General features: G+C 50.0%; 33 protein-coding genes, 1 long non-coding RNA gene, 10 other non-coding genes and 1 pseudogene across 72 annotated transcripts; 33 read left to right on the top strand and 12 right to left on the bottom strand.

Annotated features, from left to right (window-relative positions):
- The first annotated feature begins 74,774 nt into the window (after positions 1–74,774).
- SLC22A8 (solute carrier family 22 member 8) lies at positions 74,775–92,995 on the top strand. The gene is given in 15 exon segments (XM_047072093.1): positions 74,775–74,784; positions 74,973–75,077; positions 75,080–75,106; positions 75,109–75,272; positions 75,274–75,345; positions 85,552–85,655; positions 86,195–86,337; positions 87,487–87,655; positions 90,333–90,456; positions 90,648–90,763; positions 91,703–91,917; positions 92,371–92,411; positions 92,413–92,480; positions 92,607–92,810; positions 92,896–92,995. Coding segments are annotated over 15 exon segments (1,662 nt in total).
- An 8,307-nt stretch (positions 92,996–101,302) lies between these two features.
- SLC22A6 (solute carrier family 22 member 6) lies at positions 101,303–108,488 on the top strand. 2 transcript variants are annotated; one of them, XM_047072385.1, is made up of 10 exons: positions 101,303–101,671; positions 102,038–102,141; positions 102,379–102,533; positions 103,777–103,945; positions 104,376–104,499; positions 104,656–104,771; positions 105,847–106,061; positions 106,162–106,270; positions 108,132–108,203; positions 108,404–108,488. In XM_047072385.1, exons 1-10 carry the CDS (start codon positions 101,303–101,305, stop codon positions 108,486–108,488), a joined length of 1,518 nt encoding a protein of 505 aa, XP_046928341.1. The 2 variants fall into 2 exon arrangements, with proteins under 2 accessions (XP_046928341.1, XP_046928340.1); XM_047072384.1 differs by having other exon boundaries at positions 108,000–108,203.
- Positions 108,489–162,792: 54,304 nt separating this feature from the next.
- CHRM1 (cholinergic receptor muscarinic 1) lies at positions 162,793–164,175 on the top strand. Its single transcript, XM_047072491.1, has one exon. It carries the CDS (start codon positions 162,793–162,795, stop codon positions 164,173–164,175), a length of 1,383 nt encoding a protein of 460 aa, XP_046928447.1.
- Positions 164,176–180,580: 16,405 nt separating this feature from the next.
- Positions 180,581–187,637, bottom strand: SLC3A2 (solute carrier family 3 member 2). Its single transcript, XM_047071299.1, has 9 exons — positions 186,882–187,637; positions 186,022–186,195; positions 185,325–185,419; positions 183,452–183,520; positions 183,289–183,347; positions 182,946–183,126; positions 182,688–182,831; positions 181,178–181,261; positions 180,581–181,065 (listed from the first exon to the last, which is right to left on the bottom strand). The coding sequence occupies exons 1-9, from the start codon at positions 187,312–187,314 to the stop codon at positions 180,718–180,720; spliced, it is 1,587 nt and encodes a 528-aa protein (XP_046927255.1). The 5' UTR covers positions 187,315–187,637; the 3' UTR covers positions 180,581–180,717.
- A 15,008-nt stretch (positions 187,638–202,645) lies between these two features.
- LOC124506606 (uncharacterized) lies at positions 202,646–202,823 on the bottom strand (annotated as a pseudogene).
- Positions 202,824–205,448: 2,625 nt separating this feature from the next.
- LOC124505576 (uncharacterized) lies at positions 205,449–212,389 on the top strand. 3 transcript variants are annotated; one of them, XR_006960686.1, is made up of 11 exons: positions 205,449–205,865; positions 206,117–206,201; positions 206,430–206,480; positions 206,823–206,857; positions 207,046–207,094; positions 207,388–207,433; positions 207,615–207,649; positions 207,864–207,900; positions 208,297–208,339; positions 208,582–208,612; positions 212,224–212,389. It is a non-coding gene; the product is annotated as an uncharacterized LOC124505576 (long non-coding RNA). The 3 variants fall into 3 exon arrangements; XR_006960685.1 differs by lacking the exon at positions 212,224–212,389 and adding an exon at positions 209,749–209,973; XR_006960684.1 differs by lacking the exon at positions 212,224–212,389 and having other exon boundaries at positions 205,450–205,869; positions 208,582–208,710.
- Positions 205,935–206,010, top strand: LOC124506564 (small nucleolar RNA SNORD26). Its single transcript, XR_006960814.1, has one exon. It is a non-coding gene; the product is annotated as a small nucleolar RNA SNORD26 (small nucleolar RNA).
- On the top strand, positions 206,283–206,356 carry LOC124506563 (small nucleolar RNA SNORD27). Its single transcript, XR_006960813.1, has one exon. It is a non-coding gene; the product is annotated as a small nucleolar RNA SNORD27 (small nucleolar RNA).
- Positions 206,679–206,753, top strand: LOC124506562 (small nucleolar RNA SNORD28). The gene has a single exon (XR_006960812.1). It is a non-coding gene; the product is annotated as a small nucleolar RNA SNORD28 (small nucleolar RNA).
- On the top strand, positions 207,141–207,267 carry LOC124506569 (small nucleolar RNA SNORD22). The gene has a single exon (XR_006960818.1). It is a non-coding gene; the product is annotated as a small nucleolar RNA SNORD22 (small nucleolar RNA).
- Positions 207,478–207,543, top strand: LOC124506561 (small nucleolar RNA SNORD29). Its single transcript, XR_006960811.1, has one exon. It is a non-coding gene; the product is annotated as a small nucleolar RNA SNORD29 (small nucleolar RNA).
- On the top strand, positions 207,718–207,786 carry LOC124506565 (small nucleolar RNA SNORD30). The gene has a single exon (XR_006960815.1). It is a non-coding gene; the product is annotated as a small nucleolar RNA SNORD30 (small nucleolar RNA).
- Positions 208,068–208,136, top strand: LOC124506567 (small nucleolar RNA SNORD31). Its single transcript, XR_006960816.1, has one exon. It is a non-coding gene; the product is annotated as a small nucleolar RNA SNORD31 (small nucleolar RNA).
- Positions 208,379–208,503, top strand: LOC124506568 (small nucleolar RNA SNORD22). Its single transcript, XR_006960817.1, has one exon. It is a non-coding gene; the product is annotated as a small nucleolar RNA SNORD22 (small nucleolar RNA).
- Positions 212,390–215,785: 3,396 nt separating the features above from the next.
- On the top strand, positions 215,786–215,976 carry LOC124506603 (U2 spliceosomal RNA). Its single transcript, XR_006960850.1, has one exon. It is a non-coding gene; the product is annotated as a U2 spliceosomal RNA (small nuclear RNA).
- Positions 215,977–216,075: 99 nt separating this feature from the next.
- On the top strand, positions 216,076–223,407 carry WDR74 (WD repeat domain 74). The gene is made up of 12 exons (XM_047071734.1): positions 216,076–216,912; positions 217,306–217,756; positions 217,842–217,948; positions 218,039–218,160; positions 219,555–219,630; positions 220,445–220,591; positions 220,732–220,833; positions 222,025–222,125; positions 222,213–222,268; positions 222,599–222,744; positions 222,829–222,885; positions 223,187–223,407. The coding sequence occupies exons 2-12, from the start codon at positions 217,693–217,695 to the stop codon at positions 223,364–223,366; spliced, it is 1,158 nt and encodes a 385-aa protein (XP_046927690.1). The 5' UTR covers positions 216,076–216,912; positions 217,306–217,692; the 3' UTR covers positions 223,367–223,407.
- A 78-nt stretch (positions 223,408–223,485) lies between these two features.
- Positions 223,486–224,024, top strand: TEX54 (testis expressed 54). Its single transcript, XM_047071735.1, has 2 exons — positions 223,486–223,633; positions 223,758–224,024. The coding sequence occupies exons 1-2, from the start codon at positions 223,486–223,488 to the stop codon at positions 223,961–223,963; spliced, it is 354 nt and encodes a 117-aa protein (XP_046927691.1). The 3' UTR covers positions 223,964–224,024.
- A 260-nt stretch (positions 224,025–224,284) lies between these two features.
- STX5 (syntaxin 5) lies at positions 224,285–245,259 on the top strand. 2 transcript variants are annotated; one of them, XM_047071403.1, is made up of 11 exons: positions 224,285–224,395; positions 225,098–225,341; positions 226,334–226,404; positions 226,560–226,615; positions 226,730–226,800; positions 231,537–231,653; positions 231,740–231,796; positions 231,971–232,052; positions 232,732–232,838; positions 233,009–233,130; positions 244,507–245,259. In XM_047071403.1, exons 2-11 carry the CDS (start codon positions 225,117–225,119, stop codon positions 244,664–244,666), a joined length of 1,068 nt encoding a protein of 355 aa, XP_046927359.1. In that variant the 5' UTR covers positions 224,285–224,395; positions 225,098–225,116; the 3' UTR covers positions 244,667–245,259. The 2 variants fall into 2 exon arrangements, with proteins under 2 accessions (XP_046927359.1, XP_046927360.1); XM_047071404.1 differs by lacking the exon at positions 224,285–224,395 and adding an exon at positions 224,554–224,990.
- Positions 245,260–246,701: 1,442 nt separating this feature from the next.
- On the top strand, positions 246,702–257,136 carry NXF1 (nuclear RNA export factor 1). The gene is made up of 21 exons (XM_047070284.1): positions 246,702–246,861; positions 248,686–248,869; positions 249,090–249,243; positions 249,827–249,910; positions 250,019–250,123; positions 250,220–250,300; positions 250,420–250,489; positions 250,637–250,725; positions 250,853–250,960; positions 251,092–251,201; positions 253,145–253,181; positions 253,491–253,559; positions 253,639–253,694; positions 253,830–253,937; positions 254,044–254,102; positions 254,207–254,322; positions 254,447–254,489; positions 255,077–255,149; positions 255,675–255,857; positions 256,585–256,645; positions 256,765–257,136. The coding sequence occupies exons 1-21, from the start codon at positions 246,834–246,836 to the stop codon at positions 256,801–256,803; spliced, it is 1,857 nt and encodes a 618-aa protein (XP_046926240.1). The 5' UTR covers positions 246,702–246,833; the 3' UTR covers positions 256,804–257,136.
- Positions 257,137–257,237: 101 nt separating this feature from the next.
- Positions 257,238–258,501, top strand: TMEM223 (transmembrane protein 223). The gene is made up of 2 exons (XM_047070286.1): positions 257,238–257,664; positions 258,066–258,501. Exons 1-2 carry the CDS (start codon positions 257,349–257,351, stop codon positions 258,356–258,358), a joined length of 609 nt encoding a protein of 202 aa, XP_046926242.1. The 5' UTR covers positions 257,238–257,348; the 3' UTR covers positions 258,359–258,501.
- An 88-nt stretch (positions 258,502–258,589) lies between these two features.
- Positions 258,590–260,794, bottom strand: TMEM179B (transmembrane protein 179B). Its single transcript, XM_047070285.1, has 5 exons — positions 260,669–260,794; positions 259,592–259,779; positions 259,375–259,509; positions 259,153–259,231; positions 258,590–258,945 (listed from the first exon to the last, which is right to left on the bottom strand). Exons 1-5 carry the CDS (start codon positions 260,762–260,764, stop codon positions 258,784–258,786), a joined length of 660 nt encoding a protein of 219 aa, XP_046926241.1. The 5' UTR covers positions 260,765–260,794; the 3' UTR covers positions 258,590–258,783.
- Positions 260,795–260,850: 56 nt separating this feature from the next.
- On the bottom strand, positions 260,851–272,626 carry TAF6L (TATA-box binding protein associated factor 6 like). 4 transcript variants are annotated; one of them, XM_047070279.1, is made up of 12 exons: positions 272,546–272,626; positions 271,736–271,795; positions 269,617–269,776; positions 269,083–269,169; positions 267,575–267,725; positions 267,386–267,436; positions 266,538–266,632; positions 264,360–264,434; positions 263,995–264,215; positions 263,518–263,650; positions 261,816–261,944; positions 260,851–261,684 (listed from the first exon to the last, which is right to left on the bottom strand). In XM_047070279.1, exons 2-12 carry the CDS (start codon positions 271,741–271,743, stop codon positions 260,914–260,916), a joined length of 1,881 nt encoding a protein of 626 aa, XP_046926235.1. In that variant the 5' UTR covers positions 271,744–271,795; positions 272,546–272,626; the 3' UTR covers positions 260,851–260,913. The 4 variants fall into 4 exon arrangements, with proteins under 4 accessions (XP_046926235.1, XP_046926238.1, XP_046926239.1 ...); XM_047070282.1 differs by having other exon boundaries at positions 269,617–269,934; positions 272,546–272,568; XM_047070283.1 differs by lacking the exons at positions 271,736–271,795; positions 272,546–272,626 and adding an exon at positions 270,707–270,739 and having other exon boundaries at positions 269,617–269,934.
- A 4,208-nt stretch (positions 272,627–276,834) lies between these two features.
- On the bottom strand, positions 276,835–280,415 carry POLR2G (RNA polymerase II subunit G). The gene is made up of 8 exons (XM_047071928.1): positions 280,316–280,415; positions 280,073–280,182; positions 279,030–279,189; positions 277,809–277,859; positions 277,638–277,703; positions 277,470–277,541; positions 277,244–277,277; positions 276,835–277,012 (listed from the first exon to the last, which is right to left on the bottom strand). The coding sequence occupies exons 1-8, from the start codon at positions 280,325–280,327 to the stop codon at positions 276,999–277,001; spliced, it is 519 nt and encodes a 172-aa protein (XP_046927884.1). The 5' UTR covers positions 280,328–280,415; the 3' UTR covers positions 276,835–276,998.
- Positions 280,416–289,331: 8,916 nt separating this feature from the next.
- ZBTB3 (zinc finger and BTB domain containing 3) lies at positions 289,332–292,050 on the top strand. Its single transcript, XM_047071300.1, has 2 exons — positions 289,332–289,480; positions 289,769–292,050. Exon 2 carries the CDS (start codon positions 289,820–289,822, stop codon positions 291,377–291,379), a length of 1,560 nt encoding a protein of 519 aa, XP_046927256.1. The 5' UTR covers positions 289,332–289,480; positions 289,769–289,819; the 3' UTR covers positions 291,380–292,050.
- A 5,022-nt stretch (positions 292,051–297,072) lies between these two features.
- Positions 297,073–304,328, bottom strand: TTC9C (tetratricopeptide repeat domain 9C). 4 transcript variants are annotated; one of them, XM_047071533.1, is made up of 4 exons: positions 304,167–304,325; positions 303,738–304,032; positions 300,626–300,808; positions 297,073–298,485 (listed from the first exon to the last, which is right to left on the bottom strand). In XM_047071533.1, exons 1-4 carry the CDS (start codon positions 304,221–304,223, stop codon positions 298,391–298,393), a joined length of 630 nt encoding a protein of 209 aa, XP_046927489.1. In that variant the 5' UTR covers positions 304,224–304,325; the 3' UTR covers positions 297,073–298,390. The 4 variants fall into 4 exon arrangements, with proteins under 4 accessions (XP_046927489.1, XP_046927491.1, XP_046927490.1 ...); XM_047071535.1 differs by lacking the exon at positions 300,626–300,808 and having other exon boundaries at positions 304,167–304,328; XM_047071534.1 differs by having other exon boundaries at positions 303,738–304,265.
- Positions 304,329–305,697: 1,369 nt separating this feature from the next.
- Positions 305,698–315,608, top strand: HNRNPUL2 (heterogeneous nuclear ribonucleoprotein U like 2). 3 transcript variants are annotated; one of them, XM_047070920.1, is made up of 14 exons: positions 305,700–306,266; positions 308,271–308,406; positions 308,698–308,774; positions 308,974–309,113; positions 309,418–309,508; positions 309,606–309,718; positions 310,178–310,441; positions 310,604–310,726; positions 311,100–311,228; positions 311,769–311,937; positions 313,623–313,823; positions 314,891–314,964; positions 315,220–315,327; positions 315,443–315,608. In XM_047070920.1, exons 1-14 carry the CDS (start codon positions 305,726–305,728, stop codon positions 315,518–315,520), a joined length of 2,244 nt encoding a protein of 747 aa, XP_046926876.1. In that variant the 5' UTR covers positions 305,700–305,725; the 3' UTR covers positions 315,521–315,608. The 3 variants fall into 3 exon arrangements, with proteins under 3 accessions (XP_046926878.1, XP_046926877.1, XP_046926876.1); XM_047070922.1 differs by lacking the exons at positions 314,891–314,964; positions 315,443–315,608 and having other exon boundaries at positions 305,698–306,266; positions 315,220–315,313; XM_047070921.1 differs by lacking the exons at positions 308,271–308,406; positions 308,698–308,774 and having other exon boundaries at positions 305,699–306,266.
- Positions 315,609–320,089: 4,481 nt separating this feature from the next.
- Positions 320,090–332,676, top strand: BSCL2 (BSCL2 lipid droplet biogenesis associated, seipin). 6 transcript variants are annotated; one of them, XM_047070646.1, is made up of 12 exons: positions 320,090–320,373; positions 322,923–323,128; positions 324,548–324,864; positions 326,324–326,405; positions 329,742–329,885; positions 330,927–331,061; positions 331,243–331,340; positions 331,484–331,625; positions 331,786–331,852; positions 332,014–332,106; positions 332,206–332,286; positions 332,424–332,676. In XM_047070646.1, the coding sequence occupies exons 2-12, from the start codon at positions 323,021–323,023 to the stop codon at positions 332,576–332,578; spliced, it is 1,422 nt and encodes a 473-aa protein (XP_046926602.1). In that variant the 5' UTR covers positions 320,090–320,373; positions 322,923–323,020; the 3' UTR covers positions 332,579–332,676. The 6 variants fall into 6 exon arrangements, with proteins under 6 accessions (XP_046926602.1, XP_046926603.1, XP_046926601.1 ...); XM_047070647.1 differs by lacking the exon at positions 320,090–320,373 and adding an exon at positions 320,386–321,062 and having other exon boundaries at positions 332,017–332,106; XM_047070645.1 differs by lacking the exon at positions 320,090–320,373 and adding an exon at positions 320,386–321,062.
- On the bottom strand, positions 321,388–321,890 carry GNG3 (G protein subunit gamma 3). Its single transcript, XM_047070652.1, has 2 exons — positions 321,792–321,890; positions 321,388–321,516 (listed from the first exon to the last, which is right to left on the bottom strand). Exons 1-2 carry the CDS (start codon positions 321,888–321,890, stop codon positions 321,388–321,390), a joined length of 228 nt encoding a protein of 75 aa, XP_046926608.1.
- Positions 332,677–332,766: 90 nt separating the features above from the next.
- Positions 332,767–335,574, top strand: LRRN4CL (LRRN4 C-terminal like). Its single transcript, XM_047070651.1, has 2 exons — positions 332,767–333,527; positions 334,115–335,574. The coding sequence occupies exon 2, from the start codon at positions 334,120–334,122 to the stop codon at positions 334,840–334,842; it is 723 nt and encodes a 240-aa protein (XP_046926607.1). The 5' UTR covers positions 332,767–333,527; positions 334,115–334,119; the 3' UTR covers positions 334,843–335,574.
- A 2,037-nt stretch (positions 335,575–337,611) lies between these two features.
- Positions 337,612–340,246, top strand: UBXN1 (UBX domain protein 1). Its single transcript, XM_047070653.1, has 10 exons — positions 337,612–337,676; positions 337,784–337,871; positions 338,011–338,064; positions 338,153–338,259; positions 338,343–338,412; positions 338,652–338,843; positions 338,938–338,989; positions 339,131–339,244; positions 339,745–339,937; positions 340,104–340,246. The coding sequence occupies exons 2-10, from the start codon at positions 337,813–337,815 to the stop codon at positions 340,151–340,153; spliced, it is 891 nt and encodes a 296-aa protein (XP_046926609.1). The 5' UTR covers positions 337,612–337,676; positions 337,784–337,812; the 3' UTR covers positions 340,154–340,246.
- A 2,160-nt stretch (positions 340,247–342,406) lies between these two features.
- Positions 342,407–343,090, bottom strand: LOC124505575 (ubiquinol-cytochrome-c reductase complex assembly factor 3). Its single transcript, XM_047071559.1, has 2 exons — positions 342,914–343,090; positions 342,407–342,822 (listed from the first exon to the last, which is right to left on the bottom strand). The coding sequence occupies exons 1-2, from the start codon at positions 343,031–343,033 to the stop codon at positions 342,673–342,675; spliced, it is 270 nt and encodes an 89-aa protein (XP_046927515.1). The 5' UTR covers positions 343,034–343,090; the 3' UTR covers positions 342,407–342,672.
- Positions 343,091–343,620: 530 nt separating this feature from the next.
- Positions 343,621–346,106, top strand: LBHD1 (LBH domain containing 1). Its single transcript, XM_047072092.1, is given in 4 exon segments — positions 343,621–344,466; positions 344,468–344,633; positions 345,784–346,011; positions 346,102–346,106. Coding segments are annotated over 4 exon segments (621 nt in total). The 5' UTR covers positions 343,621–344,244.
- Positions 345,579–348,341, bottom strand: CSKMT (citrate synthase lysine methyltransferase). 5 transcript variants are annotated; one of them, XM_047071554.1, is made up of 4 exons: positions 347,966–348,341; positions 347,599–347,688; positions 347,364–347,505; positions 345,579–347,181 (listed from the first exon to the last, which is right to left on the bottom strand). In XM_047071554.1, exons 3-4 carry the CDS (start codon positions 347,437–347,439, stop codon positions 346,526–346,528), a joined length of 732 nt encoding a protein of 243 aa, XP_046927510.1. In that variant the 5' UTR covers positions 347,440–347,505; positions 347,599–347,688; positions 347,966–348,341; the 3' UTR covers positions 345,579–346,525. The 5 variants fall into 5 exon arrangements, with proteins under 5 accessions (XP_046927510.1, XP_046927509.1, XP_046927513.1 ...); XM_047071553.1 differs by having other exon boundaries at positions 347,974–348,341; XM_047071557.1 differs by having other exon boundaries at positions 347,373–347,505; positions 347,974–348,341.
- LOC124506572 (small nucleolar RNA SNORA57) lies at positions 347,765–347,912 on the bottom strand. The gene has a single exon (XR_006960820.1). It is a non-coding gene; the product is annotated as a small nucleolar RNA SNORA57 (small nucleolar RNA).
- CUNH11orf98 (chromosome unknown C11orf98 homolog) lies at positions 348,072–350,292 on the top strand. The gene is made up of 4 exons (XM_047071558.1): positions 348,072–348,181; positions 348,335–348,459; positions 349,764–349,861; positions 349,946–350,292. Exons 1-4 carry the CDS (start codon positions 348,143–348,145, stop codon positions 350,053–350,055), a joined length of 372 nt encoding a protein of 123 aa, XP_046927514.1. The 5' UTR covers positions 348,072–348,142; the 3' UTR covers positions 350,056–350,292.
- Positions 350,293–356,019: 5,727 nt separating this feature from the next.
- Positions 356,020–360,579, top strand: INTS5 (integrator complex subunit 5). Its single transcript, XM_047070639.1, has 2 exons — positions 356,020–356,138; positions 357,429–360,579. Exons 1-2 carry the CDS (start codon positions 356,059–356,061, stop codon positions 360,406–360,408), a joined length of 3,060 nt encoding a protein of 1,019 aa, XP_046926595.1. The 5' UTR covers positions 356,020–356,058; the 3' UTR covers positions 360,409–360,579.
- A 225-nt stretch (positions 360,580–360,804) lies between these two features.
- GANAB (glucosidase II alpha subunit) lies at positions 360,805–376,591 on the top strand. Of its 3 annotated transcripts, XM_047070640.1 has the most exons (25): positions 360,806–360,882; positions 363,543–363,647; positions 363,792–363,900; positions 364,114–364,241; positions 367,691–367,870; positions 368,362–368,427; positions 369,232–369,301; positions 369,470–369,557; positions 369,645–369,741; positions 369,994–370,174; positions 370,772–370,925; positions 371,141–371,376; positions 371,459–371,585; positions 371,691–371,770; positions 372,001–372,144; positions 372,246–372,342; positions 372,671–372,772; positions 372,950–373,193; positions 374,030–374,094; positions 374,283–374,359; positions 374,472–374,546; positions 374,739–374,852; positions 374,974–375,086; positions 375,250–375,350; positions 375,489–376,591. In XM_047070640.1, exons 1-25 carry the CDS (start codon positions 360,845–360,847, stop codon positions 375,596–375,598), a joined length of 2,901 nt encoding a protein of 966 aa, XP_046926596.1. In that variant the 5' UTR covers positions 360,806–360,844; the 3' UTR covers positions 375,599–376,591. The 3 variants fall into 3 exon arrangements, 2 of the variants coding, with proteins under 2 accessions (XP_046926596.1, XP_046926597.1); XM_047070641.1 differs by lacking the exon at positions 368,362–368,427; XR_006960549.1 differs by lacking the exons at positions 374,283–374,359; positions 374,974–375,086; positions 375,250–375,350; positions 375,489–376,591 and having other exon boundaries at positions 360,805–360,882; positions 374,739–374,763.
- Positions 376,592–378,513: 1,922 nt separating this feature from the next.
- On the top strand, positions 378,514–383,134 carry B3GAT3 (beta-1,3-glucuronyltransferase 3). The gene is made up of 5 exons (XM_047071832.1): positions 378,514–378,674; positions 379,797–379,971; positions 381,415–381,775; positions 381,984–382,274; positions 382,631–383,134. Exons 1-5 carry the CDS (start codon positions 378,593–378,595, stop codon positions 382,727–382,729), a joined length of 1,008 nt encoding a protein of 335 aa, XP_046927788.1. The 5' UTR covers positions 378,514–378,592; the 3' UTR covers positions 382,730–383,134.
- A 149-nt stretch (positions 383,135–383,283) lies between these two features.
- ROM1 (retinal outer segment membrane protein 1) lies at positions 383,284–385,417 on the bottom strand. Its single transcript, XM_047070276.1, has 3 exons — positions 384,525–385,417; positions 383,886–384,132; positions 383,284–383,793 (listed from the first exon to the last, which is right to left on the bottom strand). The coding sequence occupies exons 1-3, from the start codon at positions 385,112–385,114 to the stop codon at positions 383,575–383,577; spliced, it is 1,056 nt and encodes a 351-aa protein (XP_046926232.1). The 5' UTR covers positions 385,115–385,417; the 3' UTR covers positions 383,284–383,574.
- A 460-nt stretch (positions 385,418–385,877) lies between these two features.
- On the top strand, positions 385,878–395,018 carry EML3 (EMAP like 3). Of its 6 annotated transcripts, none has more exons than XM_047070274.1 (22): positions 385,878–385,955; positions 386,780–386,951; positions 387,026–387,277; positions 387,375–387,488; positions 388,537–388,604; positions 388,770–388,893; positions 389,114–389,284; positions 389,482–389,551; positions 389,638–389,748; positions 389,994–390,089; positions 390,475–390,630; positions 390,784–390,925; positions 391,351–391,502; positions 391,585–391,710; positions 391,794–391,925; positions 392,393–392,460; positions 392,965–393,053; positions 393,125–393,222; positions 393,352–393,439; positions 393,966–394,064; positions 394,468–394,488; positions 394,580–395,018. In XM_047070274.1, the coding sequence occupies exons 1-22, from the start codon at positions 385,934–385,936 to the stop codon at positions 394,930–394,932; spliced, it is 2,724 nt and encodes a 907-aa protein (XP_046926230.1). In that variant the 5' UTR covers positions 385,878–385,933; the 3' UTR covers positions 394,933–395,018. The 6 variants fall into 6 exon arrangements, 5 of the variants coding, with proteins under 5 accessions (XP_046926230.1, XP_046926229.1, XP_046926226.1 ...); XM_047070273.1 differs by having other exon boundaries at positions 387,023–387,277; XM_047070270.1 differs by having other exon boundaries at positions 394,358–394,488; positions 394,580–394,870.
- Positions 395,019–395,317: 299 nt separating this feature from the next.
- MTA2 (metastasis associated 1 family member 2) lies at positions 395,318–404,046 on the top strand. The gene is made up of 18 exons (XM_047070275.1): positions 395,318–395,820; positions 396,563–396,630; positions 397,306–397,399; positions 399,004–399,121; positions 399,259–399,322; positions 399,486–399,603; positions 399,902–400,004; positions 400,182–400,281; positions 400,420–400,608; positions 400,712–400,786; positions 400,912–400,970; positions 401,181–401,278; positions 401,398–401,537; positions 401,797–402,025; positions 402,229–402,318; positions 402,613–402,731; positions 402,841–402,989; positions 403,209–404,046. The coding sequence occupies exons 1-18, from the start codon at positions 395,793–395,795 to the stop codon at positions 403,372–403,374; spliced, it is 2,007 nt and encodes a 668-aa protein (XP_046926231.1). The 5' UTR covers positions 395,318–395,792; the 3' UTR covers positions 403,375–404,046.
- Positions 404,047–405,708: 1,662 nt separating this feature from the next.
- On the top strand, positions 405,709–416,399 carry TUT1 (terminal uridylyl transferase 1, U6 snRNA-specific). The gene is made up of 9 exons (XM_047070931.1): positions 405,709–405,814; positions 407,109–407,299; positions 411,123–411,438; positions 411,615–411,715; positions 413,103–413,572; positions 414,170–414,279; positions 414,427–414,537; positions 414,700–414,792; positions 415,208–416,399. The coding sequence occupies exons 1-9, from the start codon at positions 405,733–405,735 to the stop codon at positions 416,353–416,355; spliced, it is 2,622 nt and encodes an 873-aa protein (XP_046926887.1). The 5' UTR covers positions 405,709–405,732; the 3' UTR covers positions 416,356–416,399.
- A 1,098-nt stretch (positions 416,400–417,497) lies between these two features.
- EEF1G (eukaryotic translation elongation factor 1 gamma) lies at positions 417,498–428,464 on the top strand. Its single transcript, XM_047070932.1, has 10 exons — positions 417,498–417,524; positions 418,605–418,763; positions 419,716–419,779; positions 419,934–420,076; positions 420,633–420,776; positions 423,097–423,226; positions 423,617–423,821; positions 427,588–427,760; positions 427,850–427,974; positions 428,228–428,464. Exons 1-10 carry the CDS (start codon positions 417,513–417,515, stop codon positions 428,384–428,386), a joined length of 1,314 nt encoding a protein of 437 aa, XP_046926888.1. The 5' UTR covers positions 417,498–417,512; the 3' UTR covers positions 428,387–428,464.
- An 11,740-nt stretch (positions 428,465–440,204) lies between these two features.
- AHNAK (AHNAK nucleoprotein) lies at positions 440,205–471,077 on the top strand. Its single transcript, XM_047070835.1, has 5 exons — positions 440,205–440,310; positions 450,845–450,947; positions 451,255–451,411; positions 451,784–451,971; positions 452,921–471,077. Exons 3-5 carry the CDS (start codon positions 451,255–451,257, stop codon positions 470,207–470,209), a joined length of 17,634 nt encoding a protein of 5,877 aa, XP_046926791.1. The 5' UTR covers positions 440,205–440,310; positions 450,845–450,947; the 3' UTR covers positions 470,210–471,077.
- Positions 471,078–547,408: 76,331 nt separating this feature from the next.
- On the bottom strand, positions 547,409–550,106 carry SCGB1A1 (secretoglobin family 1A member 1). Its single transcript, XM_047070188.1, has 3 exons — positions 550,052–550,106; positions 547,923–548,110; positions 547,409–547,441 (listed from the first exon to the last, which is right to left on the bottom strand). The coding sequence occupies exons 1-3, from the start codon at positions 550,104–550,106 to the stop codon at positions 547,409–547,411; spliced, it is 276 nt and encodes a 91-aa protein (XP_046926144.1).
- Between the last annotated feature and the right edge of the window lie 2,934 nt (positions 550,107–553,040).

Raw genomic sequence — 553,040 nt, 5'->3', positions numbered from 1 at the left:
TGATCTCTGTAGCAATAGATTCTCTGCTGTCCTCTATACTGTTTTCAACCCAACGATTAATTTTATGACTATTATTCTAAATTCACTTTCTGTTATATTGTTTAAATCGGTTTTGATCAGTTCGTTAGCTGTCGCTATTTCCTGGAGATTCTTTTGAGGGGAATTCTTCCGTTTCATCATTTTGGATAGTCCCTGGAGTGGTGCGGAACTGCAGGGCACTTTCCCTGTGCTGTCTTGAATAACTTGCGTTGGTGGGCGGGGCCGCAGTCAGACCCGTGGTCTGCCCCCAGCCCACTGCTGGGGCCACAGTCAGACTGGTGTGCACCTTCTCTTCCCCTCTCCTAGGGGCGGGATTCACTGTAGGGTGGCGTGGCCTGTCTGGGCTACTTGCACACTGCCAGGCTTGTGGTGCTGGGGATCTGGCGTATTAGCTGGGGTGGATCGGCAAGGTGCACAGGGGAGGGAGGGGCAGGCTCAGCTCGCTTTTCCTTCAGAGATCCGCTTTGGGAGGGCCCTGCAGCACCGGGAGGGAGTCAGACCTGCCGCTGGAGGGATGGATCCTCAGAAGCACAGAGTTGGGCGTTTGCGCGGTGCAAGCAAGTTCCCTGATAGGAACTGGCTCCTTTTGGGATTTTGTCTGGGGGATGGGCAAGGGAGATGGCACTTCCCAGCACCTTTGTTCCCCACCAAGCTGAGCTCTGTCGTCCGGGGCTCAACAACTCTCCCTCCCGTTGTCCTCCAGCCCTCCCGCTCTCCGAGCAGAGCTGTTAACTTATAACATTCCAGATGTTAAGTCCCGCTTGCTGTCCGAACACACTCCATCTGGCCCCTCTGCTTTTGCCAGCCAGACTCGGGGGCTCTGCTCGGCTGGCAGGCTGCCCCTCTGCCCCGGCTCCCTCCCGCCAGTCCGTGTAGCGTGCACCGCCTCTCCACCCTTCCGACCCTCTTCCGTGGGCCTCTTGTCTATGCTTGGCTCCAGAAAATCCGTTCTGCTAGTCTTCTGGCGGTTTTCTGGGTTATTTAGGCAGGTGTGGGTGGAATCTAAGTGACCAACAGGACGCGGTGAGCCCAGCGTCCTCCTATGCCACCATCTTCCTCAACACCCTTTTAGTTAGACTGATAGAGAACATGCAAATGCAGTGGTCATACCGATAGTCTGTGCCATTGCTAAGATGTAATGAAAGTGGTACTTAAAAAAATTTTTTTAAGTTTATTTATTTTGAGAAAGAGAGAGCATGAGTGGGGGAGAGGGAGAGAGAATTCCAAGCAGGCTCTGCACTGTCAGTGCAAAGCCCAACTCAGGGCTGGAACTCACAAACCATGAGATCATGACGTCAGCCGAGATCAAGAGTCTGACGCTCAACCAACTGAGCCACCCAGGTGCCCCAAAATGATGCTTTATCTGTTTTCTTACTCTTTAAAAAAAAACATATCTCCAGTACTCTCATGAGAAGAATTCCAGATGAATTCCACTATTCTACAAAATTCTCCATCAGAGATGGTAAATAAATAAATAAATAAATAAAAGTGGGGACATCACTACCAATATTAAATAATAAAGAAGGATTATAATAGGACCACTATGACAAATGTATGCCAACAAATTGGTCATCTAGATGACATGGAAAAATTATTTTTCTGATATATATTTATATGTATACACATATACACACACACACACATATATATATATGGCATATATATTTATTTTCTATGCCATATGGTATGTGTATACTCACCTTTAGTAAATCTAAGTAAGTGCAGGTGTGCTCAGCTTCAGTAGCTCCTATCCCAACAGTAGACTGAAGTGGATTACACCAGTTTAGACTTTCAACTCTTATCTATGAGAGTTACCCATATCATCACTACTCTCTGAGATTGTCAAACTATCTAATTTCAGCCATTACCAAATGAGGGTTCTAGTAATGCACTTTATTTTTTTTATTTTTAATATATGAAATTTATTGTCAAATTGGTTTCCATACAACACCCAGTGCTCATCCCAAAAGGTGCCCTCCTCAATACCCATCACCCATCCTCCCCTCCCTCCCACCCCCCATCAACCCTCAGCTTGTTCTCAGTTTTTAACAGTCTCTTATGCTTTGGCTCTCTCCCACTCTAACCTCTTTTTTTTTTCCTTCCCCTCCCCCATGGGTTTCTGTTAAGTTTCTCAGGATCCACCTAAGAGTGAAACCATATAGTATCTGTCTTTCTCTGTGTGGCTTATTTCACTTAGCATCACACTCTCCAGTTCCATCCACGTTGCTACAAAGGGCCATATTTCATTCTCTCTCACTGCCACGTAGTACTTCATTGTGTATATAAACCACAATTTCTTTATCCATTCATCAGTTGATGGACATTTAGGCTCTTTCCATAATTTGGCTATTGTTGAGAGTGCTGCTATAAACATTGGGGTACAAGTGCCCCTATGCATCAGTACTCCTGTATCCCTCGAGTAAATTCCTAGCAGTGCTATTGCTGATCATAGGGTAGTTCTATTTTTAATTTTTTGAGGAACCTCCACACTGTTTTCTAGAGTGGCTGCACCAATTTGCATTCCCACCAACAGGGCAAGAGGGTTCCTGTTTCTCCACATCCTCTCCAGCATCTATAGTCTCCTGATTTGTTCATTGTGGCCACTCTGGCATGAGGTGATATCTGAGTGTGGTTTTGATTTGTATTTCCCTGATGAGGAGCGACGTTGAGCATCTTTTCATGTGTCTGTTGGAAGACCTAACAATTGTAAACATTCATGCTCCAAATGTGAGAGCACCCAAATATATAAATTGATTAATCATAAACATAAGCAAACTCATTGATAATAATACCATAATAGTAGGGGACTTCAACACTCCACTTACAGCAATGGGCAGATAATCTAAACAGAAAATCAACAAGGAAACAGTGACTTTGAATGACACACTGGATCAGATGGACTTAACAGATATATTCAGAACATTTCATCCTAAAGCAGTAGAATACACATTGCTTTCCAGTGGGCATAGAACATTCTCCAGAATATTTCACATACTGGGACACAAATCAACCCTCACCGAGTACAAAAAGATCGAGATCATACCATGCATATTTTCAGACCACAATGCTATGCAACTCAAAATCAACCACAAGAAAAATTGTGGAAACATAACAAATACTTGGAAACTAAAGACCATCCTACTAAAGAATGAATGGGCTAACCAAGAAGTTAAAGAGTAAATTAAAAAGTACATGGGGGTGCCTGGGCGGTTCAGTCAGTTAAGCATGTAACTTTGGCTCAGGTCATGATCTCACGGTTTGTGAGCTTGAGCCCCGCATTGGACTCTGTGCTGACAGCTCAGAGCCTGGAGCCTGCTTCAGATTCTGTGTCTCCCTCTCTCTCTCTGCCCTTTCCCCACTCACACTCTGTCTCTCTCTCCTTCAAAAATAAATAAACATTAAAAAAAAAATTTTTAAGTACATGGAAGCCAATGAAAATGATAACATCACAGCCCAAATGCTCTGGGATGCAGCAAAGGCAGTCATAGGAGGGAAGTATACAGCAATCCAGGCCTTTCTAAAGAAGGAAGAAAGTTCTCAGATACACAACCTAACCTTACACCTTAAAGAACTGGAAAAAGAACAGCAAATAAAACCCCAAAACAGCAGAAGACAGGAAATAATAAAGATTAAAGCAGAAATCAATGCTATTGAAACAAAACAAAGTAAAACAAACAAACAAACAACAACAACAATACAGTAGAACAGATCAATGAAACCAGAAGCTGATTCTTTGAAAGAATTAACAAAATTGATAAACCCCTAGCCAGTTTGATCAAAAAGAAAAAGGATGGGGCGCCTAGGTGGCGCAGCCGGTTAAGCGTCCGACTTCAGCCAGGTCACGATCTCGCGGTCCGTGAGTTTGAGCCCCGCGTCAGGCTCTGGGCTGATGGCTCGGAGCCTGGAGCCTGTTTCCGATTCTGTGTCTCCCTCTCTCTCTGCCCCTCCCCCGTTCATGCTCTGTCTCTCTCTGTCCCAAAAATAAATAAACGTTGAAAAAAAAAGAAAAAGGAAAGGACCCAAATAAACAAAATCAAGAATGAAAGAGGAGCTATTGCAACCAACACAGCAGAAATGCAAACAATAATAAGAGAATATTACAAGCAATTATATGCCAATAAAATGGGCAATCTGGAAGAAATGGACAAATTCCTAGAAACATATAAACTACCAAAACTGAAACAGGAAGAAATAGAAAATTTGAACAGACCCATAACCAGTAAAGAAATCAAATTAGTAATCAAAAGTCTCCCAAAAAACAGTCCAGGGCCAGATGGCTTTCCAGAGGAATTCTATGAAACATTTAAAGACGAGTGAACACCTATTCTCTTGAAGCTGTTCTAAAAAATGGAAATGGAAGAAAACTTCCAAACTCTTCCTATGAAGCCAGCATTACCTTGATTCCAAAACCAGAAAAAGACCCCAGTAAAAAAAAGTGGAACTATAGACCAATTTCCCTGATGAACATGGATGCAAAATTCCACAAGATATTAGCCAAGCGGATCCAACAATACAATAAAAAAATTATTCACCATGACCAAGTGGGACTTATACCTGGGATGCAGGGCTGGATCAATATCCACAAAACAATCAATGTGATTCATCACATCATTAAAGGAAAGGACAAGAACCACATGATCTTCTCAATAGATGCAGAGAAAGCTTTTGACAAAATACAGCATCCTTTCTTGATAAAAACCCTCAAGAAAGTAGGGATAGAAGGAGCATACCTCGAGATCATAAAAGCCATATATGAACGACCCAATGCTAATATCATCCTTAATGGGGAAAACTGAGAGCTTTCCCCCTAAGGTCAGGAACAAGACAGGGATGTCCACTCTCGCCACTGTTGTTCCACATAGTATTGGAAGTCTTAGCCTCTGCAATCAGACAACACAAAGAAATGAAAGGCATCCAAACTGGCCAGGAGGAGGTCAAACTTTCACTCTTTGCAGATGACATGATACTCTATATGGAAAACCCAAAAGATTCCACCAAAAAACTGCTAGAACTGACCCATGAATTCGGCAAAATCGCAAGCTATAAAATCAATGCACAGAAGTCGGTTGCATTCCTAGACACCAATAATGAGGCAACAGAAAGAGAAATCAAGGAATCGATCCCATTTACAATTGGATCAAAAACCATAAAATACCTAGGAATAAATCTAACCAAAGAGGTGAAAAACCTATACACTGAAAACCATAGAAAGCTTATGAAAGAAATTGAAGAAGACACAAAGAAGTGGAAAAAGATTCCATGCTCCTGGATATGAAGAACAAATGTTGTTAAAATGTCAAAACTACCCAAAGCAATCTATATATTCAATGCAATCCCTATCAAAATAACACCAGCATTCTTCACAGAGCTAGAACAATCCTAAAATTTGTATGGAACCAGGAAAGACCCCGAATTGCCAAAGCAATCTTGAAAAAGAAAACCAAAGCTGGAGGCATCACAATACCAGACTTCAAGCTGTATTACAAAGCTGTAATCATCAAGACAGTATGGTACCGGCACAAAAACAGACACTTAGAGCCATGGAACAGAATAGAGAACCCAGGAATGGACCCACAAACATACGGCCAACTAATCTTTGACAGAGCAGGAAAGAACATCCAATGGAATACAGTCTCTTCAGCAAGTGGTGCTGGGAAAACTGGACAGCAACATGCAGAAAAATGAACCTGGACCACTTTCTTACACCATACACAAAAATAAACTCAAAATGGGTGAAAGATTTAAACATAAGACAGGAAGCCATCAAAATCCTCAAGGAGAAAGCTGGCAAAAACCTCTTTGATCTTGGCCGCAGCAACTTCTTACTCAACACGTCTCCAGAGGCAAGGGAAACAAAAGCAAAAATGAACTATTGGGACCTCATCAAAATAAAAAGCTTCTGCACAGCAAAGGAAACAACCAGCAAAACTAAAAGGCAGCCAATGGAATGGGAGAAGATATTTGCAAACGACATATCAGATAAAGGGTTCGTATACAAAATCTATAAAGAACTTATCAAACTCAACACCCAAAAAAACAAATAATCCAGTGAAGAAATGGGCAAAAGACATGAATAGACACTTCTCCAAAGAAGACATCCAGATGGCCAATGGACACGTGAAAAAATGCTCCACATCACTCATCATCAGGGAAATACAAATCAAAACCACAATGAGATACCACCTCACACCTGTCAGAGTGGCTAACATTAACTCTGACAACAACAGATGTTGGCGAGGATGTGGAGAAGGAGGATCTCTTTTGCTCTGCTGGTGGAAATGCAAATTGGTGCAGCCACTCTGGAACACAGTATGGAGCTTCCTCAAAAAATTAAAAATAGAACTACCCTATGACCCAGCAATTGCACTACTAGGTATTTATCCAAGGGATCCAGGTATGCTGTTTCAAAGGGGCACATGCACCCCAATGTTTATAGCAACACTATCGACAACAGCCAAAGTATGGAAAGAGGCGAAATGTCCATCGACAGATGAATGGATAAAGAAGATGTGGGAGGGGCGCCTGGGTGGCTCAGTCGGTTAAGCATCCGACTTCGGCTCAGGTCATGATCTCGCGGTTCGTGAGTTCAAGCCCCGCGTCAGGCTCTGTGCTGACAGCTCAGAGCCTGGAGCCTGTTTCAGATTCTGTGTCTCCCTCTCTCTGACCCTCCCCCGTTCATGCTCTGTCTCTCTCTGTCTCAAAAATAAATAAACGTTAAAAAAAATTAAAAAAAAGATGTGTGATATACACACGCACACACACACACACACACACACACACACACACACACACAAAATGGAGTATTACTCAGCAAGCAAAAAGAATAGAGTCTTGTCATTTGCTACTACATGGATGGAACTGGAGGGTATTATGCTAAGCGAAATTAGTCAGTCAGAGAAAGACAAATATCATATGACTTCACTCATATGAGGATTTTAAGATACAAAACAGAGAAACATAAGGGAAGGAAAACAGAAAGAATATAAAAACAGGGAGGGAGACAAAACGGAAGAGACTCTTAAATATGGAGAACAAACATAGGGCTACTGGAGGGGTTGTGAGAGGCAGAATGGGCCTAATGGGTAAGGGCATTAAGGAATCTACTCCTGAAATCATTGTTGCACTATATGCTAACTTGGATATAAATTTAAAAAATAAATTAATTTAAAAAAGAATGCTTGCAATAATAGAGAAAGAAAATAAAGAAAATAAAAGAATAGCCTCTGGCCCCCACATAACCAGGGGCCCTGAACAATGACCCTACTCAGCCTCAGAACCCAGACCATGACACCTCACAGCCACAGAGCTCAGACAACCACTCCACCCCACAGCAGAATCCAGTCTATGGCCTTGCCTCAGGTAAGCCTTATCTAGTGACACCACCCTATTATGGAGCATTGCCTGTAGCCCCACACAACAAGGAAGCCCAGACAGCAAACCTGCTGAACCACGTGCATAGCCTCTAATCCTATCCAACTGTGCAACACACCTGGTAGCCCCTCCCCAACCAGAGACCCAGCCAGCAAACTTGCTCAACAGTAGACCAAAGTCAGTGGCCTACTTGATCATGAAGTCCAGCCTGCATACTCACTCAAATTTGGGCATAACCTACAGCTCTGCTTAATCACAGAGTACAGCCTAAGGCCTCATCCAACTGTGAAGCTCTGCCTATGGCCCACTTGAACACAGGGTCCACCAAAAAACTCCATCCAGTTGGGGAGCACAGCCTAAGATCCCAACAACCAAGAGCAATTGCATAACTTAGTTTGAAGCCCTGTCCAACCACAAAGTCCAATTAGTGGCACCACCTTACCAAAGAATGGTCTGCGACTTCACCCAACCAGCGGTAATTGCAGAGCCCAGCTAGTGGCCTCACCTGATCACAGAGTAAATCCAGCTACTTCGCCCAATAGGGAGCCACCATCCCCACTTATAGGTGGAGCCCAGCCAGAAGAAGCCCTGCCCCAACCTCAGAGAATAGTCAGTGGTCTTGTCAACTAGACATGCCAATAAAAGACCCCACCTGCCCATGTGTGCTATCAACTGACCCATCCAGTACTCCAAGCTGAGCTGATTAGTGAAAATCTTTTCTTGCCAAAGTAAACCTATAAATCTGGAAGAGAAGAAATTCAACAAAGGAATAGAAACTGTCCAAAGAAACCAAATAGAAATCCTAGAGCTAAAGAATATAATGAGTTAAATAAAGAATTAAATAGAAAATTTCAACAGAAGACTCAACCATGCAGAAGAAAGAATCAAAGAACTAGAAAATAAGCCCAGTTATATAAGAAAAAAAGAATGAAAAAGAATAAAGAAAGCCTATGGGCTCTATGATACAACCAAGGAAATAATATATGTGTTATGGGAATCCAAGAAGAAGAGAAAAGGACAAAAGTTAATTTGAAGAAATAATGGTTGAAAACTTCCCAAACTTGAGGAGAGAAATGGACATCAGATTCATGAGACCCAGAAGACCCCAAATAGGTTAAACCTGAAACGAGCTTCACTGAAACACATTATAATGAAATTGTTGAGGGTCAAACACAAAGAGAATTTTGAAAGCAGCAGGAGAAAAGTGATTCATCACATTCAAGGGAGCTGCCATAACACTATGACCAGAAACCTGAACTGAAACCTTGCAGGCGAAAGTGAGATGATATACTCAAAATAATAAAAGAAAAATATTAATCAAGAACACTATACCCAGCAAAACTGTCTTTCAGAAATGAAGGAGATAAGGACTTTCCAAAACCAACAAAAGCTAAGGGATTTCAACATCACTAAACCTATCTTACAGGAAATGCTACGTATATCAATACTTGTTTTGGTTTTTTTTTTATTGCTAAATACATGGCATGTGTATACAAAAGCTGGTTCAACCATTCACCTGGTGAAGGCCATATGGATTGTTTCTAGTTTTTGTTTGTTTGTCTTTTAGTGACATTTAATGACATATAATAATGTATAAGTTTAAGATGTAGGTCATGTTGATTTGATACATTTGTATGTTGCAAAATGATTACCATCATAACCTTAGCGAACACCTCATTTGTGTCACAAAATTATAATTACTTTTTTGTGTTGAGGACATTTAAAATCCAGTCCTTTACCCAGGTTAAAATCTATAATACAATATTTGCTATAATCACTTGGATATGCATTAGAACTCCAGAACTTATTTATCTACTACTTGCAAGTTTGTATCCTTAAACAGCTCACCAATTCCCCCACTGCCCAGATCCCGATAACCACCATTCTACTCTCAGTTTCTAAAAGTTTGGCTTTTTTAGATTTGACATACAAGTTATATACAATATCTATCATCCTCTCTCTGACATATCACATAATATAGTGCCCTCAAAGTTCAACATGTTGTCTCAGTTGGCATAATTTTCTTCTTTCTCATGGCTGAATAATATCCCATTGATATAGATACCAAATCTTCTTTATCCATTCATCCATCAACGAACACTTAGGTTTTTCCACATCTTGGCTATTTTGAAGCATGCTGCAATAAACATGAGAGTGCAAACATCTTTTCAATATCTTGATTTCTTTTGGATATATACCCACAAGTGGGATTGCTGGATCATATGGTAGTTCTATGTTTAACTTTTTGAGAAACGTCCATATTGTTTTCCATGGTGGCTGCACTAATTTACATTGCCGCCAACAGTGTACAAGGGTTCCCTTTTCTCCCCCACCTCGCCAGCACTTACAGCTTGCCTTCTTGATCTTAGCTATTCTAACAAGTGTGAGGTGATATCCCACAGTGGCTTTGATTTGCATTTCCGTGGTAATTAGTGACGTTGAGCATCTTTTCAGTATTTGTTGGTTATGTGGGGTATCTTCTTTAAAAAAAAAAATCTCTGTTTAGTTCATCTGCCCGTTTTTAAATCTGTTTTTGTTTGTTACTGAGTTATATGAGTTCTCTACATATTTTGGATATTAATGTCTTATCCAATATATCGTTTGCAAATATTTTCTCCTATTCCGTAGGTTGTTGCTTTTTCATTTTGTTTATTGTTTCTTTTGTTATGAGGAAGATTGTTAGTTTGAGTACTCTTACTTGTTTATATTTGCTTATGTGTTTGTGCTTTTGTTGTCATATCCAAATAATCATTGCCAAGACCTATGTCAAGGAGCTTCTTCTCTATGATTTCTTCTAAGAGTTTTCATTTATTGGGCCTCATATTTAAGTCTTTCCTCCATTTTGGGTTAATTTTTGTGAGTGGTATATGGGCCCATTCGTTTTTCTGCATTTGGTTATTTACCACCATTTGTTGAAGAGACTTCCTTCCACCATTGAGTATTCTTGGTTTTCTTGTCAAATATTAGTTGACCATATATGTGGACACTTATGTCTGGAGACTCTATTCTATTCCACTTTACTGTGTGTCTACTTTTATGCCAGTACCATGATATTTTAATTACTCTTTGTAATATAGCTTGATATCAGGAAGTGTGATGCCTCACAGAATTTCTTTGGCTATTTAGGGTCCTTTGTGGTTCCATATGAATTATAAGATTGTATTTTCTATTTCTGTGAAAAATGCCATTGGAATTTAGTAAGGATTGCATTAAATCTATAGATGGCTTTAGATAGTATGGACATTTAAAAATGTTAATTTTTCCCATTCGTGAACAAGTAGTATCATTCTATTTATTTGTGTCTTCTTGAATTTCTTTCATCAGTGTCTTATATTTTTCATTGTACAGATCTTTCTCTTCCTTGGTTAAACTAATTCCTAAATATTTATTGTTTTTTATTTTAATATGAATGGGATTTTTTTTTCTTCATATAATTCATTGTTAGTGTATGGAAATGCCACTAATACCTGTGGGTGGACTATTGAATTCCTTGATTAGTTCCAAAATTCTTTGGTTGAGTTTTAGGATCTCCTATATATAAGATTATATCATTTGCAGATAACAACTTTACTTCTTCCTTTCCCATTTGAATTCCTTTTATTTCTTTATCTTGCCTGAATGCTTTATCTAGGATTTCCTGTATTATGTTGAATAAGAGTGTTGAGAGTAGGCAACTTTGCCTTGTTCCTGACATTACAAGAAGAGTTTGTTTTTAGCCTTTTACTGTTGACTATGATGTTAGCTGTGGGTGTTTCACATATGACCTTTATTATGTGGAGGTATGTTCCTTCTATACTCAATTTGTTGGGGTTTTTTACCATGAAACCGTGTTGAATTTTGCCAAATATTTTGTCTACATCTATTGAGGGTGTCCTATAATTTTTATCATTTATTTTATTAATGTGGTATATCATATTTAATGTTTTGTTTATGTTGAACCATCCTAGCATCCCACTTGGTCATGGAATATAATCCTTTGATGTGTTGTTGAATTTTGTTTACTACTATTTTGCTAGGAATTTTTACATCTATATTCATCAAGGGTATTGGTCTATTGTTTTTTTGCAGTGTCCTTATTTGGCTTTAGTATCAGGGTACTGCTGGTCTCATAAAATGAGTTTGGGAGCGTTCCCTTGTCTTCAATGTTTTGAAGAGTTTGAGAAGGATTGGCATTAATTCTTCTTCAAGTTTTTGGTAGAATTCACCAGTAAAGCCATCTGGTCCTGGCCTTTTCTGTATTGGGAAATTTTTGATTACTGATTCAATCCCTCTATTCATTATTGGTCTGTTCAAGTTTTCTATTTCTTTCATTCAGTCTTAGTAGACTGTATGCTTCTTAGAATCTATCCACTCTTCTAGGTTATCTAATTTATTGGCATATAAGTGTTCACAGCAGTCTCATGATCCTATGTTTTCATGTAGTATCCGTTGAAATGCCTCCTCTTTCATTTCTGTTTTAGTCTTCTTTTTTTTCTGAGTAGTCTAGCAAAAGGTTTGTCAGTTTGTTCACATTTTCAAAAAAAAAAAAACAGCTCTTAGTCATTGATCTTGATCTTTTCTATTGTTTTTCTTTTTTCTTTTTTTTTTAATATAATTTATTGTCAAGTTAGCTAACATACAGTGTATACAGTGTGCTCTTGATATCGAGGGTAGATTCCTGTGATTCATCACTTACATACAACACCCAGTGCTCATCCCTTTTCTATTGTTTTTCTAGTCTCTATTTCATTTATTTCCATTCTGCTCTATTATATCCTTCCTTCTATAACAAACTGTGGCTTAATTTGTTCTTCTTTTTCTAGTTCTTTGTGATGTAAAATTAGGTTGCTCGAGACTTTTCTGTTTTTTAATAGATGCTTGCATTTCTTTAAACTTCTCTAAGAACTGATTTGCAGCATCCATAGGTTTTGGTGTGTTGTGTTTTCATTTCTGTTTGTTTCAAGATTGTTTTTACTTTCCTTTTGATTTCTTCTTTGGCCCGTTGGTTGTTCGGGAGTATGTTGTTTAGTTTCCACGTGCTTTTAAACTTTCCAGCTTTCTTTTTTCTTTAATATTTGTATAACGTATTTTTATTGTAGAATTTCTAAGATAGAAATATAATTCATGTGCTATAAACTGATCCTTTTAAAGTGTACAGTTCGGTGGCTTCTAGTATATTCACAGAGTCATGCAGCCATCTCCATGACCTTAATTTCAAAACATTTTCATCAGCCTTGTCCCCATTAGCAGTGACTCCCTAATCCTCCCTATCCCCTTCACCCCCTTCCCTGAAACCACTAATATGATTTCCTGGTGGATTCCTCTGCTCTGGACATTTCATATAAGTGGAATCATATAAGGTGGCTTTTTGTTTCTGGCTTCTATCACTTAGCATAAAGTTTTGAAGGTTCGTCCACATTGTAACATGCATCAGCATTTCATTCCTTTTTATGGCTAAATATAGCTATGTTATTTTTGTTTATCCATTCACTGATTGATGGATCTTTGAGTTAGTTATTTTCACTTTTTGGCTATTATGAATAATGCTGCTATGAACATTCCTATACAAGTTTGTTTTGTCTGTGATATTTTAATATTTATGCTGTGCTTTCAGATCTGATTTGGTCCTCATAAACACTTTGAGAGATAAGGCAAGCCATACTATTTCCATTTTACAGGTAGAGAAACAGAGGATCTCAGATATAATAGCTTCATACATGCTAGAGTCGGGGGGGGGATGGGTGAAATAGGTGATGGGAATTAAGGAGTGCACTAGTCATGATGAGCACTGGGTATTGTATGGAAGTGTTGAATCACTAAATTGTACACCTGAAACTAATATTATACTGTATGTTAGTTAACTGGAATTTAAATTAAAAACTTAAAAAAGAACAAAAGAAAAGCAAATAGAACCAGCTTTATCTTTCTTGTTGATTTCTAGTTTCTAACTTTCTGTTGTTTCTAACAACAGAACTGAAACAAAATACTTTCTGTTGTTTAAGCCACCCAGTCTGTGTAATTTTGTTATGGTAGCCCTAGAAGACTAAGATATCCCTCTTTCAAAAGCTTTACAATAGCACCCAATGATTCAAGAAATTTCATCTTTGTAATTGTTCCATTTAAGTCATTTCCTGAAAAGGAATCTCTGTAGGCTGGACATAGATCTACTTTCTAAGGTGTCCCACAAGTGATGAATTTGAATTCAAGAATAAGACTCTGAATAGCCAAAACCACCTTGAAAAAGAAAAGCAAAGGTGGAGACATCACGTTCTGGACTTCAGGTTATATTACAAAGCTGTGGTGATCAAAACAGTATGATACTGGCACAAAAATAGACACACAGGTCAATGGAACAGAATAGAAAACCTAGAAATGAACCCACAACTATATGGTCAATTAATCTTCAACAAAGCAGGAAAGAATAGCCAAAGGGAAGAAGACAAATCCCTTCAACAAATAGTATTGGGAATACTGGACAGCAATATCCAGAAGAATGGAACTGGACCACTTTCTTTCACCATACACAAAAATAGACTCAAAATGGATGTAAGACCTAAATGAGAGACAGGAAACCATTGAAATCTTAGAGAACACAGGCAGTGACCTCTTTGACATCAGCTGTAGCAACTTCTCTCTAGATATGTCTCCTGAGGCAATGGAAACAAAATAAATTAAATAAACAAATAAACTATTGGGACTTCATCAAAATAAAAAGGTTCTGCACATCAAAGGAAACAATCAACAGAAGTAAAAGGCAACTGATGGAATGGGAGAAGATGTTTGCAAATGACATGTCTGATAAAGGGTTAGTATCTAAAGCCTATAAAGAACTTATCAAGCTCAACACCTAAAAAACAAATAAGCAATTAAAAATAGGCAGAAGAGATGAATAAACATTTCTCCAAAGAAGACATCCAGATGGGCAACAGACATATGAGAAGGTGTTCAACATCACTGATCATCAGGGAAATATAATTCAAAACTTCAATGAGCTATCACCTCACACCTGTCAGAATGGCTAAAATCAACAACACAAGAAACAACAGGTGTTGGCAAGGATGTGGAGAAAGGGGAGCCCTCTTTCCCAGTGGGAAAGGGGATTCCCACTGTTGGTGAGAAGGCAAACTGGTGCAGCCACTCTGGAAAACAGTATGGAAGTTCCTCAAGAAACTAAAAATAAAACTACCCTACAATCCAGCAATTGCACTACTGACTATTTACCCAAAGAATACAAAAATACTAACTTAAAGGGATACATGCACCTCGATGTTTATAGCAGCATTATCTACAACAGCCAAATCATGGAAACAGCTCAAGTGTCCATTGACTGATGAATGGATAAATATGTGGCATATATATATGTGGCATGATATAGATATAGATAGATATAGATATAAATAATGGAATATTACATATTATACATATAATGAAATATTACTCAGCCACAAAAAAGCATGAAATCTTGCCATTTGCAATGACATGGGTAGAGCTAGAGAGTATTGTGTTAGGCAAAATAAGTCAGTCAGAGAAAGACAAATACCATATTATCTCACTCATCTGTGGAATTTAAGAAACAAAACAAATGAACAAAGGGAAAAAAGAGAGAGACAGGCAAACCAAGAAATAGACTCTTAACTATAGAGAACAAACGGACGGTTACCAGAGGGGAGGTGGGCAGGGGGATGGGCAAATAGGTGATGGAGATTAAGGAGGGCACTTGTCATGGTAAGCACCAGGTGATGCATGGAACTGTTGAATCACTACTATATCGTGCACCTGCCACTAATATTACACTGTATGTTAACTAACTGGATTTTAAATAAAAACTTTACTTTTTTTTTTTTTTAAATGTTAGCAGAGTGTGATGTATGGTTAGTGGCTATGTGCATGTGTGCGTTGGTTTTCAACGTTTATTTATTTTTGGGACAGAGAGAGACAGAGCATGAACGGGGTTGGGGGGGGGGGCAGAGAGAGAGGGAGACACAGAATCGGAAACAGGCTCCAGGCTCTGAGCCATCAGCCCAGAGCCTGACGCGGGGCTCGAACTCCCGGACCGCGAGATCGTGACCTGGCTGAAGTCGGACGCTTAACCGACTGCGCCACCCAGGCGCCCCAATAAAAACTTTAAAAAATTTTTAAAAAGAATAAGAAACTCTAGTCTGCAGAATAAATTCTAAAGATTTTTAAAAATCAACCTACCTTCTCCCATTATTGCCCTGTATATTCTGTAGATTCCATCTTTTGAATATCTTATAAATGCACAAATATTATTTACCTTTTCCTATGATTGTATGCTTATTATTCTCTTGGTTATAAACTGTTTTTTTTTCAATTGTTCACCCACTGCTTTGTTGTCTCAAGAATCTTCCTTCAAGAGTAGTTAAAAGTTCACTTCTATAAAGACCATTTCCTTGGCCCATGGCGTCTCCCCAGGAATCATGAAACATTGTCTTTTTCATTTTTCCACAGCACATTGTGTACTTCTCTTATAATTATCTTACGACATTGCAGTGTAATTATTTATGTATCTATCTCTTATTAACTGGATTATAAGACCTTGAAACACTGACCTCATGTTTCACTTAGAAACTTATAAATAAAAATATAATATACAAATACATATAAACACATGACATTGGTTTATTTACAGCAATAGCAAAGAAAGTTAGTCCAAAATGCTATTCAGATGACTCAGTAACTCTGGGAAAACAAACCATTACAGAAAAAAATACAATTTCCTTCCCCCATTTTGAAATGTCCTCATTTCAAAAATCTTAAAACCGCTGTTACGGTGTGATTTAAACTGTAGCAGGACTTCAGTTACCAAAAGTTAGCATTCGTTCACAACATTCCACTTTGATTTAACTGAGGATGGTTTTCTTTAATCTTTAATAAAAATGCAGTTCTAATCAAGACAAATCCCTGCTCTCTGCTCTTTACACAGGAATATCACAAAGAAGTTCACCCTTGGGCCTCCATACATCCCTTTTCTGAAAATAATAGATGATTGAACAGTTGTGTTTTAGGTTATATGCCAAACAGGGATATTTCCGTCTAAACTCTACTGACTTCCCAGGAGCCTGTAAGGTCAGGATCATTCACTGAGTAGTCTTTTAAGCAAGTTTAGTTGTCAACAGCTAAGTCTCTTTGCCAGATACATGTATCTGTGACCACTCTTCTGTGTCGGTCAGGCAGGCCCCACTAAGGAGAAAGTGGGGTCAGGATCCATATGCACTGAGTGTGGGGGCACCTGGGTGGCTCAGTCGGTTGAGCTTCCGACTCTTTGATTTCAACTCAGGTCATGATCTCCTGGTTCCTGGGTTCAAGGCCCATGTCCAGCTCTGTGCTAACAGCAGGGAGCCTACTTGGAATTCTCTCTCCCTCTCTCTCTGCCCCTCCTTCATTCATGTGTGTGCACACACACACTCTCTCTCTCTCTTCCAAAATAAATAATCATTAAAAAAAATATATGCACTTAGTGTGACATAGCGAAAGGAAATATTTTCTCCCTTTGAACTTATTTCAGTAAAGTCATTGTGCCTTCTCTTACAGATCGACTCTTCAGCCTCCACGGCCCTTCAGTGCCTCCTGGATCAAGATGGAGGCCTGGGGAGATTCCAGATCCTTCAGATAATTTTCCTTTGTATCTCCAGCCTCGTAGTGAAAACTCATATTTTATTGGAGAACTTCACTGCAGCCATCCCTGGTCACTGCTGCTGGGTCCACATCCTTCACAATGACACGGTCTCTGCTAACAGCACTGGGATCTTCAGCCAAGAGGTACTCCTGAGAATCTCCATCCCACTGGACTCAAACACGAAGCCAGAGAAATGCCATCGCTTCATCCATCCCCAGGGGCAGTTCCTTCACCTGAATGGTACCTTCTGCAACACGAGTGGGCCAGACATAGAGCCCTGTGTGGAAGGCTGGGTGGATGACCAAAGCTTATTCCCTGTCACCATTGTGATTGAGGTAAGAAGTCCCATTTAAATCTTCCACTTATATGATCAAAGTGTTTAGAAATACACAAAAAATTGGGGCGCCTGGGTGGCTCCGTCGGTTGAGCGTCTGACTTCGGCTCAGGTCATGATCTCACGGTTGATGAGTTCGAGCCCCGCGTTGGGCTCTATGCGGGCAGCTCAGGTCCTGGAGCCTGCTTTGGATTCTGTGTGTGTCTCTCTCTCCGCTCCTCCCCTGCTCACTCTCTGTCTCTCTCTCAAAAATAGATAAAGATTAAAAATAATTAAAAATAAATTTAAAAAAGAACTACACAAAAAATAGACTTGCTTTATACATTTAGTCCCAACGTGGACACTGCAGCCAGATTTTCTTCATTCGTTCAGCAGATAGTAATTGCTTATCTATACTATGACAGTCAAGAGTATTGGTATTGAGGTTAGTGAACAATCTAAACACATGCCTGCTATCACACCATTCAATCTACTGAGAGAGGCCTATAATTTAAAAAGTAATGTTATGCTAGAGGAGCCTGGGTGACTCAGCCAGATAAGCACCGGACTTCAGCCCAGGTCATGATCTCACGGTCCATGGGCTCCAGCCCCACGTTGGGCTCTGGGCTGACAGCTCGGAGCCTGGAGCCTGCTTCAGATTCCGTGTCTCCCTCTCTCTCTATCTCTCCCTCTCTCCCTCTCTTTCAAAAATAAATAAACATTAAAAAGAAATGTAAGTAATGTTACGCTACATCAGTGGTTCTCAATACTCATTGAAAACTGATTTCCAGAGGAGAGTAAATCAGAACTTCTGGGCAAAGGATCCGGGCATCAGCACTTTTTAAGCTTTCTCAAGTGATTTGATGTGTGGCCAAAGATAAGAGTTACCATAAAGGTGAATGTAGATTGCTAAGTGAAGTCCAAGGCAGGGCTTCTGTATTACCTATAGGATGAGAGCAGGTTTCTTGAAAAGATTGTGTTGGAGACAATACCTGAAAAATGTGTATAAGTTAATGCAACAAAGGGAATTTGGTGGTCTAAGAGGAAATGAATAGAGATATACAGGCACATGGATGCAAATGATTCAGAGGATATGAGGCACAAGAGAGTGAACCAGCCTCATTTCAAGTGTTGAAGCAAGCTCAGTATTATAGCTGTGAGACACCAGGGGAGAGTGGTTGGAAACAAAGGCAGGACCACAAGGGAGAGGATCCCATCCATCACATGTAAGAGTTTGGAGTCAATGTCTACTAAAGGGTTTAAACTCTTCTAAAACTTCTGTGCTGCTTTCCTCCTCTTCCAGTGGGAACTGATATGTGAATCTCAGTCATGAAAATCAGTGGCCCAATTCCTATTTATAGCTGGGGCACTGAGTTAGGTTTATTCTAGGGAAGGAGCAGGGAGATAAAGAGAAGGGAGGGAAACAAACCACAAGAGTCTCTTTATGATAGAGAACAAACTGAGGGTCGATGGAGGGAGGTGGGTGGAAGATGGACCAGATAGGTGATGGGTAATAAGGAGGGATGAGCATTCGTTGGGATGAGCATGGGTGTTGTATGTAAATGATGAATCTCTGAATTCTACTCCTGAAACCAATATGGCGCTGTATGTTAACTAACATTGAAATTTAAAAAAGAGGGGCGCCTGGGTGGCGCAGTCGGTTAAGCGTCCGACTTCAGCCAGGTCACGATCTCGTGGTCTGTGAGTTCGAGCCCCGCGTCAGGCTCTGGGCTGATGGCTCAGAGCCTGGAGCCTGTTTCCAATTCTGTGTCTCCCTCTCTCTCTGCCCCTCCCCCGTTCATGCTCTGTCTCTCTGTCCCAAAAATAAATAAACGTTGAAAAAAAATTAAAAAAAAAAAAAAAGAAACCTTTACTGAGATCTCACTGTAGGTTCTGCATCGTGCTATGTGCTGACCTCTATCTCTGACTCCAGGGAGCCACAACCTAATAAGAGTACTTAATAAATTATAGTGTGGTGTGATAAATGTGTTCTTTGTCTTGCCTGAAGCAGGTCAGAGGAAGGCATCTAACTCAGATTCAAAGAAGTTTCAGGGAAGGATTTTCAAAGCTGATGCCAGGACACAAGGTTTATGTCTAGGAGTTATTTGAATGCAGGGAGAGGACGAGGTTTTGAGGCAGAAAGTACCAACATGTTTGAAAGCGCAAATTTGTGAATTATTATTATTATTATTAATTGGCCTTGAAAATGTTCTCAACTACCTAGACCAGTAAGATAAATGGTTTTGAATGCTGCCAGACTGGTCATCACTGCATACCTACAATGCAGGTATTCATGTGCAACGAGTAATAATCTTTACACAATCTGTGCGTTGTGTAGCAATGTGGCACCGATGGGATGGTAAGATATTGCACCTGTCACCTGGGTGCGGATCTCCGTGAAATAGCTTTAATACATAATATTTGTAACCATGTAAGGTAAATAATATTAGGAACCCAGGAGGACATGGCTTGGGGAAATGAGAAGTTTGGGACCTCCTGCATCTTGGCAGAGCTCCTTCTGAAGGAGGCAGTCAACCATTGCTGTCACCCATGAGAGCACTAAGGGAACTTTATATGCTCCTGAACATCCGTCCATCAGTGTGATGCCACTTGGTAGTGTTAACTAAAAATTGTGACCGTTGAGTTGATCACCATTAAACATTACCTATGTAGATCTTCGGGTCAGAGTCCAGCCTCTGAGCCAGTATGTACCACTTTCCCCAGTGTTCAGACTCCAGCTAACCCCCACGAAATGTTTAATAAGAGATATAATAATAACGGGGATGCGACAGCTGGGTTGGAAGGATAATTGAGTAAGAGATAACAGTGGCAGCCAGAAGACCAGTTGTAAGAGGGTTGATTTCAATACCTATGGCTCAGATCATCTTACCAGATGTTAAATTGGAAAGGATATTTTAGAAGATATTCAAAGGAACTTTGAAGTTACTGAGTTCTGCTCCCTGTCAGATGAAAAGCAGCCCAGCACTTCTGATTAATAACCACCCGGTTTCTGTTAGAAAACTTCTGAGAATGTGTAGCTCCTGCCTTTAAAAGGCACCACCCGCAAGTATTTGACTATTGTTAATGTTACACAGTTCATCCATTTACCGGGCTTTTCAAGCTTGAACTTCTTTCTGTCTCTCTTACCCCAGGACCCCCGTGACGCTCCAGTGATATTCCAGTGTACTTAAAATAAAATCCAAGTTTCTTTTTTTTTTTTAATGGTTATTTATTTATTTTGAGAGAAAGACAGAGAGAGCAGGGGAGGGGCAGATGAGGGGGAGAGAGAATTGCAAGCAGGCTCCGCACTGCCTGTGATCCCACAAACCATGAGATCATGACCTGAGCCGAAATCAAGAGTCGGATGCTTAACTGAGCCACCCATGTGCCCCTAAAATCCAAGTTTCTGAGCAAGCCCTGCCAGGCATGAGATCTGGCCCCTGCATCCCTTTCCCACCTCATCTCCTACCACCTTCTCCCGTTCCCTGCTCATCTTCAGAACATCAAGCTGGTTACCTCCTCATAGTTTTTACACTTGCCATTTCTTCTGCCCCAAATACTCTCTTCCCTCTACATTGCTCATCCTATACCTTCTAATTTCTCAAATTCAGATATTACCCCCTCAAAGATCTCTTCCCTGACTCCTTGTTTACTCCTGTTGTATATCCCAGCCTTTATTTTTTCAAGGGAAATTTGATAACATGGCCTTTTAAAAGTCACACTTCTCCACTGAGGGGTAGCAGGAACCATTCGGGAGACTATTGAAATCGTCCAGAAAAGAAATGGCAGGGGAGTAAATTTAAGAGGTGTCCATGAAGATGATAAGATGTAGCTGGACTGGGGAAATGTTTTAGAGGTAGAGGCAATAAAACTTGGTAGTGGTTTCGATTATTATTGGTTTTGGGAGGGGGGGCGGGGTTGTTTTTTTGTTTTTGGTTTTTTTGTTTTTTTTACTATTGGAGAGCTTCTAGTGAGAGAAATAGATGTATCCAAGGGAATATAGGCTCTGGCCTGAACAAATGAGTAAATTCTGATGCCAGTATACAAGGTGGGAGAACACTAGGATAGAAGCAAATTTGGGAAGATAATCAAGATGTGCGTTTTGACTTCCTGAGTTGGAGTTCCCGAACAGACATGCATACGGAGGTTCAGGCAGATAAGTGCTTTTATGGATATTAAGGTCACAGAAGAGGTCAAGGCTGGGTATTCACTTGGATGTTATTAGCATATAAATATTTTTATAATTATGAGAGTGGAAGAGGTAACTCAGGAAAGAAATGCAGCTAGATATCAAGTGGATTCAACCCCGCCTAAAGCAATAACTCACCATGTGATCACCATTTTTTTATTTTTAATTTTTTTAAATTTTTTTTTAACATTTATTCATTTTTGAGAGACAGACAGAGCATGAGCGGGGAAGGGGCAGAGGGAGGGAGACACAGAATCCGAAACAGGCTCCAGGCTCCGAGCTGTCAGCTCAGAGCCCAACACAGGGCTTGAACTCACGAACTGCAAGATCGGACGCCCAACCAACTGAGCCACCCAGGCACCCCAAGACTTCTTTCTTATATGCATATCTGAATATATGTATTCGTGCTCACTTAGGTAGCACATATACTAAAATTGAATATATGTATTCACATTTGTCTTCATTCCCATCCTTCACCATAGAGACCATTCTCATGTGCTTCCTGATTAGTTATCTCTTTATTTGTATATGTTATCATAAATGTGTACTATCATGGGGTATGCAGGTATCTTAATGTACATCAAAGGCATCATGTTATTTATCCAATCTCTTTCTTGCTTTTTACTATTCACCAATAGGTTTTTGAGATCTGCGTGCATTCCTGTGTGTATACCCGGTCTGTTGCTTCTCACTACTCCATAGCTTTCTGTGGTGAGCTCCACCTTTTACCCTATTCTCTTTCCCTGATTCCCACAACACTCCTAACACCACGCCTATCTCTAACCTTGATATATGCCCCTTTACCATGAGAACTTTTCTTCACAACCAGGCTTTAATTTTTAGAGCAAGTTTAGTTTCACAGAAATACAGAGTAGAAAGTAGAGGAGTCTAATTTCCCCCTCTCTCACACTTGCCCGTATTGTTAATGTCTTGTATAAATGTGGCAGGTGTGTTGCAATTTTTGTATTTCAAGTTTTTACTTAAATTCCAGTTAGTTCACATGTAGTGTAATATTAGTTTCAGGAGAATTTAGGGGTTCATCACTTCCATACAATACCCGGTGCTCATCCCAACATGTGCCCATTTGTTACAATGGATTGGCCAATATTGATACATTATTAAGTTCATAGTTTAATGGGCACAGTCTTTGTGTTGTACAGTCTTGGGGGCAAATGTAGAATGTTATGCATCCACCATTGAGCATCTCTCTAAAAATGACCTGTGCTCTATCTAGTCATTCCTCCCTCTTATCCTCTGGCAACCAGAACCATGAGAATCTATTTAGGATATTTAGAGTCTTGTTATATATAGTTACCGTATTTTTATTTCTCAGTTTTCCAATGATTGCCTTTCCATCATGTCCTCAATCATAGCTCTTTTTACTTTTTTTTAAATTTTTTATTTATTTTTATTCTCGAGTTAGTTAACATACAGTGTAGTCTTGGCTTCAGGAGGAGAACCCAGTGATTCATCACTTACATATAACACCCAGTGCTCATCCCAACAAGTACCCTCCTTAATGCCCATCACCCATTCTCCCCACCTCCGTCAACCCTCAGTTTGTTCTCTGTATTTAAGAGTCTCTTATGGTTTACCTCCCTCAATCATAGCTCTTTTTTAAAAAACAATTCTATTACAAGTTCTCTGATACAGACACAATAGTAAAATACATATTGTAAAAAACAGTCAAATATATACAAACATTTCAAGCATTTTACAAGGCTTATAATGACTGAAATATACTAAAGTATCAACTGTTTCAGAGAAGATATCCAAAACTAATGCTTGTCCATATGTTAATACTACCAGGATTTTGTATCAGCTCATGTAATTTTGTCCACATCGACTCCAGAACGAACCCTTTTCCTGCCACTCCCTGACATACAGAATTCCCTTCTTTTTGTTTATCCTTTTTTTTTAATTCCATATTCTCTCTCTCTCCACTCGGAACTTTCTATCAGTCCCTGCACTGAAATAAATGGTTTCTGTGCTGTCTTCTGCTTGAGCTAAAACATATTCCTCAAGGCCTTTAAACCCAGACAAAGCTGAACGGCTCTTGTGCAGTCTATCTGCAACCTTGATGTATTGGAATCCCATATTCCTTTCAAATAAGTTTGGTCTTTACCTTGATAATTCAGACTCAAGTACAAATCTCTTTTTCTTAGGTCTTTTTTTTTTAAGTATAGTTGACATACAATATAATGTTAGTTTCAGCTGTACAATAGGGTGATTTGACAATTGTATACAATATGAAATGCTCACCACAATAAATGTAGTTACCATCAGTCACCTTACAAAATTATTGCAGTATTATAGAGTATATTCCCCCATGCTGTATTTTTCATCCTCTTGGCTTATTTTAACCTGGAAGTTTGTACCTCTTAATCTCTTCACCATCCCTCACCGAACTCCCCTCTGGCAACCCCAGTTTAGTCTCCAGTTTTCTGATTTATATTTGTTTTTTATTTATTCGTTCATTTGTTTTGTTTCTAAGATTCCACATATAAGCGAAATCTTATGGCATTTGTCTTTTTCTTTTTGACTTATTTAACTTAACATTATACCATGTAGGTCCATCCATGTTGTCACAAACAGCAAGGTCTCCTTCTTTTTTATGGCTAATATTCCAGTGTGTGTGTGTGTGTGTGTGTGTGTGTGTGTGTGTGTAATCCTCTTTATCCATTCGATCAATCAACGAACATGGGCTGCTTCCATATCTTGGCTATTGTAAATAATGTTACTATAAACATAGGGGTGTCTATACCTTTTCAAATTAGTGTTTTCGTTTACTTTGGGTAAATACCCAGAAGCAGAATTACTGGATCATATGGTATTTCTATTTTTAATTTTTTGTGATTTTTTTAAGTTTTATTTTAATTCCAGTTAGATAACATAAAGTGTTTTATTAGTTTCAGGTGTGCAATATAGTTTCATTTTTCTGAGTGAAAAATAACTCAGTAGGGTTTTCCATGGCGGCAGCACCAATTTATATTCCCACCAACAGTCCACAAGAGTTCCCTTTTCTCCACATCCTCACCACTACTTATTTCTCGTCTTTTTGACGCTGGCCATTCTGACTAGTGTGAGGTGATATCTCATTGTGGTTTTGATTTCCACCTCCCTGATAATTACTGACGTTGAGCATCTTTTCGTGTGTCTCTTGGCCATCTCTATGTCTTCTCTGGGAAAATGCTTTTATGGGCCTATGCTCTTTTATTTATTTATTTATTTATTTTTTTGAGGGGGGAAGGGGCAGAGGGAGAAGGATAGAGAGAGTCTTAAGCAAGATTGGAGCTCAACACGGGGCTCGATCTCATGACGTGAGCGGAAGTCAGATGCTTAACTGACTGAGCCACCCAGGCGCCCCTTTTTTGTTCTTTTTAGTTCACTTAGGTGGAAGGTTACTTTGTTTATTTGAGATTTTTGTTTCTTGAGGTACACCTGTATTGATATAAACACCGCTCTTAGAACTGCTTTTGCTGCATCCCAAAGATTTTGAAATGTTGTGTTTCCATTTTCCCATTTGTTTCCAGGTTGTTGTTTTTTTTTAAATTTTTTTTTCAACGTTTATTTATTTTTGGGACAGAGAGAGACAGAGCATGAACGGGGGAGGGGCAGAGAGAGAGGGAGACACAGAATCGGAAACAGGCTCCAGGCTCCGAGCCATCAGCCCAGAGCCTGACGCGGGGCTCGAACTCACGGACCGCGAGATCGTGACCTGGCCGAAGTCGGACGCTTAACCGACTGCGCCACCCAGGCGCCCCTAGGTTGTTTTTTTATTTGTTTTTTGATTTCCTCATTGACCTATTGGCTGCATAGTAGCATGTTGTTTAACCTCTAGGTGTTTGCGTTTTTCCCAGGTTTTTTTTTTCTTATAATTGATTTTTAGTTTCATACCATTGTGATTGGAAAAATTGCTTGATTTGATTTCAATCTTCTTACATTTTTTGAGATTTGTTTCATAGCCTAACTTGTGATCTATCTTGGAGAATGTTTCATGTGTGCTTGAAAAGAATGTGTATTACGTTGTTTGGGGATGGAATGTTCTGTATGTCTGTTACATCTCTCTGGCCCAATGTGTTGTTCAAAAGCACCCTTTCCTTGTTGATTTTTGCCTGGATGATCTATCCATTGATGTAAGTGGGATATTAAAATCCCCTGCCACGATCATATTATTTTTAATTTTTCCCTTTATATTTGTTAATATTTGCTTTATATATTTAGGCACTCCTATGTTGGATGCATAGATATTTACAATGTTATATCCTATTATTGGATTGATCCCTTTATCGTCATGTAATGCCTTTTTTGTCTCTTGTTGCAGCCTTTGTTTTAAAGTCTATTTTGCCTAAGTATTGCTGCTCCAGCTTTTTTTTTTTCTGCTTCCATTTGCATGGAATATCTTTTTCCATCCCTTCACTTTTAATCTGTATGTGTCTTTAAGTCTGAAGTGAGTCTCTTGTAGGCAGAAATGGATGAGTCTATTATTGTTGTTTTCTATTCTTCCACCCTACGCGTTTGATTGGAGCAGTTAGACCATTTACATTTAAAATTTTTTTTCAACGTTTTTTTAATTTATTTTTGGGACAGAGAGAGACAGAGCATGAACAGGGGAGGGGCAGAGAGAGAGGGAAACACAGAATCGGAAACAGGCTCCAGGCTCCGAGCCATCAGCCCAGAGCCTGACGCGGGGCTCGAACTCACGGACCGCGAGATCGTGACCTGGCTGAAGTCGGACGCTTAACCGACTGCGCCACCCAGGCGCCCCTAGACCATTTACATTTAAAGTAATTGTTGATAGGTATGTACAAGTTGCCACTTTGTTAATTGTTTTCTGGATGTTTTTGCAGTTCTCTGTTCTTCTCTTGCTCTCTTCCCTTGTGATTCATGTTATGTTATTCCTTTTATGTTATGCTTGGATTCCTTTCTCCCTTTTTTGTGTGTCTCTATTTCTTGATTACTATGAAATTCGTATATAAGATCCTAAGTATAGCAGTCTATATTAAATAGATGATCACTTAAGTTCAAACCCATTCTTTGTTTTTTATTTTTTTTCAATATATGAAATTTATTGTCAAATTGGTTTCCATACAACACCCAGTGCTCATCCCAAAAGGTGCCCTCCTCAATACCCATCACCCACCGTCCCCTCCCTCCCACCCCCCATCAACCCTCAGTTTGTTCTCAGTTTTTAACAGTCTCTTATGCTTTGGCTCTCTCCCACTCTAACCTCTTTTTTTTTTTTCCTTCCCCTCCCTGATGGGTTTCTGTCAAACCCATTCTTAAAGTGTTACATTTTTACTCTCCCTCTCCATGCTTTATGTATATAATGTAATATTCTACATCTTTTTAGTTTATGAATCCCTTAACCAATTTCTTAGATATAATTGATTTTGCTACTTTTATGGTTTAACCTGCATACTAGCTATATAAGTAATTAACCTACTACTTTACTATGTTTGCCTTTACCCATGGAATTTTTTCTTTTATAATTTTCTCACTTCTAGTTATGGTTTTTTCTTTTCTACCTTAAGAAGTCCATTTAACATTTCTTATAAGGCCAGTGTAATGGTGATGAACCCCTTTAACTGTTATTTGTTTGGGAAACACTTTATCTCTCCTTCAATTATGAATAATTCTGCCAGGCAGAGTATTCTTTGTTGTAGGTTGTTTTCTTTCAGCACTTTGAATATATCATACCACTCCCCTCTGGCCTGCAAAATTTCTGCTGAAAAATCAGTTGATAGCCTTATGGGCTTCTTCTTGTGCATAACAAGTTGCTTTTCTCTTGCCTCTTAAGGTTCTTTGTTTATGTTTCAATTTTGACATTTCCATTATTATGTGTCTTGGTGTGGACCTCCTTGAGGTCATCTCGTTTGGGCCATCTCTGTGCCTCCTGCACCTGGATATCCGTTTCCTTCCCCAGATTAGGAGAATTTTCGGCTATTATTTCTTCAAATAAGTTTTCTCACCCTTTCTTTCTCTTTTCTCCTTCTGAGATCCCTAATATCCTGCAAATGTTAGTACACTTGATGTTGTCCCAGAGGTTCCTTAACTTATCACCACTTTTTAAAATTCATTTTTATTGGGGCGCCTGGGTGGCTCAGTCGGTTAAGCGTCCGACTTCAGCCCGGGTCACAATCTCGCGGTCCGTGAGTTCGAGCCCCACGTCGGGCTCTGGGCTGATGGCTCAGAGCCTGAAGCCTGCTTCCGATTCTGTCTCCCTCTCTCTCTTCCCCTCCCCCGTTCATGCTCTGTCTCTCTCTGTCTCAAAAATAAATAAACGTTAAAAAAAATTAAAAAATAAAATTCATTTTTATTGTCACTCTTCAGCTTGAACACTTTCCATTACCCTGTCTTCCATTTCGCTGACCCATTCTTCTGCATCCTCTAATCTGCTGTTGATTCTCTCTAGTGTACTTTTCACTTCAGTTATTGTATTCTTCAACTATCCTCACTTCTTTTTTATATTTTCTATCTCTTTACTGAAGCTCTCACTAAGTTTATCCACTCTTCTCTGAAGTCTGGTGAGCATCTTTATGACCACTGCCATGAATTTTTTATGAAGCAGATTGCTTATTTCCATTTCATTTAGTTATTTTTCTAAAGTTTTGTCTTATTCGTTCATTGCAGCGTATTCCTCTGTCTCCTCATTTTGGTTGACTTCCTGTATTTGTTTCTATGAATTAGACAAAACAGCTACATTTCCCAGGTTTGAAAGAGTGTCCCTGTGTGGGAAAATCCCCTGTGTAGACTATGTGAGACTGGTGGTTTGGGGTGACTAACTAGAGCTGGAGAGGTGTAAGCCAGTTTGACTCAGGACAACTCAGCACTGGGGCTACCTGGAAAAATGGCTGGAGCTGAATCAAATGTGGGTCATGGTGCTCTACACAGGGGACCAAGTACTGATCTCTTGATTTCACTTATCAACTCTCTAAACACAACACACAAATCCACTATCCTAAATGCATGTATTTTATAATAAACATTTGTGACAACGTCCCATATTTCATCTTCTTTTATATGGTTTCACATGGCATTAAGAGGTCTTCTGGTAATAGATTGATGAGAGAGCTTTGACAACAGTCTCATATCAACAAATAGGGAGAGTTACATCTGTGATTTCTGCTCTTGATAAATATAATTATTCCCCCAGGGCTCTAGTGCAATGTTTCACTTATTAAACGTTTACTCTAAACTTCAAAATGTGTCCACTTTTGTAATATTCCACATATTATTTTTCTTCCTAAATAATCTTACCTGTTCGCAATCCCTATGAAAATAACACCGGCGTTCTTCACAGAGCTAGAACAAACAATCCTAAAATTTGTATGAACCAGGAAAGACCCTGAATTGCCAAAGCTATCTTGAAAAAGAAAACCAAAGCAAGAGACGTCACAACCCCAGACTCCAAGCGGTGTTACAAAGCTGTAATCTTCAAGATAATATGGTAGTGGCACAAAAACAGACACTTAGATCCATGGAACAGAATAGAGAACCCAGAAATGGACTCACAAACATATGGCCAACTAATCTTTGACAAGGCAGGAAAGAATATCCAATGGAATAAAGACAGTCTCTTCAGCAAGTGGTGCTGGGAAAACTGGACAACAACATGGAAAAAAATGAATCTGGACCACTTCCTTACACCATACACAAAAATAAACTCAAAATAGATGAAAGACCTAAACATAAGACAGGAAGCCATCAAAATCCTCAAGGAGAAAGCAGGCAAAAACCTTTTGACCTTGGCCGTAGCAACTTCTTATTCAACACATCACCAGAGGTAAGGGAAACATGCAAAAATGAACTATTAGGGCCTCATCAAAATAAAAACTTCTGCACAGTGAAGGAAACAATCGGCAAACTAAAAGGCAACCGATGGAATGGGAGAAGATATTTGCAAATGACATATCATTTAAAGGGTTAGTATCCAAAATCTATAAAGAACTTATCAAACTCAACACCCAAAAAACAAATAATCCAGTGAGGAAATGGGCCAAAGACATGAATAGACACTTCTCCAAAGAAGACATCCAGATGGCCAACCAACACATGAAAAAATGCTCAACATCACCCATCATCAGGGAAATACAAACCAAAACCACAATGAGATACCACCTCACACATGTCACAATGGCTAACATTAACAACTCAGGCAACAACAGATGTTGGCAAGGATGAGGAGAAGGAGGATATCTTTTACAATGCTGGTGGGAATGCAAACTGGTGCAGCCACTCTGGAACACAGTATGGAGCTTCCTCAAAAAATTAAAAATAGAACTACCCTATGACCCAACAATATCACTACTAGGTATTTATCCAAGGGATACAGGTATGCTGTTTCGAAGGGGCACATGCACCCCCATGTTTACAGCAGCACTATCGACAATAGCCAAAGTATGGAATGAGCCCAAATGTCCATCAACAGATGAATGGATAAAGAAGATGTGGTATATATATATATATATATATATATATATATATATACACACACACACACAGTAGAGTATTACTCGGCAATCAAAAAGAATGAAATCTTGCCATTTGCAACTACATGGATGGAACTGGAGGGTATTATGCTAAGTGAAATTAGTCAGTTAGAGAAAGACAAATATCATATCACTTCACTCATATGAGGACTTTAAGAGACAAAACAGATGAACATAAAGGAAGGGAAGCAAAAAGAACATAAAAACAGGGAGGGGGACAAAATGTAAGAGACTCTTAAATATGGAGAACAGAGGGTTGCTGGAGGGGTTGTGGGAGGGGGGATGGGCCAAATGGGTCAGAGGCATTAAGGAATCTACTCCTGAAATCATTGTTGCACTATATCCTAATATGGATGTAAATTTTAAAAAAATAAAAAATAAAACAAGTTAAAATTAAATAAATAAATAAATAAATAAATAAACAAATAAATAAAATTTTCTTAAAAATTTGTGGTGCTTATTTATTTTTGAGAGAGAGACAGAGTGTGAGTAGGGGAGGGGCAAAGAGAGAGGGAGACACAGAGTCTGAAGCAGGCTCCGAGCTGTCAGCACAGAGTCCAACGCGGGGCTTGAGCCCATGAACCACAAGATCATGACCTGAGCCCAAGTCAGATGTTTAACCAACTGAGCCACCCAGACACCCCAGTAAATAAACTTTTAAAAGGGCTCTGCAATGACAGTGCAGAGCCTGCTTAGGATTCTCTCTCTCTCTCCCTCTCTCTCTCTGCCCCTCCCCGGCTCACACACACACACACTCTCTCTCTCTCTCTCTCAAAATAAATAACTAAACTTTTTTCAAAAATTTTAAAGTGGAATCACTCTAACAACAACTAACGTTGGTTGAATCACATGTCAGTCTGTTTTATACACTTCTTGTGTTGCCAAACATTAAAGCAAGAAGCGAGAACCATATTTCCACACAAATTTGCAGCAAATGTATTTTCCGAGTTCAAATTACAGCTTAACTGCATTCTTCACACCTCGTTGCAAATGCTGAGGCAATTTCTATGTTTAAATATCCATTTCGCTGAGCAGCTGAGGAGTTTCCACCTAACCTAATATCAAGAGAATGCTTGGATAGGGGCGCCTGGGTGGCGCAGTCGGTTAAGCGTCCGACTTCAGCCAGGTCACGATCTCGCGGTCCGCGAGTTCGAGCCCCGCATCGGGCTCTGGGCTGATGGCTCGGAGCCTGGAGCCTGTTTCCGATTCTGTGTCTCCCTCTCTCTCTGCCCCTCCCCCGTTCATGCTCTGTCTCTCTCTGTCCCAAAAATAAATAAACGTTGAAAAAAAAAAAATTAAAAAAAAAAAAAAAAGAGAATGCTTGGATAGAATTCTGTAAACGCCTTTCAAGTAATACACGTTCAACTATCATATGCCCACGGATTAATAACAGTATTTAGCAGTGTATTTCAAGATGAAATATACAAAATCTCGTTACAAATCATCATTAATAAATAACATTTGCAATTGATTTTGATGATAGGTAAAAGTCACTTTGAACCCTAATTAAATGAAATGTTATCTCAAAAAAAGAGAGAATCCCATTCTTCTCATTGACAGACTTGCTTTGCAAACACTTGTACTCAATTACTATTATTATATTTTGAACTTTGTCAATCAAAACATTTGGGGGGGGCACCTGGGTGGCTCAGTCAGTTAAGCGTCTGACTCTTGATTTCGGTTCAGGTCGTGATCTCACGGTTCATGAGTTCAAGCCCCACATCAAGCTCGGTGCTGACAGCACAGAGCCTGCTTAGGATTCTCTCTTCTCTCTCTCTCTCTCTCTCTCTCCCTGTCCCTCTCTGGCTCGTGCGCTCTCTCTCTCAAAATAAATAAATAAACATTTTTTCAAAACACACACAAAAAATTGGGAATTTCTCTTTTGTTATATAATTTCTATATAATATAATACCTATATAATATTTTCAATTTTGCCTGTTGGCCTATAAACCCTAAACTGCTTACTATGTAAAAGCGCATTTGCTACACCTTACAGGAAACATTTGCCAATCCACCGCCTAAAGAGCAAGTGACACTTCAAGTTTAAGCTTTGAACCTCCCACCTCAGAATAATTTACTGAACAGAATCTTCATTACACAACTTGTCCCAGAAGTGACTATTATGAAACTAAGGAATGAGAGCCTCTGATGTGCAGGATAAAGCTCAATTCTTTTATTTATTTATTTATTTATTTTGATGTTTATTTATATTTGAGAGAGACAGAGTGCAAGCAGGGGCGGGGCAGAGATAGAGGGAGACACAGAATCCCAGGCAGGCTCCAGGCTCTGAGCTGTCAGCACAGACAACCCACAAACCATGAGATCATGACCTGAGCCAAAGTCAGACGCTTAACCGACCGAGCCACTCCGATGCCCCTCAACTTCAATGTCCTTTGAAGAGCGCCTGAATCAAGGGAATTCCCCAGTCCTTCGGATGGCTTCCTTATTACTTCAAACACGATATATTCTCATTCCACTGGAGAACTTCACTAAAGACATTCCTGGTTACTGCTGCCAGATCCACACCCTAAACCATGACACCCTTTGCTAATGACGCTGGGACCTGGATCCCAAAGGCCTTCATGTGAATCTTGATCACAGAACACAAAGCTAAAGCTAGAGAAGTGTCACCATTTCTTCACCTCCAGTGACACCTCCTTCGTCTGAATGGGATCTTCACCAACATCAACAAGTGAGGTCAGTTAAATAAGAAACTAGGCATGGGCTCGAGGATTTGGATTTTTGAAATTTACCGAGGAAATTGAAACATGCCAACGCTGAGAATCACTGTGCTACGTGACAAACAGAATGTAAAATGATAACGTAGCAGGGTTCCTAATATAATCTCCCGAGATCGGGATGGCTTCCTGGAAAAATGTGTGTTTAAACTGACACTTGAAAGATATTTATCAGTTCTTGAAGTATTGAGAGTTGGTGGAGTAATCATTGATGGAAACGTTACTCAGCTAAGATGAAGCAGGTTGTTTGAGGGTTCGTAGATGGGAGAGAGCCTGGGCATTTGAAGAGCTGGCACAGGTCAGTATGTTTAGTGGGAAGGCCGAGGTCCCACAGGTCAGTGGAAGGCCGAGAAAGAGTGACCTGAACGGGAGCTAGGGAAAGAGAAAAGGTTGTGCTAGTTTCCTACAACTACCATAATAAAGTACTACAAACTTGGTGGCTTAAAACCACAGAAGTTTATCCCGTCACAATTTCAGAGACTGGAAGTCCAAGTTCAAGGTGTCAGCAGGGCCGTACCCCATCTGAAGTGTCTAAGGGAGAATCATTCATTGCCTCTGGCTGTTTCTGAAAATTCTTGGGTTTCTTTAGCTTGTAGAAAATACCATCATCACATGGTATTTTCCCTATGTGCTTCTGTGTCCCAAATTTCTCTCTTCTCAGAAGGACACCAGTCATTGGATTAGGGTCTACCCTATCTCTATTTGACCTATCTCTATTTGGTTATATTAGCTCAAAGAAAACAGGGGGAAGGAAAGCTCCTTGACAATGGTCTTTGGATATGATACTGAAAGCACAAACAGTAAAAGAAAAAATCAACAAGTGGGATTCTATCAAACTATTAAGCTTCTAAACAGCAGAAGAAACTACCGATAAAATGAAAAGGCAACCTACAGACTGGAAGAAGCTATTTGGAGTTTTTGTTTGTTTGTTTTATATTTTCTTTTCAAATTTTTATTTAAATTCTAGTTAATTAACATATGGTGTAATATTGGTTTCAGGAGTAGGATTCAGTGGTTCATCACTTACATATGACACCCAGTGCTCATAAAAAATGCCTTCCTAGGGGCTCCTGGGTGGCTCAGTCGGTTAAGCGTCCGACTTTGGCTCAGGTCACGATCTCACTGTCCGTGGGTTCGAGCCCGGCATCGGGCTCTGTGCTGACTGCTCAGAGCCTGGAGCCTGTTTCGGATTCTGTGTCTCATTCTCTCTCTGACCCTCCCCCATTCATGCTCTGTCTCTCTCTGTCTCAAAAATTAATAAATGTCCCCCATTCATGCTCTATCTCTCTCTGTCTCAAAAATAAATAAATGTTAAAAAAAAATTTTTTTTAAATGCCTTCCTAATACCCACCACCCATCCAGCCCATCCCCCACCCACCTTCCTCCATCAACCCTCAGTTCATTCTCTGTTGTTAAGAGTCTCTTATGGGGGGCGCCTGGGTGGCTCAGTCGGTTAAGCGTCCGACTTCGGTTCAGGTCGTGATCTCGTGGTCCGTGAGTTCGAGCCCCGCATCGGGCTCTGTGCTGACAGCTCAGAACCTGGAGCCTGCTTCTGATTCTGTGTCTCCCTCTCTCTCTGACCCTCTCCCCATTCATGCTCTGTCTCTCTCTGTCTCAAAAATAAAAATAAAAAGTCTTTTATGGTTTGTTTCCTTCTCTTTTTCCCCCTCCCCTATGTTCATCTGTTTTGCTTCTTAAATTCCACATATGAGTGAAATCATAAGGTATTTGACTTTCTCTGACTGGCTTATTTCACTTAGCATAACACACTCTAGCTCCATCCACATCATTGCAAATGGCAAGACTTCATTCTTTTTAATGGCTAAATAATATTCCATTATAGATATATAGATATATATGTATCTATATATACACATATATGATCACAGATGATATAGATATAGACATATATAGATATAGATAGATATATCACATCTTTAACCATTCATCAGTCAATGGACATTTGGGCTCTTTGCATAGTTTGACTATTATTGATACTTGTGCTATAAACATCAGAGTGCATGTACCCCTTTGAATCTGTATTTTTGTATCCTTTTCATAAATAGTACAATTGCTGGATCATATGGTAGTTCTATTTTTAACTTTTTGAGGAACCTCCATACTGTTTTCCACAGTGGCTGCACCAGTTTGCATTCCCACCAACAGCAGAAGAGAGTTCCTTTTTCTCCACACCCTCACCAACACCCGCTATTTCTTGTGTTGTTAATTTTAGTCATTCTGACAGGTGTGAGGTGGTATCTCATTGTGGTTTTGATTTGTATTTCCCTGATGATGAGTGATGTTGAGCATCTCCTCATGTGTCTGTTAGCCATCTGGATGTTTTCTCGGGAAAATGTCTACTCAGGGGCTCCTGGGTGGCTCCGTTGGTTGCAGTCGGTTGAGCATCTGGCTCTTGACTTCGGCACAGGTTCATGAGTTCGAGCCCAGCACCAGCCTCTACACTGACAGTGTGGAGCCTGCTTGAGATTCTCCCTCTTTCTCTGCGCCTCCCTCCACACACAGCTCCTGTGTCTCTCAAAATAAATAAACTTTTAAAACTGTGTGTTCATGTTGGAAGAAGATATTTGAAAACCATACATCTAATAAGGGTTTAGTATCCAAAATATACAAGGAACTCACACAACTCAATAGCAAACAACAACAATCCAATTACAAACTGAGCAGAGGATCCAAATAGACATTTTTCCAAAGAAAACACACATGTGGCCAACAAGTATATGAAAAAATGTTCAATATCACTAGTCATCAGGGAAACTCGAATCAAAGCCACAATGAGATATCACTCATACCTGCTGGAATGGCTATTTTCTTTTTTTTTTTTTTATTTTTTTTTTCAACGTTTTTATTTATTTTTGGGACAGACAGAGACAGAGCATGAACGGGGGAGGGGCAGAGAGAGAGGGAGACACAGAATCGGAAACAGGCTCCAGGCTCTGAGCCATCAGCCCAGAGCCCGACGCGGGGCTCGAACTCGCAGACCGCGAGATCGTGACCTGGCTGAAGTCGGACGCCCAACCGACTGCGCCACCCAGGCGCGCCTGGAATGGCTATTTTCAAAAAGATGAAAGATAAGTGCTGGCAAGGGGGCATCTGGGTGGCTCAATCAGTTAAGCTCCAACTTCAGCTCAGGTCATGACCTCACAGTTCGTGAGTTTGAGCCCCACATCAGGCTCTCTGCTGTCCGCAGAGCAGGCTCTCTGCTCTCCTCTGCCCCCCTCTCTCTTTGCCCTTCCCACACTCATGCTCTCTTTCCCACTCTCTCAAAAATAAATAAACATTTAAAAAATTTTTTTGATAAATAAAATAAATGCTGGCAAGGTTGTGGAGAAAAGGGAACACTTATGCACTATTTGTGGTCATGTAAATTGGTACAGCCACTTATAGAAAATAGTATGAAAGCTCCTCAAAAAATGTAAAATAGAACTACTATATGATCCAGCAATCCCACTTCCAGGTATAGAACCAAAGAAGATCAAATCACTATCTTCAAGAGATATCTGTATTCTCATGTTACTGCAGCATTACTCACAATAGCCAACAAATGGAAACAACCTAAGCGTCCACTGATGGGTGAATGGATAAAGAAAATATAGTGTGTGTGTGTGTGTGTGTGTGTGTGTGTGTGTGTGATGGAATATTATTTAGCTATAAAAAATGAAGAAATCCTGCCATTTGTGACAATAGAATGGACCTTGAGAGCATTATGCCAACTGAAGTAAGTCACAGAGAAATATAAATACTATATAATATCACTTATACTTGGAATCTAAGTGCCTGGGTGCCTGGGTGGCTCAGTCAGTTAAGCATCCCATTTGTGATTTTAGCTCAAGTCATGATCCCAGGGTCATGGGCTCGAACTCCATGCAGGGTGTGGAGCCTGCTTAAGATTCTTTCTCTCCCACTGGGGCACCTGGGTGGCTCAGTTGGGCTGAGCGTCCAACTTCGGCTCAGGTTATGATCTCACAGTTCGTGAGTTCAAGCCCTGCATCGGGCTCTGTGCGGACAGCTCGGAGCCTGGAGCCTGCTTCGGATTCTGTGTCTCCCTCTCTCTCTGCCCCTCCCCTGCTCACGCTCTATCTCTCCCTCTCTCTCAAAAATAAATAAACATAAAAAAATTTTTTTTGTAAAGATTCTTTCTCTTCCTCTCCTTCTGCCTCTCTCCCCCACTTGGGTGTGCACACTCTTTCTCTCTCTGCTCATAAATAAATAAATAAACAAAACAAAAAAAAAAACCCACGAAACTCATAGAAACAGAGAGCAGAAGGTGGTTGCCGGTAGCGGGGAAGGATTGGATGAAATGGGGAGATGTTGGTCAAAGGGTACCAGCTTCTAGTTATACAATAAATTCCAGGATCTAAGGTGCATCATGGTGACTACAGTTAACAATACCGTATTGTACACTTGAAAATCACCATGAGGGTATAGTTGTAATGTTCTCATTGGAACAACAATAATTACACCACAGTAATTATGTGACGTGAAGAATATGTTAATTAACCTTATTGTGGTAAACAATTTAACGACATTTACGTATATCAAATCATCACATTGTACACCTTAAACTTACACAATGTTTTATGTCAATGACATCTCGATCAAGAGGTGGGAAGTAGGGATAAGATAGTAGGAGAGAGGGAAATGATCCACCTTGAGTAATATGAGGATGGGGAATAATATATCTGAGGTGTCTCCTTCTCGGGGAGAATCTGCTCATGCACCCGCCCGCCGGTTTACACACCCGCACTCTGTGATCCAACCATCTAGCCTCCTCCAGGGTTTCTCTCGGGTTTTATTGGAGTCTACCCATGAATCTCTCTCTCTTACTCCTCTGGCCCCTTTAGGGTTGGGCTTGAGGAATGATCCCAATAGGACATGCTAGTTTCAGATCCTATCTAAATCTGGAAAAATAAATAAATAAACGAACAAACAAACAAACAAATAAATAAAAACAAATCTGGAAAACAGGGGGAGGGGGGCGGGGGCGGGAAATGGGTGATGGGCACTGAGGAGGGCACTTGTTGGGACGGGCACTGGGTGTTGTATGTTAACGATGAATCATGGGAATCTACTCCCAAAGCCAAGAGCACACTGCATACACTGTATGTTAGCTAAGTCGACAATAAATTATATTAAAATAAATAAACTAATAATATAAAACTGGAAATCTGTTTTAATTTTCCACCGCCTTGATTAACAAAATAGTTTTAAAGTATTTGTCTTTTCTATTTTTTTAAGGTTTATTTATTTTTGAGAGAGAGAGAGATAGAGACAGAGAGACAGAGAGAGACAGAGTGCAAGCAGGGGAAGGGCAGAGAGAGAGGAAGACACAGAATCTGAAGCAGGCTCCAGGCTCTGAGCTGTCAGCACAGACCTGACATGGGGCACAAACTCACGAACTGTGAAATCGTGACCTGAGCTGAAGTCAGACGCCCAAGCGACTGAGCCACCCAGGCGCCCCAGTATTTGTCTTTTTTAAATGGGACAAAGAGAATTCTGCATGATAAAGTACAGCAATTGGTCAAGATCTAGTAAGTGTGTTCACAACTTAGTGGATTCTCACTCAGCGGAATTTGCCAGCGACGGTGATGTTTTGGACTGTTTGGAATTTTAATTTGTTTATCCTTAATCACATATTGTTTAATTTATATACATAATTGACTGATGGTCAAGTAGAGAAAGCAGTGGAGAAGCTGATGTTGAAACACAAGTTAACAAGGAGCATGATAATGATAGTAATTTCGCAAATTCATTTCAGGATTATTTTAACTGGATCTTCATTGAAATTAAACAAAATTCTTACATAGCACATAGCCAGATGTCCCAAGTATTTTGAAAACCAGTGCTAAGAAAGAAAAATCTAAAATGATTACATCCAATTTGTCTTTTCATTGGTTGAGAATTAATTCTATCCACACCTGCAATGAATGGAGAGAAAACAGCATCTCGAAACTTTGTTTATTTTCATCATTTAGAGACAATTTTTTTACTATTAATATCAGCCAAGTGATTTCTCTAGTGTTATAAAGCAAAAATTCCAGACATCATTTTTGAAATCTTTACGTCTAGTTCGGATGTCCTAAAACCTATTTAAATAAATGTAGAAGATAAAATTAATTCTAAATTATATTAATAGTATCTATTATAACCCCAGACTATTTTTCAGTTTACTTATTGAAAAAGCGCATTTGCTTGCATGTGCATGCGTGTGTGCACGCGCACACACACACACACACACACACACACACACCTGTCTGGAAGAAAGAAAAGGACTCTTAAGATGTCAAAGTCATTCATAGAAAGAAGGCCAAATCTTTACCCGAGGAGAGCTACCAAGGAAAGCTGTCTAACTTACTCCAACTTTTTGAGTGAATAAGAAAAATTATAATTATAATTATAATTATAATTATAATATTAAATCTCTTGAACTTGAAAGTTTTTTTTTGTTAGAATTGCTGGAGTCAAGGGCACCTGGGTGGCTCAGTTGGTTAAGTGTCTGACTTTGGCTCAAGTCATGAGCTTGTGAGTACAAGCCCCGCGTGGGGCTCTGTGCTGATGGCTCAGAGCCTGGAGCCTGCTTCAGATTCTGTGTCTCCCTCTCTCTCTGGCCCTCCCCTGCTTGTGCTCTGTCTCTTTCTCTCTCTCTCTCCCTCTCTCTCTCTCTCTCTCTCAAACAGAAAATAAAAACATTTAAAAAGTTTTTTTAAAGAATTGCTGGAGTCAGCTGCCAAAGACGTCATTTGTAGTTTTCATTTTGGAAAGCCCTACTTTTTTCACAGCTATGCTGTCTTATAGTTTTCTTATCCCTGCAAATATTTTTAATCTTGTTTTTACTTCGTTAGGTATAGATAAATATATATTTACTCTTCTCATGCGTCTGACAAATTCCAACATCTGAATATTTTTGCAGATCTCATTTTGTTGGGACAGGATAAACATCTTAAGCCAAGCTCATTGTTACTAGGCCCCTATAATGTGATTTATTAATGTATGTTTGTGTAGTAATTTTTTTAATTGTGAAGTAGGTATAGCCACTTTAGTCATTTAAAAGTGCACAATAAGTGGCATGAAGTGCATTCACAATGTTGTGTCACTGTCATCACTATGTGGTGAGACTATGTCAACCTAAAAAGCTTCTGTGCAGCAAAAGAAGAGTCGACAAATGAAAAGACAGCCTACAGACTGGGAAACAATATTTTTAAATCATGTATCAGATAAGGGGTTACTATCTAAAATACATAGCAAAGAGAAAGAATCCAATTAAAAAATAGGCAGAGGAGGGGTGCCTGGGTGGCTCAGTCAGTTAAGCGTCTGACTTCAGCTCGGGTCGTGATCTCACTGTTCGTGGGTTTGAGCCCCATGCTGGGCTCTGTGCTGCCGGCTTGGAGCCTGGAGCCTGCTTTGGATTCTGTGTCTCCCTCTCTCTCTGCCCCTCCTCCCCCCCCCCCATCTGTCTCTCTCTCAAAAATAAATAAACATTAAAATTTTTTTTTTAATTTTTTTTTCAACGTTTATTTATTTTTGGGACAGAGAGAGACAGGGCATGAACGGGGGAGGGGCAGAGAGAGAGGGAGACACAGAATCGGAAACAGGCTCCAGGCTCTGAGCCATCAGCCCAGAGCCCGACGCGGGGCTCGAACTCACGGACCGCGAGATCGTGACCTGGCTGAAGTCGGACGCTTAACCGACTGCGCCACCCAGGTGCCCCTAAAATTTTTTTTAAAAAGGCAGAGCAATGGGGCACCTGGGTGGCTCAGTCAGCTAAGCGTCCAACTCTCCATTTCAGCTCAGGTCTTGATCTCAGGGTTGTGAACTCAAGCCCCACAGAAACAAATAGACATTTTCCCAAAGAAGATATCCAGATGGCCAACAGACACATGAGGAGATACTCAACATCACTCATCCTTATGGAAATACAATTCAAAACCACAATGAGATATCGCCTCACCCCTGTTAGAAAGACTTTTATCAAAAGTCAAGAAGTAATTGTTGGCAAGGATATGGAGAAAAGGTGACCCTTGTGCACTCTTGGTAGGACTGTAACTTGGAGCAGCCACTATAGAAAATGGAATAAAGGTTTTCCAAAAATTAAAAATGAAACTGCCATATAATCCAGCAATCCTACCTCTGGGTATATATCCAAAGGAAATGAAGTTACTATCAGTTACTATCAGTTACTAGTCATGCTCTGTCTCTCTCTGTCTCTCAAAGATAAATGAACGTTAAAAAAAAATAATAGAGAAAACAAAGATAAACAAAGAAAAAAAAAAAGATTGGGGTTCAACAGTGTGTTCCAAAGTGATTAATCAGCCAAATGTAAAAAAAGAGAGCTGACCACTCAGACTTCATCACTCATGTCCTGGGAGATGAAACTCCCATATGATTCTACTAAATACAATAAGATGCTAAGAAGGCAAACAAAAAATTTAAATAATGCTAAAGGACCAGTACAGCATAATCATAATGACAGGACACCAGGCAAAAAGGATTCGGAAAAAACATATATATCACCAGGGGAGGATCCAGGTTGTAAAATCCAAAAACCTACCTGACGTAACAAATTAAGCTAAACTACAAACAAAGAAGAAAGCTAAGCCTAACGACCAGTGGCTTGGATCTGAATCACCTTGGAAGTCCCCTGCTCTAACTCAGTCCATTTATAACCCAGGTTGCTCCTTTAACCTCAGCTGGTTTGAGAATTTGTGGTCAAAACTGCCAGGTAACCTCTGATATTCATTTTTCCCCTTCTTCCATAATCCAGAATTGTGGCCACTCAGAAAAAAAAAAAAAAAAAGCTACATTTCACAGCCTGTCTTGCAGAAAAGTGTGGCCATAAAAAGCCATAGCAGCAGTGTTTTCTGGACAATGGGATGTGAGCAGAAATGAGGTACATAACCTCTAGGTGGTCTTTCAAGAGAAGAGATACGCCGTCTCCTCTCCTTCCACTTTTGAACCCAGGCCGCTCACCTCCAAAACAAAAAAAAAATAAAACAAAACAGAAAAACCTCTAATTCTGAACTATCATGTTATACGTGCTATAGTGTTAAACTGCCCTGGGTTCCATCTTGCTCTTCCACCATCGCCAGGCTGATGATCCAAAATGATTCATTCCCCAGCATTCTAGAACCCCACCTGGAAGGGAAGAGATGCAAACAAGAGCTGCCTCCAGATCACAAACTTTTTTTTTCTAAGTTTATTTATTTATTTTGAGAGAGAGAGAGAGAGAGAGACACAATGAGTGGGGTAGGGGCAGAAAGAGGGAGCTAGAATTCCAAGCAGGCTCTGCGCGGACGGTCTGACGCCCAATCGACTGACCCACCCGGGCACCCCCAGTTGCAAACTCTTAACATTGTGCTCTACTGCCCTCTCGTGGAACGATCTGGTACTTGACGTAATTGTTCAGTAGCTGCTGAGGCAAAGCAGAGGGCGGTGTATGAAAAGGCACCGTGGGTCAGTGTGGAACAGGAACCTTGTCGGGATACCTAGAAGGGTATGGGCAGAACCTAGAAGAAATCCTGATCATGCCCTCTACCACCTGGCTCGGGAGTCCCACCCGCTCTTCAGTAAAAAGCACCGGAAGTCGATGTCAGAACTGAGTACAGAATTTCCATGGTTCCTCACCTAAATTCCTTTATGTCGTGTGCGTTGTAAACATGTTGGCTGAGCACCTACAAGGCACCAGCACAGTTCTGTGTCTCAGGATCAACACACAGATAAGATGCTTGCTCTCAGATTCACGTTCTGACGGGAGGAGGGGGGACAGGGACAGGGACAGGGGAAGGAACAGATTGTAACGAGTGACAAAGGAAATTTTCAGCTTTTGATGTTTGTGTGCCCTGCTCCTGGGCTCCCAAGGAAGTTACGCTTTCACCAAGGTCACAGGGACTTCACCAACGTTGTACGTCTGCTTCATTAGCAAATAACCTAAAAGAAACATTTCAAATTAAAGAGTAAATGTTTCCCTAACCTCTATTCCCATGCCTCCGAAGCCTGCAACCCCGCACATACTAAAAACATAAGATAAAGTTTGCAATTTTCTGAAATATCCTGCCTCATGACGATTTGGAACTCCCGAGGTAACAACAACAAAATCCGTAACCGTGTGTCACACGTTCCTTCTCCAGAGATTTCTCTGCTTTGCCAAGATTATCCCAGGGAGCTGTCCTCACGTGGGCTTGAACAAATCTCTTCCTTTTTTTTTTTTTTTTTTTTTTTTAGAAATTCTAAACGTTTTGGTGGGGGCCGCCTGGGTGGCTCATTTGGTTAAGCGTCCGACTCTTAATTTCAGCTCAGGTCATGATCTCACGGTTCATGAGTTCGAGGCCCACGTCATGCTCCGTGCACGGACCTCAAAGAGCCTGCTTGGGATTTTCTCTCTCTGCCCCTCCCGCGCTGGCATTCTCTCTGTCGCTCTCAAAATAAATAAATAAACTAAAAAAAAAAGAAGAAGAAGAAGAAGAAACTCTAAACATTTTTTTTCATTTTCCATAGACACAAGTAAGAAAGAAAAGAATACAAACGGTGTCAGGTGAAGGTAAACAGGGGCCAGATTGTGTAGGAGTTGAAACATCAAGGGAATCGAGTGGAGGTTATAACGTAGGAGCCACAGGCTTGGACTGAGGTTCCTAAAACACCGCTCTGGCTTCTAGGTGGAAAATGGACTGTGGGGGAACAAATGGAAAATGGACCGTGGGGGAGACAGAAAGACCGTCGGAAGATTAATGCAGAGGTCTAGGGGAGGAAGAAGGTGACTTGAATTAAGAAGGACAGGAGACACAGGACTGGGCTTCACTTTGGAGTTGAAGCCAACAAGATTGCTGGTGGATTCCATGAAGAGAAAGAGTTGAGGTAAAGGAGGAGAAATCCAGGGTTTATATATAGTTCTCATTTCAGACCAGGGCCCCCATCACTCTCAATGTATCTTCTTGTTTTCCAAACAGAACCCCAACTTAAAAAACTGTCCAGGTGACTAGACCAAATGGGCCACCCAAACCCAACATCATTCTTAATCCAAGAGTGGGCAAAGCCAAGTAAGAAGCTTTCTTCTGGGACTGGCTTATATTTTTTTTTGATGTTTATTTATTTTGAGAGAGAGCGAGAGAGAGTGAGTGGTGGGGGGAGAGGGGGAGAGAATCCCAAGCAGGCTCCGGGCTGTCAGTGCAGACCCCGACGTGGGGCTAGACTCCATGAACCTTGAGATCATGACCTGAGCTAAAATCAAGAGTCAGATGCTTAACCGGCTGAGCCATCCAGGCACTCCTGGGACTGTCTTATTTGTTTTATGTTTGTTTGTTTGTTTGTTTGTTTGTTTGTTTGTTTTGACAGACAGAGAAAGCACACAAGTAGGGGAGGGGCAGAGGGAGAGAGAGAGAGAATCTTACGCAGTCTCCCCGTTCAGCACAGAGCCTGACGCAGGGCTCAAACTCATGACCCTGGAATTATGACCTGAGCCAAAATCAAGGGTTGGGTGCTCAACTGACTGAGCCACTCAGGCCCCCCTGGCTTGTTTTTTGGTACACATGTCTATATGGTCTATGGTCCCTGGCCTGGAGCAGAATAAGATGAGCCAGCTTCCACAATGTTCCAGCATACTCCACTCACATAAGGGGTGTCTGTCCCTCAACCAAAAAGGCTACTGCCCAAGAGGCTTTAAAGATGCCTTGGAATAAGCTCTCTCCAGGTGTTCTCCGGGCACCCTCTCCTCCCAACCCCAGTCAACAGCTAGGTATTCCGTGACAGGAACATTTGCTGAAGGAAATGCCCCTCCAGCCTCTTGACCCTTGTCCCATACCTGAGGGCAAAGAAGAGTCCCTGTGGAGTGATTGCCGTGAGCAGTGGCCCAATTAAAGGCCACCTATGGCTAAAACTGGAGCCACTTTCAACCTGTCAGGCAAGCCCCAGAGTCAAGGTTTTAAAACCATCAAGCTGAATGAGCAATTTCAGATACCTGCTTTAATTAGGTACAATGAAGGTCATTTTTCTAACTAGTCTAAATGTCCTAAATTCTACCCTTTTCAGTTCATTGGGAGTCTGTTACGGGTTGAATTGTGTCTCCCTATAAAAAAGATATGTTGAAGTCCTATCCCCCGTTACCCCAGAATGTGACTTTGTTTGGGGAGAGGGTCATCGCAGATGAGGTCAGACTGGAATAGGATGGGGCCTAACCCAGTCCAAGCGGGGTCCCCACAAGAAGACACAGACACACGGGGAGAATATGGTGTGAGGGTGGAAGATTGGAATGACGCATCTAGAAGCCAAGGAATGCCTGGGGCCACTGCAGGCATAGAGAGAGGCATAGAACAGACTCTCCCTAAGAACCTTCAGAAGAAACCAATCCTGCTGGCACCTCCTCCATTTTGGATTTCGAGCCTCCGGAAGTGTGAGACAATTGCTGATGTTCCGAGCCACACAGCTTGTGGTACTTTGTTGCAACAGCCCCGGGAAACGGATACAGAGTCAACTGAGTGACAAAGAAGCCGCCGACCAATAGGCAGCTGAGTGTTCCTCATAAAATCCACTTTGACCTCAAGGAGCATCTTGACCTGATAGAAAGGGCACCTCTAGAGTGTGGGACTGAGCAGATCTGGGTTTGAACGCAGGCTTACCGGCTGCTGTTCGCTTCAGAAACACTTTTAACTTCTCTAAGCCCTTCCTCATCTAGAAAAACTGAAGGGAGGGGAAGATAATTCAGCCTCACTCAAAATCCTGCTGAAGCATTTGACGTCCGTCTAACTGGTGATTCGGGGACACAAACATTAGTGCTTAAGTGTTTGGGTTTTTTATCATAAATTAGGAAACAATCCCCTATTAACAGTAAAGGTATAATGAGATTCATTCCATGCCCCATGTCTCCTAAATTTTGGAGACTGTAGAAAGCATCTTCTAAGATGCCTCCAATGATTCCCGCCTCCCAGTATTCAAACTCTTGTGTAGTCTGTCCTTAAGTGTGGGTCGCACTCATTGAGTGGCTTCTAACACACGGAAAGCAATAAAAGTGATAAGCTGTCATTTCTGAGATTAGATTAGAAAAAGGCTATGGCTTCCATCTTGAGTCAGTCTCTCTCTCTTGCTCTCTCCCTCCCTCATCACTCACTCTGGAGGAAGCCAGCTGCCATATTGTAAGGCAGCTCTGAGGAGAGTTCCACATGGTGAGGGACTGAGGCCTGACAACAACCACATGGAATCAGATCCCCTGCCCCCAACACAGCCTTCAGATAAGACCCTAGCCCTAGCCCCAGCTTGGCTGAATTTGCCTAACAGACCTTGAGCCCAAGACACCCAGGGGAGCCAGGTCCAGAATCCTGACCCAAAGAAACTGTGAGCTAATAAATATGGGTTGGTTAAACCACTAAGCTTGGGGGCAATTTGTTACACAGCAGTACATAACCAATAGAGTATGTTCCACAGAAATCTGAGTTTGTGGAAGGATCTGGAATGGGCATGTTGGAGATTGAAGTGTGGACTTTTTTCCTCATGATATAAGATGTACTGAACAACAAGGCCAATTTCAGTAAAACGAGGATGCACTTGGAGTCTGTGTGCTTTCTCCATTAGAGAAAGTTCCCGAATCACGTTCATAATAGCCTTCCAGTGGCTTCATGACAAACCTCCCCCCTGAAATCTAGCACCTACTCACTCACCCACCCATACCCTCTCTTTCCACCTTCACAAAATTGAGTGTCAGGCGCCTGTGTGGCTCAGTCGGTTAAGCGTCTGACTTCAATCATGGGAGGTCATGATCTCACGTTTGTGGGTTCGAGCCTCACGTCAGGCTCTGTGTTGACAGCTCAGAGCCTAGAGCCTGCTTTGGATTCTGTGTCTCCCTCTCTCTCTACCCTTCCCCCACTTGCGCTCTCTCTCTCTCTCTCTCTCTCAAAAATAAATAAACATTAAAATAATAATAATAATAATGCAACCAGTCTTTCATGTCAAAAAAAAAAAAAACTGACCGAGATAAATCTAGTTTTCCAAAACCTACTTGTAGTGAACTAAATGGCCCCTAAAAAGACATGTCTCCATTCTAACCCTTAAAACCTGTGAATATTACCTTATATGGTAAGAGTGACTATTCCCTCATAGGAAAAAGATGTGATTAAGTTAAGGGTTTTGAGAGGAAGGACTTGTCTTGCAAGCGGGCCCTAAATTCAATAACAAGTGTCCTTACAAGAGCCAGACAGGGGAATTTCACTACAGCAGAGGAGGGGACAATAAGACCATGGAGAACAAGATGGGAGTGATGTGGCCACAAGTTGGCAAATGCCAGGAGCCACCAGGAAGGAGAAGCAGAGAACTCATTCTGCCCTGGTGCTCGAGAGGCAGCTTGGCCCTGCCGAGACCTCGCTTTCAGACCTCTGGACTTCAAAACTGTCAGAGCATAAATTTCTATTGGTGTAAGCCATGCGGTTTGCGGTAATTTGCAACAGCAGCCTCAGGAAAGTAATCCACCACTCTATGCCCACGGACAGATGTTCTCTTTGGTATCTGTATGTTACGAGCTACTGTTTGAATTCTCCCAAACTCCTATGTTTGAAGCCCTCCCACTGTGATGGTATTTGAAAGCGGGTTCTTCGGGAGAGAATTCAGTTTAGATTCAGTCATGAGAGGGGGATCCTCCTGATGAGATTAATGCCCTTATATGAAGAGGAAAATAGGAAGATCTGGCCTCTCTCCATGCACACACTGAAGAAAGTCCACGTAAGGCCAAAGTGAGAAGGCAGCTGTCTACACGCCAGGAAGTGGGTCCTCACCAGACACTGAATCTGCCAGCACCTTGATATTGGACTTCCCAGCCTCCAAAACTGTGAGAAATAAATTTCTCTTGCTTAAATCAGTCCGCCTATGGTATTTTGTTACAGCAGTCCCAGCAGTCTAAGACACTGTGAATATCCTTATGCCGCAAATCCTTACCCCTGCCCCCCTCACAACTATGGCCTTGTAATGACACATGATCTCCCTGATGAGAAGTGGAGTCTGACCTCCAGACTGGGGAACAGAATGTTTCTACAGGCCACCATAGTAAAACCCAAACTCCATGAGGACAGAAGCTCCCTCACTGTGTACCTTGTCCTATGTATCTCTTCATCTGTTAATTTGTATCCTTTAATATCCCTTGAAATAAACTGGTAATTGAAGAAGAAGAAGAAGAAGAAGAAGAAGAAGAAGAAGAGGAGGAGGAAGGGGGAGGAGGAGGAAGGAGGAGGAGGAGGGGGAGGGGGAAGGGGAGGAGGAAGAGGAGAAAGAAAAGAAGAAGGAGGAGGAGGAGAAAAAGAAGAAGAAGAGGAAGAGGAAGAAGAGGGGGAGGAGAAGGATGAGGAGGTGGAGGAGGAGAAAAAGAAGAAGAAGAGGAGGAGGGAGAAGAGGAGGAAGGAGGAGGAGGGAGAGGGAGAGGGGGAGGAAGGGGAGGAGGAAGAGAAGAAGGAGAAGGAGGAGGAGGAGGAGGGGGAGGGGAGAAGGAGAAGAAGAATCTGCACAACCTGAACCACAGAATTCAGGAGGTTCATGGCATGGAGAGCCAAACTTGGGGAGCGAGAAGCCGCAAAAGGTAGGGAACCCCTTTTGCAGGTGGAGAGAGGATGGAGACTGGGGAGGCAGGGGAGCATATGGGAAAAGCACCCCTCCCCAAAAGCAGCTGGAGAGAAAGTGGAAAATTGGAAACAGCCGCAGGGACTAAACTAAAAAGGGAGAAAGGAGAAAGGAGAGGTTTTAACTTCCATTAAGACTGTAAACAAGGGGAGCGCAAAGGCTGCAACTCCGCAGCTCTATACCTGGCGGTGCTCTGGTGGGAAGGGCAAATCCCCAGGAGCAGAGTGGGGTCCGGGAGGTTCTCGGGCCACACGGGGAGAAGCGGTTCCACTGCTGGAAGGACATTTGTTAGAGACTGTTGAAGCCACCTGGTCCCAGCAGACCCCAGAAGGTGGCCACATTTGCTGGTGCTGGAACAAGGTCGTTGAGGGTGAAGCCTGGTGCCAGTAATTTTCCATAATCCCTGAAACGCTGCTGCTATACTGTCTTGCATCTTTTTTGGGGGCGGGCTGGCACCTGGACGCAGTCTCAGGGCACCGGCAACAGCAAGGTCCAGCGGGCATTTCTGGGTGCAGCCGACATTCAGCCATTGCTCATTCAGCCATTGCTCGGTGAGACCCTCCGGCAGAGGGGCGGAACGGGTCAAAGCCACAGTCCTTCGGAAGTAAGGGGCCGGGGAAAACAGCCGCATCTGAGACAAAACTCAGGAGAGAGGTCTGCCTGGGGCCCGGTCACGGAGAGGGAAAAAGCGGGGAGTGGAGGAGAGCTGAAGACAGAGGACGGGTGCGCCATTGCTGATCCGGGAGAACAGACTCGGTAGATGGGTGGCGCCATTTTCACCGCTCCCACGCATGCGCATACGCACCAAGAGCACTGCAGCAATCCACCCCAGTATTCTAGCAGCGCCATCTAGTGGAGAGCAGAGCTATTACACCGAGCCCTGCCCAACTGGGCCACCTTCGCTCTTCAAGAACACAAACCTCACCGCCGGCTTAATTTATGGACTATAAAGACCTATCTAGACTGACCTCTAGGGGAAAACAAAGCAATTTCAGTCCTACTTCAATCTGATAGCAGATTCATCTATTCAGTTTTTTTCTTTCTTTTTTTTTTCTTTTTCCCTTTTCTCTTTTATAATTCTTTTCTTTTTCTTGAATAAAGAAAGAGAAAAAATTCATTTTTATTTTCAATTTTTATTAAAAATATCTGTCTTTGGGGCGCCTGGGTGGCGCAGTCGGTTAAGCGTCCGACTTCAGCCAGGTCACGATCTCGCGGTCGGGAGTTCGAGCCCCGCGTCAGGCTCTGGGCTGATGGCTCAGAGCCTGGAGCCTGTTTCCGATTCTGTGTCTCCCTCTCTCTCTGCCCATCCCCCGTTCATGCTCTCTCTCTCCCAAAAATAAATAAACGTTGAAAAAAAAATTTTTTTTAAATAAAAATAAATAAATAAATAAATAAAAATATCTGTCTTTAATTTTTATTACTATATTTTTACTTCTGTGTAAATTTTTCAAATTCTATTTTACTTCCATCATTTTATTTTATTCTACTTCAGTGTACTCACCTTTTCAAATTTTCAATTTCCTTTTTTCGTTCTTTTTCTTTTTTCTCTTTTTCATTTCTTTTCTTTTTCTTGAACGCAGAAAGAGAAAATCTTCATTTTTACTTTCAATTTCTTTTTTTTTTTTTAATTTTTTTTTTCAACGTTTATTTATTTTTGGGACAGAGAGAGACAGAGCATGAACGGGGGAGGGGCAGAGAGAGAGGCAGACACAGAATCGGAAACAGGCTCCAGGCTCCGAGCCATCAGCCCAGAGCCTGACGCGGGGCTCGAACTCACGGACCGCGAGATCGTGACCTGGCTGAAGTCGGACGCTTAACCGACTGCGCCACCCAGGCGCCCCTCAATTTCTTTTTAAAATATTTTTATTTAATTTTTATTACTATATTTTTTGCTTTTATGTAATTTTTTTCAAATTCTATCTTACTCCCATCAGTTTATTTTAGTCTACTACAGTGTATTCACTTTTTCAAATTTTCAAACGATTTCTTTCTTTTTTCTTTTTTCTTTCTTCTCTTTTTCGTTTCTTTTCTTTTTCTTAAATACAGAAAATGAAAAAATCATATTTATTCTTAATTTTTATGAAAAAATGTTTTTCTTTAATTTTTTTCAACTATATTCTTTACTTTTGTGTATATTTTTTCAAATTCTATTTTACCCCCATCATCTCATCTTAGTCTACTCCAGTGTATTCATTTTTCAAATTCTCAAACGATTTTCTTTTTTTTTCTTCCCTCCCCCCTTTTTTTCTCTAATCTGTCAAACCACTTTCAACCCCCAGACCAAAACACACGTAGCATCTAGCATCATCTATTTGATTTCTGTGTGTGTGTGTGTTTTTAACTTTTAATTTTAATATTTTTTCAATTTTAATTTTTTTAATTTAAATTTGTCTACCTCAGGGGCGCCTGGGTGGCGCAGTCGGTTAAGCGTCCGACTTCAGCCAGGTCACGATCTCGCGGTCCGTGAGTTCGAGCCCCGCGTCAGGCTCTGGGCTGATGGCTCGGAGCCTGGAGCCTGTTTCCGATTCTGTGTCTCCCTCTCTCTCTGCCCCTCCCCCGTTCATGCTCTGTCTCTCTCTGTCCCAAAAATAAATAAAAATGTTGAAAAAAAAATTTTTTTAAATAAATAAATAAATAAATTTGTCTACCTCATTAATTCCTTTTCTCCCTTCAAAATGACAAAACGGGGGCGCCTGGGTGGCGCAGTCGGTTAAGCGTCCGACTTCAGCCAGGTCACGATCTCGTGGTCCGTGAGTTCGAGCCCTGCGTCAGGCTCTGGGCTGATGGCTCGAAGCCTGGAGCCTGTTTCCGATTCTGTGTCTCCCTCTCTCTCTGCCCCTCCCCCGTTCATGCTCTGTCTCGCTCTGTCCCAAAAATAAAAATAATAAAAAAAAAAAACGTTGAAAAAAAAAAATGACAAAACGAAGGAATTCACCCCAAAAGAGCGAGCATGAAGAAATGACAGCCAGGGATTTAACCAACACAGATACAAGCAAGATGACTGAACCAGAATTTAGAATCACAATAATAAGAATACTAGCTGGAGTCAAAAATAGATTAGAACCCCTTTCTGCAGAGATAAAAGAAGTAAAAAACAGCCAGAATGAAATTTAAAAATGCTATAACTGATCTGCAATCACCATGGGTGCAGCGGCAGCAAGGATGGATGAGACAGAACAGAGAATCAGTGATATAGAAGACAAAATTATAGAGAATAACGAAGCAGATAAAAAGAGGGAGATTAAGGTAAAAGAGCACGATTTAAGAATTAGAGAAATCAGTGACTCATTAAAAAGGAACAACATCAGAATCACAGGGTTCCCAGAGAGGAAGAGAGAGAAATAGGGGTAGAAGGGTTATGTGAGCAAATCATAGCAGAAAACTTACCTAACCTGGGGAAAGACACAGACATCAAAATCCAGGAAGCACAGAGGACCCCCATTAGACTCGACAAAAACCAACCATCAACAACGCATGTCATAGTCAAATTCACAAAATACTCAGGCAAGGAGAGAATCATGAAAGCAGCAAGGGCAAAAAAGTCCCTAACCTACAAGGGAAGACAGATCAGGTTTGCAGCAGACCTATCCACAGAAACTTGGCAGGCCAGAAAGGAGTGGTGGGATATATTCAATGCGCTGAATTGGAAAACTATGCAGCCAAGAATTCTTTATCCAGCAAGGCTGTCATTCAAAATAGAAGGAGAGATAAAAAGTTTCCCAAACAAAATTAAAGGAGTTTGTGGCCACTAAACCAGCCCTGCAAGAAATGTTAAGGGGGACTTTCTGAGGGGAGAAAAGATGTATGTATGTGTATATATATATATATATATATATATATATATATATCCAAAGCAACAAAAGATTAGAAAGGACCAGAGAACATGACCAGAAACTCCAACTCTACAAGCGTCATAATGGCAATAAATTCCTATCTTTCAGTACTCACTCTAAATGTCAATGGACTAAATACTCCAATCAAAAGACATAGGGTAACAGAATGGATAAGAAAACAAGATCCATCTATATGCTGTTGACAAGAGACCCACTTTAGACCTAAAGACACCTTCAGATTGAAAATAAGGGGATGGAGAACCATCTATCACGCTAATGGTCAACAAAAGAAAGCTGGGGTAGCCATACTTATATCAGACAATTTAGACTTTAAAATAAAGACTGTATCAAGAGATGCAGAAGGGCATTATATCATACTCAAGGGGTCTATCCACCAAGAAGACCTAACAATTGTAGACATTTATGCACCAAATGTGAGAGAACCCAAATATATAAATCAATTAATCACAAACATAAAGAAACTCATCGATAATAATATTATAATAGTAGGAGACTTCAACACCCCACTCACAGCAATGGACAGATCATCTAATCAAAAAAGCAACAAGGGGGGCGCCTGGGTGGCGCAGTCGGTTAAGCGTCCGACTTCAGCCAGGTCACGATCTCACGGTCCGTGAGTTCGAGCCCCGCATCGGGCTCTGGGCTGATGGCTCAGAGCCTGGAGCCTGCTTCCGATTCTGTGTCTCCCTCTCTCTCTGCCCCTCCCCCGTTCATGCTCTGTCTCTCTCTGTCCCAAAAATAAATAAACGTTGAAAAAAAAAAATTTAAAAAAAAGCAACAAGGAAACAATGGCTTTGAATGACACACTGGACCAGATGGACTTAACAGATATATTCAGAACATTTCATCCTAAAGCAGCAGAATATACATTCTTCTCCAGTGCACATGGCACGTTCTCCAGAATAGACCATATACTGGGACACAAATCAGCCCTAAGTAAGTACAAAAAATCGAGATCACACCGTGCATCTTTTCAGACCACAACACTACGAAACTCAAAACCAACCACAAGAAAAAATTTGGAAAGGTAACGAATACTTGGAGACTGAAGAACATCCTACTAAAGGATGAATGGGCTAACCAAGAAATTAAAGAGGAAATTAAAAAGTGTATGGAAGGGGCGCCTGGGTGGCTCAGTCGGTTAAGCGGCCGACTTCGGCTCAGGTCGTGATCTCACAGTCCGTGAGTTCGAGCCCCGCATCGGGCTCTGTGCTGACAGCTCAGAGCCTGGAGCCTGCTTCAGATTCTGTGTGTGTGTGTCTCTCTCTCTCTCACCCTCCCCTGTTCATGCTCTGTCTCTCTCTGTCTCAAAAATAAATAAAACAAACAAACAAACAAACAAAAAAGTATATGGAAGTCAACGAAAGTGATAACACCACAACCCAAAACCTCTGGGATGCAGCAAAGGCAGTCATAAGAGGGAAGTATATAGCAATCCAGGCCTTCCTAAAGAAGGAAGAAAGATCTCAAATACACACCCTAACCTTACACCTTAAGGAGCTGAAAAAAGAACAGCAAATAAAACCCCAAACCAGCAGAAGACAGGAAATAATAAAGATTACAGCATAAATTAATGCTATCAAAACCAAAAAAACAGCAGAACAGATCAATGAAACCAGAAGCTGATTCTTTGAAAGAATTAACAAAATTGATAAACCTCTAGCCAGTTTGATCAAGAAGAAAAAGGAAAGGACCAAATATATAAAATCAAGAATGAAAGAGGAGAGATCACAACCAACACAACAGAAATAAAAACAATAATAAGAGACTATTATGAGCAATTATATGCCAATAAAATGTGTAATCTGGAAGAAAGGGACAAATTCCTAGAAACATATAAACTACCAAAACTGAAACAGGAAGAAATAGAAAATTTGAACAGACCCATAACCAATAAGGAAATCGAATTAGTAATAAAAAATATGCCAAAAAACAAGAGTCCAGGGCCAGACGGCTTTCCAGGGGAATTCTACCAAACATTTAAGGAAGAGTTAACACCCATTCTCTTGAAGGTGTTCCAAAAAATAGAAATGGAAGGAAAACTTCCAAACCCTTTCTATGAAGCCACCATTACCTTGATTCCAAAACCAGACAGAGACCCCACTAAAAAGGAGAACTATAGACCAATTTCCCTGATGAACATGGATGCAAAAATCCTCAAAAGATATTAGCCAACCGGATCCAACAATACATTAAAAAAATTACTCACCACAACCAAGTGGGATTTATACCTGGGACGCAGGGCTGGTTCAATATCCGCAAAACAATTAACATGATTCATCATATCAATAAAAGAAAGGACAAGAACCATACGATCCTCTCAATAGATGCAAAGAAGGCATTTGACAAAATGCAGCATCCTTTCTTGATAAGAACCCTCAAGAAAGTAGGGATAGAAGGAGCATACCTCGAGATCATAAAAGCCATATATGAACAACCCAACACTAATATCAACCTCAATGGGGAAAAACTGAGAGCGTTCCCCCTAAGGTCAGGAACAAGACAGGGATGTCCACTCTTGCCACTGTAACATAGTATTGGAAGTCTTAGCCTCTGTAATCAGACAACACAAAGAAATAAAAGCATCCAAATTTTCCAGGAGGAAGTCAAACTTTCACTCTTCTCAGATGACATGATACTCTATATGGAAAACCCAAAAGATTCCACCAAAAAATTGCTAGAACTGATTCATGAATTCAGCAAAGTTGCAGGATATAAAATCAATGCACAGAAATAAGTTGCATTCTTATAAACCAACAATAAAGTGACAGAAGGAGAAATCAAGGAATCGATCCCATTTACAGTTGTACAAAAAACCATGAAATACCTAGGAATAAATCTAACCAAAGAGGTGAAAAATCTATACACTGAAAACTATAGAAAGCTTATGAAAGAAATTGAAGAAGACACAAAGAAATGGCAAAAGATTCCATGCTCCTGGATAGGAAGAACAAATATTGTTAAAATGTCGATACTACCGAAAGCAATCTACATATTCAATGCAATCCCTATCAAAGTAACACTGGCATTCTTCACAGAGCTAGAACAAATAATCCTCAAATTTTTATGGAACCAGGAAAGACCCCAAATAGACAAAGCAATCTTGAAAAATGAAACCAGGGGCGCCTGGGTGGCGCAGTCGTTTGAGCGTCCGACTTCAGCCAGGTCATGATCTCGCGGTCCGTGAGTTCGAGCCCCGCGTCGGGCTCTGGGCTGATGGCTCAGAGCCTGGAGCCTGTTTCCGATTCTGTGTCTCCCTCTCTCTCTGCCCCTCCCCCGTTCATGCTCTGTCTCTCTCTGTCCCAAAAATAAATAAACGTTGAAAAAAAAAATTAAAAAAAAAAAAAGAAAAATGAAACCAAAGCAGGAGGCATCACAATCCCAGACTTCAAGCTATACTACAAAGCTGTAATCATCAAGACAGTATGGTACTGGCACAAGAACGGACACTCAGATCAATGGAACAGAATAGAGAACCCAGAAATGGACCCACAAATGTATGGCCAACTGATCTTCGGCAAAGCAGGAAAGCATATCCAATGGAATGAAGACAGTCTCTCCAGCAAGTGGTGCTGGGAAAACTGGACAGCAACATGCAGAACAATGAACCTGGACCACTTTCTTACACCAGACACAAAAATAAACTCAAAATGGATGAAAGACCTCAATGTAAGACAGGAAGCCACCCAAATCCTCGAGGAGAAAGCAGGCAAAAACCTCTTCGATCTTGGCCGCAGCAACTTCTTACTCAACACGTCTCCGGAGGCAAGGGAAACAAAAGCAAAAATGAACTACTGGGACCTCATCCAAATAAAAATCTTCTGCACAGCAAAGGAAACAATCAGCAAAACTAAAAGGCAAGCGACAGAATAGGAGAAAATATTTGCAAATGACATATCATTTAAAGGCTTAGTATCCAAAATCTGTAAAGAACTTCTCAAACTCAACAGCCAAAAAACAAATAATCCAGTGAAGAAATGGGCCAAAGACATGAACAGACGCTTCTCCAAAAAAGACATCAGATGGCTAACAGACACATGAAAAGATGCTCCACATCACTCATCATCAGGGGAATACAAATCAAAACCACCATGAGATACCACCTCACACCTGTCAGAATGGCTAACATCAACAACTCAGGCAACAACAGATGTTGGCGAGGATGCGGTGAAGGAGGATCTCTTTTGCATTGTTGGTGGCAATGCAGGCTGGTGCAGCCACTCTGGAAAACAGTATGGAGGTGCCTCAAAAAACTAAAAATAGAACTACCCTACAACCCAGCAATGGAACTACTAGGCATTTATCCAAGGGATACACGTATGCTGTTTCGAAGGGACACATGCACCCCCATGTTTATAGCAGCACTATCGACAACAGCCAAATTATGGAAAGAGCCCAAATGTCCATCGATGGATGAGTGGATAAAGAAGATGTGGGGTATATATATACAATGGAGTATTACTCAGCAATAAAAAAGAATGAAATCTTGCCATTTGCAACTATGTGGATGGAACTGGAGGGTATTATGCTAAGTGCAATTAGTCATTCGGAGAAAGACAAAAATCATATGACTTCATTCATATGAGGACTTTAGGAGACAAAACAGATGAACATAAGGGAAGGGAAACAAAGTAACATAAGAACAGGGAGGGGGACAAAACAGAAGAGACTCATAAATATGGAGAATAAACAGAGGGTTGCTGGAGGGGTTGTGGGAGGGGGGATGGGCTAAATGGGTAAGGGGCATTAAGGAATCTACTCCTGAAATCATTGTTGCACTATATGCTAACTAATTTGGATGTAAATTTTAAAAAATAAAAAATAAAATTTAAAAAAAAGAAGGAGAAGAAGAAGAGGAGGAGGAAGGAGGAGGAGGGAGAGCAGGAGGGGGAGGAAGGGGAGGAGGAAGAGAAGAAGAAGAAGAAGAGGAAGAGGAGGAGGTGGAGGAGGAAGAGGGAGAGGAAGGAGAAGAAGAAGGAGAAAAGAAAAGAAGGAGGAGGAGGAGAAGGAGGAGAGGGAGGAGGGAAAGAAGGAGAAGAAGAAGTAGGAGGAGGGGAAGGAGGAGGGGAGGAGGAAGAGGAAGGAGAAGAAGAAGAAGAAGAAGAAGAAGAAGAAGAAGAAGGAGAGGGAGGAGGAGGAGAAGAGGAAGGAGGAGGAGGAGAAGAAGAAGAGGAAGAAGAAGAAGGAGGAGGAGGAGGAGGAGAGGGAGGAGAGGGAGGAGGAGAGGAAGGAGGAGGAGAAAAAGAAGAGGGAGGAGGAGGAGAAGAAGAAGAAGAAGAAGAAGAAGAAGAAGGAGGAGGAGATGGAGGAGGAGGAGAGGAAGGAGGAGGAGAGGAAGGAGGAGGAGAAAGAGAAGAGGGAGGAGGAGGAGGAGAGGAAGGAGGAGGAGAAGGAGAAGAGGGAGGAGGAGGAGGAGGAGAAGGAGAAGAAGAAGAAGAAGAAGAAGAAGAAGAAGAAGAAGAAGAAGAAGAGGGAGGAGGAAGAGGAGGAGAGGAAGGAGGAGGAGAGGAAGGAGGAGGAGAGGGAGGAGGAAGAGGAGGAGAGGAAGGAGGAGGAGAGGAAGGAGGAGGAGAGGGAGGAGGAAGAGGAGGAGAGGAAGGAGGAGGAGAAGAAGGAGGAGGAGAGGGAGGAGGAAGGAGGAGGAGAAGGAGAAGAGGGAGGAGGAGGAGAAGGAGAAGGAGGAGGAGGAGGAAGAGAGGGAGGAGGAGGAGAAGGAGAAAGAGAAGAAGAAGAAGGAGGAGGAGGGGAGAAGAGGAAGAGGGAGAGGGGATTGGGGATGAGGGGGGAAGAGGAGGAGAAGGGGGAGGGGGAAGAGGAGGAGAAGAGGAAAGAGGAGGAGGAGGAGAAGAGGAAGAAAAAGGAGAAGGAGGGGAAGGGGAAGGAGAAGGAGAAGGAGGAGGAGGAGGAGGAGAAAGAGAAGGAGAAGGGAGGGGGGAGAAGGAAGAAAGGGGAGTCTGTGGCTCCACCCCCTTGTCTGTATGACTTGCTTTGGTCAAAGAGATATTGCCAATCATGATGCAAGTAGAAGTTGGAAAGTACTTGCTCATAGGGCTTTCCTCTTTTGCTGCTCTTTGGCAGCCCAGGCCGGCTTGCTTCCTGTGAGATGGAGAGGCTCCTGGAGGTGAAATGAGACAGACCAGCGGAGGGGCCTCCCACCAGAGCACAGGCCAGAGCCTATGCTCCGAGAGGACTCCCTCTGTCCTGCCCTTCCTCTCTGGCCAAGTCCCTCCGTCTCTGGGTCTTGGTCCCCTCATCCATGCACTTAGGACAATGGGTTGGAGAAGTGGTTCTCAAACACTGATTTATGACAAAGTTTGCATCTGAGAGCAAAGGAGAAAAAAATAAGACAGTAAATATTCCCACTTCATCTAAAAGTCTTTCATTTAAAGGATTCTTCTATAATTTCAGACCATATCCTCCCTATGCTGGTACTGTGAAATTGTCGTTTTAAATAATGCGAAGAAATGAGAGTGGGAGGAGAGGATATAGGTGAGACAAAATTTGCCAAATGTTGATAAATGTTGAAGCTGCGTCATCTTAGTATACGTTTGAATAATTCCGCAAGAAAAGGTTTTCCTAGGGGCGCCTGGGTGGTGCGGTCGGTTAAGCGTCCGACTTCAGCCAGGTCACGATCTCGCGGTCCGTGAGTTCGAGCCCCGCGTCAGGCTCTGGGCTGATGGCTCGGAGCCTGGAGCCTGTTTCCGATTCTGTGTCTCCCTCTCTCTCTGCCCCTCCCCCGTTCATGCTCTGTCTCTCTCTGTCCCAAAAATAAATAAACGTTGAAAAAAAAAATTAAAAAAAAAAAAAAAAGGTTTTCCTAAATGATGATAGAAGTCAGAGCTGGTGTTTGGAGTGCAGAGGGCTTGGATGGAGTAGCGGGGGCTCAGTGAGTGCCCACTGACTCCCCCACCCCCGCTTCACCCTTCTCCCGCAATGCTCACGGCCACTCCTGCCGTCTCCACTGGGCGCCAGAAGGGAAACTTTGCACCCTGACTTCCAAGTGAGTCAAGGTCACATCAGGAATCTCTGTTTCACAGGAGGTCAGATGAGATGGTGACTGTGAATAGGTGGTGGGAGGGGAGAGTGGTCTACACCCACCCACCTTCCCACCTGTTGAGCAAAGCAGGCGGATTGACTAACTCTTGGCCCTGGTCACATGTCCCTCCAGGAGTCCTATGAATACAGAGATAGCCCCTTGCTCTGCTGCTACCACACCCTCCTCCCATACCCATGGCTGACTGGCAGAAACTGTCAATGCCCTGACCACATCCCATTGGCCTTTGCCATTTTAGTAATTGATGGCCTGACTTCCTCTTGCCTGTATCTCCTTATCAACCGGTTTTCTCTGGCCACCGGAGCCCGCTGTCCCCAAGCATGGCAGGCTACGAGTGCAAGGGAATTAACTCGTTGCACAACATCCCTTGACCCATGGCCGATAGCATTCGGGTAAAAACACCCCAGCTCCCTCAGCCTGGGTGCAGGGATAACTCAGAGACCCGTGCTCCATGCTGCCCCCTGCAGTTCCTCAGTGGGATTCAGCTCTAGCTGCCCACAGGGGCGGCCCCCTCCCTTCCCTGTCGCACACGCCCACTGCCCTACTGTGTGTCCTGGGACCGCGTCCTAAATAAACCACTTGCTGAAAGCTTTGTCTCGGGATCCATATGTTTATGAGAGAACCCAAACTAAGAAGCAGACATTGGAAACTGTGGTGGACAGAATAGTGTTCCTCCTCCCCACCCCCCCACCCCCAGTAGTATCTACACCCTAATCCCGGAAACCTGTGAATATGTTACCTTACAGGGCAAAAGGGATTTGGCCAGTCTTGAGATTGCAAGATAATTGCAAGATTGAAATAGTCCTGGATTATCTGGGTGGGCCCAATGTAATCACAAGGGTCCTTTCAAGAGGGAGGTGGGGGAGTCAGAAAAGATAATACGATGGGAGAGGTCAGAGCAATGTGATTGCTGGAAGGGACCACAAGCCAAGGAATGTGGGCGGCCTCTAGAAGCTGGAAAACGCAAGGGAACACATTCTCCTCCAGAGCTTCTAGAAGGAATGCAGCCCTGCCAATACCTTGATTTAAGCCCAGTGAGACCCTTTTGGACTTCTAACCTCCAGAACTATAACAGACTAAATTTGCGTGGCTTTAAGTCACTAAGTTTGTGGAAATTCATTAAACAGTGAAAGCAAACTCATTCAGTAATCAATCAACCACTCTTTCCCACTGGACCCGAGCAGTCGCAGCAAGCTTCCCAACATATGCTCATCAGCAGGAATTAGTACGCAAGGAATTACCCGTGAACCACCCATGTGCCAGGAACACCTGCCCTCCAGATCCAGACCCCGAGGACACATCAGAACCACCCTCTCCCCATGGGTGGGTCCAGCCCTCGCTCGCCTGTGTTCTCAGCAACCTTGACAATCAGGGACACCCCTTCACTAACTCTCTGTGTGAAAGATGCTTCCTGGAACACAAGCCCCACGAATGATGCCCGGTGGCACCTCTCAAGTGCCTGACCCTGTGACACAGCCGTTTGGGTGTGAGAAGCTTTGCTGCGGCTGCTTTGAGGCCGCCATTTCGTTTCAGGGACATTCTGACAAAGCCTAAGAGACACAGCACTGAACAGTCCATGCTTTATTATCAAGTAATGTGGGCAAAAGGCACCTTGATGCTAAACCCAAGACCCTCCCTACCCCATCCCTCCACCCAAGTGGGGACCAGGGATGCCTGCCGCATCATAACTCGTTGGTGTGTTCAGGAGGTGTTAGATGGTAGCTACTATTTTTCCCAATCGGTCGATCAAGCCCCCATCTGCCTCCTTTCCCCTCAGAGGCTGAAGCTGTCTGCAGGGCGGGGGTCAGTCTGGCCTCCCCGAGAGGACAGGTAGAGAAGCAGCAGTCCCGCCGCTGGAGCCTCTCGCGGCCACACGGCGTCGCTGTCGAGCCATCCTGGGCCCATAGGGAGGCGCGCAGGGCTGCGGGGCGGCGAGGCTCCTCGCGGAGGCGTGGGCGCCCTCCCCACCCCCCAGCAGCAGCGATCCCCCCCCCCCCCCGGGGCTGTGTCCTGGGCCCCAACCCGGCGGGAGTCAGCCGCCTGGCGGGCCCCGAACCACGCCGAGGTCCGCAGCCGCCGCTGTGATCCTTCAGAAGGCGCCCCCCTTCCCCGGGCGAGGAGCCCCTCGCCGCCTTCTGCGAGAGGCTGCCTCCAGAAAGGCTGGCCGAAGAGGTGGCCCCGGTGGCCTCTCGCTCTGGAAAAGATGCACGTTCGCTCACACACACACACACACACACACACACAATCGCTGGAGGGCGCCCAGACACTGGCTGGGAAAATACAAATTGAAGACCAAATCTGCCGACCCAGAAAACCTCTGAGCGAAAAGTAAAAGGGAAAACACACCGTTTCATTATTAAATAAGCGTTCAACTAGAATGTGCTGCACATCACAGGCAGCCCGCAAAGGGACGGCAAAGGAAGACTTCTCTCCTTTAAATGGCCAGGCAGACAGCCCATTAGGTACACGGTCTCAAGATAAGCCACGACCGGTCCTCCAGCAAGAGGACTCGACAGCGCTGTGTGTCACCACAGTTCATGCTAAATTTGCCTAGCAATTATGGTGGCCACCTGTGTTTGCTAATTGCCTTTCTGCAAAAGAAAAATACTTTCCTCTTATCTTTATGACAGGAAGCAGGTTTGCAACTTGGAACCAAGCACCAGCTGGTCAGGCGGCTCGTCTCCCACAGAAAGGGGAAGACGGGGCGCTGCTTCCTCCAGGATTCCATTTCAAAGAGATGGCTTCCAGGTCCCTAGGGAAACATTCCTGGGAGGTAAAGCCGACAAGAGGCTTATTTAGCTTTTGAAAAGATTTAGGTACATTTCAAAGAGGCAGAACTTACCAGGTTTCTCAACCGAATGCTCTAAGAACAGGGAGGGAGACAGTCTCTTCCCTTTGTTTCAATAGGGAGAATTGAACTTCTTTTGTTTTGGGGGGGCGCCTGGTTGATTTCAGCCCAGGTCATGACCTCAGGGTTCCGGTGAGTTCCAGCCCTGCATATGGCTCTGCGGTGACATCAGGGAGCCTGCTTGGGATTCTCTCTCTCTTTCTCTCGCTCAAAATAAATAAACTTAAAAACTCTTCTTAAATTTGTATTTGCCCTTACACACCCATGGTAAACACTCATTACCCCCTGAAAACCACCACCTCTGCCTGCCCCACCACAGGAGCAGATACCACAGGCACAGACACCCACACATGTGCAAGCACACACACATGCACACATGGGCACGTGCATACACCAAGGCCGTGCACACGCATGCTCACACACACACATGCACAAATATGCGTACACGCCTACTCTCACTCACTCTTTGCTTATCCTTTGTTTTCTGGACCCTTTTCTTTTCCAAGTGGAGCCAACAAAACCCAGCAAAAGTGAAGCCGGGGTCTAGGTGACCCCCAGGCAAACTGCAGGAGCGGAAGCAAAACTAAATCATGGCGACTGTAAGCCACTGAGTTTTAGGAGACAACTGACCAATACAATAAACCTTAATTTCTTTTTTAGCGCCTGATTTGTAGTTCAGGATCCAGCAGCATGGAAAGCTACCCCCCCCCACTGCGCATGCGCACGCGCGCGCACCCAGCTTAGTGCACCTACATGTGTCCGCGCACATACATGCAGAGCACAGCCGGGAGAAATTGCTTGACCTTGCAGTCCCTACTCTGTCTAGAGCCGATGCAGCTAATGACATGCCAGACATCACCCCACGGTTGGCTTCGCAGCCCCGCCTTCTGCCCTCACCCCACCTAAACCCTATCTCGTGCTCACGGGGTTGACCACGGACCCAGGGGCCGCAAGCCCTCAGCCAGGAGAAGAAAGTGAGGGGTAGGAGAGGTGTCCAGAACCATAATGTGACCAAGGGCCTCCTGTCCTCTATAAGTCCAATGCCAAACATTTGGGCGCTGGGCCCGGGGTGGGCGCTAGTAAAGGCCAGACGCAACCTAAAAAAAAAAAAAAAAAAAAAAAGACTGGGCCTGGCTGGTTTTGCAGGGGTGCAAATGAGGCTGAGCCTGGGGCAAGGCCAGGGATCTGAGCCCGCCTGGCTTCTTTGCTGCGAACCCGCAATCTGTGTGTCCTGCCTGCCTCCTGACATACCACAGTCCAGACTCTGTCCGGCTCCACCTTCAACCAATAATAATTATTATTATTGCAAATCGTAGTAATAAAGTTCCCTGGTGTGTGTGCCAGTCTTCTGCAGAAACTTCAAGAACTAGAGGGGACAGCACCTCTAATCAGGACTTTCCTGCCCTCGGGGCTCTCTGCCGAGGCCCCAGGGCCACTGAGAGATAACAAAAGCAAGCCCTCACCCCACCCCAGTTCAAGAGAGACTGTTCCGAGTTAGAATTTCTTTCCAGGGAGGTGTCAGCCCCGGAGGAGGAAGGAGGTGGTGTTGACACAAACACACCCTCAAAACCACCACCCCTCCAGCCATGCAAGGGGGACTCGGGAGCACCACCGTGGAGGACGTGGAGGACGTGGGGTGCCGGAGAGGACCCTGGCACATCATCCCCACACCCTCGCCCTAGGCGCGGACTGAGCCACAGACCCTCAGGGCCAGGAGGCTGTGTCCAGAGCGCTGCGGAGGGTTTGAGTGTCCCCCTGGATCAGACATTCCCCACGTCAGGAACATTGCAGGCTGAGCCCTGAGGGGCATGCCTACCAGTCTCCTTCGTGTGACAACAGCATCATCAAGGAGCGCTACCCTTTTGCTGTCACCCTTACTCCCCTCTGGACCCTGACAGAGCCTGAAAATAACTGCCCACCCAGGCGGGGGGGGGGGGGGGTGGAATCAGAGAGACTTCCGTGACCACACACCCTTCTTCTCCCTTCCCTACTGCTGCGAACCCCGCCAGCTTGCATTGGAGAAGCTGATATTGGATGGAGGAGAAATATTTTTATTGAGATACGACTAGGCTTATTTTTTAACTTGCCAAAAATAGTTTCTTTTTTGCCCAACTTTTTTTATAAGAATTTTCAAATACACAGAAAAGTTGAAAGAATAGTGCAATAAACACCCATATGCTCACCCAAAAATTATTGATGGGGTGTGTGTGTGTGTGTGTGTGTGTGTGCGTGTGTGTGCATGGTTTGGCTGAACCGTTCGAAAGCAAGCTTCAGACATCACAGCATTTCACTCCTAAATCCTTCAATGTACATCTCCTAAAAGAATCTGATTTTTGATGCCAGAATTTGAAAATGGTCTAATACCTGAAGGAAATGGATAAAGCTACACTTAGCTGAAACATTTTCTTTTTTTTTTTTAAGATTTTATTTTTAATAAATGTAATCTCTACACCCAGTATGGGGCTCGAACTCACAACCCTGAGATCAAGAGTCACATGCTCTACTGAGCCAGCCAGGTGCCCCTGAAATATTTCCAAGGAGCAGGGGAAGAGAGAAGCAACAGAGAAAGTGCTAGAGCAGTGGGGTGAAAAAAACCGAATGATTTCCTGCACCCTACAAAGTCCAGCCAGTTGAACAGTTCTGTAAAGAAGATAAGACAGTTTCAGGTAATGACTGGTGCTATGAAGAAAGAAAACAAAGCAGGATACAGGTGATAAGAGTAGGAGACGAGGCAGCCTTGGAGTGGGTGGGTGGTTCAGAGTGATGTCACATATGAGCTGAGACCCCAAGGACAAGAAGTCAACAAAACAAGACAATCGGGGGATCTATCTGTGTTCAAGACAGAGTAATCAGCAAGGGCCAGAGGCCTGGAGGCAGAAAGGAGCCTGGAGTGACAGCTCGGAGAGAAGGGGTGGACAGGAAGTAGTGAGAGAAGAGCAGTGGTCGGGATCCAAGTCTCATCGGCCAAGGGGAGGAGTTTCGGGAGAATTTTAAGCAGGCAGTCGACTTGATCTGGCTTGTAGTTTTGGATACTCTCCAGGTTAATTGAAAAAGCCTTGGGTGGGAGGGCCAAGAGGGAAACCCGGAAACCATCAAGGAGGCTGTTTCCAATTCTACAGGCAAGGGAGGATCGTGGCTTGGATAAGGTGGTGGCAGGGAGGTAGGCCATAAGCCCCCCCCCCGCCATTTTAAAGGTGAGGAAACCGAGGCTCAGAGAAGTGAAGTGATTTAACCAAGGTCATGCAGCATCTAAGGGCAGGTCCAGGATTTTTTCTGGGATTTTTTTTTAATTGTGGTAAAAATATATATAACATAAATTTACCATTGCAGCCACTTTTAAGTGTACAATCCAATGGCATTAAGTACATTCACCATGTTGTGTGACCATCACCACCCGTCCATTCCCAGAACTTTCTCATCATCTCACACAGAAGCTCCGTGCCATTAACTCCCCGTGATGAAACACTGGGTTCTATTCCTGAAACCAGTTCTACACTGTATGTTAACTAACTTGAATTTATTTTTTTTTAAATTTTTTTTTCAACGTTTATTTATTTTTGGGACAGAGAGAGACAGAGCATGAACGGGGGAGGGGCAGAGAGAGAGGGAGACACAGAATTGGAAACAGGCTCCAGGCTCTGAGCCATCAGCCCAGAGCCTGACACGGGCTCGAACTCACGGACCGCGAGATCGTGACCTGGCTGAAGTCGGACGCTTAACCGACTGCGCCACCCAGGCGCCCCAACTAACTTGAATTTAAATAAATAAATAAAACAGTAGCTCCCTCCCTCCCCCCTGCCCCCAGTCCCTGGTTACCTCTACTCTGCTCTTTATATGTCTGAATTTGCCGATTACCACCTGTAAGTGGAATCCTACAGAATTTGTTGTTTTGTGTCTGGCTGATTTCACTAAGCCTGTTTTCAAGGCTCACTCGTGTTGCAGCATGTATGGGAATTTCATTCCTTTTTAAGGCTGAATTGTATTCCATCGTGTGTGTGTACCGCGTTGTATTTACCCAGCCACGTGTCGATAGGGGTCCAGGATTTTTACCGGGATGTCTGAGTTGCCACGTTACTCTGGTCGGCTCTGCTCCGAGACCTTCCACAGAGCCCAGCGCCGTGCCCCCTGCGGCCACCGGAGGGCGCACAGGGAACCCCAGGCAGGCGGTTTGCAGGCAGAGGAGTGTGGAGCCCCGGGCTTTTGCACACACAATCGTACACCCAGAACGTGCAGATGAGAGGGAAGCTGGCTGCGGGTAAAGTGGCTGGACTACAGGATCAGCCTCAAATGGAGGAAAGTGGGGAGGTCAGGGTGGGAGGGGCTGCCCCTGTAATCTTCTCCAACAGCACAAAGGAGACAGGTGCTGGCCACCCAGAGCTTCCCAGGCAGCTGTCCTCCAGTGTGAACAACCCCGGTGCTGAGGAGCTCAGTGGGTCATGGGGGGGAGTGACGGGAGGGGGGAGAGGATGAGTCCAGCGAGGCTCGGATTCCCGTTCCCGCTCTTCTCCAGCAGCAGCCAAGTGAGCTCCGGCCTGCGCAGTGGGCACATTTTACAGATGAGGAAACCGAGGCTTGGAGCCATGCACCGATTGTCCAAGCAAGTGGAAGGGGCCAGCTCTGAGCGCCGCCACGTGGGCCTGTGCACTTCTCGTCTCCAGGCCCAGTGCCCTGATTTCTTCAACCACACCTCCTGACGGGCGGTCTCTAGGCCTCTCCACAGCGGGAGTGTCGAAGGGTACGTGGCTCTGGAGGCTGACCGCCACGGCCTCCCTCCTTCTGAGCGCTGGACCTCTAATAATGCCACCTGAGCTTGCCCTGCCTGGTTTTGGCAGCCACCTCACGGTGACCAAAATTTCTGTCTGCCTAAATCCTTCGACTTTTCCCTCCTGTACCGTTTGTTGCTAAGCCATTCCTCCCCCCACCACATCCATGTGTAGCTGGGTCTTTGGATCTGAGTCCGGGAACTGACATTTATCCCCGTGAAATTTCATCTCGTTCACTCATCTGACAAACATTTGTTCAGTGCCCACGCCGTACCAGGCACTGAAAGACAAGTCCCCTGCCCCGAAGGAGCTCTCACGGCCATTAATCACAGCCGCAGCCATCAGCGAGGGCCTGCTATGTGCCCAGCACTGAACTGGGTGCTGCCTGCAGGTTGTCTCGCTGATGCTCATGGCACTAGGGTATAGGGGACATTGCCCCCGTGTTGCAGATGGGGAAACCAAGGTTCAGAAAGTTTATGTCACTTGTCTGAAGTGGCATAGCTAGAAAGTGACAGGCTCAGCATCCAACCCTCCAATCCCTTTGGATTCTGAGCCTGTCCTCCTACTTAGACACCCTCTATCTCAGCTTTGAGTTCTCTGCAGAGCTGGTAAACTTTACTGTCTGGATTTCATCAACCGCACTGATGAAACTAAGATGAAATCGGGAGCCCCGGGGTAGGCCACCCAAGCCCCCGTCCCCCAGACAGGCAGCCACCTGTGATTCCACACCCTGTGGGTTCGGCAGATACAACGCACCTGAACGTGAACCACCTGACCGTTCCCCCACCTTCACCCCCAGCCCCAGGCTCCATCCCCTGTCCAAGTAGCTATATATCTGCTTGTTAGCATCTGTGGCCATCAAACCCATCCCCACTGCCAAGTCCTCTACATGCAGAAGCCCTTTGCCTGCACCACAGTGAAGATTCATCTGCCATTGTCCCTCCCCTGGGGCTAGGGGTGCGGGGGGGAGACTTGGAGCCCAAGGACCCAGAGAGGGCAGTTGCTTTGGGATTTCTCAGGATCCAAACATCCCCCCCCACCCCCCCCACCCCCCCCCCCGGCATCTGTGGCTTCTTGTCTCCCGCACCGTCTGCTCCCGCACCGTCTGCTCCCGGAGTCTCAGCCCATCTTTTTCACTCAGTGTTTCTGCCCAGCTCAGGAAAACCAACTGCAGAGCAGGCCTGTGGGCAGGAAACAAGGCGAGTGGAATGAATAAATGCGCTGCTGGCGTGGGAGCTGAGGTGGGTGGGGGGGAGGGTTGTGACATGAGCTCCGAGCTCCCAGCCAGGACCCAGGGACACCACACCCCAGGACAGGGCTCAGACTTACCACCTCACAGAACCACATGCACCCGCCCTCCTGACAGCCCTGTAAGGTTAGAACTATTATCGTTGGGCCCATTTTGCAGGTGGGAAAACTAGGGCCCGGCCAGTGGGCTCCAGGGCTGAGTGCTCCCCCCGCTGAGACTGCTTCCTAGAAAGAGATCAGCGGCTTGTGGACAGAGCCCACCTGCCGACCGTGAACTTGGCCAGCTCCTACCATAAGCCCGGTCAGCGCTGCAAATAGGTCAGAGCCAGGCCCTGCCCTCGTGGCCTCAGGGTTGGGGGCAGAAGAGGTGGAGGACAAGAAAGGACGCAATTCCAGGCAGTGACAAATGCTATAAAGAGCACGGAGCCTGGTAGAGAAGGTGTTCCTAGAGTTGGGGGCCCTACTCAAGCTAGCATGTCCCGGAAGGCCTCTCTGAGGAGGTGACATCGGAGGAGCTGAGAGGGGCTGGCCTTGGGAAGAACAAGGGTAAAGATGATAAAAGGGCGTGAGAGCCAAACCCACCCTTCCACCCCCCAATCAGGGTTGATTTCAGAGAGGGAAACCTCCGCTCTGAGATGAAGCCCAGGCGGGCAAGCACATGGGACCGTGCCCTCAGGGTGACTGACACCTGGCTCCATGGAGGCCTGCCTCCTCCACGCTCCCTCCAGGGGGCTCTGTGGGCCCCCAAAGCCTCGCTCTGTGTCTTCCTCACTTCCCCCATCCCCGACTCCTTTCTGCACAAGGCCCAGCCCAAAGCAGGTGCTGCGTAACGTTTGCCGAATGAACAAACACGCAAAGGCCCTGCTCACCAAATCCCGAGCACCAGCAAGGAGGAAGTGTGAGGACAAAGCCGAGGAAATCCTACCTTGTTCTACAGGGAGCCACTTGATGGAGTTTGTGGCTCCTCTAGGTGGGGGAAGCAGAAAAGACAAAGGGATTCCAGAAGGTGGGAGGAGGGGTCGCCTACACAATTGGAAAATTTCACAAAGTCCAGATTTCAAGCTATTTTTAAAATATCTGAAGCTCTGGCAACCCCAAGCCTGTATATTCCCATGGCAACACCAGCGGGTGCTGAGCACCGCTGCCCCCTTCAGACTGGACATGCGCCCTGCACTTCCCCTCGCACCCGGCCACTCACTGTGGCCAGCACCTAAGCCACCCACCCCCCCTCATTCACATCACCTGGCCCCGTGGGCATCTGAGTCGGCCCACCCTGGTTGAAAACATGGAACGAGCAGAAAGCAGTGCCGGGGACATGGGGACTGAGACATCTGTCGCATCAGCCTGTAGCTAGGAGGTCCCCTCCCTCAAGTTCTTAGAGCAGTTCTCTAGCGTGGGCGTTTCCAGATCCACATAAAGCCATTCTCTGTGCTGCGTTCAGGTGGCAGATGGGCTCTGAAACTCAGGCACGCCCTGGAGGTGTGACTTACAATTCCTGATGGGCCACTCTCCCGGCCATTCCCTCAGAACTACTGGAGAGCGCCATTCCTGGCCTTCCCTGGGCTGGGGGCTCCAGCTGCTAGAGTACCGGCCCTCAGCCACCCTGGGACCTGTGTCCTTGAGCTTTCCTACACGGGGTGACAGCTGAGGCCCAGCCTGCCTGGCAACCTGATGGGCTCGGCAGTGATTGGCTGGACCAGGACCTACTCTGGGTGCCTAAGGACAGCCTTGGTTAGTCATAGTCGATCTAAGGTTAGTCATTAAGTTTGCCCAAGTGCAGTCCTGAGCAAGCTGCATTTTTTTCTCTTGTCATATCTCACAATGTTAGGAGCCTGGGCATTTGTTTATTCCTCTGCCCTCCCGGATCCCTCCCGGGAAAGGGGCGGGGGGGCGGTGGGCAGCCTGGTCTGGCTCCAGGAGGAATGTTCGGTCCATAAGTTCCTCTTGGCCAATTCTGATCCCAAGGCCAGATATGGAGCACGAGCCAACTTAGCCCCCCATGATTGCGTATGTGCGGCTCTGGGCAGAAATGTATGACAAGTCACACAAACAAGTTTCAAACAGAACTGGGAGTGCTCAAGCGAGCCTCAGCAGGGGAGGGGCAGAGAGAATGCCAAGCAGGCTCCGCGCTGCCAGCGCAGAGCCCGACATGGGTTTCGAACTCGCAAGCCGTGAGATCATGACCTGAGCCGAAATCAAGAGTCAGACGCTTAACCGACTGGGCCCACCCAGGAGTCCCAGGGCTGACCCTCAAATTAAGTGCTGTGTGCTAGGCACTGTGCTCGGGGGGGGGGGGGGGGGGGTATATGCTTTATTTAAAATCCCAACAACCCTCTAAGGTAGGTATTAATCCCCATTTTACAAGTGGGGGAAACTAAGGCTTAACCAGGTGATGTCACCTGCCCAAGGCCAAACAGCTAGCAAGTGGTGGAGTCAAGATTCAAATTCAGGCATGTAGGACCCCCCTTTTCCTGGACTCCCCTGTTCCTGGGAAGGAAATTTGAGAATAAATGGAGGGGAAGAAGGGGTCGGTTAGAGTCTGAGGGCAGAGGACAATCCCTTGTGCAGGTCTACTGCTATTCTGTTAGAACCACGCAATGACGGGGACTGAATCTGGAGCCCCTAAACCAGTGGGGAAGACTTAGGAATAGCTCTTGGCCCTCGGGAATCGACTAAACATCTCACCGTCCCCACCCAGGGCCATAGTCTGAGCACCCGACAGGCCCCACATACGCCGCAGCTTCTGACTTGAACCTGTGAGCAGGTGGCGAGCAGGCAGACAGGCAGCGACACCAAGAGGGGCTCGAATGGCCACTCAACTGGGAGGAACCTTTGCAAGAGGCAAGAGACCCAGACCGCACAAAGTGAATTTTGGCACGACTTGAGCATGACTCCACTGGGGAGCCACGGCCTCAGGGGAATCATCAGCCCCTCTGAGACTATCACAGCCACGTCCCAGCCCCTGAGGCCAAGGCCACCACGGGGGTTGGGAAGAAAGGGTCCCTCCACGCTGTTTATCCAACTTCCCTCCCATTTCCCCGAACATGCCTGCACTCGCGCCCCTGGGTCTGCAGGTCCCTCCCGATTCTGCCTCCTGATGGTCCAAATCCAGTGTTAACACCACCTTCTCTGGGCAACCCACCAGAGTCTGATCTATCAAACCTCGTCATTCTTTCCCTCTCTGGAAACCGCAAGAACCGCGTGAACCTCTCCTGTGGCACTGAGGCCAATCTCCTTTGTGCTGTAATTGTTTCTGGGCTGCTGTTTTCTCTGACAGGCAGACTGGAGGGTCAGGCAGGCATCATAGCTCCTAGCATGGGGCCTCATGCATACAAAGCATGAAGCACATTGGACGGATGGAAGGGTGGATGGACGGACAGATGGACGGACGGATGGATGGATGGATGGATGGATGGATGGATGGAGAGATGAACAAACAAATGAGTAGGTAGGAGAGTGGATGGCCCACAGAAAGTTCAGTGTGACCCCTGTAATTGGCCAGGACACCCAGTCCCTCCACTGCTCCTGCAGAATAAGACCTGCCCTGTTTCACCTGTCATGGCGTGTCCTCTGCTTCAGCGAATCACAGATTTAGAAAAACTGTGCAGTGCAGAGCCTCCAGGGACGCTGAGGACAGGTGTGTGTTCCTTCCTTGGCCGAACCTCTGGCTCCCTGCGGGTAAGGTGAGGATGTTGGACTCGAGGATTCCCTGGGCCCTTCCAGCTGAAGACACATGTCTGTGCTGGGACTCAGCAAGAACAGGGAACACTGGCTGAGCCCAGCGTCCCTGAAAGGACACTCTGGAAAGGTTCCAACAAAAGATGAAAGCATGAAAGAGAAAAGGGAAAGAAGGAGAGGGAAGCGGGGGGAGGAGGAAGAAGGAAGAAACTGCATTTCTGTAACCCAAGCTAAAAATGCATTTAGCATGTAAGATTTCCCAATGTCACATCTCTTTAAAACAAGTTAATTTCAATACGTTCAATGTAGTGTCACTTCAAGGAAGAAGTGATGGGTCTCGTAAGATAATGGAGATAGATGCCTCAGAAAGAGACAACCTGGGGCGCCTGGGTGGCTCAGTCAGTTAAGCGTCCGACTTCAGCTCAGGTCATGATCTCATGGTTCGTGAGTTCGAGCCCTGTGTCGGGCTCTGTGCTGACAGCTCAAAGCCTGGAGCCTGCTTCGGATTCTGTGTCTCCCTCTGCCCCTCCTCCTCTTGCTCTCAAAAATAAATAAACATTTTTTTTTTAAATTTTTTAAAGGAAGAAAGAGACAGCCTGGGGCAGAAAGTGCCAAAAGGAAGGATGAGCTGGGGCTGGAGGGGGTTATGAAGGGGCTGCTCTCTCCACCTTTGCCACTCTAGCCAGACCACCTCCTCTAGTATCTGCTTTATGTATTGATCTTACAACCCCAATATATTGTTTGAATAAAAGCTTTCTGGGGTGTGTGTGTGTGTGTGTGTGTGTGTGTGTGTGTGTGTGTGTGTTTAAGCCACCTAACTAATGAAGAGTGACAAGAGGCCCAGAGGGAGGCGATTTGCCCAAGGTCATTCAGCAAGTGCAGGACACAACCCCTGGGGGGGCCCTGGCTAAGAGAATGCCACGGTTCAGATATCATGAATCCAAGCACATCCACTGGGGGCTGGGGCCGCCCCTGGCTGGGCTTGCACATCTATACTCTGGCTCACCTCCAGCGGCCTCCGTGGGAAGTCACCAGGCTCCTTTAACAACATTGCACTAGGACAGAAACAGACGGATAACCCAGGCCCAATTAGGAACCGGAAAATCTCTCGGAGGGCGAAAGCCCAGAGCAGGGGTGCTCGGAGAGGCGGCTCAGCTCTCTGCAAGCCTCACAGTCGAAAACCTTCCTAAAACAACCCCTTGGCTGCTTCGGAGCATAATTTAATCTTCCTTTGATGACTCCGGATCTCGCCCTGCCTCGGGCCACTCTGAGAATGTCAATTACTGCTGGGCCCAGGTGGGAGCAGAGCTGCGGGCCTGACCCTGCCCTGGAGGGGGTGGTGGTGAGGCTGGCAGAGACTTCAGGGGGTGGGGGCCAGCCTGAGCAGCCTGAGCCGGGGAGCTAGATGCCTACCTTGGTGGAGAGAATAGGAAGCCCCCGCCCCAGCCAAGAAGGGGAGCCTGACGTGGGCCCCTCACTAGCCCCCAGAGCAGACAGGGTGGGGCAGCTGCCCAGAGCCCTTGGAGGTAGAACCAGAGAGCTAAAGGCAGGCAGGAGTGATGTGGACAGCCAGCCAAGGTGACCTTGCTAAGGGAGGGACGGTGCAGGACAGTGTCCCAACAGACTTTGCAGAAAATGTTGGTTCCACTGCCCCGACCTGCCACTTCCTGGCTGGGAGACCATAAGCAAGTTGTTTAACCTCTCTGTTCCTTAGTCTCCTAATGTGCAATACTTAGAATAGTAACAGGGCTGCTGTATGGTTAAATGAGCCTCGTGTTGGCTGCTAAAAAAAAAAAAAAAATGGGGGTGAGACCACAGTGACTGATGAGGAAAGATCTGGAAGAACATACGTCAGAACACACACAGGGTTGGCTCTCAGGTGAAGCCTGGATATTTTGTTTTGTCTTTGGCCTCTTTGTATTCCCTGTGTTGTATGCAAGAAAAACATCATTATATAATTAAAATAATTCGGAGAAAAGAACAAAACGCTAGGGACAGTAATTTGTCCCCAAAAGGAAGGTAGAGAGCAGAGATGAAAGGGGGCTGTTCCCCTGAGCTTGAGACTCAGACAGGGGAGTCCCTGCCACCCGGGGGAGCTCAGCGGATGAGAGCCCTGAGCCTTCGGGGGGAAAGCTGGGCTTGGTGGGTCCACAGCATTCTTCCTGCCACTACCACTAATTCTCAAAAGAAAGTGAAACATTCGCCTAGGAAACAACTTTCGCCTTATATAAGTCTCCCTGGGGAAGGCTCAAATACAGCTCCTGGGGCTGAGCTGCCCGGCCACAGCAGCTGCCAGACCCTGGGCCAGACAAAGGGCTTCAGCCACATTCAACCACCAGCCCCACGGGAGGGAGCCAGGCCCAGCTACCAAGCGAGGAAGAATGGAGACACCCCCCACCCCCCGCCCCAAGCTCTGGCCACCATAGACCCCTGAGAAGCCTCCAAAGTCAGGTCTTGTTTCCTTACTATGATTGGCCAAGTCCCTTTTCCCTTTGGGACCTGCCTGGGCCCTTTCCGTTGCCCCACTATGGTGGACCCAGCCCCAGGAGGACAGCCAAAAGCCAAGAGGCTCTGGGCTTGGGGAGACCTTCCCAGGAAGCAACCTGGGCTCTGCTGACCCTGTGTGTCTGCTCAGGGCGACCAGGGACTTCCCCACCTAACCTCGCTGCCCCCCACCACCCCCTGCCACCATCAGGCCCGTGTTGCCAATGTCCACGACCAGGCCCCTTGGCCCCAGCTGTGTGGCCGGCACTGCCCTGTGCATGCAGCATGTGTGACCACGTGGCTGAGCACAGGGATACTCACAGCCACAAACACACACACACACACACACACACACACACACACAAACAGACGCACCCAAGCTCACACAGCTGCTCCTTACACTCCAACCTCGAGACACCCATCCCTACAGACACCCCTATGCCCACACCTCTGGACACACGCCACACATGTGGCCCCAGGCCTCTACATGCCCCTGGGTATGTCCTCCTGTAGCCACGCGTAAATCTGTGGACACACCCCCCCGAACCCCACATCCTTACGCATTTATACACACACATGGTTCCACACACTTGTGCTCGCACCTGGCACGCCCTCTCCCTGTGCTTCCACACCTACCCACACACCCACACAGAGCCCATACGCACACTTCCCTCTCCCTGGCCAGGCGCCTCGCCGCAGCTCTGGTTCGTGCTGCCCAGCGCCGTGGCCTTCCCCAAGCTCATGGACCACATGGGCAGCAAGGGCCCCTTCCGGTTCCTGAACCTAGTCTTGTTGGCCTCCCCATCCTGGGCCTGGCCAACCAAACCCGCTGCAGACCTTCACAGCGACCACACCCGCCCACCACTGTCGCCCACCCCCCAACACCTCCACGGGGCCCTTGGTGTTCCCTAAGGGCCCGGATGGGAAGCCCGAGACCTGCCTCCGTTTCACATATCCGCCCAACGCCAGCCTGCCCAACGACACCCAAGGGGGGCACCGAGCCATGCCTGGACGACTGGGCCTATGACCCCAGCACCACGGACTCCATTGTCACTGAGGCATGTCCACGGGCGACCCTCCTTCCGCCACCCACAGCGCGCAACCCACACCTGCCATGCTCAGGGACGGGAGAACAGGCGAGGCTCTAGTCAGGGCACTGGGAGGACAGGGCGCTGGGCAGGCAGAGAGGAAGGACCTGGGTGCCGAAGCACGCGAACCAAAAAGTGTCGTTTCTTCACATTCAGAGCGCAAGCATCTCTCCAACAGGCAGCCCCTTCTGTGGCAGGGACAGCACTAAGGTCTGAGGATACAAAACTGCCCTGTGCCTGCTACCAAAGGGTCCGCAGCCCTGTGGGGTAACATCAGTTAATCAAAGTAGCACCGAAAGAAATTACGACTTCAAAGGACTTAGGGCTGTGACCTCAGACTATGGTCCGGTCCCTTAGGGCTGGGTGTGGGGACCGGGGGACAGGCCCTGGAGAAAGCTTCCCTGAGGAAGTGACTTTGAAGCTAAGAATGTCCAGCAAGAGTTAGCCAGGCAGCGAGGGACGGGAGGAAAATCGCATCTTGTGCAAAGGTCCCAAGATGGGAGGGAGTGTGGGGGAGGGAGCGGACCGTGCGGAAGGTTGAAAATGCCTGAGCAGACCCCCAAATCATCTCATCTGCTCCCAGTTACTGCCATTCATCCAGCCCTTTACTTATTCCCTGAGTCTTCCCCCTGCCACCTGCTGGAATCACAGAGGAAAATCAGGCTCTCGAATGAACTGCCGGGCCAGCCGGGAGACCATGGAAGGAAGAAAGGAGGAGGGAGAAACGGGAAACGAGATCCTTTATTGAGGATCTACAAACAGGCAGGCTTTGCAGGCATTGTGATTTTCACCATGTTCTGTTGAAGGTGATTTTTTTTAATGTTTATTTCTTTTTCGGGGGGCGGGGAGAGGGGCAGAGAGAGAGGGGGACAGAGGAGAGAGCCCCATGCGGGGCTCAAACTCCCAATAGGTGAGATCAGGACCTGAGCCCAAGTCCGCTTTACCGACTGAGCCACCCAGGTGCCCCTTGTTGAAGGTGATTTTTACCTCCTTTTACAGATCAAAACAATGAAAACTCAGAGAAGGGGAGTGAAGGTCCAGTATCACACAACTGGTCAGTTTTAGAACCGGAATTTAAAGCTAACACCCATAAGAGGCACAGGGGGATACATGTTTATGGCAGTTCAAAAGAGGGAGGAACCACAGGATTCTAGGGAGCCTTCCTGGAGGGCATAGCATCTGAACAATGAACAGAGACCAGTGTTTTCATTCTCCCCTCAGGGACCAGGAGCCCCTCAAGGGCAGGATGTTGCTTTTGCCTCATTAGGAGAGGTGCATTTCAAAGTCTTTACTTTGAGCCAGTCCTGCTGGAGGCGTGCTGGGGGGGGGGGGCGGGGATGAGAGAGTCTTGGAATCCCAGGAGACAGCGTTCTAGAGCGGGAAGTATTATAGTGTCTCCAGTTCACGTACAAGGAAACTCAAGCGCAGCCTGGTTCCACAACTTTCCCAGGATTGCATATGCTTAGGACCAGGCAGAGGTAGGATTTGAAGCCAAGACTATCTACGTTCATAGTCTGCATAACCGCTTTTCATGTGTTTAATAAATATTTATTTATCTATAAAGCACTTAACTATGTGCCAGGCACTGTTCTAAGTGCTTTATAAATATTAACACCTTTCACCTTGCTGACAACCCTATAAGGTAGTTAGTATTAGAACGGGAGAACTGACGCGTGGGGGTTGCGGAGCTTGTTCAAGTTCGCACCACTGGGACTCGGAAAATTCAGGAATCTAAACACCGGCACCTGGCTCCAGAGCTGTGCGCCTACCTGTTACACTTGCCAACTCTCCTATCCCCTGGATTGTATTTCCTCCCTGTCGCCCTTGCTCTTTCTCCCCAGTGCCAAGCTCACGAAACGCATCCAACATTTACTCACAACCACATGCGTGATGTTGAGGACACAGAGTCAAAGTGCACCTGCTCCCTGCTTGCCCTCCAGGAGCCCATCTGTAGTGAGGAGACAGACCCACCCCTCAAGGACCACTGACCGTGACACGCAAGCTCCCTGACGCTGGGATTTCCAGCTGCTTTGCTGGATCCCCGGCAGCTAGAACAGTGACCGGCACAGAGGAGGCATTCTGAAGTATTTGTGGAGTGAGTATTTGTGTGCATGAGCTCTATGCACTCTGAGTGCTCTGGGAGCCCAGCATAGGGACATCTAATCAGCCCGGAGGGGGGCCCAACTGGAGTTAGCAGGTGTGCCCCAGGCCAAAGCACCAGTGGAATCAAATGCACAGTCACAAGAGCAGGATGAGAACAAAACATCCCTCGGCGAGAGACAGAGGAAGGCTGGAGGGGCGAGCAATGGGGAATGGAGGTCACCAGATATGGGGCTGGAGAAGAGGAGGGCCTGGCTTGGATGCTAGACGAAAGTGTAGCGTCTGTCCCCAGACACTAGGGAGCCATCGAGTGGTGTTGAGCACAAGAGTGGTACGCTCAGATCACCCTGTAAGAATGGTCACTCTGACGGCAGGGCAGGGAGTGGCTCGTGGAGAGTTTTAGTCCAGGGGCAGACAGACCCGTTAGCAGGTTGACACAGGGATCCAGGGAAAAGATGATAAACAGAAGGGACCGTTGGAATAGACACCAGAGAGTTTGGGGAGTCAGAATCTGGAGAACTTGGAGACCGAATGGACGTGACGGTGAGAGATGGGGAGGAAGTCAAAGGTACCTCGATACCTGTAAAGAAGTTTCCAGATGTCCGGATGACTTGCTGTACACCGGGTCCCTGGGAAGTCAGAGAGGAGTGAGAGTCACCATCCACATCCTCCAGGGACACAGAACCTAGCTGGAGAGGTGACAGTCCTTCAGGGAGCCATAGACAACAATCATCAATTACTGTGTGCTCACCCCATGCCAGCAGCTTCTAAGAACTTTGCTCACATGCACTCATTTAATCCTTATAACGACGCTGAGGTTCGCATCTTTATTGTCCCGTTTTTACAGATGGGGAAACCAAGGGACAGGTCCCACATTTCATAATGGTGGAGCTGGGAGTCGAACCCGGGCAGGCAGGCTCCTTAGGACTGCATGAGCCCACCCACAATCTCTGTGTCCGTTGTGGCCCCAGGAGGCTGTTGTTCACAGATCCAACTTTCCCCCAGGATGGGGAAGGTGTTTTTCTAACCCATCTTTACCGGCACCAGGCTAGGCGCATAGTAAGTGCTCAGATAACGCTGAATGAAAGCCATGCCCCGTCAGAGCCTGGCAGGAGTGACTCAGACATTGCTTCCTCCCCAGGGTGCACCTCAGACTCCAGGGAGCCTGGCCAGGAGCAAAGGTTGCAGGTCTTGTACCGGTCAAGCATCACTTCACCAGTGTGGGCTGGCCAAGTTCCCAGACTCCATTCCAGCACCTGGGGGCATGGGAACCTGCGTCCCAGCAAACACGGGGTTCACCAGCCCTCAAGGTACCGTACCCTTTTCCGGGTCAGGTGTGGCTCATGCCTGGCTCCCTGAATTCTCAGCTGTGAGACCCCAGAGAAGGGGTCCCCGCCCAGCCAGGCAAGTGTCAGTGGCCAGACCCAGCCAGACAGTAACACGAACACAGCAATTTTTCCGATTGTGGCAAATTCACGCTCCGCCTGCTTGGGGTGGGGTGGAGCGGGATTCAGGTCCCCATGCGGCAGAGGTAAAGCGACGGCTGGGCCTCACCTTACAGGTGGGTCTCCAGAGGGGAGGCAGCGTCTGCAGGTGCCGCCCCGCCCCCACCCCAGCAGCCGGTGGTCAGAAAGGCGGAGCATCTGGCAACCGCCTCAGTCCACGTGACCCTAGTTAGCTTCTGCAAGGGGCCCTTCCCGCAGATGGACAGCATGTGATCGTGAGCCAGGATCCAGCAACAGAGTTCACATCCTCACTCTGCCCTTCACTAGGAATGTCATGAGGCCAGAAGTCTTGGTTTCCTCATCCGTAAAAGGGAGGAAAAGAGCCAAGTGTGACCATTCAAGGAAAGCATTAGCACAGGGCACAGCCCCTGGGGAGCCTTCAGCTAATGTCAGTGGCTGCTGTTGTCACAGTTATGGTGAATAGACATGCCCTGAGGGACGTCTGGGCGGCTCAGTGGGTTAAGCGTCTGACTCTTGATTTTGGCTCAGGTCATGATTTCAGTTTCGTGAGTTTGAGCCCCGCGTCGGGCTCTGTGCTGACAGTGCCTGTTTGGGATTCTCTCTCTCCTCTCTCTCTCTCTCTCTCTCTCTCTCTCTCCCTCCCCCACTCATATGCTCTGTCTCTTTCAAAATAAATAAACAAACTTAAAAAAAATAGACATGTCCTGAGAACTGAGAGGGTTGTCCCCACCAGAAGAATAGGGGGACCCCCAGTAACAGGGGAGTCAGCTGTCACAGCTCTTCCCAGCTCACCTGGGCCCTATGGCTTTGCCACACTCCCCAGCTCCCACCTCATGGGAGGTGTTCTCTCATGGGAACAGCAAGCCTGAATGCAGGTCCCACCTCCACCCCCCCAGAGCCAGTGACCTGGGGAGTCAGCTCCCCTCTCCACCTCAGCTGTAGAACAGGATAATAAGGAGCTTCCCCCCTTCCCCACCCCCAGAGAAGGCACAGATGGCGGGTGACAGTGACGTGAGAGAGCACAGCACAGGGTCCAGGGTCCAGGGAAGTTCCCCTCCCCCTCTGATCCCCTAAGCTTTCCTGGCAGGGGTGACCACACATTCCTTTCTCTGAGTTCAGCAGAGACAAGGCTGGAATTTTTCAGAAAGAGCTTTACTAGGACATTAAGAGGAAACAATGGCCTTTCTTTCAAGTCTGGAGAGTGTGGGGAGCATGGATTGAGGGCTCCAAGATGGCCCCCAGCCGTAGCCCACAGCTCCCACATCACTGAATCTCAGCCCTGTGGGTGCCCAGCTCACCCGTCTGAGGGTCCTAAAACCCACCCTGCAGCCCTTAGAGGCCCGAGTTGGCTTGGACGGACAGGCCCTTCCCCCCCCCCCCCCACCCCTGTGATTCCCCTCTGGGCCTTGAACTTTCCTGTTCTGTGCCTAGGGCCTGAACAACTGACAACATTTCTAGAATAAGGAGATGATGGCAAATACAAAAGCAGAGAGGAACACACAACACGGAGCTGTTACAGAATCCGGCAATAGCGTAACCCGACTAAAGCTGCAGACCCCACGTGGCCCAGCCTATGTCTGGAGTCAAAGTCGAAGGAGCAATAAATCACGCTCTCTCAACACCTTGAAGTACAATCGAATCTTCAGCTATAGGTTTTCTTAACAAGGCCTCCTCAAGGGTTTTGCACAGCTCACCACACAGAAGCATGCCAAAAATGTCTCTAAGTATCTTTCCCTTCCCCCCCCACCCCCAAATTCCAGGATGCCTTTATTTATTTTTTTTTCTTTTCAGATTTTTATTTAAATTCTAGTTAGTTAACATACAGTGCAGTGTTGGTTTCAGGAGTAGAATTCAACGATTCGTCAGTTACATACACCACCCGGTGCTCATCATTACAAATGCCCTCCTTAATGCCCATCCAGGATGCCTTTAAAAATCGCTCCAGGGGCGCCTGGTGGCGCAGTCGGTTAAGCGTCCGACTTCAGCTGGGGTGATGATCTTGCAGTTCATGAGTTCAAGCCCCGCGTCAGGTTCTGTGCTGACAGAGCCTGGAGCCTGCTTCAGATTCTGTGTCTCCCTCTCTCTCTGCCCCTCTCCCATTCGTGCTGTCTCTCTCAAAAACAAACATCAGAAAACTTTGTGTTTTAATCTCTCCAATTCTCTCTGTTCCTGGTTCTCTCACTGCCATGCTCTTCCACTCCCAATCTCCCTCCTATCACCACCCACCAAGCCCACAGGTCTTTCAAACATACAAGAAGAATCACACAGCATATCCGTTTCCTAGAATTTCTATAATGGAGACTAGAAGTCCAAAATCAAGGTGCAGGGATGCCCTCTCCCAAGGCTCTAGGAAGGAATACTTTCTTGCCTCTTCCAGTTTCTGGTGGCTGACCGTGATCCTTGGCTTACACATGCGTCACTCCAGTCTCTGCCACCATGGTCACATGATGTTCTCCCTACGTGTCTGTATCTTCTCTTTTTACAAGAACGCCAGTCCTGTTGGGTTAAGGGCCCATACCTACCCCAGTATGACCTCATCTTAACTAATTTTATCTGCCACAATGCTATTTGTCAAATAAGGTCACATGCTGAGGTACTGGGGTTAGTATTCAACCTATCTTTTTTTTTGGGGGGGGGGACACAATTCAAACCATTGTGATCACATATCTCAGGTCTGAGCCCCGTGGATTTGCACTGACCTGCAGGGCCACATTTTTATCATCCGTTCTGATGAGCTTTATTAGCCATGAAGTCTCTGGGGGCAACTTAGAGTCATTTGAAGTCCAAGATGTTTTTCATAGCTCACCACAAAGCACCTTCTTCTGAGCTTTAAACCTTCATGTTACCATTCCCTAGTTAGTAGACACTTTGCCATAGAGGTTTCTCCAGTCCGATTGTGAAGTTTTTCCAGTTCCTCGTGCTCACACGCGGTTATAGATCCTACATACACAGCCTAGGCCCCCTCCATCCTGACATACGCCCATTGTGGTAAAGTGGACAGCTTCCCACATAGTATCTGGAGTGCGAACCCCATGACCTCTCATTAGGCATCAGTATGTCTTAACCACTAAGGTTCTCCATTTCTCTGTTCTTTCTGTGGAAGGCTCACTCCTTCAATCCCACGAGCATTTACTGAATGCCAGGCACGGTGCTAGGCAATGGGAGTACTGTCATGAGCAAAACAGACTAGACGTTCTACCCTCATCAAGATGCTAATCTTGGGGCGCCTGGGTGGCTCAGTCGGTTAAGTGGCCAACTTCAGCTCAGGGCGTGATCTCGAGGTCCGTGAGTTCGAGCCCCACGTCGGGCTCTGTGCTGACTGCGCAGAGCCTGCTTTGGATTCTGTGTCTCCCTCTCTCTCTGCTCCTCCCCTGCCCATGCTCTGTCTCTCCCTGTCTCTCAAAAATAAATAAACACTAAAAAGGTAAAAAAAAAAAAAAGAAGAAGAAGAAGAAGACCAAGTACAGTGGAGTATATGGGGAGATAGCAGAAAATGAGAGCAGAGAGATAACAGGGATAAATCTGGGAGCAGATTCTGCAGGGACTTGTGGGCCATTTGGAAGGATTTGGACATGTTTCAATCATTTTTTTTAAGTAGGCTCCACACCAAGCACGGAGCCCAGTATGGGGCTTGAACTCATGACCCGGAGATCAAGACCTGAGCTGAGATCAAGAGTAGGATGCTTAACCAACTGAGCCAGGCAGGCGCCCCAGGGCATGTTTTAAACATGACTCAAAGTCCATTTTAGGAATGGTATTTCCTGTAAATTACTTCAATTTTCATGTAGAAACTAGCTTGTGACAGTTATGCTGATGCCTACAGTGACCACAAGTACCATGGTAGAAACCAAGACTCAGCAGATCTGGTCTCAGTGGAGAAGGGCAGACAGCCTTAAGCTAATCCAAATGGGTCTGACATTGACCCTCTCGTGGTCTAAACAGAATGCTTTCTTTTTTTTTTTTTTTTAATGTTTATGTATTTATTTATTTTGAGAGAGAGAGAGAGAGAGAGAACACAAGCAGGGGAGGTGCAGAGAGGGAGGGAAAGAGAACCCCAAGCAGGCTCTACACTGTCAGTGCAGAGTCTGACGTGGGGCTCAAACTCAGGCACCGCAAGATCACGACCTGAGCCGAAATCAAGAGTCCGACACTTAACTGACTGAGCCACCCGGGTGCCCCAAGACAGAATGGTTTCTTAAGGCACTAAATAACCTGGAGGTTGGGGGGAGGGGAAATCGAATTTCCATTTTCCACTTCTTGTGGGATGTATTAGGATGGGCTACGTCGCCATAATTCAATGGCTTATACCATATAGAAGTGGCTCTTCTTCTCATGCAATAGCTCTGAGGTGGGAATTACAGGTTGGGGGGGGGTGGCTCTGCTCCATAGGGTCGTTCAGGAACCCAGAGGGATAGCGGCTTTTGCCATCTTCGACACGCGGCTCCCAGAGTTGCTCTCATTGCCAGGAGACAGGAAGGGAGAAAACACGCAAGTCCAGGCCAAAGATTCTCTCTTAATCAAATGAGATGGAAGTAACAAGCATGTCTTCCACTCACCTTCCATTGTCAAGAACTGCATGGCCCCACTCAACTACTGGGTCACCTGGGAAATGTACTCTTTACTATGGAAGGGGGGTGGGGCAGTGCATGGATTTAGGGGGACAGTAGGTCTTTCCTTTAGATTTTCCTAAAGGAGCTTTCCATAGCATGCCACGAAGTACCAAAAGTCTCTCTAGACACCCACTGGCCCCTCCTCACACCCCCTCACTTCCTCCTTTACCCTTTACCCTCCTACGTTACCACACAAGTACTGTACAGGCTCCCTTCTCGGCCAGAAGAACCCGCTGGGTTTGCTGGCCATGCTGGGCCACGTGGAGACATCCTGCGGACCTGGGGTCTTCGTCCAGCCCCATCCCCCTCACTTCCAGCAGAGGAAAATGGAAAGGGCTCCCTGGGATGTGTGGTTCTTCCCCCACACTATTTCACGTCCAAAACATTCCTGTGAGGCATTTTTGGCCAATGACATTCTCCACTTCATTACACAAGTAATTCAGGATAGCTGGACAAAGGGTGCGTGTTGGGGATTAGCAGGAGATTAGCCCAGACAGGTAGGCAGGGGCCAGAGCATGAGGGCTTTATAAATCTGTGTTAATAGAGCTTTCTCTTTATCCACAGGGCAGGAGGGAGCCAGTGCGTGCCTTAGGCAAGACAGGAACCTCATTGAGTGGTTTCAGAAAGTCATTCTGGTTAGCAGGGGAAGAATGGTGAGGAGGAACGGAAATCGAAGGCTGCAAGGCCTGTCTGAAGATCAATGCAGTAATCACTTCTGGGCCTCAGTTTCCTCATCTGTAGAACAGGGATGATAATGGCAGTAACGCCCCACCATAAGGTTGTTGTGAGGACTGAAGATGTTAAAACATGGAAAGTGCGTACTTAGGGACGGTGCCTGGTGCATTTTAAGCCCGCCATAAACACTGGCTGCTATCATTACTCTTGCACTAAGACAGTAGTGGTGGAAATAGAAGATTCCAGGATGGAATGATGGTATAGCGGAGAGGGATGAGGCAAAGGAGGGTTCCCAGCCACTGAGATTGTGACCCGGAATGGAGTGGGTGACAAGTCTCATTGAGGTCACTGTGAGACACCACCTAGGTAGAATTTCCAAGAAGGCAACTGAATCTACTGTCTCGAGGCCAGAAGAGAGGTTGGGCTGAAGATATGGATTGGAGTCTTCCTCATAAAACAGAAATGGAAGCCATAGGAGCAGGTGACATTTCCTGGGGAGAGCGGATAAAAAGAGGAAAATCCAGGAAGAGCCCTGGAGAATCTGGAAGGGGTAGAGAGAAAGGAGCCCATGAGGAGAAGGAGGAGGGGTGAATAGGGTGAGGAAACCAGGTGGAGGGAGAGGTCAGCGTTAGCAACATCAAGGGCTTCCAAAGGTCAGGGCACGTCAGGCTACAGAAGGTTCCATTGGACTTGGTGAAAAATACATCGCGGGTGGCTCTGGCGAGCACAGTTCCAGCGGAGTGGTGGGGGTGGAACTGAGATATGGGGACGGGGTGATAGCAAGTAGAGCTTCTCATTCAAGAGATTGGGCTTTGAAGGGAAGGTCGAAATGAAGTGAATATGGAGGAGATAGAGTTTCTAAGAAGGAGAGAACTTGAGAGACAGAGACAGAGGATGCGGGACGGAGCACAATGGCAACAATAGAGCAATGTCCCCATGGAGGAGAGGGAGAGATCTAGGGTGCGGATGAGCACTGACCTTGGATGTGTAAGGTGAAGCAGAGACAGGCAGGGAGCCACGGGGTGAGGGCAAGCTTGGAGGGGATGAAGGAAGATGTTGAGAACAGACCCGGGTGCGACTGCGACAGCCAAGTAGACTCTAGAAGCTTCCGACAGGCCACACATGCTGGGAGAGAAATTATCATCACACATCATGGGTTAGGGACCCCAAAGCCTAGGCCAGGCTGAAAGCAGAAATAACTCTTGGGATGAGGGGGCCAGGCTCAGGGAAGTCAGGTGTGGGCGGGCGCCGTGGGGCACAGGCTGAGGGGGGCTGGGACGGCTGGTCTGGCCCGAGCCAGGCTGGACCACCTTTCTCTTGTGAAGTGGGACTTCGCGGGCGTCTCCAGCAAACTCAAGGAGGTGGCCCAGTCTCTCTTCGTGGCAGGCACAGTTATTGGGGGGACCGTGCCGGGAAATCTATCTGACAGGTGAGACACTGCCTATGGGGACATCCCACCTCAGTCTGACCACCCACGCACCCCCAAAGAGCCAAAGAAAGCTGGGGGAGACAGGAATCATGGTCCCTCCCGGGTGACCTCGGGCACGTCCCAAGCCCTTCCAGGCCACAGCCTTCTCTCTGCCCCAAAGATCCTTGCAGCTTGCGTCTCCCCACCTCTTCAGGCCCTGGGGGAAACCCTCAAGGTCCTCAGACACCATGTAATGGCTGTGTGGCAGTGCAGAGGGGGCACGTGGACTGTTTGGAGACAAGAAGTCCTTTGACCTCTGTTCAGGCCACCAAGCGGGGGGTAGAGGCGATCACTCATTAACTCAAACGTGGAATTGCGAACCTGTCCCCCCAAAATAGCAGTTACCAGTAAGGTTCTGTCTGAAGAGGGAGTTCCGTGCCCTGCCTGGCCCTTTGGGAGGGGAGGGGGGAGGGGAGGCATCCAACCCTTTGCCCTGAGACCTGCAGAGTCACTGTCTCAGCTAGCGCGCCTCGGCTAACTCAGCCCTTGCTCTCCTTGAGCTACCGGTTTGGCCGCAAGCTGACCCTGACCGGCAGCTACCTGCTGCTGGCGGCCAGTGGTTCCTGTGCAGCCTTCAGACATGATCTTCGGCTTCCTGAGTGGCTGCAGCACACAGGCATGGCCCTGAGCCCCGTTATCTTGAGTGAGCCACATGGGAAGGGGGAACAGGTGTTGGCGGGGGAGGTGGGCCCAGCCCGAAGCCAAGAGAGTGGAGTCTGGGCCAGGCTCAACACAGGCTCCCTCTGACCTTGGTCAAGTAAGGTGCTGCTCCTCCCAGGATCTCAGAGCCCCCCACCCCCACCCCACCCCCAGCATAACAACAACAGCCACTATCAATACGGAGGACTCCCCCTGGGCCTGACACACTGGCAGTCACCTGACCCATTCAGTCCACGCCCACAAGTAGGGGACACTGTTGTCCTAATTTTATAGATAAGGACATTGAGGCAAAACAGGGGAAGTCATTTGCCTCTGGAGAGGCAGTCGAGGGTGTGGGCTCGGGGGAGCGCCTGGCTGGCTCAGTCAGGACATCCTGCAACTCTTGATCTCAAAGTTGTAAGTTCGAGCCTCACGTTGGGTGTAGAGATTACTTAAAAAAAAAAAAAAATTTTTTAAAGGCGGGGGGGCACCTGGGTGGCTCAGTCGGTTAAGCGTCCGACTTTAGCTCAGGTCATCATCTCATGGTTTGTGGGTTTGAGCCCTATGCTGGGCTCTGTGCTGACAGCTCAGAGCCTGGAGTCTGCTTCCGATTCTGTGTCTCCCTCTCTCTCTGCCCCTCCCTGGCTCGTTCGTTCTCTCTCTCTTTCTCTCTCTCAAAAATGAATAAACATTTAAAAAATTAAAGAAAAAAAAAAGAGGAGTGTGATCTTAGAAGTCAGACAGACCTAAGTTTGAGTCCTGCCTTCTTTTTTTTTTTTTTAATGTTTATTTCTGAGAGAGAGAGGCAGCGTATGAGCGGAGGAGGGGCAGAGAGAGAGAGGGAGACACAGAATCCGAAGCAGGCTCCAGGCTCTGAGCTGTCAGCACAGAGCCTGGCACGGGGCTCGAACCCACGAACCTCGAGATATGACCTGAGCTGAAGTCGGACGCTTAACTGACTGGGCCACTCAGTGCCCCGAGTCCTGCCTTCTTGAGCCTCAGTCACAGCATCTGTAAAATCGGAGGGATGAACCCTTAGGATCAGAGTCAGATCAAGCAGCTGATAGGGGGTGGGCAGGAGCTGGTGCCCCTTCACAGGGAGGTGCCCAAGGCCCAGCAGGATTCTAATCTGGTCCTTGGGATCCTCCTGCAGGTGTCGAGCGTGTGTCCATCCAGACGTGGGCCATCCTATCAACTTTACTTGGTTACGTCTATACCGGCGGCCCGTTCTTTCTGACGGGTCTTGCCTATCCCATCCGCCAGTGGCTCTGGCTACAGTTAACCGTGTCCATTCCCTTCTTCGCCTTCTTCCTGTCATCATGGTATGTGGCCCCCACCCCTTCATCTCCTTCTTTATGCCTGCCAGGGCCAAACAGAGGGAGAATGCCTCTAGACATGTTTGTGGTGCAGAAAGTCCTGACCAAGCTCCTGTGTGTGACACAACAGCACACAAGGACCAACCCAAGTGGGAGGGGATGAGAGACCGAGGGGACACGACCGTGTGGGCGAGAGGAGCCTCACGGACGAGTCTGAGAGGCATTTTGAAGGAAAAAATCCACAGAGTTGGGGACCGTCTTGGACTTGGGGTTTTACGGATTCTTTTATGGAAAGGAAAGCTTAAACCTGGGACCCGGGAGAATTGGGGTGTCTGGGTCAGAGACGCCAAAGAGGTCAAGAGCTCACTATCAGTACGTCAAACCTAAGAACATGTTGAAGACAGGAACTGAGTCTCCAAAATGTAGCTGGGGCCAAAGAACAGGAAATGATGAATGAGTTCAGGAAAAGAAATGACATCTTGGAGCGACCCTTTATTGAGCACTTACTGCGTGCAAGGCCCTGTTCTAGGCATCACCCTATGTCATCCCGATCCTCATGGCATCTCTGTGTGAAGGAGACGTGACTGTCCTGTTTTACAGATGAGGAAACTGAGGCTCAGAGAAGTGAAGCAATCCCCTAGGGTTACACAAAAAGACACAGAACTGATATGGGTTTCCATTTGAAAATGAGAATAGAATCTCCTGGAGGGGGCGGGACAATCTTGCGGAAAGAGAGGGGTGGGCAGAGGGTCCAGGGCGGAGCCAGGGCATGTCCACAGGCTGGCATGGGAGCAGAGAAGGAGCAGAGAGTAGGGGAGGCAAAATAAGGGCGGATGGTCAGCAGGATACAGTCGAGAGTTCAGGCCTCCTCGCTCTGTGACTTGGGGCAAGCCTCACCCACTCTGAGCCTCAAGATTTTCCTAGGCAAACTGGAGATAATAATGCCTGTCACCCAGGGTTACGTGGGCCTGGTTCACAGGAAGGCTCACTGCCTGGAGGCCACGGTTACTATTCTCGGGGCGAGGAGAATGGAGTCTAGATCCTGGCTGTGGTGTTTGGGAGCAGGACTTTGCTCAGAGGCCTTTGCTCATGGAGGCCACCGGGGCAGAAACAAGACAGGGTAGTACTGAGCCCGGGAGGCCACCGCTGTCAGCTGGGCCGATGGTCTGAGGCAGGTTGATCAGTATCTGCTCCCCCAGGACCTTGCTGGAGCCGGATCTTAGGTGCCTGTGGAGGCCACAACCACAGCTGATCCCACCTCAGACCAGACTTTTTTTTTTTTGCGGGGGGAGCCAGGGGGCAGGTGGTAGCAGAAGGAGGAGAGAGAGAATCTTAAGCAGGCTCCACGCCGGGCGCCACGATCGTGAGATCATGGCCGGAGTCGAAATCAAGTGTCGGACGCTTGACCGACTGAGCCACCCAGGCGTCCCCAGGCCAGACTTTTTAAAAAAAAAAATTTTTTTTATGTTTTTATTTTATTTTGAGAGAGAGAGTGTGAGTCGGGGAGGGGCAGAGAGAGAGGGAGACACAGAATCCGAAGCAAGATTCAGGCTTCAAGCTGTCGGCACAGAGCCCGATGTGGGGCTTGAACTGATGGCCTGTGAGATCGTGACCTGAGCCAAAGCCGGAGGCCCAACCGACTGAGCCACCCAGGTGCCTCCCCCTGAGACCAGATGTTTTTAAAACATCATTCCTCACATCTCCCCACACCTCTGCCTCCGCTCGTCTTCTCTTACTGACACTCAGGGTCTGCTCGGTGCAAACCAACCCCCAAAAGTACAGCCCGGAGGTGGGGACAGTGAGGCTGTCTGCCCACCTGCCAATCTCAAGACCCCATGCGGTGCTCATGCTACAGCAGAATCCCTCCTTTGCAGGCAGAATCCAAGGGTCCTCAATTCCATTTCCTAGGCTCCAACCCTACCCTGAGCCACCTTCCCAAGCTGCCCCAGGACTGTCTCCCTGCCCCCTTCTTCACCCTGGAAGGCGGCCCAGAGAAGAACAGGGAGGTGCGGGGCGCCTGGGTGGCGCAGTCGGTTAAGCGTCCGACTTCAGCCAGGTCACGATCTCGCGGTCCGTGAGTTCGAGCCCCGCGTCAGGCTCTGGGCAGATGGCTCGGAGCCTGGAGCCTGTTTCCGATTCTGTGTCTCCCTCTCTCTCTGCCCCTCCCCCATTCATGCTCTGTCTCTCTCTGTCCCAAAAATAAAAAAAAAAAAAAAAAAAAAAAAGAGCTGGCCTCTTGATTAAAGAACAGGGAGGTGGATGTCCAGGACCCTCCAGCTATCTAGCCTTGAACATGCTGTCCCTTCCCCGGGACCCACCTGCCTTGGCCTAGGCCCAAGGATCCTGGCTAAGGAAAACACCCAGCAATAACAAGTGGCCCAGGTAGGGGGCAGAGGAAAGGCTCTTCTGGAAGGGGGAAAAGAGAATCCCAGAATTTGTGCTGGCTGCAGGCAGTCCAGGTGCAAAGCCTGGCCAAGTTTAAATTCCATGAAATCTGCAGCGAAACAGCTTGGGTTTCTGGACCTCCTACCCCTTGGCCCTGGCTGTTGATGTTTTTCCAGTGCCTAAAAAAAAAAAAAAGGAAAGGAAAAGGAAAAGGAAAGGAAAAGAAAAAGAAAGAAAAAGAAAAAGAAAAAGCTTCTGGCATCGGGGGGAGCCACTGTGAGTTGATTCTGGAACCCAGGTGGATACCAGAGTCTGTACGTTGGATGGTCCCGTCTGGAAAGTTCTCAAAGGCTCTGAAAATACTCTGGCAGGTTACTGCCCTCAATGGCAAGAAGGAAGAGGAAGAAAAACTCACCGTGGAGGTGAGAACCGAGAGGGATTATGGCATGGAGCAGGAACCCTCCTTTGCCTCTGTTTCCCTGCTCACGAGCTAACATCACATTGAATGTCCCAAGCAAACTTCTCTAGAGGCACCAGGCCTGCACCTCCCTCTCTCCTTCTTCCTGCCCACCAGCTGGTCACTAATGGCACCCTTCCCTTACTCTTCCCCAAGGAGCTCAAACGCAGCCTGCAGAAGGAGATCTCCTTGGCCAAGGCCAAGTACAGCGTAGCTGACCTCTTCCGGACACCCGACCTGTGCCGTGTGACCTTCTGTCTTTCCCTGGCTTGGTAACCCACCACCCGTCCCTACCCACACCCTAGCACCTCTGCCAAACAAGGGTAATGAACAAGGCCTGTGGTGGCTTCACCTAAGGGGAAGGCCCAGGAGTCCAGAGACCCCCTTCCCTGGCTGCCCCAGCCCAGCCCCAACCCTGGAGATCTGCTCATGTCCCTGTCACACACCCAGGTCCAGCCATCAGGGTCTGCCTCCCTGTTGGGTCACGCCCACCCCGTCCACACGGCAAATGCTCCAAACCCCTTCACAGCTCACAGCTCACAGCTCACATCGTGCCATGGCAATTTCCCCATTCTATGCCTCTCTGTCACTGCCTTCACTGGTCCAGCTCTGCCCTCTGGGACCCCACAGAGCAAGACTGGCCACCAGAGCTTGAAGACAGAAATCATATTTCTCCTTAGTCTTCTCTTTCTGTCTGACGATCTACGGCTCCTTCAAAGCCCTTTCTGTGACCTGGCTCTGAGGCCCTTCTCCATCCCTGCATGAATAGGGTCCAATTTGTCCAGGAACTTCAAAGGGGATGCCATGAGCCCCAGAGGGAAGGCGGAGGCATCGGACCCATGTGCACAGCTTGACTCTCACCTCTCCCATTCTAGATGTTAAACTCTTACCCGACGAAGGGAAGATCATTTACCTACCTCCTTTGGTCTCCCAGAGTCCTGCCAGTCCTGATATTCTCTGGAGGCAATTATGGGACATCTTTGCCACCACACCCTAGATCATGCCCACGTCAGGCATAACCAATCAGTCCCGGCGCTGAGCCCAGGCACAATCCCAGAGAGCTCAAAACAGCACTCAATCAGCCCTTACCAATCAGCTGCAGTTGGGATAAGAAACGAAACCATTGGTCCTCCTGGTGACCCAATGACCAGTGGGGGGAGAGAGACCCCTGTCTGGCTGCTGGTGCCAATCCATCCCTCTCTGCCCCTCAGGTTTTCTACTGGTTTTGCCTACTACAGTTTGGCTATGAGTGTGGCAGAATTTGGAGTCAACCTCTGCTTCCTCCAGCTCATCTTTGGTGGGGTTGACTTCCCGGCCAAGTTCATCCACTTCCTCTCCATAAACCATCTGGGCCAACACAGCACCCTGGCCAGTGGTCTACTCCTGGCAGGAGGGTGCATCCTGGCTCTCATCTTTGTGCCTTCGGGTGAGAAGCTGGAGCTACATCGGAACCCTCTGAAAGAGGGCCAGCATCTCAGTGGACGTCACGGGCTGCCACGGGCTGGGAAGTGGGCTGCCAGGGACTCCAAATCTGCAGACTCTACCTCTAAATCTCTGTGTTACCTTAACCAGGTCCCTGCACTCTCTGGGGCCCAGGTCTCCCATCTAGAAAATAACTCAGTTGGGCTAGATGATATCGAAGCTCCTTTCTAGATCTGACTCAAACTGGGTAAAGTGTGGCTGTGTCTGGACAGTACGAGGAATTGCTCAGGGATCTGGCAAGCCCTCATCGCTACAGAGGACAAGCTGGCATGGGAAAACAACAGGGTTCAGTGCTCAGGGAAGCGACCTTGGAAAAGCCACTTCTATATAGATGTTTGTGTGTTGATACGCCCATGCTCCTGAGCCCGAGGCCCATTACATTTTCTTCCGTCTGCAGACTCGCAGACCCTGAGGACAGCCCTGGCTGTGTTTGCAAAGGGGATGCTTGTCCAGCTCCTTCAGCTGCCTCTTCCTCTGTTCGAGCGAGCTGTACCCCACGGTCATTCGGTAGGTGCAGGGCGTGGGGCTGGCCGAGCCAAAAGATACAGGGTCAGGTGGGATCGCAGCAGCCTCCAGCCCCCTGCCCAGGGGCCCCACACATAGGCTGCCAATCCCTGCTCTGAACTCTCCCAGGCAAACAGGCATGAGCATTGGCAACTTGGGGACCCACATGGGAAGCATGATGGCCCCGCTGGTGAAGATCACAGGGGAGTGGCAGCCCTTCATCCCCAAAGTCATATTTGGGACCATCACCTTCCTGGGAGGCAGGGCTGCCCTCTTCCTGCCTGAGACCCTCAATCAGCCCTTGCCAGAGACTATCGAAGACGTGGAAACCTGGTCAGTCCCTTGCTTCTGGTCCTCCTGGAACTCCTAGCTGGGGAAGGTCCAGATCAGGGGCTTTTCCTGAGATCTCTTTCGCTAGGTCCTGGTGGGCAAAGGAACCAAAGCGGGAACCAGAAATGGAAAAAACATCCCAGAGGATCCCTCTGGACCAGGCCTGGACCCCAGCTGAGGGCAACTGAGCCCCCCTTTCCCTGCCCTCCAGAAACTAATCCTTGCCAGGTCCTTGCCTGCCTCTGGGCTCTGAGGACACCTTTGGGGGGCGGCCGTTGGGGGGGGGGGGGCGGTGCTGAGCACATCCATGCTCCTGAACACAGTCTTCTGAAAGCTTGGTTGAGGGCATCTCCACCACACCGGAGCTCCCAGCCCTGGCCAGTTCAAAGATTCGGCCACAGGCCTTCCCACGCCCCACCCTTGCCCTCACCCTCCCTCAGCCCAGCCCTTCCCCACTGGCCACCTTCCCCCATTGTTCCAGTCCCCTTCCTCTGAGGTCCCCTGGGCTCCCTGGTTCAGTCCTAACAAAGACAGCTTCCTCTTCTTGCTCCCCACCCCTTTCTTCCATGGGAGGGTCCAATAAATGGCAATGAAGAACTCAAGCCATGCTTGAGGCTCAGGAATGGGCGTGGAAGGGAGAAGGGGGCAGGCCACCACGTGGACATGCGCACTGCTCTCCCCTGCATCCGTACTTGTGTGTAACACGTGGGTGTGGACACACAGGTACAGGCAAGCTGGGCTGATGTGAACCTGTGTTTGCACGTGGGGGACTGAGGCATGTATAGGCCAAGCCTACTCGAGTCGCTGCAACGACACGCCGCAGGTGCATCGCTTAAACCACAAACGTGTCTTCCTCCCACTTCCGGAAGCTGGGAGGTCCACGACGATGGAGGTGCTGGCAGCCTCAGTTCTTGATGGGAGCCCGCTTCCGGGCTTGTAGGCGGCCGCCTTCTCATTATGTCCTCACTTGGCCTGGGGAGAGAGTGAGAGGAAGCAAGGTCTCTGTTGTCCCTTCTTAGGAGGATGCGAATCCCAACGTGATGCCCCACCCTCGTGACCTCATCTATCCCTAATCACCTTCCAAAGGCCCCCACCTGCAACTACCAGCACACCGGAAGTTAGAGCACCAACATTAAAGGTGGGTGAGGACGCAATACAGTCCGCTGCAAGTCTTGGGCTTAGAAATGAGTGTGTGCGTGTACGTGTCCCAGCGTGAGTGTGGGCAGAGGACCGGAGCAGCCCAGAGCAGCTGCGGGCGGAAGCCCGCGCTCCTCCAGTCCCCATCCACCAGCCCTGCTCGCCGCAGGTCTCTGATCGGTGTCGCAGGCCCATGCCACGGGACAGTTCTGTCTCCTATTTAAGTGGGAAAACCGCAGACACAGCTGAAGGCTGTTGATGTCACCCCATGCTCCCCGAGTTCCCGCCAAGCACAGCAGAAGGTCATTCCTCCCAACTGGGGCTCCACATCCAGCCCATCCAGCAGGCAGCCTTCCCCCCCTGGGATCTCCACCCATCCGCTCTCTTCCGGCTGTTTCTCATCACCGGTTAAATAAGCCCCAGCCTCTCCTATCTTACCAAAAACCAACCAAACCAACCAGCCCTCCTTGGAGCCATATCTCTCTCCAGGGCCCACACTGTCTCTCTCTCCCCTTCCGCAGCTAAACTTTGGAAAGGAGCTGGGTGCCGCCCTGGCTTGCACCTTCGAACCCTGTACATCTTCAGACTGCACTCTGACCCAGATGCAAGTAGATGAGAGGAAGCCAGTTGCAGAGAAAGAACAAAGCAAGTGCACGGAGAAAAGGAGAAGAGATACAGGGGCCCAGATAAAAAGACTTGGTGAGACTATTTGCATTGATTCTTTTTTTTTCTTTAATGTTTATTTATTTTTGACAGAGAGGAGGGAGCAGAGAGAGAATTTCAAGCAGGCTCCACACCGACAGTGCAGAGCCCGATGTGGGACTCGAACTCACAAACCGTGAGATCATGACCTGTGCTGAAATCAAGCTGGATGTTCAACCAACTGAGCCACCCAGGCGCCCCTATTTGAGTCTATCCTTAGTGGATTCCAAGTCCCAGGTCTTCCTCAGTCCTGGATGTGCTTTCTGACCCTGAGTTCTATAAAATATCCTGAATTTTCTGAATAGCTTTTGTTTTGTTTAAGCTAAACTCAAGGGTTTCCAAACCAAACAATTCCAAAAGCAGCTTCTCTCCCTCTGTCATCTTTTAAACACTGACGTTCCCCAGAATTCTTTCCTAGAACCCCTTCCTCAAATATTCTTTACCAGCATTCTCCGGTGGAAACGTAATGCAAGCCACTGACGCAATTCAAAAATTCCTAGTCGTTGGAGCACCTGGGTGGCTCAGTTGGTTGAGCATCTGACTCGTGATTTCAGCTCAGGTCATGATCCCAGGGTCGTGGGATTGAGCCCTTCCTCAGGCTCTGCACTGAGCATGGAACCTGCTTAAGATTCTCTCTCTCTCTCTCTCTCTCTCTCTCTCTCTCTCTCTCTCCTCTCTCTCTCTTTTTCTCTGCCCCTCTCCCCCACTCGCACTCTCTCTAAAAAAAAATTAAAAATAAAAAATTCCTGGTTATTTTAATTCCTAGCTATTTTTTAGTTTAAAAAGGTAAAAATATGGGGCGCCTGGGTGGCGCAGTCGGTTAAGCGTCCGACTTCAGCCAGGTCACGATCTCGCGGTCCGCGAGTTCGAGCCCCGCGTCGGGCTCTGGGCTGATGGCTCAGAGCCTGGAGCCTGTTTCCGATTCTGTGTCTCCCTCTCTCTCTGCCCCTCCCCTGTTCATGCTCTGTCTCTCTCTGTCCCGAAAATAAATAAACGTTGAAAAAAAAATTTTTTTAAAAGGTAAAAATAATTTTAATTATATATATATATAATGTATATATAATGTATTTAATTATATATATAATGTCTTTTATTTAACCAAAAATATCCTATATTACCATTTCAACATGAAATCAATGTAAAAGCTATCGATAAGATATCTTATAGCCTGTAATTCGTATTAAGTTTTCAAAATCTGGTGTATATTTTACCCTAATAGCATTTGTCAGTTTGGACGGGCTCAGTTCAAGTGCTCAGCAGTGGCTAGAGGCTACCGTGTTAGACAACCCAGAACACTCCAGGGCTTCGACTGTCAGGCACAGAGTTAATTATTCTCAAATCCGTACTTAGATATTTGAAAGAGAGCTTAATAAACACGAAAGAGATCATATTATACCGCTGCTTCAACTTTTCAGTGACTTCCCATTGGGATGAAGTCTAAACTCTGCTACAAGGCCCGTCATGCTCAGCTCCCACCCTGCCTCAATGGCTTCAGTTTAAGCACCCTCCACCGTGCACCCTGAAAAGTAGCCTCTTTCAGTTGTCCAGAATTCAGGATGGTACCCAGGATGCCCTGGCCATAACCCCTCCCGTGCTGTTTCAGGGACACACAAGAAGGGGAGCCAAGATGCCAAGGAAGACATTTCCTAGTCATGTGGTCAGGACTCCTGGTGAACTGGGATACTGGTCAGGATGTACACGGCCCATTCCTCTTGCCGTTCCCCAATCCCCCCATCTGGACTGCACCCTTTCTCCATCTCTGTTTCTTCCTCTACAACGCCAGCTCCTCCTGCTTTCCCTCCTCCCTGCTCTCAGTCCCTGAGCTCAGCCTTCAGCTGGCTCAGTGAATGGTCGTCCAATATGGGGCACCTCTCTCGGGCAGAGTTCTCATGCCGAGCCACCTCATTGGTTGCTCGCCTCCTGTCCAGCCTTTATTTTTTATTTTTTATTTTTTTAAATTTTTTTTCAACGTTTATTTATTTTTGGGACAGAGAGAGACAGAGCATGAACGGGAGAGGGGCAGAGAGAGAGGGAGACACAGAATCGGAAACAGGCTCCAGGCTCTGAGCCATCAGCCCAGAGCCCGACGCGGGGCTCGAACTCCCGGACCGCGAGATCGTGACCTGGCCGAAGTCGGACGCTTAACCGACTGCGCCACCCAGGCGCCCCTCCTGTCCAGCCTTTAGATGGCAGTTTCGGATGAATTTCTAATTTCTGCACCGTTCGTTGGCCCGGGTAGCCAGGCCATGAGACATAAAACTCACAATTTGGCTCCTTGCTCAGAACGTTGCTATGTGCCCAGCAGGCACTCAGAATTTGCCAGACTTCTGTGCAGGCCACTCATTTCAAACTCACATTTAGAACATGTGATCTGAGCAAGAATATTTTCTCTGACCTGTAAATCATTTATTGGAAAAGTCTCACAAAACGATAAAAATCAAGGTCACAGGTAGCCACGCACCTTAAATCCCATTTATTTAAAATTTAACAGGATAAAATTATATAAAATCCAGATGTGGCAGAAAATCTGAGATATGTGATGGCGGCTAGCATGGTCACAAGAACAATGGAAGTGAGTTCTAGATTTCCTTGCTGGGTGATCAAGGACAAATCCCTTGCTTACTCTGGGCCTTGGTGTCCCTACCTATGCATCGAGAAGTTTTCACCTGAGTGACAGCAGTCATCTCTGATGGCATGTGGCTCTCGGCCAATCAGAAGTCTCGGATTTGACCCCTTCTCAGTGAGCATGGCCAGAACTTAAGTCCACATTCCACTCAATCCAGCGAATGCAACTGTGAGTGCTTAATGACATAGAGTGTCCCTAAAGGATAGTTCTCAGTTCTGCAAATCATCTGCCAGGGGAGCATTTCCAACCGGAAACTCTCCATGGTCTGGGAGGCTGGTAGGAAATCCCTGTGCTAGCCAGATGATCCCAGGAGCCAACCACAATATCCAGGAGTCCCTGGAGTCTCCAATTGAGGCTTTTCCAGGCTCAGCCTCGCTGGAGCTGGTCAGGCACGAGGGAGGGAGCTCTTCTCAAAGGCAGGGTTGGGCACACACTCAGAAAAGGAGGTTGCTTGGAGGGGCCCCACCATCTCCCCTGCTGCCCTCAACTCTCTCCCTACTCCCCCATGAGGGCACCAGGTCCTGACACGAGATTGGCCCCAGAGCTCCCAAGCTGTTTGTCCAGCTGTCCTCACATCCCCAGGCCACAAGGCTCTTATATACCTTGGCCTGGAGAATGTTGTCAGGCATCTGGACACCCACCGGGTCCCAGCCCAGAACCAACACTGGGTGGGAGGAGGGAGGCTGGGCTGAGTTACATCCCTCTCTGGGACTCCCCTATTCTCTTTTGTACATAATGAAACTACGTGATCCCTAAGACCCCTTTAATTGGGCACACCTCTAAAACAGCAGGAAACAACCTGGCTCTGAAGTTAGGTAGAGTAGGTTTGAAGCAGTCTAAGACTTCATGGAGCCAGTGCCTCAACAGACAATAACAGCCCCCCGACTTAATACAGTTTACAGTTTGCGTAAACCGCACAACGATAGCCGGGCATCTTGAGTCCTTACAAGAGAAGTCGGAAATAAAACTGCTTCCCCTCAATACCAAGACTTGGAGGTTTATGCCTGTGAGAACTGAGAAACGCCCCTTCCCTTCCCGGCCCTTTGCATCAACTAATTCGGACAGGGCCTGGCTACCTCCCATAAAACCCTGGAACCCTAGGCATCCATGGTGTTCAGACATATGCCAAATGATGAAGTGCGGTGGATGGATGGTCAGTAGGAGGCAGGTAACAGGGAGGGACAGCCAGAAACCCCAAATGGAAACACACCGCAAAGGCAAGGGTCCGGCACGGGAGCTCAAACCAACAATCGGGTTAGAACATGGCGGAGAAGAGTGTTGTTGGCCTGGACACAGGAAGACTGGGGTCCTGACGTGGCTACTCCAGTGGTCAAATTGGCTACGTATGCCTGGGAAGGGAAAGGGCTGCAGCGCTTTGGAGCCCAGGCTACTCTGCTGTACTCAAGCAGAGGGTGGGGGAGCAGTTTTCCTCCTCACCTCGCAAAGATTTTCCCTACTCAAATAAGAGCATGGGCATTCTTAGAAATATTTTGGTAGGAGTCTTCAGTATGACTGGAATATCCTCGGCCAAGCGGGTATGGGATTGGTCACTCCTCAAAATAAGTCTGAGGCATCTTTTAAGGTAGGGTTTCCCAAACTTAGCACTAGTGACATTTGTGGTCCAGAAAATTCTTGATGGGGGGGGCGGGGTGCTGTCTTATGCATTGTAGGATGTTCAGCTGCATCCCTGGCGCTATGACAACCAAAAACATCTCCTGACATTGCCAAATGTCTCCTGGAGGCGGGGGGTGGGGGGCAAAATCACGCCCAGTGGGGGATCACTGTTCTTAGGGTAAGATGTGCTTAGGCCTATTTTCTCTCTAAAATCAATATAATAGTCTCACCTTTTTTTTTAAACTTTTTTAATAAAGCTTATTTATTTTGAGAGAGAGAGAGAGAGAGAGAGAGAGAGAGAACAAGCAGGGGAGGGATAAAGAGAGAGAATCCCAAGCAGATTCTGTGCTGCCAGCTCAGAGCCCAACATAGGGCTTGAACTCATGAACCTAAGCTGAGATCAAGTCCTGCACTTAACTGACTGAGCCACCCAGGCATCCCAAGTGTCTCACCTTTTTACCAGAAACATAATAAGAACAGCTCATTCTCACTGAGCTGCAGGGCAGTGGCTACTTTAAGATCTTTAGCTGTATTGGGGCGCGTGGGTGGCTCAGTTGGTTGAGCGTCCGGCTTCGGCTCAGGTCATGATCTCACCGTTCATGAGTTCGAGCCCCACGTCGGGCTCTGTGCTGACAGCTTGGAGCCTGGAGCCTGCTTCAGATTCTGTGTGCCCCTCTCTCTCCGCCCCACCCCTGCTTGTGCTCTGTCTCTCTCTTTCAAAAATGAACAAACATAAAAAAAATTTTTTTTAAAAAGATCTTTAGCTGTATTCACACGTTTAACCCTCCAGTAGCCCAATGAGGCAAACATGACTATTATACCCATCTTGCAAACAAGAATACTGAGATAATACAGGATTTTAGCAACCTGCCCTGTCTATACAACCAGTAAATGTGAAATAAGGATTTAGATCCAAGTAAACTGACTCCAGAGTCCATGTTGTATATACTCTGTACTATGCAAATTAAAAGCAAGAAGTTGCAACCTGCTTTATTGACATTTCCAACCCATGATCCAACCAATCAGATCTTGTAGAAGCCCATCCAATCAGAACTCAGCACCGCCCTGATCCTGAATGACTCGGAAGGCAAACTGTTGGAGGAAATTGAGTGATCATCTTAGAGTTGTGGCCACGAATAAAATAAGTTCATGTTCACTGAAAAAATAAAAATAAAAACTATGGACAGAGAGAACAAGACAAAGGGAAAATTTTGAATTGGGATAAGCCAGAAGGTAAAAGCTGAGACACTAGAAGAATCGATCTACATCATGCATGATGTTGGTCTTTGGTCCCCCTTCTTCAAAAATAGCCTCTGACCTCTATAGTCTCTTCCAGCTGAACAAAGCCGTGGTCCCATAAGATATGAGCTGTCCCCAGGAGACCAAAGACTGGAGTTGCCAGTTTTAGCATATAAGAAACAGGACGCCCAGGGGCACCCAGGTGGCTCAGTCGGTTAAGCATCTGACTCTTGATTTCGGCTCGGGTCATGATCTCATATGGCTCGTGAGTTCACGCCTGGTGTAGGGCTCCGAGCTGATAATGCGGGACTTGCTTGGGATTCTCCCTCTCCTTGTTTCTCTGCCCCTCCCCTGCTCGCTCTCTCTTTCTCTCTCACACACAAAATAAATAAATAAACTTTTAAAAAATTAACAAATACAGGATGCCCAGTTAAATCTGAATTTCAGATCAATGAATGATTTTTATAAGTATGTCCCATGTAATACTAGGGATATACTTACACTAAAATAAGACGCATGTGTTGATCTGAAACTGGGAGTCCTGTATTTTCTCTGGCAACTCTTCCCCAAGACAGACTGCTTGGATCGTGTCCACTAAAAAGGAAAAAAGTCCCCTCAAGAGGCCACCACACTTCCCAGAGCCCAGTCTTCTCCCTAAAAGGAAGACAGTAAGGTCCCACCTGGCCCCTGCCACCCCCCAGGTGCCTAGACAGGCCCTCCCAGTCCATCCCCTCTCACCACTCCTGCCCCGGTCCACTCTCCTGCCCTTTATACCCACTTGGAGAATTTCCACTGACATAAGGATACTCAGGGGGTTAATCCTTCTGATACCAAGTCACACGTTAACTCATTCCCTCCAGGCCAAGGATTAAATCCTGTCCATGTAGGGGTCAGGGCTTCTGCAGACCCTGAGAGCAAAGCACCCCACCCCCAAGTGAGGGGAGGCTCGAGGGAAAGGGAGGGACAGAACACAGGGAGAGAGAGAAGGAAGGAGGGGCCGCCAGCCGGGTTCCTGTCCCCCCACAGAGCCAGCTCAGATTCGGCTCTAGGAACAAGTCAGCCACAGAAGCGGCGGCAGCTTCTCTCCTCCAGCTAAGGACAGCAGGCACACAGACGCACGGACAGAGGTGCTAGGCGGAAGTCCTCAGCCCCCAGCCGTTCTGCTGGGCCTGGCCCCATGGCCTTCAACGACCTCCTGCAGCAGGTGGGGGGTGTCGGCCGCTTCCAGCAGATCCAGGTCACTCTGGTGGTCCTCCCCCTGCTCCTGATGGCCTCCCACAACACGCTGCAGAACTTCACCGCGGCCATCCCCACCCACCACTGCCGCCCGCCCGCCGAGGCCAACTTCAGCCAGGACGGGGGGCTGGAGGCCTGGCTGCCCCGGGACAGACAGGGGCAGCCCGAGTCCTGCCTCCGCTTCACCGTCCCCCGGCGGGGACCACCCTTTCCCAACAGCACAGACGCCAACAGCACGGGGGCCACAGAGCCCTGCACCAACGGCTGGATCTATGACAACAGCACCTTCCCCTCCACCATCGTGACTGAGGTGAGGAAACCCGGGACCCCCCTGCTCTGTGTGACAACCAGACTTGCCTTCCCCACTGAGACAGACAGACAGATGCTTCCGCGCACACGCACACACACGCACACACACGCACACACCTGTCTCAGATTTTCCAGAGACCAAGATGGGAAGATAAAGAAAGAGGTTCAAGATGGGGGCCTTTGTAGAAAAGGGGGATATCAGAGTCCAGGGAAGTCTCTCAGCTACCGGGACTGGGGAAACAAACGGGGACGGGGAGTGTCAGGGAAGGGGCTGACGCAGGTCTCAGAGGGCCAGCCCAAGGGACGGGAAGGGGAGCCTTGCAGCCCAGGCTCGTCTCTGCCTGACCCTTGCCCCCTCTCCCCACAGTGGGACCTCGTGTGCTCTAACAGGGCCTTACGCCAGCTGGCCCAGTCCTTGTACATGGTAGGGGTGCTTCTTGGAGCCATGGTGTTTGGGTACCTGGCAGACAGGTCAGTCCTGGGTAGAGCCAAGGGGCCGGGCTGGGCCCCGGGCCTCGGCTGGGTTCACGGGAACCAAGTGGGAAGTCGGCCTTACCACCCAGGGGCTGGTTTGAGGACCTTCGGGGCCAGCCTCGTGATACCGCACAGGTCCTCAAAAGACCAAGGCAAACGCTCCTCTCCCTACCCAGCCTGGAACCATCAATCCTCAGGACCCCTACTGCTGTTCTCCCCTCCTTCCCCCCACAGGCTGGGCCGCCGGAAGGTGCTGATCTTGAACTACCTGCAGACAGCCGTGTCAGGCACCTGTGCAGCCTTCGCTCCCAACTTCTCTGTCTACTGTGCCTTCCGGCTCCTCTCGGGCATGTCGCTGGCTAGCATCGCCCTCAACTGCATGACACTGAGTGAGGGATGCTGGGAGGGCAGGGCGGGTCCCCACTCACTCACCTCTGACCACCCAACCCAGCAGCCACTTTCCAGCTTCCTCTCCCGGCTCCCCCCACCCCGGTCCTGCCGTTCCCACTCCTGAATCCTCCCTGCCCTCTTTTGGGTGGCCAACATAAGAGCCTTCTTCTCGAACTCCTGACCTCTCATTCAGACACAATCGCAAACTCCATTTTTTTAGGGCCAGGAGGTTCCCATGAATGACTGAAGCAGACTGGGTACAAGAGGGATTAGGGAACGGTGAGGACTGTACCCAAAGGAGAGTCGCATCCCCATCTGGAGGGGCCAGGGCCACTCAGCTGCTCTAGCCAGAAGGTTCAGGGCTGTCAGATCTCACTCCCTCCTCTTTATTAACGCAAAAATAGCCCCATTTTTTAATGTTGGAAATTAATTCCAATATTTTTAACACAGGTCAAGCCAGTATCGTGTAGACCAAACCCATTTAATGGACTGAGCGTGGTCTGTCCATGAACCATCAATGTGCTCCCTCCGTTAGGTCACTCCCTTTCCCCTGGTTCTCAGATAAAGAACCTGAGACTGGAGAGAAGGGAAAGGATTTGCCCAAGGGCATCCCTCGAGCCCAGAAGGGAATCTATGGATTGGAGGTCCTCTGGACTACAGGAATTAACCCGGGTGGGGCCAGGGCAGGACACCTAGAAAATTCAGCCCCCAAATCCAGTCTGTTTCCAAGTCATTGGCCCAGCAGCCGAATCAGGAGCCCACAAGGAACAAGGCTGGGCCTCATCAGACCCCAGCAGAGAGGTGGTCCGACTCCCCCCTTGACCCTCCCAGATGGAGAAAAGCCGCTGTCTCCTCCGAGCTGCTCTGGCCGCTGAATCGGCCCAGGCTGGGGAAAGCCAGAGGAGAGGCTGCTGTTGAGAGAGCACTGAATGGTCAGAGACGCTCTGAAGGGAAAAGGGGCCCTCGCCAGGACAGTAGGTCGGGGGGCAGCAAACCCCAGCAGCGGGGTGGAGGGAACAATTCCTAGGGATTCTAAACCCATCTCCCCATTCCTACGTCCGCCGAAAGTCCCCCACGCCCCCCATCAAGGAGCCCACCCTCATTAAATGTGTCTTCCACTGAGCCTTGGGACAGATGAAAGTTTGGGTGGAGAGAGGGGTCTCTGCCTGTCCCGCCCCCGGGGGGTCTCCATCCACCCGCAGCCCAGCCAGATGCACCACTCTGTTCTAACCCTCTTTCCAGGTTTGGAGTGGTTGCCCATCCACACGCGGGCTTGTGGGGGCACCCTGATAGGCTACGTCTACAGCCTGGGCCAGTTCCTCCTGGCCGGTGTGGCTTATGCTGTGCCCCACTGGCGCCACCTGCAGCTGCTGGTCTCCGTGCCTTTCTTCGCCTTCTTCATCTACTCCTGGTGTGTGGGGCCCAGGGTGGGCAGGGCTGCAAAGGAGCCCAGAGGGCTGCAAGGGACAAGACATCCCCCAGATCTCACACGCGCTACCCCACAGAATCAGAGAAGGTCACACCTAGACCAGTGCCTCTGAGGCTGTGCAAGGAAGGACCTGCCCTGGGTATCTGGTTCTTCGGCTTCCCCCGGCTCTCCAGCCTGCCTGCACTGCTCTCTTTACTCGGCGCCCAAAAGCTGAGCTCCTGAGTCGGGGAATGAGTCATCACCGAGCTGGACACTGCTTTGTGGTCTTAGCGGAAGGGATCTGGCCAAACCTCTGGGTTCCCAGCCTTAAAAGAAATCCCACTGCAGGCCCCTGGGAAGCCCACCCCCTGCCCCCAGCCCAGCAGACTAGAACTGAAGCCACCTTGACCCCTAGCCTCACCCCGGCTCCCAGGTTCTTCATCGAGTCTGCCCGCTGGCACTCCTCCTCTGGGAGGCTAGACCTCACCTTGAAGACCCTGCAGAGAGTGGCCTGGATCAATGGGAAGCGGGAAGAGGGGACCAAGCTAAGTATGGAGGTAAGACCCCCCCCCCACAAGACCTCCTGTGACACCCTACCAGGATTCCACCCTCAAACCCTGAACTCAGGTCCCAGAGGGCTTTCCTGAGTAAGGGGTTAGGCTGGGAGGAGCTTCTGGAGGAGTCCAGGCCCTGAGCCCTGCCCATCCTGGCAGGTGCTCCGGGCCAGTCTGCAGAAGGAGCTGACCATGGGCAAAGGCCAGGCATCCGCCCTGGAGTTGCTGCGCTGCCCCACCCTTCGCCACCTCTTCCTCTGCCTCTCCATGCTGTGGTAGGCCCAGACAGACCTAGTGGCAAAGAGATAGAGAGACAGCCTGAGAGACGAAAGGCTGGCTGGGGAGAGAGAGTGGATGTAATGAGTGGAAGAAGCCAGGCAAAAGGGAGGAAAAGTCAGCACACCTGCCGTGAGGGGCGGCAAGCCTCCACCAGGGACAGTCTTAAAGAACGAGATGACCTCCAGCCTCAGTTCAACCCTGGTCCCCACACTGGCCATCCATCTCTCCGTCTTCCCCTTTTACCAACTCTGTTCCAGTATGGAAACACCTCATCAGGAGTGGTCACCCCCAGAGTCCATAGAATTATACCACAAAGGCAAAGACCCGTCTGGCTTACAAAACATTTGGAGACTTTCCTGGCCCAGCAGCGCCTGCCAGAGACACAAACGTGGGCAATAAGATGCCCAAAACTCGTCTCCAAAAGTAACACTCTGGCCAAGGCCGATCCCAGCCAAAAATGTTCCTTTCCCGTTGCAACGTTCCCCATTATTCCTCTGATGTGCTACCTTCCTGATGCCGCCAACAGCAATCCCATGATAGTTAGAAGCACGCTCCACATTTCCACCGACGAATTCTCTGGGTTCCAATTTGGGATTTACTCCCGGTTGCAGGTCCTATCCAATCACCCAAGCTTCATTTCGTGGGCTCTTGACTTCTTAAGAAGCACCCATCCCAGAACCATCCCAGAACCATGCACAGGTCTGCAAAGCTCTGACCTCCCCCCCGACACCTTGACCCTGAAAGATACGGCTTGAAAGTCCACCTGCCCTTGGGCCAGTAGCAACAGATAAGATAAAGACTAAAACTAAGTAAATCTTAACATGACGACTAAGCCAAAACCCCCTAATACACCGGGGACTCTAGTTAGCAGAAGATGGAGAAAGCTGGGGTATTGGAGAACTACCCCCCACTTCCACGAAATACATACTAAATGTCTGACGAAATATTAGCCAAGGCAGATTCCAGCTTCTTAAGCAGGGCACCCAGTGTGGCTCGCCCCCATTTTGAATGAGCACCCCCTCTTTTATGCCTTCCTGACAAACTCCACACCCCTCCCCCCCTCCCCACTAGGTTTGCAACTAGTTTTGCCTACTATGGGCTGGTTATGGACCTGCAGGGCTTTGGGGTCAGCATCTACCTAATCCAGGTGATTTTTGGTGCTGTGGACCTGCCTGCCAAGCTCGTGGGCTTCCTTGTCATCAACTCTCTGGGCCGCCGGCCTGCCCAGATGGCCTCCCTGCTGCTGGCAGGCATCTGCATCCTGGTCAATGGGGTGATACCCCAGGGTGAGCACCCAAGAGTACCTTGGCCCTTCATCTTTAGCCCTATCCCCAGATTCTCAGCCCCTACTCCCGAGCTCCCACTGACTCCCTCCTTTCTCGCCAGATCAGTCCATGGTCCGAACCTCCCTTGCCGTTCTGGGGAAAGGCTGCCTGGCTACCGCCTTCAACTGCATCTTCCTATACACTGGGGAGCTGTACCCCACGGTGATCCGGTGAGTGGGAGGGGGCTTGGGACAAGACTTTCCCTCGCGCATAGGTCAGACCCCAGAGCACCATCCGGAATGCCATGGCCCAAGGCCCGTCACAGCACTCATCCAGGCAGGGCATGTATCAGCCACTCGGTACACGCTCCATGGCTAACGCAGGTGTCCCTGCCCACTAAGCCCTTACCCGATCCAAGGAAAAGCTCTCCAAAGGAGCAGGGCAGAACAGACAGCCAAGAAGTCACATGTCACGGGGCAATCGAGTGAAGCTCCACCTTGATCTCCAAGGCACAAGTTAGAAGCTGCCACCAATTCTTAATCTCATCTATAAACCAAGTGGTCCATCTGAAACCAAAGACCAAACAGGAGAGTTCTTTCTTATCACAAGGGCCACATTTTTTTGTTTAATTTTTTTTTTCAACGTTTATTTATTTTTGGGACAGAGAGAGAGACAGAGCATGAACGGGGGAGGGGCAGAGAGAGAGGGAGACACAGAGGGAAACAGGCTCCAGGCTCCGAGCCATCAGCCCAGAGCCCGACGCGGGGCTCGAACTCCCGGACCGCGAGATCGTGACCCGGCTGAAGTCGGACGCCCAACCGACTGCGCCACCCAGGCGCCCCACAAGGGCCACATTTAATAAGGGTGGCGCTTGGTAGCCGTACGGATACACGGAGCACTGCTTTCGGAGTGCCACAATTGGGGAGCGGGGCCGGGCATTTTTGCATTAAGAAACAAGAAACACGTGTCTGTTTTAAGAACGGGATGCAAAATTCGCAAGAGGTCAAAGAAAGGCCAGGCTGCCCTAGGCTACTCGGAACCAGCAGGGTCATGGTCACCGTCCTGTGCCTGCATGGGACTTCAGGGGAACAAGCAACAGTAGAAAGCACTCACTATGTGCCAGGCACCGTCTTAACCTTTTTGACAAATATCAACTCATTTCGTCCTCAGAGCAAGCCTATAAGGTAGGTGCTATGGCTATTCCCATTTGATGAGTGAGAAAAGTGAGCCACAGAAAGGTTAGGTGATTTGCCCAAGGTCACACGGCTTGTAAGTGTGGAAGCTTGGATTTGAACTCAAGCACTTTGTCTCCTGAGTCAATGTTTTTAACCTCTGCTTTCATAGAGAAGGTTCTGAACATAGTCTCAGCGTGCAGTCTCCAGGTCCTCTCCCCTGGGGATTCTAATCCAACAGGACTGTTTGCTCCAGAGCAACTATAACTCAAAATCCACCCCCCCCACCCTGCCCCAGTGATCTGAGCACCACCGGCCTAACTGAACTGTCTGATTTGACAGCTCAGGAAACTGAGGCCCAGAGATGAAAAGGGACTCTTCCTAAGGTCACACAGCAGGTTAAGGGCCGAGGGGAAATTCAGTCTCCTGATTCTTTGGCCAGAGCCTTTCCCCACGTGTTTTTGGTTTTTATGGTTGTCTGTTGTTTTTTTTTTAATGTCCAAAACAGGGATGCCTGGCTGGCTCAGTCAGTAGGACATGCGACTCTTGATCTCGGGGTTGTGAGTTCAGGCCCCATGTGGGGTCCAATAAAGAAATAAATAAAATTATTAATAAAGAAATAATTATTTTTTAAAAAGATCTCCAAGACAAACGGCAAATTGGTTTGTCAGTCAAATGGGGGAAGAGACGAGGGACCAGGAGGCCTCAGCCTGAGCTGCCCTGACCCCCGCACCTCAGCATTCGTGCCAGAACAATGACTGACACCACCCCACCTTGGGCCCCACAGGCAGACAGGCTTGGGAATGGGCAGCACTATGGCCCGAGTGGGCAGCATCGTGAGCCCACTGGTGGGCATGACTGCTGAAATCTACCCCTCCGTGCCTCTCTTCATCTACGGTGCGGTCCCTGTGGCTGCCAGTGCTGTCACTGCCCTCCTGCCAGAGACCCTGGGCCAGCCACTGCCAGACACGGTGCAGGACGTGGAAAGCAGGTGGGAGCAGGGACTTACCCCAGGTCACGCACCCTAGACTCCTGGGGCTTCCGGCTCCTGGAAGCAGTAGATGTTTGGGGCAGAGAGATGGTAGCCGGGCACAGCTGAGTAGAGAACTCCCCGGAAGCCCCCGGCTCCTGGCCCTGGCCTGGAGGCTGCATACCCAGGACACCACTCTCCTGCCCCCCCCCCCCCAGGAGGAGAGGAAAGCCAAGACGGCAGCAGCAAGATCAGCAGAAGCAAATGGTCCCGCTCCAGGCTTCCGCACGAGAGAATGGACTCTGAGCACTGAGAAGGGACCTCACAGAGCCTAAAAGGAAGTGAGGGCCCCACGGGTCCTGAGCCACCCACTGGAGGAGGGGAAATGGCAGCCCAAGTGTCCAGGCTGTGGTTCAGGAAAGCACCTCCCAGGGGTCTCCCTCCGTGAATAGACTCCACCAAGACCACGTCATTAAAAGGTCCGTGTGCATCTCCTTTGGTCTCTGTCGTCTCAAATGTCATAGTCACTCCACATCAGCCAGTGGCCCAAAAGTTTATACCGTCCAATCCCTGCCCTCAACCTCCAGTATTTCATAAACCCTCCCCTGCCCCTACTTTCCACCCTCTTCCCTCCCTCCTTCTCTACCCTATTCAAATACTCCTATGAGTTTTTAATATCTTATGCTCCTCCCCTTCCCCCCTCCCAGTTTGGAAATTGACAAGGGACCGAATGGAAGCAGCCAATCAGAGGCTTTGTTTCAGGCTCCTCCCCCTCTGTGAGAGCAAATGGGAATCTCCTGCGGCAAAGAGGGAGAAAAAGGACCACAGACGCTGGCCCTTGATCCTCCAGATCCCAGCAGGGTCCAAACTCAAAACCAGCTTGTCACTTCCTGCCTTGCAGCTGGAGGTTCCGTCCACTAGCCACCCTAAGCCTTCCCACCACCCTTTGCGGATTTTCTTCGCTGGTCTGCCTCCGGCAGGCAGGAAGGGGAGACAAGGGAGGAGGGAAGGAGGAGGGTAGAACCGAGCCAGAGAGAGCCAGCACCAACTGCCACTTTGACGCCAGGCACTGCCCTAAGCACTTTGCATATACTGACTCGTTTAATCTTCCCAGTAACTTTCTAGAGATAAGTACTGTTTTTATCCCCCATTTGAGAAATGGGCACAGAGTGGTTAAGTCACTTGCCCAAATTCACACAGCTAGTAAATTGTGGAGTCAGGATTAGAACACAGACAATCCACCTCTGGAACGCATGCGCCTGACCCCCTCCACTGCCCAGGGCTATGAGGCACTGAGACTTTGGCCTCTTGCACCCCCAGGACTTGGCTTCTTCCCCTCCCTCCTGGACTGAAAGGAGAGAGAAGGATAAGGGGGAGTGGAAAAAGAATCCTGGTCAGAACCATGCAAAAGGAGGGATGGAAGGCAGTTTAGGGGTCACAGTCAGGAAAAGAGGAGGCTATCCGATCCCCTGTGTCGGCAAGGGAGCTCATTTCAAGGAAGTCCCGGGCGGTGGGAAAGACAGCCCTATTAGCGCCCCAGGTGGCAAGGGTCAGGGCACCAGCCATCCCCTCTTGCAAATGTGCCTTCTCAGTCATGTTTGTCCCCCTGGTTCATTGCCCATCACTCATTCCCCTGCAGCTGACTCAGCCCCTCCCCATCCCTCGGGGAAAGTCCACACCTCTGGAGTTGTACACATTGTCTTCCAGGTAAGACACAGGGCTCTAGCTGAGTCAGGGCAACCTGGAGAGGGGAGGTAACCCAGAGCTGCCCTGAAGAAGCCACAAAGCCCTGGGACGGCACACACCAGCTGCACGGAATCCATTTCCCCAGCTGCTGGCCAGGAACTTCCTGCGCTCACCCCATACCTTTGGCCAGACGGAACCTTACCTTCCTTCCATTTTTAAGTCACCAGCAGGTGACTTCTGGCCTGTCTCCTCAAGGAGTCATCTGTAGAACACTGGCTCACATCCCATCCTCTCACAGTGGCCCTGAGCCTGAGTTTTTATACTGTCACGCCTCCCTTCAGTGGTCTCAGATGTTGTCCCCAGTTTTGACCATAAGGTCCTATCATCGGCCAGCATTTGTAGGACCTTTGTGGCCACCCTCAGTTTCTCTATCTGCAGCTCTGAGCACTCCCTGGCCGGGAGGGTACACTCAGGAGGTTTCTCAACTGCATGGCCCTGGTAGACGGCTCACCAGAAGCCACCTTCCTTGGGCTCCACGCTTGTACCCCAGGACCCACCTCTACAACCCAGGCGTCGGCCCACACCAAGCCCCTTCACTTCTTTCCTTTCCCAAGAGTTTTCATGACCCCTCAGAGAATAGAGGCCCAATCAGTTCAGCTTTCATATCATGTGGAAAGCTGAATAATGGACCTCCAAAGGTGTCCACATTCTAATACCTGAAACCCGCGAATATGTTACCTTACATGGTAAAAGGGACTTTGCAAGTGCCATGAAGCTGAGGATCTTGACAGGGAAATACAAAGCAAAACCACAATGAGATACCACCTCACGCCTGTGAGAATGGCTAACATTAACAACAGATGTTGGTGAGGACGTGGAGAAAGAGGAACGCTTTTGCACTGCTGGTGGGAATGCAAACTGGGGCACCCACTCTGGAACACGGTATGGAGGTTCCTCCAAAAATTAAGAATAGAACTACCCTATGACCCAGGATTGCACTACTAGGTATTTATCCAAAGGATACAAAAATACTGATTCAAAGGGGCACATGTGCTCCAATGTTTATAGCAACACTATCAACAATAGCCAAAGTACGGGAAGAGCCCAAAGGCCCATCGACTGATGAATGGATAAAGAAGATGTGGTGTATAGATACAATGGAATATTACTCAGCCATGACAAAGAATGAAATCTTGCCCTTTGCAACTACATGGACGGAACTGGAGGGTATTATGCTAAGCGAAATAAGTCAGTCAGAGAAAGACAAATATACGATTTTACCCATATGTGGAATTTAAGAAACAAAACGGATGGACAGAGGGGAAGGGAAGCAAAAAGAAGATAAAAACCGAGAAGGGGACAAACCATAAGAGACTCTTAAATACAGAGAACAAACTGAGGTTGCTGGCGGGGTGTTGTGTGGGGGGATGGGCTAAATGGGTGATGGGCATTAAAGAGGGCACTTGTTGGGATGAGCACTGTAAGCGATGAATCACTACATTCTATTCCTGAAATCATTAGTACCCTATATGTTAACCAATTTGGGCTTAAACTTTTTTAAAAAGCTAAGGATTTTGAGATGGGGAGATTATCCTGGATTATCTGGGTTGGCCTAATGTGATCATAGGAGAGGGAGGCAGGAGACCAGAGTAGGTAATAGGAGATCTGACAACAGAAACCAAAGTTTGGAGTGGTACAAGAAGGAACAACAAGCCAAGAAAGACAAGCTGATAAAGACAAGGACATGGCTTCTCCTCTGAAGCTTCCAGAAGAAACAAAGCCTTGCCAATACATTGATTTTAGATTTATGATTTCTAGAACTATAAGAAAATTGATTTGTGCTGCTCTAATCCACCAAGTCTGTGACTTGTTGCAAGAGCAGTTGGAAACTAATGCACATCCCTTATTCTCAGACGCCTCCAGGGTGTCAAACTGGCCCATAGAGGTTTTGTTTTCTCATGAGTGACTTTTTTGGTGGAGATAGGGTTTTACTGTCTAGATCACCATAGGCCTCACCACTCCCTATTGTCCTATACCTGGTCAGAATCACACATTTATAATACCATACGGTCCTTGTAGCTACTAAGTTTGGAACTCCTAGACTGCTCTCTGTTAAACTCCCAACTCACTTTTATATGAATTTAAAATTATGGGAAAGATTTTTGTCCCAGGGATAGGAAGCAAAAGAAAAGCACTGGATGGACCCCATTGCCCCATTGTTCCTCCTCTTTCAAGAAAACCATCTAATGATGTTCTCTGAGATGTAGTCATAGCTCACGTTGTAGTCATAGAACTGTAGCTGACTCTATTGCAAAAAGCTGGAGTCATAAGCTAGACGAAATTGAGGCTCAGTTTCCCTGACCAGCTCTAGTGAGCTCTCTTCCTGCTTCTTCTAAACTCTTTCCCCAAGAGAAGCCTATACCCAGGAGCCAAGTTCCATCTGAGCCACACACATAGAAGAAACCAAACAGTCTGTTAGTGCCTCAATTGGTCAGGGTTTAGATTTAGATGGTAGACAATGTTGGGTCTGGATGGGATGTTCGGAACTGTGGCAGCCATCTTGTGACCCAGCAGGGAAACCAGAGCAAGGATTAAGGCAACAATTGAGAGTGACGTTGTGGAAAGATGAAACTAACCTGAGGTTTGATGATGTCACTGAGCCACTGACTTAACCAATCTTGAAGTCACCTACCTCTACTCTAATTGTTAAGTGTAGGAATTTAAATGTAAATCCTCCTTCCTCTTTAAGCCATTGTGAATTGATTTTTCTGTGATCTACAGTTAAAGATAGCAACTGGAAAAAAAAATTTTTAATAAAATAAAAAAAGATATCAACTGGCCCCTGGGTGGTTCAGTCAGTTAAGTGTTTAACTCTTGATTTCAGCTCAGATATTAAAATTTTTTTAATGTTTTTATTTATTTTTGAGAGAGAATGAGCAGGGGAGGGGCAGAGAGAGAGGCAGACACAGAATCTGAAGCAGGCTTCAGGTTCTGAGCTGTCAGCACAGAGCTGGACACAGGGCTCAAGCTCACCAGCTGTGAGATCATGACCCGAGCCGAAGTCGACGCTCAACCAACTGAGCCACCCAGGTGCCCCTCAGCTCAGATCTTGATCTCAGGGTGGTTAGTTCAAGTCCCAGGTTGGGCTCCATGCTGGGTGTGGAGGCTACTTTAAAAAAAAAAAAGACATCTTAATTAATATATTTTTTACAACTTTATTGAAATATAATAGACAATTAGTTGCTCATATTTATGGTGTACATTTTGATGAGTTTTAACAGAGGCATACACCCATGAAACTATCAACACAATCAAGATAATAAACATATCCATCACTACCAAAAGTGTACTCGTGGGGCACCTGGGTGGCTCAGTCTGTTACGTGTCTGACTCTTGATTTCAGCTCAGGTCATGATCTCACTATTCGTGAGTTGAACTCCTGCATTTGGGGTCTGAGCTGACAGCGTGGAGCTAATCTGCTTGGGATCCTCTCTCTCTCTCTCTCTCTCTCTCTCTCTGCCCTTCGCCTGCTTATGCTCTCTCTCTCCCAAAATAAATAAACTTTTTTTAGAAAGTTTCCTCATGCCCTTTCTTTGTGTGGACATAGGCTTCCATTTCTCTTGAACAAATATCAAAGAACAGAATGGTAGGTAGTATATAAGGCAGTTGTTTAACTTTTTTTTTTAATTTTAGAGAGAGAGAGCACGCAAGCAGTGGAGAGGGGTAGAGGAAGAGAGAAGGAGAATCTTTTTTTTAATGTTTATTTATTTTTGAGAGAGGGGGCGGGGAGAGAATGAGCGGGGGAGGGGCAGAGAGAAAGGGAGACACAGAATCCAAAGCAGTCTCCAGACTCTGAGCTGTCAGCACACAGTCCGACACAGGGCTCGAGCCCACAAACCATGAGCTCATGACCTGGGCTGAAGTCGGACGTTTAACCAACTGAGCCATCCACACTCAGCATGGAGCCCAATGCAGGATTTGATCCCACATCCCTGGAATCATGACCCAGGCAGTCCTAAGAATAACCAATTTTCCGAAGTGGTTGTAACATTTCACATTCCTACCAGCAGTATATAAGAGTTGCAGTGGCTCCACATCTTGCCAAAACTTGGTATGATCTATACTTTAAATTTTAGCCACAGTAGTGAATGTGTGGTAGTACATTATTATACTTTTAATTTGCACTTCCCTAATGACTAATGGTGTTAAACAACTTTTCAGGTACTTATTTCCATTTAGATCTCTTCTTTGGTAAAGTATCTTCAAAAACGTTGCATGTTTTTAATTTAATTGTTTGATTTCTTATGATGGAGTTGAAAGATTTTTTTAATATATTCTAGAAACAAATCCTTTGCCAGTTACGTGTTTTGCAAACATTTTCTCCAAGTTTATAGCTTGCTTTTTCATTTTTATAACAGTGACTTTTGAATGGCAAAAATTTTAAATTTTTGATGAAGGCCAATTTACTGGTTTTTTTCTTTTATAGTTTATGCTTTTTTGTGCCTTATTTTTAAAATATTTGCCAAACTGAAGGACACTAAAATTTCCTCTTAAGTTTTCTTATATAAATGTTATAGTTTTTACTCTTACATTTATGCCTATGTTCCATTTTGAGGCATCTTTGTAAATAATGTGAGGAAAGAGGGCTGTGATGCATTGCCTTTTGCATATGGATATCCAACTGTTCCAGCAGCATTTGTTCAAAGATTTTTTTTCATCAATTAATTGTCTAGACATCTTGGTCAGAGATCAAATGGCCCTGTGTGTGGCTCTATTTCTGGACTTTCTATTCCATACCACTGATCTATTTATTTGTCTTTACATGAGTACCACACTGTCTTGATTATTGTGACTTTATAATTAGTCTTGAACACAGATAGTGTAGATCCTTTAACTCTGTTTCGCTCTTTCAAAGTTGCCTTGGCTAGTCTAGAGCCTTTGCATTTCCATATAAATTTTAAAATCAACTTGTAAATTTCTGCCCCAAAAAGCTGCTGCAATTTTGGTTTGTATTACATAAAATCCAGAGATCATATTGGAAATAATTGACATCTTTTTTCATGTTTATTTATTTATTTTGAGAGAGAGGGAGAGAGAGATCACAAAAGCGAGGAAGGAGCAGAGAGAGAGGGAGAGAGAGGATCCCAAGCAGGCTCCACGCTGTCAGCACAGAGCCCAATGCAAGGCTTGATCTCACAAACAGTGAGATCATGACCTGAGCCAAAATCAAGAGTCGGACTCTCAACTGATTGAGCTACCCAGGCACCCCGGAAATAATTGCTATCTTAACAATATATTTTTTTTAATATTTATTTTTTACAGAGAGAGAGAGAGAGACAGAGCATGAGCGGGGGAGGGGCAGTGAGAGAGGGAGACACAGAATCCGAAACAGGCTCCAGGCTCTGAGCCGTCAGCACAGAGCCCGACGCGGGGCTCAAACTCACAGACCACGAGATCATGACCTGAGCCGAAGTCAGACGCTCAACCAACTGAGCCACCCAGGCATCCCGCTATCTTAACGATATTAAATGTTCCAATCCATGATATAGTTCTCCATTTATTTAGATCTTTAACTTCTTTCAGCAATGTTTTGTAATTTTCAATGTCTAGGCCTTGCACATATTTTATCAAATTTATCCCTAAGCATTTTATGCAATTATTAATACTTTTATTTCAATTGTCCATTGCTACCATATGGATATACACTTGATTTTTGTATACTGACTTTGCATCCTGAAAATTTGCTAAGAGCACATTAGTCCCAGTAGCTCCTTTCGTAAATTCCTTAGGATTTTCGGTAAAAACAATCATATTGTCTGCAAATAAAGGCAGATTTCCATCTTCTTTCCTTTCTGGAAATCTTTCATTTATCTTACTTACATTATTACATTCCAATACAATGTTGAACAAAAGTGGTGGGAGTGAATATTCTTGTTTTTTTCCTGAACTTAGAAGGAAAACATTTAGTCTTTCACAATTAAGTATGATGTTAGCTATAGTTTTCCCACAAGTGTCGCTTATCATTTTGAAGAAGTTCTCTTTTATTCCTAGTTTGCTGAGATGTTGTGGATGTTGAATTTTGTCAAATGCTCTTTCTGCATCTATCGAAATGATCATACAGGTTTTTTTAGTCTATTTACATGATGAATTACATTAATTGATTATTTACAGTTAGATCCTACTATCCAGCAATCACACTACTACATATTTACCCAAAGGGTACAAAAAAACTGATTCAAAGTGTGTGTGTGTGTGTGTGTGTGTGATATTATTCAGCCATAAAAAAGAATGAAATCTTCCCATTTGCAACAATGTGGATGAAGCTAAAGTGTATTATGCTAAGCAAAATAAGTCAGTCAGAGAAAGACAAATACGATATGATTTCACTCATATATGGAATTTAAGACACAAAGCATCAAACTCTTGATTTCAGTTCAGGTCATGATCTCACAGTTGTAAGGTTGAGCCCTGCATCAAGGAGCCTGCTTGAGATTCTTTTTTTCTCCCTCTACCCCTCCCTCTGCCCCTTCCCCACTCACTCACACATGCTTGTGCTCTCTCTCTCGCTCTCTCTCTGAAAGAAAGAAAGAAAGAAAGAAAGAGAAGGAAAGAAAGAGAAAGAAAACAGATGAACATAGGGGGAGAAAAAGAGAGAGGGAAACTATAAAACAGACTCTTAACTCTAAAGAACAAACTGAGGGTTGCTGGAGGGGAGGGGGTGGGGGGATGGGTTAAATAGGTGATAGGGATTAAGGAGGACACTTGTGATGAGCTCTGGGTGTTATATGAGCCACTAAATTCTACTTCTGAAACTAACATTACACTATATGTTAACTAACCGGAATTTAAATTAAAGCTTCAAACAAAAAAAATAAATTAAATAAATAAAGTTAAATCAATTTTGCATTCCTGGGATAAACCTCACTTTGTCAAGATGTGTTATCCTTTTTATATATTTTTGGATTAAATTTAATAAAATTATAAAGAATTTTGCATTTATGTTCATGAGGGATACTGGTCTCTAGTTTTGTTTTACTGTAATGTTTTTGCCTATTTTTTTAAACAATTTTTTTAACGTTTGTTTATTTTTGAGAGAGTGAGAGTGGGGAAGGGACAGAGAGAGACAGACAGAGACAGAGAATCCCAAGCAGGCTCAACGCTAAGCTCAGAGCTCGACTCAGGGCTCAAACTCAGGAACTGAACCATGAGATCATGATCTGAGCCGAAATCAAGAGTCAGACACCTAACCAACTGAGCCATCCAGGCATCCCTGTTTTTGCCTAATTTTTAAAAAAATTTTTAACATTCATTTATTATTGAAATACAGAGAGAGACAGAGCATGAGCATGGGAGGGGCAGAGAGAGGAGGAGACACAGAATCTAAAGCAGGCTTCTGAGCTGTTAGCACAGAGCCCCACACAGGGCTCAAACTCACAAACTGCGATATCATGACCTGAGCTGAAGTTGGACACTTAACCAACTGAGCCACCCAGGCACCCCTGTTTTTGCCTAGTTTTAAGATCAAAGTGTTATGACTGAATATTTGTATCCCTCCAAAACTCATTCGTTGAAATCTGATCCCCAATATGATAGTATTTAGAGGTGGGCCTTTGAAAGATAATTAGTTCACGAGAGTGGCACCCTCATGAATGTGATTAGTGCCCTTATAAAAAGAGGCCAGAGAGCTAGCTCTCTCTTTCTGCCATGTGAGGACACAATGAGAAGTTAGCTATCTACAACCTGGGAAAGATTCTCACCAGAGCCGAACCATGCTGGCACCATGATCTCAGACTTCTAGCCTATAGAACCATGAGAAATAGATTTCTGCTGTTAATAAGCCACACAAAAATAAATACCATAAATAAGTTTATGGTATTTTGTTATAGCAGCCTGAGCAAAGACACAAGGTAATACTGCCTCATAGAATGAGTTATGGAGTACTTTCTACTCTTCAACTTTGTATAAGTGTAGAACTTGGTATTACTTCCTCCCTTAAAATGTTTCGCAAAATTAGTCCATGAAGTCACATGTGCCTGGAATTTTCCTTTCAGGGTGGTTTTTAATTACTATTTAATTTCGTTTAACATTTCTTAGAGTGGAGGTCTGCCACTGCTAAATTCCTTCAACTTTTGTATGCCTGAAAAAGCCATGATTCTGCCTTTGGACGTGAAGGATATTTTTCCTAGGTATTGAATTTTAGGTTGACAAGTTTTTTTCTTTCAGTTCTTTAAAAATATTTCTCCATGGGGCGCCTGGGTGGCGCAGTCGGTTAAGCGTCCGACTTCAGCCAGGTCACGATCTCGCGGTCCGTGAGTTCGAGCCCCGCGTCGGGCTCTGGGCTGATGGCTCAGAGCCTGGAGCCTGTTTCCGATTCTGTGTCTCCCTCTCTCTCTGCCCCTCCCCTGTTCATGCTTTGTCTCTCTCTGTCCCCCCAAAAAATAAATAAACGTTGAAAAAAAAATTTTTTTTTAATATTTCTCCATTATCTTCTGGCTTGCATGGTTTCCTACAAGCTATCCAAACTCCTAAATCTATTTCTTCAACTCTGAGAGAACACCTACTTTCGTCCCTATCCCCACTGTTCTATAGCCTTGAAATGTTCACCACTGAACAAAGTCATAAGGTTCATTTTGTTTGTTTCCCTCCTCTCAAGGGATAACTGTCCTGTGCTTCCTGTTGTCTTATGTCTAAAACAGTTGTTGTAAATAACTTTACAGGCTTTTTATTAGTTTAAGGCAGGAGAGTAAATCCAGGCTCTGTTACTTTTTGGCTGAAAGCAGAAGTCCCAACAACTGATATTATAGTCTTCATGGCTTCTTGCCAATACGTTTCTATAAATAGAAACAACTGAAAAAATAAAAAACAGTATCTTCTGATTTCTATACATCCATGAAGATAGGATGACAACAGAATTAAAGAAGACATTACTCAGGGTGGTGCCTGTGTACCTCAGTGGGTTAAATATCTCCCTTCGGCTCAGGTCATGATCTCATAGTTGGTGAGTTTGAGCCCCACGTCGGGCTCTGTGCTGACAGCTCAGAGCCTGGAGTCTGCTTCAGACTCTGTGTTTCCCTCACTCTCTGCCCCTTCCCCACTACTTCTCTCTCTCTCTCTCTCTCTCTTTCTCAAAAATGAATAAACATTTAAAAAATAAAAATAAAATAAGAAGATATTACTCAGAAATCCTGAACTTGGGGTTGAACGAAATAAACTATCAAAACACCTGTCTTGGGGTGCCTGAGTGGCTCAGTCGGCTGGGTGTCCTACTCTTGATTTTGGCTCAGGTCATGATCTTATGGTTTGTGAATTTGATCCCCATGTGGGGCTCCATGCTGACAGTGCAGAGCCTGCTTGGGATTCTCTCTCTGCTCCTCCCCTGCTCTCTGGCTCGCTCTCTCTCTCTCAAAATAAATAAATACTTTAAAATTTAAAAAAAAAACTATCTTTTCTGCTCCAAAGTATGAAGCCTATTGAGAGAGAGACAGCAGTCAAATACCTCACTATGGAGTCAAAAGCAATCAAAACGCATGCTCTCTGAAGGCAGGGAGACCTCAGAAGAGAGGAAGAAGAAAAATACCCAGAAATGCCCTGTTCCTTCTCTCAGACTTGCCAGTCGGATAACTCACTTCTTATTCCACAAGGAAACAAAAAGTCAGGAGAATGGAAGTTTCTGCCATATCTCCCACCTAGCATCTTCCTTTCGGGAGGGATAAAGTCCACTTCCAATTACACTAAGAACATTGTTGTCTTACAAGCATTAAGGATGGAAAAGAAAATATTCCAGGCATGAGGAAATAGCAAGGTCCAAATTAAGTCTCCCACCATAAACAACCAAAAAACTAAAGAAAATGAGGGAAATCATTTTCAGACATTGGACAACAGGTGGCTCAGGACTGTAATTTCTTGAAAAGGGAAACAAATAATGTGAGACCTATTTATCATTACTCAGGCTTTCTTCCCCTGGGGCAATGTCTGGACTGCTATGTAGAGAAATGGAATCCAAAGAAAGTCTGCTGATATCATGGAGCTGAGGGGGACAAAACAGAAGTACAGAGTGACCAAGGCAGCTAGAATTTGCAGCATAAACTTTTGGAGAGGAAAGAGTATGCAAATATAGAGTTCCACAAATCTACAGTGTATATAGAGAACTCTGCAACTCAATATAAAGAAGTCAAACACTCGAATTCAAAATGGGCAAAAAGAAGATGGCCAATGGAATGGCCAATAAGCAAATGAAAAGATGCTTATCATCATTTGTAATCTAGAAAATGTAAACCATGAGATAGCATTACACATCCACCCAAATGGCTAAAATTCCAAAGGTGGGCCATACCAAGCACTGGAAAGAATGTGAAGTAACTGGAACTCTCATTCATTGCTGGTGGAAACAGAAAACTTGAAAACACTTTGGGAACCAACTTGCAGCTTCCGATAAAGTTAATCACACACTTACTGAATAACCCAGCAATCCCACCTCTAGGCATTTACCCAAGAGAAATTAAAACATATGTCCACATATTGGACACAGGTGTTCACAGACACTTTATTTGGAACAGTCAAAAACCGGAAACAGCCCAAATGTTCATTAACAGGTAAATGAATAAACAAATTGTGGTATACCCACATAATGGCAATAAGAAAGAATGAACTATTGGTATATTACAAAGTGGATAAATCTCAGAAACATTTGGCTGACCGAAAGAAGCCAGACACAAAAGAATATGCACTGTATGGTATTCATCTGAAATTCTAGAAAAAACAAATCTGTTGTCCAAGGCTAAGTAAAGATTGACTGGGATATGTCACCAGGACATGGGGGAGGGGGACATGATGGAAACGTTCTATATAGTGGTTATATGAGTGTATAAGTTTGCAGAACTTGTGAAAATGTGCCCTCAAACATGATGGATTTTATTGCATATGCTAAGCCTCAATAGACTTTATTAAAAAAAAAAAAAAGGATTTTAGTAGGGGGCCTGGCTGGCTCAGTCAGTGGAATGTACAACTCTTGATCTCGGGGTTGTGAGTTCAAGCCCCACCTTGGGTGTAGAGATTACGTTTTAAAAAAATAAAATCTGACACATGAAAAGATGCTCAACGTCACTCCTCATCAGGGAAATACAAATCAAAACCACACTGAGATACCACCTCACACCGGTCACAGTGGCTAAAATGAACAACTCAGGAGACAATAGATGCTGGCAAAGATGTGGAGAAGCGGGAACTCTCTTGCATTGTTGGTGGAAATGCAAACTGGTGCAGCCGCTCTTGAAAATAGTGTGGAGGTTCCTTAAAAAATTAAAAATAGATCTACCCTATGACCCAGCAATAGCACTGCTAGGAATTTACCCAAGAGATACAGGAGTGCTAATGCCTAGGGGCACATGTACCCCAATGTTTATAGCAGCACTTTCAATAATAGCCAAATTATGGAAAGAGGCTAAATGTCCCTCAACTAACGAATGGATAAAGAAATTGTGGTTTATATATACAGTGGAATACTACTTGGCAATGAGAAAGAATCAAATCTGGCTATTTGCAGCAACATGGATGGAACTGGAAAGTATTATGCTCAGTGAAATAAGTCAGGCAGAGAAAGACAGATACCATATGTTTTCACTCATATGTGGATCCTGAGAAACTTAACAGAAGACCATGGGGGAGGGGAAGGGGAAAAAAGTTACAGAGAGGGAGGGAGGCAAACCATGAGAGACTCGTAAATACTGAGAACAAACTGAGGGTTGATGGGGGGTGGGGGAGAGGGGAAAGTGGGTGATGGGCATTGAGGAGGGCACCTGTTGGGATGAGCACTGGGTGTTGTACGGAAACCAATTTGACAATAAATTATATTTAATATATTAAAAAAGATATATTGTTGTGCTCGCTTCGGCAGCACATATACTAAAAAAGATATATTGAAATCAAATAAATAAATAAATAAATAAATAAAACCTTCTTTAAAAAAGGATTTGAGGATGTTTAATCAGCTAATGGGATAGACTATGGTAGACATTTCCTTGATTTTATCTGTTATAATTCTGGGAAGGAGAAAATTTGGGGGTGGCTTGAAGAAAATATTATAATGAGAAAAGAGACCCTGCTGATATATACCTCTGAAAAGGGTTTACTTTTTGAGGGAAGGTTAAGCTGTGGCCCTGGCTTGGAGCTGGGGAGACTCAAAAAGCCAAATGATGGGGCACTGCACATATCGCTCCTCACAAGGAAGGCAGTTTCTGCCACCTGATCCAACTTTACCTACCCTTTAGAAGGCTTTGAACAACAATTAACCTGTCGAATATTTTAAGTAAGCCCCATGCCCAGTATTGGGCTTGAACTCAAGACCCTAAGATCAAGAGTTAGATGCTCTACCAACAGTGCCAGCCAGGTGCCCCAACCTGTTGAGTCTTCATAATTGAATGTCCTACTGTGAAGTCACAGTTTAACTTGATGCCTTAGAAAAAAGTTATAAAAACTATAGCTGGCCATCAGGAGGCCTAGGGCTACAGGAGACAGAAGAATTGGTGAGCTGAAGAGACAAAGGGCACTCCCTCTCCTCCCTCTGAATGGAAAGACAGAAAACAGTTTGAGGGAGCAGGAGGCCTCAGCCCAGCTGCTCTTGCTAGGTCCTGCCCATGGTCTTCAACAACCTCCTGCAGCAGGTGGAGGGTGTCGGGTGCTTCCAGCATATCCAGGTCACTCTAGTGGTCCTCTCCATGCTCCTGATGGCCTCCCACAACACCCTGCCTCCCCTTCATTGTCCCCCACTGGGGACTACCCTTTCCCAATGGCACAGAAGCCAATAGCAAGCAAAAGGGCCACAGAGCCTTGCATCGGTGGCTGGATCTATGACAATAGCACCTCCCCTCCCACCATCATGACTGAGATGAGGAAACCTGGGTCCCCTACCTCCCTTCCAACCCCTATGTTTCCATTTTAGCAACCCCACACACAGATACAGACTTTTTGACCCTAACCCAAGTTTGTCTAAATGTGGGAAAACACTGGAGCTATGAAGACCTTTGCCCAAAATATGGGTAAGACAACAGTGGTTGGATTTGCAGACTTCCTGGTAGAGGAAATTATGGAAGCTTTCACAGGAAGCTGCTCTTTACCCCCTCTGCCCCCACCAGAGAGAGACACTGCTCTGCAAGTTTGATATTCTGTTTTGGTTTCCCTGGGGGATTGGAAAATTCTACAGGGTAGGGAGGCAGGGAGGTGATACAGAGGAAGAGAGAAAGGAGGTGTGTGAGTGGTAGAAGGAAAAGGGAGTATACCTGAGCAGGGAATTTGGGGGTCAGAGTCCTAGAGACAAAAACAGTTTACTGACTTCATCTAGAAATAGCTCTCAGCAGCTGAGGCCAGGAGATGGAGAGCAGCCAAGAAACTAAGTTGGGAAAGAGAACAGAGTTATGAGGGGTCATTTCATCTCTACTGACTTAATGCCCCTCAAACACACACACACACACACACACACACACACACACACACAATTGTAGTGTTACCCTGGCCTGCTAAGTGGTTCATCCAGCTGAATTCTGTACTTTGTAGCTATCACGTTGATTATGCCCTTAACATCTGTTCTAGTCAATGGTCTTTTGGTTGCAAGGAAGAGAAGATCTCTCAAATCAGCTCATGGGAAAAAGGAGCGTTACTGTAACAATACAGAGATTTTAGGGAATCCAGGGACAAGAAACAAAATGTGTCTGGGCCTCAGGGAAACTGGAGCCAGGAATTAGAGTACCAGAGGCATCTCTATACACTTACTCCATTACTCTTTCCTTCTCACCACATTTCGTCTGCATATTCATCTTGCAAGATGACCACCAGCCCTATATCTACTCCATTATCTCTCAGATTTAGGACCCACCACCAACCAGAATGCTTGTGTGCATCTTAACTCAAATTCTTAGCAAAGGCTCTGATTGGCTCAGTGCAACACGCTGGTGAACCTCCTCTTACCCCACAACTGGCTCAGGTGTCCACACTTCATCTAATCATCATGCCAAGGGGCAATATAGTGGAATTACACAGCCCACTGCTTATTAGTCAGGGCCGTGCAGAGAAGATGCGCTAAGAAGGGGCCCTGGTAGGGCACAGTCCCCAAATTTACCTAATGCAGCATCTGCCTGAATTGATCCAAGTTAAGCCATGCTCCCATTAGGCAGACCCAAGACACAGAAGCAGAAGGTGACCAAGCATGGCTAGTCCTCCTCCCTCTGATGTATGCAGAGATCATATGCCACCCACCCCCATGCAGAGTGGGGGGGTCTTTTCTTCATTATTTGCCAGCCTCAACCCAAGTTCTAAGACATTCATGTCCACCCCCTCTTAATTTATATGTTATCAATCTTTCCGATTCTGCTTCCCCATTTCCCTTCTTAAAACTCCACATTCCTCTTCCCAAAGTTGACAGTACTCTAGGATCTATCAACCTACCTCTTGCTCTTCTGTTCAAAAGAGGAGGCAGTTTGATCCAAAGCTCGTATTTCTTGCCATGTAGGACAAAGAATCTGAGTAAGTGAGCACCTTGCATTTCCTTCAAAATGGAGACTTGGTGGTAATCTCTTTATCATTTTTTGGTTTCATTGGCTGACAAAGTCAGACTCATATAGTTCTTCATTCCCAGAGATGTACGCAGATGCCAAGGCTAATACAATCCTCTTCCAATAGATGCTAAGGATGGGACCATCATCCACCACCACACAACAACATGGGGCACTAAAAGTCTTATTTCAAAAGTACAACCAGCATACCTCTTATTTGAGCCAGTAATGTCAAAGCTTGTGCCTGTACAAGAGAACGTTTCATTAGGATAATCGGCAGTTTACAGTGTGAAGCCGGACCTTCTGAGTTGTAAAGCAAATGAAATGGCTCACACGTTAACAGGAATTGCTTAAGCAAGCAGCCTGATTGCGGTGAAAACACTCCACCCAGGCCACATAGCTGTATCTGTAAAGCACAATAGCATAGGTCACCTGAAAGAAACAAGTCCCAGCTTGTCCCCTGGAATGACCCGATAACCCAAGGGGATGCTTCAGCACTCTGAAAGCAAAGCAAAAGATAAATAAATATAACAAAAAAAGATGCTGGGTATAGGTTATAATAAAATCCTGCCTGAGCTCTTCTCCTTATTTTCTTCTGAATTAAATGTCCTGAGCAATAACTAGCAGATTCCATCTGAGCTATGGTAGTCAGAATCCTTGTTTGCAAGTCGCTATAGTTTAACTCAAGCTCATTTGAGCATTAAAAGAGTATACAAAGTCTCCCATAACCACAGATAGGCAAGGGTGGAGCTGGTGCTAGGGATAATGAGAACTGAGGACATGGAAGTCATCAGGACCTTTGCTGGCTCTAGCCTATGCTTCTCTTTGCATTCTGGGTATGTCCACAATGCACAAGACCCTTCACAAGGTGGCCACTGACCATTTTGGGCTCACTCCTAAGTCAGCTTCCTCAAGAGCTGACTTCCTCCACTCCAACTTTTTTTTAAGTTTATTTATTTATCTTGAGAGAGACAGAAACAGCATGAGTGGGAGAGGGGCAGAGAGAAAGGGAAAGAGAGAATCCGAAAAAGTCTCCACGCTGCCAGCGCAGAACCCAACATGGGGCTCAAACTCACAAGACCGTGAGACCATGTCCTGAGCCAAAACCAAGAGTGGGACTCTTAATTGACTGAGCCACCCAGACGCCTCCTCTCAGTTCCAACCTTAAAAAATTTCTAGAAAAGACTTATTGGCTGGCTTGAGCCATGTGCCTCCCCTTTGATCCAATGACTGTACGACAGGGAGGGCATGACTTATTATGAATGACCCAGCTTGACTCTCCTTGTTCATTCCTGTTCTGCAGATGTGAACAGCCACCGTTTTACCTTTCTGCTTCCTGGTCCCCCACAGCCATTTGTTTTCTCTTTTTCTCCTTTTCTCTCCCCTGAGGCCAGTATCATAGCATCTGTCATTTATCAGAGTCTTTATCAAGTTAGCAGTGCAGAGCCATCCTCGGCATCAATTCTCTTAGTCTCCCTCAAATCCAAAATGTTTTTTCCAAGACATTGTTTCCTGTTAGTGATAAAGTACACATGAAGCCTGGGAGAACACAGCAACATTTGATATCTGGGTTTTCCGGTGCACAGGAAGAGAACACAGATGGTAAAAGCCAATACTAACCCTCAGGTGGTATAACCATCATGCAACTGGTGCTTTTGCAGATGACAAGGACCTTAGAGCAGGACCAGAGGCAAAGAGATAGTTTCTGAGTATCCCGTATTCATGGATCAATTTCTAAGCTGGACTACATATAGATTTCATCACTAAACTGCATACAGATCTTGTTCTCATCGCACTTCTCTGACTTCTGACCTCTTTCCTGCACCCTCTTGCTTCTTATCCTTCCATTCCTTGGCTCCTGTCTATAATATCCTTAACCCACACACCAGAGTATGTCCCACATGCATCTCCACAGTATGTTCCACATGCATTTCCACAGTCATATGCCGTTCAGGTCTTTCCATTAAAGTATTGGGGTTTTGGAGGGGTTTTTTAATTTTACTTTAGGGGGAGGAGGGACAGAAAGACAGAGGAAGAGAGAGGAAGAGAGACAGAGAATCCCAAGCAGGCTCTGCACTCTCAGCACAGAGCCTAATGTGGAGCTCGATCCCACAACCCCAGGATCACGACCTGAGCTGAAGTCAAGAGTCAGACACCCAACTAACTGAGCCACCTAGGTGCCCCAAAGTATTGTTAAAAATTAATTCCCAGCCTGACGCAGCCCCATAATCTTTTTCAAATAAAACTATATCAGAAAACACCTGGAATTATAGAATAGCAGTTATATGAATAAAACAGCAATAAACTCCATTGCTGTGGGGAAAGAGTATTCAAATGCTGACATCCCAAATTTTACAACATATGAGTGTGTGTATCTATGGTAAAAGTAATAATTATATTCACAAATAGGGATTTGTCTCCAACCAAATCAAAATTATCAAGTAACTACACTTGAAAGATGAATTCATTTGTGTGTATATTAACACATCTTAGGGGGCATTCCCTAATTTTCCTGATCATGCCAGCCCCTTTTCCTTTTTTCTGTTAACAAAAGAAATGACAGTTTTAAATCCAGTCAAAAGTGTATAAAAATTAGCTCCTAACTGTAAAGGAAATGCCACATATATTTATTATTTTTACTTAATTGTAATGGCACACCTGTCAGCCGTATGATTTTTTTGCAGGCTATTTTACTCCCCCTAGAACACAAGTACTTTCAAAATGACAACTTTTTCTTATATTCATTAAAAAGAGCAATAAAATTTAAACTATCAGTTACAGTATTCGATTGCTGTTTATTTCAGGGTTGCAAATAACCACAGCTCTCTCAAATTTGTTTATGGAAAGTTAATGGAAGGATGCAAAAGTATTTCACAGAACCCAAGGCCAAGAACTCGAGCCCAACATTTTGAGTGACTGGGATGAGGTAGCTGAAGGGAAGTCTTCATCTCTACTTCTCTGGCACTGACTAAGCTCTCTCCCTGACTTCTCTCTGACTAGAATTTCCCCCTCTCCCCTCTTCCCTCTCCCCTCTTCCCCTCTTCCCAGCTCAGCCCAGCTCCTGGGTCAGGTTTCTTCAGCTGTGCCCAGAGAGTGACAGGAGCTCATGAGGGTGAAGGGTTAGTGCTCAAGGAAAGGGGAGTAGTCTAAGCTGCCACCCCAAAAGGCATCTTTCACATGTTTTGAAATAACTCGAATCAATCTCCCCAGGAGACGGTGGTGAGAAACATTGTGTGTCAGGAGGATGGAAGTGTCCCTTATGGGTTAGTCCCAATTCAAGATCCTCAGCCCCACAGGAGAAGGGTAGCAAGGATTCCCTGTGGCCAGTCCAGCTTTCCTTGACCCAGCTCTTCCTTCCTCACAGTGGGACCTCATGTGCACACACAAGACCTTGCACCACCTGAGCCAATCCATTTTCATGGCAGGAATGCTGGTCGCAAGTTTGATGTTTGGGACATTGCCAGGCAGGTCAGTGGTGGATAACGCTGGATCAGGAGCAAAGAGCTCTCTGGGCTGGACATGGAGGCATCGCTGACAATCCAGGGAAGGACACACGACTGATCCACCCAAGCCTGACCATGTCTGGAAAGTCCATAGGAATCACCCAACAGTCCATCAACACTTTCCATGCCTCGCTTCATTTCAATTACCGCCCCCCCCCAAATATGCTTGTAAAGCCAACACAAGTAGTACCATTATCTGAATTTTACCAATGAGAAAACTCAGGTTTGAGGATGGTAAATAACATGTTCAAACTGTTTGGAAGGAACCCAAGAAAGCTGTCGGTTATTAATTCTGAAGAGTGGAGTTGGAAAGAAGAGAAGTTTTCACTTTTCATTACCACACTTTTGAACTTTTGTGATAATTTGTTATTTTTATAATTGTAACAAGGAAATAATGTTTACTTTTTTTAAAGAAAAAAGTACAATCATATAACTAGTAAGTAGCCAAAGAAGGACAAGGATCTAGGTTTCCTGACACCCTGAAGAAGGCACTTCTCACTATTTCTGCCTTGTATGTGAGTGTCACAGAATAAAAACAGACCTAAGAATCAGTAAGAGCTAGGAACAAGTGTCAGATATACAACTTATTGTGAGTCCATGGGAAAGTTACACAACCTCTCTAAGACTTGGTTTTTCCATATATAAAATGGAGGTATTGGTCTAAAGAATAATATTCTTTATTAGTAGAAATGTTGTATCAGATCAAAGGTACTCAAAATCAGCTTTATCCTTCATAAAAGATAAGCCACATTCATATCTATTTTGCAAAAGCATAAATTTGCAAAGATTTTTCAAAATAATTTAAAGATCACTATCTCTTGGGAGAGGTCTGACAGGAGTCACCATAGGCCGACAGCCAAAGTACCAGCCACACCTCATAGCATCAGTTTCCAAGCCTTGGGAGTTTGTTAAAAATTAAGTTTCTAGGGGTGCCTGGGTGGCTCGGTTGGTCGAGCGTCCAACTCTGGATTTCAGCTCAGGTCATGATCTCACAGTCATGGGATTGAGCCCTGTGTTGGGTTCTGCGCAGGGTGTGAAGCCTACTTAAGATTCTCTCTCTCTCTCTCTCTCTCTCTCTCTCTCTCTCTCTCTCTCTCTCTCTCCCTCTTTTCTGCTCTCTTGCTCTCTCACTCTCTCTAAAAAAAATAATAATAATAAGTTTCGGGGCGCCTGGGTGGCTCAGTCGGTTGAGCGTCCAACTTCAGCTCTGGTCATGATCTCATGGCTCCTGAGTTCAAGCCCCGCGTCGGGCTCTTTGCTGACAGCTCAGAGCCTGGAGACTGCTTCAGATTCTGTGTCTCCCTCTCTCTCTCTCTGCCCCTCTCCCATTCGCTCTCTCTCTTTAAAAAAAATAAATTCGGGGCGCCTGGGTGGCGCAGTCGGTTAAGCATCCGACTTCAGCCAGGTCACGATCTCGCGGTCCGTGAGTTCGAGCCCCGCGTCAGGCTCTGGGCTGATGGCTCAGAGCCTGGAGCCTGTTTCTGATTCTGTGTCTCCCTCTCTCTCTCTGCCCCTCCCCCGTTCATGCTCTGTCTCTCTCTGTCCCAAAAATAAACGTTGAAAAAAAAAATTTTTTAATAGATTAATAAGTTTCTAGCTTACCTTACAATCAACAGGACTTGCCTGAGACTCAGTCACCTGAGTTGTTTTATACACACTGCAGTGATTGTGATGAGGGGTTGTGGGCCCCTCCACCAAGGTGCGCTGGGATGTGTCAGGACCCTGGACAGCAGCAACCAGACTCCCAATACTCAGGTGTGATTGTGATGAGAGGGTGTGTGCCCCTCCACGGAGATGCTCTGGGATGTGTCAGGACCCTGGACAGCGGCAACGAGCCTCCCTAAGACGCCAGCTCTCACCTTATTATTCCCCAATTTCCATGTCAGCAGCCACCTCATGGTCATATCTGGGCAGCCTCACAAGCATCTGTTAGATTGTCCAGGGCACCATGGGCAAGACAACCAAGAACACTGGCCAGAGGAGAAAGCAATATGTTCTCCACACATTTCCTCTCCCCACCACATGCTGGGCTGCCAAAAGGTGCTGATCTGGACCCGTCTGCAGTTAGCGGAATCAGGCACCTGAGCTGCCTTTACACCCAACTTCCCAGCCTATTGTGTTTGCCGCTTCCTCTCAGGTATGGCTATGCCTGACAACAGCAGCAACTCTTGACGTTGACTGAGAAGGGCCCTGGGAGGGCCAGGCTCATGGGGACTCCTGAATCACAGGGATTCAGTGGACCAGGAGACCTGACAAATTCAGACCTCTGCTCCTTCCTCAAGTTAAAACAGTTTATCTCTCCCAGCACCCCTGCCTCTCAGGGCCTCTCCTGGAGTAAGCAGTGCCCAGGGCAGAAAGAAAGTCAAACTATGGCCTCTTTGGTGGCTCTGATCACTTGGGGTTAGCATCCATCTAATATATTTAGGGCTCCCTGAAAGGATAAGCTGGGTAAAGACTTGATAGGAATTGGGTGGGGATCCTTAAAGAGGCCAAACTATGTTAGTTTAATTCAGCATTCATTTATTGAACACAGTCTTTCAAAAGGCACTTAGTTTGTGTCAGACTCTGCACTGGGGATACAAAGTGAATAAGAGAACACTATCCATGACCTCAACAAGTTAACAGTCTACTGACAGAGACTGCCAAGCAGTTACAAATTGGTGTGAGTGGGCTGTAGGATGTAGGGTAAGAATCCTGGGATGGGACAATCAGGCCCTAAAGCCAGAGGCTTCCAGTCAGAAAGGGCACAAAGGTCAATCAATTATTTTTTTTAAGATAAGAAAGGAGGAAAAACACACACAAAAATTAAGACAAATTAAACATTAAAAGTAAGATGGCATCAATAATTCCAACTCTATCAGTCACCAAAATAAATGTAAATAGGTTAAACCTACCAGTTAAGAGGCAGACGTATTCCAAGTTGATTTTATTTACTACTTCATGCAGTTTACAAAGGACCTATCTAAAATGTTAGCACATGAAAATCTTAAATATAAGAGAAATGGAAAATATACACCAAGCACATATTAATCAGAAGGAAATTAGGTAGCTATGCTGGTAGGAGTCAAATTACACTTTAAGACCAAAGAAAGTACAATAGTTAAGAATACGGCTCTGGTTTACAAGGTAGTTGGTCCAAATGCTCAGTTATCTTACCTGCAAAAACACACATAGTAGTAATAGTACCAGAAATAAATTAAATAGAAAACAAAGATATAAAAGAGACGTTAAAAAAAAAACAAAAAAAAAAGATCTTTGAAAATATCAATGAAGTGGACAAATCCCTGGTAACCATAATCAAAAAAGTAAAATGAAATAAAAGACTGAAGACATAAACAAATATTAAGAATAAAAAAGAGGGGCGCCTGGGTGGCACAGTCGGTTAAGCGTCCGACTTCAGCCAGGTCACGATCTCGCGGTCTGTGAGTTCGAGCCCCGCGTCGGGCTCTGGGCTGATGGCTCAGAGCCTGGAGCCTGTTTCCGATTCTGTGTCTCCCTCTCTCTCTGCCCCTCCCCCGTTCATGCTCTGTCTCTCTCTGTCCCAAAAATAAATAAACATTGAAAAAAAAATTTTTTTAATAAAAAAAAGAATAAAAAAGAAACTGAACTACAGATGTAATTACAAAGACACAAAATATTTATGAACAAGTCTATGTCGATAAATTTAAAGTGTACATGAAATTGGGGCTTCTGTGTGGTTCAGTCAGTTAAGCATCCGACTTTGGTTCAGGTCATGATCTCACGGTGCGTGAGTTTGAGCCCCCCATCAGGCTCTCTGCTGTCAGCACAGAGCCCACTTTGGATCCTCTGTCTCCCTCTCTTTCTTCCCCTTCTCCCCTCTCAAATATAAATAAGCATTTTTTAAACTTGCATATATTAAAGTCTATGTGAAATTCACAAATTCCTTTTTTTTATTTTTTCTCAATTTTTTAATGTTTATTTATTTTTGAGAAAGAGACAGAGCTTGATAGGGTGAGGGGTGGAAAGAGAGGGAGACACAGAATCTGAAGCAGGCTCCAGGCTCTGAGCTGTCAGCACAGAGTCTGACGTGGGGCTCAAACTCAGGAACATTGAGATCATGACCTGAGCCAAAGTCAGACACTTAACCACCTGAGCCACACAGGCACCCCACAAATTCCTTTTTTTTAAAAGATAACATAGGAAAACTAATTCTAGAATAAATTAAAAGTCTGAATAGAAAACATTAAAATCTTGCCTCAAAAGAAGGCCCAGATAATAACACAAGTGAGTTTCACCACACTTTTATTTACAAATCTCTCAATGTTATATCAATGCTTCCCCCAAAAAGAAGAAAAGATGAAATTATCTCAAATTTATTCTCTGAAGGCGGTTGATACTGAACCTGAAGGAGTATTGTTGTGAAATAAAGATTACAGGCTAATATCATTCAGAAATAAAAATCTTAGGGGGCACCTGGGTGGCTTAGTCGGTTAAGCGTCTGACTTCGGCTCAGGTCATGATCTCACATTTCATGAGTTCGAGCCCTGCATCGGGCCCTGTGCTGACAGCTCAGGGCCTGGAACCTGCTTCAGATTCTATGTCTCCCTCTCTCTCTGCCCCTCCCCTGCTCACACTCCATCTCTCTCTCTCTCTCAAAAATAAATGAACATTTTAAAAAAAGAAGAAGAAGAAAAGAAATAAAAATCTTAGGGGCACCTGGGTGGCTCAGTTGGTTGAGCGTCCGACTTCAGTTCAGGTCAAGATCTCACAGTTCATGGATTCAAGCCCCGTGTTGGGCTCTATGCTGACAACTCAGAGTCTGGAGCCTGCTCCGGATTCTCGATCTCCTCTCTCTGCCCCTCCCCTGCTCACACTCTGTCTCTCAAAAATAAATAAACATTTTTAAAAATTTTAAAGAAATAAAAATCCTAAATAAAATGTTAGAAAAATGAACCCAGTGGTGTATTAAAAAAAATACATTATGACCATGGACAGTTAATCTCAGGAAATCAAAGGTAGTTTAACCTTAGAAATTATATTAATATCACCATATTAATAGATTATAGTCCCAATAAAGGTAGAAACTTTAATGAAAATTAACATGCATTTAAAAGTCCTAGTAAAACAAGTAATAGAAATTTAACTTGATATGGAACATCCACCAGAAGTCCACAGCAAAGGTCATTCTTAACGGTGAAACATTAGAAGCATCTCCTTTAAACTTGGGAACAAGACCAATGCACCTGCTTTCTCTTCCTCTAATTAATATTATCCTGGAGAGTGTGGTCAGTGTCAGAATAACAACAGAACTAAGACTGGAAAGGAAAAATCAATACTGTTACTATTTACAGAGGATATAGTTGCCTTTATATAAATCTGAAATTATTAGAGATAGTAAAGTTTGGCAAGGTGGCTGGATACAAGGTCAATAAATAAAAATCAATTGCATTCTCCACTCTAGTAAAACTTAGTTAGAAAGTTTATTTTTTTAATGTTTATTTATTTATTTTTGAGAGAGTGAAAGAGAGAGAGAGCATGCATGTGATCAGGGGAGGGGCAGAGAGAGAGGAAGAGAGAGAATCCCAAGCAGGCTCTGCACCATCATCACAGAGCCCAATGCAGGCTCCCAGGAGAAGATCGTGATCTGAGCCAAAATCAAGAGTCCAATGCTTAACCAACGGAACCACCCAGGCGTCCCCAAAATTTATTCTTTTTAACTCCTATACAGAGAAAAATTTTTAATTATACTTAAAGGTATTTTAAAAAATTTAAATAAATATACTATGTACATGGATAGGAAATCTCATAATATATCAACTCATAATTGATATAAGATGATGTAAAAATGTCAGTCATGCCAATATTGATTTATAAATTCAATGGAATTCTGATCAAAATTCCAAAGGAGGGGCACCTGGCTGGCATAGTCCTAGAATATGCAATTCTTGATCTCTGGCTTGTGAGTTCAAGTCCCACACTGGGTATAGATATTATTTTTTAAAAATAAAATCTTTTAAAAAATTCCTACGGATATTTTCCAAAAACTGGCAAGCAAACTCTAAAATATATATAGAAGTGCAATTGGCCACAAATAACTAAGGTAGTTTTTAGCAAAGAGTGAAGTAGAAGGATTTGCCCTGCCAGAAATCAAGACATATTATCAACTCTCATTATAAAACTGTAATGGATTATGTAAATGATGATGGAGCAGGAAAAAACAAATTGTCCAGCGGAAAAGAATAGCAGGGTTCAGAAACGGACCCACATACAGGAGAAACCTGCAGAGGAAGCATTGCAGATGATTGGCTAAAACATGGACCATTCAGTAAGTGGTCTCAGGACATCTACTCATCCATACAGGAAATAAATAAAATGCAGCTGATATTTCAATCTGAAACAAAAATTAATTCCTGCCGAAGAGGAAAGGATTTCTCAAGACATAAAAAGGGCTAACCAACACAGGAACATTAATAAATTTTTCTGCTTTGAATTTGTTTTCGATTCTGGCCATCTGTTTCACTATAAATAATGCAAAAAGAGTAAAAGAAGGTATTTGCGAGGATTTGTATCCAGCATTTATAACGAACTTCTGGAAATCAATTAGAAAAAAAGGACTTCTATTTCCATTAAAATAACGAAGTAACACTGAAAATAAGCCCAAAAAGTATAAAGTATTTTAAAATATCCTTAAAAATACCAAAGAGCTGGAATAAGAGCAAGGGGAAACGAGGCCAACCATCTAAGTAAGGGAAATCAGGAACCCAGAGAGGTAAACATTGAGACAAGCACTATACAGAATGGGAAAAGTTGTGTGCCTTCTCTTTGACCTCAGAATCAACTGTTTAACATAGTCCTGGGGGTCCTGGCCAACACTGGTGTACTAGGAAAAAAAGAGAAGAAATTTAAAAGAAAACTGTTTATTTATTTTTTTTTTAATTTTTTTTTTCAACGTTTATTTATTTTTGGGACAGAGAGAGACAGAGCATGAATGGGGGAGGGGCAGAGAGAGAGGGAGACACAGAATCGGAAACCAGGCTCCAGGCTCTGAGCCATCAGCCCAGAGCCCGACGCGGGGCTCGAACTCACGGACCGCGAGATCGTGACCTGGCTGAAGTCGGACGCTTAACCGACTGCGCCACCCAGGCGCCCCGAAAACTGTTTATTTAGAAAGAACATGATCATCTACCTAAATAAACCAATAAAATCAACAAATAATTAAAACTGATAAAACAGGGGCACCTGGGTGGCTCAGTCGGTTGAGCGCCTGACTTCGGCTCAGGTCATGATCTCGCAGTTCATGAGTTCAAGCCCCGCGTTGGGCTCTGTGCTGAGAGCTCAGAGCCTGGAGCCTGCTTCCGATTCTGTGTCTCCCTCTCTCTGCCCCTTCCCCACTCGTGCTCTGTCTCTCTCTGTCTCTCAAAAATGAATAAACATTAAAAAAAATTTTTATACTGATAAAACAGTTCAACAAAGATGCTGGATGCAAAATCAAATTACCAAAATATCAACAGCAATAACCTAGAATAATCCAGAAAATCTTTGAAAATTAAGAAACCATTCGGAATAATGCCAAAAGCTAGATATCATTAGGGAATTGGCATAGGACACCCAAGACTTCCATGGAGAAAATTTTTGAAACTCTTTTAAGATCATGAAGATTAGGGGAGCCTGGGTGGCTCAGTCAGTCGAGCATCCAACTCTCGATTTCAGCTTAGGTCATGATCCCAGGGTCGTGGAGTCAAACCCCAAGTCGGGCTCCAAGATGAGCAAGGAGCCTGCTTGAGACTCTCTCTCTCTCTCTCTCTCTCTCTCTCTCTCTCTCTCTGTCTCTCTCTCTTTCTCTCTGCCCCTCTCCCCTACTCACACTCTCTCACTCTCTAAATATATATATATATATATATATATATATATATATATATATATATATATATATATATTAAGATTATCTTAGTAAATGGAGACTCTACGCTCTTGTTTAAATATTATTTTATAAAGATGCTCATCATCCCCAAATTAATTAATTTATAGAAATTCAATGAAATCTAATCAGAATTTCAGTTCAATTATTTTTTTTAGGAACTCTAAAAACGTACTCTAAATGTATGTGGAAGAAAAGAGACTATAATTGCTAAGTGAATTTTGAAACACAAAAGCAAAGAGGAGAGATTGACTATACCATCTACTAAGACATATCACAAAGCCATAGTATGTGTATGAACTTCTTGGTTCGAGAAGAGATAAACAGAATAGAAGAGAGGGTTTAGAGACAGAGACAGAAGGAGAAAGACAGAGACAGAAATATATGCAACAATATCAATCTGATTATATTGAAAAGGACTTCTGCTTGTTGAAGGACACAATGGACAAATTTAAAAAGCAAATGACAGACTGAGAGAAGACACTTGCAACATTTAACACTGACAAAATTCTAATATTAAGGATATTAGGGGGCGCCTGGGTGGCTCAGTTGATTGTCCAACTTCGGCTCAGGTCATGCTCTCGAGTTCGAGGGTTCAAGCCCCATAACAGGCTCTGTGCTGACAGCTCAGAGCCTGGAGCCTGCTTCAGATTCTGTATCTCCCTCTCTCTCTCTGCCCCTTCCCTGCTTGCGCTCTGTCTCTCTCTGTCTCTCAAAAAATAAAATGTTTAAAAAAATTTAAAGAAAGAATATTAATAATATACATGAAATTCTTACAAGTCAACAAGAAAAAGAAGGAACCTTAGTAGAAACATGAGCAAAAAAATATTAATCAGGTATTTTAAAGACAACGAAGTCCAAGGCACCTGGATGACTCAGTAGGTTTAGCCCCCAGCTCTTGATTTCCGCTCAAGACATGATCTCATGGTTCAAGAGATCAAGCCCCGAGTAGGGCTCCATGCCAACAGCCCAGAGCCTGCTTGGGATTCTCTCTCTCCCACTCTCTCTCTGCCCCTCCCCTGCTCGCTCTCTTTCTCTCTCAAACTAAATAAATAAACATTTAAAAAATAATTTCTAAAAATAAATAAACATTTAAAAAAATACTTCCTAAAAATAAAGACAATGAAATCCAAAAGGTTAACCACATGAAGCATGAGATCATCACTTGGCACACATTAAAACTGGCAACATTAAAAAGCTGGATAGCGCCAAGTGCTGGTGGCCTTGAAGGAATACAGGACCCCTATATCCCCACATGGCCCACGTGCACCACTGGGGGGAGTGAAAGCTGTGCCACCATTCTCCAGGGCAAGTGACAACACACACGTGCGTGTGCGCACATGTACACACACACACACACACACACACACACACACACACACACGATGACCCAGCAATTCCCTTCCTGGGCCTGTATCTCTGAAAACTTCTCACAAAGGCCCCTAAGGGTTCAGGTACAAGGACCTTCATTGCAGTGTCGCTTGAGGTCATGGGTGTTAGCAGCAATCTAGATGTTTAGGTAAACCATGCAGCAATACAGACTATGGAGTACTACACAGCAGGCAAACACATGTCAGCATGGAAGTATCTTCAAAACAGATGCTGAATGAAATGAGAAATTGAAGGAGATCTGCTACCTATACCAATGAGGTCAATTAAAATATTTGCACACAAAACAATACGTGTTTTACAAGAACATATACAAATAAAAGAGTACACATCAAACACAATAGAATAGGTGACTGGCAGGGAGGGGTAGGACTGGGTCATGGAGATAAAGAGGAATAAACATGTAAGGGTGGAACATAAGGGGGTTTTGCCAGGATAGATGAAAATAGAGGGTCGTGAACTGAAGTCTCTTTGTACCTGAGGTCAAAGAAAAGCGTAGGAAAAAGAGAGTGACTAGGTAGCTGCTTTAGGTAGGAAGATCAGGGCGATCAGGTAGGTCTCCCCAGTAAAAATTAAAGGAAAACAGTAAGTCCGAAGGCCTTAATGAGAAAGCAAAGGGACAAGGTACAAGATAAGAACCAAAGAAGCCAGGGACCCATCATGTAGGGATTTGTAAGGAGGTCAGATTTTATTCTAGCACAATGAGAAATCACTGGATGGTTTTAAGCAGAATGTGAAATGATCTGAGCTATGACTTTCAAAGATCACTTTGGGGTGGGGGGATGGGTGAAATAGGTGATGGGGATTAAGGAGCGCACCTGTCATGATGAGCACCAGTTGATGTATGGAAGTGTGGAATCACTACATTGCATGCCCAAAAGTAATAGAACATTGTATGTTAACTAACTGGAATTAAAAACTTAAAAAGAAAACAAAATAATTAAAGATCACTTTGGCTTCCTGTGGACAATAGGCTGGGAATAGAGGGCCAGGGCCAACAGCAGAAATGGAAGCTAGTGCAATAGTCCCAGCAAAAATGAAAGTGTCTTGGAGTGGACTGGCAGGTAATGTTTATGGAGATGGAGAGAGAAAGAGAGTGTGACTCCGAATGTGTTTCAAAGGAAGAACGTCCAAATGCATATTTTGGATGTAGGGAAATAAGGGAACAGGAGACATCAAGATACTTGAACTTGAGCAGTGGTGTGGTTAGACATGCCACGTGCCAGGATGGGGAAATCTGGGACAGGAGCAGACTTGAAGACAGAAAAGAAGCGTTCCTTGACCATGTAAAATTTGAAGGGACTTTCAGACATCCAAATGAAGATTTCAAGTAGGAAGTTGGACATATAGTCTGGAGCACAGGGCAAAGGTTGGCTGGGAACTTGTTCACAGTTACAAAGCAGGTTTCAATTGGGACCAGAACTCAGGCTTCCTGGTTCTGAAACCATCTGCTTCCCACTTCCCTTTCAGCCAAGGTAAATGCAAGCATTTAACAGTAGGGAATGCGAAAAGAGGAAGCACTGGTAACTGGCAGAGTTAGGGCTCCCAGAAGCCCAGTGGCCTCCCAAGGTGTTCATCCTACCAACAGGCAGAGGGGTCTGAGCATGACAATGACCTTGGCCAACATAGGCAGCATCCTGAGCCCGCCAGTGGACATGAGTGCTGAGTTCTACCCTCCCTGCCTCCCTCCCAGACACTCTGGGCCAGCCTCTGCCCAACACAGTACAGGACCTGGGGAGAAGGTAGCTGCACCCTCCCCTAGCCTTCCCACCCTCAGAGCCACAAGGAGCTCAGAGCTCCTTGATCCAGCCTTGTCTGACAAAGGATCAGACACCTTGGGGCACCTGGTGGGTTAGTCGTTTAAGCATCCAACTCTTGATCCTGGCTCGAGTCATGATCTCCAAGTTCCTGAGTTCAAGCCCTACAACAGGCTCTGCACTGTCAGTGCAGAGCCTGCTTGGGATTCTCTCTCTCCCTCTCTCTCTTCCCTTCCCCCACTTATTCTGTCTCTCTCTCTCTCTCTTTCTCAAAATAAATAAACTTAAAACAAACAAACAAAAAAAAGGCCAGACTTGGGGAAGAGGTCACCTGGAGCCATTCAACTGGACTCTGGTGGCACTAAGGCCAGAATCCAGGTCTCTTCCCTCCTGGGCTGCCTGGGTCCTGTTCTCACAGACTGAGTCCCCTGGAATCCTTTCTGGGACTCTCAGCTCTTGGAAACAGTGGGTGGTTTGGACATAAAGTGGGACAGCTGAGCACAGACACCTAAAAAGAATCCCCTAATGGCTCTCCCAAACCCTGCTTCTCCTTCCCCCATAGGTGGAAAGGGAAATTGGGGCAGAAGGAGCAGCTGGTCTCACTCCAGACCTCCTAAGGACAGAGAAGGGGCAGAAAGTAAAGTTAGGAACCCCTGCATCTCATGGATAGTGACACCAAGACGAGGGATGGAGAAATGACAGCTGTGGGGGAGGGGCAGGAGGGACCTTTCCTGGACTTGTGGTTCCAAAGACACTTCCCGTGGGCCCCCTGCTCCTACCCAGACCCACCTAAGCCCATTTCATTAAAAGCAACTATGCCCAACTTTCCCCACTGTTGCCCTCTGGCACACCCACAGTGGCCACTCCACATTGGCCAGCCGTTGGTTCCAAAAAACCTGATCATCTATGCAGGAAATCCACTGGAATATATACAAATGCCACCACAACAAAAACATGAGCTTAACAAAGTCCTAAGTTATAGACAATATTTTCAAAGAATTGCATTTCTGTACGCTAGCAATAAACAAATGGAAATTGAAATTTAAAAGACAATACTATTGGGGTGCCCGGGTGGCTCAGTCGGTTAAGTGTCCAGCTCTTGGTCTTTGCTCAGGTCACGATCTCACGGTTTGTGGGTTCGTGCCCTGTGTCATCAGGCTCTGTGCTGACAGCTCAGAGCCTGGAGCCTGCTTTGGATTCAGTGTCTCCCTCTCTCTCTGCCCCTCTCTTGTTCGCACTCTCTCTCTCTCATTCAGAAATAAACATTAAAAAAAATTTTAATACTATTTACAGTAGCATCAAAAATTATGAAATACATGGGGTACCTGGGTGGCTCGGTCGGTTGAGCAACTGACTCTTGGTTTGGGCTCAGGTCATGCTCTCACGGTTTGTGGGTTCAAGCCCCACATCAGGCTCTGCACTGATGGCATAGAGCCTGCTTGGGATTCTCTCTCCCTCTCTCTCTGCCCTTCCCCTGCTCTCAAAATAAATAAATAAACTTAAAAAAAAAAAAAAGCAATGGAGCCTATACTTGAACCCAGACAGTTGACTTCGCAGTGGACTGCACCGTGCACACACACACACACACACACACACACACACCATACCCTCACCTTCCTCTCCATTTTTCTCTGCTCCCCTGAAGACTTTTCTTATAGTTACAGTGAAAAACCACATGAATCTTGCCCACCCGCTCCCAACTTACACCTGGCCATTCAGTCCTTCCTGGAAGTGGAGAAGGGGTGGCAATGAAGGGAGTCACTCAGAAGGCTGTGAAACTCTTTCCTTTCCTGAGACAGGTGCAAGCATTTGGAAACAAAGAAGAAAAGACAAAGGGTGAGATCAGTGCTGATGCAGCAAGTCTGCTCCCCCGGCCAGGCCCTGGCTGCAGTAGCTTGTGCTCCCTCATATTGGGATCTTGTTCAGAAAGTTTGACTAACCTAAACTTCCCTGCTGGACTCCTGAGCTCTTCTGTGATCTGCGTCCAGCGAGCCCTGAGCTGGCAGTGACGAGTTCCGGGAAGGCAAAACACAGCCAGGGGAGTCACTGAGATCTGGTGACTCTCTCCCCCTCGGCCCCCGCCTGCCTCTCCTGGGCTGGCCAGGGCTAGCACTGGTGGCACGGGGAGACCACGTGAGAGAGGGATGGGGGTGGCATGATCTGCAGTCCAGATCAACACGGAGACTTCCTGGTCCTGGTACCAGTTCCGAGCCTGGGCAGGTGGAGGCCATGAGGAGCTCTGACAATGGCTGCAGAGAGGTGGGAGCAGGGGGGATGCAGGCTGTTGGCAGCCCAACGAGGAAACCAAAGCGCATCTGCGCATCTGCCCACCTAAGGCCTACTCTGGCCCCTTCCTGGGCTCATAGGACGCTACCCCGGCCCAAGAAGCCCAGCTCCAGAAGTATTCAAAGACAAGCACACATAGTCCCAGCTCCGAAAAAGGGAGGAGGAAGGAGGGCATGACGTGCACCTGGCTCTGCTGGGGCGGAACAAACGTGCCCCCGCAGGGCCAGTGCGCAGGCCCCTCCCCCAATCCCATTGGTCCAAGTGTCTGTTTTAGACCCGCCCTATTCCCTGCCGGGATTGCCCCTTAGCCTTGGCCCCGCCTCCCAACTTCTGACTCCGCCCCCTGATTCTGTCTGCCTCGCTTTCAGAGCCCAGCGTCTCTCCGACTCTGGCTCCGCCTCTCGCCCTTGGCGCTGCCCTGAGACCTGTGCCCAGGGTGGACCTCAAGGCCCCATCACCTGGTCCCACCTCAGCTGGGCGCACGGGTACCTACCTACCTACCTACCCGGCCTTCTCCCTGAGATTCTCCACTTCCTCCCCTGCTGGTCGGATGACTCCTGGGGCACCATCCTCACCTGAGGGAGCCACGTGAGTGACCCCTGCCCCAAACTGTTCCTGCCCCCATGCTCCGCCCCTCTCCGGACTGCGCGTGCCTCGTGCCTCCAGGCCCAGCGGGCACCACCACCAAGCGCAGTGGTGTGCCCACGCGTCTTTACTTAAAACTCGACTTTACTTAAATACTTACTTGGTATTCTGTTCATTGCGGAGTTTGTTTTTGATTATTTTTTTAATGTTGCATTAAAATATTACATATCCCGGGGCGCCTGGGTGGCTCAGCCGGTTAAACTCTTGATTTGGGCTCAGGTCCTGATCTCACGGTCAAGAGATTGAGTCCTGAGTCGATCTCGGGATTCTCTCTCTCTCTCTATCTCTCTCTCTCTCTCTGTTTCTCAAAATAAAATTAAAAAAAAAAATATTATGGGGCGCCCGGGTGGCTCAATCAGTTAAGTGTCCGACTTCAGCCCAGGTCATGATCTTGCAGTTGGTGGGTTTGAGCCCCGCGTCAGGCTCCCTGCTGTCAGCTCCAATCCCACTTGGGATCCTTATCCCCCTCTCTCTCTGCCCCTCCCCTGTTTGTGCGCGTTCTCTCTCTCTCTATCTCTCTCTTTCTCAAAAATAAATAAACGTTAACAGATAAAAGAGTACGTGTCCTGATTACTAACTTTTTTGGCATCCCCTTAAATTTCACACCTGAGGCAAACACTTCACTGCTTCACCCTAGTTCCAGCCCCGCCCTGCACACACTCCTTTCTTGTCTGCTCACTGCTCAAGGAACATTCAGGGGCTTTCATCTGGCCCTGCCATGGTCTCTGGGCCTGGAGCTTTACTCTGAGAAAGAGTTGTCTGAGCATTTTGAACAGAGAAGGAACATGGTTTGACTTCCCTGTCAAAAGGAACTTTCTGAATGCTGTGCTGAGAACAGATTGTAGAGGAAAGTGGTGAAAGTGAAAGTGGGGAGAAAGTGGGGAAAGTGGGGAGACCAGCGTGGAGGCAGTAATCCAGGTCTGAGATGACACTGGCCAAGACCGCAGTGGCTGCGCCCTGGATATATTTAAGGAAGAGACAACAGGAGTTTCTGATCAATGTGATTTGGGATGTGAGAGAGAGAATAGAATCAAGGATGACTACAAGATTTGGGGCCCAGGCCACCAGCCGGACACAGTTGCCATCAGCTGAGACGGGCAAGGTCTGCACAGAGATCGGGTTTGGGTTTGAGATGAATCGTGTCTGAGATGATTCTAGATTTCCCAAGTGGAGCTGGCAGGCAGCAATGGTGACAGTGACAACAATAATCACAGCCCCAGGCATCATGTTCAAACTGAGCCAGGCACCATCGCGACACGTCACATGCCTTAACTTATTTAATCTGCCTGACAGCCCAACGAAGTAGAGCTATTATCATGCCCATTTTAAAGATGAAAAAATATTGGATATACAAGTTCAGAAGAGAGGCTGGGCTGGAGACGTAAATTTGGGAATCATCAGTGTGGTGAGTGGCACACATTCACCTGGGAGTGGGTGTGAAGGTCCAAGGACTGAGCCCAGACACTCCAAAGTTTAGAGGGTGAGAAGATGCAGATCAGCAAAGGAAACTGAGCAGGGAGGGAGGAGGAGAACCAAGAGAGGGAGTGGCCCCCCTCTCGGGGGCATCTCTAGATGCTCTAGAGGGGCATCTAGAAAGTATTTCTAGGAGGAAGTATGGAGAGAAAGCACCTTGAGAACTGGTTGGTTTTTTTTTTTTTTAACCTTTGTTTGTTTGTTTATGAAAGAGAGGGAGAGGGAGTGCAAACAGGGGAGGGGCAGAGAGAGAGGGAGAGAATCTGAACCAGGCTCCATGTTGTCAGCACAGAGCCGAACAGAGTTTGGGGCTCGAACTCACAAACTGTGAGATCTTGACCTGAGCCAAAGTCGGAAGCTTATCCGACAGAGCTACCCCGATGCCCCGCACTTTGAAAACTGTTAACCGAGATCATAATACAAGGAGACAATGTGGGTGTGGGCACTAGCCATCGGATGGCTGGCTAGCCCTCGGGAAGTCACAGGGCCTCTGCTTCTACATCTGCAAAATGGCTCCTTTCACCCTGGGACTGGCCCTTGTCCCCAGCCTCATCCTAGGATCACCCGCTGAGTAAGGCTTATCACTCCATACACACACACACCACCCCCCCCAGTCTCCTCCTGACCTCTGCCCTTATCTCTACTTCCCACCTCCCACCCATTTACCTGACTAGAATGTTCTAGTTCATAATCTATACTTTTGCCTCCAAGGGGTTCCCTCTCCTTGGACCAGGCTTGTGCAGGGGGAGGGGGATTTTAATGCAAACACTGTGGAGTGCAACCCCTCAACCTACCAATATGTGATATGTGTAATCACTCCCCTGGGGCCCTGGCTCTCCTTTGACTGTGGCTCTGGCCCAAAGACCAAATGGGTTGCAGATGCAGCTGGGGATAGGGGACAGCTGGGGACAGGGAAGGTGTTACCCGTTAACCCTGTAGAACCCAAAGTCTCCAAAACAGCTTTGGAGAGGAAGGCTGGGAGCCATGGGTGGGAAATGGGACTATGACTTAAAGATGAGGTTCCAGGTAGAGGGTCTGGAGCTGGGAGCCAGGAGACTTGGGGCCAGAGGGTGCATAGTAAGCTAGGGAATGAGGTCTGTTGACTGAGGACTGGAGGCCAGAGGCTGGGCTGGGGAAACTTGGGGCTGGGGCCCAGGATGGGGAACCAGGTAACCACATCCAGGGCTATGGGTGGCCATCACATTGACCCCTGCCAGGAGAGTCCAGATGGTTCCTTTGGGAACCAGAAAAGATCTGGGAAGGGGCAGGCAACTGGACTGAGTTTGAGCCTTCCAGGGCAGAGTCAGGGAAAGTCACAGGAAGCCAGGCACAAAGGACATGCTAAGGAAAGTAGAACAAGGGGCCCAGAGGTGGAGAGTGGCCAGGAAAGGTTGGACCCAGGGAAAGGAGCCCTTGATGGGGACAGGAGTCCAGGTCTAAAGGGTGGAGGAAATGCCTAGAATTTTCACATGCTGGAGCTGGAGGGTTTCTATGGAAGCTAGTGCACGGTGACTCAAGTATGTTCCTCAGGGGGCACCTGGGTGGCTCAGTCGGTTGAGCGTCCAACTCTTGATTTTGGCTCAGGTCATGATCCCAGGATCATGAGATCGAGCCCTGAGTCAGGCTCCGTGCTGAGCGTTGAGTCTGTTTAAGATTCTCTCTCTCTCTCTCTCTCTCTCTCTCTCTCTCTCTCTCCTTCTCCTTCTCCCTCTCCCCCGTTCACTGTCTCCAAAAAAAAAAAAAAAAAGTATGTTCCTCAGATGCCAGTCCTGAGAAAGGCTCATGTAAAAAAACTTCCGTGGTGAAATAAGTTGGAGAAACCTGCATGTTTTCTCTGCCTCTCAGAGATTGTCAGTGTATATTTGCCATTTAAAGGTTCTGATAGGTTTCTGCAATAAAGAAAACCGAATTAATTTCCCATTTTATCACGGAGGCCTTTTTTCTTATAACTTACACCTACTAATGTCTTGCAAGATAGACTTTGAGGAATACTAGGCTAACCTAATCGCCTGATTTACTTCTGGGAAACCAAAGCTCGGTGATCTGCCCAAGGTCTCAGGGCCAGGAAAGGCAGAAGTGAGTTGAACCCCAGGTGTCCCACCTGCAAAGAACATCAGAGCTGGGAGAGTCTTTGGGGACCACCTAGTCCATCTACACCTCTGTCCCCATCATATTTATAGATGGGTAAACTGAGGCTGGGAGGAAGGCCGTGACATCTTCCCTCACACAAGATTCTAGACTGGGCCTCCAACTTGACTCAAACAGTCTGGTGTCTTGACATACTACATAAACCCCAGATCCAGATTATCCTCCCCAGCCTGGCCTATACCCCCCCCCCCAATGGAGCCAGCTCCCACTGACCATCCCTGTACTTTTCTTCACCTTTTTCCCCATTCCCAGGAAGTTCATGGGCTCTGGTCTGCCCTGGTAGCTTTCCCAAGATCATCTTATCTCAACTAGTTCATCAACCCCCTGTCTTCTGGACTCTGGTTTCTCCTGTTCCCTTCCTGTCTTTAACACAGTGCTGGGCATAGACTCCACACTATTCCCTTAGGATGGGGCTGCCTTATCAATCTGGAGGAAGTAGGACATACTACAGGCTGCACTGTGTGGTTTTTAAATAGCAACTACTGGTTTAAAACCCTGGAAGCCTCTCCCTGGAATGTAGGGCAAGGGAGCAAAGGCTCCCCATGAGAAGGGCTGAGCTGGGTCTGGGCTTTTACCCCTGTCTTCCCTCACCCCAGGTGGTGTGCAGACCCACTTCCATGGTGGAAGCATGTCTAGCCTGCTCTGAAAGCTGGAGCAGGCTAGATGTGTGCTCAAGGGAGAGAGCAACAGGCCTAAGAGAAAAACATACCCACCCCAGAAGTAAGCAACTTGAGGCCCAAGCAGGGCTGCTTCCCACCTTCCAAATCCCAGATCCGGCCTGGCTTCCTCCCTCCCTCCCTCCCAGTAATGCAGCCATTTTCTGTTAGGGCTTCCTTCTAATATGCACCCAGCCCCTCCCGTTCTGAGCCTCCAGTCCTCAGTGAAAAGGGCTAGAAGGGCTAGAAGGGCAGCGAAGGTTTGTCCGCAGCTCCAGAGGGCCACATGCTTCCTAGCCCCACTGGCAGGGCACAGCACCCTCTGGACCTCCCCGGGGGCTCCAACTTCAGGCCAACCCCTGATGGCCCCAGGGAGAGGGGGCTCTAGCCCGGAGGCCCCTCCCCCTCCCCAAGCCTCAGCCTCGGAGCTCTGGCGCTAACTCGATTGTGCACTGTTAATCACAGCGTGTGCCGACAGGCGGAGTAAACAGGCGGCCTCCGAGGTCGCCCAAAGTCATCAATCCCTGCCCTGGTTAGGCCTTCAGTGGCTGGGGCTGACAGGAGGCGCCAAGGGGGCGAGGCAGGGGGGGCCCTAGATCCTGGCAGAAAGATTGATTGCCCCACAGTCCGGGATGCGGGGGGTGGGGCGGAGGAGAACGGGAAGGCTGCGTGGATTCATTGATATGGACATTTGGGGGGCCTTTATAGGATAGAGACAAAGCACTGATTGAAATCAACAGGCCCAGCTCTGTCACCTACTGGCCATGCGACCTCAGACTACGGAACCTCTCAATACCTCAGTCTCCTTATCCATGAAATGGGGATAATAATTCTATCTACTTCGTTGGGTTATTACAAAAATTAAATTAGTTAAAACATGTAAAACTTTGAGAACAGAGCTACGTGTTTGTTAAATACGTGGGACAGCGGAATGAAGAGCTGGCTTAGCAAATTCCTGGGATGCCCCTCCTTCTTTATAAATGGACCACAGGGTTCTCAACTAAGGCTCCAAACTGGGGCCAAAATCTGCAAACTGTGAAGGAGTCCAGAGGGCAGACTGAGTTAACCTAACTTCTCTGGGCCTCAGTTTTCTATCTGTAAAATGGAAATCATCACAGCGCCTGCACCTTGGGGTTGTTGAGGCTTAAATGAGAAAAGCGCGCGTAAAGCGCTCCTGACTGCGACAGCCAGTGCCAAGGGCGGCAGTCCAGCCTAGCCAACTCCGGCTTCCTTCTGAGATCTGGATCTGTGCCGTCCCTCACCCACCCCTGCCAACGAAGGGCCTGCACTGTAGGGCATGAAAGAGGTCTATGTACTATTATTCCTCTCCCTGCGCAGGAAAACGGACTCCCGGCGCCGGGCACACCGCCGCCCCGCCCTGCCCTGTCCGACCTCTCGCCCTGCACCCCCCACCCCCGGGCCAGAGCCCGGCCACCAGAGGGCGCGGGGAAGTACGGAGGGCGATGGGTACCACCGGAACGTCCTGATTAGTTGGTGCCCAGACAGAGGACGGCGGGGAACCACCGTGCCCGCTGACGTACTTGCTGAGCCCACGGGGCGGGGGGACGAGGGTCTCGAGGAGAGGTGAATGGGAGAGCCAGCGGGCTTAGGCTCCACTCCACCTGCTCCCTCCCACACCACGCCACCTTGGGCTTCGAGCTTCAGTCTCCAACTGGGTGGGGACAAGGTACACGGTCTCGGAAGTCGGGGGGAGAGGTGCTACGAGGCAAGGCAGCAAACTTAGCCCGGCCAGGGGCAGGGGACCCTGAAATCGGTCCTGCCTCACCCGGGTCACTCACAGGGGCACGTAGACTCAGCTTTGGAGGTCTGGAGAGAAGCCTTGGAGATCTAGCTCGGGGTGCCCGCCCAAAGCTCCGCACCACTTCTCTCCAGCAGTTTCACATCTGGTCAAGTCCAGGGCCAGGGTGCATATGTCAAGTGGCAGAAAACTTGGGGACCCGGTGTCCACTGGCCAAACAAAGCAAAGTCGACGCCGTTAATCAGATTTTCCCAGCCATTTTTTGGCCATAGAGATTTGAGTGGGAAGCAAGGACCCCCATAACGCTGGGGAGAGTGCCCCTTCCCTCCGTCCGGGCCGCAACTCCACGATGCGTCCAAATCCTAGACGGCAGCAAGTGGCCTGGACTCTGAGGTCCTGTCCTTATAGGCGGGAATAGAGAACGCTTAGGGACGCCCAACGGGAACGCTGCTCCTCGCTGCGCCTCCCGTGCAACCGAGATTCACAGACTCGTCCTGGATGGGTGGCCTCGGTCCCCAGCATCCAACAACCTTGCCCGACCCCTGTCACCTCACGTGCTAGAAGGACCAGGGGACGCTCTGCTCAGGTCCAGGCCGCGCGAGGAACCGTGGTCTGGGCCACCCTGAACCCATCCATTCTTCAGAAGCCGACCTCAAGGCCTCCGGGCAGGTAGAGCAGGGCTGCCCAGGGGCCCTCCGCCCTTACCCCCGAGGGTCCCTGAACAGAGCCCGGCCTCGGAGGTGAGGCGCCACATAAATGGAGAGAGATTGTTTCTAGGAGGCCTGAACTGCGGAACCGGATGGGAAAACCTCGATTTCCTGTCCCATGATGATGTCTTTTGTTGTGGCTACATTCTGCCGAGCCCTCCGGTGTCAGGGACTCTGGGGCCCCTTACTAGGCCTGATTTATCTGCAGCCCTGCCCTGGATTTTAGTTTCTTCTTTGATCTGAGAATTAGTCTCTCCCAGAGCTCCTCCCCCGCCCCCACCCGTTGGGGAGGCGAGGAAAGGGGCATAAGGAAGTTGAAGTCCTAAAGCACCGGTGGGGGTGGGCAAGGAGGGGTGCCCTCAGGACCACCAGCTGCCTCCCCCTCCACCCCGTTCTGAATAGAGGCCACCTCCACAGCGGGCGAGACCACCAACCCACGCCCATTCCCAAGGGCACTGAGGACCAACCAGCTTGGCTTCACAGGTTTGGTGGGAAGGATCGCTCACTCCCGCCTCCTCCCAGGACAGAGGAAGCAACACTGAAAAGTGGCAAGTTTATCCGGGTTTGAGCTTCTGACTTGGGTTCAAAGCCCAGGGTGAGAGTCTGACCTGAGGGGTTGCCAGCGCACTTCACCAGCACACACTCCCAGGGCGGGCTCACTTCCTCTCCCCACCCCCTGGCAGCCCTCAGCCAGGATGCCCTGCCTTAAAAAAATTCTGTCCCACAACAGGTCTGCTGGAATTGGAGCCCGCATATTGCCACCAGGACCCCAGCCAGCCCCAGGATGGCCCCAGACGCACTGACCGCACCCTTGCACAGAGCCCTGGGATTGCACGCTCCTTGTAAATCTACTCATCTGTAAAATGGGAATAATAATACACACTCCCTCTGGGAGCTGTTGTGAGGAGAAAAAAAAAAAAAACAGTTAATGAATGTGGAGCGTTTAATAGCGCCAGGCACGTAGTAAGTGCTCAATACGAGTTATAAATAACGACGAGAATGGCTTTCACGTGAAGCAATCCACAGTGCCACGTTTAACCTGGTCAAACAGCCCCCGTCGGGGAGGTGTCTCTAACCCCCACGACAGGGACCTCAAGAAGGACGCCAACTTGCTCAGAGCGGTTCAGCTGGGAAGAGGCAGGGCTGGATTCGCACCCAGGACAGCTTCTCTCCTCCTCCACGCGAGGGGGCTGACCGAGGGGCCCAGCCCCGCGCGGACAACCCCGCGTTCCCTCGGTGGCCGGGAGGAGTGAATCCTCAGCCAAAGGGACCAAAAATAGCCACCGGCGGGGAGCCGAGACCCAGGTGTCCTAAGCCAGCCGGAGTCCCAACCCGCCAGAGAGAAGGCAGAACCGGCTGAGGTCAGGCCGGGCCGCTCCCGGGGCCGCTGGGGGGTCGAGCGGGGGTGGGGCTGGACCCCCACGTGCGCCGCCTGCCGCTGCTTAGCCAAGCCCTTTGTCGCGAGCAGCCGCGTTCGTGCCTCACTCGGCGGCTTAAAATAAAGACAATGTTCCCAGCCTCCCTGCGGCTAAATCCGGCGCGGGTGCGGGGGCGGTGAGAGAGCCGGGTGGGAGAGCTTCTCCTGGCCCTACCTCCCTTCCTGCCTCAGTTTCCCCATCTGGTAAGGGGACCCAGCCAAGTCTGGACGGAAAAGAGTCATACAGTCGGGGGGGGGGGGGAGGGGGGCATCAACCCCCTGGCTTCGCGGACTTGAGGAGGAAACCGCCTGGGACCGAGAGGGGCATTCGCGAAGAGGCAGGGGAGCGCTGGACACCCTCCTCTCCCGCCTACAAAATAAGTGTTTTTATTTCTAAAGGGACGTGTGCAGAGGCGGTGGGAGAAGAGAAAAGGGAGACCAAGGAGATTGGGGGGAGGGGGCAAGGAGAGAGCCTGATTCAGACTCGGAAATGGATGTGGAGCGTGGAGGCCTAACACCCCCACAGTCAGCCACGTGTACGCGCACAAGTACCCGCCGCCCCACCGCGCGCACCGGCCGCAGCCGCAAACCGAGGACAGCCCAGCAGGGGGCAGCCGGAGTCCGCGCCCACGGACAGGGACCGGTGAAGTTCTGACCCCACTGCTGACCCCCTGGCCGACCCCGAGGTGGGAGGGGGTGGGGGGCGCAGATTCCTTCCTCTCTAAGCTGCAGTGCCTCCTCGACTTCAGAAGGGAGGTGGGCTGGATGCTTGCTCTAGCGGGCTTGGAGAAGCAGAGACCCCCACACACACACACACATGTACCTGCCACGTGTGCCCACCACTGGCGTCCCGTGGCTGCTGGCCAAGCCCCAGGGACTCCGGATTTGTTCCATCTGGCTCCATTGGCAACTGGGCTCCAGCCGGAGGAGGAAGCCCCAAGTTAACCTTCGGGCGTCAGGATTGAGAGGGGGTGCTCGGTGGGGAAATGTGTGGGGCGAGTAAGCAGTGGGGCAGGTCCCAAGCCCCTGGCTTAGAGCCAAGGGACCTGAGTCCAAACACTTGCCCACCATGTGTTAAGCACGCCTCTGCTCTTCAGTTTTCTCATCTGCATAATGGGAACAGTAGATGATCCCTATCCTTCCTACCTTCTGCCCCAGGGCTTCAGCATGGCCCCGTGGGACAAGGGACACAGCAGCCCCACAGAAGTCTCCCCGGCTCTCCTCTGCGGTCAGCTCCCCAGGAGGTCTCTAGGGCCAGGTGAGGCCCGTGCAGAACCCAGGTCTCTATGGCAAAGGGCCCCCAGGGCTTCTATCTCTGAGGCAACTCGACACAGAAATCTCAAAAGGGGGGAGGGTACTGACCAAGCAGGGGGTTTAAGGGAGGCGGGGTGGGGGGAGGGCAAGTTTGTCACTTTGGGTACGCACCTGTGAGCCCTGAGTGGGAGTCAGGGGAGACAGAGTTTGACAAGCTGGGAGGAGAGCTGTCTGTCTGCCTGTCTGTCTGTCTGTCTTCCAAGTGGAAGCTGGGGGTGGAGCAGGCAGGGAGGTAGAGGCTGCCTCACTTGTCAGAATTAGCAAGTTCCACAGTTGGGCAACACTCAGACACACACCGAATACAGACACACGTGTACACACGCGTCCGGGTTCCAGACCAACAGGGCGACACCTGCATTTACACAGGTTGCGTGGTATTCGGGGACACTCACGTGGGGGGCACTCAGCAGCACGTGCAGTGGGCACACGGCCCCCCCCCATCCCTGCCATCCAGACCCCCATATACCCTCACACCCGGGCCGTGCAGCGTGGACAGACGCAGAAGCACGCAGCCCAGCACGCGGCCACGTCTGCCCAGCCCCTGGGGCGGTGCGCCAGCCCTCTGGGTCTGTTCCAAGTTGGAGCCTCTCACGTGAGGCCCAATGTGTCATTTCCAAACAGAAGGAATCTAGCTCCTTCACAGCAGGGAGGAAGAGCAGGGTGTGGGGCTGGGTGGGTGGGTGGGTGGGCGCGTGGGCATGTGCAGGGGGCAGGGCGAGTGTGTGAGGGAAGCAGGCATGTGAATGCCGGGGAGTGTGTGTCGGGGCAGGGTGCGCACAGGTTGGGGGCTCGAGTGATGGGTGGGGGAAGGAGCCCCGGGAAACAGTGTGCCTTTGTGAGGGTGTGTGTGTGTGTGTGTGTGTGCCGCTGAGTCTGTGTGCAGTGGGTGTGGGTGTTTGTCTCCCTGTATCCGCCTTCTCTCCCGTTCTGGACTTTTAGCCTTCCTGGGCTCCTTTTTCCCGTGTCCTACGCCCTCCCTCTCGGGGCTCGAATGAGGTGCCCTAGTGGAGGAGGGGGGCACCCTCCAGGAGCCTAGTCCAACCCCAGACGCTGCCTGAGGCTTCCCTCCAGCTCCCCCTCCCTTCCTTTTCTCCCTTTCCTCCCTCCCTCTCTTTCCTCTCCTCCCTCCCCCCCCCCAGGCTGGCGTGCCAGGGGGTGGGACATGCCAATCACTGGCTGTGCCTCTCCGGCTGCCAGCACAGGGCGCAGCTCCCCCCGGGAGCCAGGTGTTTGGGTCCCTGGAGACGCCGCCGGCCCCCGGGGAGGCAGTGGGGCTGAGGACCCTACAGACCCCTCGCCAGTCCCATGGTGAGTACATTTGGGAGGGTTTGGGAGGGGCTCCACTGAGGTGGGGGCGGGAAAAGCAGGGTCCTAGGAGCAAAGCCGGGGCTAGGGGGAAATGGGGATGAACCCCAGAGAGCGGAGGGGGCCAAGGAGGGGTCTAGAGGCCACGGGGGCCGTGTAGCATTGGACATTGGCGACTCCAAACACCCCGTCTCCTGGCTTTGAGCAGATACACCTGATGTTTTTCTGGGGTTCAGCTGGCAGAGGAGATGGAGACCCCCCCCCTTAGGAAACTGGACCCGGAGCCCAGAGGGATTAGGCTACCATGTAGCGGGCAGAGGCCCCAGAATCCCAGGGACAGAGTGGAAAGGTCAGGGGACCAGAGGGCCGTCCTTGCCACCAGCATCCCGCGGGAGGTTGACCCCCACCCCCGACATTGGGGTGCCAAGTCCCAGAACCTCCTCCTCTTCTCCCTCAGGGAACCCTGAATCCCACCACCCCCATCCACCTTCAGCCCCCCCAAGATGGACTGAACCAGGTTGCTGGCCACACGGACAAGCTGGATGCCAAGGTGGGTGTTAGGCCAGAAGCTAGCAGGAGACCAGACCAAGAGCCCCAGGGCTCTCGGGGAACAGATGGGCACATGGAAGGCCATTCCAGCCAGGGAACGTGGCCCTGACATGTGCAAGGGCCCAGAGGGCCCTCTCTGTGTCCACGGTATCTTGGGCTCCCGTAGGAGCAGGTCTCAGTCCCGTGTCCTGGTAATGCATGAATACTAATGGGCACCCATGCAGGCACCCATCCCAGGACCCCCAGACTCCACAATGTAGTGATGGGCTGGAGGCCACGAGCTCTGATTCTTGCAGACTCACCCCTGCGGAGGGGGTGGTCAGCTCTCCCTGGGCCATTCAGACAAGTGCTGCTTAGGGGTTATCGGTGCTACTGAGAAGGGTTCACCTCCTGCCACAAAACATACCCACAGCTCCACCCAGGCTGACCCAACACCACCCTCCCCCTCCACCCAACTGGCCGGAAGGAGTCTGATTGTCTCCTAGAGCCGGACAGTCTCCTGTCCTTGAGTAATCAGCTGCTCACTGAGCTGTCAGATAAGAGTTAGCTCTCTGCCCCCTGACCTCAGCCACTAGGCACACCGTGATCGCCGCTGCGATACAGCAGGCAGGGGAGGGGCTGGCGAGATGGGGCTGCAGAAGATGTGACTCTGGGGCCTGGAGATCTGAGAACCAGATCCCAAAGTGCAGAGAGGAGTCCAGAGTGTCAAGAAGGGTTTAGGCAGAGGTCACGTCAGCCCTAAAAAGGAGCCTCCCCATTGGAACAGACAGAGAGACTGAGGCTGAGAAAGGAGAAGGGACATGCTTATGGTCACAGAGAGGATATGTAGGGGTCCTCTTGGGCCGGGACCCCTTTTCCTTGCCCTCAGCGCAGCACTGCACTCCCACTCCCTGAGCAAGACAACGGGGTGGGGAAGCAGCAAGCTCTATGAGGCAGGAGCTTGGGCTCTGGAGGGGAGGGCGGGCGGGGAGAGGTGGGTGAATATCTCGCTGGGTTTCTGCTCTGCTGTGATGCCATGGTGATGCTTAGAAGGATGGGGGAGGGAGGGAGAGAGAAGAAAGGAAATGGGGAGGAGAACGCAAGGATTGAAGAGCAGGGGGCAAGTGATGAGGGGTGGAGCACTTCTGATGCTACCTTGGCAAAGTGACGTCGAGGGCCCAGCCTGCTGACTGTCTGGCTCTGGCCATGGTTTGGCTAAAGTCGGGCAACTGGTTAAAGTCCATCAGCAGTGAGTGTATTTGGCAGTGGTTCCAGGGCTGACGCTCCTCTTCCGGCTCAGCAGCGCATTTATGAGCATTTAACTGATGGCTGCTGCCCTCCCCAGGACCATTTGGCACTCCAGTGACTGTTGAGCCTGAAAATGTGGTAAATTGTATTTGTTTGCCCCTGATTCCCGAGGCCAGGCATCAGAAGTAGGAATCTGTGCACCTGTAACGGGTCGAGAGCTACCTTCAGAGAAAAGTTAACCCAGGGGGAGGGAGAGAGCCACCTCGGACAGGCTGGCTTCTCCAGCAGAAGGGACCGGTCAGGAGATCTAGCCAGAAGGAACCCTCTTCACAGCACATGTGAAATCCCAGAAGCCTAGCCCCACAGGCCCCACCTCGTGTCTCCTTCTCCCCAGTATTACCCGTTCTCTCCAGTCAGGGCTCTGCCAGCTTCCCGGCCCAGAATCACAAGATGGCTTCATGCCTCCCTCCTGAATCTCTTCCCTAGCACCCTCTCATTCTCTGTCTCCCCTTCTCTACAACTTGGCCAGTGGTAAGAGTCGGGAAGCCCAAGTGTTCAGGAATCCCTCTCCCCATCAATCGCTCCTGACCTCCCCTTTCCTCTCGCCAGCCAGATCCCCAGCCCCTGGGGATTGGTCCAAGGCTCTGGCGGTCAACAGTCTGGGCAGCTGTTCTAGAGGCTCTGACCTCATCCCTTAACTCTTTGAGCCCAGGCTGACTTTTTCCTCTCCCAACATTAACAGGCCCCAACCCACAGCCGTGCCTGTCCTGTCACCTCATGCTGCTTCCCCACAGCAGGTGCATCAGGGATCCCTTCGTCCATTTTACAGATGAGGGGCCCGTGCTCTGGAGCCTGACCGCTGTGGATTCATCCTCATGCCCCTGAGCCTGAAGTCAAACAGGAGGACCTTATATACATATTCATGTATTTATTCCACAAATATTTGTTGAGCAACTCCATGTGCCAAACACTGGGATAAAGCAGCGAATGAGGCAGACACACCCGCTACCCTGCCTCTCTGAGAGCGATGGCTAGACCTCCCCCTTCCCACAGCGCTGTCATCATACATCACACAGATGGACAACAGACACTGTCACACACACACACACACACACACACACACACACACACACACAGGCTAGATTCTAAAGGAAGGACTGATTCCCTCACTGACTCAGACTGTGGCCAAGCCAGTCAAGGTGGGCGAGGAGGCTGTTGAGTTCACGATTCCCACAAGGGCAGTGTAGAGTAGGCAGGGGTCCAAGAGGTTAGTCTTGGAAGCAAACTGCCTGGGTCTAAATCCTGGTTGCATCGTTGATGAGCTGTAAGGTCCTTACAGTCTCAGAGCCTTGGTTGCCCCTTCTGCAAATTGAGGATAATAAAACCTGCTTCACAAGGAGTAGTAACAGGTCAATTAAATCCTGAATATAATCTTTAGAGCCATGTCTGGTATATGGTAAGCAGTCAGCAAATATCAGTTGCTATGATAATATTAATAATATTATTAAAAGCTCCCAACAACCTTTATCAGGAGGCCACGGTCCTGAGAAAAAAGCACCTCCCTGCTTCCTTGCCCCCTTCCGGTGCCCCAGACATGACACCCTCAGAGGATGAGTCCCAACCCATCTCCACAAAGCTACAGACTCACCCCCACCATTTCCTATTCTCACTCAGCAATGCACACACCCTCGCACACAAACAGTCATCCTACAGATGACCAGGGTGGGAAGTGACTTCCCCAAGATCACACAGCAGGGATTGGAGGAGGCCTCCAGGAATGTTCTCTTGAGCAAATCACTGTCCAAGAGAGGTTTGGGGGCAGACCCTTGCTTCTGATTGTGGAGGAAAGGCGGAGTTATTGACGGCTCTGCTCTTGGGCTCAGGGGCTCAGAAGATCCAGGGAGTGGCAAGAATCGGGGTCTAGTTCCGCAGAACTGCTACCCTTCTCCTTCCCCCAGTTGTCCCTGATGGGAGGCCTTAGGCCCTTCAGTTGGTAAGTGGGGCGTAGAGGAGTCCACTAAGTGGAAAGAATTCAGGCCCTGGAGCCCACAGGTCAAGGGGCAGAATCCCAGCTCCACTGCTTCCTGTGAGACCATCAGCAAGTCACTTAGTCCCCTGAACCTCAGTGTCTTCATCTGTGAAATAGGGATAAGAACCCTCGTCGGGGTGCCCTATGGATTAAAGGAAATGATATCATACATCAAGGGCCTGGCATGCAAGAGGTGATTAATTATGGTGGTCTATCAGTGTGGCTATTTTTTCTCAAGTTGTTTTAATTTATTTAAGCGCTCTCTACACCCAATATGGGGCCTGAACTCATGACCCAAAGATCAGGAGTCACAGGCTTCTGCAGCTGAGCCAGCCAGGTGCCCCATCAATGTGGCTATTAAAATGAGCAGGTGGGAGGGACTTCCAGCCATTAAGGAGCGGGACTGCCAGCCAGCCTCCTCACTTCTAAGGATCATTTCTCATAGTTCCCCCATCGTGAAAGCGTTTTTAAAACTCATCAAAGCTATAGCTAGCTTTAACAAGAGCTTGTGAGGGTCAGAGGTTGCCATGTTTCAGCCACAAGTAAATGTGATTCCAGCCCCAACTGGGAGAACCTAAGTGAGCCTTCAGCCTCTACAGCCTCCACTCAAGGACGTGGGTCCTTTCTGATCAGAGTCTTGAGATGTCGATTTCAGGACCCTGTAAAATCTCCCCACACGCCAGGCGGGGTCAGCTCCTCTACTGTGCAAATGAGCACTGTGAGGGACACCTGGCTGGTGGAGCATGTGATTCTTGATTTCAGGCTTGTGAATTCGAGCCCTACGTTGGGCGTAGAGCTTACTTTAAACAATAAAAACTAGGGGCGCCTGGGTAACTCAGTCGGTTAAGCGCCCAACTCTTGATCTCGGCTCGGGTCATGATCTTGCACTCCGTGAGTTCCAGCCCCGCACTGGGCTAAGCGCTGACGGTGCCCCTGCTGCTTGTGTCTCCCTCTTTCTCTGCCCCTCCTCTGCTTGTGCTCTCTCTCTCTCAAAAGAAGTAAGTAAACATAAATTTTGTAAATAAATAATAAATTTAAAAAGAAAGAAAGAGAACAAACAAATGAGTAATCTGGGGCTGAGAGAGGGGCTATGCCTGGATCTGGAAGGCCAAAGGGCACAGCAAGAGGTGGCTGGGCTGTGGCTCAGAATAAGGAGTCAGGAGTAATAACAGAGAGGCACTTGGGATGCTGTCAGCCCCATCAGCTGGCAAATGCAGGGTGGCCGGGGAAAGAAAGGTTAAATGATTGCTAGTGATCAGATGGCTAGAGAGAGACAGTTTTGAGGGAGGACACACAAAATAACTCACTAATCAAGGTAAATAATATTGTAACATTTTAAAAATTCAAGTGGCAAAAAAAAAAAAAAAAAAAGCAACAAACTACAGCCCAGAGGCTGGCCGTCTGTTTTTGTAAATAAAGTTTCATTGGAACCAAGGCCAGGATTAGGGTGAGTCATGGGTGATAGGATTGTTTTGTGTTAAGTGCAGGGTTAGATCCTGCCTTTGTTTAAAATTTGGCTCAGGGGCACCTAGGTGGGTCAGGTGGTTAAGGATATGATCTCCCCACATTGGGCTCTGTGCACACAGCTCAGAGCCTGCTTGAGATCCTCTGTCTCTCTCTCTTTCTCTCTCTCTCTCTGTCTCTCTCTGCCCCTCCCCAGCTCACTCTCTCTCTCTCTCAAATATAAATAAACAGTGGGGTGCCTGGGTGGCTCAGCTGGTTAAGCATCTGACTTCAGTTCAGGTCATGATCTCGCAGTTCATGAGTTCGAGCCCCGCGTTGGGCTCTGTGCTGACAGCTCCGGGCCTGGAGCCTGCTTTGGATTCTGTGTCTCCCTCTCTCTCTGCCCCTCCCCCACTCGCACTCTGTCTGTGTGTCTCTCTCCCTCTCTCAAAAATAAACTTTAAGGGGCGCCTGGGTGGCGCAGTCGGTTAAGCGTCCGACTTCAGCCAGGTCACGATCTTGCGGTCCGTGAGTTCGAGCCCCGCGTCGGGCTCTGTGCTGACGGCTCAGAGCCTGGAGCCTGTTTCCGATTCTGTGTCTCCCTCTCTCTCTGCCCCTCCCCCGTTCATGCTCTGTCTCTCTCTGTCCCAAAAATAAATAAACGTTGAAAAAAAAAATTTAAAAAAAAATAAATAAACTTTAAAAAAATTTTTAAATAAACATTAAAAAATAATAAAAAATAAAAATAAAATTTAAACAAAATAAAAATAAAATCGAATTTTGTTCATGATGGGTTTTTCCACCAATTTCCTTTTCTTTTTGTTTAATTTTCTGTTTACATTTATTTATTTTTGAGAGACAGAGCATAAGTGGGGGAGGGGCAGAGAAAGAAGAAGACACAGAATCTGAAACAGGCTCCAGGCTCTGAGCTGTCAGCACAGAGCCCAACGCGGGGCTAGCACGCACAAACTGTGAGATCATGACCTGAACCAAAGTCAGATGCGTAACCGACTGAGCCATCCAGGCGCCCCAGGCCTTTAAATGTTGTGTTAAAATATTGTTTTCTTGATCAATGAGTCTGGGGGCACCTCAAATTTTGCAACCAAGGCAAAATTGTCTCAGCTCCCCCCAGGGCTAGACCTGCTGTGGTGTAGGACCAAATCCAACACAGTGGAGGGCTTGTCACAGTGTTGAAGGCTGCGCCGTGCCCAGGCAGACGGGAGGCCCCTGCAGCTCTGAGGTACAGCCTCTGAGGCCAGCAAGCTCCTCTTGTCTGACTCAGCCTTTTCAGGTAGTGGCCCAGGGCACCAGTGGGGGCTACATAGCTGCCCCAAAGCACCGGAGTTTGAGGGGTCGGGGAAGGGAGGCAGCGCTCAGGCTAGGAGCCAGGAGACTTTGGGCTACACAATGCCGCCTTTCCCCTTTTCTCTGGGCCTCAGTTGCTCCATTTGTGCAATGGGAACTAAATAGCACTGAGTTCAGATCAGAGGGACAGGAGTTGCACAGGACAACCTGCCCGGTGACATTCACCAGCGCCTTACCAGGGAAAGCCCCTGCGTGCACAGTCCTATCCCGGCGTCCAGCCCAGCACCTGACTTTGGGTGCAGGAAAAAGGTGCAGCAGGACTCAGTAAGCAAGACAAATAATATTTTAGCATAGTACTTTTAAAATTCAGGAGCACCTGGGGGGCTCAGTCGTCTAAGCGTCCAACTTCCACTCAGGTCACGATCTCACAGTTCGTTGGTTCAAGCCCTACCTGGGGCTCTGTGCTGACAGCTCAGAGCCTGAAGCCTGCTTCAGATTCTGTGTCTGCCTTTTTTCTCTGCCCCTCCTCACTCGTGCTCTGTCTCTCTCTCTCCCTTTCTCAAAAATAAACATTAAAAAAAAATTTTTTTTAATTCAAGGGACGCTTGGCTGTCTCAGTCGGTACAGTGTCCAACTCTTGATCCCAGGGTCATGAGTTCAAGCTTCACCTTGGGCGTAAAGCTTTCTTTAAAAAATAAAATAAAATAAAGTAAAATAAAATAAAATAAAATTCAAATTGGCAGGGCTCCTTGCCACCTCAGTCAGTAGAGCATACGACTCTTGATCTCAGGATTGTGAGTTTGAGCCCCATGTTGGATGTAGAGATAAATAGATAAATAAATACATACATACATAAAATTAAAAGAATAAAATTTTAATTAGCGGGGCACCTGGGTGGCTCAGTCGGTTGAGCGTCCGACTTCAGCTCAGGTCATGATCTCACAGCTCGTGAGTTCGAGCCCCACGTCGGCCTCTGTGCTGACAGCTCGGAGCCTGGAGCCTGATTCGAATTCTGTGTCTCCCTCTCTCTGCCCCTAACCCACTCGCATTCTCTGTCTCTCTCAAAAATAAACATTAAAAAAAAAATTTTTTAATTGGCAAACTGTGACCTCCAGGCCAGCCATCAGTTTTTATTTTTTTAATGTTTTCTTTATTTTTGAGAGAAAGAGAGACAGAATACAAGTGGGGTTGGGACCGAGACAGAAGGAGACACAGAATCCGAAGCAGGCTCCAGGCTCTGAGCTGTCAGCGGAGATCCCGACACAGGGCTTGAACTCACGAACCACGAGATCGTGGCCTGAGCTGAAGTCAGACACTCAACTGACACACCACCCAGGTGCCCCCAGTCATCAGTTTTTATAAATAATGTTTCATTGGAACAAGCTGCTTAGGCTCAAATCTTGGTTCCTGCCTGTGTGACCTTGTACCAGTTCTCTTGCTTTTCTCAGCCTCAATTTCTTCATCTGTGAAATGGAGAGAAGAGCAAACCCCAGGCCATAGGTTCCCTGTTAAGATTAAATGCAATAATGCACAGGAGCACTTTGAGCGGGGACTGCCCCTCAGGGAGCACTAAACAGCAGTGGTCACTATCATTATCAGTTGCTGTTGTCATAGTATTAGAATTTTTTTTAATTTTTTTCAGTTTACTTATTTATTTTGAGAGAGACGGAAAGGCGGGGAGGGGCAGCCAGAGAGAGAGAGAGAGAGAGAGAGAGAGAGAGAATCTTAGCAGGCTCTGTGCTGTCAGCACATAACCTAACTCAGGGCTCGATCCCACGAACAGTGAGATCATGACTTGAGCCAAAACCAAGAGTTGGATGCTGACTGATGGAGCCGTTAAGGCGCCCCTAGAATTTGTTTATTTGTTTAAGTAATCTCTATGCCCAACGTGGGGCTCAAACTCATGACCCCGAGATCAAGAGCCACATGTTCTACTGACTGAGCCAGCCAGGCGCCCCAACCTCCTCACAGGCACAGCACACTAGTCTCTCTGTCACAGACCAGGTCCTGAGGAGCACCAGGGCTTGGTGGGCCCTTGCCCAACATCTCTCCCTTGGAATTTTTCTTTTCTTTGTTTTTTTTTTAATGTTTGTTTATTTTTGAGAGAGGGATGGAGCGCATGCGCAGGGGAGGGGTGGAGAAAGTGAGGGAGATGGGATCCGAAGCAGGCTCCGCGCTGACAGCAGAGAGGCCGATGCAGGGCGCGAACCCACAAACCAAGAGATGGTGACCTGAGCCGAAGTCAGACGCTTAACCAACTGACCCACCCAGGTACCCTGGAGTTTTTCCAATGATACGGTCCCTGAGGCCACAGCTGCAGGTGGGAGGAGACCCCAGCTCTTCGATGGTCAGATGGACACCTGAGCCCCAGAACAGGAAGGAACCAGCCAAAACATACAGCAGCAAGGCCACGGCTGAGCTGCGGGGGCCTCCTTCCCAGCCAGTAGGTTGCTGAGAAAGGGTTTTCCCTTTACCCACCTTTGGTGCCTGGGCTGGACTCCAGGCTCAAGAAAAATGTGGGGGATCTTCCCTTTGCCCTCGCCGTTCCCCACTCAGTTTGGACTCAGGAACAGAGCAGGGAAATAGAAGGGGCCTCCCACACCTCAGCTGGGGCCAGAGCCCTGCCTACCTGGGAGCTGCGGCCCTCGTCCCCGCTGTCTGCTTTCACTCCAGGCTTTTTACCACCAGGCGAGCAGTCGGGCCCCGCGCAACTTACCCGGCTGCCCTCATGGAGGATCTGATCCAGCCTCAAACGCTGCCTTCCTTCTCTCTCTCTCTCTCTCTCTATCTCTGTCACACGCACACACACAGACACACACGCACGCACAGGGAAACCTGCAGACACGCTAACATACACCTCTTTCCCCTTATCTTCCTCCCTCGCCTTCCCATCTTATTCGACGGAAGAATCCCACTGACGCTCCACATGCTCAGAGTAAGAAAGAGAAGCAGGTCCCAATCAGACTCACCTCCTCTGTCACTGGGGGCCAGGTTTCGTAGCTGCTCAGAGCCACGGTTGCCTCAGTGAAATGGGGATCGTAAGAGACCTGCGTCCCAGAGATGTACGACAGTTAAATTAGGTAATTCAATGAAGCACTTAGTGCTGTGTCTGGCTGGTAGTAACTCCCTGGTAAATGAGAGCTTTAATAAAATTGAGTGAAGTGCTTTGAAAATTTGGCAGTAGTGCACACAAAGCGAGTCTCCCAACTCCTGCCACATGAGTTAAGCAAGGCAAGAATTAGTAGCAATTTCCTGATGAGAAAATTGAGGCTCGGAGTCTGAAGGGGGACTCTGATCTCTGGATCCCAAGCCCCCTCCCCCCAGTGCCGCTGGCACATCCAGTCGTGGCTGGGAAGGTGCGTTATAAATGACTGTGTGGGGCCACTGGTGGGCAAAGGGGAGGCTGTCTCGCCTAAAGATCTGAGGAGGCAGAGGCTGGGTTCCCGGCGCCTTGCACCCCGAGCTGTCAGAGACGACCGGCAGCCCAACCGAAGGCCATGTCCTCTCTTTTCAGGTGATGACCTCCCCCTGAGGAAGCCCTGTAGTGTGACTAGAGAAAGGGGCTGCCCGCCCAGCCCCACCCGGCCACCATGAATACCTCGGCCCCACCCGCCGTCAGCCCCAACATCACGGTTCTGGCACCGGGAAAGGGTCCCTGGCAAGTGGCCTTCATTGGGATCACCACAGGCCTCCTGTCACTGGCCACAGTGACGGGCAACCTGCTGGTCCTCATCTCCTTCAAGGTCAACACTGAGCTCAAGACAGTCAACAACTACTTCCTGCTCAGCCTGGCCTGTGCCGACCTCATCATCGGTACCTTCTCCATGAACCTCTATACCACGTACCTGCTCATGGGCCACTGGGCTCTGGGCACACTGGCCTGCGACCTCTGGCTGGCCCTGGACTACGTGGCTAGCAATGCCTCCGTCATGAACCTGCTGCTCATCAGTTTCGACCGCTACTTCTCCGTGACCCGGCCCCTGAGCTATCGAGCCAAGCGCACGCCCCGCCGGGCGGCCCTGATGATCGGCCTGGCCTGGCTGGTTTCCTTCATCCTCTGGGCCCCAGCCATCCTCTTCTGGCAGTACCTGGTAGGGGAGCGGACGGTGCTGGCCGGGCAGTGCTACATCCAGTTCCTCTCCCAGCCCATCATCACCTTTGGCACAGCCATGGCCGCCTTCTACCTCCCCGTCACGGTCATGTGCACGCTCTACTGGCGCATCTACCGGGAGACGGAGAACCGGGCCCGGGAGCTGGCGGCCCTGCAGGGCTCTGAGACGCCCGGTAAGGGGGGCGGCAGCAGCAGCAGCTCAGAGCGGTCCCAGCGGGGGACTGAGGGCTCGCCAGAGACCCCTCCGGGGCGCTGCTGTCGCTGTTGCCGGGCCCCCAGGCTGCTGCAGGCCTACAGCTGGAAGGAAGAAGAGGAAGAGGACGAAGGCTCCATGGAGTCCCTCACGTCCTCGGAGGGTGAGGAGCCTGGCTCCGAGGTGGTGATCAAGATGCCCATGGTGGACCCCGAGGCGCAGGCCCCCGCCAAGCAGCCCCCCCGGAGCTCCCCCAATACGGTCAAGAGGCCCACCCGGAAGGGGCGTGAGCGAGCAGGCAAGGGCCAGAAGCCCCGCGGGAAGGAGCAGCTGGCCAAGAGGAAGACCTTCTCGTTGGTCAAGGAGAAGAAGGCGGCTCGGACCCTGAGTGCCATTCTGCTGGCCTTCATCCTCACCTGGACACCATACAACATCATGGTGCTGGTATCCACCTTCTGCAAGAACTGCGTTCCCGAGACGCTGTGGGAGCTGGGCTACTGGCTGTGCTATGTCAACAGCACCATCAACCCCATGTGCTACGCACTCTGCAACAAAGCCTTCCGGGACACCTTCCGCCTGCTGCTGCTCTGCCGCTGGGACAAGCGTCGCTGGCGCAAGATCCCCAAGCGCCCCGGTTCCGTGCACCGCACCCCCTCCCGCCAGTGCTGATGGCCCCTCACCTGCACCCCGCCACCCCAGTCCCCGGGAGAGCCGGGTGGAAAGCGGGCAGGGGCTGCGACCTCAGACCCAGGGCCCTGCTCAGCCCTCGCCGGGCTTCGCAGGCCCCTAGGTCACCTTCCTGAACAGCCCAGAGAGACCCTGCCAACTTTCCAAACTTAGCTCTTTCCAGCCAGGGAATGAACCCGGGGAACTGGTTTCTCTGTTCCCTGCTGGGTGGGAATAGGCTCTTCACCAGGAAGAAGGCTGGGGGAGGAGGCTCCAGGCTTTGGATCCCTTGTTTGCCTTCAGGCAGGAAGTCTGTTAGGGAGCCAGTGGGGCGGGTCAGGAGAAAGAAGGTTTACATTTCAGTCATCTCTGGCCCCGGGGGGGCTGGCCCAGATTGTGGGAGACGGCACCCCCTGGGGCGATGGCAAGCTTGCCTCTCTCTCGGGGAGCAGGGATTCCCCCTCCCCTCCCCAGGCACAGCCCACTCTGCCGGGGCCCTAGGCACACTCTCCGGGATTGTCCAGCCTCCCTGAAAATGTCCCCAGAGTGTCCCTATGTGGGTCACCCCAAGGCAAATGTCTAAGCATCAGCAGGACAATGACACCAGAAGAGACCAGATGGGCTAGTCACACACCAAGTCCCAAGGCAGCCGCAGGACCAGGCATCGGGAGTCCTGATCGTCCCACTATGTAGTTTCCCTGGGAGTGAGGGGCAGGGGTCCCTGCTGTCCAGCCCCACACCTATGCCCTCAGTCCCTCCCTCCCTGCCTCACAGCCACCACCTGGATGGATCTGCTCCGTGCAGCTCTAGCCAGGCCTCCCGCATGCTGCCTGCCTCCGGCCTGCCCCGCACAGGCCTGGCCCGGCCCACGGGTCCTCTCCTGTGAGCTCCCAGTCCAACCATGCATGGCCTCCCAGCCGCCCTTATCTCCAGGCCCAGCCTGACCCCAAATGTTCTTTCCTTCCATCCTCAGCAAGTGCTGAGTCTGTGAATAAAGCCACGTGACTAGTGGGCGCAATGGGGCCTACTTCCCTGTGTGGATCCAGGGCCTGGTCTTAGACCAGGGCAGAATGGGACAGGGAGGGCCCAAGGATCATGGAGTGTGGGCCACTGTCCTGAGGGTGGTCCCAGGAGGGGGCAGCACTGAGTGGCTGGATCTACTGAAACCTGTGGGCCCCAGCACCCCGGGGTCCCCGGCTCAGGTGAGTAGGGCTGTAATGGGCAGGCCTGGATACCGGAAGTAGGGAGGCCAGGTGAAATAAACTGCCCTTGCCCATAGCCCAGCATATTTTTTATCAGCTTTGCCATATGTGGCTGCTCCGGGGGCCCTGTTACACCCAGGGAGAGCGGAACTGCTCCAAAGCCCCATTTATAGATGGGGAGACCAAGGCCCAGTGACCCAGGAGGACTATTCAGGGTTACCCTACCAAGCAACACTCAGGCTTCCAGGCAATTCACAGCCTCCTGACCCCTGGACTATGGAGATGGGGTGCCAGGCCAAAGCACTCCATAAAGGTGACCCTCAGGCCAGGTTCTAAGGCATTTCATTGATTAGGGGAGCCCTCAAGCCTAAAACAAAGGAAGCGCAGAGAGGTTAGTCCCACAGCATAGAGTAGTGGTTCTCAAAGTCTGGTTACCACTGGGGGTCCTCAAGACCACCCTTAGGTTCAAGGATTCACTAGAAAGATACCCAGAACTCAGCAAAGCTGTTACACTCGTGGTTATAATTTATTATAGTAAAAAGGATATAAATTAGGGGCGCCTCGCTGACTCAGTTGGAGAAGCATTTGGTTCTTGATCTTGGGGTTGGGAGTTCGAGCCCCACAATGGCTATAGAGATTACTTAAAATCTTTTTTTTTTTAAATGATATAAATTAAAATCAGCAAAAGCTAATCGTACATAGGGCTGAATCCAAAAGAGACAAGCTTCCAGTTGTCCTCTCCCAGTGGAGTCATGGGGACAGCACTTAATTCGCCCACATGTGACAACATGAATGAAGTTTTGCTTGCCAGAAAGCCTACCTGAGCCTCGGTGTCCAATATTTCTACTGGAAACTGCTCGTGTAAGCATGGCTGACTCCAGTTACTTAGTCCCCAGCCCCTCCAGAGGTTAATCTGATACCACAAGGCCCAAAGCCCATAGGTATGCAAAGACACATTTATCAGGCAGAATATTCCAAGGGCTTAGGGGTGATCTCCCAGGAGCCAGCTAAGGGCCAAACCTTCCTTTGGAATGGCCAGGGTTTAGACAACCCAGACCCCCTGAGTTAATCCTTGAAGGCACAGTAGTCCTGACCAGTAACATCAGTATCACCCAGGACCTTGTTAGAACTAGAGGTTCTCAGGGTCACCCCAGATTTACTGAATCAGAAACTCTAGCCATGTGCTTCATTGAGCCCTCCGGGTGTTCTGATGCAGGCTGAAGTTGGAGGAATGCTAGCCAGAGGAATGAGGTCCTGGGTGGGGGCTAAACGCTTGCAGAGAGGGAATGAAAGTTCACCCCACACACAGCTGTCGGGACTTCCCGAAGCCCTTTTTTTTTTTTTTTAAATTATTTTTAATGTTTATCTATTTTTGAGAGAGAGAGAGAAAGAAAGAGAAAGAAAGAATGCGAGTGGGGGAGGGGCAGAGAGAGAGGGAGACACAGAATCCGAGGCAGGCTCCAGGCTCTGAGCTGTCAGCACAGAGTCCGAAGCAGAGTTCGAACTCATGAGTCACAAGATCATGACCCGAGCCGAAGTCGGATGTTTAACCCACTGAGCCACCCAGGTGCCCCCCGAAGAATTTGGAAAAGAAGCTGCCAACACTATGGGCAGGGGCAATGCACAGAAGAGGTGGACGGGACAGGCTGGCCAGGAGCTGACAGGAGCACAGCACCGTGGAGAGTGGCCCCAGGACACTGACCCTAGACCCCTCTCCCTCCAGCATAGGTTTCTGGGCGTCAGCTCTAGACTCTGGGAGCACCCCTCCCTCGCCACTGCTCCCTAATGGCCCTGAACCCCCTTTAGGGTTAAATGCCCTGCCCTGTGCTGAAGGCACTGGAATGAAAGTCCTGGTGGTGGAGAGACCCAAGAAGCCTGAGTGGTGTTGGGAAAATCCTGGAATCCGATTGGCCTGAGCTCCTACTGGGAGCCAAGAGTGGGAGGACAGAGCTGGTATTCGCATTAGGAATGGGGTTAGCAGTTCATACTCCATCCTTTATCCCAGGCACAGGTCCTACCTGCCCATGCCCCCCCTCGCCACACAACCCCAGGCAACCCTCTTATTTTCAGTGTCCTCATCTCTGAAAGGGGAATGAGTTCCTCGCTGAAGAGTGAAGAGGCCGAGACAGACTAAAAAGAAAGCATCTCCACGGCTCTGTGAGCAGTGTTACCCCAGGATGAGGCTGTTCTCAGGTAAAGGCCGGAAACCAAGTGCTTCCAGACCCCACACCTTTCCCTCCACCTGCAGCAGGGGTTTCACAGAGTCCGGAGTCCCTTCCCCCACCCCACCCCCCAGCCAGGGGGAAGAAACCGGGCTTGAAGAAAGGAGTATCACGGGGCAAGCCTGGGTCGGAGGTGGAGGAAGGTGGTGGAGGAAATGACTTGAGCCTGACGGGAGGCTCAGTGGCTGGACATGGCATCAGTCCACCCCAAACATTGCACGCGCGCGCGCGCGCGCACACACACACACACACACACACACGCCGCGGAGGGAGTCCTTCTTGGCCCCAGAAACAAGGCTGTCATACGTGAACGGGAAGTAGAGAAAGAATGAGGTGGCTCTGTGAATGTCACCTCCTCCCCTACCAGGTTGGAGCAGGCCCCGGGGAATGGGCAGGACTCTCCCCCGCCTCCCCGCCCCTCCCGCCACTGCCCCCTCCCGGCCACCCCGCCTTCCCATCGTGTTACTTTAGCGCCATCTGCGGGCAACCGAGGGAATAGCCCTGCCGAGAATCACGGCGCTTAGAACCTGCCTGGCTGCTTCCCAGAGAACAGGACCACGGGGGGCCAATGATGGTCTTGGCCACCTCGGTAACTGCCCCCACACCTCGGCAGGAACCCAGGGCCCCGGAAGGATCAGTTCGCTTGGAGACCACGTTAAACCTGTGGAGGCAGGCCCGACCTCTCTCCTCTACACCAGCTTCACCAGGCAAGCAGGAGACTCTGCGACCAGAGCAGCCCCACGTTCTCGCAGTGCCTTTAGGAAGCCTCAGTTTCCTTTCTTGGAGGCTGGCTCTGATTTTACAGAACAGATGCTGACCCAACCGGACATTCAGACAGCTATGCCTGCACACCTTTACAGCACAAAACTCTTTTGAATGCCAAGTGCCCCACACCAGCCTCAAATGCTAAAAACTTGGAGATGATGACCTTGTTCTTAGCACCCTGTAACACACAAACTGCCCAACTCCGGGAATCAGACTATCACACAAAAGAGGCCTGAAAATTACTGTCACTCTCCCTTCTGGCCCCTCTACTTCCTCCATTCCCCCCTCTCCTACAGTTCCTGGCCATCACCACCCATGCAGCGCTCAATCCAGAAATCTGGGAGTCATCTTGGACTCCTCCTTTTCATTCCTTGTACCCAGTTGGTCAGTCCAGCTCTCAAACAGTACCCAAATTCAGCCAGTGCTCTCCATCCCCACTGTCAGCATCCTCGTGCAAGAGTCCTTTAATTCAGGGGTTAACAAACTTTCTCTATAAAGCGCCAGATAGTAAATGTTTTAGGTTCTGTGGACCAAGAGGCAAAATTAAGGATATTATGTAGATACTTATGTATTATAGTCTCTGTCCCAACTATTCAATTCTTCTGTTGTTAGGCAAAAGCAGCCATAAACAATACATAAGCAAATGAGCATGGCTGTGTTCCAATAAAACTTTATTTAAATTCCACTGAGATTTGAATTGCACATAATGTTCATGTGTCACAAAATATTATTCCTCTTTTGATTTTTGTATCTTTTTTTTTTTACCATTTAAAAATGCAAAACCCATTCTTAACTTACAATGGGTACAAAAACAGGCCAACCAGCTGTAGTTTGCCAACCCCTGACTTAATCGATCCCATTCCCATTCATTCTCCATGTTGCAGCCAAAGTGATTTTGCCAAAACATAGAACTGATGCTGGGCCAATCCCTTGCTAACAGCTAGCCAATAGCGTGAGATAAAAATGCAAGCTCCTCAGCCTCCAATAGCCTTCCATTCAGCCCTACTTCCTTCTTAAGCCTCTTTTGTGACCCCTCACCCCCTAGACCCTAGACAGCCCCTGAAATTCTCCTGGTCCTCACACAGACCCCAAGCCCACTCATTCCTGCTTTTCACTCCCTCCAAGTTTCTCTGCTTGGAATTTTCTTGCCCCACCAAAAGGGAAAAGTTCTGTTTCCTTTACACTCTACTCACAAAATTTCTGACATCAAATGGGTGGGGGTTTTCCTTCCTACACCAGCCAATTCTCCAACATTAGCCAGGTGTCCGACCATCTATTCTTTTTTTTTTTTTTTAAGTTTATTTATTTATTTTGAGAGAAAGAGAGCACGTGCAGAGAAGGGAGAGAGAGGAAGAGAGAACCTCAATCAGGCTCCACGCTCTCAGGCACGGAGCCTAGCACGGAGCTCAATCTCATGAACTGTGAGATCATGACCTGAGCCGAAACCAAGTGTCAGACGTTCAACCGACTGAGCCACCCAGGCACCCCCCAACAATTGATTCTGACACTACCTATAGTTAACATCAGATCCCACTGGTTAAGGGCTCAGTGCCACGAGATCCCCCCCCCGCCCCCGGCAGGAGCCAATCTCAAGTAGTGGGTCCTGAGGTTACCCATACTTATGTCCGATGTGGCTACAAATTGGAAATTCCCACGATCCCCTCCTCAGGTTCAATATTCTTGGGTTTTTTTGTTCAATAATTTGTTCACACACACACACAAAAATTGTTCACAGAAGTCAGACAAATACACATACTGGTTATATAATAGAGGATATAATAAAGGAGAATGAACAGATGAGCCACAAGGTCCTGAAGGGGCTCGAGCACAGAAGCTTCTGTTCCCGTGGAGTTGGGATGTACCACCCAGCCAGCACATGAATGTGTTTACCAACTGGGAAGCCCTCTCAGACCCCATACTGTAGGGACTTTCATGGAGGCTTCACCATGTAATTGCGACCGATTATTAACTCAATCTCTAGCTCCTCTCTCCTCCCCGGAGGATGAGACAGGCACGGAAAGTTCTGAGCTTCTAAGCCCCCACCCTGAAGCTATCTGGCAGTCTATCAAGAGTCATCGCATTAGAAATCGCCCAGGAAATGCTGAAGGATTTAGGAGTTCTGTGTCAGGAACTGGGATCAAAGACCAAATGCTAAGAATAAAGATGCTCTTAACATCCCTATCACTTGGGAAACCACAAGAGAAGTTTGGGAGTAAGGCCAAGACTTTAGGAGCCAGAGTTTGTGACTTGGAACAAATCATTTCATTATTCCAAGGTCAGTTTCCTCACCGATAAAAAGGAGATGATCGTGCTGGGCCTGTCATATATGAAGCACTCAGCAAACATTGCTTTCCTTCTCCACCCTCCCTCCCCCACTCCCCCCCCTCCCCCCACACCATGGTCTTCACTGTCCCTTTCCCATGCTCCTCTGCCTCTGCCCAGTCAAATCCAGGGACTTAGAACATAAGACCATGGCCCCTTAGGATCAGTAAAGTCCTGGGCACATTGCGATACAGTGGACAATAAGCGATCATTATTACATTATATTTTTGCTGCCTCAGACAACTGGGAACTAGACAGGAAGCCCATCAGTTTCACGGACTCCTTTCAGATTCCTATCAGTATTCTCCCTGCTCTGACAGGCAGACAACACTCTCTTTGGATCTTGAAAATCCCTCAAGATGGATGTCCTTGTCTCTATCTGTGATTTTTTTAAATGTTTATTTATTTTTGAGAGAGACAGAGACAGAATGTGAGTGGGGGAGGGGTGGAGAGAGAGAGGGAGACACAGAAGCCAAAGCAGGCTCCAGGCTCCGAGCTGGCAGCACAGAGCCCGACACAGGGCTCAAACTCACCAGCTGTGAGATCATGACCTTGATCAGTCATGCCTGCATAATGGCACCTTCATAAAATCCCTTAAATGACAGAGAACAGAGAGCTTCCAGGTCATGAGCACATCAAGGTGCCGGGAGGCCATTGCACCTGGAGAGGGCATGGGAGGTCCATGTATACCTTCCCTCCCCCAAATCTTGCTCCATTCATCTCTTCTAGTTAGTTGTCCCTGAGTTGTATCCTTTATAATAGTAAACTGTTAATAGTAAAAAAAAAAAAGCACTGTCCTGAGTTCTGTGAGTCGTCCTAGAGAATTATAGAACCGGAGGAGGATGTTAGAGGGACTCTTTGAATTGATAATCCCTTGGTCAGAAGTGCCAGTGACAACCCGAGCCTTGCAACTGGCATCTCAAATGAGGGCAGTCTTGTGGGAATGAGCCCTTAACCTGTGGGATCTGATGCGGGCTCCAGTAGACAGGTGCCAGCATTGAATTGAATGAATTGAATTGAATTGAATTGAATTGAATTGAATTGTAGGAGAATTGGTTGGCATGAGAAAAAAATAAATAAACACATTTGGTGTCATAGTGTTGTGAGGAAACTGAGTCTAAACTGAGGTTTAGACGGGGGTAGAGCAAAGAGTCCATCCCCAAATGATCTCTGTGCCCATGCCCTCCTCTTCACCCTGGCTGCTACCCTGGCTGAGCAACTCATTCAACTTAGCAGTGCCAGCATCATGATCTCCTCGGCCCCAGGGACCTCGCTTCTATCCCAGAGTCCTCAACTGCTGTTTATACTCCCTTGTCCTTACTCCCCCACTGAGAACCTTCCCCCCACCATCAACCTTCCTCCCCTGAGAAGCCTGAACCATGCTGGCTTTCATCCACACCACAAGTATCCGCAGACCCCTGGCCCCTGGCTTCCACCGCAAATGCACCACTCAGATCAACCCCACCATCCAGCTTCCCCGATCCCACACATGGGGACATTCGAGCACAGCTGGGGGGGAAATCCTGCTACCTCACAGACTGGCACCAGAAAAAACGCAGGACTCCTGACCTCAGCTAATGGGCATCATTATGCCATCCACGTATCCTTCTGCTTGTCCTCAGTCAACTGCCTGGCCTTGTTCCCAAAGGTGCCCTCAGCTCTCACCTCTCCTCATGCCCCCTCCCCTCCACACTCACAACAGGTGTCCTTCCCTCCCGCGTGTTCATTTGAATAAGACAAGACTCTCCAACTCTTTGTTTAAGAAAACCTTGCAGTCTCAGTCGCAGGGGGGATTATTTCACCCCCTGCACGTGGGAGGAGAGGGATGTGCGGCTGCTCCCCCTCTGGCTTAACAAAAAAACTCACAGGTATTTATACCTTCTAGAAAACAGAGATGTGAATTTAAATATTGCCAGGGCAACACATTCTTAAGGAAGACAAGCGATCAGAATCGCAAGATTTTAAAAGTTAAAGGTTGCTGTCACAGGACAAAGCAACCGCCTCTTAAATTTGATTGTCTGACAAGATTCCCTTGTTAGAAATAACATTTACAAGGATGGTTTCATGATTCGGGGGAAGAATCTGCTTTCGTTTCTGTGGCTTCAGAAAAAAAAGGGAACGTGTTCTCCTTATATGGAAGTGGGGGGCGTATTGTTTTTTTGGAGGGGTTTTTGGTGGTTTGGGGAGGACTTTTTTATTTGTTTTGTTTTTGGCACCACCAGTTAGGGGGGATCTGGCATTTTTAAGGCCAAGTGCTGAAATTCCATTAGTTGGCACCAAAAGAAACAAAGCCAGGTCTGAAGCCGGTTGTTCACACGGCCTGGCCGTCCATCTACGTTTCCTTCAAGCAGTGACTTTACCATTCGCCTACAGCCGGCCTTGTCCAACTTGAGTGTGCATGAGTCACCTGGAATCTAAAATGCAAATTCAGGGGCACCTGGGTGGCTGTCAGTTAAGCATGGGACTCTTGATTTCAGCTCAGGTCACGATCTCACAGGTTTGTGAGTTCGAGTCCTGCGTCGGGCTCTCCACTGAGAGCATGGAGCCTGCTTGGGATTCTCTCACTCTCTCTCTCTCTCTCTCTCAAAAATAAATAAATATTAAAAAATAAAAATTTATTTATTTATTTATTTGGAGAGGGAGGGAGGAAGAGAGAGAATCCCAAGCAGGTCCCACCCTGTCAGCGCAGAGCCCAGCATGGGGCTCGAGCTCACCAACCGGGAGGTCATGACCTGAGCCGAAATCAAGAGTCAGATGCTTAACTGAGCCATGCAGGTGCACTATCAAAATAAATTTTTAAAAAAATTTTTTTTAATTTTTTTTAACGTTTATTTATTTTTGAGACAGAGACAGAGCATGAACGGGGGAGGGGCAGAGAGAGGGAGACACAGAATCGGAAGCAGGCTCCAGGCTCCGAGCCATCAGCCCAGAGCCGGACGCGGGGCTCGAACTCACGGACCGCGAGATGGTGACCTGAGCTGAAGTCGGATGCTTAACCGACTGAGCCAACCAGGCGCCCCAATAAAAAAATTTTTAAACGCAGCTTCAGGGGCATCTGGGTGGCTCAGTCGGTTAAGTGTCCGACTTCGGTTCAGGTCATGATCTCATGGTTCACGGGTTCGAGCCCCACCTTGGGCTCTCTGCTGTCAGCTCAGAACCTGGAGCCTGCTTCAGGTTCCCCTCATTCTGTGTCCCTCCCCTGCTGGTGCTCTCTCTCTCTCTCTCACTCTCTCAAAAATAAATAAGCGTAAGTAAGTAAGTAAGTAAGTAGATAAATGAATGAATAAATGCAGATTCAGATTCTGATTCCAAAGGTCCGGGGTAGGGCCTGAGACCCTGCATGTCTAACATGTAGGTGCTGTGGTTGCCATTGGGCCCCACACACTGAATGGGAGGAGCCTGGGTGTTTATTCATATTTTCTCCCCTCTTCTCAAACCTCCACCCCCACCCCCAGGCCCCGCGGTTCTCACTCTCAGCCGATGACCTCATTTCCTGTTTTACTGAGAAAATAAAAAGCCATCTGTGGGCAGAATTCCACAAGCTCCCACCACATCTACCCAGCAATTCTGTCCTCGTCTGTGCGTCGCCGGCATGATGCTGCTGCAGTCCAGCCCATTTCCCCCCCCCCGTCCTTACCCTAGACCCCGTCCCCTCTCCCTCCGGCAGAGGCACCCACCCAGCGTGCGTCCTCTCTCCCCTCTCGACTTAAGCAAATGTGCTGTCACTGTTCCCATCTTAGACACCAAAGATTTCAGGCCCCTTCTTCCTCCAGCTACTGCCTCGGTTCTCCCTTCCTGAGCTGCTCTGCTCTCTCTGGGCACTGACTCCAACCTGTCTCTTCTGACCCTCCTAAGCCCCTTCCGGTTGGCCCTTGCCCCAGCCTTGCCAAGGTCACCAAAGACCTCCATGCTGATAAACCGGGCAGCCAAGCCTCCATCCCCTCCCCCCATGCCCCCGCCCCCCAAGTACTACCACTTGCAGCCCTGGATCCAGCATTTGCCCGTCACCTTGGTCTCCATGGCGCACCCTCCCACCTACCTCACTGCCCCTCGCTCTCAGTCTCTGCTGCCCGCCCCTCTGACCGGGGAAGGGCTGGCATCCTCTTCTCTTCCCTCTCTACACTTACCCCGCGGGCCCCCTCCTGTCATTCTGTGGCTCTGCAAGCCAGCCGTACACACGACTCCCAGGTTCGAGCCCCCAGCCCACGTCGTGGCACCAATGCCGGAGCAGGGTGTCCTGCTAACGTGCCCACAGCCCACAGCTCTGTGTCCGACCACACGCACATTGGCAGTGTGTCCCCTTGGTGGCGGCCTCCCAGGCTGTTCCAGTTAAAAGACAATTGTACTTCCTGCTGCTTGGCACTTGGGCTTCCTGCCCATTTTCCAAGTCTGGTCCTGCCCCCTCCTGGTAGTTCTTGACAGCCTTTCAATAAATTCTTTTCGCTGCTTAAGAAAACCAAGAACTCTGACTGATACCATCTACAAACCTGTAGAAATCCCTCCCACCCTTAGAAGTAACAAATTTCATTCCTCCATCGTCCCCTGGAAGTGCTCCGGAGAAGACCGCCAGAGATGCCACCAAACTCGAGGCCAGCTGGGACAGCCCTGCTCTAAGGGACACAAACCAGGTCTCTTCTTGCCTCCCTGTCCCCACCCCGAGGGATCTGCTCCCTTCTGCGGGTCCCTCCTCCATGTCTGTCCCGTAAATGGTGCCAGTCCTTGGGTATCCAAGCTCTTCCTTCTGCCCTTCTCACCCCACAAGCTCATCGGGGCGTCATTCACACTCACAAGATGCAGCCCTACCTCCATTCCTCTGCTAGGCTGCAGACCGTCCCCTGCTGGAAACCTCCACCTGCCCTTGGTGCAGTCCAAGGGCACCTACACCCAGCACATCTACATGGAACTGACCCCCTTCCAGCTTCCCCGTCCACAGCTGCCTCTCTCCCTGCCTCCCCCATCCAGCTTGAGGGCCCCAGCCTGCTCCCCAGCCACCTAGGCTAGAAACTCAGGAGTCATCACACAGCTTCCTTCTCCCTCCGAGTCCCTCCCAGGCGTTTGTGAAATCCTGGAACTTCTTCTCTTGAAACATCTCTCCAAGCCATCCCCTCCTCTCCAACCACACAGCCTCTGCCTCATTAATTTCCACATCTTCCTGGGCTGTTCCGACAGCCTCCTAGAGGGGTCCTGGCCACCCTCAACTCCTTCTACAACAGCAGAGCCAGAGGGAGCTTTCTGGAACTCAGACCTGACCATATCGCTCCCTACCGAGCACTTCTCTATCCAGTGAGAGCAGTGTTCTTTTCTCATTCTTCTCTGAGCTTCTTACAAAGATCTGGTGTCCTCTCCCAGACCTGCTGAAACAGGACACCCAGGAAAAAACCCGGGACATTCCTCCCCCACCAATCTTTGTCCTCAGGCATAACTCAGCACGTTTGGAAAACATTGATCTGGTGATTCCCAAACTGCTGTGGGAATCATTTCAGAAAGCTGGTTAAAAACCAACTCCCAGGGGCGCCTGGGTGGCTCAGTCGGTTAAGCAGCCGACTTCGGCTCAGGTCACGATCTCACGGTCCGTGAGTTCGAGCCCCGCGTCGGGCTCTGTGCTGACAGCTCAGAGCCTGGAGCCTGCTTCTGATTCTGTGTCTCCCTCTCTCTCTGACCCTCCCCCATTCATGCTCTGTCTCTCTGTCTCAAAAATAAATAAACGTTAAAAAAAAAAAAAAAAACCAACTCCCAGGGATGCCTGGGTGGCTCAGTCGGTTGAGCGTCCGACCTCGGCTCGTGTCATGATCTCGTGGTCTGTGGGTTCAAGCCCCATGTCAGGCCCTGTGCTGACAGCTCAGAGCCTGGAGCCTGCTTCGGATTCTGTGTCTCCCTCTCTCTCTGCCCGTCCCCCGCTCATACTCCCTCTCTCTCCCTCTCTGTCCCTCTCTCTCTCTCCGTCAAAAATAAATAAACTTTAAAAAAAAAAAAAAACAACAACCTCCCAGGCTCACCCCCTTGGAGATGCCAATTCAGTGGAATGTGAGAGATTTTCCCAGAGGATGAGTGGGACCAATCTTCTTCCTACAGAGTATAGACAACTTGAAAACGGCTGTTAAAGCCCTTCAAGCCTCAGCCTCTGATTGGCTCTCACCATTTCCAAATGTACAACACCATGCTGTCTCGTCCTCACGCTCACCGTGCTGTCTCAACTGAGTGGCTATACATAATGTCCCCTCTGCCCGGGTGGCCCTGTCCCTCAAGTGCGTCACACGAATGCCTCTGTCTCAGTTCAAATGAAGACCTGAAGAAGCTTTTCCTGACCTCCCCTGGGTTAAACTCTTCCTCTGTCCTCCACGGAGCCTAGTTCACTTCGGCCCTAGAGGGGCCCTTTACTTCAGAGCCCTTGGCCTCCTCTGTAAACCAGATCCACAACGTCCTCACGTGTACATCACAGTGACTTCAAAGAAAACAAAAAGGGAAATCTTGTTAAACCGATGATCTGGTTTATTTTTATTTTTTTTTTAATGTTTATTTATTATTGAGAGACAGAGAGACAGAGCATGAGCATGGGAAAGGCAGAGACAGGAGAAGACACAGAATCCGAAGCAGGCTCCAGGCTCCAAGTTGTCAGCACAGAGCCTGAGGCGGGGCTCGAACTCACGAACTGTGAGATCATGACCTGATCTGAAGTCGGACACGGAACTGACTGAGCCACCCAGAAGCCCCCTGATGATCTCATTTAAATTTTTTTTTTTTTGAACGTTTATTTATTTTTGGGACAGAGAGAGACAGAGCATGAATGGGGGAGGGGCAGAGAGAGAGGGAGACACAGAATCGGAAGCAGGCTCCAGGCTCTGAGCCATCAGCCCATAGCCTGACGCGGGGCTCGAACTCACGGACCGCGAGATCGTGACCTGAGCCAAAGTCGGACGCTTAACCGACTGAGCCACCCAGGCGCCCCTCATTTGCTATTTTAAAAACAAATATGGAGAAGGGTGCCTGGGTGGCTCAGTCGGTTGAGCGTCCAACTTTGGCTCAGGTCATATCTCACAGTTAGTGAGTTCGAGCCCCGTATCAGACTCTCTGCTGTCAGCACGGAGCCTGCTTCAGATTCTGTCTCCCCTCTCTCTGCCCCTCCCCTGCTTGCATTCTCTCATAAATAAATAAAAAATATGGAGGGAGGGAGCTAGTATTTGATGGGTACAGTCTCAGTAGTTTGGGAAGACAAAAAAGTTCTGAGGGTAGATGGTGGGGATGGTCAGACAACAATGTGAATATAGATTTTTTTTGTTTCTTTTTTTTCTTTTTGAGAGAAAGAGAGAGAGAGAGAGAGAGAGAGAGATCACGAGGGGGAGAGGGGCAGAGAGAGAGAGAGAATCCCAAGCAGGTTCTGTGCTATCAGCACAGAGCCCAATGCGGGGCTCAAACTTTCGAACTGTGAAATCATGACCTGAGCCAAAATCAAGAGTTGGACGCTGAACTGATTGAGCCACCCAAGCGCCCCACAATGTAAATATACTTAATGCCACTGAACTGCACCTAAAAACAGGTCCATGTTCATTTAACATGGTAAATTTTATGATATCTATAAAATTAAACTTGCAGCCTTGCCCACCTCAGTAAAGGCAAATCCAGTCTCCCAGCTGCTCCAGACGAAAACCTTATAATCATCCTGACTCCTCTATCGAGTGCCACCCTAGGCTTATGAGTACCCCTGTATGAATGGGGAAAGGGTTTTTTATTTTTATTTTTTTAATTTTATTTTTTAAATTTACATTCAAATTAGTTAGCATATAGCGCAACAATGATTTCAGTAGATTCCTTAATGCCCCTTACCCATTTAGCCCATCCCCCCTCCCACAACCCCTCCAGTAACCCTCTGTTTGTTCTCCCTATTTAAGAGTCTCTTATGTTTGGTCCCCCTCCCTGTTTTTATATTATTTTTGTTTCCCTTCCCTTATGTTCATCTGTTCTGTGTCTTAAAGCCCTCATATGAGTGAAGTCATAGGATATTTGTCTTTCTCTGACTAATTCCACTTGGCATAATACCCTCCAGTTCCATCCACATCGTTGTAAATGGCAAGATTTCATTCTTTTTGATTGCCAAGTAATACTCCATTGTAGGGAAAGGGCTTTTTAAAAAGGGAAAATCGGGGCACCTGGGTGGCTTAGGTGGTGAAATGTCTGACATTGGCTCAGGTCATGACCTCACGGTTCATGGGTTTGAGTCCCGCATAGGAAAAATTTGAAAAATGTGAAAGTCTACAGGAAATCACAAAGCACAAAATGAGGTTGAGGTTCCATCTGTAGTGACACCATGATACCCACTGGGTCAGAGGGGAGGCGGGAGGCAGAGCAAGAGGGAAACGGGGAGGGCTGGAGCTGGCCCCCTGGGAAAGGGCCGAGGGTGGGAGCCTCAGGAAGAGGAGAGCCCGGATCAGACAAGGGTCGGAACCTGCCGGGTGTGTCTTCTCAGGAACTGTGCCCTACTAGCACCTGAGCACATGCCCGCACAGCCCTTGGCACAGGTGCAGGGCAAGAGAAATCAAATGAACCAACAAGGACTGGGCCTTAACTGGGCCATCTAGTCTCTTGACCTGTCCCCTCCACCAAGACCCCCTTAGAGGCTCAGGCCCGACCCAAGCCCCATCCTGCAGGAACCAGTGTTCTTTCCAGGACCCAAACACCTCCACTGCTGTTATCCTGCGAAGTCTGTTAAGCTACAGCCATTAACAGCCACCCTAACTAGCCTCCCTGCTAGGGGGACAGCGAGTCAGCGAAAACACATCAGCCCACCCATGCTGCTCACAGCCTTCCAGCTCCCTCCCATCACTCAGAGTTAGTCTTACCTTCCAAGTCTGGCCTTTGCCCTCAGCTCCTGGGTGGTGATCTCCAGGCCTCTGGAATGTCCTGTCTGAAGACTTCAGACATCTGTCAAACAATGTGATTTGCAAGGAGTGCTTTGGGACACATGCCCTCTGGGGGAACTTGGAGAGTAAAGGTCGGGCACATGGGCACCCGGTTATGGGCACACCCAGGAACTCTGGACACCAAGCCTAGGACGAGCTTCCCTGCTTGGCCACACCGTGTGTTACAAACCAGGGGGTCTCAGGTCCAGGACCCCACTGCGAGAGAACAATCCATTGGAAGCTTCACACTTGGAGCCTCCCCTTCCCCCCTGCCAGTCCCCCGCCTGCACAGGATTCCACCCTGTGCAACCTGCCCTTTAGTTGAACGTGTATCCTTCTGCTGTTAAAACACTGTGATCTTGGGGCATCTGGGTGGCTCAGCTGGGTGGCTCCAGTTCCCTTCCACCCCAAACCCCTGCCTCTCTTCCTGCCTCACTTTGTCCTCTTGGAACACCATCACTATATCCACGGCACTTGAAATTGTATTCACCTTATTTCTTCTCCATTCCCTCACTAGACTAGAAGCCCTAGAAGACTAGAAGAGAGGGATCTTGTACTTCGTCCTCTCCTGTGACCCCGGGACCTAAAACGATTCCTGTCACATGCTGAGTGCACAACAGATTCTTGTTGAACGAATGCCCTCTAGTACCCTTTAGAAGCATCTCTTAGGAAACAGGCCACCCGGCTCCCACTCCTTCTCCCTGAGAGGCCAAGTCTGCAAAAAACAGGAAACCTGACCACACTTGGCTGGAGACCACTGCTGAGGGGGATAAGGAAAGAGTCAGTAAGACCGAAGACCTCCAGGAGAGGACCCTGACCCAGACGCTAGCCCTGGCCCTCATACCTCCTTGTTGTTATGAGCCTGGAAGGCCCCTCCCTCTCTGGGCTGGAGCAGGTGCATGGAACTCTCTAGCCCTGATCACTGTCTTTGTGTGTGTGCACGCATGCGTGCACGGAGGAGGGGGTAGATTCCTGCTGTGACCGAGTAAGGGAAGACAAGACCTCACCAGGCAGGAGTGACTTTTATTTGAAGCCAGAAAACACCTCTCAACTGTAATCTGTGACCGTAAAAAAAAAAAAAAGAAAAGAAAAGAAGCCAGGACCCAAAGGGCCTGGGGAGGGGAGGGGTAATGGGTCCTGTTAGGCCACATAGGGGAAACGAAGCAACAGCCCCTCATGGGGCTCCACGTTTAGGTGCCCCAGCTCAAGAGAGGCCCCCTCCTCGCGGCCCAGGTGGGTGCTGAGCAGCAGATTGACCTTGGTTGGCAGGCTGGCAGTGGCCGGCAACCTGGCTGGTTGGCCGACATCCCCGAAGTTGAGCACTACCAAGAAGCGCTCGTTCTGGTCCCACTGGCGGACGTAGGCGAAGAGGTCAGGCCCGGAGGAGAGTACATGGAAATCCCCGTGCAGCAGGGAGCGCTCCTTGCCTCGCTGATCACTCAGTCGCCGGAAGAGAGAGAGGAGGGAGCCAGGGTCTTCATTCTGGCCCTGCAAGTGGTGGTCACAGCAAGAAAGGATAAAGGACACCCCTGGGTGCAACCTCCTACACGCCACCTGCCCACCCTCGGCCAAGCAGGTCTGGCCCACCCCAAACCCTTACCTTTACAGTCATGTTGTTACTTCCAGGTTCTGAGGTGTCGGGGAAGCTGGATTCATCCCAGGGCATGATTGGAGCCTTCACAGGCTGAAAAGCCAGGAAAACAGGATTTGGGAAAGGCCTGGGCCTGCTCTCCCTTCGCCTTCTGTTCCCAGCCCCATCCGTGTAGAGCCTCCCCCCGACGCTGGGCTAACCTCTACTGGATAAGCAAGGCCGGCCCCCGAGTCAGGTCCCTGCCCGCACTATCGCGTCAGCGTGGAGGGCTTTTCTCCCAGACACAGGGTTAGCTCCCTCACTGCCCTCCACTCCCCGCTCAGGTGTCTCACTAGATCTTCTGTGGCCACACGATGGCAAACATCCCCCATCCCATTCTCTAGGCCCCTGACCCTGCTCTCTTTTGCACACAGCACTTAGCAGCACTGAGCACCTTTAGTTTTTTTTTTTTTTTTTAACATTTACTTATTTTTTCAACGTTTATTTATTTTTGGGACAGAGAGAGACAGAGCATGAACGGGGGAGGGGCAGAGAGAGAGGGAGACACAGAATCGGAAACAGGCTCCAGGCTCTGAGCCATCAGCCCAGAGCCCGACGCGGGGCTCGAACTCACGGACCGTGAGATCGTGACCTGGCTGAAGTCGGACGCTTAACCGACTGCGCCACCCAGGCGCCCCACATTTACTTATTTTTGAGAGAGAGAGAGAGGCACAGCGCAAGTGAGGGAGGTGCAGAGAGACAGGGAGCCACAGAATCCAAAGCAGGCTGCAGGCTCTAAGCTGTCAGCCCAGGGCCGGACGTGGGGCTCCAACTCACAATCCGTGAGATCATGACCTGAGCCGAAGTCGGGTGCTTAACCTAGACTAAGCCATCCAGGCGCCCCAGCATTGGGCATCTTTATTCTCTTTGCTTATTATCTAACTTCCCCACCTCCAGCTCTTCTGTGCATTGCTGTGTCCTCTGTGCATGGCATGTAGGAATTACTCCAGAAAACCGTGGAATAACTGCACGACCAGTTCTGTAAATATCAGCTTGGGTGTCAACCTCTAACCCTGCGGCTAGAGCTAAGTGAACACCATGCTCTTACCCCATCTCAGCACTGGCTACCATGCATTTCTCTTACTCCTCTGGGTCCCCCACTAAACTAGGAGTTGCTGGAGGGCACAAGCCCAGCTGAATACCTACCTGCTGCCCACCGAACACATGAATGAGAATGAACGAACGAACCAACCAACCAACGGATGGCTCCCATATGGAACACCTACCAGGTACCAGGCATCGCATCTTCAAATATGCTCTCATTGAATCCCAACTTCCTTCCAAGAAATGCAAGGCCCCAGAAGACATGATCAAGACTAGGGCCGTGAAGTAAGTTGCCGAGGCCACGCGGCTACCGTGGCTGACCAGGAGTCAAACGCAGTTCCCCCCAAGGCTCACGTCTACCGGCTGCCATCCACAGAAGCATCGTGATGCGGGAACACAACCTCCCCCACTGCGCCAGGGAGGCAGCAAGCCATACCTGGCCAGGCAGGGCAGCGGCCTCCAAGCCGATCTCATCTCCGTAGCTGAAAACCGGGGTCCCTGGCAGGGTGAAGAGCAGCAGGTGGTAGAGGCGGAGAAGATGAGCCGGCACGAAGGAAGTCAGGAGCCCCGCCTGAGACAACTGCAGGGATGGATGCACTGGTGAGCCCGAAAGCCCGTCTCTGCCTCCGTCTGCCCACACCTTTCGTCAAAAAGGCCTCCTCCCCCCGCCTCGTCCCCCGACTGTGGTACTCACGCTCCAGCTGCACCAGCGACTGTCAGTGGCATTCAGATACTGGGTGACCAAGAATTCTATATGCTTCCCGGTGGAAATGGAGTCTGACAGGTATGAGCTAGTCAACAACAGGTCCTTAGCGGATCCAAGGAGGCTCAGAATCTGCTGAAGGTCAGAGGACTCAGTCCCTGCGATCAAGAGCCTGCAGAGGGCAAGGCAGGGGACAAGGTTGGTAAAGAACAAGCAAAGAATGAGAGTGAAGAAAGTTCTTTGGGCTAGGAAATCGCCCATTCCTTGGGTCTGGCACTCTACTGGGGGGTTCCCACCATGAAGCTGAGTTGGCGGGGGGAGGTCTGGCACCTACCTGTCTTCGCTGAAGCTCTTGGTGATGTTCTGCCACTCAGCCAACAACAAAGACGCATCCTAGAAGAAAAGAAACAAAGTCAAGGAACAGAGAACGCCAACAAGCCCTGACGAGTCCCTCTGCTCTCACCCAGGCTCTGCCTCTCACATGGAAAGAAACTCACCGTCAGATTCTCCACGTCCCGAACCTGGAACCCATCCACACCAGCCTGCAGCCAAAAACTCAGCGCATCCTATAGGGAGGGGGCAAAACAACAGAGGAAGGGCTTCAACACTCTGATGCAAAGGCTTAGAAAATCCAGCCCACGCTAAACCTCACCTACCACGCACTTCCCTATGACCTTGGAAGAGTCACCTGCCTTGACTGGCCTCACTTAACCATCAGCCTTCAGCTCCCTCCCATTCTACACCATCACGGATTCTTTTTTTTTTTTTTTTTAAGTTTATTTATTTATTTTGAGAGAGAGAGAGAGAGAGAGAGAGAGAACACACATGAGCAGGGAAGGGGCAGAGAGAGGGAGAGAATCCCAAGCAGGCTTCACACTGTCAGTGCGGAGCCTGATGTGGGGCTCGAACTCACAAGAACTCACAAACGGTGAGGTCGTGACCAGAGTCCAAACCAAGAGTCAGATGCTTAACTGAGCCAGCCAGGCGCCTCTCACCATCACTGATTCTTAAAGTTATAGCATTTCACTTCTGTATTCCTCCCCATTACAAATCACACAGCTTCTCCTTTGATATAGAAAAGGCCTAAGAGAAAAAGTATGTTGATAAACATAACTTCACTTAGGAGTGCCTGGGTGGCTCAGTCCGTTGAGCATCGGACTTTGGCTCAGGTCATGATCTCACAGTGCGAGGGTTCAAGCCCCACATCAGACTCGCTGCTGTCAGCACAGAACCTCACTTCTGGTCCTCTGTCTCCCTCTCTCTCTCTGCCCCTTCCCCTGCTCACGTGCTCGCTTGCGGGCTCGGCGCTCTCTCTCCCTCTCTCTCTCTCTCTCTAGCCAAGATCAGAAGACAAGTATACTTACTCCTCTCCCGGTGTCCTGAGGCCAGGGGAGGGTGTGTGTAAGAGAGCAGGTCAGAGCAAGGCCAAAGATGAAAGAGTGAAGTTCAAAGCACAGCCCCAGGGCAGTTCAGATGAAGATTTGAGAAGAGAAGCCAGTTCTGCAAAACAGGCCCAGGCCTGAAGTCCTGGCATTGGTGGGCACAAGACATGGAACCCCACCCCCAAGACCCCTTTTCCCCTTTCTGTCTCACCTCTTATCTCCATTTTCACCCGAGGCTACCAGTCCTCAAGCCATACCATCTGAAAACATCCCCTCATCAATAACTTTTAAGAGATTATATTTTGTTCTATACCCCTGCTGAACTGGCCAGTGTCCTAGAACCCAGGCATTAGGAGCTTGGATAACAAAATCCCACTTGCAGCCTGCTGGGTATAGTCTTTGAGCCTATACCTGTATTCAGGGAAAGCAGGTTACAGAAATGAGACTACTTGAGACTTCAAATCCTAAGCACCTCAAGCCCCTCTGAACCCTAGCTTCTTCACTGACAGATTAGAGATGAAAGAGACCTTGTGTGGTTACAGAGAAACTTAGAACACATATCCAAAATACTTGGCATGGTCCCAGACGCATAAGACCACAATGCTTACAACTTCAGACTGGGCTCCCCTCCAAAATACATCAAACAAGAACTGGGAAACCAGACACGGCAGGATTCCCACAGAGAAACAGCTTCCTCTCCCCCAAAGGAAGAAAAGTCAAACCCAGATCGCCATCTGAGAAATTCCTTTCCTGGCACTGTTACCATCAGAGTCGAGGAAACAAGGAAAATGAGTGACCAGAAAAGGAACAAGCAAAACCAGGGAGCATTGTTGGCCTACCCTCTGCCTGTGGGAGGGGTGTGCCAGCTCGGCTCCAAGGAGCAAGGGGCCCCTCAGCTGGAGCCAGGCTAGTTTACAAGGGCTTGCTAGAAGGATCAACACAGCCCCAGCAGCCAACTCCCACCTGCCATCGGCGCCAACACACTTACCTTCATCTTGGCGGCCACAGTGTCAATCTGAGTGGGGAGGAACCATGAGTTCTGGCCCTCATAGTTGGGAGTGAGGTCCAGAATGACCCGGATGCCTGGAACGATGGAGGAAAAAAGGGAGTCAGAAGAAAGACGTTGGGGTGTCAGGAAAGGAAGAAATCAACAAATACAAGTTGGTGGACTACTCCCTATGTATCATTTGGCACAAAAAGCTTAGATTTGAACCCCGGCAAAACCTATTCCATTGAAACAAAGATGTGAGTGGAGGGGTTGAAAATATCATCGGGCAGAAGGCATGTAGTGTAGTCCAGAAGGCTAAACTAGGGGGCCCTGGGCTCCCCAACCCCAAAGTGAATCCTCTTAAAATAAGACAAGATTCTATTTGGATATTGTTCTCAAAAGGATCCATTCCTTTACAAGTTTAAAGACCACTGAATCAGCAAAAGCCTACATTTTGCAAATAAGGACACTGAAGCCCAGAAGGTAAGTGAATGCGCACACATCCAAGTAGAAAGTCTCTGCACCACTTGGCAAATTAATTTTAGGCTGAAGCCTAACAAACTGCAGGGAGCTTGTACCTGCCTTAGAAAACTCAGCCAGACAGGAGTAAACCAAACAAAAACCCTGTCCTGTCTTTTCTGTGGCCAGAAGGCCAAGCCCTTCCCAGCTGCTTCCTTGGCAACTCCGGGACACCCACTCTTTTTCTTGGCCGACTGCAAGAGATTGTCAAAATCTTCCTTGGAGCCGAGAACAGGGTTGATCTGTTCCAAGTTGGTCCCAGCGAGGTCATCTTTCTGGTTCTTGTGAATTGGGCCCAGCACAAAGCCTTTCACCTTCAGGGTGCTCAGGTAATCCAGGTGCCTCTTCAGGCCTGAAATGGGGAAGCAGATTTAAAGTGAAGGCCCTCTGAGGGGCACCTGGGTGGCTCAGTCGGTTGAGCGTCAGACTTCGGCTCAGGTCATGATCTCAGAGTCTGTGAGTTCGAGCCCCATGTGGGGCTCTGTGCTAACAGCTCAGAGCCTGGAGCCTGCTTCAGGTTGTGTCTCCCTCTCTCTCTGCCCCTCCCCCGCTCATGCTTTGTCGGTCTCTCTCTCTGTCAAAAATAAATAAACATTAAAAAAAAAATTTAAAGTGAAGGTCCTCTGAGAGGTCCTTGATCGCCCCTCTTCTCTTCTCCCCTCCCGCAGGAACTAAGTGTTGGGGAAATAAGTGTTGGGCCTTGGTGGCCCCTCTTCTCCCCTCCGGCAGGAACTAAGTGTTGGGGAGAAGTGAGCCTGAATCACGAGACTCAGAGGAGCTGACGCAAGGTGCCCGGTGCATTACTTCAGAAACCGTCAGCTACAGGCTTCGCAGGGTAAGTGAGGACGCTGAGTCAGCCATCCTCGTGGAAGAGGGCGTAGGGGCAGTTTTCTTCAAAGAAGGAATGGAGAAGCTACATCTCCGGCTTGAGGGTGCGGGACCGAGTACAGAATGGGGGGGTGGACAACCGTCGGCGTCAATCTGGGGACAGGATCGGAGCCGGTGGCCCGATAACCCAGGGTCGCGCCCACAGCTCACCCGCTAGGTCGCCCTCCTCGTGGCCCTGGAAGGCCAGCAGGTCGCCGATGCGGTAGAGGGCGCCTTTGTGCCACCAGCTCTGCGCGGGCAGCTCGCGGCAGCGCGGCGCCCGCACAATGATGACCACCGCACCCGCCAGCATGCCGAGCCAGCCGAGCCAGAAGAGCACCAGCAGCGCCCAGCGGGTGCGCACCCAGCCGGGGCTGCCCGCCACCTTCAGCAGCTCCTCCTTAGACAGGCCAGTGAACTTGGCCGCGGCCGCTGCCTCTGCCTCGTCGTCGGCCACCTTGATCTTAACCAGGCCGTTCTTTTCCGCGCCGCTCGCCACGACTACGGCCATGGCTGCCCCGGACGCCGCATTCATCGGCTGCTTCTCGGGCTCCATTTCGTTCAGCTCCACCTCCTTCATGTCCACCTCAGTGTCCTGGCTCATGATGCCTGCGGAACCGGCGATACGATGCAGTCTGCGATCAAGCGGTGGCTGGACTCCGGCCGCGACCTCCCCGCCCCAACTCGGCCTCCGAAGAATTCGCGATCACGCGCAGCTCACGCTACAGTGTTCGCGTCTGCGGTGGGAAGGGCGCAGCCTACCGGAAAGAGACGGGGAGCCCCGCCCCTGCCCGCCCCTTAAAGAGGAACGGCCCCGATTGCTCTTTCTGAGACAACACGGGTGGGCGGCGGTGGGGGGACTAGGCTCCGTAGCACGCTTCCCACCGCTGCGCGCCTCAATTCCCCCTTCTCGAACCTGTTTACCCCTAAAGTTCCTCCTAGTCGAACGCTAAGAAGGTTGAGCGCAGAGCCACCTCCCGGTGGGCGGAGTCTGATTTGTCTCCGCCCCGAGGAGTGGACAGGGAGGGGACTTCCAGCACCGCGGGTGTCCCTAGGGCCCCTCTTCGCCGCCGTCGAAGGCTGGGCCCCAACGCCGTGCTCCGTTCGCCCCTGGCCCTGGGCTCCAACCACCGCGTGGTGGGCCCAACTTCGCACGGCCGCTGGCGCTCTCAGAGCCAGCCAAACTCAGCTTCTCCCCTTTCCCCCACCTAGCCTTGTCTCCTCAAGCCTTTGGAACTTGGCGCCGGATCTCTGCTTCCCCGCAGGGCTTACTCCCACTCGTCCTTCAAGACTCATCTTGAGTTCATTTCAAATAATTCATCATGCAGCAACTATTAAGTGCCCACTACAATACTTTGCTGTGTTAATTTTATTGGGTTAACTGTAATGCAGTCTTCTCCCTGATGTTTTAAGATGAATCTGTTCGGACAGGAGAGTTGAAGCTGACCCCACCCCCCACCGCCCGTCTTCCCCTACCCCACCCACCCCCCAACCCCCCACCGCCAGTTTCTGGCGCCAGGATGTCGGGCAGCTAGGAATCCGACAGCAGAGCCAAAAGCCTGATGGGCTGTAGGAAACATTCCAAGGTTGGGCCTCAATTGGAGGCACCCACCATTTTCCTACAACAGACCAGACTCTTCCCCACTGTTGCAGGGCCTCCGACAGATTAGCCCAATCTCCCCAGGGTGCCAGGATTCCCTTACCTCCTTATCACTTCACTATGCTAAGCCTTGGAGGCAGCCGCAGATGATGAGACAAGTTGAGGGCAAAGCATAAACTAGCACCCCGCACCCCCCCCCCCCCGCCTTCAGGTGGGATACATGTGATATTCCTCGGACACTCCTGGCTACCAGAGAACAAAGGAAAGGGGTTTCAGTGCTTGCCATGGTAATGAGGGAAACTAAAAGAAATGAAAAATTTAATTCCCTTACTGCCTATAGCCCATGACAAGTCCTCGAGACCCGAGACCGACAGAGTGATCTCCCTCTAGGAGCTCAACTGCCTCAAGGATGACGCTTTGCTGGGGCCAAAGAGAACCTTGGTTTAACATTATCCCAACCACGAGGAGCCTGTAAGTCTACTTCCTTTATCTCAACTGCCCCAGGATATATGCTGGCAATCATGCTCCAAGCTTATACCCCCCCCCTTATACATTTGAAGGATCTCATGACTGAGATTTTATTTAACGGTAATAAGTGAAACAGTAATTTCCCTGGCAATAACTAGCCCCTCAAGGTCGTGGAAACCTTGCTTCCAAAATTCCTTAGAGACGTACTCTATCCCTGACCACCTCCCAAGCTGAGGGTATATAATGAGTTACCCATCATGACCCCAGTGCAGCTCTTCCTGCCCACGGGTCCTGTTCCCATGCTGTAGTAAAATTATTGCACCAAAGACGTCTTCAAGAATTCTTTCTTGGTCGTCGGCTCCAGACCACCCCACCGTCACCCCAAAATTTCATCACAGAGGCCTTGAAGACCACCCAGCTTCCCTCCACAGAGATTCTGGGATGGAGACTAAGTGGGGCAGAGACAAGATTCATAGCAGGGACTGCTGGACATCAACACCATGGGGTGCAGACGTTCAGGAACTACTTGTTCCTGACCAGTGCCAGCTGGATTATTTTCAGAGAGGAGCTGAAGGAAACAAGTTCTTTCTCCCTCTCCCACCTGGGCTGGAAGCCAAGGTAGCTGTGTGTTTGGAAGAAAGCAGAAGCCAAATCTAAAGAAACAGCAGACAGGAAGGGGGGCCCAAGGAGAGTCAAGGGTGTGAAAAGGCTCATCTTCTGCCATTCCCTTTCTGCATGCCAAAGCCCATACCCTACCCCCACCCTAAGAGAGCCAGAACCAATTCCTAGAGGGAGGCAGGCGAGTGGATAGAGGGTGGAGTTCAGACTACTGCGCAAAGATGATAAGTCCAAGGTACCCTGGGCATGGCAGATAAGTGCCAACCAAAGGCTCTGAACAGACTTTAACAGGGTTGAAGTTCAAGGTTGAGAACTGGGTTCAGAAGCTCTCCTTGAGATTGTCCAACATTACACCCCTAGAAACCTAATATCTCACTCACAGCCCTGTGGTTCCGGACAGATGAAGTTCCAATTCCTTCTGCGTGCAGTAAAGAAGCTAACAACTTACCCCCCAAAATTTATGATCCCCACGCCTTCCACAGGGATTGCCCCTCCCCCTCCTCCCCCCCCCCCCCCAGTGACATCAGCCTTCAAACACCTGCCAGTCTTACAGTACAGCCAGCTTTGTCAGGCCTCTGCATCTCTGGACATGCCATTCCGTGTTTTTCCCGTCCTGTTCTGCCACTCGGCCTCATTAGTTCCCGTTCATTCAAGACCTAGCTCAGATGACAGTTTTTCTCAACGTCTCCCAAAGAACTATTTTCCATCTACCTCTGCCACAACACATATCCTGTTTGTTTATTGCATTTCCTTTTCTGAGCATCTGTTTGCACTTCAAGACGCGTGGCAGAGACCTTGTGCAATTTGCTGACGGACCTGCCTGTTCAGAGATAACATATAGTAGGCACTTCATGAGTGTTTGGAAAATGAGTGGATGAACTATACCAGTCGAACCCAAATACTTCCCTTCTTAGAAACAACAAAAGTAGCGTATGAAGATAAAGGGATAAAAGTGAAAAGAAATGTAAACAACACCACATTATATCATAAATAAGGAAAACAAGGGCACCTGGCTGGGTCGGTCGGTGGAGCATACCACTCTTGATTTCGGGGTTGTGAGTTCAAGCCCCAGGTTGGGTGTAGTGATTACTTAAAAACAAAAGTCTTTATTTTTTTTTTAATGTTTATTTATTTGGTGGGGGGGGGGCAGAGAGAGAGGAGGAGAATGAGAATTCTAAGCAGGTTCCATGCTGTGAGCACAGAACCTGACATGGGGCTCAAACTCATGAACCATGAGATCATGACCTGAAGTGAAATCAGGCGTTGGTTGCTTAACCGACTGAGCCACCTAGGTGCCCCAAATACCAAATTCTTTAAAAAAAGGAAACCAAGACTTGTTACTGTTCAACCAAAAGAAAGTAATAAATCTGGGGGAAGGAGACGACCTGAAAACATGGAAAGACTGTACAGAAAGAGGCAGAACGTGGCTAGAGATCCTCAGATCCTTCAATGCCTTTTGATATAAAAACATATAAGACTTAATATTTACTGTAGGAACGCAAAGTAGATCATTAACAAATATTTTTTTTTAAGTTTTATTTAAGTAATGTCTATACCCAACGTGGGGTTCAAACTCATGCCCCTGAGATCAAAAGTCACATGCTCTTCTGACCGAGCCAGCCAGGTGTCTGGAAAAGTATATGATTTGTCACGAAGAATTAAGCTTTCAAAACAAGGCTGGGACAGGATGGCTCAGTCGGTTGAGCGTCCACCACTCGATTTCAGCTCAGGTGATGATCTCACGGTTCGGGCGTTCAAGCCCCACATTGGGCTCCATGCTGACAGTGTGGAGCCTGCTTGGGATTCTGCCTCTCTCTCCCTGTCTCTCCTCCCCTCCCCACTCGTACTCGCTTTCTCTCTCAAAATAAATAAACTTAAAAAAACTAAAAAAAAAAAAAAAAAAAAAAGACTGAGACAACGCAGAGAGAAAAGGCAGCTCAACAATCCAGAGACCACGTGAGGCTACACATCTTTAATACTTTACGCTCAGGCAGACAGATGAGGGTTGGGCCCTGAAACGCAGAGCGCTAAGTGTACAGAGAAAATTCCTTTCTAAACCCCTGTTGCAAAAGTCCATGTCACATGTTTCCCAACAAATAAGGATTACAGTTGAGCCTTCAACAGCACAGGGATTTGTGGCACGGTCAAAACTCTGCGTGTAACTTCTGACTCCCCAAGTACTTAACTACTAATGGCCTACTGTTGACCGAAAGCCTTACCGATAACATAAGCAGCTGATTAACACATATTTTGCTTCTGACATGTCCATCGACCTTGGGGAGTTCAGACATTTGAAAAATGGATGATGGCTGAAAGTTAAAGAACTGAGCATTTGGAGGTCAAAGCGCTATGGAGATGAAAGCCGAGAAGGAGGCCGACCCTCAGCGAAAGGGGCTCACTTGGCAACTGTCATTTGAAGAAGTGACGTTGGAATAATATTGTTATTACGAATCCTGCAGGAGGGACGCTGGCTTCTAAAGAAGAGAACCGTCAGGGTTGTCTCAGTGGAGGATGGGGAATGTGAGGGGGGATAAAAGCCAGAAAGAGGAGAGGAAACACAGCCAAAGCCATCGCTTAGAAGAGAAATAAATGTGCCATCTCAAAAGTACCTGATTCTAAGTAAATCAGACAATGAACAATAATGCAGCAGCAAGCCTTTCTCTCTCATTGCAACCAGATAGTAAAAGAGAGAAACACGGGGCGCCTGGGTGGCTCAGTTGGTTGAGCATCTGACTCTTGATTTTGGCTCAGGTCATGATCTCATGGTTCCTGGGATGACGGGATGAGCCCCCCATCGAACTCTGTGCTGGCAGAGAAGAGCCTGCTTGAGATTCTCTCTCTCTCTCTACCCCTCCCCCTCTCGTGCTCTCTCTCTTCCTCTCTAAATAAATAAATAAACTTTTAAAAAGTAGAAAAAAAGAGAGTAACATCAGAGATATAGCAGATCAACCTATGGAAGAAACAGAGAAGCATTTGTAACATAGTATCCTTGGATAGATGACATCAGATATTTAGCTGATCAGAGACAGAATACTGATCTCATCCAAGAGGCTACATAGTAATAAGGGATTAAATTATCCTTAAAATGGTGACTGAAGTCCCTCAACATCAGCTCTTTCTACCATTGTGGTCACACGATACTGGTGGGTATTGCTATTTTTCCAGCCCCTGTGACCTTCAAAACTTTCTATCATCACATCCTTTGGAAGAAAATCTCTAAGTGCAGCCACACTCACGAGGTCTGGCATTAAGCTCTGCCTCCTGGATGGGAGGGAGTATTGACATGAATTACTGGAGATTTTCTGTACAGGAGACTTATCTCTTCTCCTTCATTTATCTGGTTATTTGTTTTTTGTCAGTATGGACTTGTGCATATGTATTTTATCCTTTGGGTTAGAATTCAATACTATATTACTGGGGGGGGTTCTCAAATTGTTACAGCTTTGGCCGCTGTGAGCTCTTTTAGGTTGGCTCTTTTAATACATTTCTCTTTCTGCTGTCCCCCTGCCTCCCCCCACATACAGTTTTTTTGAGCATGTTCTTTACTTCCTGGCACTACAAAATGGTCCAGGCTCATCTTGTATTGTATGTTAGGGCCCCAGCCCTAGAATCAGCCATATCTCCAAAGAACCCTGGTTCCTTTTATTGGGAGGATGGTATTAGAAACCAAGATCTGGGCACTCAGATGTCGTCGTCTTCTTCTTCTTCTTCTTCTTCTTCTTCTTCTTCTTCTTCTTCTTCTTCTTCTTCGTTTATTTATTATTTATTTTGAGGGGGAAGGGCAGGGGAGGGGCAGAGAGAGGGAGAAAGAATCCCAAGCAGGCTCTGTGCTGACAGCACAGAGCCCAATACAGGGCTCAATCTCACCAATGGTGAGATCATGACCTGAGCCCAAATCAAGGGATGCTTAACTGACTGAGCTACCCAGGCACCCTTCAGGTGTCCTTTGACGAACAAAAGTTATCCATCAAAAATGTTATCAGTCTTGGGGCACCTTAGTGGCTCAGTCAGTTGGGTGTCTGAGTCTTGATTGCGGCTCAGGTCATGATCACAGAGTCGTGGGATCGAGCTCCACTTTGGATTCTGATCTGAGTGTGGAGCCTACTTAAGATTCTCTCTCCCTGCCTCTCTGCCCTTCTTCCCCCACACCTCATGTGCTCTCTCTCTCTCTCTCTCTCTAAAATTAAAAAAAATAATAAAATGTTATCAGTTTTGGTGGGATGGCTGGGATTGAAAAAATAGGGGTGCCTGGCTGGCTCAGTTGGTGGAGCATCCGACCCTTGATCCCAGGGCCGTGAGTTCAAGCCCCACATTGGGCATGGAGCCTACTTAAATAAATAAATAAATAAATAAATAAATAAATAAATAAATAAATAAATAAGTGTTTTCTCTTATGGCCCACATTTTTACTTTTGACGTCTTATTTTAAAATGTATTATTGGGGCACCTGAGTGGCTCAGTCGGTCGGGCATCCAACTCTTGATTTCAGCTCGGGCCACGATCTCACAGTTTCACGAGTTCGAGCCCTGCGTGGGGTCTGTGCTGACAGTGTGGAGCCTGCTTGGGATTCTCCCTCTTTCTCTGCCCCTCCCCCACCCACACTCTCTCTGTCTCTCTCAAAATAAATAAACTTTATAAAAAATTTTAATGTATTATTTGTTTTGGAAAATATTATTTGGTGTGTTATTTTGAGAATCTTTCTTTTTGTTTATTTGTGAGAGAGAGAGAGAGAGAGAGAGAGAGAGACACAAGTGGGGCAAGGGCAGAGAGAGAGGAAGACAGAGTCTGAGGCAGGCTCCAGGCTCTGAGCTATCAGTGCAGAGTGCAAGGTGGGGCTCAAACTCACAAACCCTAAGATCATAACCTGAGCTGAAGTCCGCGTTTATCTGACTGAATCACCCAGGCACCCCTAAAAATTCTTTCTTTACTTCAAGGCCTGAAAGACATTCATCGACATTTTCTATGCAAGAAGGTATTGACATTTAAGTCTTTAATCCACCTTTAATTGATTTTTTATTTATGGTAAAAGCCAACCTCGCCTTTTTTATAAATGGGTAACTGTGATATGATAAAAGCAGAGAGAGAGAGAGAGAGAACACGAGGGCACAAGAAAGGGCATGAACCTTTGTCCCTAGCTCCTGACGCCGAGGTCCTAAATCTCTTGGAATTCCTGGGTGATAAGAAAGCCTCTTCCAAAGAGACCACTCCTGGTGGTATCTTTGGGGTAGAGACTGGCCACCAGAAAAATCAAGGCATGACTAGAGGGTTGTAACTTCCAGTCCTATCCCCCAACTTCCAAGCAGAGGGGAGGGGCTGGAGACTGAGTTAATCACCAAGGGCCAATGATCATGCCTGCGTAATGGAACCTCTGTAGAAACCAATCAATGGGGTTTGGAGAACTTCCAGGTTGATGAACATGTACCAGGAAGGTAACCCACCCCAAGTCCACAGGGTCTGAAGATCCTATGCTTGGAACCTTCCAGACATCACCCCATGTACCTCTTCATCTGGCTATTCATTTGTATCCTTTATAACGTCCTTTTTAATAAACTGGGAATAGTAAGTAAAGTGTTTCCCTGAGTTCTATGAGCTGTACAACAAATTGTGTCCACACAAAAACCTGAACACGGATGTTTATAGCAGCTTTATTCATCATTGCTAAAACTCAGAAGCGACCAAGATGTCCTTCACTAGGTGAATGAAGAAGCTGGTACATCCAGATAATGGAACATTATTGAGCTATCAAGCCACAAAAATACAGGGAGGAATCTTAGATGCATATTGCTAATCTTAAATGCATAAGAAGCAAATATGAAAAATCTACATACTGTATGATTCCAACTATATGACATTCTGGAAAAGGCAACACTATGGAGACAGTAGAAAGATCAGAGGTTGCGAGGAGTTCTGGGAGTGGGGGGGAGAGCAGGCTAAATAAAGTGGAGGACAGGGGATTTTTAGGACCACAAGACTATTCTGTACAATACTGTAATGGTGGATACATGTCATTAGACATGTGTCAAACCCCACAGAATGTACAACACAAAGAATGAACCTTAATGTAAACCATGGTCTTTAGTTAATAATGTATCAGTATGGGCTCATCAACTATAACAGGTGTACCTCACTAGAGCAAGATTTTTATAGGGGAAAGGATGGGAGGTGGAGAGAGGGTAATGGAAGATATGGGAACTCCATTCTTCCTGTCCACTATTCTGTAAACTTAAAATTGCTTTCAAAAAATAAATTATATTAAATAAATAAATTAAATAAGGTGTTTACTACAGAGAAAACTAAAACTCAAAAGTTTAAAGAAATGGATCCTCTAGCAAGTTTAGAACAGATTCCCTTTCATCCTCAAATTAGACAGCAGCATTAGAACTGATTACCCAGTTTCTTTAAAATAGTACTATCAAGGGGCGCCTGGGTAGCTCAGTCAGTTGAGCGTCTGACTTCGGCTCAGGTCATGATCTCACAGCTCGTGAGTTCAAGCCCCGCGTCAGGCTCCGTGCTGACTGCTCAGAGCCTGGATCCTCCTTCAGATTCTGTGTCTCCCTCTCTCTCTGCCCCATCCCACTTGCATTCTGTCTCTGTCTCTCTCAAAAATAAATAAACATTAAAAAAAATTTTTTTTAAATAGTACTATCAATAATTTAATTCCAGCATAGTCACCACATGGTGTTATATTAGTCTCGGGTGTCCAACATAGTGATTAAACAATTCCATATGTCACCAGGTGCTTACTGTTATGCCCAGAATTCGTGATCCCCAAAGACCATCCGGGAGCCGAGTCTGATGCAAAAGCAAAGAGCCTTTATTCAAGCTAGCTCGAGCTCAATCCCCTACCTGCACCAAGGCAGCAGTGAGATACCGGAGAGAGAGAACGAGTTTCAAAAGCACAAAGGTTTTATAGGGATCATGGCCTTAGCCGATTGGCTGGGGAAGGATAGACCAATGGCTGCCAAGGTGTGGTTCCAGATCAGCAATTATCAGCGTCACCTGGAACTTGTTACAAATGCAAATGTTGGGCCTGGTGGTCACAGACCTAATAAATCAGAAACTCTAGGGGTGGGGCTCAGCGATCTGTGTTTGAACAAGTCTTCCAGGAGATTCTGATGCACCTGAAGTTTAAGAACCACTGTGTCTGAGGATCTCTAACATGTTTGGCCTCAGTGTATACAGAACATTTTTCACTGGTCACCTATTAACCATTGGCTGTCAGCCTCGCTGTGCTATATAAATACCTAGCACCAAACACCATCCCCAGAGACTCTGATTAATTGGTTTGGGGAGGGGTAAAATGCTCCCAGGTCATTCTAAGCCTGGACAGGGTTCAGGGCTCCTGCCTCTGGCCCCTACCTGAGAGAAGCCCTCCCTCTTCTACTCACGCTTTCCACGCCTCTCATACTCCCCTTCCTCCCACCTTAGACTTCGGAAGAATGCATCAATCGGTAGCCTGCTTTCTTAGAAAACATAAGTTACTCAAGGGGAGGAGGCGTGGTCTGAGGTTTGAGCGGGAACCTCTTCCTGCGGCCATGTCAGGGACATAGTCACTAGTTGTCCTGCTTAGTCTGCTCTTTCATTTATCACAAGCGCCCTTGTTAATCCCCATCACCTATTTCACCCATCCCCCCACCCACCTCCCCTCTGATAACCATCAGTTTCTTCTCTATAGTTAAGAGTCTGTTTCTTGGTCTGTCTGTCTCTCTTTTTTCCCCTTTGCTTATTTGTTTTGTTTCTTAAATTCCACATATGAGTGAAATGATATCATATGTCTTTCTTTGACTTATTTTGCTTAGCATAATACGCTCTAGTTCCATCCACGTTGTTGCAAATGGCAAGATTTCATTCTCTTTTATGGCTGAATAATATCCTATTGTGTGTATATACTACATCTTCTTTCAACGTTTATTTATTTTTGGGACAGAGAGAGACAGAGCATGAACGGGGGAGGGGCAGAGAGAGAGGGAGACACAGAATCGGAAACAGGCTCCAGGCTCTGAGCCATCAGCCCAGAGCCCGACGCGGGGCTCGAACTCACGGACCGCGAGATCGTGACCTGGCTGAAGTCGGACGCTTAACCGACTGCGCCACCCAGGCGCCCCAACATCTTCTTAATCCTTTCATCTATCAATGGATACTTGAGCTGCTTCCATAACTTGGCTATTATAAATGATGCTGCTATAAACATACGGGTGCATGTATCCCTTTAAATTAGTGTTTTTGTATTCTGGGGGATAAATACCCAGTAGTGCTATTCATGGATCATAGGGTAGTTCTATTTTTAATTTTTTGAGGAAACTCTTTACTGTTTTCCTTAGTGGCTATACCAGTTTGCATTCCCACCAACACTTTTTTTCCAAGTTCTTGCCAACACTTGTTGTTTTCTGTGTCATTAATTTTAGCCATTCTGATGAGTATGAGGTGATATCTCACTGTAGTTTTGACTTTCATTTCCCTGATGATGAGATGTTAAGCATCTTTTCATGTGTCTTTTGGCCATCTGGATGTCTTCTTCGGAGAAATGTCTTTTCATTTCTTCTGCCCATTTTTTAACTGCTTTATTTGGTTTTGGGGGTGTTGATTTGTATAAGTTCTCTTTAAGTTTTATTTATTTAAGCAATCTCTATACCCAACGTGAGGCTCAAACTCACGACCCCAAGATCAAGAGTCGCATGCCCTTCCAACTGAGCCAGCCTTGTGCCCCTGTATAAGTTCTTTATATATTTTGGATACTAACCCTTTTTGGATATGTCATTTGCAAAGATCTTCTCCCATTTAGTTGGTTGCCTTTTAGTTTTGTTGACTGTTTCCTTTGCTGTGCAGAATCTTTTTATTTTGATGAAGTCCCAAATAGGTTATTTTTGCTTTTATTCCCCCGTCTCAGGAGACGTATCCAGAAAAATGTTGCTATGGCTGATGTCAGAGACCTTTCTGGCTGTGTTATTTTCTAGGGATTTTTATGGTTTCAGGTCTCAAATTTAAATTACTATCAGTAATTTACAAAATACTTTTATAGGTAACTAACATTCAATTGGGGGGGTAGGGAATGAAACCTAAATGTTTTGCTCTACTTATAGAAAATTCTGTACAAAAAAGTCCAAATTGAGGGGCGGTTGGTGGCTCAGTTGGAAGAGTGTGTGACTCTTGATCTTGAGGTGGTAAGTTTGAGCCCCATTTTGGGTGTAGGGATTAGTTTAAAAATAAAAAAATCTTTTTTTGGTAATTTTTAAATTATTTATTTATTTATTTATTTATTTATTTATTTATTTATTTATTTTTGAGAGAGAGAGAGAGAACGAGCTGGGGAGTGACAGAAAGAGAGGGAGACGCAGAATCTGAAGCAGGCCCCAGGCTCTGAGCTGTCAGCACAGAGCCCGATGTGGGGCTTGAACCCACAAACTGTTGAGATCATGACCTGAGCTGAAGTTGGATGCTCAACCCACTGAGCCACCCAGGTGCCCCCAAAATAAATTCTTGAAAAAAGTCCAGTTGAATCTAAAAATTATTAGATTAAGAGTTCAATTAAAAAAACTAGATGCAGAACAATTCTGTTCTGTATACCAGTAGCAAACAATGAGAAAAAAAATTTTTTTAAGTTGCCATTTATACTAGCAACTGTTAACCTTAAAAATAAAACTGTCAGTTATCTTACCAGAAAAAAAAAAAAAGAGTTTATTCAGGAATACCAGAGAATTGCAATTCAGGACATGTGGGAAATTTGCAACAGTCTATAAAACTGAAAATACTCTTGCTGTTATCTGGAAATGTCACTCCTAGATGCATACCCCGGAGAAACTCTCATACATGTGCACAAAGCAACATATGAAAGATTTTACTGCCACGTCGGTTACACCAATATATATTTGGTAACCTGAAACATGTTCTATCACTAAGGGACAAGATCATCTGTAGAAAATCTCTAAATAGAGCACTATAAATAAATATTAAAGAACCAGGACATAAAAGACAAGTAAAATATGTGTCAAACATATAGCATTAAAGAAAGAGGGGAAAGAGCAGATTTATCTTAAAATTTTTTCCCAAAAACCAAAAGACATAGTGGAATGCAACAGTCTGCATTTTAACTGACATTGAGTCCAAAAGGGAGAACCATACCATTCATGGGGGTACTGCAATATCGGGTTGGTTTGTAGAATAGATGGAGAGAGCCCCTATTCAATCTCTCTGTTTCCAAAACCCACATAATAATAATAATAATAATAATAATAATAATAATAAACTTGATAAAGTATCCTCAGGTACAGGTTTACAAGATACTAAATGATAAGAACACATACTATTCATGGGGCGCCTGGGTGGCTCAGTCGGTTGAGCATCCAACTTCAGCTCAGGTCATGATCTTGAAGTTGACAAGTTTGAGCCCCACATTGGGCTCTGTGCTGACAGCTCAGAGCCTGGAGCCTGCTTCGGATTCTGTCTCCCTCTCTCTCTGTCCCTCCCCCGCTCAAGCTCTGTTTCTCTCTGTCTCAAAAATAAAGATAAACATTTAAAAAAAAAACATTTTTTTAAAGAACACATACTGTTCTTGATCTTGGGCCAAGAAACAAAGAAACAACCTACAATTAAGATTCCCAGCAGAACTCGCTTCCCAGCTGTCCCTTATAAAATTCCACATGCTCAACTCTTCCAAAAACCAGTCTCACCCCTCTATGAGAGAGCTTCTCCTGGCATACTTCTCCACAGTTCAGGAAATAAGGAAATTCTGTCCTCAAACTGAATTTTTCCCAGAGGTGAATGCCCTACTCCCAGATCCCAGGAGAGCCCTGTTCATTTGCGGATCCCTTTTCCTCCACGAATGGAGGCAGTGCCTCTTGCTGCCAGGAGGGGGCAGACGCAGCCTCCATCCTCTGAGAGAGCTTCCTGTTGCCAGGAACTGCATTTTTCCTAACAGCCTCTTCAGGAGCTTCCTTCATAGCACAGGGCAGGCAATCGATGCATTACAGTGTCATGCCTTGTTCTACACGATACGGATAAAATAAGTTATACAGACACGATTTCTGACCTCAGGGAGTTTATATAGGGAAGGGGTCAAGTAGAGCAAGGGAGGGAATGAGTAGTGATATTAAAACTGAAAAAGGAAAACGGGCCTTGTTGGCTCTGTCAGTGGGTACAGATTTTAACCTAAGAGCAAAGGCGAAGCACTGAGGATTTTGAGCTGAGATCAGACTCTCCGTTTAGAAAGATCGCTCTGGTGGCGCCTGGGTGGCTCAGCCAGTTAAGCATCCAGCTCCATTCAGCTCATGATCTCACACAGTTCGTAAGTTTTAGCCCCTGCATTGGGATCTGTGCTGACAGCTCAGAGCGTGGAGCCTGCTTCGGATTCTGTGTCTACCTGTCTCTTTGCCCCTCCCCCCCCTCTCTCTCTCTCAAAAAAAAAAACATTTTTTAAAAATTAGAGGGGCGCCTGGGTGGCGCAGTCGGTTAAGCGTCCGACTTCAGCCAGGTCGCGATCTCGCGGTCCGTGAGTTCGAGCCCCGCGTCGGGCTCTGGGCTGATGGCTCAGAGCCTGGAGCCTGTTTCCAGTTCTGTGTCTCCCTCTCTCTCTGCCCCTCCCCCATTCATGCTCTGTCTCTCTCTGTCCCAAAAATAAATAAACGTTGAAAAAAAAAATTTTTTTTTTTTTAAATTAGAAAGATCACTCTGGCTATAATGTGGAGAATGGGTTATAAGGGGTTGAAGTCATGAGATGCCTGGGTGGCTCAGTCAGTTAGGCAACCAACTATTGATTTCTGCTCTGGTCATGATGTCGTGGTTCGTGGGTTTGAGCCCCACATCGGGCTCTGCACTGGCAGTGCAGATCCTGTTTGGGATTCTCTCTCTCTCTCTGCCCCTCCCACACACACTCTCTCTCAGAATGAATAAATAAACTTAAAAAAAAAAAACAAAAAAAGAGAGTTAAGTCAAAGCCAGGGAACCAGTTTGGGAATCTGTAGCAGAAATCCAGGGGTGAATGGCTTACACTAGGGTACTGAGAAGGAGAAAAGCATCTACTGACATCCAGAAGCTGGCCTGGGATTCACACCTAGACCTTGGTGGTCTCCTGTTGAACATAATTTCAGAATATCAACATAAGTCAAGGCCACTCTGTGATCATGGTGGGTCAAGGCAAAACAAGCCCATCCCATACGTCTGAGCACAGAAAAAAAGCATGAACATCGTCCAGATAGCAAAAGTCCAAACTGCTCCCTGTCCTCGCTAATATGAGTGATGGTTTATTTACCAATCATAAGTCAGTCTCATTCTATCCTTCCGTCCTTCTAGGTAAGACTTATTAAGATACCCAATAATAAATGATGTCACTTCCTGAAAACATCAAATCCAGAGTAAAGCCTCACTTGCTTAAAATCTCCCACAAATCACTTAGCACAAGCCCAAATCCTGCAGTAAATTATTTCTAACACCCTCTTACTGAGACACCCCGTGATTCCCCACGGGGTGTGTTCTTCCTCACTGCAACAAATAACCAACTTGCTCCAATACAAATACGTTCCCGGAAGTGTTTGGCTGGAGAGGATTTACAGCATATCAGCAGCAGGGATAAGGACCACGTTCTGGCTTAGACAATCGAGTCAAAGAGGGCACGTCGGGGAAGGAACAGATTTGTAGGAAAAGATGATAAATTCCATTGCGGACAAGTTGAGCTGAGCTGTTTATGGGTCATCCCAGTGAAGATGTCTGATAGACAGTTAGATACCAGCGTGTGCAGTCCAGGAGATCTTGTGTTGGGATGAAGTGGGGGAGATGGCAGCATATATATATGGTAAATGAGGCCCAAGGTGATGGGTAAGCTGGTTTATCTAGGCAGAGTCTAGCGAGTGAGAAAACAAGTGGACCCGGAACAGAACCCTGAGGAACGGGTAGGAATAGATAGTGAAAAAGGTCAAGAAGGAAGAGGAAACCCAGGAGGGTGCAGGGTCCCAGAAAGCAAAGGTAGGGAGCACTTCAGGAAGAGGGGGAGGTCACCAGTGTCAAATGCCACAGAGAGGTCAAGAAAGATGGAAGTATCTTCTGGGATTAAGTGAATGAGGTCAGTAGTGGCCTCCGTGGAGGGGCGGGTACAGGAGCTGGAGTGCAATGGGTTAAGGACAGAATGGGAGAAAAGGTCATCGCTGGAATGGGGACGGTGCAGTTTCAGAGATTCCTACTTTGTCTTTCCCACTGTGATAGCTTTTTTCCCCCAGCCCAAAGACCTGATGTGGTGGTAATGCGCTCCAACCTCAAGTATATCAACCCCGTTAAACACCCGGGGACCAGGGAAATGATGAATGGAGTACCCAAAGCAAGCTCTTATTCTAGCCCCCGCTCCCCAAATCAATGGAATACACTGTCCTCAGATACAGGAGGTATCAGATGTTAAACTGATAAGAACAGATACCACACTTGAGCTTAGCCAAAAGATCAATTCCTACCCGTATCGGCTCCCTATTATCCCAAACCTTCCTCCCTCAGGTCCACAAATACAGCATATGAGCCTGTCCTTATAACCTTCAACATTCTCGTCTCCCCTGAGACCAGGCTAATCCTCCCCAGTGTCACGCTTCTCCACAATCCAGTAATTCTGTCATCAAATTGGGACTGTTTCTCCATGGAAGTGAGTAATTCCTGGCAAAGCGGTAGTTATTTGTATATCCACTTCCGTTAAGCGAGGCAGTGCCTCTTGTAGCCAGGTGAGGGCAGAGTTGCTCCCTGAGCAAACCCTCCCGGACCTCTGTAAGCAAGGAGCACCTGTGATATGTAGGGCAATGAATTGGGGCTGGAAAAAGGTCATTCGAAATGTATGGAGATAAACTGATATATACTGAGTCCTACTTAGTGTCTTGCATTCTGCCAGGCAACAGGGATACAATGATGATTTACACAGGCATGATCTTGAATTAAAGAGAGTTATAGTGGGAGGCAAGGTGAATCAGGCTTGGGGAGGGAGTGGTGGTAAAAAAAAAAGCTGGCAAGGAAAGCAGGGGTCTTAACGGCTATACTGGTGGGTCCTAAAGACGATGGAAAGGAACTGAAGTTTTATGAGCTGAGAAGTGAGACTTGATCATAATTTTTTATTTGGAAAAATCACTCTGGCTGCAAGGGGGAGAATGGATTGATTGGAAGGGAGGAAACCAGGCCCAGGGAGCAGGTTAAATTTTTTGTAAAAACCTCAGGGTGAATGGCTTGAATTAGGGTAGCAGAAGTGGGGGGCATGGACAATTGGGTGGAATGAATAGTGAGGTGAAGTCCATTTTGGAAAAGTTGAGGAGTCTGGGGACCAACCAAGTGATAACGTTCATCCAGAAGGCAACTGGACTTACAGCTGTGAAGCTCAGGAGAAAGAGCCTGGGCTGGAGTCATAGGCATAATGCTGGTCATTAAAATCATGGGAGTGAATAAGGTGGCCCAGGCAGAGTGAGAAAAATAGCTGGGTGCGGCACCCAACTGGGGGTACATTACTGTTTAAGGAATGGCTACACTATCTACTTCAAGAGATCACTAAGACTGTTGCATCCACACGACTCCTGAAACAGAATGCTACGGGCACCAGTGACAGTCACAACAAACTTTATTACAATGAGAGGCAAGGCTGACCGATCGGGTCCAACACTCTTGATAAGAGTGCGCCCCGAACAGCCGGGGTACAGAGTTTTTATAACCGATCACATCGTTTTATCATCACCTGGGAACAGAACAAAGAAAGTTTCCAGATGAGTCAGAAACAGTTGCCAGATGAGTTAGAAACAGTTGCCTAACGAGGTGTTTACTTTAGACTTTCTGCCTCTAAGTTGCAACCAGTGGATCCCCTTGACCCTGCCTCTGATGCTCTTTTCTTTGGACTTTTGTTTCCTTAATTGGTGAAGCCTAATTTACAAGAGTATGAGGGGTAGTTTACAAGAGTGAAGCAAGGCTGTTATCTCTTAACCTTCAGTATCAACACAAAGCTGTTATTTTTCAAGCTAAACGTTAGCCCTACACTACAATTTAACCCTTACAAGACATTATGAGAAATGTCAACAGTGGGAGAGGACAGGGTCTCAAGAACTGTGGGAACACAGTGTTTCAGGAAATAGGGAATGGATCAACTGGGTACAGTGTTGCCGAGAGGTCAAGAAAGTGACTGAAAATCGTCTTGAGAAAGCACAGTGGACATGGCATATACAAATCAGCCAGGTAGTTTGTCAACATGAAAATTCTGATTCATTTGGTCTGTGGAAAGACCTGGGATTCAGGGGCACCTGGGTGGCTCAGCAGGTAGAGCACGCAGCTCTTGATCCCAGGGTCCGTGACTTTGAACCCCACGCTGGACAGTGGAGCCTACTTTATATATAACCTGTATATGTATACGCCCTGCTACAAGCCAAGCTCCTAGCGACATCGGACGGTAAAAACCGTCGCTCGGGAAAAATCAGACCCTGTCAGAAGATCCAAGCGGAGCAGGAGCACTGAGGGTCTGATTCACATTCCCAAAATGGCTCCGTACAAAGAGCCTTCCGCTCCCGGTACCCCACAGCCGCCCTCTACGCAGGGACCCTGCGCACCAGGCCTGCAGAGGCGCGCCGGGAGGCAGGCGTGTAACCGGGATGACGCCGGTCGAGACTTCAAAATGAGGTTCAGGGGGAACCTCACGGGGAGGCGGAGCCTGCACACCAGTTTAGGGTGTGTGTGGGTAAGTGGGGGGCTCAGGGAATGGAGTGGAAGCAGGCGGTCGTGACCGGGACGGAGCGTCTCCCAAGATCGTTGCAAAGCCGGGACCTCTGCGTTCTCGTCCCACAGAGAGCCGGCGGTACGGACCCCGCTACAATGAGCGCCAGCGCGACTCCCTGAGACGCATGCGCGTCTTTTTTCGCGCCCCCAGATGCTGAGTGTGCGCGCTGCACTCCCGCCTTCCCTGGAATTCCCTACCCACAATTCCCCAGGCTCGCGCGCTGTCTCCATATGCGCGTGCGCCCGCCGTAGTCCCGCCCATAAATCCCGTGGGCCTCTGCGAGGTGGTATTTAAGTATCTCGCTGCCGCCCGTCTGCCTCTTTTTTTTTTCACGGTGTCAGGTGAGTATGTGGGTTGTTTATCTTTTTTTAAAAGGTGAAGCGAGGGAAAAATAAAAAGTGAGCGTGGCTTGCCTGAGCACTAATACATTGCATTTATTGGCTGGTGGGGGAGGGGTAAGAGCTCGGCCACGGCCTTGAGTCCACGAAGCAGCCGCGGAGCTTTGTGAAGGACAAGATGGCGATGGCGGGCCGTGCCGGCGGCCCTCTCTGTGATGAGAACCTTTTCACAGACCTGTACTGAGCTCCGTGAGGATAAGAAACTCTGAAGAGACGGGCCTTGCACAGCCGAAATGCGACACAGTCGTAGCTCCGGCGGACAAAACGATTGTGAAAAAGCCGGTGTTGATTTAATGTCCTCTTGTCTGCAGGGTTCAGGCGCACGTCTGAAGGCCAGAATGGAAAAGAGCCGACCTGTTAGGGTAGGTGGGTGGTCCTCTTTTACCCCCTCTTCCTCGGTTGTCGAGTGTACGGGGGCCCTGTGGGAAGTGCTACGGGGATGATACTAAGGATTGAACTCTCTCTTTCTGATGGAGTAGTGGAGAAAGCCTAAGAGTTCTGAGTAGCACCAGCCCGCAGCGAATGTTCGGGTGTTTCGCGCGGAGGTAAGAAGACCGACTGCAAAGTATGAAACTAAGTGAGAGGTGCTCCCCCTTTTTTTTTTTCCTTCCAGATGTGGTTCAGCTCAAAAGACCTTACGGGTTGAAGGATGGGACAAGACCCATCCCTGCAAAGTAAGCATTCCAGTGATGCTCCAGGTGGGTATGCAGTGATTTACCGCAGTTAAGGGTGGGCACTGTGTCTAGATGGGGTTTGTTCTCGTTCAGATTATGCTGACCACTCTGTGATGAACATAAAGAAAGACAAGCATATGGCTGATCTTAAAAGTGATGTCATCTTCCTGCTGAGAAGTGGACCAAGAGTATTCAAGGACCTATGAATGGCTATTTTTAGGTACATATAATGCCTTCCTTTTCTGTTTCCAGCATCTCCTCCCCAAGCCTGAGGAATCCAGCTGCCTCCAAGGGTGAAGACAGGTAATTTTTTGACCAAATGAGGGGATTGGAGTGTCCTCTCCTGTTTGGCCTACAACCAGGAGAGCAAAATGAGCAGTTTTGCCTTTTTGCTTCTTGCAGCTTATTCCTCTTAGAATGACTTTCCTGTGGAGGGAAAGAGCAACCCAACAGTACAGTTAATTCTTGAGATGGTGTGCTCTCCCTCACCCATATGTCACTGTCAGATGATTTGAATAGATATGCTGATCCTCTGTGAGGTACAACAATTAATAGCATGTTAGAGTTCTGATGGCAGTTTCTATTAATGAAGAAACTTTGTTCTAGCCTAGTATTTTTTGATAACCATCTGGTCTCCTTTTGCAGGTCGTCCTGATGGTAATATGTTGATTTACATTATGGTGAGTAGCTTCTCCTAATACTGTTGTTTTGTTAGCGTATGTGTGAACCCATCAAAGGGTGATTTTTTTTTTTTTTTTTCATCGTGTGGTTTTTATTTGTCTTGTCGTTGTGACCAAAGACTTGATCAGCCCGTATAACTTTCTGGTTCTTTTTCCTTGTAGTGATATTTCTTGATCTATTTCTCTAGATGCCCACTGATGTGCTCAGGGTCGAACTCATGGAAAGAGTTAAGGATGGTGAGTACTTGTAACCTTGCTGATTACAGCTTGCCCCAGAGTATAATGCCAATGAAGAGAGCAAGCATCCTGTCTTACCCCTGTTCTAGCCCCAGAGCCAGTAATGGTGAACCCACTGGGGCTAACTGGGTGAGAGGATGAGAATTTGTTCCATAAGGAACTGTCTGAGGTACAGCGTATCCCTGTCAATAGTATTTGCTTGGGTTTTCTTCACTTAAACCCATTAATTATATAGCTAGAATAGCTTTGGCTGTTTTAGATACTTGCTTGGCTAATTACATGATCTTCTTCAGGAGCAGCTTGTTCGTGTATACTAGCAAAAGGCCTCCAAGTTAACAGGTTAGTTGGTTAATGTCTGTGGTTCATGCCACCAAATAGGCAAGTTTCCATGATGAATAAAACTAGCTCACTATGACTCCACAATGAAAACATGTGAACACCTGAGAAACTGGAAAAAGTAGGAATGGGGGGATGCCACGTGGAAGGACTTTTCATTACCCACAGCTTTGTCTTTCTCTAGGTATGGTTACCCATAACCTGCTCATTTGCTCAGAGGTGAGTAGTTTCCATACGTGATACCTGAAGCATATTGGGTACAAAAAAAAACACCCTTTGGGGCCTAAACACGTGATGACTTACATGGAATCTCGTTCGGCTGATAACTTGCTGTTGAGATTGGAAATCTGATTTTCCTAGAAATGATGGTTTTAAAGGGGAACGATTTATTGCTGAAGGTAAGCATTACTGACTCCAGTCTGGTTTGTTTCAGGTTCAGCACCTTCTCTGGAGCCCAAGAATGATTTGAGGTGAATGCCTTTGTAATGTTGTCATTTATAGCCATTATGTAAAATTTACTAGGTGTTTTTAATGGGGAGGGGGCAACACTTTGGTCTGGGAGCTATTCGAAGAAGACATTACTGACTTAATTCGGTCTTGTCTGTGGACACCCTGAACCATCTGTGACAAGCTCCCACTCACCAGTGATGAATTCAATACCGCCCCAGTCTGAACACTGTGACTGAAAGGTATTCTCTGAGCTGTGAGCTTATCTTAGAGTAAGAAGTGGTAAGTTGGCTGGTGGTTTCTATGTAAAATGTGCATGCAGAATACTACATAACCTTTACAACTGTGCCTACCCTCTAAGCAATAGGGACCCAGGGGGATAACTGAGAGGCCTATAATTCCCAATCATTCTTTTACAGGTACCCTCAGCCATTTCTCTGCTCAGCTCCAGTCTGAAGTCAGGTGGGTAAACCTAGATACTAGATGGTCCAAATTAAAACTTCCCAGTGAAGAAACAGTCACATGTCTTACTTCCTGTTCTAGTCCCAGAGCCTGTAAAGGTGAACCCACTGGGACTGGCTGGGGGAAAAGAGGAAGCTTGTTCCAGAAGGAACAGTCTGAGGGATTACAAGAGATTTCTAAAGATGGGAAAGGGAAGGACAAGTCACTTTGACGTAGAGTGTTTTTTTTTTTTTTTCCCCCAGGTCTGAAGAAGGAACAAGGCATAGGTAATGGGTAGGTATTTGTCCAAATATTGGTGTTTATTTAATGTTTATTTTTGAGAGACCACATGTGAGTGGGGGAGGGGCAGAGAAAGATGGAGACACAGAATCTGAAGCAGGCTAACAAAAACAAAAGTATACCTGAAAGTAGGTATGCTAGGGTTTTTTTTTTTGTTTGTTTTTTTTTAGAAAGCAAGTGGGGGAAGTGGGGCAGAGGGAAAGAAAATCTTAAGCAGGCTCCATACTGAGTGTGGAGCCCCCTTGGGGCTTACCCACATGACCAGAGCCTAAATCAAGAATCATGTTCAACCAACTGAGCTATTGATGCTCTCCAGTGTGAACTAGTTTAAAGGGTAGTCCCTTGTAAACTCAATGTAGTACATACATTCTTCTTGTCTACCAAGAAAATGCACTTTATTCTGTACAGGAATTCAGTTCTTTATCAAAAGGGAATTTTCAAGTCCTGTTTTTGTACAACCTAGTTATTGCAATTAACATAATTGTTTAATCCTTTCTAAATACAGGTTTAACCTTCATTGTGACTTGTGCATGTAGCTGGATAGAAAGAAATAATCCTGGGGAAGTTGTCAGTATCCAGTTTAATGTGGCACTTTGCCTGATGCTATCTAGCTCAGGGAAGCATTGTTCAAGGAGCCTTCTAAGATCTTCTTGCCCCAATACATGCCTCGCTGCATGAAAAGTTTCCTGGCTTTGGGTGATCCTTAGCTCTGCCTTAACTTTGGCAGGCTTGGTTCATAAGGCACAAAGAGCCATAAGGCATAATCACCATTAAGGACCACCCAGACTCAAAATATTCGCTGTCAGATTTTGGTATTTCATTGCCCTTTTTCTGCATATAAAATTCCCAACATTTCAGTGGAGTCTGCTTTCTGTAGGATCAGGCCAGTAGCCCCTGGATTTCTGTTCCTCTAATGAGTTTCTGGGTCTCTACATTCTTCCCTTTATCTGGAATTGTCCTGGTTCTTGTAGGTAACTCGGGGTCCCACTCAAAAGTCCCTGCTAGGGGGTACCTGGCTGGCTCAGAGCATGCAACTCGTGATCTCAGGATCCTGAGTTTCAACTCCATGTTTGGGCAGAGCCTACTTCTAAAGTTTTTTTTTTTTTTAATTGTGAATGTTCATTTTTCAGACAGGGAGACAGAATCCCAAGTAGACCTCATGCTGTCCAGTGCAGAGCCCAATGCAGGACTTGAACTCTGAAACTGAGATAACCTGAGCTGGAATCAATGGTTCGACATATAACAGACTGAGCCAATGAGGTGCCCCTAAAAAAAATTTTCTTAAGTCAATGCTAAAAGGCCTACTTTGGCCAATTGTGTTTATCCTGTTGGTGTAAATATAACGATGAGAATAATCCTGCTTGTGTCTGTCTTCTATTTGTTCTTTCCATGGGAAACCAGAACTTCTGTTCACTTAGGACATCTGGTAGGAATGCTCAGTGAACACCTGAATTGACATCAAACATCCATCTTTCCATCTACATGTGCCATTGTTTCTGAGCATAAATTTAGCAAGTGGCGTTAAGGTACATGAATGAGTACTTGAAAATTTACAATCTCATTCAGATGGATTGTCGCCTCACACATACCAGTGTTTTCAAGTCTTTGCTTTTTAATTGGCCCTGGGCAAGCCAGCTTTAGGGGTGGGCAATAAAGCCCACAAACCTATGGCACTGTTGGGGAGCGGATAGTTATACTTATGTATACGTGGGATGCAAATAGGTTGCATAAGAAAAGATACAAGGACCAGCTTTTAAAGTTGGTGGGGGGAAAAAAAAGCCTGGGAGGAACACAGGAGAAACTCACAGTGAGCTATCACAAGCAGTGAGAATCTGCAGTGCTGACCAGGAAACATCAGGTCACTTGTGTCAAAGCCACTAAGGTCAGGTGGACTTGAAACAAAACAGCAAGCATTTAGCTTTTACTACAGACCAGCCACTATGCACACGACCTCTCACCCCAGTACTTCCTGTGGGAGGTCTTTGCCAGAAGTACCCTTGGATAAAGGGGAACCAGCAAAGAAGCGACTTGTCCCTGTCACAGAATACCAGGGGAGGAGAGGGTTACTATTCAAGGTCCTAGGTACTTAAACATCAGGCCGGGTGCTATCTCTAGGAGTCTGGAGGCTGCTTCTACTCTAACCCAGTTGAGGGATTCAGCAAGCAGACGATGGAACCAAAGTTGGATCTAGGCTGGTACAGGGGCCAGAAGGTATTCACTGGAAGAGTCTGGTTGACAATGAAGCCTTCCAGGAATACTATTCTCACCATTTGGCAAATGAATTCAAATTAAGATCCAAGTCAATGGCTACTCTGGCTAAAAGATGAGATCACAGACAATATGGAGGAACGGGGGAGAGGGCTGGAATGATTGAGGCCTGGCTCCTCGAGTTCCTGATGCCTCAGACCACCTTTACCCTGAGCTTCAGGTACATCCACTTGCCCCTTGACCTCCTTCCCTGATATATCTAACTGGACACAGTCCCTGGAGTCCCTGTCCTGCCCAGGTCTGCTCCCCCCTGACACAACACCCTGTCTCCCCACCTCCATGAATGGTCACAGCACTGAGCAGCTGCTGTGTCCCAAACCTAGCAGTGTACTGATCACAAGAGCCATGGCCTTGCTTTTGCCGTTGTTGATTGCTGTTTAGTTACATTCTTACAAGAGGGAGGGAAAGGGAAAATAGGACAGTGAGTGCACAAGATAGTTTGAAATAACAGTGGTTTTCAAGCAGCAGTGACTTCATCCCCCAGAAAAAAGTTAATCCCTGGAAACGCTTTTGGTTGTTAAAACTTTGGGGGTGGTATACTGGCATCCAGTGGGGAGACCCTACGATGCACAGGCCAGCTCCCTCTACCACTCCAATGAGTCATACAGCCCAAAATGTCAATAGTGCTAAGTTGAAGACACCCTGAGATCTGTGACAAATGCCAGCAGGGAACAAGAATCCGTGATTTGGTAAGAAGGTGGTCAGGGCAAGCGTCTCTGAGGAGGTGACATTTGAGCTAAGATGGGGAGTTCTGGAGGCTAAGGAAGGAACAGCTGATGGGATGAACCGGAGTCAGGATGTATTCTGGAGTAGACGCAACAGGACTAGCGGACGGAGTGGATGTGGGGGTGAGTGAAGGGAGCATAAAGGCCATTCCAGTGGGGACAGTAGGGAATGATTTTGGATAGCGTGAGTCTCAGATGCCTCCCTGACACCCAAGGAGTCAAGCAGACGTGGTATGGTATAGGAGTTGCCTGAGGTTGGAGTCTCCACCACTTACTAGCTGTGTGACCTGAAGTGGTTCAGTTTCTCCATCTGTAAAAGACGGAACATGACAGTCACCACTTCTCTCTCAAGGCTGTTACTACATACAAAGCACTTGGAATGGTGCCTGGCACCACTGACCAGTCAGGCTGGAGACAGGGAATCCGTTGTCACCATAGCACCGAAAGCCCAGGCACCAGATGAGAGGCTTTCAGTAGAAAGTGTGAATTCGAATTTCTAGAGAGCTGGGGGACGGGGGCGGGGGGTGGGGGGGGGTGGGGGCGGTTCACACAAATTAGCAAAGGGGGTGGTGGAATTGGTGGCCAAGAGGAGAACTGGTGCTTCTTTTCCAGGAGCTGCAGGAGCTGTCCAAATCCACCCCCGAGTCACCACGGGAAAGTGGGCCCAGTGGAGCCAGCCTTGAGTCCAGGAGACCGTGCTCTCAGACAGCCCTGCCACAAGCTGAAGCAGGGCTTCCGGGACCATCCCCATCTATGCCCCCATTTTTTTTTTTAAATGCTTATTTCTTTATTTGGGGAGAGGGGCAGAGAGAGAGAGACAATCCCAAGCAGGCTCTGCACTGTCGGCATAGAGCCTGACGCGCAGCTGGAACTCAGGAACCTGTGAGATCAGGACCTCAGCTGAAATCCAGAGTCGACCCTCAACCCACTGAGCTACCCAGGTGCCCCTGTACCTCCAACTTGATATGACCTCATTAGGTGTTTGGACGCCGTCAGGTTCTCCTGTCTCTTTAGGACTGTGGTTGTTAATGAATGGGCTTAGGGGGCCCTAAAGAATCCCCCCAGGAAATGGTATGCAAGACGTGTGTAAGGCAACTCATTTGAGGAAAGCTTCAACAGATTCTCAGAAGGGTTGGGAGATGCAGTTACATTAAAATCAAAATCTTCAAACTGACTAGGCTGTTCTTTGACATGCTCTATATTGTGCTGATTTTTAAGTTTATACCATTTCTTTTTTTTAATATTTTTTTTAACATTTATTTATTTTTGAGACAGAGAGAGACAGAGTATGAACGGGGGAGGGGCAGAGAGAGAGGGAGACACAGAATCAGAAGCAGGCTCCAGGCTCTGAGCCATCAGCCCAGAGCCCGACGCGGGGCTCGAACTCACGGACCGCGAGATCGTGACCTGAGCTGAAGTCAGATGCTCAACCGACTGAGCCACCCAGGCGCCCCAAGTTTATACCATTTCTTAAGAACACACACACACACACACAAATAGAAAGTCTAAAATTGTTTAATCAATTTATAAACAACAAGAAAAGTACCATTAAAACATTTTATGGGGGGGATGTTATAAGCCTTTGAACATGTGACAATATATAGTGTGTCACTTTTGTGAAAACAAAACATCAAATTTATTTTATTATTATTTCAATGTTTATTTTTGAGAGACAGAACGCAAGCAAGGGAGGGGCAGAGAGAAAGGGAGACGCAGAATCCGAAACAGGCTCAGGCTCTGAGCTGTCAGCACAGAGCCCAATGCGGGGCTCGAACCCACAAACAGCAAGATCATGACCTGAGCAGAAGTCAGAAGCTTAACCAACAGCCACACAGGTGCCCCCAAGACATCAAAGTTAAAATGTATGCACACGGAAAGAATACCCTTCCCTTGGCCTCACTTTGCCTGTCATCAAAGCCAGTGATTCTCTGTGATCCCTTCCACTTCCCTCCACCTCTGCCCTCACAGCCACCCTGCCCAGATCCCCTCCAGCTCTTGCCTGGAGAATCACAGGAGCCTTCTCCCAGTTTTCCCCAGTAGACCACGAACTCACGAAGCCAAAGGTCCTGTCTGATTTTATCATTGTAGAGTACGTGCTCCATAAGCATAAACAAATGGACACATGGCCTCCCAGGAGCAAAGGTTAATTTCCAAGTTCTTATGGTGCCTGCACTGTCAGTCTCCCATACCTGTATAGAAAGGGGCAGGGTAACAGCGGACTGAGGGTGAAGGAGCCACTCCCCACTTGCCTTGGCTTCAGAGGAGGAACAGGGCTGCTGCTGACTGCAGACCGACCTGAGGAAGCACGGGCCACCAGATCTGTGTTCTGGGATGCTTGGCTGTACATAGCCTGGGGCAGAAGGTGAAGCCCGCTCAGCTAGGGGGCTGTGGCCTTGCCTGAGGTTGGGTCCAGTAGAATTTGGAGAAGGTTCAGATGGAAAGAAACTGAATGTTGCTTTTGCCCCTGTATTGGTTTTTATTGCTGTTGAAACCAATTACCACAAACTCAGTGGCTTAAAACATAACAACTTATTATCTTACAGTCCTGGAGGTCAGATATCCAAAACAGGTCTCAGTGGGCTAAAATCAAGCTGGGTCCGCAGGACTGCATCCCGTTCTGGAGGCTCTAAGACAGAGAATCCGTTTCCTTGCCTTTTCCAGCTCCTAGAGGCTTGCCCACATCCATCTGATGACCTCCTTCCATCTTCAAAGCTAGCAATGGCTCATCCACCTTATACGTGCTCCATCACTCTGACGCTGGCTCCTGCCCCCCTCTGACCCTGATGAGGACCTTTGTGATTACAGGCACCCACTAGATAATCCCAGATAAACTCTCCTTCCCCCAACTCTTAATTTAACCACATCTGCAAAGTACCTTTTGCCATGTAAGGTAACACATTGAGAGGTTCTGAGAATTAGCACGGGAGTATCTTTATTGGAGGCAGTATTCTACCGGCCACACCTCCTTAATTCAGCCCTCCCTGGAGGCTCTGGATTTACATATGGGAACCTTTACAAACTGCCTGTTTATTAGCATCAGGGACACAATGCTGAGAGCCTTGCTCTCTAAAATCATAGATTATAGAAATTTTGCTAGTTGAAAGCCTGTCAGTGAGAACAGAAGGTCCCACCTAGTCACCTTGACACAGAGACAACGGCCTCTATTTCCAGCCCGGGCGTAGAGCTTCAGTGAAGATTTCCAGCAGAACGTTCCACATTAAAAAAAAAAAAAAGAACGCTCCAGATTTATATTAATATACTTTCCAAGGAAACGGGACCTCAAGTCCTTTCTCAGCTCCGGCCTGATCATCAATCCTTTTCATACAGCCGGACTTCGCCTTGAGCCTACAAAAGAACTGCTTCGTTTACATTTTATCTACACTGGCCTCAGCCTGTCTCTCCCACCTGGGTTTAGGAATCGGGACCCTCCAAAACGCCTTTCTCCGGGCATCTCTTCCCTTGTGTGAAGGGCGCACGGTGGACGATGCGTCGTAAACGGCAAGATGTAAGTGGTTTGGGGGTGGATGGTACAGTCAAGGAGGAGGCGCGGAAGGGAGGGGAGCCCTAGAATGAGAGGGGAATGCAGCCCTAAAGCCCAACCTCAACTGGGTTCTCACTACCACCGTATAAGCGCGTTATTAGTCCCCAGTTAACAGAAAAAGATTCCAAGCAACCGGCCTTATGTCATCAAGCCAGGAACTGGCGAGCAGGGATCCCAATCCAGTTCTTCGGACTCCGAAGCCTGTACTTGGGATGGATAAACAAACGTCCCGGGGAAGGGCGCCACCACCTACCGAAACGCCTTCCACCCACTCACCGAGAGCGCCGCGCGGCCTGCAGGCGGGGAGACAGGCCCGAGTCTGGGAGGCAAAGAGACCACGCCCATATTGAAATCCAGACTTGTATGTGGACCAATCCCAAGAAAGAAAATCATTGGTAGGGCGGGGTTATGTAAAACACGCGGAGCGAGTACAGGCAGGCAATGCAGCAAAGACCACTATTTAAGATCTTTTTTTTAAAAAATCTAGCTATTATTATAAAGGAAGGATAATGAGACGTTGAATTTAAGAAGTATTACATATTTCAAGGTAATCTAATCATTATGTCATAGAAATCGCCACAATCGAAAAAGCTATAGTAAGGGTAAGGGTTGCCAGGAGCCGGCTGCAACAGTATCGCTTCTCGGCCTTTTGGCTAAGATCAAGTGTAGTATCTGTTCTTATCAGTTTAATATCTGATACGTCCTCTATCCGAGGACAATATATTAAATGGATTTTTGGAATTAGGAGATGGAATAGGAGCTTGCTCCGTCCACTCCACGCATCGACCTGGTATTGCAGTACTTCCAGGAACGGTGCACCCCCTTTTGGGGGAACAATAATGGTTCCAAAAAAAGAACATTGTTCTCAGAACAGCTTTGGCTCTAGTATTAAAGAATGGTGGTTTTTCTTGAACACACTAAACCGACGGGGCTGCTGAATAGTTTCATTAGTGTCTGGCTTTAATAACCAAGTTATGACTTATCTGACTTGTGAACTCGCGCGCGCCCCCCCTCCCCCCGTGGGCTCCGCGCTGGTAACTCAGAAATTGGAGTCTCTTTCGGGTTCTGTGTCTTTTCCGCGGGCCGTGCTCTTTGTCAGATAGAAGTTGTACTAACGTTAATAAGAATAATATATTGCTTACCGGGGAGCGTTCTGATACAAGCAAGTAAAGTAATTTGAGAATGATCCCCGTTGTTTCTTACTCTGCGTGCAGAAATTGTTTTCCTGGTATGTTTATCGATGTGCTTCTCCCCCAGGCAGTTTCAATTTGGTAAAATAACTTTCTCGGTCTGGGAGCTGGAGTAGCAACTTTTTTTCTCTTGCACTTTTAGAAAATGCTTTCTTTAAAGGGTTCAAAAACGATTTGCAGGTTTGTTTTATCCTGGATTATAAAGGGGAACTCCCGGGGGATCGGCCCAGCCTAGCCTAAACCCCAGGTGTACCCCCGAGTTTACAACGAGAGGAAACCGCCCACCAACAAAGAGGACGTCTCGCAAAGTAAAGGAGTAATTTAAAGAAAGACTTTTAAGGTTAAGGTGGAGTTTAGATTTGATTTAACGTTATAGGCTCAATACAAACTAGGACTGTGGAGGGGAGACAAAGGGGTCAATGTCCAGTGTACCCTGTGAAGAAGACATCGTGCTTGTTACCTTGGTAACAACGTTTGCATAAGTGTGGAATGTTGTGCTCAGAACCCTCATTCACAGCTCTGCAGCTGAACTGGAAATCGTGGCTGCTTCTCTGTGGAGGCCTTGTGCAGGTAAGAGTGCGATGCTTTATTTCTTACTGATAAAATTTTAAACGGGCAAATTTCTGGTACTCTAATCTCAGAGAACAAAATCTCTGTAATAAAAGTGTAGTCATTCACAGGAAGGGTGGTTACATTTATGCAGCAGCTTGTACCTGGGAGAAATACTGTTAATTTTGCAGTTTTATTCTCAGTTGGAGCTGATAAAACCATCACCAAACCTCAATGCGAGGAAATAAAAACGACGCAGCTACCTCCACTTTCCAGGTTTCTATTTTAAGATCATCGGTTTCATTTTCCCCATCCTTCGTCGGTTTGTGGCTTTTATGCTCGAGGTTGAAGCCATGCGCCTCAGTGATTTTTTTTTTTTTTCTCAAGTGTGCTCGTCTTTCTTGTCTTGTACAGAAAACATATTACACGATGCTTTGGAGCAGGGAGGCGCCTTCCACTCCAAGTACACAACTGTCAAGTTACTCTCCAGATCTCCACCAGCACCCCCAGAGTTCGTAAAGCAAAACCAGCTGCAGAAGGCAGGGGACCAGGGGATCTTTACTCTTCTCTTTTTTATTATTTTAAGTTTGTATTTATTTAAGTGATCGCTACACCCATCGTGGGGCTTTAGAACTTACGATACGGAGATCAAAAGTCACGAACTCCTTCCACCCAGCCAGCCAAGCGCCCTTCTTCCGGCTTTTTAAACTGCAAGAGACGGCGTTCATCCGGATCAAACGCGGCGCGCTGGTGACGCAACGCTGCGCCGGAAGTGCGAGCCGTGGGCTGTTGGGTTCCGTTATGGCGGCTGCTGGGGCACGCTGGAACCATGTGTGGGTGGGCACCGAGACCGGGATCCTGAAAGGTGGGTGGCCGGGCCCAGCATCGGGAAGTGGGGGGGGGTGTCCCTCGCTCGCGACCCCGGCGCGACTGACGCCCGCCTCCCGCAGGGGTGAACCTTCAGCGCAAACAGGCGGCGAACTTCACGGCGGCAGGACAGCAGCGGCGCGAGGAGGCGGTGAGCGCCCTGTGCTGGGGCGCGGGCGGCGAGACTCAGGTGAGCGGCCGCTGGTCGGTCCCGAGCTGGGGGGACTCTACGGTGCGGCAGCCTCGCTCTGGTCGCCATCCTGCCCTCCTCTGCCCGCAGATCCTAATGGGTTGCGCCGACAAAACAGTGAGGTACTTCAGCACCGAGGAGGGCAGATTCCAGGGCCACAAGCACTGCCCCGGCGGGGAGGGCACGTTCCGAGGCCTCGCCCAGGTCGACGGGTAAGACCGAGCCCCTCGCTGAACGCTCAGGTCGTAGGGACAGCGTGGAGGCTCTCGCGGGACTGCCGAATAATGGGCAATCAACCCTTAGGGACCCCAGCCTGGGCTGAGTGACAGGCCAGGTGCTATTGAACACCTGCTTATTAATAGGCATTGGACGAAATGCAAAGGCTGCAGGCAAACCAGACACGTGCAGTACCTGCCTTCATGAGTTTGCATCAAGGGTATTTTTCCTGGCTCCATAGCTTTTTGGATGACCCTGAGCAGGTCACTGAATAGTTTAGAGTATGTTTGAAAATGGAGACTAACAACCACCAACGATACGGTGAAGTTCCCAAAGGAAAGGATAGGAAAGTGTTAGTGGTTAAGTAACTGGGGGTAGCTTTCTTCCAAAGAGGGAGGAGGCTGTGAACAGGCTGTGTGGGTTTGGTGGTGTTCTGAAAACTGACTAGTCGAAGTGCCTGTGTAGGTGAGTCACTTGAACTGGGCCATGAAGGATGGGTAGAATTTTGACAGGAGGAGAAAGGAGTAAGCGCGCTTCAGAAAGAGACTGCTGCCTGGGCTGAGGCCAAGGATTGGTGTCAGGCTACATGGTAATTTCAGGCAAGGTAAACAGCATTTGGGGGTGGAAACCGAGGGCGCGTTTTAGTACAAGATGGGCAAGGTAGGTAGTGATTAAATGTGAAGGCCTTTCAGCGTCAGACTGAGAGATTTGCACTTATGATTTTGCAGGTGGTTTTGAGCGAGGAGGGGTGTGGAGAATGGGTTGGAAAAAGTGGTTGAGAACCTCTTGCCAAAGCCCAGGCAAGCACCGCCACAGCCAGAACCGAGGCGGGGAGGGTGGGCAGATGTGAAAAAGAACATAGGCTCGGGCTTTACACAGATCCTGGGGGAGGCTTGCTTGGGGAGGGGGTGTGTGTTTTAGGGAGAGATTGACATTTAGTGTCTGGAATGCCAAACAGGGAACTTGAGAGAAGAAGCTAGTGTTTGACTTTGGCCAGACCCGAACGTGAGACCAGTCCCACTTCAGCTCTTTCAGAGCTACTGATCCTGACCCCTGGTGACCCACCCAAGGTTCAGAAAAACCGGCAGGGCCGGCTGCCCCCAGATAATAGCAAAGGCACTCTGCTTTGGAGTATCACACGCTTGACTTTCCAGCTCTGGTTCTGACATTTAGAGCTGTGTGGGCAAATCTTTTTACACTTCTCAGAGCTTGAGTTTCCTCACTTACAAAACTGAGAAACCATCCCCCGTTGAGGATATTAAATAACAAACATGGGAGGAGGGAGTCTAGTTAATGTGAATCTGGGGATGGGTTGACTAGGGCCCAGAGAACACTTGAAATTCATACTTACTTTTTGTTGTTGTTTACTCTAACCTCCCTCTGCCCACAGCACCCTCATCACATGTGTGGATTCTGGGATTGTCCGGGTCTGGCGTAACAATGACAAGGAAGCATCCTCTGACCCAGTAAGGCTCCCCTGCCCTGCCAGTGATGGGGAAGATGAGGGCCCGGGTAGGAACCGAGGGAGGGCTTTGGGGGAAGAGGGTTTTTTTGTTTGTTTGTTTCTTTGTTTTGTTTTGTTGTTGTTGTTGTTTTTTAATTTACATCCAAATTAGTTAGCATATAGTGCAACAATGATTTCAGGAGTAGATTCCTTAGTGCCCCTTCCCCATTTAGCCCATTCCCTCTCCCACAACCCCTCCAGTAACCCTCAGTTTGTTCTCCATATTTATGAGTCTCTTCTCTTTTGTCCCCCTCCCTGCTTTTATATTATTTTTGTTTCCCTTCCCTGACGTTCATCTGTTTTGTCTCTTAAAGTCCTTCTATGAGTGAAGTCATATGATATTTCTCTTTGACTGACTAATTTCGCTTAGCATAATACCCTCCAGTTCCATCCATGTCGTTGCCAACGGCAAGATTTCATTCTTTTTGATTGCCGAGTAATACTCCATTGTATCTATCTATCTATCTATCTATCTATACCACATCTTCTTTACCCGTTCATCCATCGATGGACATTTGGGCTCTTTCCATACCTTGGCTATTGTTGATAGTGCTGCTATAAACGTGGGGGTGCATGTGCCCCTTCAAAACAGCCCACCTGTATCCCTTGGATAAATACCTAGTCGTGCAATTGCTGGGTCGTAGGGTAGTTCTATTTTTAGTTTTTTGAGGAACCTTCGTACTGTTTTCCAGAGTGGCTGCTGCACCAGCTTGCATTCCCATGGGGGAATAGGATTAAGGACTCCGGAACTGACTCTCATCTCCTGTCTCTTTCAGCTCCTGGAGCTGAGTGTGGGTCCTGGGGTGTGCAGGATGCGCCAAGACCCAGCACGCCCGCACGTGGTTGCCACGGGTGGGAAAGAGAATGCTTTGAAGGTGTGGGACCTACAGGGGTCGGAGGAGCCTGTGTTCAGGGCCAAGAATGTGAGTGACAGTGGTGGGAGGGGCTGGGGCTGAGGTTCAAGGAGGCTGAGGCCACTGAGTTGGGGGGTGATGATGAAGAGCTGAAGGACAGGGCCTATGAGCCCTCCTGCAACCTGTCCCCCCTCTATCCACCCCACCAGGTACGGAACGACTGGCTCGACCTGCGGGTTCCCATCTGGGATCAAGATATACAGTTCCTTCCTGAATCTCAGAAGCTTGTCACCTGCACAGGGTACCATCAGGTGAGGTACTGCCCCACCTCTACCTCCTCCGGGGCTTAAGCAGCCTCCTAGAGAAACAACGAAACAACCTGCCTGGTGGCACAGGCCGACCTTCATCCTCTGTCTCTGAGCTCCCAGAGGGAGCATTCCCCCCGCCCCCCGCTCCCCGACCATCCCAGCCCCATGGCTGAGCCAGAGACCTTCTGGTACATTGTAGGATGAGTTTTCTGAACTGTGACCCTTCCTTCGCTTCCAATGTGGAAAGGAGGAGAGAAGAAGGGAGAATTCTGCTTCTTCACAGTAGAATCCCACGGTCCAGGTGTCACGAGAGGACACTGGGTTGGGTGTCAGGGGAACTGGGTTCTGGTCTTGATGCAGCCTCTCATTTGCTTTGGGACCCAGGCCTGACCCACTCCTCTGCATCCTCGGCTCCTTGGCTTTTTTTTTTTTTTTTTTTTTTTTTTAATGTTTTCATTTATTTTTGAGACAGAGACAGAGCATGAGCAGGGGAGGGGCAGAGAGAGAGAGGGAGACACAGAATCTGAAGCAGGCTCCAGGCTCTGAGCTGTCAGCACAGAGCCCGATGCAGGGCTCGAACTCAAGGACCGCGAGATCATGACCTGAGCCAAAGTCTGATGCTCAACCGACTGAGCCTTCCAGGCGCCCCCTCAGCTCAGCTTTATAGGAGGGAGGGCGGGCGGGCCCGACTGGAGATCTTTACAGCTGGCCTCATTTGAAGTCCTAAGATCCCGGCAGGACTGGGTCCCTGTGTTTGTCCCATTTCCTTTGCTCCTGCATACTGAAATCTGATCTTGGGGATATGTCGCTGTTCAAAACACACTGTGAGGGCTTACTCTCCCCTCTGTTGCTCAGGCTAAATTTCTCTGCCTGAAATTCAGTAGTCTCTGAAAATTGGACTGGCTTGCCTTTTCATGCCAAGATGGGAGTATGGAGGGGTGGAATGCCCACACATGTGGACCCTGGAAATGCTGTCACCCCCCCTAACCTGGGGGACCTCTCTCCCTAAGCAGATCTCCTCTGCCCACTCTTCCCTGACACTCAGAGCAAGAGGGGGGTACGTTTCAGATGAGAAAGTTTCTCTAAGAGTGGGTCATAAGAAAGCAGTGTATGAAGGAGGGAGTGAAGATACAGACAATCCAGGGACGGGTATGTGGCGTGAGGGTGCTCTCGTGATGCTTCGGTATTCTCCAGGTCCGTGTCTACGATCCAGCCTCTCCCCAGCGTCGGCCAGTCCTAGAGGCCACCTATGGAGAGTATCCACTTACGGCCATGACCCTCACTCCCGGGGGCAAGTAAGTGTTGAGAGGACACAGAGTGGGGCTCAGAGAGGACTCTAGGAGGCTCCTGCTGACCCCACCCACCTCTGGTCTCCTCCTTAGTTCAGTGATCGTGGGCAACACTCATGGGCAGCTGGCAGAAATTGACCTTCGGCAAGGTGAGTGGACTAGGGAGCCTTGCAGGAGGGGAAGAGGTGGGAGGAAGGGCAAGATTCCCTCTGAGGGGGTACAGTGGCATGGTGGAGCCCTCATTCAGGTGCCGATTGCCTGGGTTCAAATCCTGGTTCACCAGAAGCTGTAGGGTCTTGGACAAATTACTTCAGTTCTCTGTGACATTAGCTCCTCCACCTGTAAAATGGAGATATTAATGACAACTCCTGTCCCCACCTTATGTTGAGGTATAAATATTGAAACATAAAGCGACTTGAAACGGTAAACAATGGTTGTTGGCTGGCCGGCTAGTGCTGATGCCTCCCCCTCTCCTCCAGGACGCCTACTGGGCTGTCTGAAGGGGCTGGCAGGCAGTGTCCGAGGATTACAGTGCCACCCTTCAAAGCCCCTACTAGCCTCCTGTGGCTTGGACAGAGTCTTGAGGGTGCACAGGATCCGGAATCCACGGGGTCTAGAGCATAAGGTGAGAGCTGGCTGCCTTGTGTGCCCCAAGCCACGTTTCCGTTTCAGTGTCCCTAGCTCCTTATGGCCCCTCTTGGTTTTGTAGGTTTATCTCAAGTCTCAACTGAACTGCCTCCTCCTGTCAGGCAGGGATGACTGGGAGGTAAGCAGCTGGGTCTTGGAATGTGGGAGCAAGGGCACAGATGTGAGCACTGCCCCATGGAGAGAAAAAAGAAACAGCTGGAACACAGCCAGAACTGTCTGCCTGTCAGCCAAGTTACTTAAGTTCTCTGAGGGGGGTTAATAGTTATAATCCTGGCAGGGCTACTGCAAAGGGCCACATAGGAGCATGGATGGGAATAGTGTCCGGGAGCAGGAATTGAAAGTGCTTTCCCAACTAGATCCTCCTTCCCCGGGCCTCTGTTACTGTGCCCCAGATTCCTAAGTTTTCTCCCACTCACCAGGATCAGCCCCAAGAGCCTCAAGAGCCCAAAAAGGCGGCCCTAGAAGACACAGAGACAGATGAACTTTGGGCCTCCTTGGAGGCAGCCGCCAAGCGGAAGCTCCCTGATTTGGAGCAGACCCAAGGGGCTCTCCAAACCAGACGGAGAAAAAAGCAGCGGCCTGGATCCACCAGCACCTGAAGAGCCTGTGCTCACTTTGTAAATAAACAGTTTAACACCCACCATGACCCTGAGCCTTTTGTGATGGGAGAATGGAAAGAGGACTGGCTGCTCCCAGCGCTGGTGCAGCAGGATAGCTGATGTCACAAAAGCCAGGCGCGGAGCCTGGTGGGCTGGCGGGGGCGGCACGGAGTTCGGGGCCGCTCGGGACCATGGGCTGCTGCCAAGACAAGGACTTTCAGACCTCCGATGATCAGGCTAAGGAGGCTGATTCGGAGGAAGTCGAAGGTGAGACCCAAGACACACCACCGGGACCCAGGGAGCGGGAGAAGGGGCTGCGCCGAAGGGGATCGCCCGGGAGGTTGGACCGGGGAGGGTAGAGCAGAGCTCAGTGGCCTCGTCATCCCCGCAGGCACCGAAGAGGTCGATATGGACTCGCCGGACCAAAAGACTCTCAAGTCGAACGAAAGCCTTCTGATCACCGTGCTGTGGCGGCGGCTATCCCTGTGCAGCCGTCGGGGCTCTCGTTCAAACAAGAGGCACTCAGTCCAGAGTCAAAAGCATGCGTTACAGCAGAGCAAGCGGGAGGGGATCCTGGAGGAGCCGGAGAAGGGGTGACCCCAACCTGCTCTCAATCTGCCCCAGCCTCCGGAGAATAAAGTTTCTAACGTGTACCTTTCCTATCTTGCTTGTCTCCGCTGCCCGCTCTGGGCGCACTGGACACCGCCTGGGCTCTTTAAGGCCCCTCCCCTGAGGCTGGCCCAGCCCCCTGGGCCCCAGCTCTCGTTCCTCAGGGGCGGGGTGACAGGCGGCCTAGCCAATGGGAGGACGGAGTTGCTCTTGCGCTTTGGTGGGGGGGCGTGTCTCTCTGGTTGCTGTGCTCCAAAAGGTGTGGCACCGCCTTCTCGTCACCGGGGGTGGGGTTACGTGTGGGTGACGTGGCGGCTTCTAGGCTTTGGTCGGGTTTCGGCGGCTTTAGCGCTTGGGGAGGAGGCGGTGACCACCCGGGAGACTGTGGCAGTGGTGGCGGCGGCAGGCGGCAGAGAGGAGGTAGGACTCGCTCTAGAAGGGGTCTGGCCACCGTGTCCGCTCTGGGCAGCGGCTTTCCGGGGGCGGCGACGGGATGGGGGGAAGGGAACCTGGGGCGAGCGGGCAAGTCCTGCCGGCCCGGCTCGGGCTGAGGGAATACTTCGTCGTCCAATCAGGAAAACCCCTGTTGAGAAAGACGTCGGCATTAGCTAATCGGTGGTCGCAGTCCCCCAGAAGGCGGGATTTGGGCGGGGGTGGGACTTCCTGTTTCAAATAAACACCTAGAGATTTTTCCCCCTTCCGCCCACCGAAGTGTGTCCTCCTCAGGAGGTCCGTCACCGTTTCTCCCTGAGGAGTCGAAGGGATCCGCGGATACGAGAGGGCCCGGTTAGGGCCTGGGGCAGTTGCACAGGCCGGGCTGGAGCCTCGGGGCCACGGGACCTGCCTCTGGCCCTGTCTCTGTTTCAAGGCCCCCGGCCCGCGCTCTGGCCGCCGGAGCCAAGTTGGAAGAAGAGTCTGAGGAGGGGGAACCGATTGGGTCGGAGAGCGGGCCCCTGCCCGCCGTGGGCCGGCCCCAGGATCTGCGGGTAGCTTTGGGCGCGAAAGTCCGTGCCAGGTGCAGAAGGGACCCGAGGATTTGCTGGCTGGGGCGGGGGGAGGGTGGGGGAAGGATTTATGGGGAAGGAGGCTGCCTAGGGAATGACACTCTCCCCTCCACAACAGTCCGAGGTTATGCGTCTCAATGATCCCGCGGAAACGCTACGGGTCTAAGAACACGGATCAGGGTGTCTACCTGGGTCTCTCAAAGACACAGGTCCTGTCCCCTGCAACTGCTGGCAGTAGCAGCAGCGACATCGCCCCTCTGCCCCCCCCAGCGGCCCTGGTCCCTCCCCCTCCCAACACCATGTCTTGCCGGGATCGGACCCAGGAGTTCCTGTCTGCCTGCAAGTCTCTGCAGAGCCGTCAGGTAAGGACCAGGAGTGGGAAAGGCAGGAGCGAGCCTTACTGAAATCTGGGAGAGGCTGTGCTCCAGCACTGTTGAGGGACTGAATTTTGGGGGTGACGCGATGGAGAGCTGATCGAGCTTGGAGGGGGCTGGAGGACCTACTAAGCAACAGGGAATGGGGTGTGCCAGCTCTCTAGAGGCAAGGACCTAGACTTTTTTTGTGTGAGAAATCCCCCAGAGGGTAGGGTTGTTACTTGGCAAGGAATATCTCAGGGTGAGAGGTGGCCGCAGTATTTTTGGTTTGGGTAAGGAACACGTTCTAGAAAGAGCCTTTAGCTCAGAGACAGGCACTTTGAATACTGGTTCTGGAATAGTCCTTACCATACGTTTGCTCTGTGACCACAGAATGTTGGGCCAGAAAGTCTAGTGGGACCTCAGTTTTTATATCTGTAAAATGAAAGAAGTTTTCCTGATAAGTAATTTGTGTCAAAATTCCTTCGCAGTGCTTTTTAAAAAATTAGATTCCCTGGTTTCAGCCCAGACTTTCTGAATCAAAGTGGGCCCTGAGTGACTGTAATTTGAAAGATTTTTACTGCTCTTCTGTATGATCACCAAGAGCTTTCCAGTTATCCTCTTTGATTTCCTGACTGGAGAAACCGAATGTTAATAGTGCCTGTCGTTTATTTAGTGCTTATAACGTACCAGGTATATGACTAAAGTACTTTATAGCTCTGATGCTGCTTGATTCCAGCAACTGCATTTTATACAAGAGGAAATAGATATTCAGAATGGTGCATGTCACTTGCCCCAACCCCTCCAGCTAGTAAGTGGTGGAGTCGAGATTTGAACCTGGGTCCACCTGTGCTCAAACCTGAGCTCTACGTGACAACTACTGACAAGATTAGACTGTCCGGTACAAGAGCTAGAGAGAATTTAGTGGGCACCTGAGGAATAGCGAAAGCTGGAAATGGGGAGGGGGAACTAAAGCTTCACCTCTTGATGTTGCTCTTCAGAATGGAATCCAGACAAACAAGCCGGCTCTGCGTGCTGTCCGGCAGCGTAGTGAATTTACCCTCATGGCCAAGTAAGTTGAGAGAAGTTACGTGGTGGGGTGGTGCGGTGTCTGGGAAGGAGTTGGCTTGCCTTTGGTGGCCTTGGCTGTGAGGGAGCTAATGTGGGAATAGGAATAGGTCCTGTCCTGCTCTTTCTCCTAGTGCCCTCACTAATGCTTGCTTCCAGGCACATCGGGAAAGACCTCAGCAACACATTTGCCAAGCTGGAGAAGCTGACGATCTGTGAGTTCTTGGGGTCTTTCAGAGATGGGGCAGTGAACCAAAGAGCTCTAAGGAACCGGACTCCCTGAGCCTTGTCTTTGACCTCACCCGTCCTGGCCTCATTTGTCTCTACAGTGGCAAAGCGCAAGTCCCTCTTCGATGATAAAGCAGTGGAAATCGAAGAGCTAACTTACATCATCAAACAGGTGAGCTGCTAGCTGTTGGGAGCTAGCATTCCAGTCAGATCGCTTTCATCAATTTCCCCTTGTCTTGGAGGTCCAGAGCAAGTTTCTGGAGCCAGCCCCAAAGACCTTGCTCATCCATTGAGTCAGTGGACACTCTTTGGTCATGTGCTGTGTACAAAGCCCTGCTGGGCCCTTGCCTCACAAACCTGAGGCAAGAATTCCACCCTGCGGGCTTATTGTCTGTAAGGGGTATCTAGTCCGTACGTTCGTACTTAGAATGAGTAGAAGGCAAGTGGCACAAAACAGAGCTTCAAAAAGATGAATGAGACAGTCTGAGGACGCTGGGAAAAAATGTTACAGAGGTGGGTGAAATCTGAACTGGTGTCAAGGCTTGTGTAGAGGCAGTGGAAGAACATTCCAGACAAAGGAAACAGGGTTCAGAGGCATGGCTTATAAAAGAAAGTTCACGTCTTTGCTCAGATGTTGTTTGCCCAGGGAGGCCTACCCTGAGCGTGTTGTTTAGTGCTCAGTGCCCCAAACTGTGCTTTTTATAGCACTTGATACTTTCTAATATTCTGTATCATTAACTCACTTACATTTATTTTATTTATTTATTTTTTAATTTTTTTTTTTCAACGTTTACTTATTTTTGAGACAGAGAGAGACAGAGCATGAACAGGGGAGGGGCAGAGGCAGAGGGAGACACAGAATCTGAAACAGGCTGCAGGCTCTGAGCGGTCAGCACAGAGCCCGACGTGGGGCTCGAACTCACGGGCCGTGAGATCATGACCTGAGCCGAAGTCCCAAAGTCGGACGCTTAACCGACCAAGCCACCCAGGCGCCCCTCACTTACATTTATTGTTTCCGTTCCCTCTCATCTACCTCATCCCAGCCCCCAACCAAAAGAAAAAAAGAGAAAAATATAAGTGCCACAAGAGTGGAGAGTTTTTTCTTGCTATTTTTTCGTCTTGCTCATAGATGTATCCCAGTTGCCTGTAATAGCGTCTGGTGTAGAAAAGGTGCTCCGTATTTGTTGACTGAATGACCGCCGGGGGGAAATACCAGCCTGGAGCATGGATGGGCAGAGAGGCCAGGGAGGAGGCTGCTGCCGCTGTCCAGTGAAAAGATGATGGTGGCAAAGGCCAGGGCAGACGTGTTCAAGAGGTGCCATGCAGGGTAGGAGAGAGAGGATACCATGAACTATTGGGGCGCTATTGCGTAAGCTTTGAAGAACCACAGCCTGTTCTCAGACAGTCCATTGGTTATGGTGTACCCTTGGGTAAGCTGCCTGACTACTCTGAGCTTCAGTGCCCTCGGAAATAAGAGGGGGCTGATAACAGCACCCACCTCGTAGGGTGGATGTGAGGATTCAGTTGTTTGTTTTTGGAGTCACTCACGTGATGGAGTGAGTGTTAGCTGCCTGGTTCTGGGGGACTCCCCAGTGAACGAGACAGATGGGGTACCTCCCCTTGAGGATTTCCTATCTGAAACTCGACAATAGAATTTGTCAGACGACTTCAGAGTAGTGAATCCTATTAAAGACATAAGGGAAGTGAGTTCCTCAGGGTAGGGGCCTACTTTAGATGGGGTGATATAAGATCATCTGTGAGGGGCGCCTGGGTGGCTCAGTTGGATGAGCGTCTGACTCTTGATTTCAGCTCAGGTCGTGATCCCAGGATCACGGGATCGAGCCCCATATCAGGCTCTGTGCTGAGCGTGGAGGCTGCTTAAGATCCTCTCTTTCTTGGGGCGCCTGAGTGGCTCAGTCAGTTGAGCATCTGATTTTGGCTTGGGTCAGGATCTCACAGTTCTTGGGTTCAAGCCCTGGGTCAGGCTCTCTGCTGTCAGCACAGAGCCTGCTTTGGATCCTCTGGCCCCGTCTCTGCCTCTCCTCCACTCTCTCAAAATAAATTAAAAAAATTTTTTTTTTAAAGATCCTCTTTTGGGGCGCCTGGGTGGCTCGGTCGGTTAGGCGTCCGACTTCGGCTCAGGTCATGATCTCATGGTCCGTGAATTCGAGCCCCGCGTCGGGCTCTGTGCTGACAGCTCAGAGCCTGGAGCCTGTTTCCGATTCTGTGTCTCCCTCTCTCTCTCTGACCCTCTCCCGTTCATGCTCTGTCTCTCTCTGTCTCAAAAATAAACGTTAAAAAAAAATTTTTTTTTTTTAAAAAAGATCCTCTCTTTCTTCCTCTCCCTCTACTTCTTTCCCCTGCTCACACTCTCTTTCTCTCTCTAAAATAAAATTAAAAAGAAAAGGAAAGGAAAGGATAGTCTGTGAGAAGTGACTCTGAGACCTGAATGGTAAAGGAAAAGCCAGTTATCCAAAGATCTGGTGGGAGCACTTTCCAGAAAATGGGAATAGCAAAGGGAAAGGCCCTGAAGGGTGGGCCACCTTAATGCATCTGATAAACATGAAAGAGGCCAGTGTGACTGCAGCAGAGCAAGTGAGAAGGAGACTGGGAAGGGATGAGGTTGGGGAAATGGACAGGGCTGGACCACACAGAGTCAGGTGTAAGCTGCGCAAAGAATTTGGTTTGTGTTCTAACTTGAATGGAAGCTCTTGGAAGATTTTCAGCAGAGGGAGGACCTGCTCCATTTCTGGTTCAAAAGCTCACCGTGGTTGCTGTGTAGAGAGCGGATTGTTGCGGGTGGGCTTTAAGGGGAAGGTCATTTAGGAGGCTCTTGGCTATAGTTGAGAGAGCAAAGGTGGTGGTTTGGTCTAGAATAGGGTTAGAAGAGAAGTAGCTGAGCGGCTCGATTCGGAGCATCTGTTGGAATTGGCTGGGTTCTCTGTGGGCTCTGTGTAGGCTCCATGTGGATCAAGGGAAAAGAGAGGAGGACGGCTCTCCAGCGTTTGGTCTGGGCAGCTGGCGACTGGCGGTGCCATTTACCAAAACAGAAAAGGAGGGAGAAGGGGAACAGGTTTTCGTTGGAGGTGGGGGGATTAGGAGTTGTCGTCCACGTTAAGTTTCACCACAAAGAGCAAGTTATAAGCTACGTAGTGTGCCGTGTGGCACACAGTAAACGAACATAAGGTGCCGAGTGCCTGGTCAGCGATCAGCTGAGTGTGGCTGCGTTGTGGCACATAGATGGGTTTAGGAGGTACGAACGTGTGACTTAGAAGCTTCCAGCTTGGGCACTTCGGTGGGAAGTGGTGCCGTTTTCTAAACTAGAACTCTGGGGAAGGAGATTTTATGGGGAGAAAACCTGGAATGCAGTTTTGGCCACGGGACTCTAGGGAGGGTGCATCAGCTCTGAAGGGACAGCCAGCCAGCAGTGAAAATCATCCATTGGTCTCAGGAATGGTTGCTGTAGGGCAGGGGGACACCTGGGTGGCTTAGTTGGTTAAGCATCTCACCCTTGATTTACAGCTCAGATCACAGTTGCGAGGTTCATGAGTTCGGGCCCTGCGTCAGGCTCTGTGTTGGTGCAGAGACTGCTTGGTATTCTCTCTCTCTCACTCTCTCTCAGAATAAGTAAATAAACTTATAAAAAAATAAAAAAGAAAAGAATGGTTGCACCTGGAATACTACCTGGGGCCTATTGGAGAAATTCTAGAAGTTGCCTAATCCAGTTTGTCTTCCAGCCTATTCCTTGAACTCACTATTCCTGACCTCTTCTCCCTGGGCTCCCCACCCCCAACCCCCTGGGCAAGCTTTCTCTGCCACTCTGTGGCCACCTCCTTCATCTCTTTTGTCTCATGTGGCCCTTGGTAACTTGCCAAGCCAGATCGGGGGGCAGAGGATGCCTTGGTCTGGTGTAGAAGGCCTGGCTGTGCTACGGTACCTCCTTATGTGTGACCTCGGATAAGTCACAGCTTTCATTCTCTTGCAATAAAAATATTTTTTTAATGTTTATTTATGTTGAGAGTGTGTGTATGAGTGGGAAAGCGGTGGAGAGAGAGAGATAGAGAGAGAGAGAGAGAGAGAGAGAATCCCAAGCAGGCTCTGCATTGTCAGCACAGAACCTGACGTGGGGCTCCATCCCATGAACTGTGAGATCACGACCTGAGCCAAGATCAAGGGTCGCTGCTTAACCAACTGAGGCACCCAGGCTGCCCGCAATAATTTTTTAATGGAATTCTGTATATAAAAGGCATTTTGTTGATGTTTCTGGGCCATCGTGGAGACTTTGACTTCCCTTCTCCTGCCTACTGCACAGGTGCTTTGTCAGTCAGCGTGCTCTGGGCTTGAGATTTTGGCCTTTGAAGCAGTTCTGTGGCCATGTGCCTGGCCTCACAGGGTAGAATTGGGCCGTAGGGCGAAGAGGGTAAGCAAGTCATTTATTTACAAATGGATGAGACCAGGGGTGCCTGGGTGGCTCAGTCGGTTGAGCATCCGACTTCGGCTCAGGTCATGATCTCGCTGTCCGTGAGTTCAAGCCCTGCATCGGGCTCTGTGCTGACAGCTCAAAGCCTGCAACCTGCGTAGAATTCTGTGTCTCCCTCTCTCTCTGCCCCTCCCCCACTCATGTTCTGTCTGTCTGTCTCTCTGTCAAAAATAAATAAACATTCAAAAAAAATTTGTATACAAATGGATGAGATCATATTTCGCCTCTTCTGGCTCTCCTCTGCAGGGACTGAGCCAGAGCAAAGTCCAGACCTTGGAACATCCTAGCAGGCCCTTCTGGTCTGACTCTGAAGCACCCTCCCTCCCATTTGTAACTTCCGCCCTGCCCTCCATGTCAGAGCCGTCCATGCGGGAGAGACATTGGCTGAGGAACCCTTTGTTAACAGTTTTTCTGTTGGCTCTCCCTAGGACATCAATAGCCTCAACAAACAAATTGCCCAGCTTCAGGATTTTGTGAGGGCCAAGGGCAGCCAGAGCGGCCGGCACCTGCAAACGCATTCCAACACCATCGTGGTCTCCCTGCAGGTGGGACCTGGGGTTGGTAGAGGGGGAGGCAGAAGGGAGAAAGGTGTTGTCTTCTTTGGCTGATCCTCTGTCTCCTTTTCTTCTAGTCGAAACTGGCCTCGATGTCCAATGACTTCAAATCAGTTTTAGAAGTGAGGACAGAGGTAAGGAAAATCTGCAGGAGGGGTAGGAGTTTGGGGTTAAGGGCCCAAGGGAGAGATGGGGCAGGAACAAGTGGAGGGGTGAAGGTAACAGGGTCAAGGACCAACAAGAGGGCCCCTGTAACATGCCTGCTTCCCAGAGGCCTCAGGACCTTTGCATTTCTTCCCCAACCCCAGAACCTGAAGCAGCAGAGGAACCGGCGGGAGCAGTTCTCCCGGGCGCCTGTGTCAGCCCTGCCCCTTGCCCCCAACCACCTGGGTAAGTCATAGGTGATGAGGGGAGCCTTGAGGGGAAAGACCCAGTTCCTCTGGCGCTGATGGCATCCTCTAATCCGTGATGGCAGCAGTAGGGTAGGAGAACAGACAAGGGACGTGCTAGGATTTTCAGAGGTCAAACCTCATTGCTGGCATTCGTGATCCACACTCAGTCTACCACGTTCTCGTGTTTGGGGCTGACGTCAGTCACATGCAGTACGATGATGGTTTCTAATCTTTTCGTGTACTTACTTCATTCGCATTCTCTCACTTAATTTTGTTTTTAATGTTTATTTTTGCGAGAGAGAGAGAGAGAGAGAGAGAGATGAGCACAAGCCAGGGAGGGGCAGAGAGAGCAGGAGACAAAGGATCTGAAGTAGGCTTTGTGCTGGCAGCAGCGAGCCCGATGCAGGGCTCGAACTCACAAACTGTGAGATCATGACCTGCGCCAAAGTTGGATGCTCAATCAACTGAGCTACCCAGGCGCCCCTCTCTCACTTGTCACCACCCCCCTCTGGGAAAGCAGTTGTTACTATCCCCCATTTTACAGTGGAGGAAGCCGAGCCTCAGAGAGGTTAAATGATTTGTCCAGGGTCACAAGGCTATTAAGTGCCAGAGCTGGGATTCACATCCAGAGCATGTGGGCTTTGAACCTAAGAAGTGCTTTTCCTTTCTCTCCGTAGGGGGCAGTGCTGTGGTCTTGGGGGCGGAGTCCCGTGCCTCCGGGGATGTGGCCATTGACATGATGGACTCTCGGACCAGCCAGCAGCTGCAGCTCATTGATGAGCAGGTACCTGGGCTCTGAACTGGGGAGGAGATGCTCCTTTGTCCTCCCCTGTGGGCCACCAGCAAGGGCTGAAATGTGCCTTGCGTGGAATGGCAAGCGGGGACAGTCCTAAAGAGGCAGGCTCTACCCTGAGGAAGCTCCCAGTGCTCACGTGTGCTCTCTCTTCTCTGAAGGATTCCTACATCCAGAGCCGGGCAGACACCATGCAGAACATTGAGTCCACGATTGTCGAGCTGGGCTCCATCTTTCAGCAGTTGGCACACATGGTTAAGGAGCAGGAAGAGACCATTCAGAGGTGAGAGTCTCTCTTTCACTCTAGACAGAAGGACCTTCTCCTCTCCATAGGGTGGCATCCTAAAGCTCCCCCGGGACAGCTTGATGCCCTTTGGAAGAGTAGAGTAAATCTGGCCCACCCACAGGGCCAAGTCCATCCATTCAACAAGTGTTTACTGAGCACCTATTTCATGCTCGGCGACGTTCTAGGTGTTGGGGATGTAGTGATGAGTAAGACTGTGGAGTCTCCATAGTATAGGTACGGAAGTCAATTGGGCAGGTGAGGACAGCTGTTCAAAAGAATTGACAAGAAATTTCCGGGTAGTGATAAGGTCTACAGGGAGAATTATAACAGGATGACGTGTTAAGAAAGTGACTGAGTAGTTACCTATCGATGGACTCTTCGGGTTCTTCCATATCTTGGCTGTTGTAAATAATGCTCCAGTGAACATAGGGGTGCATGTATCGTTTTGAGTTAGTGGTTTTTGGAGGGCTTTTTTTGTTGGGTTTTTTTGGATAAACGCCCAGTAGAATTACTGGATTGTATGGTAGTTCTATTTTTCTTTTTTTTTTTTTTTTTTTTAGTTTATTTATTTATTTTGAGAGGGTAGTGGGCAGAGGGAGAGAGAGAATCCCAATCAGGCTCTGCAGTATTGGTACAGATCCCAATACGGGGCTCAAACCCACAAACCGTGAGATCATGACCTGGGCTGAAGTTGAGTCGGACGCTTAACTGGTGGAGCCACCCAAGCGCCCCTATTTTTAATTTTCTGAGGAATCTTCATGCTGTTTCCCATGATCTCTGTATCAGTTTACATTTCTACCAACTGTGCACAAGGGTTTCTTTTCTCCACATCCTCGCTGACACTTGTTCTTTCTTTCTTTTGTTTTTTTTAACCATTCTGACAGGTAGGAAGTCATGTATCTCATTGTGGTTCTGGTTTGCATGCTGATGAGTGATGTTGAGCATCTTTTCATGTGCTTGTTGGTCATCTGGATGTCTTCGCTGGAAAAACATCTACTTGGACTCTGCCCATGTTTTAATTGGGTTGTTTATGGAGTTCTTGCTGTTGAGTTGTATAAGGTCGTTCTCTATTTTAGATATTGGCCCCTTATCAGATATATGACTTGCAAACTTTTCTCCCTCGCAGTAGAAACGAACTTCGCCGATCATTTTCTTTGTTGTGCAAAAGCTCTTTAGTTTGGTTGTACTCCCATTTGTTATTTATGCCTTTGTTGCCCTTGCCTGCGACGTCGGGTCCAAAACACATCGCGCTAAGTGACGTCAAGGAGTCTACCACCTATGGTTTCTTCTAGGATTTTTATGGTTTCAGGTCTGACATTCAAGTCTTTAATCCATTTTGAGTTTCTTTTTGTGTATGGTGTAAGAAAGTGGTCCAGTTTCATTCTTTTGCATGGAGCTGTCCAGTTTTCCCAACACCATTTATTGAAGTGATTGTCTGACAGTTACCCATTGTATAGTCTTATCTCCTTTGTTGTAGATCAATTGATGTTACATGGGTGGATGTATTCCTGGGCTCTCTCTCATGTTCTGTTAATCTTTGTGTCTGCATTTGTGCCAGTATTAGTTACTACAGTTTTTTTTTTCTTTTTCTTTTTTACCGTTTATTTTGAGAGAGAGAGAGCGCGCGCGCAAGTAGGGGAGGGCTAGAGAGAGAGGGAGGGAGAGAATCCCAAGCAGGCTCTGCACCATCAGCGCGGAGCCCGACATGGGGCTTGAACCCATGAACCATGAGATCATGACTTGAACCGATACCGTGAGTTGGACACTTAACCGACTGAGCCACCCAGGCACCCCTGATTACTAATGTTTTGTAGTATAGTTTGAAATCAGGGAGTGTGATATCTCCGGCTTTGTTCTTTCTCAAGATTGCTCTGGCTATTCAGGGTCTTTTGTGATTCCATAAAACTAGTGTAATTTTTGATAAGGTTGGATTTCTACCATTTTACTATTTGCTTTTTCTTTTTCCTGTTTTCTTAAGTGGCTCCTCTAGGGATTACATCATCAGCTTTTACAGCCTCCTTCATGTGAAATGGAAGAACTTCGCAACCCTCTCATCCAGCCTTTACACTCTAGTTGTCCTATCTGTTGCACTTACATACATTCGAAATCCCCTAATCCAGTATTATGGTTTTTGTTTCACAGAAATTAAAAGGAAAAAATTGTCTTTCGATTTACTTCTCTGTTGACCATTTCCAGTGCTCTCCATTCGTTCCTGGATATCCAGTTTCTGTCTGGTATCACTTCCCTTTAACCTGAAGAACTTTCTGTAGCATTTTTTGTAGTGCAGATCTGCTGACATGTTGTTTTACTTTTCTTTTCTCTGAAAATTTTTTTATTTCACTTTTATTCTCTTCCCCCCTTTTTTTTTTTTTAATGTTTTTTGTTTTTGAGAGAGAGAGAAAGATAGAGCATGAGTGGGGGAGGGGCAGAAAGAGAGGGAGACACAGGATGTGAAGCAGGCTCCAGGTTCCTGTCTGTCAGCGCAGAGCCCGACATGGGGCTCGAACTCCCGAACTGTAAGATCATGACCTGAGCTGAAGTCGGCGCTCAACCAACTGAGCCACCCAGGCACCCTTCTTTCCCTCTGTTTTTTAAGTTTATTTATTTTTTTATTTTATTTTATTTTTTTTTTTAATTTTTTTTCAATGTTTTTTTTTTTTTATTTATTTTTGGGACAGAGAGAGACAGAGCATGAACGGGGGAGGGGCAGAGAGAGAGGGAGACACAGAATCGGAAACAGGCTCCAGGCTCTGAGCCATCAGCCCAGAGCCCGACGCGGGGCTCGAACTCACGGACCGCAAGATCGTGACCTGGCTGAAGTCGGACGCTTAACCGACTGCGCCACCCAGGCGCCCCTAAGTTTATTTATTTTGAGAGAGAGAGTGTGCACGCAGGGGAGAGGCAGAGAGAGAGAGGGAAAGACTGAGAATCCCATGCAGGTTCCACACTGCCAGCACAGAGCCCAATGCAGGGCTGGAATTTACGAACTGTGAGATCATAACCTGAGCTGAAACCAAGAGTCAGATGCTTAACATACTGAGCCAACCAGGTGTCTGTCTCTCTCTCTCTCTCTCTCTCTTCTTTGAATTTATTTATTTTGAGAGAGACAGACAGACAGACAGACAGTGTGTGGAGAGAGGTGGGGCAGAGAGAATCCCAAGCAGGCTCTGAATAGTGCAGAGCCCGATGCTGCACTTGAACTCAAACCGTGAGATCACGACCTGAGTTGAAGTTGGATGCTTAATCAACTGAGTGACTCAGGTACCCCTCTTTTGTTTTTGTTTTTTTTTTAAATGTTTATTTATTTTGAAAGAGAGAGAGTATTATAGCAGCATGTGTGCACACACGAGCTGGGGAGGGGCCAAGAGAGGGAGACAGAGAATCCCAAGCAGGTTCCACACTGTCAGCAAAGAGCTGTCGCGGGGCTCGATCCCACAGACCATGAGATCATGACCTGAGCTGAAAAGTCAGGACACTTAACCGATTGAGCCACCCTGGTGCCCCTGTTTTGTAGTTGTTTTTTGTTGTTGTTGTTGTTATTTTTATTTATTTTAATTTTTTAATGCTTATTTATTATTGAGAGAGAGAGACAGACAGACTGTGAACAGGGGAGGGGCAGAGAGAGAGGGAGACACAGAATCAGAAGCAGGCTCCAGGCTGTCAGCACAGAGCCCGACGTGGGGCTTGAACTCACAAACCGCAAGATCATGACCTGAGCCGAAGTCGGATGCTTAACCAACTGAGCCACCCAGGCACCCCGTTTTTTTTTTTTTTTAAGTTTTATTTATTTTTGAGAGAGACAGAGCACAAGCAGGGGAGGGGCAGGGAGAGAGGGAGACACAGAATCTGAAGCAGGTTCCAGGCTCTGAGCTGTCAGCAGAGTCCAACGAGGGGCTCAAACTCATGGACCCGCGAGATCATGACCTGAGCCAAAGTCGGACGCTCAACCGACTGGGCCACCCAGGTGCCCCTGTTTTGTGTTTTTAAAGGTAGGCTCTATGCCCAGTGTGAACACACAACCCCAAGTTCAAGAGCCGCAGGCTCCACTGGCTGAGCCAGCTAGGCGACCCTACCCTCATTCTATAGAGAAGGATGTTTCCCCTGGTTATAGAATTCTGGATTTATGGTTTTTCTCTTTAAGCACTTCAGATGTACCACTCTACTCTCTTTTGGTCTTTTTTGTTCTTAATGAGAAGACAGTGGTAACATGAACTGTTTTATGTGATGTCTTTCTCTCTGGCTACTTTTCAGTTGTTTGGGGGTTTTTTGTTTGTTTTGTTTTGTTTTGTCTTTGTTTTTCAGCAGTTGACCAGCATGTGTCCAGATGTCACTTTCTTTGCATTTCTCTTTCTTGGGGTTGGCTGAGCCTCTCGAATGTGTACATTTGTATCTTTCACAAAGTTTCAGAACTGTTTGGCTGTTACTTACTCAGACCGCGCCCAGTTCCTCACACAATTTCAGCCTCTTCAGCTCAGTACAAGGGGGGCCAGTGGCAGAGAGAGGGGCAGAGGGAGATGTGGGAGGTAGAGGAATCCACACGGCTCCGCGTGCCTGCCCACTTGCTCTTCCGCCTTTTAGCAGCACGCAGTCTTGGTTGATCTTTATTCCCCAGGGCGCCTAGCAGAGTGCTTTCACCCTGGGGTATAGGTCGAGTGAAACTGGTGAACACCTGGATTTGTACACAGCAGGTTTCCCTGTACCGATCCATTAAGCAGCCTCACATATTTAATTAGGCAGAGGTGAAGAAGATAGGTCCCTGGCCTCACACTTGGAGATTCAGATTCCGTGCCTGTGAGGAGAGTGGCCCGCCAGGAATCTCCCATTTTTATGTAAGCTCAGAGGGTTCTTTTATTTATTTGTTTTAAATGTTTTCTTTAATGTTTTATTTTTGAGAGAGAGAGAGCAGGGGAGGGGCAGAGAGAGAGGGAGACACAGAATCCGAAGCAGGCTCCAGGCTCCGAGCTGTCAGCACCGAGCCCGACGCGGGGTTCGAACCCACAGACTGTGAGATCATGACCTGTAAGCTCAGAGGGTTCTGATGAGCGTCCAAGTTTGAGAACCACTGGTTAATAGGATGTTTATTTATTCAACAACTATGGTACCGGCCATTTATAAGGTGCTGTGAGTACAGCTGTCTTGGTCTTAGAATCAAGAGACTTCAAAAGACTGACACTTACTTGGTTCAGCTGGTACCTCGGGAACTCCTTACTGGCTTGTTCCACAGACACTGCACAGCTCCTCAGGCTGTGATGTATTTTGAATGTTAGAATATTACTGTAGATCCAGTGAGACAGAATTATAAAAGACATTGGGGTTCTGTGTCCATCGCGTACGTGTTTTAAATAGTTAACACGATAGCACGCGTGCAACTTGACCTTCTAGTCTTCTTTGCAACAGTGTCGTAAGTATCTTTCAGCCGTAAGTATCTTTCAGCGTTAGTATTCATTTGGTCGTTGGTTTAGCAAACACCTGTTGTCGCGGCTGCGCGCTAGTCCTGCTGGATCTGGGGATAGGACGGTGAAAGACAGTCCTGGTCCTCGTGGAGCTCATGTCCACTCGGAGCGTCATACGCTGACAGTTACAGTTCAGCATGGGAAGGGAAGGAAGTGAAGGAGATAAGGGAACTCAGACTAGGTACCTCTTTCTAGAAGTAAAAAATACCGAGCTAAGTCTTGAGGAGGAATGCCAGCCGAAGAAGGAGAAAGAAAAGGCCATTCTCTGGGGTAGGGGGGGCGGGGAGGACCAGCTCAGAAATGAAAAAGAGCTTGGGTGGATTCCAAGAATGCAGCGCTACCGCACAGGGCATGGGGGGTGGTGAGGGAGGAAACCGGAGGGGGCAGGGCCGCAAAGGACCGGTGCGCCACAGCAAGGAGTTTGTGCTCAGGGCGAGAATACAGGATGAAGTAGATTGGCGCTGGGTAAAGGGACGAGCTTTGTTCTGGACATGCCGAGTGCCAGATGGGACATCCGAGTGGCATGTGATGTGTGGTCTGATACTCAGAAGAGACTTTGGGGGAGTCCCTCATCAGGGAGGCCTCAACCAACTAAGCCACCCAGGGGCCTCTTAAATTTTGTTTTTAATGTTTATTTATTTTTGAGAGAGACAGTGCAGGCGGGGGAGGGGCAGAGAGAGAGAGGGAGACACAAAACCTGAAGCAGATTCCAGGCTCTGAGCTGTCAGCACAGAGTCCGACGCGGGGCTTGAACCCACAAACCGTGAGATCATGACCAGAGCTGAAGCTGGACGCTTAACCAACTGAGCCACCCAGGGGCCCCCTCAAAGGATGAAAGTTTTAAAATAGACCTAAACTTGAGGCGCCTGGGTGGCTCAGTCGGTTAAGCGGCCGACTTCGGCTCAGGTCATGATCTCGCGGTCCGTGAGTTCGAGCCCCGCGTCGGGCTCTGTGCTGACAGCTCAGAGCCTGGAGCCTGTTTCAGATTCTGTGTCTCCCTCTCTCTGACCCTCCCCCGTTCATGCTTTGTCTCTCTCTGTCTTAAAAATAAATAAACGTTAAAAAAATAATAATAATAAAATAGACCTAAACATTCTTCTCTTTGCTTCCTGCATGCCGGTAGATCTGGATTTGAGCACCCTCTTTAGAAACCAGTGATGTAGGGGCACATGGGTGGCTCAGTTGGTTGGGCATCTGACTCTTGATTTCAGCTTGGGTCATGATCTCATAGTTTGTGAGCTTGAGCCTCACATAAGGCTCTGCGCTGACAGTGTGGAACCTGCTTGGGATTCTCTCTCTCCCTCTGTGCCCCTCCCTTGATCTCTCTTTCTCTCTCTCAAAATAAATAAATGAAATAAACTTAAAAAAAAAAAAAAAGTAATTTAGTCCTAAGTTCTTCAGTGTGTGGATTCCTGGGTCCCATCCTAGACTTTCTGGACGCGAGACATGAGAATTTTCATTTAGGGGATGCCTAAAAGGTGTTTCTTTAAAAAGAAAAAAAAATTTTTTTAACATTTATTTATTATTGAGAGACAGAGAGACACAGAGCCTGAGCAGGGGAGGGGCAGAGAGAGGGGGAGACACAGAATCTGAAGCAGGCTCCGGGCTCTGAGGTGTCAGCACAGAGCCCAACGCAGGGCTTGAACTCACAAACTGTGAGATCATGACCCGAGCCGAAGTCGGATGCCCAACCGACCGAACCACCCAGGCACCCCAAAGGTGTTTCTTTTTTTTTCTACGGGTATGAAAACTGCTGATCTGTTACTCTTTGTTTTCTTTTTCACACCATTTTATAAATTATGAAATTTCTAACTAGGAAAGTGGGGAGAATAGTACAATGAACACCTATATGTTCCTTTTACCCAGATTCGCTTAGTATTTTATCGTATTTGCTTTCCTTCTCTCTCTTTTTTTTTTTTTTTATTCTGAATCATTTGAAAGTAAGTGCAAAGATCATGATGTTTTTATCCCTGAATACTTTGGCACACATCTGCCAAGGTCTGGTATTCTCCTGACCGGCCACAATGCCATTATCATAGCTAAGAAAACGAACAGTTCTCTAGCACTGTCCAGTATTTAGTGCATACTGAAATTTCCCCAGCTGTTCTTAAAAACTGCTAGAAAAGGGGGCGCCTGGGTGGCTCAGTCGGTTGAGTCTACGACTTCAGCTCAGGTCATGATCTCACGGTCTGTGGGTTCGAGTCCCGCGTCAGGCTCTGTGCTGTCAGCTCAGAGCCTGGAGCCTGCTTCGGATTCTGTGTCTCCCTCTCTCTCTGACCCTCCCCCGTTCATGGTCTGTCTCTCTCTGTCTCAAAAATAAATAAACATTAAAAAAAATTTTTTTTAAACTGCTAGAAAAGAGTCGCTCAAATGCTAAAAGCATTTCCCCCCTTCAATTTAAGACCCAGGCAGTATTGACAGGTGGCATTTGATTGTTTTGCCTCTTTAGACTGCCTTCTGAAGCTCTGCTTCTCGTGGCACGGACTTTCCTTTCAAGAGGCCAGTGCCTCTTACAGAAAGTCCCACACGTGTATTTATCCAGTGTTTCCTCACGATTGGATGTAGGTTCTAGATTTTTGGCCAGCTGTGTAGGTGATTGTTATCAGTAGGCACGTGGTGAGGTCATCCTTTTCTTGGCGATGCCAGGTTTGGTCACTTGTTGACTGTGGTGACCATCCCACCAAGTTTTCCATGGGGTGATGATTTGAGTCTGTGTGAACTTGCAGCTCCTTCCGCCCATGAGGGTCCTTGCCTGATTCATTTGTAACATTGTATATGGCAACATGGCAATTCTCTTATTCTTTCCTCTCTGCTACATTTTTACAGCTGGAATCCTTCTGTAAAGAAGGAGCTTTCTCAGGGCGCCTGGGTGGTTCAGTCAGTTGAGCATTCTAACTTCGGCTCGGGTCATGATCTCACGGTTCCTGAGTTTGAGCCCTGTTATGCTGACAGCTCAGAGCCTGGAGCCTGCTTCAGATGCTGTGTCTCCCTCTCTCTCTGCTCCTCCCTTGCTCACATTCTGTCTCTCTCTCAAAAACAAATAAACATTTAAAAAAATTAAAAAAAAATCTTTTTAATATTTATTTGTTTTTGAGAGACAGGGAGAGAGAGACAGAGTGAGAGTGGGGGAAGGGGAGAGAGAGAGGGAGACACAGCATCTGAAGCAGGCTCCAGGCTCTGAGCTGTCAGCACAGAGCCCGATGTAGGGCTGAAACTCATGAACCGTGAGATTGTGATCTGAGCCAAAGTTGGACGCTTAACTGAGCCGCACAGGTGCCTCCCCCCCCCCCATTTCTTTTTTTTTTTAAAGGTTTCTTGGGCGCCTGGGTGAGTCAGTTAAGTGTCTGACTTCAGCTCAGGTCATGATCTTGTGGTTCGTGGGTTCGAGCCCCACATCAGGCTCTGTCCTGACAGCTCAGAGCCTGGAGCCTGCTTCAGATGCTGTGTCTCCCTCTCTCTCTGCGCCTCCAATGCTCGTGTGCGCTCTCTCTCTCTCAAAAATAAACAAACGTTAAAAAAATTTTTTTAAAAAGGAGGTTTTTCTCTTTAAACATTACTAGGAATAATGGATTATTTTTATTCAATGTAAGATAATCCATTACCATTATTATTATATGTTTATTTATTTTGAGCCGGGGAGGGAGGGGGCAGAGAGAAAGGGAGGAAGATTATCCCAGGCAGGCTCTGCACCATCAGTGCAGAGCCCAATGTGAGGCTCGAACTCACGAACCATGAGATCATGACCTAAGCCGAAGTCGGACACTTAACCTACTGAGTCACACAGGCGCCGCCATCATCATTGTTATTATTTTTTAATATTTATTTTAGAGACAGAGTGTGAGCGGGAGAGGGGTTAGAAAGAGGGAGACACAGAATCCGAAGCAGGCTCCAGACTCTGAGCTGTCAGCACAGAGCCTGACATGGGGCTCGAACCCACGAACCATGGGATCATGACCTGAGCCAGAGTTACACACAACCAGCTGAGCCACCCGGGTGCCCCATCATTATTTTGTCATTACAGTCAGATTTCCTAAACCTGGCCTTGTGGAGCTCCTTAAAGGCAGTTTCTGTATCCTCTGAACATGACCCAACTCCTCTGTTGGTCCTTAGGAAGCTTTGGGGAAACTTACACTCCGAAAACTAAAGTCTCAGATCTCTGAATTGTGGTCAAATAATCTTTCCAGGCCCTAGGTTTAGTGTTTTCTTCCATTCAACCTCCTTTTTATTGTCACCCCCAACGTACACACACCTTCTCGTGCTCTGGGTTTTCCTGCCTCTCCATCCATCCACCCCTTTGTCCTCCCCACCTTGCAGACTTGTTCCCTTTCTATTTTCTTCAGCCTTCTTCCCAAGCCATTATTTTCCACCCCCGTCATTTCCATCTTTACTCCCCCCTACTTTCTCCGAGTATCCTGCCAATACCTAATTTTTCACCACCAGTACCCTCTCCCATTAGTTTTCATTCATGGATTCCCATTTAAAATCTTTCTTAGGCCAAGGGCACCTGGGTGGCTCAGTCGGTTGGGTGTCCTATGCTTGATTTCGGCTTGGGTCGTGATCTCATGGTTTGTGGTTTCGGGCCCTGAGGCGGGCTCTGCACTGACAGTGTGGAGCCTGCTTGGGATTCTCTCTCCCTCTCTCTCTGCCCCTCCCCTGTGCACACTCTCTCTCTGTCTCTCTCAAAATAAATAAATAAAATAAAAAAGTTTAAAATCTTTCTTATGCCAGACTGCATTGACTATCCATTTTTGTTAAGTAAAGCCATTCCTAATGGTCAAGATGAGCTTTCTGGGGTATCACAGTGGAATCCACACTGAGAAATGAAATTCCAGCCCAAAGGTAGGAAACCTGATACTAATTTAGTTAGCCACTCTGATATAAATAGGCAATCATGTACAGTCCAGGCTCCTGTATCTGAATTCTTTTTAAATGTATTCATGTGTGTAATCTCTACACTTAACACGGGGCTTGAACTCAACAACCCCAAGATCAAGAGTCACATGCTCTTTTGAATAAGCCAGCCGGCACCCCTGGGCTCTTGTATTTGGACAGAGATTAGTTCACAGTTCTCATGAGCACCTTCTGAGGACCTTGGGCTTACAGCCACTGGCCCAGCCTCTCATGTTCCAACTGGATTACAAGGCTCCACCTTTTCTGTCCCCAGAGCTCACAGAGGTCTCTGCTCCCAGGGACTCCCTTTGCAAAGACCTGGGTTTGTATTGGGTTTTCAGGATTGCATATGCAGTTTGGCAGGGAAATGTTTTATTTTCCTCAGCAGTGTCTCAAGAGGTGGCCCTTCATCTGAGGACTTCTCTATATGCTGGAGAGACATGTTCGACTAATTGCAGGGCTTTTCTTCTCCCCTGACTTCCTGTCCATATCATGCAGTTTTTCTTCCTGTCTTAACTCAGAGCTGGGATTTCCTAACTCTAATGATCTATGGCCGTTCCCCCCCCCCCGCCTTGTTACAAATTCAATACTGTTTTTTAGACGAAAACCAATAAATCCTGATGAGCAAAAAATTCAAATAGCCAACATTTTGGCGGCTCTTACTAAGGGTTGGGCACCTCCTGTTAACTCATTTAAGGCTGACAACAACCGGAGAGGCCGGGTTGGTGTATCCTCATTTTCCCTCCTTTGCAGTTGAGGAAAATGAGTCGGGAGGCTGAATGACTGGCTCAAGATCATAAGCTAATAAGTTGCAGAGCTAATTTTCAAACCAGAGCCAAGACTTGTCTACGTTGCCCTTCCAGAGCTTTCTCTGGACACAAGTGCATACACACAAAAATGGGATCACAGTGTATGTACGTACTTCCCACTCCCACACGTTGTGACTATCTTCCCATGTCCGTAACTATACTATAATAGCCTTCTTTTTAATCCAGTGTCCTTCTCTTTCCTCTTTTGGCTCTGTCCCCAGGATTGACGAGAACGTGCTGGGAGCCCAGCTGGATGTTGACGCCGCCCATTCAGAGATCCTCAAGTACTTCCAGTCGGTCACCTCTAACCGGTGGCTCATGGTCAAAATCTTCCTCATCCTCATTGTCTTCTTCATCATCTTTGTGGTCTTCCTTGCCTGAACCCTCTCTACTCTGAGGCACTTCGTGGGGGTTTGGAACCCTTTTGGGAGGGCAGGTGGCCAGTGCTGCCGCTGAGCCTGTGCAGGGTGCTGGGGAGAAAGGCCCTGTTTCCCTAGAACTGCTGAGAATGGCCACTGCCCCTGACCCCTGACCCTTTGCCTCTGGCCACCCTGTCCTCCCCTCACCACCCTCAGGCCCACGAAACACACGGTTCTGGATTTGTACTCTGCTGTGAAGTGGCTGGAAGAGAGCAGAGGCCAACTGGGGGCCTGTGGAGGAGGTTGTCTCCACTAGGTAGGAGATTTTTAGAAACTCCCCAGCCTCTTCCAAAGGAAACTTTGGCAGCAAGGGGAGATGATGCCGTTTCCCCACCTTCCTGCGAGTGAGGAGAGGAAGCGAAACTGCCCCCCTGGGACCAACTTTCCCATCTGGGTTAGAATTTGACCTTTCTTCTTCCTTTCTTCACCACATGAGGCAGGGGGCCCTGAGCCCCTCGGCTGCCTGCACAACCCCAACTCTGGCTGCTGGTGACTCTCTCTGCCAAATGTGCTGCAGCCCATTTTCTCCCAATTACAGCAAGACTGTCAGCCTCACTGGCCCTGTCGTCATTTCTGGGTGGGAGCGTCGAAAGGCCTATGCAGCGAGCACACCGCCCAGTACAGGGACCGAAAGGCCGGGCCAACGGCTTGAAGGGCCAGGCTTTGGGTCCCATGTACACAACTGCCTCCAGGTGGAGGAGGACTCAAGTGCAGCATTTCATTAGCATGGAAACTTCCCTTCGGAGGGGGAATCGGGACCCCAGAGGAGGTCCTTGTTTGGTAGCAACTTCCAGGACCATCTCTAGCAGTATTTGTACCTGTTTTAGCTGCATCCTCTGACCAGCTGGCCCCGTTTTTCCTTAAGCTGGATGACACAGGAGCTCTGCCTGCTGCAAGGAGTGAAAGGCGAAGAATCTGTTCCCCGCTCCAACTGAGGCTCTTGGTCCCCTCCAAGCCCCTCATCCAAGCCAGTCACAGGAGGATGGAGGCCTGCCTGGAATATCCACCCTCTGGGGAAGTTCATATGCTTCTTGGCCAGGACCCACAACCAAGTTTCTGAGGTTACTGGAGTGCCTCCCCCCCATCTCACACACCCCAAAAGCAGCTCAAGCTACAGGAAAACAATAACCATACACCAAGCTGGCCCTAGAACTTTGGCGGGGGTCGGGGTGGGAGGGTGGGGAAGGGTCGCCTAGGAGAACCTATGGCTTTTCTAGCCAAGGCATTTTACTAGGTCCCCTTGGCCTCTGTTCACCGGGTGTCTCGCTTGCATCCTCACTGCCCAGTTGACACACAATGTAGGTCTGGCCCAGCACGTCTGTGGTGGGTGAGGAGGTCATGAAGACAATTGCTTGCCAAAGTCGGAAGTGCAATGCTCCTTTGACTCGGCAACTCTTGGGAGGATGTGGAGATCGGAAATTCATTTATTTCACAAATGTTTGTTGAGTTCTGCTGCGTGCCAGGCAGGGTACTGAGCCAGGGGTTAGAGAAAGAAAAAAAAAAAACCAAACCACCCATGAATTTGTCGAGGACCCTGCCCTCTTGGGGTTAACGTGCTAGTTTTCTATTGCCTGATAATCCATTTTATAGATGAGGAAAGCGTGGTATATATCCGCAGCTGGCAAAGGGTTGGGCCGAGACTTAAGTACTGAGGTCTATGAACAATCACTCTCACTCCGAGGCCCGGGCCTCCCATTCCTCGGAGGGCCCTTCGTGCGACCCCCTTTCTGTTCCTCTCGGAGTCCTGGGCTGCACCAGCCTGCTATCTGCTCCGGCGCTAGCCCCAGAGGTGCCGGCCTAGCTGATGCCCGAAGAAAGAAGAAAGCAGACCGCGGGCCGACTGGGCCCGCCCCAAGCTTGCGCGAGTTGTCGGCGCCCGGGTCTCTGGTGGGGTAGGCAGAGGCGAGCTCCGCCCCGACCCTGCTGCCAAACGAGTGCGCACGCGCAGCGGGCCGCGCTCCCTCGGCGGCACCGCCCACCACCGGGGGACGTCGGCGGCGCGCGACGTAGTTCGCAGGATAAATGCGGTGGCGCCGGCCGTAGGAGCGATTAGGCTGGGGTGCTTGGGTGTTCAGACGCTTGGCGGGGTCGTGGCCCGCGCCTGAACCTGCCCTGTTTCGCGCTGTGCCATGGCGGACGAGGGGAAGTCCTACAACGGTCAGTGCTGGCTCTCTGGGCGGGAAGCGAGGCGATCTGGGGCCCGGTGGGCGGTGCCGGCCTAGGCCGCAGCCCCGGGGCGGGAGGCCGCGAGGGGCTGGGTGTCCGCGGCGGGGGGGGGGGGGCGGCGCGGGCCGGGGGCGAGGCCACCCGGGGGCCAGGCCTCCATCGAGGCTGAGCGCCCGAGGCGTTGGCTCGGGAATCCTGGCGTTGCGTGGAGCTTCGGCTTGGAGCGGGTGGCTTGGCGGCGGGGTGGCGAGATTCCTTTGAACTTTGTAGGTGGTTGATGCTTGTCAGTTCAGTTTGGCGGCCAGACTCTTCCTTTAATGTGAGTCAGTGCCCGCCCAGTTCATCAGCTGCCCGTGTGCTGCTTTCCACCTCGTCCAGTCTGTCTTGCCCCGCCTCCCCTGCGGCCTTGGCTTTGGCTTAATGTTTCAGACCTCCACACCAGCTCCCTGTGCTAGTCCGAACACTACACTGGATTTTAGTCCAGAATAGTGGGTAGGAGCGCAAGAAGACCGAGGTTTGAATCCTGAGTTGTCTTCACTAAGCTTGAGTGAAGTCCACTCCCGGGCCTTACTTTCTGTCCCCGTAAGGAGGTAGTAACAGTGTTTATTTTCTGAGTGTGTCCGTGTATGTGCTAAAATGAGATCATTCCTATCAGGTGCCTGGAGCATAGTGCCTGACACTGGAGAAAGTTCTCAGTGAATGTTAGCTGTGCCTTCTATTCGTTCCCCCCCCCCCCCCGCCCCCTCCACCAGGGTCATTTCTTAGGGTTCATTGTTTGCAGAGTACTTACTAAGCAAGAGGCAGATCTTTTTAGGAATCACAGACCTTTTTTTTTTTTTTTTTTTTTTTTTTAAATAAGCCATTCCTACACACCAGGATTCAGAAGGTCATGTTACCTGAGAGCAGTCAAGGACCCTTGGTTAAGCTCCCTAGCTGTCATTAGAACCTGAGTCTTAGGAGTTGTCTCCTGAGTTAAAAGGCATTTCTGGGGGCACCTGGGGTGGCTCAGTCATTTAAGCCTCCGACTTTGGCTCAGGTCATGGTCTCACAGTTTGTGAGTTTGAGCCCTGCGTTGGGCTCTGTGCTGACAGCTCAGAGCCTGGAGCCTGCTTCGGATTCTGTGTCTCTGTCTCTCTCTGCCCCTCCCCCATGAGTACTGCTCTGCCTCTGCCTTGGTCTCTCTCTCAAAAATAAATAAACACTAAAAAAAAAAAAAAAGAAAGATTTTTTTAAAAAGGCATTTCTGGCCAAGGAAATGAAGAGTTCACTCCCAAAACTTCAGAGTGGCAGTTTGAGAACAAGAGTTTTTAAAAAGCCTTTAAATTGACCACCTTTGTAACCGTATGCCATTTGTCCTCTGTATTGCAAAAGTATTGTTTACTGAAAGCTAATGTAATCACTGTAATTGGTTGATTTTAGAAGATGTGAGAGAGGTCACCACCCAGAGTTTGAGAGGGGTTAAATAGATTTGGGAGGCTAAGAAAGCAAGTTTCAGGTGAATTTCCCCGGGGGTCCAAGTTGTGTCTAGTTCTGCTTTGGGTCCACTCACACTTCCACATTGTGCTTCTCTTCTCTGTTAGTTCCAGTTTCTGATTCCTTTTCCTAAAGCCCTACACTGTCTTCCAGTAACATTTCCCTCATGCCGCCATGCCACAGAGAGGGTTCTCTCTCAACAGACAGAAGTTTGCAGGGAAGTGGCCCCTGTAGTTACTGTGTATCTCATCCGATAGCAGGGTGCTGGATACTGTGACTGCCCCAACAAGGTAGCTGGACTAGCAATGTACTTTCTAACTGATGTTCTGCTTTTAACCCCAGAGCACGATGACCGTGTTAGTTTCCCTCAAAGAAGAAAGAAGGGCCGGGGTCCCTTCCGGTGGAAATATGGTGAGGGGAACCGTAGGTCTGGAAGAGGAGGTTCTGGCATTCGGTCTTCCCGCCTGGAGGAAGATGACAGAGATGTAGCGATGAGTGATGCCCAGGAGGTTCCCCGAGTACGATAGTAAGTAACCAGTTGATCTGGTTTGAATTTAGCGGCCCATTTGTTTGATAAAGCTCTCTTACTGGCCACGTCATTTCTCTTTCCACCTGGAAAAGTGAGGGATGCCAGGGCCAGCTTACTGGTTGAGCAGTCTTAGCTGTAATCCTGACAACAGTGTGGGCAGGCCTTGGAGAAGACATGCCTAGTGTTTGTGGGCATTTTGTTCTCTGCTTCCCCATAGCAACCCCTATGCTGCCCGACCCAACCGTCGAGGTGACAGTTGGCATGATCGAGACCGCATTCATGTTACCGTGCGGAGAGACAGAGCTCTTCCAGAGAGAGGAGGGGCTGGCACCAGCCAGGACGGGACCTCGAAGAACTGGTTTAAGATTACAGTGAGTGTCTGGGGAAGTGGATGTGCAAGGGAGACAGGGAGCTGGGCTCAGAATGAAGGTTTCTACTTTTCACATGACAAAATCTGTTTTCTCCACAATCAGGTGTCTCTCCTTTCTTCTAGAACACCCAAGAGCAGGTTAAGAAAAGGAGTAGGATAAGCAGGATGCTGGGGGGCAGGGATGGGGACACCATCTAAAGGGAAACATGAAAACTGGTTGGGAGATGGAGTAATTCCTCTGAATGTCTCCATTTGGCTCAAGCCAAGTGTGGGGCTTCGGGTCCCTTAAGTTCCCTTAAGTGAAATCATGACCTTAACCGAAATCAAGAGTCAGACACTTAACTGACTAGGCCACCCAGGCACCCCAAGAAATGCTAAGTTTAAATAGACAGAAAGGAGGGCAAGGAATCCATGTCTGGCTTGAGTTAAAAAAAAAAAAGAAAGAAAGAAAGAAAACAAAAAACTTTTAACTGGCCCTTTCTTTAGAAAACCTTGTGAGGGTCGGCGGAAGGTGTGAAAGGAGTAGACTGGGGCTGCTGGTCAGCCTTCGTTCCACATTGTTCCCTTCTCTTTCTCTCGTCTAGATTCCTTATGGCAGAAAATATGACAAGTCATGGCTCCTGAGTGTGATTCAGAGCAAGTGCAGTGTCCCTTTCACCCCCATCGAGGTGAGATAAGGCCTGCGTGGCTGGCTGGGCACCAAGGAAGGCGAGGGGCCAGCTGGACCAGGGGCCCTGGGCTCCCGAGTCTCATGCTCTTGTTTCCTCTTTGTGCAGTTTCACTATGAAAACACACGGGCCCAGTTTTTTGTTGAGGATGCCAGTACCGCCTCTGCGCTGAAGGCCGTCAACTATAAGATTTTGGATCAGGAGAACCGAAGGGTGTGTGTAAAGGGCCTGGCGTGGCTGGGGGTGGGTCTTGGGCCTGCTGCTTAGGCCTCCCCGGAATTCAACCTGCCCTCTGTGTCTTCCCTGCAGATCTCTATCATCATCAATTCTTCTGTCCCACCCCATTCTGTACAGAACGAGCTGAAGCCGGAACAAGTAGAGCAGCTAAAGGTGAGGCGGGCTCGCGTCATGTTTCCCTCCAGCCCTCCCACTTCCCACGTGCACTCCTGCCACCCCCCCTCTCCCCACAGAGCCCCAGTGACCACCGGCCCATTTTCCTTCCCCTGTAGCTGATCATGAGCAAACGATATGATGGCTCCCAACAAGCGCTTGACCTGAAGGGCCTCCGTTCAGACCCAGGTATGGCTGATAGCTGTCCCGCTCAGAGAGGTGGGGACCGAGCGGGGGGATCTGTCAGATGGGGACAGTTTGAGAATGGTTTGGTAGTAACTCTGGCCTGGGAAAGTCCTCTCAGACTCGCCTTTCCTTCCTTTCTGTTTCCTGAAGACTTGGTGGCCCAGAACATTGATGTTGTCCTGAATCGCAGGAGCTGCATGGCGGCCACCCTGCGGATCATCGAGGAGAACATCCCCGAGGTGAGGCCTTTGTCCCGTTTTGAGAGGGGAGGAGGCGGGGTGGGGTGGGTAGGATGGGGTTGGGAGGCAGATGCGTCTCTGAACCCTCTGTTGGCGGCGCTTCCTCTAAACTTTCCTCTGCCCGCAGCTGTTGTCCTTGAACTTGAGCAACAACAGGCTGTACAGGCTGGATGACATGTCCAGCCTGGTGCAGAAAGCACCCAACCTGAAGATCCTCAACCTCTCCGGAAACGAGGTGAGGCAGGAGAGCCCGGTTGTGGGCGGGGTGAGCAGAGGGGGGCCCCCGGGAGGGAGTTTCCAAGCTGGGACTCTCGCTGCCTCTCCTTACCGGGGTCTCTTGCCCGCTCTCTGTCCCCGTCTCTGCAGTTGAAGTCCGAGAGGGAGTTGGACAAGGTAAAAGGGCTGAAGCTGGAAGAGCTGTGGCTCGACGGAAACCCGCTGTGTGACACCTTCCGAGACCAGTCCACCTACATCAGGTCAGTTGTGGCCTCTGTCTCCCCTCCCGGGGACCTTCACCCCCTGGGAGGCTGAGCTAATGCACCCTGACCAGCGCCCGTCTGCAGGAGCTGTGCAGCCCTGAGCTGGAGCCGCCTGTCCTTTGGGAGGATCACGTGCTCCTCCCTTCGTCTGTCCGTGTGTCCCAGCTTGGCCCCAAGGTCTCCTCTCCTTCCTTCTCACCTGACTGCCTGTTCGCTGTCCTGTGGTCTTGCCTCTTCCTTCCTGAACACTGCCTTTTCTAGAATCTCCCTACCCTACTGTTCCAGGAAGGGCACCTCCCTTTTTCTACCACGACCAGGGGGTGTCTTGCATATGCCCCGTACGTGGAGCTGCCTTGTGCTAAGAGCCCGGTATTCCTGGGCTGAGAAAGCCCTCCCTCCCCGGGACTTCCTGTTGATGGGCCTTCCCTTCTTTGTCTCACGACGGCCCCTCTTGCTGTGCCAAGAGGGACTCTCCTCTCATGGTCCACGTGCCCAAGGCTGTTGCCTGGGCTTTCCCACTCGTGCTGAGGTGGAGGACTCCTTGGAGCTGGTGCCATGCAGTCTGTCTCTCCTGCCCGGAGCTGTGAGCTGGGCCCTCCCTGGAGAAGAAACCTGGGTTCCCCAAGCCGTGTGATCAGAGCCGGGGCCCCGCCAGCAGGCGAGGGCGACCCAAGGCAGGTGCTGGGCGTGGAGGCCACGGGGGCAATGGCTACCAAGGAGACAGAGAACTGACCCTCTCGGGGGGCGCTGCCCCGCCCTCACTCACACACCTCACGTCACCCTGCTTGGCCCCGGAGGATGGCTGGTTAGCCAGAGACGGGTAAGATTCCTCAGGGAAGGAACAACCTAAGACAGGCACAGTCGCAGAGGGGCCATCAGGAGAGAACTTGGGGGCCAACAGAGGTGGGGCACAGACCCTCACCCCCCCAACTTTGCAGGGGCCTGAACCCTCAACCTTCTGAGGGAGGTCTCCCGCCCCCATGGCTGCTTCGCTTCCCACGCCCAGCTCAGATCGGGACCCAGGTAGCCAGCAGAGACCTGGACGACAGCAACTGCCCTCTCGCTGCAGCAAGAATTTGTTTTCTGTTTCTACCTTGGACCACAGGGAAAGGGGCAGCTGAAGGAAAAGGCTGTGTTGGGTGTCTTCTTCCCTTTTTCCTTCCTTGTTCTTCTAAATGCCTCCTTGGCTGATAGTTCTTTCGCCTTTTCTTTGCTTCCTCTTTCTTTTCTCTCTCTCTGCTCCCCCTCTGTCTCCCCCATCTCTCCCCTGCGCCATCCTACCTTCTCTCTTCTTTTTTTTCCCTTTTCTTCTTCTCTTCTCTTCTCTTCTCTTCTCTTCTCTTCTTTTCTCTTCTCTTCTCTTCTTTTCTCTCCTCTTCTCTTCTCCTCTCTCCTCTCCTCTCCTCTCCTCTCCTCTCCTCTCCTCTCCTCTCCTCTCTTCTCCTTTCCTCTCCTCTTCCTTCGCCTCACCTCTTCCTAAACCCTGCCTTGCTCATCTCCCTGCCCCAACATCCTGTGCCATCCCTGTGGTGTTTCTGGTCTTGGCCACGGCCAGACTGGGCAGAACTGATGGATACCCGTTGAGGCAGCGGAGCCCCTGGGCTCCCACCCCATTCCCTCCTCCCGGGGCTGCACAGGTGAGTAGGTGGAAGGTAAGGGGGGCAGGGTGGGGAAGGACGTCCTGGCTTAAAGCCCGGGCTGGGAGCGCTGTTCTCGTGGCGCTCGGATCAGGCAGAGAGAATAGGGTCAGCCTTCAAGGCAGTTGTCTCTGGGTGCCCCGGGTGAGGTGGGGAGTGGGGCCTCTCTCCCAGGAGCTCAGAGGCTGGCGGGAGTGAGGACGGGAGGGGCTGTCCCTTGGGCGTTGGTGTCTGTGCTCCTAGAGCAGCTCAGGAGGCACGGTGGCTCTGAAGCATCACTCACTTCTGTCCTGTTCTTGACAGCGCCATTCGCGAACGATTTCCCAAATTATTACGCCTGGTAAGTCCGCAGCTTTTTTAACTCTTTTGTCACGAGCATAGCCTCTCCCACCCAAAAGGTCCCACCTCACGTATGTTTGTATGACCATGAATTTGGAGACATGGAGCCCTTGGAGAATCTGGCAAAGGTTATATAATCTTTCTTCCCAGAGAAATGCCTGTAGACAAAAGTTGCACCTGTCACAGCTCCTGGGATCTTTTCCATGTCTCTTTGGCCTCTGACCCCCTCACTCTTAGTTCTCCCATCTAATTACTCATCCAGCCTTTTTCATCTCTGTTTATGCTGTCAACTTCCACTTCCTTTCTGCAGGATGGCCATGAGTTACCCCCTCCGATTGCCTTTGACGTTGAAGCCCCCACGACGTTACCACCCTGCAAGGTAAGAAGTGGGGCAGAGTTAGAACTCGTGTGGGGAGGAGAGTGTTGGTTACGGGATTCTGATACCTGTTTGCTTCCAGGGAAGCTATTTTGGAACAGAGACCCTGAAGAACCTGGTCCTGCATTTCTTGCAGCAGTGAGTATTGCCGGAGGACCCCTGAGGCTGGGGAGAGGTGGGCCAGCCCCAGTGCCGCTCACTCGGGGCAGCTGTTGGGTCCTTCTGTGGATCCAGAGCAGGGAGTTCAGACTGGCCCTTTTGTGCTTCCCGCAGGTACTATGCGGTGTATGACTCTGGAGACCGGCAGCGGCTCCTGGACGCCTACCATGACGGGGCCTGCTGCTCCCTCAGCATTCCTTTTACCCCCCAGAACCCTTCCCGGTGAGTGTCACTGCCCGGGACCAGCATTTCTCGGCAGACGCAGGCTAGCACCTGCCAGCATCCATCCCACGCTGACCGCCGCCTCCTTTTCCACTTATGCCCCTAGAAGCAACCTGGCCGAGTACTTCAAGGACAGCAGGAATGTGAAGAAGCTCAAAGACCCCAGTAAGTGTGTGATGTGAGCAGAAAGCCTGGGACGGAGGTGGGAAGGAATCGGTCACAGGGCTCAGGAGTGTGTGGCAGCCCCTAACCTTGGGTTCTCCCCACAGCCCTGCGGTTCCGCCTGCTGAAGCACACGCGTCTCAACGTTGTTGCCTTCCTCAATGAGTTGCCCAAAACTCAGCACGACGTCAACTCCTTTGTGGTAGACATAAGCGCCCAGACAGTAAGCACCTGTTTCTTCCCTGGCCGGAGCCTGAACTTAGGGAAGGAAGGGGCGGTCACGAGGCACGGGGGACTTGGGCTCCGGCGGGGAGCCCACCTGGTGACTGACGCTGCTTCTCTTTCAGAGCACGTTGCTGTGTTTTTCCGTCAATGGGGTCTTCAAGGAAGGTGAGAACCTTGGTGGAGTCTGGAGTTTGCAGAGTGGGCCCCTCCTGCAGCTAGATTTTTTTTCTCCGCACTCTCGGCTTCTCAGCTACCTTCCCTCTCCTCCCCTGACCTCCTCCTCTTCTGCCCCAAGCCATCTTCATGAGGCCTACCCTCTCCACCTGTCTTTCCTGTCTGGGATATGGGACAAACCTGAGGGTTAGGAGGACGCAGGCTTTGGTGTCAGGCAGATCCAAGGCTCCATTCCAACCTTGGTCCCGTGTGCCCGTGGCCAATTTACATTAACTCTGAGCTTCAGATTCTTTATTTGTAAAAAGGGGTACTAGCCATCCCCTAGCGGTGCTGTGGGGAGTAAATGAAGGGCTTGCCGTAGGACCTTGCACACAGATGTTCTGTGGGTGGGCTAACGGGTGGCTATTGTCCTCGCTGGCCCGACATTCCTCTTCACCTCTGCTCCCCTGTACACACGCAGTCATCCGTCTGGTCTACTTCAGGTTAGTCGTATCAAGTAAGACCGTGATGGGAGAAGCTTTTGGTAAACACGAAGCGTGGCTGATCCTAAGGGGTCATTGCTGTTGTTAACATTACAGTGGATGGAAAATCTCGGGATTCTTTACGAGCCTTCACCAGGACATTTGTCGCTGTTCCTGCCAGCAATTCAGGGTAAGTGTTTGGCTTACCACATGGGGTCCCAGTCCCAATCCATGGCCAGCATGTGGGAATTGGTAGGGGCGGGGATGGGGGAGCCGGTCCTCAGGATGTTTTCAGAATTTCAGAAAGGCTGGGGGGAATCAGGAGGAAGCTCTCACAGTGGTGGTGAGCTTGGCTCTGGAGCCAGGCTGGGTTTTTCATCCTGGCCCCACCACTTCTAGCTAAGGGCAAGTTTCCTCATCTGGAAACTAGTATATTTACTTCCGTGGCCTGTCGTGAAGATAAATGGGATGAGAACTGTCCAGAGTTGGGGGAGAATGTGTAATTGTAGTGTGTTCGGTAGAGAACCGCTTACACGGGTTGTGTGGGAAGGGTCGTAAATGATAAAATGTAATGACCAAGAGTGGGGGAGGGGTACTTTGTGAATGGTGAAAGAACCTGTCGAGTGTAAGAGTGTCAAGTATGAGAACAGGAATAAAGTTGGGAAGGTGAGGTGGTCTGTTTGTCCAGCTGTCTAAAGTGCTTTTTGTCCCACAGGCTGTGCATCGTAAATGACGAGCTGTTTGTGCGCAATGCCAGCCCTGATGAGATCCAGAGAGCCTTCGCCATGCCTGCACCCACACCTTCCTCCAGCCCAGTGCCCACCCTCTCCCCAGAGCAGCAGGAGATGCTGCAGGCATTCTCTACCCAGTCTGGCATGAACCTTGAGTGGTCCCAGAAGTGAGTGCTGGGCATGTGTAGCAGTAGGGGGAAATGGAGGTAGGGGTGGTAGTGAATAATGAGTGCTCCTAAAATTTTAAAAACCAGAACTTGTAAATACGGTCCATAAAAAAATGTGGCCTCTGCATAAATCAGCATCACAAAATTTAAAGCCCAAATGAAGTCTCTTTGTATATACTGTTTTACAACTTACCTTTTTGTTTATCTTGTGAACATCTTTCCCTATCACTGTGTGTGTGTGTGTGTGTGTGTGTGTGTGTGTGTGTGTGTGTATTTTAAATGCTTGTTTATTTTTGAGAGAGAGAGAAAGGGATAGAGCATGAGCGGGGGAGGGGCAGAGAGAGGGGGAGACACAGAGTCTGAAGCAGGTTCCAGGCTCCCAGCTGTCAGCACAGAGCCCAACATGAGGCTCAAACTCACCCTGCAATCATGGCCTGAGCTGAAGTCAGAAGTTTAACCGACTGAGCCACCCAGGCACATCCCCATCACTGTAAAAATCACCTTCCTCCTTTTGACAGCTACTTAGTAATCCTTTGTATCCAGTAGGCCATTGATAGACATTTGGATTGTTACAAGTTTTTTATTTGTATACACAGTGCAAGAATGTATATAATTGTTGGCACACACTGGCAAGTGTTACTATATAATGGACTTTGAAGTGGCATCTAGCCATCAGGGTGAGTGCGTTTTGGTTCTAATGAAGGTGCCTGTTCTTCCCCCACTGCAGGTGCCTCCAGGACAACAACTGGGACTACACCAGATCTGCCCAGGCCTTTACTCATCTGAAGGTAAGTTTTGGGAATTCAGTAGCAAAAAGGCCAGAGATCTCTGGGCCTTCAAGAGGGTCAGGCAAGCTGGGGGTGGGGGAAAGGGGCTGGCTCGGCTGACCTTTTCTTTTTTTGCTAAGGCCAAGGGCGAGATCCCAGAAGTGGCGTTCATGAAGTGATCCGTAGTCATGCCCCAGAAGAAGCCCCCTGTAAAATAGCCCTTGGATATTGACGTCTCCTTGTCATGGCTGTCGTTTTCTCCTCTCTGGCCCGGACCGACCGAGGCCACCCTGTGACTGTGACCGTGACCGACGAGAATGGGCTGCCGGATCCCTCTCCTCACCTGCCTTCTGGGAGACTTCTGGAAGACTTCCGGAAGATTGAGCCTCACTGGTGCCAGGAAGCCAAAGCTTACTTTGTAGAACTGACACTAAACTACCGAAGGACCTAGGTGCTTTGTGTACTTAACCCCAGAACCCTCCTTACTTTTTAAGATAAAGAGTGATATTGTATTTTGTGTCACGCGTGCTAGATTGTTTTTGCCCCGCCCCTGCCAGGAGGTGGTGCGGGGGCGAAGCCTGGCGGGCAGCCCCCCCCCCCCCCCCCCCCCCCCCCCCCGTCCTCCCCTCCCTCCCGGGGCTGGACCCAGGCTGCGGGCAGCCGAGCGCTGGGGGCGGGGCCCGCCTGCCGGAAATCCCGCCCCAGAAGCAGCGCCGCCGTAGTTATGGCGGCGCCCGGGCGGCGGTGGCCGGTGCGGCTGCTCCTTGCGCTGCGGCCGCTGCCCGTGCACCGGTCCTTGCACGCCGCGGCCCCGCCGCGGGACGTGCTGCTCTTCGAGCACGAACGGGGCCGCTTCTTCGCGGTCCTCGGGCTGTTCTGCGCGGGCCAGGGCGTCTTCTGGGCCTCCCTGGCCGTGGCAGCTTTGGCCCGACCCCCGGCCCGGGCGCTGTCTCCAGACGCGGAGTTCCCGGACCGCGGCCGCTCGGACCTGCGCTCCACGCTCTGGCGCTACGGCCTGGCGCTCGGCTGCGGCGCCATCGGTAAGGCGTGGGCTGGCTTCCCACCTTGGGGACGTGGGGTGGCTGGGCACGACCTTCCCTGCTCCGACAAGGACAGTGAGGGACTTCCGACCCTCCGAGGCGGGCAGTACTGGAGGTGGGAGGGCCTTGAGCCAAGCTCTCGGACAGGCCTAGGGTGAGGTCAGCCTCTCACTCTGCGAGCTTGAGCAGTTACACGGCCCTGGACCCGTCTCCTTGTCTTTAAAATGGGGGTGGACATTAATGTTGTTGGGAAGGAATGACGGAACACAAGACCCCGGGGTAGAAGAGGAGCTCAAAAAATGTTACCATCGTCGCAATTGTTTTAATTTGGGGGGACCGGAGAGGTTCCTGCTTAGCTCTCCCGCCAAAATGCCCCACCCCAAACTTTGCTCTTCCTGCAGGTACCCTGGTACTTGGTGCCGGTCTCCTCTTCTCCCTCCGTTCTGTGCGTTCAGTGATGCTATTGGCTGGAGGAAAGCAGGTGACCCTCACCACTCACGCTCCCTTTGGCTTGGGTGCCCATTTCACCGTTCCTTTGAACCACGTATCCTGCATGGCCCACCGTGGTGAAGTCCCTGCCATGTTGCCTCTGAAGATCAAAGGCCGGCGCTTCTACTTCCTCTTGGACAAAGCTGGACACTTCCCCAACACGAAACTCTTTGACAACACTGTGGGTGCCTACCGCAGCTTGTGAAGAGACCACCGCGGATGGCTCACCCCTCCCAGAGGGGAATAAAAACCGGACCTCGGGGATGGGGGTCACCCAAGGGGGCCCAGGGTTCCTTAACAGCAAATAAAAGAGCAGTCATCCCAAAGGCAGCCGACAGTACCTCTGAATTTTGGTTCCATGTGTGTTTGGCTTTCGCTCCTGTCCTCCGATCCACCTGCCTACAGTGCTTTCAACACCAAGAACTCAGTACCAAGATGAAGGAAAAAAGTAATCTAATATTTTGGTACAAAAACAGCTGTAGGAAGAGAGGTGGAGGGAGCCCATTGTCACGTTTCCCTCGTGGAGGGAAAAACAGGCTCCCAGTATAAACAGGGCCACGTGGGGGCAAGAGGACTGTAGGCACGTGGGCATGGAGTCTTTGGCTGCAGGAAGGATTTTCTGGTTACTCTTCAGGAAGGGGAAAGGCGTGGCCCAACAAGAACATCTGTCTCAGAGCTCCATTCGGGGTCCCCCCGCTCCAGAGGCCGATAAGGTGTGGCTTCAGACTTCCACTGCACCACCTGAAGCATCAAGACCACACACCACAATACCAGATTCACCCAAGAAGAGGTCTGTGGGAAACAGGAACAAGAGCGTGAGGAACGTGGCCATCTTGAATCCAGTTCCACCCACATACAGCTATTTGCTCGCTGTCAGGTCAACAAGCCCATCGGCCCCTCTCAGCCTCTCACTGGTGGGCACCCTGACAACTACAGATGCTTATAGGAGTCTGTGGACCCCTGAGTTTCCACCTAGTCTTTCATGTCCCAGAACCTCACTTCAGCATCGTATAGGCTGGAGTAAAACTTCAGAGTGGTTCCAGGGGGTGTCCATGGAATTTTCTGGGCTTCAGAGCAGCTGTGAGGTCAAAAGATGGTGGTGAGAAAGGGAGGATATACCCCAAACATACCTGTGCCCGGATGCCCTCTGAGAGGAGAACTGGGAGGGACAAAAAGGGAAGGCAGTCAGCCCCAGCCAGGGTTCCCTCCCTCTCCCATTACCTAGTTGTAATGTTCAGGGAGACGATGGATTTGCAGAGAGAACGGGTGCCAAATCGAAGGATACAGGCAGACACTAAGACCAGGAAGGTGGCTATAGCAGAGATGGCCAGTGCAATGCGGAGCCCTGTAGGGCCTCTGAGGAGGGAGAGAACAAGCCTTGTGGTTGGAATGGGCCTTCCCCGAGCTCAGCCCCTGACTCTCAGGGTAGGGCAGTCACCTGTGGGAGTCCTCGATGCAGCTGCTGTAGACCCAGAAGAGCAGGAGCAGGAGGCAGTAGAGGGCCAGGAGGCCAGAGACCCCGGCCACAAAGTAGCAGAGGGATGGGGCCGAGGGTTGGGATAAAGCCAGGGAGGAGCCATTGAGGGTGGCCACGCCGTACAAGGGACAGTGGCTACTGAAGGAACCCTGTGAAGAGAAGCTGCTGAGTCCTACCTAGATTTCAGGTTAGAGCCTCGGTGCAGGCTCTGGGCAGGTGTGAGGGATAACCTAGGAGAGGACCACCCTAGGAAGTTATTTATGCACTGTCAGTTCCTGTTTCTGGGCCAGTAGACTGATGGAGAGGGCCTACTGGGGAAGTCAAACCTGCAGTGGACAGAAGGATCAGGAAATAGGCGGTGGTTATAAAAGACAGCTTCAGAGATGCCTCACAAGTTCTGGTCTCCCCTCTGCAGAAAGCCTAGAGTAAAACCAGAACTTGTGTAACCTTCAACTATCTCCGATATTTCCTAATCTGTAAAAAAAAAAACAAAAACAAAAAAAAACACGAAAAAGGCATAATCGTGCCTTACAGGGTTAAATGAGCCTGTTTATTAACAAGATTGCAGGCTGGGGGGAAAAAAAACCCTCCTGCTTTGGGCATTTTCTACCTCCGTATTTTGTCATTCATACACCGTGCTGCAATCGTGTGGAAGCTCGGTCATCTCCGCTACACTACGCTTTATTTCCTGGCGTAGCTCGGCACAAGTGCCTCATTTAAACGTGTAGGCAGGGCCCGGGCCGATTTCTGTTTCAGAACCAGGATAAGGTGATGCAGCCGCAGCCACCAGACCGGGCTACGTGTGGTGCTGGAAGACACTCCGGAAAACCCGTCCCTAGGCGAGGGAATGACTTTTTAGAGCAACGTGGGCGGGCGGGGCCGGAGAGCGCGATCGGCGCCGGTGCATCTCCGCCGCAGACGGGCGCCCGCCGGGCCTCCCCCGACGCCCCGGCTCCGAGGCGCAGCGCGACGGAACCAGGCCGGCCCCGGCCAGCCCGCCCCCGCCTACGCGACCCCACGGCCGGCCCCGCCCCGCACCTGGGTCCGGGTCAGCGTCGCGGCCGCCACGGCCCCGCACAGGAAGGCAGCTGTGAATAGCAAGAGCTCGAAGCGCTGCAACCAGGGCAGGGCCATGGCGCCCTCGCCACTAGGAAGCGCCGCCGCGGGAGCCAACCACCCAAGCCCCGCCTCATCCGGCGCGACCCACGAGCGCGCAGACGTCACTTCCGACAGGGGCTTTATTTACAGAGGCCGGCGGGCGGGGCTGGGGGGCCAGCGCCGCTTCAGAGCGGCAGGTACAGCGAGTAGTCCGACAGTGCCCAGCGGCGGGCCGGGCGGCCGGTGCGGCCGATCATGGGCAGCTTCTGCACGTAGCGGGAGGCCGGGCTGGGCCCGTACGGCGCGGGGAAGGCGGTCTGGAAGAGGCGCCCGCGGCATCGCCTCCCGGCCTGCCGCCCGGCAATAATGAAGCGGAAGTGGGGGGCGCCGCGCGGGGCGAAACGGCTCTTCTGGAAGACGTCGCGGGTGCCGGCGCCGGGGCCCTGCTGCCGGGGCGCCCCCCGCGCCCGATGCACGCGCGGCAGCGGCCTGCTCTCAGAGGCGGCGGGCGCGGAGGCCGACGCGGGGCCGCCGCTCCGGGGACTCTCGTCGCCCTGCGGGCTGACCATGGCGTTGGCCGTCAGCTGCGGCATCTTCCGCACCGAGTCCGGAGCGGCCGCCGGCTCCTTCTTGTCCCCGGGCGGCCGCGGAGTGGTGGGCGCGGGCTGGCCCGTGCCGAAGCGGGTGGCCAAGCTGTCACCGAAGAAGGCGTACAGCTCCCGGTAGATGTCCGCCAGGGTCACCGATGGGGAAGGATCCTCCGGCCCCGCGCCTCCTGGCGGCGGCGGGACGACAGACCCAAAGCCTGGCTCCGCGCTGCCCCCGGAGGGAGACTCCTGCAGGAGAAGGCTGTCCCAGGGCAGGTCGTCCGAGCGCCGGCACCCCCTGCCGCTTGGGCCCCCCTTGCTGGGCTCTGCCGCCTGGGCCTTCATCTTCAGCAGTCTCTCCACGGCCACCTGTAAGAGCAGAGGGACTAGGATAGGCAAGAACTAGGAGGAACCTGGGCCCATCGAGTTTTCCAAAGTTAAGGCAGGTGAGCTGCTGAGCTCACGCCAAGGAAGGGAGACTGGAAGGGGCAGGCACTCACCAGAATGGCTCCGTAGACCTTGTGTCCATCTGCTTTAACTTGGGCATTAGATACGGAGTAATCATCTAGCACAGCCTGCAGGTTTGTCCAGTAAGTGGACAGGTGTGGGTACAGTACTCGTTCTACTGCCTGGAAGGGAAAAGGGAATGCAGTAAGCACCTTGTTGCTTATTGCCTCTCAGGTACCCTTGCCCACAGAAGACGTACTTTTACCTCTGACAGGAAATTCTCAGCTTGGCATATTCAGCCAACATTTATTTGGAACCCACTGTATGCCCAAGCCTTGGCTAAGCACTGAGAATGAAGGTCAGGTACAAAGACCACGTAAAGTGACCCTGTTATCACTGACATGTATGACAAGGGCTAGAGGATATAGGTAATGCCCATTGCTAACAGACAAATTTAATTTGCCAACTGTTAACCGTATACAGTCAATAGGCAAGTACTATTGCTTAAATGTACACTGGGACTCAGTTCAGACCACCTGCACAAAAACAAACAACCGATCAGAGGCCTGGACTCTGATTATATGATTTTAATCCTGTGATTAATTTTGAGGAAAGCAATTAAGACTTCACAGAGGATGGATGGCCTTGGTGGCTCAGTTAAGCGACGGACTCTTGATTTTGGCTCAGGTCACAAGCCTGCTTAACATTCCCTCCCTCTCCCTCCACCCACTCCTCTCACTCTTGCACATTCTATTAAAAAAAAAAAAAAAAAAAAGACTTCACAGAGGATGTGACATCTGTTACAGGCTTTGATGCGTTAAGAGTTCTTTGGTTAGGCATCCACAGGCTGAGGATTTGAAAACGTTAAAAAAAACAAGTTCCGAGAAAAACACAACTTACGGCTGACTCAAGTATAAGAGCTTAAATAATTCTATAACTGTAGTAGTTAAATAAAATATCTAACCACAAAAAAAGACACAGTGCCAACATTTACAAAGACAGTCTGAGATCTTATCAAAACAAACAAGGGAATGCCTGTGTAGCTCGGTCTGTTATGCACCCAACTCTTGATTTTGGCCCAGGTCATGATCTCCCAGTCTGTGAGATGGAGACCCGCATCAGGCTCCGTGCTGAGCCTGCTTGGGATTCTCTCTCTCCCTCTCTCTCTTCCCCTCCCCCACTCAGGCTCCTTCTGTCTCTCTCAAAATAAACAAACATTAAAAAAACAAAAGCAAACCCTCAATACAAGAGGAATTGAGGGGTGGTTCCTTAACATGATTAACACACAATGGCCAGGAATTTATGAAGTGGGGATATACTAATACCTGCCATGTAGAACTTTTGAAAGGATAAGACATTTATACACAGAAAGGCAAGCTATCAAATAGTGGGGCCTAAGGCAAGAGCTGGGTACACGGCAACAGCAAGCATATACCTTTTTTTTTAGCTTTTTAATTTATTTTTATTTTGAGAGAGAGAGAGAGCAAGCAGGGGAGGGGCAGAGAGAGAGGGAGACAGAAAGAATCCCGAACAGGCTCCATGCTGTCAGCGCAGAGCCCGATGTGGGGCTCAAACCCACGAACCGTTGAGACCATGACCTGAGGCAAAATCAAGAGTCAGATGCCTAAGCAATTGAGCCATGCAGGCGGCCCAAGCATATACCATTTTCATGATAAAAGACACACAAATACTATTTTTCTGATTACAAATGGGAGCTCTTCCGGCTCTGTGTGTGGGAAAGGCCGGGGTCCTCACCTTCCAGCCGAGGGCATGCAGCCCCACCACAGCCCCGTAGTGAGAGCAGAGAGGCCGCACAGGGTCTGCCAACACCTTCTGCAGGGAGAGCAGGATCTGCTGATAAAGGCCACTCACAAGGTCCCCGTGTGTCCTACGGGAGCGGCATTCAGTCAGAGAGGAGAATGAGGCACAGGGCAGCCTAAACTGGACTCCGGCCGGGGCGCACTGGGGTAAGTGGACAAGGAAGGCTAAGGGGGAGCGAAGGCCACCTGAAGGGCCGGAGGGAAATCGGGGATATCGGGTGTCCTGGGGATATCGGGTGTCCATCTCTAGAATCCCAGCGTGCCGACGCACACCGACTGGGAAGCTCTAATGGAAGAGGCTCCCTGCCCCCTCAACGCATGGCCTCGAAGCCAGACGTCTCACCCGCTCCCGAACGCAACCCCTCGGCACTGTGACAGCCCCACCCTTCGTTCAGCTAGGCCCAGCGGCTACCAGAAGATGTGGCTGAGCAGGAGGGCAGCCCCATCCCGAAGAGTCCAGTGGTCGTTCAGAGGGTTGATGGAGGCAGCCAGTGGCTCCAGCACGCAGTAGAGGACACTCCCTACCAGGGAGCGGACATAGGGCCCCAGGCAGAGGTGTGGGTTCCGAACCAGGCTCCGAGCCACTTGCAGGAGCCGGTGCAGCTGCTCCAGATCGTGGCTTACAGATTTCACCTGTTTGTAGAAGAGGGTCGCTTAGGGGGACACGAGGGTGCGGGTAGGAGCCCACCGCCGCGACGGCGCCTGCCATGAGCCCTACCCGGTGCCGGGTTATCTCCCCACGAACCGTCCCCACCCTGCCCCAGCCGCGTCACTCACCCCACTGACCACGTAAACAAAGTAGGGGAGGAGTGCTGCGATCTTGGAGTTCGTCTGCAGGTCCTGGAGAGCGATCTGAAAAGGAAGAGGCCAGACTGCACTGGGTCCTCCAGCCCCAAGTAGAAACTGACATTTTTTTTTTTTTAATCTTTATTTATTTTTGAGAGAGAGAAAGAGACATAGAACACGAGCAGGGGAGAAACACAGAAAGAGGGAGAGACAGAATCCAAAGCAGGCTCCAGGCTCTGCGCTGTTAGCACAGGGCCCGATGCAGGGCTCGAACCCACAGAACTGCAAGATCACGACCTGAGCCGAAGTGTGGCGCTCAACTGACTGAGCCACCCAGGTGCCCCTAAACTGACATTTTTTAGAGGACAGTTTACTTCTTGTGTATTACAATTTAAATGTTCTCTCTCAAATAAATTTTTAAAAAATGTAAATGTTCATATTCTTTGATTATTCAAGTGTACTTCTATAAATTTAACCCACCATAAAAGTTACCCACTTACACACATACCCACTCACAGCACAGTCTGTAATAATAAAAACTGCCCACAACCTAAATGGCCAACGTGGTTTTAACTGAGAAAAGCACTTGTTCTAAAACCAGATGTTTACTATAATACCACCTTGGTTTATACTAGAGAAATTACAGTTAAAACTTGGGGGAGAGAAAACATGTTTCCATAGGAAACTTTCACTTTCTTTTTTAAATCTTTTTAAAATTTTTTTTAATGTTTTTTTATTTGATGGAGACAGAGTGAGAACGGGGGAGGAGCAAAGAGGGAGACACAGAATCCGAAGCAGGCTCTAGGCTCCGAGCCGTCAGCACAGAGCCTGATGTGGGGCTTGAACTCACGAGCCATGAGATCATGACCTGAGCCGAAGTCGGACGTTTAACTGACTGAGCCACCCAGGCGCCCCTAAAAAAATTTTTTTTGACGTGTATTTATTTTTCGGAGAGACAAGAGACAGACAATGAACGGGGGAGGGGCAGAGAGAGAGAGGGAGACACAGAATCCGAAGCAGGCTCGAGGCTCCCAGCTGTCTGCACAGAACCTGACACGGGGCTCGAACTCACAAACCACAAGATCATGACCTGAGCCGAAGTCGGATGCTTAACTGACTGAGCTACCCAGGTGCCCCTCTATATTACAATACTTCTATAATAAACATGCTGATATAACTTTTATAAGCAGAAAAAAGAGTTAAGTAAATGAGAAAAGTCCTCTTAACCCTGAATCTCCACTACCTGTGACCTCCAGACCCCTCTGGATAAAGCTCCTATGCTCAGGCACTACGAGAGCAGACAGCAGACTAGTGGGAAAGGAGCTCAGCCCCCAGGCCCCCCATCCATCCCATCGGCACGGTGCCCGGGGAACCGGAGCCAAGCTCCTAAGGAATGGGAGCAACAGCCAGACATGGGAAGAAGGACAGAAACCCCGAGAGGCCACATGGTGGAGCAGACCAGCAAACTAACGCTCGCCCGACTCTGGACACAGGAGGACTGACCACAGGCAGCCTGCGGAGTCCCAGAGGCTAAAGCGGCAGGGTCTCTCCGAGCAGGTCTGGCCGGGCACCGTGACCCCGGCTCCTTCCGCTTCCCTTCTCTCCCTCTCAAGTCCTCACAAATGAGAGCCGCAACGTGGCTGCCTCACTCGGCCCCAAGTCAACAGGCACCCCAGAGAGCAGGCTCTGGAATCAAGGTGTGCGGGTACTGACCACCCGAGTCCCCCCAAATGGCTCTGCTGAGCTGCCCGTTCCCTGGAGAGCAGGAGTTCCCGCTGGAGTGGGCAGAGCAAGGCGGTCCTGGAGGAGGGCGGCCTCAGAGCCCTGCACCCCCGCTCCCACCCACATCGGGTGTGTGCAGTGGACAGGAAGCAGGGGCCTGAAAGAGCTCTGTGGGGGGCGCCTGGGTGGCTCAGTCAGTTAGGCGTCTGACTCCTGCTCCGGGTTCAGTCATGATCTCCTGCTTTCTGGGATCGAGCCCCGTGTCGGGCTCTGCGCTGAGCATGTGGAGCCTGCTTGGGATTCCTTCTCTATGCCTCTTTCTCTACACCGCCCCCGCCAACTCACACTGGCTCTAAGTAAATAAATAAACTAAAAAAAAAAAAAAACCGAATTCCATGGGGATTTGAAAACTGGACTTTGTGCCCCAATTCGGGTCCACTCGCTCACCTTCATCAGCTGCGGATCGTCCCCCAGCACGGCTCGAGTCACTTGCTGGTAGTACTTGAGAAGGTCATCGGTCAGCGAAGACACGGCGCTGGGCACTGTGGGAGGATGGGCAGGAGGTGGTCAGGGTCAGCCCAGCCCAACCTCACCTGCCGCCTCCCCTCCCTCCCCTCCCCACCAGAAGCCTGTTCACACGGGACTCCCAGAGCACACAGCCACCAACTCCTCGGAGCAGCCCTGCTCAGCCCTGAGCCTGCAGGCTCTCCACACCTCTGTGCTCCGTACTGTGCCTCTCACCTGTCCTCTGCCACGCAGGTTCCTGCTCAGTCCTCAGTCCCTCCTGGACACTTGCCCTCAGGGAACCCAGTTGCCCAGACTTCTGTGCTAGCATCCAACACCCGGCATCATGACTGGTCCCAGGTCTGGGCTCATAGCTCCAAATCTGAACCCTCTGGGCAGGGACTAGTGCCCACTCAGAACGGGGCATCAGTAAGTACTTGTGAGATGAAGAATCAGAGGTACAGGGGTGCCTGGGTGGCTCAGTCAGTTAGGCGTCCAACTCGGGTTTGTTTGTTTTTTTTTTTTCCAAGCATCCAACTCAATTTTGGCTCGGGTCATGATCTCACGGTTCATGAGTTCGAGCCCCGCATTGGGCTCTGCGCTGGCAACGAGGAGCCTGCTTTAGGTTCTCTCCCCCGCCTCTCTCTGCCCCTCCCCTGTTCACGCTTGCGCTCTCAAAATAAACTTAAAAACAAACAAAAAAAAGCAGCAGAGAGGTACAGGAACACCCCCCCCCCTTAGCTCCTAAGGAAGGGAAGTCCAGAAAGCCTGTTCCCCGTACTACCCCTTACCTGATCCTTGAGGCGCCAGGTTCCCTTTGCCATCTAGGTAGGACACATGAACTAGAACCAGAGCACAGATCGGTCAGCTAAGGGGGTTCTGCCCCTCGTAGCACCACCGCATGCAGGAGTTCTGCCCCCCCACCCCTCCTCTGACAGCCCAGTTCCTGTCCCCACCCCATGGAGGACCTCGGCAGTCACCTCTCACAGCTGTCTCGGCACAGCCTTTGGGGATGTTGGTGGCCAGGGCCAGCTCTACCAGGTTCACCTCTCGGTCCTCAGGGAAGTAGAGCTCGCCCTCCCTGGCAGGGCGCAGGGGCAGCGCCTCCTGGGATCCATACCCACACACAGCCTGAGCAAAGAGAGGATCGGAGGGCAGGCTGAATCCAGGGAGGGAAGAGGCGATCTACTGACCAGGGCAGGGAGCCTACGTTTGAGGGAAATCCAAGAGTCTGAGAAAAGGGGAGATGCCTGAGGCTTCAGGCCTATTGCCGGGAATTTGGCTGGAGCATCTGGTACTCACTGGGTCAGGGAGTAGAGCCTGGTCTTCCTTCCAGAACCATATGGGCTCTGAGACCCAACCCCCTGCCGCCAGCCCTCCAAACATTCACCGAACTTTGAAAACACTATATTTTTTTAATAATTTTTTTTTTTTTTTAACGTAGGGGCACCTGGGTGGCTCAGTTGGTTGAGCGTCCGACTTTGGCTTCGGTCACAATCTTGGGGTTCGTGAGTTCAAGCCCTACATCAGGCTCTGTGCTGAAAGCTCAGAGCCTGCTTCAGATTCTCTGCCCCCCAACTTCCCGCCCCTCCCCTGTTTGCACTCTCTAAAAAATAAACAAAAAGCATTTTAAAAAAATTAAATAAACTTTTTTTTTTATTTTAGAGAGAGTGCGTGTGTGAGCATGTGGGCGGAAGAGAGGGGCGGCGGGGTAGGGAGAGAGAAAGAGGGAAAGGGAGAGAGAGAGAATATCCCAAGCAGGCTCCTCACTCAGAATAACTTGCTCCCAGGACCCTGAGATCATGACCTGAGCCGAAATTAAGAGCCAGACGCTCAACCAACTAAGCCACCCAGGCACCCTCCCCCCCTTTTTTAAAGTAAGCTCCAGGCCCAACATGAGGCTCAAACGAACTCACCACCCTAAGATTAAGAGTCGCATGCTGGGGCACCTGAGCGGCTCAGTCAGTTAAGCATCCTACTTCGTTTCAGGTCATGATCTCACGGCTGGTGAGTTTGAGCCCCGCATCGGGCTCGCTGCTGTCAGCACAGAGCCCGCTTTGGATCCTCTGTCCCCCTCTCACTGCCCCTCCCCGGCCTGTGCTCTCCCCCCACCAAAAAAGAAAAGTCACATGCTCTCCTGAGCCAGCCAGGCACCCCAACACTATTCTCTTCTAAACATGATCTTCTTCCCTCAAGCCCCTGCCCCACAACAACTGTGCAGGACAGTCTAATACCCACATTTATGCCCAGGCTCCTCCCTTACCCAGAATGTCTCCTCTTCTCCTCTTGGCTTAGCCTAACCCAAGCCTCCCTTTAAAGCCCGGCTCAAGTTCCAGTTCTTCCAAGGCTTCCCTAACCTCCTGGCCCCCGGGCACCTACCCTGTGGTTTCTGTGAGCTGCCCCTGTGTGCACATTTGGTCTTTAGGTCTGTGCTGGGCACGGGGTGGGTCGTGCCACCTGAGCCCTGTGCAGCCCGCGCTCAACTCACCTCCACGCTGCTCCAGCGGAGGGCCCTGTTGAAGTCCTCGACAGTCAGCTTCCGCCGTTTGGTATGTTTCATGAATTGAGAGCTATTCTGGGAGAGGAGGAACAAAGTCAGGGGACAGGGAGAAGGGGGTATGGAGTCCCCAGGGGAAGAGAGACAGCCTGGGGAGGAGGCAAAGAGGACACCAGGAAGCCCGGAATCTGGCTCCGCTCTGGTGCGGACAGCACCCCCCACATGACGTTCCCTCTCTGTGACTCAGTTTCTCACACGCAGAATGTGAGTGTGAACTTGCCTGGCCTGCCTGGCGGGGCTGTTGAGAAGAGGGGCAATGGGGGGACGATGCCCAGCCAGCACTTTGTTTGCCAGAAGCCCCACTGGCTGAAAGGGGAGCTCCAGAGAGGGCAAGGACCGCCTCTGTCCCTCAGAGCTCAGAGCAGGTGCCGCAAATACAGCTGTGTAATAAATCCCTGTGGGAGGCAGCCATCAAGGAGAGAATAAGGGGAGCTGGCAGGGGTGCGGGGAGCGAGGGGGGCGTACCTGGGTGGCCTCTCTGAGACGGTAACACACATCCTCCGCGAGAAGAGCTGCCACCTCATCGCTCAGCTCCAGGCCCGTGCTCTCCGCCATCAGCCGGACCGACTCCCGAGGGATCTCCACAAACCGCCGCTCTTCTCGCTCGGACATGGCCCCGACGGAGCTGGGAGCCAGGAGAGAAGGTTTGAGAAGCCACCCAGTCTCCCTCAGGGCCCAGGAGCCCGACTTCAAGGCCTTCTGAACCAGTCTCGCTGCTCTTGTTCCAGAATCCCTGAACAAGGAGCCGCAGAGGCTCGGAGTGTCCAGGCGAGGAAACTGAGGCTAAGAACAAGAAACAGACGAGCTGGGTCAGACAACAGGGATGCCTGAGAAAGTGCCTGGCCTCAGGGGGTTCACAGAACTGGGTCCCAGCCATGATCTACCACCTCCTGAGTGAATGTGACTGAGAGCCCTGGTCATCAGCTTGTGCGCTGGTGTCCGGACTTGTAAGATACAGGCAATCACCACCGCTCTCCCTACCTCACAGGGTTGCTATGAGGCCAAAACGAGACGGTGTATGAAAAAAGCCAAGGACCAGAACACCACCCAAAGGGATGATGGAAGATGTTACCATGGTTAGTTACAAATAAAAACTTCAGGGGCGCCTGGATGGCTCAATCGTTTAAGTGTCTGACTTCTGGTCCGGTCGTGATCTCACAGTTTGTGAGTTTGAGCCCCGCGTCTCGGGCTGTCTGCTGTCAGCGCAGAGCCTGCTTCGGATCCTCTGTCCCCGTCTCTCTGCCCGCCCCCCTCAAAAATAAATAAACGTTAAAAAAGAAAAAAAAAGTCATGTTTTCTTCCTTCTGATTCTTGCTACCACCACTATCTACTAAGTCTTGATGAAAACACTACTTGTATCCTGACACTTCCTTGCTCAGAAATCTTTAGGACTTCCACACTGGTTCTAAAAGAAAGTCTAAACTCCCCAGCTTGACATTTTTCTTTCTTTCTTTATTTCGAGAGAGAGAGAAAGAGAAATGCAGAGGGAAAGAGAGAGAATCCCAAGCAGGCTCCACACTGCCAGCAAGGGGCCCCATACGGGGCTCAAACTCACCGACCGTGAGATCGTGACCTGAGCTGAAGTCCGTGACGCTCACCTGACTGAGCCACCCAGGCGGCTCCCAGCTTGACATTCTGGATTTGGTCCCAAATCCCCCCAGCTATTCAAGTTGATCCCTCCTCCCAGTAAGACCAGCCTAGAGTCTTCCAGCCTGCCTTGTGCTCCACCACCAGTGCTCAGGCTGGTCGTCTCCCTCTCTACTCCAAGCCCCCCCCCCTCCTCTTTGCTAAGGCAAATCCAGTCTGTCTTTTAAGGTCTTCCTCGCCACATGCCATCAGGGATTGTCAGGCTTTTAGTAGCTGGGCTTTTGCCCCTGTGTCTGATCTTCCCCAGTCTGGCTTAGAGGTCTAACAGCAGGAACCTGCTCTTCCGTTCTCAGGATATGACAGAATAAGAACCCAACAAAAACAGCAACTGATGAACGATTCCAGTGACGGACACCACAATGAGAGGGCAGGCCCACTAGGGCCAAAGTGAGGCATCAGCACCACAGGCAGCAAGGCCCAGTTCCAGGTGCTTCTGGGTCACCAGTGACCTCCAGGTCCCTAAATCCAAAAACCTCCAGGTCCCTAACCCGGCCTCCTGCATTTCTCCCAGTGGCTCCACATTGCCTTTGGAATAAAGAACAAACCTGTACCATGGTTCCAAAGTCCTGCGTATCCATCTACTTCTGCAACACTTCTTTCCCTCTTGTGTTCTGCATTCCCGCCATGGCCGCTTTCCATTTCCCCCAAAACACCTGATCCCAGGACATTCGTACACTCTCTTTCCCCTAGTTGAAACACTCTCCTCCTCCTCCACCTCCAATCTCTTTGTCTAGTGAGCTCCTAGTGGCTCCTTCAGATCTCAGTTCAAATGTCACTTGCTCAGGGAAGTCTTCTCAGACCTCCACAATGTCCCAGTACTTGGCCTTCAAAGCGATTATCACAGTTGGTAACTATACAATTGTGTAACTGTGTGGATAACACCTCCCCACTATATTGTAAGCTCCATGCCCAGCTAGGATCATGCCAGTTTGCTCACCTTTGCATCCCCAGAGTCCGGCACAGGGTCAGCACATAATACTCCTTCAATAAACACTTGCTGCAAAACCGAATAAAGAATAGCTATTTTTCCCAAGCACATGCTATGCCTGAGGCACACAGTTAGGTGCTTTATATATGGCTTATACCTCATCTACCTCATCTTATTCTCAGTAACAATGAGATAGATGTTATGTAAGTATCGTGTCTATTTCACAGCCAAGGAAATCAAGGCTCAGAGAGGTTAAATGTTAAATGACTTGTCCAAGAACATCCAGCGAGCACTAAGTAGGCAGCAGAGACTCAACTCCTGTTCCTAGTCATCAGAGCGGTAGGCTGTGTGAGGGACAAGGCCTGGATTTCCAGCCCGAAGACTGGAGTTGGAGGCCCGCCAATGGATAATTCTGAAGTTTCTGTTTCCCTGCCTGTAAAATGGGAGCATGAAGTCCTGCCCACGGGCAAAGGGCTTTCCTTATTATGTGCCTATATTAAGACCCACAAAGTCCTGGCTCTGACCAAGGTCTCCCCCTCGTCAACCTCCTCTCCTCTGCATCCCCAGCCACTAGCCACACTGGTAAAGTGGCGTGGGAACTGACCGCCACGGGCGTCGGGGGAGCGCATCCTCCCACCCAGCCTCCCTTCATCCCAGATCCATAAGTGCTGGGGTAGGGTGGAGGAGGTCAGGGGTTACCGAACTTGGGTCACGTGGTCACCGAAGGGGGCGGGCCCCCAGCGGAGCGGGCGCTAAGGCTAGTCAGTGCGGGGCCCACAGCGGGACGGAGAGTCCTTGGGCCTGCGAGGGCCTGCTCACCTGAAGGCTCTGGCGCGGCAAAGGCGGCTACCCAGACGGCGGTGGCGGCGAAGGCAGCTCCCACTCACCCTGCTCACCCTAATTCCCTCTCTCTGAGCCCGGGCCCCGCCCTCCAGGAGCACAACCAATCGGCGAGCGTCCTGCGAAGTTCCCGCCCACCCGCAGGCTTCCCGCCTCGCGATTGGCCTCTGTTAAGGGGCTGTAAAAGAATCTGAGCGCAGGGGGTCACGTGAGGCTGAAGAGTCGGACTTCTTAAAGCAACAGCTCTTGGGTGTTTTGCGAGTTGGTATGTATGGTTCTGTGTATGTTTTGTGTTTTGTTTATTTATTTTTGAGAGAGAGAGAGAGAGACAGAGAGAGAGAGAGAGAGAGAGAGAGAGAGAGAGAGACTGCAAGCAGGGTAGGGGCAGAGAGAGGGAGACACCGAATCTGAAGCAGGCCCCAGGCTCTAAGCCCTGAGCAGAGCCCCATGCGGTGCTTGAACTCATGAATCGTGAGATCATGACCCGAGCTGCAGTCAGACGTTTAACGGAGTGAGCCACCCAAGTGCCCTTGTGTATGTTTTAAAAGCGTATTGTCAAGGAAAGCGTCTCTATTCTTTTGATCTTGTCTGCACTTTGAGTTTCCAAGCATTTACATTTATGTGACTGCAGCGAAGCTTTAAACTTTGGTGTGTAAATTAGCTTTCCTGCCCACTTGGTGGGGCTCAATTTACCTCTCCAACATCACCTGCAGGACTGATGGGGCTCCCACTGGGTATTTTCTTTGGGCAGAAGAGTCTTCTCACTGGGACAAGCTCACGTGCAAAATACAGACTCTAGGGCTGTGCTCATTACGGCACCCTTCCTCAGTAAGCCAACTATAACCCCTAACCTGCCTCGATTTCCTTGACCACTTTACACGCACATGCTTTCCTAAACTTGGACAGCTCTCAATTCAGAAACAAGTGGGTTTAGTGGGTTACGGATAGTATTTGGAGTCAGACCAACCTAGGTTCAAATTCTACCATCGCCTTGGGGCAAGTTACCTAACCATATTTTCGCCCAAGTGCAAAATGGGGTACTGATACTCACTTCACAGGGTTACTGTAGATTAAGTGAGATGAGTCTGTGAAAGCACTTGGCAGAGTTGAGGTTGAACCTTCTTGTACACATCAGGAGGCAGACAGTGAATTAATTCCTTTATGTTCATTCAAAATGAGGTCGTTTGCAGTGGGCTATTCATTATAGAAAGGAGTTTTCTGCGGAGGAGCGTGAATGTACACATCCTCGCCCTTCCTCCCTCTCAGGGTAAGATGCTGCTGCCTCTAAAAAAGATCCTCCCAGGCTAGAGCTGGGAAGGCCAGATGGATGTGGTGGAGGTTGCCATGGCAACACCACCTAAGGAGACTATGACCCTGCTGAGTCTCTTCCACTTATAGTCAGTATGACATCTGCTGTAGTGTCAGTACTGTGCTTGAACACTGGAGTGTCTGCCCACCTCTGCATAAAGGGAAGCGGCAGGGCCTCCTCCACCATCCTGAGTCTGAGGTCAGTTCAGCAGGATCTGGGCTGCTGGCAGCTCTCCTTGCTGAGGTGTTAGTCTGGACAGCCATTGGCAAGCTCAAAGGCATGACACAATGACAGAAGGCCCAGGGGCCTGAGGGATATAGTAAAGCCGTATTCAAGCACTTTGGGGCCCATTTGCCCCCAGCCTCGAGTGGAGGCAGGGGCCAACGAGAGCAGTAGTGAGACCCACATGACCACAGATAGGAGAAAGGTGGGTCCCACTCACTCCCCAGCCACCTAGAGCCTGGCAAAAAGAGCTAGGATGGCTTTGAAGGCAGACTGACAAGTTTAAAAACAAAACAAAGCTCCACCACTCACTAGCTGCGTACCCTTGGCATTACCCTTCGTCTCTCTAATCTGTTTTATCAGCTATCAAGTGGACCAACAGAATCTGTTGGTGGACCAACAGAACAGTTCGTGGAACTGTTGTGGGCAGTGTGTGTAAAAGATTTAGCATTAGGCACCTGAGTGGCTCAGTCAGTTAGGTAGCCAACTTCAGCTTAGGTCATGATCTCACAGTATGAGTTCAAGTCCCGCATTGGGCTGTCTGCGGTCAGTTCAGAGCCTGCTTCGGATCCTCTGTCTCCCTCTCTCTGCCCCTACCCTGCTCAAGCGCTCTCTTGCTATCAAAAATAAAATGTGTATTTTTAAAAATGCTTTCTTTATTTTTGAGAGAGCACAAGTGGGAGAAGGGCAGAGAGAGGGGACAGAGGATCCAAAGCTGGCTCCGAGCTGACAGCAGTGAGCCCGATGTGGGTCTCGAACTCACAAACCGCAAGATCATGACCTGAGCCAAAGTCAGATGCTAAACCAACTGAGCCAAGACGCCCCGAAAATAAAATATCTTTTAAAAAAATTAGCATTACCAGGCAGATACTCCTGTTACCTGTGACCTTTTTAAGAGGCCATAACTTTCAGTTACAAACCTTAAAAAGAAGAGGCCTGGAGACCATCTCCAGACCGTCCGCACTTAATCCCCTCTCCACACAGCACACACCTTCTTGGCTGGTGCCACACCCCACGTCCTCACCAGCACCCACATGTTCACGTTCCACAAGCCACTTCTGTCCATCAGTCACTTCCTTGTAGGCCTGGTGTTACTTCCAGATTATCCCCAACACAATTAACAGATGAGTGGTTCCATTTGAGAACTTGGGAAGAATTTTACTCCGTGAGACACATGCTGTTTACAGCCTAGGGGAAATCCCTACAGCCTGAGTAATCAACTCACCGTATACTGAAATGGTAACATGACTTTAACGTGGTTTCCATGGGAAAATTCATTGCTAATCCAGCACACTTTCCCAGATTCAAGAAGCTTGGAAAACCTGGCCCAGTGCCAAGAGCTGGAGATACAAAAATCAGAGGGATGCGTGCAAATCTACAATGATCTCAACTGAACCTTTACCTGATAAAAAACAAAAAAAATGAGGGGTGCCTGGCTGGGTCAGTGGGTCAAGCGCGCGACTCTTGATCTCAGGGTCGGAGTTCAAGCCTCAAGTTGGGTGTAAAGATTATGTAATAAAAAAAAAAAAAAAGAAATAGAAAGGAGACAGGAGACAGTAACAAAACAGCATGTTTTGTGGTCCACTGTAGAGGTGCAAATGTTAGAGCTTCTATCTGTCCAGGAGTGCTAATGGCAAGAAGGAAACCACATTCAAAGGCCATTTTTTTTTTTACAGTGTTTCAGCCACTATTCTGCTTCATATCGGAGTTTCTAGACCTTGACATGATTGACATTTGGGACCAGATAATCATTTGCTGGCGGGGGGAGGGGGGAGAGATATCCTATAGATTGTAGGATGTTTAGTGGCATCCCTGGCCTCTACCCACTAGAAGGCGGTACCATCCAGGACCCAGCTATCACAACCAAAAATGTCATTGCCACATGCCCCTGGCGGCAAAAATCACCCTAGTTGATAATCACTGCTTTGTATGCATTATATAATAATTATAGGGGCACCTGAGTGGCTCAGTCAGTTAAGCATCTGACTCTTGATCTCAGGGTTGTGAGTTCAAGCCTCAAGTTGGGCTCTTCGCTGGGTGTGAGGCTTACTCAAAAAAAAAAAAAAAAAAAAGAAAGAAAGAATTGACGGAGATTTGCTAGATTAGCAGGCAGCAACCCAACGGGCTAGGAAAGGGCATTCCAAGGCACACAAATATTACAAAAGCAGAGTGTGAGCATACCGTGAGGGAGGGTAGCATGTTTGTTTAATCTTATAGTCATTTCATGGAGTTCTGCTGTGTTACCCTGACATTTTGAAGCCTTCCACATCTTTGGTTCAGTTTAGTGACTGATTAGCAAGTAAAGGCTTCTGTTGTTTGTGACTCATCCTAGGAAGGATTGGGACCTGCCACCCACCCGCCCGCGCCCCCCCCCCCCCGTCTGTGCCATCACTGTCCTCTTGTTCACCTCTCCCTACCCACGATCTCCTCTCCCCTAGTTCCCACCTTTACCCTTGGTTAGTTTTAAGGGTGCGGGAAGGCCAAATATCCTGAAACCAGATTGGAACTTGGAGTGACTCTAATGACAGTATCACTTGCAGCAACCTGAAGACCTAACTTTAGTGCCCTTCCTTCAATGAGGTCAACTTTAGCTCTCTGCAAGGGGTGAGTCAGGTCCCCTGGGTAGCTGAGGCTAGTTGAGGCATCAGGCCACCAAAAGAGAGGCAAGTGAACAACTGGCCCCCAGCCTTTTCTAAAAAAGAGTTGTTCTGACCGAAGAAAGGAGCTAACACTTCCATGAGAACAAGGACCTTTTATGGTTAGAATTGCAGAGTCGCAACTCTGGGGACAAGGAACCTTCTTTGCCTCCCCACAGCAGCCAGACTGGGCCTCTGGACAACGTAGGAAGCATGACAGTCACATCTCCTAGATAAGGACCAAACGAAGCAGCACACCCGGTGCTCAGCTCACAAGCCCTGCAAGAACAGGAAAAGCACATCAGTCAAGCTCGCAGCTTGGGGGCGGCCATTACCATGTACTTCCCATCCCACAGGGCACGTGTCCTGCATCTTCCAAGCAGACAGCATGAGAGTTCCTTTCATCTGTGACTCGGGCATTAAGTCCCACATCCACCCCCCCCCCCCCCCGCCTCCATACACCTGTGCCTTCTCTAGGCAACAGCCCCGGATGCGTGATCAGGCACTCACCCAAGTAATCGTCCATCAGGGAGCCGATAGCAAACTGCAGGAGGGAAGGTGAAAAGGACATAAAGTCTTAGCAACCACAGAACTATCCTCAAAGCCCAGTCCCAGGCCTTCTGCCCACCCATCCCCTCTTCCTGGCAGAAGAGAGCACGACATCCCCAGGAGCTGTAAGAAGTCAACAGCTCCCAGCTCTGCCTGGTACAGGCAGGAAGACAGGCAAGGGACTCACAATGTCATTCTTGTCCACTCGGGTCCCCACGATCTTCAAGCGGATCTCATCATCCTGCTGAATCACAATGTCCTGGGGAAGAGGAACAGTATACTCAGGTACCCCTCACGCCGAAATCCCTTGGAGGGCTCATTCTTCCTTCCTTTCACTGACTTCCTCCCTCCTCACCTCATCCATTGTCTTGTAACATGGCGGGTTGGAGTTAGGATCAAACTCCATCTCTGATGGGATGGACTGAAAGGAAAGCCAGACCGGGTCAGTGCTTTACAGGGGTGCCTTCTGGAGATGGTCATGATGGGTGTCTCTCCTCCTTGGCACCCCCAGCATGCCCAGACTTACATGCCGAGAGATGAAGCAGGACATAGGTCCAATTTCTGTGAAGAGTCCAACCTAAAAGGCAATGAGTGATGTTGCTTTTTCTTTTACCCCCCCCACGTCTTCTAAGCTCCTCACCTTTGTCTGATTCCTAATATTCTTCGTGTCCTGAAGCCACTCTGGATTGTATCATTTGTTTTCTGGTCTCTCTTCTGTTAAGCTTTCACTTTATTTATCTTCATATCATTTTTATGAGAAGGCACAAGTGAGCAAAGGGCAGAGACAGAGAGGGAGACGGGGCGGGGGGTTAGGCGGGGTTCACACGAAGCAGGGCTCAAGTTCACCTGATGCGAGACTCACAAACAGTGAGATCATGACCTGAGCCAACGTGAGATGCTTAACTGACTGAGCCACCCAGGCGTGCCCCCTTTAATTTTATTTATTTATTTATTTTGAGAGAGGGAGAAAGGGAAGGAGGGATAGAGAGAGAATCCCAAGCAGGCTCCGTACTGTCAGCACACAGCCCAACACCAGGCTTAAACTATGAACCCTGAGATCATGACCTGAGCTGAAATCAAGAGTCAGACGCTTAACTGGGCCACCCACGCGGCCCTCAAGCTTTCTTTTGAAGTTAAGCAAACAATGTGGTAAAGAGCCAAGGCCTGGGACTTGTCAGTCCACAATTTGAACACTTGTTGACCACATGACCTTGGCCAGTAGACTTAACTTCTCCAAGCTTAAGGTTCTATAAGAAGGGATGGGGCACGTGGGTGGCTCAGTAGAGTAGGTTAAGCATCCAACTCTTGACTTCGTCTCTGGTCACCATCTTGTGGCTCATGGGTTTCAGCTCCACATCGGGCTCTGCACTGTCAGCATGGAGCCTGCTTTGGATCCTGTCTCCATTGCCCTGCCCCTCCCCCTTCTCTCTCAAAATTAAACATTTGAAATAAAGAAAGAAAGAAAATAAAAATGGATAAAAGCACCCACCACAGTCATCGTGAGGTTTTGCACATTACCTGGCCCACAGTAAGTACTCCACGAATGGAGGCTGTGCTATTGTTGACTACTCGGGCTGACTTACATGACCCGGACGGAGACAGCACAAGATTACTGTACCATTTAACAGGTGAGGCAACTGAAGCACAGACTGACTCAGCCAAGGTCACAGAGTTAGCAAGAGGAGTTGGAACCCATCTCTCATCTTCGGAGCGGCCACCCAACTGCCTCCGCTATGTATAGTCTCACCTTGTTGACTTGAGTGACAACAGCATCCACGACCTCCCCTTTAAAGGGCCGGAACACAATGGCCTTGTACTTAACTGGATAAAGGACAAAGCCTCGGCCTGGCTGGATCACACCAGCACCAATATTGTCAATGGTGGTGACAGCAATCACAAAGCCATACCTACAAGCATGGGAAAAAGAAAGGCACCGTGTGTGTAAGAGCCTCTAAAACCATCTGCAACAAGTCAGTGAGCCTGGGGGTTGGAGAAGAGCACAAAGGGAAGTAGAGGACACCCCGACCCCAGAACTTAATGACTAAGAGAAGACAGGATACTGATCAGTATTCAAAATGCCAAACACTGCTCTCCTAATAATTTCACAATAAGTGTCCAAGAAGGCTGACATCCTTGAGCCAAGAGACCTCAATCGTCGGGATGCCTTAGAATCACCTAAGAGGAACTTCTTAAAACACACATTCCCAGGCCTGTCCCCAGTCTTGATTCTATAGGGACAAGATGAGGCTCAGGAACTTGCATGTGGTTATTCTGATGAGAGAGGCCAAATACTCCATAGCCCTGGGCTCATCCCAGCCCATTCATCACTGTGTGAGAGGCCCTTATGTGCAGAGCCCAGAGATGTGCCAGGCCAGGTCCCTGGTCGTGTGGGAGAAAGAAAACCAGCAGAACCACAGGAGAACAGACACAGGAACAATGATTAGGCTGTGAGCTCCATGAGAGCTGGCTTGATTCTATCTCGTTCACTGCATTGTTCCCAGAGCCCAACACACAACCTGGCAGACGGCAGAAGCTTTAGAAACGTTTGCGGAGTAAATGAGTGAAGAATCTCAGCTGAAGTGAGGAAGTCTCATGATCCAGCTTTGCAGAGGGCGCCGTGGGAACCCAAAGCAAGGAAGCAACTGACTGCCTGGGGTGCCTGAGTGGGTGAGAGGGTTCCCCAGGGTAGGTGGCAGGTCCTCGCAGGATGAGTAGGACCCGGGGAGAGGTTGCAAGCCTCGGGCGCCACACGCGCCTCAGATCAGGTGGCACGGAGGGCGCAGCACTCACTTGCCGGTGCAGGTCCCCTCCACCTCGGTGAAGAGCTTCTGCTTTACCGTGTTGAGCAGGTTGGGGCCGAAGTAACGCGGGTGCAACAGGATCTCGTGCTCCAGGGAGATCTGCAGGGAAAACGGGATGGAGACCAAAAAAGGCGCGGCAGCGACCCGGGGTGAGGAGCAACCTTTCGTCCCGGCGCCACGTTTCGCTCCTCCTCTCGACCCTGCCCTCGCCGCCACCCCGTGCTCTGCTCACGTGGTAGAACATCTTCCCACGGCGGACGGGACAGCAGCCGAATCCACTCCCGCCGGGACGGCGGCGCCTCTGGACCAACCGGAAACACACAGCCGCAGCAACTCTGCTTCCGGGCCTGCCCCAGCGAAGTGGGCGGGACTCTGCCCTCTCCGCGGGCCCAATTGGGCATCGCTGTCGTGGGCGGGAAATCCGCGAGGCCCCGCCCCCTCCTCCCCGCCCACCGGCGGTCGAACCGCCGTACTCCGGTAAAGCAAGTGTCTGGCCCAGAATGGGTGCCCAGTAAACTCTTTTAAACGGGATTAATTAGCTAATAAAAGATAACATAAATAAAGCGTTTTAGCAGAGTACATTCGTATAGCAAATTTTTGAAGACTGTTTCACATAGTAAGCATAGTAACTAGCTGTTCTCATCTCATTTAATCTCTACAGCAACCCCACCAAGCAAGATTTATTGTCCCCGTTGACAGATGAGGTTCCAGGCTCAGAAGGTTGAGGTCACTTCAGGGTCACTCACGGCCAGGATTCAAATTCAGGATGTCTGACCCCAAGACTTTCATATTCGGGCTTTCCAGATTTTCACGCAGCCATTCGTTCACCAAACATTAACGGAGGGGAACACCCACCCCATGCCGGCAGGTAGTTTGGAGATGAAGCAGCCAAAATCAGAGCCCAGAAGGCAGCGCTCCCTCCAGGTGTGAGAAAACAGATAACTGCACTCCTCCTTCCCATTTCCCCATTCCTTCCAACACGCGCGCGCACACACACACACAAACACACACACACACACACACACACACACACGCGCGCGCGCGCGCGCGCGCGGCTTAGAGAACCGGTGAGCCCCTGTGTGTTCCTTCAACTCTACCCACATTTTTGTAGACAGTCCCTTTATTAAACTCACCTCAATTAGCCAGAGTGAGCATGCAATCTGTTCCCTGTGGAGACCCTGACTGATAAAAGGTCCATACATTAAGAAGCAGAAACCATGAGCCACAGGCCCATGAGAAAGGCTCAGCAGTTGACTCTAGATCCACGACAGTCCTTGGGGCCTTCCTTGAGCAAACTCCCTGCTGCCTGAATAAGTTTTTGTATGTTGTAAATAAGAGAGCCTGACCTACCGTCCTGCAAGAATAAGGACATCCTGCTTCCTCGGAGCTGTCACACATCAGTTCCCATTGACTCTGCCCATTTCCTAGAATGGCTGAACCCACCAGTCAGCCACTTAGACTCCATGCAGATCCCATTGACCATGGTCAGGCAAGGAAGCATATGAATGGGCCTCAGCAGTCCTGACTTCCTCCTCTCTCCTATTTTCTAGCCAGCCTCCCCTAAGGACAGTGGTGTGCTGGAAACAGCTGCAAGAGCTTTTTTTTTTTTTTTTTTTTTTTTAAGTAATCTCTATACCCAACATGGGGCTGGAACTTACAACCCCAAAGTTGAGTCCCATGCTTTACCGCCTGAGCCAGCCAGGTGCCAACTGTTAATATTTCAGAAAACTTGCAAGCCAGTTTTTAAAGACAGCCTTTATTAAACATTTAATGAAAAAAATTAATGATGTTTATTATGATAACATACAATCAACTGAATTATACTAAAAAAAGAAACAAAGGCAGAGGTATAGATGAAACAAGTTTGGCAATATATTGATAACTGTTGAAGCCAGATGATGGGTTAGAGTGGTTTCTTATATTTTTCTTACTACTTTTGTGTGTTTGACATTGTTCAAATAAAAAGTTAGAAAAGAAAACATGGCACGCCTGGGTGGCTCAGTCTGTTCAGCATCTGATTCTTGATTTTGGCTCAGGTCATGATCTCAGGGTTCATGGGTTTGAGCCCCACATCGGGCTCCACACCCACAGTGGGAAGCCTGCTTAGGATTCTTTCTCTCTCCCTATCTGCTCCTCCCCCACTCATGCTCATGTGCTCTCTCTCTCAAAATGAACTTTTTAAAAAGTTAGAAAAAAAAACAAAGGTAGCTGTCATACTGTAACTTCTAATAAGAAAAACATAGGTGGTCTTCTCTGTTCCTGGCGCAGAGCTCCTAAAACCCTTTTCCTAAAGGGTAAGAGCGATGAAGGTGTCTCCATATTCATAACAAACCCTTTTCAATCACACCCAAGTTTATGTTAATGAGGTGATATTTGAAAATCACCTCATAACGGGGCTGGTTGCTGGGGTACCCAATCTCGTGATTGGAGGGTTGGAACTCTCAACCCCCTGACCTCCAGGGAAGGAAGAGGGGCTGGAGGTTGAATCTTCGGCCTATGGCCAATGATTTAATCCAGTGTGTGTGTGTGTGTGTGTGTGTGTGTGTGTGTGTGTGTGCGCGCGTGCGCGCACGCGCGCATAATGAAGCCTCCTAAAAACCGAAAAGGATGGGTTTCTGAGAGCTTCTGGGTTGGTGAACCCCTGGAGATATGGGGAAGGTAGCACTCTAAGAGAGAGTATAGAAGTCCCATACCTTTTCCATACCTTGCCCTGTGCAGCTTTTTCACCTAGCTGTTCCTGAGTGATACATCCTTTTATAATAAACCAGTAATCTAGTAAGTGAAATGTGTCTTTGAGTTCTGTGAATCACTCTAGCAAAGTAACCAAACCCAAAAAGGTGAGTAGGGAAAGAGTTAACAGTAGGCGCGGCCAGATGAGGGACCCTAAGAGAGGCTGATTGCAGCTGGGAGGGCTCCACCAAGGGACCCCCGCCCTAGACTTCAAGGCTCACCATAGTGGCCCTTGGCCCTCCTACTCCTGGTGGTGTCCACAGTGCCCTGGTTGCATATGCGGGTGGGATGCTATAGCTGTGTGCAGGTTTGGGGGAAAAAGGGATAAAAGCATTCCAGATCTGCCCATGCTAGGTGTCATGAATAGAGTCTCACAAACTGTTATCTAGTTCCTGATAAAGTCCCAATAAAAAGTCAGAGACAAAAATCATACCCAGCAACCCAGTCGGCATCCCTCTCACTCCTGAGAGCTTTGTACTTTCCCTCAATAAACCCTATCACTTTGCTCACTCTCTGCTGTATGCGAGATTCACTTTTCAACTAGTTGGGACAAGGGCCAGCATCTCTCCAACCCACCTGCACCAAAGGGTTCTTTATAACCTCCAATCTATAGCTAGTAGATGAGAAGCATACGTGACAACCTAGACTTTCAATTGACATCTAAAGTTGGGGGCGGGGGAGAGGGAGCACTCTTACAAGACTGAGCTGTTAACCTGTGGAACCCGATACTATTGCCAAGTAGATTGATTCAGAATTAAATTGAGTTGTAGGACACTCAGCCCATGTCTGAGAATTACTTGATATGTGTGTGTGTGTGCTGGGGTGGGGGGCAACACATTGTAATCAGAGTCAGAATTCTTAACAGATACTTAAAACTAGGGGCACTTGGATGGCTCAGTGGGGTAAGCATCCGACTTCGGCTTAGGTCACGATCTTGAGATTTGTGAGTTCAAACTGTGCATTGGTGTGGAGCCTGCTTGGGATTCTCTCTCCCTCTCCCTCTCTCTCTCTCCCCTCCCCTCTCTTCCTGCCCCTCTCTCACTTTGTACTCTCTCTCCAAATAAATAGAAACTTTTTTTTTAATTTTTAAGTTTATTTATTTACTTTTTAGAAACAGAGTACGTAGGGGAGGGACGGGGGTGGGAGGGAGAGAATCCCAAGCAGGCTCCTCGCTGACAGTGCGGAGCTGGATATGGGGCTCGAACTCATGAACTGTGAGATCATGACTGATAAAGGAGCGTGGGGCAAGCTGAGGACAAAATGCAGGCTAACAGCACCCCCCCCACCTCCTCATGGGATATGGGTGATATTCCTTGGACACTCCCAACTACCCCCAAACAGGAAAGGACAAAAACAAATGGTTAAACTGGATAAGAGTCTTCACCAGTTTACCAGAAAAAGGCAATCCCATCAACAGCCTAAAGTCTAGGAACTCCCTACTGTCTTAATGTTAATGCTTAATATTAATGCTTTACCAGAAAGAAAAACAACGTTAGCTTGACAGTAGCTAGGCCTTCAGTAAGTCTTTAGTATGTGAAAATCTCCTTGGAAACTCCCTCTGGACTTTATCTCCCCCAACTCCTTAAAAGATCCTCCCCACCCCGACACTTACAGTGCACCTCTTCCTGCCCACAGGTCCTGTCCCCGTGCTTTAATAACATCACCGTTTTTGCACCAAAGACATCTTCAAGAATTCTTTCTTGGTCATCGGCTCCAGACCCCATGAACCCCCATCACCCCAAAACTTCATCAATGACCTGAGCCGAGATAAAAAGTCAGACACTCAACCAACTGAGCCACCCAGGTACCCCTAAATAAAAACTTTTCTTTAAAAAAGGTCCTCACCCTCTTTATTTATTTTTTTTTTTAATGTTTATTTTTCAGAGAGAGAGAGAGACAGAGTGTGAGCTGGCGGAGGGGCAGAGAGAGAGAGAGGGAGACACAGAATCTGAAGCTGGCTCCAAGCTTGAACTCATAAACTGTGAGATCATGACCTGAGTCAGAGTCGGATGCTTAACCAACTGAGCCACCCCAGGTGTTGAGGTCCTAACCCTCTTTAAAAATAAATAGATACTGGGGCGCCTGGGTGGCTCAGTCGATTGAGCGTCTGACTTTGGCTCAGGTCATGATCTCGCGGTTTGTGAGTTCGAGCCCCGCATCGGGCTCTGTGCTGACAGCTCGGAACCTAGAGCCTGCTTGGGATTCTGTGTCTCCTTCTCTCTCTGCCCATCCACCACTTGTGCTCTGTCTCTCAAAAATAAATAAATAAATGTAAAAAAAAAAAGAAAAGAAAAGAAATAGATACTTGATCGCAAGGTTGCGTGTTTGAGCCCCACATTGGGTATACAGATTACTTTAAAAAATTAAATTAAAAAAATAGAATCTTAAAAAAACAACAACTCATCTCTTCTTCCTCATTATTTCACCACAGTTTACTATTATCATTGCTCTTGACGTATTGTGTCTGTGTGGTATGGTAAAATATTAAATCATAATTGCATAAGCAGGTATAAGAATTCCAGTTGCTCTGATATCCTCACCAGCATTTGGTATTGTCAATAGGCTTTGTTTATTTAGCTATTCTAGTAACTGTGTGGTAGTATCTCACTGTGGTTTTAATTTCTATTTCCCTAATGACTAAAGATGTTCAGCATCTTTTTATGTGCTTATTTGTCCACAGTGATGTATTCAAAAAGCAAGTCTAATCATGTCACTCCCCTTCTTAGAACCCATAAAAGATGGCATTGGCTGCCTCCATTTTGACCTCAAACTTTCCAGTTGGCTTTTTCATGCCAGCTTGTCTCTGGGCTCTAGGGAAAGACCCTGAAGGCAAAGCATCCCTTGAAGGACTCCAAAATTACCCCCCTCAAGCAATAAGTAGTGTCCCAAGCAAGCAAAACCCCGCCCATGACTGACTCCAAGACTTGATCTTCACTGCCTATCCACCCACCCACCTTTGCCCTGAATTCTCCTCTTAAAAACATGGGAATGTTTTCCTTGCTTTGGAGATAGCCTTTGAGATGCTAATCCACTGACTTCCCAGATGTTGGTTTCCCTACCACAAGTTTATCTGCCTTTGGATTTTGTCAGCAATGAGTGGCTGTGCCTGGTCTGTCCCTGCACCCATGTACATATCTATGTTGCATCAGTGAGGAAGTCTCTAGCACCAAATGGCACTCTGCAAATACTGGAGTTTTAAAATATGGGTTGATTGAACCTCATCTCACAATGAACCTATTCCTATCTCTCTGAGCTCCCCAGGCATGGGTTGGCCATGATAAATTTTCCCCAAGCCCTGATCCCTTTACTTCCAAAGCTTCAAGATCAGAAATAAGCTAGAATAGAAACAGCAATGGAGAACAATCAGCTGTATTGAGATTTGGCATACAAAGAAAGTCTATTGGAGGATTATTTCAGTTACCTTTTGCTATCTCTTTTTAGAGATGATGATGTCTGTCACCTGTTTCCTAAAAACAAACACAAGACCCAGGTCCTGCTGGAGGGCAATCTCTAAGCAAGGATCATCCATCCCAGCTGCCCCTCTTCCAGGTTCTGGGCTCTTCCTTCTGTGCCACAACCCTGAGATCAAGACCTGAGCTGAGATCAAGAATCAGATGTTTAACTGACTCAGCCACCCAGGCACCCCAGGCATATCTTACTTAAGAAAAAAAAATTAAGAAAATCTAGGTCCAGTATGCATGGCAATACCCCAGTGTGGCAAGCATTCAGTCTTTGTGCCCAAACTCTGACTCACCTTCAGTTTGATCTCTTCTGAACCTGTAGAAACAGGATTGCTTAAGCTTCCCAGCCTATGTTCTTTACTGCTTAGTAACTCTACCAGTCCTCTACTATACAAGGGATAATCCCTTTAGTCCTTTGGTTTTAAATAACATCTGTATGTTGATGATATTCCAAACATGTATCTCCAGACCCAAAATTACCCCTGATCTTCAGGCTCACAAGTCTAACTGGCTAAGAGGAAGCAGAACTCTCGGTTTCCCATTGTCTCTCCTCTAGGCAAATGGTTCTGTCAACCACATTATTGCTCATGCCAAAATTCTGGCTATCCTTGTCTCCTTTTTCTTCCTTCCTTCCTTCCTTCCTTCCTTCCTTCCTTCCTTCCTTCCTTCCTTCCTTCCTTCCTTCCTTCCAGTGTGTGAACAGGGGAGAGAGTCAGAGGGAGAGGGAGAAAGAAAATCTTAAGTAGGCTCCATGCCCAGTGTGGAACCCAACGCGGGGCTCAATGAAGGGCTCAGCTGGGGACTTGATCCCACGACCATGAGATCACGACCTGAGCCGAAATCAAGAGTCCAAAACTTAACTGACTGAGTCACCCAGGTGCCCCCATTCCTTTTTTACTTGTCCTTAATTTCCTACCCTCATTTTAGCAAAATCTGTTGACCCAGCATTTCTACACCACCACTATCTTTGTCAGGGCACCATCATCATCACCTATGGGACCATTTCCACATCTTCCTCCCTGCTCCCACTTTGATCCCCTACTTCACAGAATAGCCAGGATAAGCCTCTAAAAACTAGAATCATGGGGCACCTGGGTGGCTTGGTTGATTAAGCATTTGACTTTTAAAAAAATTTTTTTAATGTTTATTTATTTTTGAAGGAGAGAGAGAGAGAGAGAGAGAGAGAGAGAGAGAGAGAGGGCATGAGTGGGGGAGGGGCAGAGAGAGAGGGAGACACAGAATCTGAAGCAGCCTCCAGGCTCGGAGCTGTCAGCACAGACCCTGACTTGGGGCTCAAACTCACGGAGTGCAAGAGCATGACCTGAGCCAAGGTCAGACGTCCAACCAACTGAGTCATCCAGGTGCCCTGAGCATTTGACTCTTTATCTCAGCTCAGATCTTGATCTAACGGTAGTGGGTTCAAGCCCCTCATTGGGCTCTGTGCTGGGTGTGAAGCCTATTTAAAAAAAAAAAAAGAAAATAAATGAAAAAAAAAAAAGAAAATAAATGAAAACTAGAATATCAGAACACTCCTCTGCTTAAAACTCATCAATGGCTTCCTGTTACACTCAGAATAAAATACAAACTCCTCACCACGGGCAATGGAAATTCCATGCATTCATACTTGTGTGAGGTCAAATTTTCTTCACATAATCAAAACAATATCTCATAATAGCTTGAAAACACAAGCAGATGTGAGAATCCATCTGTCTACAAGACATTAAAGAAAATTGGGAAAATATAAAACAATGTTACTATTATTACTGCATGTTTTGGGTTTTGAAAATATAGATATTTTTTATAAAATGAAAATGTTGCTCATGTTAGTTTTAATTCCTATACAATATTGTATGGCTTGGAAGGGTATCTTGAAAAGATGGGGTCTCAAGCTGAGGCCAGAATGGCCCACAGGTCTTTAGTACAAGGATGAAAGGTTGATGAATGTCCCTAATTCTGGTTCTGTCTCATTGGAGGGCTTAGCTACAGAACAAAGACGCTTAGTGTGGTGGTGACCATGGTAACCCTGTAAACACATTGCCCTAGTCAGAGAAGAGGCAGGTATCATTGCCTCCCAACCTATAGCGCTTTCTTCTGGTTGCCTAAGTACCCTCAAAAAATTTCTTCAGAAGTAATCACGCTTTGGGGACAACTGGTTGGCTCAGTTGGTGGAGCATGCGACTCTTGATCTCAGTGTCCTGAGTTCAGGCCCTACGTGGGGCATAGAGCCTACTTAACCAAACCAAACCAAACCAAAACAAACCAAAACAAAACTAACCACACTCTTTTCTTCTGTACTGGAAAATTTAAGGCCTTGAGCCCACTCCCTCCCTTCCATCAGCACCTCCCAGGCTGCTCCAGACACAGAGAAAGGCAATCTAATTACTCTTAATTGTAACTTGACTAGAGATCAGGCTAAGGATCTTACGAAAGCATTGGTGCAGCTGCCAGTTCTCAGACACCATCATTACTGAGCCAGGAGCCTGGAACCATCAGATTGGGGGTAGTGGAGCAAAAAGGCATCTTATCATTTTTTTGAGGGAAGAAGGGACTTTCAAGAGACACCTGCAGTTCGGAGAGACGTAGCTAATGCCCACCGTTATGGCAGAGCCCGGTCAGGAGGCAGGCCCCCTGGGTACTACACCAGCTCCTTGGTTCTCCCTTTCCCCATTGCCCTGAGCACAACACTCAGCGGGTGTCGGGCCTCGCGCCCCGCCCAGAGGGCGTCGCGCTCATCTCCATGGAGCCGGTCCCCGCCCTCCTGTTGCCTCAGGTAGATGGGAGAAGCTCAGCCAATCAAGAGGTCTCTGAGGCAAAGAAGGCGGGACGAAGAGGAAAAGTTTAGGACAGGAGCGCCAACCAATCCTGAGCCTAGCTGCCTGAGCAACGGCCACCAGCACCCACTTGCAGACGCCAGTCAGAGCGGGGGGATGGTCAGTGGACAATGAGCCAATCCGTGCCGAGGGAAGGCAAATTTGAGCCAATTAAAACTGAGAAGGTGGGAAGGGGCGGAGTTCGCCGGTGGCTGCTCGCTGGTGGGTGAAGGATCAGCTTTCTCTGCTAGTTCCCACCCTAGGACTTCTTAGCTCCTGGAATGCGAGAGACAGAGAGGCTCAGGGGAGTTCCTGGAGTGGGGCGTGGAGGCATCTCCCGGGAAGGCCTGGAAGCAAAAGAGACTCCTAGTTGGAGGAGCTGCTGGAAGCCGCCGGGTGGGCATCGAGGAAGCGGAGGCTGGTTAGGGGGCGGGACTTCCGGGGCGGTGCCTTTGCGAACGGGGGCGGGGCCTGCTGCTAAGGTTGGGCCGAGGGGGCGGAGCTAAAAGGAGACCCCCCCCCCCCCGGGTGTGACCTAGGAGAAACAAGGGTAGCGATTCCAGCGGGCGTCTTGGGGTCAGGACCGTGTTGCCAGAGGCTTTGGAGTGGCAAGTGATAGCTCAGGATTGACGTTAAGGTTGCTGGGGAGGTTACCTGCCCTAACTTACTGTCCTTTCTTCCCAGGGAGCCACTGGTGGGGACCTTTCTAGGGTCCTTTTCCATCCGTGGGGTGCTATGGAGTTCCCAGAACACAGCCAGCAGCTGCTGCAGAGCCTCCGAGAGCAGCGGTCCCAGGGTTTCCTTTGTGACTGCACCGTAATGGTGGGTAGCACCCATTTCTTGGCCCATCGGGCTGTGCTGGCCTCCTGCAGCCCATTCTTCCAGCTTTTCTACAAGGAGCGGGAACTGGACAAGAGGGATCTGGTGTGCATCCACAATGAGATTGTCACAGCCCCAGCCTTTGGGCTGCTTCTGGATTTTATGTATGCTGGCCAGCTGGCCCTGAGGGGGGATACCCCCGTGGAGGATGTGCTGGCAGCTGCCAGCTACTTGCACATGAATGACATCGTTAAAGTGTGTAAGCGGCGGCTGCAAGCCCGGGCCCTGGCAGAGGCAGACAGTACCAAGAAGGAGGAGGAAACCAACTCACAGCCCCCTAGTTTGGAGTTTTTGTCCAACTCCTCCCGCGGCCCCCAGCCTTCACTGGCATCTGCTGAGACATCAGGCCACTGGGGCAAAGGGGAATGGAAGGGCCCTGCAGCTCCCTCACCAACTGTCTGTCCTCCAGATGAGCCACCAGTGTCCGGTGGGGCAGACACGACACAGCCTGGCGTGGAGGTTGACCTGCCACATCTACGCCCCCCCCCTCCACCAGTGGCTGATGTCTCCCTTGCCAGCCCTAGTAGCTCCACAGAGACCATTCCTGCAAACTACTTCTCTTCTGGCCTTCCAGCAGTTTCAGTGGAGCCGCTGGCTCCCCTTGATGTGGGTACCGAGAGTCTGAGGATGGTGGAACCAAGGGGTGCTGGAGCGCCATTGCAAGGCTTCTATCCTCCAGCTCCAGCCCCAACCCCAGCCCCAGCCCCAGCCCCAGCTCCATCCCAGGCTCCAGCACCAGCCGAAGCTGAGCTGGTCCAGGTGAAAGTGGAAGCTATTGTGATTTCGGATGAGGAGCCCGACGTGTCAGAGGAAACGCCTCAGGGTCCTGAGGGGTTCTTCCCTCCTGGAGGAGCCCTGTTTGGCGCACAGCCCCCTCAGCCAGAGGCTTTTGAGGAGCCCAGGGCAGGACTAGAGGAGGTGGGACCAAGTGACCACTTCCTGCCCCCAGATCCTCATCTGCCCTACCATTTGCTGCCAGGTCCAGGGCAGTATCACCGAGGACTGGTGACCTCACCCCTGCCCGCCCCCCCGGCCCTGCATGAGCCACTTTACCTGCCTTCTGAGTATGAAGCAACCCCGGGAAGTTTTGGAGTTTTCACGGAGGATGTGCCCACTTGCAAGACATGTGGGAAGACCTTCTCTTGTTCTTACACACTCCGGCGCCACGCCACCGTGCACACACGCGAGCGACCCTATGAGTGCCGCTACTGCCTGCGCAGCTACACACAGTCAGGGGACCTATACCGCCACATCCGCAAGGCTCACAATGAGGACCTGGCCAAACGCAGCAAACCGGATCCAGAGGCTGGCCCCCTTCTGGGGGTGCAGCCCCTGCATGGCTCCCCTACAGCAGACAGACAGGACGGCGGTGGTGGAGGGCCACCCAAAGATTTTGTACTTGGCCCCAAAAACTGACATCAGCAGGAGCTGAGGCTAGGCCTGCTCTTGCCATCATCAGGGGGCAGCACAGGTTGGAAGCCTCTCATTTCCCCTGCGAAGGGTGGGTTGTGCAGGGAGCAGAAGGAACGTTGTGCCCTGGGCTTAGGATTCCTCCCACTTTTCCTTTCCCCAGCCAGGCAGCAGGACTTTATGGGGCATTGCGACTCAATGAGCCCTTCTCCAAGGGCACTGGGAATTTTGCTGAGGTGTAATCACTTCTCACCCTGCATCCCGGACCATAAAGCTAGCAGTGAAAGTATCTCTTTGAACTGGTGTTGGCTGGTTTATTCCCCAAACCCGCATGCCTCCTGATTCTTTCGTAACTTTCCTGTGGATCTTTTAGGAATCTGATATCTGTACCTGGGGTAGGAGTCAGGATGCTTATGGGGGAAAAAGTGAGATGCGCAAAGGACAACATAGACTTGACTTAGGAGAAGTGTGCTAATTAGGGACTCTTACAGGATGATGGGTTATTGTAGTTGAGCTCCTGTGTCCTGGGCTGTATTGAGGACTTCATAAAAATACTCAGTTGTCAACAATTTTACGAGGTGTTAGCACCCCCTCCCCCGCCTCCCTTCTTCCACAGACAAGGACACTTGGGACTCAATATTTGTCTATTTTGGCGGGGGGGAGGGACAGAGAGAGAGGGAGACACAAATCTGAAGCAGGCTCTAGGCTCAGAACTGTCAGCACAGAGCCCAATGTGGGGCTCGAACTCATGGACCATGAGATCATGCCCTGAGCAGAAGTTGGACGCTTAATTGACTGAGCCACCCAGGCGCCCCGACTTGAGACTCAAAAATCAAAGTTAACTTGTTCAAGGTCACAGGGCAAGTTAAGGGGCAAGCAGAATTTGAGTCATGGCTTCAAATGCCATGCACACGGCGCTGAGTTAGAACATGGTTGAAGACAGTTAACCAAGAGCTAGTTTTCGCTTTTGTCCTCTTAAGTGTTTGGCTTTGCTCCCTTACCACTTTACCTCTACTTCCAACATAGAAAGTCTTTGGCTGACTGTTTCAACAACAAATACTGTATCCATTACTTGAAATTCTTGCCTCTGTGTCATAATATGAATCGAGGTCTCTGAAGATGGGGAACTGAAAGGCAGAAAGCACGAAGCTCCAGGGTGGTGGGCTTGTGGGGCAGGTGGAGGGCCTGTGGTATGGACAGGATGGGCACTTGGGAAAAACTAAAAGCAAGATACTCCGGAGAGAGAATCTTATCATTCCTCTGGTCCAACTCCCTCACCTAAAAAGCACGAGGACAGCCTAGAGAAGTCAGATTACTCAGCTGGGGTCACACAGGCAGTTCGTTACTGGCAGTAAAGACAGCAAAGAAATAAGGAGCCTGGGGTGTTGATGTGGGTTCTGGGAGTTCTGGGAATGTAAGAGAAGGGCCTACCCCGGTGTGTATGAAGAGTAGGGCCACGGGGTAAGAGGGCTCCCGAAAAACCCTCCTCTGTTCTGCACATAAGCAACTGAATGCAAAAAAGCAGGAAGGAAAATTTAGGAAAAGATGAAAATGAGTAAATTTTCTGAATTTCTTTTCTTTTTGGATTTGTCTGTCATATCCAGCACTTGCTCTTGCGAGCAAGCTACTGTTTTTGAGTTAGAAGAAGGAGGTTTGGCCAAAGAAAAGCTCCTTCTCTGGGGCATTAAGGGACGCAAACGTTGATGCTTAACGTTTTCATGGCTGGATGAATTCTATGCCTTTCACTTTCCTTGTGTTGGAATAACTTCTTAGTTTGTCTTCCAGGGGGCTAATTTTATTTGTGCAAATACATTCCTACCTCGGCTCCTTGTTGTAACAATGCAAGATCTACATGCACACCCCGTAAGCTACTCTAAGTGGAGCACCTTTTCCAAAGTCTTTCCTAAAACAATATCAAATCAAAATGCCTGAAAACAATGAGTTGCCTTTAAAAGGGTACCTTTTATGGCATGTGAATTATATAAAAATTATACATATATGATTATATATGGAGAGACACAGAGAAAAAAATCAGCTGTCTCAGAACATCATTTCCTAAAAGCAAGGCATAATATCTGTGTCTGCATGTGTATATAATGTACAGACCTTCTCCAGACAGTCTTGAGAACATAAACCATTGTTACTATCTCAGCCATGTGTTCTACCTAACTAAAAAAGGATCTGTTACTTGGTGAGATTCTCCTCAAGAGGGAGTATTTGCTTTCAGTTCCCAGCATGAGATGCATTTTTCATTGGCGATGGCAATTAGGAATCTGCAAGATGTTCAAAGCAGCATCCAACACAAAAGGCCACAGTTGTCTTTTGTCTCACTTTATCTGCTGGACGCCAGGAACAGTTTCTGCCGGTCTGTAGAGGTGGGACCAATAGAGAATTTTCTCATTTCCACTCCTCTCCATGGTCTCGACCACGGATTCAAGGAACCACAGGTGAGCTCATCTAACTTCTGGTCCAACAATGGATCCTCCTTTTGCCGGTTGTGACACCCCTGCTTGAAAAAGAACTCGGGGCACCTGTCTGGCTCAATCGGTAGAGCTTGTGACTCTTGATCTCCGGGTTGTGAGTTCAAGGCCCACCTTGGGTGTAGAGATTACTTAAATAACCTTTAAAAAGAACTTGCCATCCCCAAAGGAAACCTAGTCTATTATCGGACAGCCCTAGTTGTTGGATAACGCTGCCTTCTACTGAGCCCAAATCAGCCTCATTTGAGGAGGGTATGGGCCAGGCCCCACCTATTAAAAGTTTCACCCTGAGGAGTTCTTTGTTTTTGAGCTATAAGCTGACTTAAGTTTTCAACCACCCTTTGCTCTCCAGCTTTAGAGATATATATTTCTAATTTAGGATTTCAATTCTTTTCTTGACTGGCAATTTTATAAGTGTATCGTTTCACTTGCCGTCTATTGCCTCTTCAATCACTGGACATTTTTGGCCAAGCTTAGCTTCACAAAAGTCACCATTTCAGTCCTTTGCATTGGATTTTGACTTTGTTTGTTTTTTTTTTAAATATTTTTATTTATTTTTGAGACAGAGAGAGACAGAGCATGAGCAGGGGAGGGGCAGAGAGAGAGGGAGACACAGAATCCAAAGCAGACTCCAGGCTCTGAGCTGTCAGCACAGAGCCCAACGCGGGGCTGGAACTCACAGACTGTGAGATCATGACCTGAGCTGAAGTCGGACGCTTAACCAACTGAGCCACCCAGGTGCCCCGACTTTGTTTGTTTTTAAGTAAACTCTGTGCCCAATGTGGAGCTCAAACTCAACGCTGAGATGAAGAGTCACAGGCTCTACCGACCGAACCAGCCAAGTGCCCCTGGATTTCAATTTTAATTTCTCCAAAGCCAGTGTTTCCAAAGATGATTTACCTGGCCATGTACTATTTTTACTGTAAAATATATTTATTTTTGTGGGGTTTTTTTCCTTTGGCAAATGATAGCAAGTGTTCCTAAGTCCCCTCCCCAACTATTAGTAAGCAATTTCAGTGTGCATCTCTATAAGAACCCTTAAAAAAAAAAAAGACCAAATACCATTAATCATATTCAACAAAACTGACCATAATTCTTTTTTTTTTCCTCTCCCTGACAATAGTTCTTTTCCCCAGTAAGCTCTATGCCCAACATGGGGCTTGAACTCATGAGCCCGAGATCAAGAGTCACACATTCCACCAACTGAGCTGACCAGGCACCCCTCACTCCCAACAATTTTTATTCAAATTTCTCTGATTGTCTCATAACCTTTTATTTATTCACTTACTTATTTAAAGACTTCAAGTCATCTCTACACCCAACATGGGGCTCAAACCCACAACCCTGAGATCTAGAGTCATACACTCCAACAACTGAGCCAGTCAGGCGCCCCATCTCATAAACTTTGTTTTGTTTTCAAACCACAATCCAAAGTAGAGTCACATTTATTTGATGTCTCTTAAGCCTTTTTTAAAAAATTTATTTCAATATTCTTTTTAAAGGTTTTTCTTCTTTGTTTTTGTTTTTTTAAGTTTATTCAGTTTATTTTGAGAGGAAGAAAATGTGTGTGTGTGTGCGAGGGGCAGAGGAATGAGAGAATTCCAAGCAGGCTCCATACTCAGTGCGGAGCCTGACTCAGGGCTCCAGCTCACGAACCATGAAATCGTGACTTGAGCCAAAATCGACTTGGATGCTTAACCAACTGAGCCACCCAGGCACCTAAGATTTTCATTTTTAAGTAATTTCTACACCTAACGTGGGGCTTGAACTCGCGACCCCAAGGTCAAGAGTCACATGCCTTTCTGACTGAGCCAGCCAGATGCCCCTTAAGCCTTGTTTTGGTTTTTAATTTTAGAGAGAGTAAGTGCGCACAGAAGCGGTAGTGGGGGGAGAGGGACAGTGAGAGAGAAAATCTTTTTTTTTTTTTAAGTTTATTTATTTTGAGAGTGTAAGAACGTGCACATGAGCAGGGGAGGGGCAGAGAGAGTGGGAGAATCTCAAGCAGGCTGCATGCTGTTAGTGGCAGAGCCCTACATGGGACTCGATCCCAGAAACTGAGTATGACCTGAGCTGAAATCAAGAGTCCCACACTCAACCGACTGAGCCACCCAGGCACCCCAGGAGTGAGAATCTTAAGCAGGCTCCATGCTTAGTACAGAGGCTGACATGGGGCTTGATCTCATGACCCTGGGATCATGAGCTGATACACAATCAAGAGTCACTCAACAAGGTACCCCAAAGCCTCTTTTAATCTGTAAGTGCCTCTCTCCTTTTCCCTGTAATTTATTTATTGAAGGAACTGGGTTACTTGTCTTCCCAGTTTCACAGTCTACAGTTTGCTGAGTAAACCCCCTTGGTATCATTAACATGTTCTTCTGTCCCAAGTTTTCTTTAAAAATATATATTTAAATAAAATATTGAAAACAATAGTATAGGTAGTATGTGGTTTTGGCAAAATTGTAAACGTAGTGGGTAGGAGTTCGGGAGACACTGCTCTCAACTGTCCGTTATGTGCCAAAGTATGGACCTTCACATCTACAATGCTTTCTCTTCAATCACACCCTGAAATTCTGCATGGAATCCATTAAGGACTGGTAAGGTGAGCACCCTCCTCCTCCAGAAACTTCTGAGTACTGACATTTAGGTGCCCTCTGGCTGTTTCCTTCAGCATGTGGGCTTGCCAGACCTCCTCCACACCCACATCTGGCTGCCTATCTTTGTCCACTTTCCTGTTCATTAACATCTCCATTGGAAGCTGGCCTTCAAAATGAAGAATGAAATGCAAGCCTGACCACTTTGTCTCTTAACAGTGCTAATAAAAGGATCAGTGCAATACATTCCTAGAATATGTTTTATTTTGTTATTTTTTTTAATTTTTAAATGCTTTTTTTTTTTTTTAATTGCAAGGGAGTAGGCTCAAACTCAGGAAATAAAATATAGGTCAGTCCATTATCTACATACAAATGAAGGAATACTGCCTGATCTAAAATACAATTTTTGAATTATCAGTTTTATTTTTTCCTCATTGATGCAGAAGATAGCTTAGTCTTTGGGGGAAAAAAAAAAAAAAAAGAGAAGAAAATCAGCAAAACTTGCCCAAAGCAAACATGCAACCATGACATAATTTTGTCAACAACCTAGGCTTAGAAATGTAAGCAGCTTGGGAAAGGAATGAAATATTCTATTTTTGTTAGTTCTGTCCTTAGACTCACAAGATTATTTGGTAGAAAAGCTTTTTATTGTAAGTTGTATTATTTAAGGGGTATGGGAGACACGGCGGAGCCTGGCTCATTGGGAGGGGGCATTACTGATAAATGGAAAACTCATGCACACTTGGCAATACAGAGGACTTGGGATTGTTTTTATTGTTCTTTCTGAAATCTGTCCTTATGTAATGGCTAGTGACACATGCTTACTACCTCTACTCATAAAGGTAGAGGCAGTATACATTGCGAACATTATTCACAACAAGCGCACAAAATGGCAAAGGATCTCCTGGTTGATGGAACCTCCTACGGAGACATGACTGTACCAGGTCCACAGCCTGCACTGACAAAACTTCCAGAAAGTTCCATGGGGAGCTTAAGCACTAGGGAAGGAGAACTCTTCCTCATTTCCCTCCTCTGTAAGGAACTGAGCTTTTGCATAATACAAGGTGACGGGGAAAGAAAGAACAGACTGATGTTTTTATCCTGCTCTTTCATGGTATTGTTTCAAGAAGACACAGCAACCTGTCCACTCCGCCCCACCCTTTTTTTTAGAGAAATGAGCATACTATAGATATGTACCTGTTAAAAAAGAAAATGTTTACTTAGGTTTTGGGGGGTTTTTTGGCACGAGGCTTAAGAATTATTAAATACTTAAATGCTTGACTCAAGGTTTTAAGATAGAAGAGTTTAATGAAAAAAATAAATAAGCATATTGTATGAATGATCTGAGTATGAACAATACCAGGGACTAGAAATTATCACCAGAAAAAATAGGAACCAGATACTTTTGTGGGGGGGAGGTCTGAATGTACATAAGGAATTTGATTTAATCAAAATGGTTAATTTCAAGTCGTTTAAGTCATGTGGGTCCGACTTGTAATTGTCTATTTTCACAAAAAAATATATTTCCCGGGTTGTGGCCTATGTAACTTTGGCTTTGGGAAGCTGAGGAACCAAAGAAAAAACTTTGTGATCATGATTTCATCCTTATGAGCTTTTTCCTCTGTATATGGACACATCTAACAACATCTATCGTTAAAATCTATGCCATAGACAGGATTATTTCACATATAGCTGATTGTATTTCTCAAAGCAAACATCTCCAAGAATATCACGTATGGAAAGCTATACAAATACGTAGATGGACAGGCAAAAAAAAGACACAGCCTGCTTAAGTGCCAGAGAGTTTGTGCAGAGCTAGAAAGAAAACAGAAATCCACGTGGGTCAGAGGTATGGGGTTAATTTCTCTTGCTGAGGCTCAGGTTTCCCCTCGATGGGTCTTTAATGGTTCACCTAAGTTCAAGTAGAGGAGCGTCTTTCTTCTTTGTTAACCAAACATGCCCAGGTACAGCTGCTTCTCCTTCTGATGGTAGCTACTGAGTTCCGACTGAGTTAGCTGGAGGTACCGCCGGACATTGGCGTCTTAGAATAGGGCAAAGGAGGCAATTAGAGACACAGTTAGAACATGATCACACCTTGTGGTAGGAAAGGATTGTTCACACACTTCTTTCCCCGCCACAACTTCTGACTTTTATAGAGTCAGATATTTTTTAGGCGTGGATAAAAATAATAAACAAGTCCCTTTAAAACGTTCAAAACAAACATACTGATTATGAATACTTAGGGAAAATACCAAGTTATTGTCACTGGTTTAAGCAAGTTAGCATTTTTACCCCCCACTTTAGGGATGAGGTTATTTTACAAAAATAGATCAGAGATAACCGCAAAGGACATTCCAAATAAACGATAAAAACCAGCACTATTATTTTGAATCAAGACTCCAATCTTTCAAAGGACTTCCTATAGAAAGTGGGTTTGAGGAGAACCAGATTTCTGAATCTGGAATCATTTGAGCTTACTTATTACTGATTCTGTAAGTATCAGAATAAATATATTCTCTGGGAAAATAAGTTTGTTCCTATCTATAAAACATGCAGAGTATTTTTTACTCTCCAAAGTCCAGGAATCTTCCTGTGAAGAAATACACATAAGCATGGGTATATGACTTTAAATGCTATTTTGGCCCTTCTTCGATGTGACCTCTTCTCTATCTTTAGTTGCGGGGTTTGTTCTGCCAGGCCTCAGGTTGATTTCTGGGGTATTAAGGATGATTTGATAGTTCTCTAGCTGCATTCGTGGGACGAGGCGAGCCTAGGGTCGTCCTACCCTGCTGCCATCTCCCCAACCCCACACATACTTCTGATTTTAAAAATCTTTCTAAGATCTGAATAGATCACAACTATTCTTTGCAACAATCTCATTCATTAATACCACTTTGAATTAAAAAAAAAAAAAATCTCTGTCCAGGGAGAAAAATCTCTGTACAGTCAGGGCTGGCTGGTTCTTAATCTGATAATGAAAAAGAGCTTGAAGAAACAGTTATTGTTACAGCAGAGCCTCTAAAATACTCTACATGGGTGCAGTTCATCTATGTACTTGAAGGTAAGAGACACGAACAAATGCCTCATGTTTTATGTCTTTATTAATTCACAGTGGCTTTCCCATTCATTTGTTTCATTTTGATTTTAAAGATTTTAAAGGTTTTATTTTTAAGTAATCTCTACACCCACCATGGGGGCTCGAAACCCACATCCCTGAGATCAAGAGTCACCTGCTCCACCGACTGAGCTAGCCAGGTGTCTCCCCCTCCCCCAATCATTTAGAGAATTTTTGTTGCATCGTTACCCTGGGGGACCCTCTACCTCTAGCATCTAGTAGCCACTCTGAGCCAGAATGCAAAATGGGAGATAATTTTCAGTGCTGAACCACCAACACAGGAGTGAGTCTGTTATCCGCTTCGCGGTATCTCTGCCTTGGAAACAAGTACCAAGTCTCAAATTCTCTCTAGGTAGGCCTGCCCCTTTTCTGGGTCATACCTGCGCTTAGCGGAGCTAAAAGAATAAAATGATAGCTAAAGCAAAGGCCAGACCCAGCTAGGGAACTGGCAGAAAGGAGGATCAGCAGGTATATTGATTGGAATACAGATCCTATTTCAGTTACAATCTCAGAACAGAAACTTGAAAAACAATGCTTTACAATCTCTTTCACCGGGGGAAGGAAGGGAGATGGTGTGTATGCCTGTTGAAGCATAATACTTCTGGAGGGTGTATAATATTGCTTTCTTGTGGAGGCAAGAATACAGGAATAGAAGAAGGCCAGTTTCTCAAACACCTCTTCAGACTTTTTGAATTTTGAACTATATGAATATATTATTACCTAGTCGAAAAAATTTCAAGGGGCGCCTGGGTGGCTCAGTCAGTTAAGCACCCGGCTCTTGATTTTGGCTCAGGTCATCATCTCACAGTTCATGAGATCGAGCCCCGCATCGAGCTCTGCGCTAACAGCATGGGGCCCGCTTGGGATTCTCCTTCTCCTTCCCCCTCTCTCTGCCCTGTACCCTGTTCGTGTGCATGCATGTGCTCGCTCGCTCTCTCGCAAAATAAATAAACTTTTTAAAAATTCAGTAAATTGAAAAAAGGAAAATAAATCCCCCCTTCCACCGATACCACCTCAGCAAGACAATTTCCTTTGTCCTTACCACTTCGGTCCCCTTCTCTCTCACCTTTTGGCTGCCTATTGACAGCAGCCAGGAGGTAGTGCTGAGCCTGGTCATAGTCCTGCAGATGAAAAAAGGCCACTCCAGCCCGATACAAGGCCTTGGCATTATCAGGCTGTCGTTCCAGGACTTTCTGACTGTATTCTTTCACTCGTTCGTAGTTTACTGGCTCCATCTGAAGGAGACAGGCTAACAGGCCAAATGAAAAGAAGACAGAAGAGCAAAGAGGGACTTATTACATGAAGTTCTAGTGGCCAACTCAAGGCTGCATCAAACAGAGGACAATACCAACAACATTCACTCACCCAACTAATACATCCAAAGGTCTACCACGTGCCAGACTTTCTTCTAGGCACTGGGGATGCAACAGTGAACAAAAGCTTTACATGCCTTCTAATCAACTTTAATATCTACTGAACGCTTATTATGTGCCCACTGGTGGGTTAGGCCCAGCTATAAAACTGACAGGAACATATTTTAAAATTTATTTAAAATTCTTCTTCTCTGTTTCTCTTCTACCCAAGGCTCTCCATCTTGAGCCCTCCATCTAACCACAATTATCACACTGCAGCTTTACAAACAATGGCTGCCATCAATTGTGTGAGGAAATAGCAGCACGGTGCTTTGTGCTTTATCTCATTTAATCTTCTCATCCACGCTACGAAATTGGTTAAGTGTTACTATCTCCATTTAGTGGACAAAGAAATCAAGGCTCAGAGACGTAAAGGAACTTGTCGAAGATCCTACAGCTTCTGGGTGGAATAAGAAATTTGAACCAAGGACTCTCTAATTCCCAAATCGTCATTTAAAAAAAAAATTTTTTTTAATGTTTTTATTTATTTTTGAGACAGAGAGAGACAGAGCATGAGCAGGGGAGGGGCAGAGAGAGAGGGAGACACAGAATCCGAAGCAGGCTCCAGGCTCTGAGCTGTCAGCACAGAGCCTAACGCAGGGCGCGAACCCACAGACTGCAAGATCATGACCTGAGCCAAAGTCAGACGCCCAACCAACTAAGCCACCTAGGCGTCCCCATCATTAAAAATGATGATATATTACTTCACTATTCCCTTGGATTACATAATGGGGCTTTGAAATCCAAATCTGTTTAGGAGACAATGCTCAGCCTTTCTATAATTAAGAAGGGAAACGTGCTCCCTATTTCATGAGTGTAGGAATTAAACATAGTATTATTTAATCATGGTGCTGAGAAGAAAGGAGAATCAGGGCTTCCGAGGACATTAAAGGGCCTGGGCTTATGTCTGCATCCCTTCTACAACATCCCCACCAAGTGGTCATATGGTTTATACTCAACTAACCCATTACTGTAGCTTCATTCATTATCTGACAACTGGTTCTGCAGCACCGACCACAGGCTAGGGAGAGCTAGGAGCAGTGGGTAAGAGGAACAAGACAAGACTCGCATCCTAGTCCCCAAGTAGAAGGAGTACAAAATAAACAAATGGATTTTCTAAATTGCTTTGAAAAAAACAAAAAACCAAAAAACCAAAAAAACAGAACTGTATTGGGATGAAGTGAATGAAGCCAGAGTCACGCTTGATTACAGAAGCCTCTCGAAGTGACTTTTGACCCAAGATCTGAATGACAAGGGTCATTCAAGGGACGGGGCATTCTAGCTGAGAAAGAAGAAATTCTATAAAGCTGGAAGGTAGAAATGTGTTTCGCAAATTCCGTGTATTGGAGGAGCCAGACCATGTGAGGCCCTGAAGGTTAGGGTCAGAGTTTGGGTTTTTTCCCTAAGTCTAATGAAATGCCATTGGAGGATTTTCGGCAGCGAGCCGATCTCATTACCTTATCGGTAAAATGGGGATAATCACAAGTATCTTCTAGAATTTGAAGATGAGAGATATTGTACATAAACTGCCCCACGTGTTACAGGCACTCAATAAGTGAAAATGGCTAATCCAGTAAGTTCTTTATGGAGCATCTCCCAAGCACTCCCAAGTGGACGCTCTGTGGATGGCTAAGCCATAGGCTTTGACTTCAGGTCCACCTGGAGAGTGAAGACACTGGCTGATCACTCTCTTTAAAAGGGAACATTCCCATGCCTGTGGCACTCACTGTGCCCATCTGCTTTATTCCTTTCCACAGCACTTGCCATCTTCCAATATAATATGTATGTTACCTTTGTTAATTGTCCATCTTCCTTACTTGAATATATGTTCCAAGAGTGCAGCACTCTTTACCTTATTATACTCCTATATCTTTAGTACCCAATAAGTAATTGAACTTAATGAATTGAAACATTAGCTACCATAATTACTATTGTTACCTGAATCTGAGAGTAGCACTGGACTCACACTGTAAAAAAGCTAGATTTTCACCAAACCATAGCGGAAAACTACTGTAGTAAAAAAAAAAAAAAAAAAAAAAAAAAAAAAAAAATCACTTTTAAACAACCATTACGAAGTATAAAAACTAACCCTAATAATTTCCATAGCCTCAGCTGGGGTCATTAGAATGCTTTAATATACTCCAAAATAATTTAATTAGCTCCATGATTATTTTGCCTGCCATAGAACAGACCTATACGAAGTCTCCTTTCTTTTAGTAGATCAATCCTAGTGATACAGATTCTGGCATCCATCTCTTCACCCAAGTTCATATGGAGATGGGAGATCCTAGTTATCCAAGAACTGATTTAAAGGAAGGAGAAAAACGAAGAAAAGCTGTCCAAACATCTAATAATGTCTCACACCACCCGCTGGAGCAAATGCCTTCTTTCCTCTATTATAAATATTAAAGAAACAATGCCCTAAACATAAGTTCAGTGTTTTTTCTAGAGCGTGCAAAATTCCCTAAACCTATCAGCATCACCTGGAAATTTGTTAGAAATGCAAATCGGTAGTGCCTCTCCCACTCAGCTCCCTTGAATCGGAATCTCTAGGGGTGGGGCTGAGTTAACCAACTCTCCAGGTTAAGTTTGAGAAGCATGGCTCTATAGAAACTCATTTAGAGGCCCATAGATTGGAAATGTATTTCGATTCATGGCAGAATAAGTACATGACAGCAGAAAAGCACACCCGTGCTTTTCCCTAATGTTCACAGATTTTCATGTGCCTGCCCTGATACTCTACCCACCCTTCAGCCCTGTTCTTACCAGCTAGATTGTTGTAGCAGTCTGTCTGGGTGGTGTGCAGTATGTTCTCTTGTTCAGGTGTGAGGGCCGGGCCCTGAGGTCCTAGATTAGGTATCGGGGAGGGCAGACTTGGATCCAGACCCCGCAGCTGAAGCAGAGCTCGATGGTACCTACTTACAGCATCTCGGTACTTCCCTTCTCGGTAACGTTGGTTCCCTTTCTCCTTGTACAGTTGAGCCTCCTGCAGTCGCCTCTCCATAACTCTTTGTCGCCCAGAGCTCTTGTGGAATTGGGACGCGAAAGAGCAATTGAAGCTCTGGAGATGGGAGCAAAACAACTGATTTAGATAGCCGATTTAAGAAGGCAGGAAATTAGTCTTCTCCAAGACGCCCCCCGGGAATGAGTTTTACTAGTCTCTTCTCTGTAGTAATTTTCAATCTTTAAACGTACAGGACTAATCAGGGAGAGGATGTGGGAACAGCAAAGCCAGAGATTAAGTGATTTCATAAAGAGGAGACTCCGGGGTGAAGAAACCCTCCCGAAAAAGGAAGGGCCGGACTAAGGAACTGTGGCAGGCGTGGGAATGCCGGCGGAATTTGCTTCCTCCTTTCTCTTGGACACACCTTCTTGACCCGGAAGTGGAAGGGAATAGGCGGGGACGACTGCTAAAAGAGGTCTACGGGGCTTGCCACCACTCCTGGTCTTTTTTTTGCGCGTATTAAATAAGCATTTGTTTATGTCGGTATCAGAAGCTGGGGACCGAGCTGAATGTGGCTTGTGCAACCAACTCACAGCCTTAAGCTGGCGCGGCCGCAGAGCAGCTCAGTTACAAGCCCACCAAGCTCCGCGGCCAACCCCTCGCCCTCTGCAAATACCCAAGCACGGAAGTCTCCCCCTCGGCTTCGGTTTACGGGCGGAAGCACTTAGACGACCGGGACCAACGTCTCGGCAGTTTGGTATCTGAAGGGTCGCGCGCAATGCGCCACACCGTCCAATCAAAAGCGGCCCCGGAAAAATAATCCCGCAGAAGCGACCCCGCCTCTACAGCCCCCTGCAGATCAACCCGGGGCGGGGGAGGGGGGGCGGCGGGGAAATCTCCCGTCAGTTTCGCCAATTGGAAGAATCCGGCCGATGACGGATGACCAATCAGAATTGCAGATGACGATTCAAGTTGGCCAATAAGAAAGCTAAAAGGCGAGGTCCGGGCGTCTGTTGCTGGGTAGAGAAGTTAAAGGATTCAGAGAAGAGGGCCGGGGTGGGGGGGAGGGTGTCACTGTATTCCTTAGTTTGAGGAAGCCCTTTGTTTACTAAACAGACAATTGCTAGGCGGTTTTCAAGTCGCTACAGCATCCCTCCTGGGCTTTTTTTTTTTTTTTAACTCTCAAGAAGCTGGGGGACGTATAGGCAGTAGGGAAGAAAGACTAGCAAGCAAGACTTTAGACGACATCTCGATCGGAAGCCAGACGGGAGTAAGGGTGGTGACGGGGTGGGAGGGGCGTGTAGGAAGGGAGCTCCGGGCGTCTGCGCAGAGCCCATGGCTGGAAGTACGGAAGGCGGGCGCGCACACGCCGCCGTGCTACGAGGCACTTGAGCCGTAGCCAGTCCTTCCCGTCTCCGGCTCCGGTGCGGCTGCGCGGTGGAATCACTGGCGGCGATTGGCCCAGGGGTGAGAGGGGGCGGGAGGTAAGGGGAGGGAAATCGGTCGTCCTCGGCGCGCGCCCGCCCGCGGCAGGGGAACCGAGGGGGCAGGAAGGAAAGCTGTTCCCTGCTGCGTTGTTTTGGGCTCAGTGAGCCGAAAGGGGGAGGGGAGGAGAGGGAGAAACAAACACTACGTAGCGGAGGCTGCGCGCGGCCTTCGTGCCTGCGTGCGTACGTGCGTGCGCTCGCTCGCGCGGGCTCAGTGCTGGCGCGTGAGGCGGAGGCGGGCGGCGGCGGCGCCTGCGCGGTCGGGCTCGGTCGACGGTTCGCAGGGGAGGAGGCGGCGGGAGGCGGAGGAGGCGGCGGTGGCGATGGAGGTGAAGCGGCTGAAAGTGACCGAGCTGCGGTCTGAGCTGCAGCGGCGGGGCCTGGACTCGCGCGGCCTCAAGGTGGATCTGGCGCAGCGGCTGCAGGAGGCGCTGGACGCCGAGATGCTCGAGGACGAGGCCGGCGGTGGCGGGGCCGGGCCCGGCGGGGCCTGCAAGGCGGAGCCTCGGCCTGTGGCCGCGTCGGGCGGTGGCCCGGGCGGGGACGAGGAGGAGGACGAAGAAGAGGAGGAGGAGGACGAGGAGGCGCTGCTTGAGGACGAGGACGAAGAGCCACCTCCTGCCCAGGCCTCGGGCCAGGCCGCGCAGCCGCCGCCGGAGCCCCCGGAGGCGGCAGCCATGGAGGCCGCGGCCGAGCCCGATGCTTCCGAGAAGCCGGCAGAGGAGGCCACGGCCGGGTCAGGTGGGGTAAATGGTGGCGAAGAGCAGGGCACCGGCAAGGGGGAGGAAGACGAGCCGGAGGAGCGGAGCGGGGACGAGACACCAGGATCCGAAGCTCCGGGTGACAAGGCCGCAGAGGAACAGGGTGAGGAGCTGGTAGCGGAGCCCGGCTCCAAACTGCCCCGACCCAGCAGTCAGCCATGCACCGCGGGGTCCGTTTCCTTGTTCTCGTTTGCCCGAAAGCGCAAGATTCCCATCGCCTTTTGGTGGGACTCTCTCCCCAGGGGAGGTGGCTTTCATTCTCTACCCACCTTTCTGGAGGGTTTGACTGCCTCTGGCGGCCCCCCTCTCTGCAAGAGGGAGCTTCCTGCCTAACTTGGTTCCTTGGTGGTGGTGGATGGAAGTGAGCGATTTTGCATGCGAACTGCTTGTGAGCTACCTGTGGAGCAGTCTCCCGCCGTATTGGTTATCTTTTCCTAAAGCGGGAATGCGATGAGAAATTGGCTATTGCAGGGACAGCCAGACAGGGCTGTTGGAGGCTTTGGCCTTTGGGTTACCTATTGGTATTTCCGCCTTGAAAATATTAAGCAATAGGCTAAGTTCGCCAAAGTCCGCTCCATCACATTACTGGCGCTTGAGCCACACAGTGAGTCTGAAAATCTAACCTTGCTCCTGCTTTAGCAGCCTGTGGTTTGAGGGTGTGGAGTTTAATAGTTAACTAGTGAAGGGAAAGTCTTAATCTAGTGCGTTTAGAGTAAGTTAGTTAACACCAGTTGGCTAGATGTTTTACCTTGCTTGAAGTCTTATGATTAAGTTTGAATTTTTCCACTGAGTCTGCCGATGGACAAATTTGTGGATTGGCTGTGCACTTAAAGCATTTTTAAATTCTAGGTCCCTGACTTCCTGAATTGGAACCATTGAGGTGTTGGTGGGTTCACGGAATAACCTCGTGGAAGAGAGTGTGTAGAGTTGTCCAGGGAGTTAGTGACCTCTCTCTTCTTTTGAAGTGATTGGATGGTTAGACCAAATCCGTAGTTATCTGTCAGAGTAGGCAGGAAAACTAGAGGTGCTTCCAAGTCTTGCTGTGTAGTGGGGTGCCTTAATTCTTACAATACATTTTTTTAGGCTGCTATTAGTAATCATGGTATAATTGGAACCCTTTCTAAGACAGTCACATGCAAGTTGCAGATTGTTTGTTCTGTGTCCTGGAACAAAAATCCCATTACATAACCTTTGACTTCGTGTGTATCCCAAATAGAAGATAAAAAAGGTTGAGGGATAAAGGACCGCTTTAAGGAAATTATTGTTAAAAACCTTAATGTTGCAAACTACAAAAGCTTGAAGAAAAATTCCAGTTTTTTTCCCTCTTGCAGAGAATGTTGCTAAATATACGACAACACCTTTCTACCCCAAATTATGTGCAGTAAAGATGCAGTATTATTTATGGGTCTCTTGTGACTTAATGGTTTGCTCTTGGCAACCTTCAGTTAAAAAAAAAAAATTCCATGATAGAAATACAGCTGTGAATATGCACCTGAGTCTGTTTGCTGTACAAGTAAAAGCTGTGGATGGCGGTGCATTGTAAAGCTGGAAAGGCAAACTCTTTAAAAAAGACACATACGCTCAGGCTTCTGTATCATGAAGCTGTGGGAAAATGTTGGAAAATGTGTATTAAGTGCCTAGTTTACATCCAAACCTGACAATCAAGAGTCAAAATTAAATTAACCTATGAAATTCTTTAAAGACTTAGAGGATTTTTTTAAACGTCATATTGGTGGGAAAATCTGCAAGTTTGACCTGATTTAAGCAGATAAATTTAGAATGCAAAAATTGTCCAATTTTTATCTACTGCTTGACTGTAATTAGCCCATAATGTCCATCCTTTTCTTTTCTTTTCCATTCTCTTTTCTTTTCTTTTCTTTTCTTTTCTTTTCTTTTCTTTTCTTTTCTTTTCTTTTCATTTCTTTCTTATGAAATAATCAGCCAGTGACAGGAAGATGATCTTTGGAAATAAAACGTTCTGTGGATGCAGTGGGAAGAACCTGGCTATTCTGATTAGACAGCTACTCAGCCCCTTTAGTTTCTATTGGTTCTGAGCTTATTCTGTGCTCCAAGATGAAAACTGATTTTCTTTCCCTCCTTTTTGTAGGAGATGACCAAGATAGTGAAAAGTCAAAACCAGCAGGCTCAGATGGTGAGCGGCGGGGGGTAAAGAGACAGCGGGATGAGAAGGATGAACATGGCCGAGCTTACTATGAATTCCGAGAGGAGGCTTACCACAGCCGGTGAGGGAAATGGTCCCCTTCATTGAAAGGGGTGTCTGCTCTGATTTGTTATCTACCTGATGTTGATTGGAGAGTATGGAAAGAGGGGTGGCTTAAAAATGCAATAGGTTTTTCTAGGCGTAAGTTTCAGATTGAATCCACTCTGAAAGCTCCTGTTGCTCTTTTCTCATTTGCTGATAGAAGCTGTCTGCTGGAATTTTATATTCACTGATAGTTTAAGACTTGATACAGACACCCCTCAAAGAAGAGGGCTTTGGATACACCGTATTTGCTTTTCTCTCATACCTATAGCTCAAAGTCTCCACCACCCCCTGAAGAAGAGGCAAAAGATGAGGAGGAGGATCAAACTCTTGTGAACCTGGACACGTGTATGTATAAGGCAGACAGGTTGGGGTTTTCAACCAACCCAAAGTGATTTTGGAGATTAAAACTTCATGGCCTGCAATTTTTAAGAGATTTAGCAATAGGAGACTTTGTATCCGTTCTTGACACCTGCGTAGATTTGCGTTCTGTTGATGATTTTCAAGTGTTGGGCTTTGGAATAAACAGATTGTTTCTTTCTAACAGATACCTCGGATCTCCATTTTCAAGTGAGCAAAGACCGCTATGGAGGGCAGCCGCTTTTCTCAGAGAAGTTCCCCACCCTTTGGTCTGGGGCAAGGAGTACTTATGGTGTGACAAAGGGGAAAGTCTGCTTTGAGGCCAAGGTAGTGTATACAGCTCATTAAGACCATTTGTTTATTAAATTATTTATTAGACTGCTACGTACTGGTTCCTGCTCCCCAGTATTTTATTAATGCAGAAAAGGCACCACACTTGAATGATAACCTTAGCTTCGGTAACCGACAAATTGACCCCCATGGCTTTGGTTTTAAGTTCACTGATAGCTGGTATTCTGATGTTGAGTTGTGACAGTTGTTTTCAGTTGATACAAAAGTCTTGTCTTTCCAGCTCAGACTTTGCTCCTGAGTTGGTCAGAGTATCTGAGAGTTCCTTTTCTGACTTGGCCAGGTAACCCAGAATCTCCCAATGAAAGAAGGCTGCACAGAGGTTTCTCTGCTTCGAGTTGGATGGTCTGTTGATTTCTCCCGTCCACAGCTTGGTAACGTTCTTTTTAACTGAATCGTTAGTGTTTGCTGCCGTGTCGTTTATTCCGTGGGAAATTTGGGTATAGGTAACTAATTTGCTGTCTGTTCTAGGTGAGGATGAATTCTCTTATGGTTTCGATGGACGAGGACTCAAGGCAGAGAATGGGCAGTTTGAGGAATTTGGCCAGAGTTTTGGGGAGAATGATGTTATTGGCTGCTTTGCTGTAAGTGCTCCTAAAAGTTGTGGATTCTTAGCGAGAAGTGAGTAGAGGGCACTGGGAATTCAACTTGCTTCCTAACAGCTGCTGTCTTCTATGCATTTAAAAAAAACTTTCTTTTAACGTTTACTTAACGTTAAACACAGAGCATGAGCAGGGGAGGGGCTGAGAGATGGAGAGAGACAGAATCTGAAGCAGGCTCCAGGCTCTGAGCTGTCAGCACAGAGCCCGATGTGGGGCTCGAACTCACAAACCGCGAGATCATGACCTGAGCCGAAGTCAGACGCTTAACCGACTGAGCCACCCAGGCACCCCACTCTTCTATGCATTTGATGTATTGTTTGCTTAGTTGTGTTTAGCAGTCTGAGTTTTGTTGTTTTTTTTTTTTTTAAAGGTTAAATTGCAAGATTTAATCAGTCTCAACTCCTGTAAGGTCTTGAATGCTCTTGTTTGTTGTCACTGTAGAATTTTGAGGCTGAAGAAGTAGAACTTTCCTTTTCCAAGAATGGAGAAGACCTAGGTGTGGCATTCCGGATCAACAAGGAATCCCTGGCAGAACGGGCCCTCCTACCCCATGTCCTCTGCAAAAATTGTGTTGTAGAATTAAACTTTGGTCAGAAGGAGGAGCCCTTCTTCCCACCACCGGAAGAGTTTGTGTTCATCCATGCTGTGCCTGTCGAGGAGCGTGTGCGCACTGCAGTCCCTCCCAAGACAATAGATCAGTGTGAGGTATGCCAAACGGTGTGCAAAACTTATGCTTTGGAATGGTTGGCTTGAAGACTTTTCTTAAAGCTTCACCTGACTGGGCAGGTGATGATGTTCTTAAATTGGGCTTTATGAACCTGACCCTTACTTAGTTTTCATGGCATTCCTGGTTCTGTTTACTTGTAGGTGATTCTGATGGTTGGACTGCCTGGATCTGGAAAGACCCAGTGGGCACTAAAATACGCAAAAGAAAACCCTGAGAAAAGATACAATGTCCTGGGAGCTGAGACTGTGATCAGTCAAATGAGGGTGAGTTGCTGGGAGAGGTGAGCTGTGGTATTTCTCTGGAGGTTCCAAGTAAATGCCTATAACCCTTTCCTGGTGGAGTTGGTCTTAATATATGTTTAGGGCTTTTTTTTTTTTTTTTTTTTTTTTTTTTTTTGCTGTGTTGTCAGATTTCTCAAAGCAGATAAAACCTGGAACATATCCAGATCAAGATGGAAATGACTCTTAGGGAGTGGACAGCATGCATTCACAGCATTGAGGAATAGGAATGATATGCTATGAATAGCTATGATAGCTTTGATCGCATTAAAAGAGGTGGCATTTACCAGTGACTCTTGGGTTTTAACTTGCTGCTTAACTTCTTGTGTTTCTCTTCACTTCCTCTCGAACTCATCAGATGAAGGGGCTTGAGGAGCCAGAGATGGACCCCAAAAGCAGAGACCTTTTAGTTCAGCAAGCCTCCCAGTGCCTTAGTAAGCTGGTCCAGATTGCTTCCCGGACAAAGAGGAACTTCATTCTTGATCAGGTATTGTTGAAAACATTGGCAAGAAACCTGATTTTACAGACGGTCCAAAGATGAAAGATTTGGCATCTATTTAATCTGATAAAACGGCTTACAGTCCAAGCGGGGTGCGTATGTAGAGGGAGACAGAATTAAGGATCAGAAACAGGTTCCCTAAGTATGACCGAGTGGTTGTGTTATATGACTGAGTCATAATGTTTTTGGAATTCGGGGATACCTTTTTATTTGTGTTTTTACCAGAGAGTATATGGACCAGACTATAAAACACATAATAGAGGCAATGGGAACAGAGGTGGAGCTTGTGTGGATTCCTGGCTCCACCACTTAACTAGGTTTGTGGCCTTTGACGAGTCTTGGTCTCTGAGTCTCAGTTTTTTTGATGTGCAAAACGGAGTAATACCTGTCATATAGAGTTTGAAGAATTAGAGGAAATTGTGTCTATAAGACCCCTAATTTCTTGCTTCACTTGTAAAAGATGCTCAGTAAGTGAACATGAGTGGTAATTTTTATTCCTGAAACATCTGTTGTTCTTTCTGTCCCTAGTGTAACGTGTACAACTCTGGCCAACGGCGGAAGCTGTTGCTGTTCAAGACTTTCTGTCGAAAAGTGGTGGTGGTTGTTCCTAATGAGGAAGATTGGAAGAAGAGGCTGGAGTTGAGGAAGGAAGTGGAGGGAGATGATGTGCCTGAGTCTATAATGCTGGAGATGAAAGGTGGGCTAATGTTACACAAGTTAGGGAGCCTGTCCTTGGTCAGTGCACACCTTTCCAAGGCCTCTTAGCACTTGGAGCGATTCTCCCCATCTAAAGTGTAAATCTGGCGGCACCTACCTGGCTCAGTCGGTAGAGCATGCATCTCTTGATCTCAGGGTCATGAGTTCGAGTCCCGTGTGGGACATAGGGCTTACCTGAAAAATAAAAGGGTAATCCAAAGAGTAAACTAATGGTAAATTAAGAGTAAATCAAGGAAGCACTTGTAGGTAAATGAATGAGGAGAGTAACTGGAGAAGCGGTAACTCCTTTTTTTTTTTATTTTTATTTTTTTAATGTTTATTTATTTTTGACAGAGACAGAATGCGAGTGGGTTAGGGGCAGAGAGAGAGGGAGACGCAGAAGCAGGCTCCAGGCTCTGAGCTATTAGTACAGAGCCTGACACGGGGCTCGAACTCACGAGCTGTGAGATCATGACCTGAGCCGAAGTCGGACGCTCAACCGACTGAGCCACCCAGGCGCCCCAGCAGTAACTCCTTGATTCATTCCAGAGAAGACACAAAAAGTGAGGTAGTGACTGACCACAGGGTGATTAAAACTCAAAGCCGAGGCTTTGTTGATTCCATTACTCATTTAGTAAAAGTTTCAAGGGTGTTCACTGTTTGTCCAGTACTCTTTTAGGCATAGGGGAATAGTGAATTAAATGAAGCTGTGTCTTCATTGAATTTATATCTTAAGGGGGGGGCGGAGTTTGGAGTGAACAATCTTACCAATATGTCTTGATTTCTGATATCACGTTAGGCTTGTTTTTTTGTTTCGGTTTTTGGTGTGTGCCTGAAGTTTTTAATATAATACAAAGCCTTATAGCAGCATCTCCATGAGGCAGAATTAACCATCTTGATGGATCCCACTTCCTGCTGTTCCCTTGTTCCCTCTAGAGTGTGATTTTTTTCCCCCTTTGCTGCCTTTAGCTTCTGTCATCCCACCTGTCTGCTCGGCTACTGGCTCTTTAACTTCTGATAATGCCCAGGCATGGGAGCTAGTTACACATCTAAGAGCTGGATTCTCCAAGTTGACTCGGGATGAACCATGCCAGTCCATAACTGATTCAGGTCCTTGGAGGAATTTAGTTCAGTTTTATAAAACTGAGGGCTGACTGGATTCATCTAAGGGTCAAGAGAGCCCCATAGAGCTGAATTCCACTGAGACTCACCCTCAGAACTTGATGTCTAGAGACTGGCTAATGTGCTGGCCCACCATGCACAAGTGGTAAATGAGGCTGCTTGTACTCTTGTCTCCTGTGCTCTACTCATATAGATGCGTAAATGCTTTTTGGTTTGGGTCACTTTCTCATGGAGTCTCTCTTAGCATGTTATCTAACCAACACCAAAATTTCCTCAGTTATTTTTAGCCTCTAGCTACCTTCATCTGTCCTGATAAGAAACTTTCACCCAATTCACTGTTAATTTATTATGGATCACTTGAGAACTGGTAAATCTAATTTGCAAGTAGCCCTTTGCTTGGGACTGTTACAGTTTAGAGGAAACTTCTGATAAGCCAGTGGGTATGAACCCAGCACCTTCATGTGCATAGAAAATCCCATTCTTCCTACAGCGGGGTTTTCGGGGTGAGATCTTGCATGTGTATGCGCTTTTCAGCTCCCATAAGCTTCTCCCTTCCTCTTGCAGCCAACTTCTCTCTGCCTGAAAAATGCGACTATATGGATGAGGTGACCTACGGGGAGCTGGAGAAGGAGGAAGCTCAGCCCATTGTCACTAAGTACAAGGAGGAGGCAAGGAAGCTGCTGCCCCCCTCCGAGAAGCGGACAAACCGCCGAAACAACCGAAACAAGCGCAACCGGCAGAACCGAAGCCGAGGCCAAGGCTATGGTGAGTCCCGGGGACCTGCCAGCCCCCTGCCTCAGTCTGTTCTTTGTGCTGCGCACGGCAGGAGCCACAAGGAAAGGCTAAGGAAACCAAGTCCAGTCCCAGACAATGAGGAAGTACCTTCTATATTATAGGAGCAAATGCTTCCTGTGTCCTTCCCCCCCCCCCCCCAACCACCTTCTTGCACTTCTTCCATAATCCTTCAGCAAAAGGGAGTTACTTTTCAACAAAAATGTTTGTGTCCTCGAAAAGCGTTTGCGCAAGCTTCCCGTGCAGGTGTTTTTTCATTCTTAAATACGAGCCCCACACTTTACCTCATGCTTCGCTTTTCCAGTATGTCCTCAGGACTTACGCAGTGAGGTTAGATTCCCAACCCGAATTTTCTTGCTGCTTTTGTCTGTTGGATCAAGCCAGCTGTGCAGACCAGAAAGTGAATGCATTATTCAGTAATTTGGGGGGGTTCCAAAGTAAGTTAAGCTAGTAGTAGAATTCACTTCCCTCCTGCATGTCTATCTAGTTTGTCAGTTAACCCCACAGTGTGCATTCACTTGACCTTAAAAATGTGTGTGTGTGTGTGTGTGTGTAAGTCAACAAAGCTTCTGAGTGTCTGCCGTGTGCCAGGCACTGGGAATACCAGGTTTCTGCCCTAAGGAGCTTGTTATTTAGACTTTGTTTTTCATTCGCATAAAATAATGGGTCTGGGGTACAGGATAGCTGGGGTCCCTTCCAAGACTGAAAGTCCGTGATTCTACGAATGGCAGTTTTTACTCCTGTTTCTAACTCTGCCATGTATCCTTTTGCCATCTTAAATGTTTTGCAGGAATTGGGCAGGTTCCAAAGCAAGGTGGCTTGGTTTTCTTGTGTCTCTATTTCTCTGCCCACCCCCCCCCCCCTTCAGATTCTTTAAAAAGCTCCTGGCTGGTGCCTTAATTACCACCGTGTGAGCCTGACAGAAACAGGCTTCCTATTCCCCCAGAATTGCCTTTGGCTCCGACTTTTTGATTTCCACTCAGACGTGGAGCCAGGACCCCATGCCAGCTGTGTGAGCGCGCTCTCCATTTCTCTTCCAGTGGGCGGGCAGCGCCGAGGCTACGACAACCGGGCCTACGGGCAGCAGTACTGGGGGCAGTCTGGAAACAGAGGGGTGAGTGCAGCTCTCCTTCTGCTCCTCCCTCTGGGTTGTGATGGCCATTCCTACTGGCTTGGGGGAGCAGAGTGGTTTGGGCTGTTTTCTCAGTGCTTAGGGTTTTGCCCGTTTAATGTGTTCCTCTGGAAGAATTTATTCTGGGAAGATTAAGCCTGTTGATAATGTCAAGCTCTGATGTGTGTCTCACTCAAAACGGGATGGCAGTGGATCCTGACGCCCAAAGCCCACCAGTCTTCACTTCTCCTTTCTCAGGGTTACCGTAATTTCTACGATCGATACAGGGGAGACTATGATCGATTCTACGGGCGGGATTATGAGTACAACAGATACAGAGACTATTACAGACAGTACAATCGGGATGTGAGTATCCTCTGGGGATGGGGGCGGGGGTGGCAGGACTAGAGGAATGAGTGTCCTGCCTCTCCGTGCTTGGCCAGCTGTGGCTCTGAGTGATGGGGTTTCCCCTCTCTTCTAGTGGCAGAATTACTACTACCACCCCCAGGACAGAGACCGATACTACAGGAACTACTACGGTTACCAAGGGTATCGGTGAAGCCCCTGTCATGCTCTCCTGTCAGCCATGAAGCTGAATCTCTAGGGGTGCCAGGCACCCCCCCAAAACACAACCAAGGAAAACAGGGGCTGTTCGGGTGGGGCTGAGCTGCCGGGGAGGGGCGGTGGGGGGGAGGGTGCGCAAGCAGGGGCAGGGGAGGGGGGAGGTGGAAACGACAAAACTGTACATTTTTTTTAAAAGTTTGTTGAAAAGAATATTGTCTTATTCTATAAAACATTTCAAACCTAGTTAGATATTTGTAATCAAAAAACATTTGTGCAGAAAGCGGCACTTAGGGCTGCCTGTCCTGTATCCTGCGGTTGGACAGGAAAAGAACTAAAAATGTCACCCTTCTGACATTCTAAGGCAGCTGGACTGGCAGCCAAGGAAGGGAGAGCGGAGGAGGTGGTGCGGAGAGGGCGGGGACGCCCATGAGGGCGCTCTCCCCGGAGCAGGCAGGAGTGGGGACAGAGGGAGCACTTGTGACCGGGGCAGTGAAAATAAACGATTGGCTCTTCTCAATCACTTGCACCAACTAACCGTTTGTATTTTCTTTACTGACCTTTCCCTCTTGGGATATCCGGTCTGGTGGGCTGGGAGGCCAAAGCGTCCCTGTCTCCCCTTTCCCGTGCCTCGTGCTGTTTGGCTGAGGCTTGGAAGACCACCCGTCGGGCGGCTCCGTTCTGGAGGCTTCCCAGGCCAAGGAGGCACGGGGACCGTTCGTGATTGCAGGGCAGAATAGCCGGCGCTCTCCATGTACCCGTTAATGAGTTTCCATAGACTCCTGGGGGAGAAGGGCATCGAAGCCCTCAGCCTGAAGATTGTGACTTGCCAGTCTCTACTCTGTCTTCCAAACTTGAGACAGGCGGGAAGTCCCTGAAATCATCTCTGTTAGAGCATCTGTCCTCTTATAGTGCGAGAGAAGGAGCGTTTCTCAGGGTTTCAGCTCACACAGAAACGAAGCAGGATTCTTTTCACTGCAGCAGGAGATGTATATAGGTGAATCCTGTGGTGTGGGCTACCAGGCCCAGGTGCTGAGAATAGCAACTATTTTATACAGTGTGGAGGGCATGAGCCCTACTGGTTTTTTTGATACACAGGTAGAGAGTGAATAGGAAAGGGGAGGGAGGGGGGCGGGGGGGCGGGGTGGGGGGGTGGGAGGCAGCTCGGAGTGGGGCTGCTGAACTTGGGGAAGAGCGAGAATGTGAGTGCGTGTAATGTGTGCATGAGAGGGAGCGCCCCCTCCCAGCATCTTGAAACAGGATTTGTCTGGGGGTGCTGTCCCTGCATGTCCCCACAGAGGCCTCTCGCCGAGAGACTTCTATTGGGATAGTGTTTGTTTGTAACTTTACCAACCCCCTCCCAGTTCTTGATGAACAGCTTCAGGTTGCTGGGCTCGAGAATATGGGTGGGACATGAGAATGCTCTTTCGACATTCAGCTTCAGTTTTCATTCATCTTCCTGCTCAGCATTCTGTCAGCCTAGAACTTACTCTGCACACACCATGTATTGCAGCACTTGCTAGTGAGGGAAGACCCAGGGTAGCGTTGTGTTACTTACCAGACGATGTGTCCATTTCCTCCCCTGGGCAGTTCTCTGCCGAAAATTCTGTGCTGAGATTTGACCTTTCCCTCCCTCCACTGATACCTCCATGCAGCCCTTCCCTAGGCAGGCAGGCCCACATCTGGTCCTCTGGTCACCCCCTGCCCGATACACCCTTCTGCCCTACAAGTACCTCTGACCCTGAGGCTGGAAGAGGGGTGCTGGCACGAAGGAAGTTTGCTTGCTCCTAACAATGTCCTTTCTCTTGGCGCCTGCTTCCTTGTGGTGCCATCATGGATCTGTGTGAGGCAGTGAGTGAAGTGATTGCATGAACCTTTCTGTAACCCGCTCACTTTTTATTGTTAAGGGAGTTTGAGAGAGCTTTGCTCGTAGTGTCAAGGCAAGGAGGCAAAAACTGGAGCCCAAAGAAATTCCCTTAGGGCCAGATTATGTCACAACAGTAAGTTGAATTTTGAGGCAGAAGTTGCCATCCCTTTTCAAATGTTCAGTCCTCCAGCGAATAGTATCTTTTTAGAGTCACATGGTTTGGGGGTGCTAGGCCCTCAGGGCCGGGGTGGGGGGCAAAGAGCTTAAGCCGATTTGGGGGGTTGGGGGAGTCAGGGGAAGGTACTTGCTGTTAATTTTTGACACCAGAAAGTCATCTTTAAAAAAAAAACAAAAACGCTGTTTTTCTGATGGATGGAGAGTGAAACTGCCACATCCTTGTTGGTTTAGCCCAAGAGATCCCTTGCAGCAACTGTAGATGTCTGGGTTTTGTTTCTGTCTTTTTATTGTGAAAAAAAAAAAAAAAAGAAAAAAAAAATGTTACGGGGAAAATGTGGATTTACCAAGAGGGATCCCTAGCCTTGTTTTCCTTAGAAGACTTGTTTAGTGTTTTATCAGACGTCTTTTGTAGTTGTTGTAGATGGAAATGCTTGTGAGAAAAACAAACACCACATGGAGCCTGTAAATGTTTTTGCACAACCTGTAAAGCATTCTTGGAAGTGGCCAGTAAAAAAGGGTTTTACCGTTTAAAAAAAAAAAAAAATGTAACTGTGTCATTGTTTACATCTGTAACTTTTTCCTCCCCTGTTCTCATTACATCCTGGCAAAAATGTAGGCACCGTAGCTTCCAGTTTTAGAATAAATAACCATTTGGATTGAATTCACCCTATCTCCTGTGGCTGCACTGACTGGGGTGGAGTGTGTCATGGGGGGGATGGATTGACCGATTTCTGGTGCTGCTTCCTCAAGTCGTACGGGGTCCAACCAAGGCTGGCTTTCCTCTTGCGTGGCTCTTACTCCCTTCTGATTCTACTATTCACTTGATGATTGTTAGCCTCCTTAGTGCCTGCTTCTGAGCGCCTGGGCCACTGGAGTAGAAGAAAATACATGATAAATCATGATCCATTTGGCCTGTACTAAAACCACTCAAATGCTTAAGGTTCAAGGTAAAGCCAGTTCCATTTGGGAGCCAAGTAAGTTTATTAATGATTAGTTGCCACTTAGGAAAAGCCTTCCTGTCCCTTGGAAGATGTCAGATAGGGCTTATTTTGGGGAGTAAGAATGTCACTTGAATTAACAAAAGCACCACTGCATTACTAGCACTAACTGATCCTAATTGTAATTCTGATACATGTTCAAGGATTCATTAAGGCTGAGATGCCTACAGGCTCACAACCCCAGTTTGGAAATGGTTGTGCTGTAACAGATACAGGTCCTGCTCTGTCTCCTCCCTCTGTACGAGACAGATGTTCAGACCCCAGGGACCTACAGCTGTGTATATATAAAGGCTATCCTTGATTTCAGTGTTAGAGCTAATTAGTAAGTTTTAGTGGTTAATTATAGTTAACGTCTGGTCTCTGATAACCTCTTAAACCCCCTTTTTCCCCAGCTAGGACTACAGCCATCACCCCCAATCTGAGGAGTATGAAAGTTGTGCAGAAAAATTAAGCAGAGGCTTAAAACAACACACACACAACTCCTATCAAGACTACCTTTATCGAGCACTTCTGGCTTTTAACCAAGTCTGAACTTATGTGGAAATTTTCACTTACTCTTCTGGAGTTTGCCCAACACTTTGATGCAGTAGAAAAAGAGCAAGGTTCTTCTTAGTGACTGCTCTGCATTGCTTGCTACTTAAGCGTATATAGTACAATCATTCATTAAATATTTGAGTGCCAGCTATGTGCCAGACACTTTCAGGATGCAGGGATTAAAATAGACTTGATCCTTTCAGGAGTTTTCATGAAACACCCAAGAAGAAACTAAAGCGGACTCCTGAACAGAATGAGGGTAGGGTCCCCACTGTAGGATGAGGTAATGAATTAGATTACCTCCAGGGCCTGTTAGGGCTCAAATTCAGCAGCAGCTGGAAAGCTGCTGTTCCTGAAGGTGCCCCAAGTTCATCGGGTGCCCCTGGACCTGTGGATACATCCGTAGGAGACTAAGTTCGGTTCCTGGTAGAATGCCCTTTATTCCCTTGGTTTCCTCTCTGCATTCCTGTACGCTTACTGTCTTACTGCGTGAAGGAAGTGGGGGTGTGGGGAAGCTGGGGGTGATGGCTATCCCTAAAACAGGTCACCCTTCTGTTACTTCAGGGTGGCTCTTCCCTTCGGCACTCCCCACCCCACCCCCGCAAAGTATATTCCAGCAAGAAACATGACCTAGGCTTCCTACGGTTAGGATGTATTCCTGAATTTGGGAGATGTTGATAGTGCATAAGAAGCAGACACCCTCGGACTGTTACCTTACCTGCCTTGGCCCTGGTCCCACCTCCATATGTTCGCCCTTGGAAGGAAAAGGCTTTTTTCTAGAAGAGCATTCTGGGCTTCTAAACCTCCGCCAAGTTTGAATCTGGGAGGCGCTCGTGAGACCTTAAGCCTTAGTTTTGGCATCTGGCCAGACAGCATGCTGGGACCACTACGAAGGCTGGTAGGCACACGAGGGGCGGGGACGTTGTTTCTAGCGGATGTGACCGAATGGGTCTGAGAGGGAAAGGGGAACATAGCTCTACCAGGAAGCCCAAACTGAAACAGTTTCGGGCTTATCCAGCTCCTAGGGACACCAGGAGGCAAGCAAGGAAGGGCGCCTGAGAGGAACGGCGCCGGGCATTGACCTCACACTTCTGTTTACACTCCAAAGACATCCTCTGCTTGGCAAGCAGTAGAAACGAGATTCCCTCGCAAGATCCACGCTCCCAGCGCCTGCTACGCTGTGCTTGCCGGGGTCCCCTTGTCCCACGATCTTTGCTTATAGTCGCCCGTGTGCCTTCACCTGGATTGGGGAGACGTCGACTTCAAGACTCCGGGGTGGGTAGGAATGTGCATCGAGTTGACGAGGGCAGGGGCAGCCATTTTGAGACCAGATGAACACAGAAGGGACCATATTGAGAACTCTAGATGCCTGGGGCCGCCATTTTAAGTATGGGGATAGCTCGGAAGCCCTGTACGGTGAAACCCAGTGACGTGGGGCCGCCATATTGGCGCGGATCCCATGGCGGTGGCCATCTTGGAAAGGGGCCCACTGTGGGCGCGGCCATCTTAGAAGCAAAACCTGCCCCTTCGCAGGAACTGGGGCCGAGCTCCTCCCCTCCGTTACTGAGTTCCTGCTGTCTGCGACTGCCCTCAAGATCCCTTCCTAAGAGCCGCCCTGTTCGGTCTGTTTTCATTTTCACTTGCGTTCAGTGCTTTCGCGCGCGCGCGGGGGTGTGAATGCTTTCCGTGGCCCCCTGAGTGTCTGTTGTAACTAAATTCTTCCACTCGAGACGCTCTCTTGCGCCCGCCATCCCCCCAATCCAGGCGGTCCCCGATCCTAGACAGTGTCTAAACTGATTTGACTAACCCTATTCCTTGGGTATGGCAAGCCTTTCACCTGCCGTACACAGTCCCAGATCTACAGATTGATGATCCTCTCCCCAAGAACGCTAACACAGGAGCTGTCCTCTGAGACTCTGGATGACTTTATTCTTCAAATGGCTTTACCCTTCTGATAGCTCCAGGTGAGACTGAGAGCAAGCACCCGGCCCATCCCTCTCTCCATTGTCTAAGCGGGTCACAGAGAGAAGCCGGCAGGACGCTGGCAGTCGGACGGCCCTTCTGGGGACGGAGCTAAGGGGGCTCCCCTAGTCAGGGGGTACTTGGGGTCGGCCGAAGTGGGCGAGGAAATGGGGTGACGGAGAGCCTTGTGCTTCAGATAACCTCACAGGGTTGGACAAGGGCTAGGGATGGGATGCAGGGACCCTCAGGGGCTCACGACAGTTACTGACCTAAGGAAGGGCCTAGGAGGAGGAAAGGTGAAGAGCTTGTGGGGAGGGACGGGGCGACTCAGAGGAGGGCACAGAAGAACTTCTTCTCCCGGAAGGGGTTCTCCGAAGTGGGCACAGGGGTGATGAGGGGATCCTCGCAGGCGTGAGCATCACAGTAAGTCATCAAGTCTGCTGCTGCCTTGGACACCTGGGACACAGCCAGGAGGGGAATGGTTAGCCAGATCCCCTGAGAGGGGCTACAGCCTCCCTCCCCAAATGGGTTATCTTTTGCCATCTCTAGGGCTCCTTAAGACCGTATTCTCTTCCCTCATCCCTGACAGCGGCCAGGGGATGGCTGCCCTTACAGAACCGGTGACTCCTCCCCTGATGGCAGGGAGTCAAGGAAAGAAAACATCTCTTAACCTGAGGTTTGGGAACCTACAGCACAAGTGGGCCAACTAATAGGATCCAGGGTCCACCCACCTTTATCCGGCACAAGCTGGCTTCAATCTTAAGCTGTTCCACCATCTTGCGGGCTTGCCCAATACTCATAGTGCTGTTCACAGGGGTCTCCCCTTTCATTCTGGAGAAAAGAGTGGGATAGCTCGGAGCATAATGGAGGTGGGTGGGTGCTGCCTAATCTTATCTGAAGACCACCCCCCCTCCCATGTTCATTTTTCATCTGTCTTTACAAGGCTGGGGTCATGTGGCCCAGTATTTTGTTTCTCGTATCTCCATCCTCCAGGGGCCTTTCCCATCCCTGTCTTCCCAGGCTAAGGAAATGGAGAAGGTGGAATGAGATACCCCCCAAATTCCCACACGACCTGGGCCACAGATCATTAAACATACAAACGATTTAAGGCTTTTTGGCTCTTCCAGCCATGTGTTCCCAGCTCTGGAAGCCTCAACCAGAAAGAGCCCCGCCCTGTTGAGGAGGGCACATAACCCCCACCTGCCCCCTTGAGCCCCAACGGGAGAAAAGCAGGATGCTCCCTACTCACCTGAAGCCACAGGCAGTGTGGCAGCCCTGGGGAGTAGTCAGTGGGGTGCACAAAACCCGCCTGAGATGGGTGCCCCACCTTGCAGGGAGTTGCCGCTGAAAGTATCTGCTGCAGCAGCCGAAGCAGCCGACACAAAGAAGGCCACTGGGGAGGGTCAGGGCAGAGGTCCGTCGAGGGCTGGACCCAGTTCCTGAAGCTCAAGCACTGCCCAGACGCTGGTACCTGAAGGATGAAGGATGCTAGAAGGAGCTGCTCGGATACTGGAGCATACCAACTGCCCGGCCAATGGGGGAGCCTGGCTGCTGACTGCAGCCCCTACGCACACCCCCACTGTTAACGGTCTCTCTTAGCTGCCCTTCCCCCATTGCAGGCATTCTGAGTCTGGGTTACGAAGGAGCTGGAAGGAGCTGAGGCCCAGGCCGACTCTCCCCCCCCCCCCCTTTAAATGGGGTGGTCTGGACCTGTGACATCCCCTGCAGTGGAGTCAGTACTGGCTGCGGGGGACCCTGCTCATTTGAAAATCTGACATCAGCTGGGCAGTCGCCCTCCCCTCCTCCCTCCTCCCTCCGCTCTGACATAGCATGTAGTACCTGAATCTTCTTGTCTTTCCCAGGGACCCTCCATTCCCTATACCCAGGAAAATGTGATGAGCTACAGGTAACCAGCTTCTAGATCACCAACCAGTTCATATTCTAGCCACAAGTGATTCGAATGGAAGATCCAGGGGCGACAAGGGACGTCAGGAAGATGCCTAAAGAACAAGAAGCTGGGGGGAAAGAGGTGTGCAGATACCAGATCAAAGAATCGGACAAAGAAGAGGTAGGGGGAATTGTGGGGAGAGTCATTGGGTGTTTATTGAAACAGATGGGCTTCCTGGGTGGGTTTTGGGTGGGGGGAATTGGTTTGATAGAATACTTCCCAGACCTGCAGAGCTGTGCTTGGTGCTGTGTGGAATGCAAAGACGTACACTGACCTTACCCTCTGAGGGATGTTATTCGGGGTGAAGAGTCATGTACAAAATAGAAGGTACCGTCTGCCAAGATCTAGTCTAGATTGGTGCGCTGTGGGGACTCTGAGGGAGTCTAGTTAGGGTCAGAGGAGGTCGATCCCAAATGCTGGAGACAAAACACGGAGCTGAAATACTATCACAGCTGTGAATAGGGGCCGGCCGGCAGTGCCCTCCGCCTAGGACGCCTACAGGTGCAAGGAGCTGTGGGCGACAAAAATCAGCGCCAGCTGGATAAACGCCTCTTTCCCCCTTTGCGGGGTTTAAATGGCCGGTGGTGAAGGTGGGCGGAGGGCCGGCCTGAGGGGGGATGCTGCTGACTCATAGCATGCCGTGAGGGCAAATCTTGAGGCCTGAAGGAAGGCGCTTGTCCTCTTTGGTTTTGGGTAACCGACCGCAGGGAGAGACTCTGCGCGGAGCGCGAGGTGGGAAACCCGCCGCCCGGCAGACCCCGCCCCTTGCGTCGGGCTCCTCCCCTGAGTGAGGTCCCGCCTCCCGGGGCCGCAAAGGCGGCCGGCGGGAGGGGGCGGGGCTTCCACGGGAGGCGGAAGTCTCTTGTCGCCGTTGCCCCGGCAGCCCGCGAGCTGGTGAGTCTGCAGAGCTGCGGCGGCGGACGGGCTGGTTTCCCTGGGGGCGCGGTTAGGTGGGGGCTCCGGGCGCCGCGCCCACCGCCAGCCGGAAGGGGTGCTGGCGGGGAGCGGCCGTTGGCTGCAGGACTCCCGGCCCGGCGTGGAGGGCGGCCCTGTCCGGGAGCGAGCGCAGTTGTGCGCTCGGGAGAGGAGAAACTCGGGAGACAGTTCTGACGGCACTTAGGCAGCTGGCTCTCAGTGCGGCTGTACGACCTTAGGCAAGTCGCGCAGTCTCTCCGTGCAGCCACCTCGCAGTGTGGACAACGTGTCATCACGTGTGTAAAAGCCTTTTAAGGTGCTCGCTTTATGTATATCATATATTGCTATGGATGAGTGTCAAGGTAGCCTGTCCCAGAATCAGGTGTCCAGAGGACAAATTCAGCGAAGTTGTTCTGGCACTGGGGGCGAAGAAAGCACAGTGAAAGAAAGGGAAGGGATAATTGGTTGGGAAGCGTAGCCATTTGGAGAAAAGCCATATGAAACAAAGTCTATGCTGTGTCCAGCTATCTCTGGTTCCTCAAAGCCAGTCCAGTAAACTTGTCCTTGTTGTCTCCACCATCCCTGGGGAAAGAGCCATTTTTCCCCCCCTCTGTCTTTTTCCAGGAACCACCAGCTTCTTCATCCCATGGCCGGGGGTGGCGTCCAAGTGACCGAGCAGCTAAGAACTCAAAGCCTGAACCTGGGGCCAGACACTCCGCACTCCCTGCCATGGTCAATGACCCACCAGTACCCGCCTTGCTGTGGGCCCAGGAGGTGGGCCACGTCTTGGCGGGTCGTGCCCGCAAGCTGCTGCTGCAGTTTGGGGTGCTCTTCTGTACCATCCTTCTCCTGCTCTGGGTGTCTGTCTTCCTCTACGGCTCTTTCTACTATTCCTACATGCCGACAGTCAGCCACCTCAGCCCTGTGCATTTCTACTACAGGTGAGAGGGGTCTTCTCCTGAAGTGGAGTCATCCTTTGAGAGAATTGCTGTTAGGGCCCTTAGAGCTTATTCAGTTCACCCCCCTCATTTACAGAGGAGAACATTGGAGCCCAGTGTGTTTATATGATTTCTTACCTTCCGCAGCCCAAGGCTGAGGGAGCTCTGGGTTGGTAGCGCTCTGAGGTCCTAGCTCTACCTCTGGTTACTGAAATCTTTGATTAAAAAGTAGGGGAAAAAAAATCCCTCTTTTAGGCTGTCACTCTGTGGGTCTGTTCTGTTTGGATTGGATCAGACCTCTCTCAGGGCCGCTCTAGACCTCTTAGCCAACCGCATCCCTCGAGTCATCTCAGAACTAAGCTAGCCTTCAGTAAAGAACGTATTAGGAAAGCAACAAGTTGCCTGCCTCCCACTCCTGATAATCCTGCACAGTAGAGATTATGCAAACACAAAGTGACTAGGTACCTAAAGTCCCAGAGTCCTGCTTCTTGCCTGGGACTTCAGTTCCTTCTGATTTTACGGCCCTTAACCAAATTCTCTCCCCTTCTCTTAACATGGGCCATAGGACTAATCTAGAGATGCTGACAAGGACATTGTTATCAATGGTCCAAAGTCATTTTCCCCCTCCCCCGTCTTGAGTCCCTGATCATGAACTGTAGTTTCTAAGTCAGAGCTGCTTAAACTTTTAGGAGGCATGGATCTCATGAAAGCTATGGCCCTTTCTGCTATAAAAACATGTATGCAAGGGAGTATCTGTCTGGCTCAGTCGGGAGGGCATGTGACCCTTGATCTCAGGGTCATGAATTCAAGCCTCATGTTGGGTGTAGAACTTACTTAAAGCTTATACAGACATCTGTGTATATATATATGTGTGTGTGTGTGTGTATATATATATATATATATATATGTGTATATATATATATACACACACATACATACATACACGTGTGTATATGTATGTGTGTATATATACGTATATATACATATGCACACCCATGTATAATTTTGCTTAGAAGTTGGAGAGGAGTGTCAGCCTCTTTAAGACCATCTGTGGATTCCTTGGGAGGACTTTCCTCAAACTAGGCCCCAGACCAGAACTACTAAATCAGACTCTGGGGCTAGGACCCAGGAATCCGCATTTTTATGAAGCTCTCCAAGTGAGTCTTTAGAAACATTTGAGTCTGAAAGTATTCAACGAAGTGTCCATGGAGTCCTGCTTAAGAATTTCCACTCTAATGAGAGGAGATGAGCTGAGGTGGCAGGAAGAGAATGAAAGAATCATTCAGGTGTCTTGAATCTCCTGGCTGCATTTCTTCTCCATCTCTCTCTGACAGAGAGAAGGGTGCCTGTTCTGGAAGAAGGGATGGGGGACAAGAGGGAGCCCTAGGGGCCCAAGGAAGTGTACAGACAGGTAAGGCAGACCCTCTTAACTTAGCAGAGTATCATCCCCATTCTCATCTAGGACTGACTGTGATTCCTCCACCTCCTTACTCTGCTCCTTCCCTGTTGCCAATGTCTCGCTGGCTAAGGGTGGACGTGATCGGGTGAGTATGGGAGCTGAAGAGAGGTTTCATTAGAGCTCTGAAGACTTGAAATCGGAGGGCTTGAGAAAGACCTGGTGAGCAGGGATTGAGTAATGGAGACTAAGAGGAAGGCTCTCAAGGAAAAGGAGGTTAAAGAAAAAGTAAAATCTGAAGCGTGTGGATTTTCCTGCTGCAGATGTTAGCGATGCTCTCTCAGATTATTTCAGACAAGCTATAGCTATTAGAGGTGTTTTAGACCTCAGTGAATGTGAATCAACCAATCAGCTATGTCAATGGACTGGGATGGAAACCACCCAAGCGTTTTGAAAGCCTGTATGTAAGATTATGAAACTGTTGACAAATATGTGTAACCTGCCATTACAAAGGGTACTGTGCCAGGAGATGGGCCACATGCCAGTATGACTTCAACAAACCCAGAATCCCTGGGAAATGCAGAACGGGGGTGCATCTATTTATATTAGGCAAGCTGGTGGAGGCTCTGGAAAGGGTAGGATCCCTGAACACTTCAAAAGGACTTTTGGAGCATCAACATTGTTTTTGATGACCAGAGTGTTTTGAGTCGTTAGCAACATAATTAGTAATAGTCAGTGGTCAAAGTTACTAAGAACTTTATTTAATGTTTATTTATTTTGAGAGAGCAAGCCAGGGAGGGACAGAAAGGGAAGGAGGGAGGGAGGGAGGAGGAGGAGAGAATATATGAATCCGGAGAGAGAGAGAGAAAGAATGAATATGAATCCCAAGCAGGCTCCACGCTCAGCACGGAGCCCAACCCAGGGCTCAGTCTCATGAACCGTGAAATCATGACCTGAGCCAAAATCAAGAATCAACTGCGTGCCTAATTGACTGAGCCACCCAGGTGCCCCTGGAAAGTGTCTTTTAAAAGTGGTTCTTGAGAGGACACTGACTTACACAGGATAGAAATAAATGGTCACTCTGAAAGGAGGAGTGTAAGCATTAGCATCTGGGGTCCCCTGAGATTGGTGTTTAGCCTGGACTTGTTTGCAATACAATAACCTGGGAGATTGCGTATCCTTTCCCTCCTTCCAGTCAACCCCCAGGTAGCCATACACTATCAAGAACACTTACCTTGGGTCCCAGGTGAGTGGGTCCCAAATGGAAGATTTCAAAGTAGTGAGGTAGAATGTTGGATATTGCAAGGCAGAGATTTCTCATTTTAATCCTGCCGGGAAAGGAGTTTGGAGATCATGACAGAGTCGTCTGTGAAGGCATTGATTCAGTGTGCTTTTGTGGCTCAAAATAATAATAAATGGAATACATTGAGAGGGAATTAGAAACAAAGCCACAGAACATCTGCACCTGAAATGGTGCATACAGTTGTGTGGCTGTCCATTGTGGAGATCCGCATGGTGGCTCAGATGGCCTAAAACAGTTATGTGTGAGGCTGCTGGATGAGGAAGGAAGGGAAAGATGAAGGGTGAGGGGATGTCAATATCAGGGACTCCAATCAGGGTAGTCCCTGGTAATTAAAGCGGGTTGATCATTTCGTTCATTATATAAAGTAGCAGAGTGTAAGATACAGATTCTGCATTTCAGAAGAAGTTGTGAAGGATTGGAGGGAGAGGCTCAAAGTAGACCTTTTAAGGAAGGGTGAATGTTGGGTGGGAAAGGAGGAACAGGAGGGGAATCTGCCCATCAGGCAGACAGATGTGAAGAAAGGTGTGGAGTCATTCTCAAGATTCTGACATTCAATTCCGTGGATCGATCCCATTGGAGGAGATGATGTTTATTTAGACGGAATTACTAGTTTAAAAACATCTATATGGGACTCCTGGGTGGCTCAGTCGGTTAGGCGTCTGACTTCAGCTCGGGTCTGATCTCACCGTTTGTGAGTTCAGGCCCCACGTCGGGCTCTGTGCTGACAGCTCAGAGCCTGGAGCCTGCTTCGGGTTCTATGTCTCCCTCTCTCTCTGACCCTCCCCCATTCACACTCTGTGTGTCTCTTTCTCTCAAAAATAAATAAGCTTTAAAAAATAATAAAAAATAAAAACATATGAAACAGCTTTATTGAGCTATAACTCACATACTGTACAATTCACCCATTTAAAATCTACAGTTCTGTCGTTTCTAGTGTATGCAGACTTTAAGCAACCAGCACAATTTTAGAGCATTTTAATCACCCCAAAAAGAAACTCCTACCCATAAGCTAGGAGTCACTCTATTTCCCTCCAACCCACCCTGAGAACTACGTACTATAATGTTGCAAAGAATTCAGTGAAGCAGCTGGCTTCATCAGGCCTCTTCTGGGGGCTAGGAATGTCATGGAATCCATTTTTTTTTTTCCAACAAATAGTACTTCATTCTGAAAAGCAGAATCTGTATAAAAAAGGACTTTGAGAAGTAGTTTTCCACATTTTACCTTAGTGATAGTGCTCAACACACCCTCAATCATATCTGGATTTTGGAGGTGATTCACTATGGGTTGGGTTTTGGTTTTGGTTTTTTTAAATTCATTCCCTTTGGGGGTCCCTGGATGGCTCAGTCGGTTAAGTGTGCGACTTCGGCTCAGGTCATGGTCTCACGGTTTGTGAGTTTAAGCCCCACATCAGGCTGTCTGCTGTCAGCACAGAGCCTGCTTCAGATCCTCTGTCTCTCTTTCTGCCCCTCCCCCGTGCTCTCTCTCTCTAAAAAAATTAAAAATAAAAAAAAAATCCATTCCCTTAAATACAGAAACTTTACTCTTGCCCCTGTGATTCTTGTATATGCACCCTGAGGTCATGCTACAGATGAGAGCTGAATAAAGGGTTAGAAGAGTACAGGGATGGTCAGGAAAAACTAGGGTATGTTTGGTGGCAAATCTTTAGCTTTTTGAGGTTAATCCCAATGAAGACGCCTTCCCACTGTGAGTCTCAGGGTTCCACCAAAAGAAGCCAGGTAAGGACCCAGAGTGACACAAAGATGATCTGGAGTGACAGAGACTGAGAGGTGGCTCGGGAGTTGGTGCTTGGTTAATTAATAATATAAGTGAAGGCGGGCTGGGCCCAGGGGGATGTCCTCATGGGGACAGAGGCCTGAGTCACAGATGGCCCAGTTGGCAACAGGATGGTTCACTTTTGGAAAAGAAATGTGTGACGCAGCCTTTCTCAGAACAGAGCAGAGAGCGGTTTAGCCAAAGCATAGGATGCCGAAGCTCTCCGAAGCAGGAGGGACCTGGCCACCACAAGGGGGCAGCACCCTCCTGGGATGAGAGCCCTGAGAGGCCTGCTCTGCTAACCAGGGAGATTGTGGCCCTATCCGGAGGGATGGGGGGAGGTGGAACAGAGACCGTACAATTAAAAACAAATTTTTTTGAAGAGAGATGGGGGCTACCTTGGGCAGGTGCTGATGTATGGACAGCCGTACCGCGTCACCTTAGAGCTTGAGCTGCCAGAGTCCCCTGTGAATCAAGACTTGGGCATGTTCTTAGTCACCATTTCATGCTACACCAGAGGTGGCCGAATCATCTCCACTTCTTCACGCTCCGTAAGTGTCCGTGGCCTATCTGGGAGGGTGTGGCGATGACAACGGATGGCAGAATATCTGGGTAGGGTTCCAGGAGAAAACATCCTAGCTCTGGAGGTCACAGACACATCAGGATCGGGAAGAGGAGTCAGTTTCCCAAGCCAGACAGACACCCCAGGTATCTGATGAGCACGCCCAGCTTTGGGGCAAAGCCTGAAGAGGGGAGCCAAAATGGGCTTCTTTAGAGCCCGGCGGATGTCTGCTGGCATTCTGTCTCAGAAACCTACTAGCTGAGAGACTACTTCTTTAACTCCTTGGTTACAAAGCCTTATTAACTGGGTATGAAAGTAATGGTCCCATAGCGAGACCAGTTAGGGTCCGCTAAAGAAATGTACCATGCTTGTTAGCACATGGTGGGTGTGCAATAAATATTAGACTCCATTCTTTTTTTTTTTTTTTTATGTTTAGTTTTGAGAGAGAGAGAGAGAGAGAGCAAGTGGGGGAGGGGCAGAGAGAAAGGGAGACACAGACTCCAAAATAGGCTCCAGGCTCTGAGCTGTCAGCACAGAGCCCGACACGAGGCTCGAACTCACGAACCGTGATATCATGACCTGAGCTGAAGTCGGCTGCTTAACCGACTGAGCCACCCAGGCCCCAAGACTCCATTCTTACATGAATTGTCAACAGAGCCACGTGATGAAGCGTTATCTCTGAATGTCTACACGGGGAAAAATGCTTCAGCTGGAGCGCTGGAACTTAGGGTCTATTCTGGATCGAAGAACTGCGTGGGGGAAAGATCAGAGACAGTGTTGGGCTTAACCCATGAAGTTCTTAGAAGAGGGACCTTTGTTGCGCTGGAATGGAGACGTGGATTGAGGAGAGGAGGGATGTTACTCAAGCAGTTGGAATGATTGGGCCAAGGCTTGTTTGGGGGGTGGGGGCATGGTAGGAAGTGAAAATGAGGGAGCAGGGGACCCGAGGAAGGTTGAGGGGTTGGTAGGGCGGTGGCAGTCTGGGGGTACCCATCCCCAACCTCTCCCCTCCTCGCCCTGGCTCCGGCAGGTGATGTTGCATTACCGCTCAAACCTGCTCCAGATGCTTGACACACTGGTCTTCTCTAGCCTCCTGCTGTTTGGCTTTGCAGAGCAGAAGCAGCTCCTGGAGGTGGAGCTGTACCCGGAATACAGAGAGAACTCGGTAAGGGGGGCGAAGGAAGACTAGAGACTGCTCTCCCCAGGAGCTCAGAGTTCTACCTGAGGAGCCTCTGGGCTCGGTCAGCAGGGGCGGCCACAGCCGCTGCAAGTGGGGCTCAGATGGGGCTGGGAAGAGTGACAGCAGCAGGACCCTGGCCTGACGCTCGCTGCCCCGCCCTCCGCAGTATGTGCCGACCACCGGCGCGATCATCGAGATCCACAGCAAGCGTGTCCAGATGTACGGAGCCTACCTCCGCATCCACGCCCACTTCACCGGGCTCAGGTGAGGAGCCGCTCGAGTGGGGCCTCCGCAGCTCTCCTGGGGGCTGTCTTGAAGGGAAACTGCCTTGAACTTCCCCAGAAATGATTTCTGGGAAGCGGGGAGGCTGGTGCTTTCCAGTAACCGCTGCCCACTTCCTGCCTCAGGTACTTGCTGTACAACTTCCCGATGACCTGTGCCTTCATCGGCATCGCCAGCAACTTCACGTTCCTCAGCGTCATCGTGCTCTTCAGCTACATGCAGTGGGTGTGGGGGGGCATCTGGCCCCGCCACCGCTTGTCTCTGCAGGTCACAAAGGACCTCCTCTCTCCCCCCCCCCCGCCCCCCAACTTCATGATCCTTCTTTAACTGAGGGGCGGGCTGGGGCGTGTCATGGGGCTCGGGCGTTAGGGCCCAGATCACTGCATGGGAAGCACACCCTTGCTGCTCACTAATTTCTCCTCCACAGGTAAACGTCCGGAAAAGAGACAGTTCCCAGAAGGCAGTGCAGCGAAGAATCTCTGCCCACCCTCCAGGTGGGCATGACGGTTGGGGAGCTGGGTGAGAGGGGACTCCCGTGTTATCCAGTGTGAAGCTTTAGGCTCTCCACAGCTGGGCTGAGGGTCAGAGGACAGGCTGGAGGAGGCGTCGCCTGGGTGCAGCCACCCTAGCCCTCCCCTGCCCTCTCCCCACTCTGGAGGCACAGGGCCCCAAGGCCAGGAGGAGTCAACGCAGCTGTCAGACATCACAGAGGACGTTGGTGAGAGCCCTGAAGACCCCCCAGGGGCAGGTATGGTGCCGCAGCTCTCCCCTCCTCCTTCCTAACACCTCCTCAGTGTCCCCTTCAGCCTCTTCCAGTCTGACCTCTGCATTCCCCTTGTGGCTGCAGAGGGTCAGCTCTTGGAGGAGGAGAAACCCGATCAGCAGCCCTTGACGGGAGAGGAGGAGCTGGAGCCAGAGGCCAGTGATGGTGAGGGGCACTCGGCACAGGGGCCCAGGTGGAGTGGGGTGGCATGTGGGTAGGGGGGACATTATATTGGTTGGGGGAGAAGGGCCCCTGGTTGGTTAATTTCCGATTTAACTTTGTTTCTCCCTCCCCTGGCCCAGGTTCAGGCTCTTGGGAAGATGCAGCTTTGCTGACGGAGGCCAACCTGCCTGCCCCTGCCTCTGCCTCTGCCTCTGCCCCTGCCCCGGAGACTCTGGGCAGCTCTGAACCCTCTGTGGGCAATCTCCGACAGCGGCCCACCTGCTCTAGTTCCTGAAGAGAGCAAGGCAGAGTCCCCACATTCCAGCCCTTTCCCACCTGACTCCCGTCCCTTTCCTGTGTCTTCCCCCAATAAACTATTTTCATGCCAGCTGCTTCCCTGACTCCTCGAAATGGATTCAAGGCCATTGGAAATCCTGTGTTCCCCAGGCATCCTCCTTGCCACCCCGAATTGGAGGAGGTTGTCTTGTTGGGGGCTGCCGGTGGGGAAGGCCTCCAGACCCTGGACTGTTTTGGGTACAGCTGTTCCCGTTCACAAACCTAGGAAGTCCAAGGAGAGAAAACCTATCCTGCCCACTCCATCCACGTGATTCTTTCATCTCCCTCTGGGGAGGGGGATCATGTAGGGCGGGTCTGGAGAGCTGGGCTACATCATTCTGGCCTGTGCACCCCTCCCTTTCTCCGTCCATTGGGAGACAGAAGACAGGAAATGACTGCCATGGATGTGGTATGATTTTTACCGAAACAGCATTTTGTAGCCCAGGCCCCATGCTGCCCACAGCTGTTTTCCTCTCTGATTCCAGCCAGGTGGCCCTCTGTTTCATGCTCCCCTCCTCACCCCTCCACATAACTTCAGCCTTTTGATTCTCAGCTCCTGGCTGCTTTCCACATTCCAATCCCCTTTCAGAACCCAGGCATCCCGGCCTCCAGATGAAACAGCTGCATGTGGCTCCCCCCCCACCCCCTTCCCTGGCCCCGTGACTCAGGCCCTCTGAAGGGACCAGCCCGCTTCTTGGCATTCACGGGGATAGAGGGGGGGCCGGGGGAGGGGGGCTACGTGGTGACATCATAGTTGAAGGGTATAAAAGCTTCGAGCCAAAAGAGAATTGAAATTGAAGAGAAGACACTGACAAAACCTGACTGCGCAGCCTGTGCGCCTGGGGGCTCAGCCTCAGACCCAAAGACATCTGCTTGAAGATTTGAGCGGCCGCAAGACCCACCCACCGGTGAGGGGCTGCTGGGGGCCAGGGAAGAGTGGTGGGAGGTGGGGGGGTGGGGGGAGCAGGCAGGGACTGGAACTCCCTTGACAGGTGGAGAGGGTTCCAAGGTCCTTAGTCTCCCCTTCTGTTCCCTCTCCTCTCTCATTTCGGTCTCCTTTTGGGTTTTTATGTCTGTCTCCCACCGATGATTGTTTTACTTAGATCTTTTCTCTGGGTGGCAGCTGGGAAATATTCCACCTTTCTTCCCCAGGCTGAATAAATCATTTCCTCTTCTTTTCCCCTCCAGCACTTTGCTTATTCATTAACTGTTTCTGGTACTTCACACATGGCTGGACACACACCCATGTGTCAGACTACATTTGGGGTTTTTTTTGTTTTTTTTTTTTGTTTTTTTTTTTGCCCAAAACCAAGTACATCTCGCCTGTTCAGAAGTTGGTTGACAAATTAAGAGTGTCAGTCTCCTTTCCTCCTCTCTCTTGGTCTCCTCCTGGCCCCCAGCTGTGTTCCCCGTCCCCGGAGATTTTGTTGAGGGAAGGGCCCTAGAAGGCATGGCGTCTGGGCAGTCTTGACCTATCCACCTCCTTCCCTTGCAGGCCCCATGCTGGGCTCTCCCTGTCTTCTGTGGCTCCTGGCTGTCACCTTCTCCTTGGTTCCCAGAACGCAGTCCTTGGCCCCTCAAGACCTTAAGGAAGAGGACAAAGATGAGACACCCCGGCCACGGCCTCCTTTGCGGGCCGTCCCCTGTGACTATGACCATTGCCGTCACCTGCAGGTGCCGTGCAAGGAGCTGCAGAGGGCTGGACCCAGGGCCTGCCTGTGCCCTGGGCTCTCCAGCCCCACGCAGCCGCCGGACCCTCCGCGCCTGGGAGAGGTGCACGTGGTGGCCGAGGATGGCAGCGCAGTGGTGCACTGGTGCGCCCCCTTCTCTCCGGTCCACCAATACTGGCTGCTGCTATGGGAGGGCAACGAGGCTCCCCAGAAGGGTCCCCCCCTCAACTCTACTGTCCGCAGAGCAGAACTGAAGGGCCTGAAGTCCGGGGGCGCTTACGTCGTTTGCGTGGTGGCTGCAAATGGGGCTGGAGAAAGCAGTGTGCCGCAGGCAGTGGGGGAAGGCCTCGAGGAGGTGGGTGGCCCTCCCTTCGGGCCCTGCAGGAGGCTGGCCGTGCCCCCCAGACCGCTTACCCTGGTCCACGTGGCTATCGGGGTGGGCACAGTGCTGGCCCTGCTGAGCTGCTCTGCTCTGGTCTGGCATTTCTGCCTGCGAGAGCGCTGGGGCTGCCCCCACCGCAGGGTGGCCTCCCGACCCACAGCAGGGCTCTGAAGCAGCCTGGGGGCCTCTCAGGCCCAGCGGAGCCCAGGCTTAGGGAGCAGAGCTCGGCCTGGACTCCCTGGGAGGAGGCGGTTCCCACTGCTGCCCTGAGCAGCCTGGACAGCAGAGTCGGTGGCCAGGCACTCGGGCCCCAGCTGAGTCTCAGTGCTCAACCTGAGAGCTTGTTCAGGTCCCAGACTTTCTGTCCTGCTCCAGGCCAAGGTTTGGAACAGAGCAGAAGGCATTGGGAACTTTTTACTTAAAGGACCAGATAGTAAATGATTTAGGCTTTGCAGGTCCAGAGGACCAAAGCAAAGGTATTGCATAGGTACTTCCTTAGCCGTGTGACAGTGTAAAAATGGAGAAACCATTCTTAGCTCATGGGTCTGAGGAATCAGGCCCTGGCCACATTAGACCTGTTGGCTGTAGTTAGCCAATCGCAACCCCTGTCATACATCCTCAAAAGGGCTCTGGCGCATTGGTGGCCTCAATGGGATTTTGAGAACAAGCTGCTGCAGGATGGGAGTTTGGGGCAAGGCTATTCCCCCTGTTGCCTTTTGTTTAGATATCAAAGATGGGCACACTGGGGTCAGAATTCACCTGTGTCTGAAGTGGGTGAAAATGAATGGCTGACACGGGATGGAAAGAGGGACCTGCCTGAGCTGTTGTCTGGGACCCCCAAACCCAAGGGATGTCCCCCACTTCCCCTCAATTTGTGTTTATTGCACATCCACTGTACCAATATTAAAGGATATGTTAAAGGAAGACATTTGCATTTTTCATGATCCTTTTCATTTCCCTGTCCACACACCTATTTTTCAGCGTCGTGTGTCCTTTTTCCCCCCAGAGTAGTGTGTATTTTCGAATTTCTCTTTCACTTAACTGGATGTAGAAAAGTCTGGGATGGCTACAGAGTATAATCCTCGTTTTTGCTGGTCTTATAACTTTTAATTATAGAAATAACATTTCTATGAGTTTCAAGCACTACTGAAGAATATAAAGGAAAGTTCCCCTTTTTCTCGGGAGGTAATCACCCCCTAGCAGAGCAGTGCTTTGTTCAGTGCAGATGTTTTCTTTATTCACTAAAGGGATGACGGATAATGTTCCATAATGTTCCATGATTTGTGGCAAATTGTAACCTCCTTAGTTATGTCAAAGGCTGCATAACTTTCCATAGGACGATGCTCCTTAACTGACAGAAGTTGTCGCCCTTTAATGGAACATTTGTCTTCAGTGTTTGTTGTGATGTCTCTGTGTATCCTCACATGTTTGCATTTCTATAGGGTACTGACCTGGAAGTAGATGAAAGAACACAGTCCTATATAATTATGGATTAAAAAAAAATTACTGGACCTCTAGGATAAATTTAGAATACATTTGTTATCTATAATACACTTGCCACACTGTAGTGAATACTTTGTCCCTTTTTTAATTTGCTTCCTGTATTTCCTTAGCATTTATTCATTTACAAATAACGAGGACCCACTCTCTCCTTATTCAAGACGTGCTTTGCAAGCATTCTTACTTACTCTTCACCGCAATTATTACAAAAGACAGTGTCCCCTTTGAGGAGATGAGAAATTTGAGGTTCTAAACGGTTTGAGGCTACAGGTAAGGAGTTAGGATGCCCAACTCCAAAGCTGATGTTCCCTCCACTATGGAGAGGCAACATAGCATAGTGGTGTAGTGAATGCATACTGCATGGGTTTGGATCCTAGCTTAGCTATTTACCAGCTTTGTGACATTTTTTCTGTGTGTGTTCCCTGTGACTAGTAGTAGTATAATCATATAGATTGTTGTGATGATTAAATATACATTAATTCTATAAAAGTCCAGGGCATATACTATCAATGTTAGTAACTTAGTATGACTCTGCCTCTTTATAAACATTCAAAGTGAGTTTACCTTAAGGGATCTAACAGCCTGGGCCTAGCGGTGTAGGGCTAAGAAATCAACGAGGACTACACAGGGGAATAAATGCTTAAGGGGGTAAATACTGGAGCTGGGAGGTGGATGGGGGTTGCTCAAAGCAGGATTCCCTTAGAAAGCAAACCTGGGGTCCAGTCTGAAAATTGGGAATTAACCAGTCCCACCAAAGAGGCAGGACATCCCAGGCGGAGGGACTCGTAGGTGCAGGCGCCTGGAAAAGCAAGACGGCCTGTTTTGCAATCTGCACAAATTACCAGCAAGTGGTGGGAGATGACGCTGCGCACTACCAACATTTACACAGCGCACTCCTGCCAGGTACCTAAGGGAAGGGCTTATTGTTGTTATTCTCACTTTACAGAGGCCTCTAAACAAACAACAACAAGAACAAAAAACGGAGGAAGCCAGACTACTAAGCACTTGTTTCGTTCTAAGTGACTGGAGTGTCATGGAGAACATTTAAGCAGGGAGGTGATGACAGGATCACGGAGTTATGTTTTGCAAAAGATCCCTCTGGCAGGCGAGCGGAGGATGGCTCAATTCCCCGGAGAGGATGAGTGGGTCAAAGAGTAGGAACATGTCTATGGCTCCCGATCAACAAGCCAAGTAACTTTCCAATTGGTTGCGCTCAGAGCTTGCCTCATTCCGCCCTTGGGTTTCAAAGCCGCACCACCCTTCTTCCCCACCGCTGCCGGCGTCCCAGTCTGGGGGGGGAGGGGGTATCGCCTCCCCCGTCAGCGTCCTCGGATGCGCCGCCCTTCCCCGCCCTCACGGGGCCCGGGGAGCCGGGCCGGGCCTGTGTTTTCTGGCTCTCGGCGGCACCCGTCCACGTCCGCCCCCACGTGACCCAAACAGATCCGGGCACTTCCGCTTCCCCTCGGCTTTCTTCTCGTCAGTGTCCGCGGCGGGTCTAGAGCCGGGTAAGTAAGAGAACACCCGGCTGGGACGTCGGGGGGCGGCACCGTGCGGCGGCTCGGGGGCGCCCCAGCGCTGACCTTCCTGCGCCCTCCTTCTCGCCCTCCTCCAGGTCCCCGCGGAAGCGGCGGTGGTGGCGCCATGGCGGAGCTGACGGCTCTGGAGAGTCTCATCGAGATGGGCTTCCCTAGGGGACGCGCGTAAGGGAGCCCCCTAACCCTGGCCCGCGGGGATCGCGGACCTGTCTGCGCCTTTCCCCCAGCCTGGTCTCAGGCTCCACGCCCCAGCCTGACCCGCACCATGGCTCGCGGGCGCTATTCACGGTGTTTCTGCCCCCAGGGAGAAGGCTCTGGCCCTCACGGGGAACCAGGGCATCGAGGCTGCAATGGACTGGTGAGCGCTCAGACCGGGTGGCAGGGGACTGGGGACTGCTGGAAGGGGCAGCCTCATTGTTAACGTCCCTCCCGACTTCCCCTGCCAGGTTGATGGAGCACGAAGACGACCCCGATGTAGACGAGCCTCTACCGACCCCCCTTGGACACGTCCTGGGACGGGAACCCACCTCCTCGGAGCCAGGCGGCCCTGAAGGTCCTGACTGAGGGACACAGTGTGATTATTCACGAGAGCTCGAGGAGCATGAACGGCCAGTAACACTGATTGCTTGTTTGTAGGAACCAGCTCTAACGCCGGAGAAGGCAAACCCGTTTTGAGTGAAGAGGAGAGACAGGAACAGACTAAAAGGTATAGTCACGAACAATGTCACATTTCTGAGGGTCACCTTCCACTTTTCAATGATGCACAAGTCTGATCAAAGAACCTGGAACTTTCCGTGTTCCCTCCGTCCTTCCTTGGCGGCTTCCTCTTTGTTTCTCTCACCTCTTTTGGGACGCGTGTTCCCTGATTTCATTTTGAATCCGTTATGAACTCACTTTCCCAATCTGTGTCCATTTCTCTTGAGCTCTTTCCTTTCTGCCACACAGGATGTTGGAGCTGGTGGCCCAGAAGCAGCGGGAGCGGGAAGAAAGAGAGGAGCGAGAGGCATTAGAACGGGAACGGCAGCGCAGGAAACAAGGGCAAGAGTTATCAGCTGCCCGACAGCGGCTACAGGAAGATGAGATGCGCCGGGCTGCTGAAGAGCGGAGGAGGGAAAAGGCTGAAGAGTTAGCAGCCAGGTCTGGGTGATGGGGATATTGGATACGAGAGGAGAAAGGAATCTAGATTTGCTTTGTCAGTGTCCGACCTACTTTCTTCTTGTCTGCATTCCAGACAAAGAGTCCGAGAAAAGATTGAAAGAGACAAAGCAGAGAGAGCCAAGAAGGTAGGTGATTGGGAAGACACTGGGGTCATGAAGTAGGTAGGCTAGTAGAAACCCTTTTCTAGCTTCAGAGGAAAAGGATGGGCGTAGTGTGTTTCTCTTAAGAGTGGGTGAGCCTGATCAGTGCTTTCCTTTGTCCTCCAGTATGGTGGTAGCGTGGGTTCTCGGCCGTCACCACCAACAGAGCCAGGCCCTGTTCCCTCCTCTCCCAGCCAGGAGCCTCCCACCAAGCGGGAATATGACCAGTGTCGCATACAGGTACTGATTCTAATTCCTGTCTTGCTTCTGGGACCCCTTTGTCTACCTGGCTCAGAGCTTTTTTCAGTTATGTTCCCTTTGCCAAACCTCTCCCTTCTTTGTAAGTGACTTTTGAAATCCTACCTCCTCTACTCTTAGGAAAGATATCGCATTTCACTTGCTCCAGTCTTATTTAAATCCATACTTCCCTCTTACTCAGCAATTACCTTTTTAGTTGATCATGTTTTCATTTCGTTTATTACACAGCAACTTGCATGACGTGGTGTTTATCTAGAGGTTTTTGGATGATCTTGTCTTTGTTAAAATGTGAGGAAGCTGGGAGCCTCTCTTCAGTGCTTAGTAAACCACAGCATAAGTGGTTGTTCATGAGGTGCTTTGAAGAGTAATTACGCCGGCCCAGTCTAACAGGAAGCAGGAGCCAACTTTGCAACTCTTCTTTTCCTTGAGCACCTCACTCAGTTCTGACGCTCATAATACTGTGTTTCACGCTTGCCCTCTAGGTCAGGCTGCCAGATGGGACCTCACTGACCCAGACGTTCCGGGCACGGGAACAGCTGGCAGCTGTGAGGCTCTATGTGGAGCTCCACCGTGGAGAAGAGCCTGGAGGGGACCAGGACCCCGTGCAGTTGCTCAGTGGCTTCCCCCGGCGGGCCTTCTCAGAGGCTGACATGGAACGGCCTCTGCAGGAGCTGGGTATGACATGTGCGATCAGAAACAGGACTTGGGGGAGGGGAGGGGATGCCTGAGAAAGGAAGGAATGCCAGGGGAAGAGACTTTGTGGAGATGGTATGAAGCCAGAAATTTTGGGGGGCAAAGAGCAAGGATCTTTGAGGTCAAAGCTGTTTTCTCCCATCTTTAGGACTTGTGCCTTCTGCTGTCCTCATTGTGGCCAAGAAATGTCCCAGCTGAGAGGCCTTTATCCCACCATCCCTCTCTGACATCTTCATGTTTGATAGAGCACTGACATCTCCTTCCTAATAAATAGACCCTCTGAGTTCTGTATGTGCCTGACTCCTTCCTGAGTGGCTGGGAGGGACAAAACTGAGGCAGAGGGAGAAGTTACAGGGAAGGCATTTAAAACAGACCTTATTTTTCATCTTCAGTTTCCATACAGAAACTTGATTACAATCTCCGGATCTTTCTTTTTGGGAAGTTAAGAGAAGTGTTGGGGGTAGAATACGACGAGCAGCACAGTTTGCTCCTATGGGTAAGGTAGTGCATAAGCCTGAGATCCTTACTTATGTGCCTGCCTTTTTTTTTTTTTTTTGGCACCCCCCCCCTTGACTTCTTGAAGCCAGCCTAGTTGCTTCCTGTAAAATAAGGATGATAGTACCTGTTAATTCATTGTTATGGGTATTACATAACGCTGATACAGGTGCTTTAGTGTAGTTCCCTGGCACTTAATAAGTTCCCAGTAAGTATTAGCTATTAAAGAGTAATTTTGGGGGCACCTGGGTGGCTCAGTCAGTTAAGCGTCTGACTTCAGCTCAGGTCATGATCTCACGGTTCATGGGTTCAGGCCCCACATCAGGCTCTGTGCAGACAGCATGGAACCTGCTTGGGATTCTCTCTCCCTCTCTGCATCTCCTCAACTCGTGCTTGCTCGCTCTCTCTCAAAATAAATATATGTGTTAACAGAGATACGAAGGCAGTTATCTGGGGTTGGTACAGTTATGCCATCTTTATTTGTATAAAAGTTTTTATTTAATCTCTACACCCAGTGTGAGGCTTGAACTCACAACCCTGAGACTGAATGTCGTGGTCTCTGCCTACCAAGCCTGCCAGGTGCCCCCAATTATCCCATTTTAGAGACTGGTACACCGAAGCATGTGACTTACGGAAACCAACCCACCTGAGGAGCTTGACTCTAGGGCTCAGGCTCTGAACCTCCCAAGTTCCTTCATCATAGCCTCTCACTGCCACTCTCATCCTCGTACTCCCTCAAACAGCTGCTGACCTTTTCCCTCTCATTCCCCTGCTAGAAAGAGGCCACAGTTAAACCAAAGATCACACATAACAAGTGCATTTGGCTTAGGACTTCATCCATCGGGTGAAAACAGCACCAGTGCACCATCTGGGTTTACACCTCAGTGTTAACCAAGCTTTATTTATTGTCCTGGCTTTATTTAAATAAAAGCAGGGGTACCTGGGTGGCTCAGTCCGTTGAGCATCCCACTCTTGATTTCAGCTCAGGTCATGATCCCAGGTTCTTGGGCTTGAAACCTGTGTGGGGCTCCATGCTGAGCGTGGAAGCTGCTTACGATTCTCTCTCTCTTGAGGAAGCCTGGGTGACTCAGTTGGTTAAGTGTCTGACTTCGGCTCAGGTCATGATCTCGCAGTTCGTGGGTTTGATCCCTGCATTGGGCTCTGTGCCGTCAGCTCAGAGCCTGGAGCCTGCTTTGGATTCTGTGTCTTCCTCTCTCTCTGCCCTTCCCCCGCTTGCACTCCGTATCTCTCTCTCTCAAAAATAAATAACACACTCTCATAAATAATAAATAAAAGCAAGCTTTCCCCCCTCCCCTTCAATTGCTATCTTCTTTGGAACCACCGGATGTGAGGCAGACCACAGGGAAATTATCTCGCTCCTTCAGAGATTCCCAAGAAATCCCATGACTGGATTCGGGGATTACAGACTACTACAGTGAAAACCTGGAAGGGGAAAAACCCCACTACCTATATCAAAGGCTGCTCTGTGCCAAGCACTGCACTTTACATTTCTAAGTTAATTTTTTCCCAACAACCCTCAAGATAATTATCACCTTTTATGTAACAGGACTGAGGCTCCAAGAGGTTTTGTAACATGCAGGACTTTCATCAAGATCTGTCTTACTGAACGCATGCTCCTTTCACTCCTAGCAGATTGACCTCCAAAAGTTCAATAGCCCCAGAAAGCATCATAGCGTATGTTAAATGCTAGAAGCCCCTCTCCAACCTCACAGGACAGGAAACCCAAAGTGTCCTCCATGGGCACCAATTGCTACAGGATTTTCCAGCATTAGTTCTGATTTCGAGAATGCCACTTGGTTATCAAAAGTACACTTGAACAACCACATGACATTGTGTTTTGGTCGCTGCGGGGCACATGGGAGCCACAGTCATCCGCTTCCCCAGCACGGGCCCCCCAGAACACTCTAGACATTTAGAGGCGCCAGACTGCAGGGCTCACAGACTGGACGGAGGAACGTGATTTATTGGTTCCTTCGGGTTCACCATATCCGACGCCCCCGCCCGCGACGTAGGATGTTAAAGTGCAGTCAGTGCATCTTTTGATAGGGGACGTGCTCACCCTGCAGCGGCTCCCAGGGCCTCAGGGAGGCCTGGGCGCGGCATCCTCAATCGGGTCTCCCCGCTGGGCGTACGGAGGAGAAAGGCCGCCTCCGACTCTTGCGCGGGAGCAAGGTCCCAGTGCCCACGATGGAAGTCCCAGCTCACGCTGACTTCCCGCCGCCGCCGCCCATCCAGTTCTTCCTCCAGGCCACGTTCTCTTGCGTGGCCGCTGCCTCCTGCAGAGTGGCTAGCACTAACTCTTTGGTCCTGACCGCCTCCTCCCTGCGCCGCGGGTCTTGCTCGGGCATCTCCTGCGGGCGGGAAGGGAGGTTCGCAGTCCTGACCCCCAGCCCGGGGGCTCTCCGCCCGCCCACCCCACGTCGGACTTCCAGTCGCCCCCACCTTCAGCATCTCCTGCTTCCGCTGCTCTCCCGGAGCCACGAGGACAAAGAGCGCGGAGCCCACGCCAGCCCCGGCGCCCAGAAGGGCACCCACGATCAGCGCTTTGCGCAAGGTCTCCATGGCCGACCGCGCGACCAGCGAGGCGCTCTCCGGGGCCTCCCGCAGCCTAGAAGGCGAGCCACGACGTCTCACTGCTCCCCGCGCAGGCTAGAGCGGCCCACGGAGAAAACCATAGAGATGGGGCCGGGCTAGAGGGCCTCATCAGCGAAACCTTCGAATCTAGAGCACCTGGGTGTTAAAAGACTGGTTTTAACTGGGAAGCTTGAGCGCGTCCAAAAGCGTTGGACTTGAGGGCCGAGCACCGGACCCATTGCCATGAAGTCCGGAGTGGGATAGCTAAAGGGAGCGTGCGTGTCTTCATGGTTGCTGTGGGTTTTACGGCTCCCCAGTTCCGAAATTTCCTGGTCGATACAGGGCTAGGGCTGTGCTCTGTAGTTTCCTACAATAACTTGTGGTTTTTCAGTACAGCACATACCGGACATCCAGATACTTACATTAGTCTATTGATCCACTCCAAATCTCAACTTCTGAACAAAAACTCAAAGCCAAATGTACTGGGTGGGGGGAAAGGTATACATATGTTATTATTTTTCTTTATTTTACTTGTTAAGTTAACGTATTGAAAGTAAATTTGTTTTGTTTTGTTTTCATCATGGGAAACCCTTGGCTCCCCCACCCCACCCCTGGCATGAAAACTCTGGGTTTGGAGTAACATACCGAGTTCTAGTTTGGAGAAGAAAGCACCTTTTAGTTGTGTGACTCTGGGCAAATCATTTAAGTTCTTTGTGCCTCGGCTTCTGCATCAGAAAATAGGGCTAATGACCGTATCTTTCTCATAGTTTTAGGATAATTAAATGAGTTGATATATAAAGCATTTAAAAACAGTTACTGGTAAATAGTAAACACCCTATAAATATTCATTAAGACACAAAGAAACATGTCAAATTGGGAGACCCAGTGAGCAAAGGAATCAGGAAATTCCAAGTTTGTTTGCAAAGCTCTTCACTCCCAGGGCTTTAATCCAGATGCCCTTGTTGACTCCTACCCTCCTGCCTTTCCCAGTGACACTGGGGAGTGAGACATAAAGCTCCTATCCCATCTCTTGGGATTTTCCCCTCCCCTGGAAGGCCCATAATCTCCTAGCTTGTCATTCTCTTCTCAGAAGTGATTAGGGGCCAGGCTCCAAGGATTAAAGGAGCAGTCTGTGGAGTGTCTGAGTAGGGGTACTCCACTTTGAGTTCAACCACTCTGCCCTCTAAGAATTAGAACCCATGGCCCTTGTGCCAGGGAGCAGCGAGGATGGGCCTTGGCCTAGAGATAGCCCAGGCTCCTCCCAGCACCCAGAAAGTCCTAGGCTGACCAGCCCCCTGTGGATGGACAGAGGAGAAATTGGCAGGGTTGAAGGTCACCAGGATGTTCAGGTTAGTACTCCCCTACCCTGTGTCTTGCTGCTGACTCATCTTCCAGTTTGGTCCAAGCACCCTGCTTATCCTGATTCAGGTGGTCTCTCAAAAGACTCGCCTGCCCTCCATTGTGGTGGAAGCTTCTGAGGGGAGTGAAGAGAGCGGGGAGCTGGGTTGGCCACAAGAGGAGCTGCTGCTGCTCACTGATGAGGAAGAGGAGGCCGAGGTCTTCTTCCAGGACCAAAGTGAAGAGGCAGGTGAGGGAGGCGGCTGCTTCAGTGGGGCCGTTGCGACCTGGATGTTCTTCTGGGCAGGGCCCAGATGGAAAACTCAGTTGTGTCCCCTGCATTAAGCAGTACCAGGCACACAGTAGGTGCTTAGTTCATGTAGTGAAGAATAACATAGAGGTGGAGAGAAAAGTCAAAGTGTTTGGCAAAGTTGAACGTTAGAGGGAAGTTGTAATGTCAGATGGGTGATGCCTTTTAATTATTTTTAAAATATACTTAATATTTTAAGATACATTGTTTTTTTTTTTTAATTTTTTTTTTTCAACGTTTATTTATTTTTGGGACAGAGAGAGACAGAGCATGAACGGGGGAGGGGCAGAGAGAGAGGCAGACACAGAATCGGAAACAGGCTCCAGGCTCCGAGCCATCAGCCCAGAGCCCGACGCGGGGCTCGAACTCACGGACCGCGAGATCGTGACCTGGCTGAAGTCGGACGCTTAACCGACTGCGCCACCCAGGCGCCCCAAGATACATTGTTTTAAAAATATTCTAAAACAATGTTTTAAAATATTTACATCATTTGTTGTGTGTGTGTGGGGAATGTAGTAAAATTATCCCAAATCGACTACCCAGAGAGAAGTTACATTTTGGATGCCTTTTCTTCCAGAATTTTCCCCATGTCTGATACTGTTATAAAAGCTTATTTATTAGGACTTGCAGTGTGCCAGGCACTGTGCTGAACACTTTTATCTCATGATTTTCAGAACTCAATGGGGGAGACCCTTTTATCCTCATGAGAAAACTGAGGCCATGAAATTAGGCTCTTAATTACAATTGCTGTATTACTTTTTTATAAGCAAAAGAAAAAAACATCAAACTAATTTGCTTCATCTTTCAAAAAGTCAGTAATGTATCAGGAATACTTTTCACTTTTTTTAATTAATGTTTATTTTTTAGAGAGAGAGACAGAGCGTGAGCATGGGAGGGGCAGAGAGGGAGACACAATCTGAAGCAGGATCCGGGCTCTGAGCTGTCAGCACAGAGCTGAAGTGAGGGTCAAACTCAAGGACCTGATATCATGACCTGAGGCGAAGTAGGACACTTAACCGACTAAGCCACCCAAACGCCCCCAGGAATACTTTTCACTTTTAATGGGCTCTTCAACTCTCCTCTCCCCCAGGCTGGACTTGGAGCCCACTGGACCCCAGATCTCCCTTAAGAACCTTTAACCCAGAACTCAGCTGGGGACAGGAACAGGTAGAACAAGAGGTCTCCTGGATTCCTGAGGACACAGAGTATCAGGAAGCCTCCAACCCCTGTCCTCTCTGGAACCCAGCAACAGGCTCCCATGTGTGTAGAAGCTGCTTTGTGGAATATTCACACCTCCTGCCTCCCAGGAGCTTTGAGGGTAAGTTATCTGTTCTCTCTCCTTCAACATTTCAGTGAAGTTTGTTAGGAGGCCCTTCTGGCTGTCCTATCAATCTTCCCCTTTTCACAGGTTGAGGACACTGAGGCTTAGAGGTTGGGCCACTGGCTCACATCAGTCAGTCAGTGCTGGGATTTGGATTAAGAACTCCGCTCTTTAAACAAACCCCCCCCAGAAACTCTATCTGTGCCCATAGGTATTCCAGTTAGGAGGGGTTAGAAGCCTTCTCTAGTTAGCACTCATCTTGTGCCTGGCATTGCTAAGTGCTAAATGTTTCACCTGACATTGTATGTAATCCCAACTCCACCTATTATTATTCCTACCTTGCCGAGGTGTAAACTGGGGCATGGAGACATTCAAAAATATGTGCACGCGGCTAGAAAATATGGAGGCCAGCCCTAAGATCCTCACTTCCCAGCCATCATACAAAGAAGAAAAAAATTCTCTTCACCTCTTTCCTCACCCAACAGAAAAACTAGAGTTAGAACTAAAGTCTTTAATGAGAGACTTGAACCAAGTAAGCAAAGTAGGGGATGCCCCTGAAAGGGCCTAGCTCCTGCACAGTCACAGTCCAGCCTTGGGACCCTTGCTCCAGGCAGGGTAGCCGCACATCAGGGTCCTCATCGGAGAACTGAATCAGGGTCCCCCGGGGGCTTAGGACCCTTAGGCATTCTGACAGAAGCTGGTAAGCCCCAGGCAGACCACCCCGGGCAACAGCATCCCAGGTGCCCTTATCCAGCACTAGCTGGAAGGAGCCTGAGGGAGCCACGGGCTCCAGGTTCTGGGCATCAGCCTGTATGAACTGTAGTCGAGAGGCAGGGTGCCCAGGGTACAGGGGTATTTGGTCTTGGCCACCTTCCAGGAGGCTGTTCATGTGGGCCACGGCCACAGGAGAGAAGTCCACCCCCAGCACATCCACGGGAATTGGACACTTGGTGTAGAGACCTGTACATAGGCTGGAGGTCCCACAGCCCACGTCCAGCACCCGCAGTGGATAGGCAGCCCGTGCCTCCTGCAGCAGCGGCAGTAGGAACCCCTGGGCTTCCTCATACCCAAAGAACCAGTCGAACGTGGGGACGCTGCCGACTCGGGGACCGCTGTGGAGCTTATCCCAGAGGCGACCGTGGGCCAGGCAGTTACCAGCCAGGGAGCCTGTGGACACGAGTGGGGCACATGTGTCACCCAGCGCCCAAGTTTCATCAGATTGCTGCAAAAAAAACCCAAAAAACAAAACAAAACAAAAAAACCGGTGCAATATACCCTGGGGTTTGAAGAATCACAATTTCAGGGATTAGGGTCACTAAGAACCCGCCTTGCCCTCCCACTCTGCCTACCTTCCCTACCCAACAAAGCTCGGCGCGCCCCAGCCGCCAGGGTCGCCACGTGGAGAGTTGCTCGCAGCGCGGCCATCTGGAGATCCCGGCAAGGTCGGCCAGAGAACCTTCTGCGAAATGTCGCCCGCACTCCCGAAGGAGCCTGAGGTCCAAGAGAAAGGTTGCAAATTCCGCTTTGTGGGATAACGCGAACAGCCTAATGACAACCATGGAAAAAACGCGGACACACACTTACTACGGCAGGAAAGGCCTTTATTGTTGGCAACGGTAAATTAAAAGAGGAGGGGGACACGACAGCTCCGGTTCCAGGGGCGGCTCCCCAAACCTGAAATAAAAGGAGAAGTCGTGAGCACCCCAAGGAGGAGCCTGCAGAACCTCGGTTCCGCTGGGCTCCTTGGAGCCGGTGTCCCGGCGGTTGAGGATAGAACCCGCGGACCGGAAGCCGCGGGCACCGAAGACATGACGCCGAGGGGCCAGAGCCCTTTCCCTCTGCCTCCGTACATTACGGGGGCCGGGACCGTACACCCGGCCCCCGCCAAGAAAAGGAGGGTGCGCAGGTCCCGCCCAGAACCCCCGCCGGGCCTCGTAGCTCCGAAACCTACCTACGTACCTACTTTTTCGCCGTCCCGGGAGAGATCCAGGACGCCGCCGAGCTGCTTTATATACCCTCAGTACCCGCCCCTGAGCTGCGATTGGCTCGTGGAGACCGAGGGGCGGGGCCTACGCGGACACTGCGCAGAGCCAAAACGCCGGCCGCGAACCACAGTCGTTGCGCAGCCATGGGGGCTCCCGGGGGAAAGATCAACCGGCCCCGAACGGTGATTGTGTGGGAGCCCCGACTTCGTTTCCCCACGCGTCTTGGAGCCCTCTAATCTCGCCAGAGATGAGATCTATGGGCCGGAGTCGCCGGGTGCGGGGTCCTGGGTCGCGGTGCGCGGCTTCCTTCTGATTAGCATCTTCCTCCCCTTCAGGAGCTGAAGAAGAAGCTGTTCAAGAGACGGCGGGTGTTGAACCGGGAGAGGCGACTGAAGCACCGGGTGGTGGGAGCTGTAATAGACGAAGGCCTGATCACGCGGCACCACCTCAAGAAGCGGGCGTGAGTGCCAGACTCTCTTCCCTTTGCCCCGCCCCCTCCCGCCCCGAGTCCCCTTTCTCCTCCGTGTCGATCTCCACAGCAGGTATCACCTCCGCTTTTCTTGTGCACTGACTTTATACAAGGCACGTTTGTCAGCTGTGTTTGTGCCTACACCCTGCTAGCGTGCGGACAACACTGGTAGCTCACAACCTCTTTGGGTCTTGGACCCGACTAAGAATCTAAGAACTGTCGACTCACCCACCTCCCCAGATAACATTGTACCTTCACATAAATTTTTATAAGTAAACTTAAATTTTTTTATTAAAATTTTTTTTAACATTTTAAATTTATTTTTGAGAGACAGCATGAGCAGGGAAGGGGCAGAGAGAGAGACACACACCGAATCCGAAGCAGGCTCCAGGCTCTGAGCTGTCAGCACAGAGCCCGATGCGGGGCTCAAACCCACGAACTGTGAGATCATGACCTGAGCCCAAGTCGGAAGCTTAACCAACTGAGCCACCCAGCTGCCCCTAAATATTTTTATTTCTGAGAGACAGAGTGTGAGTGGAGGAGACGGGCAGAGGGAAAGAGAATCCCAAACAGGCTCCATGCTCAGCACAGAGCTCCACACGGGGCTCCATCCCACGATCCTGGTATGGTGACCTGAGTCAAAACCAAGAGTCAGACACTCAACCAACTGGGTGTCAGAAATATTGAAAATAGGGGCGCCTCGCTGGCTCACTTGGTAGGGCGTGCCATTCTTGATCCTTGCAGTTCATGAGTTCAAGCCCCACATTGCGCGTGGAGACTACTTAAAATTAAATTAAATTAAATTAAAAAGTATTGAAGATAGAAGGAAAAATAGTTTTCCCTTACAAATTCTTGCTATATACCAAGTTTTAACACTTAATGTTAAGTACTCTATATATATGTACGGGAGTAGTGTTAAGCATGTTAATGGCTAAATGTTGGAAAGATTTAACTCAGAGCCTAGATTTTCAAGGTCTTTCTACTTGAGTCCAAAGACATTTTCTTTTCTTTTTTTTTAGTCTTTCATGTTTTATTTATTTTACAGAGAGAGAGAGCGGGGGAGGGGCAGAGAGAGAGGGAGACACAGAATCGGAAGCAGGCTCCAGGCTCTGAGCTGTCAGCACAGATCCCGACGTGGGGCTTGAACTCACAAACTGTGAGATCATGACTTGAGCCGAAGTCAGATGCTTACCCTACTGAGCCACCCAGGCGCCCCAAAGGCGTTTTCAATAGCCAGAACCAGCCTGCGGTGGTTCCGGTTAACCTGGACATCTTTGCTCTTACCAACCCTTCAGGTCCAGTGCACGTGCCAACATTACTCTCTCTGGGAAGAAGCGCAGAAAACTCCTCCAGCAGATCCGGCTGGCCCAGAAAGAGAAAGCAGCCATGGAAGGTGAGGCTGGGGCAAAGAGGTGAGGTGAGGGGGCAGCCTGGATTCACTGGGGGTCTTTCATGCTTCCTCTTTCCTTTTGCTCAGTGGAAGCCCCCACGAGGCAAGCCAGGACTAGTGAACTGCAGCCCAAACGGCAAAAGAAGACAAAAGCCCCCCAAGATGTAGACATGGAGGACCTTGAAGATAAGAGCTAAATCCCCACGCCTCCCACTGGAAGATTCTCAGCTGGAGCCAGGAGGACTCTGGTTATTTCGGAGGACTTTGGAGAAGGCATTGCCCCTTTTCACTCTTCTCAGATTCCTTTTCCTTAATGGCCTAGGGAGCTGCCCTGTAGGAATGCTTCGAGAGGAAGAGAGTGGAGAAGGAAGATGGGAGCCGGGGGTCCTTAACAGTCAGCTCAATTTGTAATAAAGCCCTAGACTTCTCACTGAGATGTGTGTGATTAAATGTAGGAACGGGCGGGGTCTGTGAGTGGGGAAACAAGACAGGAAATAGGATCCACGGAGGTTACTTGAGCAAAGGCAACGAGAAGCCAGCCTCTGTGCCTGGCTGGCTCAGTCAGTAGAACATGTGACTCTGGATCTCAGGTTGTGAGTACGAATCCCAATTGGGTGTAGAGATTACTTAAAAAAAAAAAAAAAAAAAAAGGTCAGAGGCACCTAGGTAGCTCAGTTGGTTAAGCATCTGACTTCAGCCCAGCTCACGATGTCACCTTTATGAGTTTGAGCCCCACATCGGGCTTTGTACTGACAGTGTGGAGCCTGCTTGGAATTCTCTCTCCCTCTCTCTGTCTCCATCACTCGTGCTTTCTCTCTCAAAATAAATAAGTAAACTTAAAAAAGAAAATCCACTGTTATTTAAAAAAATTTTGGGGGGGACACTTGGGTGGCTCAGTCGTTTAAGCATCTGACTCACAGTTTGTGAGTTCAAGCCCCGTGGGCTCTGTGCAGACATCTCGGAGCCTGGAGCCTGCTTCAGATTCCGTGTCTACCTCTCTTGGCCCCTCCCCTGTTCTCTCTCTCTCTCTCTCTCTGTCTCTCCCTCTCTCTCTCCCTCTCAAAAATAAGTTAACATTAAAAAAAATTTGCTTGAAGTAAATAAAAAATAAATTCTTGTTTTAAAGTAAGTTCTACGCAGGGCTTGAACTCATGACCTTGAGATCAAGACTCGCACGCTCTACTGACTCAGCCAGCCAGTCGCCGAGGATTATATTTTTAATAAAGTGAAGACCGAGCATTATTTTTCCCATTTAACATTCAGAACTTCTGTTGGATGACTGGGGGTGTTTAATTAAAGTGAAAAGCTGCCTGTGTGGAGGTGTGTTCAACAGGGGGGGAAAACATCTCTCTGCCCTGTTTAATCTGTGTAAGCTTCTTTGGAAGAGGGAGGGTTTGGGTCCAGCGTTGCACCTCCTTTCTCCCTGCCACAGCCCATCCCACCTCACCCCTCTGCCAACTACATATTTTGAATTTCAAATTCAGTAAAGAATCTGTACAATGAACCTTTATAAATGCACTCTACTTAAATTTGCCAATTTTTAGCATTTTCCAACAGTTATCTGTATGCACTTGCAAATATGTATGCATCTGTCTTTGTTGACTCATTGGAAAGTCAACTGCAGATGAGATTTTTACCCCAGAGAACATTCCTTTTTTTTTTCAAGGTTTTTTTGTTGTGTTGTGTTGTGTTAGTGTTGTGTTTTGTGGTTTTTTTGAGAGAGAGCCAGCAGGGGAAGAAGCAGAGAGGACAGAGAGAATCCCAAGCAGGCTTTGCACTGTCAGTAAGGAGTCCCACTTGGGACTCAAACTCACCAACTGTGAGATCGTGACCTGAGAGGAAATCAAAATCAAGAATTGGCCGCTTAACTGACTGAGCCACCCAGGTGGCCCAGAACATTATTTTATATAGCCAAAATACTCTTATCACACCTGAGACATTTAACATTAGCTAATACTGACTTTTTCATATTTGAATTTCCTTAATTGTTCCAATAATATCCTTTTGTTGTTGTTGTTGAGAGAGAGAGAGAGCGTGAGCAGGGGAGAGGGGCAGAGGGAGAGAGAGAATCTAGGGCGCAACACTCAGTGAGGCCCAACACAGCCCAATCCCACAACCCTGTGACTACAACCTGAGTGGAAATGAAGAGTGGGACCTCAGCCTACTGAGCCAACTAGGAGCCCCTCCAATAATATTTTTATATATTTTATATATTTTTTAATTTTATATTTTTAAAATATGTTTTATTTTTATTTTTTATATTTTATAATATTTTTTATAGCTGTTTTCCCCCTCAATCCAAGAGTTAATCAAGGGTCATGTACTTCATTTAATTGTCCTATCTCTTTTGTCTCATTCAACAGTGCTTTTTTTAAAAATGTTTATTTTTGAGAGAGCGCAAGTGGGGGTGGGGCATAGAGAAGGGGACAGAGGATCAGAAGTAGGCTCTTCACTGACAGTAGCAAGCCCGATGTGGGGCTTGAACTCATGAACCACAAGATCGTGACCTGAGCAGAAGTTGGACGCTCAAACAATTGAGCCACCCGGGTGCCCCTCATTCCACAGCACTTCTACCTATTTTAGGTAAACTTGACATTTTTGAAGAGCCCAGTGTAATTTTATTTATCTATTTAGGAATAATCCATTTCCTGTTGCTTACATCAATTTGTCTCGCGATTAGTGCTTCTAAGTGTAGATACTTGGTTAAGTGGGTGTCTGTCAGATTTCTCCATTGTTAAAGTATACTTTCCCTTTGTAATTCATAAGTAACCTTTGGGGCTGCTACTTTGAGATCGCATGAATACCCTATTCCCCAAAATCATTTCACCCCGTGATTTTAGCACCCATGATAACCTTTATTTAATAAGTTACTGCACAAAATGGTAATTTTCTAATTTTATCCTTCAGTCACTGATATTATTCATGTGATATATTCTGTAAAGAAAACCCCTTCCTCTATAAAAATACCACTATGGATTCTGATTGTTTCTCAGTGTGTCATAATCTATGACTATTGCTTTACAGGCTCGAAGTCATGGCCAAAATTTGGCCAACAGGAGCCTTTTCAAGGTGGTCTCTGTGTCCTTTTGACACAACACCATCAGTATTTGAGCACTTCCTTGTTTTCTGACATGATGATCTGTTCCAATCTCACCTGCTGCTTCCCCTGGCCTAAGACTGGGACCAGCCAATTTTCCAGGGAAACAGAATTATGTCCAGTTTTGAACGCAGAAAGGAAAAGCGGTTGTTTGAAAATGTATTCAGATGCAGTAAAGAGAGGAGGGGAGGCAATAGGAAGGAGAAGGGAAGACATTTTCTTTAAATTTATGTTTTTTTGGGGGCGCCTGGGTGGCTCAGTCGGCTAAGCGTCCGACTTCAGCTCAGGTCACGATCTCACAGTTCGTGGGTTCGAGCCCCGCGTCAGGCTCTGTGCTGACAGCTCAGAGCCTGGAGCCTGTTTCAGATTCTGTGTCTCCCTCTCTCTCTGCCCCTCCCCCATTCATGCTCTATCTGTCTCTGTCTCAAAAATGAATAAACGTTAAAAAAAATTAAAAAAAAGTGAAGAGTGATGAGGTTTAAAAAAAAATAAATAAATAAATTTATGTTTTTTTGAAGTAGGCTCTACATCCAATATGGGGCTTGAACTCATGACCCTGAGACTAAGTGTTACACACTCTACTGACTGAGCCAGCCAGGTGCCTCAGGAAAGACATTTTTAATATTTTGAGACAGAGAGAGAGAGAGAGAGAGGGAGACAGAGCATGAGTGGGGGAAGGGCAGAGAGGGAGGGAGACACAGAATCTGAAGGAGACTCCAGGCTCTGAGCTGACAGAGCTTCATGTGGGGCTCAAACTCGTGAACCACAAGATCATGACCTGAGCTGAAGTCGGACGCTTAACTGACTGAGCCACCCAGGTGCCCCATCTTCTTTTTTTAATTAAAAAAATTATTTTAAATCTTTTTTTATTTTTGACAGAGAGAGTCAGAGTGTGAGCAGGGGAGGGGCAGAGAGAGAGGGAGACACGGAATCTGAAGCATGCTCCAGGCTCTGAACTGTCAGCACAGAGCTGGAAGCAGGTCTTTAACTCAGGAGCTGTGAGACCGTGACCTGAGCTGAAGTCAGACACTTAACTGGCTGAGCCACCCAGGCGCCCTTTAATAAGTGATCTTAAGTGATGTTTGCAAAAATCTGTCAGATAGGAGACATACGCATTTTACAGATAAGGAAATGGGCTTCAAACAGTTGGGTCAATTGCTCAGGGTTACACTGCTGATAAATTGCAGACATGAATCTAGATCTGTCCAACACCAAAACAGGCACCTTTGGATTATGAAATCCTTAAGAGCAAGGACCACATAATAGTCTTATTCCTGGAGAACTTACATGTTTCAAAAGTCTCCTTAAATTTTTTTTTTTACATTTATTTATTTTTGAGAGACAGTGAGACAGGGTGCGAGCAGGGGAGGGGCAGAGAGAGAAGGAGACACAGAATCCGAAGCAGGCTTTAGGTCTGAGCAAGCTGTCAGCACAGAGCCCAAGGCAGGGCTTGAACCCACAAAGCGTGAGATCATGACCTGAGCCGATGTTGGACGCTCAATGGACTGAGCCACCCAGGCACCCCAAAAATCTCCTTTTACAGATCATAAGTTGAGGCTCTCAGATGGTAAGTATTGGCTCCCAGTTGGAGACAGTGTTAGGAGCAGAAATATTTATTGTTCTAGAACAGATCTTGCTAGTAGGTAGTATATGATAGGGAGAACAAAGACAAAAGGAAAAAAAATAAACTTCCTTACAACTTATAGCCTATTGACAAATACTTGAGACAAGCAGAGTGGCCTTCCTCTGGAAGCTTAGCTGCCTCAATGTTAATATGTTGCAAGAGGCAAAAGACAACCTTAGCGTGACATTAGTAGGACCTCCAGGATCCTGTAATAAATTCCTTTGGAAACTTCCTTTATCTCTACCTGCCCAAGATACATGTTAGCAATCATCGCCTAAACATATGACCCACTGATACACATTTAAGGGGGCTCACACTAAGAGTTTACTAGGTTGTAGTAAATGATCTTTTTCTAACAACAGCTAGCCCCTCAAGATCCTAGAAACCTCTTTTCCAAATTCCTTAGAGACCTAATGCTCTTCCTAACCCCCTCCCCAACCTGAAAGTTTATAATCAGCGCCTCCTTACAAACCAATAGCAGCTCTTTTTGCCCACAGGTCCTGTTCCCTTTTTAGCACCGAAGACGTCTCAAGAATTCTTTCTTGACTGTTCACTCGTGAATCCCAACATTTAGGATCAGTGAACATATTCCCTGGTTTCAATTTTCACAACACCCTAGGAGGTAGTTGTACTGTTACCATTCTCATTTCCCGAGGAGGAAGCAGGCATAGGGAGGATAAGAAGAGTACACAGCCAGTAAGTGGAAGAGCTGAAGTTTAAGCTAGACAGACTGGCCATTTTGGGGGCTACTGATGAATGCATAGGAGTTTGTCATACAGTTTCCAGGCTCCCTCTCCGCAAGGGAGAGGAAGGGCCCTGAGTTGGCAGGTTGGGGAGAGAGAGCAAAGCCTAAAGAACAGAGACTAACATGACTGTAGAGCCAGCCTGTGACTGGAAGAACACCTACAACCCAATTTATTTCGGACTTCCTCTTCCTCCCTCTCTTTCCTTTTCCTCTCGGGAATTTTCTCTCCCTTCTTTCGTTCTCCCCCCCCACCCCCCGCCCCCCGCCTCGCTTTTCCCTTCCCTTCTCTCCTTTAACTGCTTTCTCCATTGTCACGGTCTGTTTACTTATCTACTTGTTTATTCGTTTAATATTGTCACTGTTTGTTGATTAAAATATTTCCCAGTGCTTCCTTTTTTAAAAACCTCGCGAGTTGAATATTTTGTATTTTTGGCTTTAGACAAAAATAATTAAATCCAGTGTGAATAGCCGCAGCCTGCTTTAGTTTGTGTGTCAAACGCCCTTCGGGGGGGAAATGGTTTTGTTGCGGGCGGGTCGGCTTCTTGCTGTCACAGTCGCAGTCCTGCTCCGGGGATCCCGACTCCGGTCCGGAACCAACATATGAGGGTCGCGGACGTCGCCGGACTGGTTTTCCTGAGAAGCCTAGTCGCTGGTTCCTTTCAGGGTTCCCGTCAGCGCGCATGCGCTACCTGCGCTTCGCCGCTCCCGCCTCGGGCTCGGGCTAGGGCTCCGGGATGTCCGCGTTGTGCGACCCTCCCGGGGCCCCAGGGCCTCCCGGGCCTGCCCCGGCCACCCACGGTCCCGCGCCGCTCAGGTAGTCAGAGCCCCTGGCATCTTCCCCCACCGCGCGGCCCTGCGCCGATCCCCAGCCTTCTCGGCAGAAACCCGGATCCTACCTCGAGAACTCGCGTCAGGGTTCTCAGAGATTCCTGGTCCGGTCTTCCCAGAACTCAAGGGGCTGCCGCGCCAAAACTCTGGGCTCCAGTGCCCGCCCTTCTAAGATCTCGGTCGTGCCTCCCCCTAACCCGCAGCGCCCCGTTACCCCAGATCCCGGCCTTGTTCTCACAGGAGTTGGGGATATCAGAACTCTTGGGAACCCAGCTGTCCTGCCCCTTTTAGAGCCGAGAGAACCCGGAGTCCCCTGACTTCATGGAGTCTCCCTGAGAACCCAGGCCCACAAAATGCTTCCCTCTAGCCTTTCCCTTGTCCTGCAACTAAGATACTCCCCCTTACCTTAGGGTGGTTTATTTATTTATTTAAGAAATCAAGGCACAGTCGGAGCCCTAGAGGATGCGGTCTTTGGCAGAAAAGGCAGTAAGAGGAAGGGGACTTTGCCTCTTCCCATAACACTGGCTTCTGAACCTCTACCACTGAAGCCATATGTTTTGGGAGGGGAAGGGGCTGAAAGGCAGACATTATTACCTTGTATGAACCCTGGGGATACCGTGGTTCCAAGGCACACTGAGAATGCTGGGAAGGTGGTGGTTGTTGATGTGGGGTCCAAGTGGTGTGTGCTTAGGATGCTTGCAGAATATGGGAGGAAAAAGGTACTAGGAGGCCTTAACGAGGGTGCTTGTGTTTTGGGGGAAGGGCAGTAAAGTTGGAAAGGTGTTTTTAAAGCAGATGTAGCCACACAAGGTATACTTACTTGATTCAACAAATACTTAATGGAGTGCTTTCCATATACCAGGCACCTCAGTAGAAGGGTATTCGGTGTTGAAGAGCACAGAAATGTTTACTGCTCTCTTGGAGCTTATAGTCTGATTACTTAACCTTGGTTTCTTTATCTGTAAAGTGGGAACATAATAGTACCTACCTTATCGGGCTGTTGTCTGGATTGAAATAATACATATAAAGTACTTCAAGAGTACCTGAGATGAGTTATCTAACATAGACATTATTGTTATTATTGAAAGAAAAATAGGTAGCATTTATTGGGTGATTAGTGGAAACTTGATATGGTGCATTAGTGCTTCACTTACATTATCTTTTGAAGCACAGTTGTCCCTGTTTTATGTGGAAAAAACCCGAAGCTCACAGAGGGAATGTAATGTGCCCACCATCTCCCAACACTCTAAGTCTGCTTCTCTTGCTTTCTTTTCAGTGCTCAAGAGCTGTCCCAGGAAATCAAGGCTTTTCTGACTGGCGTGGACCCTATTCTGGGCCACCAACTCTCGGCCCGGGAACATGCTCGCTGTGGCCTTCTCCTGCTCCGCTCTTTGCCACCGGCTCGGGCCGCCGTGCTTGACCACTTGCGAGGCGTCTTTGATGAGAGCGTCCGGGCCCACCTGGCTGCCTTGGACGAAAGCCCTGTGGCTGGCCCCCCTCACCTCCGTCCACCCCCACCCTCCCACGTCCCTGCTGGGGGACCTGGTCTAGAAGATGTGGTGCAGGAAGTGCAGCAGGTGCTGTCTGAGTTTATCCGGGCCAACCCGAAGGCCTGGGCACCTGTGATTAGCGCGTGGTCCATTGACCTCATGGGGCAGCTGAGCAGCACATACTCAGGCCAGCACCAGCGTGTGCCCCATGCCACTGGCTCCCTCAACGAATTGCTGCAGCTGTGGATGGGCTGCCGGGCCACCCGCACATTAATGGACATCTATGTTCAGTGTCTCTCAGCTCTCATTGGTAGTTGCCCAGATGCCTGCGTGGATGCCTTGCTGGATACCTCTGTCCAGCATTCCCCACACTTCGACTGGGTTGTGGCCCATATTGGCTCCTCTTTTCCTGGCACCATCATCTCCCGAGTTCTCTCCTGTGGCCTTAAGGATTTCTGTGTTCACGGTGGGGCTGGAGGTGGAGCTGGTGGCAGTGGTGGAAGCTCTTCTCAAACCCCCTCTATAGACCCCTTTCCTGGATCTCCTGCTATCCCTGGGGAGAAACGGGTGCCCAAGATTGCCTCAGTTGTAGGCATCCTAGGGCACCTGGCCTCCCGCCACGGAGACAGCATCCGACGGGAGCTTCTGCGAATGTTCCATGATAGCCTGGCAGGGGGCACTGGGGGCCGGAGTGGGGACCCCTCCCTTCAGGCCACAGTTCCCTTCCTACTGCAGCTGGCGGTCATGTCACCAGCTTTGCTGGGCACGGTCTCTGGAGAGCTGGTGGACTGCCTTAAGCCCCCAGCCGTGCTGAGCCAGCTGCAGCAGCACCTGCAGGGATTCCCCCGAGAGGAGCTGGACAACATGCTGAACCTGGCTGTGCACCTGGTGAGCCAGGCCTCTGGGGCAGGTGCCTACCGCCTGTTGCAGTTCCTGGTGGACACAGCCATGCCTGCCTCAGTCATTACCACCCAAGGCCTGGCTGTGCCAGACACTGTGCGTGAGGCCTGTGACCGGCTGATCCAGCTGCTGCTTCTGCACTTGCAAAAACTGGTTCATCACCGGGGAGGGTCTCCTGGGGAAGGGGTGCTGGGTCCGCCCCCACCCCCCCGCCCTGTGCCCTTTCTAGATGCGCTAAGAAACCACGTCGGAGAGCTGTGTGGAGAGACATTACGATTGGAACGGAAGCGCTTCCTCTGGCAACACCAGCTCCTGGGCCTGCTCTCTGTCTATACTCGGCCTAGCTGTGGACCTGAGGCTTTAGGCCATCTCCTGAGCCGGGCCCGAAGCCCTGAAGAATTGAGTCTGGCCACCCAATTATATGCGGGGCTGGTGGTCAGTCTGTCTGGCCTCCTGCCTCTGGCTTTCCGAAGCTGCCTGGCTCGGGTACATGCAGGGACTTTGCAGCCTCCCTTCACTGCCCGGTTCCTGCGCAACTTGGCACTGCTAATCGGGTGGGAACAGCAGGGTGGTGAGGGCCCTGCAGCCCTAGGGGCCCGGTTTGGGGAGTCTGCGTCAGCCCATTTGTCTGACCTGGCTCCTCTCCTGCTACATCCTGAGGAGGAAGTAGCTGAAGCTGCTGCCTCCCTCCTGGCCATTTGTCCCTTTCCTCAAGAAGCCCTGTCCCCCTCCCAACTCCTGGGACTGGTGAGAGCTGGAGTGCATCGCTTCTTTGCCTCTCTGAGGCTGCATGGCCCCCCAGGTGTGGCTTCGGCCTCTCAGCTTCTCACCCGCCTCTCTCAGACCTCTCCAGCTGGGCTCAAGGCTGTCTTGCAGCTGCTAGTCGAGGGAGCCTTACATCGGGGCAACACAGAACTGTTTGGAGGGGAAGTGGACAGGGACAACGAGACTCTTTCAGTTGTCTCCGCTCCTTTGGCTTCTGCCTCCCTGTTGGACACAAACCGGCGGCACACTGCAGCCGTGCCAGGTCCTGGAGGGATTTGGTCAGTTTTCCACGCTGGAGTCATCGGTCGTGGCCTAAAGCCACCCAAGTTTGTGCAGTCGCGAGATCAGCAGGAAGTGATCTATAACACCCAGAGCCTCCTCAGCCTCCTGGTGCACTGCTGCAGTGCCCCTGGGGGGACTGAATGTGGGGGCTGCTGGGGGACTCCCACCCTGAGCCCGGAGGCAGCCAAAGCAGTGGCAGTGACGTTAGTGGAGAGTGTGTGTCCTGATGCAGCTGGTGCTGAGCTAGCCTGGCCCCCTGAGGAGCATGCCCGGGCCACCGTGGAGCGGGATCTCCGCATTGGCCGGCGCTTCCGGGAACAGCCCCTGCTCTTTGAGCTGTTAAAGCTGGTAGCAGCTGCTCCCCCAGCCCTGTGCTACTGCTCCGTGCTCCTGCGGGGGCTACTGGCCGCCCTCTTGGGTCATTGGGAAGCCTCTCGCCACCCTGATACAGCTCACTCCCCTTGGCACCTGGAGGCATCCTGCACCCTGGTAGCAGTCATGGCTGAGGGAAGCCTCCTGCCACCAGCCCTGGGGAATATGCACGAGGTATTTAGCCAACTGGCACCTTTCGAAGTGCGTCTGCTGCTGCTCAGTGTCTGGGGCTTTCTCCGGGAGCATGGGCCATTGCCCCAGAAATTCATCTTCCAGTCAGAGCGTGGTCGCTTCATCCGGGACTTCTCCAGGGAGGGTGGGGGTGAGGGTGGACCCCATCTCGCGGTTCTGCATAGTGTCCTCCACCGCAACATTGACCGCTTGGGGCTTTTCTCTGGCCGTTTCCAGGCACCTTCACCGTCCACTCTCCTTCGGCAGGGGACATAGCCTTTTCCATGATTCAGAAGCCAAGGGACGTTAAGCAGTGAGAGAGAGGGGGGGCTAAGGTGCTGCAGAAAGGTGGAGGTTTCTCTTCTAAACCTTGGCCTAAAGAGCGGTGTCACTTTTTTCCTCCCCCGCCTTTTTTTCTAAATAAAATTTACCGAGTTGAGAAAAGCAGAGTCCAGTGCCTCTGTCTGATGCTTAAGAGCTGGCAAAGTCGGACAGCGCCTGGCTCTGAACAATCCCGCCCCCGCCATCAGGCCACGCCCCTGGCCCCGCCTCCCGCGGGCATTTATTGTGTGCGCTCTGCCAATGGGGTAGCCGCCCGGCTGTTGTGTGACCGGGCCAATCAGAAGGCCGGAAGGGGCGGGCGCTAAGATACGTGGCTCAACGCGCGCGGGGGGAGGGGAGGCTCGGGGTCAAGGAGCAAACCCGGCACAAGATGGCGGCGGTAGCGGCAGTGGCGGCGCGTAGGAGGCGGTGAGGAGCCCGGAATCCCGGGGCACGCCCGGGACGCCCCCAGGCCCCCCAAGCCCCATATCTCTCTTTCCTGTATGTCCTCCTAAAACTCTGTCACTCACGGCCTCGTGAGCACCCTTTGTCTCTCTGGAGGCGGCCTCAGGCGCCCCCAGTTTCCTCGCGGTAGATCCGCGCGCCGTTGGGGGCCCTTGCTGCTGGGGCTTCCCGCTCCAGCCCGGCGGCTCAAGAGGGCTGCAGCCGTTTGCTCTTCTTGGCTTTGGCCGCTCGCAGCCGTCCCCCCTCGCTTGGCGGCTCGCGGCGGTTAACGCTGCCGCCTCCTTCCTGCAGTGCGCGGGGCCATCGGGGCGGGGGACGAGACGCGGCCCGGCCTCCGGGAACGCAGCCTGCTGCCCCGCGGGCCCCTCAGCCGGGAAGCACCGCGGCTTGCCGTCCGGCCTGCACTACCTTTCTTGCCCTACCCCCCAGAGTCCCGGACCCTGCCCTGCCCTTGTCTTCACGTGGACACCAACCCTGGCTTGCTCGGTATCCACGGTCGCTGGGCACGTTAACTTCACGGCCTGCCTGGATGATGGTGCTCAAACACAACATGCAATCGAATGGTTTGGTCTGCGCTCTCGAGTTTATATTACAAAAAAAAACAAAAAACAAAAACGGTTCAAAACAATCACCAGCGCCACAAAGCGTTTACCCGGACCTAACGGATATACCGGGGTGGGAGAGGCATGTACTGTCAACCAGCAGTGAAAAAAAGATTGGACTGTAAACTCAACTCTCTGGAAGCCTGTGATCTGAAACAATAAACGGGTGCATCTTACCCTGTGGCTCATTCCTGACTTTGGCTTGTGACCGCCTCTTGCTCGGGCGTTCAAGGCATCCCTGAGTACATAGAGCCTTCCAACAGGTCACATTTGAAAGATCTTTTAGAAATCCTATCCTCATTGGCATTTCTCCAAGCCCATTTTATAGATTGTGCAAATAGTACTCCAGAGGGTATTTAAGTCTGATTACTGCTGCTCTGGGCAGGTAGACCTGGGGTCAGTGGTGTAGTGTGCCTGCTGCAGTCACTCCTCAAGACTTGGGCCCCAAACCTTGCTATTGAATTTTCTGGTAGCATTTCTTCTGCTGGTTTTGCTACTGATTATTCCTGGTTGGCCTATCAAACCACAGTGCCTGGTGTTTTCCTCACTTTTCTGTGTGGCCTGACTTCCTTTGCATATTCTTCTGGAACTGGAGGGCTTACTGTGTTGGGTGATTTCCTTTCTGGTGATTTTCCTTAGTTTAGGTTTCAAGCCAATATTGAGGCTAATGCTGGATACAATGTATATAGTAAGCCCTACTCTTTAGCTACCTTGTTAGCTAGTAGGTTGCAATCTTTTAAGGCTGAGAAGAAAGGAATCATGTGTTGTGTTTTCTCCCCTGTTTGGAACACCTGCATCAGTCACTGGAAAGGATGGTTAAAATGCAGATTCCCGAACTCCCGGGATATGCACTTAATAAGTCCTGCAGGTAATTCTTAATAGACAATAAAGTTTGAGAACCTCTGTTTAGGGTTTACTCAGAATGGGCGAACATATCTTTCAAACTAACTTGTTCAAATAAGCCTATTAGTCCCTTTTCTGTCATTTGAGAGCACATTGGGGAAGTGACAATTTGTGGTAACCTTGGGGTAATGGTCCTTAATGACGCAGGCACTTTTCATAGGTTGTGTGCTGTATTGTGTATCGTGAAGTATGTGGGCCCCGTTGTCAGGCAGAGCTGAGTTCAGTCTCAATGTCACCCCTTATTAGCTTTTCAGTTTTGGATGGATCATCGAACCTATTATGCCTCAATTTTCCCATCTGGGAAAAACCCCAACCCTACATTCACAAAGAAAATACCGAAAAAGATGAAAAAGAGGGAGTGTGTATAAAGAAGTGGTTTTGAATGGTGGTTGCCCATTAGAGTTGTTTTGGGAAATTTAAAAAAACTGACGCCCCGCTTCGTGCCACTTCGGTCAGAATCGCTGGGAGCAAGACCCAGGTGTTGGCACTTTTAAAAACTGCAGGGAAAATTGAAAACTAGGGATATAGGCAGTTAGCCAGGCCCCTGGAGGAACATTAGGGCTCCGTACATGTAGCTGTTATTTTTTGTTTTTCAGGCTTAGGTAGTGGTAGTGGTGACTTATTTTGAAGATACAGGAGTAGACATCAGAGGACCAGTATGCCTAGGGTGCTGGGGATGTTAGGACTCTATTGTGATAGCAGGCTAGCTGAGGGTACATCCTTAACATTTTCACCCTAGCTCCCCCTGAGGTCTTGCCCGTGGGAAGGCCGGGCTCGCTTTGTTTCTCTTTTCCTCACACGGTACCACCACTTCCCCCGGGACTGGCTGTTACTGCTCCTTTCCTCTGAGAGGCTGATGTAACCAGAGTCAACACCAGGGCCTCTGAAGGCCAAAGATCCTTTGTCCACTTCCTGTGCCTTTTGAAGGGAAGGTGTGAGCGAGCCAGCTTCTCACGCCTGACGCTTCACCCCATGTCCAGTCTGCCTTCTTTTCTATTTAACCAGACTCTGTCTTTCTCCCCTTTTAGGGTTGTGGTGGGAAGGGGCCTTTACCTCAGGAGGTGGAGCCCTTTCTAACCTCTGTGCTGATGGTTGCCTCTTTGTCTTTTTTCTCCTCAGGTCTTGGACAGGTTTGGTACTCGCTTGTTTAGGTGTCTGTCTGGGAGTTACCCTTGCTGTGGATAGAAGCAACTTTAAGACCTGTGAAGAGAGTTCCTTCTGCAAGTATGATATTCCTTGGAGAGTGGGATGGAAACTGGGGTAATGTGGGAGGTGCTGTGGCAGATTGGGTAGCCTGGGGACACTTGAGGTGGTAGAGGGACCTAGGAACATCGGGGAACCCTGCCACCTTCCCATTTCGCTTGGCAGGAGGCAACGGAGCATACGGCCAGGCCTCTCTCCGTACCGAGCCTTGCTGGATTCTCTGCAACTTGGTCCTGATGCCCTCACAGTCCATCTGATCAACGAGGTCACCAAGGTCAGGGGAGAAAAGGAGGAGTCTGGTGGGGGTGGAGAAATGGCTAAGGGGTAATTTGGGAAAGGTGAACCTGTAGCCAGCCAACATCCTTTCCCAACTATCTTGGGATTTTATGAGGAATGAGGAGGAGACCCCTCAGGAGGGAGTGAGTTCAGAGGGCATTCTGTGGTGTAGCCCTCTCCCTTCCCCACATCCAGACCTCTGCCCCCACAGGTGTTGCTGGTCCTGGAGCTCCAAGGGCTTCAAAAGAACATGACTCGGATCAGGATTGATGAACTGGAGCCCCGGCGGCCCCGATACCGGGTGCCAGATGTGTTGGTGGCTGATCCCCCTACAGCTCGGTAAATTTTTCCTGAGAAACCTATCCATTTCCGCAGCCTCTTTCTCCTTCTTGATGCAACTTTATTTGACTTTCTTTTCTGCTTTTGGGTAACAGCTGACTAGCATCTTGCCACTCTCCTCTACCTTGCTCCATTTCTCTCTCTGCTTTATGTATTTTCTCTTTCGCTTTTTGTCTTCTTTCATTCTGCAAACAGCTGTTGCCTCCGTTTCTGTGCCAGGCCCGGGCTAGGTGCTGACGATGGGAGAGGAAATAAACAAGGCCCCAGGTCTTGCCCTCCAGCATTATGTCTGTGTGGTTGGTTCCTCCCTTACCTCTCCTTCCGATCACTTTTCTTTTTTTCTTTCTTTCTCCTCAGATACTCAGGATAGGATTACTCAAATTCTTGAGTCATGCCACACTGTCATGAGTATTCCGTGTATGGCTCTGTCTTTTTTTTAAGTTTGCTTATTTATTTTTTTCAGTAATCTCTGTGCCCAATGTGGGGCTCAAAACCATGACCCCAAGATCAAGAGTCCCACGCTTTTCTGACGGAGCCAGCCAGGCACCCCGTGCATGGCTTTCTATTAAGTACTTAATTTACAATTCGATATGATGAACCCTCCACGTTGTATACCCTTTACCCAACCCAACCATATACTTCTCCCTGTCCTGTGCCCCTGATCACCCCCACAGGTGATTGTTATTCTCAAGTTTATCATTCCCTTGTTTTTTTTGTTCTTACAGTTGTATCGTGTATGTGTAAGAACATATGTACACAAACATATTTGTATTTACATGCCTAAGCCATAAATTATGTAGTTGTGTTTGGTTTTGAGTGTTACAGGGCAAGTAACTTAGTGAATGTGGGCTTCTGGAATTTTCCTTTTTTTTTTTTTTTTTTTAACATTATTTATTTTTGGGGAGAGAGGGAGCAAGTGCACATGTGCAGGAGAAGGGGCAGAAAGAAAGGGAGAGAGAGAATCCCAAGCAGGCTCCGTGCTGCCAGTACGGAGCCTGGCTTGGGGCTTGATCTTACAAACTGTGAGATCATGACCTGAGCCAAAATCAAGAGTCGGGTGCTCAACTGAGTGATCCACCCAGCTGCCCCTGGAATTTCCATTTTTTGCGTAACTTTATATAGCTCTGTTGCATGTAGCTTTAGAAATTCATGCTTACTGCTGTAGACTATTAACATATGAATATATCCCAACTCATTGATCCCTTCCTACATTAAGGGGCACTTGGGTTCCCAGTATTTCTGCTATTCAGAGTGTTGGCGTGAGCACTCTTGTCCATGTCTCCTGTGTCCGTGTGCACGAGTTTCTCTTTGGGGCAGAGCTAGGAAAGGAGCCACAGAGTTGTAGAATGTGGAAACACTGTTTTCCAAGGTAGAGCCGGAGCAACTGACAATTTACACTTCCACCAGCAGTATAGAAAAGGCCTCTTTGACCCACGTCTTCTGCAACCCTTAATACTATTGGACTGAATTTTGGTTGATGGAATGGCTGTAGAATGATGCTGTGTGGTTTTCTTGGCTTCGTTGTCTTTCCCAGTTTTTTAGTGAGACTGAGCACCTCTGCACATGTCTATCTGTTCTGGTTTATAATTCTGTGAAACGCTAGTTCATAGTTCTGCTCATTCTCCTGTTGTTCATCCTTACTGATTTGTAGAAATTCATTAGTCTTTTTTCTTTTCTTTTTTTTTTTTAAGTAATCTCTGCACCCAAGATGGGCTCAAACTCATAACCCCAAGATCAAGAGTCGCATACTCCACCGACTGAGCCAGCCAGGTGCCCCAGAAATTCATTAGTCGTTTTTTTTTTTTTCTTTTTATGCTTATTTATTTATTTTGAGAGAGAGTGTGTGTGTATGCGCACGAAAGTGGGGAAGGAGAACAGAGAGAGGGAGAGGGACAATCTTAAGCAGGCTCTACGATGTCAGCATAGAGCTTGATGCGGGGCTCGATCCCATGAGCCATGAGATCATCCCCTGAGCCAAAATCAAGAATTGGATGCTTAACTGACTAAGTCACCCAGGCACCCCATTCATTAGTCTTGATCCTTTCTCACTTACCTGTATTGTAGCTCTATCCTTTTCCAGTTTGTAGCTTATCTTTTTACTCTCCTAAAGGTGTCTTGAAAAAATTTTTTTATTTTAGAATAGTTTTAGATCTGTAGTGCAAGGATCTTATGAGAGTTCTTCCTGTTGTTAGTATTAATGCAGTACATTTGTCATCCCTGATGGCTTGATATCATTGTTACTAACTAAAGTCCATGTTTTATTCAGATTTCCCTAGTTTTTATCTAATAAAAGTTTATCTAATAGTTTTTATCCTTTTTCCAGGATCCCACCTAGGATAACGTATTTAGTTGCCAAGTCTCCTTAGGCTTCTCAAGACTGGGACAGTTTTTCAAACTTTTCTTGGTTTGATGACACCTGAATGAGAAAATTTGGATTTGATAAGCAGGAATTCTGGATTTGAAATGTTGTCATGCATATCAATCTTTACTTTCTGGTGTTAGCACTTTCTAAGTTGTGTTTTCTGTTTTTTAATGTTTATTTTTGAGAGAGAGCGTGTGCAAGCAGGGGAGGGGCAGAGAGAGAGGGGGACAGAGGATCTGAAGTGGGCTCTGTGAGATCATGACCTGAGCTGAAGTCGGACGCATAACTGATTGAGCCACCCAGGTGCCCTCTAAGTTGTGTTTATTTTTTATTTGTTTATTTTTTTGAGCGAGAGAGGGCTCAAGTGAGTGAGGGGCAGAGAGAGAAGGAGGGAGAGGGAAGTGGGTCTCACCCAAAGCGGGGCTCGAGCTTGCCCAATGCAGGGCTCGACCTCACCTGAAGCGGGGCTCAAGCTCACCTAGTGAGGTGCTCACGCTCATGAACTGTGAGATCATGACCTGAGCCAAGGTTAGATGCTTAACCAACTGAGCCACCCAGGTGCCCCTAAGGTATGTTTAAATAATTCTCTATTTCAAAGTCAGAAAAAAAAATTTTTTTTTCAAGTTTACATCTTCTAAAAATCTTACCTCAGGGGTGCCTGGCGAGCTCAGTCAGTAGAGCATGTGATTCTTGATCTCAGAGTCATGAGATAAAGCCCCACGTTGGGTGTAGGGATTACTTTAAAAAAAAAGTTAAAGAATCATAACCTGTCTGGAGTTGATATTAGTATCTAGTATGAGGTAGGAATATAGATAGTACCATTTTCTTCCTATTCCCAAAATGTTTTTCCTCCTTCACTATCGGATAGTCCTTTCCTCACCGAACTGCCATGCTACCTCTGTTACATTTGGAACTTCTACGTATGCTTGGGTCCGTTGCCCAGCGCTTACTTGATTCCTTTGATTTGTCCATCCTTGGCACTGTCCCCACACGCCTATAGCCCTTCGCAGGTCCCCTCTCTTCTAAAGTGTTGTGACTACTTTTGATCCTTTGCACTTCGTTGTATCCCTTCTGATCTCTTTCCCAGGCTTTCTGTCTCTGGCCGTGATGACAACAGCGTGGAGCTTACTGTGGCTGAGGGACCCTATAAAATCATCTTGACGGCGCAGCCGTTCCGCCTTGACCTGCTAGAGGACCGCAGCCTTCTGCTCAGTGTCAATGCCCGAGGACTCTTGGATTTTGAGCACCAGAGGGCCCCCAGGGTCCCGTGAGTACGGGGCCTGGGACCGGAAGGGACCTGGTGTAAAAGAGCCTAGGGGTGTGGTGGGTTTGGCACTGGTTCCCTGGGAGGGGACAGGGTGGCAGGACCACCAGGTAGGGGGTGGGGGCTGGGAGAAGCTGACTCTCAGGGAGGGTAGGAAGCAGACCCGGGTCACAGTTTTCTCCGTTTCCTGTACAGACCAGGAGGCAAGTCAGTTTTGTCCCTGAGCTGTACCCTGGGCACCTCCTCTGGGAGGCCTGCCTGGGTCTGCCTTTTCCTCCTTCCCCTCTCACGCCATCACATTTCCCAGATTTATTTTCTTCCTTTTTTTGTTTTTTTGTTTTTGTTTTTGTTTTTGTTTTGTTTTGTTTTGTTTCTTTTCCCCCCACCCCCCCATCTCTGGAAGTTTGTCGACTGAAACTCACTTTTATGTTTCTGTTTTTGTGTTGGTTTTGTGCCTCCTTTCCCCCTTCCCTACCCATCTCCTCCTGCCCCAGTTTCTCGGATAAAGTTAGTGTCACGCTCGGTAGCATTTGGGATAAGATCAAGAACCTTTTCTCTAGGTAAATCCATGGCCACTGGTACTGTATCTGTTCCTCTGCCCTTACCTGCCCTTTACTCTGGCCCCCAAGGGAAGGTGCCCCAGACCTTCCCATGCCCCACCCTGCCCTCACCCTTCTTTCCCCAGGTATGTGGGTATCTGGTCACTCTTCCCTGTTCCCTTGGCTGGGAGCCCCCTGGGAGAAGGAAGATGAAATGCTGGAAGTCCTTGAGGAATGTAGGCAGCTTCTTGCTTTGCCAAGGGGTGGAGAGATACTGCCTGTTGCTGGGGTTTCTGGCTCTCAGCTGGGGCGCACTGAGGCTCTAGGCAGAGCTGCTTGCCAGCTGCCCTTGAAAGCATTCTTTGGCAGAACCTCTTGTTTGAGTCCCTGCATATATCCGTAGAGGCTTGACCATGGTATGACCCACTTGCCTTTGTAAAACCCTGGTGTCAGGCCAAGAGGCCCGGTGACAGTAGTTGGGGCCAGAGTCTCGGAGGCAGCGTAGCCAGCACTGGCATTCCCAATGCAGGCACTGGAGCCATCCTGCCTGTCTCTTCTGGAAGTGGGCAGAGGCTGGGGATTTGGTCCTGTGTGTGGAAGGCCCCTCCTGGTGGCATTTACTCATCTCCCTTCCTCATTTCTCTCCCCGTCCTTGGCACATTTATCTGCTCGCTGGGGTCCCTCACCAAGCTTTAACGTTCAGTCCCTTCCTCCAATGCCTTCGTTCCTTTGGACCCTTGGCTCTCTATTCCCTTACCCCTCCTTCCACTAGCCCCTCGTCCCTGCCCCCTCTGGATTGGAGCAGACAGCTCTCCTACCTTCCAGGCAAGGATCAAAAGACCCAGCTGAGGGTGGTGGGGACCAGCCCGAGGAAACGCCTGGGGACGGTGACAAGGCAAGTCGGTGGGCCAGGTGGTTGGGGCACAGGGCTGGCCGGGAGGCTGGAGGGGAAAGGCCCACAGGAAATTTGAGCTCAGTCTCCTCATCGGAGATGGAATTTAGAAAAGGGTGGGGGAAGAGAGAGCTATGTGTGATTGGAGGTGGTCTGCTTTCCTCCTCACAGCCAGAGGAGACCCAGGGGAAGGCAGAGAAAGATGAGCCAGGAGCCTGGGAGGAGACATTCAAAACCCACTCTGACAGCAAGCCATATGGTGAGGGACTGCAAGAGCCTTGGGCAGGGATGCAGGGACTCCTTGTCAAACGGGAGCTCTGGAGCCCAGTTTTTGCTTTCCTTCCAGGCCCCACGTCTGTGGGTTTGGACTTCTCTCTGCCAGGCATGGAGCATGTGTATGGGATCCCTGAGCATGCTGAAAACCTACGGCTGAAGGTCACTGAGTGAGTCCCACGGTGACACCAGGACATGGAGGGGAGGGGAGAGAGAGGTCGGAAGTTGAGGCTGTGGGGTGGTGTCCGTGCAGTTTGGATACTCCAGACAAGCATGAACCACTTCCTGAGGCCGGATCTCCTTGGTGATCAGAAAATTCTTCAAGTAAGGGTAGAGGAACGAGTTCTTATTACTCACCTACATCTGTGGGGTGGAGGTTGTGGGTGCCACAGCCTAAGGCCAGTCTGTCTGTCTGCCTTCAGGGGTGGGGAGCCGTATCGCCTCTACAATTTGGATGTATTCCAGTATGAGCTCTACAACCCCATGGCCTTGTATGGGTCTGTGCCTGTGCTCCTGGCACACAGCCCTCATCGAGACTTGGGCATCTTCTGGCTCAATGCCGCAGAGACCTGGGTTGACATATCTTCTAACACTGCAGGGAAGGTGAGCGTGCAGGCGGGGAGCAATGAGTGCATCATCAGGCCTGAGACAAACGAGTGTGCTAGGGCATTTGCTTTAAAGAGGCTGGCGGGAGGCCCACAGGGGTACCTGTTTGGGGACTGCAACGGAGAAGAGGCCCTTGGCCTTGGGAGCAGCATGTGAATTCCCCAGTAATTTCCAGAAAACACATACTAATGGGGAAGGTATTGCCCTTTCTGCACTTATTGTTGGTACATTTCTTACTGGCTCCACATCACGTACTAGATACTTTTCTAGGTGCTGGGAATGTATTGCTCATTGAGGTAGGAAAGGTCCTCGCTGTCAGGGTGGAAGACAGACGTTAGACATGTAACAAGGCAGGGGAGTTCAGTGGTGGTAAGTGCTAAGAAAGAAATGCAGTGGTCACATGCTGGGGATGGGGACAGTGCTGCTTTTATGGTGTGGTCCGGGAAAGCCTTACTGAGGAGGTGACCCTTCACCTCAGCCCAGAGTGACTTGTTAGGAGCCAGCTGTGTGAGGATTCTGAGAACATTGGCTTTGTCGCCGGGTCAAGGAAGAAGAGGGTAGATGTTAGACCTGTGTCTGTGGTTCCCTCTGTAGACCCTGTTTGGGAAGATGCTAGACTACCTGCAGGGCTCTGGAGAGACCCCGCAGACAGATGTCCGCTGGATGTCAGAGAGTGGCATCATTGATGTCTTCCTGCTGCTTGGGCCCTCTGTGTCTGATGTGTTCCGGCAGTATGCCAGCCTCACAGGTACGCGCGTCCCCTCACTGCCAGCCAGCAGCCTCCTTTGCTGGCCCTCGTCTTCTTGAAAGGGATAACTGCACTTTCAAAAATCCTGTGCCTCAGCCTACTTCCTAGCTCCACACCCTTCGCTTTCTGTCTAGTTGACAAACTTCCCTCGATTTCTGGGTGTTCCCATTGGCCCCAGGTTGGGCCTGACCCCACTGTGACCCCCATGCCTGCAGGGACCCAGGCATTGCCCCCGCTCTTCTCCCTCGGCTACCACCAGAGCCGCTGGAACTATCGGGATGAGGCCGATGTGCTGGAAGTCGATCAGGGCTTCGATGATCACAACCTGCCCTGTGATGTCATTTGGCTGGACATCGAGCATGCTGATGGCAAGCGGTACTTCACCTGGGATCCCAGCCGTTTCCCCCAGCCCCTTACCATGCTCGAACACTTGGCCTCCAAGAGGCGGAAGGTAAGAGGACTGTGGCCATGCTTAGTCTTCTCAGGCACAGCAGCCCTGGAGAGTTCTGAGCGCCCATGTTCCTTGCCCGCAGCTGGTGACCATTGTGGACCCCCACATCAAGGTGGACTCCGGCTACCGCGTACACGAAGAGTTGCAGAACCGGGGTCTGTATGTTAAAACCCGGGATGGCTCTGACTACGAGGGCTGGTGCTGGCCAGGTAGGTGGGCCTAGAGTTGAGGGAGAGGCTGTCGCGAAACCAGGGAGTTAGGATGGTAGCCATTTTGCCCCTTGGAGGTTGACAGCCACCCTTAACTTGTCCTAGGCGCAGCTGGTTACCCTGACTTTACCAATCCCACGATGAGGGCCTGGTGGGCTAACATGTTCAGCTTTGACAATTATGAGGTACGCCAGCCCCTCCCCTCCCCGCGTCTGTCTTTCCCACCCTGCCTCCGTGAGTCTTGTCATTCTCCGCTGGCCAGCCCTGCTGTGGTTGGCTGCCTATATTTATCCCGAGGCTTGATCCTGGGAGGACCCTGAGAAGGGCTTCTTTTTGCATTCCTAGGAGTTCTTTCATAGTTTGTCATCTTTCTCTCCTTTGTCTTTCTGACCCTATTTCTGCCTTGTGTACTTAGGGCTCAGCTCCCAACCTCTATGTCTGGAATGATATGAACGAACCATCCGTGTTCAATGGTCCTGAGGTTACCATGCTCAAGGATGCGCAACATTATGGGGGCTGGGAGCACCGAGACGTGCATAACATCTATGGCTTCTACGTGGTAAGAGGCTGAGTGAGGAGGGCCTGAGGGTCGGGGAACTCGCACCAGATGACGGCAGGCTTTTTGCTCCTCACCACCCGTCCTCTTCTGTCTCCACCCAGCACATGGCGACTGCAGAGGGGCTTGTGCTGCGCTCTGGGGGCCTAGAGCGCCCCTTTGTCCTGAGCAGGGCTTTCTTCGCCGGCTCCCAGCGTTTCGGTAAGACTTGGAGAACAGAGCTGTGGCAGAGGGTGTGAGGACCAGATCGGAAGAGTGACGCGCCAAGGCCTGCTTCTCCGAGCAGTCCGTCCACACAGCTGTCCTCTGAGAACAGCGCACCGCATCCCCCACCCCGCTGTCCCTGGCACTCAAAGGGAACCAGGGATCGGGGGTCCTGTCCCCTTTCAAGTGCTTTTGTGCATTTTGCCGTGCCTTCCTCAACAGGACCCTGGGGGCCCTAGAGCGGACGTGGCAGGTCGAAGGAGTCAGCTGTATGAAAAGCGGAGCCCTTCACTGTCTGCAAACTCCATCTCCCTGTCTTCCTTAGGAGCTGTGTGGACAGGGGACAACACTGCTGAATGGGACCATTTGAAGATCTCTATCCCTATGTGTCTCAGCTTGGGGCTGGTGGGACTTTCCTTCTGCGGAGGTGAGAGGGGGAGGAATTGGGGGTCTTGGTCTGGTGGGAGAGGAGCAAGTAGAGGGCGCAGGACCCAGGCGCGAACAGAGCAAGCTGAGGGTCCAGGGTGGGGCCTGGGGGAGCTCCTTAGGCAGCAGCCCTCCTTCACCCACTTTTCCAACCTGCTTCCTCCCTCCCCTTTCTTAGCGGATGTGGGCGGTTTCTTCAAAAATCCAGAGCCAGAGCTCCTTGTGCGCTGGTACCAGATGGGTGCCTACCAGCCATTCTTCCGGGCACACGCACACTTGGACACTGGGCGCCGAGAGCCCTGGCTCTTACCTACTCAGTACCATGACATAATCCGAGATGCCTTGGGCCAGCGGTATTCCTTGCTGCCCTTCTGGTACACTCTCTTCTATCAGGCTCATCGTGAAGGCATTCCTGTCATGAGGTAAGGCATTCAGCTGGGTCTGTGTAGAGTGGGCCGAGGTGGCTAAGGGACAGTGGGGACTGGGTTCCATCTCTGGGCCTCTCTTGTCACCCACCAGGGCCTTATAAAAGAGGGAAACTCTGGTTTCAAGGTCAAGAGTAAGAAAAGAATAAAGGGGATGAGTAGCAGTAAACATTACTGCCAGGCGTTGTTCATCGCTATCCCCAGAGGCTGAACCAAGGCAGACGAGTCCTTCTGTCCTTGGGAGCAAGACAGACGGACGTATGCAAATATACAAATAAGAAAATTGCCAACAGTGCTCTTTGAAAAAATAGAACAGGGATATGGAATTAATTTCTACAAATGGCCTTCTTAAGAAGAAGGGCATGTGAGAGGTGGCCTGACTAATGAAGAAGATGGCCTGTGACCTCAAGGAAGAATGTTCCCACATTCTTGCAGAGGAGGCTGCAAGTGCAGAAATTGTACAGTGGCAATGAGTTTGTTGTGTTCCAGGAATAGAAAGCCTTGTGTGTCTCAGGGTAAGGAACTGGAGGGAGAGGTAGAAGATGATATGGGAGAGGAAAATTTCACCTGACCCAGGACGACAAAATGGCCACTGGAGAGTTGCGGGGAGAATGTTTTAAGATGGGACAGGGGAGGAGGAGGCAAGGAGATGGGTTAGCAAGTTCAATGACTAGCCCCAGGGTAGGGTGCATAGCTGAGGCCTTCAGGTCAGTTGGGCTGTCTGGTTGCAAGCTCCTGGGTTGTGCTGTTCTTTCCTCCAGTTCCTGGGGCAGCATCTTTGACATCTGCCAAGACAGCAGGTGTCTTCCTTTCTTGTCTTGCTTCCTCTCTAGGCCCCTGTGGGTGCATTATCCTCAGGATGTGACCACCTTCAGTATAGATGATCAGTTCCTGCTTGGTAAGAAACGGGGAGGGCAGATGATGGTGGGTTGGGATAGGGCTGAGCAGTGAGCACCTGTGGTTGGGGGTGGGGGGTGGCTGTAGACGCCCAGGGAGGGAGGAGTGAGTGAGGCTGGGCAGGCGTTCTGGTGCTCCCTGTCTGGGAACCGACCCCCTCAGTTCACAGTTGATTCTGGTGTGTCTTAGGGGATGCGTTACTGGTTCACCCCGTATCAGACTCCGGGGCTCATGGCGTGCAGGTCTATCTGCCTGGCCAAGGGGAGGTGAGTTAAGGAAGAAAGGGTGTGGTGGGGAAAGGTGGTAGAGGCCAAAGAGGGTAAATGGGATGGGGGCCCTGTGTGGTGAGTGACCAAGTATCTCTCCTGCCACCCACAGGTGTGGTATGACACTCAGAGCTACCAGAAGCACTATGGTCCCCAGACCCTGTACCTGCCTGTCACTCTAAGCAGTGTGAGTATGCCCAGCCCAACTGCCAGCTCCATCTGTCCGTAAGTTTCCAGAAGGAGAGAGTGTGTGCTTCAGGGTCTAGGACTTAAGCGGGCACAGATGGGGAAGAGCAAGAGACACTGCAGTGCCCGACACACTGCAGGGCCCAAGATTGGACAGTGGGGCAACTTTATCCCAGCGCTGCTCTCGCCCTAGATCCCCGTGTTCCAGCGTGGAGGGACCATTATCCCCCGATGGATGCGGGTGCGGCGCTCTTCCGACTGCATGAAGGATGACCCCATCACTCTTTTCGTTGCTCTCAGTCCCCAGGTGAGCACATGGACAGGGAGCCCCCTCAGCCCTCTGCTCCCTTACTGGGCTTCAGTCCCCCGGGGAGTGCCCCTCACTCCCTCTTGGGCCCAGGCTCTCATCCATCCTACCTCTTGCTCAGGGTACCGCCCAAGGAGAGCTGTTTCTAGATGATGGGCACACGTTCAACTATCAGACTCGCCATGAGTTCCTGCTACGTCGGTTCTCATTCTCTGGCAACACCCTTGTCTCCAGGTAACGAAGTGCCCATTCTTCCTTGGTAGCCTCGGGGATGCTCACCGCACATTGTACTCTTCTCTTGTATTATGACCTTGCGTATGACCTTGTTTAAGGTCTCGTCCTTCCTTCTGCTCTGACATCCTTCTCCCTGATGGGCATTTGCTTTTGCTCCCTCTAGCTCAGCAGACCCCAGAGGCCACTTTGAGACACCCATCTGGATTGAGCGGGTGGTGATAATAGGGGCCGGAAAGCCAGCAGCCGTGGTACTCCAGACAAAAGGTGAAGAGCAAGGCTGGCCCCTGGGGTGGGGACAGAGGGGATGTAGGGGCAGGGCCAGGGACACCTTGCCCATAGCAAAGTAGTTGCTGTGCCATAACCTGTTGCTATAAGTGTGCAACTTTCTTTTTTTTCCACCAGGATCTCCCGAAAGCCGCCTGTCCTTCCAGCATGACCCTGAGACCTCTGTGTTGATCCTGCGCAAGCCTGGCGTCAACGTGGCATCTGACTGGAGTATTCACCTGCGATAACCCAAGGGATGCCGGGGGGTGGGAGGGGTGCGGCGGTGATAAGAGTTCCTCTTCCTTCTGCCTTGGAGTGTGACCCTCCCCACACTTCACCTTTCTTATCTGAAGACCCAGATTCTGCCAACATCTGGGCAGGATGAGAAGCTGTCCCTGGGCTCTAACTTCCTTTTGTGATCTTCCGACCTCTCCCACCCCACTGACACCGTCTCCCTCCATTCCCCCAACACTCTGTTGCTCTAACTGGAGCACATTCACCTGTGAAGACCTGGGGACCACGAGGCCCTTGCTTTCTCTTTTCTTCTTTCTTTTGGGGGCCCTGAATCCCCTCCAGACCCTCTTCATTCATACCTCTTGTGTGTTGATGCCGTTTCTTGGGAGAAGATGAGGGCAGTGAGCTTTAGGGCTCCTTTTCTCCTTCCCCTCTTCTCCCCACCAAACTGCTCTCCCTCCTTTTATTTCTTCCTGATTCTTCTCTGTCAGCGCTCCCCTTTTTATGCCCCATTGATACACTGGGACCACCCCTTACCTGATAAGGGATGAATGGATCAAAGGAGTGAGGTTGCTGGAGAACATCCTCTTCCCTGTCACCCCAACCTTTCCTCTCCCTGATTGCTTCTAGAGCTGCTGCAGTTCTGACAGGGGCAGTTCTGTCTCCCCTGTCCCTTGGGGGAAAGAAGTTTCCACTCTTCTTTAAGAGGGGATGGGCATTAAACTTCTTTTGCCCCCTTTTTGTCCCCTTGAGGGGCATTCAAGATGGAGAAATCAGTTGTGGTTTCATTGAATCACGGTCACCTGTATTTATTGTTCCGAGAAGGCTGAGGGTGGGGGGAGATGATCATGTGTGCCCAGGGTTGGCCCGAAGCCCTGGGTGGGGGGTGGGACAGGACTAACTGGGGACAAGGGGGAATATTTGTGGCAATTTTTTTTACTTCCTCTTGGCCCCCAGCTGTGACAGGTTTTGATAAAAGGAGAAACAATAAAGAGATAAACCATAAATAACTGTTGGTGTCTGGATTCTAGTTCTAGCCTGAACCACAGACCCTTAGAAGAAACCTGAGGGCCTGAGATTTTCATCTAGCTTCAGCATAAGCCTCATCAGTTCAGCAAAATGAGCAAGTGCAAGTGGTCTTCAACTTGCTAGAGGCCAGTATTTTCATAGAGGAGTCCGGCAAGGTCATCAGATTTTAGTAGGCCTAGTTAATAGTGGTGACCAGAGGGGCGCCTGGGTGGCTTCTTCGGTTAAGCGTCTGACTTCCTCTCAGGTCATGATCTTGCGGTTCATGGGTTTGAGCCCTGTGTCAGGCTCTTGTGCTGACAGCTCAGACTGGAGCCTGCTTCAGATTCTGTCTCCCTCTCTCTGCCCCTCCCCCACTCGCACTCTTTCACTCAAAATAAACATTAAAAATACTTTTTTTTTTTAAACAAATTTTTATTTTATTTATTTTTTTTAACATTTTTATTTATTTTTGGGACACAGAGAGACAAAGCATGAACGGGGGAGGGGCAGAGAGAGAGGGAGACACAGAATTGGAAACAGGCTCCAGGCTCTGAGCCATCAGCCCAGAGCCTGACGCGGGGCTCGAACTCACGGACCGCGAGATCGTGACCTGGCTGAAGTCGGACGCTTAACCGACTGCGCCACCCAGGCGCCCCTAAAAATACTTTTTTAATGGCGTCTGGGTGGCTCGGTTGAGGGTCCGACTTGATTTTGGCTCAGGTCCTTATCTGGTTTGTGAATTCGAGCCCCGCATCGGGCTCAGCTCTGGCACTACAGAGCCTCTTTGAGATCTCCCTCTCTCTCTGCCCCTCCCTTGCTCGCACTCTCTCAAAAATAATAAATAATAAAAAAAAAAATAGTGGTGACCAGAGCTGATGGGGTCCCTCTTGAATAGAAACAGCTATTTAGTCTGATGCTCTCATGAATTCCCCATTGTTTCAGTGATGGGAAATAGTTCTCTCCATTTTATAGACTGATGACCAGTCTCATTATTTTATAAGAAACTAGAGGGTTGTTTTTTTGTTTTTGTTTTTGTTTTTTTTTCCAGGGAAAATGACTCCTCAGGAAGGCTTGTGCCTATGAATAGTTAGGGGATGTGTCCTTGGAATGCTCAGCTCAAGAAATACATATATTTTTATTTATTTTGAGAGCGCAAGTGGGACAGGGGCAGAGAGGGAGAGAATCCTAAGCAGGCCACACTGTCAGCCCAGAGCCCATGGCAGGGCTCAAACCACCAACTGTGAGATCACGACTTGAGCCAAAGTTGGACGCTTAACCAAGAACTATTTCCAATTTTTTGGGAGGTGGCCCACTGCCTTGCACCCCACTCCCTACTCCCCCCTACCCTGCCCCTTATTGTCACCTGTTTAAGAAATGGTCAGAGGAAACAGTACAGATCTAGAAGGGGCAGCATACTGCATCATGGCAATTTCGCAGTTTTTGCCAACCTTGGTTACTTGTCTGTAAAATGGGGACAATACCACCTATGTCAGGATTCTAGTGAGGAATGCATGACAGACACCCAGAGCACAGGCCTGGCACGTGAGAAGTCCCAGATTTCATTCATTCGTGTGACGAGTGTTTGTTAAACTGTTACTGGGTGCTGTGACTGATAAACGAATGAATGAAAATAAGGAGGAAATCTAGACACAGGGACTGGCGTTCAAGGGGAAGGTTTCAACGTCGCTCCCACCAGGCTTCTGACTGCCCGCCACGCGAGCGCGACACGCCGGATATGACGTCACCCACTCCCGTGGTTCCCAGAACTAGGCTGGGGGACCGGAAATTAACCCGGGGGGCGGTGTGCAGACTGACCGGAAGTGGGCACGGGCGGGCGCTGTCGGCCCCAGCTCCCGGGAGCCGGTGGAGAGGAGCGTGAGGAAGGCGGGACGCGGGGCGGGGCCGCTGCAGGGGCGGGGTCTGCAGGCTGGCGGGTGGGGGGCGGGGACCCCTCGTGTCCCCGGGACCCCGCCTGCCCGGGCGCCGGCAGCGGCACGGCCATGAAGCTGAAGCTGAAGAACGTGTTTCTCGCCTACTTCCTGGTGTCGATCGCCGGCCTCCTCTACGCGCTGGTGCAGCTCGGTGAGCGGGGCGGGGCGGGGGTGCGGCGGGCCCGTCCGAGGGCGCCAGCCGCCTTGCATCCCGCCCTGGGGATGAGCCCCCGCGCAGACACCATTCAGCCGGCTCGGCCCTCCGACAGCCCTCTGCGGCCGCCGGGCGCACTCCCCTCTCTAGAACGCACCGCGGCTTCCCACCGCACCTCGGATGAGATGCAGACTCCTTCCCAGAGTCCGCAAGGCCCCGCATGATCTGTTGCCGTCCTCCTTTCCAACCCCATTTCCTTCCCCACTCGCTCGCTCTGCTCCGGCCACACAAGCTGCATGACAGTTTCTCGAAAAGCCCACGCTCATTGCTGCCTCAAGCTCTTAACCTGTTCCTTCTGGCTGCAGTGCTTTTCTCCCAGCTCTTTCCTGGCCGCCTCTTTCTCATCCTTCAGGTCTCAGCTCAAATGTCACCGCCTCAGAGAGGCCTTCCCTGACCACCTTAGCTAGATTAACTCTTCTTTTTTCTGGATTCTCTTTTATTCTCTATCTTAAATGTTTCCTTCGTGGCCCTTATCACAATTTGTAATGATTTTACTAATGTGTTTCTTTGCTCAGTGTCTGCCTCCTCCACTAAACTGAAAGCTCCGCGAAGGCAGGGACCATGTCTGCTTTACTCCCTGCTGTATCCCCAGCACCTAAGGCTGTGCCTTCTACGAGGAGCATTCAATAAATATTTATCCAATAACGGAATCAATGAATTTTATGAGTCTTTGGTTACATAGCCAAGGGAACAGATTGAATGTTGCCTCTTACTCGGAGATTTAGAGACCAGGCTTTGATCCTCAGGCATTTAAAAGACTGCCCTGTTTCAGGAGATTGACTTCTTTATGGCTCCAGAAGGCAACATTAGGACCGGCAGGTAGAAGGGATGGAGGCAGATGATCAGCTCGATATCGGAATGAAAGCTGCAACAGATGGAATGTATTGAAGTTGGAGAGGGCTGCTGATTGAGACCACCAGGGATGTAGAAGAGGCTGTTGGGGAAGTTGTCAGGAGATGACTGCACTGGCTAGGAGTTGAACGAGAAGGTTATGCCCCTCTGGGGTGCTCAACGTGCTGTGTGTGGTTCTCTGCCCCCATCCCTGCTTCCTGGGACCAGGCCAGCCATGTGACTGCCTCCCTCCCCTGCGGGCAGCAGCAGAACAGCTTCGGCAGAAGGATCTGAGGATTTCCCAGCTGCAGGCTGATCTCCGTCGCCCACCCCCTGCCCCTGCCCAGCCCCCCGAACCTGAGGCCCTGCCTACTATCTATGTTGTTACCCCCACCTACGCCAGGTACGGGCTCTGGTACGCCCAGGAGGCCTGGCACTGGCCAGGAGGTGGGGGTTGGGGAGGAGTCTGGGGAGTCACCGGGCCAGGGGGTGTTTCTCAAACTAGGGCATGCCAAGTGACAGGATAAATGAGCCACATCTTTCCTCAAAGATGTGTGAGAAAATGGTTGTTTTTCCATTGAAATGGACAGGGGTACACTGTGAAATCGAATACACAGCTCCTGCCAAAGTTTAAGATAGAGCCATATGGTTTCAAAGAAACGTTGAGCTTGCCCGAGTTCACTCTCTCTCAGGGATCCTTTGGGGAGAAAGCTTGAGCTCCCCTGACTCAATTGAAATAGAAAAGGCCTTGGCCTTATGTCACACCAGTTACGCCAGCTGTGATTTACAGTGTGTTTACTCTCTACCAGGCACTGTGCTAAGGGCTCTCCTTTTTTTTTTTTTTAATTTTTAATGTTTATGTATTTCTGAGACAGAGAGAGACAGAGCATGAGTGGGGGAAGGGCAGAGAGAGAGAGAGAGAGAGAGGGAGACACAGAATCCGAAGCAGGCTCCAGGCTCTGAGCTGTCAGCGCAGGGCCCAATGCGGGGCTCGAACTCACAAACCGTGAGATCATGACCTGAGCCGAAGTCAGTCCCTCAACCGACTGAGCCACCCAGGCACTCCTACTTTTTTTTTTTTTTATTAAAATATAGCTTTATTATTGATACAAACCAACTGGGGAACATGGTTTTGGGTCTGTCGCTAAAGAGCCTACTAACTCCTCCCTGGAATCAGACGGCTGACCCATCTAGGCACAGCCAGCTGTCAACCCCGTCCCCTTACACACATGCAGCACCAACCCTGGGACGGACAGACTGATCTGAAGGATCAAGAAGCCTAGAAGGATAAACTGGGCCACACCTTCCCAGTTTCTTGTCTAAACTCTGGAAAATTCCCTGGAGAGGAAGGAGGCAAAGGACTCCTCTAAATACCTCTATCTGGAAACCCAAACATAGGAGGAAGAGGACCTGGTCCTAAGGGTATTTTAGAAAGTCATTATAATTTAATCTTCAAGATGACATTGTTGTAAAGTACCGTTCATCCCATTTGATAGCAGAGGAAACAGGTTTGGGGAGATCTGACCCATTTCCCCCCAGTGTCTTACCTAATAAGTAACAGAACTGGCATTCAAACCCAGAGCTGATTCCAAAGCCTGTGCCCCTTAACGTGTAGTCTCCCACAGCCAGAGCCCTTGGGTTGAGGCGAGTGACAGACACGGGCTGTACGAACAGGGGAGGTGAATGAATGCAGTGTGAAATTGACAAGCGAGAAAAGGAGTTTGGATATTGGCTGGGGAAAGACCACGGGGGATACTAGAAGGGGCTCAGGAGAAGCTATGTATACTGGCTGGAGTGAGTAAACGGTGCCCACCCCTCGCCCTCCTCTTCATCTCTCCCCCTGCAGGCTGGTGCAAAAAGCAGAGCTTGTGCGGCTGTCCCAGACGCTGAGCCTGGTGCCCCGGCTGCACTGGCTGCTGGTGGAGGATGCTGAAGGCCCCAGCCCATTGGTCTCTGGGCTGCTGGCGGCCTCGGGCCTCCTCTTCACACACCTGGCAGTCCTCACCCCCAAGGCCCAGCGGCTCAGGGAGGGTGAGCCAGGCTGGGTTCGGCCCCGTGGTGTAGAACAACGGAACAGGGCCCTGGACTGGCTCCGGAGAGGAGGGGGCGCCGTCGGGGGAGAGAAGGACCCCCCCCCAGCCGGCACCCGGGGAGTCGTATACTTTGCTGATGATGACAACACCTACAGCCGGGAGCTCTTTGAAGAGGTGAGCACCGGAGGTGGGTGGGGGGGGGGGGATCGGGAGAGAGGCCAGGCGGGGCCAGCTTTGCCTGTTGCCCTGGTTACCAGTGTTGCTCCAGGCTGCTGTGTGAGGAGGGGGAGCAGTGGGCCAGAGTGACCCCAGCGGTCCTTCCTGCTGCTCCCTTGTCCCTGGGCCACCCCGTGTCTGTTTCGTCTCTTCTGACCTCTCATAGATGCGCTGGACCCGTGGTGTCTCAGTGTGGCCTGTGGGGCTGGTAGGCGGCCTGCGATTTGAGGGCCCTCGGGTACAGGATGGCCGGGTTGTGGGCTTCCACACGGCATGGGAGCCCAACAGGCCCTTTCCAGTGGATATGGCAGGATTCGCTGTTGCCCTGCCCTTGCTGTTGGCAAAGCCCAACGCCCAGTTTGATGCTACTGCTCCCCGGGGCCACCTGGAGAGCAGTCTCCTGAGCCACCTCGTGGATCCCAAGGACCTGGAGCCGCGAGCTGCTAACTGCACTCGGGTAAGGGATGAAGGTGGGCAGAACTCCGGCTTTGGGATACGGCAAGGTGATGGGGGGAAAGTGGAGTAAGGCCTTGGGGAGGAGGATCACAGGGTGGGTGTTTGAACCACGAGGGACCTTCCAGGGCCCGGACTCAACCTTGCCGACAGCACTACGGCAGGGGAAGCTGGGAGCCAGGGAAGGAAAGTGGTCCCCTGGGCACCCATGTAGCACAGAGCGGGTGAGGGGCCTCTATTTTAGAGGCACTAAAGCCTCCTGCCATTCACGCTTTGGAGCCAACGCTGTGTGTGTAGAGGGGGTGAGTGGGTCCACTCTACACAGAGGGCCCAGTTCTAACCGAAAGCCTCCTGGGACAGGTTCTGGTGTGGCATACGCGGACGGAGAAGCCCAAGATGAAGCAGGAGGAGCAGTTGCAGCGGCAGGGCCGAGGCTCAGACCCAGCTGTCGAGGTGTGATGGCAGGCCCCACCCTGACTACCACCTCCTCAGGCACAGACCTGGCGGACTGGGCCCCTGGCCTGCCCAGGATCCGGTTTTCCTAGTCCTGACCCCTCAGAGCCGGGGCGGTGGCCCCTCTGCCCCCTCAGCCCCAGGGCATGGCCCAGCTGCTTCGCCCCTCCCCCAGCCTGCCATGTGGCACTGCCCACAGGCTGGGGACAAGCAGCCCTTGTATTGAGCCAGGTCAGCCCTGTCTGGGGCGGAGCAGAAGGACAGGCACTCAGGAGGGAGGGCTGCTGAGCAACCGGGCAACTCACTGGGGCTGGGCATGCCCTGGGGGGCTGGAGGAGCTGGGCTGGACCCTCCCCACCTGAGCATGCTGACCCCCTCTCCTACCTCCAGAATAAAAGATCTCAAGCTGGAGGGGCCTGTGGTTTCCTTCATTCCACACATTCTGGCTCTTGCATTTGAGATCCTTCCCAGAGTCGAAACCCAGGAGTCCTGGCTTCTCTATCAGACAGGAATCAATTCTCCCAGGGCCCCCCAACCCCCTTGAAAGGAAGATCGGTGGCTTCAGTGCAAAAAGCTTTATTGAGTCTCTGTGCCAGGAGCAGTCGCCAGCCCTTCCCGTGTCGCTTTCCCATCACCCTGTGTTTTCTCTGTTCCCCGCTGGTTCCAGCCGCAGGGGCTAAGCCCCGGCCACCTAGTTTTCCTGCCGCCCCCAGTCCAGCTCGGTGACTGTCCTTAACCCCTCTAATCCCAGGGACCCCCCCCTCCCCCACCTGGAGCCTTGGTATGGAGTTGTGAGGTTTTCAGTGTTTGTCCATCCCTCCCCTTCCCCCCTCCCATTCCCCACCAGGCCACTAGGCCTCAGGTGGACCCTCCTTAGGAGGTGCCTCTTCCGGTGGGGTCTCCTCAGGTGCCGGCCTGTGAGCAACCCCTCCCTGTCGCCACGCTGTTTGCAGCATGTCCTTCAGCCCGCTGGGAAAGAGGTAGCCCTGGGTCTCTCCCTCCCCATCGATGACTCCTCCGAGCCCCTCCAGTGCTGTCTGCAGGTACCGCAGGCCCAGGAGCACCAGAGTCTGGGGGAAAAGCAAAGGGAAAGAGGTCAGTGAGGGTCCACCGCCCCAGGGGCCAGAGCTGGAGGCAGCCCTCAGACACTTTGCTGACTCACCTGCAGCAGGAAGGTGACAGCCAGCATGCTGCCCAGCGTGCTCGCCAAACCCTGCAGGTGCCCCAGCAGCACCCCGTGGCATCCTTGCGCCCAGAGGTTTAGGTTGGGCTGACGGGGATCAAAGAGCGGGTGGGCATGGGGGTCTGAGAGCCGGCTTTGCAGGCAAGGTCTGGGTGAGTGGGGGTTGCAGCAGGAGAAAGGGACACCGTCGATCAGATACAGGCCCTCCACGTTGCTCTGGATGCGGCTGCAAAGGGAGGGGAGAGGGGAGTTAGGGCGTCTGGAAGTCGAGGCCTGGAGGAAAGGCTGCCGGGCACAGGAATGGAGAAGGGAAACAGGAAAAAGACCTTCACTGACTGGTTTGCTGTGTGCCGGGCGTGCATAATTCATTTATCCTCACAATAAGTCTGTAAGATCGGTCCCATTAGCTCCATTCTACAAATGAGGAAATGGGCCCAGAGCTGTTTGGTAACATGCCCTGGGTCACACACCTGATAGATAGCAGATCTGTAACCCATTCTCTCGATCACTAGGCTCTATTTACTTCCTATCTGGGTAAGGTGGGTTTCAAGGGATGGGGAGGAGGAAAAGGAGGGGAAGGAGGCCAGGAGGAGGGGGGCGGGGGAATAAGACACTCACTCCACCACGTCCTGGTCATTGGGATCCAAGTAACGGCTGCTGACCCACTGGACCCCAAACCAATCCTTGTACCCGTGGCGCCCGCAGCAGTGGTGCCTCAGCTGCAGCTCATCCAACAGCCGTTTGGCATGACAGTGTCCGGGCACCTCTGTGTCTTTGTAGTGAACCAAGGCAGTCCCCAGGCCCTCCTCCAGCCCTGTGTCCAGACTCCCAGGTAAAGCCAGGGCCAGTCCCAGGGCCAGGACCAGAAGACCCCCGCCCCCAGCAGTGCCAACCACGAGCAGTGGGCCTAGGACCTTCCGCCAGGGAGGGTATTGAGCTGCGTCCAGACTGGCCCTGCTGGTCCCTGCACCCACCAGTCCTGTGCCCAAAGCCACCGCACCAGCTGCCAGGGCAACCCGGGGCAGGGCAGCAAATGGGCAGGAGGGAGCCAAGAAGGTGCTGAGGTGCCACAGCTGGACCTGGAGGTGCCCGCTATAGAGGAGGGTGAGGCCACCGGCCAGCGCCAGCAGCCAGGAGAGGAGCCAGAGCCCCTGTGCCAGACGGATGCGGGGCTGGAGGGGCAGCACCAGGGGCAACACCGGCGCCATCTCCCATCTCTGCCCAAGGGAAAGCAGAGCTCTCAGGGACTAGGGTTGGCCGGCGCAGGGTGCTGAGTCAGCCCAGCCCGGCTTGAGCTGGGCTAATGCCATCCTGACCCCAATACCCTGGGAATCCTCCCACCCCCATCCTTAATAACCCGCTGCCCTGGCCCCTGCCAGCCCCAATTCGAGATGCCTTGGCCTTGCCCCTTAGGAAAAGCCCCGCCCCCGGGCTAAGGGCCCATTTCATGACCCCGCCCCTGCCCCCTCGCGGAAGTGGGGAGGGGCCGGTCGGCTCTGCCCCTAGGGGCTAGGGGCAGGGACTCCGGGACCAGAGAGGACCCCAGGGATTCAGGGGGCGGGGATCCCGGAAGGGCCTGGAGGGCGGAGGCCCAGAGGGGGTCCGGGGGTCAGCGGGTTAGCCCTGCCCGGGGACTGAGCCGCGAGGCCCGGACAGGGAGGGGTTACCAGGCGGCCCGGCCCCCCCCCCCTCGTCCCGCCCCCCCTCCCGCGCTTCCTGGCGGCTCCGCGTCCGGCGCCTGTTTGTGCCGCGGCGCTGGGGCCCCGGACGGCCCCGCCACCCCACCCCCGGGAGCCGAGAGCGGCCCCGGGAGAGTCCGAGGCCCCGGCGGGTCCTGGAGCCTACCGCCCCCGCTCCACAGCGCCCCCTCCAGGCCCTTTCCCCGCGCCCGACAGCGCCCCCGGGGGGTGGCACGGCACCCTTGCGCGCGCGCCCCGGGGTGCTTCCCCTTCCCCTCTCCCTGGCCATGGCCCCGGCGGCTTAGAAGCCTCCTCCGCCGCCGCCGCTCGGAGCAAGCCGGGGGCCGGATGGACGGGGCCGGGGGGCCCGGTGAGTACGGGGCGGGGCGGGCGGCGTGCCCCTTCCCGGAGCGCCGGCCGGTCGGCCGCTGCCAGTGCCCGACGGCTGTCTGGCGGCGTCCCCGCGTGCTCCTCGGCCTCAGGGGTTCTGAGCATCCTCCACTGTTCCTCAGGTCGCTCTCCCTAGTTATTTGGATCTCCTACTGTCATTTCGAACTTCCTCAACGTCATCCTATTCCCCATGTTATTCTGGGCCCCTCGATGTTTCTCTGCCCCCTATGTTATTCCGGGCCTCTTCTCATGGTCTTTCGGGTCGTTTTACTTCTGACCCGTTACCCTGGGACCTTCACTATGACTCCGTCTCCACTGATACCCTCTCCTGTCATTCTCGATCTCTCCTCCTGGTCCTGTGAGCCCTCAGATGACTGTACTCTCCGGGGCGCCCTCTTCTTTTCGCGCCCCCTTCTCAGTTTCTCTGCCTGCCTTGGAGACCTGAGCTTTGCTCTGGGGTGGGCCGTCATCCCGCGCCGGCGCTGCGCCTCCCTCTGTGGTTCCCACGTTCCTGGGCAGTACTCCATATTTTCCCCCTGGTACTCCATGGTACTCCCTGTCTTTGCGGAGGTTGAGACAGCAGCAGGAAGGGAGCCTTGCCAGGCTCCTCGCCTGCCCTGCCAGAAGGAGGCCCTTGATTCTCTACCACCCGCCTCCTCCCCTCCGGGCCAGCCTCCAAGCCCGGGGCTGCTTGAAGGGGGTAGTCCTATGGGATGAATGCAAGGTCGGAGGGAAGTCAGAATCCCCTCAACCCTTTTCTTCAGGTGGTGGGTACATTCTGAGTGCTTCCTGCCCTGTTCCCAGGTGAGGGCCCTGCTCAGGAGGCCCTGCAGTCCTTGAGCCGGCGGCTTCAGGTGCAGGAGAAGGAGATGGAGCTGGTTAAGGCGGCCCTGGCAGAAGCCCTCCGCCTGCTGCGGCTGCAGGCGCCCCCGAACTCCCTGCAGGACCCTGGCGCCCCAGCTCCTACAAGGGACAGGTAGGCAGGTTGTCACGCCCTCTTCTTCCGAGGGCCTCTGGGGGCATCAGGTTGACTCACTGTCTCCCCAGCAGCCCTGCAGCCCCCCCAGGACTGCCACCCACGTGCAGCCCCTCCTTGGTGAGCCGGGGCACCCAGACGGAGACAGAGGTTGAGATGCAGCCGTCCCCTGGACCCCCTGGCCTGAGCAATGGGCCCCCAGCCCCACAGGGGGGCAGTGAAGAGCCTAGTGGGACCCAGTCTGAAGGAGGGGGCAGCAGCAGCAGTGGTTCCCCTGGCCCCCCAGGGATCCTCAGGCTTGTGCAGCCCCCACAGCGCGCTGACACGTAAGTGTCCCGTGGCAGGGGCCAGGAGGGCCGGCGGAGGGACTGGGAAGCGTGAGGAGAGGGAACGATCTTTACCAGCTCACTATGCTCCTACCAGGCCACGGAGAAATTCTTCCTCCTCCTCATCCCCCTCAGAGCGGCCTCGGCAGAAACTCTCCCGGAAGGCAGCTTCCTCGGCCAACCTGTTATTGCGGTCAGGGAGCACAGAGAGGTGGGCGAGGCTCCCGCCACCCCCAACCCGCCCCACCCCACGCTCAGGCTCTTGACTTTCCACATCCCTCACCTCACTTCCCTGGGTGGGGTGGGGGGACCTCATCGCCCAACAGGAAGAAAGGAACAAGCCCCCCAGGGGCGCCTGCTGTGTACCCGGCACTGTGCTAAACCCTCGACCTCCTCCATCTCATTCAGTTCCCACGACACCCTTGGGGGGTAGGTGGTCTCATGCTGTTCATTGTCCAGGCGAGGAAGCAGGCTCAGAGAGGGTAAGTCATTTGTCTCGGGTCACACAGCCAGAACTAGGATCTGAACCCTCCTCTCCCTGACTTCGGTTCCATCATATCACCACATACCTTCCAGGAATCCGAGAGGTACCAAAAAGCTCTCGCGATTTTCCTGGATGACTGTTTTCGGAGTTTTCCCCCCACTGCCCCTCACCGCCCCCCACCCCACCCCCAACCAGGCTTTATTTCTACAGAGCAAGGGGAAATTCTAGTGGCTGAACGTAGTTGTCTCAGAGTCTATACAGGCCCCAGGACACCTGAGTGTTCATTCTAGCCACGTCCTCGGTTTCCCCTGTATTCTCAGAAGAGAAGTCACTACGTTTTTGATCTAATGACAGCTATCTGTGGAATTCACCTGTTACTTTCCCCTTGAGAGATAAAGACTTTCTTGCTGACCTCCCAGATCCCTGAAAGGCAGGGCTGGTGTACATTCTGGATTCACTTTGGTCCCATTTTACCGATGGAGAAGTGAAAAGGTCAACCAGAAGCCTGGTAGTCTAGAGGAAAGGGCTCCCCCCCCCCCCCCCGTCATGCTGCCGCACTGGCTCTTACAAGCTTTATGGCCTGAATCTTCTCATCTCTTACATGGAGCTGAGAGTCCCCATCTACTCTGGGGCCCCGAATGCTCCGAATGCAAACTAAAAGCCTGCAGAGATGACTCTGTAGGTCTCTGGAGTAACTCCTTTCTTGTGTCCTGCCCTTCCCCACTTAGGTCTTGGGCCCTGACCCCATCCCTATGCTTTTCTCTCTTCCCAACAGCCGTGGGGGGAAAGACCCCCTCTCCAGCCCCGGGGGCCCTGGGTCTCGGAGAAGCAACTACAATTTGGGTACGTACAGAGGAGTGAATAACTTGGATGACAGTGTTAGGGTTTGGGCGACAGCCCTGAGAGCTATTTTGGGGGACCTGTGAGGTGTGGTGGGTAGAGTTCTGCTCTGGCTTTCCTGGAAGGGAGGCTGCAGGGTGGTGGTTGACACCCCCCTTTTCTCTGTAGAAGGCATCTCAGTGAAGATGTTCCTTCGCGGCCGCCCCATTACCATGTACATCCCGTCTGGCATCCGCAGCCTTGAGGAGCTGCCCAGCGGCCCACCCCCGGAGACCCTCAGCCTTGACTGGGTGTATCCTGCCCCCTCCAATCCCCCAGGAACCACCTTAACCATCTTGGGAACCCCCCCTTCTTTATGGTTTCCCCCTGGACCTGCGGGATCAGGGAGCCCTCTGAATCCTCCCCTCCCATCCTCTGCCGATGGTGCTGCCAGCCAGAAGGTCTTCCGTTGCCCCCTCTTCCTCATTCTGCCCTTGATCTGACCCTTTCCTTGACTGTGATCCCCACTCCAGTTACGGGTACAGGGGTCGTGACTCCCGCTCTAATCTGTTTGTGCTGCGCTCTGGGGAGGTGGTCTACTTTATCGCCTGTGTGGTGGTGCTGTACCGGCCCGAGGGAGGCCCAGGGGGTCCTGGAGGTGGCGGCCAGCGACATTACCGGGGCCACACGGACTGTGTTCGATGGTGAGGGGCCTGGGACCTGGGAGTGGGCGGGCGGCTCTAGGCGTGGGGATGGTGGGCTTGGCAGGAGCAGGGTCTGGGTCGGTGTGGAGGAGCAGGAGAGTAGAGTCGCCTTGCTGCTCTGCAAGCATGGAGAAGGTGTCCTGAGGGGTCTTGAGAGACCGACCCCCTTCCCTAGAGTGTCTCCTCCCCCCACTTAGTCTGGCCGTCCACCCCGATGGTGTTCGTGTAGCCTCAGGACAGACAGCTGGAGTGGATAAAGATGGAAAGGTAAGACCAAAGCCCAACACCAGGCAGACAGGATGAAATTCCAGCCTGCCTTTCCTTCATACCCCTGACCCCTTCTCCTCTCCCAGCCCCTGCAGCCTGTGGTTCACGTCTGGGACTCAGAGACACTGCTGAAGCTGCAGGAGATTGGACTGGGGGCCTTCGAGCGGGGCGTGGGAGCCCTGGCCTTTTCAGTTGCGGTGAGCCGACCCCAAAGCCTCTAGACCCCCATCTTCCTTGCCCGCGAACCTCATTCTTGCACTTCACCGGGAAGCCTCAGAAGTTCTGGCCTTCCTGAACCTGACTCCGCCGGTTCTCCTGAGAAAGGAGCAGGTGTCCCCTTCTCCTGCCCGCTCGACTTGTGATGGCAGCCCTTGCCTAATGACCATGAACCCACAGACTTCTAGGCCTCACTCGGCCCCTCCGATGTGTCCCCCATTCTCAGGATCAGGGTGCTTTTCTTTGTGTGGTGGATGATTCCAATGAGCACATGCTGTCCGTGTGGGACTGCAGCCGGGGCACAAAGCTGGCTGAGATCAAGGTGAGGAGTCCAGGCGGCCTGGCGGGGCACCGTGGTTAGGGACCTGGGGGCAGTGAAGTATAGAGAGCTGCAGACTTACCCATACGTTGACTTCCTTTCCGGCTGGGTCACCTGGAGGAAGCCCCCTAGCCTCTCTGAGGCTGTAAATGGGGATTTCAGAAGTTCTGGCTTCCTGAGGGATAATGTCTTAGGCATTAGGGTGGTTCTGGCATCGTGAGTGACAGGGAGGGGTGCCCTGAGGGGACCAGGGTCTGGGTCCAGAAGGAAGGCTTGTCCTCGGGTTTCAGGATATCAGCAGACCGGCTGTCAGGCTGCAAACTGAAGAGTCAAGTCAAGTGAAGGTGCTCAGGGCTTGGGGTGGCTGAATCTGGTATCTTCCCTTCAGAGTACAAATGACTCAGTCTTGGCCGTTGGCTTCAGCCCTCGCGACAGCAGCTGCATTGTCACCAGTGGGAAATCGCATGTCCACTTCTGGAACTGGAGTGGAGGAGCAGGGGTTCCTGGGAACGGGACTCTCACCCGGAAACAGGGTGTCTTTGGGGTGAGGCGTGGATGGGTGTGGGGTGGGGTGGGGAGGACAGAGTGGAGATGGAAGTATTGGTCTGAATACCTTAGACCCTGATACCACCCAGCTGGCAAGGGTCTGTGACTTTCAGTCTTTGGCCTTCCCTTTGATCTCTGCTCTCTCCCCTAGAAATACAAGAAACCCAAGTTTGTCCCTTGCTTTGTGTTCCTCCCGGATGGGGACATTCTTACTGGGGACTCAGAGGGGAACATTCTCACCTGGGGACGGAGCCTCTCAGATGCCAGGACCCCAGGCAGGGGTGGGGCCAAAGGTATGTGGTTGGAGGTGGCACCTGGGAAGTCTAGTACCCCAGAGGGTGTCTGTGGGAAACAGAGGATTTTCCTTTTTCTTCTTTTTTTTTTTTAACCATGAGAATTGATAGATCTCTGTGGACCCTCTAGAAAGGCCGGCTGGAAGGGTAGGGGTGACACGGCTGGGGCTTTGGAGTCTGCCAGATCCTGGGTTCAGATTCCAGTTTTGCCACTAGTTGTGTGGCCTTTAGGAAGTTACCTCGCTTCTTTGAGCCTCGGTTGTTCAGTCTGTAAACTGGGTAAAATAATAGCTGAGGATCAGAGATCACATTCAGTAGGTGCTCAGCGGCTAGGAGTTATTATTGTGTTGTGACGGCCAAGGCTGCCTCTGTTCCCCACTTCCCTGTACCCCCACAGCATGACCCACTCGTGACTTTGCCAACAGAGACCTATGGGATTGTGGCCCAGGCCCATGCTCACGAAGGTTCCATCTTTGCCCTGTGTCTCCGGCGGGATGGGACTGTACTGAGTGGTGGCGGACGGGACCGCCGGCTGGTCCAGTGGGGGCCGGGACTGGTGGCTCTCCAGGAGGCTGAGGTGAGGGCTAGCCTGGGGTCGAAGGAGGGAGTGGGGAGAGGAATGGCCAGGGGGCCCCTGACTTCATGCCACCGTTCCGCAGATTCCTGAACACTTTGGGGCTGTGCGGGCCATTGCTGAGGGGCTGGGCTCCGAGCTGCTGGTGGGAACCACGAAGAATGCATTGCTGAGGGGAGATCTGGCGCAGGGCTTCTCCCCTGTAATCCAGGTTGGAGGGCCAAGGGCTCCAGGGAGGAGGGTGGGAAGTGCTACTGAGGAGGGGCAGAGGTAACAGCCCGTGATCTGCTGCAGGGTCACACGGATGAGCTCTGGGGGCTCTGCACACATCCCTTCCAGAACCGTTTTCTCACCTGTGGCCATGACCGACAACTGTGCCTGTGGGATGGGGAGGGCCATGCGCTGGCCTGGAGCATTGACCTCAAGGTAGAGCCCCGTGTCCCTGGATCCCCAGTGCCACACCCACCATGGCTTCTGTGGACACCACTCCTTCCCCAGCATCCCTCTTCCTTCTCCCCAGGGGCAGCCACTTTGTACTGGTATGGCTGTGTTGGCTACCAAAATCTGCATTCTTCTGTGCAGATGCCTCCAGTGTCCCCTAGGCACTGTCCCCTCCCCCTTACCCCCAGACCCCCAGACCTCCCTTTGATCCAGCAACAAATGGTTAATCTCTGGCACAGCCTCCTAGCTCAGTTCTGGTTGTTAAATATGTTGAGTATCGCCTAGTTTAGGCTCCAGTGACACCCTGCCTCCACCCCAGGCCTACTGTCCCTCTCCTCCCTGTCTCATCCTTGGGAGGAGAAGGCTTTGGTGTTACCAACATGACAAGGTGTCTGCCCGGGAACCTTCACTAGAAAGGCATCTTCCTGAATTCACCTTCTCCCCCCTCCCAGGAGACTGGTCTCTGTGCTGACTTCCACCCCAGCGGGGCAGTTGTGGCCGTAGGACTGAACACAGGGAGGTGAGAGGAGCCAGGATTCCTGGGAGGGGAAAGCAGGAGCTTTGGGAAGGGCCCCTGGTAATGGGGTGGCAGGGGAGGAGTGTGGCTCAGGAGCCCCAACCGCACCTTCTCGTTTCTCAGTGCTTTTCTCTGCAGCCCGGGCCTCCCCTGCTCTGCTTGTGGCAACTGTCATCACACCCAACCACTCTCCCCTCTGAGCCTGGGAGTGGCAGCTTAGGATAGAAAAGCTGTGGGGGGATAGGAGGGACATGGGAGAGACTGACACAGGGAAGTGACAGGCTTACAGACTCCATAAGGTTCCTGTATTCTTTTCTTAGAGGCATCAGAAGCCCCTCACCCTTTCTCTCTCCTCAGCGTCTTCCGATTTCCTGGCATAAGAATGCAGCGGCAACCTGTCTACATCACAGCCTTTCTGTTGGCGTCTCTGACGCTCTCCAACTTGCCAACCCCCACGTTGCCCAGGATGGGTAACCTCACACCTGCTTTCCACCCCCTCCCTTCCAGGTGGCTGGTTTTGGACACAGAGACCAGAGAGATCGTGTCTGATGTCACTGATGGCAATGAGCAGCTCTCAGTGGTCCGGTACAGCCCAGGTGGGAGCCACCCCCACCCTGGACCCAGACCTGTCCCTGGCCCTTCCCTCTCTGAGTGACTGTCTTTATAGATGGGTTGTACCTGGCCATCGGTTCCCATGACAACATGATCTACATCTATAGCGTTTCCAGTGAGGGTGCCAAGTCCAGCCGCTTTGGCCGCTGTGTGGTGAGGAAGCCGGGGTGGAGGGTGGGGCATTGCCATAGCAGGTAAACCGGAAGGGCTCTCGTGCACTAAGGGGAACCTGGGGATGGGAAATGGTAGCTACATTTTTAGTCTCTTGACCCTTGCTCCCAGGGTCACTCCAGCTTCATCACTCACCTTGACTGGTCCAAAGATGGGAATTTCATCATGTCCAATTCTGGGGACTATGAGATCCTTTACTGTGAGTGGCTGTAGGGGAAAGCATGGGGAATGGGTAATCGGCTGGGTTTTGTTTTGGGGTGGGAGGCTCCTGGTTGGGAGGGGACGAAGAGTATGTAGGCAGCTCCAGGTAGAGATGGGGCTGAAGTGGAGTTGGAATTGTTCAGGTAGGAGAAATATTGTGAATTGAAAAACCCTACGGTTTTACACCATGCCTTTCCCCACGAGGACTTGAGGGAGTTGAGGAATGTACTAGGAAAAGATTGTTTAGGACAAGTTTCTCAGCAGGTGTGGAGGAACTGACTTAGCCAGGGAGGAAGAACTGATGAGAAGCTGTTAGGGGAACTTCAGAACTTCAGGATTCAGGAAGTGCATGGGGCTGGGTTTTGCCCTGGGCTGAGGGCTACCAAGGTGACCAGATCACATGCCATTACCTCAAGTTAGTCTTTCCAACCTACCCTTCCCGGTCAGTGGGTCGGTGGGTCGGTCGGTGTCTTGCCAACCGAGGGCAGGGGGAGAGCTGAGTTGGGTGGGCTCCCTCCCCCCAGGGGACGTGGCTGGAGGCTGCAAGCTGCTGAGGAATCGCTATGAGAGCCGAGACCGGGAGTGGGCCACCTACACCTGCGTGCTGGGCTTCCATGTCTATGGTGAGCAGGGCCTCCGAACCTTGCGGGGTGGGGTGGGGTGGGGTGTGCGGGGTAAGGTGGAGCCCGCACTGGGCTCCGAATGCTGGGCATGTGTCAGAGGGGTGGGTGTCAAGAAACCGGCAGATCCAGCCCAGGAGGCCCCTCTGGCCCTCGGTGGCTGCCGGGACCGGGAAGGATTGCCTGGAACGCGGCCGGTGGGCGGCCTCGGCTGCCTGACCGCCGGAAACGGTGCGGAGCCTGGGCCGTGGGTGGCCGCGGGGAGGAGGCCATACTGAGGCCGGCTGCTGTGCTAGGCGTGTGGCCAGACGGCTCGGATGGCACCGACATCAACTCCCTGTGCCGCTCCCACAACGAGCGAGTGGTGGCCGTGGCCGACGACTTCTGCAAAGTGCACCTGTTCCAGTACCCGTGCGCGCGCGCCAAGGTGAGGCCTCCAGGGGCCTCTGGGGCCGGGCGGGCGGGGGCCGGGTCCAGGGCTCCCCGGCCGCCGCAGCTCGGTCTTCTTTCCCGCCCAGGCTCCGAGCCTCGTGTACGGCGGCCACGGCAGCCACGTGACCAGCGTCCGGTTCACGCACGACGACTCGCACCTCATCTCGCTGGGCGGCAAGGACGCCAGCATCTTCCAGTGGCGAGTGCTGGGCGCTGGGGGCGCGGGGCCGGCGCCCGCCACGCCCTCTCGAACCCCCTCCCTGTCCCCCGCCTCCTCTCTCGATGTCTGACCGCTGCCGGAGGGGAGCCACCGGCCCTGCGGCGCGGCCCCGCCCACCCGAAACCCCCAGGACCAGGGGCCGACTTTTCCTCGACTTCGAGACATTCCCGATCGCGCGTTTCCCTGGAGGGGGCGAACGGCACCCCGCACACACTGTAGAGACCCGCTGGCTGAGCCGGGCAGCCCCAGCCTGGGCCCTGACTCCTGCCGCCTGCTGAGGGGCAATAAACCAAAAGCAAAGTCGCCTCCCAGTCCTTTTGTGGGGCGCGGCTGGGCGCCTCCGGGGCCCTGTGGGGGTGGCGATGAAGGAAAAGAGGAGTTTGGAAGGAGTAGGGGAGCGTAGGCCACTCATGCAAATAACAGGCAAAGCCGCTTGCAAATAACCCGGCGGAGCGCAAAGGCGCGCGAGTCTTTTCGCGGCCGCAGGCGGAGTTGAGGGGCTCCGGCGAGGAGAGAGTTAAGCCCAACACCTCTCCCGCCCTCGGAGGAGGGGCCGAGCTGCAACGGAAATAACCGAGCGCCGGGCCGCGGTTGGCCGGAGGGAGCCGAACCTTTTCCGGAAGTAGCCGATCTCTGGGGTCTCGCTCTCCGACCTGAGCCGAGCGCCGGGCCTTGTTCTCCGGATCGGCCGAAGGTGTTCCGGAAGGAGGCGAAACCCAAGGCGGGCAGGGCAAGCCTTCCCGGCGGCCGGCAGATCCCAACGTCTGGTGGGGCTCGGCGAGGGCGGGGAGAGTCAGAACCTGGCTCCGGTCCGGCGGGAGCCGAGCTTGTTCCGGAAGAGGCCGAGCGGACCGGCGCTGGCCTCGGCGTCCCGGGCGTGAGGCGGTAGCTGCGGCGGCGACAGCGCGGGCCGGGATGAACCGCGACGGCTGAGGCAGCGGAGGTGCCGGCTGCGCGGGCCCGACCGAGACTTCCGCGAAGCGCCAGCCCCGCGCTCGGGGCTTCGCCTCGAGCCGAGCCCTGCCCCCGCGAGCCTCCCGGACCCCTTTGTGCGGCCGGAGGCGGCGGCGGGAACGGCCATGGCGGCCAACATGTACCGGGTGGGGGGTGAGTACCGGGGAAGGGGCTGCGGGGCCCGGGGCGGGAGAAGTCGGGGACCGGGGCTGGAGAGGCTCGGCACCCGGCAGCGCGGGGAGCCGCGTCCGGGGCGGCGTGGTCCCGAGCGCGGACCGGAACCGGAACCGGGAGCACGGGGAGCGAGGGTGCGGGGACGGCGACGCGGCCGGGCGCCGAGGCCCCCTGGAGAGCCTGCGGGCTGCCCCGACGGCACTCTCGGGGCTGCGTCTGGGGCCCCGGGTCGGAAGTGGGGCCTGGGAAAGTGGTGCGGAAGGAGCTGACAGGGCAGGCAGGGGGCACCAAGGGCCGAGGCGTCCGCTCTGCCGCCTGAGCGGGACCTCCGGGAGGTTTCTTCTCCCCCGGGGCGTTATTGTGCGCCTGGGTTCGAAAAGGCGAGGGCACTAGAGCGAACAATTGCCGATGCCGGGGTGCAACTCCATCGCTGAATTGTGGGGACTGCAGGGGGACCCCCTGTTTCTTGTCTCTTCGTTGAGGCTCACTTCTGAGAGAAAGATCTGATATTAGAACTCGGTGGTCAGGGGTGGTGGTGGTGGCGGGCGGGGGGGAATCCCTCATTTTCTCGTAGTCTCTCTACTTCCACATTTCAGCGTTCTCTCTACCTGGACCCTTATTCTTTTGGTCCCCTCAGGCCTCTTTTCTCTCTGACCCTGGTGCTCTGGCTTTCCCATCTCCTCCTCTGATCTTCCCGGTGCTTCCCCACCCCCTCCTACAGATTACGTCTATTTTGAGAACTCTTCCAGCAATCCTTACCTGGTTAGACGGATTGAGGAGCTCAACAAGGTGAGTGGAGCATAGTCCCACCCCTTCCCCTTCGGGTACCTCCCTCCCTCCAGGGGGTCTTTTTTTTTCTGAGGTCACTAACTTCAGATGGAAGAGAGAGAGATCCAGAGAAAAACCAGCCCTAATCCTAAGTGCCCATTCATATTCATTCATTCATTCATTCATTCATTTATTCATTCAGTGTATTCAGGAAAGGCTTTTGAGAGCTAGGTGGGAGCTTTCCTATTCCTTCTCTTGGGGGCTAAGGAAAGGGAAAGTCTAGGGGAAAAAAGTTTGGATGTTGTCCTTAAATGTGAGTCTCTTTATTTGTAATTTCTTTGGGTGTCTGGGTGGCTCAGTGGGTTGAGGGTCCGACTCAGTTTTGGCTCAGGTCATGATTCCAGGGTTGTGGGATGGAGACTTGAGTTGGGCTCCATGCTGAGCGTGGAGTCTGCTTGAGATTCTCACTCTCTCTCTCTCTCTCTCTCTCTCTCTCTCTCCCCCCCCCCACCTCCCCTCTCCCCAGCTCATGCTCTCCCTCTCTTAAAAAAGAAAATTATAAAAAAAACCAAAACCCTCATAGTTTCTTGGGTTTTTCTATTTACACCCCTTAGAAACTACTTCACGCTTAGTTTCTTCTTCATGTGTTTCCACTTTAAAACAACCCATTTTAACTGCAGTTTTCCCCCCCCTTAGACAGCAAATGGAAACGTGGAGGCAAAGGTTGTGTGCCTTTTCCGGCGAAGGGACATTTCTAGTAGCCTCAACAGCCTGGCTGATAGCAATGCCAGTGAGTGTCTTCGTACCCCCACCCCACCCCCACCCTCCCTGTCTCCCCCTTCCCATGATCTGAGGTCTGGGCATGTCCCTGCAGGTGTTTCCCCTGGTAGCATGCCCAAAGCCCGGGTGTAAGTTTGGGGGTGGGAAATGCCTGGTCTACAGAAGGAGGCCTGTTTTTACACGTTGGGGTTGGAAGCAGGGTGGAGAGACGATGATAAGGAAAGCCAGAATATGACTTGTGTGGGAGTGTGTGTATCTGAAGGATAGGTGGAAAAGAGATGATAGTATTTAAATAGGGGAGGAAGAAGAGCTGTAGAGAAGCAGGACCCTTGAAGGGACGGTTTTGGGTACATTGGGACAATGGGTGGTGATTGTAAAGGTCAAGGTGAAGAGGAAGAGGTTGTACTTAGAAGCTTGCAGGACAGGGAAGCAGCCTAATTTTGTGGTCGCGAGGTAGCGAGAATACATTGAAAGGGCAGAATAGGAAGCTCGGAAAGTTATCTTGCCCTTTTTGCTCTTTCCCACCTCTTCTGTCCTTCTCCAATCCATTTTATATCTTTCCCTTTTGCCTCGTCTTCCTTCTCTTTATGATTTTATCTTTTTTAAAAAAAATTATCTCCTGTTTTCCTTAGTTGATTTTCTCTTTCCTGCTTTGGCTTTCTTTCCTCTTGTTCCTCCTTCTTAAATTATTTTCCTTATTTCAGGCTGCTTTGAGCACGAAGGGGTTAACAAGGAGCTAGGCCTACCAAGTTCCCTGGCCCTCTGGGGTTTCCAGCCCCATCTGGCAGGGGCTGACCTTGGCCTTGTCCAATCAGAAGGGGTGGGGGGTGTGGTCCCCCCTTGCCTTAGCACAGGGTTTCGCACAGGGTTTCCGGAGCACACAGGCGAGGGGTGGAGCCCGCTGCACCCCCACCCCCCCTTCTCCCTGAGGTTGGGAACAATGCACCAATGAGCCTGGGCCTGTGGCTCTCCTGCCCCCTCCCACTTTGGGTGGCACTCAGCCAAGTTAACCCTTCTCACCAGGGTTTCAGGGCAAGTCGCAGCTCCTGGGAAGGAAGGTATTGGCACTGGCTTGGGAAATACTGTCCTCGGAAGCCCCACAAACTTAGTAGTCAAGTGGACAGCGAAGGATTGTTATGGTTGCCTGATGTTTAAGAGCAAAGAGTCTCCTGAACTCTGAAAAGAAAAACTAGTAAACACAACCTTATGTGACAGTTGTTCACCATATTGGGTTTCTGAACCTCAGGCTGGTTTCGCAGGAGAGACGAGTGTGATGTTCCTGCTGGGCCTAGTGTGGGCAGATTTGTGCTTTATGAGTGGCATCTGAGCATTGGTACCTGGGTTTGGGATGGGTTTCTGTGGCATTCTTTGTACTCTCAGCAGCTGTTCCCAAGGCACTGGTGATGGGGAGCTGGGAGGACCGGAACAGCGGAGAGGGCTAGGAGGAGAGGGCTCAGTGGGAAAGCTGGTGGCTGTAGGTATAAACGGCAGATGCCTGGGGAATGTGAAAAAAAACCAGCTGGGATAGGAAGTGTTTTCCCCGGGTCAAAGTTTCCAAGGTGGCTTCTTTCTGAATTAGTTTCTGACTTGACTTCTTCCTCCTTAATCTCCCAGGGGAGTTTGAGGAGGAATCAAAGCAGCCAGGGGTGTCAGAGCAGCAGCGACATCAACTGAAGCACCGGGAGCTTTTTCTTTCTCGGCAATTTGAATCGTTACCAGCCACCCACATAAGGTATAGGACAATCGGGGCCACTGTGGCCGGTGTGCACTTCTTTAGAAGATGGAGAGGAGGGGCGTGGCGGCAGAATGGAAGTGCTGTGGAGAAGGAATGAGGAGCTCACCTAGGGTTTTCGGACCTCTCTCCTGTAGGGGGAAATGCAGCGTGACCCTCTTGAATGAGACCGACATCTTGAGCCAATACTTGGAAAAGGAGGTGAGGGGGGAAAAGAGGTGTGGGGGGAAAGAAGGAGGGGAGTGGGTGTGCCCAGAAGGCCAGAGGAGAGTAGGGCTGGAATGAGGTTCAGGTCCACAGACCGCCTGTCATGGGAACGCTGGATGCTCCCCACCACCTGCTTACCTTTTCTTCCTGGCTCCAGGACTGCTTTTTTTACTCACTGGTGTTCGACCCCGTGCAGAAGACGCTTTTAGCCGATCAGGGGGAGATCCGAGTTGGTTGCAAATACCAAGCTGAGATCCCAGATCGCCTGGCAGAGGGTAAGCAACAGGACGGAGCGTGCGGCCCCTGAGTCCTGTAACGTCGTAGTCGCTGTGAATGGCGTGCTGCGGAGTCATAGGCTCCACGGCCTTCACGGCTCTGCGCCATCGCCCTGACGAGCTGGGACCTTGGGAACCTGCAAGGGGCCGATGGGCACAGTCGGGAAGAAAAGTCCGAGAGTTGAGGTGGCTGATAGAATCCAAGCCAGAGGCATGGGGGGAGCGAGGTGCTGTTGTGTCAAGGCACCTATTGTTCTCCTTTCCCTCTCCCTGATGTTGCCATTGCCCTGTTCCCCAGGGGAATCTGATAATCGGAACCAACAGAAGATGGAGATGAAGGTCTGGGACCCGGACAACCCTCTCACAGACCGGCAGATTGATCAGTTTCTCGTGGTGGCCCGGTGAGGGGTGGGTGGACGGGCAAGACGGGCTGGGGGCGGTGTGGACGCTCTGCATCGAATTCTCAGAGCTGGACTAGACTGCTTGTTTTGGCCTGCGTGGTTTTCCTTATCTGGCTTAGTTCCTCAGCTCACTCATGCTTTCTTCTCTCTCTCTTGACTTCTTAATATCTCCCTTAGGGCCGTGGGGACCTTCGCAAGAGCCCTAGATTGCAGCAGCTCCATTCGGCAGCCGAGCCTGCACATGAGTGCAGCTGCTGCCTCCCGAGATATCACGCTGGTGAGCAGAGGTTGCTGGGAAGTTGGGCAGGCTGGGCTCTGTGGGGACCTGCAGAGCCTGGGGACAGAGGAAGGGTCTCTGAGAAGCCCGGTGTGGAGGGTCTCAGGGCATCTGCATTGTTTCCCACCTTCCCGGTAGTTTCATGCCATGGATACGTTGCAGAGGAACGGCTACGACTTGGCTAAGGCCATGTCGACCCTGGTGCCCCAGGGAGGCCCGGTGCTGTGTCGGGACGAGATGGAGGAGTGGTCGGCCTCGGAGGCCATGCTGTTTGAGGAGGCCCTGGAGAAGTACGGCAAGGATTTCAATGATATTCGCCAGGATTTTGTAAGTGGACAGGGCTGGGAGGAGAGGTGGAAGAGACGACAGGTGAGGGAACGGGGACCCGGAGCCAGATGCCAGCTCAGCTTCCTTCCCTCTGCCTCCTTAGCTGCCTTGGAAGTCACTCGCCAGCATAGTCCAGTTTTATTACATGTGGAAAACCACAGACCGCTATATTCAGCAGGTATGGGCTGGGCTGGGAAGGCTGGACCAGGGGCCTCCTGCTCACCCCTGCCTTTGAAGTTGATGACATCGTCCTGTGGAGGTGCTCTGATCCTTCTCTTTCTTCCTTTTTTCCCCTTCTTGCAGAAAAGATTGAAAGCTGCTGAAGCAGACAGCAAACTGAAACAAGTCTATATCCCCACCTAGTAAGTGTGGTAGGTGGGGGAGGCTGGCATGTTTTCTTTTTCTCTCTCCCCACCCTCCCTGCTCCCCCCCCGCCCCAGCAATGCTTTTCTCAGTGATTGGTGGTGACCACGGCAGGAGTCAGGGTCCGAGGGTCAAACGATCGGGAGGAGGTGGACGTGGATTCTCTTTCTTGACCGGTTCCTGGTTTCTCCCCACACTGTTCCTGTCAGTACTAAGCCAAATCCTAACCAGATCATCTCTGTGGGCTCGAAACCTGGCATGAATGGGGCTGGATTCCAGAAGGGCCTGACTTGCGAGAGCTGCCACAGTGAGTTTCAGGGAGGGGCAGGGATGTTGAGGGGGGTGAGGTCTTCTCTGGGCCAAGGACCTAAGGGGCTCAGGTGGCATATTTGTCCCAAACTCCCCCTTTTCTCCATGTTCCTACAGCCACACAGTCTGCCCAGTGGTACGCCTGGGGCCCACCCAACATGCAGTGCCGCCTCTGTGCTTCCTGTTGGATCTACTGGAAGAAGTATGGGGGACTGAAGACCCCGACCCAGCTTGAGGGGGCTGCCCGGGGCACAACAGTAAGGACTGATGGGGAATAGGCAGGGGAGAGCAGTAAGCATAGTGATGTGAGCTTCAGGTGAAGGCCAGAACCTTAAAAGGTGGTTTGATGTGTGTGGGGTTGGGGAGGTGGTGCTTAGTGGTGGTTGGGGAGACGGGTGGTTGGGATGGTAGTAAAAAGATCAGGGGGGAATAAACTGCTTTTTGCAGAGAAGGAAGGAAACAAGGGAGCCTCAGTGTCCATCCGTGTTCTCTCTTTTTCCAATGTCTTTCTTCCAGGAGCCACACTCGAGGGGTCATTTGTCTCGACCTGAAGCCCAGAGTCTCTCCCCCTATACGACCAGCGCCAACCGGGCCAAGCTACTGGCTAAGAACAGGCAAACATTCCTGCTTCAGACCACAAAGCTGACCCGTCTTGCCAGACGCATGTGCAGGGACCTGTTACAGCCGAGGAGGGCTGCCCGACGACCCTATGCCCCTATCAATGCCAATGCCATCAAGGCAGAGTGTAAGGGCAGGAGCGGTGGGGCTAGTGGCAGGCCTGGGTGCTCTGGCCAGAAAGCAGAGCAGAGACCAGTGTTTCTCTGGAGGTTTAATGACCACAGGGACAGCAGGCCACAGCGGTTTGGTAGGAGATTAGATGTGGCTCCTGGCCGTAGGAGAGGCCTGAATAGTGAAGCCCCTTCAAAAGCTTTCATCTTTGCTCTCCAGGCTCCATTCGACTTCCTAAGGCTGCGAAAACTCCACTGAAGATTCACCCTCTGGTGCGGCTGCCCCTGGCAACTATTGTCAAAGATTTGGGTATGGGATGGGGAAACCAGACTGTGGGTATGGGATGGGGAACCAGTTAGATGGTTTCAGGGTCTCTGTCATCCTTTTACTATCATAGTCCAAAGAGATTTAGTTTAACCAACTGTACTCCTGTAGGTTAATAATGGTTTTCATAGGCTGTCCCATATTACCATAGTGAGCTAAGGCCACATTCCTGTGGTAATTGCCAGACTGCTTTTGGGGATGCCCAGGGAAACTACATACAGAAGAGAAAACATGAAATTTCTCCAAGTTTTTTCCTGTTTTTTTTTTTTTTCTTGGCAGTGGCCCAGGCACCTCTGAAACCAAAAACACCTCGGGGTACCAAGACACCGATCAACAGAAACCAGCTGACCCAGAACCGGGGTCTGGGGGGCATTATGGTGAAACGGGCCTATGAGACTGTGAGTTGACAGCTGGAGTGGGCCAGGCCGATTGGGTGGGCTTTTTTTTCTGATAGGGATCTGTGAGCCCTCTCTCATTGTGCTGCCTGCGCCCACCCCTCCTCTCCAGATGTCAGGAGCCGGGGTCCCCTTCTCTGCCAATGGAAGGCCTCTGGCCTCAGGGATTCGTTCAAGCTCACAGCCAGCAGCCAAGCGTCAGAAACTAAACCCGGCTGATGCTCCCAATCCTGTGGTGTTTGTGGCCACAAAGGATACCAGGTAGGGAGCCCACCCACCGTAGGAGGGGCTGAGAGGTTGATAACCCAGGTTGGTGGGTAAGGACAATAGGAATTCTGAACAAGACCAGCTCCAGAAGACTGGGCACGGGGTGGGGGTGCCAGGAAAGAAGGGGCCAGAAGGCACACTATGGCATGGAATGGGGAAGGGGGTTTACCTTGAGGGTCCTAGCCTTCATTCCACTCTTCTTTTCCTGGCCAGGGCCCTGCGGAAGGCTCTGACCCATCTGGAAATGCGGCGAGCTGCTCGCCGGCCCAATTTGCCCCTGAAGGTGAAGCCACCACTGATTGCAGTGCGGCCCCCGGTCCCACTATCTGCACCATCACATCCTGCCAGCACCAATGAGCCTATTGTCCTGGAGGATTGAGCGTCTGCGGGGAGGGAGGGAGGTGGGCTGAAAGCTAGAGGGTGGGTGCCCAGGGCACCCACCCTCCCTTCCCTCTAGTATCAAAGGGAATGAGGAGTGAGGGAGGGAGGGAGCAAGTGTGTGTCCTTGGAGGGGTCGGGCGCCCTCTGGTGTTACCACTTGCGAGGCTCGTCCCCTTCCCATGCTTCTCCATGCCTGGTGGTGGAGGACACACTGCAGGAACTTGGTCCATTGTGGGAACCTAGCCTGTTTTGGGGGGTAGGACCCACAGTTGTCTTGGACAGTTTTGGGGGGAGGGTTTTTTAATTTTTTAAAAATTTTGCCTCCCTTTTTGAAAGGGGATGGGGGAGGGGAAGAGTAAATTGATAGGAGGTGGTGGTACCTGGTTGGGGGAGGGGGGCGTGCACTGCCATGACTGCCATGTCTATATCTTTTTTTTTTTTTTCTAATGGGGGTTTCTCTTCCTGTCCGGTGTCCGGACTTTCCTAATTGGAGTTTGAGGCCCCTAAGCTGGCATCAGCCCCAGCCCATGCTCTCTCTTTTCCTTCCCTCGCCTTGTCCCCTTTGCCTTTTGTACGCCAATTCTCAGAAATAAAGATCTTTTGTCCGTTTTTTTAACCTCGGATTCTGTAATTGGTTCTTATAGTAACAAATAAAAAGCTGTTTTCTTCAGCTTCTCCCGGCTCAGCTGTTCTCTGCCATGGGTGGGGGGGAGGGTGGTGTCTTCAGTTGGAATAAAGGACAAAGGGGTAAGAAAGACATTACAGATGGTGCTTGCCCTGGGAGCAGCTTTCTGAGATAGGCAGCATGGACAGGCAGACTTCCTGCTAGCTTTCTTGGGGGACCCAAACTGCTCCCCAGCTCCCTGTGGTGCTGGAACTCGAGCTCCATCTTGGTACAGATTCACTCAAAACAGAATCCGCTGACTCTCTGATTGGTGGCTTCCACAGGAAGGGAGTCGTGAAGGTGCTTTTTCTTCTATTTACCAACCCTTAGCTCTCAGGAAATTCTGGGAGTTGCTGGAAGCCAGGGCAAGATGTAGCCTACCTTGGGGGGGGGTGGGTACTGCAGTATCTTCCCACCCAGCTCTGTGGTTTATTTGCACAAGTTGCCACTTCAAGGATTCCCAAGACCAGCCTCAGTAACTGCCTTGGCCTGAGGTCCACTCTAGTGCTGTCTCCTGCCTTTTTGGGTTTGGGAAACAAGCCTGAGCAGGGCCCAGCAGGAGGAGCACCTTCGGAGAGTGAATAAGAGGTTAAGCCTGTTGTACGTGTTCCTTCCACACTTTAGAGATAGGGGAACAGATTCAGCAGTTGAGACTTTGCTTAAGGTTTCAGATCTTGAGATGTCTGCTTCAGGTCCAGGGCGCTTTCCGCAGTCCGAAGCTGTGCGCTGACAGCCGCAGCAGGAACTGCTTAGCCCATCTGAGAGTCTTCTCCATGTCATGTTCTCTGTCCCCAGGGCCTCCCCAGCTCCTTTACTCTCCCCATTCTGAGCTTACACCCCGGCAGTATCGGGAGGAACTGACCACTCTACCAGTCTGGGGAAAGAAGCATTTTTTCCCTCCAATGTCTCCACTAAGCTGTCACATGGTAGGTTCCATCGCCTGCCTTGAAGGGGGCCGGTGGCTCTGGCGCCTCGTGAGTACACTTCACGCAGCCCACTATTGCGGAAGGAAAGCCTGACTCACCGGGACCGCAGCGATCTGGCTGTGGCTGAGTGGAGTCTAGAGGGTGCCCACAGAGGCAGAGCTCCCCAACCAGGGCTAGGAAGTGGTCCCTGAACGCCCATTTTAGGGAAGGACAGAGGGCAGAAGGAGAGAGTAACAGCCCTAAGGAACTTGGGAGTCCAGGGGCAGCCTTGAGTTTTGTGGAGTCGGCTCATCCTCCGCCTTTATTCGCCAGGTGAGTAAGGAGAGAGGATGCAGCGCCGCAGGTCTCTAACCGCCTCTTGAAAGAAAGTACAAACAGCACACTCCCGAACTCCCAGCAAGGATAGAGCACTCAGGCTTCAAACCCCCGCCGGCGCCGGTTTTTGTGGCCACTCTATGAATATTCATGAAGCCTTGGGCCAATCAACGCCTAAGTGGCTCAGAGCACACCAATCGGCTTACCGCATGCAGATAAGTATCAAAGATGGGCGGCTTTTCCAGAAGCGGGTGAAGACTTAAAGCCGGGTGGAAACGGAACCCGGAGCCTTAGGGACTCAGTTTCCGGAGGAGTGTGCCTGCGCAATTGTCCTTGCTACGTCATTTCCTATTGGACTGGCGGAAGTTGCTTCCAAGCGCGCTGCGATTTGTAGGCGTGAGTTCCGGTGGTGGCAGAAGTGGTTGTGTATTGTCCGTACGGGAGAGTCGCGATGGCGGCAGTGGATTCGGATGTCCAATCGCTGCCTCGTGGGGGTTTCCGCTGCTGCCTCTGCCACGTTACTACAGCCAACCGTAAGCGGTGGCTTGTGAGGGGGTGGTCGTGAGTTTTCGTCTTCGGGTCCTAGTTTTTGTCAAGTCGGTTGGTAGGGTCACTCACCTCGGTTTTCACTCCGCCTGTACGAAGGGATTGGAGAGTGGGGAAAGCCCCACCACTTTGCCCCCTCATCCCTAGTATCCGAAGTCTCTACAACTAAAGTGTCATGATCTTATTCCCTCTATCACCGTCATCTGTTGGACGCCCCCTTTGTGCCTGTTACTCGGCTGGGCTCTCGGGTGGGGTGAGGGGATTTAGAGGTGAAGGAGCTCACCATCTAGAGATGCAGACAATTCCAGAGCTCTAGAGATATGTTTAGACAGCTGTAGGATCACTGAGAAAGTAGCACTTAACTCAGGGTAGCCCTACGGAGGAGCTAGGCAAAGGCAGAAGATGGGTGAGGTAGCAGGGTAGCAGGGCATGCGTGATGAGAAAGTGGATTTGGCAGAATCGACAGGATTCTTGTATGACAGCGCAGGGGACTCCATGAAACCTCAGATTCCACTTTTGAAGTCTGGAATCGCGATCTTTCCTAAACTGGAATCATGATCTTCCTGAAACAGATCTTCCATTCTTTTTCTTTGTGAATGACATTACCACTCTTTGTCCCCTAGGGCAAGCCAGAAATCCAAGATAGTCTTCCCTGGCCCCACATATACATTGGTGACAATAAGCAGCTGACCCAAAATTTAATAAAAAAAAAAATAATAATAGCAGCTAAACTTTTCCCGTGGTCCACATGTACCAGACTCTGCCAAGTACTCTTAGATGCATAATACCTATGTGGTACTGTTAATATCTTCATTTTGTGTGTGCACAGAGATGCACAGAGAGGTTAAGTAACTTGCCCAAGATCTCACACAGCTTGCCGGAGCTGAGAATTGAACTTGGGCAGTGTGACTTCAGATCTTGCACTTTCAATCTCTATACCATACCTAGGGATGATTCATGAGGGAATAGTCTAGGGTCCTGTTTTATTTAGTTCCTCTGTATATGACCTGGATAAGCTTCCCGTTAATTTCTTTACAATTTGCAGGTGTTGCTCTAGCACTTAGAGATGGTTTAAGAAAAAGTGGTAGCTAGCTCTCTGGGGAACCACTTAGAATGCATTATATAGACAAATGGACAAGAGAGGAAGGTGAAAAGAGCTAGGACTTTGTTTATTCAAAGATCACACTTCCTATGGCTTGGAAGGATTAGTAGGATTTAGGTATGCATTTAAGTCCACCGAAGAGTGATTTGGATGTTTTTGTTTCATGTTTATCTTTGCAGGACCCAGCCTAGATGCCCATTTGGGAGGCCGGAAGCACCGGCACCTGGTAGAACTACGAGCTGCCCGAAAGGCCCAGGGTCTTCGGAGTGTGTTTGTCAGTGGCTTTCCCCGGGATGTGGATTCTGCGCAGCTTTCTGAGTACTTCCAGGCATTCGGACCCGTGGCTAGTGTCGTCATGGACAAGGACAAGGTAGAGTGAATGGCTATTGGCGTAAAGAACGAGTCAGGTGTGCCACATACAAAAAGAAATGAGGGAGAAACCAGCAGCCCTGTTTCAGCTGGTGCCTCATCCTTGGCGGGCTTGTCCTTCGTGGATACCACAGTACTTGGGCCAGTCCAGCTTTGTGAGCTTCCCCGCCCCAGCCCCTGCTTGGGTTTTATCAGTTCACCAGAGTTAGTCACTGGGGGACTTACTGGTCATTTATTTATTAAGTCAATCTTCATTTGACTTGCCAAGTATTAACTGCTGACTTTGTACTGGGCACCATGCGTAGAGCTGCATTTTCAGTCATGAATAGGATAGATCTGATCTCTGCAGGCACAGAGCTTACAGTTTTGTGAATAACGTAATTACAGCGAAGCAGGTGCTTTGAGGCCACACCATTGGGAGATCTGTCCTAACCCCACAAGAGACTGGTTGATAAAACAGCTAGCAGTTTATTAACTTCCAGTGAGAGATACTAATGTTAGCTGGCCAAAATACCCTGTTCTTTGGACAGTGCTAGACAAACAGGCTTATTCTTTGTGGTCCTTTTTGTCTTCCAGGCAGACCTTTTGTCAGTTTGTTAGTCCTTTGAAAAAAGTTCAGTATTGTACTGCTGTGTTGTGTCATCATATTATAGTTCTGAGGTTGTGCTCTCGTTATGCAGGCATGGCTTTGACTGCCCATGTCTTCTCTTAGGACGGGCTGGGGTGTGTTTTCCTTAGCGATTGCGTTCAGCAATGGACCCACAGTGGCTTAAACAAAAGGGGTTTAATAATTCTTCTTTTTCTTCTTCTTCTTCTTCTTCTTCTTCTTCTTCTTCTTCTTCTTTTTTAAGTTTATTTGAGAGAGACAGTGCAAGCAGGGGAGGGGCAGAGAGAGAGGGGGATAGAGGATCCACGGCGGGCTCTGTGCCAACAGCAGACAACAGAGAGCCTGATGCTGGGCTCGAACTCCTGAACTGTGAGATCATGACCGGAGCCAAAGTCAGATGCTCAACTGACTGAGCCACCCAGGTGCATCTAATTGTTCTTTGTAACAAGAAGTCCAGACCTGGGCAGTCTAGGACTGTACTGTTTTCCTGCTCTGTCATTAATTGGCAAGTGGCTCTCACTTCTTAGTTGTGATAATGCTGCTTGCACATCTTCAGGTAAGGAAAAGGGGCAGGCTTGGGTGCCTGGGTGGCTCAGTTGGTGGTTCAACATCCGACTCTTGGTTTTGGTTCAAGTCATGATCCTAGGGTCGTGGGGATTGAATTCTGCTTTGGGGTCCGAGCTGAGCATGGGGCCTGCTTAGGATTCTCTCTCTCTCTCTCTCTCTCTCTCTCTCTCTCTCTCTCTCTCAAAATGAATGAATGAATGAATGAATGAATGAAAGACTGAAGGACAGTTTAAAAAGGCTAGTGCCATATGAGCCTGACTTTATTCCCCTGCTTTTCTTTTATTTTTTTAATGCTTGCAAATTTACCTTGAGAGAGAGAGAGAGGAGAGAGAAAATCCCAAGTGGGCTCCGTGCTGACATGATCTTACAAATTGTGAGATCATGACCTGATCCGAAATCAAGAGTTGGAAGCTTAACCAACTGAGCCACCCAGGCTCCCCTCCTCTGATTTTCTTTATTTTCTAGGAAAAATTTTCCACACGCCTCTTCATTAGACTTTGTATATCTCATAGGCCTGAATTCTATCCCATGGTTACCCCTAGCTACAGGCAAGACTGGGAAATGTTTTTTTAGCTGGACACCTTGCCCTTTTGAACAAGAATCAGGGTTCTGTTAGTAAGAAAGAAATGGAGAGGGCATCTGGGTGGCTCAGTTGTTAAGCATCTGACTTCGGCTAAGGTCATGATCTCACAGTTCCTGAGTTCGAGTCCCACATCAGGTGAGTCCTGCATTGGGTGAGCACAAGCCCCGCTTCAGGTGAACAGGAGCCCTCCTTTGGGTGGAAACTGGAGCCCCGCTTCTGGTGAGCCCTGCTTCTCTCTTGCGCTCTCTCTGCCCCTTGCTCACTTGCACCCTCTGTCTGTCTCTCAAAAAAAAAAAAAAAAAAAAAAAAGGGAGAAGGTGTATTTATTGGGTGAGCACTTGGCAGTGTCTGCCCCAGACTACTTCCTCAGAAAACTCAGTACCTTCATTTTTGTTCATATTTGCTTCAGTTGTAAAGAATGACCTTTTTCTGAACTTAAACCTCAAGTTTCTGAGGCTTTTAATTATTATCAGAATAATGACTAAAGTTTTTATTGAATAATTATCATGCACCAATCATGTGCTAAGTAGTTTACAAACAATATCTCATTTAATTTCCACAACAGTTCCTTGAGGGAGATCATCACTGGGAAGTTGGAGATTTGGGGGATTAAGCCCCTTACTTGGAGGCAGTCACAAGTTACTTAACTTTTGAGTTTTAGTTTCTTAATTTCTAAAATGGAAACAATAATGTATACTGTGTAGGAGCCTTGTGAGACTTAGGGATAGTTCATGTGAACTGCTTGGTTTGTAATAAGCCCTCAGTATAATAAGCTCAGTAAGTGGTAGCACTAGCTTGGGGTGATGGTATTGAGAAGAGAAAAATAGCCAGGAGACAGCCTTCTGAATCTGCTAATCCTGTCCTCCCTGATGCCTTCAGTGGAGTTCTTGAGACAAATATGTGTGCAGACAAGGCCAAGCAAAGAGACACCTAATTCCTAGCTGGGGCTTTGATTGCAAACTTGGTGTTGAACTGCAGTCTGGTGCGTAGTGTGATTCCTCAGAGTTGGAAGATTGGCCTGGGCTGGTCCAAGTGGCTGCGTTTCTTCCTTGTTTCACATTTTTTGCTGTGTTTGGCATAGGGCAGAAGTGAGATGAGTGATAAAATTCACACTTTTGAAGTACACAATTCAGTGGTTGCTAGTATATTTACAAGGTTCTTCACCCATCCTTCCAGAATGTTTTCATCACCCCTCGCCTCTGATTCAGGCCCGTGTGCTGGTGAGGCTGCTCCCCCTGTCCCACTGCTCCATTCATTTTAATTTGTGTATGTGGTGTGAGGTCCAATATCATTCTTTTGCATTTGGCTATCCAGTTGTCCCAGCCCCACGTCGAGAAGACTAATCTTTCCTCATTGAATGGTGTTGACAACTTTGTTAAAAATCTGTTGATCATATGGGGTGCCTGGGTGACTCAGTCAGTTGAACATCCAACTTCAGCTCAGGTTATGATCTCACAGCTCGTGAGTTTGAGCCCTGTGTCGGGCTCTGTGCTGACAGCTCAGAGTCTGGAGCCTGCTTCTGATTCTGTGTCTCCCTCTCTCTCTGCCCCTAACCCACTCGCATTCTATCTCTGTCTCTCTCAAAAATAAATAAACATTAAAAAAAAAATTAAAAAAATAATCAGTTGACCATAAAGGTATGGGTTTAATTTCTGGAGTGTCCGTTCCATTCCCTTCATCTTTTTTTTTCTTTTTTAAGTTTATTTATTTTGAGAGAGAGAGAGAGCGCGCGCGCGCGCGCGTGTGAGTGGGGGAGGGGCAGAAAGAGAGGGAGACAGAGAATCCCAAGCAGGCTCCGCACTGTCAGTGCTGAGCCCTACATGGGGCTCAAGCCCATGAACCCATGAGATCATGACCTGAGCTGAAGTCGGATGCTTCACTGACTGGGCCACGCGGGTGCCCTGAGAATTGTTTATCTGAGTATATATTCCCTCTTCAGAAACATTAAGCAGATATTCCTGATTTATAGGGTGGTCCCAGTTTCAAAGAGTGTCACCCACTGTCAAATCACGCGTTTGGATTCTTGGTTCCAAAACCATGATCACTGCCCCTGTTGTGATTTGCCAGGGAGTTTTTGCTATCGTGGAGATGGGGGACATAGGGACCCGAGAAGCTGTCTTGTCACAGCCCCAGCACAGCCTGGGAGGACACCGCCTGCGGGTCCGGCCACGGGAGCAGAAAGAGTTCCAGAGCCCTGCCTCCAAATCCCCCAAAGGAGCGGCCCCTGACAGTCACCAGCTGGCCAAAGCACTAGCCGAGGCCCCCGACGTCGGGGCACAAATGGTGAAGCTCGTGGGGCTGAGGGAGTTGTCCGAGGCTGAGCGGCAGCTTCGGAGCCTCGTCGTGGCCCTGATGCAGGAGGTCTTCACAGAGTTCTTCCCTGGTGAGTCCTCTCCCTTCCCGTGTCTCCCTGTTCTTCCCTCCCTCAAGTCCACACCCCCAGTTCTCCCTCAGCTGAGGCATTTATCCGGCTGCTCTTCCTTCTTTGTGCCCCCGTGTCCTTCCACCCCATACTCCTCTCTAATGTTGCCCCGCCTGTATTTTCTGCCCGGCACCCAGGCTGTGTGGTCCATCCTTTTGGGTCTTCCATAAACAGTTTTGATGTCCATGGCTGTGATCTTGACCTCTTCCTGGATCTGGGTGACCTGGAAGACTCCCAGGTGAGTGACCAGGGAGGTAGCTAGGAAGAGTCAGCAGGGATGGTCCTCTCTCTCTCATGTTTAGTTCCTCGTCTGTAAAATGGGGATAATAGAAGCTACCTGAAGGGGTTATTGAATTGGAGAAACGTGAATGTGGATGGGTATTAGGTAGAATGAATATGAGTTGACATAGGATACATGGCATTTGTAACATGAAAAAATCAGATTTCAAAACAGAGTATATAATACCCTATTTGGGGAAAAAATATATAAAAGGACATACAATAAAGTAATTTTGGGGTTATGTTTTTGCTTATCTATATTTTCTAATCTCTAATGTACAGTTTCTGTGTTTGGAATAGGAAAGGTTGTTAGTATTTTTGTAAAAGATTTTGTTTTTTAGAGCAGTTTTGGGTTCACAGGAAAACTTAGCAGAAAGTACAGAGTTTTCATATACCTCCTACTTTACAAAAAGGGTTATTTTAAACTAGTTTTTTTTTTCTTTTTAAGTCTATTTGAGAGAGAGAGAGCATAGGCAGTGGAGCAGCAGAGAGAGTGAGGAGGAGACAGAATCCAAAGCAGGCTCCAAGCTCTGAGCTGTGAGCACAGAGCCTGACATGGGCCTCGAACTCACAAACTGTGAGATTATGACCTGAGCCAAAGTCGGATGTTTAACAACTAAGCCACCCAGACGCCCCATAAAAATCTCTTGAGAGCAAGTTGCATACATTGAATCCCATAATAGTCCAGTGTGTATCAGGGAAGCACAAAGGCGTCCTAGTGTGTAGCGGCAGGACAGTTAGCAAGTAGGGACATGTTAACCTGGTGCAGGTGTAAAATGTTATGAGACTTTAGTCTACGGCCTGTCCTCTACCTTCATCAGTTGCCCACCAGCAGGCTAGCGTTGTTTACTCAGTCTCCTTTACAGTTCCTCTGCCTTCTTTTGTCTTTCATGACCATGACATTTTTTTTGGTAGACTACAGACCATTTATTATGTGGCATTAAAAGTTATTTTTAATGTAATTAAATTGATTTATTTTTGAGTTTATGCATTTTGAGAAAGAGAGTGCACAAGCAGAGGAGGGCAGAGAGAGAGGGAGAGAGAGAATCCCAAGCAGGCTCTGCACTGTCAGCACCGAGCCCGATGCGGGGCTTGATCTCATGAACCATGAGATCATGACCTGAGCTGAAATCAAGAGTCGGATGCTTAACTGACTGAGCCACCCAGGCGGCCCAGGTTATTTTTAATTTTGAAAAGGGACTGTGAGGATTAAATGAGTTAATTTATATAAAACCCTTGGAGTGGGGCCTAACTCATAGGCAGTAATAGATAGATTTTGAGGAATGTTGCCCACGTGGGGAACAGCAAGAGAGGCGACTATTCATTCAACTCATTTCTGTCTACAGCCAGCCCCAAAGGCTCCGGAGTCTCCATCTCTGGATTCAGCCCTTGCATCCCCACTGGACCCTCAAGCCCTGGCCTGTACCCCAGCTTCCCCTCCAGACTCACAGCCTCCTTCTCCCCAAGACTCGGAAGCCCTGGACTTTGAAACTCCTTCCTCTTCCCTGGCACCCCAGACTCCGGACTCTGCTTTGGCCTCTGAGACCCTTGCCTCTCCCCAGTCCCTGCCTCCAGCCTCCCCACTGCAGGAGGACCGGGGAGAGGGGGACCTGGGGAAGGCCCTGGAACTAGCAGAGGCCCTGAAAGAGGGGGAGAAAACAGACGGGGTGGCCATGCTGGAGTTGGTGGGATCCATTCTTCGGGGCTGTGTCCCTGGAGTGTACCGAGTCCAAACTGTGCCCTCTGCCCGACGCCCTGTGGTCAAGTTTTGCCATCGGCCTTCAGGTCTCCACGGTGACGTCTCCCTCAGTAACCGGTACCTTTGTCGTGGGGGTGGGGTGGTTGGGGAAGGGCAGCTGAGCACTCTGGGGTGGTGGAGAGGGAACCCCTGTGCAGAAAGCTCCTGCCTTGCTGAGCATTGAGGTTATCCTTGTTGGGTTCCATCCCCTCCTTCTGCCATTTGTCACCTGTCTGGCATCCCTTTTCACGAATGTAAAGGGTGTTCCTTGAAATACTGTTTTTAGGGGATTCAGAAAAGAGTTCCAGGGTTGAATAAGTTTGGGAAATGCTAAGTTAAATGCAAATAGGTCTCCCTTTCCTCCCTCTCCTCCACTTCCTCTTTCCTTCTCTTTCTCCTTGCCTCTCTTTCTCCCTCCCTTCGTTTCTTTGCATATGAAAGGCTTTGAGCAGTCTTATAACTACACGCTTCTGGAATATCCTATCCAGGAGGGGCATATAGGATGTAGTGTTTCCCCAGACACGTTGATGGCTTTTTGTATACCCTTTCGCATGACCAGTGTGTTAGCAGACACTTGGGAAACCCTCTTTTGGCTTTCTTCCAGCTGGCCCCCGTTCCGCAAGCCGGGAATGAGAGCAGGGTTCCCCAGCACTGACACCCTGGTCTTTGTTCCAGGCTGGCCCTGCATAACTCTCGTTTCCTGAGTCTCTGCTCTGAGCTGGATGGGCGAGTACGGCCCCTCGTGTACACCCTCCGCTGCTGGGCTCAGGGTCGAGGGCTGTCAGGTGAGGATGAATCAGGACAGACTTGGGGTAAAGCTGCTGTTGGGGCAAAGGGAGGGAAGGGGAGGCAGATACAGGAACCAGGGTTGAGAAAACCAGGGAGGGTGTCAGATGGCATCCCCAATCTAACTGGAATTATTATTTACCCAGGGAGTGGCCCCCTTCTCAGTAACTACGCCCTGACCTTGCTCGTGATCTATTTCCTTCAGACCAGGGACCCTCCTGTGTTGCCCACTGTATCCCAGCTCACCCAGAAAGCAGGTATGGCAGCCTGGCCCCCACCTTCTGTATCTTGGTAGCATCAGCTTTCCTCTTGTTTATCTCGTTTAGATGCACTAAATTTACCCCAGGAATGAGATCTCTGCTTATCACCCCCAAATCTTCCTGCTTCCAGGCTGACCCTCACCTTTTTCACTTTCACAGGTGAGGGCGAACAGGTGGAGGTTGATGGCTGGGACTGTAGTTTCCCCAGGGATGCCTCAAGACTGGAGCCCAGCACCAATAAGGAGCCCCTCAGTGAGTTTGGGGAGCCCGGTAAAGGATTAATAAATGATGTTAGTCACAAACGTAGATGTGACATAGCTCAGTTGCTGTTTGCCAGGCACGGTTCTCGCAACCACCTCGTGGGACAGCTAGTATTACTGCCATTTTACAGATGAAGAAACCATGCATTGGAGCAATGAAGTGGCCTGCTCAAGGTTACACTGCTAGCAAGGGGAGGGAGCAGCATCTGGGGAAGGATGTTGCTGGGGGCACGGGGAGAGAGGCTGGACCTCTTGTCTATGGAGACTAGAGGAGCCCGGCTTCTGACACTCTTCTGAGCTACTTGGAAAGGAAAAGAAAGTCCTTCTAACAGAATGCCTCTAGTGCAGGCCTGTCTCGGTTCTGGCCTCTAAGTAACCCTTTCTGCCTGGTCTTCCTCCTCTTCCAGGTTCTCTGCTAGCCCAGTTCTTCTCCTGCGTCTCGTGTTGGGATCTTCGTGGCTCACTGCTGTCCCTGCGGGAGGGTCAGGCACTGCCTGTGGCAGGGGGCCTGCCCTCTAATCGCTGGGAGGGTCTGCGCCTTGGCCCCATGAATCTCCAGGACCCCTTTGACCTGAGTCACAATGTGGCAGCCAATGTGACCAGCCGGGTGGCCGGGAGGCTACAGAACTGTTCCCGAGCGGCAGCCAATTACTGCCGAAGCCTACAGTACCAGCGCCGCTCCTCCCGGGGTCGGGACTGGGGGCTGCTCCCTCTTCTGCAGCCCAGCTCCCCCAGTGCTTTGCTGTCCGCAACACCCATCCCCTTACCCCCTGCTCCCTTCACCCAGCTCACTGCTGCCCTGGCCCAGGTGTTCAGGGAAGCACTGGGATGCCATATGGAACAGGGAACCAAGAGACTTCGGTCAGAGGGAGGTGGGCCTGAGGAGTCTCCCCAGGGAGGGACAAGCAAAAGATTGAAACGAGATGGACAGGAAAAAAGCTGGGAGGAGGGATGGGAGGAGCGGCAGGGATGCACGGGAGACCCCAGCGAAGATGGGGTGGAGGAAATGGTTATAGAGGTTGGAGAGACGGTGCAGGACTGGGCTGTGCATAGCCCTGGGCGGCCAGGGGAGCCACCCCACGTGACCGGGCAGCATCTAGCCCCTGGAGAAGAGGGGCGGTCAGGCCATGCGGCACTGGCAGAGCAGGGGCCCAAAGGACCTGAGGCAGCAGGAGAAGGGGCTCGGGGTGAGGCAGGGAAGGGGATGTCCCTCTTCTTAGTGAGCTGGCGCTGTGCCTTGTGGCACCGAGTGTGGCAGGGGCGGCGGCGTGCCCGGCGACGCTTGCAGCAGCAAACCAAGGATAGAGACGGAGGCGGTGCTGGCGCTGCAGAGTGGCTGGCAACGGAGGCTCAGGTAACCCGGGAGCTGAGAGGACCCGGCAGTGCTGCACAGAAGCCAGCGGCTGAGCCGCTCCTGACCTTCGTGGCGTCGGCCTCCCAGGCCGGCCAGAATCTCACTGTGACCCCACTGCAGGATTCTCAAGGCCTGTTTCCTGACCTCCATCATTTCTTACAGGTTTTCCTCCCTCAAGCACTTCGAAACCTCCTCAAGTGAAGACAGGGACCCTAAGGGGCAATAAAGCTGCTAGTTAATAAGCACTACAGTGTCCTCTAATTTCCACCCAGTGCTTCCCCTCCCCAGACCTTACTGCCTCTTCTCAGAGGTGCCTTTGGCCACCCCAAAACGTGTGTCAGCCTGTTCCATCATACCATTTGTCACAACTTGGCAGTGAGTGCCCGTGATGATGGTGTGTTCCTGCACCCGGGGCCCACTCAGCAGAGTTCCTGAAGGCTGGGGGGCTGGGGCAGTAGCTGTGAGAATAACCAAGTTTGGCTCCACGTTTACCTTGCTGCCCAGATTTATATGGTGACGGCCTGAAATTGGGGTTCAGGGTTCTACAACCGTTCTCTCACTTTACAGAATTCATCCTGCTCTTATTAAAATGGGTGAAACATTCTCCGACCTGAGCGTGGGTAAAGGGCAGCCCATCATGGGTAAACTGCCCCTAAAGGTGACGAGCGGAAGGGATCCGCTGTGTTCTCTCTCGGCCCTCCCCTGCTGCAGGACCAGTACCAGAGCCGTTCCTGCAGTAACTGCATCCCGGAGCCGCAAGGTGATTTAATGCGAGGAAACCTCACTTCTGCAGAGGGTTTCTGACCTGGGCTCCGGATAGACATTCATCCTCTCTAGAAAACCAGAGCGGGAACAAATGGAATTATCCACGCAGGAGTTGTTTCCGCTCCAGTGAGTGTCCCACAATCCTGATGTTAGGGGGCTGCAGGATCCCCGTCAAGTCACCGCGGGTTCCTGAGCTGGTGGGGAACGCTTCTGGGACCCCGCGCGGCGCGGAGTTGGCAGCGGTGCCACGTCGCCGCCCAGAGGAGGCCCTGGATTGCGGCCCATTCTCACAGCTTACCCTCCGCGCCTTCTACCTCCACGTCGGGACTCGGATTGGCCGTGCCTGAGGAGCGGGCCAGTCGAGAGTCCCACTGCGCAGGCGCGGGCTTTTTCGCGCAGGCCGGCAGGCCCCACCCCTCTCTTTTCCCAATTCAGCGCCGCGGGATACCGAACTGTCGTGCGTATGCCTTCTATGCCGTCCTCGCTTTGCGGCTGCTGTTTCTCCACGGCTCTCCCCTTCCCCCCCTTCTCTCCCGGACGGCTTACTTTGCGGCAGCGCCGAGAGCCCCACCCCCTTTCTCTGCGGAATCACCATGGCGGCTGGGGTAAGTTTGCCGGCTCTGGCGATCCAGGTCACGGTATCCGACGCCATCCTCTGCCCGAGTGGGGCCCTCCGGCGTCAGAGGAGTTCTGGAGTCGAGTGGGGAACTGGTGGGGGGTCTAGAGATCGTACTGTTGGAGAGCAAGGCTTCCAGGCCCCGGAGGGGAACTGAGGCTGGGGCTCTCGGAGGCCAAAGAGGTGGAAGGGTCTGGGGTAGTGGAGAAAAGAGATGTCAGATCCTGGCCGTCTGGGGCCTGAGAAAAGGGTTCGGGTTCACTGCCGCTTCGAGACATGGTATCCGGGCAGGTTGACAACTTTTGTGACCGTTTTGTGGGGCAACAGCAGGGACTGGGTTAAGACGAGGGTCTTTGTGGGCAGGTACGGCTGTCTCCGGTTAAGGGCTCATCATCGGGGAGGTTGGAGAGTGAGAGGAATCCCCGGACGGTGGAGTCAGCCCAGCTGGACCGTTAAGAGAAGGGCTAAGAGAAGGAGAAGCTACTGCCAGGGAACTCACTGCGGGACGGGACGGGCGGGGGTGGGGGGGACGTTAGCGTGACAAGAAGGAACGGGCTTTTGGGGAGACCTGAGTTGATTTGGGAGGAGAGGATGCCATTCGGTTTCGCCTGGCTGTTCTGAAGGGAACTTGGAAACGGTCGGTGTGTGTGATAAACAGTGATGGTGCTTTAAAGGGATGAGCGGCTCAGCGGTGGAGTAGGCAGGTACTCGCCAACCATCAATGAATGAAACCAGGGAAAGGAGGAGTGTCTGTCTGTCGGCAGGTGGAGTCTGCGGGTGCTGGAAGTTCTGGGTTTCTTGAAGATACATTTGAGGGGGCGAGAGTGCTTCTAGAGCTGTCCTTAGGGAAGGTCAAACCTGTCAACAAGCTTTATTTAGCAGTTGGTGTGTAGTTCTGTCCCCGGTATTTCAGAGGACTCTGATTACACATGACAGATACCAGAGAATTTGGTTTACCAGAGGGAGTTGAACGGATTGGGAATAACTCAGGGAATTTATCCCTGGAGGTGACATTTAGAACTGAGACCCTTCTGTCATTAACATTCTCCATCTTCCCCTCCCCCCACAGACCCTGTACACATATCCTGAAAACTGGAGGGCCTTCAAGGCTCTCATTGCTGCTCAGTACAGCGGGGCTCAGGTCCGCGTGCTCTCCGCACCACCCCACTTCCACTTTGGCCAAACCAACCGCACACCTGAATTTCTCCGTAAATTTCCTGCCGGCAAGGTGAGTAGGACGGTGGAGAGGGGTCTCCGGTCCTGAGAATCCAAGGAGGCCTGAAGACGGCCTCCATCTTTAAAAGGGCGCTTTCCATATTACAATCTATTTATTTTTTTTACATTTCATTGACTTAAAAATTTTTTCATTTTTTTTCCTTTTTTTTTTTTTCAACGTTTATTTATTTTTGGGACAGAGAGAGACAGAGCATGAACGGGGGAGGGGCAGAGAGAGAGGGAGACACAGAATCGGAAACAGGCTCCAGGCTCTGAGCCATCAGCCCAGAGCCTGACGCGGGGCTCGAACCCACGGACCGCGAGATCGTGACCTGGCTGAAGTCGGACGCTTAACCGACTGCGCCACCCAGGCGCCCCAAAAAATTTTTCATTTTAAGACAAGTGTGTATTTGCACATAGTTGGGAATAATGCAGAGCCTGTTCAGTGACCTGTTGTAAAATTCACAGGTTTCTTTATTTGTGGGAGAGAGAATGAGTTTTGACTGTTTTTAGTGCAAATGTATCAGGTATCTGCCATGAGCTGACTGAGGGGCTTTTAGAGATGGGTAACTAACCATACTAAACAGAGAGGAGATCAGTGTAGTGTGGGGAGTACCACCCTGCTTTCAAGAATATGGAGAAAAGAGACAACATTTAGTTTCTGGTCTTTTGCCTATTTGATTGAGGGATTTTACATAAGTATTTGATAATATCTAAATCCTTGGGTTTTCCATGTGAGTTGAGATACCAGGGATACCAGGTAACTTAAATATTTTTGGTTCTGGGGTTTCAGATAATATCAATAGTTTGTGTCAGTAGTTGCTTGTAAGGATCATCAGCCTTATAAAAGAACCTTCATCCAAAACAACTCTAGGGCCTGGGATTGGCTAGTGAGAAATTACTGTGTACTTTACTTACTATTTTTTTTTTTTCATTCCACTCCTCTTTCGACTGTTTTATCCCAGGTTCCAGCATTTGAGGGTGATGATGGATTCTGTGTGTTCGAGAGCAATGCCATTGCCTACTATGGTAATTTGTGGTGGGAATGGGAATGGGAAGATCTGGAATGAAGGAGGTAGGAGAGGATAAGGGTGAGCTGGAGTGACAGGAGAGGAATTTTCATGGACTTGGATTGGTGTTGGCATGACCCCAAAGTTCTGACCTTTCTGCTCTGCCTCTGCAGTGAGCAATGAGGAGCTGCGGGGAAGTACTCCTGAGGCCGCAGCCCAGGTGGTGCAGTGGGTGAGCTTTGCTGATAGCGACATAGTGCCCCCAGCCAGTACCTGGGTGTTCCCTACCTTGGGCATCATGCACCACAACAAGCAGGTAAGCCTTGGAACTTGGGGAGAAGCCAGGGGCAGGGATGGCATCAGCTCCTGAGTGTCGGGAGTAAGGAATTAAATAGATTGAGGAAAGGAGATGCTAAGAACATACGGATGATAAAAGACCTAATCTCTTGGGTGTGAGTTTGGAGCACTGGGCTGTTGATGGTATCCGGGTTGTTTTGTCACATAGACCCAGTGGAGGTGGTGCCTGTCATGAGTGGTCAGGGGAGAGATTTCTGCTGTAGAAAAGCTATACCCAATGGCAGGAGGGTGGTTAAACCGGGTGACCTCTGAGGTTCCTTCTCAAATCCAAAAATACAGGACTGTGGTCAGTATAGTGGGAAATTAAGCCAGACTGCACCATGAAGAAATTTGACATTGAGAGCTTCCATGTCTGATAACATTTGGAATGATCCTAGAATCTGACTCCATTGCAGAAGGGTTGGGGATGAGCCAGAACTTAGTAGGTGAAATAGTTATCTTAGTTCGATCATTGGGGGAGGGGAGCAGGGAAGAGGGGGTACCCACTATTAAGTTTGGTCATTTGAAATCAACAGGCCACAGAGAATGCAAAGGAGGAGGTGAGGCGAATTCTGGGGCTGCTGGATGCTCACCTGAAGACGAGGACTTTCCTGGTGGGCGAACGTGTGACACTGGCTGACATCACAGTTGTCTGCACTCTGTTGTGGCTCTATAAACAGGTGACGTTTATAAAGAATCTGGGTCGGCAGAGGGTAGGTGGGGTTAGAAACTAAGGGATGAGTCTGATGAGTCATTTCAGGTAACAGCTCGACTCTAGGAATTCCAGATTTGAGTGCCATGCTGCTTTTCCCCTTTCTGAGAAGTCTGGTAATGTTCTGTTGTCCTGATTTCTCGGTGGCAGCTAAGATGTTTCGTTTTGTTCCCATATTTCTTGGGAAAGCCAGCTGTGCTTGGTTGTAAAGACAGAGCTGGTCGCTTCATCAAGAAGATCTTGTGGAGGCAGAATTAGGTTCGGTTCTTGGCTTCGTTACTTACAAGTTGTAGGTAGAGGTGAGTGAGAGCGACTGAGAATTCATTTAGTCCTTTTTTCTCTGTAAGCTATAAAACCAGGGTAGTAGTAATTACTCTTGAGGTTTTCAGGTCAAAGAAAATGACATGTTGCTGGGTCCCGAGCAGCAGCTCTCGGACTGATGCTGGTCCAAAGCAGTAGTATGGTAATTGTAAAGAAAAAAAGCACCTACTTTGTGTCAGACACGGTGCCAGGGGCCTTGCAGGCATCATCTTAGTCTTGCTCTGCTGTGCGGGTGAGGAGAAATTCGCACCTGGTCCAAGGGCACGTAGCTGATAAATGGTGAAGGATTTGAACCCAGCACTGCAGAACCAACACTGCTGGCTGCTGTGCTCTATCTCTGTGCCAAGGTCACTTTCCCTCTGGTCTTAGCAAGCTACAAGATGGTAAATGAGTTGGTTTATGAAGCTGAGTTTAGTTTAAGGGACCGTGTGATGTATTGAAATACTTTTTTGCTTTTGAATTTTTATTTACTTATTTTTGTTATTGAACATTCTTTAGTTTCTGAAGTTTGGATCGTGTGGTTAACATAGATGGTATTTGTTAATCTTATTTATTTGGCAAAATGAGTAATTGATAGCTCTGTGTGTCTGCACTTTTTTTTTTTTTTTTTTAATTTTTTAAATGTTTTTTACTTAGGGAGGGAGACACAGGATCTGAAGCAGGCTCCAGGCTCTGAGCTGTCAGCACAGAGCCCGACACGGGGCTGGAACTCACACACTGTGAGATCATGACCTGAGCCGAAGCTGGGAAGCTCAATTCCCAACTGATTGAGCCACCCAGGCGCCCCACCTTTTTTTTGTTTGTTTATTTTTGAGCGAGAAAGAGAGAGAGACACACACACACACACACACACACACACACACACACACACACACACGGCATGAGTGGGGGAGGAGCAGAGAGACAGAGACACAGGATCCGAAGCAGGCTCCAGGCTCTGAGCTGTCAGCAAGAACTATGCGGGGCTTGAACCCACAAACCAGAAGATCATGACCTCAGCCAAAGTCAGTTGCTCAGCCATTTGAGCCACCCAGGCATCCTCCCCTCCCCCCCTCCACCTACCTACCTTCCTTCCCTTCTTTCCCTTCCTTCCTTTCCTTTTTTTTTTAATGTTTATTTATTTTTGAGACAGAGAAAGACAGCATGAACGGGGGAGGGTCAGAGAGAGGGAGACACAGAATCCGAAACAGGCTCCAGGCTCCGAGCTGTCAGCACAGAGCCCGACGCGGGGCTCGAACTCACAGACCGTGAGATCATGACCTGAGCCGAAGTCGGCCGCTCAACCGACTGAGCCACCCAGGCGCCCCCTTCCTTTCCTTTTTGTAAAAAAATTTATTGAATTGAAGATTGGAATATGTTGGTGTGAATTGGCTTTGTAAAAGAAGTAAGGTGCCAGGGGCGCCTGGGTGGCTCAGTTTTTGTTAAGTGTCTGACTCTTAGGTTTCTTTTTTGTTGTTGTTGTTGTTGTTGTTGTTGTTATTATTATTATTTTGACTCTTAGTTTTTGCTCAGGTCATGATCTCTTGGTTCATGAGTTTGGTTTGTGAGTTCCAGCCCTCCATCAGGCTCTGCACTCTCAGTGCAGAGCCTGCTTGGGATTCTCTCACTCCCTCTTTCTCTGCCCCTCCCCTGCTAGTTTCTCTCTCTTGCTCCCTCTCAAAATAAATAAGCTTTAATAAAAAAAAAAAAAAAAAAAGGAGTAATGTGCCGTGTAAACATTTGTGCTAAGTAGATTTGTAGTAAATGAGGGGTGGGATCAAGCACCCGTTAAATTGGACTGTACTGTGAAGAAGAGGAAGGTAAGCAGGAAGTAGCCCCCCAGGTAAGAGGGTACTCTGGGGAGCTGCCATCTGGGGGCTCGAGAGGAAGGTGGAGCTTTGATCTAGAAAGAAACAAGGGTCTCTGGCTTGACACTCTTCAGGACCTTTCTCTCCACTGACTCGGTTTCCACCCTTCTGTTCTGACAGGTCCTGGAGCCGTCTTTCCGCCAGGCCTTCCCTAATACCAACCGCTGGTTCCTCACCTGCATTAACCAGCCCCAGTTCCGAGCTGTCTTGGGGGAGGTGAAACTCTGTGAGAAGATGGCCCAGTTTGACGGTAGGTCGGAGCAGGCGGAAGAGCCGTGCGACCTGACGCAGGGGCTGGTTCATTCAGTCTCGACCCTTTGATGTTCCATCAGGCTTTTGGGTTATGTGGACCCACAGAATGTAGGGTATCCCACATAGTGACCGACATTTCAGGAAACTTGTTTCATAAGCATACGTACCCTCACTTGTTCGTATTAACGTCTAGCAACAGTGGTGCGTGTTTGTTGCCGAGGGTTGTGTTCTTGGCTTGGGGACGTATGGGGAACTGCTGGCAGCGCAGGGCCTAGGCCCCTTCGTAGTCCCACCCGGCAGCTTTCCTCTGTTACCCTGCTCACTGCCTGGCTTTAGAGGCACATGGAAAGAGGCAGGACATTGAATTCTCTCCCTTCCTCTGTACCAGCTAAAAAGTTTGCAGAGAGCCAGCCTAAAAAGGACACCCCAAGGAAAGAGAAAGGTTCTCGGGAAGAGAAGCAGAAGCCCCAGGCTGAGCGGAAAGAGGAGAAAAAGGCCGCTGCTCCTGCTCCCGAGGAGGAGATGGATGAATGTGAGCAGGCACTGGCTGCAGAGCCGAAGGCGAAGGACCCCTTTGCTCACTTGCCCAAGAGGTAAGGATACTGGAGAGTTAGGGACCCAGGAAGGCCAGTGCGTCCCTGTGCGTGTTCCCCTTACACAGCAAGGGCCCAGAGTTTTAGGGTGTCCGTGCAGGAGTGAAGGATGTTTGTTTGCAAGTAAAGCAACTTCTGAGTTTATTTTCAAGAATTGGGTGAATTTTACAAATTTTTTTTAACGTTTATCTTAGAGAGGGAGGGGGGGAGGGGAGAGGGAGACAGAATCCGAAGCAGGTTCCAGGCTGAGCTGTTAGCACAGAGCCTGATGCGGGGCCCGAACTCAAGAACCATGAGATCATGACCTGAGCCAAAGTCAGACGCTTAACTGACTGAGCCACCCAGGCGCCCCAAGAATTGGGTCCATTTTAAAAGTGGAAGGCAGGTTCTAAGTATGTTTCTTACATTTGGGAAAAGGATAAGAACTCCCTTTCTAGCAAATAGACGGGGCACAGCATTGGGTGTGGAGGTAAAGTGGTCTTGAACATGCTCAGTCAGATTTGAGAGCCCCCAGAGCTAACAGGGAGAGGATACAGAGAGCCTCATGTCTGCCCTGCTGGGTTGGCTCTGAAGCCGTGACACCAGGTCAGTGTCGTTTGATTGTTATTTTTACTGTTTGGATGAACAGACAATGTAAAAATTCTTACTGAGAAAAAGGAAGGTGACCATGGCTCCATAGTGCCTGTCTGGTTCATTTTTTGGTGGGGAGTTAAACCCCTCAAGGAGAAAGAAATAGATGGGATGGTCGTCACCCCACCCACTTCCAACCTTTTCAGTAAAGGTTGGGGTTCTTGGAAGAAAACGCGGTCAAAGGAAACTTTTGGGTGAAAATGGTGGGACATCTAGTACTTGCCCGCTTCTCCAAACTCAAGTTCTCAGTCACTGCCCTAGGTCATTCATTAGAATTGCAGGCCTTATGAGGTGCCTGGGTGGCTCAGTTGGCTGAGCATCTGACTCTTGATTTCACCTCAGGTCATGATCCCAGGGTCGTGGGATCGAGCCCCATGTTGGGCTCCTCGCTGAGCACGGAGCCTGCTTGGGATTCTCTATCTCCCTCTGCTCCCTGCCCCTTGCGTGCATGCTGCTCGCGCATCCTCTCTCTCTCTCTCTCTCTCTCTCTCTCTCTCTCTCTCTCTCAAAAAAATTGCAAGCGTTATGATACTGGTTTTGTCCGTAGCCACTTCACATATGTAGTTCTTGTTTTTCCCTGCTTTTCTCACCTGCTTACTCTGCCTTTCCCGAAGCTGTCTGGCCTTTCAATAGTTCTGTTAGTGTTTAACAGGGTTCAGCCTCCCTTATTTTGTACTGGTTTTCTTTTCTTTCTTATTAATTTTATGTTTACTTATTTTGAGAGAGGGAGTGCTAGCGGGGGAGGGACAGGACAGAGGGAGAGCGAGAGACTCAATGCCAAGCAGCCTGTGCTGGCAGCGCAGAGCCCCGTGTGGGGCTCAGACCCACAGACTGTGAGATCATGACCTGAGCTGGAATCAAGAGTCGGACACTTAAGCGACTGAGCCACTCAGGCGCCCTGTAATGGTTTTTTATGGGTTAACCCAGCATGAAGGTGCACACTGCTGGAGGGTACGATAGGAGCGTGGAGACCTCTAAATGACGAGCATCCTAGTGCTGGGTGGTCACCGTTAGGAGTTGCTGTTTCCCCATTTGGGGAGAAACTTGGAGTGTAGCTCTTAGGCTTAGCAGTTCATACAAGACCAAGGAAGGTTTCAGGTGCAGCTGTTCTTTACAGATGTATTTCTTTTTGAACCGAAGTGACGTACTTTGAACTTAGCACAGGGGCAGGTCAAGAGTTGAATAGGCTTTTTGGCGTGTGTGAGTATGCTCTGATAACTAACCCGAATTATATATGCTGTTGTAACATAGACACCGTTAATTTTTAGAGATTTTCACATATATTAGGTCTGTATACTCTGGGCAGAAAACAAATCAATGAACTGAAAATCTTTAATAAACTTTGCATTTCTTCTTTTGGGGAATGTTGGTTAATACCAATTTGTTGTATTGCCATGACGCTCTACTGGGCTGCCTACCTAGATGATTTTTCCCCTGGATTTTTTTTTTATTTTTTATTTTTATGTTGAGAGAGCGCGGGAACATGTCCGCGTGTGTGTACACACACGTGAGCATGAGCTCGAGCGGGGTAGGGGTGGAGACAGGGAGAGCGAGAATCCCAAGCAGCCCCATGGAGCCCCAGAGTTCGATCTCCCAAACAGTGAGATGGTGACCTGAGCCGAAATCGAGAGTTGGACGCTTAACTGAGCTACCCAGGTGCCCCTCCCCTGGATTTTTAAGATCACCAAGGTTATGTCTTCAAAGATGAATACTATTTGTCTCGAGTTAGTTCTAGTCCTTTTAAGGCCTTCCAGCTCAACTTGTTCCAGGAGCTGTTGAGAGCCTGTGGTCATTTGGTTGAGAAATGGATGCAACGTGGTCACAAATTAGAAAGTTCCAACAGTTTGGGAAGGTGTGAAGAAAAAAATCCCCGGTCCCTTTTTTGAGTGGTTGAGATGGAAGCTCCTCAGAGGAGGCCTCTGATGGGTATTTGGGAAGGAACATGGGACTCAGGGTTGAAGTCCAGCCTCTACTTTGCTGTAATGCAACAGTGGGCAGATCCGCACCACTTAATGGTTTCTAACTCCAGGGTTTGTTACTGTTATTTATGTTAGTGAATAATTGGACCAATGAAACATTTAGTAACGGCTTTTTTTTTTAAATAATTTTTTTGTGTATTTATTTTGGAAGATAGTGATAGAGCATGAGCGGGAAGGGGGCCAGAGAGAGGGAGACAAGCCCAAGGAGGCTCTGTGCGGGACTCTAACGCGGGGCTCGAACCTACGAACTGTGAGATCATGACCTCAGTCGAAACCAAGTCAGATGCTTAACCATCTGAGCCACCCAGGCGCTCCAGCCATTAAAACATTTGTAAAAAGATATAGAGTGATATAGTATCAAATTAACAAATTGTAGAAGGCACAAAACTACATACATCATCTTTGGAAAGTCACCAGTGGCAAGTGTATAAAAATATTAATTAGTTGTCTTGTTTGCTGGCATTGTGGGTTTTATAACTGCAAAGAAAAGTAGAACTGCTACCGTGAGAAGAGGGATCTCTCTGTAGCGGCAGAGCCTTCTCTGCTCAGTGTGCCAGATCTGAGCCAGATCGCTTCAAAAATAATCTGAACCTAAGGGCTTTTCAGCATCCGGACTTGTTCCTGGGCAGAGTGACTAAGGCCACGGGTGTAAGGTCTGGGGTGGAGTCCCTTTGAAGATGTTCACTGCTTACATTGCTGTCACATTGTAGTGTATGTAACCTGAAGAGGCCAATGGTGGGGGAAGAAAGTTGGGTGAGTCAGTTTTTAAGTGTGACTCAATGGGAAAGCACCCCCCCTCCCCCCAGGGGCCTGCCAGGAAGAAAAGGGAGTGCTCATTCTAGGTCTCCGCCAGGGGGCAGCAGTTCCCTGTGCCTTTCTTGGGGCTGCCTCCTTCCGGCGCGCCCCGCCCCCTGGGCAGGTCCCGCCCTCCTCAATCCCAGCCGATTTAGGCAGGGAGCAAAGGAGTACCCTAGACCCCTTGTTCGTACCCCCTTAGCTCTCTTCCCTCGTAAGGTTGTACCCGTTTGCCAGTCCAGTGACCTCTTTAAACCAGTACATTTTAAGTGAAGATTGCCCTTAGCTTCTTCTTTAGCCTGACCGCCCTTGGTTGCCTCAGTAGGACCTCCACGTTGACCTTGCTTTTTCCCTCCACTCAGTACCTTCGTGTTGGATGAATTTAAGCGCAAATACTCCAACGAGGATACCCTCTCTGTGGCGCTGCCGTACTTTTGGGAGCATTTTGATAAGGATGGCTGGTCTCTGTGGTACTCCGAGTACCGCTTCCCCGAGGAGCTCACCCAGACCTTCATGAGCTGCAACCTCATCACCGGTGAGCAGAGGGTGGGTCTAGGAAGAAGGGAGGACAAGGTAGTGGGTGATGTGATCCTAAAGGCAGCGTGTTCTCTCTCACCCCTTCAGGAATGTTCCAGCGGTTGGACAAGCTGAGGAAGAATGCCTTTGCCAGTGTCATCCTCTTTGGAACCAACAATAGCAGCTCCATTTCTGGAGTCTGGGTCTTCCGAGGCCAGGAGCTTGCCTTTCCGGTGAGGAAAGTTGTAGGGGAGGAGTCTGTCTCTTGAGGGTGGGGCAAGGGTATGGGAGACACACTTTTATTCCTGTGCCTTGTAGGCATTCAGGAGAGTTCAAGGAACATGTACAGGAAGGAGCCGTCACAGTCACAGGAGTTTTAGGAGCTGATGACATGTGTCTGAGCTGGAACACATGAGCTGGAACAGGTGTGGGACAGTATCTGATAACCTGACCACATGCTTCTCAACCTGGCCTTTTTTTCCCCAGCTGAGTCCAGATTGGCAGGTGGACTACGAGTCCTATACGTGGCGGAAACTGGATCCTGGCAGTGAGGAGGCCCAGACGCTGGTCCGAGAGTACTTTTCCTGGGAGGGGGCCTTCCAGCACGTGGGCAAAGCCTTCAATCAGGGCAAGATCTTCAAGTGAACATCTCTTGCCGTCACCTAGCTGCCTGCACCTGCCCTTCAGGGAGATGGGGGTCATTAAAGGAAACTGAACATTGAACCCTTACCTGTCCTGCCTCCTTTGTGAGTGAAGGCTTCTTCCAAGGGGACTAGTTTACGTTAAAGCAGGGTATTTTATGGGCCTGCGGTACCTCCCTTTGCAGGAGAGAAGTCTTCGGAAGAGCAGAGAGGCCTCTGCTCAGTTTTGTCTTTATTCACCCTGCCTCTACCGTGATGACTGACTGCTACCCTAGCTGGGAAAGATTGGATACAGTTAGGGTGGGTAGGGACATGGTGTTTTGTAGCCACCTTATTATTATTATTATTATTATTTTTTTTTTAAGAGAGTGTGAGCAGGGGAGGGGCACAGAGGGGGAGACAGAATCTGACGCAGGCTCCGGGCTCCATGCTATCATCACAGAGCCTCACCTTGGGCCTGAACTCCCAAACTGGGAGATCATGACCTGAGCCGAAGTGGGACTCCTAACTGACTGAGCCACCCAGGCACCCCAAGTAGCTACCTCATTTTTGAGGACCAGATTGCAGACCTTCCCCAGTGAAGGGAGAGAGTGCCTGCAAATGGTGGTAAGAACTAACCTACAGTAGTGCACAGTGTCAAGGAACTTCGCATTATTTCTCACAGATGCCCTGGAAGGTAGGTAGGTGGTGGCATCCAAGGGTCATAGTTTAAGTTCTTCAGACAAGTGGGAAAACAGGCATAGAGTGCTCACAACAGGCACTGGCCCTCTTGGCCCTAAGCTGGCTGTGGATCATCTATGGGGTGTTTTCTTTTTTTTTTTTTTTTGGTTTATTTTTGAGAGCGAGAGGCTGCACACATGCAGGTGCACGCACAAGTCGGGGAGGGGCAGAGAGAGAAGGAGACACAGAATCTGAAGCAGGCCCCCGCCTCTGGGCTGTCGGCACAGTCTGACGCGGGGCTCGAACCCATGAACCGTGAGATATCACCTGAGCCGAAGGAAGTCGGACGCTTAACCGACTGAGCCACGCAGGCACCCCTGGGGTATTTCTACTTTCTAACAAGGAAGTGGGCTTCGGAGATTTAAGTGACTTGCCTGTGGAGACAGAATTTTGAACCCAGTGGGTGTCACTGACGCCCATGCTCTTAATGTGCCCTGCTGCTTCCTGGAATGTAGAGCAGTCATAATTGCCATCTGAAAACCCTGCTCAGACCTGTGGTTACTGTTTTATCTCCTTTGAGCTTAATTTTTATTCCACCCTTTTCAGAGGTTCTTGTTCCTACTCTTTTTTTTTTTTTTAATTTTTTTTTTTTTAACGTTTATTTATTTTTGAGACAGAGAGAGACAGAGCATGAACGGGCGAGGGTCAGAGAGAGGGAGACACAGAATCTGAAACAGGCTCCAGGCTCTGAGCCATCAGCCCAGAGCCCGACGCGGGGCTCGAACTCACAGACCGCGAGATCGTGACCTGAGCCGAAGTCGGCCGCTTAACCGACTGAGCCACCCAGGTGCCCCTCCTACTCTCTTTTTGAAGAGCTTTGAGGGTCTCCCTGTGGGTTAACAGCTCAGGTGAAGCTGGAAAGCTCTAGTTGGATTCGTGTTTTGAGGCATATGAAGAAACAGTCGCCACTCAACCTTTGGTCTCTAGTTTATGGTTTTATGGGTTTTTTTTGTTGTTTTTCTCCCACCTTCTTAGTGGGAGAAAGAAGGGCTTAGGTTGGGAGAGGAAGAAGGTGATCTTTCCAGGTACAGACAGGGTCTGGTAGCTTGGGAAAGGGTAAGGCTGTAATCTAGCTGGGGACCTGGACTCCAGTGGGGGTTCTGGGAAGAATGGGCCAAGCAGGGCTGTGGTTTGGAATCCAGCTGGGTGAGGATGGGTCGGTTCTTGCTCAAGTTCGCTCCCTGGCAGATCATCTTGAGTCGGATCCAAACTTGCCACCTGTCTTGCTTCCGAGCATTCCCGGGCTGCTCTTGGTTAGGATCTAAAAGTGCTAGTTGCTGGTGGGGCTGGGCCCTGCGCTGGGTGCTGGGGCCTTGCCGAACCTGTCAGACTCCCTCCACGCCACACCTTCCTGCGCCTTCACTTGTGTCATCTTCCCCTGCTTCCCGGTATCCCCAGTCTTCCCGGGAGCTGAATATTTACTCAGAAGAGGCCCAGGAGTGGGGCCTCGGTATCCTGTCTTCCCAGGAGCTGAATACTTAGAAGAGGCCCAGGAGTGGGGCCTCGCTGTGGAAAAGGGGGGGTTCTGCAGGGTGGGCTAGGGCGCGGGCTGCCGCAGGCCTGGCACCCCATGTGGACTGGGTGGGTCTGGTGGACCCAGCCTCTCTCCGACTGCAGGAAGCGTGACTCATCCTCACGTCCTGCCTCCTGTGCCCCAAACTGGCGGTTTGGTGCAGAGAAGGGCGGCCAGGTTGTTGGATGAGGCCGGGCCTGCGCTTGGGGGAGGGCCAGTACCCACAAGCAGAGGTGGGGTGGGCAGCTCGAGGGGAGGGTGTCGGAGGCCTCGGTGGCTCTCGCTGTTGGCCTCCAAAGCGGGATGAAACTGAAGGGCCCCTTCCCGCCGGGGTGGGCAAGAAAGAGGTTAACAGCAGGAGTTTCTAGCGGCAGATGTGGGGCGGGAAAGAGGGGAGGTCCATCTGGAGTTGGTCGGGTCCCGCCCTGCCCCGGGGAGGCCTGAGTCACCGCACAGCCCCGGGCTCCCCGGGCTCGGGACTCTCGCCCTCCCTCCCCGATCCAGGCCAGGGCCCCGCGCTGGCTGGAGTTCGGCCCGGCTCCTCCGCTCTTCCCGGCCCCGCCCGGCTCGCCGAGGCGGCCCCGTGAGCGCCTGCGCGCCAGGGGGGACGTCTCTGCCGGGCCCTCTTCCTGACACGCGGGGCAGGCCCGCGCCACCCGCGCACCACCTAGAACTGGCATCCCGGCGCCCACCGTGCGGCGCCTGCCGGCGGGGGCCGAGGTCCCGGGCAGGAAAGGGAAGGGGGTGTTGCGAGTGGGTCGGGGCTGAGAACAGGGCGTGTTCCTGGAGAACTAGGGTAAGATGGACCGAGGAAGCTGTTTTATCCACCTACTGGGCAAAACCTTAGAGCATCCCTAAAGGGAGGTGGAGAAACTAGAGAGGGGTCGTCGGGGCTCAAGGGTGCAGTTGACCGCAGACGAAATCTTTTCTTTCACTTGAATTCCAGTATCGTTGACATACAGTGTCCCATTCGTTTCAGGTGCACAGTGTAGTGATTCACCACTTCCATACATCATCGCGGGGTGCTCATCAGACGAGGGCGCTCCTTAGTCCCCAAACCCCGTGTCAACCCAACCCCCCACCCTCCACTCCTCTGGTGACCATCCGTTGGTTCTCTGTAGCGAAGTCTGTTTCTTGGTTTATCGCTCTCTCTTTTCTGTTTGCTCGTTTGTTTTGTTTCTTAAAGGCCACATAGGAGTGAAATCGTATGCTATGTGTCTGTCTCCGACTGGCTTATTTCGCTCAGCATGATATTCTCTAGCTCTATCCCCGCCCTTGCTGCAGATGAAATCTTGCCGGAGCCCCGAGTGTGAATGGGAACGCCTGTATGTAAACTGGTAGATACTGGTCATAAGCAGCTATTTATTTTAGCTTTGTTGGCGCTTCTGCTTAAGTCACTTATTAAAAAGTCGAAAGCCTTTAAAGTTCTTCCAAGAAAGACCTAGATTGTCTTCTTTTTTTTCATGTCCTGTTTGAGCTGGAGCTGGACAGCTGCTCGGCACACTGGGTCAGGCCCATCCCACCAGCTGCCCACATGCCCCAGTGTGCCACTTCCCCTTTTGAAAGGTGGGGGAAGGGTCTAGAATGTTGAAGGGAGAGGAATAAAGTGTTTCGGAGGCTCCACCCAGTCATTTCTGAAATTAATACTGTGGTTTTCATGGCAACCAGCACTCTTTGTCCCCAGAACCCAGAACTTTCCCTCCACACAATCAAATGGGTTTTCCTGGGTGACTCTGGCTTCCCTGCCTCTCCCCACCAAGCTGTACCTACAGTGCAGGGTAACTTCCCCAGCTTAGCCTGGTCCTCTGTATGTTTGAGCGCAATTCTGGGGTCCTCACCCTCTCCTCTCTGCCTCCCCTAATGCCGGGGAGCTGAAATATAGGCACTCCTGAAAGGTTAGAGAAACTGCCACCTGCTCCTGTCTGTTTGCTCTAATCAGGCTGGCATGGCTCCCGGAGGAGGCTGTTGTTTTACTCCAGTGGAATGACTGGGGTGTCCCAGTGCTTCAGCACCCAAGGGATGGGTGGAATGGTGGTAATGGCAGCTGCCGGACCCTAGCACTGAACGTCTCATAAGAGAGAGAACGCCATGGGCAGGTGGGACCTGCTGAAATGGCCAAAGTGCCCTTGGTGACCCTGGATCTCTAGATGTTCCTTGGCTCTTTTCATTCTTGTGGCCCCCTCCCCTTTGGGAACCTCCCCCTGCCCCCTGTTTTCCTGATATCCTCAGGATTACAAAGAAAGCCTACTGACCTTACCTTGTTTACACAATGGGCTGGCCATGTGCAGAACAGGGGCTGGATGGTCAGGGTTTGGGGCTATTTCTGATCGGATATCCCATGGAATGTGCTTCCCTCTACTTCCAGCTGCCCCCTCCCCTCCGCAGCAGGAACAGCTGTCATGTGAGGGCCTCTCCCGCTGGCTCAGCCCTTTTGCAATCATCTGGCTGGCTCCACTGGGATGGGGGTGGATAGTGAGGATGGGCAGAGCCAAAGGGTAAATGAGGGGACCTGGCAGGGCCCGGAGGGCTATGGGGTTGAAGGCCGAGGGAAGAGGGGTTGCCAAGGCCAGGTAGGAGGGGTAGAGTAGGCCAGGGAGGCAGTATGATGAGCTTAGGGCGCCCATCAAAGGCAGTGGGACCTGCAGTGCAACCGGAAACTTTCTAGGTGTAAGGGAGATGAGTTGGTTATAGCGGGACCCTGGGCAGTCATTCTTCAGGGAGCTCTGCATTTCCCCTGAGTCACAGGGAAGCCACGGGGTGCTTTCCTGCCAGTCCGCCTCTATGTGGGGCCTGAATCACCCAGTCACCTAGGGTGTTGGCTGCCCTATGGTGGTGGTGCCTGTGCCTCATGCCACCCACTCCGGTTAGGACGGGGGTTAGCAAACATACCCCTTTCTCCCAGCCTCCTCAATGCTTACACTCTATCTCTTTGACTCAGACGTCCAGAATGTACCTTATTCGGGATTGGGATTGCCGGGGAGACCACATCAAGTCATCCCTTTATTTCACCCAGGAGGAAATGAGCCCAGAGAGGGAAGTGACTTATCAAGGGGGCATGCTAGCCTTTCCACAGTTCTCGAAGCCACTCACTGAGTCACTTTTGCTCCTAAGAGCAGGAGGGCGCCTCCCCCCAAAGCTGCAGGGAGAGAAGGATGCACTCTCGGTTTGGGAGGCAGAGAGAAGGTGGTATCCCCGAAGCCACCAGCAGCCCTGGCTGAGTGAGAAGCACAGAAGTGGAGCAAGTCCCAGGGCAGGTCAACCCCGGTGCTCCAAGTCCTGGGGCGGGCAGAGGGCACAGGGTGTAGCAGAGGCGGGACTTCGAGTGACAGGAACCTCAACTATGTGGTGACTCAGGCTCTGGGCAGCCTAGGCCTTTCCTTCACGGCTTAGCCTGATCTCCTTCAACTGGACTTGGGAAGTGTAAGTAGAAGAGGGAGGGAAACCCAGGCTGGTCTCTTCCCCCGGCCCCCCCCCACAACCCCCCAAACTGGGGGAAAGGCAGAGGAAGTTGGAAGTTGGAAAGCGTGGCGGAAAGGCAGATTCCAAAAAAGGGGAGAGGAGCCTGGTGTTCCCCTCCCTCCCCGCTCCCCGCTCCCTGCTGGGGAGGGGAGCTGGCTGGGGCGTCGGCTGCTCATTCCAGCTCCCTCCCTGGGCTCCTGTTTACTTACAGTCAGACTGCCGGGTCCCCAGCTCAGTTCTGAGCTCCCCTTTCCTCCCCCCTCCAACCTCCCTCCTTTGCAGCCTATGCAATCATGCTTTGCCACTGTTTTCGTTAATCTCGGCTCCACATTTCCTATATCTTCTTGCTCTCCCCGCATCTGCACACCCACACCTCCCCCGGCCTCTAGGCTGTCTCTGACTGTGCTTGGAATCAGGCAGTGACAGGTATGTCCACCTGTCCCACTCGCCCTGCTCACTTCGTCCCCTTTCTCTTGCCTGGACGGTCTTTCTGTGCCTTCTTTCCTCCCAGAGTCTGCACTCAGAGCCCTGCCTGTCGTCTCTTGTTCTCTAATCAGCTTTAACTTGGGTTCTGCTTTGGCCTGAAGATTTCAATTAGGACCGAGTGTAATGGGCGGGTTTCCGGTATCCCGGCTGTCTGATCTGAGTGATTCAGGAACTCCTTATTTGAAGTCCGGGGTTTAAATACAGGCTGGGATTTGAACGGAGCCGGAATACTCGACTTCAGATTTTGAGTGCGGGTGAGGAGTTTGGGGTTTGACGATTGCTGAGCACCTAATGTGTGGATCCCAGAATCACCCACTAGGTCTGCTGTTCTCTGGGGAAGACAGATTGGGAAGCAGTGAAAAGGGAACAGGGAAGGGCCTGATGTTTGGCAGAGATGCTAAGCTCCGGGTGTGTGTGTATGGGGTGGAGGTGGGGTCTGGGAGATCCCAGATGGCTCAAAGGAGGGGTAACAGTCATTTCTCTGCTTCTAAGGCTGACACGCCAGAGGGCCCTCATGGGAGGGGCAGGGAGTCTGCTTTCAAAGAGACTGCAAACAGATTGCACACTTCACTTCCTTTCTGGGATCACAGTTTAAAAGCCATGATTACTTTTTGAGCAGTCGGCGTCTTGTCTTCCCTGTAATACACTGATTTTAGAGAAGGGGACTGTGGTGAGGAGGGAGGGGAAGGGGAATCCCCTGGCCAGGGGCCTGCCCACAGAGCTCCCTTTGTGGTTGCTATGGAAATGGGCATAATAGGAACAAAACAGAGGCACGTCGCCTGGCAACCGAGGAGCCCAAGGTTCATCACACACACTGTGTGTACACATCAGGGAACCCCCTGCGGGGAGGGAGCAAAACTTCTGGGGAAGCTGGGGTATCCCAGTGATGACGAGTCCTAGAACTCACCTAGCTCTGCCAGTGAATCTGCAGGACTGTGGTGTGGGATGCCGCTGAAAGATAATGGGAGTGCCAGCGGGAGGGCTCAAGTCCTCCCTGATCCCTGGGTAGCCCTTAATTTGACAGACGAATCTGAAGCCTCCCCGAAGATACAGGTTTTCTTTTTTTTTTTTTTGAGAGAGAGACAGAGCATGAACGGGGGAGGGGCAGAGAGAGAGGGAGACACAGAATCGGAAGCAGGCTCCAGGCTCCGAGCCATCAGCCCAGAGCCCGACGCGGGTCTCAAACTCACGGACTGCGAGATCGTGACCTGAGTCGAAGTCGGACGCTTAACCGACTGAGCCCCCCAGGCGCCCCAAGATACAGGTTTTCTTTGCAAAGTTGACACCGCAGGAATCCTTATCACTAAAGAAATAGTGTGTGTATCTGTGTGCGGGTGGGGGGGGGTGAGGTATCCGTGTAAAAGACCTGGCCGAAAAGATCATGTCCGATTTTCCCAAAGCATAGGACCTGCAGGGGACTCAGAATACAGTTCCTTCAGGACAGGGCACCTTGAGGGCAGGGATTGCATCCTGTCAAGTTCTCCATTCCCTGCACCGCCCCCCCCCCCCCCGTGGGCCCCTGGCCTTGTGTTGGAAGCACAATAACTGTTTGTGTAGCTTTGTGTAGCTGCACGTGAGGTCTGTAAGTGGAGTGATTGCTCCCTGGAGGTTGACCTTGAAGGGAAGTGTGGGGTTCAGGATGCTGTTGTGAAAAGAACAAGGGCTGTGGGGCCAGTTGTACCTGTAGTTGGTTCATTCATTCATTCCTTCATTCACTCATTCATGCCACACAGTGTTCTTCATTGATTGTTACATGCCAGCCTCGGCTCTAGGCGCAGGACAGACAGCAAAGAACAAAAAATTCCCTGCCCTCATGGAGCTTAGATGCCAGTGGGAGTTTTGACCCCTGCTTCTGAGGGTTTTGTGCCTTTAGGTAAATCACTAACCCTCTCAGACCACTCCTCCCAGAGCATGTGAGGATTAAAAGAGCTAACACATGATAGTGCCTGCTGTGGCATTAGACACAATCACCATTAGAGTAGCTTTGGGGGGGCGGGGGGGGGGGAGAGCCACAGCCGTGGGCAGAAGGAGAAGGGTTGGCAGAAATTTCCAAAAGAGTGTGTGTGTCTCCAATCACATCATTGAAAATTGTTGAATGTGTTTCCCTTCCCCTGCGCTGTGGAAGCTGGCCTAGGAAATCCCAGCTCCAGCAGGCACGATCGTGGCTTTGTACGGGGCAAGGGTCTGGGTTACCCCATTCTCTACACTCCTGCTTGGAGTGGGGCAACAGCCAGTCCCCAGGACCATCCCCCACCAGGGATCTTGACACTCTTACCTCTGAATGAAGTACCTGGACAGTAACCCCTGCTCTATAGCTGCTCCAAACCCAGCCCCTCCTGCCTTCTTCTCTGTTGACCAAGAGGGTGGCCAGAACAAACAGTGCAGCAGATAAGTTGGCCTGGAGCCCAGGACACTAGCCTCTGCTCTTTCACTCCTGGGGGGCTGACGGAGGAGCCCAGGCTGCAGTGAGGGCACAACACCCGCACCCTTCCCCCACTGTTCCTTTCCTGCTCCAGCCCCTCCCTCCAAACTCCCAGAGCCCTTCTGCAGATCCCCTGTGTCTTTGTGGCAAATCATCCGAGCTATCCTTCTGAAAACCTAGGTAAACCCACTCCCATTTAAATATGTCTTGGGAAGGGGCGCTTGGATGGCTCAGTCGGTTGGCGGGTTGGGCGTCCGACTTCGACTGGGTCATGATCTCACAGTCTGTGAGGTTGAGCCCAGCGATGGGCTCTGTGCTGACAGCTCAGAGCCTGGAGCCTGTTTCTGATTCTGTGTCTCCCTCTCTCTCTGCCCCTCCCCCACTCACGCTCTGTCTCTCTCTCTCAAAAATAAACATTAACATTTTTTTAAAAAAATATGTCCTGGGAAAACTTGCACTTTCAAGGAACCAGATGATTCATTTCATAAAGTTAGATATCCTTTGGTACACTGTTAGCAGTGGTTACTTTTGGGGAGAGGGCCTGAGGAGGGGAGGAAGGAGATGTTTACTTTTTATTGTCCTACCTTTCTGTATTGTTTACATTCTTCACCAGATGGAGGCATTGATTTTATTTAAAAAATGTCAACAAGGATTGTCTGACTTGGAGCGTTACGGGCCACTTTATCTGTATTCTTGGTCCATTTTTGAAAAGCCGAATAGATGTTTCTGAAAATGAAATATGAATTAAAAGCCATTGGTAAGGGAAATATATAGCTCTTGGTTTTTGTGTTTTAAAAGCATCCCAAAGTTGAAAAGTTTGTATACATATATACATATGTATGTGTGTGTGTGTGTGTGTGTGTATATATATATATATATATATATAAACTTAAAAAAATTTTTTTTAATGTTTTATTTATTTATTTTTTTTAATTTTTTTTTAACGTTTATTTATTTTTGAGACAGAGAGAGACAGAGCATGAACGGGGGAGGGTCAGAGAGAGGGAGACACAGAATCTGAAACAGGCTCCAGGCTCTGAGCTGTCAGCACAGAGCCCGACGCGGGGCTCGAGCTCACGGACTGCGAGATCATGACCTGAGCTGAAGTCGGCCGCTTAACCGACTGAGCCACCCAGGCGCCCCTTATTTATTTTTTAAGACACAGAGCATGAATAGGGATGGGGCAGAGAGAGAGGGAGACACAGAATCCAAAGCAGGCTCCAGGCTTTGAGCTGTCAGCACAGAGCCTGATGCAGGATTCGGGGCTCAAACTCACAAATCGTGACATCATGATCTGAACTGAAGTCCGATGCTTACCAACTGAGCCACCCAGGCACCGGTTTTTTAATAAGGCAGGTTGGGGGGGCAGTCGGTTGAGCCTCGGTCCCTGCTCTTTGGCTCAGGTCATGATCTCAGGGTTTGTGAGTTCGACAGCCCCATTCATAGGGCTCGAGGCTGTCAGCGCAGAGCCGGATTCTGATCCTCTGCCCCCTCTCTCTGCCCTTCCCCCGCTCACACTCTCTCAAGAATAAACAAACATTTAAATAAGGCAGGTTCTAGGGAAGGTGTACAGAACAAAATGGAGAGGGTGCTTCTTTAGAAATCCTGGGTCTATGGCTGTGTTTGTGATGTGTGTGGTGGGACTGCCTCTGCCATGGGTTTGAGTCCGTATCTACGTGTGTGTATGTGTGTGTGTGTGTGTGAGTGAGAGAGAGAGAGAGAGAGAGAGAGAGAGAGAACGTTCTTGCACACACAAGCAAGTTAGAGACAGTAGACATAGAGACAGAGACATAGAGAGAATGCTAGTGCCCCAGTCTCTGCTTTGTCTGTCTGTCTTTGCATGTCGATGCCTGTCTGAATGTCTACACATGTGTCTCCACCTTTCCGTGTCCATTGTATGAGTCTGCACAGCTATGGCTCCTTTGCTATGTCTTCCCTCCCCCACGGCCTGTACCCTGTGCTGGTAACTGGACCTGGGACACAGCCCCCAGGGCTGGCAGCAGAGTTGGCTGCTGGGTATTTTTAGCCTGTAAACATGTTTGCCATTTCAGAGGACAGGACCGCAGGTCTCAGCCCTAGCCCACTCATGATCTTGCAGCGAGGAGGGAGCTCCTGCCTGGAGCCAGGTCTTCTCCTGGACCCCCCAGCCTGGGGTCTCCCTTCCTCAGCATTCGGGAAGGAAGGAAAGCTTCCTCGATGCGGGTAGTGGGTGGCCGCCTAGGAGGAAGGATAAGAGGAGTCGTCGGGGGAGAAGAGAATGGGAGGTGGAAAGGGACTGCGTAGCGCCAGAAGGCCCCCCTGCACCCCATCATTAAGCGGTTAATAAAATCTCATGGAGTTAGAAGTGGCTGTGGGAAATCGCAGTAAATCTGGAAACAGCGTCCTTCCAAGTGGGGAGGTGGGGGAGGGACTCGGATAAGAAATGGTAGGTAGAAAGGCGGGCGCTCCGGCCTGCAAGGAGTCTGCAGAAGGGGGGGGGGGGTGGGGAGGCTGCCGGCCTGACTCCCATGTCGCTGCAGCGGCCGGAGCAGCACCGTGGTGCGTGGGGCCCTGGTGACTCCACGTGGGCACCCTAACTCCAGGGGTGGGGCCAGCGTCTTCAGACCGGCTTTGTGGGGGGAGGGGCTGGGGGCCCTCCGAAAGGGGCGAGGCGAGAAATGGGCGCGGCTGCCTGGAGCTCAGGAACTAAGTGAGGAGGAGACAGGGGCCTGGAATTTGAAGTGTAGGTTCCTGGGTTGAGAGAAAACTCAAAAGGTCCGCGCCAGGCTGGAGGTCGCGGCCGAATCACCCAAGCCCCCCAGCCGCTCCCGCAAAATGAGCTGATTCGCGGTTCTAGCTGGGAGGATGAGCCTTGGGGAGCTTCGAGGAGTTTCTGGCCGCGGAGACCACACACTGCATACGTTGGGGGTAGATCCAGGCACGCGCCAGGGACGGGGGCACTAGATGGGGGCAGGGTAAGGCAGCCCCTCGGACGTGCGGCGCCCCCACGTCCCTGCGACCCCCAGTGGCCCCCCCCACCCCCACCCCGGCAGTCCGCTCCCGGGTCCTTGTAGGGTCGGCCCCCGCTCGCCAGTCCCAGCCCCAGTCCGGCCCCGCCCGGCCCCGCCCTCTCCCCACTGCTCGGGGCAGACCCGCCCGCCGGAGCCGGAGTTACAAGAGCCGCCTCCGCGCGCGGGGGCCCGGCCACTCGGAGCAGCTCCGCCGCGGGGACTGCACCGCCCGCCCTGCCGGACCCGCCCCGACCGGGGCTCGCCGCCTGCAGCAGCCGCAGCACCGCGACCTGGGGCCCCGCGCGGGCTATGGCTGTGCCCTGGGGCTGAGCGCGCAGGTAGGGGCACGGGGCGCACCGCGGCGCCGCGGGAACAGGACTCCGCGAACGCGCGAGGGGAGGTGGGCTGCAGGGTTTGGGCCGCGCTCTTGGGCCAGGCGCGCTGCGAGGATTCAAACGGCGTGGAGCAAGCTAGGCAGCCCCGGGTCGCGCGGGCAGGCGACGCGTCGCGTCGCGCCGCGCCCTGGGAGCCGAACTCTGCCTCCGGAGGTGGGGCGCAAGTTGGGCAAAGTTGGAAAATCGCTCCGAAGCGCGCTTTGCTCCAGTCCTTATTTCTCTCGAGGGCTGATTGTTAGTTCTACTGCCCGGCAGGGAGCCCTGTTCCTGGTCCGGGGGCCCCTGTCCCATCCCCTCCTTCTCTTTGGGGCGGTGGCTCAGCGCACTGCTGTAGCTCCTATTCCGTGTTTACTGGAGAAGTTTCCGAGGTCGCCGCCGCGGCCCCTTGGCCCCTCCCGGAGCCCCCGCGCTCCCGCGCCCCCTCCGCTGTCCCTCCCCGCTCCCCACACCTCCGCCTCTAACTTCGCGTCCGGAGTCCTCCCGGCCCCACCCAGTTCTGTACCACCGGCCTCTCCCTTTCTCAGCCCCCCTCCAGCTGCCCCGCCCTAGTCTGGCCGCTCCGCGTTCCCGGCTCCAGAAGACTCCCTGCTTCCTCCGGGGCGGCGCTGCCTGGACGTTTGCAGCGCGCCCCCCGGCGGGAAGGGTGGGAGTGGGGGTGGGGGGCGTAATTAGGGAGATTCCAGCACTGGGGTGGGCGGGGAGGGGGGGCGGTGTGGCGGCCCGGCCCTCGGGACCGCCCCTTCCCCTTCGGGGGCGGTGCGCTCTCCCCCACCCCACTCCCAAACTCGTCGGGGCGGGATGGCCCCCGCCCCAGCGCCTGGCTCGGCGCCAGCAGCCTGAGGAATGTGGTGGTTGGAGCCGCTGACTAATTCAAACCAGAACTCGGGGAGGAGTGGTGAGGGGCAAAGGGGAGGAGGGGAAGGGGCTGTGTGTGGGAGATGGGGGTAGGAGCGGGGCCCCGCGTAGGAGGAGGGCTTCGCTGCGCTCTCTGGACCCTCCACTCCAGCGGTGCGCTCTTGGAGAGAGGGTTGGGGGACGAGGTCCTGCCACGGAGTTGGAAAGGCTTGAGTGCTTAGGGTGTGTTCGGAGAGCGGTGTTATGTAAGGCTTTCCCATGCAGGGAGAGGGTGTGCAGTGTGTGAGGGCCTGGCCCTCCCCTGGCTGGGCTGGGCGCCCCCTGCAGTGCCAGGGCCGGGGATGTGGGGGCGCAGCCCTGGGCGGAGCTGGCCGCGAGGGACACGTGGGGTCTGAGCAGGCCTGGCTGTGCCCCCCTTGCGTAGGAGGGGAGCCGAGTGGGCAGAGGGGGCAACTCAGGGCTCTAGTTGGGCGCCTGCACCCACAACGTGGCCACGGAGAATTGTGTGCGTGGTGTGTGTGCTCTCGCCTTTCACTGGGTGTGGCTGCAGAGGGGTGGTGGTGAGGTGCCCTGAGGGAGTTTGCGCGGTGGCCGCTGAGAGCCCTGCTCTGTGTAGTGGATTTGTGGAAAGGCAGGGTGGGATCATCCCATGGCAGTGGGGTCCTTAGAGAATGACCTGGCGTTTTGGAGGAAGAAGGACTACGATATTTACCTCTGTGTCCCCAGCACAGCGCTGGGCTCCCAATAATTGGTTTTGAAACCGTTCCTTCTTTAGAATCCAGCCTCCGATGACAGGGTTCACCTGCCCTTCCTTGCACTGCCCCGCACTGGTAGGGGCTGGGTTGATGTTGTGAGGCATAGTGACAGTGTGGGGCTGTAGTGACAGGTGAAGGCGCGGGAGTGGGGGGGCGGGAAAGAGGAAGAGATTGAAGATGCCTTGGAAGGCATTTTCAGGCCTCCACACCTATGCTGCCTCAAAACTGGGGGAGCAGGGTCCGCTTTCATTTTCCTCTCTTCCGCTGCCCCCCAGGAGGGAAATCCCTGGAGCTGGGTGTGGCCCTCACTTCCTTTCCGAAGCTGAATGGGGAAGCTTCCTTCTACTTGGCCCAAAGGGATTGATGGGTTGGGCCAGCCGTTGGTAGGCAGAGTGTGCAGAGTGGGGAGCAGAAGGGCACCCCAGGCTTAGGGGGCACCTCCTCGCTCTGAGCTGTGAGCTGTGGTTGGAAGGAGGTGGGGATGGGGCGGGGTAGGAGAGGACTTGGGATCTTGAAAACTGGGCTAGCAGAGGACACAGGGTCTGCAGGGTTCGAAATGGGGATCAGGGGGTGTTCTAAGCCCCTCTGTAAAGTCTTGTCCTTAGGAGATCATATGCAGAGACACTGGTCATTGAACAAGGACACATAGGGAGCCACGTAAGTCGTGCGGGGCTTAGTGCTGCTGACATGGAGGCCCTTAGCAATGGCTCAGGGTCCTGGTCTGGGCAGTTCCTTGAAGAGCTAACCCCACAGAGCTGAGGACTCGTACCAGCCGGACTTGGTTCAGGGTCCTGAGGCTACAGGTCCAGGGCCCAGGGTGGGACAAGAGAGAGTAAACCATGGGAGACTCGTGGAGACGGGAGGGGGTGGGGGAAGGCCAGCAGCAGACAAGGGCAGGGAATGGTATGGGGGTCTCCGGGATCACCTGAACAGGAGGCCCTGGGTGGAGGTGCCCAGGCATTGCCAGGCTGGATTCCTTGGCTCAGCTCGGAATTGGCTGGCAGGCCCTGGTTGAGCATGCTACCCAGATCCTGAGCAGCTGGTTTGAGAGGTTGGGGCAAAGCTGTGGGGGCGGAGGGGTGTGTGGGGCTCTGGGGTGTGGTCACTAACCTTCCTCAGAACTTGGGAACCGCCTGGGGACAGACAGAGGCATACCAGGAGAGCTAATCCTACTCTTCATGGGAACCCTCCCACTGCTGACTCTCCCTGCGCCCCCCCCCCCCCCGCCCCCGCGCCCCCAGGTTTCTCTCCCTGGAGGTGGTAAGCCTGTGCATGCCCTGTGCACGCGAGGAGAGGAAGGCAGGCGGCTGCTGGGGAGGGTTTAGAATGTGCTGGTTTCAGTCGGGTGGGGGCCAGTGTCTAGGGCCTTTTGCTGTTTCTTTGTCCCCCATGGGCTTCATCCAGGCCCCCTGGGGAGCTGGCATGTCCCTGGTCTCTGCCCATCCCTGCTGGGCTCCCAGGCCTTCCGGAGCAAGGTCGCTTTCCTCCATGCCTGGCGTGGGGGCTGCATGGATGGGCCACAGTGGGGCTTAGCAGGAATGAGTATGCACACAGGAGTTTTGAGAGAGCCCCTCTTCCTCACCCTGGCCTCACTTCCCGCCTGTGAGACTGCTGGGCTGTTGTAGCTGGAGGTCTTGCGTCCCAAGCATGGAGGTTTCACTGTGGCCTTGAGTCCCGGTGACCACTAATGTCATAGTGGGGAGGTGTGTGTTATTACCTGTGAGCAGATGGCCCTCTGGCTATGCATGGTGGCCCTGGATGTGTCACTTTGCTTGCCTGTGGGACTTTTAGGGCAGGGGACAGCAGTGGGACTCTGCCCAGGTAGTGGAGGTTTCATAGGGGCTGCAGGGGCTGCAGATAAGCGCTGGAGTCAGTTTCTCCATCCTGGACAGGTTCTGGGCCCTGGAGTTTGCATCCAGAGGCCCTCGGGAGAGTGAGGATAGCTCTGGGAGTAAGGCTGAGTGATGCCGGACGAGGCACTGCACATGGCTGGTCAGGGAGGGGCATCCTGCCCTGTCCCTGGGGGCCAGAGCGGAGGTTCTAGGGGAAGGGGAAGTGCCTGGAGCTGATCCCGGCTTCGTGTCCTGGCTGGGATGGGGGGCGGCTCTTTGGCTGCAGAGCCAACCGCCCGGCCTGGCCCTGCGCCCCTGCACTAGCGTGGCCTGACCGCTGGGCGGAGAGCTCGCCTGTGGTCGGGGAGTTTCTGCGCCCTCCCGGCTGTAACCTTCCCCCAGGGGGAGACGGACTGTTCTTCACCACCCCTGCCCCGTGGAGGGTGCCACCCTTGGAGTTGGTGTCTTCGTCCCAGTGGTCCTGGGTAAAGGCTCTCTCTTTCCTGGCTGTGTGGCCAGGTGCGGGCACTTGGGCTGGATAATGTGCTCCTGGCCCCAAGCCCGTCACAAGGAGAAGGAGAGTCCCTCTGGGTCAGGGGAGGAAGAGGGAATCTCCCTCCCCGCTGAAAGTGAGAACTTGGAGCTCGCTGAGGAGTTGGGGGGTGGGTGGGAGGAAGCAGCGCGCCGATGGCCGATGGCCGGGGGAGAAGTGGAGAAAGGTGTCATGGGGGAAGGCAGTGGGCAGCTGGCTGGTGGGGTAGGAGTGGGGATGCCCTGGACGTGGAGGTGCAGAAAACTCGCCATGGTGGTGAGGCGCTGACAGGGAGGAGAGGGCTCGAGTGATGAGGTTGGAGGAACTTCCTCCTTGGTGGGAGTCGTGGGCTGGGCTAGTGGCCCAGAGAGCAAGGGAGCAAGGAGATGGGCACGTAGAGGGAGACAGACTCCCGGGCACCAGGGTAACAGGTGTAGGTGCCCTCCATGATGGGCAGGGCATGGGGCTTCCCAGACCAGGTGTCTGCGGGGAGAGGGTGAAGGCAGGGGTTGTGGCCCCGCTCAGGGCTGCGAAGGGTGGAGAACAGGGCTGATGAGCGTCTGTGTGCACACGCGCTGTGTGCGTGCCCTCGTTTTTCTCGGAATGTCTCTCCATACGTGGCAACTGCATACACGGAGGCTCATTTGGAGGCTTGGGCCCTGGAAGAGATGCCACCCCTGTTTGTCCTTGTGCCTCTGGGATGAGGGTCTGCCTGTTGTGTCTGTTCCCAGTGAGTGGAAATATTTGCCTTGCCTTACTGGTGCCTTTCTCTAGAGTGGGTCTTAGGCTGCCCAAGCCCCAGAGGGGACGATTCTCTTGGCCTTCGCTTGCTGGGGCCCGGGAGAGTCTACAGGTGGGCTGGATCTGTGTAGCTCAGGATTGCTGACTTGTAGGGACATGGCCTCAACGAGCCCCGGAACCAAAAGGCCCCTCAGATCCTGGGCTGTAGGATGCCTGGGTCTCTGCCCATCTGGGTTTGCTGTCCCCAAGCTGTTGGCCAGGAGGTGGCCGGTGTGTGGGCAAAGGAGGCTGGTGGCCTCTTGCCCTCCCTCCTATGCTTCTGGCCCTTGAAAGCCACCTGGAAGGTGTCACTGCTCTCTGGGCGAATCTCCCGCTGCTCCCTGGGTCTTTGGGTCCCCTCCAGTAATCTCAGTCCTTTCCTCTCTTGGGGGTAATGCCCCTCGCACCTCATATCCCTCTAGATGTGCATAGAGGCCTCTCCATCTTCCTGGGGACGTCTCTCTGGCCCTCCTCCTCCAGCCCAGGTCTCTGTTTTCTGTGTATCTCTGTCGTGCATCTTTCTCTGTGGTTTCTCATCCTGTGTGTGTATTTTTTTGTGCCCTCCATCCCTCCGCCTCGCTAAAGACCGTTTGCTTTGGAGTCACAGAGTTCTAGAAACCCAGGCTTGCATCTCAACTCTAGCTTATCCTTGGGGCAGTCTTCTTACCTCTGGGGACCTGTTGCTGCGTCTCTAAAACCAGGACAATTATTAATCACACAGGGCCGTGACTGGGATCAAATGAGACCCCAGGCGTGGAACCACAGCACGGAACCTGGCACACCCCAGGAGCTCTGCAGAATTCTCTTTCCCCTGCTCTGTTGGGGGTTTTCGCTCTACGCGGAGCTTTTTCTTCCTCTTGGCTGCTTAGTGTTTAGGAGCATAGATCGCCCCCCCCCCCCGGGTGTGTCTCTTTTTTCGTCTCATATCCTACCCCCTCATCCTATTTTCAGTGTTTGGGACTTTCCCTCTGGTAGAGGTCTCTACCTTGGGTGTGAGTCATTTCGTTCTGTTCTTCGTAGCTTGGGGAATGGCTCTCCCTGCCTTGTGTGTATGGTGCATCTGATCGCTAATGCGCATGCCGCTGGGCTGGCCTGAAGGTCCACTGCTCTTGGCGTCCTCCCCACAGTGGGTGGGAGCGCCACCGCCGGTGTCCATCTTTTGGGGGACAGATACTCAAACTTGTGCTCCTTCCGGTGTGCATCTTGTCTTCAGGTTTGGTGCATGGAGGCATCGGGGCCCATGGACCTATCTTGTGGAGTGTGTGTCTTATGGTTCCTGTCATCTTGACATTGACGCCGGTGGCAAGGCTGTTTTTGGCTGTAGCAGCCATTAGGCTGGACTCCCCCCCACCCCCCACCCCCCACGGCTGACTTCGTGCTGGCTCTTGGGAGGAAGAGGCTCTGTTCCCTAAGGGCAGTGGGGGAAGGATACTCCTCTGGATGTCACCCCTGCAGAGACCCTCTGCCCTGGGCATGGAGTCCGCTACTTGGATCCACCAGGGTCTTGTCCCCAATCCACAGAGGTGCTGCACATCCTCCTTGCAGTTTTGAGTCGACAGGACAGCCTCGTTCTTCTCTCGCTGCTTCTGGCCCGCGTCATGGTGTGTGTGTCCCTGCAGCCTTAGATATATGATCTCTCAGCCTTACAGATGGAGCAGACTTATCTCTCTCTGACTTCCAAGCAGTCCACTGCCTTAGCGGGTCTCCACTTCAGTCCCTCCCATCACGAAGGATACTGTAAGCCAGTGTCAGGTGGGCCTCGGGGTAGGGAGCTGGCAGATGGGGGGTCCTGGGGCCCCAACACTCTCCCGTTCTCACCTCTCTGGACCTCGCCTTCCCCATCTGTAAATACCAGACGGTGCTGTCCCACAGGACTTCCGGCGGTGCCGGAAGTGTTCCACATCTGCCCTGTCTAACGTGGTGACCCTTGTGTGGTTGTTGAGCTCTTGAAACGTGACTATTGCAAGCAATGAGCTAAAATTTTAATTTAGTTTAATTATTTTATTTTATTAAAATACTTTTATGTTACTTTTTAAATTTACATTGAGATTAATTAGCATATAGTGTTAAAATACGTTTTTAAAGTTAATTTATTTTGAGAGAGAGAGAGAGAGCACGAGCAGGGGAGGGACAGAGAGAGAGGGAGACATAGAATCTGAAAGCAGGCTCCAGGCTCCGAGCTGTCAGCACAGAGCCCAATGCGGGGCTCGAACCCACAAACCTCGGGATCATGACCCGAGCCGAAGTCTCACTCTTAACCGACGGAGCCACCCCGGCACCCAAATTAATTTTTTCAACGTTTATTTTTTTATTTTTGAGGGAGAGAGAGAGGGAGAGAGAGTGTGGGGGAGGAGCAGAGAGAGAGAGAGAGAGAGAATCCCAAGCTGTGAGCACAGGATCTGATGCAGGGCTCGATCTCACAAACCGTGAGAGTTGGACACTTAACTGACTGGGCCACCCAGGCGCCCCTTAATTTAAATTAATTTAAATATAATTTAAATTAAGACAGCTACCCTGTTGACAGCATGGCTTTCAGATGTCTTCCAGCTCCAAAGACTTAGGAATCTCTGCTGAATGTGCAGAATTTCCCAAAGTTCCAAAGACCCTCCTTTGGGTAACCGCAGGGCAGGGCCCTCAGCGCCCCAGGGGAAGCCTGGCGTTGCCTGACTTGTGTGGGAAAAGAAGGGACCATCTATCTGGGCTTGGTACAAGCTCCAGGGGTGTGGGAGAGACTGGGAGCAGGGACTCAAATGTAAAAAACAGACCCTTGCTTGGGGCGCCTGGGTGGCGCAGTCGGTTAAGCGTCCGGCTTCAGCCAGGTCACGATCTCGCAGTCCGTGAGTTCGAGCCCCGCGTCGGGCTCTGGGCTGATGGCTCGGAGCCTGTTTCTGATTCTGTGTCTCCCTCTCTCTCTGCCCCTCCCCCGTTCATACTCTGTCTCTGTCTGTCCCAAAAATAAATAAACGTTGAAAAAAAAAAATTAAAAACAAAAAAAAACAAAAACAGACCCTTGCCACCGTGGTCTCGAATCCCACACTAGCATCCCTATGTTCAGCCACCTGAATGGGCCAGGGCAGGTGGGAGGGGAGGGTGCTGGTCCTGGCTGTGCCAGAAGGAGAGCCCTGAGCCTGGATAGTCAGTGGGTGCCCTGCCAGGGCCAGCCTACAGCCCTGGGTCCAAGCGGCTCCTGTTCTCACGGGCTGTGGAGGCTTCACCTTCGAGATGGCTCTCTCCCCTCATTAGCCGCCAGGCCTGAGGTGCATTAGCCGGTCCCTCCTGAGCCTCTGAGCTGTGCTTCTGGGGACACCTGGCCTGTCTCCACTGGAGCCCCGGCCCCTCTGTCACCCAGGGGTCTGGCCAACGAAGCACTTTGTCTATCTGGTTTTAGGCGTGACCCTTTGCATGTCTGGAGCTGTTGCGGCCCCAGTGACTCACTGGGGAAGGAGGGAGGGTGGGGCTGAGCCGTGGGCGAGGGTGAGCTGGCTCGTGTTCCCCCCCTTCGCTGGCTGCTGGCTCAGGACCAGAATGCTGGGCAGAGAAAAGGGGCCCTGCTCGAGGAGGAAGAACGGGGTGCTAAGGTGGTTGGTGGCTTCAGAGGTCGGAGAAGCCCTCAGGCTGGAAGCCTTTTCCATCCCTGCCCTGCCTAGCTCCCTGTCTGCAGGGCTGGCTTCCTGGGGCTGGCCGCTGGGCGAAGGCACCTTTAAGTTGCAGCTTCGCTGTTCCGCGTGACTTCCTGTGGTGGCTCCTCTGTTTGGCATTTCTGCTCCTCCGGAGGGATGGTGATTCCCCAGCTCACACCTGTGCCCACAGGCCACTCACTGTCAGTGGCTCTGCTCGCCTCCTAGGCGGCACCCGTGTCATAAATACTGCCTGTATGAGTTCAGGGGGTGGAGGACTGGGGTCTCTGTGGCTGTCTACCCCCCCCGCCCCCCGTGCTGTGATCTGCCTGACACCACAACTGCTAAGTGCCCAGGAGTTTCCAAGAGACACAATCCCGTCCTCAGAGGCAAACTCTAACACTTTCAAGAAAGCTGGTAAAGGGGTGCCTGGGTGGCTCAGTCGGCCGGGCATCCGACTTCGGCTCAGGTCATGATCTCACGGTTCGTGAGTTTGAGCCCCGCGTCGGGCTCTGTGCTGACAGCTCGGAGCCTGGAGCCTGCTTCAGATTCTGTCTCTTCCTCTCTCTCTGCCCCTTCCCCACTCACACTCTGTCTCTGTCTCTGTCTCTCTCAAAAATAAATATTAAAAAAAAAAGCTGGCAAATCATAGGTTCGCTTTGCCCCTTTCTTTCCTTTTATATTTCATCCCCCAATCCCCGAGAAGGCTCTTAAACCTTCTGGAACATTCTGAGGCTAAATGGGTCACACCCAGAGCACCTTGCCTCATAATTTATATCCGGGACAGGAACTGAGTCTTTTAAATCTCCCCATCTGGCACACGGAGCGCATTCAGTGAACGTGGCGAGGAGCTGCGAGGGAAGTTAGGTAACGATCTAATGTGGCGTGGAGCGCGGGGCTCTGCTGTCCGTCCCTTGCTGGTCTTCTCTGCCGTGTCTGGTACAGTGTTGCACTTACAAGACGCTATCAGTATGCGTGTATTTATCGACTGGTCGACTAATTCCTGAATGTAAACAGCTTCAGGGTGGGGCTTTGGGTGAGGCTCTGAGTGGTTTTTAGCATCCCCAACTTGGTTTCACAGACCATGCTTCGGGGTGACGCTGCCACCACCATTCTGTGCGGGTGGCTTGTGGGCCATGGCTGTATCCAGAGGCCCGCCTCGTGTCTTCCCAGGGCACCTCTGCAGCTGACAGCTCATCCTGTGGCCAGAGGGCATCTTTGCTCCTGAGTGCCTGCACCTGTGGGGCCCTGGCTCAGGGCCCGGTGTGGGCAACCAGATGAGCCCTGACTCACCGTGTCCCCGAGGTGGCTTAGCTGTATTCAGGCCTCTCGGGCGTGGGCTGGCTCCAGGGGGTTTGAAGCTTCTTTTTTCTCAGCTGCTGTGCCTGGAACTCCCAGCTGGTGAGGGTTCCCCTGGCCCTAAGGACTGGGTTAGACGGGGTGAGCCAGTGTCACTGTCACAGGGGAAGGAGGGCACCACTGTTCCTGTTTTCAGGGCCGCCACTGGCCCCCAGTGCTGGAGGCCCCGAGAAGGGGTGACCGCTGCAGACCCGATGCGGTGTAGGGGAGAGAGTTGCGGACTCAGAGCCCAAGCAGAGTGGTGCTCTCGCTGTGGACTCCGGGCCCACTGCCCTCCCCTCTCCCCCCCGCAATCTCAGTCTCTCCATCTATAAAATGGGGACGGTAACATTTCCCTCCTGGAGCTGTTCTAAAGAACCCACCGAGGACGATGTGTATCGTGGAGCTCGTGTGCACCAGAACTTTTCACACACGCGCTCTCTCTCCTCCAGCCCTCCGGGAGATCCTATATCGTCTCCATTTTCACAGATGAGGAAATGGATGTTCAGGGAAGTTGAGTGACTTGGCCAGGGTCACACACACAGCTGGGAAAGATGCAGAGCCAGGGTTGATAGCTAAGTCTGGCCTCCCCTAATCCCCCTCTCTGTGATCCCAGGCTGGAGAGTCACGTAGGAATGGAATGATGACAGTGGGGGAGGTTGAGGTTTTGGTCTGGCCCAGAGAGCAGAACACTCCGCCATCTCTTACGGTCGGGGTGCCGAGCAAGCCAGTTGTTGAGGGCGAGTGTCCTTGTCCGCTTTTCCCTAGGCCCTGTGACCGAGATTCCCGACGACGACGAGAGACTGAGAAGACAGGAAGGAGGGGCGGGCTCCTGGCAAGGCATCCGCTCCTGAACTGAGTCCTGCAAAAGGTCCGCGGGAGGGAGGGTGTGATGGAGGGGATGGGCAGGGGAGGGGAGGGACCCTGTGTGGCATGGGAGGCAGGGCCCTGGGTGGAAGGGATGAGGGGCTGGTTATCTCCGAAGTCGGTTGCCACCAGTGTGCACTTTCCGTATCCTCTGCGGTGCCTTGGGAACATTCCACAGTGGACACGGGCCCCTCGGAGACGCTGCTTCACTCCCTGGGAGCTCACAGCACCAGAGATCTTTGGCTTTCTCATCTCCTCATACCCCCTGAGCCCCCACTTGTCCTGAGCCCCATTTCCTTACCTCACCCCAGATGGAGAAGGAGGAGGAGACGACCCGGGAGCTGTTGCTGCCCAACTGGCAGGGCAGCGGCTCCCATGGGCTGACCATTGCCCAGAGGGACGACGGCGTCTTTGTGCAGGAGGTGATGCAGAACTCCCCTGCGGCCCGCACTGGGGTGGTCAAGGAGGGTGAGTCACCTCAGGGTGCGGGCTGGGTGCTGGAGTGGGGTGGAGGACGGTGGCAGACGGAAGGGCACAGTCCCAGTGGCATCAGGATGGTCGGTACCCGAGCCTTGCCCTCCTCTGCCCCCATTGGGGCAGGCGGTGATGTAGGGCGGTGGAGACGTAGTCCCTAGTCCTCACTCCACTGCTCACGAGCTCTCTCACTTTGGACAAATTAGTTGGCCTCCCTAAGCCTCAGTTTCTTCATCTGTGCAACGTGTATTATGGTGGTCGGACATGCGTTAAGTCAGTTCGAAGGCCCAGTGCGTGGTGGTTGTGTGCTGTTTCCCTGAGACCCTGGGTGGGGGTCTCACCAGCTTCTCGCTCCTCCCTGCTCAGGGGACCAGATTGTGGGTGCCACCATCTACTTTGACAACCTGCAATCAGGCGAGGTGACCCAGCTGCTGAACACCATGGGGCACCACACCGTGGGCCTGAAGCTTCACCGCAAGGGCGACCGCTCCCCTGAGCCTGGCCAGACCTGGACCCACGAAGTCTTCAGCTCCCGAAGCTCCGAGGTGGTTCTGGTGAGTGCCTCGGCGGCTTTTCTGCGCCCCGAGCTCCCCCTGGCCATGCCGACCTGCTGGCCACTTCCTGAGCCTTGTGCCTGCCTGCCGGACCTCTCTTGTGGTTACTTTCCCTACTTTCTCTCTTGTGCGTTCTCTGATGAGCCAGTCTGTGTGTTCCTGTTTGTGTCTGGTGTGCGGCTGATGTTGCCCTGAAAGTCTTCCGTCAGACTCTTCAGAGCCCCACAGCGTGGGAACCCACTCACGCTGTCTGGTCCTAGATGCCAGGAGGAAGGTCAGCTGTTTTGTAAGAATCTTCGAAATAGCCTCACAGGTGCCTCACAGGCAGCAGTTTTCAACTTCCAGAGGCCTGGACTCGTCTGTGAGTCAGAGGCTGGGCGGCAAAGTGCCTGAGGGACGTTTCTTTGCTCCTTCTGCAGGCTTCTTTATTTAACACATAATGGGTCCTCAAAGTGACCGTGTTAACCCCAGCGCACTGAGTCTCAACGAATGCTTTCTTGAGAGGTCCCTGAGAGAACTCCCCCTGCCGATGAAGTAAGCCAGTGAGTCGAGAGGATTAAGTAAGCCAGTGAGTCGAGAGTCGGGAGCCTAAAGGGTGAAGTCCACACAGGGATGGTCACCCAGGAGGCATCCCTGGGACTCGACACCCATCTGAATCTAGAATGGATTGTAAATATTTCATCCACACAGCGCAGCCGTCTACCCGGCTCCTCTCCCCATGGCTTTTGCTTCCCAGAGTTTCCCCGAATAATTTGTTTTCCTCCTGTGAGGTGGCCGTCAGCCCCTTTCTTCAGCCCCCTTTGCCCTGCCCCAGGAGGCTCCGTGGGTCTCCGTTCTGGTCCCAGCTTCTTTGGGAAACAGGCAGCCATGTTGTCGGCTGGGCTGTGGCCGGGCGTCTGTGACTCGGGCAGACCCTGCTTCAACCTCTGCCGGGCGTGTCTTTCTGCAGAGCGGGGATGATGAGGAGTACCAGCGCATCTACACCACGAAGATCAAGCCTCGGCTGAAGTCGGAGGATGGCGTAGAAGGGGATCCTGGGGAGACCCAGAGCCGCACCATCACAGTGACTAGAAGGGTCACGGCCTACACTGTTGATGTGACAGGCCGTGAAGGTGCCAAGGACATCGACATCAGCAGCCCTGAGTTCAAGATCAAGATTCCACGGCATGAACTGACTGAAATCTCCACTGTGGATGTGGACACCCACCCTGGCAAGACAGTGATCAGACTGCCCTCGGGCTCGGGGGCAGTGTCTCCGACCACAGGCTCTGTCGTGGACATCCGAGCGGGGTCCGTTTCCGCTTCGGTACCAGAGCTCCAAGGTGCTGGCCACTCGAAGCTCCAGGTCACCATGCCTGGGATAAAGGTGGGAAGCCCAGGCGTCAGCGTCAGTGCGAAGGGCTTGGACTTGGGTGGCAAAGGAGGGGCCCAAGTTCCAGGAGTGGACATTTCGTCTTCTCTTGGGGGTGGGGCAGTAGAGGTGCAGGACCCATCTCTTGAGAGTGGCAGTAATGGGAAAATTAAAATTCCCACTATGAAAGTGCCAAAATTTGGTGTCCCAACGGGGCCTGAGGGCCAGGTGCCAGTGGCAGGGTTGAGTGTTTCTGCACCTGAATTCTCTGTGGGGCACAAGGGAGGCAAGCCAGGCCTGACCATTGGTGGGAACATCCAGACCCCTCAGCTAGAAGTCAGTGCTCCTTCTGCCAGTATTGAGGGGCTTGAGGGGAAGCTGAAAGGCCCCCAAATCACTGGGCCATCACTTGAGACTGGTCTAGGCCTGAAAGGTGCCAAGTCACAGGGGAGCATCGGGGTGGATGTCTCTGCGCCCAAGATTGAGGGCACCATCACTGGCTCCAATGTGGAAGTTCAAGCCCCTGACGTTGATATTCACGGGCCTGGGGGCAAACTGAATATGCCCAAGATGAAAGTTCCCAAATTCTCTGTATTAGGTTCTAAGGGAGAGGGAGCTGGCATTGATGTGACAGGTGCAGTGACTCTTCCTGGGGTCTCTGGGAACATCAGTCTGCCTGAAGTTGCCGCCGGGGGGCTGGAAGGGAAGGTGAAGGGTACGAAAGCCAAGACTCCTGAAATGATTATTCAGAAACCTAAAATCTCCATGCAGGATGTGGATCTGAGCCTTGGGTCTCCTAAACTGAAAGGAGATATTAAGGTTTCTGCGCCTGGGGTGCACGGTGATGTTAAAAGCCCTCAAGTGGCAGTGAAAGGCGCCAAAGTGGACATAGAGACACCTAGCCTTGAGGGGACTTTGACAGGACCCAAGCTTAGTAGTCCTTCTGGGAAAACAGGCACCTATGGGATCTCTATGGCAGATGTAGACTTAAATGTGACTGCCCCTAAAGTGAAAGGGGGTGTGGATGTTGTACTCCCAAAAGTAGAAGGTAAAGTCAAAGTCCCTCAAGTTGACATCAAAGGACCCAAAGTGGACGTCAGGGCCCCAGATGTGGAAGTGCATGGCCCAGAATGGAACCTGAAAGTGCCCAAGTTCAACGCTCCAGGAGTTGGAGGGGAAGGCCCAGATGTAGATGTGAAACTACCCAAAGGAGATGTCAGTATTTCAGGGCCCAAGGTCAACGTGGAGGCCCCAAATGTCAACGTAGGGGGCCTGGGAGGCAAACTTAAAGGCCCTGATATTAAGCTGCCTGAAGTCAGTGTCAAGACACCAAAGATCTCCATGCCTGATGTAGACTTACATGTTAAAGGCCCAAAGGTAAAAGGAGAATATGATGTAACATCCCCAAAACTTGAAGGAGAACTGAAAGGCCCCAAAATGGACATCGATGCCCCGGATGTGGATGTTCATGGCCCAGACTGGCATCTGAAGATGCCCAAGATGAAAATGCCCAAATTCAGTGTTCCAGGGCTCAAAGCGGAGGGCCCAGAAGTGGATGTGAATCTTCCCAAGGCTGATGTGGACATTTCTGGGCACAAGGTAGATGTTAGTGGTCCAGATGTGAGCATTGAGGGACCAGACGGGAAATTGAAGGGACCTAAGTTTAAGATGCCTGAGATGAATATCAAAGCCCCGAAGATCTCCATGCCAGATGTGGACTTACATCTGAAAGGCCCTAAGGTAAAAGGAGAATACGATGTCACAGTGCCAAAAGTCGAAGGTGAGATTAAAGTTCCTGATGTTGAACTTAAAAGTGCCAAAGTGGATATTGATGCTCCAGATGTTGATGCTCACGGCCCAGATTGGCACCTGAAGATGCCCAAAATGAAAATGCCCAAGTTCAGCATGCCTGGCTTCAAAGCAGAGGGCCCAGAAGTGGATGTGAACCTGCCCAAGACAGACGTTGACATCTCAGGACCCACAGCGGACATTGAAGTTCCAGATGTGAATATTGAAGGACCCGAAGGAAAGCTGAAGGGTCCCAAGTTTAAGATGCCTGAAATGAATATTAAGGCCCCAAAGATCTCTATGCCTGATGTAGATTTGCATATGAAAGGTCCCAGGGTAAAAGGAGAATATGATGTTACAGTGCCAAAGCTGGAAGGGGAACTCAAAGGGCCAAAAGTAGACGTCAGTGCCCCCGATGTTGACGTTCATGGTCCTGAATGGAACCTAAAGATGCCCAAGATGAAAATGCCCAAATTTACCATGCCCAGCCTCAAAGGGGAGGGCCCAGAAGTGGATGTGAACCTGCCAAAGGCTGATGTGGACATTTCGGCACCCAAGATAGATATTAGTGCTCCAGACTTGAGCCTTGAAGGACCAGAAGGAAAGTTGAAAGGTCCAAAGTTTAAGATGCCTGAGATGCACTTCAAAGCCCCTAAGATGACTCTGCCAGATGTTGACTTGGATCTTAAAGGACCCAAAATGAAAGGAAATCTAGATATGTCTGCACCAAAAATAGAAGGTGAAATGAAAGTTCCAGATGTGGACATCAAAGGACCTAAGGTAGACATTAAAGCACCAGATGTGGAAGTCCAAGGTGCAGACTGGAGCTTGAAAATGCCCAAGATGAAAATGCCCAAGTTCAGCATGCCCAGCCTCAAAGGGGAGGGCCCAGAAGTGGATGTGAACCTGCCCAAGGCTGACATTGACATCTCTGGACCCAAGGTGGACATTGAAGCCCCGGACGTGAGCCTTGAAGGTCCAGAAGGGAAGCTGAAAGGCCCTAAGTTTAAGATGCCCGAGATGCACTTCAAGGCTCCCAAGCTCTCCATGCCTGATGTGGACTTACACTTGAAAGGTCCCAAAGTGAAAGGGGATGTGGATGTATCTGTGCCCAAGATAGAAGGTGAAATGAAAGTGCCAGATGTGGACATCAAAGGCCCCAAAGTGGACATTGATGTCCCAGATGTGGATGTTCATGGCCCAGACTGGAACTTGAAAATGCCCAAGATGAAAATGCCCAAATTTAGCGTGCCTGGCTTCAAAGGCGAGGGCCCAGAAGTGGATGTGAACCTGCCCAAGGCTGACATTGACGTATCTGGCCCCAAGGTGGACATTGAAGCCCCAGATGTGAGCCTTGAGGGCCCAGAAGGGAAGCTAAAGGGCCCCAAGTTTAAGATGCCTGAGATGCACTTCAAGGCTCCCAAGGTGTCCATGCCTGATGTGAACTTGAATCTTAAGGGGCCAAAACTGAAGGGAGATGTGGACGTGTCTGTGCCTGATGTAGAAGGTGAAATAAAAGTGCCAGATGTTGACATTAAAGGGCCCAAAGTTGACATCAGTGCTCCAGATGTGGATGTTCATGGGCCAGACTGGCACCTGAAGATGCCCAAGATAAAAATGCCCAAGATCAGCATGCCAGGTTTCAAAGGAGAGGGCCCAGAAGTGGATGTGAACCTGCCCAAGGCTGACATTGATGTCTCAGGACCCAAGGTGGATGTTGAAGTTCCAGATGTGAATATTGATGGTCCAGATGCAAAAGTAAAAGGTCTTAAATTTAAGATGCCAGAAATGAATATAAAGCCTCAGAAGATATCCATGCCAGATGTTGGTTTGCATTTGAAAGGTCCTAAAATGAAAGGAGATTATGATGTTACAACTCCAAAGGTAGAAGGAGAGATAAAAGCTCCTGATGTTGACATCAAAGGGCCCAAAGTGGACATTAATGCACCAGATGTGGGGGTTCATGGGCCAGACTGGCACCTGAAGATGCCCAAGGTGAAAATGCCCAAGTTCAGCATGCCCGGCTTCAAAGGAGAGGGCCCAGAAGTGGATGTAAACCTGCCCAAGGCTGACATTGATGTCTCTGGACCCAAGGTGGACATTGATGTTCCAGATGTGCATATTGAAGGTCCAGAGGGGAAACTAAAGGGTCCCAAGTTTAAGATGCCAAGCATGAATATACAGACACACAAAATCTCTATGCCTGATGTTGGACTTAATCTGAAAGCCCCTAAACTGAAAACTGATGTCGATGTTTCCCTTCCCAAAGTGGAAGGAGACTTGAAAGGTCCTGAAATTGACGTGAAGGCCCCGAAGATGGATGTGGATGTTGGTGATATTGATATTGAAGGTCCAGAAGGAAAGCTGAAGGGCCCTAAGTTTAAGATGCCTGAGATGCACTTCAAGACCCCCAAGCTCTCCATGCCTGATGTGGACTTACACTTGAAAGGTCCCAAAGTGAAAGGGGATGTGGATGTGTCTGTGCCCAAGATAGAAGGTGAAATGAAAGTGCCAGATGTGGACATCAAAGGCCCCAAAGTGGACGTCGATGTCCCAGATGTGGATGTTCATGGCCCAGACTGGCACCTGAAGATGCCCAAGGTGAAAATGCCCAAGTTCAGCATGCCAGGCTTCAAAGGCGAGGGCCCAGAAGTGGATGTGAACCTGCCCAAGGCTGACATTAATGTGTCTGGCCCCAAAGTGGACATTGATGCTCCTGATTTGGATATTGAAGGACCAGAAGGAAAATTAAAGGGCTCTAAATTTAAGATGCCTAAGTTGAATATCAAAGCTCCTAAGATATCCATGCCAGATGTGGACTTGAATTTGAAGGGACCCAAAGTGAAAGGAGAAATAGATGCTTCCGTGCCTGAACTAGAAGGTGATCTCAGAGGTCCACAAGTTGATATCAAAGGTCCTGGTGTGGATGTGGAGATGCCTGATGTTGACCTAGAATGTCCTGATGCAAAGTTGAAAGGCCTTAAGTTTAAGATGCCCGAGATGCACTTCAAGGCTCCCAAGCTCTCCATGCCTGATGTGGACTTACACTTGAAAGGTCCCAAAGTGAAAGGGGATGTGGATGTAGCTGTGCCCAAGATAGAAGGTGAAATGAAAGTGCCAGATGTGGACATCAAAGGCCCCAAAGTGGACATTGATGTCCCAGATGTGGATGTTCATGGCCCAGACTGGAACTTGAAAATGCCCAAGATGAAAATGCCCAAATTTAGCGTGCCTGGCTTCAAAGGCGAGGGCCCAGAAGTGGATGTGAACCTGCCCAAGGCTGACATTGACGTATCTGGCCCCAAGGTGGACATTGAAGCCCCAGATGTGAGCCTTGAGGGCCCAGAAGGGAAACTGAAGGGCCCCAAGTTTAAGATGCCTGAGATGCACTTCAAGGCTCCCAAGATCTCCATGCCTGATGTGAACTTGAATCTTAAGGGGCCCAAACTGAAGGGAGATGTGGATGTATCTGCGCCAAAATTGGAAGGAGATTTGAAAGGCCCCAGTGTGGATGTGGAGATGCCTGATGTTGACCTGGAATGCCCTGATGCAAAGTTGAAAGGCCCTAAGTTTAAGATGCCAGACATGCACTTCAAGACCCCCAAGCTCTCCATGCCTGATGTGGATTTACACTTAAAAGGCCCCAAAGTGAAAGGGGATATGGATGTGTCTGTGCCCAAGATAGAAGGTGAAATGAAAGTGCCAGATGTGGACATCAAAGGCCCCAAAGTTGACATTGATGCCCCAGATGTGGATGTTCATGGCCCGGAGTGGCACCTGAAGATGCCCAAGATGAAAATGCCCAAGTTCAGTATGCCTGGCTTCAAAGGCGAGGGCCCAGATGTGGATGTGAACCTGCCTAAGGCTGACATTGACATCTCTGGACCTAAGGTGGACATTGAAGCCCCGGATGTGAGCCTTGAAGGTCCAGAAGGGAAGCTGAAAGGCCCTAAGTTCAAGATGCCTGAAATGCACTTTCATGCCCCTAAGATCTCCATGCCTGATGTTGATTTCAACTTAAAGGGGCCTAAAGTCAAAGGAGACTTTGATGTTTCTGCCCCAAAGCTGGAGGGAGAGTTAAAGGGTCCAGAATTGGATGTGAAAGGCCCCAAATTGGATGTTGACATGCCAGACGTAGCTGTGGAAGGTCCAGATGGAAAATGGAAAAGTCCTAAATTTAAGATGCCAGACATGCACTTTAAAGCTCCCAAAATCTCCATGCCAGATGTTGATTTACACTTAAAAAGTCCCAAGATAAAGGGAGACGTGGATGTTGATGTTCCGAAATTGGAAGGTGACCTCAAAGGGCCAGATCTCAAAGGTGACATCAGTGGGCCAGATATTGACATTGAAGGACCAGAGGGCAAATTGAAAGGTCCCAAGTTCAAGATGCCTGACATGCATTTCAAAGCCCCAAATATTTCTATGCCTGATGTGGACTTAAATTTGAAAGGACCCAAAATCAAGGGGGATGTTGATGTGTCTGTGCCTGAGGTAGAAGGTAAAATTAAAGTACCAGATGTGAACATCAAGGGCCCCAAAGTAGACATAAATGCTCCTGATGTTCATGGCCCAGACTGGCACCTGAAGATGCCCAAAATGAAAATGCCCAAGTTCAGCATGCCTGGTTTTAAAACAGAGGGCCCAGAAGTAGATGTGAATCTTCCCAAGGCTGACATTGAAGTCTCAGGACCCAAGGTTGACGTTGAAGTCCCAGATATGAGCATTGAGAGTCCGGAGGGAAAGATCAAAGGGCCTAAATTTAAAATGCCAGAAATGAACATCAAAGCTCCCAAGATCTCGATGCCAGACATAGATTTACACTTGAAAGGTCCTAAGGTCAAAGGAGATGTGGATGTTTCCCTACCTAAGGTGGAAGGTGACCTAAAGGGCCCCAAAGTGGACATTGATGCACCAGATGTGGATATTCAAAGCCCAGACTGGCACCTGAAGATGCCCAAGATGAAAATGCCCAAGTTCAGCATGCCAGGCTTCAAAGGAGAGGGCCCAGAAGTGGATGTGAACCTGCCCAAGGCCGACATTGATGTATCAGCACCCAAGGTGGACATCGAAGGCCCTGATGTTAACATTGAGGGACCAGAGGGAAAGTTGAAAGGTCCCAAGTTCAAGATGCCTGAGATGAACATCAAAGCCCCCAAGATCTCCATGCCTGACTTTGATTTGCACCTGAAAGGTCCTAAGGTCAAAGGAGATGTGGATGTTTCCCTGCCTAAGGTGGAAGGTGACCTAAAAGGCCCTGAAGTTGACATCAAAGGGCCCAAGGTGGACGTTGATGTCCCAGATGTGGATGTGCATGGCCCAGACTGGCACCTGAAGATGCCCAAGGTGAAAATGCCCAAGTTCAGCATGCCAGGCTTTAAAGGCGAGGGTCCAGAAGTGGATGTGAACCTGCCCAAGGCTGACATTGATGTCTCAGGACCCAAAGTGGATGTTGAATGCCCTGATGTGAATATTGAGGGACCTGAAGGAAAGTGGAAAAGTCCAAAGTTTAAGATGCCTGAAATGCATTTTAAGACTCCTAAGATATCTATGCCAGATATTGACCTTAATCTGTCAGGTCCAAAAATAAAAGGAGATGTGGATGTCACAGGTCCTAAGTTAGAGGGAGACCTGAAAGGCCCTGAAGTTGACCTCAAAGGCCCTAAAGTGGACATTGATGTCCCAGATGTGGATGTTCATGGCCCAGACTGGCACCTGAAGATGCCCAAGATGAAAATGCCCAAGTTCAGCATGCCAGGCTTCAAAGGCGAGGGCCCAGAAGTGGATGTGAACCTGCCCAAGGCTGACATTGATGTCTCTGGACCCAAGGTGGACATTGATGTTCCAGATGTCAGTATCGAAGGTCCAGATGCAAAATTGAAGGGCTCCAAGTTCAAGATGCCAGAGATGAACATCAAAGCTCCCAAGATCTCCATGCCTGACTTTGATTTGCACCTGAAAGGTCCCAAGGTAAAGGGAGATGTGGATGTGTCTCTGCCTAAGGTGGAAGGTGACCTGAAGGCCCCTGAGGTTGACATCAAAGGCCCCAAGGTGGACGTTGATGTCCCAGATGTGGATGTGCATGGACCAGACTGGCACCTGAAGATGCCCAAGGTGAAAATGCCCAAGTTCAGCATGCCAGGCTTCAAAGGAGAAGGCCCCGATGTGGATGTGAACCTGCCCAAGGCCGACATTGATGTATCAGCACCCAAGGTGGACATCGAAGGCCCTGATGTTAACATTGAGGGACCAGAGGGAAAGTTGAAAGGTCCCAAGTTCAAGATGCCTGAGATGAACATCAAAGCCCCCAAGATCTCCATGCCTGACTTTGATTTGCACCTGAAAGGTCCTAAGGTCAAAGGAGATGTGGATGTTTCCTTGCCTAAGGTGGAAGGTGACCTAAAAGGCCCTGAAGTTGACATCAAAGGGCCCAAGGTGGACGTTGATGTCCCAGATGTGGATGTGCATGGCCCAGACTGGCACCTGAAGATGCCCAAGGTGAAAATGCCCAAGTTCAGCATGCCAGGCTTTAAAGGCGAGGGTCCAGAAGTGGATGTGAACCTGCCCAAGGCTGATGTTGATGTGGCTGGACCCAAGGTGGACATTGTAGGCCCTGATGTTAACATTGAGGGACCAGAGGGAAAGTTGAAAGGTCCCAAGTTCAAGATGCCTGAGATGAACATCAAAGCCCCCAAGATCTCCATGCCTGACATTGATCTTAACCTGAAGGGCCCTAAAGTGAAGGGTGATGTGGATGTGTCTTTACCAAAAGTGGAAGGTGAGATTAAAGTTCCTGAAGTAGATATTAAAGGCCCTAAAGTGGACGTTGATGTCCCAGATGTGGATGTGCATGGCCCAGACTGGCACCTGAAGATGCCCAAGATAAAAATGCCCAAGATCAGCATGCCAGGTTTTAAAGGTGAGGGCCCAGAAGTGGATGTGAACCTGCCCAAGGCTGACATTGATGTCTCTGGACCCAAGGTGGATATTGATGTTCCAGATGTCAATATTGAAGGTCCAGATGCGAAACTGAAGGGCCCCAAATTCAAGATGCCAGACGTGAACATCAAAGCTCCCAAGATCTCCATGCCTGATTTGGACATTAATCTCAAAGGCCCTAAAATGAAAGGAGAGGCGGATGTTTCCCTTCCAAGTGTAGAAGGTGATTTGAAAGGACCTACTCTTGACATCAAGGGCCCAAAGATAGATGTAGATGCTCCAGATATTGACATCCATGGCCCTGAAGGCAAATTAAAAGGTCCCAAACTGAAGATGCCAGACATGCATGTGAACATGCCTAAGATCTCCATGCCTGAAATTGACCTGAATTTGAAAGGCCCAAAGCTTAAGGGAGATGTTGATGTTTCTGGGCCCAAATTAGAAGGTGACATTAAAGCTCCCAAATTGGATGTAAAGGGTCCAGAAGTGGACATTTCTGGTCCTAAGCTCAGTCTTGAAGGCAAGTCAAAGAAATCACGTTTTAAGCTTCCTAAGTTTAATTTTTCGGGCTCCAAAGTTCAGACACCTGAGGTGGATGCCAAAGTTAAAAAGCCGGATATTGATGTGACAGGTCCAAAAGTTGATATTAATGCTCCTGATGTTGAGGTCCAAGGAAAAGTGAAAGGATCCAAGTTCAAAATGCCTTTCCTGAGTATTTCATCTCCTAAAGTTTCTATGCCTGATGTGGAATTAAATCTGAAAGGCCCTAAAGTCAAAGGAGACTTGGATGCTCCTAATTTAGAAGGTGACTTGAAAGGACCCAAAGTGGATATTAAGGCCCCAGAAGTTCATCTTGATGCACCTGATGTGGATGTGCATGGTCCAGATTGGAACTTGAAAATGCCCAAAATGAAAATGCCCAAGTTTGGTGTGCCTGGCTTAAAAGCAGAAGGGCCAGAAATGGCTGTGGATCTGCCCAAAGGAGATATCAACATAGAGGGTCCCAGAATGGATATTGAGGGCCCAGAAATCAATGTGGAAGGTGTAGAAGGAGGCTTAAAAGGTCCCAAACTCAAGATGCCTGACATGAATATCAAAACTCCCAAGATCTCCATGCCTGACATTGATTTAAACCTGAAGGGCCCCAAGGTGAAAGGTGATATTGATGTTTCTCTGCCCAAAGTTGAAGGGGATCTGAAAGGGCCAGAGATCGATATCAGAGGCCCTAAAGTGGACGTTGATGTCCCTGACGTGGATGTGCATGGCCCAGACTGGCACCTGAAAATGCCCAAGGTGAAAATGCCCAAGTTCAGCATGCCAGGTTTCAAAGGTGAGGGCCCAGACGTGGATGTTACTCTCCCTAAGGCTGACATTGATATTTCTGGCCCCAAAGTGGACATTGATGCCCCAGATGTGAATATTGAAGGTCCAGATGCAAAACTGAAGGGCCCTAAGTTCAAGATGCCTGAGATGAACATCAAAGCTCCCAAAATCTCCATGCCTGACTTTGATCTGAACTTAAAGGGCCCCAAAATGAAAGGTGATGTGGATATGTCTTTGCCAAAAGTAGAAGGTGACTTAAAGGGCCCTGAGGTGGACATCAAGGGCCCCAAATTGGACATTGACACTCCTGATATTAACATTGAAGGCCCAGAGGGAAAATTGAAGGGGCCCAAATTCAAGATGCCAGAGATGCACCTAAAGACTCCAAAGATTTCCATGCCTGACATTGATTTAAACCTGAAGGGCCCCAAGGTGAAGGGTGATGTGGATGTTTCCCTTCCCAAGTTTGAAGGGGATCTGAAAGGCCCTGAAGTGGACCTCAGAGGTCCCAAGGTGGACATTGATGCCCCTGATGTGGATGTTCATGGACCAGACTGGCACCTAAAAATGCCCAAGATAAAAATGCCCAAGATCAGCATGCCAGGCTTCAAAGGAGAGGGCCCAGATGTGGACGTGAACTTGCCCAAGGCCGACATTGATGTATCAGCACCCAAGGTGGACATCGAAGGCCCTGATGTTAACATTGAGGGACCAGAGGGAAAGTTGAAAGGTCCCAAGTTCAAGATGCCTGAGATGAACATCAAAGCCCCTAAGATCTCCATGCCTGACTTTGATTTGCACCTGAAAGGTCCTAAGGTCAAAGGAGATGTGGATGTTTCCCTGCCTAAGGTGGAAGGTGACCTAAAAGGCCCTGAAGTTGACATCAAAGGGCCCAAGGTGGACGTTGATGTCCCAGATGTGGATGTGCATGGCCCAGATTGGCACCTGAAGATGCCCAAGATAAAAATGCCCAAGATCAGCATGCCAGGCTTTAAAGGCGAGGGTCCAGAAGTGGATGTGAACCTGCCCAAGGCCGACATTGATGTATCAGCACCCAAGGTGGACATCGAAGGCCCTGATGTTAACATTGAGGGACCAGAGGGAAAGTTGAAAGGTCCCAAGTTCAAGATGCCTGAGATGAACATCAAAGCCCCCAAGATCTCCATGCCTGACTTTGATTTGCACCTGAAAGGTCCCAAGGTAAAGGGAGATGTGGATGTTTCCCTGCCTAAGGTGGAAGGTGACCTAAAAGGCCCTGAAGTTGACATCAAAGGGCCCAAGGTGGACGTTGATGTCCCAGATGTGGATGTTCATGGGCCAGACTGGCACCTGAAGATGCCCAAGGTGAAAATGCCCAAGTTCAGCATGCCAGGCTTCAAAGGAGAGGGCCCAGAAGTGGATGTGAACCTGCCCAAGGCCGACATTGATGTCTCTGGACCCAAGGTGGACATTGAAGCCCCAGATGTGAGCCTTGAGGGCCCAGAAGGGAAACTGAAGGGCCCCAAGTTTAAAATGCCTGACCTGCACCTCAAGGCCCCCAAGATCTCCATGCCTGAAGTGGACCTGAACCTGAAGGGTCCCAAGGTAAAGGGTGATGTGGATGTGTCTCTGCCCAAAGTGGAAGGTGACCTCAAGGGCCCGGAAGTTGACATCAAGGGCCCGAAAGTGGACATTGATGTCCCAGATGTGGATGTTCATGGGCCAGACTGGCACCTGAAGATGCCCAAGGTGAAAATGCCCAAGTTCAGCATGCCAGGCTTCAAAGGAGAGGGCCCTGAAGTGGATGTGAACCTGCCCAAGGCTGACATTGATGTCTCTGGACCCAAGGTGGATGTGGAAGTTCCAGATGTGCATATTGAAGGTCCAGATGCAAAACTGAAGGGCCCTAAGTTCAAGATGCCAGAGATGAACATCAAAGCTCCCAAGATCTCCATGCCTGATATTGACTTACACCTGAAAGGTCCCAAGGTAAAGGGTGATGTGGATGTTTCTTTGCCTAAAGTGGAAGGTGACCTCAAGGGCCCGGAAGTTGACATCAAAGGGCCCAACGTGGACATTGACATCCCAGATGTGGATGTGCATGGGCCAGACTGGCACCTGAAGATGCCCAAGGTGAAAATGCCCAAGTTCAGCATGCCAGGCTTCAAAGGAGAGGGCCCAGAAGTGGATGTAAACTTGCCCAAGGCTGACATTGACCTATCTGGACCCAAGGTGGACATTGATGCCCCAGATGTGAATATTGAAGGTCCAGATGCGAAACTGAAGGGCCCTAAGTTCAAGATGCCAGAGATGAACATCAAAGCTCCCAAAATCTCCATGCCTGACCTTGACTTTAATCTGAAGGGCCCCAAAATGAAGGGTGATGTAGATGTGTCTCTGCCCAAAGTGGAAGGTGACCTCAAGGGCCCTGAAATAGACATAAAGGGCCCCAAATTGGACATTGACACTCCTGATGTCAACATTGAAGGCCCAGAAGGAAAATTGAAGGGGCCCAAATTTAAGATGCCAGATATGCATATTAAAGCCCCCAAGCTCTCCATGCCTGACTTTGACTTAAATTTGAAAGGCCCAAAGGTAAAGGGGGATGTGGATCTTTCATTACCTAAGGTGGAAGGTGATCTAAAAGGGCCAGAGGTGGACATTGAAGGTCCTGAAGGGAAACTCAAAGGTCCCAAATTTAAGATGCCTGATGTCCATTTCAAAACCCCACAAATCTCCATGAGTGACATCGATTTGAACTTGAAAGGACCGAAGATAAAGGGAGATTTGGACATTTCCATTCCTAAACTGGAAGGAGATCTGAAAGGCCCCAAAGTGGATGTTAAAGGCCCTAATCTAGACATAGACACTCCTGATGTTGACATTCATGGCCCAGAAGGGAAACTGAAGGGCCCCAAGTTTAAAATGCCTGACCTGCACCTCAAGGCCCCCAAGATCTCCATGCCTGAAGTGGACCTGAACCTGAAGGGTCCCAAGGTAAAGGGTGATGTGGATGTGTCTCTGCCCAAAGTGGAAGGTGACCTCAAGGGCCCGGAAGTTGACATCAAGGGCCCGAAAGTGGACATTGATGTCCCAGATGTGGATGTTCATGGGCCAGACTGGCACCTGAAGATGCCCAAGGTGAAAATGCCCAAGTTCAGCATGCCAGGCTTCAAAGGAGAGGGCCCTGAAGTGGATGTGAACCTGCCCAAGGCTGACATTGATGTCTCTGGACCCAAGGTGGATGTGGAAGTTCCAGATGTGCATATTGAAGGTCCAGATGCAAAACTGAAGGGCCCTAAGTTCAAGATGCCAGAGATGAACATCAAAGCTCCCAAGATCTCCATGCCTGATATTGACTTACACCTGAAAGGTCCCAAGGTAAAGGGTGATGTGGATGTTTCTTTGCCTAAAGTGGAAGGTGACCTCAAGGGCCCGGAAGTTGACATCAAAGGGCCCAACGTGGACATTGACATCCCAGATGTGGATGTGCATGGGCCAGACTGGCACCTGAAGATGCCCAAGGTGAAAATGCCCAAGTTCAGCATGCCAGGCTTCAAAGGAGAGGGCCCAGAAGTGGATGTGAACCTGCCCAAGGCTGACATTGACCTATCTGGACCCAAGGTGGACATTGATGCCCCAGATGTGAATATTGAAGGTCCAGATGCGAAACTGAAGGGCCCTAAGTTCAAGATGCCAGAGATAAATATCAAAGCTCCCAAAATCTCCATGCCTGATGTTGACTTGGATTTGAAAGGACCCAAAGTCAAAGGAGATTTTGATGTGTCTGTCCCTAAGATTGAAGGTACTTTGAAAGGCCCAGAAGTAGACCTTAAAGGTCCAGGTGTGGATATTGAAGGCCCTGATGTCAAGCTTAGCAGCCCAAATTTAAAGATGCCATCGCTGGATATATCTGCCCCTAAAGTAACTGTTCCTGATGTTGATTTGCATCTCAAGACACCTAAAATTGGGGTTTCTGGTCCCACGTTAGGTGGTGAACTGGACCTCAAAGGGCCCAAAGTTGATTTAGAAGCTCCAAGCTTGGACGTACACATGGAGAGCCCAGATATCAATGTTGAGGGGCCAGATATTAAAATTCCCAAATTTAAGAAACCCAAGTTTGGATTTGGGGCAAAAAGTCCCAAAGCTGACCTCAAGCCAGCTTCCTTGGATGTGGCTGTTCCCGAGGCAGAACTGAACGTCGAGACTCCTGACATCAGTGTTGGTGGCAAGGGCAAGAAAAGTAAGTTTAAAATGCCTAAGATTCACATGAGTGGTCCTAAAATGAAGGCCAAAAAACAGGGATTTGATTTGAATGTTCCTGGGGGTGAAGTTGACGCCAGTCTCAAGACTCCTGACGTAGATGTCAATGTTGTGGGGCCAGATGCCACACTTAAAGTTGATGTGAAATCCCCCAAAACCAAGAAACCTATGTTTGGAAAGATGTACTTTCCCGACGTAGAATTTGACATTAAATCACCTAAATTTAAAGCAGAGGCCCCCCTCCCTAGCCCCAAAATAGAGGGTGAAATCCAGGCACCTGATCTGGATATTTCTTCAGGGATTAATGTGGAAGGTCCTGACCTCAAGCTGAAGGCTCCGAAGTTGAAGGTGCCAGGTATGGATGTTTCCGGCCCCAAAATAGAGGGTGACTTCAAAGGCCCCAGGGTGCAGGCAAACTTGGATGCACCTGACATCAACATTGAAGGCCCAGATGCTAAAGTCAAAGCACCATCGTTCGGCATTTCTGCCCCTCAGGTCTCCATCCCCGATGTGAACGTTAACTTGAAAGGACCAAAGTTAAAGGGTGATGTCTCCAGTGTGGGACTGGAAGGACCAGACATAGATCTGCAAGGTCCAGAATCGAAAATCAAGTTCCCCAAGTTTTCAATGCCCAAGATCGGCGTCCCTGGTGTGAAAATGGAAGGCGGAGGAGCTGAGGTCCATGCCCAGCTGCCTTCTCTTGAAGGAGGCTTGAGTGCACCTGATGTTAATCTTGAAGGAACGGATGTGTCTCTGAAGGGGCCAAAAGTAGACTTGCCTTCAGTGAACCTCTCTATGCCCAAAGTCTCTGGACCTGACCTTGACCTGAATTTGAAAGGACCAAGTTTGAAGGGAGACCTGGATGCCTCTGTTCCCAGCGTGAAGGTGCATGCCCCAGGGCTTGACCTCAGAGGTGTCGGTGGAAAGGTGAGGATGGAAGGAGATGGTGTGAAAATGCCGGGGATTGATGCCACAGCGCTAAACCTTGGCCTTGGCGCGCCAGACGTGACCCTGAAGGGACCAAGCCTGCAGGGAGACTTGGCTGTCTCTGGTGACATCAAATGCCCTAAGGTATCAGTAGGTGCCCCTGATCTCAGCTTGGAGGCACCTGAAAGTGGCATTAAACTTCCCAAAATGAAGCTGCCCCAGTTTGGCATCTCCACACCAGGGTCCGACTTGGACATCAGTGTCAAGGGGCCACAAGTGACCGGAGAACTAAAGGGGCCAGGTGTGGATGTGAACCTCGGAGGCCTGAACCTGAAAGGGCCTCAGATCTCTGGCCCTCAAATCTCAGCACCAGACATGGCCTTGAACTTGGAAGGACCAAAAATAAAAGGGAGCCTCGGGGCCACTGGTGAGGTGAAAGGCCCCGCTGTTGGAGGAGGCCTTCCGGGCATCAGCGTGCAGGGCCTCGAAGGAAACCTCCAGATGCCTGGGGTTAAGGCCTCTGGATGTGATGTGGAGCTGTCAGGTGTGAATGTGAAACTCCCAACGGGGCACATTTCTGGTCCTGAAATCAAAGGCGATCTGAAAGGTTCGGGAATAGGTTTCCAGGGTGCTGTTCCTGACATTAGCGTGAAGGGGCCTTCATTTAATACGGCATCTCCTGAGGCAGATTTCGGTGTCAGCTTGAAGGGCCCGAAAATCAAAGGAGGCGTGGATGTATCAGGGGCTGTCAGCGCCCCGGCTGTCAGTCTGGGTGAAGGGCATATGAGTGTCAAAGGTTCTGGGGGTGAGTGGAAAGGACCCCAGGCCTCCTCCGCTCTCAACGTGGATGTGCCTAAGCTTGCCGGGGGACTTCATTTCTCAGGACCAAAGGTAGAAGGACTCCAGGGTCCTGGGCTGAGTGCGTCTGGGTCTCCAGGCCACTTGGAAAGCAGATCTGGAAAAGTAACATTCCCCAAAATGAAGATCCCCAAATTCACCTTCTCTGGCCGGGAGCTGGTTGGCAGAGAGGTGGGGGTGGATATTAACTTCCCGAAAGTGGAGGCCACTGTCCAGGCTGGTGCCGGAGAGGGCGAGTGGGAAGAGTCTGATGTAAAACTTAAAAAGTCCAAAATCAAAATGCCCAAGTTCAATTTTTCCAAACCTAAAGGGAAAGGTGGTGTCACTGGCTCACCGGAAGCATCCATTTCAGGGTCCAAAGGCGACCTGAAGAGCTCCAAGGCCAGCCTCGGTTCTCTGGAAGGAGAAGCAGAGGCTGAAACATCGTCGCCCAAAGGCAAATTCTCTTTGTTTAAAAGCAAGAAGCCGCGGCACCGCTCAAATTCCTTCAGTGACGAAAGGGAGCTGTCTGCGCCTTCCACCCCGACGGGGACTTTGGAGTTTGAAGGTGGGGAAGTGTCACTGGAAGGCGGGAAAGTCAAAGGGAAACCCGGAAAGCTGAAATTTGGTACCTTCGGTGGATTGGGGTCAAAGAGCAAAGGCCATTATGAGGTGACTGGGAGCGATGACGAGGCAGGCAAGTTACAGGGCAGTGGCGTGTCCCTGGCCTCTAAGAAGTCCCGACTGTCCTCTTCTTCTAGCAATGACAGCGGGACTAAGGTTGGCATCCAGCTTCCCGAGGTGGAACTAGTCGTTTCCAAGAAGGAGTAGCAGGTCTCTGTGTGGGTGTACATATATGTATAAAAATACATCAGCCTTGGGTGTGTTTGTATATAAACTCCAAAGAGAAACACGCCGACAGCCTCAGCATAATGCAAAGTTCTGGCCTCTGCCAGTAACAAGCGCTGAAAAGCCAACCGCCCTTAAGCTCACGGCCGGCCGGCGCTTTACAGATAGGTAAAGAGTTCCAAGTTCGTCCAGCCCATGTGCAGAGTCAACAGTATTTGCCTTAAGATTTCAGTTTTTTTTTTTTGTTTTTGCATTGAACGCTGAGAGCTCCTGTTTACTAAGCAAGCTTCTGTGTTTATTATCCTCATTTTTACTGAACATTGTTAGCATTGGGGCAATGGAAACCCACTTTTTCATTGTAATGACTTTTGGGGCTTTTGTTAGTAAGGGTGGGGTGGGGTGGAAGGCAGTAGGGAGGGTCAGACCTCCATTTCTCCTAAGATTGGATCTATTCAAACAGCAAACACCCAGTGAGGGCCGAGAGGAGCTGGTGGGCAGGGCAGGGCAGGGCGTGTGGGTGTTTCTCGATCTCTGTAGCATCACTTCTCCCCCCTCCACTCCCCCCCACCATGGGTGGCGGTCCCAGCCAGTTTGGTGCTCATGGTGAGAGGGAATTACAATCTGTTTGCAGATTGGCCAACCCACCAGCTCCACGCGAGGGGCTTCCATTCTGTGTATCGTAGGAGAGATGTTTATCTTCATGACCGCCACATTCCTGAAACTAGTTCTGATATCTTTTAATAAAAGTTACCGTGATTAAGAAAATGTCCCGCACTTTAATGGCAGATTAATGGAGAATGTAAGGAAATTGATGCTGTCGAAGGCAAATAAAGCTGTTCATTAACCCTGATGTCTTGTGCCTTTGCATTCTGTGTTGGGAGTTCGAAGTCTGCACACCCAGCCCTGATAGTTCAGACTCAGTCCATCCAGCGGACTAGCTCGTTTCATCAGTGGCTAATGAGGGAAGTCTTCGTTGCCTGATTCTCCGGGTGAGGCCGGCTGTGAGTAATCAAGAGAGGCTTGGCACAGGTTGGCTGCCCGGGCTCCAGGACCCACCCACCCGCTTTCCATCCTCAGATACGAATACACGATTTAGAAATGGTTCTGAATGGGTCAGAAGATACCAATGGGAATGGAAAATAAGACCTACTGGGGTGGTAGAAAGGGCTCTCTCTGGCTCTGAGTTACAGGCCTGCCATCCCTTCCTTTATTTTTTATTTTTTTGTTTTTTTAAATTTATTGATTTTTGAGAGACCAGAGAGGGACAGCGCACGAGCAGGGGAGGGGGAGAGAGAGAGGGAGACACAGAATCCGAAACAGGCTGCCGGCTCCAAGCTGTCGGCCCAGAACCCGACGCGGGGCTCGAACCCAGGAACCTCGAGATCATGACCTGAGTTGAAGTCGGATGCTCAACCGACTGAGCCGCCCAGGCACCCCCCAAAATAAATAAGACATTTAAAAGAAACGTGAGAAACCTCTCAGCTGCCCTCTTTGACGGCAGACCCAGGCTGGAGGCGGTGGCCTCGGAACAGGAGCCCTCCCTCCTGTGGTGACAGTTACCATAGAAGGGGCAGCGTGCAGGAGGTGCTGGGGGCTGGAGGTACATGTGGGGGACCCATCCCAGCTGGCTTTGCTTTGCCGGCCCTCCAGCCCCTCTCATTTCCCACTCTCCCTCTCTTCTGCTGGACACCTTCATCGCCACTCACCCCTGCCCTCTCTCAGTCCCTGATGAGGATGCTTCACGGGGTCCCCAAAGTCCTGCACGGTCCTTTGGGAGGTCTTACACTCAGAAGGGGGGGGGGAGGAGGTTGGTGGCATCAGGAGATCGGGGAAGGGCCGGGCTGGTCTCCCCGAGGTCCTTGCTCAGAGATGCACCGAGCGCCCCGCGGGCCACAGCCTCACCTCGTACCTTGCTTTAGGCAGTGTGACAGTGGGTGGAAAGACTGGCCAAGGGGACATTTCAAAAATAGAATGACTTGGAAATGCACCACGTGCTCACAAATGGCAGTAAATGTTTTGCTTTCACACAAACTCATTTCTCAATCTGTCAGGGTCCCTACAGGAAACAAAATTCCACTTGAAGATTAGTTCAATCATAGAGGATTAGAGAAAGGGACTGTTCAAGGAATAGTGGGCAGGAACAGAGGAGCCAACAGGGGGTGACGGGAACACGGACAGCAGGAAGCTGGTATCGCCCAGGGGCCTGAAGGGGCTTGGGGAAGACATGGTGTTCCTTGGAACCCAGTGTGAGCTGGAGGCAGAGGAGGGTCCACCGGCAGGAGCTGTAGTCACAAAGGACATAGCATTTGCCGAAAAGTGCTGGTCATGGGCAACAGGAAAATGACCTTTCCTCCTTACGGTGCCTCTCCCTGGAGGGTAAGTGAGTCTAGGTGTTGCAGGTGGAGGGATCAGCCTCCTGGAGGCACAGAACCTCCGGGAGGCAGAGGGCAGGCAGAAGGGCTCTGAAGGGGGAGATACAGGTAAAGGATAATCAGGACCATGTCCCAATCCTCTCATTTTTCTGTTAGGCAAGTTTGAATTTCTGTATTTTGAGATTTCTGAAACTAGCCCTCATCACATGGGATGTATTTGATCACAAAGTACTAGGACAATTTTTGTTTTAAACAAACACACTTAGGGGCGCCTGGGTGGCTCAGTCGGTTAAGCATCTGACTTCGGCTCAAGTCATGATCTCGCAGTTTGTAGGTTCCAGCCCCGCGTTGGGCTCTGTGCTGACAGCTCAGAGCCTGGAGCCCGCTTCGGATTCTGTGTCTCCCTAGCTCTGTGCCCCTCCCCTGCTCACACTCTGTCTCTCTCAAAAATAAATATTGAAAAAAATAAAACACACACACACACATAGGGGCACCTGGGTGGCTCACTCAGTTAAGCGTTCGACTTCAGCTCAGGTTGTGATCTCAGTGTTTGTGAGTTCGAGCCCTGCATTGGGCTCTGTGCTGACAGCTCAGAGCCTGGAGCCTGCTTCAGATTCTGTGTCTCCCTCTCTCTCTCTCTGCCCCTCCTCTGCTCATACTCTGCCTCTCTCTCTCTCTCTCAAAAATAAACATTAAAAAAATAAAAAAATATATTTGTTCCCTCTCTTTTCAAAAGGCTCCCAATGTCACCTATACATTAAAAAAATTTTTCCCCCCTTGGGGAAACACAAGTCTTCTTGTCTTGAAGTTTTGCAAATAGCCAAAAGTTGGGGGAAGATACTCCAGGGTTGTCAGGACAGAGCCTGGAAAGCAGTACTGGCCTGGGAGTAAATGGGATTAGCCGCGACCTTGGGCACATTAAGGTTCCTCTCTCAGCCTTGGTTTCCTCATTTGTAACATGGCTCAGGCTTGCATTCTTTAAGGCCGCTGCCGGTTCTAGCTGTTTATGATCCTTTCAGAAGTAAGGTTAATTAGGTGCGTGGAACTGTTTGGGGTCAAAAGCAAGGTGTGATTATAATATAATGTAACTAATTTTCCTGTCAGGTTGGTAGGTTGGATCAAATGTTTCCAGCAATAGCAGCGTTAGTGAATTACTGCTATGTCTTTAGTGAATTTCTGCTATGTCTCCAGTGTTCCACTGGGATTTAGCACGTTGCTGGCTCTCATCGCCCTGCCCTTGCACATTAGCCGACGTGAATTCGTATGTGGGAGATGCAGCTGTGCATGTAACTGATGTTCCTTTATTTCTTTGTCCGTTGGGGCATTTTCGTTTATTTAACTTAAAAAAAAAGTTTGTTTTTAAGCAACCTCTACCCCCAACGCGGGGCTCAAACCCACGACCCTGAGATAGCAGTCGCATGCTCCTCCAACTGAGCCAGTCAGGCGCCCCCGATGTTCCTTTTTTTTCTTTTTTAAAGTGTATTTATTTTGACTTTAAACCTACAGAGACCTTGCAAGAGCGATACATAGGATAATCCATATGCCTTTCACTTGGATTTTTACCAATGTTACCTCGTTGTTTTTTTTTTTAACATTTATTTTATTTTTTTTTTTTTTTTAAATTTTTTTTTTCAACGTTTATTTATTTTTGGGACAGAGAGAGACAGAGCATGAACGGGGGAGGGGCAGAGAGAGAGGGAGACACAGAATCGGAAACAGGCTCCAGGCCCCGAGCCATCAGCCCAGAGCCCGACGCGGGGCTCGAACTCACGGACCGCGAGATCGTGACCTGGCTGAAGTCGGACGCTTAACCGACTGCGCCACCCAGGCGCCCCGAACATTTATTTTATTTTTGAGACAGAGAGAGACAGAGCATGAACGGGGGAGGGGCAGAGAGAGAGGGAGACACAGAATCAGAAGCAGGCTCCAGGCTCTGAGCCATCAGCTCAGAGCCCGACGCGGGGCTCGAGCTCACGGACCGTGAGATCGTGACCTGAGCTGAAGTCGGACGCTTAACCGACTGAGCCACCCAGGCGCCCTGTACCTCGTTTGTTTTAATCTATGTACAGGTTATCAGTAGCATCAGGTTTGCTGGATCGTTTGAGAGTAAATTACAGACGCCACGACCCTTTACTCCCAAATACTTTAGCATGCATGGACATCCTGTTTAATAATGCAATACAATCAGCAAATTCAGAAAACTTAACATTGATAAGGGGCGCCTGGGCGGCTCAGTCGGTTAAGTGTCCGACTTCAGCTCAGGTCATGATCTTGCGGTTTGTGGGTTCAAGCCCTGTGTCAGGCTCCGTGCTGACAGTTTGGAGCCTGGAGCCTACTTTGGATTCTGTGTCTCCCTCTCTCTTTGTCCCTACCCTGCTCACGCTCTGTCTCTCTCTCTCCTTCAGAAATAAATAAACATTAAAAAAAATTAAAAGAAAACACTGGTAAAATATTCTTATCTGACATACAGTCCATTTGTAAGTTTTATTAACTGCCCAACCATTGCCTTTTGCCAAGGTCTTTATTCCCATTTTGGTTTCAACCCATGTCCACAATCCCACCTGACGTTCAGTTCTCCTGGTCTCTTCCATCTGGTTTCTTCAGTCTGGAACAGGTGCTCAGCTTTTCGTTGCCCTTCATGACACTGATATTTTTTAAAAAAAGATTTTCATATTTTTTTTAAGTTTTAATTTATTCTTGAGAGAGAGCCAGAGAGAGAGAGAGAGAGAGAGAGAAGGGGAGGGGCAGAGACAGAGGGACAGAGTGAGAATCCCAAGCAGGCTCCACACCGTCAGGGCAGAGCTGATGAGGTTCATGAACCCTAAGATCATGACCTGAGCCGAAACCAAGAGTCAGATGCTTAACTGACTGAGCCACCCAGGGGGTGGGGGGCGACATTAATATTTTTTTAATATGCGGGGCTGGTTGTCCTCTAGAAACGTCCCTCGGCCTGGGTTTGTGTGATGATGTCTGTTTCCCTCTTGGTTAGAGTCGGGTTATGCACTGGGGGCAGGAATACCACGGAAGCGGTGTGGGATCGCTTCTCAGGACCCGCAGGACTTGGAGCTCTTGATTAAGGAGCAGATGGCCAAGCTTCTCCATGGTAACAGTGCCATGCTTTCCCTTTGGAATTAACAAGTTAACCCAAGTTTTTTTTTTGAGAGAAGTCCAAGTTCGGGCAAGTTTATTTCGCAAGCGCACAAGGGCTCGGTGGCATGTGGGCCCCAGCCTCGGCGTGCTCTCCGGCCGGGGCTTTTGCGAACGGGGTTCTGGTTTTGCAGCACAGAGTAGCTCTCTGTCTCTCCTCACGAGGACAAAGAATTCGGTGCATGAATGCTTGCCATAGGCGGAGAATGCCATGTGCTGTTTACCAGCCTCTGAATAGCCCTGCGGTGGCTGGCAGCCGGGACCCACAAGCGCTTCTCAAAGCTGAATGTAGAGACTCCGTCATGGGCCACAGCGAATGTGTGGGGAACATTCTGAGGAGTGCGGTTTCAGTTCCCTTTTAAAAACCTCTGGTATTTTCCACCACACACTCCGAGAGGCCTGGCCTTAATGGACCGGCTTCCCAGCAAGGGGGCCAAGGGCTGGGAGGGGTTAAGAATGAAAAACCCCTCTCTTTGGACAGGACATTCCAGTCCACAAAGTGCCTTATCATCACTTGAGATCTCACACCGGGCTCTCAGCTCTGTGGGCAAGGAGGCATAAAAAAAAGTGAGGTTAGGGGAGGTGAAGCGATCCGTCTCAACTCACAGAGCTGGGAATAGGTGACTCTGATAGGTCAATGCAAACCTTCTGACTTAAAAAAAAATTGTGTTTTTTTCCCCCCTTTTCCCATGATGCTATTGCTGTTTCCCTGTGGAAACTGGGGATCTTTTTCTGGGGAGGTTTTAGGAAATGGAAGATGTCTCTTGAGATTTGTAGGGCCTTGACCTTTCAACGACATCCCTAAAGTAGATATTAAATACGTATGTGCAAAGCCTCTCTCCTCAGTGAGCTTATTGTCTCGTAGGGGAATAATAATAATAGCTATCTTCCTAGCCGTATGATCTTGGGCAAGTGATTAAACCTCTCTGTGCCTCAGTTTCCTACTCTATAAAACAGGGATGATATGGTACCTCTCTCTCCTAGCGTTGCAATGTGTTTGGCATAAAGTAAAAACTATGTGTTAGTGATTACTCTTGCATACTTTGTGTTAGGCATTCTATATGATTGTACATGCTTTTTGTCTCTTTTGACTTCTACAACAACCCCAAGAAGTGGGTACTCTTTTTCTTACTTACAGGCAGACAGAGGCTCCAAGAGGTTAAGCAATGTGTTCAGGGTCACACAGCTAGAGTGTAGCAGAATTCAAACTGGGTCTGGTCTGACTGAGAAGGCCGTGCTTTCTGCTTGTTCTGATTACGGGAAAGACTGTGTTGAAAACAGTCTATAACTGTTTCAAGGTCTGGAGAGGATTGTGGGGTACACAGTGCAGCAAAGGGAACAGGAGGAAAAGGTGGAAGTGAAGTGTGTGGGGAGGTTTGGGGGGGAGCAAGAGAAGGGTGGGGAACTTGGAACGAAATTCAAGACCACGGAGCTTAGCTGCTTTCTGGTCCAGCCCAGAAAGGAAAGGAAAAGGCTCTTAATCAATTTGCCCATTTTGGAAGCAGGAGGGAGACTCCGGGCCTCAAGCAAAGTGGTTCAGCCCCCTCAGCTGCTGCCAGCCCCGCTGCTCCTGCTCAGTGTTACCCAGGGCCTTTTCCTCTCCGGAGTCTTCCCTCTTCCAGGCTGATGATAAACAAGGGAGTAACTATAATCAAAGCATTTGCATTATAAGTAGCCCCACTCCCTGTCCCTGATCGCTGTCCTGGCAGCATGGAAACCTCTGGGCTGGCTCCAGCCAGCGGCCTTGGCCTCGCTGCCCCACAGCCCTGGGAATGCAGGCCAAGGCCTGCGCATAGCCCTCTGGCCAGCTGGGGCCCTGTGGGGCTGACCTCCCTCTCTGGGGCGTGGAGGGGAGGGGGGGCCAGGCAATGTGAAGGGGATTCAGAGAAGAGTAATTCTCAGACTGTGGAGAGAGCCTCCCTTTTTTATTCTTTGGCCCTGATGGCTCCAGGGCTGTGGCCAATTAGAACCGGAGACTTGCTAACAATCTGCGCTGGGAGGACCTCCCTGCTTCCAGGGTGAGACGCAGCAGCCCCATCCACCCGCCACCCGCACCCCACCCCAGGGGAAGGAACTGAGGCCCCCACCAACTGGGACCACTGGCCCTTTATTCTGGAGATGATGGGGGCTCCAGGGAGGAAGGAAGCAGAAATCTATAGGGAAAACAGAAGAGCAGGGCCTGGGGGCCTGGAGCGGGAAGGCAGCTGGGAGGAGCAAAGTGCTAGGAGGAGAGAGAGGAGGAGGGAGATTGGAATGAGCAGCTGGGAGCGTGAAAGTGCGTGTAGAGGGGAGGTGAGAAGAGAGAACGCGCAGGGAGCAAGCAAAGGGGCAGCTTAGCCTCGCCTCCTATCTCCATAAGCCTCTCCTGGCTCCCCAAAAGAACTTCAGAAACAGTGAACATGCAATGTCACTTTGTCCCCCAAACTCCAGCCTAACTTCTGTTTTTTGCTTCAGCCCCAAACCATATGACACCCTTCAGCCCTCCTCCCCCCCGACCCCCCCCCCCCCGCCCACCCCATACTGTAATCACGGGACCTGCCAGTGTCCAGAGAGTAAAAGCCTCCCACAGCAACTGCATCCCAGAGGAGTAGAGGGGAGGGAGGGAGGAAAGCAGAGGGGAGAGGGGCCAGATCCAGGGAGTATCTGCCACCCCACCCTGTTCTGTCGATGTGCCAGTCACCAGGCCATCCTCGGTCCGGTCCGTGGACATTTTGCCAGGCTGAGTTTTACCCACCTCAGGGCTGCTGTGAAGGTGTCGATGGTGGCCGGCTGGGACTGGGGGAGGGGCACCGTTGGTAGGGAATTGGGGACAGAAGACTCTGGGGAGGGGCTGTTCAGAAGGAAGGTACTCGAGGCCAAGGCCACACCTCCAATGGCTTCCAGGAGAGCTGGCCTCCTTACCCAGTTGAGGAGGGACGGAGGGACGCTAGCTCTTTCCTTAGGCCAGACTTCCCTCAAGAAATGCTGTGTTGGAGAGTGACTGCGCCATAGATGTTAATACTTAGGATATTTACATTGAAGAAGAGGGCTGGGCCCATCAACTGATGAATGGATGAAAAAGATGTGGTTTATATATACAATGGAGTACTACTTGGCAATGAGAAAGAATGAAATCCTGCCATTTGCAGCAACGTGGATGGAACTGGAGGGTATTATGCTGAGTGAAATAAGTCAGTCAGAGAAGGACAGATACCGTATGTTTCCACTCATATGTGCAACTTAAAGCAACTTAACAGAAGACCATGGAGGAAGGGAAGGGGAAAAAATAGTTACAGAGAGGGAGGGAGGCAAACCATAAGAGACTTTTAAACACAGAGAACAAACTGAACGTTGCTGGGGTGGGGGCCAGGGGGCGGGGAAAATGAGTGATGGGCATTGAGGAGGGCACTTGTTGGGATCAGCACTGGGGGTTGTATGTAAGTGATGAATCATGGGAATCTATACCCCAAGCCAAGAGCACACTCTATACACTGTATGTTAGTCAACTTGACCATAAATTATATTAAAAAATGAAATAAAATTAAGTTAAATTAAATTAAATTTAATTTAATTAAAAAAAAAAGAGGGCTGGGGCGCTTGGGTGGCTCTGTCGGTTGAGCGTCCGACTTAGGTTCAGGTCGTGATCTCACCACGGTTCATGAGTTTGAGCCCCCGCATGGGGCTCAGGCTCGCTGCTGTCAGGGAGGAGCCTGCTTCAGATCCTCTGTCCCCCTCTCTCTCTCTGCCCCTCTCCCGCTTGCGCTCTCTTTAAAAAAACAAATAAACATTAAAAAAATTTTTTTAAAGGGGGCTTTTGGGCTCCAGGGATGGGTCTCTTAAGGTGTTTATTTCAGACCGATGGGCGGGCCAGCTCCAGGCATTTGGGGACAGGAGAGCCTTTTAGCAAAGCCTCACAAGCTGCAGAGGTAGGTCTTGTTTTCCCCACTGGGGCCCTGAGCGCTCAGCTTTCAGGGTCGTAGTGGGGCATTTGACCCCTACCTGTCTTGAGGTCTCCACTCTGGCCCGGCTTTTAACAACCTCCGGCCTTTTCAGCCTGTGGCCTGGGCTCTGTATCCTCACCTGAATGTGTGGTTTCCCCCAGGGGGCACGGTGGCCATCCTGGCCTCTATCCTCTGTGTCCAGTGGCCAGGCGGTGGGGAGGGTTGGAATGAGAACAGACAGGATGGAATAATGACCGGGCATTTTCTACTTGTAACAGTGCAAGCTGAGTTCACAACTTGAATTTCAAGTGGGCCCTTCAGGCAGATTAGGGAGGTCAAGTGAGAGAGTGGAGGCAGCCGTTGCGGATTGTCTAAATTCCTAGAAAATAAATTCTAGGAATTTAGCTGTGGGGAAGGAGGAGTGCCAAGGTGAGCACACCCCACTCGGGGCAGGGGGTCAGAGCTGGTAATCCAGGAGGCCCCGGGCGGGGAGGAGGTGGGATTTTGGTCTTCTTTCTGTATTTGGACACCCTGGGTTTCCAAAAATCACTTGTATTTGAATCAGATCTAAGAGACAAATTAATACTTTTTTTTAGCCAAGGGCTTTTTTTTTTTTTTTTTTTAATCCCCACTGAACTTCAGTCCCTCTTATGGAGGAAAACCGCTCCCTCCTAAACACCGCTTTTGGTGACTGCCCTTTGTTTGAAGTAATCATTGTCCCTAGAAATGGGAAATTACACATTACTGTTTACCGAAAGGAAATAAACACCTTGGATGACTAGCGTTCTTGCCCCCAGGGAGCGATCCCCGACCTTGCCCGCAAGCTGGGTGGGAAGCCTGCACACTACATCCTGCAAACACATTCACTTTCGGTGTTTGACCATTTCTGCAGGGGAAATGGTTGGATCCTGTGTGTCCCACGAAGCTTGCTTGCCGTGTCCTTGTTACGTCATCACGGAGGACCTTTGCTAGGCTTTTTCTGGTTGCAGAAGCAAGTACAGGAAAAAACATGGGGAACGGGGCGTGTCTCCGGCTTACTGTGTTCAGACATGGACTGGACTCTTGTTCCGTGTTCACGGGTATCTGATGAGCTCTCACTAAATAAGCGTGAATAGGAATGCTTTATTGAGACGGCCTGAGCCACAGGCAGGTTCACGCAGGTAGGAAAAGGTCTTGGAGGTGGCTCTGAGCACTGTGTCTGTCTCAGCCTTTCCGTGTTCTGGCTCCGTGGTCTCCCAAGCCCTCCCCTGCTTTTTTTTTTTTTTTTTTAAACGTTTATTTATTTTTGGGACAGAGAGAGACAGAGCATGAACGGGGGAGGGGCAGAGAGAGAGAGGGAGACACAGAATCGGAAACAGGCTCCAGGCTCTGAGCCAGCAGCCCAGAGCCTGACGCGGGGCTCGAACTCACGGACCGCGAGATCGTGACCTGGCTGAAGTCGGACGCTTAACCGACTGCGCCACCCAGGCGCCCCCCTCCCCTGCTTTTCACTCTGGCCATTGTCAACCCCGGCAGCCTCGAGCTGGCCTCTGAGCCCCACGCAGCTGTTTCCAGTGCTCTTTAACATTCCCTGCTGTCTCCAGCCCCCTGACTTTTAAGCAGGTTTCTCTTCCCCATCCGTTGGATTTCAGTTTAGGCGGCATTTCTTCCTGGGATTCTTCTTCCCTACCCCCCACCCCCACCTCCCCCCCCCCCCCACGTGCCTGTGCATTCGTGCTGGTCTGTAGCTTCCTGTTCTCCGCATTATTCATACTAAATGATCAGTGACTAGTTGCTTGTCTGTCTGCCTCCCCCATCAGACTGTCAGCTCTGTGAGGGAGGGATGCAGCCTGCTTGTTCAGCATCACAGCTCCGGCACAGTGCCAGGCACACAACACGCGGCAGAAACTCAGTAAGCCCTTCTATCGCTATTTTGTCACTTCATACACTTCCCCTTAGCAACATGAACTCCAGTTGTTCGGCTGCCCACTCTTGTGTATTTCCCCGGTCTCCACCCTATCTCCAACCGGTCAGCCTCTACTTGGGTAACAAAAACAAACAAAACAAAACCTAGAAAATCAACAAAAGAAACACACACCAGAACTGGTTCTCTGGTAAGTTACTGCTAAGGGGTTTTGCAAATCAGCTGTTCTCCTTGAGCTGTTGATGAGTCTGATTTGACTTCAGCAAGGATGGGAAGCGTGCAGCCCGTCAGTCAGCAAACTTCAAAATCCACACCTTGCCCGTGTGCGGGACTGCCTCTTTGGGGTGGGAAAGGACGTAAAAGAAAAGCCTGGAGACCCAGGAGGTGAGATGGTGGTTGCAGAGGGCAGAGGGGGATGCTGAATGCGGATGAGGCCTGCAGGGGGTTGGTTGGAGAGGAGGAGTGGGGCTGGGGGGAGGTTCCAGATGGCCCCCACCAGAATTGCAGCGGAGATCTGATGACCAAGAATTGAAGCGAGGAGGAGGGGCTCCCTAAATCTGATCACTTTGCTCCAAAACCGGTGGCTGGCATCTGAAACGTGACTCATTGCCTGAGTCTGGGAATTGACTTTTGATTTTTCTGTTCCCAATGATTTTTATAATATTTATTTTATTTTTGAGAGGCGGGGGACAGAACAGGGCGGGGCAGAGAGAGAGAGGGAGGCACAGAATCCGAAGCAGGCTCCAGGCTCCGAGCTGTCAGCACGGAGCCCGACGCGGGGCTTGAACCCACCAACCGTGAGATCATGACCTGAGCCGAAGTCAGATGCTTAACTGCCTGAGCCACCCAGGCGCTCCTGTTTTTATTAATTAAAAAGAAAAAAATGTCTTTCTGATGAGATTCTGAGTGTTCCGACCAGGCTTTGTTTTACTCAGAGAGTAATACAAAGAAAGCGCCTTCTTTTGCACACCCCCCCTCCTTCTGGTCCCTCCCTCCCTTCCTTCCTAGTGAAATTTTTGACCGGAAAGCCTAGCCAGGATGTGGAGAGTTGTGTTTTCCACCTGAAGCAAGGTGGGGCTGCCCTTCTCTTTGTTGCGACAAACTGCGTCACCCCCACCCTGCCGTTCTCCTCTTTGAGCTGGACAAACACAGCGGCAGTGGCCCCGTTGCCAGTGCAGACCTTTGCAGAATGAGACAAAGCCCTTGTGTATTTTGCCGGGAAGCACTTGGCTGTGATGTCCAGGCATGTGAGCGCACAAAAGCGTTTGCGGTGCCCCTGCACACGGCGCTCACACGCACGCCTTCCGGAGCCTCCTTCGAGGACAGCAGGGCCGGAGTGTGGTAAACGTGTTTATCTTTCTCAGGTTTGGGCAAAGCCCTTCTAGGAAGTAGATTTTGAGGCATTGAGATCAGAAACCTCCTGGGGAAGTGGTATGCAATTGTGTGTTTTCGTGTGGTGCAGCGTGTTTGAGCGATGGCCGTTTGTCAAGAAAGAGATCCCATTTCCAGCCCAACACAGACTTGTCCTTCGGCAGCTGACTGGGTGTTTGTGCTGGCTCCTTACCTACAGACAGCGGGGCCCTGGAGGGAGGAAGGACTCCCCAGCTGAGGGCGAGAGGATATGTGAATTGGTGGGTTAGGAACCCTCCAGCTGATTCTCCTAATTTAAAGTGGAAAAGAGGGGGGCCTGGGTGGCTCAGGTCATGATCTCAGTTAGTGGGTTCGAGCCCCACGTCGGGCTCCGTGCTGACAGCTCAGAGCCTGGAGCCTGCTTCGGATTCTGTGTCTCCCTCTCTCTGTGCCCCTCCCCTACTTGTTCTCTCTCCCTCTCTCTCTCTCAAAAATAAATAAACATTAAACAAAAATTTTAAGTGGAAAATAGACGAGATGGAGGTGGTTTGTTAGCCAGCCTGATTTCCAGTATCCACTACCGAGCAGTTTAAAACTCACTTGGATTTTATAAACCATGAGGGCTCTGCAAAGCTGCTCACCACGCCCTGTGTCGGGCTCTATGAGGGACTGCACGTAGGTTGGGGAGGAACAGGTTGAAACCTGACTTTGATCATTAGCAAAGCCAGCCTTCCACAGCAAACATGAATCTCCTGGCCAATCAGATTATCTCAGCCTTCCAGCGCCCGTGTGAACTGGCTTGACAGAGAAGCTGGCTGGGCCAGGGTTCAGGTGGGGCAGCCTAGTGCCTATAAGGTGTGATTTGAAGGCCTCAGGAAAGACCCACCCTGGCCTGAAATGTCTTCCCACTGGCTCATCAAGGATGTCTGCAATTTCACTGTTAGTGAGTCATTCCTTTGTGTTTACCGTGGACATTCTCCTTGCTGTCCCTCTGAAATGCAGGTTGCTCTGGGGTATAGACCTTACATTCTTAACCTTCTCACCTTAAATTCTACTATTAATCTCTTGGATAAACCACCACCTCTGTTCCATTTTTTCTCTTGCTAGTTTTATTGAGATATAATTGACATATAACCTTGTGTTAGTTTTAGGTGTGCCACGCAATGACTTGATATTTATATACATTGCAAAGTGATCCCCACAATCAGCTTAGTTCCACTTTCTAAATCTTAGGCCTCTCTCGAGTCACCTCACCTACGCTGTTCCCTGTGTCGTTCGGTGTAGACAGGAAGCAGAGCTGGAAGCCAGGTGGCCTGGTGTGGGGACAGAGGGGAGGAGGAAGGCGACTGAGGGCGCTGAGGACCAGCAGGCTCTCACGTAGCTTCCTGGCCCCCTAAGGGCTGCCGGCCGCAGTGCTCTGGTTCCAGATGGCGCACGAGGGGAAATGTCCTCTCTGCTTTTGGCCGTGGCCGAGCCCTGTCAGTCCTTCAGGGCTCCTTCCCTCGCTACTCTGGCTTCCTTTCCCTCACTCTCCGCACCCGGGCTATCCCTCCTTCCAACCACTCTCTCGCAGGCAGCCATCCTCACTGTAAGGGGCCCCCTGAAGAAGAGGGCCTCTCACTGGTACCCCGAGGCGCTACAAGCTCCTGAGCCAGACCAGAGCGGGGTGGGGGGCACCCTTTCCTCTTTCCGCACTTGGGTCTCAATCCCTCCACGAGGCTCCAGGCAGGGGCCCCACAGCTGCCAACTACAGACACCCCAAGTTGGGCAGCTGGCTGAAGCGGGCGTGGAGGGTGCTCAGTGAGGGGCCAGCCAGGGGCTGCGGGTCTGCACTAAGGCCTTAAACCATTCTCGCCTCTTCCTCTTTCCCGGGCCTGGAAGAGATGACTGGAGCCTATCGATGCCATGGCCCTGCCACGAGGCACGTCGTATCAGCCCTTGCCTCTCTCCCAGAGTCACCTCCCTCCCTGCAAAGTGGATATGCCATAAATTCCAGTGGAATGTAAGCTCCATCAAGGCAGGTATTTAAAAAAAAAAAAAAAATTTTTTTTTTTTTTTTTTTTTACATTTATTTAGTTTTGAGAGACACAGAGAGACAGGGCACGAGCAGGGGAGGGGCAGAGAGAGAAGGAGACACAGAATCCGAAGCAGGCTCCGGGCTCTGAGCCGTCAGCACAGAGCCCGACGCGGGGCTCGAAGAACATTTCCAAAGATTTCATTTTTTTCCCCCTATTTTAATAGCCCATCTCCCCACAAAAATTTAACTTTTTTCTATCTTTTTTGTTTGTTTGTTTTGAGAGAGAGCGAGCACATGCACGCTAGAGTTTATGAGCAGGGGAGAGGGGCAGGGGGAGAGAGAAAATCCTAAGCAAGCGCCATACTCATTGTGGAGCCCGATGCAGGGCTCGATCCCATGAACTGTGAGATCGTGACCTGAGCCAGAACCAGGAGGCGGACGCTCAACTGAGCCACCCAGGTGCCCCTCACATTTTAATAGTTACTCAAAATTGCCCTCCCAAAAGGCTGTAGCCACATACATTCCCACTCCATACCCTTACTGGTTTTTAATTTATTTATTTGAGAGAGAGAGAGAGAGAAGAGGTAGAGAGCAAGCAGGGGAGGGCAGAGAGAGAGGGAGACAGAATCCCAAGCAGGCTCCATGCTGTCAGCACAGAGCCTGATACAGAGCTTGAACTCGCAAACTGAGATTATGACCCGAGCTGAAACCAAGAGTCAGACGCTTAACCGACTGAGCCACCCAGGTGCCGCAATACCCTTATTGGTTTTCAGAGATCTCTTATTTTTTCCCAATCTGTTGGCCAAAAGCCGTTATCTCATTGTTAGAATAAAAATGTTCGGTTCAATCCTCTTGGCCGGAAATTGTGAGTGATTCACATTAGTAACATAACCACATGTATAGTAATAATGCTATTTAATTGCTATGTATTCTGTTACTTAGTAACTATTTCACATGGAGAGAGTAATAATCAGGAATAGGTACAGATCAGTTTTCTCCCCATATTCCACCATGACCTTTATTTATTTCTATTTTTAAAAAAATTTTCGGGGCACCTTGATGGCTCAGTAGGTTAAGCGGCTGACTTCGGCTCAAGTCATGACCTTGCGGTCCGTGAGTTCAGGTCCCGCGTCGGGCTCTGTGCTGACAGGTTGGAGCCTGGAGCCTGCTTCTGATTCTGTGTCTTTCTCTCTCTCTGCCCCTCCCCTGCTCACTTCTCTCTCTCTCTCTCTCAAAAATAAATAAACATAACAAAATTTATTAAGAAAATTAAAAAATATATTTATTTATTTAGAAAGAGAACGCAAGCGTGAGTGGGGGAGGGGTAGGGAGAGAGGGAGAGAGAATCCCAAGCAAGCTTTGTGCGGTCAGCGCAGAGCCTGAGATGGGGCTCAATCCTATGGACTGCGAGGTCACGATGAACCCAAATCAAAAGTCAGACGCTTAACCAACTGAGCCGTTCAGGCACCCACCCTGCCCCATGACTTTTAGATGTAAAACACAAGAATCTGGGGTCTTGGAGGGTGCAGACCTCCACTTCTCCCTGCTTAATCTGTCTTCAAAGCGGCTCCAGTGAGTTCTTTGGCGCCACAGCCTTGCCTTCCTTCATGTCCCTTCCTGCCGCACAGCGGCTGTGTCCCGGAATGACATGTCAAATAGTCCAGTCTCAAGCAGCAGTACGTTCTCTGCCTCTGGGTTTCTCCTTTAATCAGTTCGGAACACGTCAGCTGGTTTTGTCCTTTGCTTGACTTTGAGGTTATCATCAGGGCCATCTTCGGGTACATCAGAAGCTATGTGATGGGCTGGATTCCACCTTAATCTTGTCCAAGCTCACACATCACCTCGGACAATGTTTTCCACAGAGAAGTGCATTTTTCTTAATGTTTATTTATTTTTGAGAGAGAGAGAGAGAGAGAGAGAGAGAGGGAGAGAGAGAATCCGAAGCAGGCTCCAGGCTCTGAGCTGTCAGCACAGAGCCTGATGCGGGGCTCGAACCCACGAATCGTGAGAAGTGCATTTTAAAAGGAGGAAAAGGGGCGCCTGGGTGGCTCAGTCGGTTGAGCGTCCGACTTCAGCTCAGGTCACGATCTCGCGGTCCGTGAGTTTGAGCCCCGCGTCAGGCTCTGGGCGGATGGCTCAGAGCCTGGAGCCTGCTTCCGATTCTGTGTCTCCCTCTCTCTCTGCCCCTCCCCCATTCATGCTCTGTCTCTCTCTGTCTCAAAAATAAATAAATGTTAAAAAAAAAATTAAAAAAAAAATAAATAAAAGGAGGAAAAGCTGTGAGAGCATTTGGGATTTTACACTATTTAAATTTCGTGTCTATTTCCCTCCCTTACTCCCACCTTGACTCCATGTGTTCTTTGCTCTATTCTTCTCAACCTCTATATCCAGGATAATATAAAAATGGCAGCTATAAATGATTCTCCCCTCCTGTAAGTTTTCTCTAGGCCTGGTTCTTTGTTACTGACAACATCTAGCTTGGAATCATTTAGTGACTCTGGGGCGCCTGGGTGGCTCAGTCGGTTAAGCGTCTGACTTTGGCTCAGGTCATGATCTCATGGTTTGTGGGTTTGAGCCCTGCGACGGCTTCTGTGCTGACAGCTTGGAGCCTGGAGCATGGTTCGGATTCTGTGTTTCCCTCTCACTCTGCTCCTCCCCAACTCACTCTCTTTCTCTCTCTCTCTCAAAAATAAACATTAAAAAAAAAAAAAAAGAATCATTTACTGACTTTTCTATTACTCTTCAACCAAGTTGGAACCAGCCTCCAATAAGGCTGGATTGAATAATGACTTCCTCCTTTGGTTTATTAGGATTTTAAGGGTTGTGACTTGTTTTGATGGTTTCAGATTAATTTTGCAAGTTTGTGTCAGAAAGCCATTTACTTGAAAATTTGATCCATTTTCTAAAGTGCATTGGAACGGAATTCCTTTTCTGCCCTTTCATCCAGTCCAGCTACTACAGGATCTTTATTTTGCTGGTTTTAGTAATATTACTTTGTTCTTTCTTTTTAAAAAAAAATATTTATTCATTTTTGAGAGACAAAAACAGAATCCAAAGCAGACTCCGGGCTCTGAGCTGTCAGCACAGAGCCCAACGTGGGGCTTGAACTCACAGACCATGAGATCATGACCTGAGCCAAAGGCGGCCACTTAACCCACCGAGCCACCCAAGTGCCCCTTACTCTGTTATTTCTAAAGCGCACAAGTTTTGGCCACAAGGTACGCCAACAGGACGCTGCTAGGTGATCTATATATTTAGCTAAGAACCATACTTTCTTCAGGGATCACTCCTTATTTTGGATATTCTAATAACTTTGGCTTGGACATTTTCCCCCTACCTCTGCCACTTCCGAACTGTGTGATCTTGGGCAAGTTACTCACACTGTCTGAGCCTGTTTTCTCTTGAGTAAAACGAAGTAAGAGTAGCTACTGTCTCCACAGTGGCCACAAGGGGTTAACACACAATTTAAATTGTGGTTGGCACGTGGTAAGGGCTGATGTGTTTGCCATTACTATGCAGTCCTTTCTGAAAGAAAAAACATTCCTTTCTTCTGTGGTTATTTGGACTGCTTCTGAGTCTCATTTTATAATTGAAAACTGAACAAATTAAAATAGAAGAAAGAATCGCTCCATGCTCAGTTACTCAACCAAACCCTATATGGAAAAGGCAAGATTGTTTCTCTAAAATAATTCACACCTGATTAATCTATTAGAATTTTTGAAAATTTGTGGACGAAGAAGAATCGGTGCAATCGGATTAATCTATGTGTAGGTTTTAGGAGCCTTGGAAGTTTTCATGCCACTGGTGTTATCATTCAGCAGAAAGAATATTTCTTCCTTCCTTCCTTCCTTCCTTCCTTCCTTCCTTCCTTCCTTCCTCCTCCCTCCCTCCCTCCCTCCCTTCTTCCCTCCCTCCCTCCCTCCCTTCCTTCCTTCCCTCCCTTCCTTGCTTCCTTTCTTCCTTCCTCCCTCCCTTCCTTCATTCCTTCCTTCTTTTCTTCCCTCCTGCCTCCCTCCCTCCCTTCCTTCCTTCCTTCCTCCCTCATTCCTTCCTTCATTCCTTCCTTCTTTTCTTCCTCCCTTCCCTCCTCCCTCCCTCCCTTTCTCCCTCCCTCCCTTTCTTCCTTCCTTTCTTCCTTCCTCCCTCCCTTCCTTCTTTTCTTCCTTCCTTCCTCCCTTCCTTCCTTCCTCCCTTCCTCCCTCCCTCCCTCATTCCTTCCTTCCTTCCTTCCTTCTTTTCTTCCTCCCTTCCCTCCTCCCTCCCTCCCTTTCTCCCTCCCTCCCTTTCTTCCTTCCTTTCTTCCTTCCTCCCTCCCTTCCTTCTTTTCTTCCTTCCTTCCTGCCTCCCTTCCTTCCTTCCTCCCTTCCTTCCTTCCTCCCTCATTCCTTCCTTCATTCCTTCCTTCTTTTCTTCCTCCCTTCATTCCTCCCTCCCTCCCTCCCTTTCTTCCTTCCTTCCTCCCTCCCTTCCTTCCTTCTTTCCTTCCTTCCTTCCTTCCTTCCTTCCTTCCTTCCTTCCTTCCTTCCTATTGAATGATTACAACCTTCCTTCCTCTCTTCCTCCCTCCCTCCCTCCCTCCCTCCCTCCCTTCCTTCCTTCTTTTCTTCCTTCCTTCCTTCCTTCCTTCCTTCCTTCCTTCCTCCCTCCCTCCCTTCTTCCCTCCCTTCCTCCCTTCCTTCCTATTAAATGATTACAACCTTCCTTCCTTCCTCCCTTCCTCCCTCCCTCCCTCCCTTCCTTCCTATTGAATGATTACAACCTTCCTTCCTCTCTTCCTCCCTCCCTTCCTTCTTTCCTTCTTTCCTTCCTTCCTTCCTTCCTTCCTTCCTCCCTCCCTCCCTCCCTCCCTCCCTTCTTCCCTCCCTTCCTCCCTTCCTTCCTATTGAATGATTACAACTTTCCTTCCTTCCTCCCTTCCTCTCTCCCTCCCTTCCTTCCTTCCTTCCCTCCCTTCCTTGCTTCCTTTCTTCCTTCCTCCCTCCCTTCCTTCATTCCTTCCTTCTTTTCTTCCCTCCTGCCTTCCTTCCTTCCTCCCTCATTCCTTCCTTCATTCCTTCCTTCTTTTCTTCCTCCCTTCATTCCTTCCTCCCTCCCTCCCTTTCTCCCTCCCTCCCTCCCTTTCTTCCTTCCTTTCTTCCTTCCTCCCTCCCTTCCTCCCTCCCTCCCTTCCTCCCTTCCTTCCTTCCTTCCTTCCTCTCTCTAAGCCACAAACATTTCCAGAGCACCTGCGACACTGTCCTAGGCTCTACAAACAGGGACACAAAGACAAATAATCCATGGTTCCAGCCCTTAGGAAAGTCTAGTGGGGGATGTTCTTACTACTCATGGTGAGGAAAAATTTAAGTGCCCCCAACATCCTTCTGAAAGCTTGGGGCAAGGGAGATAAACCATCTGTGAAAAGGAAGCACGAATAAGAAGATTCACCAGTTTGAAATTGAATCCCATTCATCAAGCTCCAGGTTGCTTTCTCCCAGGAGAAGAGTAATTTCTTGGGATGATGTTCAACTTGTGCAAACCCATGGAAAGAACATTCCGTTGAAGTTGCTGATAGCGATCATGTTCTCCATGAACTGGTTTCCATGTTGCTGCCAGATGGAATCCTGGCATCGGCCAGGGAATCCCGTGGCCAGGTGGGCCTGCCTTCCTGATGGGAGCCCCCATCCAGGATGGTTACCCAGGATTGCAGCTCTCCCACCGAAAGTTTCAGGAACTCCCCCGGTGGAGTCCACTGGTTGGAACTCCTGCGCCGCAGCATGAAGCTCGGTGCTGGACAGAGAGAAGATGCCCAGCGGATGGTAACTCACAACCCTCCTTTCCACACCTTCGCTCGACAGCAACTTGTTCTCAGAGTTACATGGTACCTTAAATCCCCGTGGACGGGGACCCGGTCTGCTGAGCTGATGAACCCTAGATAGCATTGCCCCCCCTTGTAGGAGGTTCACTGGACTTTCACAGAAGGATGTCTTTCAGTTTTTGCCAACTCTCTTAAGATTCTGTCATCTCTCCCACAAGCAGAGCGTCCAAGTGAGGGAGGAGGAGGCCGGGCTGGGATGGGGTGGGGGGGCAGAGTGGGGGCCTCGGGGTTTTCCAGGCCCCCGTTGAGACACACTAATCGGTTGGACGATCTGAAGAGTGGCCTGTGATAATCCTTGTCCTTTGTTAGAACACACCACAGCCTTCAGCACTGGGATGCAAGGACCAGACTAAGCCCGAGGAAACTGGCAACCGAGCAGGGCAGTTTCGATCTCCATCCCAAAAGCAGGTGAGAGAAGGAGGGGGGCCTGAAAGAATGGCTGTGGGAAGGGTACCCTCCATCCAGCAGAGGGCTCATGGGAGTGCCTGCAGAGGACCATGCCTTCCCGGCGGCGGTGCAGAAGTCTCTCCCTCCCCGGGGGCTAGGAATTCAAGTCTTCCTCCCCCTTCGGCTTCTGGAAAAGCGTGTGGAGAATGCACTTGCTACAGAAGAATTCTCAAGGCTTGCTCCGCACCCCCCCCCTCCCTTTTTTTTCCCCCAGTTAGTTTACATACAGTGAGGGCTTCCTTTGAAAGGAGGGCTGCTGGGGATTGTTTACATGCTTATAGGACAGTGTCTATTTTTCGGGGGTGGGGAGGGGCAGAGAGAGAGGGAGAGAGAATCCCAGGCAGGCTCCACGCTGTCCGCGCAGAGGTCGACTCGGGGCTCGAACTCACAAACCATGAGACGGTGACCTGAGCTGAAATCAAGAGTGGGACGCTTACACTGCTGAGCCACCCAGGCGCCCCCTATAGGACAGTGTCTATTAAATGAAGAGTTCAGGGTGGGGCCGAGGCCAGAGATTTACGATTAAAGGGTTCCTATCCAGGTCTAGTTGAAGATCAACCAGGGTTTAAGGAAAAACTATAAAGGAAATGTTTTCTCAGGCCTCCTGGAGGGGAGGCACCCACGTGAAGGGCGAGACGGAGGAACAAGTAACTGCAGAGTGGAAGTCCTGGATCATAGGGGACCGACCAAGGGCTGTTGGCTCAGTCCAGGCCGTAGCCATGATTTGGGCCTGCACATCAATTAAACTTTTTTTTTTTTTTAAGTTTACTTACTTATTTTGAGAGAGAGGGAGGGAGGAGAGGCAGAGAGAGAGAATCCCAAGCAGGCTCCATGCTGCCAGCACAGAACCTGATACAGGGCTTGAACTCACGAACTGTGAGATCATGGCCTGAGCTGAAACCAAGAGCTTAACTGACTGAGCCACCCAGGCGCCCCACAATTGCACTTTTTTTCTTTTTTTTTTTGAGGTAATTGGGCACATTTAAAAATCTGGAGATTTCACAGAAAGTAGGGAATGTATGGCTTTCCTTGAAATGTGAACATCTTCATGGAACCTGTCAGTTGGAGCGAGTGACAGTCCTGTCACTGGGGAATTGGAGTTCATCAGCACCCCCTTGTCCCGGGGACCCCCCTCCTGCATCCCAGCACTACGTGGGGCTGAGCCCTCCGGGGGGTTCTGTGCATCCCCTCCCCTCACCCCTTCTCTCCCCAGCACCCCACCTCTACCCTGGCGTCTCCTGTCCACTAATAAATCTGTGTGCCCCCTTCCCTGTTTAAAGACAGTCCCCTCTGGCTAGCTGTGGTGCTGTCCCTGTGGAACCAACCTGCTAGAAAGGGTGCCTCTTCCTTGCCTCCTACTCACCCTAGTGCCCCCCCTCCACCGCCCCCCTGCCCTCACCCCTCCCCCCAACTAAAGTTGTTCTTGCTTATCCTTATATTCTATGCAGCTCAGTCCCTGGGCACTTGGTGCCGTGTGTCCCCCCCCTCCTGGAAGGCTTCTCCTCCCTCTGCTTAGTGACATCTCTTGATTTTTTTTTTTTTTCAGTTGATTGATTTATTTTGAGAGTGAGCGAGCGAGTGCGAGCTGGGGAAGGGCAGGGAGAGAGAGGCAGAGAGAGAGTCCCAAGCAGTGCAGGGCTCGAACCCACGAATCGCGAGATCAAGACCTGAGCGGAAACCAAGAGCCTGAAACAGTCAACCGACTGAGCCCTCCAGGTGACCCACATCTCTTGTCTTGAGGTCTGTGTGGTTAGGGGGGACTCTCCCCTCCCTTCCCAGGCCCTCTGGGGGCTCTCTTCTCGCAAGCTTGCAAATGGCAGAACTTCCCAGGGACCTGGCCTGGGGTCTTTATTTTACTGACTCTAGACTCTCCCTGGGTCACCTCGTGGGGCCTGCTGGTTCAAGCCTGCTTTTCCAAGCGCCAGGCCTGACGTCTTAGATTTTCATTGCTTACTGCAGTCGCCTCCTAACTGGTCTGCCTGTCACAGATCTGTCCCCTCCGCGGCTGGAGTGAGCTTTAAGTAGAGGCCAGCCTAACATCTTCCACGCCAGCTGAGCAAAGTGCTCACAGGTGCCCAAAGTCACTGCGCCGGTGCCAGCTCCTGTGTGTTCACGATGCCCTTCCACACGCCTTCTGCTTCCTGTTTTTGCTGGGCATTTGAGTCACGAACCCAGGCCCACCTGAGCCTCTGGGCTCGGTGTCCCTTCTCTGTGTTCTCCCATGGTGCCCGGGCATCCCTGTTTCGGCTCCCACAGTATGAGGCTTCCACCAGACTTCACATCCAGTGGGGACCAGGAAGGTCCCCGGCACAGCGTGCCAGGCGCATAAAAGAGATGATTGCAAGAGCTTCGGGCTGGCTTCCCGGCCGCACGTGGCCGGATAATCCTCTCTTGCCCCTTTGGGAGCGAATTCTAGCTTCTCACGGTGTTTGCCTTGCCCACGCGGCACTTTTTGCTTGTACGGTGTCCTTCGTCGACATTTATGAAGTGTCTTGAGATTTAAAGGTGTTCGGGATCCTTCCTCAAAGGACTTGTTAAACTCTGATGCATAATATCTAGTCAGTTCGATGAGCATTTATCGAGAGCCGGCGCGGAAGGAGGCGGAATTAAAGCAGCCGAGAACAGGGATTCAGATCAAGTGTGTGCAGCTTAGAGGGACTTGCTGTGGCTTTTTGTCTGGCTGTGGCTTAGTCTAAACTAGAGGGAGAGATTACAGTTATATCTGTCGGGGACTCATCGACAGACCGTGTCACAGGCTTTCCCCGGGTCACGATCCTGGGTGGCTCAGCTGGTTGAGCATCTGACTCTTGATCTCAGCTCAGGTCTTGATCTCAGCGTCGTGAGTTCAAGCCCCGCGTTGGGCTCCATGCTGAGTGTGAAGTCTACTTAAAAAAAAGAGGGGGTGGTGGTGGTGGTGGAAAGAAACCAACTTCTATGTCCCGCACTTTCATGGACTTTGAAGCTGAGTTTTGTGTCAACATGACTTCACTGGGATGCTGGAAATGAACCTTTTCTGCCCCTGCCAGGAGCCTCCGGCTCTCTCTAAATCAACTCCTCCGGAGGATTCTGCCCTTTCCCTTAATAGTTAAAAACACGTTTGAACGGCACACAACTTGTGTTTGCTTCCTCGCGGCAACACGGCTGTCAACTGTTGTCATAAAGGCGTTTTGGGAAGGAGATCAGCGGGTGTGACCAGAAAGCCACTGCCGCACTTTGAGATACGACTGTGAGGTTTCAGCCAGGGCGCTTTTCAGTTGAGGCATCTCCCCGGTCACACAGTGTCCTAAGGGCTCAAGTGGAAGCCTGGGAAATTGGCCACAGTGTCGCAGGTCACGCTGTCTGGCACCAGGAGCCGTGTAGCCCTGCTCTGGGACTGCACTGCTTGGGGTCGAATCCTCGTTCCTGCCCAAACTCTGAGCTTGGGAAGTTCCAGTGTCCTCATTTGTGAAATCCTGGTGGGATGATTGGGCGACTCCTCTTACATGGTGGCCGCGTGGATTGAGCCCCTTGGTCCCTAGATGGTGCTTAGACACATAGTAAGTGTGAGCTGTTGCCATTATGCCCTTTCATCGGCCTCGCCTGGGACTGTTCACCGTGGGCACTTGCTCTAGGTCAACAAAGCTGTCATCAGCTGTCCCCCACCGTTTGCGTACCTCACTGTCCCTGTGCCTGGTGTTCGAGGCCCCTTTGCTCTCTGCTTCTCTGAGCATCTTATTCTAGTCCTGTCCTCTTCCGTATTGTCTTTGCTGCCTACAACAAGCTTCTGTTTTGCCCCTGCCCGCCCCCCCCCCCGCCCCCGCAGTTCTCTCCCTCTCCCAATTCCGAAGCCTCTGGATGGAATGGATGCAGACATTCCTGTGCCCATGGCTAACCGTGGGACAACTCTAGGATAATTTTTCATTTGCCTTTGTGTTTGTAAATCTTATAGAACCCTTGCCGGTGGACTCACCCGTGAGATCACCATCTATTTTCTAAAAGTTCTCTTTTCCTCCCCTCCCCTCCCCTCCCCTCCCCTCTCCTCTCCTCTCCTCTCCTTTTCTTCCCTTCCCTTCCCTTCCCTTCCCTCCCCTTCCCTCCCCTCCCCTCCCCTCCTCTTCTCTCCTTTTCTTTCCCTCCCCTCCCCCTCCCCTCCCCTCTCCTCTCCTCTCCTTTTCTTCCCTTCCCTTCCCTTCCTTTCCCTTCCCTTCCCTTCCTTTCCCTTCCCTTCCCTCCCCTCCCCTCCCCTCCTCTCCCCTCCCCTCCTCTCCCCTCCCCTCCCCTCCCCTCCCCTTTCTCTTCCCTTCCCTTCCCTTCCCTTCCCTTCCCTTCCCTTCCCTTCCCTTCCCTTCCCTTCTCTTCTTTTCTTGTTTATTTACTTATTTGGAAGGAGAGACAGAGTGTGTGAGTAGGGGAGGGGGCAGAGAGAGAGGGAGAGAGAGAATCCCAAGCAGGCTCCGCACTGTCAGTGCAGAGCATGATCCCAGGCTTGAACCCACCAACCGTGAGATCCTGACCTGAACTGAACTCAAGAGTCGGACGCTCGACTGACAGAGCCACCCAGGTGCCCCACCATTTTGTTTTTTGCCTCTATGAATTAACTACTTAGGTCACTCGTATCAGTGGAACCATACAGTATTTGTCCTTTTGTGCCTGGCTTCATTTCACTCAGCATACTGTCCTCATGGTTCAGCCAGGTTGTAGCAGGTGTCAGAATTTCATTTCTTTTTAAGGCTGACTAATGTTCCATTTGTACGTGCATATATGCATGCCGCCTTTTGTTTATCCATTCGTCCATCCATTATGGACATTCAGGTTGTTTCCACATCTTCGCTATTGTGAATAACGCTGCCAGAAACAGTATGGCACCTGTTTCCAACCCGCTCTGCCTGTTTCTGCCCCGGGAACCCTCTGGTCTCCTCTTAGCCCAGCAACAGGTTGGAGCCTTTTAAAACATGAGTCAAATAACGTCATTCCTCACTCACAACCTTCCCTTGCTCTCCCTCTGACTCGAGGCAGATCTCAAGGGCTTGCGAAGGTCTGCTGGCCCTCACCACTCTTCTGACCTCAGCTCTCATCTTTTATTGAGCTCCGGCCACAAGGGTTTCCTTGCTCCTTCACCTCAGGGCTCCTGCATTTGCCATGAACTATGCCTGGAACGTTCTTCCCTCGATCAGCTCTTTGCCCTCCAGTGTCACTTGACCGGAGAGCCTTCTTTGATACATAAAGTAACAAGCCCTCCTTCCCCTGACCTCAAACACCGCCATTTACCCATTTCCCTATCGCTCCCTGGAGTAGATTAACACCCTAATTTGCTCGCTTCCTTCTTCCTCACTAGAAGGTAAGCTTCATGTCAGGGGCTCTGTTTGGTTTCCTCTGGTGTCCTCAGTGCCTAGCACATAGTGTGCTCAGTTCGTATCTGTTGAATGAATGGGCGGTGCTTTGAGGTCCCCACCTTAACGGACCCCTGATGTTTCTGTGCCTCTGACCATTGGGCAGAGGCGACAAGATCCTGCTGCTGTCAAGGCTTCAGTGTCATCCTTCTGGCCCAGGGCAGCTTCAAAATGAAGTGAAACTGGTTGATCAGCATTTGCCGCTCCCTTTGGCCTCAGTGGGTTCTTAACATGCATGTCCCTGATGGCTGCAAGGATTTCTCCTAAAATACACAGCCCTTCAAAGACGTGTCCCACGCGTGGTGTTCCTCACACGGGGCTCTTGTGGGTATCTTCTCAGGGGCCCGAGGATTCGACCCGATTTGAAATTTTGTTTTCACATTTTGATGACACTCTGTGAAAAGAGAAAGAATGGAAGCGTACTTACTTTTGTGTTTTTGTTTGTTGATGACCGTCTTCCCGCCAAGGAGTGCCACGTAAGTGGTTCGCGGGAGGTGTTCGCTTTTGTCTGTGGATGGTACTCTCGGTACCCAGTGACCACCTGAGGCAATGGCCTCTAATTCTTAAACTGGGGTCATTGGTTCGTGGAGGTCTTCCTGCAAATCTGTGATCATTTTTTTTTTCCTGTAAAAGGTGTCTGAATGAGAAGTATTCGGACTGCACCGCCATTAACCACGAGCTAGAGTGAAGGCTGAGATACGATACCAGGATAGAAATCTTCCAGGCTCCAGGTGGTTGTTTCACAAGGGTCTGAGTCAGCCGGAGACAACGGGGTACAAAAACAGAGGCAGGAACCTTGGCTGTAGAGTCTGGAACAGCCTCTGTCTCTGAATTAACCGTGTGGCCCTGGGTTTGTCAACTCACCTTTCTGGGTCTCAGTCCTTCATCTTTAAGTTCTCTTCCAGCTCAGACATTTGGTTTTGTGAGGTCCGTCGAGCAGCAATGTCCATTTGAACACCAAGAGAAATACTTTGTTGGTACCGAGCCCAGGGCACTGGCAATGAGGATTAACAATGACTACATTTGACAGATGTCCATTCAAGTCTTGCTTTCTCCAAATGGCTTTTTCTGAAGACTTTATCTAAAATCACACCCTGATCTCTGTCCCATTTATCCTGTTCAATTTCTCTTCATATTCTTTTCCTATGTTTTTGAGGAAATCTGACTCTTTTTTTTTTAATTTTTTAAATGTTTATTTACTTCTGAGACAGAGAGAGACAGAGCATGAGTGGGGGAGGGGCAGGGAGAGAGGGAGACACAGAATCCGAAGCAGGCTCAGGGCTCCGAGCTGTCAGCACAGACCCCGACGTGGGGCTCGAACTCACGGACCGTGAGATCACGACCTGAGCCGAAGTCGGTTGCTCAAGTGACTGAGCCACGCAGGTGCCCCGAAATCTGACTCTTACTATCATTATTATTTGGTCATTTCTTATTATCTCTTTTCCTTCTAAAGGTCGACTCTATAAGGTGGAGTCTTTTCTAAGACTGTGCCCCAGAACCTTGGGACACTGCCTGTCATTTTGGAGACACCAGTCAACCTTTGCTGAAAAGCCTAATGATTTGAGCACCTCGTTTGGTTTGGGTACTGTCCCAAGTGCTTTACCCTTCAATCAGTACGTGCATTAAGGAAGAATTATTATTAGCCTTACGCAGTGGCTGAGAAAACTGGGGTCTCATGACTTACCTCTAAGGGTCAGAGCTGGGACTTGAACCCAGGTAAGTTGTCCACCTTGCTGTATTCACCCCTAGCTTTGGGACCTCTACGGGAGGGCTCCGGTACCAAATGCATCAAGGCACAGGTAGGGCTCTGGTTTTCCTCTCTTCTTTCTAATATTGCTCTGTTCATGGGGAAAGGGAAAATCAAACTCTCATTTATTGAAGAGGCTATACTTTCCCCATTGTGTATATCCCTGGCTCCTTTGTTATAAATTAATTGACCATAAATGCATGGGTTTATTTCTGGGCTCTCTAGTCTGTTCCATTGACCCGTATATCTGTTGTTATGCCAATACCATACTGTTTTGATTATTGTAGCTTCGTAATATAGTTTGAAACCAGGAAGTGTGATGCCTCCAGCTTTGTTCGCCTCTCTCAGGATTGCTTTGGCTGTTTTGTGGTTCCATACAAGTGTTTGATTGTTTTTTCTATTTCTCTGAAAAATGTCATTGGGATTTTGATACAGATGGCATCCACTCTGTAGGTTGTTTGGGGAAGTGTTGGCAAAAATCAAACTCTCAGAGCCCTCCCTGACTGCCTTTGTTTGCTCTGGCTGTACAGAAAACACTGGGCAGAACATTTCAGAACTGGGTGGCTCGTTAGCTTTCCTCTGGTTCCACCCATCCCTTCATTTTATTTTACTTTATTATTATTTTTTAAAAATGTTTATTAAGTTTTGAGAGAGTGCAAGTAGGGAAGGGGCTTAGAGCAGGAGACAGAGGATCTGAGATAGGCTCTGCTCTGATGGTAGCCAGCCGGATGTGGGGCTTGATCTCGCTAACCTCGAGATCATGACCTGAGCCAAAGGCAGACGCCTAACCGACTGAGCCACCCGGGTGCCCCAACTCCCATAATGTCTTGAACTACAAACTGGCAAATTCGTGAGCCTTCAGCAGTCTGACCGGTAAACCAGAAGGCCCGTGGAGGGAGTGCCGCGACCCACCCCACCTGGTCTGTCGCCATCTAGTGGCCCGCTCGGGTGTCCCCTAACGTGGGTGCTGTTCAGTTTCTGTAGAAGCAGTTGCTCCCTGAGGTCCCTGCCTCTGAGCAGGCTGCCCTCCAGGCATTTCTTCTTCATCTGAAAACCACGTCTTTCAAAATGTCATCTTTTGGGGGGTCGGATGCACCAGGATGAGCTTCAGGACCATGACGTGGGCATCTTTGTATCTTCATGCTCCTGACCGTTAGCTGTCTTCATCTTTTTCCTCCTAGGCCTCCTAGGGGTTAAATGCTATCAGGAAGAAGCAGGGCAAGTTCCCCTGCTTACTCTGCACATGAGGAATGAGGAATATTTGACGTTCATGAGTAAGCTATTGCCTATTGATGTTCCGATTACAGAGAAAATGTCCTTGTTCCTCTTTGTTACCCGTGAAACGGCGGCGAACGGTGCAAGATCGACTATAATTATGTGCTTGAGTGATGTGGTCTCTATGATACTAGGTGCAGAAATTCAGGGGAAGAGAGTATTGGAGATGGTCAGAATGGCCAGGTAATAATAAAAACAAAAATAACACAAGAACTAACCTTTACCAAGCACTTTCTAGGTGTCAGGCGTGATGCAAATGCCTTATGTGACTTAAAAATCCCCACGAAAACCCTAAGACGCAGGTGCACTCGTATCCCTATTTTACAGTGGAGGAGTGTGAGACATAGAAAGATCGAGTAATTTGCCCAAAGTGATAGAGAGCTGGGAGGGGCAAAGCCAAGGTTTGGATCCAGACTGGCCAGCTCCAGAGTCCTTTCTCTAGAATGCTACACCTGATGGTCTTGATGATGGCTTTGTGAAGGAGGTGGGCCTGGAGCCTTGAAGCACGAGAGGTCCTGCAGCATGGGGACAATCTGAGAGGTGGCCCAGGGATGGAGTAGGCATGGCAGGCCCCAACAGGGAAGGAGAGACTGACCTCACTTGGGAGAGGGCACGTGCTGAAGAGCAGTGGGGAGGATGGCGAGGCAGTAGAGTGGGGACAGATGATAAAAGGTCTTAACATCTAGGCAGAGAGGGTTTGGTCTTGAGATCTCCTTTGAAGTGTGTTACAAGGTGGCTTTCTAGAAGCAGAGGTTTGGGTGGCAGCGACAGGTCTGAGGGTAGGAGGTGTGGAGGCAGGAATGAAGCGTTGAGGGTCTAGCCTAGGATGATGCAAGAGGCCTGGAAGCAAGGGAGCGCAGTGTGAGCGAATTCACAGACGGGAACAGAGGTGGGAAAAGAAGCTCCACATTCTGCTGGCTTTGAGGTTCTGAGTCTGGCAGGAGGCACAGTGTTGACTCCATGGGCTGAGAGCTCACTGCTGACTCACCCAAAGTGCTCTCACAGAGAATTAAACAGATAGGACATAATCAGGTTATTGGTCTTAAAAGGCTACTGAGAATTTTTCCTATTGATTGTGTCAGTCAGGGTTTGATCAGAGAAGTAGAACCCCTGTGAGCTATAGAGAAGAGGGGCTTTATCATGCGGGGCAGAGCTCCCGGGCTGGTGGGAGGTGGGTCTGAAGTCTGTACAAGGTGTTGTCCTTCTGTCTTATCTGGGCCGGCTCAGGGAGGGACGATGGAAGCAAAGGGATAGACTGGAACCGCCAGCGTTGGGGTGCGTGGGGGTGCGTCTGCCCTCCACCACCTTTAGAGCAGAACAAAATGGCGGTGCTTCACTTGCGCCTTCTAGAAAATGTAGCCACACTGTCCTTGTCCACATACAAGGCAGATTCACTTTTCTTTAATCTTTCTATTGGCCTCATCACGTACACAGGTGGCGGGAGGTTTCCTGCAGCCGCGTCTTCTGCATTCGCCTCCTAGGGCCTCTGGAACGAGGTGCCATTGACCAGGTGGCTCGAACCGCAGAGACTTCTTGTCTCACGGTTCTGGAGGCTGAAGTCCAAGATCAAGGTCTCGGCACGGTTGGTGTCTTGAGGCCTCTCTCCTCGGCTGGTAGATGCTGGTCTTCTCCCTGGGTCTCCATGTGGTCTTCCTTCTATAACTGCCCGTGTGCTTAGGTCCTCTTGCGAGTAAGGACACCAGCCATATTGGATTCGGCCCCCTCTGATGACCTTACTTTCGTCTCTTCTTTAAGGACCCGTCTTGAAATACAGTCCCATTCTGAGGTGCCGGAAGTTAGGATTTCTCCATATGAATTTTTTGAGGGTATGGTTCAGCCTCTCACACTTTCTTTCTCATCCTACTTAACCTTGTGGTGAAGGATCAGCCCCACAGCTAGACCGACGGCTCCGGCTCTTACCTCTGGTTACTCATGGAAGGCAGCCTCTGGGCTTTTTTGGGAAGGTCAAGGACGTTATTTTCTGAGGCCTGTTTTCCTGTGCGAGGCTGTCTTCGCCCAGGCAAGGGGTGTTCCTCCTCCGCGCCACACATTCCGACTTGGTCAGATCAGAAAGCAGCAAATCCAGGGGGAATTTTTTTTTTTTTTTTAACTGTCTGCAGAATCCCTTGCATAGCAGAGAGCTCAGGAAGGAAGGCCCTGTTTGGGGACAGAGGTCAGGGGCCCTTCAGAAAGGGTCAGGCCCTCCTCTGCTAATCCCAAGTCTGCTCGATTAGCCTCTGAACTGATGTACCTAGAATGAACTTTGACACAACCCAAGAATGTAATTTAACCCTTGAGCTTTATTTTCTCTCGTCCCTAAAACATCAGACTCCTGGGGGATTTAGAAAGGGGCTGGGGCAGGCATAGCAAGGACAGGGTTCGGTGGCTCTCGCTTTCCAGGACAGCTGGCCACTGGGGCTTGCCTGAGCCCCCTGGCAGGAAGCAGGGTCTGGGCAAGGCTTCCCGAGTCCTGCGTACTGCTGTCCTGCTAGAAATAGGGAGAGCGGGGTGTGATACCCTTCTGCAAATCTGGAATCAAACCAGAAAGGTACCTGGCATCTTACTGCTCTCTCCTCGCGTTTCCAGCTCCCTGGCCCCAGCCAAGGTCGCCATCGCTTTTTGCTGAAGTGAAAAACAGTGGAGATATGAATATTCCCTAGAGCCACTTTGGAATACGTTCAAGAATAGTTTCACAGCGAAACAGGCAAAAGGACGAGATTGCACAAAGGGCTGGATCACCCACTTGGAGAGCCGGTTCTAGAAAGAGGACTTTGATTTCACGCTAGGGGCTTCACGCGCAGAGGAAGAAGGGAGTGGGCAGCGTTGGGGCGGAGGGGACAGAGGCCTGCTACCTGTCCAGGAGGTCCCCCCGTGCACAGTGACAGGCTGTCAGGGGGACAGCTTAGTAAACGGGTCACGAGCGGTCTGGCAGCCTTCCAACCCTCCTTGTACCTGAGACAAAAAGGCAGGCCTGGCAAAACTATTTAGGTAATTTCCTAGTGCATTTACCACTTCACAGACCCCACGCTACCCGAGAATGGGGGTCTTGAAAAGAAATAAAGCCATCTAAAATTTGTCCAACTATCTTATTACAGTAAGTGCTGAAGTAGGTACAGTTTATTTTTTTATGTTTATTTATTTTTCAGAAAGAGAGAGAGAGACAGACAAGGTGTGAGTGGGGGAGGGGCAGAGAGAGAGAGAGAAAGAGAGAGAGGGAGACACAGAATCTGAAGCAGGCTCCAGGCTCTGACCTGGTCGGGCTTGAACTCACGAACTGCAAAATCATAACCTGAGCCGAAGTCGGATGCTTAACCCGTTGAGCCACCCAGGCACCCGTGAAGTAGGTATATTTTCTAATCTTCACTGTCTACCTTAGTGAAACTCTTGTGCACCAAGGCCTGGCAGGTCCTATATATAATTTATATATAGTAGAATTTATATATAGTAGAATATAATTTACATATTTTTTTCAAGTGTATTTTTTCAAGTGATTTTGTGTGGTGTGAACTTTCCTGCTTTCTAACCACGGCCAGGGGTGGTCAATTTGGGAAAAGCAAAGGAGGAGAAAAAAAAAAGGAAAAAAGAAGAGGCTCTCTTCCACCAGTGCTCTCCTGGGGTCTGGAAAGGGGTTACAGTGGCCCCAGCGAGGGCCGCTAACTCCCTGCAGGGTCTGTGGGGAGCACCGGCAGGGACCGGAGGGGTCCAGTTTTAGTCTGGGGAGGCCTCAGGGCCAAGCCGCACCCAGCCCCAGATGCAGCTGGGAGAATGGAATGCCGTGCTGACCAGACCCGCCTGGCCGAGGCTGTGGGAGGCAAGAGGCCATCCCCAGAAACCACAGGGAACAGTGCGAGGAGATAAAGAGACCAAGTGCTTTGTGCTCTTAAGATAACACCCTCTCCTGAGAGGGGGAGGTCCTTGGAGCAGAGCAACTGAGATTCCAGGCTGCTTCTGGGGGACCCAGACTGAGTAAAACCCTCTGACCAGGTTTTCCTTTGCTCTTGTATACATTCCCCAGCCGGCCTTCCTGCTCTTTTCACACGTACTGGAGGCCTCTGGGCCTTTGCACGTGTAATTCCTTCGGCCAGGAGTGCCCCGGCCGCTCCCTGAGCCAATTATCCCTCCGGATGTTGACAGCCTTCACCCCTCAGGAAAGCCTGAGGTCCCCTGGTAAGTGTTGTCCCAGCTCCCTGCCCCTGGTCTCTGTGACTCCTCCTCTCCTTCGCCACGTTATAACCCCAGCCTCCAAGAAGTCAGCGAGTCCCTTGCGTGTTGCCACGTGTCTGTGCCTGGAGGTAGTCCTTTGGGGGTGTGAGGGTGGAAGAAGGGAGACCCCTGCCGTCTCCCCCGTGAGGGGGGGTGTAGCATCCACTTCCGGATGAGGAAGGTGGGGCTCAGCAGGCCCTGTGATTGGACTCGGGCTACACAGCTCAGAAGGGGTCACGGTTCCCAGTTCTCACACTTAGGGTGCCTAAGACCCTCTGGGGAGCTGGTTAAAAACATAGCTTCCTTGCCTGGCTCTCAAGATTCTGTGTCACGGCTTTTTGTTTTTTTTTTTTTAATTTTTAATTAAAAAATTTTGTGTTTTTTTTTTTTAAAGTTTATTTATTTACTTCTGAGAGAGACAGAGTGAGCAGGGTGGGGCAGAGAGAGAGAGGGAGAGAGAGAATCCCAAGCAGGCTCCGCACCATTAGCACGGAGCCCGATGAGGGGCTTGGCGTCACAAACCGTGAGATCATGACCTGAGCCGAAACCAAGAGCTGGATGCTTAACCGACTGAGCCACCCAGGCACCCCTTATTTATTATTATTATTATTACTAAAAAAATTTTTTTTAATGTTTATTTTTGAGAGAGAGAGAGAGAGAGAGAGAGCGAGCAGGGGAGGAGGCAAGAGAAAGAGACACAGAATCTGAAGCAGGTTCCAGGCTCTGAGCTGTCAGCTCAGAGCCCGACGCGGGGCTCGAACCCACAAACCGTGAGATCATGACCTGAGCCAAAACCAAGGGTCGGATGCTTAACCACCTGAGCCACCCAGGCGGCCCTTGAATCATTTTTAAAGTGCACAGTTTGGTGGCATTCAGGACATTGACGCGGTCGTGCAACCATCGCCACCATCCATCTCCAGCACTTTTTCATCTTTCCAGACAGAAACTGTCCCCATGAAACACTAACTCCCTGCTCCCCCTCCCCCAGCCCTTGGCAGCCACCCACCCGTCTTTTTTCTGTCTCTATGGATTGACTAGGGACCTCCGATAAGTGGAATCATACAGCATGTGTCCTCTTGTGTCTGGCTTATGTCACTGTCAGCAGCGTTTTAAACAAGGGCCCCTGGTAATGCTCGCCTAGGGGTCTGGACTGCTCCGAGAAATTCTGGTCGCGGCAGGGAGGAGGGGCGGGAGAAGCGTCCTGGCACAGGCTTGGAGGGCTGAATTTACATGGGGTGAGGCAGGAAGGGGTCAGGGGGTGTGGGCTGAGAGGCAGAAAGGGGGAGCGGTGAGGGGGATGGTGACAGAGGGGCCCTGGGGTGGGCAGCGGCTGGTTTCTGGCAGGTAGTGCTCAGGGCAGGGTGTTGACCAAGGAGCTCAGGGCAGAGGGCCCGTGGAAGGAGAGGTGTGTGGACCAGTCAGGTCAGGGAGGGTCCAGAGGCTGTGGATCACAGGCCAGGGCGAGGTGCCGATAAGGCTGGGGTGTGGTGGGGGTGTGTGAGGGCCATGAGAAAAACCGGAGGGGCGGGTGGTGGTGTCAGAGCCACGCAGGTCAACCCAAGCGGGGGCGCCCTTGAGAAGCAGGGCCCAGATCCCACCCTAGGCCTAGAGGCAAAAAAGTAGGGTCATCAGGTCTGGGCAAGCGGGCCTGTGGGCACAAGAGAGAGGTTTGACATGGGGCCAACCCTTTGCCTCAGTCAGGAGATTGCGCAGGCTTCCTGCTGAGGAGGTGCCCGGGTTCGGCGCAGTGTGACCCTGAGGGCGCGCCCAGGGCGTGGGAGCGGCAAGGTCGACACCCCCCCCCCCCCCCCCGACGCCCCACCGCAGACAGCTCGCTCAGGGGTGTCTTTCTCCGCCTTTCCACCCTCTCCCACCCCATCTGCCTCTGCTCCCCCCTTTCCTCTTAATTCCTCCTTGTCCCGAGGGCCCTGCACAGAGCTGGCGCACCGCTTTGCCTCCTACGTCTGCCCGGCACCTCACTTTCCCCTCTTAGGACGTGCACGGAAACAGCACCGACGGCAGAGGTCGGTCTTAGGGATTAGATGGGAGAACTCAGGTAACGGGCTCAGAGCCGTGCTTGGTGCAGCTGGCAGTTAATAAATATCCGTCAGAACTCACAGAAGTTTCTGGTAGGGTGTGACTTTCCCTGACTTATTATTATTTTTCCCACGTAATGCGACAGAGACTTCGAGAGGAGGCCCAGGACCTCCAGGCGCCGCGTGTACGGACGTGGACAGCATGGGCAGCGGGCAGTGGGTGAGTGGTGGCCGAGACGGCTTGAGCCGGCCTCCCCCGCTCTGCAGGATTTCTGCCATATCTTGCGGGGAGCGGGGAAGCCGCTGGAAGTCGGCTTGCTTGAGGGATGGAGGGGTTTTCTGATAAACAAATTCCTTTAAGGGAAGAAGGATTTCGGCTTCAGCTGTTGGAGGTTGCCAGATGGTTCGACGTGCGGCCTGAGGTGGGACCCTCGAATATGTCTTCCTGTGTCTCACCCTTGAGTCCTGTGGAGACAAGGGGGCTGAGTCAGAAGGTGGAAGGATGATGCCTTCGTGCTCATCAGTCTGAGGCAGAAGGAAGAGGCGTTTTGCCCAAATGGGCACGAAGGATGGGGTGTCTTTGTCACACTGAGGACCCAGGAAATACAGTGTGGCCTTGGGCCTTCACGCCCGGTCACAGCAGCACAGTGCCTTGCGGCGACACCACAGTGCCCAGCGGTGTGGTGGCCCCCTTGCAGGTGGAGGAGGTGCCCGGCTAGGGTGGCTGGTGGCTGGTGTGGGGACCCTAGGGTCAACTTGGCAAAGAGTGGGGGTGTGGCCGTCCGTGGAGGGAGACGCTGAGGTAGAATTCATGGCAGACCCTTCGTGGGAGCAGACTGGGTCTGCTTAGGAGGACATGTAAACAGCTGTGCGAGGATTTCCCAGAGTAATTGTGTGTGTGTGTGTGTGTGTGTGTGTGTGTGTGTGTTTGTGTAAACGGTGGTAAGTGTTGGAGGAGGCCGAGACCCCACCATAGCTGTTGGAGGAAGAGTCAATGACACCCACATCATCACTGTCAAAATAGCCCCAACCTTAAGTCCACGTGGGGTGGCCCAGGCAAACACAGGTCACACATTTATTAATAAAAGGTAATGTTCCCCTTCCTACTGAAAATTGTTTCTCTCTCTCGTCAACACGTGAGGTGGAAGCTGCTTTTGAACTTCACGAGACCTTTCCTTTCTTCCCTGCGGGTGTGGAGCTTGATTTTATTAATGTTTTCTCCTCCGGGCTGAGTGCAGTGACCCTCTCTCGAGGAGGGGCTTGGAGGAACCCTCCTTCCCTTAATCCCTGTCCCTGGCTGGGTCATCGCAGGGCTTTCTAGCACCCTGCATGGTGTATACCATGGGCACACTGGCCCCACCCCTCGTCCCCACTCTGTCCCAACTCTATATTCCCCAGTGTCCAATTCCCCCTGGGCTTCTTCCTGCCTTTGTCCCTGCTCTGTCCTCTAAGGCAGTAGTTCTCAAATGGGAGGTGGGGGGAGGATTGCCTCCCAAGGGCCATGCGATGATTTTCAGACACAGCTTAGGTTGTCACAACTTGCTGGGGGTGGGGTCCTACTTACTGTCTGTAGTGGGTAGAAATAGGTGTCATGGACTGAATGTGTGTGTCTCTCCCAGATTCATTGGGATTATGGTTGAAACCCTAAAGCCCAATGTGACAGTGTGATGGTATTTGCAGGTAGGGCCTTTGGGAGGTAATGAGGTCACGAGGGTGGGGCCCTCATGATGAGATTAGTGCTTTATAAGAAGAGCTGCAGAGATCTTTGCCTCTGCCTTGTGAGGATAGTAAGTGTATGTTAACTATACTGGAATTAAAAGAAAAAACTCAATAATAATAATAATAATAATAATAAAGATACAGCAAAACAGTGGCCATGGGCAAGCCAGGAAGAGGACTCTCTTAGAACCCACCCTGCTGGCGCTCTGATGGCAGACTTCCAGCTTCCAGAACTCTGAGATAAATTTCTATAGCTTGAGCCACCCAGCTGGAGTATTTTCGTCCTTGCAGCCCGGAGCTAAGACACCAGGGATACCGCTAAGCATCCTGTGGTGCACAGAACAGCCTCCCACAACAAAGAATTACCTAGTGCAAAATGTTTCAAGTGTTGCTGCTGAGAAAGAAACTCTGCTCTGGGCTGCTTGAACTGTGTTTGCAATCAGCAAACACCACCCCCTCCCCCCAACCTCTGCCCCAAGAACCACACCTCTCTGTCTTTTTTTTTTTTAATTTTTTTTCCACGTTTATTTATTTTTGGGACAGAGAGAGACAGAGCATGAACGGGGGAGGGGCAGAGAGAGAGGGAGACACAGAATCGGAAACAGGCTGAGCCTGACGCGGGGCTCGAACTCACGGACCGCGAGATCGTGACCTGGCTGAAGTCGGACGCTTAACCGACTGCGCCACCCAGGCGCCCCCACACCTCTCTGTCTTTATCCCTGGGGCTGCAGGAGGCGGAAGCTCTTGTCCGACAAAAGTCCCTCCCAGAGCCTTCTCCCATATTGGTATAAATAAAATCAGAAGGTCTCTTAACTTGCAGGGGTGATCACAGGTGGAGGAGGCATCTGGGTTGAACGGCAGGAAGGGTTAGCTCTGGAGGGATCTGGATTAGCCCAGCAACTTGTATTGTTTATTTATTCCATTGAAATGTACCAGCTGGGAGGGCATCAGGTTCTTTTTTTTTTTTTTTTTTAATTATTTTTTAAAGATTTTATTTGAATCCAAGCTAGTTAACATATAGCGTAGTAATGGTTTTAGGAGTAGGATTTAGCGATTCATCACTTACATGTAACACCCAGTGCTCATCCCAGCAAGTGCCCTCCTTAATGCCCATCACCCATCTAGCCCATCCCCCCCACCTCCCCTCCATCACCCCTCAGTTTGTTCTTTGTATTTAAGAGTCTCTTACGGTTTGTCTTCCTCTCTGTTTTCATCTTATTTTTCCTTCCCTTCCATTATGTTCATCTGTTTTATTTCTCAAACTCCACAGATGAGTGAAATCACACGATATTTACCTTTCTCTGACTGACTTATTTTGCTTAGCATAATACACTTTAGTTCCATCCACATTGTTGCAAATGGCAAGATTTCATTCTTTTTGATCACTGAGTAGTATTCCATTGTGTATGTATACCACATCTTCTTTATTCGTTCGTCACTCGATGGACATTGCTCTTTCCATGATAGTGCTGCTATCAACATTGAGGTGCATGTGCCCCTTCAAATCACTATTTTTGTATCCTTTGGATAAATACCTAGTAGTGCAATTGCTAGGTCGTATTTCAATTTTTTAAAATAATTTTTCTTTTTTCACGTATGTATTTTTAAGTTTATTTATTTATTTATTTTGAGAGAGAGAGAGAGAGAGGGAAAGAGCAAGCAGGAGATGGGCAGAGAGAGAGAGAATCCCAAGCAGGCTCCACACAGACAGTGAGGAGCCCACCGATCATGACCTAAGCCGAAATCAAGAGTTAGATGCTTGGGGCGCCTGGGTGGCGCAGTCGGTTGAGTGTCCGACTTCAGCCAGGTCACGGTCTCGCGGTCCGTGAGTTCGAGCCCTGCGTCAGGCTCTGGGCTGATGGCTCGGAGCCTGGAGCCTGTTTCTGATTCTGTGTCTCCCTCTCTCTCTGCCCCTCCCCCGTTTATGCTCTGTCTCTCTCTGTCCCAAAAATAAATAAAAGTTGAAAAAAAAAAAAAAGAGTTAGATGCTTAACTGAATGAGCCACCCAGGCACCCCTATTTTTAATTTTTTTGAGGAACCTCCATATTGTTTTCCAGAGTGGCTGGACCAGTTTGCATTCCCACCAACAGTGCAAAACGGTTCCCTTTTCTCCTCATCCTCACCAACATCTGTTATTTCCGGAGTTGCTTGTTAATTTTAGCCATTCTGACAGGTTTCAGGGTGGTATCTCATTGTGGTTTTGATTTGTATCTCCAGGATGATGAATGATGTTAAGCATCTTTTCATGTGTCTGTTAGCGATCTGGATGTCTTTGGAAAAGTGTCTGTTCATATCTTTTGCCCATTTCTTCACTGGATTATTTGTTTTTTTGGGTGTTGAGTTTGATTAAGTTCTTTATAGATTTTGGATACTAACCCTTTACTTGATATGTCATTTGCAAATATCTTCTCCCATTCTTCAGACTGTCCTTTAGTTTTGCTGATGGTTTTCTTCACCATCAGAAGCTTTTTATCTTGATGAGTTCATTTTTGCTTTTGTTTTCCTTGACTTGGGAGACATGTCTAATAAGAAGTTGCTGAGGCTGAGGTCAAAGAGGTTTCTGCTTGTTTTATCCTCTAGGATTTTGGTGGTTTCCTGTCTTACTTTTAGGTCTTTCATCCATTTTGAGTTTGTTTTTGTGTCTGGTGTAAGAAAGTGGTCCAGTTTTCTGCACGTTGCTGTCCAGTTTTCCCAGAACCATTTGCTGAAGAGACCGTCTTTTTCCATTGTATATTCTTTCCTGCTTTGTTGAAGATTAGTTGGCCATACATTTGTAGGCCCATTTCTGGGTTCTCTGTTCTGTTCCATTGATCTATGTGTCTGTGTTTGTGCCAGTACCATACTGTTTTGATGATTACAGCTTGAATTGTGATGCCTCCAGCTTTGGTTTTCTTTTTCTTTCTTTTTTTTTTTTTAATTTTTATTTATTTTTGAGAGAGAGAGAGAGTGAGTGAGGGAGACACAGAATCCAAAGCAGGCTCCAGGCTCCGAGCTGTCAGCACAGAGCCTGACGCAGGGCTCGAACTCATGAACCGTGAGATCCTGACCTGAGCCGAAGTCGGATGCCTAACCGACTGAGCCACCCAGGCGCCCCTGGTTTTCTTTTTTCAACATTGCTTTGGCTATTTGGGTGTCTTTTCTGTTTCCAATCAAATTTTAGGATTGCTTGTTCTAGCTCTGTGAAGAATGCTGGTGTTATTTGGATAGAGATTGCACTGAATATGTAGATTGCTTTCGTAGTATCGACATTTTAACAGTATTTGTTCTTCCAATTCATTGAGCATGGAATATTTTTCCATTTTCTTGTGTGTCGTCTTCAATTTCTTTCATAAGCTTTCTATAGTTTTCAGTGTATAGACTTTTCACCTCTTTGGTTAGGTTTATTCCAAGGTATTTTATGGTTTTTGGCACAACTGTGAATGGGATCAATTCCTTGATTTCTCCTTCTGCTGCTTCATTATTGGTGTATAGAAATGCAACCTATTTCTGTACATTAATTTTGTACCCTGTGACTTTGCTGAATTCATGGATCAGTTCCAGCAGTTTTTTGGTGGAGTCTTTCAGGTTTTCCACGTATAGTATCGTGTCGTCTGTGAAGCGTGGAAGTTTGACTTCTTTCTTGCCAGTTTGGATCTCTTTTATTTCTTTTTGTTGCCTGATTGCTGAGGCAGGACTTCCAACACTATGTTGAACAACAGTGGTGAGAGTGAACATCCCTGTCGTGTTCCCGACCTTAGGGGAAAAGCCCTCAGTTTTTCCCCATTGAGGACCCATATTAGCTGTGGGTCTTTCATAGATCTTGAGGTATGTTGTCTCTATCCCTACTTTCTTGAGGGTTTTTATCAAGAAAGATGCTGTATTTTCTCAAATGTATTTTCTGCATCTATTGAAAGGATCTGGGCATAGGATTCTTGCAAATAAAGAGATGAGAGATGAAGGTTTATGGGAGGTGATGATCTGAAGTCAGCGGTCATTCACAAAGCTGTTGACCTTGCCCACCTGGGATGACCACCCATTGGACCCTTTAATCAACACTCAAGCCTCATCCAGGGGCTGTGTGACAAAGCATTTGGACAATTAGCTGAGTTTTGAACCTCTTAACTTTTGTGGTTTTGGTGGCTGGGAACCAGAGTTCTAGTTACAGGAGTTATTCTTTAAATGCTAGGAGATTTTTCCACGTAATTTTTGGTTCGTGATCTGGCACTCATACATGAGTGAAGCGTGCTTCCTGCTTTCCCTGCGTTGTCCACTTTGTGAACTCAGGCCATCTCTCAAGCCACCTGCTCTGTGCCTGATATCTCTCACCCTCATGGAGTTACCTCTTGTACCTACACAGCACCTTAAACAGCCCTCGACCAAGCTTTTACTACAGTCTGGTCATGTGAATATAATCCCAATGTAATTAATACAGCTAATATAATTATCCCACAGTGGAAGATTCTGGAGGGTAGGGACCACATGTTGTTTACTCATCTTTGAGCCCTTGACACTGGCACTGTGTCTGACCCAAGATCGGGCTTCAGGAAGTGTTTGCTGAGCTGAACTGAACTTCAAAAGAGTGAACTGTTTGCGTCCGTTTCACGGTTTAAAATGGCAAACTTGGGTCACCGAATGCATCGCGCACAGAAGGAAGGCACTGCTGCAAGTTTAGCAGGGTGTGTTGGGAAGTGCCTGAGAGTGGCCGTCTCTCTTTTTCAAAGCAATTACAGCTTCTAACATGCTTTGCTCAGTATCAAAAGGCTTGAGTATTTCAAGATGCATTTTTGGAATGCTGGGCGAGCCGTGGTGGAAACATCAAGAAGCTAGGGTATTTCTAGGATGCGTGTGCTCTCTGGCATTCTGCAGATTTTGAATTGGAGAATATGCATTTTCTTTTAAGGAAATGCAATGATACTAGTTGGAAGGCTATACTTAAATGTATTGAACTAGACTGTGAAGAAGGACCTAGGCTTTGTATAACCACCAAGTAAACCAGGTCATTTAAAAAAATGTTTATTTATTTTGAGAGAGAGAGAGAGAGAGAGAGAACAGGGGAGGGGCAGAGAGAGGGAGAGAGAGAGAGAGAGAGAGAATCCCAAGCAGGCTCCATGCTGCCAGCGCAGAGCCCGATGCAGGGCTTGAACCTACGAACCATGAGATCATGACCTGAGCTGCCACCAAGAGTTGGACGCTCAACCGACTGAGCCACCCTGGTGGCCCGTAAACCAGGTCGTTTAAAAGAGAAACCCGAGGACCGTCATGAGTATGCAAATGATTCCTAATGAACAGGCATGTTGCTTGTAAACTTACTGCTTATTGTACCGCATAGTCAAAATGCTTCCTTACCTTCGTCGTACTGTGAGTGCGCTTAGTAGCCTCTGTTTACATGATCACAAATCCTCAATCAGGGGAGTGTTTGAATTAATACAGTTTTGTTTCATTCACTGATCTCACGAGTATTCACTGAATGCCTATTATGTTCCAGGCACCACGGATAGCAATGAACAAACCGAATCCTTGCCCTCTTGGAACATTCTAGTGAGGCCAGGCGTGAGGATGGTTGGCAGAAAAGGAGGAAATATCTGCTATGTAGAGCTGACAGAAACTGCTGATGGATTGGATATGTGGGGGAGGTGGCGAGAGAGGGATCAAGGATGACTCCTAAATTTTTGGCCTGAACAACTGGCAGAATGCCCCTGTCATGTACTGAGCTGGGGGAAGCAGGGAGAAATGGATCTGGGAAAGGAAACCCCAAAGTTCAGACATCGGGGGGGGGGATGTCAGGGACGCAGATGGTCGTGCAGAGGTCTGGTGTTCAGGGGAGCACTCTGGGCTGGAGATACAAATTGGGGGTCGCATGGCTTTCTCAGGCTGGCTTAAAATAACAGAAATGTATTGCCTCCTGGTTCTGGAGGCTGGAAGCCCAGAATCAAAGTGTCGTCCGGGCCACGTGCCCTCGGAAGGTTCTAGGGAGGACTCTTTCCTTGCCTCTTCCTGGCTTCTGGTGGTTGCTGACAAGACTTGGCATTCCTTGGTTTACAGCTGTACTGTTCCATTTCTGCCTTTTCACACACATGGCCATCTTTCCTCTGTACATGTCTGTGTCTCTTTGTCCAAATTGCCCTCTTAGAAGAACCCCAGTTGTTGGATGAGGGCCCACCCTAAACCAGGAGAGTATGGGATCTGGAGCAGTGCCTGGTTCATGGGGAGATGTATTACAGAAACTCCGAGTAGGCATTCAGCAACTTTTATAGCCGAATCCCCCAAGCACAGGCTCATTCTTGCAGCTACCCATCTGTTTTCTCTTTCTCAACAGTATTGGTCTGTAATCAATAGGAAATAAAAAATTAAAAACCTCCCTCCCTCGCCACAGGTTGAGTAAGATAGGAGCTGGGACTTCACCTTGGATTTGGCAAGTGTGGGTGGTCTTGACCATGGAGGTTTTGTTGGACTGAAGGGGAGGGAGCCTGAATGGAAGTGGTTCGCCAAGAATGGCAGGTGTGAGGGGCGCCTGCGTGGCCTTGATTTTGGCTCAGGTCAGCATCTCACAGTTCGTAAGATGGAGCCCTGCTTCAGGCTGTGCGCTGACAGCACGGAGCCTGCTTGGGATTCTCTCTCTCCCTCTCTCTCTGCCCCTCCCCTGCGCTCTCTCTTTCTCTCTCAAAAATAAATAAATAAACATAAAAATAAGAGAATAGCAGGTGTGAAAGGATTTGGTGAGTACGGTTAGAACTTTGCTCTGGAGGGCAGCGAATCGGGTTGGCAGGAGGAGGGCAAAGTGGGATCAAGGGAGATATTTCTTATTCTTTAAGATGAGGGATCTCAGACCTCGTCTGCATGCTCAGCGGAAGGGAGAGGGGGATGAGGCAGAGAGAGGGTGGTCAGGACTGGAGCCCGTAGGCTGGTGAGAGGAGATGGCATCCGGTGTCTCCTGGAGGGTGGGCTTCTGATGGGAAGGAGCAGGGGGAGCACATCTGGATTTGGAGCGACTTCCCCAGTTTTAGCTGAAAGTCCCCTGTCCTGGGAAAGCTTTAAAACAGAAAGTTCCATGTCCCAGGGCCACTCCCCTCTCCCGGTCCCAGGCAAACCAGGTCAGGTTTGAAGGGAGAGTTGGATGCTGGGAGGCCAAGGGGCTTGTTGGAGGGAAGATGAGGTAGTCTTTAATCGTTGGCTTCTATTTTCTGGGTGACATAAGGGCTGAGATCATGAACTGAGAGCAAAGATAGGGAGGGAGGCTGGAAGGGAGAGGAAAAGTTGTAGGACAGCCATCTTGGGAGGGGGGAAAGGGAGCTCGCTAAGAAATAGAGTAGCATTTCTGGGCAGTGCTGGGTGGCAACTTGTGATCTGTGGTCACACACGTCACGTGATAGCAGGCAGAGCGGCAGTGGGGTGTATACACTGCAAAACTCCAAATGGCTAACGTTCTGTCACAAGCGATTTGTTGGAACACAGGACGCTAATTGCGTTATCCTGGAACATGGTGGAAAGCGGTACGTCAGCAGAAACACGTTCCTGGTCTGTAGGACTTCCAGATGAAAACAGAGCCGCAGCCAACTCTCCGGAGAGTAGATTAGCAACACTTTCACTCAGACCTTTGATTTCTTCCCATAGGGGCTGTTCATAATTGTCGTGCAGACCCGGTCACATTGTCCACACCCTTTGTAAGCACGGCACCCTTCCTCTCCTCTCCTGCCGAAACACCCCAGTGGCTTGCTCATACCAGATACTTCTTTGCAATTTGCCATTACGATGATTTGCAGAAGCAACAGCTTAACACGAACGGAAATCAAAAGTTACTGCCCGGCGTGATTTCACCGATCTTCGTGTTAAAGGAGTCCGGCCGGATTGCCGGTTTTGGTTTGTTCTGTCTCTTCTTTTGGCGGATTTTAGGCATTTAATCAACGTGGGTAATTCAGAAAGTAGCAAAGCATAAGGATTTGGAGTTACAACGCCTGGATTTGAGTTATCCACGTACTGGATTTTGGGCAGGTGACCTTGTGAAGCTCCTCTAACCTGCCAGCCTCAGGTTCGTCATAAAAATGTGGCGAAACCTACCTGCGCCAGCTGCTTCATGAACTCTGTAAAGGAAAGTGTCGTGTGTCACGCATAGGTTGGCTATTGCTCTGATTGTTTGCGGTGTGGTTCTGTGCCTTTCTTTGGTAGATTTCAATTCTGCAGCTTTAATAATAGGGACAGAGAAAACTGCCGAGCCCCTGGGCGTGGTGGCTAAGCTCCTGATGACCGTCAGGAATGAGGCTCTGGACTAGGGACCAGGGATGAAGTGAGTGTAGAGTAGGGGTGGAGGGAGTGAGGCACGGGTGTGGGGTGGGGATTGTGGCAAGAGGGAAACTTCTGGTTGTAACATACTGGGTGTGGAGTCCTTCCAGGCGTCGGTAAGCCCTAGGGGCCGCCTTAAAATGGGATTATAGAAATAATGTCCCGGGTCCTCTGGTTCAGAATGCAGGCTACGATGAGGCCGGTTCGGAAAGACTTGTATTTAAAAGTTTACATGTCTGTCACTTAAAGTTTTCGCCTTCAGCTATTCAGGAAATTCTACTCTATGAAGTGACTCATTCATTCCCTAAGGATTCTGCACAGCCAGGGTTTTACTGGGTCAACCGCAGAGACATCAATTCCTGGAAGATTGTTTCCATTTTGTCATGGACCATAACTTGGAGGTAATATTTTTGAACACCCAATTACGGAGAACTCGAAATACTTTTTAGAAATTAGCTCTTAAATCCTTAGGTGCTGTCTCCTATGACTATGACAAGTAGAAATGCTTTATCATCTCTAGATTTGTTACTTTTTATTTAAAAATTAAAAAAAATTTTTTTAAATGTTTATTTTTGAGAGAGAGAGAGAGAGGCAGAGTGTGAGCGGCGGAGGGGCAGAGAGAGAGAGAGAGAGACAGAATCCAAAGCAGGCTCCAGGCTCTGAGCTGTCAGCACAGGGCCTGACACAGGGCTTGAACTCACAAGCTGTGAGATCATGACCTGAGCCGAAATTAGATGCTTAACCAACTGAACCACCCAGGTGCCCCTAAAAATTTTTTTAATGTTTATTTATTTATTTTGAGAGAGAAATAGAGAAAGAGAGTGAGCATGAGCAGGGGAGGGGCAGAGAGAGAGAGAGAGAGAGAGAGGAAGAGAGAGAGAGAACCTCAAGCAGGCTCCGGACTCTGCTATGTGCCTGATGTGGGATTCAAACTCACAAACCATGAGATCATGACCTGAGCCAAAATCGAGAGTCAGATGCTTAATCAACTGAGCCAGCCAGCCCCTAAATTAGTTACTTTTAATGTGCTTACAAAAGCAAGTTCACGTCCAATTCTACCACCATACAGACACCTCCCCTCCAGGAAATCCAACTTACCTCCAGCTACCGAGGGGGTCCTTTGGTCTTCTTTCCTTGATCTCAGCCTCTGTCTTCAAAATCCCATTATTTTCATCTCTCTGCTTTCCCAAGCTCAGGGCTTGGTCTCCTGCTCCTCTCTCACCAGCTACTAAAGAACTTTTTTCCTCTCTTTAATTTTATTTATTTCCCCTCTTTAATTTTATCTATCTATCTATCTATCTATCTATTTTTAAAGTAAACTCTACCCCGGACATGGGGCTCGAACTCATAACCCAAAGATCAAGAGTCACACACTCCACCAACCGAGCCAGCCAGATGCACCCCTCCTTTAATCTTTTTAAAAAGATACCACAAAAAGCAAATTCTTACCAGTTATTTCAAATAACTCAAAACCGTCTATAGGTGTTTTTTTTGTTTGTTTGTTTTTTTGTTTCGTTTTGTTTTCTTCTGAGAGAGAAATAGAGAACAAGAGGAGGAGGGGCAGAGAGAGGGAGAGACAATCCCAAGCAGGCTCCGTGCTTTCAGTGCAGAGACTCGAATTCACAAACTGTGAGATCGTGACCCGAGTCGAAGCCGAGAGTTGAACGCTTAATCGACTGAGCCACCCAGAGCCCCAAATAACTCAAAACTGCTTAACATGAAAAGTAAAAGTCACCCCCACTGCTTTTCCAGAGTGGCCTCTACCCTCTCTGGGGAAACTCCCCAGGCTGAAGGCTTCGGGACTGTGTCCGTGGACCCAGGGCTCCAATTCTAGCCCTGGGAGCGCTGGTCCCTCCTTTCTGTTGGACATTGTCATGAGGGTCTCTCCTTTCAGACACAGCACATCTTCAGATTTGTTGGCGGGACCCCCTGTGGATAGGATTTAAGTGACCTGCAAGAGAGTTTTCCTGTGTGTAGCCCTGGGAGATATATTTGAGCTCTGTGTTCCTCAGTTTCCTCATCTGTAACTTGGGGAGTTAGGACACCATGGGCCTCAAGCACTCTTTCCTCTAACTCATCTCTGTGTCTAGCCTCCTCTTCCTCAATTCATATTTCTTGTTTCTTTTCCTGCTGTTGTCTTTTTTTTTTTTTTTTTTTTTTTGTCCAGCAGAAGCACTGGTGTCGAGGTGCAGACATCAAGACATCAGAGAGCTAGGGTCACCTTTGGGCTGGCTAGCTGTGTGACCCTGGCAATCACGTGGCCTTTCTGGACCTGTTTTTTCATGCAAGAAATGAAGGACCAGGACTCTTTGATCTCCAGGAGACTTTCCGGTTCTGACACCCCATGATTCTCCTGACCTCCTCCTACCTAGGGGTGACCCCTCTGATCGTAAGGGAACCGTGAGCTCTGGGCATTTGCTGCTTTCAGCACAGGGTGTTGATAGTAAGTTTGGGGCAGGGGACAAACCAGGGAAGCTGGACCCTTCTCTAGAGTCCCTGAGTCAGCTCCTCATGGTCTGACTTCATTTTTTCATTTGGAGTGTTGTGAAATCCCAGAACATCACCCACGCCCACTCTCAACCCTGAGTACATTTGGGGCGCATTCCAACACCAAGTAAGAGCCATTTGGAGATGAGCTTGGAAACCCCTGCTCCTTGTCCTTGTGTGTGACTTTGAAGGGGGGCTGGAATGACTAGCCATCCCGGCTTGCCCTGGACTGTCCCGCGTCCCAGGAACCCCCACAGGGCACACCGGGGACGGTCGGTTCCCCTACTGCTCTGCCCTGTCAGGGCCTGGCTCACTTCCTGAGCGGGGTAAGTAAAGGACCCAGCGGGGCAGGGAGACTCAGAATCAGCCGGAACGCTTGGTGGATGCAGATTCCTGGGCCCCACTCTGGAGAGCCTCATCCGGTAGATCTGGGGCGGGGGACTGGGAATTCGCATTTAAAGGCTTCCAGGTGAGTCTGGTTGCAGGTGGGTCAGTACCGCACCTTGGGACACACACTGTGCTTGGGGTAATGCGGGGAACAGGGTTGGCTCCTGCCCTCATGTTGCTTGTAACACGGGCAGAAGCCCCAGCAGGGAACTCGGCTCACGTGTGGTAGAATATAATGGACACTGTAACATGAGTAGCACGAGGACCAAGATTCTTATTCCTCCTCCCACCCTCCCAAGTAATCCAGTGCTTACAAAGCTCGGCTTTGTTCATTAAGAGGGTTGACTTGGCATTTTTCGGCAGGGGGCCCGCAGGGAGTTTGAGTGAGTTGCCAGAGATGACCGTTCCCTGCAGTTGACAGCAGACTCTCCCGTCCCAGAACTACCCCTGCTCTGTCCGCTGCACCGCGTGACCCTCTGGCGAAAGCGCGAGGGGACCGCCTCTAAAGGGGACCATCTCCACGGCCCACTGTGGCCCTGACCTTCCGGCATGGAGGGCGGGTGAGGAAAAGCAGCCCCGTTCTTGTTCTTGGTAGGACAGCTGTCATTTCTGTTGCTTACGAGCTGCCCCTTTTTCTAAGGTGAATTGATGAGCTAGAGTCCCCAAGGGCACTTAGTCATGGGGATGATTTGAAGAGGACCCAAGATGGCCTGGAAAGGGCACGCTTATTCTCTGGGTTCTGGTGGGTTCCCTCAGTCCCTGCTGCCACAGAACAAAATGGCGGAGGCGTCCCTCAGAGGGGAGAGGAGCAGAGCGACAGCTCCACAGGCCTTCAGATGAGGGACACGAGGTTCTTGGGGTCTTGGAAGGACATGCCACCGCTGGGGCTCCAGGAAGGCCAGCGTCCACGGCAGCCTGGAGCTGTGGGGCCGAGTGTCACCACTGGCCATGCTGGTCTGGGAGCTGGGCTGAGGGCGGCTGTCTTAGTCTGGGCGGCTATGAGAGGATAGTATGGACTGGGTAGCTTATTAGCCACAGAAATGTATTCTTTGTAGCTCTGGAAGCCTGAGGTCAGGGCGCCAGCACAGTTGGGTTCTGGCGAGAGCCCTCTTCTGGGTTGTAGCCTGCCCACTTCTCCCTGTGCCCTCACGCATTGGAAAAAGGTGAGGGAATTCTCGGAGGTCCCTTACATAAGAGCGCTAATTCCGTCACAAGGATCCCACCCTCATTACTAATCACTTCCCAAAGGCCCCGCCTCCTAATATCATCATGCTGTGGTGGGGGGCAGGTAGGGTTTCTTTTTTTTTTTTTTTTTTTTTTTAAATTTTTTTTTTTTCAACGTTTATTTATTTTTGGGACAGAGAGAGACACAGCATGAACGAGGGAGGGGCAGAGAGAGAGAGGGAGACACAGAATGGGAAACAGGCTCCAGGCTCTGAGCCATCAGCCCAGAGCCTGACGCGGGGCTCGAACTCCCGGACCGCGAGATCGTGACCTGGCTGAAGTCGGCCGCTTAACCGACTGCGCCACCCAGGCGCCCCGCAGGTAGGGTTTCAACAGATGAATTTGGGTGGTGGGGGGGACACAAACATTCAGTCCGTTGCAGCATCCCTCCAGGGGCTGGTGGCCTGGGCATCCCTAGTTGTGGGGTGTGATGGCTGTGAGTGCCAGCTCTGGAGTCGCCCTCCTTGGGTTGAATCCCGTATCAGTCCGTCACTTATCAGCTGGGATGACCTTGGGGAAGTCATTGACCTCTCTGGGGGGCAGTTTTCCTATTTGTAAAATGCAGTAAGGTTCCCTGTGCTGTTGAGAGGCTGGAATGAGAGAAGCCTGCAAACGGCTTAGCGCAGTGCCTGACGCACAATAAAAGCTAAGCTTTCTTGTAATTAGTGACAGAAAGTGGCAAAGACCCGGAATGAGGTCTGTATTCATTTGCTCAGGTTCCCATAACCAAATACCATAGGTTGTATGGTTTAAACAACAGAAAATTATCGTCTCACAGTTCTGGAGGCTGGAAGCCCAAGATGTTGGTGTCGGCAGGTCTGAGTGCTTCTGAGCTCTCTTTCTTTGGCTCGCCGATGGCCGCCTTCCCGCCCCGTCCTCACACGGTCTTTCCTCCGTGCATGTTCGTCCTTTGTGTCTCTTTGTGGGCGCAGGTTTCCTCCTCTTACGAAGACACGGGTCAGGCTGGATTAGGGCCCACCCTAATGGGCTTATTGTAACTTAATCACCTCTTTAAAGGCCTTGTCTCCAAATAGAGTCACATTTTGAGGTGATGGGGATTAGGGCTTCAACATACAGATTTAGGGACACAGTTCAGCCCATAACAAGGGCCAGTCTCAGGGCCAGGATATCTGAGGGTCAGACACAAAAGGCCCCCTCTAGGGAGCCAGACGTGAGAGTCAGGCCCAAGCTTGTCTGGGGGCCCGCGCTGTGGTCGCCCAGACAACCCATCCTATCGGGCCATGCTGCTAAGTGCAGCGTATTTAGGCTTATGGTGGATGGCTGGGTTTGCCTGGGCTCCAGCCTGGCAGGTGTGGTTGAGGTCAGCTCCATGGGTGGAGTGAGGAGGTGAGTGTGGGGATATGGAAGGGAGAGCAGACAGTGGCTCTCGAAGAAACAGGAAGATCACATCCTTGGGAATTGGGAGACAAAACAAAGCCAAGGTTGGGGGCCCTGGGCCCCCGGCGCAGCTCTTTAGGGTCCATAAGACGCTTGCTTGCTTTCAGTGGGGTCAGGAAACCCTTTTAAGGAAGCCAATGTGATAAGTGCTCCAGTGTAGGCATCCATGCATTTTCTTCTGAAGTGCAAATTCGAGCTTCAGCAGAGAACCAGGTGTAGGTCTTCAACTTCTCGGAGCCTTTTTAAGGACAGGCCTGGAGCCCAGCATGCGGGCAGGTGTCAGTCCACTAAATTTCAACCCCAGGATGAGCTTGTGAGGGTCACTTGTCAAGCCGCCACCTCTCCCCTCCCACAAGGGTTCCCCCCCCCACCGAGCTATTTTGTGGACATCCCCGTCATCCTGGCGGATCTGTCCCTGTGGATCACGAAAGCCCGGATTCCTGGACTCAGCACCCCTTTGCCTGCCATCGGGCTTTGATTTTGGCCAGAGGCGCCCCCCCCCCTCCGCCCCCAGGATGGAGCAGCGTGTTGCTGGAGCGAGGGTGGGCAGTTCCTGCTGTCACGACCAACATCCCAGCTCCCTCACCTTGATCTTGAGGCTGCTTTGGTTTCAGCCTCTTACTCACGTCCTGTATTATTTAAATGGCTTGGGTTTTTTTTTTTTTTTTTTAATTTTTTTTTTCAACGTTTATTTATTTTTGGGACAGAGAGAGACAGAGCATGAATGGGCGAGGGGCAGAGAGAGAGGGAGACACAGAATCGGAAACAGGCTCCAGGCTCTGAGCCATCAGCCCAGAGCCTGACGCGGGGCTCGAACTCACAGACCGCGAGATCGTGACCTGGCTGAAGTCGGACGCTTAACCGACTGCGCCACCCAGGCGCCCCATGGCTTGGGTTTTGATAGTCTCTCTGCTCATAGTTGTCCTGAGCGGGCTGGAGGTTGAACATGGCATTCTTTCCAAACATTTGGCTGCCTCGGAACTGACTTAGAGTTTCTGACCGTGCGCACGGCAGAGGGTATTTGGATGCAGTCTTCCTACAGAGATGTGTTCCTGGGGCAGAGCTCCTGAATCCAGTCTGGAATTCAGACTGTATCGCCTACTTAAAGGGTCTTCTCAAGCCACCCCCTCCTCTGGGGGAGCAGAGACACCCTGGAACACCAGCTTGTAACCTTCTTGGAAGGCAGCGGTGCGATGCCACGTGCAAGTCCTGGGTTCGAATCCCGGCTCTGCCGTTGATGAGCGGGGGTCTCCTGGGGTGTTTCTGAGTCTGTTTCTTTGTTCCTGACACACATTATGTGCTCAGAAATCATGGCTGATTTTATTTTTATTATTGTTATCACCCGTTCAACGTCCTCAGCCCAAATGGCATTGAATATAGCGGTTTTCCCTGGAAGGAGGATAAGTAACTGCCCTGGGGCCACGCTGGTCATCAGGGAAGCTGAGTGACGAGCTGGACAGGAGCGATAACAGCCAGCTCTGAGGCATCACTTGATGAAAGAGCGATCTGAACCGTGGGAGAAAGTGGAGACAGGTGTAATATATCTTAAGCACTCCTTCTGACATGTCAGGATAACGCTGTCCGCTCTTCTGGATGCAGTACCTAGATATGGATGGGGTTTGGAGACGGGATGCTCCTGGGACATCTGACTTTGTTTTGGGTCACTGACGGGCCTAGGGTTTTCCTACTATTCTTGCAAAATTTGCTGCAACCCCTTTTACGACTTCACACGTCCCATCATGTGAGCCCTGGGGAGAGCTCAGACTCCGGGGATGGGGGTGGTCCAAGTCACCTGCTGTCTTTGATCTCTGTCACCCCTCAGCGTGGGAAGTCTTAGGTGGAGGTCAAATAGCACCACGGCAGGGACCGACTGTGAAGGCACTGGTGACCGCTCTGACACTGCCTGCCTGCCTTCCCCACCCTCCAAATAAAAGCAGCTGGTAGGAAACGACAGGAATCCAGCCGACCTCCCCAATCCACCATCACGTGGGATCGGAGCCCCCTCTGGAACAGGCATGGTAGGCAGAAGTGCAGGCTCCAAGGCGGGTTGCTTCCAAATCCGGCTCCCCACCTTACAAGCCATTCTTAATTAATCTCTGTTTCCCCCTCGCTAGAAAGGGGGACAATAAAACCATGCACATCATAGCACTGTCACACGGATAAGATGAGAGTAGAGGGGCGCCTGGGTGGCTCAGTTGGTTAAGCATCTGACTTCGGCTCAGGTCACGATCTCACAGTTCCTGAGTCCTAGCCCCACGTCAGGCTCTGTGCTGACAGCGTGGAGCCTACTTGGGATCCTCTCTCTGTCTCTGCCTCTCCCCATCTTGCGTGTGCATGCACACTTTCTCTCTCTCTCAAAATAAATCAATAAACTTAAAAAAAGAGAGATGAGATTATAAATGTGAAATACTGGGCAAGTAGGAAGAAATGTTATCTGTTACTGTTCTCACTCTCTTTGGGGTGGGATTTGCGATCTGCCCACAGCTATCCTATGAGGTGATGATTATTATTATTTTTGAGACTAAAGGCTTTTAGTCTTCTAGAGAGCCTTATTTTTTTTAAGTTTATTTATTTTGAGAGAGAGAGAGAGCTCAAGTTGTGAGGGGGGAACAGAGAGAGAGAGAGAGGGAGAGAGAGAATCCCAAGCAGGCTCTGCACCTGTTAGTACAGACCCTGACTTGGGGCTCGAACTCAGGAACCTCGAGATCATGACCTGAGCTGAAGTTAGATGCTTAACTGACTGAACCACCCAAGTGCCCCTAGAGCCTTATTTTTTTTTTTTTTTAAGATTTTATTTCTAAGTAAGCTCTACACCCAACGTGGGGCTGGAACTCACAACCCTGAGATCAAAAGCTGTACAGTCCCCCAACTGAGCCAGCCAGGCATCCCCTAGAGAGTCTTATAAATAAGCAACTGTTCTAAGCCATCTAGCAACTGTGCTGCCAGGTGGCTGGCTGGGCAAGGACCTGGGGTGGGCCCAGGGTGAGGGTCTGGGGCTGTGGAGGGCCCTGGAAGAGACAGTGGACCAGAGAACAACCTTTCTCTGACCCGACATGTTGCCCTGGGCTGTGTTCCCCAAACCACGCAAGTTATTTAAACCGAAGTCTCGCCCCCAGGATTGTCTCGCCTCCAGGATTGTTCTGAGTTTCGGGGGAGGAGAGATGGGTTGAGACCCGTCCTTAGAACACGGAGGTGGTAGCGCTGGCCCACAGCTAGAAGGGCTGGCTGAGATGTTGGCTCTTCCTGGAATCCCGAACTGACATCTCCACCAACCTTCCCCATGACTGATTTTTGGAAATGTGATGAGCTTTTGATATTTACTTCAGTCACTGTCGCCGGGTGGCCGCTGCTGCGCTAAGCACCCGGAACGCAAATAGGGGAGAGGTGTCCCAGTCTGTAAGTCCAGTGAGCCTAGCTAGGGCTGGCTGGCGGTTCTGGGCCTCTCTGCTGACAACTTCCGGTCTCCTCCCTGGTGGACAAGGGCGAGGAGGGTGCTCTGCTCGTGCGGACGGCAAGGCGCGCGAGGCGTAACAACGTGGTGCCTTCAGGAAATGGGTGGCCCCAGATGGGAGGAGTGGGTGGCGTGGGTGGGCCAGGGAGTCCTAATCTTTGGGGAGGTGGGAGCCACTGGAGGTGCTAATACAGGGAAATGACAGGAGCTGGCTTTTGGTTTTCTTATAATTACAACAGCCATCACAACGATCGGTATTGAGCACTGTCTTGGGATGGGCATCAACTAAGTGCTTTGCCAAATTCTCTCGTTTAAGCCCCCTTTGCAGACGAGGCTGGGAGGGTCCACAAAGCCCAGTCACGTAGCAGCAGACAAACCCAGGTCTGTCCAACACCAAAGGCCTTGCTATTAACTGCTCCTCAACCTTCCTGAACCTCGGAGTCCTCCTCTATAATACCTCCCTCACAGGGTTGTCTTCGTAACTTGGGGAGGATGGTTGGCACTTGCCACAGTGCCTGGCATGTTGTAAGTGCTCAGTAAACGTTGGTCACTCTTGTTTTTGTTATTGTTGCTATTATCTGTTGCAGAGAGTGGCCGCGGGCATGCCAGGTGCTGGGTGGTACCTTTGAGTTGGAAACCACATGGGCTGGCGTGAGTAAACTGAGCTAATAAAGCCACTCCTTCCAGAGCAGGGTGCTGACCGGGGTTCAAGGCCGCAGTCTGCCTGCACCCACCCCCGTTGCTGTGGTTACCGACCTGGGCATCTCGTTCTCTCTGTCGCGGGTGCCTCTCCAGCTCAGGTCCGGGTGACCCCGTTCCCACCCGGGATCGTTCCACGACTGCTTCTCTGAGGCTTTCTGCTACACCCTCTGGTTTCAGTTTTGCTACAGCTGAGCAGGGACCGACCCCACGGGTGGCAGAATGGTGGATGCATGGGAGGGACCACCGTCCAGGGGGCTGGTGAAAATCTCCAGGGGAGATGAGGTGAAGGCCAGAAGGCCACAGCCATGGGAATGGAAGGCAGTTGGGGAATATTTTGGGTTTCAACTGATAAGATGATGAGGAGAAGACAAAGGGAGACGGAAAGATAAAGGCTGTCTCTCACTTAAATGGCCATTGTATTCCCTTTTCACGCTGTGCTGGGTGGATCTCATCCATCCCCGTGGCTTTACATGCGTTTCTAGGCTGACAATCTCCAAATTCCCAATTCCCTGAGTTCCAGCCTGGAGTACTTAGATGTCTCTTGCTCTCTTCACTTGGATGGCTCTCAGGCATTTCAAACACAACATCTCCAAAACAGAACTCCAAAAACGATCTGCCTGCCTCACCCGCGAACCTGCTTCCCATCTCCCTCAATGGTACGACTCTCCCCTGTGTTCAAGCTAGAAAATATGGGGATCATCCTTGGTGTCTCCCCCTTTCTTCACCCCTGGGAGCCCCCTCAGCAGCTAGTCCCATAATTTCTACCTGGGGGATACATCACAAGGGAAGCACATCCCCTCTCTCCATCTGCACTGCCGCCATCTTGGGCCAGGCCACCCCCATCTCTCAACGGGGTGACTGTGAGTCCACACTGCCTCCCCTCTTCCACTCTGGCTCCAAATTCCAGCCTCAGTGATCTTTAAGGAACACAAATTCCATGGTTAATCATCTTACCTGATGACTTCCAACTGCACTTAGCAGAACAGCCAGCACCTTCCCAAGGCTTACTGGGTTCTGCAAGGATCTCAGCTTCATTGGACTCCCCTCCCCTTCACTCACTTCTCTCTCTATCTCTCTCTCTCTTTTTAAGTTTATTTATTGATTGAGAGAGAGAGAGAGAGAGAGAGAGAGAGAATCCCAAACAGGCTCTGAGCTGTCAGCGTGGAGCCTGATACAGGGCTCAAAGTCACAAACCATGAGATCATGACCTGAGCCGAAATCAAGAGTCAGGCACTCAACCGACTGAGCCGCCCAGGCACCCCCATAACGTATAACTTTCTATTTGTTCATTGTGTTTATTGGTTGTGTCCGCTGCTAGAGTGTCAAATCTAGGAGGCCAGCCAAGCACATAGAAGTTGCCAGTGGGTATTTGTGGAGTTAGCGAACAGGTAGATGAAGAGGGCACACCCACCCAGGAGCATGGCCCTCCATGGATATGGAGGACAGGGACATTCAAGGGGTGGGCAGAGGGCCTGCCAAGGAGTCAAGGAGACTTGAGAATGAGAGCCAGGAGGGAAATGCCAATAACCAAGAAAAGAGTGACAACTTGGCTGGGGATCCTTTTGGCCGCAGGTAACGGCAAACGTGTCCAGTGGTATAGACACAGATGAACTTTTTCGTAGTCAGAACGTTCAGCGGCCAAGCTCTGGGCCGGTGTTGCTGAGGTGTTCCTGGCGTTTTGTCAGCCTCCAGCATCACATCCTCACACAACTGAGTTCAAAGACAGGAAACAAGGAGCAGCATGGGACAGACATCTTCTGTCTTATTGTTGTACATGTCTCTCTCTTACTGGTGGGGGGTGGGGGTGGCGGAGGGGCTGTCCCCAGAAGATCCCAACCGACGTCCCTCTATATTCCACTGGTCAGAAAGGATGCATGCCTGCCTGCCCTTGGACCAGGGCCGGTGCCCATCTTGCTGAAATAAAAGAACCTCTTTCCTGTCCTTGAACAAAGTTGGGCTCGTGCCAGCTAAGGAGAAGGGGAATGGCTTTTGAGAAAACAATGCAAAGCGCTTGCCCTAAGCACATTTCACAAGGAGGAGTTTTTTCTGTTGGTGTAACTGACGTAGGGAGGTCAGATAGGATGGGTATTGAGCAGTGGCTGCTGGAGTTGATGCTTAAAGACTATGTGTGGCCCTTGAGAGAGCAACTCCCACTGGTTTGGGCTGCCCTCTGTGGGGGCTTAGGAATTAGCGGGAGAAGTTGCGGAGAGCAAGGTAGACCACCAGGAAGTTTGGTGTTAAAGGTAAGAGGAAGGATGGGATGGTCTCTGGCCACAGGAGGCAGACACAAGGAGGTTTTTCCAGTTTGGGGCAAACTTGAAGATGTTTATTAGATGAGCCAAGGAAGCCAGTGGGAGAGAGGGGGAAGCAAGATGGCGTAGTTGATGCCCTTGTCCCCGAAAGAGGCACAGGGATGGGGTCAAGTGCACAAGAGGCGGTGGCTGTTACTGGGCAGAGCAGAGAGGCTTTTCTGGAGACTCAGATGCCTTCTGAGATGGGAGAAGGGTGGCAGGATGGTGAAGATGCCCAGGAGGGATGAAGATTCCCTTCACTCTCCTTTGTGGGACAATGGGTTCATTCAGAGAGTGAACCTGTGAACTTGACCTTTCCAGCACTTTTGTTTTAACAATCGGATATAACAGACTAAACAAAAACAAAAACAAAAACAACCTCCACCCCCAAAACCCAATCCATTTGTGTGGTCCTCCACTGGGAAGTCCAAGGACAAAGCCTGATCCTTGGGTTTTCTTGTTCAGACAGCCTCACAGCACACGGTCAGGGGAGTGGTCATTCCATCATGCCGTCCAGAGACTGCAGGTCACTTAACAGACCACGCGGAGCTTCCAGATCCTGCAGCCGATGGGCAGCAGGGTGGAGGGGGTGGGGCACACGGAGTAGGGCACAGAGGACTTGGGTCCCAGGTCCAGGTGTACCACTTACAAGCTGGGGTTCACTCGTGTCCTCCAAGCCTGCAACCCCATCTGCAGAGGGTTGGAGGGTGACAGCTCGTCTTCTCCCTCCTCTGCCCGCAGGTTTACAACGCGCATGCTCCTTACAGGGAATTAGGGGAATGCCTTCCTGCCCCCTCCACTAGCCCTCGCTGGGGAGTTTTGACTCTGCTCAGTCCCCGTTGGAACAGGACGGTGTTTTCTTTCACCACTCACCCTGGTCCCTCACTGCTGGCATCTTTTCCCCTTTGTTTTTGGGAATGATGGCAGAGGGCCCAGCTAGGACGATTGAGAGCCAAACCTTTCTCCTCTATTTATCCTCATGGTAGCCATGGAGGCAGCAAAAAGCAAGCAGAAGTTTGACTAGATATATGAGCTCAATATTCCACAACATTTGAAGCTGGTGCCTACTTACGTAGGAGGCATAAAACACAACATTATGTTAAAATGAAGAGTAGCCCCAACAGGGGGGAGGAAAAAAAGTGCATTTTTAAAAAAAAAAATTTTTTTTTCAATGTTTATTTATTTTTGGGACAGAGACAGAGCATGAACGGGGGAGGGGCAGAGAGAGAGGGAGACACAGAATCGGAAACAGGCTCCAGGCTCTGAGCCATCAGCCCAGGGCCCGACGCGGGGCTCGAACTCACGGACCGCGAGATCGTGACCTGGCTGAAGTCGGACGCTTAACCGACTGCGCCACCCAGGCGCCCCAAAAAAGTGCATTTTTAAGAAAAAATTCTCAGCGGGAACATTCAGATGCTAAGTTGGTAAGATTGACATCGGCTCTGCATGTCTCCCCTTCGACAGCGCGTTAGTGTCCGTCCCCATGGTGTCCTGTGTCTCGGGGTGCAAGTTCTGAAGGGGACACATCTTCTCTCAGGTCACTCTTTTTATCTGACACGTGGGGGTGACTCCAGGAGGGCTCTGCGCATGTCTCATGGTGTCGTAGGGGAGGCTGATGTTCGTAAGAAGCGCGGAGCGGGATCATTTTAGTCCCGTCAAAACTGCCCCAGTCAGATCAGTCCTGCCCGGCGCTCGGTCGCCTGGACCCCCCTTCGTCACGACTAAAACGTGACTAGCGGTAGCGTCTCCCTCGTGGGGTGGCTGTGTGGGTTCCATGAGTCTACACCTGTAAAACGTCTAGGAAAGCGCCCAGAGGGTATCGGTTAGTCAACCGACAAACACAGAGTGCCCGTAGCTTGTCGGCTGTGCCTCGTGGGAAGGAAGCCCCAGAGGGCGGCTCTGTGTCTAGGAATCAGCATCTAGCTGGAGAAAGAACACGGACCTGGTGGGAATCAGTAGAGAACCAGCGCAGCCTCCAAGCCCTGCCTTTCCCCGCGGCCTGGACGTCCTGGAGGGCCAGCAACTGCTGGGTGGGGTGTGCTGTCGGCCCAGCCCTGCTTACTCTCCTGGCAGCCAAAGCCAGGAGAAAGGAGAATCTGGTATTCATTGTGTGGTTGTTTCTAATTTCCTTCTGCTTTCGAGATCCTCTTCTGATGGAGAACAATGCCCTGAACAAGGCTCCGGCTTCCTTGGCCAGGCACCCGCCCTGCTGTGGGGGAGGCGGCGCCCAAGAGAATGCAATGGCGGGCACTCCAAGGGCAGAGGGCCTTTGACTCCTGTCCTCTGACAGTGCTGGGGATGGCGAATCCCAGCCTCTTGTTTGCTGTTAGATCCCTGGGGCTTTGAGCGAGTCCTCTGCCCTCCCCTAGACACCCCCCCCACCCCATCTCATTTATGAGTATTGTTTTTAAACTGTCCCTATTTGCCAAGGAAGGACAGTCCTCCCTGTATCACCTTCCGGGGCCACCAGGCTGGGCCATGTACCCCAGCAGGAGGGGGTGGTGTTGGGTCCTTGACAGCATTGCCCTGGCCAGGGCCAGCTCACAGCCTGGCACCTGGGAGGGATCCTCAGCAGAGGGTCCTGGGTGGACATTCCCCCCCACCCCCCCCCCGGCCAGTGATGTGCAAATTTTGTGGAGGCAGAAGACCCAGGACTGGGTCCAAAGAAAGGGTGGGGTTTCCTCATTCCTTTCTGTCTTCATACTTGGCCTCTTGTTTGTGGGTCTCAGTACGTTTATCGGCCTCACCGGGTTTCTCCGGAAAGTGGAGAGAACCCAGAAGTGAGTGACCTTCATGTGGAATGGGGCCAGAGGAGGCCGGAGGGCTGACTAGGTTCTCCCAATCCGCAGGGCTTTACTGCGGGAGGTGCTGTGGGGGCGGCAGGTGGGAATCGGAGGCACAAGGGCTCCAGCAGCGAGGTCGCCTCTGAGCTGGGACCAGACCGGGTGGGTCGCCCATGCTTAAGTCCATCCGGTGCCCCCGTCACCCTCGCTGCACATCCACATGCCCTCCGTGCCCTGTTCATTTTATCATCCTCTTGAAGTAGATTTATTCAAAAAAAAAAAAAAAGATCCTCACATTTAATTAAAAAGAAATCTTTGTCACTACCATAAATGCAATCCGACAAAATGTCTAGTAATTGTCGACACAAGTTCGTAGCAGTGAAAATGCAAACATTCATCACGGAGCTGCTAAAATCTTGGGCTTTGTGTATGTTCCTGGTGGTCTCCGTGGGTGTCTGGTGGTGATGTTGGGGGTGAGCTTGACGTTGGCAAGATGTAATGAGTGGGGTGATTCGTGCCGACTGGTGACCCCACCAAAGACGTTTCGGGAAGGCCTCCCTGCTGCTCGACCAGAGGCCCCCCGGGCAACGTGTCAGCATCTTCAACGTGGGGGACACGCAGTGTCTCCCTCAGAGGCTGGGCGAGGTTGGACTGAATTCATCTAAGGTGGTGTGAACAGTGCCTAGTGCATAGTAAGCGCTCAGTTAAGTGCTAACAGCCGCCATAACTTGGGAGATCCCAGCTGAGGGCTGCCCTGGGGGGGGGGGGTCCCCTCAGCCGCAGGCTTGGCGACAGGGGTGGGGACAGACGTGATCTCCAGGCCCCTCCCACTCTCCACCCATCTCTCTTGCTCTCCAACTCCCCCGTTGGAACAGGTGTGGCCAGGCGGGATGCCCATCAGTTCCCTCACGATTAGAGAATTAAAACGAAGATGTGGTCATGGCTTGAGTCATCGCGAAACTCCCCTGTTGGGATGGGTGGTCGTCTGTGTCCCCTGGAGGCTCTGGAATGGACTCTCAGGGACGACCGCTGGTGTGCACACGCTGGGGGCTTGTCGGCTCTGCGTCTGCTGCTGTGTCTGAGCAGCCCTGGTTGTTTCTGGAATGGGATGTGTGGCTTGGAGGGAGAAAGTTGCTGTGGGAAGCAGTCCCAGGTTCCCTGGTGGGACTGGAAATTCTGCCTCAAGCCCTGGAATTTGGACTTCCTGTTTGGCCTGGCTTTGTTCCCCCACATATTTGGCTCTGGCACATCCTCTCCCTCCCCTCTCGGGATCCGTTTCCTCATCTGTAAAATGAGGGGGTTGCACTAGATCGTATCTAAGGCTCCTTTAAGCTTGAAAAAGCTATGATTTGCCTCCCACTCCCTCACTGTTCCCTCGGGCCTCTTGATTGACAGAAGGAAGGTGGGAAGGAAACAGGAGGAACCGGAAGAGCCAGGGAGCTGAAGAGCTGGGCGCGTCCTCCAGCATACTGGATGGGCCCACCGCACAGGCTTTTCCAGCCCCCAAATCCAAGGCGCTGAGGCTGGGATAAGCCTGCGTGAGGGGAGGAAGGGGTGAAGGGAGGAAAAAGCAAAGGTGTCATAGTAAGTGCCCTAGAGATGGCAGGTGGCTAGGCAAATAAATGACGATAAAAGGGCAAATCCGGGGAGAAAAGAACACGCTCAGGGGAAGGATTTATAAAGAGGGACCGCGAGAGTTGCTAGGATGGGAAGAATGTGTTGCAAAGTGATCACAGCTCGGGTTGTGGGAGTAGGCTGCCGGCTGGAGAGTGTCAACAGGGTTGGGGGGACAGATGGCCTCCCTTCTCCTTTCCGGGTCATTTTGCAAGATGCCCCTTCCCCTCATTAGGGGTGCCTCCTCTGGAATCACAGCAATGCAGTCAGTGCGTAATGGCGTCTGTGGATGCTCTAAGGCGGCCTTAGGATAACGGGCTAGATGGCCCAAAGACAGGTGGACATTATCCTGTGAGTAATGACACGTGAGCCAGTCATGGTGAGTTTTTCCATGCGACCTGTGCTCCTTATTGAAATAGCAGCCAATTGGTTGTCTCCAAGTCTAGAGGAAGATACTTAGAAAGCGAGAGTAAAAGAAATTAACATAGAGAGGATGTCTTCATGACCTTGGGGTGGGCAAAGATGTCTAAAACAGAACACCCAGAGCACTAACCACAGAAGAAAATTGATAGCATTTTATGAAAAATTACCACCTCTCTTCGTCAAGAAGTACTATTAAAAACATGGAAAGGCAGGATGCCTGGGTGGCTCAGTCGGTTCAGCATCCGACTCTTGGCTTTGGCTCAGGTCGTGATCTCCCAGTTCGTGGGATCGAGCCCCGAGTCCGGCTCCGGACTGAGCATGGAGCCTGCTTAAGATTCTCTCTCTCCCTGTTTCTCTGCCCCTGCCCCCCGCCCGTGTTCTCTCTCTCGCTCTCTTTCTCAAAATAAATAAACAAACCGTAAAAAAAAAAAAAAAAAAAAATCATGAAAAGGCGAGCCTCAGACCCGGAAGAAGAAATCTGTAACACATATATCCAACCAAGTATTTGTTTTCAGGATATATATAGAACAACTGTAAATCAGTAAGAAAAAGACAATGACCCCATAAAAATTGGACAAGAGGCTTAACAGACACTCATAAGATAGTCTATCCAGGTGACCCAACAAACTATAAAAAGGTAAGCAACATCATTCATTACTCATGGGGAAAATGCGCATCAAAACCACAAGGAAATATCACCACACACCCACCAGGATGGCTAAAAAGAAAAGAGTGACAATACCAGGTGTGACTGAAATGCGGAGCCATTGGAACTATGACACCTTGCTGTGGGGGAGTGTTGAAAGGCACAATCATGGAGGAAAAGTGTTTGGTAGATTCTGTTCCAGCTAACGATATGTCTGTTCCATAACTCAGTCATGCCCCTCCTGGGTACATGTATCCAAGACATAGGATGACACAGAGATGTGATGTTCAAAGTCACGGTCTCCAGACTCGAAACACCCCACATTCCCATCAACTAGAGATTGAAGCAATAAATGGTGATAGATTCATACAGTAGAGTATACACCACAGTGAGAGAGATTATGTGTTACAGGATCATTGATATGAAGGTCAAGAAGAGGCGAAGCTAAAACATGAAGAGTAAACTCATAGTTATATATCTGGTGGAAGTATGGACTGAGAAGGTGCATGAGAGAACCTTGTGCAGCGCTAGAAATATTCTAGGCCGGACCGGGGTGGTCTTATATGAGTGCATATGCATGTAAATGATTATCGCGCTGTCCCTTTAAGATGAACGCATTTTATTTTATTTTACTATTGTATTTATGTTTTCATTTTAATTCCAGTTAACGTATATATACGTATAACGTATACGTATAACGTAGTGTTATATTAGTGGCAGGTATAGAATAGTGTATGTAATTCAACACTTCCGTACATCACCCTGTGCTCATCACAAGTGCATTCCTCATGCCCTCTACTGTATTTGTGTTATACTTTGATTTAAAAAAATGAAAAGGACGACCTGGGTGGCTCAGTCGGTTGAGCGTCCAACTCTAGATTTCGGCTCAGGTCACGATCTCACGGGTGTGGGGTTGAGCCCTGGAGTCGGGCTCCCGGCTGAGCCTGGGGCCTGCTTGAGATTCTCTCTTTCCTTTTCTCTCTCTGCCCCTCCCCCCTGCTTGTGTGCACGTGCGCTTGTTCCCTTTCTCTAAAGAACAAAACAAAACGAAACATTGAATGGGGAAACTTCCCATGAATTTATTCTAGTTGGGAGACGACCTGTGGTTTCCCATTCACCTGCTCATCCTAACTGTTCTGGGTTGTAAGTTCTCTGAGAAGGAAATACTGAGCATTGGCCACAGCAGTGAATATCGTGAGCCAAGCCTGGGCCCCATCCCTGCTCCTCTGAAATTGGGAGGCTCTCGGGAAGTTATTTAACTTCTCAAAGCCTTTGTTTCCTTGTCTGTGAAAAGGGGACTGTGGTACTTACCTTACAGTTTCATCGCGAGGGTTGAATGAGGTCATACCTAAGAAGCACTCAGCTCGGCACCCGGGTCATAGCAAGTGCTCAGTAAAGGACTGGGTAGAAATGGCAAAGCCAACACTGAACTGATTCTACCTAGGTCTCTTAAAGAGGCTCAGCACCTTTCTCCTCGAAACGATTTAGCACACGTTTGAAAAAAGTTACACTAATGTTATCTCCACAAAGTAGAGCCATTTTGTGGATGGGGCGGAATCTCAGTGCTTCAGTAAGGTGTGGGGGAGGGAGGTCATTTTCAGCTGGACGGGGCAGAGAGAGGTGTTAAAGCTGGTGGGACTGTCAGCAATGGGTAAGATTTTCGTCACAGAGAGAGGACCAGGTTGGGGGAGGGAGGTGGTACCCGGAGGGCAAAGGTGGAGTCTGGGAACGGTGAGCAGGCCATTTTGAGATGGCGCCTAAGATTTATGGAGGAACAAGTGGAAGATGAGGTTGGAAAGGAAGACTGGCTCAGATGAGGTTCCCCCCTGCCAAGGAACCCAGACGTTTTCTACAGGAAGAGGAGTCGCTGACCATTGCTGAGCAGGGAAGGTACAAGATGAAGCCGGGATGTGCAGACCCACAGGGGAGGTCAAAGTGACTGGGCCAGGAGGCCATTGAGGAGGGGAAGCATGCAGGTTCAGGTGGGAAGGAGTTATATGTGATCTGGGCAGAAGCAGCGGGATGGAAATGAAAGGGTAGGTAGATGGGGAGGAGTGGGGATGGACTCCTGAAGTCTTGGAGCCAATTTCTTGAGTATATGAAGCAGAGAGAAGGTCGGTGCGGGGATGCCAATGAAAGGGATTTCTCAACGGTTCCACCAACCGGGGGGGGGGGGATGCATCTCATCCCTTCCCGGGCCCTCACCTTCAAAGTGTGCTATTTGCACGTCCCCAAGAACACACTGCCCTCTTCCGGGTTCAGGCTTAGTACGGGACACCCAAAGAACGGACACAGCCTTTCTACAAACTTCCTTTCCACCCTCGCCGCCTGGGAACCACACGGAGGGAGGTGTGTCAAGACCAAAACTGAGCCAACAGCAGAACCGGTTCCCAGTCTCCCCCTCCCAGAGACACAAGAGTTTGGCTGGATGCTCTGCCGAGGGGTCGGAAGGGTCTTTCGGCAGCCTGCGCAAAGCTAAGGAACGGCCTCCTGATTTTATGGAGAGACGCAAACCGTGTTTGGAATAAATATCCCTTTGTTATTGTTGTTTTACAGGGCTGTAGCAGTGGCCAGGAAGAAAACCGCCCCCTCTGAAAGTTGTTTTGGTGACTGTTCTTTGGAGCATTGTTCTAAAAATGGGAAATTACATATTGCCGTGCCAAAGGAAACAAACACCTGCAATTAAAGGAATACCTACCACGAGGTGGCTCTCAGAGCCCCAGCCAGTCCTGGATGCGGGGCTGTTACACAAGTTTCACTTGGTGCTTTCTTCACTTTTAAGGGGATCGGGTGCTTCTCCATTTGTAACCAGGGTGGGCTTTGGCGACTACGGGGCTCCGGTGATTGTCTTTTACTCATTCACTCAATAAACATCTATCGAGCATCTCCGTTGGGTCAGTGTTGATGGATTTCACGACTCCCTTCTCTGGCCTTGTTAAAAATCACCCAGAGAATCGGCTACAGGCAGGCGGCTTTCTGGTTACTTTTTGTCTATTTTCAGAGTCAGTGCACGACTTCCGCCTCTAAATGATGGGCAGCTAGCGAGAACCCCCCCAGCACATTCTCTCTTTCCTCTTCTTTCTCCTCTCCCCCTCTCCCTCCTTTCTCATTCTACTCTATTGATCTACAAAAATAAAAACGCTATTCTTAACATGTCAGTCAATACATTTCTTTACACATATGATTTTTCAAGCTTTCCAGTTATGGGACTACATACAGAAATTCTTGTTCTAGGTGTGAGACGTCAAAAGGTAATTTTTGGGGGGCACCTGGGTGGCTTGGTTGGTTGAGTGTCCGACTTTGGCTCAGGTCATGATCTCACGGTTCGTGGGTTCAAGCCCCACGTCGGGCTCTGTGCTAACGGCTCAGAGCCTGGATCCCGCTCCGCATTCTGTGCCCCTTCCCTGCTCACACTCTCTCTCTCAACAATAAATAAGTGTTAAAAAAAAAAAACTTAAAAACTAGTATTTTTGGTTATCTGGTTAATAGTTGACATTTATCAACATTGATATAACTGCAAAATAATCAGGTCTTGAAATTCATCACGTGTGAAATGAATACATTTCGGATAGATTTGTGGTTTAGAGAGATTCCAGTTCCATAAGCTGATCTCATCTCTGCTGGAAGCAAGAAAGATGGGAGCAAGGGGAAACAATGAATCTCAAACTTTTTGGAATGCGTAGACTTTGGTTAGAGCTGGCTGCCCACGAACGTGTGCATTCTTCCAATGGGTTGGCCATAGAGTGATGGCAGACCTTCTTTGGGAATCAGGGTTATCTCTCTGGGACCACTTGGTTACTGATGTGGTCCCACCTGGAAGAAGAGAGGTGGGGATAAAAAGGGTCTCTACGCCTATAACGTGCTTAACCTACTATCTTCGCTTCCACATTCGTTTCAACTTTTTCACTAGAGGCTCAAAAGTAGGACCCCGCTATACTGGATTACAGGATGCAGATTCATATTTGAGTGAATTTATTTCCCTTTTATTTACCTGGATTTTCTCATTTCGTCCATGCCTGGCAAGAGAACACACATTTGGATCATGCCCTCCTGGGGCTCATGTTGCAGAGAGGAAAGCAGATACAAGGGAACGTGCTCTAGTGAGATATGTGCATGACAGAGTCTAGATGAGATGTGACGGTGGTGGAGAGAGCCCCTGGGCCTGGGAGCATCAGGGACAGGGTGGGAAGAGTCCAAAAGTGAGTCTTTTTTATTTTTTTATTTTTTTTATTTTTTAATGTTTATTTTTGAGATAGAGAGAGAGCACGAATTGGGGAGGGGCAGAGAGAGAGGGAGACACAGAATCTGAGGCAGGCTCCAGGCTCTGAGCTGTCAGCACAGAGCCCGATGTGGGGCTAGAACCCACGAATCGTGAGATCATGACCTGAGCCCAAGTTGGATGCTTAACCGACTGGGCCACCCAGGTGCCCCCCAAGAGCTGAGTCTTGAAGGAAGTGTAAATGTGCTAGATGTACCAGATAAAAATACAGGATGCCCAGTTAAACTGGAATTTTTTTTTTTTTTAAGTATCCTATGGCCCAGATATTGCCTAGGTCATGAAGGGAGGAGTGTGGGTCTTCAGGTGGTTTTGGGGGAGAGGAAGAGGTGACTTCGGTCAGTGAGAACTGCCTGCAAAGGTGTGGAGATGTGAATAGTGTGGAGTGGGTTGCCTGTTTCAGATAGAAACAGTAACGCAGTAACGCAGGTAAGTGTCCCCTGAGGAAGGAGGTCTGCCCGCCAGGAAGTTCCTCTGTTCTGGGCTGGCGGCATCCGATTCCCCTTTTGCTCTTCCTTCCTTCCATTTGTCTGTCTTCCATCCATCACACCCTAGAGGCTGGCCGGGGAACAGATGAGGAGGGGAACCCGGGTCTTTCTCATGGCTTTGTGGCCTTAGAACCTGTTTGAGGGGACAACACAAAAAGGGTCCCGTCTCTCAGAAGAGGCTGCACCCTCAGCCTCCCGACCCACAGCTGCAACCATAAGCATATTCATTAATTTGCTGGGAGAAAGGTCTAGTAGACTAGACAAGCATATTCTCCCCCTGTGGACAAGTTACAAAGGCTGGGTGGGGAGCAGAGAGTGTACGAAGGGCCTGGCCGAAGGGACCACGACCCAGTCAAAGCTCGTCGCCGGCAGAAGCTGGAATATTCCTCCGTTGCCCCTTCTTCCTGCTCAGGACCCACCTGTCTCTCTGGCTCCGTTGCCTCTCCCTCCTCTTTGGCACGCCAGCCCTTTCTGTTCACCCAGCGGGGCACAGTACCTCGGGTTAGGTCTGCACGTCCTAGACGACACCCACATTCTAGCCCTGCCCCCCTCACGTGACTCCCTCATCGCCTTGGTGGAGTACAGGATGTGGCAGAATCTTTTCTCGTGGTTAGAGACAATCTCTTGGTTCCTCCCCATCCACTGTGTGAATCTGCCAGCCCGATTGGAAGGGCCACCTTATTTCCAGGCCTGGTCTGTTGCCGCACCCCCAGTGTCGAAGGGGGAAGCAGTGGGACTTGAGGTCAGAGCCACGGGCAGCACCAGTCTCCAAGGAGGGCCCCCCGGGCCTGGTGAGGAGTCTGGGCTTTATCCCACAGGTGACTGGGAGCAGAGAAGGATTTTAAACAAAAGCATGGCGTTTCTGTTGACTGACAGTCCTGAGGAGAATATTGTGGAAGGGGCAAGACTGAAACCTTAGAGACTCTTTGGGGGCCGAATAACGATTTCCAAAGATGCCCACGTCCGAATCCCCAGAACGTGTGAATATGTTAGGTTCCATGGCAGAGGGGAGTGAAGGTTGCACGGGGAGTGAGGATTACTGATCAGATGACATTAAGATGGGGAGAACGGCCTGGATGACAGGGTGGGCCCCGTGCAACCACCAGGGGCAGAGGAGGAGACTGGAGCCAGAGAGAGCATCGGAGAGGCTGTACTGCTGGGTTTGAAGGTGAGGGAAGGACCACAGGCCTAGGAGTGAAGGCAGCCTCTGGATAAAGGGGGAAAGCCAGGAACCGATCCTGCCCTAGAGTCTTCAGAAGGAACACAGCCTGTTGCCATCTTGTTTAGCACAGTGAAACCTTTTTGGACTTCTGATCCCTCGACCTATGAGATAACAAACTTTTAAAAATATTTATTTATGTTTGGAAGAGCCCGAGCAGGGGAGGGGCAGAGAGAGGGAGACCCAGAATCTGAAGCAGGCTCCGAGCTCTCACAACCTGAGCTATTTTATGAGTTAACTAGACTTCCGTGATAGGCTAGGAATCTATTCACTGGGTGGGGAACAAATCTGAGTTCCAAACCCCCACAATGGTGGCTGCATGTGTTGAGTTGAATCTGTTCTCTGATTTTTTTTTTTTTTTGCATGTACTGTAGTTTTATCATTTTAGTTGGCCCATGGAAATATGTTGGGTGGCTTCCTCCCGATGATTCATCCTCACATTGTCCCATGTGCCTGTCAGTGTGTTCTGTACGTGCTTGGGAGGGTCATTCCCTAATTACACGTTTCAGAACGCGTTATTTGTTTTATCGTCTAGCTGAAGCCATTCTCAGTGGCAACCGCCTTACGGTGAATTACTACCCACCAATCCCTGGCCTTCACCAACAGCATGCCTGGCATCAGCCGTAAACTAGACATAATTTTATCCACATCATCTTGATCAAGTTGACGAGAGCTGGTTTTGCTTCCTCTTTCCTGCCTTGTGAGTCATTTATAGATTTTTCTGCCAGGCTAACCTCAACTCTCTCATGTGTTGAGGGTGAAAACTTCAGTCTTCCTGTCCATCTGTCAATTCAGGGCCTGTCAGTTCAGGGTATACATCGACCTAGGATAAGGGCGAGCCCTGGGGTTTTACAGTGTGACCGGACCCTGGGGTTTGTTAATTACCGCTCCTCTTTTCTTCCGGAGTAATTGTTCCTTTGTTTTCAGATTGTGGGGGCGACAGGGTGTTTTTCTTTTCTTCCCTTTTTTCATGTTTATTTATTTATTTTGAGAAAGAGAGACAGAAAGAGTATGAGCAGGGGAGGAGCAGAGGGAGGGAGAGAGGATCCCAAGCAGGTTCCGCACTGCCAGATGTGGGATCGATGCGGGACTTCATCTCACAAACCGTGAGCTCATGACCTGAGCCGAGATCAAGAGCCGGATGTTTAATCAACTGAGCCACCCGGGCTCCCCAAGACTGTCTTTCAAAGACCATTTTCACCCAGATTCACACTTCAGTTGACAATGTGATCAAGAAGTATGGTCTTGGGGCGCCTGGGTGGCTCAGTCAGTGAAGTGGCGGACTTTGGCTCAGGTCACGATCTCATGGTTTGTGGGTTCAAGCCCCGCGTCGGGCTCTGTGCTGACAGCTTGGAGCCTGGAGCCTGCTTTGGATTCTGTGTCTCCCTCTCTCTCTCTCTCTCTCTCTCTCGCTGCCTCTCCCTTGCTCACACTCTCTCTCTGTCTCTCTTTCAAAAATAAATAAACATTAAAAAAAATTAAAAAAAAAAAGAAGTGTGGTCTTTCCCTAGGCTTCTCAGAGGCATGAACACCAAAACTAATGCAGTGCTAAGAACAGATAATATAGATACAGATATATTTTTTATTTTGCTTTGTGGGGATGCATTTTTAAGTTTTTTCTTTGTCTTTACATAGTGTGTGTAACGCTTCTCGAATGCAGGAAGCTTATGTTCAAACACTGGCCTCTCTGTGTTTTAGTTTGACGTCTTCGTAGTGAAAAGGGCCGATTATAGAATTATATATTTATGTGATACAGTGATGGACAACCCCTTTCTCCTCCTCTCCTCTTCTTCTTCAAATGCAGGAGGCATTCTTAGCTTGAGGTCCATTCAAGAATAGGCCAAGTCTTGAATGTGGGCCGTTGGTCATAGTTCCTGGACCTGTGCTATAACTTACGGGTGAGCATATGCAGACAGAAAAGAACCCGATGAACATTCCTTCAGTCCTCTAATTACCTTCTGCTTTCTGGCAACAGGCATCCCACAGATACGTGCTCTTTCTGTGGTTTGGATCAGTTCATCTTCCATTCTGTTTTTCTTTTTTTAATGTTTATTTATTTTTGAGAGGGAGAGAGAGCACAAGCAGGGCAGGGGCAGAGAGAGAGACACAGAATCCGAAACAGGCTCCAGGCTCTGAGCTGTCAGCACAGAGCCCGACGCGGGGCTTGAACCCATGAACCGTGAGATCGTGACCTGAGCTGAAGTCAGACGCTTAACCGACTGAGCCACCCAGGCGCCCCGCATTCTGTTCTTTTAAAACCGAAGGTGCCTTTCTGCGTCCACTGCTCACAATGCTTGTGGATCCCCTACATCTCCAGCCCCCTTGAGGAGGACACTCTCTACATTATAATTGTACTTGCTTTTATCTCCAGATACCTGTGTTGAATTTGCCCTGGGTAAATACTTCCCTTGCTGTGAATAAGTCATTAAAATTCTGAACCTTGTTTGGCCCTGGATCCTTATCCGTTTGAACAATACTCACCTAGGTGGATGGCTCATGGGAGGCAAAGGTATGTGAGTTAATGACCTGGATACAGAAGAACCCTGGCCCAGCAGTGAGGGAGTGGAGGAGGTAGGAGAGAGCCAGGAGGCCCCCCACCAAGGTCCCGCCTTCTGCCAAGAATCTCGTTTGAAATTGCCAATCCTCATGACCTGCTCTGGAATTTTTACCATCAGGAAGTCCCGCCTTTGTGGTGGACAATGAAGGGTGGGGCGTGGTGCGCTTGTACCTGTGTGGGGGTGCGGGGGACAATGCTCATCAATCTCATTTATTGGCTCAGGAGATTCCTGCGTCTGGAATCGCATTCTCTGTAGAGCCAGGGTTGGGGCCTGGGCTCTGGAATCCGGGTTGTGCGAAGACTAAGTAATTGCAAAACTGCCCCCAGCAAGTAAGCAATCTATAAAGATAATTACGAGGTTGCGTTTCTGCTTCCAGACTTTAAAAATGGGGCCGATGGAGGTTAAAGGTCAGCTCTACCAGCGCCCCTCGGTCCTCTCAGTCTGTAGATTCAGCTGGACTCGCCGTTGGCATCGTCTGGTAATGGAATTATTCCTAATTCCAAAAGGGTTGACCCATCACCGGCAGCCTTCAGCGAGAGGCACTTTTGTTTGTATGACTGTCCCTGTGTTTTCTCAGAATTCGGATTAAAAAAAAAACATCTCAGAAATCAAATTAAAGCAATCATACAGACGATAAAAGATCCCCAGGAAGGAACTGTGTTTCATCAACTGTCCCGCAGAGCGCGCCCGGCCGTGCTGCGCAGGGCGTCGGAGCCCCAGGACCGACCCACAGCGTCTGCTCGCGGACACCTTGGCCGACACCGCCCCCTAGTGGCCGCGGCAGCACAGGGCGCTGAGGATGCGGAAGGCGCGTCCTCACAGACCCGTGCAGCTAGACGGAAAATTCCGCCTGCAGAGGCTTCTCTCTCTTCAGCTGTCTCCTTCCTTGCCCTCTGCCGATGCCTTTTTTATTCCCGCCTCCTCTGCACGTCCTCTGCTTTCATTCAGTGGCTGCGGATGGCGTGGCCTGGCTGGGGACCGATTGCCACGGAACAGGGGGGTTTCGAGGTTTGTTGTTGTTGTTTTTTTTTTTTTTTTACATGCACGCGGGACACATCTTTATGACAAACTCTAGTCTTTGCACATTTTGTTCTGGGAGACTTTCTAAACCAATCAACAATACTTTTGAGCGGTTGATGCTGTGTGACCTGTACAAAGGTCCTGAGGTGGGAAGGGACTTGGCTCTTAAAAAAAAAATACTGACCTGAAGACGGTGGGGGGAGGGAGAGAAAGTGGGTGGTGGAATGAACACAGGAAATAAGCAATGGGAAGGAGGGTGGGAGGTGAAAGCCAGTGATGGGCAGATTCTGCATTTTGAATGTAATTTTTACTTTTTATTTTCAAAATATTTATTAGTGTTTATTCCGAGTGAGACAGAGCATGAGAGAGAGCATGAACAGGGGAGGGACAGAGAGAAAGGGAGCCAGAATCCCAAGCAGGCTTCATGCTGTCAGCACGGAGCCCTGAAAGGGGGCTTGGACTGAGTTCATGACCTGAGCCAAGATCAGGAGTTGGATGCTTAACCAACTGAGCCACCAAGGCGCCCCTGCATTTTGAATTTTATCACGGTACTAGAAAGCCTTTAAGGTTTTTACTTGGCGGAGGCTGGTGGCAGTGAAGGGGTTTTCAGGTGATGACAATGACTTTGGTGGTTGGGGGAAAGATGGGCTGCGGGAGGGCTAAGTGTGAGCTGGGAGCCCATCAGGGGGCCCCTGGGTTGTGTGGGTGAGAGGTGGATGGAGGGGTGGCGGGGGGCAGCCCTGTGGACTTGGAGGGAGTTCCCAGATGCTTTGGAGACGGACTTGCTTGACTGCACCCACAGTAGGGTTAGGACTGTCCGTCCTTCTGAGCAGCTGGGAGGATTCACTAAGATTAGAAACCGCCTGGCAAGGGAGGGGGGCTTGGACCGTGAGTTCCGTCGGACAAGTGGAGTTTGAGAGGTTGAGTAGATGGTAGGACATAAGGGGAGGAGGTCCGGGCTCTTTTGGCGACAGGTAACAGAACCTAGAGGAAGGGTTCTTTCTTCTTTCTTTCTTTCGTTTATTTTAGAGAGAGAAGGGGGTGGAGAGAGAGAGAGAGAGACAGAGAATCTCAAGCAGGTTCTGCACTGTCAGTGCAGAGCCCAGTGCGGGGCTCGAACTCATGAAACGTGAGATAATGACCTGAGCTGAGATCAAGAGTCAGACGCTTAACCGACTGGGCCACCTGGGTGCCCTGAGGAAAGGTTGTTTTGAAAGGGTCTTGGAAGGCCCTGTCCCCCGCCGGCCCCCGGGTGGCTGGCTCCTGCCATCCCTTTAAGTATCTGCTCAAATCCTGACAAGGGGGACTCCAGAGCTTTGGCCTAAGCTTCTCTGGCTCACATCACTCCATGGATTTCTTTTATGGCTTTTATCACAGTTTCATCGACCTGTCTGTTTGTTGACTTCACGTTTATTTTGTGGGAGCTTCCCCGCTTGATTGCCAGCTCCAAGAGAGCAGAAGGCCCTGCTTTCTTCACTGCCGTGCTTGGGCCTTAGTACAGTTCTGGCCCAGAGCAGTCACTTCACACAGACTTGGATTATGAAATCCGCTCCTGGGTTCCTTAGAGTGCCCAGCGCCACTATGAACACATTGGACGTGCCCATAAATACCTAGGGATTAATTTCATGCCTGAAGACTCCTTGGCCACAGAAGAAAAGGATGACTGATTCTCTTTCTGCAGGAAAGTGGGCTGGACAGGGACTCAGGGAGGGGGCAGCGGCCCAAGTCAGGGCACAAGAGCATCAGGACCGTAGACAGCAGTGACCCGGTGGTGAACAGCCCTGTGCCTGTGACACCCCGCCCCACCTCCAGATCCTCTTCTGGGCAGAGATGTCTTTAAAGGCAAGACTGATGTGAACAGACAGTTTGACTTGTAGGCTTTTGCGATGTATTTTATTTTATTTTATTTTTACATTTTATTTATATATTTATGTAGTGCACACGGGAGAGGGGCAGAGAGAAGGAGAGGCAGAATCCCAAGCGGGCTCCATGCCATCAGCACAGAGCCCGATGAGGGGCTTGAACTCATGAGCTGTGAGATCATGACCTGGGCCGAGATCAAGAGTCGGATGCTTTTGCGATTTAGACCTGGAAATAGGATGTCCTAACAATGGTGACAGCTGAAGGATCTAGAAAATGTATAAGCAGGGGCTGTTTTTTTTTTTCCCTGTTCTCCACCCCCTTTAAGAATAGATCGATAAAGCAATACCTATCAAAAGAACACCAGCATTCTTCACAGAGCTAGAACAAACAATCCTAAAATTTGTATGGAACCAGAAAAGACCCCAAATAGCCAAAGCGATCTTGAAAAAGAAAACCAAAGCAGGAGGCATCACAATCCCGGACTTCAAGCTATACTACAAAGCTGTAATCATCAAGACAGTATGGTACTGGCACAAAAACAGATCCATGGAACAGAATAGAGAACCCAGAAATGGACCCACAAAAGTATGGCCAACTAATGCTTGACAAAGCAGGAAAGAATATCCAATGGAAAAAAGACCGTCTCTTCAGCAAGTGATGCTGGGAAAACTGGACAGCGACATGCAGAAAAATGAACCTGGACCACTTTCTTACACCAGACAAAAAAATAATCTCAAAATGGATGAAACACCTAAACATAAGACAGGAAGCCATCAAAATCCTAGAGGAGAAAGCCTCTTTGACCTCGGCCGCAGCAACTTGTTACTCAACACATCTCCGGAGGCAAGGGAAACAAAAGCAAAAATGAACTACTGGGACCTCATCAAAATAAAAAGCTTCTGCACAGTGAAGGAAACAATCAGCAAAACTAAAAGGCAACCGACAGAATGGGAGAAGATACTTGCAAACGACATATCAGATAAAGAGTTCATATCCAAAGTCTATAAAGAACTTCTCAAACTCAACACCCAAAAAACAAATAATCCAGTGAAGAAATGGGCCAAAGACATGCATAGACGCTTCTCCAAAGAAGACATCCAGATGGCCAACCAACACTGCTGGTGTTGGATCTCTTTTGCACTGCTGGTGGGAATGCAAACCGGTGCAACCACTCTGGAAAACAGTATGGAGTTTCCTTAAAAAACTAAAAAAAGAACTACCCTATGACCCAGCAATTGCACTACTAGGTATTTATCCAAGGGATATAGGTGTGCTGTTTCGAAGGAACACATGCACTCCCATGTTTATAGCCGCACTATCAACAATGGCCAAAGTATGGAAAGAGCCCAAATGTCCATCGATGGATGAATGGATAAAGAAGATACATATATATATATATATCATATATTTATATAATATGATATATGATATATATATGATATATATATAATACACACAATGGAGTATTACTCAGCAATCAAAAAGAATGAAATCTTGCCATTTGCAACCATGTGGATGGAACTGGAGGGTATTATGCTAAGCGAAATTAGTCAGTGAGAGAAAGACAAATATCATATGACTTCACTCATATGAGGACTTTAAGATATAAAACAGGTGAACATAAGGGAAGGGAAGCAAAAAGAGTACAAAACCAGGGAAGGGGACAAGACATTAAGAGACTCTTAAATATGGAGAACAAACAGAGGGTTGCTGGAGGGGTTGTGGGAGGGGGCATGGGCTAAATGGGGGAGGGGCACTAAGGAATCTACTCCTGAAATCAGTGTTGCACCATGTGCTAACTTGGATGTGAATTAAAACAAAAAAGAAAATAGTTTGATAAATAATTCATCTGACAAATGTGAAGTGAAGAAAAAAATCTAACCCGCCATCTTTCGGGACTCCAAGTGAAACCCACTGCTGACCCTGAGGAGTCAGGGTCCGTCATTCTCGAAGGCACCCCAAACACCCTGGGTCCCTAATGGAGGAATTGAGCCTATTCCCCACTCCGGCCTTTGTTGCCTAAGTGTCTTACAGGAAACCGATTCCTTCCACGCATGGTTGTGTGCTGTGTGTGACTTGAGGCGCCTCTGACACAGGGCCACCCAATCCCTAACAGATCCCAACTGCTCTATCCACATGCTTGAAATGTCCACCATTTGTCTACAGGAGACAGAACTCTCTGGAAAGCGCCATCTTTACTTGCGGGCATGTCTGGGTAGCATAATCACCTTAACTATTTACTTTTTCACCCAAGAGCGGGATTCCAAAGAGACTGGAAGAAACAGAGCAGTGGATTCCATCACTAAATGGATGCGGGTTGGGGCGTCTGAGGGCAGCCACCACCCCGTTGGACCCTCCCTTCTTCCACCGTGGGTTAAGTTTGAGCAGGGCCCTGGGTGGCTCTCTGCCCCGGCAAGGGACTGTGTGCCGGTCCCCACTCCTGCCAACTGTGAGGAGCCTGGTGCGTGTGGGGAACAGGAAGTGAGACTCCTGGGCTCCTTGGAGATATGTTTGCACAGCCAGTGACTTTCCCTTTGCCCCTTTGCACTTGCTACCTTTGCCCTAGCAGTGACAACTTTCCCACTGGAGCAGGGGAACAAAAAAGAGGGGGGATTTGGGACACAAAGGTGAGATGCTTGTGCTTTATTGAAGGGAGCCAGGCTGGGGACACAGTGAGGGAAGCGTCTGGGGAGCAGCAGGGACTTTGGCGGCTGGAGACCTTCAGCTTCTGAATCCTAAGCACACAGTGGGCTTCTTATGATTTTGTCCTAAAACACACACAAAAAAACCCCCCAAGACAGTGGCGAGTGAACCTCAGAGGTCGACCAAGATGATGAGATGCAGGAACTTCAGTGTCAACGAAGAGGTTCAGTGGGTCTGGGAAGAGCTGAGCTTGTAAGCGTTTTGATTTATTTATTTTGAGAAAGCAAGGGGGAGAGAGAGAGCAGGGAAAGGGCAGAGAGAGAGAGCGAGAGAGGCAGGGAGAGAATCCCAAGCAGGCTCCGTGCTCCCGTGATCTGAGGAATGGTGAGATCAGGACCTGAGCCAAAATCAAGAGCCGGACGCTTAACTGACTGAGCCACCCAGGCGCCCCCGCAGAAGCCCCTTGAAAAGGGGGAGGTGACTGAGCCTGCTTCCCCAGGGATATTTGCACTGGGTCAGAAAAGGCTCCAAAAAATGGGCCCAGGCTGCACCCAAGCGAGGGGGGAGATCCGCTCTCAGACTGCGTGAGTCGAGGAAGCTGGGTACCGTGAGCTTTAAGATGCTCTCCTTGGCCTTCTGAGGAAGCGTGTCCACCAGCCTCTTCAGCTGGATTCCCGCGTCTTTCATGTCCGCGTCTGGCAAGAAAGGTTCAACGGCGGCTGCGTAACTGGAAAGCGTGCCCGTGAAGAGGGTTTCCATGACGTTTAGAAAGCTCTGGCAGACCTGTGCGGAAGCTGAAGCACAGAAAAGAGAGAGCACATGTGTCCGGGCCCTTTTCCAAGCTGGCAGGGCCCCTGGCCGGGCCAGTCCCCAGATGTAAGTGGCCGGGCCTGTCAGCAAGAGATAGCAGCCTTTTCGTCGAAGGGATGCGTTGAATGGGAGATCTGGTGGTGCTCCAAGGAGTTGGCTCTTTGGCGCCGCGCGGTTCCTTCCCGGATTGCAGCCTTCTGCGGCTTGTCTGAGCCTTCCTGGCACCTCCTGGGCTGGGGCGGGGCGGGTGCCATGTGTTCTGTCTGCGAGTTCTAGGCAGAGGGCTGATGGGAGAAGGTGCTGACCTGATCTTTTATGCAACGTGGGGTCTGGGGAGAGGCTACTGAGGGCTTCGGTTGTCCCACCAGAAATGTGCCTCTTACCACGGGTGAGGGATGATCTCAGCCGCTTGCTCCTGGGACGGGGAGGGGCGTGGCAGAGTCCGGCTCTGGCGGAGTCAGGCTCTAGCCAAGTGCAAGCCCCTGAACTTGGCCTGGAAGAGGCGCTGGGCCCTGTGGTGTGCACTCACCTGCCCACAAGCCTCTTGCTTCCCTTCCTGGCCCCACTATATTCCCTTCACCCAGAGTGCTCCCCAGTTGTGCTCCCCCTTTAGGCTTCTGCTCCCAGGAATGTGGGGGAGAGTCGCCGTTTCCTACGCCCTACTTGGCCCTTCTTCCCATGGAGTCTCAGTCCCCGTCCTTGAATTTTCTGCCTGTGTGCAAATTCGGCTTCCCCGCCTGGAATCCGGGCACCCCCAAGTGGCCGCTCTAAGTCAAGCCCTCTCCAGAACTTTGAGCCCTGCTTTGCAACTTACTGTGTCATCTGGCAAGTATCTTTATCTTTGGCTCCATTTCTTCATCTGTAAAATGGGAATCATACCCCTATTTCATAGGATTATTGTAAGAATGAAAAGCGGGGGGCGCCTGGGTACCTCAGTTGGTTAAACGTCTGACTTCAGCTCAGGTCATGATCTCACGGTTCATGGGTTCCAGCCCCGCGTCGAGCTCTGTGCTGACAGCTCAGGGCCTGGAGCCTGCTTCGGATTCTGTGTCTTCCTCTCTTTCTGCCTCTCCCCCACTCACGCTCTGTCTTTCTCTCTCTCAAAAATAAACATTAAAAAAATTAAAAAATAAAAATCTTTTTGCTTCTTTGCTCATGAAAAGGAGTAGAAGAGGTTGATACAGAGTGAAAAACAGGTAACTCAATTCTCAAAAGATCAGGGGGCTTCAAGAGAAGTAGGATCCACCTTCCTCCCTTCCTTCTGTCCCTCCCTTCCTGCTTCCCTCTTCCCTCTCTCTCCCTCTCTCTCATTCCTTTCCTCTTAGTGACAGCTGCAACTATTCAGAGACTCCTCATCCTTCTGGAGGAGGACAGAAATGTTTAGAAAACTCCACTCTGGGTTGGCAGTTTCCCAAAGGGAAGATCCCTTTCTAGAATATTCCTCTCTGCCCAGAATGGGAGACCTTGCCTTTGCTTGGGTTTCTTTTGGAGACATGGGGCTCTATAGCTCTTTCTAGCCTCTTTGGCTCCCAGAGTAGTGTGGAGACCCCAAACCTGAAGGCTTCACTGTACCAAGGTCTCTTGGCGTCTTGGGGGATCTCCAAAACTGGGCTCTGAGAAGCTCATTATTCCTATTCTGTTGGTCATTGAACACACATCCATACTGGATCTCCTCCAGCCCTGCCTCCAGTCTGTTCTGACTCTGGAATTCTGAGGTTGTTGGGTATAGAAGATGGGATCCTTTCCTGGTTTCCCCACAGGCCCAGGGTGCTCCCCAAGTTCCCAAGATGGGCTTGTTCACAGGCCAAGACTCCCGGCTGGGAGTCAGCCTTCCAGTAAAATAGGTGCCCCCTCTCCTGAGCACAACCGGGTGGCAGCGAGGGTTCCTGAGCCGGGCTTGGGGAAGAGGGGCTCTGGGCACTCACCAAGACTACAGCAGAGAGCCAGGGTGACCAGGGCAAGAGTCATGGCGAGCTTCATGGTGGTCAGGAGGCTGGTGAGTGAGGCGCTGGCCTGTCTCTGGGTCCGATGGTCTCGTGTGAGGTGTGCTCAACTGGGGTGCCTTCTTAAATAATCCAGGCTGTACTTGGAGGGAGGGAAGAGGGCAGGGCCTGGGCTCCACCGATGGGACCACACTATTTACTTGGGCATCAGCTTGGTGGGAAAAGTAAATGTTCTTTTTGCTCAACCCGGTTTCTTTCCCCATTGAAACTGAGCTCACACAATGGGGCACTCGGTCAGGGGAAACCCAGAGTTCCATGTGGAGGCCACAAGGGGACCCAGGTCAGAGGGCACGGAGCCCTGGCTGCCTGTGCCACTCTCTTTGAACTTGAGCACGGGAGCAGTCTAGATCAACAGAGGCAATTAAAGTCCACCTGGACCCATCGCTCCAGGAGAAACCAAGGTCTTAGGCTCATCCCACAAGGTGCGACAGGAATGGGGCTCAGGACTTTGGATACTCCATTGGCCTCCTCTCACCACCTCTCCAAGGAAGGCGGCTGGGGGTGTCGCATGGACCAGAGCATCTTCATGATCAGACTTGGGGGAGACCCTGGACTGAAGCATGTTGACAGATAATGGCCTTCTCCAGAAAGCCCACGAGAAACCCAAGCCTCAAATCAGCCTGGAGAATGCACTGCTCGGGGCTGGGTCTGTTCCCACCCGAAACTGCTCTTAAGTCCTGCCCTCCTGGTGGCCAAATCCATGGGCACTCAGTCCATATCTCGCTTGGCCTCTTAATGGCCCTGACCCTTCTGACCTCTTCCTTGCACTGTTCTCTCTCCTGTGCTCCCAAGGCTTTCTTTCCTGCTTTCTTTCCAACCATTCTTGTTCTCGAGACATTTATTCTTTACCAATGGCACTTACATATCATCAGCTCCAGACTCTGGCCGTAGCCCCTTCTCACCTCCCTCTGCCACATCTGTGGCTGCTCCCTTCCTTCTCCAGTGCACCTGCCTTGGGACACAGGCTTGGCCTGGTAAAGCCAACTCTTAAACGGCCCCCCATCCCGACTTGCCCTCATCGGGAAGGCCTGTAGAACGATCTTTCTAAAACCAGCTGATCGTGTCCTCTGTCTTGAAACCCTTTGAAAGCATCCATTTGCGGACAGGGTAAAATTCAAGTGCGATCTACACTGCTTTTGCTGACCACTTAGCCTCATTCCGCCACTTCCCTGCATAGTGATTTAACCCTATGTTAGTATTTGTGGATGTGGGAACATTCCGTATGTTTCTTCATGCCTTTCTACCTTTTCACAAAGGATGCCTCGTGCCTGGAATACATACCTCCCGTCTTGTCTACTTCTCCAAATCCTGTTTGTACTTCAACATTCGGTCAAATGACCATTCATTGATTTCGTGTTGAGCACCTATGTACCAAGCATTGTGTTAGGGGGTGGGGAATGGGGTGGGCCCCCTGCCAAGGTCTGTATGCTCAGAGTCCTGGGAAGCTCTGGAAGAGGTTTCTTTTTTTTTTTAAATGTTTTAAATTTTTATTATTAAAAAAAAATTGTTTATTTATTTATTTTGAGGGGGGTAGGGCCAGGGGGAGAGGGGAAGAGAGAGAGAATCCCAACCAGCCTTCGAGATGAGCCTGAAGCGGGGCTCGATCTCAAGAAACGTGAGCTCATGACCTGAGCTGAAATCAAGAGTCAAACACTTAATCGACTGAGCCACTCAGAAGCCCCTTTTTAATGCTTTTTAAAAATGTGTTAAAATATACATAATTCAAAATTTACCATCTTCATCACTTTCAAGTGCACGGTTGAGTGCATTAAATCTATTCACGTTGTTTCGCAGCCGTCCCCACCAGCCATCCCTGTAGCTCTTTTCGTCTTACAAAACTGAAACTGTCCCCATTAGACACTAACTCCCTCTGCGTCCCCAGGCCCTGGCAGTCCCCATTCGGGTATCTGTCTCTGTGATTTTGATTCCTAACTGCCTCATGTATGCGCAATCCCATGGTACTGGTCTTTCTGACGGGCTCATTTCACTTGGCACAATGTCCTCAAGTTCGTCCGTGGAACATATTGCAGAATTTCTTTCCCTTTGAAGGCCGAATAATGTTCCATTGTACGTGCAGACCACATTTTGCTATCCGTTCATCGGTCGGTGGACACTTGGGCTGTGTCTGCATTTTAGCTATTGTGAACAATGCAGCTATGAACGTGAGTGCACAGTCTGGAAGGTTTTAATCTGGAGAGATGTGGTCCGATTTCTCTTTGGATGAGATGACTCTGCCTCTTCTGTGAGGAAGGGCTGGGGGAGGGGTGGGGGTGACAGAGCGGCTCAGCAGAAGGGGCGGTGGGCTTCGGACCAGCTGACCAGCTGATGAGGGCAAGGTGAGGGTCTGAGAGATGCCTGGACGGGCTAGAATAGGGCAGGTGAGACAGAGGGAGGCGACAGAATGAGCCGGGTGAGTTTCTGGCTGGGGCAGCTGGGTGCATGGGGTGCTTTTTTCCTGACAGCAAATGCCGGCTACAGTAGGGTTGAAGATGGGGGCAGAGTGGAGCCTTCTCCAGCCTGCAGCTTTTTTTTTTTTTTTTAACATTTATTTATGTTTGAGAGAGACAGAGCATGAATGGGAGAGGGGCAGAGAGAGAGGGAGACACAGAATCCAAAGCAGGCTCCAGGTTCCAAGCTGTCAGCACAGAGTCCGACGCGGGGCTCGAGCCCACGAACCGCGAGATCATGACCTGAGCCGAAGTCGAACGCTTGACCGACTGAGCCACCCAGCCGTACCTCCCCTCCCTCCCTGCCAAAAAAATAATAATAAAAGGAGAGAACAGGTTTTGGGTTTAGGCTGAGTTGCCTCCCAGACCCGTCACTCACTAGCTCACTCATTATTAAAACAAAACAACCCCCGGGCCATGTCCATCACCCCTCTCTGCCCTGATTTCCCTGTCTGTACAGTGAG

Source organism: Lynx rufus, unplaced genomic scaffold, assembly GCF_022079265.1.
Source record: "Lynx rufus isolate CCGP_SWC_20201006 ecotype Redwood Valley unplaced genomic scaffold, mLynRuf1.p SCAF_9, whole genome shotgun sequence".
Taxonomy (NCBI): Eukaryota; Metazoa; Chordata; class Mammalia; order Carnivora; family Felidae; genus Lynx; species Lynx rufus.
The sequence above is the reverse complement of the archived record's forward strand: the minus strand, read 5'-3'. Positions and strand labels throughout refer to the sequence as shown.

Coding starts and splice junctions, on each gene's coding strand:
- LOC124505575 (XM_047071559.1), bottom strand. CDS start 343,033: ATGGAGACCTTGCGCAAAGCGCTGATCGTGGGTGCCCTTCTGGGCGCC. Junction 342,823..342,913: donor GGAAGCAGGAGATGCTGAAG/GTGGGGGCGACT, acceptor TCCCGCCCGCAG/GAGATGCCCGAGCAAGACCC.
- AHNAK (XM_047070835.1), top strand. CDS start 451,255: ATGGAGAAGGAGGAGGAGACGACCCGGGAGCTGTTGCTGCCCAACTGG. Junction 451,412..451,783: donor CACTGGGGTGGTCAAGGAGG/GTGAGTCACCTC, acceptor CTCCCTGCTCAG/GGGACCAGATTGTGGGTGCC. Junction 451,972..452,920: donor GAAGCTCCGAGGTGGTTCTG/GTGAGTGCCTCG, acceptor GTCTTTCTGCAG/AGCGGGGATGATGAGGAGTA.
- CSKMT (XM_047071554.1), bottom strand. CDS start 347,439: ATGGCCGCGCTGCGAGCAACTCTCCACGTGGCGACCCTGGCGGCTGGG. Junction 347,182..347,363: donor AGCTTTGTTGGGTAGGGAAG/GTAGGCAGAGTG, acceptor TCGTGTCCACAG/GCTCCCTGGCTGGTAACTGC.
- MTA2 (XM_047070275.1), top strand. CDS start 395,793: ATGGCGGCCAACATGTACCGGGTGGGGG. Junction 401,538..401,796: donor GGGCTGCCCGGGGCACAACA/GTAAGGACTGAT, acceptor TCTTTCTTCCAG/GAGCCACACTCGAGGGGTCA. Junction 402,732..402,840: donor TGAAACGGGCCTATGAGACT/GTGAGTTGACAG, acceptor CCTCCTCTCCAG/ATGTCAGGAGCCGGGGTCCC.
- GANAB (XM_047070640.1), top strand. CDS start 360,845: ATGGCGGCGGTAGCGGCAGTGGCGGCGCGTAGGAGGCG. Junction 367,871..368,361: donor CAGAGGGCCCCCAGGGTCCC/GTGAGTACGGGG, acceptor CTCCTGCCCCAG/TTTCTCGGATAAAGTTAGTG. Junction 370,926..371,140: donor GCAGTATGCCAGCCTCACAG/GTACGCGCGTCC, acceptor CCATGCCTGCAG/GGACCCAGGCATTGCCCCCG.
- TMEM179B (XM_047070285.1), bottom strand. CDS start 260,764: ATGGCCCTGCCCTGGTTGCAGCGCTTCGAGCTCTTGCTATTCACAGCT. Junction 259,780..260,668: donor CGACGCTGACCCGGACCCAG/GTGCGGGGCGGG, acceptor TTCTCTTCACAG/GGTTCCTTCAGTAGCCACTG. Junction 258,946..259,152: donor CCAGCCTATACGATGCTGAA/GTGAGGTTCTGG, acceptor TGTTTCCCACAG/ACCTCTTCTTGGGTGAATCT.
- ZBTB3 (XM_047071300.1), top strand. CDS start 289,820: ATGGAGTTCCCAGAACACAGCCAGCAGCTGCTGCAGAGCCTCCGAGAG.
- TUT1 (XM_047070931.1), top strand. CDS start 405,733: ATGGCGGCAGTGGATTCGGATGTCCAATCGCTGCCTCGTGGGGGTTTC. Junction 407,300..411,122: donor TCGTCATGGACAAGGACAAG/GTAGAGTGAATG, acceptor GTGATTTGCCAG/GGAGTTTTTGCTATCGTGGA. Junction 411,439..411,614: donor CTTCACAGAGTTCTTCCCTG/GTGAGTCCTCTC, acceptor CCCGGCACCCAG/GCTGTGTGGTCCATCCTTTT.
- ROM1 (XM_047070276.1), bottom strand. CDS start 385,114: ATGGCGCCGGTGTTGCCCCTGGTGCTGCCCCTCCAGCCCCGCATCCGT. Junction 384,133..384,524: donor AATGACCAGGACGTGGTGGA/GTGAGTGTCTTA, acceptor CTCCCTTTGCAG/CCGCATCCAGAGCAACGTGG. Junction 383,794..383,885: donor CTGTCACCTTCCTGCTGCAG/GTGAGTCAGCAA, acceptor CTTTTCCCCCAG/ACTCTGGTGCTCCTGGGCCT.
- TMEM223 (XM_047070286.1), top strand. CDS start 257,349: ATGGCGGCGCCCGGGCGGCGGTGGCCGGTGCGGCTGCTCCTTGCGCTG. Junction 257,665..258,065: donor GCTCGGCTGCGGCGCCATCG/GTAAGGCGTGGG, acceptor CTCTTCCTGCAG/GTACCCTGGTACTTGGTGCC.
- GNG3 (XM_047070652.1), bottom strand. CDS start 321,890: ATGAAAGGGGAGACCCCTGTGAACAGCACTATGAGTATTGGGCAAGCC. Junction 321,517..321,791: donor CCAGCTTGTGCCGGATAAAG/GTGGGTGGACCC, acceptor GCTGTGTCCCAG/GTGTCCAAGGCAGCAGCAGA.
- LRRN4CL (XM_047070651.1), top strand. CDS start 334,120: ATGCTGGGCTCTCCCTGTCTTCTGTGGCTCCTGGCTGTCACCTTCTCC.
- CHRM1 (XM_047072491.1), top strand. CDS start 162,793: ATGAATACCTCGGCCCCACCCGCCGTCAGCCCCAACATCACGGTTCTG.
- HNRNPUL2 (XM_047070920.1), top strand. CDS start 305,726: ATGGAGGTGAAGCGGCTGAAAGTGACCGAGCTGCGGTCTGAGCTGCAG. Junction 310,442..310,603: donor AGACAATAGATCAGTGTGAG/GTATGCCAAACG, acceptor GTTTACTTGTAG/GTGATTCTGATGGTTGGACT. Junction 310,727..311,099: donor CTGTGATCAGTCAAATGAGG/GTGAGTTGCTGG, acceptor CGAACTCATCAG/ATGAAGGGGCTTGAGGAGCC.
- EEF1G (XM_047070932.1), top strand. Junction 427,761..427,849: donor GAGCTGCAACCTCATCACCG/GTGAGCAGAGGG, acceptor TCACCCCTTCAG/GAATGTTCCAGCGGTTGGAC. Junction 427,975..428,227: donor GCCAGGAGCTTGCCTTTCCG/GTGAGGAAAGTT, acceptor TTTTTTCCCCAG/CTGAGTCCAGATTGGCAGGT.
- POLR2G (XM_047071928.1), bottom strand. Junction 277,860..279,029: donor TTGTCACTCAAGTCAACAAG/GTGAGACTATAC, acceptor ATTGCCTTTTAG/GTTGGACTCTTCACAGAAAT. Junction 277,704..277,808: donor CCTGCTTCATCTCTCGGCAT/GTAAGTCTGGGC, acceptor CTTTCCTTTCAG/TCCATCCCATCAGAGATGGA.
- TTC9C (XM_047071533.1), bottom strand. CDS start 304,223: ATGAAATCACTTAATCTCTGGCTTTGCTGTTCCCACATCCTCTCCCTG. Junction 300,809..303,737: donor CTGCTACAACAATCTAGCTG/GTAAGAACAGGG, acceptor TTGGCCTGTTAG/CCTGTCTCCTTCAGATGGAG. Junction 298,486..300,625: donor TGTCAATAGGCAGCCAAAAG/GTGAGAGAGAAG, acceptor CCCTATTCTAAG/ACGCCAATGTCCGGCGGTAC.
- INTS5 (XM_047070639.1), top strand. CDS start 356,059: ATGTCCGCGTTGTGCGACCCTCCCGGGGCCCCAGGGCCTCCCGGGCCT. Junction 356,139..357,428: donor CACGGTCCCGCGCCGCTCAG/GTAGTCAGAGCC, acceptor CTTTCTTTTCAG/TGCTCAAGAGCTGTCCCAGG.
- NXF1 (XM_047070284.1), top strand. CDS start 246,834: ATGGCGGACGAGGGGAAGTCCTACAACG. Junction 250,490..250,636: donor GGGCCTCCGTTCAGACCCAG/GTATGGCTGATA, acceptor TGTTTCCTGAAG/ACTTGGTGGCCCAGAACATT. Junction 254,490..255,076: donor CAATGGGGTCTTCAAGGAAG/GTGAGAACCTTG, acceptor TTAACATTACAG/TGGATGGAAAATCTCGGGAT.
- EML3 (XM_047070273.1), top strand. CDS start 385,934: ATGGACGGGGCCGGGGGGCCCG. Junction 393,054..393,124: donor AGTGGTCCGGTACAGCCCAG/GTGGGAGCCACC, acceptor CTGTCTTTATAG/ATGGGTTGTACCTGGCCATC. Junction 393,440..393,965: donor GGACTATGAGATCCTTTACT/GTGAGTGGCTGT, acceptor CCCTCCCCCCAG/GGGACGTGGCTGGAGGCTGC.
- UBXN1 (XM_047070653.1), top strand. CDS start 337,813: ATGGCGGAGCTGACGGCTCTGGAGAGTCTCATCGAGATGGGCTTCCCT. Junction 338,844..338,937: donor GCTGAAGAGTTAGCAGCCAG/GTCTGGGTGATG, acceptor TCTGCATTCCAG/ACAAAGAGTCCGAGAAAAGA. Junction 339,245..339,744: donor ATGACCAGTGTCGCATACAG/GTACTGATTCTA, acceptor CTTGCCCTCTAG/GTCAGGCTGCCAGATGGGAC.
- BSCL2 (XM_047070646.1), top strand. CDS start 323,021: ATGGAAGATCCAGGGGCGACAAGGGACGTCAGGAAGATGCCTAAAGAA. Junction 331,853..332,013: donor AATCTCTGCCCACCCTCCAG/GTGGGCATGACG, acceptor CTCCCCACTCTG/GAGGCACAGGGCCCCAAGGC. Junction 332,287..332,423: donor GGAGCCAGAGGCCAGTGATG/GTGAGGGGCACT, acceptor CCCCTGGCCCAG/GTTCAGGCTCTTGGGAAGAT.
- TEX54 (XM_047071735.1), top strand. CDS start 223,486: ATGTCACAAAAGCCAGGCGCGGAGCCTGGTGGGCTGGCGGGGGCGGCA. Junction 223,634..223,757: donor TGATTCGGAGGAAGTCGAAG/GTGAGACCCAAG, acceptor TCATCCCCGCAG/GCACCGAAGAGGTCGATATG.
- B3GAT3 (XM_047071832.1), top strand. CDS start 378,593: ATGAAGCTGAAGCTGAAGAACGTGTTTCTCGCCTACTTCCTGGTGTCG. Junction 378,675..379,796: donor CTACGCGCTGGTGCAGCTCG/GTGAGCGGGGCG, acceptor TCCTGGGACCAG/GCCAGCCATGTGACTGCCTC. Junction 381,776..381,983: donor GCCGGGAGCTCTTTGAAGAG/GTGAGCACCGGA, acceptor GACCTCTCATAG/ATGCGCTGGACCCGTGGTGT.
- CUNH11orf98 (XM_047071558.1), top strand. CDS start 348,143: ATGGGGGCTCCCGGGGGAAAGATCAACCGGCCCCGAACG. Junction 348,182..348,334: donor AGATCAACCGGCCCCGAACG/GTGATTGTGTGG, acceptor CCTCCCCTTCAG/GAGCTGAAGAAGAAGCTGTT. Junction 348,460..349,763: donor CACCACCTCAAGAAGCGGGC/GTGAGTGCCAGA, acceptor CCAACCCTTCAG/GTCCAGTGCACGTGCCAACA.
- SLC3A2 (XM_047071299.1), bottom strand. CDS start 187,314: ATGAGCCAGGACACTGAGGTGGACATGAAGGAGGTGGAGCTGAACGAA. Junction 186,196..186,881: donor CGAGGAGGGCGACCTAGCGG/GTGAGCTGTGGG, acceptor TCCCCATTTCAG/GCCTGAAGAGGCACCTGGAT. Junction 183,127..183,288: donor AAGAGCTTCAGCGAAGACAG/GTAGGTGCCAGA, acceptor TGCCCTCTGCAG/GCTCTTGATCGCAGGGACTG.
- STX5 (XM_047071403.1), top strand. CDS start 225,117: ATGATCCCGCGGAAACGCTACGGGTCTAAGAACACGGATCAGGGTGTC. Junction 226,405..226,559: donor GAATTTACCCTCATGGCCAA/GTAAGTTGAGAG, acceptor GCTTGCTTCCAG/GCACATCGGGAAAGACCTCA. Junction 226,801..231,536: donor TAACTTACATCATCAAACAG/GTGAGCTGCTAG, acceptor GGCTCTCCCTAG/GACATCAATAGCCTCAACAA.
- TAF6L (XM_047070279.1), bottom strand. Junction 266,633..267,385: donor CCTGGCGCCTCAAGGATCAG/GTAAGGGGTAGT, acceptor ATCCTCCCACAG/TGCCCAGCGCCGTGTCTTCG. Junction 261,945..263,517: donor TGCATGCCCTCGGCTGGAAG/GTGAGGACCCCG, acceptor TTTCCCTTCCAG/GCAGTAGAACGAGTACTGTA.
- WDR74 (XM_047071734.1), top strand. CDS start 217,693: ATGGCGGCTGCTGGGGCACGCTGGAACCATGTGTGGGTGGGCACCGAG. Junction 217,757..217,841: donor CGAGACCGGGATCCTGAAAG/GTGGGTGGCCGG, acceptor CGCCTCCCGCAG/GGGTGAACCTTCAGCGCAAA. Junction 220,834..222,024: donor CCTGCACAGGGTACCATCAG/GTGAGGTACTGC, acceptor GGTATTCTCCAG/GTCCGTGTCTACGATCCAGC.
- SLC22A6 (XM_047072384.1), top strand. CDS start 101,303: ATGGCCTTCAACGACCTCCTGCAGCAGGTGGGGGGTGTCGGCCGCTTC. Junction 101,672..102,037: donor CCTCCACCATCGTGACTGAG/GTGAGGAAACCC, acceptor CTCTCCCCACAG/TGGGACCTCGTGTGCTCTAA. Junction 102,142..102,378: donor TTTGGGTACCTGGCAGACAG/GTCAGTCCTGGG, acceptor TTCCCCCCACAG/GCTGGGCCGCCGGAAGGTGC.
- SCGB1A1 (XM_047070188.1), bottom strand. CDS start 550,106: ATGAAGCTCGCCATGACTCTTGCCCTGGTCACCCTGGCTCTCTGCTGT. Junction 548,111..550,051: donor GGCTCTCTGCTGTAGTCTTG/GTGAGTGCCCAG, acceptor TCTGTGCTTCAG/CTTCCGCACAGGTCTGCCAG. Junction 547,442..547,922: donor AGAGCATCTTAAAGCTCACG/GTACCCAGCTTC, acceptor TGTGTGTTTTAG/GACAAAATCATAAGAAGCCC.